Source organism: Lissotriton helveticus, chromosome 2_1 (assembly GCF_964261635.1).
Source record: "Lissotriton helveticus chromosome 2_1, aLisHel1.1, whole genome shotgun sequence".
In the NCBI taxonomy this organism is placed as follows: domain Eukaryota; kingdom Metazoa; phylum Chordata; class Amphibia; order Caudata; family Salamandridae; genus Lissotriton; species Lissotriton helveticus.
In genome coordinates this window covers 1,370,295,203-1,370,871,918 of record NC_136059.1, presented here as the reverse complement: position 1 = coordinate 1,370,871,918, position 576,716 = coordinate 1,370,295,203, and the positions used below count along the sequence as shown (strand labels likewise).

The following is a 576,716-nucleotide window of genomic DNA, read 5'->3' as shown; positions in this document are numbered from 1 at the left end:
TTACAATTAAAACACAGGATATTGGGAAACAATTATTTTAAATATTTACAGATAAGAAACTACTTTGTAAATAAAAGAGGTGGATTAATAGGGTTCGAACACAGTAGAATTATGGATTATTTGGAGAGGGCGGACCACTGCACAATTCGACAGTTGTATGCAAAACTGTATACACTAAAAACCGATGACAGAGAAAAATTTGCTAATAAATGGGCGGTAAAGGTGGGAGTGACCGCGGAGGATTTACAGACATCGCTGGATTTAGGGTACACAGTCCTTTGCTCTGTGACACTACAATCACAACACTATAAGTCACTATATTCCTTATATCATACGCCAGCCAGAATTGCACAGTGGGGTGGAGACCCAGGAATTACTTGTCCACATTGTGGTTTAAGAGAGGCGGACATTGTCCATATGTTTGCTCAATGCCTGCAATTACATACATTAAAAGAGGCAATTGAAAAATTTCTGGAGATCTCTTTGGGAGTTAAGAGTAAATTGACGGATAATATAATAATCCTAGGAGTGTCGGGAGGGACAGAGGACCACCATATAGAATTTATGTTTATGGTAGCGGCGGTCTACCGAATTGGAATTGCAAGGGCATGGCTCGATAGGGCTCCTCCAACATTTCAAATGTGGATAGCAAGACTGATTTCAACGTTTAATTTGGAGAAAGCTATCTATGAAAGGAAGGGTAGGAGAGCGAGAGCATTGGGAGATAGAATCTGGCAACCACTAGATCAGTGGATAAATAGACAGAGAGAAGAGTAGATAGAAAGCACGTAATGCTAAAAGTTTTGACTTATAGAAATGTGTTGTTTATGTTTGAAAATTTATTGTATGAATATGATTTAATGTTTTGAATTCCTTTTGTGCTGTATCGGAAAATATTGTAAAACAGGGTGAAAAACTTTAAAAATAATAAATAAAAAAAAGGAATCATCTTCTGATTTCAGTGTTGGTGAAATAAAGCTCTAAATCAGCAAGATGATTTGAATTCAGGACTCATCATCTCCAAAATCAGGACTCATCTGCTGATTTCAATGTTAGCACAATAAAAGTGTAAATCCGCAAGATGATTTGAATTCAGGACTCATCATCTCCAAAATGAGGACTCATATGCTGATTTCAGTGTTGGTGAAATAAAGCTCTAAATCAGCAAGATGATTTGAATTCAGGACTCATCATCTCCAAAATCAGGACTCATCTGCTGATTTCAATATTAGCAAAGTAAAAGTGTAAATTAACATGATGATTTGTATTCAGTACTCATCATCTCCAAAACCAGGATTCATCTGCTGATTTCAATGTTAGCAAAATAAAAGTGTAAATCCGCAAGATGATGTGAATTCAGTACTCATCAGCAATACAATCAGGAATCATCTGCTGATTTCAGTGTTGGTGAAATAAAGCTCTAAATCTGCAAAATGATTTGAATTCAGGATTCATCATCTCCAAAATCAGGACTCATCTGCTGATTTCAGTGTTGGTAAAATAAAGCTGTAAATCAGCAAGATGGTTCGAATTCAGGACTTATCATCTCAAAAATCGGGACTCATCTGCTGATTTCAGTGTTGGTGAAATAAAGCTCTAAATCAGCAAGATGATTTGAATTCAGGACTCATCCTCTCCAAAATCAGGACTCATCTGCTGATTTCAGTGTTGGTGAAATAAAGCTCTAAATCTGCAAGATGATTTGAATTCAGGGCCCATCACCTCCAACATCAGGACTCATCTGCTGATTTCAGTGTTGGTGAAATAAAGCTCTAAATCGGCAAGATAATTTAAATTCAGGACTCATCATCTCCAAAATCAGGACTCATTTGCTGATTTCAATATTAGCAAAGTAAAAGTGTAAATTAACATGATTATTTTTATTCAGGACTCATCATCTCCAAAACCAGGATTCATCTGCTGATTTCAATGTTAGCAAAATAAAAGTGTAAATCGGCGAGATGATTTGAAATCAGGACTCATCTTCTCCAAAACCAGGATTCATCTGCTGATTTCAATGTTAGCAAAATAAAAGTGTAAATTCGCAAGATGATTTGAATTCGGGACTCATCAGCAATAACATCGGGAATCATCTGCTGATTTCAATGTTGGTGAAATAAAGTTCTAAATCTGCAAGATGATTTGAATTCAGGGCTCATCACCTCCAACATCAGGACTCATCTGCTGATTTCAGTGTTGGTGAAATAAAGCTCTAAATCGGCAAGATGATTTGAATTCAGGACTGATCATCTCCAAAATCAGGATTTACAATTAAAACACGGGATATTGGGAAACAATTCTTTTAAATATTTACAGATAAGAAGCTACTTTGTAAATCAAAGAGGTGGATTAATAGGGTTCGAACACAGTAGAATTATGGATTATTTGGAGAGGGCGGACCACTGCACAATTCAACAGTTGTATGCAGAACTGTATACACTAAAAACCGATGACAGAGAAAAATTTGCTAATAAATGGGCGGTAAAGGTGGGAGTGACCGCGGAGGATTTACAGACATCGCTGGATTTAGGGTACACAGTCCTTTGCTCTGCGACACTACAATCACAACACTATAAGTCACTATATTCCTTATATCATACGCCAACCAGAATTGCACAGTGGGGTGGAGACCCAGTAATTACTTGTCCACGTTGTGGTTCAAGAGAGGCGGACATTGTCCATATGTTTGCTCAATGCCCGCAATTACACACATTAAAAGAGGCAATTGAAAAATTTCTGGAAATCTCTTTGGGAGTTAAGAGTAAATTGATGGATGATATAATAATCCTAGGAGTGTCGGGAGGGACAGAGGACCACCATATAGAATTTATGTTTATGGTAGCGGCGGTCTACCGAATTGGAATTGCAAGGGCATGGCTCGATAGGGCTCCTCCAACATTTCAAATGTGGATAGCAAGACTGATTTCAACGTTTAATTTGGAGAAAGCTATCTATGAAAGGAAGGGTAGGAGAGCGAGAGCATTGGGAGATAGAATCTGGCAACCACTAGATCAGTGGATAAATAGACAGAGAGAAGAGTAGATAGAAAGCACGTAATGCTAAAAGTTATGACTTATAGCAAATTTGTTGTTTATGTTTGAAAATTTATTGTATGAATATGATTTAATGTTTTGAATTCCTTTTGTGCTGTATCGGAAAATATTGTAAAACAGGGTGAAAAACTTTAAAAATAATAAATAAAAAAAAGGAATCATCTTCTGATTTCAGTGTTGGTGAAATAAAGCTCTAAATCAGCAAGATGATTTGAATTCACGATTCATCATCTCCAAAATCAGGACTCATCTGCTGATTTCAATGTTAGCACAATAAAAGTGTAAATCCGCAAGATGATTTGAATTCAGGACTCATCATCTCCAAAATCAGGACTCATATGCTGATTTCAGTGTTGGTGAAATAAAGCTCTAAATCAGCAAGATGATTTGAATTCAGGACTCATCATCTCCAAAATCAGGACTCATCTGCTGATTTCAATATTAGCAAAGTAAAAGTGTAAATTAACATGATGATTTGTATTCAGGACTCATCATCTCCAAAACCAGGATTCATCTGCTGATTTCAATGTTAGCAAAATAAAAGTGTAAATCCGCAAGATGATTTGAATTCAGTACTCATCAGCAATACAATCAGGAATCATCTGCTGATTTCAGTGTTGGTGAAATAAAGCTCTAAATCTGCAAAATGATTTGAATTCAGGATTCATCATCTCCAAAATCAGGACTCATCTGCTGATTTCAGTGTTGGTGAAATAAAGCTGTAAATCAGCAAGATGGTTCGAATTCAGGACTTATCATCTCCAAAATCGGGACTCATCTGCTGATTTCAGTGTTGGTGAAATAAAGCTCTAAATCAGCAAGATGATTTGAAATCAGGACTCATCCTCTCCAAAACCAGGATTCATCTGCTGATTTCAATGTTAGCAAAATAAAAGTGTAAATTCGCAAGATTATTTGAATTCGGGACTCATCGGCAATAACATCAGGAATCATCTGCTGATTTCAATGTTGGTGAAATAAAGTTCTAAATCTGCAAGATGATTTGAATTCAGGGCTCATCACCTCCAACATCAGGAGTCATCTGCTGATTTCAGTGTTGGTGAAATAAAGCTCTAAATCGGCAAGATGGTTTAAATTCAGGACTCATTATCTCCAAAATCAGGACTCATTTGCTGATTTCAATATTAGCAAAGTAAAAGTGTAAATTAACATGATTATTTGTATTCAGGTCTCTTCATCTCCTAAACCAGGATTCATTTGCTGATTGCAATGTTAGCAAAATAAAAGTGTAAATCCGCAAGATGATTTGAATTCAGGACTCATCAGCAATAAAATCAGGAATTATCTGCTGATTTCAGTGTTGGTGAACTAAAGCTCTAAATCAGCAAGATGATTTGAATTCAGGAGTGATCATCTCCAAAATCAGGATTTACAATTAAAACACAGGATATTGGGAAACAATTATTTTAAATATTTACAGATAAGAAACTACTTTGTAAATAAAAGAGGTGGATTAATAGGGTTCGAACACAGTAGAATTATGGATTATTTGGAGAGGGCGGACCACTGCACAATTCGACAGTTGTATGCAAAACTGTATACACTAAAAACCGATGACAGAGAAAAATTTGCTAATAAATGGGCGGTAAAGGTGGGAGTGACCGCGGAGGATTTACAGACATCGCTGGATTTAGGGTACACAGTCCTTTGCTCTGTGACACTACAATCACAACACTATAAGTCACTATATTCCTTATATCATACGCCAGCCAGAATTGCACAGTGGGGTGGAGACCCAGGAATTACTTGTCCACATTGTGGTTTAAGAGAGGCGGACATTGTCCATATGTTTGCTCAATGCCTGCAATTACATACATTAAAAGAGGCAATTGAAAAATTTCTGGAGATCTCTTTGGGAGTTAAGAGTAAATTGACGGATAATATAATAATCCTAGGAGTGTCGGGAGGGACAGAGGACCACCATATAGAATTTATGTTTATGGTAGCGGCGGTCTACCGAATTGGAATTGCAAGGGCATGGCTCGATAGGGCTCCTCCAACATTTCAAATGTGGATAGCAAGACTGATTTCAACGTTTAATTTGGAGAAAGCTATCTATGAAAGGAAGGGTAGGAGAGCGAGAGCATTGGGAGATAGAATCTGGCAACCACTAGATCAGTGGATAAATAGACAGAGAGAAGAGTAGATAGAAAGCACGTAATGCTAAAAGTTTTGACTTATAGAAATGTGTTGTTTATGTTTGAAAATTTATTGTATGAATATGATTTAATGTTTTGAATTCCTTTTGTGCTGTATCGGAAAATATTGTAAAACAGGGTGAAAAACTTTAAAAATAATAAATAAAAAAAAGGAATCATCTTCTGATTTCAGTGTTGGTGAAATAAAGCTCTAAATCAGCAAGATGATTTGAATTCAGGACTCATCATCTCCAAAATCAGGACTCATCTGCTGATTTCAATGTTAGCACAATAAAAGTGTAAATCCGCAAGATGATTTGAATTCAGGACTCATCATCTCCAAAATGAGGACTCATATGCTGATTTCAGTGTTGGTGAAATAAAGCTCTAAATCAGCAAGATGATTTGAATTCAGGACTCATCATCTCCAAAATCAGGACTCATCTGCTGATTTCAATATTAGCAAAGTAAAAGTGTAAATTAACATGATGATTTGTATTCAGTACTCATCATCTCCAAAACCAGGATTCATCTGCTGATTTCAATGTTAGCAAAATAAAAGTGTAAATCCGCAAGATGATGTGAATTCAGTACTCATCAGCAATACAATCAGGAATCATCTGCTGATTTCAGTGTTGGTGAAATAAAGCTCTAAATCTGCAAAATGATTTGAATTCAGGATTCATCATCTCCAAAATCAGGACTCATCTGCTGATTTCAGTGTTGGTAAAATAAAGCTGTAAATCAGCAAGATGGTTCGAATTCAGGACTTATCATCTCAAAAATCGGGACTCATCTGCTGATTTCAGTGTTGGTGAAATAAAGCTCTAAATCAGCAAGATGATTTGAATTCAGGACTCATCCTCTCCAAAATCAGGACTCATCTGCTGATTTCAGTGTTGGTGAAATAAAGCTCTAAATCTGCAAGATGATTTGAATTCAGGGCCCATCACCTCCAACATCAGGACTCATCTGCTGATTTCAGTGTTGGTGAAATAAAGCTCTAAATCGGCAAGATAATTTAAATTCAGGACTCATCATCTCCAAAATCAGGACTCATTTGCTGATTTCAATATTAGCAAAGTAAAAGTGTAAATTAACATGATTATTTTTATTCAGGACTCATCATCTCCAAAACCAGGATTCATCTGCTGATTTCAATGTTAGCAAAATAAAAGTGTAAATCGGCGAGATGATTTGAAATCAGGACTCATCTTCTCCAAAACCAGGATTCATCTGCTGATTTCAATGTTAGCAAAATAAAAGTGTAAATTCGCAAGATGATTTGAATTCGGGACTCATCAGCAATAACATCGGGAATCATCTGCTGATTTCAATGTTGGTGAAATAAAGTTCTAAATCTGCAAGATGATTTGAATTCAGGGCTCATCACCTCCAACATCAGGACTCATCTGCTGATTTCAGTGTTGGTGAAATAAAGCTCTAAATCGGCAAGATGCTTTGGAATCAGGACTGATCATCTCCAAAATCAGGACTCATCTGCTGATTTCAGTGTTGGTGAGATAAAGCTCTAAATCAGCAAGATGATTGGAATTCAGGACTCATCATCCCCAAAATCAGGACTCATCTGCTGGTTTCAATGTTAGCAAAATAAAAGTGTAAATCCGCAAGATGATTTGAATTCAGGACTCAGTATCTCCAAAACCAGGATCCATCTGCTGATTTCAATTTTAGCAAAATAAAAGTGTAAATCCGCAAGATGATTTGAATTCAGGACTCATCAGCAATACAATCTGGAATCATCTGCTGATTTCAGTGTTGGGGAAATAAAGCTCTAAATCAGCAAGATGATTTGAATTCAGGACTCATCATCTCCAAAATCTGGACTCATCTGCTGATTTCAGTGTTGGTGAAATAAAGCTCTAAATCTGTAAAATGATTTGAATTCAGGATTCATCATCTCCAAAATCAGGACTAATCTGCTGATTTCAATGTTGGTGAAATAAAGCTGTAAATCAGCAAGATGGTTCGAATTCAGGACTTATCATCTCCAAAATCAGGACTCATCTGCTGATTTCAGTGTTGGTGAAATAAAGCTCTAAATCAGCAAGATGGTTCGAATTCAGGACTTATCATCTCCAAAATCAGGACTCATCTGCTGATTTCAGTGTTGGTGAAATAAAGCTCTAATCAGCAAGATGATTTGAATTCAGGTCTCATCCTCTCCAAAATCAGGACTCACCTGCTGATTTCAATGTTAGCACAATAAAAGTGTAAATTCGCAAGATGATTTGAATTCGAGACTCATCATCTCCAAAATCAGGATTCATCTACTGATTTCAATGTTAGCAAAATAATAGTGTAAATTAACATGATGATTTGAATTCAGGACTCATCATCCCCAAAATCAGGACTCATCTGCTGATTTCAATGTTAGCAAAATAAAAGTGTAAATCGGCAAGATGATTTGAATTCAGGACTCAACAGCAATAAAATAAAGAATCATCTGCTGATTTCAGTGTTGGTGAAATAAAGCTGTAAATCAGCAAGATGGTTCGAATTCAGGACTTATCATCTCCAAAATCAGGACTCATCTGCTGATTTCAGTGTTGGTGAAATAAAGCTCTAAATCAGCAAAATGATTTGAATTCAGGACTCATCCTCTCCAAAATCAGGACTCATCTGCTGATTTCAGTGTTGGTGAAATAAAGCTCTAGATCAGCAAGATGATTTGAATTCAGGACTCATCCTCTCCAAAATCAGGACTCATCTGCTGATTTCAGTGTTAGCAAAATAAAAGTGTAAATCGGCAAGATGATTTGAAATCTGGACTCATCAGTAATAAAATCAGGAATCATCTGCTGATTTTAATGTTGGTGAAATAAAGCTGTAAATCTGCAAGATGGTTCGAATTCAGGACTTATCATCTCCAAAATCAGGACTCATCTGCTGATTTCAGTGTTGGTGAAATAAAGCTCTAAATCAGCGAGATGATTGGAATTCAGGACTCATCCTCTCCAAAATCAAAACTCATCTGCTGATTTCAGTGTTGGTGAAATAAAGCTCTAGATCAGCAAGATGATTTGAATTCAGGACTCATCCTCTCCAAAATCAGGACTCATCTGCTGATTTCAGTGTTAGCAAAATAAAAGTGTAAATCAGCAAGATGATTTGAAATCAGGACTCATCATCTCCAAAACCAGGATTCATCTGCTGATTTCAATGTTAGCAAAATAAAAGTGTAAATTCGCAAGATGATTTGAATTCGGGACTCATCAGCAATAACATCGGGAATCATCTGCTGATTTCAATGTTGGTGAAATAAAGTTCTAAATCTGCAAGATGATTTGAATTCAGGGCTCATCACCTCCAACATCAGGACTCATCTGCTGATTTCAGTGTTGGTGAAATAAAGCTCTAAATCGGCAAGATGATTTAAATTCAGGACTCATCATCTCCAAAATCAAGACTCATTTGCTGATTTTAATATTAGCAAAGTAAAAGTGTAAATTAACATGATTATTTGTATTCAGGACTCATCATCTCCAAAACCAGGATTCAACTGCTGATTTCAATGTTAGCAAAATAAAAGTGTAAATCCGCAAGATGATTTGAATTCAGGACTCATCAGCAATAAAATCAGGAATTATCTGCTGATTTCAGTGTTGGTGAAATAAAGCTCTAAATCAGCAAGATGATTTGAATTCAGGACTGATCATTTCCAAAATAAGGACTCATCTGCTGATTTCAATGTTAGCACAATAAAAGTGTAAATTCGCAAGATGATTTGAATTTGGGACTCATCAGCAATAACATCAGGAATCATCTGCTGATTTCAATGTTGGTGAAATAAAGTTCTAAATCTGCAAGATGATTTGAATTCAGGGCTCATCACCTCCAACATCAGGACTCATCTGCTGATTTCAGTGTTGGTGAAATAAAGCTCTAAATCGGCAAGATAATTTAAATTCAGGACTCATCATCTCCAAAATCAGGACTCATTTGCTGATTTCAATATTAGCAAAGTAAAAGTGTAAATTAACATGATTATTTTTATTCAGGACTCATCATCTCCAAAACCAGGATTCATCTGCTGATTTCAATGTTAGCAAAATAAAAGTGTAAATCGGCAAGATGATTTGAAATCAGGACTCATCTTCTCCAAAACCAGGATTCATCTGCTGATTTCAATGTTAGCAAAATAAAAGTGTAAATTCGCAAGATGATTTGAATTCGGGACTCATCAGCAATAACATCGGGAATCATCTGCTGATTTCAATGTTGGTGAAATAAAGTTCTAAATCTGCAAGATGATTTGAATTCAGGGCTCATCACCTCCAACATCAGGACTCATCTGCTGATTTCAGTGTTGGTGAAATAAAGCTCTAAATCGGCAAGATGATTTAAATTCAGGACTCATCATCTCCAAAATCAGGACTCATTTGCTGATTTTAATATTAGCAAAGTAAAAGTGTAAATTAACATGATTATTTGTATTCAGGACTCATCATCTCCAAAACCAGGATTCAACTGCTGATTTCAATGTTAGCAAAATAAAAGTGTAAATCCGCAAGATGATTTGAATTCAGGACTCATCAGCAATAAAATCAGGAATTATCTGCTGATTTCAGTGTTGGTGAAATAAAGCTCTAAATCAGCAAGATGATTTGAATTCAGGACTGATCATCTCCAAAATAAGGACTCATCTGCTGATTTCAATGTTAGCACAATAAAAGTGTAAATTCGCAAGATGATTTGAATTCGGGACTCATCAGCAATAACATCAGGAATCATCTGCTGATTTCAATGTTGGTGAAATAAAGTTCTAAATCTGCAAGATGATTTGAATTCAGGGCTCATCACCTCCAACATCAGGACTCATCTGCTGATTTCAGTGTTGGTGAAATAAAGCTCTAAATCGGCAAGATAATTTAAATTCAGGACTCATCATCTCCAAAATCAGGACTCATTTGCTGATTTCAATATTAGCAAAGTAAAAGTGTAAATTAACATGATTATTTGTATTCAGGACTCATCATCTCCAAAACCAGGATTCATCTGCTGATTTCAATGTTAGCAAAATAAAAGTGTAAATCCGCAAGATGATTTGAATTCAGGACTCATCAGCAATAAAATCAGGAATTATCTGCTGATTTCAGTGTTGGTGAAATAAAGCTCTAAATCAGCAAGATGATTTGGAATCAGGACTGATCATCTCCAAAATCAGGACTCATCTGCTGATTTCAGTGTTGGTGAGATAAAGCTCTAAATCAGCAAGATAATTGGAATTCAGGACTCATCATCCCCAAAATCAGGACTCATCTGCTGGTTTCAATGTTAGCAAAATAAAAGTGTAAATCCGCAAGATGATTTGAATTCAGGACTCAGTATCTCCAAAACCAGGATCCATCTGCTGATTTCAATTTAAGCAAAATAAAAGTGTAAATCCGCAAGATGATTTGAATTCAGGACTCATCAGCAATACAATCTGGAATCATCTGCTGATTTCAGTGTTGGGGAAATAAAGCTCTAAATCAGCAAGATGATTTGAATTCAGGACTCATCATCTCCAAAATCTGGACTCATCTGCTGATTTCAGTGTTGGTGAAATAAAGCTCTAAATCTGTAAAATGATTTGAATTCAGGATTCATCATCTCCAAAATCAGGACTAATCTGCTGATTTCAATGTTGGTGAAATAAAGCTGTAAATCAGCAAGATGGTTCGAATTCAGGACTTATCATCTCCAAAATCAGGACTCATCTGCTGATTTCAGTGTTGGTGAAATAAAGCTCTAAATCAGCAAGATGGTTCGAATTCAGGACTTATCATCTCCAAAAGCAGGACTCATCTGCTGATTTCAGTGTTGGTGAAATAAAGCTCTAATCAGCAAGATGATTTGAATTCAGGTCTCATCCTCTCCAAAATCAGGACTCACCTGCTGATTTCAATGTTAGCACAATAAAAGTGTAAATTCGCAAGATGATTTGAATTCGGGACTCATCATCTCCAAAATCAGGATTCATCTACTGATTTCAATGTTAGCAAAATAAAAGTGTAAATTAACATGATGATTTGAATTCAGGACTCATCATCCCCAAAATCAGGACTCATCTGCTGATTTCAATGTTAGCAAAATAAAAGTGTAAATCGGCAAGATGATTTGAATTCAGGACTCAACAGCAATAAAATAAAGAATCATCTGCTGATTTCAGTGTTGGTGAAATAAAGCTGTAAATCAGCAAGATGGTTCGAATTCAGGACTTATCATCTCCAAAATCAGGACTCATCTGCTGATTTCCGTGTTGGTGAAATAAAGCTCTAAATCAGCAAGATGATTTGAATTCTTGACTCATCCTCTCCAAAATCAGGACTCATCTGCTGATTTCAGTGTTGGTGAAATAAAGCTCTAGATCAGCAAGATGATTTGAATTCAGGACTCATCCTCTCCAAAATCAGGACTCATCTGCTGATTTCAGTGTTAGCAAAATAAAAGTGTAAATCGGCAAGATGATTTGAAATCTGGACTCATCAGTAATAAAATCAGGACTCATCTGCTGATTTTAATGTTGGTGAAATAAAGCTGTAAATCTGCAAGATGGTTCGAATTCAGGACTTATCATCTCCAAAATCAGGACTCATCTGCTGATTTCAGTGTTGGTGAAATAAAGCTCTAAATCAGCGAGATGATTTGAATTCAGGACTCATCCTCTCCAAAATCAGGACTCATCTGCTGATTTCAGTGTTGGTGAAATAAAGCTCTAGATCAGCAAGATGATTTGAATTCAGGACTCATCCTCTCCAAAATCAGGACTCATCTGCTGATTTCAGTGTTAGCAAAATAAAAGTGTAAATCAGCAAGATGATTTGAAATCAGGACTCATCATCTCCAAAACCAGGATTCATCTGATGATTTCAATGTTAGCACAATAAAAGTGTAAATCCGCAAGATGATTTGAATTCAGGACTCATCAGCGATGAAATCAGGAATCATCTGCTGATTTCAATGTTGGTGAAATAAAGTTCTAAATCTGCAAGATGACTTGAATTCAGGGCTCATCACCTCCAACATCAGTACTCATCTGCTGATTTCAGTGTTGGTGAAATAAAGCTCTAAATCGGCAAGATGATTTAAATTCAGGACTCATCATCTCCAAAATCAGGACTCATTTGCTGATTTCAATATTAGCAAAGTAAAAGTGTAAATTAACATGATGATTTGAATTCAGGACTCATCATCTCCAAAATCAGGACTCATCTGCTGATTTCAATATTAGCAAAGTAAAAGTGTAAATTAACATGATGATTTGTATTCAGGACTCCTCATCTCCAAAACCAGGATTCATCTGCTGATTTCAATGTTAGCAAAATAAAAGTGTAAATCCGCAAGATGATTTGAATTCAGGACTCATCAGCAATACAATCAGGAATCATCTGCTGATTTTAGTGTTGGTGAAATAAAGCTCTAAATCTGCAAAATGATTTGAATTCAGGATTCATCATCTCCAAAATCAGGACTCATCTGCTGATTTCAGTGTTGGTGAAATAAAGCTGTAAATCAGCAAGATGGTTCGAATTCAGGACTTATCATCTCCAAAATCGAGACTCATCTGCTGATTTTAATGTGGGTGAAATAAAGTTCTAAATCTGCAAGATGATTTGAATTCAGGGCTCATCACCTCCAACATCAGGACTCATCTGCTGATTTCAGTGTTGATGAAATAAAGCTCTAAATCGGCAAGATGATTTAAATTCAGGACTCATCATCTCCAAAATCAGGACTCATTTGCTGATTTCAATATTAGCAAAGTAAAAGTGTAAATTAACATGATTATTTGTATTCAGGACTCATAATCTCCAAAACCAGGATTCAACTGCTGATTTCAATGTTAGCAAAATAAAAGTGTAAATCCGCAAGATGATTTGAATTCAGGACTCATCAGCAATAAAATCAGGAATTATCTGCTGATTTCAGTGTTGGTGAATTAAAGCTCTAAATCAGCAAGATGATTTGAATTCAGGACTGATCATCTCCAAAATCAGGACTCATCTGCTGATTTCAATGTTAGCACAATAAAAGTGTAAATTCGCAAGATGATTTGAATTCGGGACTCATCAGCAATAACATCAGGAATCATCTGCTGATTTCAATGTTGGTGAAATAAAGTTCTAAATCTGCAAGATGATTTGAATTCAGGGCTCATCACCTCCAACATCAGGACTCATCTGCTGATTTCAGTGTTGGTGAAATAAAGCTCTAAATCGGCAAAATAATTTAAATTCAGGACTCCTCATCTCCAAAATCAGGACTCATTTGCTGATTTCAATATTAGCAAAGTAAAAGTGTAAATTAACATGATTATTTGTATTCAGGACTCATCATCTCCAAAACTAGGATTCATCTGTTGATTTCAATGTTAGCAAAATAAAAGTGTAAATCCGCAAGATGATTTGAATTCAGGACTCATCAGCAATAAAATCAGGAATTATCTGCTGATTTCAGTGTTGGTGAAAGAAAGCTCTAAATCAGCAAGATGATTTGGAATCAGGACTGATCATCTCCAAAATCAGGACTCATCTGCTGATTTCAGTGTTAGCAAAATAAAAGTGTAAATCAGCAAGATGATTTGAAATCAGGACTCATCATCTCCAAAACCAGGATTCATCTGATGATTTCAATGTTAGCACAATAAAAGTGTAAATCCGCAAGATGATTTGAATTCAGGACTCATCAGCGATGAAATCAGGAATCATCTGCTGATTTCAATGTTGGTGAAATAAAGTTCTAAATCTGCAAGATGACTTGAATTCAGGGCTGATCACCTCCAACATCAGTACTCATCTGCTGATTTCAGTGTTGGTGAAATAAAGCTCTAAATCGGCAAGATGATTTAAATTCAGGACTCATCATCTCCAAAATCAGGACTCATTTGCTGATTTCAATATTAGCAAAGTAAAAGTGTAAATTAACATGATGATTTGTATTCAGGACTCATCATCTCCAAAACCAGGATTCATCTGATGATTTCAATGTTAGCACAATAAAAGTGTAAATCCGCAAGATGATTTGAATTCAGGACTCATCTTCTCCAAAATCAGGACTCATATGCTGATTTCAGTGTTGGTGAAATAAAGCTCTAAATCAGCAAGATGATTTGAATTCAGGACTCATCATCTCCAAAATCAGGACTCATCTGCTGATTTCAATATTAGCAAAGTAAAAGTGTAAATTAACATGATGATTTGTATTCAGGACTCCTCATCTCCAAAACCAGGATTCATCTGCTGATTTCAATGTTAGCAAAATAAAAGTGTAAATCCGCAAGATGATTTGAATTCAGGACTCATCAGCAATACAATCAGGAATCATCTGCTGATTTTAGTGTTGGTGAAATAAAGCTCCAAATCTGCAAAATGATTTGAATTCAGGATTCATCATCTCCAAAATCAGGACTCATCTGCTGATTTCAGTGTTGGTGAAATAAAGCTGTAAATCAGCAAGATGGTTCGAATTCAGGACTTATCATCTCCAAAATCGGGACTCATCTGCTGATTTTAATGTTGGTGAAATAAAGTTCTAAATCTGCAAGATGATTTGAATTCAGGGCTCATCACCTCCAACATCAGGACTCATCTGCTGATTTCAGTGTTGGTGAAATAAAGCTCTAAATCGGCAAGATGATTTAAATTCAGGACTCATCATCTCCAAAATCAGGACTCATTTGCTGATTTCAATGTTAGCAAAATAAAAGTGTAAATCCGCAAGATGATTTGAATTCAGGACTCATCAGCAATAAAATCAGGAATTATCTGCTGATTTCAGTGTTGGTGAAATAAAGCTCTAAATCAGCAAGATGATTTGAATTCAGGACTGATCATCTCCAAAATCAGGACTCATCTGCTGATTTCAATGTTAGCAAAATAAAAGTGTAAATCCGCAAGATGATTTGAATTCAGGACTCATCAGCAATAAAATCAGGAATTATCTGCTGATTTCAGTGTTGGTGAAATAAAGCTCTAAATCAGCAAGATGATTTGAATTCAGGACTGATCATCTCCAAAATCAGGACTCATCTGCTGATTTCAATGTTAGCAAAATAAAAGTGTAAATCCGCAAGATGATTTGAATTCAGGACTCATCAGCAATAAAATCAGGACTCATCTGCTGATTTCAGTGTTGGTGAAATAAAGCTCTAAATCGGCAAGATAATTTAAATTCAGGACTCCTCATCTCCAAAATCAGGACTCATTTGCTGATTTCAATATTAGCAAAGTAAAAGTGTAAATTAACATGATTATTTGTATTCAGGACTCATCATCTCCAAAACCAGGATTCATCTGTTGATTTCAATGTTAGCAAAATAAAAGAGTAAATCCGCAAGATGATTTGAATTCAGGACTCATCAGCTATAAAATCAGGAATTATCTGCTGATTTCAGTGTTGGTGAAAGAAAGCTCTAAATCAGCAAGATGATTTGGAATCAGGACTGATCATCTCCAAAATCAGGACTCATCTGCTGATTTCAGTGTTGGTGAAATAAAGCTCTAAATCAGCAAGATGATTTGAATTCAGGACTCATCATCCCCAAAATCAGGACTCATCTGCTGGTTTCAATGTTAGCAAAATAAAAGTGTAAATCCGCAAGATGATTTGAATTCAGGACTCAGTATCTCCAAAACCAGGATCCATCTTCTAATTTCAATGTTAGCAAAATAAAAGTGTAAATCCGCAAGATGATTTGAATTCAGGACTCATCAGCAATACAATCTGGAATCATCTGCTGATTTCAGTGTTGGGGAAATAAAGCTCTAAATCAGCAAGATGATTTGAATTCAGGACTCATCATCTCCAAAATCTGGACTCATCTGCTGATTTCAGTGTTGGTGAAATAAAGCTCTAAATCTGTAAAATGATTTGAATTCAGGATACATCATCTCCAAAATCAGGACTAATCTGCTGATTTCAATGTTGGTGAAATAAAGCTGTAAATCAGCAAGATGGTTCGAATTCAGGACTTATCATCTCCAAAATCAGGACTCATCTGCTGATTTCAGTGTTGGTGAAATAAAGCTCTAAATCAGCAAGATGGTTCGAATTCAGGACTTATCATTTCCAAAATCAGGACTCATCTGCTGATTTCAGTGTTGGTGAAATAAAGCTCTAAATCAGCAAGATGATTTGAATTCAGGTCTCATCCTCTCCAAAATCAGGACTCACCTGCTGATTTCAATGTTAGCACAATAAAAGCGTAAATTCGCAAGATGATTTGAATTCGGGACTCATCATCTCCAAAATCAGCACTCATCTGCTGATTTCTGTGTTAGCATAGTAAAGTTGTAATTCAGCAAGATGATTTGAATTCAGGAGTCATCAGCAACAAAATCAGGACTCATCTGCTGATTTCAGTGTTGGTGAAATAAAGCTCTAAATCAGCAACTTGATTTGAATTCAGGACTCATCATCTCCAAAATCAGGACTCCTCTGCTGGTTTCAGTGTTAGCATAGTAAAGCTGTAAATCAGCAAGATGATTTAAATTCAGGACTCATCATCCCCAAAATCAGTACTCATCTGCTGATTTCAATGTTAGCAAAATAAAAGTGTAAATCGGCAAGATGATTTGAATTCAGGACTCATCAGCAATAAAATCAAGAATCATCTACGTATTTCAGTGTTGGTGAAATAAAGCTGTAAATCAGCAAGATGGTTCGAATTCAGGACTTATCATCTCCAAAATCAGGACTCATCTGCTGATTTCAGTGTTGGTGAAATAAAGCTCTAAATCAGCAAGATGTTTTGAATTCAGGACTCCTCCTCTCCAAAATCAGGACTCATCTGCTGATTTCAGTGTTGGTGAAATAAGGCTCTAGATCAGCAAGATGATTTGAATTCAGGACTCATCCTCTCCAAAATCAAGACTCAACTGCTGATTTCAGTGTTAGCAAAATAAAAGTGTAAATCGGCAAGATGATTCGAAATCTGGACTCATCAGTAATAAAATCAGGACTCATCTGCTGATTTTAATGTTGGTGAAATAAAGCTGTAAATCTGCAAGATGGTTCGAATTCAGGACTTATCATCTCCAAAATCAGGACTCATCTGCTGATTTCAGTGTTGGTGAAATAAAGCTCTAGATCAGCAAGATGATTGGAATTCAGGACTTATCCTCTCCAAAATCAGGACTCATCTGCTGATTTCAGTGTTAGAAAAATAAAAGTGTAAATCAGCAAGATGATTTGGAATCAGGACTCATCATCTCCAAAACCAGGATTCATCTGCTGATTTCAATGTTAGCAAAATAAAAGTGTAAATTCGCAAGATGATTTGAATTCGGGACTCATCAGCAATAAAATCAGGAATCATCTGCTGATTTCAATGTTGGTGAAATGAAGTTCTAAATCTGCAGGATGATTTGAATTCAGGGCTCATCACCTCCAACATCAGTACTCATCTGCTGATTTCAGTGTTGGTGAAATAAAGCTCTAAATCGGCAAGATGATTTAAATTCAGGACTCATCATCTCCAAAATCAGGACTCATTTGCTGATTTCAATATTAGCAAAGTAAAAGTGTAAATTAACATGATGATTTGTATTCAGGACTCATCATCTCCAAAACCAGGATTCATCTGCTGATTTCAATGTTAGCAAAATAAAAGTGTAAATCTGCAAGATGATTTGAATTCAGGAGTCATCAGCATTAAAATCAGGACTCATCTGCGGATTTCAGTTTTAGCAAATAAAGTTGTAAATCTGCAAGATGATATGAATTCAGGACTCATCATCTCCAAAATCAGGACTCATCTGGTGGTTTCAGTGTTAGCATAGTAAAGTTGTAAATCAGCAAGATGATTTGAATTCAGGAGTCATCAGCAATGAAATTAGGACTCATCTGCTGATTTCAGTGTTGGTTAAATAAAGCTTTAAATCAGCAAGATGATTTGAATTCAGGAGTCATCAGCAATAAAATCAGGACTCATCTGCTGATTTCAGTGTTGGTGAAATAAAGCTCTAAATCAGAAAAGTGATTTGAATTCAGGACTCATCATCTCCAAAACTAGGACTCATCTGCTGGTTTCAGTGTTAGCATAGTAAAGCTGTAAATCAGCAAGATTTTTTGAATTCAGGACTCATCATCTCCAAAATCAGAACTCATCTACTGATTTCAATGTTAGAAAAATAAAAGTGTAAATCAGCAAGATGATTTGAATTCAGGACTAATCAGCAATAAAATTAAGAATCATCTGCTGATTTCAGTGGTGGTGAAATAAAGTTCTAAATCAGCAAGATGATTTGAATTCAGGACTCATCATCTCCAAAATCAGGACTCATCTGGTGGTTTCAGTGTTAGCATAGAAAAGTTGTAAATCAGCAAGATGATTTGAATTCGGGACTCATCAGCAATAAAACCAGGACTCATCTGCTGATTTTAGTGTTGGTGAAAGAAAGCTCTTAATCAGCAAGATGATTTGAATTCAGGAGTCATCAGCAATAAAATCAGGACTCATCTGCTGATTTCAGTGTTGGTGAAATAAAGCTCTAAATCAGCGAGATGATTTGAATTCAGGACTCATCCTCTCCAAAATCAGGACTCATCTGCTGATTTCAGTGTTAGCAAAATAAAAGTGTAAATCAGCAAGATGATTTGAAATCAGGACTCATCATCTCCAAAACCAGGATTCATCTGATGATTTCAATGTTAGCACAATAAAAGTGTAAATCCGCAAGATGATTTGAATTCAGGACTCATCAGCGATGAAATCAGGAATCATCTGCTGATTTCAATGTTGGTGAAATAAAGTTCTAAATCTGCAAGATGACTTGAATTCAGGGCTCATCACCTCCAACATCAGTACTCATCTGCTGATTTCAGTGTTGGTGAAATAAAGCTCTAAATCGGCAAGATGATTTAAATTCAGGACTCATCATCTCCAAAATCAGGACTCATTTGCTGATTTCAATATTAGCAAAGTAAAAGTGTAAATTAACATGATGATTTGTATTCAGGACTCCTCATCTCCAAAACCAGGATTCATCTGCTGATTTCAATGTTAGCAAAATAAAAGTGTAAATCCGCAAGATGATTTGAATTCAGGACTCATCAGCAATACAATCAGGAATCATCTGCTGATTTTAGTGTTGGTGAAATAAAGCTCTAAATCTGCAAAATGATTTGAATTCAGGATTCATCATCTCCAAAATCAGGACTCATCTGCTGATTTCAGTGTTGGTGAAATAAAGCTGTAAATCAGCAAGATGCTTCGAATTCAGGACTTATCATCTCCAAAATCGAGACTCATCTGCTGATTTTAATGTGGGTGAAATAAAGTTCTAAATCTGCAAGATGATTTGAATTCAGGGCTCATCACCTCCAACATCAGGACTCATCTGCTGATTTCAGTGTTGATGAAATAAAGCTCTTAATCGGCAAGATGATTTAAATTCAGGACTCATCATCTCCAAAATCAGGACTCATTTGCTGATTTCAATATTAGCAAAGTAAAAGTGTAAATTAACATGATTATTTGTATTCAGGACTCATCATCTCCAAAACCAGGATTCAACTGCTGATTTCAATGTTAGCAAAATAAAAGTGTAAATCCGCAAGATGATTTGAATTCAGGACTCATCAGCAATAAAATCAGGAATTATCTGCTGATTTCAGTGTTGGTGAATTAAAGCTCTAAATCAGCAAGATGATTTGAATTCAGGACTGATCATCTCCAAAATCAGGACTCATCTGCTGATTTCAATGTTAGCACAATAAAAGTGTAAATTCGCAAGATGATTTGAATTCGGGACTCATCAGCAATAACATCAGGAATCATCTGCTGATTTCAATGTTGGTGAAATAAAGTTCTAAATCTGCAAGATGATTTGAATTCAGGGCTCATCACCTCCAACATCAGGACTCATCTGCTGATTTCAGTGTTGGTGAAATAAAGCTCTAAATCGGCAAAATAATTTAAATTCAGGACTCCTCATCTCCAAAATCAGGACTCATTTGCTGATTTCAATATTAGCAAAGTAAAAGTGTAAATTAACATGATTATTTGTATTCAGGACTCATCATCTCCAAAACTAGGATTCATCTGTTGATTTCAATGTTAGCAAAATAAAAGTGTAAATCCGCAAGATGATTTGAATTCAGGACTCATCAGCAATAAAATCAGGAATTATCTGCTGATTTCAGTGTTGGTGAAAGAAAGCTCTAAATCAGCAAGATGATTTGGAATCAGGACTGATCATCTCCAAAATCAGGACTCATCTGCTGATTTCAGTGTTGGTGAAATAAAGCTCTAAATCAGCAAGATGATTTGAATTCAGGACTCATCATCCCCAAAATCAGGACTCATCTGCTGATTTCAGTGTTAGCAAAATAAAAGTGTAAATCAGCAAGATGATTTGAAATCAGGACTCATCATCTCCAAAACCAGGATTCATCTGATGATTTCAATGTTAGCACAATAAAAGTGTAAATCCGCAAGATGATTTGAATTCAGGACTCATCAGCGATGAAATCAGGAATCATCTGCTGATTTCAATGTTGGTGAAATAAAGTTCTAAATCTGCAAGATGACTTGAATTCAGGGCTCATCACCTCCAACATCAGTACTCATCTGCTGATTTCAGTGTTGGTGAAATAAAGCTCTAAATCGGCAAGATGATTTAAATTCAGGACTCATCATCTCCAAAATCAGGACTCATTTGCTGATTTCAATATTAGCAAAGTAAAAGTGTAAATTAACATGATGATTTGTATTCAGGACTCATCATCTCCAAAACCAGGATTCATCTGATGATTTCAATGTTAGCACAATAAAAGTGTAAATCCGCAAGATGATTTGAATTCAGGACTCATCTTCTCCAAAATCAGGACTCATATGCTGATTTCAGTGTTGGTGAAATAAAGCTCTAAATCAGCAAGATGATTTGAATTCAGGACTCATCATCTCCAAAATCAGGACTCATCTGCTGATTTCAATATTAGCAAAGTAAAAGTGTAAATTAACATGATGATTTGTATTCAGGACTCCTCATCTCCAAAACCAGGATTCATCTGCTGATTTCAATGTTAGCAAAATAAAAGTGTAAATCCGCAAGATGATTTGAATTCAGGACTCATCAGCAATACAATCAGGAATCATCTGCTGATTTTAGTGTTGGTGAAATAAAGCTCCAAATCTGCAAAATGATTTGAATTCAGGATTCATCATCTCCAAAATCAGGACTCATCTGCTGATTTCAGTGTTGGTGAAATAAAGCTGTAAATCAGCAAGATGGTTCGAATTCAGGACTTATCATCTCCAAAATCGGGACTCATCTGCTGATTTTAATGTTGGTGAAATAAAGTTCTAAATCTGCAAGATGATTTGAATTCAGGGCTCATCACCTCCAACATCAGGACTCATCTGCTGATTTCAGTGTTGGTGAAATAAAGCTCTAAATCGGCAAGATGATTTAAATTCAGGACTCATCATCTCCAAAATCAGGACTCATTTGCTGATTTCAATGTTAGCAAAATAAAAGTGTAAATCCGCAAGATGATTTGAATTCAGGACTCATCAGCAATAAAATCAGGAATTATCTGCTGATTTCAGTGTTGGTGAAATAAAGCTCTAAATCAGCAAGATGATTTGAATTCAGGACTGATCATCTCCAAAATCAGGACTCATCTGCTGATTTCAATGTTAGCAAAATAAAAGTGTAAATCCGCAAGATGATTTGAATTCAGGACTCATCAGCAATAAAATCAGGAATTATCTGCTGATTTCAGTGTTGGTGAAATAAAGCTCTAAATCAGCAAGATGATTTGAATTCAGGACTGATCATCTCCAAAATCAGGACTCATCTGCTGATTTCAATGTTAGCAAAATAAAAGTGTAAATCCGCAAGATGATTTGAATTCAGGACTCATCAGCAATAAAATCAGGACTCATCTGCTGATTTCAGTGTTGGTGAAATAAAGCTCTAAATCGGCAAGATAATTTAAATTCAGGACTCCTCATCTCCAAAATCAGGACTCATTTGCTGATTTCAATATTAGCAAAGTAAAAGTGTAAATTAACATGATTATTTGTATTCAGGACTCATCATCTCCAAAACCAGGATTCATCTGTTGATTTCAATGTTAGCAAAATAAAAGAGTAAATCCGCAAGATGATTTGAATTCAGGACTCATCAGCAATAAAATCAGGAATTATCTGCTGATTTCAGTGTTGGTGAAAGAAAGCTCTAAATCAGCAAGATGATTTGGAATCAGGACTGATCATCTCCAAAATCAGGACTCATCTGCTGATTTCAGTGTTGGTGAAATAAAGCTCTAAATCAGCAAGATGATTTGAATTCAGGACTCATCATCCCCAAAATCAGGACTCATCTGCTGGTTTCAATGTTAGCAAAATAAAAGTGTAAATCCGCAAGATGATTTGAATTCAGGACTCAGTATCTCCAAAACCAGGATCCATCTTCTAATTTCAATGTTAGCAAAATAAAAGTGTAAATCCGCAAGATGATTTGAATTCAGGACTCATCAGCAATACAATCTGGAATCATCTGCTGATTTCAGTGTTGGGGAAATAAAGCTCTAAATCAGCAAGATGATTTGAATTCAGGACTCATCATCTCCAAAATCTGGACTCATCTGCTGATTTCAGTGTTGGTGAAATAAAGCTCTAAATCTGTAAAATGATTTGAATTCAGGATACATCATCTCCAAAATCAGGACTAATCTGCTGATTTCAATGTTGGTGAAATAAAGCTGTAAATCAGCAAGATGGTTCGAATTCAGGACTTATCATCTCCAAAATCAGGACTCATCTGCTGATTTCAGTGTTGGTGAAATAAAGCTCTAAATCAGCAAGATGATTTGAATTCAGGACTGATCATCTCCAAAATCAGGACTCATCTGCTGATTTCAATGTTAGCACAATAAAAGTGTAAATTCGCAAGATGATTTGAATTCGGGACTCATCAGCAATAACATCAGGAATCATCTGCTGATTTCAATGTTGGTGAAATAAAGTTCTAAATCTGCAAGATGATTTGAATTCAGGGCTCATCACCTCCAACATCAGGACTCATCTGCTGATTTCAGTGTTGGTGAAATAAAGCTCTAAATCGGCAAAATAATTTAAATTCAGGACTCCTCATCTCCAAAATCAGGACTCATTTGCTGATTTCAATATTAGCAAAGTAAAAGTGTAAATTAACATGATTATTTGTATTCAGGACTCATCATCTCCAAAACTAGGATTCATCTGTTGATTTCAATGTTAGCAAAATAAAAGTGTAAATCCGCAAGATGATTTGAATTCAGGACTCATCAGCAATAAAATCAGGAATTATCTGCTGATTTCAGTGTTGGTGAAAGAAAGCTCTAAATCAGCAAGATGATTTGGAATCAGGACTGATCATCTCCAAAATCAGGACTCATCTGCTGATTTCAGTGTTGGTGAAATAAAGCTCTAAATCAGCAAGATGATTTGAATTCAGGACTCATCATCCCCAAAATCAGGACTCATCTGCTGATTTCAGTGTTAGCAAAATAAAAGTGTAAATCAGCAAGATGATTTGAAATCAGGACTCATCATCTCCAAAACCAGGATTCATCTGATGATTTCAATGTTAGCACAATAAAAGTGTAAATCCGCAAGATGATTTGAATTCAGGACTCATCAGCGATGAAATCAGGAATCATCTGCTGATTTCAATGTTGGTGAAATAAAGTTCTAAATCTGCAAGATGACTTGAATTCAGGGCTCATCACCTCCAACATCAGTACTCATCTGCTGATTTCAGTGTTGGTGAAATAAAGCTCTAAATCGGCAAGATGATTTAAATTCAGGACTCATCATCTCCAAAATCAGGACTCATTTGCTGATTTCAATATTAGCAAAGTAAAAGTGTAAATTAACATGATGATTTGTATTCAGGACTCATCATCTCCAAAACCAGGATTCATCTGATGATTTCAATGTTAGCACAATAAAAGTGTAAATCCGCAAGATGATTTGAATTCAGGACTCATCTTCTCCAAAATCAGGACTCATATGCTGATTTCAGTGTTGGTGAAATAAAGCTCTAAATCAGCAAGATGATTTGAATTCAGGACTCATCATCTCCAAAATCAGGACTCATCTGCTGATTTCAATATTAGCAAAGTAAAAGTGTAAATTAACATGATGATTTGTATTCAGGACTCCTCATCTCCAAAACCAGGATTCATCTGCTGATTTCAATGTTAGCAAAATAAAAGTGTAAATCCGCAAGATGATTTGAATTCAGGACTCATCAGCAATACAATCAGGAATCATCTGCTGATTTTAGTGTTGGTGAAATAAAGCTCCAAATCTGCAAAATGATTTGAATTCAGGATTCATCATCTCCAAAATCAGGACTCATCTGCTGATTTCAGTGTTGGTGAAATAAAGCTGTAAATCAGCAAGATGGTTCGAATTCAGGACTTATCATCTCCAAAATCGGGACTCATCTGCTGATTTTAATGTTGGTGAAATAAAGTTCTAAATCTGCAAGATGATTTGAATTCAGGGCTCATCACCTCCAACATCAGGACTCATCTGCTGATTTCAGTGTTGGTGAAATAAAGCTCTAAATCGGCAAGATGATTTAAATTCAGGACTCATCATCTCCAAAATCAGGACTCATTTGCTGATTTCAATGTTAGCAAAATAAAAGTGTAAATCCGCAAGATGATTTGAATTCAGGACTCATCAGCAATAAAATCAGGAATTATCTGCTGATTTCAGTGTTGGTGAAATAAAGCTCTAAATCAGCAAGATGATTTGAATTCAGGACTGATCATCTCCAAAATCAGGACTCATCTGCTGATTTCAATGTTAGCAAAATAAAAGTGTAAATCCGCAAGATGATTTGAATTCAGGACTCATCAGCAATAAAATCAGGAATTATCTGCTGATTTCAGTGTTGGTGAAATAAAGCTCTAAATCAGCAAGATGATTTGAATTCAGGACTGATCATCTCCAAAATCAGGACTCATCTGCTGATTTCAATGTTAGCAAAATAAAAGTGTAAATCCGCAAGATGATTTGAATTCAGGACTCATCAGCAATAAAATCAGGACTCATCTGCTGATTTCAGTGTTGGTGAAATAAAGCTCTAAATCGGCAAGATAATTTAAATTCAGGACTCCTCATCTCCAAAATCAGGACTCATTTGCTGATTTCAATATTAGCAAAGTAAAAGTGTAAATTAACATGATTATTTGTATTCAGGACTCATCATCTCCAAAACCAGGATTCATCTGTTGATTTCAATGTTAGCAAAATAAAAGAGTAAATCCGCAAGATGATTTGAATTCAGGACTCATCAGCAATAAAATCAGGAATTATCTGCTGATTTCAGTGTTGGTGAAAGAAAGCTCTAAATCAGCAAGATGATTTGGAATCAGGACTGATCATCTCCAAAATCAGGACTCATCTGCTGATTTCAGTGTTGGTGAAATAAAGCTCTAAATCAGCAAGATGATTTGAATTCAGGACTCATCATCCCCAAAATCAGGACTCATCTGCTGGTTTCAATGTTAGCAAAATAAAAGTGTAAATCCGCAAGATGATTTGAATTCAGGACTCAGTATCTCCAAAACCAGGATCCATCTTCTAATTTCAATGTTAGCAAAATAAAAGTGTAAATCCGCAAGATGATTTGAATTCAGGACTCATCAGCAATACAATCTGGAATCATCTGCTGATTTCAGTGTTGGGGAAATAAAGCTCTAAATCAGCAAGATGATTTGAATTCAGGACTCATCATCTCCAAAATCTGGACTCATCTGCTGATTTCAGTGTTGGTGAAATAAAGCTCTAAATCTGTAAAATGATTTGAATTCAGGATACATCATCTCCAAAATCAGGACTAATCTGCTGATTTCAATGTTGGTGAAATAAAGCTGTAAATCAGCAAGATGGTTCGAATTCAGGACTTATCATCTCCAAAATCAGGACTCATCTGCTGATTTCAGTGTTGGTGAAATAAAGCTCTAAATCAGCAAGATGGTTCGAATTCAGGACTTATCATTTCCAAAATCAGGACTCATCTGCTGATTTCAGTGTTGGTGAAATAAAGCTCTAAATCAGCAAGATGATTTGAATTCAGGTCTCATCCTCTCCAAAATCAGGACTCACCTGCTGATTTCAATGTTAGCACAATAAAAGCGTAAATTCGCAAGATGATTTGAATTCGGGACTCATCATCTCCAAAATCAGCACTCATCTGCTGATTTCTGTGTTAGCATAGTAAAGTTGTAATTCAGCAAGATGATTTGAATTCAGGAGTCATCAGCAACAAAATCAGGACTCATCTGCTGATTTCAGTGTTGGTGAAATAAAGCTCTAAATCAGCAACTTGATTTGAATTCAGGACTCATCATCTCCAAAATCAGGACTCCTCTGCTGGTTTCAGTGTTAGCATAGTAAAGCTGTAAATCAGCAAGATGATTTAAATTCAGGACTCATCATCCCCAAAATCAGTACTCATCTGCTGATTTCAATGTTAGCAAAATAAAAGTGTAAATCGGCAAGATGATTTGAATTCAGGACTCATCAGCAATAAAATCAAGAATCATCTACGTATTTCAGTGTTGGTGAAATAAAGCTGTAAATCAGCAAGATGGTTCGAATTCAGGACTTATCATCTCCAAAATCAGGACTCATCTGCTGATTTCAGTGTTGGTGAAATAAAGCTCTAAATCAGCAAGATGTTTTGAATTCAGAACTCCTCCTCTCCAAAATCAGGACTCATCTGCTGATTTCAGTGTTGGTGAAATAAGGCTCTAGATCAGCAAGATGATTTCAATTCAGGACTCATCCTCTCCAAAATCAAGACTCAACTGCTGATTTCAGTGTTAGCAAAATAAAAGTGTAAATCGGCAAGATGATTCGAAATCTGGACTCATCAGTAATAAAATCAGGACTCATCTGCTGATTTTAATGTTGGTGAAATAAAGCTGTAAATCTGCAAGATGGTTCGAATTCAGGACTTATCATCTCCAAAATCAGGACTCATCTGCTGATTTCAGTGTTGGTGAAATAAAGCTCTAGATCAGCAAGATGATTGGAATTCAGGACTTATCCTCTCCAAAATCAGGACTCATCTGCTGATTTCAGTGTTAGAAAAATAAAAGTGTAAATCAGCAAGATGATTTGGAATCAGGACTCATCATCTCCAAAACCAGGATTCATCTGCTGATTTCAATGTTAGCAAAATAAAAGTGTAAATTCGCAAGATGATTTGAATTCGGGACTCATCAGCAATAAAATCAGGAATCATCTGCTGATTTCAATGTTGGTGAAATGAAGTTCTAAATCTGCAGGATGATTTGAATTCAGGGCTCATCACCTCCAACATCAGTACTCATCTGCTGATTTCAGTGTTGGTGAAATAAAGCTCTAAATCGGCAAGATGATTTAAATTCAGGACTCATCATCTCCAAAATCAGGACTCATTTGCTGATTTCAATATTAGCAAAGTAAAAGTGTAAATTAACATGATGATTTGTATTCAGGACTCATCATCTCCAAAACCAGGATTCATCTGCTGATTTCAATGTTAGCAAAATAAAAGTGTAAATCTGCAAGATGATTTGAATTCAGGAGTCATCAGCATTAAAATCAGGACTCATCTGCGGATTTCAGTTTTAGCAAATAAAGTTGTAAATCTGCAAGATGATATGAATCCAGGACTCATCATCTCCAAAATCAGGACTCATCTGGTGGTTTCAGTGTTAGCATAGTAAAGTTGTAAATCAGCAAGATGATTTGAATTCAGGACTCATCAGCAATAAAATCAGGAATTATCTGCTGATTTCAGTGTTGGTGAAAGAAAGCTCTAAATCAGCAAGATGATTTGGAATCAGGACTGATCATCTCCAAAATCAGGACTCATCTGCTGATTTCAGTGTTGGTGAAATAAAGCTCTAAATCAGCAAGATGATTTGAATTCAGGACTCAGTATCTCCAAAACCAGGATCCATCTTCTAATTTCAATGTTAGCAAAATAAAAGTGTAAATCCGCAAGATGATTTGAATTCAGGACTCATCAGCAATACAATCTGGAATCATCTGCTGATTTCAGTGTTGGGGAAATAAAGCTCTAAATCAGCAAGATGATTTGAATTCAGGACTCATCATCTCCAAAATCTGGACTCATCTGCTGATTTCAGTGTTGGTGAAATAAAGCTCTAAATCTGTAAAATGATTTGAATTCAGGATACATCATCTCCAAAATCAGGACTAATCTGCTGATTTCAATGTTGGTGAAATAAAGCTGTAAATCAGCAAGATGGTTCGAATTCAGGACTTATCATCTCCAAAATCAGGACTCATCTGCTGATTTCAGTGTTGGTGAAATAAAGCTCTAAATCAGCAAGATGGTTCGAATTTAGGACTTATCATTTCCAAAATCAGGACTCATCTGCTGATTTCAGTGTTGGTGAAATAAAGCTCTAAATCAGCAAGATGATTTGAATTCAGGTCTCATCCTCTCCAAAATCAGGACTCACCTGCTGATTTCAATGTTAGCACAATAAAAGCGTAAATTCGCAAGATGATTTGAATTCGGGACTCATCATCTCCAAAATCAGCACTCATCTGCTGATTTCTGTGTTAGCATAGTAAAGTTGTAATTCAGCAAGATGATTTGAATTCAGGAGTCATCAGCAACAAAATCAGGACTCATCTGCTGATTTCAGTGTTGGTGAAATAAAGCTCTAAATCAGCAACTTGATTTGAATTCAGGACTCATCATCTCCAAAATCAGGACTCCTCTGCTGGTTTCAGTGTTAGCATAGTAAAGCTGTAAATCAGCAAGATGATTTAAATTCAGGACTCATCATCCCCAAAATCAGTACTCATCTGCTGATTTCAATGTTAGCAAAATAAAAGTGTAAATCGGCAAGATGATTTGAATTCAGGACTCATCAGCAATAAAATCAAGAATCATCTACGTATTTCAGTGTTGGTGAAATAAAGCTGTAAATCAGCAAGATGGTTCGAATTCAGGACTTATCATCTCCAAAATCAGGACTCATCTGCTGATTTCAGTGTTGGTGAAATAAAGCTCTAAATCAGCAAGATGTTTTGAATTCAGGACTCCTCCTCTCCAAAATCAGGACTCATCTGCTGATTTCAGTGTTGGTGAAATAAGGCTCTAGATCAGCAAGATGATTTGAATTCAGGACTCATCCTCTCCAAAATCAAGACTCAACTGCTGATTTCAGTGTTAGCAAAATAAAAGTGTAAATCGGCAAGATGATTCGAAATCTGGACTCATCAGTAATAAAATCAGGACTCATCTGCTGATTTTAATGTTGGTGAAATAAAGCTGTAAATCTGCAAGATGGTTCGAATTCAGGACTTATCATCTCCAAAATCAGGACTCATCTGCTGATTTCAGTGTTGGTGAAATAAAGCTCTAGATCAGCAAGATGATTGGAATTCAGGACTTATCCTCTCCAAAATCAGGACTCATCTGCTGATTTCAGTGTTAGAAAAATAAAAGTGTAAATCAGCAAGATGATTTGGAATCAGGACTCATCATCTCCAAAACCAGGATTCATCTGCTGATTTCAATGTTAGCAAAATAAAAGTGTAAATTCGCAAGATGATTTGAATTCGGGACTCATCAGCAATAAAATCAGGAATCATCTGCTGATTTCAATGTTGGTGAAATGAAGTTCTAAATCTGCAGGATGATTTGAATTCAGGGCTCATCACCTCCAACATCAGTACTCATCTGCTGATTTCAGTGTTGGTGAAATAAAGCTCTAAATCGGCAAGATGATTTAAATTCAGGACTCATCATCTCCAAAATCAGGACTCATTTGCTGATTTCAATATTAGCAAAGTAAAAGTGTAAATTAACATGATGATTTGTATTCAGGACTCATCATCTCCAAAACCAGGATTCATCTGCTGATTTCAATGTTAGCAAAATAAAAGTGTAAATCTGCAAGATGATTTGAATTCAGGAGTCATCAGCATTAAAATCAGGACTCATCTGCGGATTTCAGTTTTAGCAAATAAAGTTGTAAATCTGCAAGATGATATGAATTCAGGACTCATCATCTCCAAAATCAGGACTCATCTGGTGGTTTCAGTGTTAGCATAGTAAAGTTGTAAATCAGCAAGATGATTTGAATTCAGGAGTCATCAGCAATGAAATTAGGACTCATCTGCTGATTTCAGTGTTGGTTAAATAAAGCTTTAAATCAGCAAGATGATTTGAATTCAGGAGTCATCAGCAATAAAATCAGGACTCATCTGCTGATTTCAGTGTTGGTGAAATAAAGCTCTAAATCAGAAAAGTGATTTGAATTCAGGACTCATCATCTCCAAAACTAGGACTCATCTGCTGGTTTCAGTGTTAGCATAGTAAAGCTGTAAATCAGCAAGATTTTTTGAATTCAGGACTCATCATCTCCAAAATCAGAACTTATCTACTGATTTCAATGTTAGAAAAATAAAAGTGTAAATCAGCAAGATGATTTGAATTCAGGACTAATCAGCAATAAAATCAAGAATCATCTGCTGATTTCAGTGGTGGTGAAATAAAGTTCTAAATCAGCAAGATGATTTGAATTCAGGACTCATCATCTCCAAAATCAGGACTCATCTGGTGGTTTCAGTGTTAGCATAGAAAAGTTGTAAATCAGCAAGATGATTTGAATTCGGGACTCATCAGCAATAAAACCAGGACTCATCTGCTGATTTTAGTGTTGGTGAAAGAAAGCTCTTAATCAGCAAGATGATTTGAATTCAGGAGTCATCAGCAATAAAATCAGGACTCATCTGCTGATTTCAGTGTTGGTGAAATAAAGCTCTAAATCAGCGAGATGATTTGAATTCAGGACTCATCCTCTCCAAAATCAGGACTCATCTGCTGATTTCAGTGTTAGCAAAATAAAAGTGTAAATCAGCAAGATGATTTGAAATCAGGACTCATCATCTCCAAAACCAGGATTCATCTGATGATTTCAATGTTAGCACAATAAAAGTGTAAATCCGCAAAATGATTTGAATTCAGGACTCATCAGCGATGAAATCAGGAATCATCTGCTGATTTCAATGTTGGTGAAATAAAGTTCTAAATCTGCAAGATGACTTGAATTCAGGGCTCATCACCTCCAACATCAGTACTCATCTGCTGATTTCAGTGTTGGTGAAATAAAGCTCTAAATCGGCAAGATGATTTAAATTCAGGACTCATCATCTCCAAAATCAGGACTCATTTGCTGATTTCAATATTAGCAAAGTAAAAGTGTAAATTAACATGATGATTTGTATTCAGGACTCCTCATCTCCAAAACCAGGATTCATCTGCTGATTTCAATGTTAGCAAAATAAAAGTGTAAATCCGCAAGATGATTTGAATTCAGGACTCATCAGCAATACAATCAGGAATCATCTGCTGATTTTAGTGTTGGTGAAATAAAGCTCTAAATCTGCAAAATGATTTGAATTCAGGATTCATCATCTCCAAAATCAGGACTCATCTGCTGATTTCAGTGTTGGTGAAATAAAGCTGTAAATCAGCAAGATGCTTCGAATTCAGGACTTATCATCTCCAAAATCGAGACTCATCTGCTGATTTTAAAGTGGGTGAAATAAAGTTCTAAATCTGCAAGATGATTTGAATTCAGGGCTCATCACCTCCAACATCAGGACTCATCTGCTGATTTCAGTGTTGATGAAATAAAGCTCTTAATCGGCAAGATGATTTAAATTCAGGACTCATCATCTCCAAAATCAGGACTCATTTGCTGATTTCAATATTAGCAAAGTAAAAGTGTAAATTAACATGATTATTTGTATTCAGGACTCATCATCTCCAAAACCAGGATTCAACTGCTGATTTCAATGTTAGCAAAATAAAAGTGTAAATCCGCAAGATGATTTGAATTCAGGACTCATCAGCAATAAAATCAGGAATTATCTGCTGATTTCAGTGTTGGTGAATTAAAGCTCTAAATCAGCAAGATGATTTGAATTCAGGACTGATCATCTCCAAAATCAGGACTCATCTGCTGATTTCAATGTTAGCACAATAAAAGTGTAAATTCGCAAGATGATTTGAATTCGGGACTCATCAGCAATAACATCAGGAATCATCTGCTGATTTCAATGTTGGTGAAATAAAGTTCTAAATCTGCAAGATGATTTGAATTCAGGGCTCATCACCTCCAACATCAGGACTCATCTGCTGATTTCAGTGTTGGTGAAATAAAGCTCTAAATCGGCAAAATAATTTAAATTCAGGACTCCTCCTCTCCAAAATCAGGACTCATTTGCTGATTTCAATATTAGCAAAGTAAAAGTGTAAATTAACATGATTATTTGTATTCAGGACTCATCATCTCCAAAACTAGGATTCATCTGTTGATTTCAATGTTAGCAAAATAAAAGTGTAAATCCGCAAGATGATTTGAATTCAGGACTCATCAGCAATAAAATCAGGAATTATCTGCTGATTTCAGTGTTGGTGAAAGAAAGCTCTAAATCAGCAAGATGATTTGGAATCAGGACTGATCATCTCCAAAATCAGGACTCATCTGCTGATTTCAGTGTTGGTGAAATAAAGCTCTAAATCAGCAAGATGATTTGAATTCAGGACTCATCATCCCCAAAATCAGGACTCATCTGCTGATTTCAGTGTTAGCAAAATAAAAGTGTAAATCAGCAAGATGATTTGAAATCAGGACTCATCATCTCCAAAACCAGGATTCATCTGATGATTTCAATGTTAGCACAATAAAAGTGTAAATCCGCAAGATGATTTGAATTCAGGACTCATCAGCGATGAAATCAGGAATCATCTGCTGATTTCAATGTTGGTGAAATAAAGTTCTAAATCTGCAAGATGACTTGAATTCAGGGCTCATCACCTCCAACATCAGTACTCATCTGCTGATTTCAGTGTTGGTGAAATAAAGCTCTAAATCGGCAAGATGATTTAAATTCAGGACTCATCATCTCCAAAATCAGGACTCATCTGCTGATTTCAATGTTAGCACAATAAAAGTGTAAATCCGCAAGATGATTTGAATTCAGGACTCATCTTCTCCAAAATCAGGACTCATATGCTGATTTCAGTGTTGGTGAAATAAAGCTCTAAATCAGCAAGATGATTTGAATTCAGGACTCATCATCTCCAAAATCAGGACTCATCTGCTGATTTCAATATTAGCAAAGTAAAAGTGTAAATTAACATGATGATTTGTATTCAGGACTCCTCATCTCCAAAACCAGGATTCATCTGCTGATTTCAATGTTAGCAAAATAAAAGTGTAAATCCGCAAGATGATTTGAATTCAGGACTCATCAGCAATACAATCAGGAATCATCTGCTGATTTTAGTGTTGGTGAAATAAAGCTCCAAATCTGCAAAATGATTTGAATTCAGGATTCATCATCTCCAAAATCAGGACTCATCTGCTGATTTCAGTGTTGGTGAAATAAAGCTGTAAATCAGCAAGATGGTTCGAATTCAGGACTTATCATCTCCAAAATCGGGACTCATCTGCTGATTTTAATGTTGGTGAAATAAAGTTCTAAATCTGCAAGATGATTTGAATTCAGGGCTCATCACCTCCAACATCAGGACTCATCTGCTGATTTCAGTGTTGGTGAAATAAAGCTCTAAATCGGCAAGATGATTTAAATTCAGGACTCATCATCTCCAAAATCAGGACTCATTTGCTGATTTCAATGTTAGCAAAATAAAAGTGTAAATCCGCAAGATGATTTGAATTCAGGACTCATCAGCAATAAAATCAGGAATTATCTGCTGATTTCAGTGTTGGTGAAATAAAGCTCTAAATCAGCAAGATGATTTGAATTCAGGACTGATCATCTCCAAAATCAGGACTCATCTGCTGATTTCAATGTTAGCAAAATAAAAGTGTAAATCCGCAAGATGATTTGAATTCAGGACTCATCAGCAATAAAATCAGGAATTATCTGCTGATTTCAGTGTTGGTGAAATAAAGCTCTAAATCAGCAAGATGATTTGAATTCAGGACTGATCATCTCCAAAATCAGGACTCATCTGCTGATTTCAATGTTAGCAAAATAAAAGTGTAAATCCGCAAGATGATTTGAATTCAGGACTCATCAGCAATAAAATCAGGACTCATCTGCTGATTTCAGTGTTGGTGAAATAAAGCTCTAAATCGGCAAGATAATTTAAATTCAGGACTCCTCATCTCCAAAATCAGGACTCATTTGCTGATTTCAATATTAGCAAAGTAAAAGTGTAAATTAACATGATTATTTGTATTCAGGACTCATCATCTCCAAAACCAGGATTCATCTGTTGATTTCAATGTTAGCAAAATAAAAGAGTAAATCCGCAAGATGATTTGAATTCAGGACTCATCAGCAATAAAATCAGGAATTATCTGCTGATTTCAGTGTTGGTGAAAGAAAGCTCTAAATCAGCAAGATGATTTGGAATCAGGACTGATCATCTCCAAAATCAGGACTCATCTGCTGATTTCAGTGTTGGTGAAATAAAGCTCTAAATCAGCAAGATGATTTGAATTCAGGACTCATCATCCCCAAAATCAGGACTCATCTGCTGGTTTCAATGTTAGCAAAATAAAAGTGTAAATCCGCAAGATGATTTGAATTCAGGACTCAGTATCTCCAAAACCAGGATCCATCTTCTAATTTCAATGTTAGCAAAATAAAAGTGTAAATCCGCAAGATGATTTGAATTCAGGACTCATCAGCAATACAATCTGGAATCATCTGCTGATTTCAGTGTTGGGGAAATAAAGCTCTAAATCAGCAAGATGATTTGAATTCAGGACTCATCATCTCCAAAATCTGGACTCATCTGCTGATTTCAGTGTTGGTGAAATAAAGCTCTAAATCTGTAAAATGATTTGAATTCAGGATACATCATCTCCAAAATCAGGACTAATCTGCTGATTTCAATGTTGGTGAAATAAAGCTGTAAATCAGCAAGATGGTTCGAATTCAGGACTTATCATCTCCAAAATCAGGACTCATCTGCTGATTTCAGTGTTGGTGAAATAAAGCTCTAAATCAGCAAGATGGTTCGAATTCAGGACTTATCATTTCCAAAATCAGGACTCATCTGCTGATTTCAGTGTTGGTGAAATAAAGCTCTAAATCAGCAAGATGATTTGAATTCAGGTCTCATCCTCTCCAAAATCAGGACTCACCTGCTGATTTCAATGTTAGCACAATAAAAGCGTAAATTCGCAAGATGATTTGAATTCGGGACTCATCATCTCCAAAATCAGCACTCATCTGCTGATTTCTGTGTTAGCATAGTAAAGTTGTAATTCAGCAAGATGATTTGAATTCAGGAGTCATCAGCAACAAAATCAGGACTCATCTGCTGATTTCAGTGTTGGTGAAATAAAGCTCTAAATCAGCAACTTGATTTGAATTCAGGACTCATCATCTCCAAAATCAGGACTCCTCTGCTGGTTTCAGTGTTAGCATAGTAAAGCTGTAAATCAGCAAGATGATTTAAATTCAGGACTCATCATCCCCAAAATCAGTACTCATCTGCTGATTTCAATGTTAGCAAAATAAAAGTGTAAATCGGCAAGATGATTTGAATTCAGGACTCATCAGCAATAAAATCAAGAATCATCTACGTATTTCAGTGTTGGTGAAATAAAGCTGTAAATCAGCAAGATGGTTCGAATTCAGGACTTATCATCTCCAAAATCAGGACTCATCTGCTGATTTCAGTGTTGGTGAAATAAAGCTCTAAATCAGCAAGATGTTTTGAATTCAGAACTCCTCCTCTCCAAAATCAGGACTCATCTGCTGATTTCAGTGTTGGTGAAATAAGGCTCTAGATCAGCAAGATGATTTGAATTCAGGACTCATCCTCTCCAAAATCAAGACTCAACTGCTGATTTCAGTGTTAGCAAAATAAAAGTGTAAATCGGCAAGATGATTCGAAATCTGGACTCATCAGTAATAAAATCAGGACTCATCTGCTGATTTTAATGTTGGTGAAATAAAGCTGTAAATCTGCAAGATGGTTCGAATTCAGGACTTATCATCTCCAAAATCAGGACTCATCTGCTGATTTCAGTGTTGGTGAAATAAAGCTCTAGATCAGCAAGATGATTGGAATTCAGGACTTATCCTCTCCAAAATCAGGACTCATCTGCTGATTTCAGTGTTAGAAAAATAAAAGTGTAAATCAGCAAGATGATTTGGAATCAGGACTCATCATCTCCAAAACCAGGATTCATCTGCTGATTTCAATGTTAGCAAAATAAAAGTGTAAATTCGCAAGATGATTTGAATTCGGGACTCATCAGCAATAAAATCAGGAATCATCTGCTGATTTCAATGTTGGTGAAATGAAGTTCTAAATCTGCAGGATGATTTGAATTCAGGGCTCATCACCTCCAACATCAGTACTCATCTGCTGATTTCAGTGTTGGTGAAATAAAGCTCTAAATCGGCAAGATGATTTAAATTCAGGACTCATCATCTCCAAAATCAGGACTCATTTGCTGATTTCAATATTAGCAAAGTAAAAGTGTAAATTAACATGATGATTTGTATTCAGGACTCATCATCTCCAAAACCAGGATTCATCTGCTGATTTCAATGTTAGCAAAATAAAAGTGTAAATCTGCAAGATGATTTGAATTCAGGAGTCATCAGCATTAAAATCAGGACTCATCTGCGGATTTCAGTTTTAGCAAATAAAGTTGTAAATCTGCAAGATGATATGAATCCAGGACTCATCATCTCCAAAATCAGGACTCATCTGGTGGTTTCAGTGTTAGCATAGTAAAGTTGTAAATCAGCAAGATGATTTGAATTCAGGACTCATCAGCAATAAAATCAGGAATTATCTGCTGATTTCAGTGTTGGTGAAAGAAAGCTCTAAATCAGCAAGATGATTTGGAATCAGGACTGATCATCTCCAAAATCAGGACTCATCTGCTGATTTCAGTGTTGGTGAAATAAAGCTCTAAATCAGCAAGATGATTTGAATTCAGGACTCATCATCCCCAAAATCAGGACTCATCTGCTGGTTTCAATGTTAGCAAAATAAAAGTGTAAATCCGCAAGATGATTTGAATTCAGGACTCAGTATCTCCAAAACCAGGATCCATCTTCTAATTTCAATGTTAGCAAAATAAAAGTGTAAATCCGCAAGATGATTTGAATTCAGGACTCATCAGCAATACAATCTGGAATCATCTGCTGATTTCAGTGTTGGGGAAATAAAGCTCTAAATCAGCAAGATGATTTGAATTCAGGACTCATCATCTCCAAAATCTGGACTCATCTGCTGATTTCAGTGTTGGTGAAATAAAGCTCTAAATCTGTAAAATGATTTGAATTCAGGATACATCATCTCCAAAATCAGGACTAATCTGCTGATTTCAATGTTGGTGAAATAAAGCTGTAAATCAGCAAGATGGTTCGAATTCAGGACTTATCATCTCCAAAATCAGGACTCATCTGCTGATTTCAGTGTTGGTGAAATAAAGCTCTAAATCAGCAAGATGGTTCGAATTCAGGACTTATCATTTCCAAAATCAGGACTCATCTGCTGATTTCAGTGTTGGTGAAATAAAGCTCTAAATCAGCAAGATGATTTGAATTCAGGTCTCATCCTCTCCAAAATCAGGACTCACCTGCTGATTTCAATGTTAGCACAATAAAAGCGTAAATTCGCAAGATGATTTGAATTCGGGACTCATCATCTCCAAAATCAGCACTCATCTGCTGATTTCTGTGTTAGCATAGTAAAGTTGTAATTCAGCAAGATGATTTGAATTCAGGAGTCATCAGCAACAAAATCAGGACTCATCTGCTGATTTCAGTGTTGGTGAAATAAAGCTCTAAATCAGCAACTTGATTTGAATTCAGGACTCATCATCTCCAAAATCAGGACTCCTCTGCTGGTTTCAGTGTTAGCATAGTAAAGCTGTAAATCAGCAAGATGATTTAAATTCAGGACTCATCATCCCCAAAATCAGTACTCATCTGCTGATTTCAATGTTAGCAAAATAAAAGTGTAAATCGGCAAGATGATTTGAATTCAGGACTCATCAGCAATAAAATCAAGAATCATCTACGTATTTCAGTGTTGGTGAAATAAAGCTGTAAATCAGCAAGATGGTTCGAATTCAGGACTTATCATCTCCAAAATCAGGACTCATCTGCTGATTTCAGTGTTGGTGAAATAAAGCTCTAAATCAGCAAGATGTTTTGAATTCAGGACTCCTCCTCTCCAAAATCAGGACTCACCTGCTGATTTCAGTGTTGGTGAAATAAGGCTCTAGATCAGCAAGATGATTTGAATTCAGGACTCATCCTCTCCAAAATCAAGACTCAACTGCTGATTTCAGTGTTAGCAAAATAAAAGTGTAAATCGGCAAGATGATTCGAAATCTGGACTCATCAGTAATAAAATCAGGACTCATCTGCTGATTTTAATGTTGGTGAAATAAAGCTGTAAATCTGCAAGATGGTTCGAATTCAGGACTTATCATCTCCAAAATCAGGACTCATCTGCTGATTTCAGTGTTGGTGAAATAAAGCTCTAGATCAGCAAGATGATTGGAATTCAGGACTTATCCTCTCCAAAATCAGGACTCATCTGCTGATTTCAGTGTTAGAAAAATAAAAGTGTAAATCAGCAAGATGATTTGGAATCAGGACTCATCATCTCCAAAACCAGGATTCATCTGCTGATTTCAATGTTAGCAAAATAAAAGTGTAAATTCGCAAGATGATTTGAATTCGGGACTCATCAGCAATAAAATCAGGAATCATCTGCTGATTTCAATGTTGGTGAAATGAAGTTCTAAATCTGCAGGATGATTTGAATTCAGGGCTCATCACCTCTAACATCAGTACTCATCTGCTGATTTCAGTGTTGGTGAAATAAAGCTCTAAATCGGCAAGATGATTTAAATTCAGGACTCATCATCTCCAAAATCAGGACTCATTTGCTGATTTCAATATTAGCAAAGTAAAAGTGTAAATTAACATGATGATTTGTATTCAGGACTCATCATCTCCAAAACCAGGATTCATCTGCTGATTTCAATGTTAGCAAAATAAAAGTGTAAATCTGCAAGATGATTTGAATTCAGGAGTCATCAGCATTAAAATCAGGACTCATCTGCGGATTTCAGTTTTAGCAAATAAAGTTGTAAATCTGCAAGATGATATGAATCCAGGACTCATCATCTCCAAAATCAGGACTCATCTGGTGGTTTCAGTGTTAGCATAGTAAAGTTGTAAATCAGCAAGATGATTTGAATTCAGGAGTCATCAGCAATGAAATTAGGACTCATCTGCTGATTTCAGTGTTGGTTAAATAAAGCTTTAAATCAGCAAGATGATTTGAATTCAGGAGTCATCAGCAATAAAATCAGGACTCATCTGCTGATTTCAGTGTTGGTGAAATAAAGCTCTAAATCAGAAAAGTGATTTGAATTCAGGACTCATCATCTCCAAAACTAGGACTCATCTGCTGGTTTCAGTGTTAGCATAGTAAAGCTGTAAATCAGCAAGATTTTTTGAATTCAGGACTCATCATCTCCAAAATCAGAACTCATCTACTGATTTCAATGTTAGAAAAATAAAAGTGTAAATCAGCAAGATGATTTGAATTCAGGACTAATCAGCAATAAAATCAAGAATCATCTGCTGATTTCAGTGGTGGTGAAATAAAGTTCTAAATCAGCAAGATGATTTGAATTCAGGACTCATCATCTCCAAAATCAGGACTCATCTGGTGGTTTCAGTGTTAGCATAGAAAAGTTGTAAATCAGCAAGATGATTTGAATTCGGGACTCATCAGCAATAAAACCAGGACTCATCTGCTGATTTCAGTGTTGGTGAAAGAAAGCTCTAAATCAGCAAGATGATTTGAATTCAGGAGTCATCAGCAATAAAATCAGGACTCATCTGCTGATTTCAGTGTTGGTGAAATAAGGCTCTAAATCAGCAAGATGATTTGAATTCAGGACTCATCTCCAAAATCAGGACTTATCTGCTAGTTTCTGTGTTAGCATAGTAAAGCTGTAAATCAGCAAGATGATTTGAATTCAGGACTCATCATCCCCGAATTCAGGACTCATCATCCCCATAATCAGGACTCATCTGCTGATTTCAATGTTAGCACAATAAAAGTGTAAATCGGCAAGATGGTTTGAATTCAGGACTCATCAGCAATAAAATCAAGAATCATCTGCTGATTTCAGTGTAGGTGAAATAAAGCTCTAAATCTGCAAGATGATTTGAATTCAGGATTCATCATCTCCAAAATCAGGACTCATCTGCTGATTTCAGTGTTAGCATAGTAAAGTTGTAAATCAGCAAGATGATTTGAATTCAGGACTCATCAGCAATAAAATCAGTACTCATCTGCTGATTTCAGTGTTGGTGAAATAAAGCTGTAAATCAGCAAGATGGTTTGAATTCAGGACTCATCATCTCCAAAATCAGGACTCATCTGCTGATTTCAGTGTTGGTGAAATAAAGCTCTAAATCAGCAAGATGATTTGAAATCAGGACTCATCTGCTGATTTCAATGTTGGTGAAATAAAGTTGTAAATCAGCAGGATGATTTGAATTCAGGACTGATCAGCAATAAAATCAGGACTCATCTGCTGATTTCAGTTTTAGCACAGTAAAGTTGTAAATCAGCAAGATGATTTGAATTCAGGACTCATGCTCTCCAAAAACAGGTCTCATCTGCTGATTTCAGTGTTGGTGAAATAAAGCTCTAAATCAGCAAGATGATTTGAATTCAGGACTCATCATCTCCAAAACTAGGACTCATCTGCTGGTTTCAGTGTTAGCATAGTAAAGCTGTAAATCAGCAAGATTATTTGAATTCAGGACTCATCATCTCCAAAATCAGAACTCATCTACTGATTTCAATGTTAGAAAAATAAAAGTGTAAATCAGCAAGATGATTTGAATTCAGGACTAATCAGCAATAAAATCAAGAATCATCTGCTGATTTCAGTGTTGGTGAAATAAAGTTCTAAATCCGCAAGATGATTTGAATTCAGGACTCATCATCTCCAAAATCAGGACTCATCTGGTGGTTTCAGTGTTAGCATAGAAAAGTTGTAAATCAGCAAGATGATTTGAATTCGGGACTCATCAGCAATAAAACCAGGACTCATCTGCTGATTTCAGTGTTGGTGAAATAAAGCTCTAAATCAGCAAGATGATCTGAATTCAGGAGTCATCAGCAATAAAATCAGGACTCATCTGCTGATTTCAGTGTTGGTGAAATAAAGCTCTAAATCAGCAAGATGATTTGAATTCAGGACTCATCTCCAAAATCAGGACTTATCTGCTAGTTTCTGTGTTAGCATAGTAAAGCTGTAAATCAGCAAGATGATTTGAATTCAGGACTCATCATCCCCGAATTCAGGACTCATCATCCCCATAATCAGGACTCATCTGCTGATTTCAATGTTAGCACAATACAAGTGTAAATCAGCAAGATGGTTTGAATTCAGGACTCATCAGCAATAAAATCAAGAATCATCTGCTGATTTCAGTGTAGGTGAAATAAAGCTCTAAATCTGCAAGATGATTTGAATTCAGGATTCATCATCTCCAAAATCAGGACTCATCTGCTGATTTCAGTGTTAGCATAGTAAAGTTAAAAATCAGCAAGATGATTTGAATTCAGGACTCATCAGCAATAAAATCAGTACTCATCTGCTGATTTCAGTGTTGGTGAAATAAAGCTGTAAATCAGCAAGATGGTTTGAATTCAGGACTCATCATCTCCAAAATCAGGACTCATCTGCTGATTTCAGTGTTGGTGAAATAAAGCTCTAAATCAGCAAGATGATTTGAAATCAGGACTCATCTGCTGATTTCAATGTTGGTGAAATAAAGTTGTAAATCAGCAGGATGATTTGAATTCAGGACTGATCAGCAATAAAATCAGGACTCATCTGCTGATTTCAGTTTTTCCACAGTAAAGTTGTAAATCAGCAAGATGATTTGAATTCAGGACTCATGCTCTCTAAAATCAGGTCTCATCTGCTGATTTCAGTGTTGGTGAAATAAAGCTCTAAATCAGCAAGATGATTTCAATTCAGGACTCATCATCTCCAAAATCAGGACTCATCTGCTGATTTCAATGTTAGCACAATAAAAGTGTAAATTCGCAAGATGATTTGAATTCAGGACTCATCAGCAATAACATCAGGAATCATCTGCTGATTTCAATGTTGGTGAAATAAAGTTCTAAATCTGCAAGATGATTTGAATTCAGGGCTCATCACCTCCAACATCAGGACTCATCTGCTGATTTCAGTGTTGGTGAAATAAAGCTCTAAATCGGCAAGATAATTTAAATTCAGGACTCCTCATCTCCAAAATCAGGACTCATTTGCTGATTTCAATATTAGCAAAGTAAAAGTGCAAATTAACATGATTATTTGTATTCAGGACTCATCATCTCCAAAACCAGGATTCATCTGTTGATTTCAATGTTAGCAAAATAAAAGTGTAAATCCGCAAGATGATTTGAATTCAGGACTCATCAGCAATAAAATCAGGAATTATCTGCTGATTTCAGTGTTGGTGAAAGAAAGCTCTAAATCAGCAAGATGATTTGGAATCAGGACTGATCATCTCCAAAATCAGGACTCATCTGCTGATTTCAGTGTTGGTGAAATAAAGCTCTAAATCAGAAAGATGATTTGAATTCAGGACTCATCATCCCCCAAATCAGGACTCATCTGCTGGTTTCAATGTTAGCAAAATAAAAGTGTAAATACGCAAGATGATTTGAATTCAGGACTCAGTATCTCCAAAACCAGGATCCATCTGCTGATTTCAATGTTAGCAAAATAAAAGTGTAAATCCGCAAGATGATTTGAATTCAGGACTCATCAGCAATACAATCTGGAATCATCTGCTGATTTCAGTGTTGGGGAAATAAAGCTCTAAATCAGCAAGATGATTTGAATTCAGGACTCATCATCTCCAAAATCTGGACTCATCTGCTGATTTCAGTGTTGGTGAAATAAAGCTCTAAATCTGTAAAATGATTTGAATTCAGGATTCATCATCTCCAAAATCAGGACTAATCTGCTGATTTCAGTGTTGGTGAAATAAAGCTCTAAATCAGCAAGATGGTTTGAATTTAGGACTTATCATTTCCAAAAACAGGACTCATCTGCTGATTTCAGTGTTGGTGAAATAAAGCTCTAAATCAGCAAGATGATTTGAATTCAGGTCTCATCCTCTCCAAAATCAGGACTCACCTGCTGATTTCAATGTTAGCATTATAAAAGTGTAAATTCGCAAGATGATTTGAATTCGGGACTCATCATCTCCAAAATCAGCACTCATCTGCTGATTTCTGTGTTAGCATAGTAAAGTTGTAATTCAGCAAGATGATTTGAATTCAGGATTCATCAGCAACAAAATCAGGACTCATCTGCTGATTTCAGTGTTGGTGAAATAAAGCTCTAAATCAGCAAGATGATTTGAATTCAGGACTCATCATCTCCAAAATCAGTACTCATCTGCTGATTTCAATGTTAGCAAAATAAAAGTGTAAATCGGCAAGATGATTTGAATTCAGGACTCATCAGCAATAAAATCAAGAATCATCTGCGTATTTCAGTGTTGGTGAAATAAAGCTGTAAATCAGCAAGATGGTTCGAATTCAGGACTTATCATCTCCAAAATCAGGACTCATCTGCTGATTTCAGTGTTGGTGAAATAAAGCTCTAAATCAGCAAGATGTTTTGAATTCAGGACTCATCCTCTCCAAAATCAGGACTCATCTGCGTATTTCAGTGTTGGTGAAATAAAGCTGTAAATCAGCAAGATGGTTCGAATTCAGGACTTATCATCTCCAAAATCAGGACTCATCTGCTGATTTCAGTGTTGGTGAAATAAAGCTCTAAATCAGCAAGATGTTTTGAATTCAGGACTCATCCTCTCCAAAATCAGGACTCATCTGCTGATTTCAGTGTTGGTGAAATAAGGCTCTAGATCAGCAAGATGATTTGAATTCAGGACTCACCCTCTCCACAATCAAGACTCAACTGCTGATTTCAGTGTTAGCAAAATAAAAGTGTAAATCGGCAAGATGATTCGAAATCTGGACTCATCAGTAATAAAATCAGGACTCATCTGCTGATTTTAATGTTGGTGAAATAAAGCTGTAAATCTGCAAGATGGTTCGAATTCAGGACTTATCATCTCCAAAATCAGGACTCATCTGCTGATTTCAGTGTTGGTGAAATAAAGCTCTAAATCAGCAAGATGATTTGAATTCAGGACTCATCCTCTCCAAAATCAGGACTCATCTGCTGATTTCAGTGTTGGTGAAATAAAGCTCTAGATCAGCAAGATGATTGGAATTCAGGACTTATCCTCTCCAAAATCAGGACTCATCTGCTGATTTCAGTGTTAGAAAAATAAAAGTGTAAATCAGCAAGATGATTTGGAATCAGGACTCATCATCTCCAAAACCAGGATTCATCTGCTGATTTCAATGTTAGCAAAATAAAAGTATAAATTCGCAAGATGATTTGAATTCGGGACTCATCAGCAATAAAATCAGGAATCATCTGCTGATTTCAATGTTGGTGAAATGAAGTTCTAAATCTGCAGGATGATTTGAATTCAGGGCTCATCACCTCCAACATCAGTACTCATCTGCTGATTTCAGTGTTGGTGAAATAAAGCTCTAAATCAGCAAGATGATTTAAATTCAGGACTCATCATCTCCAAAATCAGGACTCATTTGCTGATTTCAACATTAGCAAAGTAAAAGTGTAAATTAACATGATGATTTGTATTCAGAACTCATCATCTCCAAAACCAGGATTCATCTGCTGATTTCAATGTTAGCAAAATAAAAGTGTAAATCTGCAAGATGATTTGAATTCAGGAGTCATCAGCATTAAAATCAGGACTCATATGCGGATTTCAGTGTTAGCAAATAAAGTTGTAAATCTGCAAGATGATATGAATCCAGGACTCATCATCTCCAAAATCAGGACTCATCTGGTGGTTTCAGTGTTAGCATAGTAAAGTTGTAAATCAGCAAGATGATTTGAATTCAGGAGTCATCAGCAATGAAATTAGGACTCATCTGCTGATTTCAGTGTTGGTTAAATAAAGCTTTAAATCAGCAAGATGATTTGAATTCAGGAGTCATCAGCAATAAAATCAGGACTCATCTGCTGATTTCAGTGTTGGTGAAATAAAGCTCTAAATCAGAAAAGTGATTTGAATTCAGGACTCATCATCTCCAAAACTAGGACTCATCTGCTGGTTTCAGTGTTAGCATAGTAAAGCTGTAAATCAGCAAGATTATTTGAATTCAGGACTCATCATCTCCAAAATCAGAACTCATCTACTGATTTCAATGTTAGAAAAATAAAAGTGTAAATCAGCAAGATGATTTGAATTCAGGACTAATCAGCAATAAAATCAAGAATCATCTGCTGATTTCAGTGTTGGTGAAATAAAGTTCTAAATCAGCAAGATGATTTGAATTCAGGACTCATCATCTCCAAAATCAGGACTCATCTGGTGGTTTCAGTGTTAGCATAGAAAAGTTGTAAATCAGCAAGATGATTTGAATTCGGGACTCATCAGCAATAAAACCAGGACTCATCTGCTGATTTTAGTGTTGGTGAAAGAAAGCTCTTAATCAGCAAGATGATTTGAATTCAGGAGTCATCAGCAATAAAATCAGGACTCATCTGCTGATTTCAGTGTTGGTGAAATAAAGCTCTAAATCAGCGAGATGATTTGAATTCAGGACTCATCCTCTCCAAAATCAGGACTCATCTGCTGATTTCAGTGTTAGCAAAATAAAAGTGTAAATCAGCAAGATGATTTGAAATCAGGACTCATCATCTCCAAAACCAGGATTCATCTGATGATTTCAATGTTAGCACAATAAAAGTGTAAATCCGCAAGATGATTTGAATTCAGGACTCATCAGCGATGAAATCAGGAATCATCTGCTGATTTCAATGTTGGTGAAATAAAGTTCTAAATCTGCAAGATGACTTGAATTCAGGGCTCATCACCTCCAACATCAGTACTCATCTGCTGATTTCAGTGTTGGTGAAATAAAGCTCTAAATCGGCAAGATGATTTAAATTCAGGACTCATCATCTCCAAAATCAGGACTCATTTGCTGATTTCAATATTAGCAAAGTAAAAGTGTAAATTAACATGATGATTTGTATTCAGGACTCCTCATCTCCAAAACCAGGATTCATCTGCTGATTTCAATGTTAGCAAAATAAAAGTGTAAATCCGCAAGATGATTTGAATTCAGGACTCATCAGCAATACAATCAGGAATCATCTGCTGATTTTAGTGTTGGTGAAATAAAGCTCTAAATCTGCAAAATGATTTGAATTCAGGATTCATCATCTCCAAAATCAGGACTCATCTGCTGATTTCAGTGTTGGTGAAATAAAGCTGTAAATCAGCAAGATGCTTCGAATTCAGGACTTATCATCTCCAAAATCGAGACTCATCTGCTGATTTTAATGTGGGTGAAATAAAGTTCTAAATCTGCAAGATGATTTGAATTCAGGGCTCATCACCTCCAACATCAGGACTCATCTGCTGATTTCAGTGTTGATGAAATAAAGCTCTTAATCGGCAAGATGATTTAAATTCAGGACTCATCATCTCCAAAATCAGGACTCATTTGCTGATTTCAATATTAGCAAAGTAAAAGTGTAAATTAACATGATTATTTGTATTCAGGACTCATCATCTCCAAAACCAGGATTCAACTGCTGATTTCAATGTTAGCAAAATAAAAGTGTAAATCCGCAAGATGATTTGAATTCAGGACTCATCAGCAATAAAATCAGGAATTATCTGCTGATTTCAGTGTTGGTGAATTAAAGCTCTAAATCAGCAAGATGATTTGAATTCAGGACTGATCATCTCCAAAATCAGGACTCATCTGCTGATTTCAATGTTAGCACAATAAAAGTGTAAATTCGCAAGATGATTTGAATTCGGGACTCATCAGCAATAACATCAGGAATCATCTGCTGATTTCAATGTTGGTGAAATAAAGTTCTAAATCTGCAAGATGATTTGAATTCAGGGCTCATCACCTCCAACATCAGGACTCATCTGCTGATTTCAGTGTTGGTGAAATAAAGCTCTAAATCGGCAAAATAATTTAAATTCAGGACTCCTCATCTCCAAAATCAGGACTCATTTGCTGATTTCAATATTAGCAAAGTAAAAGTGTAAATTAACATGATTATTTGTATTCAGGACTCATCATCTCCAAAACTAGGATTCATCTGTTGATTTCAATGTTAGCAAAATAAAAGTGTAAATCCGCAAGATGATTTGAATTCAGGACTCATCAGCAATAAAATCAGGAATTATCTGCTGATTTCAGTGTTGGTGAAAGAAAGCTCTAAATCAGCAAGATGATTTGGAATCAGGACTGATCATCTCCAAAATCAGGACTCATCTGCTGATTTCAGTGTTGGTGAAATAAAGCTCTAAATCAGCAAGATGATTTGAATTCAGGACTCATCATCCCCAAAATCAGGACTCATCTGCTGATTTCAGTGTTAGCAAAATAAAAGTGTAAATCAGCAAGATGATTTGAAATCAGGACTCATCATCTCCAAAACCAGGATTCATCTGATGATTTCAATGTTAGCACAATAAAAGTGTAAATCCGCAAGATGATTTGAATTCAGGACTCATCAGCGATGAAATCAGGAATCATCTGCTGATTTCAATGTTGGTGAAATAAAGTTCTAAATCTGCAAGATGACTTGAATTCAGGGCTCATCACCTCCAACATCAGTACTCATCTGCTGATTTCAGTGTTGGTGAAATAAAGCTCTAAATCGGCAAGATGATTTAAATTCAGGACTCATCATCTCCAAAATCAGGACTCATCTGCTGATTTCAATGTTAGCACAATAAAAGTGTAAATCCGCAAGATGATTTGAATTCAGGACTCATCTTCTCCAAAATCAGGACTCATATGCTGATTTCAGTGTTGGTGAAATAAAGCTCTAAATCAGCAAGATGATTTGAATTCAGGACTCATCATCTCCAAAATCAGGACTCATCTGCTGATTTCAATATTAGCAAAGTAAAAGTGTAAATTAACATGATGATTTGTATTCAGGACTCCTCATCTCCAAAACCAGGATTCATCTGCTGATTTCAATGTTAGCAAAATAAAAGTGTAAATCCGCAAGATGATTTGAATTCAGGACTCATTAGCAATACAATCAGGAATCATCTGCTGATTTTAGTGTTGGTGAAATAAAGCTCCAAATCTGCAAAATGATTTGAATTCAGGATTCATCATCTCCAAAATCAGGACTCATCTGCTGATTTCAGTGTTGGTGAAATAAAGCTGTAAATCAGCAAGATGGTTCGAATTCAGGACTTATCATCTCCAAAATCGGGACTCATCTGCTGATTTTAATGTTGGTGAAATAAAGTTCTAAATCTGCAAGATGATTTGAATTCAGGGCTCATCACCTCCAACATCAGGACTCATCTGCTGATTTCAGTGTTGGTGAAATAAAGCTCTAAATCGGCAAGATGATTTAAATTCAGGACTCATCATCTCCAAAATCAGGACTCATTTGCTGATTTCAATGTTAGCAAAATAAAAGTGTAAATCCGCAAGATGATTTGAATTCAGGACTCATCAGCAATAAAATCAGGAATTATCTGCTGATTTCAGTGTTGGTGAAATAAAGCTCTAAATCAGCAAGATGATTTGAATTCAGGACTGATCATCTCCAAAATCAGGACTCATCTGCTGATTTCAATGTTAACAAAATAAAAGTGTAAATCCGCAAGATGATTTGAATTCAGGACTCATCAGCAATAAAATCAGGAATTATCTGCTGATTTCAGTGTTGGTGAAATAAAGCTCTAAATCAGCAAGATGATTTGAATTCAGGACTGATCATCTCCAAAATCAGGACTCATCTGCTGATTTCAATGTTAGCAAAATAAAAGTGTAAATCCGCAAGATGATTTGAATTCAGGACTCATCAGCAATAAAATCAGGACTCATCTGCTGATTTCAGTGTTGGTGAAATAAAGCTCTAAATCGGCAAGATAATTTAAATTCAGGACTCCTCATCTCCAAAATCAGGACTCATTTGCTGATTTCAATATTAGCAAAGTAAAAGTGTAAATTAACATGATTATTTGTATTCAGGACTCATCATCTCCAAAACCAGGATTCATCTGTTGATTTCAATGTTAGCAAAATAAAAGAGTAAATCCGCAAGATGATTTGAATTCAGGACTCATCAGCAATAAAATCAGGAATTATCTGCTGATTTCAGTGTTGGTGAAAGAAAGCTCTAAATCAGCAAGATGATTTGGAATCAGGACTGATCATCTCCAAAATCAGGACTCATCTGCTGATTTCAGTGTTGGTGAAATAAAGCTCTAAATCAGCAAGATGATTTGAATTCAGGACTCATCATCCCCAAAATCAGGACTCATCTGCTGGTTTCAATGTTAGCAAAATAAAAGTGTAAATCCGCAAGATGATTTGAATTCAGGACTCAGTATCTCCAAAACCAGGATCCATCTTCTAATTTCAATGTTAGCAAAATAAAAGTGTAAATCCGCAAGATGATTTGAATTCAGGACTCATCAGCAATACAATCTGGAATCATCTGCTGATTTCAGTGTTGGGGAAATAAAGCTCTAAATCAGCAAGATGATTTGAATTCAGGACTCATCATCTCCAAAATCTGGACTCATCTGCTGATTTCAGTGTTGGTGAAATAAAGCTCTAAATCTGTAAAATGATTTGAATTCAGGATACATCATCTCCAAAATCAGGACTAATCTGCTGATTTCAATGTTGGTGAAATAAAGCTGTAAATCAGCAAGATGGTTCGAATTCAGGACTTATCATCTCCAAAATCAGGACTCATCTGCTGATTTCAGTGTTGGTGAAATAAAGCTCTAAATCAGCAAGATGGTTCGAATTCAGGACTTATCATTTCCAAAATCAGGACTCATCTGCTGATTTCAGTGTTGGTGAAATAAAGCTCTAAATCAGCAAGATGATTTGAATTCAGGTCTCATCCTCTCCAAAATCAGGACTCACCTGCTGATTTCAATGTTAGCACAATAAAAGCGTAAATTCGCAAGATGATTTGAATTCGGGACTCATCATCTCCAAAATCAGCACTCATCTGCTGATTTCTGTGTTAGCATAGTAAAGTTGTAATTCAGCAAGATGATTTGAATTCAGGAGTCATCAGCAACAAAATCAGGACTCATCTGCTGATTTCAGTGTTGGTGAAATAAAGCTCTAAATCAGCAACTTGATTTGAATTCAGGACTGATCATCTCCAAAATCAGGACTCCTCTGCTGGTTTCAGTGTTAGCATAGTAAAGCTGTAAATCAGCAAGATGATTTAAATTCAGGACTCATCATCCCCAAAATCAGTACTCATCTGCTGATTTCAATGTTAGCAAAATAAAAGTGTAAATCGGCAAGATGATTTGAATTCAGGACTCATCAGCAATAAAATCAAGAATCATCTACGTATTTCAGTGTTGGTGAAATAAAGCTGTAAATCAGCAAGATGGTTCGAATTCAGGACTTATCATCTCCAAAATCAGGACTCATCTGCTGATTTCAGTGTTGGTGAAATAAAGCTCTAAATCAGCAAGATGTTTTGAATTCAGAACTCCTCCTCTCCAAAATCAGGACTCATCTGCTGATTTCAGTGTTGGTGAAATAAGGCTCTAGATCAGCAAGATGATTTGAATTCAGGACTCATCCTCTCCAAAATCAAGACTCAACTGCTGATTTCAGTGTTAGCAAAATAAAAGTGTAAATCGGCAAGATGATTCGAAATCTGGACTCATCAGTAATAAAATCAGGACTCATCTGCTGATTTTAATGTTGGTGAAATAAAGCTGTAAATCTGCAAGATGGTTCGAATTCAGGACTTATCATCTCCAAAATCAGGACTCATCTGCTGATTTCAGTGTTGGTGAAATAAAGCTCTAGATCAGCAAGATGATTGGAATTCAGGACTTATCCTCTCCAAAATCAGGACTCATCTGCTGATTTCAGTGTTAGAAAAATAAAAGTGTAAATCAGCAAGATGATTTGGAATCAGGACTCATCATCTCCAAAACCAGGATTCATCTGCTGATTTCAATGTTAGCAAAATAAAAGTGTAAATTCGCAAGATGATTTGAATTCGGGACTCATCAGCAATAAAATCAGGAATCATCTGCTGATTTCAATGTTGGTGAAATGAAGTTCTAAATCTGCAGGATGATTTGAATTCAGGGCTCATCACCTCCAACATCAGTACTCATCTGCTGATTTCAGTGTTGGTGAAATAAAGCTCTAAATCGGCAAGATGATTTAAATTCAGGACTCATCATCTCCAAAATCAGGACTCATTTGCTGATTTCAATATTAGCAAAGTAAAAGTGTAAATTAACATGATGATTTGTATTCAGGACTCATCATCTCCAAAACCAGGATTCATCTGCTGATTTCAATGTTAGCAAAATAAAAGTGTAAATCTGCAAGATGATTTGAATTCAGGAGTCATCAGCATTAAAATCAGGACTCATCTGCGGATTTCAGTTTTAGCAAATAAAGTTGTAAATCTGCAAGATGATATGAATCCAGGACTCATCATCTCCAAAATCAGGACTCATCTGGTGGTTTCAGTGTTAGCATAGTAAAGTTGTAAATCAGCAAGATGATTTGAATTCAGGACTCATCAGCAATAAAATCAGGAATTATCTGCTGATTTCAGTGTTGGTGAAAGAAAGCTCTAAATCAGCAAGATGATTTGGAATCAGGACTGATCATCTCCAAAATCAGGACTCATCTGCTGATTTCAGTGTTGGTGAAATAAAGCTCTAAATCAGCAAGATGATTTGAATTCAGGACTCATCATCCCCAAAATCAGGACTCATCTGCTGGTTTCAATGTTAGCAAAATAAAAGTGTAAATCCGCAAGATGATTTGAATTCAGGACTCAGTATCTCCAAAACCAGGATCCATCTTCTAATTTCAATGTTAGCAAAATAAAAGTGTAAATCCGCAAGATGATTTGAATTCAGGACTCATCAGCAATACAATCTGGAATCATCTGCTGATTTCAGTGTTGGGGAAATAAAGCTCTAAATCAGCAAGATGATTTGAATTCAGGACTCATCATCTCCAAAATCTGGACTCATCTGCTGATTTCAGTGTTGGTGAAATAAAGCTCTAAATCTGTAAAATGATTTGAATTCAGGATACATCATCTCCAAAATCAGGACTAATCTGCTGATTTCAATGTTGGTGAAATAAAGCTGTAAATCAGCAAGATGGTTCGAATTCAGGACTTATCATCTCCAAAATCAGGACTCATCTGCTGATTTCAGTGTTGGTGAAATAAAGCTCTAAATCAGCAAGATGGTTCGAATTCAGGACTTATCATTTCCAAAATCAGGACTCATCTGCTGATTTCAGTGTTGGTGAAATAAAGCTCTAAATCAGCAAGATGATTTGAATTCAGGTCTCATCCTCTCCAAAATCAGGACTCACCTGCTGATTTCAATGTTAGCACAATAAAAGCGTAAATTCGCAAGATGATTTGAATTCGGGACTCATCATCTCCAAAATCAGCACTCATCTGCTGATTTCTGTGTTAGCATAGTAAAGTTGTAATTCAGCAAGATGATTTGAATTCAGGAGTCATCAGCAACAAAATCAGGACTCATCTGCTGATTTCAGTGTTGGTGAAATAAAGCTCTAAATCAGCAACTTGATTTGAATTCAGGACTCATCATCTCCAAAATCAGGACTCCTCTGCTGGTTTCAGTGTTAGCATAGTAAAGCTGTAAATCAGCAAGATGATTTAAATTCAGGACTCATCATCCCCAAAATCAGTACTCATCTGCTGATTTCAATGTTAGCAAAATAAAAGTGTAAATCGGCAAGATGATTTGAATTCAGGACTCATCAGCAATAAAATCAAGAATCATCTACGTATTTCAGTGTTGGTGAAATAAAGCTGTAAATCAGCAAGATGGTTCGAATTCAGGACTTATCATCTCCAAAATCAGGACTCATCTGCTGATTTCAGTGTTGGTGAAATAAAGCTCTAAATCAGCAAGATGTTTTGAATTCAGGACTCCTCCTCTCCAAAATCAGGACTCATCTGCTGATTTCAGTGTTGGTGAAATAAGGCTCTAGATCAGCAAGATGATTTGAATTCAGGACTCATCCTCTCCAAAATCAAGACTCAACTGCTGATTTCAGTGTTAGCAAAATAAAAGTGTAAATCGGCAAGATGATTCGAAATCTGGACTCATCAGTAATAAAATCAGGACTCATCTGCTGATTTTAATGTTGGTGAAATAAAGCTGTAAATCTGCAAGATGGTTCGAATTCAGGACTTATCATCTCCAAAATCAGGACTCATCTGCTGATTTCAGTGTTGGTGAAATAAAGCTCTAGATCAGCAAGATGATTGGAATTCAGGACTTATCCTCTCCAAAATCAGGACTCATCTGCTGATTTCAGTGTTAGAAAAATAAAAGTGTAAATCAGCAAGATGATTTGGAATCAGGACTCATCATCTCCAAAACCAGGATTCATCTGCTGATTTCAATGTTAGCAAAATAAAAGTGTAAATTCGCAAGATGATTTGAATTCGGGACTCATCAGCAATAAAATCAGGAATCATCTGCTGATTTCAATGTTGGTGAAATGAAGTTCTAAATCTGCAGGATGATTTGAATTCAGGGCTCATCACCTCTAACATCAGTACTCATCTGCTGATTTCAGTGTTGGTGAAATAAAGCTCTAAATCGGCAAGATGATTTAAATTCAGGACTCATCATCTCCAAAATCAGGACTCATTTGCTGATTTCAATATTAGCAAAGTAAAAGTGTAAATTAACATGATGATTTGTATTCAGGACTCATCATCTCCAAAACCAGGATTCATCTGCTGATTTCAATGTTAGCAAAATAAAAGTGTAAATCTGCAAGATGATTTGAATTCAGGAGTCATCAGCATTAAAATCAGGACTCATCTGCGGATTTCAGTTTTAGCAAATAAAGTTGTAAATCTGCAAGATGATATGAATCCAGGACTCATCATCTCCAAAATCAGGACTCATCTGGTGGTTTCAGTGTTAGCATAGTAAAGTTGTAAATCAGCAAGATGATTTGAATTCAGGAGTCATCAGCAATGAAATTAGGACTCATCTGCTGATTTCAGTGTTGGTTAAATAAAGCTTTAAATCAGCAAGATGATTTGAATTCAGGAGTCATCAGCAATAAAATCAGGACTCATCTGCTGATTTCAGTGTTGGTGAAATAAAGCTCTAAATCAGAAAAGTGATTTGAATTCAGGACTCATCATCTCCAAAACTAGGACTCATCTGCTGGTTTCAGTGTTAGCATAGTAAAGCTGTAAATCAGCAAGATTTTTTGAATTCAGGACTCATCATCTCCAAAATCAGAACTCATCTACTGATTTCAATGTTAGAAAAATAAAAGTGTAAATCAGCAAGATGATTTGAATTCAGGACTAATCAGCAATAAAATCAAGAATCATCTGCTGATTTCAGTGGTGGTGAAATAAAGTTCTAAATCAGCAAGATGATTTGAATTCAGGACTCATCATCTCCAAAATCAGGACTCATCTGGTGGTTTCAGTGTTAGCATAGAAAAGTTGTAAATCAGCAAGATGATTTGAATTCGGGACTCATCAGCAATAAAACCAGGACTCATCTGCTGATTTCAGTGTTGGTGAAAGAAAGCTCTAAATCAGCAAGATGATTTGAATTCAGGAGTCATCAGCAATAAAATCAGGACTCATCTGCTGATTTCAGTGTTGGTGAAATAAGGCTCTAAATCAGCAAGATGATTTGAATTCAGGACTCATCTCCAAAATCAGGACTTATCTGCTAGTTTCTGTGTTAGCATAGTAAAGCTGTAAATCAGCAAGATGATTTGAATTCAGGACTCATCATCCCCGAATTCAGGACTCATCATCCCCATAATCAGGACTCATCTGCTGATTTCAATGTTAGCACAATAAAAGTGTAAATCGGCAAGATGGTTTGAATTCAGGACTCATCAGCAATAAAATCAAGAATCATCTGCTGATTTCAGTGTAGGTGAAATAAAGCTCTAAATCTGCAAGATGATTTGAATTCAGGATTCATCATCTCCAAAATCAGGACTCATCTGCTGATTTCAGTGTTAGCATAGTAAAGTTGTAAATCAGCAAGATGATTTGAATTCAGGACTCATCAGCAATAAAATCAGTACTCATCTGCTGATTTCAGTGTTGGTGAAATAAAGCTGTAAATCAGCAAGATGGTTTGAATTCAGGACTCATCATCTCCAAAATCAGGACTCATCTGCTGATTTCAGTGTTGGTGAAATAAAGCTCTAAATCAGCAAGATGATTTGAAATCAGGACTCATCTGCTGATTTCAATGTTGGTGAAATAAAGTTGTAAATCAGCAGGATGATTTGAATTCAGGACTGATCAGCAATAAAATCAGGACTCATCTGCTGATTTCAGTTTTAGCACAGTAAAGTTGTAAATCAGCAAGATGATTTGAATTCAGGACTCATGCTCTCCAAAAACAGGTCTCATCTGCTGATTTCAGTGTTGGTGAAATAAAGCTCTAAATCAGCAAGATGATTTGAATTCAGGACTCATCATCTCCAAAACTAGGACTCATCTGCTGGTTTCAGTGTTAGCATAGTAAAGCTGTAAATCAGCAAGATTATTTGAATTCAGGACTCATCATCTCCAAAATCAGAACTCATCTACTGATTTCAATGTTAGAAAAATAAAAGTGTAAATCAGCAAGATGATTTGAATTCAGGACTAATCAGCAATAAAATCAAGAATCATCTGCTGATTTCAGTGTTGGTGAAATAAAGTTCTAAATCCGCAAGATGATTTGAATTCAGGACTCATCATCTCCAAAATCAGGACTCATCTGGTGGTTTCAGTGTTAGCATAGAAAAGTTGTAAATCAGCAAGATGATTTGAATTCGGGACTCATCAGCAATAAAACCAGGACTCATCTGCTGATTTCAGTGTTGGTGAAATAAAGCTCTAAATCAGCAAGATGATCTGAATTCAGGAGTCATCAGCAATAAAATCAGGACTCATCTGCTGATTTCAGTGTTGGTGAAATAAAGCTCTAAATCAGCAAGATGATTTGAATTCAGGACTCATCTCCAAAATCAGGACTTATCTGCTAGTTTCTGTGTTAGCATAGTAAAGCTGTAAATCAGCAAGATGATTTGAATTCAGGACTCATCATCCCCGAATTCAGGACTCATCATCCCCATAATCAGGACTCATCTGCTGATTTCAATGTTAGCACAATACAAGTGTAAATCAGCAAGATGGTTTGAATTCAGGACTCATCAGCAATAAAATCAAGAATCATCTGCTGATTTCAGTGTAGGTGAAATAAAGCTCTAAATCTGCAAGATGATTTGAATTCAGGATTCATCATCTCCAAAATCAGGACTCATCTGCTGATTTCAGTGTTAGCATAGTAAAGTTAAAAATCAGCAAGATGATTTGAATTCAGGACTCATCAGCAATAAAATCAGTACTCATCTGCTGATTTCAGTGTTGGTGAAATAAAGCTGTAAATCAGCAAGATGGTTTGAATTCAGGACTCATCATCTCCAAAATCAGGACTCATCTGCTGATTTCAGTGTTGGTGAAATAAAGCTCTAAATCAGCAAGATGATTTGAAATCAGGACTCATCTGCTGATTTCAATGTTGGTGAAATAAAGTTGTAAATCAGCAGGATGATTTGAATTCAGGACTGATCAGCAATAAAATCAGGACTCATCTGCTGATTTCAGTTTTTCCACAGTAAAGTTGTAAATCAGCAAGATGATTTGAATTCAGGACTCATGCTCTCTAAAATCAGGTCTCATCTGCTGATTTCAGTGTTGGTGAAATAAAGCTCTAAATCAGCAAGATGATTTCAATTCAGGACTCATCATCTCCAAAATCAGGACTCATCTGCTGATTTCAATGTTAGCACAATAAAAGTGTAAATTCGCAAGATGATTTGAATTCAGGACTCATCAGCAATAACATCAGGAATCATCTGCTGATTTCAATGTTGGTGAAATAAAGTTCTAAATCTGCAAGATGATTTGAATTCAGGGCTCATCACCTCCAACATCAGGACTCATCTGCTGATTTCAGTGTTGGTGAAATAAAGCTCTAAATCGGCAAGATAATTTAAATTCAGGACTCCTCATCTCCAAAATCAGGACTCATTTGCTGATTTCAATATTAGCAAAGTAAAAGTGCAAATTAACATGATTATTTGTATTCAGGACTCATCATCTCCAAAACCAGGATTCATCTGTTGATTTCAATGTTAGCAAAATAAAAGTGTAAATCCGCAAGATGATTTGAATTCAGGACTCATCAGCAATAAAATCAGGAATTATCTGCTGATTTCAGTGTTGGTGAAAGAAAGCTCTAAATCAGCAAGATGATTTGGAATCAGGACTGATCATCTCCAAAATCAGGACTCATCTGCTGATTTCAGTGTTGGTGAAATAAAGCTCTAAATCAGAAAGATGATTTGAATTCAGGACTCATCATCCCCCAAATCAGGACTCATCTGCTGGTTTCAATGTTAGCAAAATAAAAGTGTAAATCCGCAAGATGATTTGAATTCAGGACTCAGTATCTCCAAAACCAGGATCCATCTGCTGATTTCAATGTTAGCAAAATAAAAGTGTAAATCCGCAAGATGATTTGAATTCAGGACTCATCAGCAATACAATCTGGAATCATCTGCTGATTTCAGTGTTGGGGAAATAAAGCTCTAAATCAGCAAGATGATTTGAATTCAGGACTCATCATCTCCAAAATCTGGACTCATCTGCTGATTTCAGTGTTGGTGAAATAAAGCTCTAAATCTGTAAAATGATTTGAATTCAGGATTCATCATCTCCAAAATCAGGACTAATCTGCTGATTTCAGTGTTGGTGAAATAAAGCTCTAAATCAGCAAGATGGTTTGAATTTAGGACTTATCATTTCCAAAAACAGGACTCATCTGCTGATTTCAGTGTTGGTGAAATAAAGCTCTAAATCAGCAAGATGATTTGAATTCAGGTCTCATCCTCTCCAAAATCAGGACTCACCTGCTGATTTCAATGTTAGCATTATAAAAGTGTAAATTCGCAAGATGATTTGAATTCGGGACTCATCATCTCCAAAATCAGCACTCATCTGCTGATTTCTGTGTTAGCATAGTAAAGTTGTAATTCAGCAAGATGATTTGAATTCAGGATTCATCAGCAACAAAATCAGGACTCATCTGCTGATTTCAGTGTTGGTGAAATAAAGCTCTAAATCAGCAAGATGATTTGAATTCAGGACTCATCATCTCCAAAATCAGTACTCATCTGCTGATTTCAATGTTAGCAAAATAAAAGTGTAAATCGGCAAGATGATTTGAATTCAGGACTCATCAGCAATAAAATCAAGAATCATCTGCGTATTTCAGTGTTGGTGAAATAAAGCTGTAAATCAGCAAGATGGTTCGAATTCAGGACTTATCATCTCCAAAATCAGGACTCATCTGCTGATTTCAGTGTTGGTGAAATAAAGCTCTAAATCAGCAAGATGTTTTGAATTCAGGACTCATCCTCTCCAAAATCAGGACTCATCTGCGTATTTCAGTGTTGGTGAAATAAAGCTGTAAATCAGCAAGATGGTTCGAATTCAGGACTTATCATCTCCAAAATCAGGACTCATCTGCTGATTTCAGTGTTGGTGAAATAAAGCTCTAAATCAGCAAGATGTTTTGAATTCAGGACTCATCCTCTCCAAAATCAGGACTCATCTGCTGATTTCAGTGTTGGTGAAATAAGGCTCTAGATCAGCAAGATGATTTGAATTCAGGACTCACCCTCTCCACAATCAAGACTCAACTGCTGATTTCAGTGTTAGCAAAATAAAAGTGTAAATCGGCAAGATGATTCGAAATCTGGACTCATCAGTAATAAAATCAGGACTCATCTGCTGATTTTAATGTTGGTGAAATAAAGCTGTAAATCTGCAAGATGGTTCGAATTCAGGACTTATCATCTCCAAAATCAGGACTCATCTGCTGATTTCAGTGTTGGTGAAATAAAGCTCTAAATCAGCAAGATGATTTGAATTCAGGACTCATCCTCTCCAAAATCAGGACTCATCTGCTGATTTCAGTGTTGGTGAAATAAAGCTCTAGATCAGCAAGATGATTGGAATTCAGGACTTATCCTCTCCAAAATCAGGACTCATCTGCTGATTTCAGTGTTAGAAAAATAAAAGTGTAAATCAGCAAGATGATTTGGAATCAGGACTCATCATCTCCAAAACCAGGATTCATCTGCTGATTTCAATGTTAGCAAAATAAAAGTATAAATTCGCAAGATGATTTGAATTCGGGACTCATCAGCAATAAAATCAGGAATCATCTGCTGATTTCAATGTTGGTGAAATGAAGTTCTAAATCTGCAGGATGATTTGAATTCAGGGCTCATCACCTCCAACATCAGTACTCATCTGCTGATTTCAGTGTTGGTGAAATAAAGCTCTAAATCAGCAAGATGATTTAAATTCAGGACTCATCATCTCCAAAATCAGGACTCATTTGCTGATTTCAACATTAGCAAAGTAAAAGTGTAAATTAACATGATGATTTGTATTCAGAACTCATCATCTCCAAAACCAGGATTCATCTGCTGATTTCAATGTTAGCAAAATAAAAGTGTAAATCTGCAAGATGATTTGAATTCAGGAGTCATCAGCATTAAAATCAGGACTCATATGCGGATTTCAGTGTTAGCAAATAAAGTTGTAAATCTGCAAGATGATATGAATCCAGGACTCATCATCTCCAAAATCAGGACTCATCTGGTGGTTTCAGTGTTAGCATAGTAAAGTTGTAAATCAGCAAGATGATTTGAATTCAGGAGTCATCAGCAATGAAATTAGGACTCATCTGCTGATTTCAGTGTTGGTTAAATAAAGCTTTAAATCAGCAAGATGATTTGAATTCAGGAGTCATCAGCAATAAAATCAGGACTCATCTGCTGATTTCAGTGTTGGTGAAATAAAGCTCTAAATCAGAAAAGTGATTTGAATTCAGGACTCATCATCTCCAAAACTAGGACTCATCTGCTGGTTTCAGTGTTAGCATAGTAAAGCTGTAAATCAGCAAGATTATTTGAATTCAGGACTCATCATCTCCAAAATCAGAACTCATCTACTGATTTCAATGTTAGAAAAATAAAAGTGTAAATCAGCAAGATGATTTGAATTCAGGACTAATCAGCAATAAAATCAAGAATCATCTGCTGATTTCAGTGTTGGTGAAATAAAGTTCTAAATCAGCAAGATGATTTGAATTCAGGACTCATCATCTCCAAAATCAGGACTCATCTGGTGGTTTCAGTGTTAGCATAGAAAAGTTGTAAATCAGCAAGATGATTTGAATTCGGGACTCATCAGCAATAAAACCAGGACTCATCTGCTGATTTCAGTGTTGGTGAAATAAAGCTCTAACTCAGCAAGATGATTTGAATTCAGGAGTCATCAGCAATAAAATCAGGACTCATCTGCTGATTTCAGTGTTGGTGAAATAAGGCTCTAAATCAGCAAGATGATTTGAATTCAGGACTCATCTCCAAAATCAGGACTTATCTGCTAGTTTCTGTGTTAGCATAGTAAAGCTGTAAATCAGAAAGATGATTTGAATTCAGGACTCATCATCCCCGAATTCAGGACTCATCATCCCCATAATCAGGACTCATCTGCTGATTTCAATGTTAGCACAATAAAAGTGTAAATCGGCAAGATGGTTTGAATTCAGGACTCATCAGCAATAAAATCAAGAATCATCTGCTGATTTCAGTGTAGGTGAAATAAAGCTCTAAATCTGCAAGATGATTTGAATTCAGGATTCATCATCTCCAAAATCAGGACTCATCTGCTGATTTCAGTGTTAGCATAGTGAAGTTGTAAATCAGCAAGATGATTTGAATTCAGGACTCATCAGCAATAAAATCAGTACTCATCTGCTGATTTCAGTGTTGGTGAAATAAAGCTGTAAACCAGCAAGATGGTTTGAATTCAGGACTCATCATCTCCAAAATCAGGACTCATCTGCTGATTTCAGTGTTGGTGAAATAAAGCTCTAAATCAGCAAGATGATTTGAAATCAGGACTCATCTGCTGATTTCAATGTTGGTGAAATAAAGTTGTAAATCAGCAGGATGATTTGAATTCAGGACTGATCAGCAATAAAATCAGGACTCATCTGCTGATTTCAGTTTTTCCACAGTAAAGTTGTAAATCAGCAAGATGATTTGAATTCAGGACTCATGCTCTCTAAAATCAGGTCTCATCTGCTGATTTCAGTGTTGGTGAAATAAAGCTCTAAATCAGCAAGATGATTTGAATTCAGGACTCATCATCTCCAAAATCAGGACTCATCTGCTGATTTCAATGTTAGCACAATAAAAGTGTAAATTCGCAAGATGATTTGAATTCGGGACTCATCAGCAATAACATCAGGAATCATCTGCTGATTTCAATGTTGGTGAAATAAAGTTCTAAATCTGCAAGATGATTTGAATTCAGGGCGCATCACCTCCAACATCAGGACTCATCTGCTGATTTCAGTGTTGGTGAAATGAAGCTCTAAATCGGCAAGATAATTTAAATTCAGGACTCCTCATCTCCAAAATCAGGACTCATTTGCTGATTTCAATATTAGCAAAGTAAAAGTGTAAATTAACATGATTATTTGTATTCAGGACTCATCATCTCCAAAACCAGGATTCATCTGTTGATTTCAATGTTAGCAAAATAAAAGTGTAAATCCGCAAGATGATTTGAATTCAGGACTCATCAGCAATAAAATCAGGAATTATCTGCTGATTTCAGTGTTGGTGAAAGAAAGCTCTAAATCAGCAAGATGATTTGGAATCAGGACTGATCATCTCCAAAATCAGGACTCATCTGCTGATTTCAGTGTTGGTGAAATAACGCTCTAAATCAGCAAGATGATTTGAATTCAGGACTCATCATCCCCAAAATCAGGACTCATCTGCTGATTTCAGTGTTGGTGAAATAAAGCTCTAAATCTGTAAAATGATTTGAATTCAGGATACATCATCTCCAAAATCAGGACTAATCTGCTGATTTCAATGTTGGTGAAATAAAGCTGTAAATCAGCAAGATGGTTCGAATTCAGGACTTATCATCTCCAAAATCAGGACTCATCTGCTGATTTCAGTGTTGGTGAAATAAAGCTCTAAATCAGCAAGATGGTTCGAATTCAGGACTTATCATTTCCAAAATCAGGACTCATCTGCTGATTTCAGTGTTGGTGAAATAAAGCTCTAAATCAGCAAGATGATTTGAATTCAGGTCTCATCCTCTCCAAAATCAGGACTCACCTGCTGATTTCAATGTTAGCACAATAAAAGCGTAAATTCGCAAGATGATTTGAATTCGGGACTCATCATCTCCAAAATCAGCACTCATCTGCTGATTTCTGTGTTAGCATAGTAAAGTTGTAATTCAGCAAGATGATTTGAATTCAGGAGTCATCAGCAACAAAATCAGGACTCATCTGCTGATTTCAGTGTTGGTGAAATAAAGCTCTAAATCAGCAACTTGATTTGAATTCAGGACTCATCATCTCCAAAATCAGGACTCCTCTGCTGGTTTCAGTGTTAGCATAGTAAAGCTGTAAATCAGCAAGATGATTTAAATTCAGGACTCATCATCCCCAAAATCAGTACTCATCTGCTGATTTCAATGTTAGCAAAATAAAAGTGTAAATCGGCAAGATGATTTGAATTCAGGACTCATCAGCAATAAAATCAAGAATCATCTACGTATTTCAGTGTTGGTGAAATAAAGCTGTAAATCAGCAAGATGGTTCGAATTCAGGACTTATCATCTCCAAAATCAGGACTCATCTGCTGATTTCAGTGTTGGTGAAATAAAGCTCTAAATCAGCAAGATGTTTTGAATTCAGGACTCCTCCTCTCCAAAATCAGGACTCATCTGCTGATTTCAGTGTTGGTGAAATAAGGCTCTAGATCAGCAAGATGATTTGAATTCAGGACTCATCCTCTCCAAAATCAAGACTCAACTGCTGATTTCAGTGTTAGCAAAATAAAAGTGTAAATCGGCAAGATGATTCGAAATCTGGACTCATCAGTAATAAAATCAGGACTCATCTGCTGATTTTAATGTTGGTGAAATAAAGCTGTAAATCTGCAAGATGGTTCGAATTCAGGACTTATCATCTCCAAAATCAGGACTCATCTGCTGATTTCAGTGTTGTTGATATAAAGCTCTAGATCAGCAAGATGATTGGAATTCAGGACTTATCCTCTCCAAAATCAGGACTCATCTGCTGATTTCAGTGTTAGAAAAATAAAAGTGTAAATCAGCAAGATGATTTGGAATCAGGACTCATCATCTCCAAAACCAGGATTCATCTGCTGATTTCAATGTTAGCAAAATAAAAGTGTAAATTCGCAAGATGATTTGAATTCGGGACTCATCAGCAATAAAATCAGGAATCATCTGCTGATTTCAATGTTGGTGAAATGAAGTTCTAAATCTGCAGGATGATTTGAATTCAGGGCTCATCACCTCCAACATCAGTACTCATCTGCTGATTTCAGTGTTGGTGAAATAAAGCTCTAAATCGGCAAGATGATTTAAATTCAGGACTCATCATCTCCAAAATCAGGACTCATTTGCTGATTTCAATATTAGCAAAGTAAAAGTGTAAATTAACATGATGATTTGTATTCAGGACTCATCATCTCCAAAACCAGGATTCATCTGCTGATTTCAATGTTAGCAAAATAAAAGTGTAAATCTGCAAGATGATTTGAATTCAGGAGTCATCAGCATTAAAATCAGGACTCATCTGCGGATTTCAGTTTTAGCAAATAAAGTTGTAAATCTGCAAGATGATATGAATCCAGGACTCATCATCTCCAAAATCAGGACTCATCTGGTGGTTTCAGTGTTAGCATAGTAAAGTTGTAAATCAGCAAGATGATTTGAATTCAGGAGTCATCAGCAATGAAATTAGGACTCATCTGCTGATTTCAGTGTTGGTTAAATAAAGCTTTAAATCAGCAAGATGATTTGAATTCAGGAGTCATCAGCAATAAAATCAGGACTCATCTGCTGATTTCAGTGTTGGTGAAATAAAGCTCTAAATCAGAAAAGTGATTTGAATTCAGGACTCATCATCTCCAAAACTAGGACTCATCTGCTGGTTTCAGTGTTAGCATAGTAAAGCTGTAAATCAGCAAGATTTTTTGAATTCAGGACTCATCATCTCCAAAATCAGAACTCATCTACTGATTTCAATGTTAGAAAAATAAAAGTGTAAATCAGCAAGATGATTTGAATTCAGGACTAATCAGCAATAAAATCAAGAATCATCTGCTGATTTCAGTGGTGGTGAAATAAAGTTCTAAATCAGCAAGATGATTTGAATTCAGGACTCATCATCTCCAAAATCAGGACTCATCTGGTGGTTTCAGTGTTAGCATAGAAAAGTTGTAAATCAGCAAGATGATTTGAATTCGGGACTCATCAGCAATAAAACCAGGACTCATCTGCTGATTTCAGTGTTGGTGAAAGAAAGCTCTGAATCAGCAAGATGATTTGAATTCAGGAGTCATCAGCAATAAAATCAGGACTCATCTGCTGATTTCAGTGTTGGTGAAATAAGGCTCTAAATCAGCAAGATGATTTGAATTCAGGACTCATCTCCAAAATCAGGACTTATCTGCTAGTTTCTGTGTTAGCATAGTAAAGCTGTAAATCAGCAAGATGATTTGAATTCAGGACTCATCATCCCCGAATTCAGGACTCATCATCCCCATAATCAGGACTCATCTGCTGATTTCAATGTTAGCACAATAAAAGTGTAAATCGGCAAGATGGTTTGAATTCAGGACTCATCAGCAATAAAATCAAGAATCATCTGCTGATTTCAGTGTAGGTGAAATAAAGCTCTAAATCTGCAAGATGATTTGAATTCAGGATTCATCATCTCCAAAATCAGGACTCATCTGCTGATTTCAGTGTTAGCATAGTGAAGTTGTAAATCAGCAAGATGATTTGAATTCAGGACTCATCAGCAATAAAATCAGTACTCATCTGCTGATTTCAGTGTTGGTGAAATAAAGCTGTAAACCAGCAAGATGGTTTGAATTCAGGACTCATCATCTCCAAAATCAGGACTCATCTGCTGATTTCAGTGTTGGTGAAATAAAGCTCTAAATCAGCAAGATGATTTGAAATCAGGACTCATCTGCTGATTTCAATGTTGGTGAAATAAAGTTGTAAATCAGCAGGATGATTTGAATTCAGGACTGATCAGCAATAAAATCAGGACTCATCTGCTGATTTCAGTTTTTCCACAGTAAAGTTGTAAATCAGCAAGATGATTTGAATTCAGGACTCATGCTCTCTAAAATCAGGTCTCATCTGCTGATTTCAGTGTTGGTGAAATAAAGCTCTAAATCAGCAAGATGATTTGAATTCAGGACTCATCATCTCCAAAATCAGGACTCATCTGCTGATTTCAATGTTAGCACAATAAAAGTGTAAATTCGCAAGATGATTTGAATTCGGGACTCATCAGCAATAACATCAGGAATCATCTGCTGATTTCAATGTTGGTGAAATAAAGTTCTAAATCTGCAAGATGATTTGAATTCAGGGCGCATCACCTCCAACATCAGGACTCATCTGCTGATTTCAGTGTTGGTGAAATGAAGCTCTAAATCGGCAAGATAATTTAAATTCAGGACTCCTCATCTCCAAAATCAGGACTCATTTGCTGATTTCAATATTAGCAAAGTAAAAGTGTAAATTAACATGATTATTTGTATTCAGGACTCATCATCTCCAAAACCAGGATTCATCTGTTGATTTCAATGTTAGCAAAATAAAAGTGTAAATCCGCAAGATGATTTGAATTCAGGACTCATCAGCAATAAAATCAGGAATTATCTGCTGATTTCAGTGTTGGTGAAAGAAAGCTCTAAATCAGCAAGATGATTTGGAATCAGGACTGATCATCTCCAAAATCAGGACTCATCTGCTGATTTCAGTGTTGGTGAAATAACGCTCTAAATCAGCAAGATGATTTGAATTCAGGACTCATCATCCCCAAAATCAGGACTCATCTGCTGATTTCAGTGTTGGTGAAATAAAGCTCTAAATCTGTAAAATGATTTGAATTCAGGATACATCATCTCCAAAATCAGGACTAATCTGCTGATTTCAATGTTGGTGAAATAAAGCTGTAAATCAGCAAGATGGTTCGAATTCAGGACTTATCATCTCCAAAATCAGGACTCATCTGCTGATTTCAGTGTTGGTGAAATAAAGCTCTAAATCAGCAAGATGGTTCGAATTCAGGACTTATCATTTCCAAAATCAGGACTCATCTGCTGATTTCAGTGTTGGTGAAATAAAGCTCTAAATCAGCAAGATGATTTGAATTCAGGTCTCATCCTCTCCAAAATCAGGACTCACCTGCTGATTTCAATGTTAGCACAATAAAAGCGTAAATTCGCAAGATGATTTGAATTCGGGACTCATCATCTCCAAAATCAGCACTCATCTGCTGATTTCTGTGTTAGCATAGTAAAGTTGTAATTCAGCAAGATGATTTGAATTCAGGAGTCATCAGCAACAAAATCAGGACTCATCTGCTGATTTCAGTGTTGGTGAAATAAAGCTCTAAATCAGCAACTTGATTTGAATTCAGGACTCATCATCTCCAAAATCAGGACTCCTCTGCTGGTTTCAGTGTTAGCATAGTAAAGCTGTAAATCAGCAAGATGATTTAAATTCAGGACTCATCATCCCCAAAATCAGTACTCATCTGCTGATTTCAATGTTAGCAAAATAAAAGTGTAAATCGGCAAGATGATTTGAATTCAGGACTCATCAGCAATAAAATCAAGAATCATCTACGTATTTCAGTGTTGGTGAAATAAAGCTGTAAATCAGCAAGATGGTTCGAATTCAGGACTTATCATCTCCAAAATCAGGACTCATCTGCTGATTTCAGTGTTGGTGAAATAAAGCTCTAAATCAGCAAGATGTTTTGAATTCAGGACTCCTCCTCTCCAAAATCAGGACTCATCTGCTGATTTCAGTGTTGGTGAAATAAGGCTCTAGATCAGCAAGATGATTTGAATTCAGGACTCATCCTCTCCAAAATCAAGACTCAACTGCTGATTTCAGTGTTAGCAAAATAAAAGTGTAAATCGGCAAGATGATTCGAAATCTGGACTCATCAGTAATAAAATCAGGACTCATCTGCTGATTTTAATGTTGGTGAAATAAAGCTGTAAATCTGCAAGATGGTTCGAATTCAGGACTTATCATCTCCAAAATCAGGACTCATCTGCTGATTTCAGTGTTGGTGAAATAAAGCTCTAGATCAGCAAGATGATTGGAATTCAGGACTTATCCTCTCCAAAATCAGGACTCATCTGCTGATTTCAGTGTTAGAAAAATAAAAGTGTAAATCAGCAAGATGATTTGGAATCAGGACTCATCATCTCCAAAACCAGGATTCATCTGCTGATTTCAATGTTAGCAAAATAAAAGTGTAAATTCGCAAGATGATTTGAATTCGGGACTCATCAGCAATAAAATCAGGAATCATCTGCTGATTTCAATGTTGGTGAAATGAAGTTCTAAATCTGCAGGATGATTTGAATTCAGGGCTCATCACCTCCAACATCAGTACTCATCTGCTGATTTCAGTGTTGGTGAAATAAAGCTCTAAATCGGCAAGATGATTTAAATTCAGGACTCATCATCTCCAAAATCAGGACTCATTTGCTGATTTCAATATTAGCAAAGTAAAAGTGTAAATTAACATGATGATTTGTATTCAGGACTCATCATCTCCAAAACCAGGATTCATCTGCTGATTTCAATGTTAGCAAAATAAAAGTGTAAATCTGCAAGATGATTTGAATTCAGGAGTCATCAGCATTAAAATCAGGACTCATCTGCGGATTTCAGTTTTAGCAAATAAAGTTGTAAATCTGCAAGATGATATGAATCCAGGACTCATCATCTCCAAAATCAGGACTCATCTGGTGGTTTCAGTGTTAGCATAGTAAAGTTGTAAATCAGCAAGATGATTTGAATTCAGGAGTCATCAGCAATGAAATTAGGACTCATCTGCTGATTTCAGTGTTGGTTAAATAAAGCTTTAAATCAGCAAGATGATTTGAATTCAGGAGTCATCAGCAATAAAATCAGGACTCATCTGCTGATTTCAGTGTTGGTGAAATAAAGCTCTAAATCAGAAAAGTGATTTGAATTCAGGACTCATCATCTCCAAAACTAGGACTCATCTGCTGGTTTCAGTGTTAGCATAGTAAAGCTGTAAATCAGCAAGATTTTTTGAATTCAGGACTCATCATCTCCAAAATCAGAACTCATCTACTGATTTCAATGTTAGAAAAATAAAAGTGTAAATCAGCAAGATGATTTGAATTCAGGACTAATCAGCAATAAAATCAAGAATCATCTGCTGATTTCAGTGGTGGTGAAATAAAGTTCTAAATCAGCAAGATGATTTGAATTCAGGACTCATCATCTCCAAAATCAGGACTCATCTGGTGGTTTCAGTGTTAGCATAGAAAAGTTGTAAATCAGCAAGATGATTTGAATTCGGGACTCATCAGCAATAAAACCAGGACTCATCTGCTGATTTCAGTGTTGGTGAAAGAAAGCTCTGAATCAGCAAGATGATTTGAATTCAGGAGTCATCAGCAATAAAATCAGGACTCATCTGCTGATTTCAGTGTTGGTGAAATAAGGCTCTAAATCAGCAAGATGATTTGAATTCAGGACTCATCTCCAAAATCAGGACTTATCTGCTAGTTTCTGTGTTAGCATAGTAAAGCTGTAAATCAGCAAGATGATTTGAATTCAGGACTCATCATCCCCGAATTCAGGACTCATCATCCCCATAATCAGGACTCATCTGCTGATTTCAATGTTAGCACAATAAAAGTGTAAATCGGCAAGATGGTTTGAATTCAGGACTCATCAGCAATAAAATCAAGAATCATCTGCTGATTTCAGTGTAGGTGAAATAAAGCTCTAAATCTGCAAGATGATTTGAATTCAGGATTCATCATCTCCAAAATCAGGACTCATCTGCTGATTTCAGTGTTAGCATAGTAAAGTTGTAAATCAGCAAGATGATTTGAATTCAGGACTCATCAGCAATAAAATCAGTACTCATCTGCTGATTTCAGTGTTGGTGAAATAAAGCTGTAAATCAGCAAGATGGTTTGAATTCAGGACTCATCATCTCCAAAATCAGGACTCATCTGCTGATTTCAGTGTTGGTGAAATAAAGCTCTAAATCAGCAAGATGATTTGAAATCAGGACTCATCTGCTGATTTCAATGTTGGTGAAATAAAGTTGTAAATCAGCAGGATGATTTGAATTCAGGACTGATCAGCAATAAAATCAGGACTCATCTGCTGATTTCAGTTTTAGCACAGTAAAGTTGTAAATCAGCAAGATGATTTGAATTCAGGACTCATGCTCTCCAAAAACAGGTCTCATCTGCTGATTTCAGTGTTGGTGAAATAAAGCTCTAAATCAGCAAGATGATTTGAATTCAGGACTCATCATCTCCAAAACTAGGACTCATCTGCTGGTTTCAGTGTTAGCATAGTAAAGCTGTAAATCAGCAAGATTATTTGAATTCAGGACTCATCATCTCCAAAATCAGAACTCATCTACTGATTTCAATGTTAGAAAAATAAAAGTGTAAATCAGCAAGATGATTTGAATTCAGGACTAATCAGCAATAAAATCAAGAATCATCTGCTGATTTCAGTGTTGGTGAAATAAAGTTCTAAATCCGCAAGATGATTTGAATTCAGGACTCATCATCTCCAAAATCAGGACTCATCTGGTGGTTTCAGTGTTAGCATAGAAAAGTTGTAAATCAGCAAGATGATTTGAATTCGGGACTCATCAGCAATAAAACCAGGACTCATCTGCTGATTTCAGTGTTGGTGAAATAAAGCTCTAAATCAGCAAGATGATCTGAATTCAGGAGTCATCAGCAATAAAATCAGGACTCATCTGCTGATTTCAGTGTTGGTGAAATAAAGCTCTAAATCAGCAAGATGATTTGAATTCAGGACTCATCTCCAAAATCAGGACTTATCTGCTAGTTTCTGTGTTAGCATAGTAAAGCTGTAAATCAGCAAGATGATTTGAATTCAGGACTCATCATCCCCGAATTCAGGACTCATCATCCCCATAATCAGGACTCATCTGCTGATTTCAATGTTAGCACAATACAAGTGTAAATCAGCAAGATGGTTTGAATTCAGGACTCATCAGCAATAAAATCAAGAATCATCTGCTGATTTCAGTGTAGGTGAAATAAAGCTCTAAATCTGCAAGATGATTTGAATTCAGGATTCATCATCTCCAAAATCAGGACTCATCTGCTGATTTCAGTGTTAGCATAGTAAAGTTAAAAATCAGCAAGATGATTTGAATTCAGGACTCATCAGCAATAAAATCAGTACTCATCTGCTGATTTCAGTGTTGGTGAAATAAAGCTGTAAATCAGCAAGATGGTTTGAATTCAGGACTCATCATCTCCAAAATCAGGACTCATCTGCTGATTTCAGTGTTGGTGAAATAAAGCTCTAAATCAGCAAGATGATTTGAAATCAGGACTCATCTGCTGATTTCAATGTTGGTGAAATAAAGTTGTAAATCAGCAGGATGATTTGAATTCAGGACTGATCAGCAATAAAATCAGGACTCATCTGCTGATTTCAGTTTTTCCACAGTAAAGTTGTAAATCAGCAAGATGATTTGAATTCAGGACTCATGCTCTCTAAAATCAGGTCTCATCTGCTGATTTCAGTGTTGGTGAAATAAAGCTCTAAATCAGCAAGATGATTTCAATTCAGGACTCATCATCTCCAAAATCAGGACTCATCTGCTGATTTCAATGTTAGCACAATAAAAGTGTAAATTCGCAAGATGATTTGAATTCGGGACTCATCAGCAATAACATCAGGAATCATCTGCTGATTTCAATGTTGGTGAAATAAAGTTCTAAATCTGCAAGATGATTTGAATTCAGGGCTCATCACCTCCAACATCAGGACTCATCTGCTGATTTCAGTGTTGGTGAAATAAAGCTCTAAATCGGCAAGATAATTTAAATTCAGGACCCCTCATCTCCAAAATCAGGACTCATTTGCTGATTTCAATATTAGCAAAGTAAAAGTGCAAATTAACATGATTATTTGTATTCAGGACTCATCATCTCCAAAACCAGGATTCATCTGTTGATTTCAATGTTAGCAAAATAAAAGTGTAAATCCGCAAGATGATTTGAATTCAGGACTCATCAGCAATAAAATCAGGAATTATCTGCTGATTTCAGTGTTGGTGAAAGAAAGCTCTAAATCAGCAAGATGATTTGGAATCAGGACTGATCATCTCCAAAATCAGGACTCATCTGCTGATTTCAGTGTTGGTGAAATAAAGCTCTAAATCAGAAAGATGATTTGAATTCAGGACTCATCATCCCCCAAATCAGGACTCATCTGCTGGTTTCAATGTTAGCAAAATAAAAGTGTAAATCCGCAAGATGATTTGAATTCAGGACTCAGTATCTCCAAAACCAGGATCCATCTGCTGATTTCAATGTTAGCAAAATAAAAGTGTAAATCCGCAAGATGATTTGAATTCAGGACTCATCAGCAATACAATCTGGAATCATCTGCTGATTTCAGTGTTGGGGAAATAAAGCTCTAAATCAGCAAGATGATTTGAATTCAGGACTCATCATCTCCAAAATCTGGACTCATCTGCTGATTTCAGTGTTGGTGAAATAAAGCTCTAAATCTGTAAAATGATTTGAATTCAGGATTCATCATCTCCAAAATCAGGACTAATCTGCTGATTTCAGTGTTGGTGAAATAAAGCTCTAAATCAGCAAGATGGTTTGAATTTAGGACTTATCATTTCCAAAAACAGGACTCATCTGCTGATTTCAGTGTTGGTGAAATAAAGCTCTAAATCAGCAAGATGATTTGAATTCAGGTCTCATCCTCTCCAAAATCAGGACTCACCTGCTGATTTCAATGTTAGCATTATAAAAGTGTAAATTCGCAAGATGATTTGAATTCGGGACTCATCATCTCCAAAATCAGCACTCATCTGCTGATTTCTGTGTTAGCATAGTAAAGTTGTAATTCAGCAAGATGATTTGAATTCAGGATTCATCAGCAACAAAATCAGGACTCATCTGCTGATTTCAGTGTTGGTGAAATAAAGCTCTAAATCAGCAAGATGATTTGAATTCAGGACTCATCATCTCCAAAATCAGTACTCATCTGCTGATTTCAATGTTAGCAAAATAAAAGTGTAAATCGGCAAGATGATTTGAATTCAGGACTCATCAGCAATAAAATCAAGAATCATCTGCGTATTTCAGTGTTGGTGAAATAAAGCTGTAAATCAGCAAGATGGTTCGAATTCAGGACTTATCATCTCCAAAATCAGGACTCATCTGCTGATTTCAGTGTTGGTGAAATAAAGCTCTAAATCAGCAAGATGTTTTGAATTCAGGACTCATCCTCTCCAAAATCAGGACTCATCTGCGTATTTCAGTGTTGGTGAAATAAAGCTGTAAATCAGCAAGATGGTTCGAATTCAGGACTTATCATCTCCAAAATCAGGACTCATCTGCTGATTTCAGTGTTGGTGAAATAAAGCTCTAAATCAGCAAGATGTTTTGAATTCAGGACTCATCCTCTCCAAAATCAGGACTCATCTGCTGATTTCAGTGTTGGTGAAATAAGGCTCTAGATCAGCAAGATGATTTGAATTCAGGACTCACCCTCTCCACAATCAAGACTCAACTGCTGATTTCAGTGTTAGCAAAATAAAAGTGTAAATCGGCAAGATGATTCGAAATCTGGACTCATCAGTAATAAAATCAGGACTCATCTGCTGATTTTAATGTTGGTGAAATAAAGCTGTAAATCTGCAAGATGGTTCGAATTCAGGACTTATCATCTCCAAAATCAGGACTCATCTGCTGATTTCAGTGTTGGTGAAATAAAGCTCTAAATCAGCAAGATGATTTGAATTCAGGACTCATCCTCTCCAAAATCAGGACTCATCTGCTGATTTCAGTGTTGGTGAAATAAAGCTCTAGATCAGCAAGATGATTGGAATTCAGGACTTATCCTCTCCAAAATCAGGACTCATCTGCTGATTTCAGTGTTAGAAAAATAAAAGTGTAAATCAGCAAGATGATTTGGAATCAGGACTCATCATCTCCAAAACCAGGATTCATCTGCTGATTTCAATGTTAGCAAAATAAAAGTATAAATTCGCAAGATGATTTGAATTCGGGACTCATCAGCAATAAAATCAGGAATCATCTGCTGATTTCAATGTTGGTGAAATGAAGTTCTAAATCTGCAGGATGATTTGAATTCAGGGCTCATCACCTCCAACATCAGTACTCATCTGCTGATTTCAGTGTTGGTGAAATAAAGCTCTAAATCAGCAAGATGATTTAAATTCAGGACTCATCATCTCCAAAATCAGGACTCATTTGCTGATTTCAATATTAGCAAAGTAAAAGTGTAAATTAACATGATGATTTGTATTCAGAACTCATCATCTCCAAAACCAGGATTCATCTGCTGATTTCAATGTTAGCAAAATAAAAGTGTAAATCTGCAAGATGATTTGAATTCAGGAGTCATCAGCATTAAAATCAGGACTCATATGCGGATTTCAGTGTTAGCAAATAAAGTTGTAAATCTGCAAGATGATATGAATCCAGGACTCATCATCTCCAAAATCAGGACTCATCTGGTGGTTTCAGTGTTAGCATAGTAAAGTTGTAAATCAGCAAGATGATTTGAATTCAGGAGTCATCAGCAATGAAATTAGGACTCATCTGCTGATTTCAGTGTTGGTTAAATAAAGCTTTAAATCAGCAAGATGATTTGAATTCAGGAGTCATCAGCAATAAAATCAGGACTCATCTGCTGATTTCAGTGTTGGTGAAATAAAGCTCTAAATCAGAAAAGTGATTTGAATTCAGGACTCATCATCTCCAAAACTAGGACTCATCTGCTGGTTTCAGTGTTAGCATAGTAAAGCTGTAAATCAGCAAGATTATTTGAATTCAGGACTCATCATCTCCAAAATCAGAACTCATCTACTGATTTCAATGTTAGAAAAATAAAAGTGTAAATCAGCAAGATGATTTGAATTCAGGACTAATCAGCAATAAAATCAAGAATCATCTGCTGATTTCAGTGTTGGTGAAATAAAGTTCTAAATCAGCAAGATGATTTGAATTCAGGACTCATCATCTCCAAAATCAGGACTCATCTGGTGGTTTCAGTGTTAGCATAGAAAAGTTGTAAATCAGCAAGATGATTTGAATTCGGGACTCATCAGCAATAAAACCAGGACTCATCTGCTGATTTCAGTGTTGGTGAAATAAAGCTCTAAATCAGCAAGATGATTTGAATTCAGGAGTCATCAGCAATAAAATCAGGACTCATCTGCTGATTTCAGTGTTGGTGAAATAAGGCTCTAAATCAGCAAGATGATTTGAATTCAGGACTCATCTCCAAAATCAGGACTTATCTGCTAGTTTCTGTGTTAGCATAGTAAAGCTGTAAATCAGAAAGATGATTTGAATTCAGGACTCATCATCCCCGAATTCAGGACTCATCATCCCCATAATCAGGACTCATCTGCTGATTTCAATGTTAGCACAATAAAAGTGTAAATCGGCAAGATGGTTTGAATTCAGGACTCATCAGCAATAAAATCAAGAATCATCTGCTGATTTCAGTGTAGGTGAAATAAAGCTCTAAATCTGCAAGATGATTTGAATTCAGGATTCATCATCTCCAAAATCAGGACTCATCTGCTGATTTCAGTGTTAGCATAGTGAAGTTGTAAATCAGCAAGATGATTTGAATTCAGGACTCATCAGCAATAAAATCAGTACTCATCTGCTGATTTCAGTGTTGGTGAAATAAAGCTGTAAACCAGCAAGATGGTTTGAATTCAGGACTCATCATCTCCAAAATCAGGACTCATCTGCTGATTTCAGTGTTGGTGAAATAAAGCTCTAAATCAGCAAGATGATTTGAAATCAGGACTCATCTGCTGATTTCAATGTTGGTGAAATAAAGTTGTAAATCAGCAGGATGATTTGAATTCAGGACTGATCAGCAATAAAATCAGGACTCATCTGCTGATTTCAGTTTTTCCACAGTAAAGTTGTAAATCAGCAAGATGATTTGAATTCAGGACTCATGCTCTCTAAAATCAGGTCTCATCTGCTGATTTCAGTGTTGGTGAAATAAAGCTCTAAATCAGCAAGATGATTTGAATTCAGGACTCATCATCTCCAAAATCAGGACTCATCTGCTGATTTCAATGTTAGCACAATAAAAGTGTAAATTCGCAAGATGATTTGAATTCGGGACTCATCAGCAATAACATCAGGAATCATCTGCTGATTTCAATGTTGGTGAAATAAAGTTCTAAATCTGCAAGATGATTTGAATTCAGGGCGCATCACCTCCAACATCAGGACTCATCTGCTGATTTCAGTGTTGGTGAAATGAAGCTCTAAATCGGCAAGATAATTTAAATTCAGGACTCCTCATCTCCAAAATCAGGACTCATTTGCTGATTTCAATATTAGCAAAGTAAAAGTGTAAATTAACATGATTATTTGTATTCAGGACTCATCATCTCCAAAACCAGGATTCATCTGTTGATTTCAATGTTAGCAAAATAAAAGTGTAAATCCGCAAGATGATTTGAATTCAGGACTCATCAGCAATAAAATCAGGAATTATCTGCTGATTTCAGTGTTGGTGAAAGAAAGCTCTAAATCAGCAAGATGATTTGGAATCAGGACTGATCATCTCCAAAATCAGGACTCATCTGCTGATTTCAGTGTTGGTGAAATAACGCTCTAAATCAGCAAGATGATTTGAATTCAGGACTCATCATCCCCAAAATCAGGACTCATCTGCTGGTTTCAATGTTAGCAAAATAAAAGTGTAAATCCGCAAGATGATTTGAATTCAGGACTCAGTATCTCCAAAACCAGGATCCATCTGCTGATTTCAATGTTAGCAAAATAAAAGTGTAAATCCGCAAGATGATTTGAATTCAGGACTCATCAGCAATACAATCTGGAATCATCTGCTGATTTCAGTGTTGGGGAAATAAAGCTCTAAATCAGCAAGATGATTTGAATTCAGGACTCATCATCTCCAAAATCTGGACTCATCTGCTGATTTCAGTGTTGGTGAAATAAAGCTCTAAATCTGTAAAATGATTTGAATTCAGGATTCATCATCTCCAAAATCAGGACTAATCTGCTGATTTCAATGTTGGTGAAATAAAGCTGTAAATCAGCAAGATGGTTCGAATTCAGGACTTATCATCTCCAAAATCAGGACTCGTCTGCTGATTTCAGTGTTGGTGAAATAAAGCTCTAAATCAGCAAGATGGTTCGAATTCAGGACTTATCATTTCCAAAATCAGGACTCATCTGCTGATTTCAGTGTTGGTGAAATAAAGCTCTAAATCAGCAAGATGATTTGAATTCAGGTCTCAACCTCTCCAAAATCAGGACCCACCTGCTGATTTCAATGTTAGCACAATAAAAGTGTAAATTCGCAAGATGATTTGAATTCGGGACTCATCATCTCCAAAATCAGCACTCATCTGCTGATTTCTGTGTTAGCATAGTAAAGTTGTAATTCAGCAAGATGATTTGAATTCAGGAGTCATCAGCAACAAAATCAGGACTCATCTGCTGATTTCAGTGTTGGTGAAATAAAGCTCTAAATCAGCAAGATGATTTGAATTCAGGACTCATCATCTCCAAAATCAGGACTCCTCTGCTGGTTTCAGTGTTAGCATAGTAAAGCTGTAAATCAGCAAGATGATTTGAATTCAGGACTCATCATCCCCAAAATCAGTACTCATCTGCTGATTTCAATGTTAGCAAAATAAAAGTGTAAATCGGCAAGATGATTTGAATTCAGGACTCATCAGCAATAAAATCAAGAATCATCTGCGTATTTCAGTATTTGTGAAATAAAGCTGTAAATCAGCAAGATGGTTCGAATTCAGGACTTATCATCTCCAAAATCAGGACTCATCTGCTGATTTCAGTGTTGGTGAAATAAAGCTCTAAATCAGCAAGATGTTTTGAATTCAGGACTCATCCTCTCCAAAATCAGGACTCATCTGCTGACTTCAGTGTTGGTGAAATAAGGCTCTAGATCAGCAAGATGATTTGAATTCAGGACTCACCCTCTCCAAAATCAAGACTCAACTGCTGATTTCAGTGTTAGCAAAATAAAAGTGTAAATCGGCAAGATGATTCGAAATCTGGACTCATCAGTAATAAAATCAGGACTCATCTGCTGATTTTAATGTTGGTGAAATAAAGCTGTAAATCTGCAAGATGGTTCGAATTCAGGACTTATCATCTCCAAAATCAGGACTCATTTGCTGATTTCAGTGTTGGTGAAATAAAGCTCTAGATCAGCAAGATGATTGGAATTCAGGACTTATCCTCTCCAAAATCAGGACTCATCTGCTGATTTCAGTGTTAGAAAAATAAAAGTGTAAATCAGCAAGATGATTTGGAATCAGGACTCATCATCTCCAAAACCAGGATTCATCTGCTGATTTCAATGTTAGCAAAATAAAAGTGTAAATTCGCAAGATGATTTGAATTCGGGACTCATCAGCAATAAAATCAGGAATCATCTGCTGATTTCAATGTTGGTGAAATAAAGTTCTAAATCTGCAAGATGATTTGAATTCAGGGCGCATCACCTCCAACATCAGGACTCATCTGCTGATTTCAGTGTTGGTGAAATGAAGCTCTAAATCGGCAAGATAATTTAAATTCAGGACTCCTCATCTCCAAAATCAGGACTCATTTGCTGATTTCAATATTAGCAAAGTAAAAGTGTAAATTAACATGATTATTTGTATTCAGGACTCATCATCTCCAAAACCAGGATTCATCTGTTGATTTCAATGTTAGCAAAATAAAAGTGTAAATCTGCAAGATGATTTGAATTCAGGACTCATCAGCAATAAAATCAGGAATTATCTGCTGATTTCAGTGTTGGTGAAAGAAAGCTCTAAATCAGCAAGATGATTTGGAATCAGGACTGATCATCTCCAAAATCAGGACTCATCTGCTGATTTCAGTGTTGGTGAAATAAAGCTCTAAATCAGCAAGATGATTTGAATTCAGGACTCATCATCCCCAAAATCAGGACTCATCTGCTGGTTTCAATGTTAGCAAAATAAAAGTGTAAATCCGCAAGATGATTTGAATTCAGGACTCAGTATCTCCAAAACCAGGATCCATCTGCTGATTTCAATGTTAGCAAAATAAAAGTGTAAATCCGCAAGAAGATTTGAATTCAGGACTCATCAGCAATACAATCTGGAATCATCTGCTGATTTCAGTGTTGGGGAAATAAAGCTCTAAATCAGCAAGATGATTTGAATTCAGGACTCATCATCTCCAAAATCTGGACTCATCTGCTGATTTCAGTGTTGGTGAAATAAAGCTCTAAATCTGTAAAATGATTTGAATTCAGGATTCATCATCTCCAAAATCAGGACTAATCTGCTGATTTCAATGTTGGTGAAATAAAGCTGTAAATCAGCAAGATGGTTCGAATTCAGGACTTATCATCTCCAAAATCAGGACTCGTCTGCTGATTTCAGTGTTGGTGAAATAAAGCTCTAAATCAGCAAGATGGTTCGAATTCAGGACTTATCATTTCCAAAATCAGGACTCATCTGCTGATTTCAGTGTTGGTGAAATAAAGCTCTAAATCAGCAAGATGATTTGAATTCAGGTCTCATCCTCTCCAAAATCAGGACCCACCTGCTGATTTCAATGTTAGCACAATAAAAGTGTAAATTCGCAAGATGATTTGAATTCGGGACTCATCATCTCCAAAATCAGCACTCATCTGCTGATTTCTGTGTTAGCATAGTAAAGTTGTAATTCAGCAAGATGATTTGAATTCAGGAGTCATCAGCAACAAAATCAGGACTCATCTGCTGATTTCAGTGTTGGTGAAATAAAGCTCTAAATCAGCAAGATGATTTGAATTCAGGACTCATCATCTCCAAAATCAGGACTCCTCTGCTGGTTTCAGTGTTAGCATAGTAAAGCTGTAAATCAGCAAGATGATTTGAATTCAGGACTCATCATCCCCAAAATCAGTACTCATCTGCTGATTTCAATGTTAGCAAAATAAAAGTGTAAATCGGCAAGATGATTTGAATTCAGGACTCATCAGCAATAAAATCAAGAATCATCTGCGTATTTCAGTGTTTGTGAAATAAAGCTGTAAATCAGCAAGATGGTTCGAATTCAGGACTTATCATCTCCAAAATCAGGACTCATCTGCTGATTTCAGTGTTGGTGAAATAAAGCTCTAAATCAGCAAGATGTTTTGAATTCAGGACTCATCCTCTCCAAAATCAGGACTCATCTGCTGACTTCAGTGTTGGTGAAATAAGGCTCTAGATCAGCAAGATGATTTGAATTCAGGACTCACCCTCTCCAAAATCAAGACTCAACTGCTGATTTCAGTGTTAGCAAAATAAAAGTGTAAATCGGCAAGATGATTCGAAATCTGGACTCATCAGTAATAAAATCAGGACTCATCTGCTGATTTTAATGTTGGTGAAATAAAGCTGTAAATCTGCAAGATGGTTCGAATTCAGGACTTATCATCTCCAAAATCAGGACTCATCTGCTGATTTCAGTGTTGGTGAAATAAAGCTCTAAATCAGCAAGATGATTTGAATTCAGGACTCATCCTCTCCAAAATCAGGACTCATCTGCTGATTTCAGTGTTGGTGAAATAAAGCTCTAGATCAGCAAGATGATTGGAATTCAGGACTTATCCTCTCCAAAATCAGGACTCATCTGCTGATTTCAGTGTTAGCAAAATAAAAGTGTAAATCAGCAAGATGATTTGGAATCAGGACTCATCATCTCCAAAACCAGGATTCATCTGCTGATTTCAATGTTAGCAAAATAAAAGTATAAATTCGCAAGATGATTTGAATTCGGGACTCATCAGCAATAAAATCAGGAATCATCTGCTGATTTCAATGTTGGTGAAATGAAGTTCTAAATCTGCAGGATGATTTGCATTCAGGGCTCATCACCTCCAACATCAGTACTCATCTGCTGATTTCAGTGTTGGTGAAATAAAGCTCTAAATCAGCAAGATGATTTAAATTCAGGACTCATCATCTCCAAAATCAGGACTCATTTGCTGATTTCAATATTAGCAAAGTAAAAGTGTAAATTAACATGATGATTTGTATTCAGAACTCATCATCTCCAAAACCAGGATTCATCTGCTGATTTCAATGTTAGCAAAATAAAAGTGTAAATCTGCAAGATGATTTGAATTCAGGAGTCATCAGCATTAAAATCAGGACTCATCTGCGGATTTCAGTGTTAGCAAATAAAGTTGTAAATCTGCAAGATGATATGAATCCAGGACTCATCATCTCCAAAATCAAGACTCATCTGGTGGTTTCAGTGTTAGCATAGTAAAGTTGTAAATCAGCAAGATGATTTGAATTCAGGAGTCATCAGCAATGAAATTAGGACTCATCTGCTGATTTCAGTGTTGGTTAAATAAAGCTTTAAATCAGCAAGATGATTTGAATTCAGGAGTCATCAGCAATAAAATCAGGACTCATCTGCTGATTTCAGTGTTGGTGAAATAAAGCTCTAAATCAGAAAAGTGATTTGAATTCAGGACTCATCATCTCCAAAACTAGGACTCATCTGCTGGTTTCAGTGTTAGCATAGTAAAGCTGTAAATCAGCAAGATTATTTGAATTCAGGACTCATCATCTCCAAAATCAGAACTCATCTACTGATTTCAATGTTAGAAAAATAAAAGTGTAAATCAGCAAGATGATTTGAATTCAGGACTAATCAGCAATAAAATCAAGAATCATCTGCTGATTTCAGTGTTGGTGAAATAAAGTTCTAAATCAGCAAGATGATTTGAATTCAGGACTCATCATCTCCAAAATCAGGACTCATCTGGTGGTTTCAGTGTTAGCATAGAAAAGTTGTAAATCAGCAAGATGATTTGAATTCGGGACTCATCAGCAATAAAACCAGGACTCATCTGCTGATTTCAGTGTTGGTGAAATAAAGCTCTAAATCAGCAAGATGATTTGAATTCAGGAGTCATCAGCAATAAAATCAGGACTCATCTGCTGATTTCAGTGTTGGTGAAATAAGGCTCTAAATCAGCAAGATGATTTGAATTCAGGACTCATCTCCAAAATCAGGACTTATCTGCTAGTTTCTGTGTTAGCATAGTAAAGCTGTAAATCAGCAAGATGATTTGTATTCAGGACTCATCATCCCCGAATTCAGGACTCATCATCCCCATAATCAGGACTCATCTGCTGATTTCAATGTTAGCACAATAAAAGTGTAAATCGGCAAGATGGTTTGAATTCAGGACTCATCAGCAATAAAATCAAGAATCATCTGCTGATTTCAGTGTAGGTGAAATAAAGCTCTAAATCTGCAAGATGATTTGAATTCAGGATTCATCATCTCCAAAATCAGGACTCATCTGCTGATTTCAGTGTTAGCATAGTAAAGTTGTAAATCAGCAAGATGATTTGAATTCAGGACTCATCAGCAATAAAATCAGTACTCATCTGCTGATTTCAGTGTTGGTGAAATAAAGCTGTAAATCAGCAAGATGGTTTGAATTCAGGACTCATCATCTCCAAAATCAGGACTCATCTGCTGATTTCAGTGTTGGTGAAATAAAGCTCTAAATCAGCAAGATGATTTGAAATCAGGACTCATCTGCTGATTTCAATGTTGGTGAAATAAAGTTGTAAATCAGCAGGATGATTTGAATTCAGGACTGATCAGCAATAAAATCAGGACTCATCTGCTGATTTAAGTTTTAGCACAGTAAAGTTGTAAATCAGCAAGATGATTTGAATTCAGGACTCATGCTCTCCAAAAACAGGTCTCATCTGCTGATTTCAGTGTTGGTGAAATAAAGCTCTAAATCAGCAAGATGATTTGAATTCAGGACTCATCATCTCCAAAACTAGGACTCATCTGCTGGTTTCAGTGATAGTAAAGCTCTAAATCAGCAAGATGTTTTGAATTCAGGACTCATCATCTCCAAAATCAGGACTCATTTGTTGATTTCAATATTAGCAAAGTAAAAGTGTAAATTAACTTGATGATTTGTATTCAGGACTCATCATCTCCAAAACCAGGATTCATCTGATGATTTCAATGTTGGCACAATAACAGTGTAAATCCGCAAGATGATTTGAATTCAGGACTCATCTTCTCCAAAATCAGGACTCATATGCTGATTTCAGTGTTGGTGAAATAAAGCTCTAAATCGGCAAGATGATTTAAATTCAGGACTCATAATCTCCAAATTCTGGACTCATTTGCTGATTTCAATATTAGCAAAGTAAAAGTGTAAATTAACATGATTATTTGTATTCAGGACTCATCATCTCCAAAACCAGGATTCAACTGCTGATTTCAATGTTAGCAAAATAAAAGTGTAAATCCGCAAGATGATATGAATTCAGGACTCATCAGCAATAAAATCAGGAATTATCTGCTGATTTCAGTGTTGGTGAAATAAAGCTCTAAATCAGCAAGATGATTTGAATTCAGGACTGATCATCTCCAAAATCAGGACTCATCTGCTGATTTCAATGTTAGCACAATAAAAGTGTAAATTCGCAAGATGATTTGAATTCGGGACTCATCAGCAATAACATCAGGAATCATCTGCTGATTTCAATGTTGGTGAAATAAAGTTCTAAATCTGCAAGATGATTTGAATTCAGGGCTCATCACCTCCAACATCAGGACTCATCTGCTGATTTCAGTGTTGGTGAAATAAAGCTCTAAATCGGCAAGATAATTTAAATTCAGGACTCATCATCTCCAAAATCAGGACTCATTTGCTGATTTCAATATTAGCAAAGTAAAAGTGTAAATTAACATGATTATTTGTATTCAGGACTCATCATCTCCAAAACCAGGATTCATCTGCTGATTTCAATGTTAGCAAAATAAAAGTGTAAATCCGCAAGATGATTTGAATTCAGGACTCATCAGCAATAAAATCAGGAATTATCTGCTGATTTCAGTGTTGGTGAAATAAAGCTCTAAATCAGCAACATGATTTGAATTCAGGACTGATCATCTCCAAAATCAGGACTCATCTGCTGATTTCAATGTTAGCAAAATAAAAGTGTAAATCCGCAAGATGATTTGAATTCAGGACTCATCAGCAATAAAATCAGGAATTATCTGCTGATTTCAGTGTTGGTGAAAGAAAGCTCTAAATCAGCAAGATGATTTGGAATCAGGACTGATCATCTCCAAAATCAGGACTCATCTGCTGATTTCAGTGTTGGTGAAATAAAGCTCTAAATCAGCAAGATGATTTGAATTCAGGACTCATCATCCCCAAAATCAGGACTCATCTGCTGGTTTCAATGTTAGCAAAATAAAAGTGTAAATCCGCAAGATGATTTGAATTCAGGACTCAGTATCTCCAAAACCAGGATCCATCTGCTGATTTCAATGTTAGCAAAATAAAAGTGTAAATCCGCAAGATGATTTGAATTCAGGACTCATCAGCAATACAATCTGGAATCATCTGCTGATTTCAGTGTTGGGGAAATAAAGCTCTAAATCAGCAAGATGATTTGAATTCAGGACTCATCATTTCCAAAATCTGGACTCATCTGCTTATTTCAGTGTTGGTGAAATAAAGCTCTAAATCTGTAAAATGATTTGAATTCAGGATTCATGATCTCCAAAATCAGGACTAATCTGCTGATTTCAATGTTGGTGAAATAAAGCTGTAAATCAGCAAGATGGTTCGAATTCAGGACTTATCATCTCCAAAATCAGGACTCATCTGCTGATTTCAGTGTTGGTGAAATAAAGCTCTAAATCAGCAAGATGGTTCGAATTCAGGACTTATCATCTCCAAAATCAGGACTCATCTGCTGATTTCAGTGTTGGTGAAATAAAGCTCTAAATCAGCAAGATGATTTGAATTCAGGTCTCATCCTCTCCAAAATCAGGACTCACCTGCTGATTTCAATGTTAGCACAATAAAAGTGTAAATTCGCAAGATGATTTGAATTCGAGACTCATCATCTCCAAAATCAGCACTCATCTGCTGATTTCTGTGTTAGCATAGTAAAGTTGTAATTCAGCAAGATGATTTGAATTCAGGAGTCATCAGCAATAAAATCAGGACTCATCTGCTGATTTCAGTGTTGGTGAAAAAAAGCTCTAAATCAGCAAGATGATTTGAATTCAGGACTCATCATCTCCAAAATCAGGACTCCTCTGCTGGTTTCAGTGTTAGCATAGTAAAGCTGTAAATCAGCAGGATGATTTGAATGCAGGACTCATCATCTCCAAAATCAGGATTCATCTACTGATTTCAATGTTAGCAAAATAAAAGTGTAAATTAACCTGATGATTTGAATTCAGGACTCATCATCCCCAAAATCAGTACTCATCTGCTGATTTCAATGTTAGCAAAATAAAAGTGTAAATCGGCAAGATGATTTGAATTCAGGACTCATCAGCAATAAAATCAAGAATCATCTGCGTATTTCAGTGTTGGTGAAATAAAGCTGTAAATCAGCAAGATGGTTCGAATTCAGGACTTATCATCTCCAAAATCAGGACTCATCTGCTGATTTCAGTGTTGGTGAAATAAAGCTCTAAATCAGCAAGATGTTTTGAATTCAGGACTCATCCTCTCCAAAATCAGGACTCATCTGCTGATTTCAGTGTTGGAGAAATAAAGCTCTAGATCAGCAAGATGATTTGAATTCAGGACTCATCCTCTCCAAAATCAAGACTCAACTGCTGATTTCAGTGTTAGCAAAATAAAAGTGTAAATCGGCAAGATGATTGGAAATCTGGACTCATCAGTAATAAAATCAGGACTCATCTGCTGATTTTAATGTTGGTGAAATAAAGCTGTAAACTTGCAAGATGGTTCGAATTCAGGACTTATCATCTCCAAAATCAGGACTCATCTGCTGATTTCAGTGTTGGTGAAATAAAGCTCTAAATCAGCAAGATGATTTGAATTCAGGACTCATCCTCTCCAAAATCAGGACTCATCTGCTGATTTCAGTGTTGGTGAAATAAAGCTCTAGATCAGCAAGATGATTGGAATTCAGGACTTATCCTCTCTAAAATCAGGACTCATCTGCTGTTTTCAGTGTTAGCAAAATAAAAGTGTAAATCAGCAAGATGATTTGGAATCAGGACTCATCATCTCCAAAACCAGGATTCATCTGCTGATTTCAATGTTAGCAAAATAAAAGTGTAAATTCGCAAGATGATTTGAATTCGGGACTCATCAGCAATAAAATCAGGAATCATCTGCTGATTTTAATGTTGGTGAAATGAAGTTCTAAATCTGCAAGATGATTTGAATTCAGGGCTCATCACCTCCAACATCAGTACTCATCTGCTGATTTCAGTGTTGGTGAAATAAAGCTCTAAATCGGCAAGATGATTTAAATTCAGGACTCATCATCTCCAAAATCAGGACTCATTTGCTGATTTCAATATTAGCAAAGTAAAAGTGTAAATTAACATGATGATTTGTATTCGGGACTCATCATCTCCAAAACCAGGATTCATCTGCTGATTTCAATGTTAGCAAAATAACAGTGTAAATCTGCAAGATGATTTGAATTCAGGAGTCATCAGCATTAAAATCAGGACTCATCTGCGGATTTCAGTGTTAGCAAATAAAGTTGTAAATCTGCAAGATGATATGAATCCAGGACTCATCATCTCCAAAATCAGGACTCATCTGGTGGTTTCAGTGTTAGCATAGTAAAGTTGTAAATCAGCAAGATGATTTGAATTCAGGAGTCATCAGCAATGAAATTAGGACTCATCTGCTGATTTCAGTGTTGGTTAAATAAAGCTTTAAATCAGCAAGATGATTTGAATTCAGGAGTCATCAGCAATAAAATCAGGACTCATCTGCTGATTTCAGTGTTGGTGAAATAAAGCTCTAAATCAGAAAAGTGATTTGAATTCAGGACTCATCATCTCCAAAACTAGGACTCATCTGCTGGTTTCAGTGTTAGCATAGTAAAGCTGTAAATCAGCAAGATTATTTGAATTCAGGACTCATCATCTCCAAAATCAGAACTCATCTACTGATTTCAATGTTAGAAAAATAAAAGTGTAAATCAGCAAGATGATTTGAATTCAGGACTAATCAGCAATAAAATCAAGAATCATCTGCTGATTTCAGTGTTGGTGAAATAAAGTTCTAAATCAGCAAGATGGTTTGAATTCAGGACTCATCATCTCCAAAATCAGGACTCATCTGGTGGCTTCAGTGTTAGCATAGAAAAGTTGTAAATCAGCAAGATGATTTGAATTCGGGACTCATCAGCAATAAAACCAGGACTCATCTGCTGATTTCAGTGTTGGTGAAATAAAGCTCTAAATCAGCAAGATGATTTGAATTCAGGAGTCATCAGCAATAAAATCAGGACTCATCTGCTGATTTCAGTGTTGGTGAAATAAGGCTCTAAATCAGCAAGATGATTTGAATTCAGGACTCATCTCCAAAATCAGGACTTATCTGCTAGTTTCTGTGTTAGCATAGTAAAGCTGTAAATCAGCAAGATGATTTGAATTCAGGACTCATCATCCCCGAATTCAGGACTCATCATCCCCATAATCAGGACTCATCTGCTGATTTCAATGTTAGCACAATAAAAGTGTAAATCGGCAAGATGGTTTGAATTCAGGACTCATCAGCAATAAAATCAAGAATCATCTGCTGATTTCAGTGTAGGTGAAATAAAGCTCTAAATCTGCAAGATGATTTGAATTCAGGATTCATCATCTCCAAAATCAGGACTCATCTGCTGATTTCAGTGTTAGCATAGTAAAGTTGTAAATCAGCAAGATGATTTGAATTCAGGACTCATCAGCAATAAAATCAGTACTCATCTGCTGATTTCAGTGTTGGTGAAATAAAGCTGTAAATCAGCAAGATGGTTTGAATTCAGGACTCATCATCTCCAAAATCAGGACTCATCTGCTGATTTCAGTGTTGGTGAAATAAAGCTCTAAATCAGCAAGATGATTTGAAATCAGGACTCATCTTGTGGTATATAAATAAATAATACCGGATCTAGGTTTTACTGGACATAGTAATAACAGATAGCTCAATAAATAAGAGTCAAGATTCGAGGTAGTAGGAGTTTGCAGGTTTAATACAGCATAAAGGACAGGAACAGGACAACCTGCACAGGAATGGGATGGCAGCGCTGCCGGGGGCTTGATCAGGATCGGCGTAACATTTAATAACAGTACACAAGTATATATATTAAAACAGTTGCATTACAATGAATACAGTAGGCGGGGCAGTGGGTGTGGTCAATAGCAGTCGCGAAAGATAAGGGTGAAAGTAGGTGTAACAAGAGGCGTGTACATAGACATGTGATGTAAACGTAACAGAATATGTCATAAATGGGGCGGAAACATGGAGGGGGCTACCTAAGGAGCCGGGACCTCTGACCTAATGGTGCGCGCAAACTGACAATGACGTGTTACTAGGAGAAGCTGGGGGCTATGAACTCTGTGCTAGGAGTAGAGACTGAAGTCTGGAGAGTCAGGGCGACATGTACCTAAACCCTATCTAGTATCTGATGTTTAGAGGACATGTTGATATAAACTAAGAGTCAGGAGGGGAGAGGCTAACGGACTCTAAGACTGGAGCATGCATTATTCTACATGTAGTGCGTGATGAAGAATATGAAATGACCATTAAATGCAGTATTTCTCTTACATGGAGACGTAAAGGCTAGACAATGACGGAAACTATTGATGCGATTCAGTAGCTTAGGAATGCAGAGAAGGAGGGCTGGACTGATAACTAGAATCATAACATACTCTTGGCAGACTAACAGGCAGAGCCAGGCCGAGCCGGGCACTGTGAGGCAGGAAGTAAGTGAAGGGTCGAGGATACAGGTGGGGGCTGTATCGCTCCTCAGCGAGGGTACAGGAGACAGGAGCTGAATCTGGTGTCCAGGCCCTTTTGAGGCCTAGAAACGGGGACTTTACAATGAAATAACGTGCACACTGAGAAACGTGGCAACGTAACTTTACATAGGCCTAATACTCGTAGCTTTCACGAGAACTGGAAACTGGCATACTAGAGATGGACACAACTATAATTGCGTCTTTAATCGAACATGGGGAATACATATGCATATTAATCATGCACACATAACATAAGATGGAGGACACGTAGGGACACAGAACATGGCAAAATTTACTTTTCCACATTCCCTCCTTGTCACTACGTTTCCATCAGGAAACATCAATATTCATGATACCATCTATCATTTCATACAGTATCATTTGCTCGTCTCGAATTTTCTTGGAACGGGATTTAGAACGGGACTTAGGACTAGGAATACAAGAGGTAGCACAAATGCCGCAAATCGCAGGGCCACATTGTATACAGAGGCAGCAACTGAATATGATCGCTACTGCAATACCCAGAAATGACAATACTTTCCATCCCCAAGCGGAAATTATATTCCAGAACCAACCGGACCATGTCCAGGTGTCTGGATCTTGGTGTAACATATGGGCAATTTTATGGAGTCTGGTTATAGCTGAATAAACAGACGGCGCGTTATTAGGAATGAAAATGCAGCAACTAGATCCGATGACTCTACAGGCCCCGCCCCTATCGGCCAGTATGACGTCAAGGACGAGACGATTCTGGAGCACGACAATTCTCATAAAGGATTGCTCTTCGGTTAAATTACCTAGAGCAGAAGTAGTCTCAATCACTACTGCTTCGAGTGTTCTGGTTAATCTACGTATCAGTTTACTATTTACAACAGTACCTAAATAAGGGAAGACACCTTTATTGATATCTATGTATTGTTCTAGAGCAGTTTCAGTATAATCGACAATCGGGAGGTTTCTCTTGTGTCTAGTATGTACTAGGTGGGAATTCCTATGATAGTCAGGTGGGGCTAGAAAAACTGGTGGCAGTAGGAAGGCAATGTAACAGGTTCCCTCCCAATCGAGGGGCAGACGAACATATGCGGTCTGACCACAAACAAAATAAGAATGACGTGAAGCTTTGAAAATAGATTTCCCACTGTCACTATACTTGACAATAGTAGTACAATCACTATGGCCTATATGTACGGAACCATTCTTTCGGACACAATTCGCCTTTAACTGGTAGTACTGACATAGCAGGTAAGTCTGGAGTAGTATCAGACTGAACATTCAGGACCATGAAATTCGAAGAATAATTACCTAAATTATAAACTTCATTTTCTAGATCTAACCCTGTTCTGTGGGGAAGACCTTGCTTGTCTGGAAAACATGTACTGTTAAGAAAAGACATATCTGTTGAGGATGACGTTAACGTGGACCATGCTCCACACGAACCATTATGTGAAAATGGATAAGGAAAGAGTGGCAGAACTCCCTTCGGTGTCTGGAATGGGGGGAGTCGACCACACACCCAACAATTAGTGGCATTGCTGGTCTGGTGTGAATAATGTAACATGCGGATAAAAGAATTATTTCGCATAGCGAGACGATAAGAGAGTTCATGAGGAGGCAGATCACTAAACATGTGCTCTACTGTAGCATTAGCAGACTTATTTACATGAGAAACTGGAAAATACAAATAAAATGCATAACTGGTGCAGGAAACCATAATGCTAAAATATAGCAGAAAACATAAAATAATAGTGCAACTTCTAGAGTTCTCACTAACTCTCTCTCTATGGGGGTCTATTATATACATGTCAGAAACCGGTCTAACCGTTTCACCTAGGGGAGGACTTAGACAATCAAACTGGCTGACTTATTTTACTAGACCTTAGTTTAAGCTTATACTCCTGCTGCGGAGTTTTCTCTAACAGGGAAGGGTTCGTAGCAATGTCTTTTGCGGGACAGTCCTTAAGAATAGTACTTTGGCAGTCCTTAAGATCCTCGGAAATGTTCTTTGAAACAGGCTTCAATCCAAAAAATCTTTTCACATGTGACAGGTGGACCCAGCCCTTCCTGCCTTCCAGCTTGACGGCAGTACGGGTGGCCAGGAGGACCTGTCGGGGTTCCTTCCAGCGAGGCTCCAGCGGACTTGAACGATCAAAATTCCGGACAAGAACCATGGATCCGGGAACGATTTCATGCGGTGCCACCTCGGTATTGTCTGGAAAGGCGGCAGCAACCTGTGAACGACAAGAGTTGAGGGCAGACATCAAGGAAGCTAGGTAATCTGTCAGCATATTACTTGAAACATCGGTAATACTTCGAGGTCTAGGTGTACCCCACATGTTAGGGGGGCGGCCGAATACGACTTCATACGGGGACAGACCTGATCTGGAGTGTGCGACCATGCGCATATAAAATAAAGCGACTGGCAGAGCTACTAGCCAGTCCACACCTTTCTCTTTACATACTTTGGCGATGCGGATTTTCAGGGTCTGATTATGTCTCTCTACTAGACCAGCTGCTTCAGGATGGCGTACACAATGGAACTTCCACTGGTACCCTAACAACAGGGAAATGTGTTTCATAAGCTCGGATGAGAATGGCTGGCCGTTATCAGAATATACGACTCTAGGGAGTCCATAACGGGGGAAGAACTCACGAACCAGCTGCTTGGCAGTGGTCGCGGCTGTGTAATCTGGGACTGGATATGCCTCTGTCCACCTGGACAAAGCGCATACAACTACAAGGACATACTTGAAACCTCGACATCGCTCCATCTGAATATAATCCATCTGGAGGACTTCAAAAGGGTGGTCAGGGGGCTGGAAACCACCTTGTTCCACCGGGACACTTTTACCTGGATTAAACTGGCAACATATCATACAGGTACAGACTTTCTGCTTGGCTGCAGCTCGTAAATGCTTGTTGAACCAAATGTTCTGGATACTGTCTAACATAGCTTTTTCTCCTAAATGTGCTGGACTATGTGCGGTATTGATAATGACTTGAACCATGGAGTCGGGGAGAAACCATGTGGCTTTACCCTTCGTTACCCATCCCTGATCTGTCTGGACCCCTCCTTGTTCGGACCATTTCTTGATTTCATCGGGAGTAGCATGTAACTGAATATCTATGACATCTTGAGTAGGGTCCTTAACTGTCATACAGGTAGTCGGATCTGGAGTATGTGTCTGTGTCTTGTTAACTGGAATGTCTGGAGTCTGTGCTGTAAGCTTGGCTGTGCGATCTGCTAGATCATTACCTTGAGAAATAATGTCAGTAACTTTCGTATGTGCTTTGCATTTCATGATAGCAATAGATGTCGGTAAGTGTATGGCATCTAACAGAGCCTGAATAAGGAGGCCATGCTGAATCTTGGTTCCATGAGAAGTCATGAAACCTCTCTCCTGCCAGAGCACTCCGAAGTCGTGTACAACTCCAAATGCGTAGCGTGAATCTGTGTAAACATTAACTTTCAGGTTCTTAGCGTGTATGCAGGCTTGTGTCAGAGCAACTAGCTCTGCTGCTTGAGCAGACAGGGTGTCAATACGGTGTGTTTCTATAACTTCAGTGTCAGTAGTCACTGCATACGCGGCTACTAGTTCTCCTGTACTTGTTCTCATACATGAACCATCCACATAAAGTGTCAGGTCGGGATCTGGTAATGGAATATCTGTCAGATCTTGTCTTGGCTTAGTCATAATGTTAACTACTTCCACACAGTCGTGTGTGGCAGGATTTGAATTAACTGACGGTAACAGTGTAGCAGGATTTAGAACGTTGCAGCGTCTGATTTCTATGTGTGGCTGGAACAGTGTCAATTCATAACCTGTTAAACGTGCAATTGTCAAGTGCTGAGTCTGGGTTCGGTTTAAAAGAACTTCCACGAAGTGTGGAACTTGTACTGTCAAGGAATGTCCTAATACTATGGAATCACTTTGTCTGATAGCTAGTGCTGTGGCTGCAACTGACTTGAGGCACGCAGGCAGAGCCTGGGCTACAGGATCTAATGTGCTCGAAAAATAAGCACAGGGCTTGTATTGTCCTGCTTGATCTTGTGTGAGAACAGATAATGCTGTACCTTCGCGTTCAGTGACGAAAAGTGTAAAAGGCTTACTGTAGTTCGGTGTAGCTTGAACTGGAGCTTGGCATAAAGCTTTCTTTAACTCATTGAAACTAAGTGTATGTTCAGATGTCCAAGGAAGGACAGTCGATAGGGCTGCCTCCTGTGTCGTTAACTGTATCAGTGGTTTAGCTAGAAATGCATACTGAGGAATCCATTGTCTGCAGTAAGAAGTGAGGCCGATAAAAGCACGTACCTCCTTCTGGGTCTTGGGCTGAGGAAGACTCGCTATTAGCTGGATACGGTCAGGTGTCAACTGCCTACCCCTCTTGGACAGTAAGTGGCCTAAGTAGATCACTTGCTGGACACAGAATTGAAGCTTCGAAGGGGACACCTTGTGCCCCATCTCTGCTAAGAAGTACAAGACTGTAAGAGATGCTCGCTCGCAAGCACGTTCAGAACGGGCTGTGATCAGTAGATCATCGACATACTGGAGCAGGGCAGTGTCAGTTGGCATGTGAATGTTGTCTAGTTGTCTCTTAAGTGCTTGACTGTAAATACTAGGACTTTCTGTGAAACCTTGAGGAGCTCGTGTGAACATATAGCTCCTTCCATTTAAACAAAATCCGAAAAGAAACTGGCTGTCTGGATGAATGGGGACACTGAAAAACGCGTTCTTGAGGTCTATGACTGTGAAAAATGAGGCTTCGGAATCAATGGCTGTCAATAGGGAAGAGATATCTGGGACAACTGGGTACTGGGGAATAATACATTTATTAAGTTCTCGTAGGTCAATCACTAATCGATATACTGGGGGTGCATTTGGATCAGTACGTTTCATGACTGGAATGATCGGAGAATTACATACATTGGAGTCAGTTTCTACAACTACTCCTTGAGCGATGAGCTCGTCAATAATTTTGGATAAGGCTGCTACAGCCTCAGGTGGCAATCTGTACTGTCTGATTCGTGGTAACACTACACCTGGCTTGAGAGTCACACGATGGGGTGTGATTTGCATATAACCAACATCAGTTGGACCTTGCGCCCATAGATGCTGCGGAACATTGGACAATCTCGGATCAAAATCTCGTAATACATAGTGACCCTTGAAGTCACGTAGGAACAGTCGTATTCCCTCTGGGGAACAGCAAATAACTGCACCTAATTCTTTCAGTGTTTTAATGCCTAACAGATTTTCTGGACACGACTTAGTAAGTAACAGATCAGTAGTGCGGGACAATGGACCTACTTCTAGAGTAACTGGCTTAGATATCTCGTTTACAATAGGCTTTCCTGAAAATCCAAGGGAAACATTTCTAGAGCCTGAGAGCGGAGCCCCTGGAACTTCGGCGTGACTAATGGTGGTCCTACTTGCCCCTGTATCAATCAGAAACTTTCTGTCTTTCCCTAGTACTTGACTATGAACATAGGGACCCTCTTGATCTACAGGTATCTCGATGAGAGGCAAGCCTACCTCCCTCTCTAGGCTGTTTCATGAATATGGCTGATACTCTGGATACTCAGACTGTGCATACTGGTACATCTGCTGTGTAACATGTTGTGTTGCAGCAATAGGCTGCGGTGCTGGAACTGTCTGTTGTGCATTCTGTGACTGAGAAGTCTGTGAAACTTGTTCTTGTCTAGGCGGACGTGGTCTTTCTTTAGTCTTACCAGTAGCTATATTGTGTTTTAGAACTGCACACTCGTTTATAAAATGACCTGGCTGTTTACAATAATTGCAGGTCCCTTTGACGGGAACTGCAGGATGACTGGCTTGATTCATACTCCTCTTCTGACTGTCTTGAGGAACAGATTGTGCAACTAGTACTTTCATTTTCGTGTCTTTCATACGTTTTCTTTCATGATCTTGCTCTTCTCTGATTCTATTCTGGTGGTACTGGAGCATCTGTAACATCTGGGACGGGGTATTAGCTTGCCAGGTACTTTCGACTTTCAGAACTCGATTCTTAACTTGTGGACTCGAATTCTCGACTAATTTAGTAACAAAAAGATGAGGGTATGACTCGCTACTCGTCTTGAGGCCACTGTTTATGATAAAACATTTTTCAAATCTAGAATAAAAATCACTAGTGTCTTCATCTTGTTTCTGTTTACAGGCTGAGATTGCATCCCAGTCTTCCTTTTTAGTGGCTAATAATCTTGGCAAAACTTGTATCAATAATTCAGGTAATTCTTTACATTTCTCTCCTAGACCGGTACCTGGTACTCGTATCTTATCTTCAGCTTCTAGAACTGCCCAATCGATCTTTTTCTCTCCCACCTCCCAATCTTTTTCCTTGAGTTTCTCATATACCCCTGCGGGCAACAGGACTTTTAGCATTTTAATAATATCTGGATATGTGTATTCTCCCATACGGAGCATGTCTTTTAATTCTCGGTGGAACCCTGCTGGATCTTTGTCATGACAGGGAATTAATTTCTTCATCTCTAAGAGTTCCATCTTGGTAATCGGAGTGTAAACAAACACTCGTTGCATTTCACCATCTGTTGTCCTGACTGGGTGTACTTCTCGTAACGGATTCTGTCTATCTATGTAAAAGGGTTTACTTTCTGGGGGTGAGACATGAACAAAATGCGGGTTCAGAAACGTTCTATATTTGTGGCGCTGTTCTAGAATGATCCTAATTAAATCGGTACCTAAACCTTTCCATTTATACTGGAGTAACTCGTTCAGGACATCATGTAACGGACCTGGATCTGAATGTTGACCCTCATACAGAGTAATGAGGTGTTGGATCATATACATACCCACCAGTCGTTGCTCGGCTGGGGGCAATTTCAGAAACATTTGTGCCACTATTTCGTCTGGAAAAGTGGTAGAATCAGTAATCCATCGGACTGCTGATCGGACTAGTTCTTGTTCATGCATAGTACTTAACTCACTATAACCGATTCGTGATTTCAGAATGTGATCGGTAGCTTGAAATACTTGTTCTAGAGAACCTTGTTCTGGTGTTGGATGAGGAACAGTTTTCTTGTAGTCTAGACGTGAATGTCGGTCTGGAAATCTAGATTTTCCTACATACGCTATTCTGACGGGATTCTCGTCCTCTACCTCTTCAGTAGAAGAGTCATTCTCTTTCTCGCTTACTTGTGCTGCTTTACGTTGTTCATGTAACTTTATTATTTCTTTACGAATTCTCTTGTACATACTCTCTATACTACTGATAGTCTTGTGCTTACCCTCGGCTATATTATCACTCCACCTTGTCAGGATTCTCATTTCGGCCGGATCTTTAGTCGGATAATCTTGTTCTCTTATTAGACAATTAATCAGAAACTTTAATATCATGAGCTGGATCTCAGCTTTCCTTTGGGACATGGCTTCACCAATACTTTCTGGATCATCCCCTGTACGGATGAAACGATATATTCTGTCTAGATCTCCTTTCATATCTGGTAGGGTGTCTAAATACCCGGTCACCCGTCTTACACGGATGGAATATATTACTGTACTATCATCACCTGCAACCGGATCATAGCGGCATTCAGTAAGAGCTCGTCGGATATCTGCAACGGACTTAAATTTGGGCGTACGTTGTAACGCACATTCATGTAACTCGGCCAACGTTCTACGTTGGTGTGGTGGCGGGGTACCAGGAGGACCTCCTCCTGCGGCCCCTATGCTGGAATCGTCGACTGATACTCTTCGTGCTGGCAGAGTGGGAAATTGTAATGTGGGCTGAACCGGGGGTACCGTGGCAGGTACTCCGGTGTCTGGAGGAGCAGGATTTACATTATTTACAGGGACTGGCGGAACAGGATTTGCATATTCTGGAACTGTGTCGTCCAAGTAGGACGAGATGAAAATATCAGCTGCGGTCGGTTTGTGACGTAGCTTAGTCGGAACTAATGGTGGCGGAAAATTACTGGATGCCTCCGGGGTCGCTTTTGGCAAGCCCTCGGCAAGAAGAGGATACATACCCTTAATGAGGGCATGCCTCTGTCTATCTGACTGTTCAGTTTTGACTCGTTCACCTATCTCGATTAGTTCCTTTTCTTGGGCTCGTTCTAAAGATTCTCTACTTAATTCTGACTTTCTGATTTCTTTTTCGGTTCTTTTATGAGATTCTTTGCGCTATAACTCGATGGCATCTTTCTGTGACTGTCTGGCTTTCTTTTTCCATAATGCTTCTTCTACTCGCATGATGCACTCGGCATCCCATGTACCCGATACGGGCCATCTATACTTTTCTTCTAACTGTTTGGTATACTCTACCCATAAATCTAGATATAATATGGCACTTATGCCATGCTTCTGATACATAAAATGACCTGGACTGTCCCTAGGCGGGACAGGAACTGCTTCTTCTAACAGACCTTTTCTAGTTCTTAACTGACGTAGTCTGGAAAATAACGGCATGACTGAACTGTTAATCTAGACACAATACAATACACAATGAACACGATAATTACTCCACATTCATACCACGACATTAAAATACATGAAGAACATTTAAAATATCAGTTCGAACAGAATACTACCTGGAATACTGAAAACAGAATACATGAATTTTCTCGAGAACAGAACTGACTAGAACAGAAACTAGATGTACTGCTGAAACAGTACGAAACTTACCGGTCTCATAAAGAGACACGTCAGGACCCGCATCCACTGAAGTGGACACTTCGTTTTGGGTCTGTGTACCACCAACCCACGGACCAGAGTCAATTAGACTGACCCTGTCTAGATACTACCCCAGCAATGGGACTCACCGGGCAGCAAGAACGGAAGGCCTCAGACTGGACTGGACTGCTTTGATGCCGGACGGACGAACTTCGGACTTCTGTTACGGGTGGGCCTCCGGATACCTCGGACCTTGGACTCTCGGCTTGGGCTCTGGTCGGGACTCGCCGCGTTCCTCCACCGCCTCGTCTGGATGCTGGACCGCCACCTCCGTCTCCTCCGTGGGCCTGAGGGATACTTGAAGCAGAAATATCTGCACGTGCACGGTATGGTTCCGTCACGGCTGCAGAGGGTCAGGGGGCCGGCGTGGCTTCACCGGCGCGTGGGGAAAGGGCAAGTTCCTGTTCGGGCGCCATTATGTGGTATATAAATAAATAATACCGGATCTAGGTTTTACTGGACATAGTAATAACAGATAGCTCAATAAATAAGAGTCAAGATTCGAGGTAGTAGGAGTTTGCAGGTTTAATACAGCATAAAGGACAGGAACAGGACAACCTGCACAGGAATGGGATGGCAGCGCTGCCGGGGGCTGGATCAGGATCGGCGTAACATTTAATAACAGTACACAAGTATATATATTAAAACAGTTGCATTACAATGAATTGAATACAGTAGGTGGGGCAGTGGGTGTGGTCAATAGCAGTCGCGAAAGATAAGGGTGAAAGTAGGTGTAACAAGAGGCGTGTACATAGACATGTGATGTAAACGTAACAGAATATGTCATAAATGGGGCGGAAACATGGAGGGGGCTACCTAAGGAGCCGGGACCTCTGACCTAATGGTGCGCGCAAACTGACAATGACGTGTTACTAGGAGAAGCTGGGGGCTATGAACTCTGTGCTAGGAGTAGAGACTGAAGTCTGGAGAGTCAGGGCGACATGTACCTAAACCCTATCTAGTATCTGATGTTTAGAGGACATGTTGATATAAACTAAGAGTCAGGAGGGGAGAGGCTAACGGACTCTAAGACTGGAGCATGCATTATTCTACATGTAGTGCGTGATGAAGAATATGAAATGACCATTAAATGCAGTATTTCTCTTACATGGAGACGTAAAGGCTAGACAATGACGGAAACTATTGATGCGATTCAGTAGCTTAGGAATGCAGAGAAGGAGGGCTGGACTGATAACTAGAATCATAACATACTCTTGGCAGACTAACAGGCAGAGCCAGGCCGAGCCGGGCACTGTGAGGCAGGAAGTAAGTGAAGGGTCGAGGATACAGGTGGGGGCTGTATCGCTCCTCAGCGAGGGTACAGGAGACAGGAGCTGAATCTGGTGTCCAGGCCCTTTTGAGGCCTAGAAACGGGGACTTTACAATGAAATAACGTGCACACTGAGAAACGTGGCAACGTAACTTTACATAGGCCTAATACTCGTAGCTTTCACGAGAACTGGAAACTGGCATACTAGAGATGGACACAACTATAATTGCGTCTTTAATCGAACATGGGGAATACATATGCATATTAATCATGCACACATAACATAAGATGGAGGACACGTAGGGACACAGAACATGGCAAAATTTACTTTTCCACAATCTGCTGATTTCAATGTTGGTGAAATAAAGTTGTAAATCAGCAGGATGATTTGAATTCAGGACTGATCAGCAATAAAATCAGGACTCATCTGCTGATTTCAGTTTTAGCACAGTAAAGTTGTAAATCAGCAAGATGATTTGAATTCAGGACTCATGCTCTCCAAAGTCAGGTCTCATCTGCTGATTTCAGTGTTGGTGAAATTAAGCTCTAAATCAGCAAGATGATTTGAATTCAGGACTCATCATCTCCAAAACTAGGACTCATCTGCTGGTTTAAGTGTTAGCATAGTAAAGCTGTAAATCAGCAACATTATTTGAATTCAGGACTCATCATCTCCAAAAGCAGAACTCATCTACTGATTTCAATGTTAGAAAAATAAAAGTGTAAATCAGCAAGATGATTTGAATTCAGGACTAATCAGCAATAAAATCAAGAACCATCTGCTGATTTCAGTGTTGGTGAAATAAAGTTCTAAATCAGCAAGATGATTTGAATTCAGGACTCATCATCTCCAAAATCAGGACTCATCTGGTGGTTTCAGTGTTAGCATAGAAAAGTTGTAAATCAGCAAGATGATTTGAATTCGGGACTCGTCAGCAATAAAACCAGGACTCATCTGCTGATTTCAGTGTTGGTGAAATAAAGCTCTAAATCAGCAAGATGATTTGAATTCAGGAGTCATCAGCAATAAAATCAGGACTCATCTGCTGATTTCAGTGTTGGTGAAATAAAGCTCTAAATCAGCAAGATGATTTGAATTCAGGACTCATCTCCAAAATCAGGATTTATTTAGCATAGTAAAGCTGTAAATCAGCAAGATGATTTGAATTCAGGACTCATCATCCCCGAATTCAGGACTCATCATCCCCATAATCAGGACTCATCTGCTGATTTCAATGTTAGCACAATAAAAGTGTAAATCGGCAAGATGGTTTGAATTCAGGACTCATCAGCAATAAAATCAAGAATCATCTGCTGATTTCAGTGTAGGTGAAATAAAGCTCTAAATCTGCAAGATGATTTGAATTCAGGATTCATCATCTCCAAAATCAGGACTCATCTGCTGATTTCAGTGTTAGCATAGTAAAGTTGTAAATCAGCAAGATGATTTGAATTCAGGACTCATCAGCAATAAAATCAGTACTCATCTGCTGATTTCAGTGTTGGTGAAATAAAGCTCTAAATCAGCAAGATGATTTGAAATCAGGACTCATCTGCTGATTTCAATGTTGGTGAAATAAAGTTGTAAATCAGCAGGATGATTTGAATTCACGACTGATCAGCAATAAAATCAGGACTCATCTGCTGATTTCAGTTTTAGCACAGTAAAGTTGTAAATCAGCAAGATGATTTGAATTCAGGACTCATGCTCCCCAAAATCAGGTCTCATCTGCTGATTTCAGTGTTGGTGAAATAAAGCTCTAAATCAGCAAGATGATTTCAATTCAGGACTCATCATCTCCAAAATCAGGACTCCTCTTCTGATTTCAATATTAGCAAGGTAAAAGTGTAAATTAATGTATTAAGGACTCATTATCTCCAAAACCAGGATTCATCTGCTGATTTCAATGTTAGCAAAATAAAAGTGTAAATCCGCAAGATGATTTGAATTCAGGACTCATCAGCAATAAAATCAGGAATTTTCTGCTGATTTCAGTGTTGGTGAAATAAAGCTCTAAATCAGCAAAATGATTTGAATTCAGGACTCATCATCTCCAAAATCAGGACTCATCTGCTGATTCCAGTGTTGGTGAAATAAAGCTCTAAATCAGCATGATGATTTGAATTCAGGCCTCATCATCTCCAAACTCAGGACTGATCTGCTGATTTCAATATTAGCAAAGTAAAAGTGTAAATTAACATGATGATTTGTATTCAGGACTCATCATTTTCAAAACCAGGATTCATCTGCTGATTTCAAGGTTAGCAAAATAAAAGTGTTAGTCCGCTAGATGAATTTAATTCAGGACTCATCAGCAATAAAATCAGGAATCATCTGCTGATTTCAGTGTTGGTGAAATAAAGCTCTAAATCAGCAAGATCATTTGAATTCAGGACTCATCATCTCCAAAATCAGGACTCATCTGCTGGTTTCAGTGTTAGCATAGTAAAGTTGTAAATCAGCAAGATGATTTGAATTCAGGAGTCATCAGCAATAAAATCAGGACTCATCTGCTGATTTCAGTGTTAGCAAAATAAAGTTGTAAATCTGCAAGATGATTTGAATTCAGGACTCATCATCTCCAAAATCAGGACTCATCTGGTGCTTTCAGTGTTAGCATAGTAAAGTTGTAAATCAGCAAGATGATTTGAATTCAGGAGTCATCAGCAATGAAATTAGGACTCATCTGCTGATTTCAGTGTTGGTTAAATAAAGCTTTAAATCGGCAAGATGATTTGAATTCAGGAGTCATCAGCAATAAAATCAGGACTCATCTGCTGATTTCAGTGTTAGTGAAATAAAGCTCTAAATCAGCAAGGTGATTTGAATTCAGGACTCATCATCTCCAAAACTAGGACTCATCTGCTGGTTTCAGTGTTAGCATAGTAAAGCTGTAAATCAGCAAGATTATTTGAATTCAGGACTCATCATTTCCAAAATCAGAACTCATCTACTGATTTCAATGTTAGAAAAATAAAAGTGTAAATCAGCAAGATGATTTTAATTCAGGACTCATCAGCAATAAAATCAAGAATCATCTGCTGATTTCAGTGTTGGTGAAATAAAGCTCTAAATCTGCAGGATGATTTGAATTCAGGATTCATCATCTCCAAAATCAGTACTCATCTGCTGATTTCAGTGTTAGCATAGTAAAGTTGTAAATCAGCAAGATGATTTGAATTCAGTACTCATCAGCAATAAAATCGGGACTCAGCTGCTGAATTCAGTGTTGGTGAAATACAGCTGTAAATAAGCAAGATGGTTTGAATTGAAGACTCATCATCTCCAAAATCAGGACTTATCTGCTGATTTCAGTGTTGCTGAAATAAAGCTCTAAATCAGCAAGATGATTTGAATTCAGGACTCATCATCTCCAAAATCAGGACTCATCTGCTGATTTCAGTGTTAGCATATTAAGCTGTAAATCAGCAAGATTATTTGAATTCAGGACTCATCATTTCCAAAATCAGAACTCATCTACTGATTTCAATGTTAGAAAAATAAAAGTGTAAATCAGCAAGATGATTTTAATTCAGGACTCATCAGCAATAAAATCAAGAATCATCTGCTGATTTCAGTGTTGGTGAAATAAAGCTCTAAATCTGCAGGATGATTTGAATTCAGGATTCATCATCTCCAAAATCAGTACTCATCTGCTGATTTCAGTGTTAGCATAGTAAAGTTGTAAATCAGCAAGATGATTTGAATTCAGTACTCATCAGCAATAAAATCGGGACTCATCTGCTGAATTCAGTGTTGGTGAAATACAGCTGTAAATAAGCAAGATGGTTTGAATTGAAGACTCATCATCTCCAAAATCAGGACTCGTCTGCTGATTTCGGTGTTGCTGAAATAAAGCTCTAAATCAGCAAGATGATTTGAATTCAGGACTCATCATCTCCAAAATCAGGACCCATCTGCTGATTTCAGTGTTGGTGAAATAATCCTCTAAATCAGCAAGATGATTTGAATGCAGGACTCATCATCCACAAAATCAGGACTCATCTGCTGATTTCAATATTAGCAAAAAAAAAGTGTAAATTAACAAGATTTGTATTCAGGACTCATCATCTCCAAAACCAGATTTCATCTGCTGATTTCAGTGTTAGCAAAATAAAAGTGTAAATCCGCAAGATGATTTGAATTCAGGACTCATCAGCAATACAATCAGGAATCATCTGCTGATTTCAGTGTTGGTGAAATAAAGCTCTAAATCAGCAAGATGATTTGAATTCAGGACTCACCATCTCCAAAATCAGGACTCATCTGCTGATTTCAGTGTTGGTGAAATAAAGCTCTAAATCAGCAAGATGATTTGAATTCAGGACTCATCATCTCCAAAATCAGGACTCATCTGCTGATTTCAATATTAGCAAAGTAAAAGTGTAAATTAACATGATGATTTGTATTCAGGACTCATCATCTCCAAAACCAGGATTCATCTGATGATTTCACTGTTAGCAAAATAAAAATGTAAATTCGCAAGATGATTTGAATTCAGGACTCATCAGCAATACAATCAGGAATCATCTGCTGATTTCAGTGTTGGTGAAATAAAGCTCTAAATCAGCAAGATGATTTGAATTCAGGACTCACCATCTCCAAAATCAGGACTCATCTACTGATTTCAGTGTTGGTGAAATAAAGCTCTAAATCAGCAAGATGATTTGAATTCAGGACTCATCATCTCCAAAATCAGGACTCATCTGCTGATTTCAATATTAGCAAAGTAAAAGTGTAAATTAACATGATGATTTGTATTCAGGACTCATCATCGCCAAAAGCAGGATTCATCTGATGATTTCAATGTTAGCACAATAAAAGTGTAAATCCGCAAGATGATTTGAATTCAGGACTCATCAGCAATAAAATCAGGACTCATGTGCTGATTTCAGTGTTGGTGAAATAAAGCTCTAAATCAGCAAGATGATTTGAATTCAGGACTCATCATCTCCAAAATCAGGACTCATCTGTTGATTTCAATATTAGCAAAGTAAAAGTGTAAATTAACATGATGATTTGTATTCAGGACTCTTCATCTCCAAAACCAGGATTCATCTGCTGATTTCACTGTTAGCAAAATAAAAATGTAAATTCGCAAGATGATTTGAATTCGGGACTCATCAGCAATAACATCAGGAATCATCTGCTGATTTCAATGTTGGTGAAATAAAGTTCTAAATCTGCAAGATGATTTGAATTCAGGGCTCATCACCTCCAACATCAGTAGTCATCTGCTGATTTCAGTGTTGGTGAAATAAAGCTCTAAATCGGCAAGATGGTTTAAATTCAGGACTCATCATCTCCAAAATCAGGACTCATTTGCTGATTCCAATATTAGCAAAGTAAAAGTGTAAATTAACATGATTATTTGTATTCAGGTCTCATCATCTCCAAAACCAGGATTCATTTGCTGATTTCAATGTTAGCAAAATAAAAGTGTAAATCCGCAAGATGATTTGAATTCAGGACTCATCAGCAATAAAATCAGGAATTATCTGCTGATTTCAGTGTTGGTGAACTAAAGCTCTAAATCAGCAAGATGATTTGAATTCAGGACTGATCATCTCCAAAATCAGGATTTACAATTAAAACACGGGATATTGGGAAACAATTCTTTTAAATATTTACAGATAAGAGTTACTTTATAAATAAAAGAGGTGGATTAATAGGGTTTGAACACAGTAGAATTATGGATTATTTGGAGAGGGCGGACCACTGCACAATTCGACAGTTGTATGCAGAACTGTATATACTAAAAACCGATGACAGAGAAAAATTTGCTAATAAATGGGCGGTAAAGGTGGGAGTGACCGCGGAGGATTTACAGACATCGCTGGATTTAGGGTACACAGTCCTTTGCTCTGTGACACTACAATCACAACACTATAAGTCACTATATTCCTTATATCATACGCCAGCCAGAATTGCACAGTGGGGTGGAGACACAGGAATTACTTGTCCACGTTGTGGTTCAAGAGAGGCGGACATTGTCCATATGTTTGCTCAATGCCCGCAATTACATACATTAAAAGAAGCAATTGAAACATTTCTGGAGATCTCTTTGGGAGTTAAGAGTAAATTGACGGATGATATAATAATCCTAGGAGTGTCGGGAGGGACAGAGGACCACCATATAGAATTTATGTTTATGGTAGCGGCGGTCTACCGAATTGGAATTGCAAGGGCATGGCTCGATAGGGCTCCTCCAACATTTCAAATGTGGATAGCAAGACTGATTTCAACGTTTAATTTGGAGAAAGCTATCTATGAAAGGAAGGGTAGGAGAGCGAGAGCATTGGGAGATAGAATCTGGCACCCACTAGATCAGTGGATAAATAGACAGAGAGAAGAGTAGATAGAAAGCACGTAATGCCAAAAGTTATGACTTATAGCAAATTTGTTGTTTATGTTTGAAAATGTATTGTATGAATATGATTTAATGTTTTGAATTCCTTTTGTGCTGTATCGGAAAATATTGTAAAACAAGGTGAAAAACTTTAAAAATAATAAATAAAAAAAAGGAATCATCTTCTGATTTCAGTGTTGGTGAAATAAAGCTCTAAATCAGCGAGATGATTTGAATTCAGGACTCATCATCTCCAAAATCAGGACTCATCTGCTGATTTCAGTGTTGGTGAAATAAAGCTTTAAATCAGCAAGATGATTTGAATTCAGGACTCATCATCTCCAAAATCAGGACTCATCTGCTGATTTCAATATTAGCAAAGTAAAAGTGTAAATTAACATGATGATTTGTATTCAGGACTCATCATCTCCAAAACCAGGATTCATCTGATGATTTCAATGTTAGCACAATAAAAGTGTAAATCCGCAAGATGATTTGAATTCAGGACTCATCAGCAATAAAATCAGGAATCAACTGCTGATTTCAGTGTTGGTGAAATAAAGTTCTAAATCAGCAAGATGGCTTAAATTCAGGACTCATCCTCTCCAAAATCAGGACAAATCTGCTGGTTTCAGTGTTAGCATAGTAACGTTGTAAATCAGCAAGATGATTTGAATTCAGGAGTCATCAGCAATAAAATCAGGACTCATCTGCTGATTTCAGTGTTAGCAAAATAAAGTTGTAAATCTGCAAGATGATTTGAATTCACGATTCATCAGCTCCAAAATCAGCACTCATCTGCTGATTTCTGTGTTAGCATAGTAAAGTTGTAATTCAGCAAGATGATTTGAATTCAGGAGTCATCAGCAATAAAATCAGGACTCATCTGCTGATTTCAGTGTTGGTGAAATAAAGCTCTAAATCAGCAAGATGATTTGAATCCAGGACTCATCATCTCCAAAATCAGGACTCTTCTGCTGGTTTCAGTGTTAGCATAGTAAAGCTGTAAATCAGCAAGATGATTTGAATTCAGGACTCATCATCTCCAAAATCAGGATTCATCTACTGATTTCAATGTTAGCAAAATAAAAGTGTAAATTAACATGATGATTTGAATTCAGGACTCATCATCCCCAAAATCAGGACTCATCTGCTGATTTCAATGTTAGCAAAATAAAAGTGTAAATGGGCAAGATGATTTGAATTCCGGACTCATCAGCAATAAAATCAAGAATCATCTGCTGATTTCAGTGTTGGTGAAATAAAGCTCTAAATCTGCAAAATGATTTGAATTCAGGATTCATCATCTCCAAAATCAGGTCTAATCTGCTGATTTCAGTATTAGCATAGTAAAGTTGTAAATCAGCAAGATGATTTGAATTCAGGACTCATCAGTAATAAAATCAGGACTCATCTGCTGATTTCAGTGTTGGTGAAATAAAGCTGTAAATCAGCAAGATGGTTCGAATTCAGGACTTATCATCTCCAAAATCAGGACTCATCTGCTGATTTCAGTGTTGGTGAAATAAAGCTCTAAATCAGCAAGATGATTTGAATTCAGGACTCATCCTCTCCAAAATCAGGACTCATCTGCTGATTTCAGTGTTGGTGAAATAAAGCTCTAGATCAGCAAGATGATTTGAATTCAGGACTCATCCTCTCCAAAATCAGGATTAATCTGATGATTTCAATGTTAGCACAATAAAAGTGTAAATCCGCAAGATGATTTGAATTCAAGACTCATCAGCAATAAAATCAGGAATCAACTGCTGATTTCAGTGTTGGTGAAATAATGCTCTAAATCAGCAAGATGGTTTGAATTCAGGACTTATCATCTCCAAAATCAGGACTCATCTGCTGATTTCAGTGTTGGTGAAATAAAACTCTAAATCAGCAAGATGATTTGAATTCAGGACTCATCCTCTCCAAAATCAAGACTCATCTGCTGATTTCAGTGTTGGTGAAATAAAGCTCTAGATCAGCAAGATGATTTGAATTCAGGACTCATCCTCTCCAAAATCAGGATTAATCTGCTGATTTCAATGTTAGCAAAATAAAAGTGTAAATCCGCAAGATGATTTGAATTCAGGACTCATCATCTCCAAAATCAGGACTCATCTGCTGATTTCAATATTAGCAAAGTTAAAGTGTAAATTAACATGATTTGTATTCAGGACTCATCATCTCCAAAACCAGAATTCATCTGCTGATTTCAATGTTAGCAAAATAAAAGTGTAAAATCCGCAAGATGATTTGAATTTAGGACTCATCAGCAATACAATCAGGAATTATCTTCTGATTTCAGTGTTGGTAAAATAAAGCTCTAAAGCAGCAAGATGATTTGAATGCAGGACTCATCATCTCCAAAATCAGGACTCATATGCTGATTTCAATATTAGCAAAGTAAAAGTGTAAATTAACATGATGATTTGTATTCAGGACTCATCATCTCCAAAACCAGGATTCATCTGCTGATTTCAATGTTAGCACAATAAAAGTGTAAATCCGCAAGATGATTTGAATTCAGGACTCATCATCTCCAAAATCAGGACTCATGTGCTGATTTCAGTGTTGGTGAAATAAAGCTCTAAATCAGCAAGATGATTTGAATTCAGGACTCATCATCTCCAAAATCAGGACTCATCTGCTGATTTCAATATTAGCAAAGTAATAGTGTAAATTAACATGATGATTTGTATTCAGGACTCATCATCTCCAAAATCAGGACTCATCTGCTGATTTCAGTGTTGGTGAAATAAAGCTCTAAATCAGCAAGATGATTTGAATTCAGGACTCATCATCTCCAAAATTAGGACTCATCTGCTGATTTCAATATTAGCAAAGTAAAAGTGTAAATTAACATGATGATTTGTATTCAGGACTCATCATCTCCAAAACCAGGATTCATCTGATGATTTCAATGTTAGCACAATAAAAGTGTAAATCCGCAAGATGATTTGAATTCAGGACTCATCAGCAATAAAATCAGGAATCAACTGCTGATTTCAGTGTTGGTGAAATAAAGTTCTAAATCAGCAAGATGGCTTGAATTCAGGACTAATCCTCTCCAAAATCAGGACAAATCTGCTGGTTTCAGTGTTAGCATAGTAACGTTGTAAGTCAGCAAGATGATTTGAATTCAGGAGTCATCAGCAATAAAATCAGGACTCATCTGCTGATTTCAGTGTTAGCAAAATAAAGTTGTAAATCTGCAAGATGATTTGAATTCACGATTCATCAACTCCAAAATCAGCACTCATCTGCTGATTTCTGTGTTAGCATAGTAAAGTTGTAATTCAGCAAGATGATTTGATTTCAGGAGTCATCAGCAATAAAATCAGGACTCATCTGCTGATTTCAGTGTTGGTGAAATAAAGCTCTAAATCAGCAAGATGATTTGAATCCAGGACTCATCATCTCCAAACTCAGGACTCTTCTGCTGGTTTCAGTGTTAGCATAGTAAAGCTGTAAATCAGCAAGATGATTTGAATTCAGGACTCATCATCTCCAAAATCAGGATTCATCTACTGATTTCAATGTTAGCAAAATAAAAGTGTAAATTAACATGATGATTTGAATTCAGGACTCATCATCCCCAAAATCAGGGCTCATCTGCTGATTTCAATGTTAGAAAAATAAAAGTGTAAATGGGCAAGATGATTTGAATTCAGGACTCATCAGCAATAAAATCAAGAATCCTCTGCTGATTTCAGTGTTGGTGAAATAAAGCTCTAAATCTGCAAAATGATTTGAATTCAGGATTCATCATCTCCAAAATCAGGACTAATCTGCTGATTTCAGTGTTAGCATAGTAAAGTTGTAAATCAGTAAGATGATTTGAATTCCAGGACTCATCAGTAATAAAATCAGGACTCATCTGCTGATTTCAATGTTGGTGAAATAAAGCTGTATATCAGCAAGATGGTTCGAATTCAGGACTTATCATCTCCAAAATCAGGACTCATCTGCTGATTTCAGTGTTGGTGAAATAAAGCTCTAAATCAGCAAGATGATTTGAATTCAGGACTCATCCTCTCCAAAATCAGGACTCATCTGCTGATTTCAGTGTTGGTGAAATAAAGCTCTAGATCAGCAAGATGATTTGAATTCAGGACTCATCCTCTCCAAAATCAGGACTCATCTGCTGATTTCAGTGTTAGCAAAATAAAAGTGTAAATCGGCAAGATGATTTGAAATCAGGACTCATCATCTCCAAAACCAGGATTCATCTGCTGATTTCAATGTTAGCAAAATAAAAGTGTAAATTCGCAAGATGATTTGAATTCGGGACTCATCAGCAATAACATCAGGAATCATCTGCTGATTTCAATATTAGCAAAGTAAAAGTGTAAATTAACATGATGATTTGTATTCAGGACTCATCATCTCCAAAACCAGGATTCATCTGATGATTTCAATGTTAGCACAATAGAAGTGTAAATCCGCAAGATGATTTGAATTCAAGACTCATCAGCAATAAAATCAGGAATCAACTGCTGATTTCAGTGTTGGAGAAATAATGCTCTAAATCAGCAGGATGGTTTGAATTCAGGACTCATCCTCTCCAAAATCAGGACTCATCTGCTGGTTTCAGTGTTAGCATAGTAAAGTTGTAAATCAGCAAGATTATTTGAATTCAAGACTCATCATCTCCAAAATCAGGATTCATCCGCTGATTTCAATATTAGCAAAGTAAAAGTGTAAATTAACATGATGATTTGTATTCAGGACTCAGTATCTCCAAAACCAGGATTCATCTGCTGATTTCAATGTTAGCAAAATAAAAGTGTAAATCCGCAAGATGATTTGAATTCAGGACTCATCATCTCCAAAATCAGGACTCATCTGCTGATTTCAATATTAGCAAAGTAAAAGTGTAAATTAACATGATTTGTATTCAGGACTCATCATCTCCAAAACCAGAATTCATCTGCTGATTTCAATGTTAGCAAAATAAAAGTGTAAATCCGCAAGATGATTTGAATTTAGGACTCATCAGCAATACAATCAGGAATTATCTTCTGATTTCAGTGTTGGTGAAATAAAGCTCTAAATCAGCAAGATAATTTGAATTCAGGACTCATCATCTCCAAAATCAGGACTCATCTGCTGATTTCAATATTAGCAAAGTAAAAGTGTAAATTAACATGATGATTTGTATTCAGGACTCATCTCCAAAACCAGGATTCATCTGCTGATTTCAATGTTAGCACAAAAAAAGTGTAAATCCGCAAGATGATTTGAATTCAGGACTCATCAGCTCCAAAATCAGGACTCATGTGCTGATTTCAGTGTTGGTGAAATAAAGCTCTAAATCAGCAAGATGATTTGAATTCAGGACTCATCATATCCAAAATCAGGACTCATCTGCTGATTTCAATATTAGCAAAGTAAAAGTGTAAATTAACATGATGATTTGTATTCAGGACTCATCATCTCCAAAACCAGGATTCATCTGATGATTTCAATGTTAGCACAATAAAAGTGTAAATCCGCAAGATGATTTGAATTCAGGACTCATCATCTCCAAAATCAGGACTCACCTGCTGATTTCAATATTAGCAAAGTAAAAGTTTAAATTAACATGATTTGTATTCAGGACTCATCATCTCCAAAACCAGAATTCATCTGCTGATTTCAATGTTAGCAAAATAAAAGTGTAAATCCGCAAGATGATTTGAATTCAGGACTCATCATCTCCAAAATCAGGACTCATCTGCTGATTTCAATATTAGCAAAGTAAAAGTGTAAATTAACATGATTTGTATTCAGGACTCATCATCTCCAAAACCAGAATTCATCTGCTGATTTCAATGTTAGCAAAATAAAAGTGTAAATCCGCAAGATGATTTGAATTTAGGACTCATCAGCAATACAATCAGGAATCAACTGCTGATTTCAGTGTTAGCAAAATAAAGTTGTAAATCTGCAAGATGATTTGAATTCACGATTCATCATCTCCAAAATCAGCACTCATCTGCTGATTTCTGTGTTAGCATAGTAAAGTTGTAATTCAGCAAGATGATTTGAATTCAGGAGTCATCAGCAATAAAATCAGGACTCATCTGCTGATTTCAGTGTTGGTGAAATAAAGCTCTAAATCAGCAAGATGATTTGAATTCAGGACTCATCATCTCCAAAATCAGTACTCCTCTGCTGGTTTCAGTGTTAGCATAGTAAAGCTGTAAATCAGCAAGATGATTTGAATTCAGGACTCATCATCTCCAAAATCAGGATTCGTCTACTGATTTCAACGTTAGCAAAATAAAAGTGTAAATTAACATGATGATTTGAATTCAGGACTCATCATCCCCAAAATAAGGACTCATCTGCTGATTTCAATGTTAGCAAAATAAAAGTGTAAATCGGCAAGATGATTTGAATTCAGGACTCATCATCAATAAAATCAAGAATCATCTGCTGATTTCAGTGTTGGTGAAATAAAGCTCTAAATCTGCAAAATGATTTGAATTCAGGATTCATCATCTCCAAAATCAGGACTAATCTGCTGATTTCAGTGTTAGCATTGTAAAGTTGTAAATCAGCAAGATGATTTGAATTCAGGACTCATCAGTAATAAAATCAGGACTCATCTGCTGATTTCAATGTTGGTGAAATGAAGCTGTAAATCAGCAAGATGGATTGAATTCAGGACTTATCATCTCCAAAATCAGGACTCATCTGCTGATTTCGTGTTGGTGAAATAAAGCTCTAAATCAGCAAGATGATTTGAATTCAGGACTCATCCTCTCCAAAATCTGGACTCATCTGCTGATTTCAGTGTTAGCAAAATAAAAGTGTAAATCGGCAAGATGATTTGAAATCAGGACTCATCATCTCCAAAACCAAGATTCATCTGCTGATTTCAATGTTAGCAAAATAAAAGTGTAAATTCACAAGAGGATTTGAATTCGGGACTCATCAGCAATAAAATCAGGAATCATCTGCTTATTTCAATGTTGGTGAAATAAAGTTCTAAATCTGCAAGATGATTTGAATTCAGGACTCATCTCCAAAATCAGGTCTCATCTGGTGGTTTCAGTGTTAGCATAGTAAAGTTGTAAATCAGCAAGATGATTTGAATTCAGGAGTCATCAGCAATGAAATTAGGACTCATCTGCTGATTTCAGTGTTGGTTAAATAAAGCTTTAAATCAGCAAGATGATTTGAATTCAGGAGTCATCAGCAATAAAATCAGGACTCATCTGCTGATTTCAGTGTTGGTGAAATAAAGCTCTAAATCAGAAAGGTGATTTGAATTCAGGACTCATCATCTCCAAAACTAGGACTCATCTGCTGGTTTCAGTGTTAGCATATTAAAGCTGTAAATCAGCAAGATTATTTGAATTCAGGACTCATCATCTCCAAAATCAGAACTCATCTACTGATTTCAATGTTAGAAAAATAAAAGTGTAAATCAGCAAGATGATTTGAATTCAGGACTAATCAGCAATAAAATCAAGAATCATCTGCTGATTTCAGTGTTGGTGAAATAAAGTTCTAAATCAGCAAGATGATTTGAATTCAGGACTCATCATCTCCAAAATCAGGAGTCATCTGGTGGTTTCAGTGTTAGCATAGAAAAGTTGTAAATCAGCAAGATGATTTGAATTCGGGCTCATCAGCAATAAAATCAGGACTCATCTGCTGATTTCAGTGTTGGTGAAATAAAGCTCTAAATCAGCAAGATGATTTGAATTCAGGAGTCATCAGCAATAAAATCAGGACTCATCTGCTGATTTCAGTGTTGGTGAAATAAAGCTCTAAATCAGCAAGATGATTTGAATTCAGGACTCATCTCCAAAATCAGGACTTATCTGCTGGTTTCTGTGTTAGCATAGTAAAGCTGTAAATCAGCAAGATGATTTGAATTCAGGACTCATCATCCCCGAATTCAGGACTCATCATCCCCATAATCAGGACTCATCTGCTGATTTCAATGTTAGCACAATAAAAGTGTAAATCAGCAAGATGGTTTGAATTCAGGACTCATCAGCAATAAAATCAGGAATTTTCTGCTGATTTCAGTGTTGGTGAAATAAAGCTCTAAATCAGCAAAATGATTTGAATTCAGGACTCATCATCTCCAAAATCAATTCTCGTCTGCTGATTTCAGTGTTGGTGAAATAAAGCTCTAAATCAGCAAGATGATTTGAATTCAGGCCTCATCATCTCCAAACTCAGGACTCATCTGCTGATTTCAATGTTAGCAAAATAAAAGTGTAAATCCGCAAGATGATTTGAATTCAGGACTCATCAGCAATAAAATCAGGAATTTTCTGCTGATTTCAGTGTTGGTGAAATAAAGCTCTAAATCAGCAAAATGATTTGAATTCAGGACTCATCATCTCCAAAATCAATTCTCGTCTGCTGATTTCAGTGTTGGTGAAATAAAGCTCTAAATCAGCAAGATGATTTGAATTCAGGCCTCATCATCTCCAAACTCAGGACTCATCTGCTGATTTCAATATTAGCAAAGTCAAAGTGTAAATTAACATGATGATTTGTATTCAGGACTCATCATCTCCAAAACCAGGATTCATCTGCTGATTTCAATGTTAGCAAAATAAAAGTGTTAGTCAGCAAGATGAATTGAATTCAGGACTCATCAGCAATAAAATCAGGAATCATCTGCTGATTTCAGTGTTGGTGAAATAAAGCTCTAAATCAGCAAGATGATTTGAATTCAGGACTCATCATCTCCAAAATCAGGACTAATCTGCTGGTTTCAGTGTTAGCATAGTAAAGTTGTAAATCGGCAAGATGATTTGAATTCAGGAGTCATCAGCAATAAAATCAGGACTCATCTGCTGATTTCAGTGTTAGCAAAATAAAGTTGTAAATCTGCAAGATGATTTGAATTCAGGACTCATCATCTCCAAAATCAGGACTCACCTGCTGATTTCAATATTAGCAAAGTAAAAGTTTAAATTAACATGATTTGTATTCAGGACTCATCATCTCCAAAACCAGAATTCATCTGCTGATTTCAATGTTAGCAAAATAAAAGTGTAAATCCGCAAGATGATTTGAATTCAGGACTCATCATCTCCAAAATCAGGACTCATCTGCTGATTTCAATATTAGCAAAGTAAAAGTGTAAATTAACATGATTTGTATTCAGGACTCATCATCTCCAAAACCAGAATTCATCTGCTGATTTCAATGTTAGCAAAATAAAAGTGTAAATCCGCAAGATGATTTGAATTTAGGACTCATCAGCAATACAATCAGGAATCAACTGCTGATTTCAGTGTTAGCAAAATAAAGTTGTAAATCTGCAAGATGATTTGAATTCACGATTCATCATCTCCAAAATCAGCACTCATCTGCTGATTTCTGTGTTAGCATAGTAAAGTTGTAATTCAGCAAGATGATTTGAATTCAGGAGTCATCAGCAATAAAATCAGGACTCATCTGCTGATTTCAGTGTTGGTGAAATAAAGCTCTAAATCAGCAAGATGATTTGAATTCAGGACTCATCATCTCCAAAATCAGTACTCCTCTGCTGGTTTCAGTGTTAGCATAGTAAAGCTGTAAATCAGCAAGATGATTTGAATTCAGGACTCATCATCTCCAAAATCAGGATTCGTCTACTGATTTCAACGTTAGCAAAATAAAAGTGTAATTTAACATGATGATTTGAATTCAGGACTCATCATCCCCAAAATAAGGACTCATCTGCTGATTTCAATGTTAGCAAAATAAAAGTGTAAATCGGCAAGATGATTTGAATTCAGGACTCATCATCAATAAAATCAAGAATCATCTGCTGATTTCAGTGTTGGTGAAATAAAGCTCTAAATCTGCAAAATGATTTGAATTCAGGATTCATCATCTCCAAAATCAGGACTAATCTGCTGATTTCAGTGTTAGCATAGTAAAGTTGTAAATCAGCAAGATGATTTGAATTCAGGACTCATCAGTAATAAAATCAGGACTCATCTGCTGATTTCAATGTTGGTGAAATGAAGCTGTAAATCAGCAAGATGGATTGAATTCAGGACTTATCATCTCCAAAATCAGGACTCATCTGCTGATTTCGTGTTGGTGAAATAAAGCTCTAAATCAGCAAGATGATTTGAATTCAGGACTCATCCTCTCCAAAATCTGGACTCATCTGCTGATTTCAGTGTTAGCAAAATAAAAGTGTAAATCGGCAAGATGATTTGAAATCAGGACTCATCATCTCCAAAACCAAGATTCATCTGCTGATTTCAATGTTAGCAAAATAAAAGTGTAAATTCACAAGAGGATTTGAATTCGGGACTCATCAGCAATAAAATCAGGAATCATCTGCTTATTTCAATGTTGGTGAAATAAAGTTCTAAATCTGCAAGATGATTTGAATTCAGGACTCATCTCCAAAATCAGGTCTCATCTGGTGGTTTCAGTGTTAGCATAGTAAAGTTGTAAATCAGCAAGATGATTTGAATTCAGGAGTCATCAGCAATGAAATTAGGACTCATCTGCTGATTTCAGTGTTGGTTAAATAAAGCTTTAAATCAGCAAGATGATTTGAATTCAGGAGTCATCAGCAATAAAATCAGGACTCATCTGCTGATTTCAGTGTTGGTGAAATAAAGCTCTAAATCAGAAAGGTGATTTGAATTCAGGACTCATCATCTCCAAAACTAGGACTCATCTGCTGGTTTCAGTGTTAGCATAGTAAAGCTGTAAATCAGCAAGATTATTTGAATTCAGGACTCATCATCTCCAAAATCAGAACTCATCTACTGATTTCAATGTTAGAAAAATAAAAGTGTAAATCAGCAAGATGATTTGAATTCAGGACTAATCAGCAATAAAATCAAGAATCATCTGCTGATTTCAGTGTTGGTGAAATAAAGTTCTAAATCAGCAAGATGATTTGAATTCAGGACTCATCATCTCCAAAATCAGGAGTCATCTGGTGGTTTCAGTGTTAGCATAGAAAAGTTGTAAATCAGCAAGATGATTTGAATTCGGGCTCATCAGCAATAAAATCAGGACTCATCTGCTGATTTCAGTGTTGGTGAAATAAAGCTCTAAATCAGCAAGATGATTTGAATTCAGGAGTCATCAGCAATAAAATCAGGACTCATCTGCTGATTTCAGTGTTGGTGAAATAAAGCTCTAAATCAGCAAGATGATTTGAATTCAGGACTCATCTCCAAAATCAGGACTTATCTGCTGGTTTCTGTGTTAGCATAGTAAAGCTGTAAATCAGCAAGATGATTTGAATTCAGGACTCATCATCCCCGAATTCAGGACTCATCATCCCCATAATCAGGACTCATCTGCTGATTTCAATGTTAGCACAATAAAAGTGTAAATCAGCAAGATGGTTTGAATTCAGGACTCATCAGCAATAAAATCAGGAATTTTCTGCTGATTTCAGTGTTGGTGAAATAAAGCTCTAAATCAGCAAAATGATTTGAATTCAGGACTCATCATCTCCAAAATCAATTCTCGTCTGCTGATTTCAGTGTTGGTGAAATAAAGCTCTAAATCAGCAAGATGATTTGAATTCAGGCCTCATCATCTCCAAACTCAGGACTCATCTGCTGATTTCAATGTTAGCAAAATAAAAGTGTAAATCCGCAAGATGATTTGAATTCAGGACTCATCAGCAATAAAATCAGGAATTTTCTGCTGATTTCAGTGTTGGTGAAATAAAGCTCTAAATCAGCAAAATGATTTGAATTCAGGACTCATCATCTCCAAAATCAATTCTCGTCTGCTGATTTCAGTGTTGGTGAAATAAAGCTCTAAATCAGCAAGATGATTTGAATTCAGGCCTCATCATCTCCAAACTCAGGACTCATCTGCTGATTTCAATATTAGCAAAGTAAAAGTGTAAATTAACATGATGATTTGTATTCAGGACTCATCATCTCCAAAACCAGGATTCATCTGCTGATTTCAATGTTAGCAAAATAAAAGTGTTAGTCAGCAAGATGAATTGAATTCAGGACTCATCAGCAATAAAATCAGGAATCATCTGCTGATTTCAGTGTTGGTGAAATAAAGCTCTAAATCAGCAAGATGATTTGAATTCAGGACTCATCATCTCCAAAATCAGGACTAATCTGCTGGTTTCAGTGTTAGCATAGTAAAGTTGTAAATCGGCAAGATGATTTGAATTCAGGAGTCATCAGCAATAAAATCAGGACTCATCTGCTGATTTCAGTGTTAGCAAAATAAAGTTGTAAATCTGCAAGATGATTTGAATTCAGGACTCATCATCTCCAAAATCAGGACTCACCTGCTGATTTCAATATTAGCAAAGTAAAAGTTTAAATTAACATGATTTGTATTCAGGACTCATCATCTCCAAAACCAGAATTCATCTGCTGATTTCAATGTTAGCAAAATAAAAGTGTAAATCCGCAAGATGATTTGAATTCAGGACTCATCATCTCCAAAATCAGGACTCATCTGCTGATTTCAATATTAGCAAAGTAAAAGTGTAAATTAACATGATTTGTATTCAGGACTCATCATCTCCAAAACCAGAATTCATCTGCTGATTTCAATGTTAGCAAAATAAAAGTGTAAATCCGCAAGATGATTTGAATTTAGGACTCATCAGCAATACAATCAGGAATCAACTGCTGATTTCAGTGTTAGCAAAATAAAGTTGTAAATCTGCAAGATGATTTGAATTCACGATTCATCATCTCCAAAATCAGCACTCATCTGCTGATTTCTGTGTTAGCATAGTAAAGTTGTAATTCAGCAAGATGATTTGAATTCAGGAGTCATCAGCAATAAAATCAGGACTCATCTGCTGATTTCAGTGTTGGTGAAATAAAGCTCTAAATCAGCAAGATGATTTGAATTCAGGACTCATCATCTCCAAAATCAGTACTCCTCTGCTGGTTTCAGTGTTAGCATAGTAAAGCTGTAAATCAGCAAGATGATTTGAATTCAGGACTCATCATCTCCAAAATCAGGATTCGTCTACTGATTTCAACGTTAGCAAAATAAAAGTGTAAATTAACATGATGATTTGAATTCAGGACTCATCATCCCCAAAATAAGGACTCATCTGCTGATTTCAATGTTAGCAAAATAAAAGTGTAAATCGGCAAGATGATTTGAATTCAGGACTCATCATCAATAAAATCAAGAATCATCTGCTGATTTCAGTGTTGGTGAAATAAAGCTCTAAATCTGCAAAATGATTTGAATTCAGGATTCATCATCTCCAAAATCAGGACTAATCTGCTGATTTCAGTGTTAGCATAGTAAAGTTGTAAATCAGCAAGATGATTTGAATTCAGGACTCATCAGTAATAAAATCAGGACTCATCTGCTGATTTCAATGTTGGTGAAATGAAGCTGTAAATCAGCAAGATGGATTGAATTCAGGACTTATCATCTCCAAAATCAGGACTCATCTGCTGATTTCGTGTTGGTGAAATAAAGCTCTAAATCAGCAAGATGATTTGAATTCAGGACTCATCCTCTCCAAAATCTGGACTCATCTGCTGATTTCAGTGTTAGCAAAATAAAAGTGTAAATCGGCAAGATGATTTGAAATCAGGACTCATCATCTCCAAAACCAAGATTCATCTGCTGATTTCAATGTTAGCAAAATAAAAGTGTAAATTCACAAGAGGATTTGAATTCGGGACTCATCAGCAATAAAATCAGGAATCATCTGCTTATTTCAATGTTGGTGAAATAAAGTTCTAAATCTGCAAGATGATTTGAATTCAGGACTCATCTCCAAAATCAGGTCTCATCTGGTGGTTTCAGTGTTAGCATAGTAAAGTTGTAAATCAGCAAGATGATTTGAATTCAGGAGTCATCAGCAATGAAATTAGGACTCATCTGCTGATTTCAGTGTTGGTTAAATAAAGCTTTAAATCAGCAAGATGATTTGAATTCAGGAGTCATCAGCAATAAAATCAGGACTCATCTGCTGATTTCAGTGTTGGTGAAATAAAGCTCTAAATCAGAAAGGTGATTTGAATTCAGGACTCATCATCTCCAAAACTAGGACTCATCTGCTGGTTTCAGTGTTAGCATAGTAAAGCTGTAAATCAGCAAGATTATTTGAATTCAGGACTCATCATCTCCAAAATCAGAACTCATCTACTGATTTCAATGTTAGAAAAATAAAAGTGTAAATCAGCAAGATGATTTGAATTCAGGACTAATCAGCAATAAAATCAAGAATCATCTGCTGATTTCAGTGTTGGTGAAATAAAGTTCTAAATCAGCAAGATGATTTGAATTCAGGACTCATCATCTCCAAAATCAGGAGTCATCTGGTGGTTTCAGTGTTAGCATAGAAAAGTTGTAAATCAGCAAGATGATTTGAATTCGGGCTCATCAGCAATAAAATCAGGACTCATCTGCTGATTTCAGTGTTGGTGAAATAAAGCTCTAAATCAGCAAGATGATTTGAATTCAGGAGTCATCAGCAATAAAATCAGGACTCATCTGCTGATTTCAGTGTTGGTGAAATAAAGCTCTAAATCAGCAAGATGATTTGAATTCAGGACTCATCTCCAAAATCAGGACTTATCTGCTGGTTTCTGTGTTAGCATAGTAAAGCTGTAAATCAGCAAGATGATTTGAATTCAGGACTCATCATCCCCGAATTCAGGACTCATCATCCCCATAATCAGGACTCATCTGCTGATTTCAATGTTAGCACAATAAAAGTGTAAATCAGCAAGATGGTTTGAATTCAGGACTCATCAGCAATAAAATCAGGAATTTTCTGCTGATTTCAGTGTTGGTGAAATAAAGCTCTAAATCAGCAAAATGATTTGAATTCAGGACTCATCATCTCCAAAATCAATTCTCGTCTGCTGATTTCAGTGTTGGTGAAATAAAGCTCTAAATCAGCAAGATGATTTGAATTCAGGCCTCATCATCTCCAAACTCAGGACTCATCTGCTGATTTCAATGTTAGCAAAATAAAAGTGTAAATCCGCAAGATGATTTGAATTCAGGACTCATCAGCAATAAAATCAGGAATTTTCTGCTGATTTCAGTGTTGGTGAAATAAAGCTCTAAATCAGCAAAATGATTTGAATTCAGGACTCATCATCTCCAAAATCAATTCTCGTCTGCTGATTTCAGTGTTGGTGAAATAAAGCTCTAAATCAGCAAGATGATTTGAATTCAGGCCTCATCATCTCCAAACTCAGGACTCATCTGCTGATTTCAATATTAGCAAAGTAAAAGTGTAAATTAACATGATGATTTGTATTCAGGACTCATCATCTCCAAAACCAGGATTCATCTGCTGATTTCAATGTTAGCAAAATAAAAGTGTTAGTCAGCAAGATGAATTGAATTCAGGACTCATCAGCAATAAAATCAGGAATCATCTGCTGATTTCAGTGTTGGTGAAATAAAGCTCTAAATCAGCAAGATGATTTGAATTCAGGACTCATCATCTCCAAAATCAGGACTAATCTGCTGGTTTCAGTGTTAGCATAGTAAAGTTGTAAATCGGCAAGATGATTTGAATTCAGGAGTCATCAGCAATAAAATCAGGACTCATCTGCTGATTTCAGTGTTAGCAAAATAAAGTTGTAAATCTGCAAGATGATTTGAATTCAGGACTCATCATCTCCAAAATCAGGACTCATCTGGTGGTTTCAGTGTTAGCATAGTAAAGTTGTAAATCAGCAAGATGATTTGAATTCAGGAGTCATCAGCAATGAAATTAGGACTCATCTGCTGATTTCAGTGTTGGTTAAATAAACTTTAAATCAGCAAGATGATTTGAATTCAGGAGTCATCAGCAATAAAATCAGGACTCATCTGCTGATTTCAGTGTTGGTTAAATAAAGCTTTAAATCAGCAAGATGATTTGAATTCAGGAGTCATCAGCAATAAAATCAGGACTCATCTGCTGATTTCAGTGTTGGTGAAATAAAGCTCTAAATCAGCAAGGTGATTTGAATTCAGGACTCATCATCTCCAAAACTAGGACTCATCTGCTGGTTTCAGTGTTAGCATAGTAAAGCTGTAAATCAGCAACATTATTTGAATTCAGGACTCATCATCTCTAAAATCAGAACTCATCTACTGATTTCAATGTTAGAAGAATAAAAGTGTAAATCAGCAAGATGATTTGAATTCAGGACTCATCAGCAATAAAATCAAGAATCATCTGCTGATTTCAGTGTTGGTGAAATAAAGCTCTAAATCTGCAGGATGATTTGAATTCAGGATTCATCATCTCCAAAATCAGGACTCATCTGCTGAATTCAGTGTTGGTGAAATACAGCTGTAAATCAGCAAGATGGTTTGAATTGAGGACTCATCATCTCCAAAATCAGGACTCATCTGCTGATTTCAGTGTTGGTGAAATAAAGCTCTAAATCAGCAAGATGATTTGAATTCAGGACTCATCATCTCCAAAATCAGGACTCATCTGCTGATTTCAGTGTTGGTGAAATAATCCTCTAAATCAGCAAGATGATTTGAATTCAGGACTCATCATCTCCAAAATCAGGACTCATCTGCTGATTTCAATATTAGCAAAGTAAAAGTGTAAATTAACATGAATTGTATTCAGTACTGATCATCTCCAAAACCAGGATTCATCTGCTGATTTCACTGTTAGCAAAATAAAGGTGTAAATCCGCAAGCTGATTTGAATTCAGGACTCATCAGCAATAAAATCAGGAATTATCTGCTGATTTCAGTGTTGGTGAAAGAAAGCTCTAAATCAGCTAGATGATTTGAATGCAGGGCTCATCATCTCCAAAATCAGCATTCATTTGCTGATTTCAGTGTTGGTGAAATAATGCTCTAAATCAGCAAGATGATTTGAATTCAGGACTCATCATCTCCAAAGTCAGGACTCATCTGCTGATTTCAGTGTTGGTGAAATAAAGCTCTAAATCAGCAAGATGATTTGAATTCAGGACTCATCATCTCCAAAATCAGGACTCATCTGCTGATATTAATATTAGCAAAGTAAAAGTGTAAATTAACATGATTTGTATTCAGGACTCATCATCTCCAAAACCAGGATTCATCTGCTGATTTCAATGTTAGCAAAATAAAAGTGTAAATCCGCAAGATGATTTGAATTCAGGACTCATCAGCAATACAATCAGGAATCATCTGCTGATTTCAGTGTTGGTGAAATAAAGCTCTAAATCAGCAAGATGATTTGAATTCAGGACTCACCATCTCCAAAATCAGGACTCATCTGCTGATTTCAGTGTTGGTGAAATAAAGCTCTAAATCAGCTAGATGATTTGAATTCAGGCCTCATCATCTCCAAACTCAGGACTCATCTGCTGATTTCAATATTAGCAAAGTAAAAGTGTAAATTAACATGATGATTTGTATTCAGGACTCATCCTCTCCAAAATCAGGACTCATCTGCTGATTTCAATATTAGCAAAGTAAAAGTGTAAATTAACATGATTTGTATTCAGGATTCATCATCTCCAAAACCAGAATTCATCTGCTGATTTCAATGTTAGCAAAATAAAAGTGTAAATCCGCAAGATGATTTGAATTTAGGACTCATCAGCAATACAATCAGGAATTATCTTCTGATTTCAGTGTTGGTGAAATAAAGCTCTAAATCAGCAAGATAATTTGAATTCGGGACTCATCATCTCCAAAATCAGGACTCATCTGCTGATTTCAATATTAGCAAAGTAAAAGTGTAAATTAACATGATGATTTGTATTCAGGACTCATCTCCAAAACCAGGATTCATCTGCTGATTTCAATGTTAGCACAAAAAAAGTGTAAATCCGCAAGATGATTTGAATTCAGGACTCATCAGCTCCAAAATCAGGACTCATGTGCTGATTTCAGTGTTGGTGAAATAAAGCTCTAAATCAGCAAGATGATTTGAATTCAGGACTCATCATCTCCAAAATCAGGACTCATCTGCTGATTTCAATATTAGAAAAGTAAAAGTGTAAATTAACATGATGATTTGTATTCAGGACTCATCATCTCCAAAACCAGGATTCATCTGATGATTTCAATGTTAGCACAATAAAAGTGTAAATCCGCAAGATGATTTGAATTCAGGACTCATCATCTCCAAAATCAGGACTCACCTGCTGATTTCAATATTAGCAAAGTAAAAGTTTAAATTAACATGATTTGTATTCAGGACTCATCATCTCCAAAACCAGAATTCATCTGCTGATTTCAATGTTAGCAAAATAAAAGTGTAAATCCGCAAGATGATTTGAATTCAGGACTCATCATCTCCAAAATCAGGACTCATCTGCTGATTTCAATATTAGCAAAGTAAAAGTGTAAATTAACATGATTTGTATTCAGGACTCATCATCTCCAAAACCAGAATTCATCTGCTGATTTCAATGTTAGCAAAATAAAAGTGTAAATCCGCAAGATGATTTGAATTTAGGACTCATCAGCAATAAAATCAGGAATCAACTGCTGATTTCAGTGTTAGCAAAATAAAGTTGTAAATCTGCAAGATGATTTGAATTCACGATTCATCATCTCCAAAATCAGCACTCATCTGCTGATTTCTGTGTTAGCATAGTAAAGTTGTAATTCAGCAAGATGATTTGAATTCAGGAGTCATCAGCAATAAAATCAGGACTCATCTGCTGATTTCAGTGTTGGTGAAATAAAGCTCTAAATCAGCAAGATGATTTGAATTCAGGACTCATCATCTCCAAAATCAGTACTCCTCTGCTGGTTTCAGTGTTAGCATAGTAAAGCTGTAAATCAGCAAGATGATTTGAATTCAGGACTCATCATCTCCAAAATCAGGATTCGTCTACTGATTTCAACGTTAGCAAAATAAAAGTGTAAATTAACATGATGATTTGAATTCAGGACTCATCATCCCCAAAATAAGGACTCATCTGCTGATTTCAATGTTAGCAAAATAAAAGTGTAAATCGGCAAGATGATTTGAATTCAGGACTCATCATCAATAAAATCAAGAATCATCTGCTGATTTCAGTGTTGGTGAAATAAAGCTCTAAATCTGCAAAATGATTTGAATTCAGGATTCATCATCTCCAAAATCAGGACTAATCTGCTGATTTCAGTGTTAGCATAGTAAAGTTGTAAATCAGCAAGATGATTTGAATTCAGGACTCATCAGTAATAAAATCAGGACTCATCTGCTGATTTCAATGTTGGTGAAATAAAGCTGTAAATCAGCAAGAATGGTTCGAATTCAGGACTTATCATCTCCAAAATCAGGACTCATCTGCTGATTTCAGTGTTGGTGAAATAAAGCTCTAAATCAGCAAGATGATTTGAATTCAGGACTCATCCTCTCCAAAATCTGGACTCATCTGCTGATTTCAGTGTTGGTGAAATAAAGCTCTAGATCAGCAAGATGATTTGAATTCAGGACTCATCCTCTCCAAAATCAGGACTCATCTGCTGATTTCAGTGTTAGCAAAATAAAAGTGTAAATCGGCAAGATGATTTGAAATCAGGACTCATCATCTCCAAAACCAAGATTCATCTGCTGATTTCAATGTTAGCAAAATAAAAGTGTAAATTCGCAAGAGGATTTGAATTCGGGACTCATCAGCAATAAAATCAGGAATCATCTGCTGATTTCAATGTTGGTGAAATAAAGTTCTAAATCTGCAAGATGATTTGAATTCAGGACTCATCTCCAAAATCAGGTCTCATCTGGTGGTTTCAGTGTTAGCATAGTAAAGTTGTAAATCAGCAAGATGATTTGAATTCAGGAGTCATCAGCAATGAAATTAGGACTCATCTGCTGATTTCAGTGTTGGTTAAATAAAGCTTTAAATCAGCAAGATGATTTGAATTCAGGAGCCATCAGCAATAAAATCAGGACTCATCTGCTGATTTCAGTGTTGGTGAAATAAAGCTCTAAATCAGAAAGGTGATTTGAATTCAGGACTCATCATCTCCAAAACTAGGACTCATCTGCTGGTTTCAGTGTTAGCATAGTAAAGCTGTAAATCAGCAAGATTATTTGAATTCAGGACTCATCATCTCCAAAATCAGAACTCATCTACTGATTTCAATGTTAGAAAAATAAAAGTGTAAATCAGCAAGATGATTTGAATTCAGGACTAATCAGCAATAAAATCAAGAATCATCTGCTGATTTCAGTGTTGGTGAAATAAAGTTCTAAATCAGCAAGATGATTTGAATTCAGGACTCATCATCTCCAAAATCAGGACTCATCTGGTGGTTTCAGTTTTAGCATAGAAAAGTTGTAAATCAGCAAGATGATTTGAATTCGGGCTCATCAGCAATAAAATCAGGACTCATCTGCTGATTTCAGTGTTGGTGAAATAAAGCTCTAAATCAGCAAGATGATTTGAATTCAGGAGTCATCAGCAATAAAATCAGGACTCATCTGCTGATTTCAGTGTTGGTGAAATAAAGCTCTAAATCAGCAAGATGATTTGAATTCAGGACTCATCTCCAAAATCAGGACTTATCTGCTGGTTTTTGTGTTAGCATAGTAAAGCTGTAAATCAGCAAAATGATTTGAATTCAGGACTCATCATCCCCGAATTCAGGACTCATCATCCCCATAATCAGGACTCATCTGCTGATTTCAATGTTAGCACAATAAAAGTGTAAATCAGCAAGATGGTTTGAATTCAGGACTCATCAGCAATAAAATCAGGAATTTTCTGCTGATTTCAGTGTTGGTGAAATAAAGCTCTAAATCAGCAAAATGATTTGAATTCAGGACTCATCATCTCCAAAATCAATTCTCGTCTGCTGATTTCAGTGTTGGTGAAATAAAGCTCTAAATCAGCAAGATGATTTGAATTCAGGCCTCATCATCTCCAAACTCAGGACTCATCTGCTGATTTCAATGTTAGCAAAATAAAAGTGTAAATCCGCAAGGTGATTTGAATTCAGGACTCATCAGCAATAAAATCAGGAATTTTCTGCTGATTTCAGTGTTGGTGAAATAAAGCTCTAAATCAGCAAAATAATTTGAATTCAGGACTCATCATCTCCAAAATCAATTCTCGTCTGCTGATTTCAGTGTTGGTGAAATAAAGCTCTAAATCAGCAAGATGATTTGAATTCAGGCCTCATCATCTCCAAACTCAGGACTCATCTGCTGATTTCAATATTAGCAAAGTAAAAGTGTAAATTAACATGATGATTTGTATTCAGGACTCATCATCTCCAAAACCAGGATTCATCTGCTGATTTCAATGTTAGCAAAATAAAAGTGTTAGTCAGCAAGATGAATTGAATTCAGGACTCATCAGCAATAAAATCAGGAATCATCTGCTGATTTCAGTGTTGGTGAAATAAAGCTCTAAATCAGCAAGATGATTTGAATTCAGGACTCATCATCTCCAAAATCAGGAATCAACTGCTGATTTCAGTGTTGGTGAAACGAAGCTCTAAATCATCAAGATGATTTTAATTCAGGATTTGTCATCTCCAAAATCAGGACTCAGCTGCTGATTTCAATATTAGCAAAGTAAAAGTGTAAATTAACATGATGATTTGTATTCAGGACTCATCATCTACAAAACCAGGATTCATCTGATGATTTCAATGTTAGCACAATAAAAGTATAAATCCGCAAGATGATTTGAATTCAGGACTCATCTGCAAAAAAATCAGGAATCAACTGCTGATTTCAGTGTTGGTGAAATGAAGCTCTAAATCTGCAAAATGATTTGAATTCAGGATTCATCATCTCCAAAATCAGGACTAATCTGCTGATTTCAATGTTGGTGAAATAAAGCTGTAAATCAGCAAGATGGTTCGAATTCAGGACTTATCATCTCCAAAATCAGGACTCATCTGCTGATTTCAGTGTTGGTTAAATAAAGCTCTAAATCAGCAAGATGATTTGAATTCAGGTCTCATCCTCTCCAAAATCAGGACTCATCTGCTGATTTCAGTGTTAGCAAAATAAAAGTGTAAATCGGCAAGATGATTTGAATTCAGGACTCATCATCTACAAAATCAGGATTCATCCGCTGATTTCAATGTTAGCAAAATAAAAGTGTAAATCGGCAAGGTGATTTGAATTCAGGACTCATCAGCAATAAAATCAAGAATCATCTGCTGATTTCAGTGTTGGTGAAATAAAGCTCTAAATCTGCAAAATGATTTGAATTCAGGATTCATCATCTGCAAAATCAGGACTAATCTGCTGATTTCAGTGTTAGCAAAATAAAGTTGTAAATCTGCAAGATGATTTGAATTCACGATTCATTATCTCCAAAATCAGCACTCGTTTTTTTTGTTTGAATATGTTTCATTGGTTTTCAAGCAATTATCATCAATACAATACACTTCAAAGGCATTGAGTAAGGGAAAATGTTACACATAAATCATCTCATTCCACAACAACAGTGCTAGTCTGCGAGTAGATAAATGGTTCCCGCCACATCACAGGGCTTCGAGACAATCAGTGAATTACACGAGAGGTGTTGAGCTCCGTGGCGAGTGCGTTGTCCAAAATCAGCACTCATCTGCTGATTTCTGTGTTAGCATAGTAAAGTTGTAATTCAGCAAGATGATTTGAATTCAGGACTCATCATCTCCAAAATCAGGACTCCTCTGCTGGTTTCAGTGTTAGCATAGTAAAGCTGTAAATCAGCAAGATGATTTGAATTCAGGACTCATCATCCCCAAAATCAGGACTCATCTGCTGATTTCAATGTTAGCAAAATAAAAGTGTAAATCCGCAAGATGATTTGAATTCAGGACTCATCAGCAATACAATCAAGAATCATCTGCTGATTTCAGTGTTGGTGAAATACAGCTCTAAGTCAGTAAGATGATTTGAATTCAGGACTCATCATCTCCAAAATCAGGACTCAACTGCTGATTTCAGTGTTGGTGAAATAAAGCTCTAAATCTGCAAAATGATTTGAATTCAGGATTCATCATCTCCAAAATCAGGACTAATCTGCTGATTTCAATGTTGGTGAAATAAAGCTGTAAATCAGCAAGATGGTTCGAATTCAGGACTTATCATCTCCAAAATCAGGACTCATCTGCTGATTTCAGTGTTGGTGAAATAAAGCTCTAAATCAGCAAGATGATTTGAATTCAGGACTCATCCTCTCCAAAATCAGGACTCATCTGCTGATTTCAGTGTTGGTGAAATAAAGCTCTAGATCAGCAAGATGATTTGAATTCAGGTCTCATCCTCTCCAAACTCAGGACTCTTCTGCTGGTTTCAGTGTTAGCATAGTAAAGCTGTAAATCAGCAAGATGATTTGAATTCAGGACTCATCATCTCCAAAATCAGGATTCATCTACTGATTTCAATGTTAGCAAAATAAAGGTGTAAATTAACATGATGATTTGAATTCAGGACTCATTATCCCCAAAATCAGGACTCATCTGCTGATTTCAATGTTAGAAAAATAAAAGTGTAAATGGGCAAGATGATTTGAATTCAGGACTCATCAGCAATAAAATCAAGAATCCTCTGCTGATTTCAGTGTTGGTGAAATAAAGCTCTAAATCTGCAAAATGATTTGAATTCAGGATTCATCATCTCCAAAATCAGGACTAATCTGCTGATTTCAGTGTTAGCATAGTAAAGTTGTAAATCAGCAAGATGATTTGAATTCCAGGACTCATCAGTAATAAAATCAGGACTCATCTGCTGATTTCAATGTTGGTGAAATAAAGCTGTATATCAGCAAGATGGTTCGAATTCAGGACTTATCATCTCCAAAATCAGGACTCATCTGCTGATTTCAGTGTTGGTGAAATAAAGCTCTAAATCAGCAAGATGATTTGAATTCAGGACTCATCCTCTCCAAAATCAGGACTCATCTGCTGATTTCAGTGTTGGTGAAATAAAGCTCTAGATCAGCAAGATGATTTGAATTCAGGACTCATCCTCTCCAAAATCAGGACTCATCTGCTGATTTCAGTGTTAGCAAAATAAAAGTGTAAATCGGCAAGATGATTTGAAATCAGGACTCATCATCTCCAAAACCAGGATTCATCTGCTGATTTCAATGTTAGCAAAATAAAAGTGTAAATTCGCAAGATGATTTGAATTCGGGACTCATCAGCAATAACATCAGGAATCATCTGCTGATTTCAATATTAGCAAAGTAAAAGTGTAAATTAACATGATGATTTGTATTCAGGACTCATCATCTCCAAAACCAGGATTCATCTGATGATTTCAATGTTAGCACAATAGAAGTGTAAATCCGCAAGATGATTTGAATTCAAGACTCATCAGCAATAAAATCAGGAATCAACTGCTGATTTCAGTGTTGGTGAAATAATGCTCTAAATCAGCAAGATGGTTTGAATTCAGGACTCATCCTCTCCAAAATCAGGACTCATCTGCTGGTTTCAGTGTTAGCATAGTAAAGTTGTAAATCAGCAAGATTATTTGAATTCAAGACTCATCATCTCCAAAATCAGGATTCATCCGCTGATTTCAATATTAGCAAAGTAAAAGTGTAAATTAACATGATGATTTGTATTCAGAACTCAGTATCTCCAAAACCAGGATTCATCTGCTGATTTCAATGTTAGCAAAATAAAAGTGTAAATCCGCAAGATGATTTGAATTCAGGACTCATCATCTCCAAAATCAGGACTCATCTGCTGATTTCAATATTAGCAAAGTAAAAGTGTAAATTAACATGATTTGTATTCAGGACTCATCATCTCCAAAACCAGAATTCATCTGCTGATTTCAATGTTAGCAAAATAAAAGTGTAAATCCGCAAGATGATTTGAATTTAGGACTCATCAGCAATACAATCAGGAATTATCTTCTGATTTCAGTGTTGGTGAAATAAAGCTCTAAATCAGCAAGATAATTTGAATTCAGGACTCATCATCTCCAAAATCAGGACTCATCTGCTGATTTCAATATTAGCAAAGTAAAAGTGTAAATTAACATGATGATTTGTATTCAGGACTCATCTCCAAAACCAGGATTCATCTGCTGATTTCAATGTTAGCACAATAAAAGTGTAAATCCGCAAGATGATTTGAATTCAGGACTCATCATCTCCAAAATCAGGAATCATGTGCTGATTTCAGTGTTGGTGAAATAAAGCTCTAAATCAGCAAGATGATTTGAATTCAGGACTCATCATCTCCAAAATCAGGATTCATCTGCTGATTTCAATATTAGCAAAGTAAAAGTGTAAATTAACATGATGATTTGTATTCAGGACTCATCATCTCCAAAACCAGGATTCATCTGATGATTTCAATGTTAGCACAATAAAAGTGTAAATCCGCAAGATGATTTGAATTCAGGACTCATCATCTCCAAAATCAGGACTCACCTGCTGATTTCAATATTAGCAAAGTAAAAGTTTAAATTAACATGATTTGTATTCAGGACACATCATCTCCAAAACCAGAATTCATCTGCTGATTTCAATGTTAGCAAAATAAAAGTGTAAATCCGCAAGATGATTTGAATTCAGGACTCATCATCTCCAAAATCAGGACTCATCTGCTGATTTCAATATTAGCAAAGTAAAAGTGTAAATTAACATGATTTGTATTCAGGACTCATCATCTCCAAAACCAGAATTCATCTGCTGATTTCAATGTTAGCAAAATAAAAGTGTAAATCCGCAAGATGATTTGAATTTAGGACTCATCAGCAATACAATCAGGAATTATCTTCTGATTTCAGTGTTGGTGAAATAAAGCTCTAAATCAGCAAGATGATTTGAATTCAGGACTCATCATCTCCAAAATCAGGACTCATCTGCTGATTTCAATGTTAGCAAAATAAAAGTGTAAATCCGCAAGATGATTTGAATTCAGGACTCATCATCTCCAAAATCAGGACTCATGTGCTGATTTCAGTGTTGGTGAAATAAAGCTCTAAATCAGCAAGATGATTTGAATTCAGGACTCATCATCTCCAAAATCAGGACTCATCTGCTGATTTCAATATTAGCAAAGTAAAAGTGTGAATTAACATGATGATTTGTATTCAGGACTCATCATCTCCAAAACCAGGATTCATCTGATGATTTCAATGTTAGCACAATAAAAGTGTAAATCCGCAAGATGATTTGAATTCAGGACTCATCAGCAATAAAATCAGGAATCAACTGCTGATTTCAGTGTTGGTGAAATAAAGCTCTAAATCAGAAAGATGGCTTGAATTCAGGACTCATCCTCTCCGAAATCAGGATAAATCTGCTGGTTTCAGTGTTAGCACAGTAACGTTGTAAATCAGCAAGATGATTTGAATTCAGGAGTCATCAGCAATAAAATCAGGACTCATCTGCTGATTTCAGTGTTAGCAAAATAAAGTTGTAAATCTGCAAGATGATTTGAATTCACGATTCATCATCTCCAAAATCAGCACTCATCTGCTGATTTCTGTGTTAGCATAGTAAAGTTGTAATTCAGCAAGATGATTTGAATTCAGGAGTCATCAGCAATAAAATCAGGACTCATCTGCTGATTTCAGTGTTGCTGAAATAAAGCTCTAAATCAGCAAGATGATTTGAATTCAGGACTCATCATCTCCAAAATCAGTACTCCTCTGCTGGTTTCAGTGTTAGCATAGTAAAGCTGTAAATCAGCAAGATGATTTGAATTCAGGACTCATCATCTCCAAAATCAGGATTCGTCTACTGATTTCAATGTTAGCAAAATAAAAGTGTAAATTAACATGATGATTTGAATTCAGGACTCATCATCCCCAAAATAAGGACTCATCTGCTGATTTCAATGTTAGCAAAATAAAAGTGTAAATCGGCAAGATGATTTGAATTCAGGACTCATCAGCAATAAAATCAAGAATCATCTGCTGATTTCAGTGTTGGTGAAATAAAGCTCTAAATCTGCAAAATGATTTGAATTCAGGATTCATCATCTCCAAAATCAGGACTAATCTGCTGATTTCAGTGTTAGCATAGTAAAGTTGTAAATCAGCAAGATGATTTGAATTCAGTACTCATCAGTAATAAAATCAGGACTCATCTGCTGATTTCAATGTTGGTGAAATAAAGCTGTAAATCAGCAAGATGGTTCGAATTCAGGACTTATCATCTCCAAAATCAGGACTCATCTGCTGATTTCAGTGTTGGTGAAATAAAGCTCTAAATCAGCAAGATGATTTGAATTCAGGACTCATCCTCTCCAAAATCTGGACTCATCTGCTGATTTCAGTGTTGGTGAAATAAAGCTCTAGATCAGCAAGATGATTTGAATTCAGGACTCATCCTCTCCAAAATCAGGACTCATCTGCTGATTTCAGTGTTAGCAAAATAAAAGTGTAAATCGGCAAGATGATTTGAAATCAGGACTCATCATCTCCAAAACCAAGATTCATCTGCTGATTTCAATGTTAGCAAAATAAAAGTGTAAATTCGCAAGAGGATTTGAATTCGGGACTCATCAGCAATAAAATCAGGAATCATCTGCTGATTTCAATGTTGGTGAAATAAAGTTCTAAATCTGCAAGATGATTTGAATTCAGGACTCATCTCCAAAATCAGGTCTCATCTGGTGGTTTCAGTGTTAGCATAGTAAAGTTGTAAATCAGCAAGATGATTTGAATTCAGGAGTCTCAGCAATGAAATTAGGACTCATCTGCTGATTTCAGTGTTGGTTAAATAAAGCTTTAAATCAGCAAGATGATTTGAATTCAGGACTCATCATCTCCAAAACTAGGACTCATCTGCTGGTTTCAGTGTTAGCATAGTAAAGCTGTAAATCAGCAAGATTATTTGAATTCAGGACTCATCATCTCCAAAATCAGAACTCATCTACTGATTTCAATGTTAGAAAAATAAAAGTTTAAATCAGCAAGATGATTTGAATTCAGGACTAATCAGCAATAAAATCAAGAATCATCTGCTGATTTCAGTGTTGGTGAAATAAAGTTCTAAATCAGCAAGATGATTTGAATTCAGGACTCATCATCTCCAAAATCAGGACTCATCTGGTGGTTTCAGTGTTAGCATAGAAAAGTTGTAAATCAGCAAGATGATTTGAATTCGGGCTCATCAGCAATAAAATCAGGACTCATCTGCTGATTTCAGTGTTGGTGAAATAAAGCTCTAAATCAGCAAGATGATTTGAATTCAGGAGTCATCAGCAATAAAATCAGGACTCATCTGCTGATTTCAGTGTTGGTGAAATAAAGCTCTAAATCAGCAAGATGATTTGAATTCAGGACTCATCTCCAAAATCAGGACTTATCTGCTGGTTTCTGTGTTAGCATAGTAAAGCTGTAAATCAGCAAGATGATTTGAATTCAGGACTCATCATCCCCGAATTCAGGACTCATCATCCCCATAATCAGGACTCATCTGCTGATTTCAATGTTAGCACAATAAAAGTGTAAATCAGCAAGATGGTTTGAATTCAGGACTCATCAGCAATAAAATCAGGAATTTTCTGCTGATTTCAGTGTTGGTGAAATAAAGCTCTAAATCAGCAACATGATTTGAATTCAGGACTCATCATCTCCAAAATCAATTCTCGTCTGCTGATTTCAGTGTTGGTGAAATAAAGCTCTAAATCAGCAAGATGATTTGAATTCAGGCCTCATCATCTCCAAACTCAGGACTCATCTGCTGATTTCAATGTTAGCAAAATAAAAGTGTAAATCCGCAAGATGATTTGAATTCAGGACTCATCAGCAATAAAATCAGGAATTTTCTGCTGATTTCAGTGTTGGTGAAATAAAGCTCTAAATCAGCAAAATGATTTGAATTCAGGACTCATCATCTCCAAAATCAATTCTCGTCTGCTGATTTCAGTGTTGGTGAAATAAAGCTCTAAATCAGCAAGATGATTTGAATTCAGGCCTCATCATCTCCAAACTCAGGACTCATCTGCTGATTTCAATATTAGCAAAGTAAAAGTGTAAATTAACATGATGATTTGTATTCAGGACTCATCATCTCCAAAACCAGGATTCATCTGCTGATTTCAATGTTAGCAAAATAAAAGTGTTAGTCAGCAAGATGAATTGAATTCAGGACTCATCAGCAATAAAATCAGGAATCATCTGCTGATTTCAGTGTTGGTGAAATAAAGCTCTAAATCAGCAAGATGATTTGAATTCAGGACTCATCATCTCCAAAATCAGGACTCATCTGCTGGTTTCAGTGTTAGCATAGTAAAGTTGTAAATCGGCAAGATGATTTGAATTCAGGAGTCATCAGCAATAAAATCAGGACTCATCTGCTGATTTCAGTGTTAGCAAAATAAAGTTGTAAATCTGCAAGATGATTTGAATTCAGGACTCATCATCTCCAAAATCAGGACTCATCTGGTGGTTTCAGTGTTAGCATAGTAAAGTTGTAAATCAGCAAGATGATTTGAATTCAGGAGTCATCAGCAATGAAATTAGGACTCATCTGCTGATTTCAGTGTTGGTTAAATAAACTTTAAATCAGCAAGATGATTTGAATTCAGGAGTCATCAGCAATAAAATCAGGACTCATCTGCTGATTTCAGTGTTGGTTAAATAAAGCTTTAAATCAGCAAGATGATTTGAATTCAGGAGTCATCAGCAATAAAATCAGGACTCATCTGCTGATTTCAGTGTTGGTGAAATAAAGCTCTAAATCAGCAAGGTGATTTGAATTCAGGACTCATCATCTCCAAAACTAGGACTCATCTGCTGGTTTCAGTGTTAGCATAGTAAAGCTGTAAATCAGCAACATTATTTGAATTCAGGACTCATCATCTCTAAAATCAGAACTCATCTACTGATTTCAATGTTAGAAAAATAAAAGTGTAAATCAGCAAGATGATTTGAATTCAGGACTCATCAGCAATAAAATCAAGAATCATCTGCTGATTTCAGTGTTGGTGAAATAAAGCTCTAAATCTGCAGGATGATTTGAATTCAGGATTCATCATCTCCAAAATCAGGACTCATCTGCTGAATTCAGTGTTGGTGAAATACAGCTGGAAATCAGCAAGATGGTTTGAATTGAGGACTCATCATCTCCAAAATCAGGACTCATCTGCTGATTTCAGTGTTGGTGAAATAAAGCTCTAAATCATCAAGATGATTTGAATTCAGGACTCATCATCTCCAAAATCAGGACTCATCTGCTGATTTCAGTGTTGGTGAAATAATCCTCTAAATCAGCAAGATGATTTGAATTCAGGACTCATCATCTCCAAAATCAGGACTCATCTGCTGATTTCAATATTAGCAAAGTAAAAGTGTAAATTAACATGAATTGTATTCAGTACTGATCATCTCCAAAACCAGGATTCATCTGCTGATTTCACTGTTAGCAAAATAAAGGTGTAAATCCGCAAGCTGATTTGAATTCAGGACTCATCAGCAATAAAATCAGGAATTATCTGCTGATTTCAGTGTTGGTGAAAGAAAGCTCTAAATCAGCTAGATGATTTGAATGCAGGGCTCATCATCTCCAAAATCAGCATTCATTTGCTGATTTCAGTGTTGGTGAAATAATGCTCTAAATCAGCAAGATGATTTGAATTCAGGACTCATCATCTCCAAAGTCAGGACTCATCTGCTGATTTCAGTGTTGGTGAAATAAAGCTCTAAATCAGCAAGATGATTTGAATTCAGGACTCATCATCTCCAAAATCAGGACTCATCTGCTGATTTCAATATTAGCAAAGTAAAAGTGTAAATTAACATGATTTGTATTCAGGACTCATCATCTCCAAAACCAGGATTCATCTGCTGATTTCAATGTTAGCAAAATAAAAGTGTAAATCCGCAAGATGATTTGAATTCAGGACTCATCAGCAATACAATCAGGAATCATCTGCTGATTTCAGTGTTGGTGAAATAAAGCTCTAAATCAGCAAGATGATTTGAATTCAGGACTCACCATCTCCAAAATCAGGACTCATCTGCTGATTTCAGTGTTGGTGAAATAAATCTCTAAATCAGCAAGATGATTTGAATTCAGGACTCATCAGCCCCAAAATCAGGACTCATCTGCTGATTTCAATATTAGCAAAGTAAAAGTGTAAATTAACATGATGATTTGTATTCAGGACTCAGTATCTCCAAAACCAGGATTCATCTGCTGATTTCAATGTTAGGAAAATAAAAGTGTAAATCCGCAAGATGATTTGAATTCAGGACTCATCTGCAATAAAATCAGGAATCAACTGCTGATTTCAGTGTTGGTGAAATAAAGCTCTAAATCAGCAAGATGATTTGAATTCAGGACTCATCATCTCCAAAATCAATTCTCGTCTGCTGATTTCAGTGTTGGTGAAATAAAGCTCTAAATCAGCAAGATGATTTGAATTCAGGCCTCATCATCTCCAACCTCAGGACTCATCTGCTGATTTCAATATTAGCAAAGTAAAAGTGTAAATTAACATGATGATTTGTATTCAGGACTCATCATCTCCAAAACCAGGATTCATCTGCTGATTTCAATGTTAGCAAAATAAAAGTGTTAGTCAGCAAGATGAATTGAATTCAGGACTCATCAGCAATAAAATCAGGAATCATCTGCTGATTTCAGTGTTGGTGAAATAAAGCTCTAAATCAGCAAGATGATTTGAATTCAGGACTCATCATCTCCAAAATCAGGACTCATCTGCTGGTTTCAGTGTTAGCATAGTAAAGTTGTAAATCGGCAAGATGATTTGAATTCAGGAGTCATCAGCAATAAAATCAGGACTCATCTGCTGATTTCAGTGTTAGCAAAATAAAGTTGTAAATCTGCAAGATGATTTAAATTCAGGACTCATCATCTCCAAAATCAGGACTCATCTGGTGGTTTCAGTGTTAGCATAGTAAAGTTGTAAATCAGCAAGATGATTTGAATTCAGGAGTCATCAGCAATGAAATTAGGACTCATCTGCTGAGTTCAGTGTTGGTTAAATAAACTTTAAATCAGCAAGATGATTTGAATTCAGGAGTCATCAGCAATAAAATCAGGACTCATCTGCTGATTTCAGTGTTGGTTAAATAAAGCTTTAAATCAGCAAGATGATTTGAATTCAGGAGTCATCAGCAATAAAATCAGGACTCATCTGCTGATTTCAGTGTTGGTGAAATAAAGCTCTAAATCAGCAAGGTGATTTGAATTCAGGACTCATCATCTCCAAAACTAGGACTCATCTGCTGGTTTCAGTGTTAGCATAGTAAAGCTGTAAATCAGCAAGATTATTTGAATTCAGGACTCATCATCTCCAAAATCAGAACTCATCTACTGATTTCAATGTTAGAAAAATAAAAGTGTAAATCAGCAAGATGATTTGAATTCAGGACTAATCAGCAATAAAATCAAGAATCATCTGCTGATTTCAGTGTTGGTGAAATAAAGTTCTAAATCAGCAAGATGATTTGAATTCAGGACTCATCATCTCCAAAATCAGGACTCATCTGGTGGTTTCAGTGTTAGCATAGAAAAGTTGTAAATCAGCAAAATGATTTGAATTCGGGCTCATCAGCAATAAAATCAGGACTCATCTGCTGATTTCAGTGTTGGTGAAATAAAGCTCTAAATCAGCAAGATGATTTGAATTCAGGAGTCATCAGCAATAAAATCAGGACTCATCTGCTGATTTCAGTGTTGGTGAAATAAAGCTCTAAATCAGCAAGATGATTTGAATTCAGGACTCATCTCCAAAATCAGGACTTATCTGCTGGTTTCTGTGTTAGCACAATAAAAGTGTAAATCAGCAAGATGGTTTGAATTCAGGACTCATCAGCAATAAAATCAGGAATTTTCTGCTGATTTCAGTGTTGGTGAAATAAAGCTCTAAATCAGCAACATGATTTGAATTCAGGACTCATCATCTCCAAAATCAATTCTCGTCTGCTGATTTCAGTCTTGGTGAAATAAAGCTCTAAATCAGCAAGATGATTTGAATTCAGGCCTCATCATCTCCAAACTCAGGACTCATCTGCTGATTTCAATGTTAGCAAAATAAAAGTGTAAATCCGCAAGATGATTTGAATTCAGGACTCATCAGCAATAAAATCAGGAATTTTCTGCTGATTTCAGTGTTGGTGAAATAAAGCTCTAAATCAGCAAAATGATTTGAATTCAGGACTCATCATCTCCAAAATCAATTCTCGTCTGCTGATTTCAGTGTTGGTGAAATAAAGCTCTAAATCAGCAAGATGATTTGAATTCAGGCCTCATCATCTCCAAACTCAGGACTCATCTGCTGATTTCAATATTAGCAAAGTAAAAGTGTAAATTAACATGATGATTTGTATTCAGGACTCATCATCTCCAAAACCAGGATTCATCTGCTGATTTCAATGTTAGCAAAATAAAAGTGTTAGTCAGCAAGATGAATTGAATTCAGGACTCATCAGCAATAAAATCAGGAATCATCTGCTGATTTCAGTGTTGGTGAAATAAAGCTCTAAATCAGCAAGATGATTTGAATTCAGGACTCATCATCTCCAAAATCAGGACTCATCTGCTGGTTTCAGTGTTAGCATAGTAAAGTTGTAAATCGGCAGGATGATTTGAATTCAGGAGTCATCAGCAATAAAATCAGGACTCATCTGCTGATTTCAGTGTTAGCAAAATAAAGTTGTAAATCTGCAAGATGATTTGAATTCAGGACTCATCATCTCCAAAATCAGGACTCATCTGGTGGTTTCAGTGTTAGCATAGTAAAGTTGTAAATCAGCAAGATGATTTGAATTCAGGAGTCATCAGCAATGAAATTAGGACTCATCTGCTGATTTCAGTGTTGGTTAAATAAACTTTAAATCAGCAAGATGATTTGAATTCAGGAGTCATCAGCAATAAAATCAGGACTCATCTGCTGATTTCAGTGTTGGTTAAATAAAGCTTTAAATCAGCAAGATGATTTGAATTCAGGAGTCATCAGCAATAAAATCAGGACTCATCTGCTGATTTCAGTGTTGGTGAAATAAAGCTCTAAATCAGCAAGGTGATTTGAATTCAGGACTCATCATCTCCAAAACTAGGACTCATCTGCTGGTTTCAGTGTTAGCATAGTAAAGCTGTAAATCAGCAACATTATTTGAATTCAGGACTCATCATCTCTAAAATCAGAACTCATCTACTGATTTCAATGTTAGAAAAATAAAAGTGTAAATCAGCAAGATGATTTGAATTCAGGACTCATCAGCAATAAAATCAAGAATCATCTGCTGATTTCAGTGTTGGTGAAATAAAGCTCTAAATCTGCAGGATGATTTGAATTCAGGATTCATCATCTCCAAAATCAGGACTCATCTGCTGAATTCAGTGTTGGTGAAATACAGCTGGAAATCAGCAAGATGGTTTGAATTGAGGACTCATCATCTCCAAAATCAGGACTCATCTGCTGATTTCAGTGTTGGTGAAATAAAGCTCTAAATCAGCAAGATGATTTGAATTCAGGACTCATCATCTCCAAAATCAGGACTCATCTGCTGATTTCAGTGTTGGTGAAATAATCCTCTAAATCAGCAAGATGATTTGAATTCAGGACTCATCATCTCCAAAATCAGGACTCATCTGCTGATTTCAATATTAGCAAAGTAAAAGTGTAAATTAACATGAATTGTATTCAGTACTGATCATCTCCAAAACCAGGATTCATCTGCTGATTTCACTGTTAGCAAAATAAAGGTGTAAATCCGCAAGCTGATTTGAATTCAGGACTCATCAGCAATAAAATCAGGAATTATCTGCTGATTTCAGTGTTGGTGAAAGAAAGCTCTAAATCAGCTAGATGATTTGAATGCAGGGCTCATCATCTCCAAAATCAGCATTCATTTGCTGATTTCAGTGTTGGTGAAATAATGCTCTAAATCAGCAAGATGATTTGAATTCAGGACTCATCATCTCCAAAGTCAGGACTCATCTGCTGATTTCAGTGTTGGTGAAATAAAGCTCTAAATCAGCAAGATGATTTGAATTCAGGACTCATCATCTCCAAAATCAGGACTCATCTGCTGATTTCAATATTAGCAAAGTAAAAGTGTAAATTAACATGATTTGTATTCAGGACTCATCATCTCCAAAACCAGGATTCATCTGCTGATTTCAATGTTAGCAAAATAAAAGTGTAAATCCGCAAGATGATTTGAATTCAGGACTCATCAGCAATACAATCAGGAATCATCTGCTGATTTCAGTGTTGGTGAAATAAAGCTCTAAATCAGCAAGATGATTTGAATTCAGGACTCACCATCTCCAAAATCAGGACTCATCTGCTGATTTCAGTGTTGGTGAAATAAAGCTCTAAATCAGCAAGATGATTTGAATTCAGGACTCATCAGCCCCAAAATCAGGACTCATCTGCTGATTTCAATATTAGCAAAGTAAAAGTGTAAATTAACATGATGATTTGTATTCAGGACTCAGTATCTCCAAAACCAGGATTCATCTGCTGATTTCAATGTTAGGAAAATAAAAGTGTAAATCCGCAAGATGATTTGAATTCAGGACTCATCTGCAATAAAATCAGGAATCAACTGCTGATTTCAGTGTTGGTGAAATAAAGCTCTAAATCAGCAAGATGATTTGAATTCAGGACTCATCATCTCCAAAATCAATTCTCGTCTGCTGATTTCAGTGTTGGTGAAATAAAGCTCTAAATCAGCAAGATGATTTGAATTCAGGCCTCATCATCTCCAACCTCAGGACTCATCTGCTGATTTCAATATTAGCAAAGTAAAAGTGTAAATTAACATGATGATTTGTATTCAGGACTCATCATCTCCAAAACCAGGATTCATCTGCTGATTTCAATGTTAGCAAAATAAAAGTGTTAGTCAGCAAGATGAATTGAATTCAGGACTCATCAGCAATAAAATCAGGAATCATCTGCTGATTTCAGTGTTGGTGAAATAAAGCTCTAAATCAGCAAGATGATTTGAATTCAGGACTCATCATCTCCAAAATCAGGACTCATCTGCTGGTTTCAGTGTTAGCATAGTAAAGTTGTAAATCGGCAAGATGATTTGAATTCAGGAGTCATCAGCAATAAAATCAGGACTCATCTGCTGATTTCAGTGTTAGCAAAATAAAGTTGTAAATCTGCAAGATGATTTGAATTCAGGACTCATCATCTCCAAAATCAGGACTCATCTGGTGGTTTCAGTGTTAGCATAGTAAAGTTGTAAATCAGCAAGATGATTTGAATTCAGGAGTCATCAGCAATGAAATTAGGACTCATCTGCTGAGTTCAGTGTTGGTTAAATAAACTTTAAATCAGCAAGATGATTTGAATTCAGGAGTCATCAGCAATAAAATCAGGACTCATCTGCTGATTTCAGTGTTGGTTAAATAAAGCTTTAAATCAGCAAGATGATTTGAATTCAGGAGTCATCAGCAATAAAATCAGGACTCATCTGCTGATTTCAGTGTTGGTGAAATAAAGCTCTAAATCAGCAAGGTGATTTGAATTCAGGACTCATCATCTCCAAAACTAGGACTCATCTGCTGGTTTCAGTGTTAGCATAGTAAAGCTGTAAATCAGCAACATTATTTGAATTCAGGACTCATCATCTCTAAAATCAGAACTCATCTACTGATTTCAATGTTAGAAAAATAAAAGTGTAAATCAGCAAGATGATTTGAATTCAGGACTCATCAGCAATAAAATCAAGAATCATCTGCTGATTTCAGTGTTGGTGAAATAAAGCTCTAAATCTGCAGGATGATTTGAATTCAGGATTCATCATCTCCAAAATCAGGACTCATCTGCTGAATTCAGTGTTGGTGAAATACAGCTGGAAATCAGCAAGATGGTTTGAATTGAGGACTCATCATCTCCAAAATCAGGACTCATCTGCTGATTTCAGTGTTGGTGAAATAAAGCTCTAAATCAGCAAGATGATTTGAATTCAGGACTCATCATCTCCAAAATCAGGACTCATCTGCTGATTTCAGTGTTGGTGAAATAATCCTCTAAATCAGCAAGATGATTTGAATTCAGGACTCATCATCTCCAAAATCAGGACTCATCTGCTGATTTCAATATTAGCAAAGTAAAAGTGTAAATTAACATGAATTGTATTCAGTACTGATCATCTCCAAAACCAGGATTCATCTGCTGATTTCACTGTTAGCAAAATAAAGGTGTAAATCCGCAAGCTGATTTGAATTCAGGACTCATCAGCAATAAAATCAGGAATTATCTGCTGATTTCAGTGTTGGTGAAAGAAAGCTCTAAATCAGCTAGATGATTTGAATGCAGGGCTCATCATCTCCAAAATCAGCATTCATTTGCTGATTTCAGTGTTGGTGAAATAATGCTCTAAATCAGCAAGATGATTTGAATTCAGGACTCATCATCTCCAAAGTCAGGACTCATCTGCTGATTTCAGTGTTGGTGAAATAAAGCTCTAAATCAGCAAGATGATTTGAATTCAGGACTCATCATCTCCAAAATCAGGACTCATCTGCTGATTTCAATATTAGCAAAGTAAAAGTGTAAATTAACATGATTTGTATTCAGGACTCATCATCTCCAAAACCAGGATTCATCTGCTGATTTCAATGTTAGCAAAATAAAAGTGTAAATCCGCAAGATGATTTGAATTCAGGACTCATCAGCAATACAATCAGGAATCATCTGCTGATTTCAGTGTTGGTGAAATAAAGCTCTAAATCAGCAAGATGATTTGAATTCAGGACTCACCATCTCCAAAATCAAGACTCATCTGCTGATTTCAGTGTTGGTGAAATAAAGCTCTAAATCAGCAAGATGATTTGAATTCAGGACTCATCAGCCCCAAAATCAGGACTCATCTGCTGATTTCAATATTAGCAAAGTAAAAGTGTAAATTAACATGATGATTTGTATTCAGGACTCAGTATCTCCAAAACCAGGAATTATCTGCTGATTTCAATGTTAGGAAAATAAAAGTGTAAATCCGCAAGATGATTTGAATTCAGGACTCATCTGCAATAACATCAGGAATCAACTGCTGATTTCAGTGTTGGTGAAACAAAGCTCTAAATCAGCAAGATGATTTGAATTCAGGACTCATCATCTCCAAAATCAGTACTCATCTGCTGATTTCAATATTAGCAAAGTAAAAGTGTAAATTAACATGATGATTTATATTCAGGACTCATCATCTCCAAAACCAGGATTCACCTGCTGATTTCAATGTTAGCAAAATAAAAGTGTAAATCCGCAAGATAATTTGAATTCAGGACTCATCAGCAATACAATCAGGAATCATCTGCTGATTTCAGTGTTGGTGAAATAAAGCTCTAAATCAGCAAGATGATTTGAATTCAGGACTCATCATCTCCAAAATCAGGAATCAACTGCTGATTTCAGTGTTGGTGAAACAAAGCTCTAAATCATCAAGATGATTTGAATTCAGGATTTGTCATCTCCAAAATCAGGACTCAGCTGCTGATTTCAATATTAGCAAAGTAAAAGTGTAAATTAACATGATGATTTGTATTCAGGACTCATCATCTACAAAACCAGGATTCACCTGCTGATTTCAATGTTAGCAAAATAAAAGTGTAAATCCGCAAGATAATTTGAATTCAGGACTCATCTGCAAAAAAATCAGGAATCAACTGCTGATTTCAGTGTTGGTGAAATGAAGCTCTAAATCTGCAAAATGATTTGAATTCAGGATTCATCATCTCCAAAATCAGGACTAATCTGCTGATTTCAATGTTGGTGAAATAAAGCTGTAAATCAGCAAGATGGTTCGAATTCAGGACTTATCATCTCCAAAATCAGGACTCATCTGCTGATTTCAGTGTTGGTTAAATAAAGCTCTAAATCAGCAAGATGGTTTGAATTCAGGACTCATCCTCTCCAAAATCAGGACTCATCTGCTGATTTCAGTGTTGGTGAAATAAAGCTCTAGATCAGCAAGATGATTTGAATTCAGGTCTCATCCTCTCCAAAATCAGGACTCATCTGCTGATTTCAGTGTTAGCAAAATAAAAGTGTAAATCCGCAAGATGATTTGAATTCAGGACTCATCATCTACAAAATCAGGATTCATCCGCTGATTTCAATGTTAGCAAAATAAAAGTGTATATCGGCAAGGTGATTTGAATTCAGAACTCATCAGCAATAAAATCAAGAATCATCTGCTGATTTCAGTGTTGGTGAAATAAAGCTCTAAATCTGCAAAATGATTTGAATTCAGGATTCATCATCTGCAAAATCAGGACTAATCTGCTGATTTCAGTGTTAGCAAAATAAAGTTGTAAATCTGCAAGATGATTTGAATTCACGATTCATTATCTCCAAAATCAGCACTCGTTTTTTTTGTTTGAATATGTTTCATTGGTTTTCAAGCAATTATCATCAATACAATACACTTCAAAGGCATTGAGTAAAGGAAAATGTTACACATAAATCATCTCATTCCACAACAACAGTGCTAGTCTGCGAGTAGATAAATGGTTCCCGCCACATCACAGGGCTTCGAGACAATCAGTGAATTACACGAGAGGTGTTGAGCTCCGTGGCGAGTGCGTTGTCCAAAATCACCACTCATCTGCTGATTTCTGTGTTAGCATAGTAAAGTTGTAAATCAGCAAGATGATTTGAATTCAGGACTCATCATCTCCAAAATCAGGACTCCTCTGCTGGTTTCAGTGTTAGCATAGTAAAGCTGTAAATCAGCAAGATGATTTGAATTCAGGACTCATCATCCCCAAAATCAGGACTCATCTGCTGATTTCAATGTTAGCAAAATAAAAGTGTAAATCCGCAAGATGATTTGAATTCAGGACTCATCAGCAATACAATCAAGAATCATCTGCTGATTTCAGTGTTGGTGAAATAAAGCTCTAAGTCAGTAAGATGATTTGAATTCAGGACTCATCATCTCCAAAATCAGGACTCAACTGCTGATTTCAGTGTTGGTGAAATAAAGCTCTAAATCTGCAAAATGATTTGAATTCAGGATTCATCATCTCCAAAATCAGGACTAATCTGCTGATTTCAATGTTGGTGAAATAAAGCTGTAAATCAGCAAGATGGTTCGAATTCAGGACTTATCATCTCCAAAATCAGGACTCATCTGCTGATTTCAGTGTTGGTTAAATAAAGCTCTAAATCAGCAAGATGGTTTGAATTCAGGACTCATCCTCTCCAAAATCAGGACTCATCTGCTGATTTCAGTGTTGGTGAAATAAAGCTCTAGATCAGCAAGATGATTTGAATTCAGGTCTCATCCTCTCCAAAATCAGGACTCATCTGCTGATTTCAGTGTTAGCAAAATAAAAGTGTAAATCCGCAAGATGATTTGAATTCAGGACTCATCATCTACAAAATCAGGATTCATCCGCTGATTTCAATGTTAGCAAAATAAAAGTGTAAATCGGCAAGGTGATTTGAATTCAGAACTCATCAGCAATAAAATCAAGAATCATCTGCTGATTTCAGTGTTGGTGAAATAAAGCTCTAAATCTGCAAAATGATTTGAATTCAGGATTCATCATCTGCAAAATCAGGACTAATCTGCTGATTTCAGTGTTAGCAAAATAAAGTTGTAAATCTGCAAGATGATTTGAATTCACGATTCATTATCTCCAAAATCAGCACTCGTTTTTTTTGTTTGAATATGTTTCATTGGTTTTCAAGCAATTATCATCAATACAATACACTTCAAAGGCATTGAGTAAAGGAAAATGTTACACATAAATCATCTCATTCCACAACAACAGTGCTAGTCTGCGAGTAGATAAATGGTTCCCGCCACATCACAGGGCTTCGAGACAATCAGTGAATTACACGAGAGGTGTTGAGCTCCGTGGCGAGTGCGTTGTCCAAAATCACCACTCATCTGCTGATTTCTGTGTTAGCATAGTAAAGTTGTAATTCAGCAAGATGATTTGAATTCAGGACTCATCATCTCCAAAATCAGGACTCCTCTGCTGGTTTCAGTGTTAGCATAGTAAAGCTGTAAATCAGCAAGATGATTTGAATTCAGGACTCATCATCCCCAAAATCAGGACTCATCTGCTGATTTCAATGTTAGCAAAATAAAAGTGTAAATCCGCAAGATGATTTGAATTCAGGACTCATCAGCAATACAATCAAGAATCATCTGCTGATTTCAGTGTTGGTGAAATAAAGCTCTAAGTCAGTAAGATGATTTGAATTCAGGACTCATCATCTCCAAAATCAGGACTCAACTGCTGATTTCAGTGTTGGTGAAATAAAGCTCTAAATCTGCAAAATGATTTGAATTCAGGATTCATCATCTCCAAAATCAGGACTAATCTGCTGATTTCAATGTTGGTGAAATAAAGCTGTAAATCAGCAAGACGGTTCGAATTCAGGACTTATCATCTCCAAAATCAGGACTCATCTGCTGATTTCAATGTTAGCAAAATAAAAGTGTTAGTCAGCAAGATGAATTGAATTCAGGACTCATCAGCAATAAAATCAGGAATCATCTGCTGATTTCAGTGTTGGTGAAATAAAGCTCTAAATCAGCAAGATGATTTGAATTCAGGACTCATCATCTCCAAAATCAGGACTCATCTGCTGGTTTCAGTGTTAGCATAGTAAAGTTGTAAATCGGCAAGATGATTTGAATTCAGGAGTCATCAGCAATAAAATCAGGACTCATCTGCTGATTTCAGTGTTAGCAAAATAAAGTTGTAAATCTGCAAGATGATTTAAATTCAGGACTCATCATCTCCAAAATCAGGACTCATCTGGTGGTTTCAGTGTTAGCATAGTAAAGTTGTAAATCAGCAAGATGATTTGAATTCAGGAGTCATCAGCAATGAAATTAGGACTCATCTGCTGAGTTCAGTGTTGGTTAAATAAACTTTAAATCAGCAAGATGATTTGAATTCAGGAGTCATCAGCAATAAAATCAGGACTCATCTGCTGATTTCAGTGTTGGTTAAATAAAGCTTTAAATCAGCAAGATGATTTGAATTCAGGAGTCATCAGCAATAAAATCAGGACTCATCTGCTGATTTCAGTGTTGGTGAAATAAAGCTCTAAATCAGCAAGGTGATTTGAATTCAGGACTCATCATCTCCAAAACTAGGACTCATCTGCTGGTTTCAGTGTTAGCATAGTAAAGCTGTAAATCAGCAAGATTATTTGAATTCAGGACTCATCATCTCCAAAATCAGAACTCATCTACTGATTTCAATGTTAGAAAAATAAAAGTGTAAATCAGCAAGATGATTTGAATTCAGGACTAATCAGCAATAAAATCAAGAATCATCTGCTGATTTCAGTGTTGGTGAAATAAAGTTCTAAATCAGCAAGATGATTTGAATTCAGGACTCATCATCTCCAAAATCAGGACTCATCTGGTGGTTTCAGTGTTAGCATAGAAAAGTTGTAAATCAGCAAGATGATTTGAATTCGGGCTCATCAGCAATAAAATCAGGACTCATCTGCTGATTTCAGTGTTGGTGAAATAAAGCTCTAAATCAGCAAGATGATTTGAATTCAGGAGTCATCAGCAATAAAATCAGGACTCATCTGCTGATTTCAGTGTTGGTGAAATAAAGCTCTAAATCAGCAAGATGATTTGAATTCAGGACTCATCTCCAAAATCAGGACTTATCTGCTGGTTTCTGTGTTAGCATAGTAAAGCTGTAAATCAGCAAGATGATTTGAATTCAGGACTCATCATCCCCGAATTCAGGACTCATCATCCCCATAATCAGGACTCATCTGCTGATTTCAATGTTAGCACAATAAAAGTGTAAATCAGCAAGATGGTTTGAATTCAGGACTCATCAGCAATAAAATCAGGAATTTTCTGCTGATTTCAGTGTTGGTGAAATAAAGCTCTAAATCAGCAACATGATTTGAATTCAGGACTCATCATCTCCAAAATCAATTCTCGTCTGCTGATTTCAGTGTTGGTGAAATAAAGCTCTAAATCAGCAAGATGATTTGAATTCAGGCCTCATCATCTCCAAACTCAGGACTCATCTGCTGATTTCAATGTTAGCAAAATAAAAGTGTAAATCCGCAAGATGATTTGAATTCAGGACTCATCAGCAATAAAATCAGGAATTTTCTGCTGATTTCAGTGTTGGTGAAATAAAGCTCTAAATCAGCAAAATGATTTGAATTCAGGACTCATCATCTCCAAAATCAATTCTCGTCTGCTGATTTCAGTGTTGGTGAAATAAAGCTCTAAATCAGCAAGATGATTTGAATTCAGGCCTCATCATCTCCAAACTCAGGACTCATCTGCTGATTTCAATATTAGCAAAGTAAAAGTGTAAATTAACATGATGATTTGTATTCAGGACTCATCATCTCCAAAACCCGGATTCATCTGCTGATTTCAATGTTAGCAAAATAAAAGTGTTAGTCAGCAAGATGAATTGAATTCAGGACTCATCAGCAATAAAATCAGGAATCATCTGCTGATTTCAGTGTTGGTGAAATAAAGCTCTAAATCAGCAAGATGATTTGAATTCAGGACTCATCATCTCCAAAATCAGGACTCATCTGCTGGTTTCAGTGTTAGCATAGTAAAGTTGTAAATCAGCAGGATGATTTGAATTCAGGAGTCATCAGCAATAAAATCAGGACTCATCTGCTGATTTCAGTGTTAGCAAAATAAAGTTGTAAATCTGCAAGATGATTTGAATTCAGGACTCATCATCTCCAAAATCAGGACTCATCTGGTGGTTTCAGTGTTAGCATAGTAAAGTTGTAAATCAGCAAGATGATTTGAATTCAGGAGTCATCAGCAATGAAATTAGGACTCATCTGCTGATTTCAGTGTTGGTTAAATAAACTTTAAATCAGCAAGATGATTTGAATTCAGGAGTCATCAGCAATAAAATCAGGACTCATCTGCTGATTTCAGTGTTGGTTAAATAAAGCTTTAAATCAGCAAGATGATTTGAATTCAGGAGTCATCAGCAATAAAATCAGGACTCATCTGCTGATTTCAGTGTTGGTGAAATAAAGCTCTAAATCAGCAAGGTGATTTGAATTCAGGACTCATCATCTCCAAAACTAGTACTCATCTGCTGGTTTCAGTGTTAGCATAGTAAAGCTGTAAATCAGCAACATTATTTGAATTCAGGACTCATCATCTCTAAAATCAGAACTCATCTACTGATTTCAATGTTAGAAAAATAAAAGTGTAAATCAGCAAGATGATTTGAATTCAGGACTCATCAGCAATAAAATCAAGAATCATCTGCTGATTTCAGTGTTGGTGAAATAAAGCTCTAAATCTGCAGGATGATTTGAATTCAGGATTCATCATCTCCAAAATCAGGACTCATCTGCTGAATTCAGTGTTGGTGAAATACAGCTGGAAATCAGCAAGATGGTTTGAATTGAGGACTCATCATCTCCAAAATCAGGACTCATCTGCTGATTTCAGTGTTGGTGAAATAAAGCTCTAAATCAGCAAGATGATTTGAATTCAGGACTCATCATCTCCAAAATCAGGACTCATCTGCTGATTTCAGTGTTGGTGAAATAATCCTCTAAATCAGCAAGATGATTTGAATTCAGGACTCATCATCTCCAAAATCAGGACTCATCTGCTGATTTCAATATTAGCAAAGTAAAAGTGTAAATTAACATGAATTGTATTCAGTACTGATCATCTCCAAAACCAGGATTCATCTGCTGATTTCACTGTTAGCAAAATAAAGGTGTAAATCCGCAAGCTGATTTGAATTCAGGACTCATCAGCAATAAAATCAGGAATTATCTGCTGATTTCAGTGTTGGTGAAAGAAAGCTCTAAATCAGCTAGATGATTTGAATGCAGGGCTCATCATCTCCAAAATCAGCATTCATTTGCTGATTTCAGTGTTGGTGAAATAATGCTCTAAATCAGCAAGATGATTTGAATTCAGGACTCATCATCTCCAAAGTCAGGACTCATCTGCTGATTTCAGTGTTGGTGAAATAAAGCTCTAAATCAGCAAGATGATTTGAATTCAGGACTCATCATCTCCAAAATCAGGACTCATCTGCTGATTTCAATATTAGCAGAGTAAAAGTGTAAATTAACATGATTTGTATTCAGGACTCATCATCTCCAAAACCAGGATTCATCTGCTGATTTCAATGTTAGCAAAATAAAAGTGTAAATCCGCAAGATGATTTGAATTCAGGACTCATCAGCAATACAATCAGGAATCATCTGCTGATTTCAGTGTTGGTGAAATAAAGCTCTAAATCAGCAAGATGATTTGAATTCAGGACTCACCATCTCCAAAATCAGGACTCATCTGCTGATTTCAGTGTTGGTGAAATAAAGCTCTAAATCAGCAAGATGATTTGAATTCAGGACTCATCAGCCCCAAAATCAGGACTCATCTGCTGATTTCAATATTAGCAAAGTAAAAGTGTAAATTAACATGATGATTTGTATTCAGGACTCAGTATCTCCAAAACCAGGATTCATCTGCTGATTTCAATGTTAGGAAAATAAAAGTGTAAATCCGCAAGATGATTTGAATTCAGGGCTCATCTGCAATAAAATCAGGAATCAACTGCTGATTTCAGTGTTGGTGAAATAAAGCTCTAAATCAGCAAGATGATTTGAATTCAGGACTCATCATCTCCAAAATCAATTCTCGTCTGCTGATTTCAGTGTTGGTGAAATAAAGCTCTAAATCAGCAAGATGATTTGAATTCAGGCCTCATCATCTCCAACCTCAGGACTCATCTGCTGATTTCAATATTAGCAAAGTAAAAGTGTAAATTAACATGATGATTTGTATTCAGGACTCATCATCTCCAAAACCAGGATTCATCTGCTGATTTCAATGTTAGCAAAATAAAAGTGTTAGTCAGCAAGATGAATTGAATTCAGGACTCATCAGCAATAAAATCAGGAATCATCTGCTGATTTCAGTGTTGGTGAAATAAAGCTCTAAATCAGCAAGATGATTTGAATTCAGGACTCATCATCTCCAAAATCAGGACTCATCTGCTGGTTTCAGTGTTAGCATAGTAAAGTTGTAAATCGGCAAGATGATTTGAATTCAGGAGTCATCAGCAATAAAATCAGGACTCATCTGCTGATTTCAGTGTTAGCAAAATAAAGTTGTAAATCTGCAAGATGATTTGAATTCAGGACTCATCATCTCCAAAATCAGGACTCATCTGGTGGTTTCAGTGTTAGCATAGTAAAGTTGTAAATCAGCAAGATGATTTGAATTCAGGAGTCATCAGCAATGAAATTAGGACTCATCTGCTGAGTTCAGTGTTGGTTAAATAAACTTTAAATCAGCAAGATGATTTGAATTCAGGAGTCATCAGCAATAAAATCAGGACTCATCTGCTGATTTCAGTGTTGGTTAAATAAAGCTTTAAATCAGCAAGATGATTTGAATTCAGGAGTCATCAGCAATAAAATCAGGACTCATCTGCTGATTTCAGTGTTGGTGAAATAAAGCTCTAAATCAGCAAGGTGATTTGAATTCAGGACTCATCATCTCCAAAACTAGGACTCATATGCTGGTTTCAGTGTTAGCATAGTAAAGCTGTAAATCAGCAACATTATTTGAATTCAGGACTCATCATCTCTAAAATCAGAACTCATCTACTGATTTCAATGTTAGAAAAATAAAAGTGTAAATCAGCAAGATGATTTGAATTCAGGACTCATCAGCAATAAAATCAAGAATCATCTGCTGATTTCAGTGTTGGTGAAATAAAGCTCTAAATCTGCAGGATGATTTGAATTCAGGATTCATCATCTCCAAAATCAGGACTCATCTGCTGAATTCAGTGTTGGTGAAATACAGCTGGAAATCAGCAAGATGGTTTGAATTGAGGACTCATCATCTCCAAAATCAGGACTCATCTGCTGATTTCAGTGTTGGTGAAATAAAGCTCTAAATCAGCAAGATGATTTGAATTCAGGACTCATCATCTCCAAAATCAGGACTCATCTGCTGATTTCAGTGTTGGTGAAATAATCCTCTAAATCAGCAAGATGATTTGAATTCAGGACTCATCATCTCCAAAATCAGGACTCATCTGCTGATTTCAATATTAGCAAAGTAAAAGTGTAAATTAACATGAATTGTATTCAGTACTGATCATCTCCAAAACCAGGATTCATCTGCTGATTTCACTGTTAGCAAAATAAAGGTGTAAATCCGCAAGCTGATTTGAATTCAGGACTCATCAGCAATAAAATCAGGAATTATCTGCTGATTTCAGTGTTGGTGAAAGAAAGCTCTAAATCAGCTAGATGATTTGAATGCAGGGCTCATCATCTCCAAAATCAGCATTCATTTGCTGATTTCAGTGTTGGTGAAATAATGCTCTAAATCAGCAAGATGATTTGAATTCAGGACTCATCATCTCCAAAGTCAGGACTCATCTGCTGATTTCAGTGTTGGTGAAATAAAGCTCTAAATCAGCAAGATGATTTGAATTCAGGACTCATCATCTCCAAAATCAGGACTCATCTGCTGATTTCAATATTAGCAAAGTAAAAGTGTAAATTAACATGATTTGTATTCAGGACTCATCATCTCCAAAACCAGGATTCATCTGCTGATTTCAATGTTAGCAAAATAAAAGTGTAAATCCGCAAGATGATTTGAATTCAGGACTCATCAGCAATACAATCAGGAATCATCTGCTGATTTCAGTGTTGGTGAAATAAAGCTCTAAATCAGCAAGATGATTTGAATTCAGGACTCACCATCTCCAAAATCAAGACTCATCTGCTGATTTCAGTGTTGGTGAAATAAAGCTCTAAATCAGCAAGATGATTTGAATTCAGGACTCATCAGCCCCAAAATCAGGACTCATCTGCTGATTTCAATATTAGCAAAGTAAAAGTGTAAATTAACATGATGATTTGTATTCAGGACTCAGTATCTCCAAAACCAGGATTCATCTGCTGATTTCAATGTTAGGAAAATAAAAGTGTAAATCCGCAAGATGATTTGAATTCAGGACTCATCTGCAATAACATCAGGAATCAACTGCTGATTTCAGTGTTGGTGAAACAAAGCTCTAAATCAGCAAGATGATTTGAATTCAGGACTCATCATCTCCAAAATCAGTACTCATCTGCTGATTTCAATATTAGCAAAGTAAAAGTGTAAATTAACATGATGATTTATATTCAGGACTCATCATCTCCAAAACCAGGATTCACCTGCTGATTTCAATGTTAGCAAAATAAAAGTGTAAATCCGCAAGATAATTTGAATTCAGGACTCATCAGCAATACAATCAGGAATCATCTGCTGATTTCAGTGTTGGTGAAATAAAGCTCTAAATCAGCAAGATGATTTGAATTCAGGACTCATCATCTCCAAAATCAGGAATCAACTGCTGATTTCAGTGTTGGTGAAACAAAGCTCTAAATCATCAAGATGATTTGAATTCAGGATTTGTCATCTCCAAAATCAGGACTCAGCTGCTGATTTCAATATTAGCAAAGTAAAAGTGTAAATTAACATGATGATTTGTATTCAGGACTCATCATCTACAAAACCAGGATTCACCTGCTGATTTCAATGTTAGCAAAATAAAAGTGTAAATCCGCAAGATAATTTGAATTCAGGACTCATCTGCAAAAAAATCAGGAATCAACTGCTGATTTCAGTGTTGGTGAAATAAAGCTCTAAATCTGCAGGATGATTTGAATTCAGGATTCATCATCTCCAAAATCAGGACTCATCTGCTGAATTCAGTGTTGGTGAAATACAGCTGGAAATCAGCAAGATGGTTTGAATTGAGGACTCATCATCTCCAAAATCAGGACTCATCTGCTGGTTTCAGTGTTGGTGAAATAAAGCTCTAAATCAGCAAGATGATTTGAATTCAGGACTCATCATCTCCAAAATCAGGACTCATCTGCTGATTTCAGTGTTGGTGAAATAATCCTCTAAATCAGCAAGATGATTTGAATTCAGGACTCATCATCTCCAAAATCAGGACTCATCTGCTGATTTCAATATTAGCAAAGTAAAAGTGTAAATTAACATGAATTGTATTCAGTACTGATCATCTCCAAAACCAGGATTCATCTGCTGATTTCACTGTTAGCAAAATAAAGGTGTAAATCCGCAAGCTGATTTGAATTCAGGACTCATCAGCAATAAAATCAGGAATTATCTGCTGATTTCAGTGTTGGTGAAAGAAAGCTCTAAATCAGCTAGATGATTTGAATGCAAGGCTCATCATCTCCAAAATCAGCATTCATTTGCTGATTTCAGTGTTGGTGAAATAATGCTCTAAATCAGCAAGATGATTTGAATTCAGGACTCATCATCTCCAAAGTCAGGACTCATCTGCTGATTTCAGTGTTGGTGAAATAAAGCTCTAAATCAGCAAGATGATTTGAATTCAGGACTCATCATCTCCAAAATCAGGACTCATCTGCTGATTTCAATATTAGCAAAGTAAAAGTGTAAATTAACATGATTTGTATTCAGGACTCATCATCTCCAAAACCAGGATTCATCTGCTGATTTCAATGTTAGCAAAATAAAAGTGTAAATCCGCAAGATGATTTGAATTCAGGACTCATCAGCAATACAATCAGGAATCATCTGCTGATTTCAGTGTTGGTGAAATAAAGCTCTAAATCAGCAAGATGATTTGAATTCAGGACTCACCATCTCCAAAATCAAGACTCATCTGCTGATTTCAGTGTTGGTGAAATAAAGCTCTAAATCAGCAAGATGATTTGAATTCAGGACTCATCAGCCCCAAAATCAGGACTCATCTGCTGATTTCAATATTAGCAAAGTAAAAGTGTAAATTAACATGATGATTTGTATTCAGGACTCAGTATCTCCAAAACCAGGAATTATCTGCTGATTTCAATGTTAGGAAAATAAAAGTGTAAATCCGCAAGATGATTTGAATTCAGGACTCATCTGCAATAACATCAGGAATCAACTGCTGATTTCAGTGTTGGTGAAACAAAGCTCTAAATCAGCAAGATGATTTGAATTCAGGACTCATCATCTCCAAAATCAGTACTCATCTGCTGATTTCAATATTAGCAAAGTAAAAGTGTAAATTAACATGATGATTTATATTCAGGACTCATCATCTCCAAAACCAGGATTCACCTGCTGATTTCAATGTTAGCAAAATAAAAGTGTAAATCCGCAAGATAATTTGAATTCAGGACTCATCAGCAATACAATCAGGAATCATCTGCTGATTTCAGTGTTGGTGAAATAAAGCTCTAAATCAGCAAGATGATTTGAATTCAGGACTCATCATCTCCAAAATCAGGAATCAACTGCTGATTTCAGTGTTGGTGAAACAAAGCTCTAAATCATCAAGATGATTTGAATTCAGGATTTGTCATCTCCAAAATCAGGACTCAGCTGCTGATTTCAATATTAGCAAAGTAAAAGTGTAAATTAACATGATGATTTGTATTCAGGACTCATCATCTACAAAACCAGGATTCACCTGCTGATTTCAATGTTAGCAAAATAAAAGTGTAAATCCGCAAGATAATTTGAATTCAGGACTCATCTGCAAAAAAATCAGGAATCAACTGCTGATTTCAGTGTTGGTGAAATAAAGCTCTAAATCTGCAGGATGATTTGAATTCAGGATTCATCATCTCCAAAATCAGGACTCATCTGCTGAATTCAGTGTTGGTGAAATACAGCTGGAAATCAGCAAGATGGTTTGAATTGAGGACTCATCATCTCCAAAATCAGGACTCATCTGCTGATTTCAGTGTTGGTGAAATAAAGCTCTAAATCAGCAAGATGATTTGAATTCAGGACTCATCATCTCCAAAATCAGGACTCATCTGCTGATTTCAGTGTTGGTGAAATAATCCTCTAAATCAGCAAGATGATTTGAATTCAGGACTCATCATCTCCAAAATCAGGACTCATCTGCTGATTTCAATATTAGCAAAGTAAAAGTGTAAATTAACATGAATTGTATTCAGTACTGATCATCTCCAAAACCAGGATTCATCTGCTGATTTCACTGTTAGCAAAATAAAGGTGTAAATCCGCAAGCTGATTTGAATTCAGGACTCATCAGCAATAAAATCAGGAATTATCTGCTGATTTCAGTGTTGGTGAAAGAAAGCTCTAAATCAGCTAGATGATTTGAATGCAAGGCTCATCATCTCCAAAATCAGCATTCATTTGCTGATTTCAGTGTTGGTGAAATAATGCTCTAAATCAGCAAGATGATTTGAATTCAGGACTCATCATCTCCAAAGTCAGGACTCATCTGCTGATTTCAGTGTTGGTGAAATAAAGCTCTAAATCAGCAAGATGATTTGAATTCAGGACTCATCATCTCCAAAATCAGGACTCATCTGCTGATTTCAATATTAGCAAAGTAAAAGTGTAAATTAACATGATTTGTATTCAGGACTCATCATCTCCAAAACCAGGATTCATCTGCTGATTTCAATGTTAGCAAAATAAAAGTGTAAATCCGCAAGATGATTTGAATTCAGGACTCATCAGCAATACAATCAGGAATCATCTGCTGATTTCAGTGTTGGTGAAATAAAGCTCTAAATCAGCAAGATGATTTGAATTCAGGACTCACCATCTCCAAAATCAAGACTCATCTGCTGATTTCAGTGTTGGTGAAATAAAGCTCTAAATCAGCAAGATGATTTGAATTCAGGACTCATCAGCCCCAAAATCAGGACTCATCTGCTGATTTCAATATTAGCAAAGTAAAAGTGTAAATTAACATGATGATTTGTATTCAGGACTCAGTATCTCCAAAACCAGGAATTATCTGCTGATTTCAATGTTAGGAAAATAAAAGTGTAAATCCGCAAGATGATTTGAATTCAGGACTCATCTGCAATAACATCAGGAATCAACTGCTGATTTCAGTGTTGGTGAAACAAAGCTCTAAATCAGCAAGATGATTTGAATTCAGGACTCATCATCTCCAAAATCAGTACTCATCTGCTGATTTCAATATTAGCAAAGTAAAAGTGTAAATTAACATGATGATTTATATTCAGGACTCATCATCTCCAAAACCAGGATTCACCTGCTGATTTCAATGTTAGCAAAATAAAAGTGTAAATCCGCAAGATAATTTGAATTCAGGACTCATCAGCAATACAATCAGGAATCATCTGCTGATTTCAGTGTTGGTGAAATAAAGCTCTAAATCAGCAAGATGATTTGAATTCAGGACTCATCATCTCCAAAATCAGGAATCAACTGCTGATTTCAGTGTTGGTGAAACAAAGCTCTAAATCATCAAGATGATTTGAATTCAGGATTTGTCATCTCCAAAATCAGGACTCAGCTGCTGATTTCAATATTAGCAAAGTAAAAGTGTAAATTAACATGATGATTTGTATTCAGGACTCATCATCTACAAAACCAGGATTCACCTGCTGATTTCAATGTTAGCAAAATAAAAGTGTAAATCCGCAAGATAATTTGAATTCAGGACTCATCTGCAAAAAAATCAGGAATCAACTGCTGATTTCAGTGTTGGTGAAATGAAGCTCTAAATCTGCAAAATGATTTGAATTCAGGATTCATCATCTCCAAAATCAGGACTAATCTGCTGATTTCAATGTTGGTGAAATAAAGCTGTAAATCAGCAAGATGGTTCGAATTCAGGACTTATCATCTCCAAAATCAGGACTCATCTGCTGATTTCAGTGTTGGTTAAATAAAGCTCTAAATCAGCAAGATGGTTTGAATTCAGGACTCATCCTCTCCAAAATCAGGACTCATCTGCTGATTTCAGTGTTGGTGAAATAAAGCTCTAGATCAGCAAGATGATTTGAATTCAGGTCTCATCCTCTCCAAAATCAGGACTCATCTGCTGATTTCAGTGTTAGCAAAATAAAAGTGTAAATCCGCAAGATGATTTGAATTCAGGACTCATCATCTACAAAATCAGGATTCATCCGCTGATTTCAAAGTTAGCAAAATAAAAGTGTAAATCGGCAAGGTGATTTGAATTCAGAACTCATCAGCAATAAAATCAAGAATCATCTGCTGATTTCAGTGTTGGTGAAATAAAGCTCTAAATCTGCAAAATGATTTGAATTCAGGATTCATCATCTGCAAAATCAGGACTAATCTGCTGATTTCAGTGTTAGCAAAATAAAGTTGTAAATCTGCAAGATGATTTGAATTCACGATTCATTATCTCCAAAATCAGCACTCGTTTTTTTTGTTTGAATATGTTTCATTGGTTTTCAAGCAATTATCATCAATACAATACACTTCAAAGGCATTGAGTAAAGGAAAATGTTACACATAAATCATCTCATTCCACAACAACAGTGCTAGTCTGCGAGTAGATAAATGGTTCCCGCCACATCACAGGGCTTCGAGACAATCAGTGAATTACACGAGAGGTGTTGAGCTCCGTGGCGAGTGCGTTGTCCAAAATCACCACTCATCTGCTGATTTCTGTGTTAGCATAGTAAAGTTGTAATTCAGCAAGATGATTTGAATTCAGGACTCATCATCTCCAAAATCAGGACTCCTCTGCTGGTTTCAGTGTTAGCATAGTAAAGCTGTAAATCAGCAAGATGATTTGAATTCAGGACTCATCATCCCCAAAATCAGGACTCATCTGCTGATTTCAATGTTAGCAAAATAAAAGTGTAAATCCGCAAGATGATTTGAATTCAGGACTCATCAGCAATACAATCAAGAATCATCTGCTGATTTCAGTGTTGGTGAAATAAAGCTCTAAGTCAGTAAGATGATTTGAATTCAGGACTCATCATCTCCAAAATCAGGACTCAACTGCTGATTTCAGTGTTGGTGAAATAAAGCTCTAAATCTGCAAAATGATTTGAATTCAGGATTCATCATCTCCAAAATCAGGACTAATCTGCTGATTTCAATGTTGGTGAAATAAAGCTGTAAATCAGCAAGATGGTTCGAATTCAGGACTTATCATCTCCAAAATCAGGACTCATCTGCTGATTTCAGTGTTGGTGAAATAAAGCTCTAAATCAGCAAGATGATTTGAATTCAGGACTCATCCTCTCCAAACTCAGGACTCTTCTGCTGGTTTCAGTGTTAGCATAGTAAAGCTGTAAATCAGCAAGATGATTTGAATTCAGGACTCATCATCTCCAAAATCAGGATTCATCTACTGATTTCAATGTTAGCAAAATAAAGGTGTAAATTAACATGATGATTTGAATTCAGGACTCATTATCCCCAAAATCAGGACTCATCTGCTGATTTCAATGTTAGAAAAATAAAAGTGTAAATGGGCAAGATGATTTGAATTCAGGACTCATCAGCAATAAAATCAAGAATCCTCTGCTGATTTCAGTGTTGGTGAAATAAAGCTCTAAATCTGCAAAATGATTTGAATTCAGGATTCATCATCTCCAACATCAGGACTAATCTGCTGATTTCAGTGTTAGCATAGTAAAGTTGTAAATCAGCAAGATGATTTGAATTCCAGGACTCATCAGTAATAAAATCAGGACTCATCTGCTGATTTCAATGTTGGTGAAATAAAGCTGTATATCAGCAAGATGGTTCGAATTCAGGACTTATCATCTCCAAAATCAGGACTCATCTGCTGATTTCAGTGTTGGTGAAATAAAGCTCTAAATCAGCAAGATGATTTGAATTCAGGACTCATCCTCTCCAAAATCAGGACTCATCTGCTGATTTCAGTGTTGGTGAAATAAAGCTCTAGATCAGCAAGATGATTTGAATTCAGGACTCATCCTCTCCAAAATCAGGACTCATCTGCTGATTTCAGTGTTAGCAAAATAAAAGTGTAAATCGGCAAGATGATTTGAAATCAGGACTCATCATCTCCAAAACCAGGATTCATCTGCTGATTTCAATGTTAGCAAAATAAAAGTGTAAATTCGCAAGATGATTTGAATTCGGGACTCATCAGCAATAACATCAGGAATCATCTGCTGATTTCAATATTAGCAAAGTAAAAGTGTAAATTAACATGATGATTTGTATTCAGGACTCATCATCTCCAAAACCAGGATTCATCTGATGATTTCAATGTTAGCACAATAGAAGTGTAAATCCGCAAGATGATTTGAATTCAAGACTCATCAGCAATAAAATCAGGAATCAACTGCTGATTTCAGTGTTGGTGAAATAATGCTCTAAATCAGCAAGATGGTTTGAATTCAGGACTCATCCTCTCCAAAATCAGGACTCATCTGCTGGTTTCAGTGTTAGCATAGTAAAGTTGTAAATCAGCAAGATTATTTGAATTCAAGACTCATCATCTCCAAAATCAGGATTCATCCGCTGATTTCAATATTAGCAAAGTAAAAGTGTAAATTAACATGATGATTTGTATTCAGAACTCAGGATCTCCAAAACCAGGATTCATCTGCTGATTTCAATGTTAGCAAAATAAAAGTGTAAATCCGCAAGATGATTTGAATTCAGGACTCATCATCTCCAAAATCAGGACTCATCTGCTGATTTCAATATTAGCAAAGTAAAAGTGTAAATTAACATGATTTGTATTCAGGACTCATCATCTCCAAAACCAGAATTCATCTGCTGATTTCAATGTTAGCAAAATAAAAGTGTAAATCCGCAAGATGATTTGAATTTAGGACTCATCAGCAATACAATCAGGAATTATCTTCTGATTTCAGTGTTGGTGAAATAAAGCTCTAAATCAGCAAGATAATTTGAATTCAGGACTCATCATCTCCAAAATCAGGACTCATCTGCTGATTTCAATATTAGCAAAGTAAAAGTGTAAATTAACATGATGATTTGTATTCAGGACTCATCTCCAAAACCAGGATTCATCTGCTGATTTCAATGTTAGCACAATAAAAGTGTAAATCCGCAAGATGATTTGAATTCAGGACTCATCATCTCCAAAATCAGGACTCATGTGCTGATTTCAGTGTTGGTGAAATAAAGCTCTAAATCAGCAAGATGATTTGAATTCAGGACTCATCATCTCCAAAATCAGGATTCATCTGCTGATTTCAATATTAGCAAAGTAAAAGTGTAAATTAACATGATGATTTGTATTCAGGACTCATCATCTCCAAAACCAGGATTCATCTGATGATTTCAATGTTAGCACAATAAAAGTGTAAATCCGCAAGATGATTTGAATTCAGGACTCATCATCTCCAAAATCAGGACTCACCTGCTGATTTCAATATTAGCAAAGTAAAAGTTTAAACTAACATGATTTGTATTCAGGACACATCATCTCCAAAACCAGAATTCATCTGCTGATTTCAATGTTAGCAAAATAAAAGTGTAAATCCGCAAGATGATTTGAATTCAGGACTCATCATCTCCAAAATCAGGACTCATCTGCTGATTTCAATATTAGCAAAGTAAAAGTGTAAATTAACATGATTTGTATTCAGGACTCATCATCTCCAAAACCAGAATTCATCTGCTGATTTCAATGTTAGCAAAATAAAAGTGTAAATCCGCAAGATGATTTGAATTTAGGACTCATCAGCAATACAATCAGGAATTATCTTCTGATTTCAGTGTTGGTGAAATAAAGCTCTAAATCAGCAAGATGATTTGAATTCAGGACTCATCATCTCCAAAATCAGGACTCATCTGCTGATTTCAATGTTAGCAAAATAAAAGTGTAAATCCGCAAGATGATTTGAATTCAGGACTCATCATCTCCAAAATCAGGACTCATGTGCTGATTTCAGTGTTGGTGAAATAAAGCTCTAAATCAGCAAGATGATTTGAATTCAGGACTCATCATCTCCAAAATCAGGACTCATCTGCTGATTTCAATATTAGCAAAGTAAAAGTGTAAATTAACATGATGATTTGTATTCAGGACTCATCATCTCCAAAACCAGGATTCATCTGATGATTTCAATGTTAGCACAATAAAAGTGTAAATCCGCAAGATGATTTGAATTCAGGACTCATCAGCAATAAAATCAGGAATCAACTGCTGATTTCAGTGTTGGTGAAATAAAGCTCTAAATCAGAAAGATGGCTTGAATTCAGGACTCATCCTCTCCGAAATCAGGATAAATCTGCTGGTTTCAGTGTTAGCACAGTAACGTTGTAAATCAGCAAGATGATTTGAATTCAGGAGTCATCAGCAATAAAATCAGGACTCATCTGCTGATTTCAGTGTTAGCAAAATAAAGTTGTAAATCTGCAAGATGATTTGAATTCACGATTCATCATCTCCAAAATCAGCACTCATCTGCTGATTTCTGTGTTAGCATAGTAAAGTTGTAATTCAGCAAGATGATTTGAATTCAGGAGTCATAAGCAATAAAATCAGGACTCATCTGCTGATTTCAGTGTTGCTGAAATAAAGCTCTAAATCAGCAAGATGATTTGAATTCAGGACTCATCATCTCCAAAATCAGTACTCCTCTGCTGGTTTCAGTGTTAGCATAGTAAAGCTGTAAATCAGCAAGATGATTTGAATTCAGGACTCATCATCTCCAAAATCAGGATTCGTCTACTAATTTCAATGTTAGCAAAATAAAAGTGTAAATTAACATGATGATTTGAATTCAGGACTCATCATCCCCAAAATAAGGACTCATCTGCTGATTTCAATGTTAGCAAAATAAAAGTGTAAATCGGCAAGATGATTTGAATTCAGGAGTCATCAGCAATAAAATCAAGAATCCTCTGCTGATTTCAGTGTTGGTGAAATAAAGCTCTAAATCTGCAAAATGATTTGAATTCAGGATTCATCATCTCCAAAATCAGGACTAATCTGCTGATTTCAGTGTTAGCATAGTAAAGTTGTAAATCAGCAAGATGATTTGAATTCAGGACTCATCAGTAATAAAATCAGGACTCATCTGCTGATTTCAATGTTGGTGAAATAAAGCTGTAAATCAGCAAGATGGTTCGAATTCAGGACTTATCATCTCCAAAATCAGGACTCATCTGCTGATTTCAGTGTTGGTGAAATAAAGCTCTAAATCAGCAAGATGATTTGAATTCAGGACTCATCCTCTCCAAAATCTGGACTCATCTGCTGATTTCAGTGTTGGTGAAATAAAGCTCTAGATCAGCAAAATGATTTGAATTCAGGACTCATCCTCTCCAGAATCAGGACTCATCTGCTGATTTCAGTGTTAGCAAAATAAAAGTGTAAATCGGCAAGATGATTTGAAATCAGGACTCATCATCTCCAAAACCAAGATTCATCTGCTGATTTCAATGTTAGCAAAATAAAAGTGTAAATTCGCACGAGGATTTGAATTCGGGACTCATCAGCAATAAAATCAGGAATCATCTGCTGATTTCAATGTTGATGAAATAAAGTTCTAAATCTGCAAGATGATTTGAATTCAGGACTCATCTCCAAAATCAGGACTCATCTGGTGGTTTCAGTGTTAGCATAGTAAAGTTGTAAATCAGCAAGATGATTTGAATTCAGGAGTCATCAGTAATGAAATTAGGACTCATCTGCTGATTTCAGTGTTGGTTAAATAAAGCTTTAAATCAGCAAGATGATTTGAATTCAGGAGTCATCAGCAATAAAATCAGGACTCATCTGCTGATTTCAGTGTTGGTGAAATAAAGCTCTAAATCAGAAAGGTGATTTGAATTCAGGACTCATCATCTCCAAAACTAGGACTCATCTGCTGGTTGCAGTGTTAGCATAGTAAAGCTGTAAATCAGCAAGATTATTTGAATTCAGGACTCATCATCTCCAAAATCAGAACTCATCTACTGATTTCAATGTTAGAAAAATAAAAGTGTAAATTAGCAAGATGATTTGAATTCAGGACTAATCAGCAATAAAATCAAGAATCATCTGCTGATTTCAGTGTTGGTGAAATAAAGTTCTAAATCAGCAAGATGATTTGAATTCAGGACTCATCATCTCCAAATTCAGGACTCATCTGGTGGTTTCAGTGTTAGCATAGAAAAGTTGTAAATCAGCAAGATGATTTGAATTCGGGCTCATCAGCAATAAAATCAGGACTCATCTGCTGATTTCAGTGTTGGTGAAATAAAGCTCTAAATCAGCAAGATGATTTGAATTCAGGAGTCATCAGCAATAAAATCAGGACTCATCTGCTGATTTCAGTGTTGGTGAAATAAAGCTCTAAATCAGCAAGATGATTTGAATTCAGGACTTATCTCCAAAATCAGGACTTATCTGCTGGTTTCTGTGTTAGCATAGTAAAGCTGTAAATCAGCAAGATGATTTGAATTCAGGACTCATCATCCCCATAATCAGGACTCATCTGCTGATTTCAATGTTAGCACAATAAAAGTGTAAATCAGCAAGATGGTTTGAATTCAGGACTCATCAGCAATAAAATCAGGAATTTTCTGCTGATTTCAGTGTTGGTGAAATAAAGCTCTAAATCAGCAAAATGATTTGAATTCAGGACTCATCATCTCCAAAATCAATTCTCGTCTGCTGATTTCAGTGTTGGTGAAATAAAGCTCTAAATCAGCAAGATGATTTGAATTCAGGCCTCATCATCTCCAAACTCAGGACTCATCTGCTGATTTCAATGTTAGCAAAATAAAAGTGTAAATCCGCAAGATGATTTGAATTCAGGTCTCATCAGCAATAAAATCAGGAATTTTCTGCTGATTTCAGTGTTGGTGAAATAAAGCTCTAAATCAGCAAAATGATTTGAATTCAGGACTCATCATCTCCAAAATCAATTCTCGTCTGCTGATTTCAGTGTTGGTGAAATAAAGCTCTAAATCAGAAAGATGATTTGAATTCAGGCCTCATCATCTCCAAACTCAGGACTCATCTGCTGATTTCAATATTAGCAAAGTAAAAGTGTAAATTAACATGATGATTTGTATTCAGGACTCATCATCTCCAAAACCAGGATTCATCTGCTGATTTCAATGTTAGCAAAATAAAAGTGTTAGTCAGCAAGATGAATTGAATTCAGGACTCATCAGCAATAAAATCAGGACTCATCTGCTGATTTCAGTGTTAGCAAAATAAAGTTGTAAATCTGCAAGATGATTTGAATTCAGGACTCATCATCTCCAAAATCAGGACTCATTTGGTGGTTTCAGTGTTAGCATAGTAAAGTTGTAAATCAGCAAGATGATTTGAATTCAGGAGTCATCAGCAATGAAATTAGGACTCATCTGCTGATTTCAGTGTTGGTTAAATAAACTTTAAATCAGCAAGATGATTTGAATTCAGGAGTCATCAGCAATAAAATCAGGACTCATCTGCTGATTTCAGTGTTGGTTAAATAAAGCTTTAAATCAGCAAGATGATTTGAATTCAGGAGTCATCAGCAATAAAATCAGGACTCATCTGCTGATTTCAGTGTTGGTGAAATAAAGCTCTAAATCAGCAAGGTGATTTGAATTCAGGACTCATCATCTCCAAAACTAGGACTCATCTGCTGGTTTCAGTGTTAGCATAGTAAAGCTGTAAATCAGCAAGATTATTTGAATTCAGGACTCATCATCTCCAAAATCAGAACTCATCTACTGATTTCGATGTTAGAAAAATAAAAGTGTAAATCAGCAAGATGATTTGAATTCAGGAGTCATCAGCAATAAAATCAGGACTCATCTGCTGATTTCAGTGTTGGTGAAATAAAGCTCTAAATCTGCAGGATGATTTGAATTCAGGATTCATCATCTCCAAAATCAGGACTCATCTGCTGAATTCAGTGTTGGTGAAATACAGCTGTAAATCAGCAAGATGGTTTGAATTGAGGACTCATCATCTCCAAAATCAGGACTCATCTGCTGATTTCAGTGTTGGTGAAATAAAGCTCTAAATCAGCAAGATGATTTGAATTCAGGACTCATCATCTCCAAAATCAGGACTCATCTGCTGATTTCAGTGTTGGTGAAATAATCCTCTAAATCAGCAAGATAATTTGAATTCAGGACTCATCATCTCCAAAATCAGGACTCATCTGCTGATTTCAATATTAGCAAAGTAAAAGTGTAAATTAACATGATGATTTGTATTCAGGACTCATCATCTCCAAAACCAGGATTCACCTGCTGATTTCACTGTTAGCAAAATAAAGGTGTAAATCCGCAAGCTGATTTGAATTCAGGACTCATCAGCAATACAATCAGGAATCATCTGCTGATTTCAGTGTTGGTGAAATAAAGCTCTAAATCAGCAAGATGATTTGAATTCAGGACTCATCATCTCCAAAATCAGGAATCAACTGCTGATTTCAGTGTTGGTGAAACGAAGCTCTAAATCAGCAAGATGATTTTAATTCAGGACTCATCATCTCCAAAGTCAGGACTCATCTGCTGATTTCAGTGTTGGTGAAATAAAGCTCTAAATCAGCAAGATGATTTGAATTCAGGACTCATCATCTCCAAAATCAGGACTCATCTGATGATTTCAATGTTAGCACAATAAAAGTGTAAATCCGCAAGATGATTTGAATTCAGGACTCATCATCTCCAAAACCAGGATTCATCTGCTGATTTCAATGTTAGCAAAATAAAAGTGTAAATCCGCAAGATGATTTGAATTCAGGACTCATCAGCCCCAAAATCAGGACTCATCTGCTGATTTCAGTGTTGGTGAAATAAAGCTCTAGATCAGCAAGATGATTTGAATTCAGGTCTCATCCTCTCCAAAATCAGGACTCATCTACTGATTTCAGTGTTAGCAAAATAAAAGTGTAAATCGGCAAGATGATTTGAATTCAGGACTCATCATCTACAAAATCAGGATTCATCCGCTGATTTCAATGTTAGCAAAATAAAAGTGTAAATCGGCAAGGTGATTTGAATTCAGGACTCATCAGCAATAAAATAAAGAATCATCTGCTGATTTCAGTGTTGGTGAAATAAAGCTCTAAATCTGCAAAATGATTTGAATTCAGGATTCATCATCTCCAAAATCAGGACTAATCTGCTGATTTCAGTGTTAGCAAAATAAAGTTGTAAATCTGCAAGATGATTTGAATTCACGATTCATTATCTCCAAAATCAGCACTAATTTTTTTTGTTTGAATATGTTTAATTGGTTTTCAAGCAATTATCATCAATACAATACACTTCAAAGGCATTGAGTAAAGGAAAATGTTACACATAAATCATCTCATTCCACAACAACAGTGCTAGTCTGCGAGTAGATAAATGGTTCCCGCCACATCACAGGGCTTCGAGACAATCAGTGAATTACACGAGAGGTGTTGAGCTCCGTGGCGAGTGCCTTGTCCAAAATCAGCACTCATCTGCTGATTTCTGTGTTAGCATAGTAAAGTTGTAATTCAGCAAGATGATTTGAATTCAGGACTCATCATCTCCAAAATCAGGACTCCTCTGCTGGTTTCAGTGTTAGCATAGTAAAGCTGTAAATCAGCAAGATGATTTGAATTCAGGACTCATCAGCAATACAATCAAGAATCATCTGCTGATTTCAGTGTTGGTGAAATAAAGCTCTAAGTCAGTAAGATGATTTGAATTCAGGACTCATCATCTCCAAAATCAGGACTCAACTGCTGATTTCAGTGTTGGTGAATTAAAGCTCTAAATCTGCAAAATGATTTGAATTCAGGATTCATCATCTCCAAAATCAGGACTAATTTGCTGATTTCAATGTTGGTGAAATAAAGCTGTAAATCAGCAAGATGGTTCGAATTCAGGACTTATCATCTCCAAAATCAGGACTCATCTGCTGATTTCAGTGTTGGTGAAATAAAGCTCTAAATCAGCAAGATGATTTGAATTCAGGACTTATCCTCTCCAAAATCAGGACTCATCTGCTGATTTCAGTGTTGGTGAAATAAAGCTCTAGATCAGCAAGATGATTTGAATTCAGGTCTCATCCTCTCCAAAATCAGGACTCATCTGCTGATTTCAGTGTTAGCAAAATAAAAGTGTAAATCGGCAAGATGATTTGAAATCAGGACTCATCATCTCCAAAACCAGGATTCATCTGGTGATTTCAATGTTAGCAAAATAAAAGTGTAAATTCGCAAGATGATTTGAGTTCGGGACTCATCAGCAATAACATCAGGAATCATCTGCTGATTTCAATGTTGGTGAAATAAAGTTCTAAATCTGCAAGATGATTTGAATTCAGGGCTCATCACCTCCAACATCAGGACTCATCTGCTGATTTCAGTGTGGGTGAAATAAAGCTCTAAATCAGCAAGATGATTTAAATTCAGGACTCATCTTCTCCAAAATCAGGACTCATTTGCTGATTTCAATATTAGCAAAGTAAAAGTGTAAATTAACATGATTATTTGTATTCAAGACTCATCATCTCCAAAACCAGGATTCATCTGCTGATTTCAATGTTAGCGAAATAAAACTGTAAATCTGCAAGATGATTTGAATTCAGGACTCATCAGCAATACAATCAGGAATCATCTGCTGATTTCAGTGTTGGTGAAATAAAGCTCTAAATCAGCAAGATGATTGGAATTCAGGACTCATCATCTCCAAAATCAGGACTCATCTGCTGATTTCAGTGTTTGAGAAATAAAGCTCTAAATCTGCAAAATAATTTGAATTCAGGATTCATCATCTCCAAAATCAGGACTAATCTGCTGATTTCAATGTTGGTGAAATAAAGCTGTACATCAGCAAGATGGTTCGAATTCAGGACTTATCATCTCCAAAATCAGGACTCATCTGCTGATTTCAGTGTTGGTGAAATAAAGCTCTAAATCAGCAAGATGATTTGAATTCAGGACTCATCCTCTCCAAAATCAGGACTCATCTGCTGATTTCAGTGTTGGTGAAATAAAGCTCTAGATCAGCAAGATGATTTGAATTCAGGTCTCATCCTCTCCAAAATCAGGACTCATCTGCTGATTTCAGTGTTAGCAAAATAAAAGTGTAAATCGGCAAGATGATTTGAAATCAGGACTCATCATCTCCAAAACCAGGATTCATCTGCTGATTTCAATGTTAGCAAAATAAAAGTGTAAATTCCCAAGATGATTTGAATTCAGGACTCATCAGCAATAACATCCGGAATCATCTGCTGATTTCAATGTTGGTGAAATAAAGTTCTAAATCTGCAAGATGATTTGAATTCAGGGCTCATCACCTCCAACATCAGGACTCATCTGCTGATTTCAGTGTTGGTGAAATAAAGCTCTAAATCGGCAAGATGATTTAAATTCAGGACTCATCATCTCCAAAATCAGGACTCATTTGCTGATTTCAATATTAGCAAAGTAAAAGTGTAAATTAACATGATTATTTGTATTCAGGACTCATCATCTCCAAAACCAGGATTCATCTGCTGATTTCAATGTTAGCAAAATAAAAGTGTAAATCCGCAAGATGATTTGAATTCAGGACTCATCAGCAATACAATCAGGAATCATCTGCTGATTTCAGTGTTGGTGAAATAAAGCTCTAAATTGCAAGATGATTTGAATTCAGGACTCATCATCTCCAAAATCAGGACTCATCTGCTGATTTCAGTGTTGGTGAAATAAAGCTCTAAATCAGCAAGATGATTTGAATTCAGGACTCATCATCTCCAAAATCAGGACTCATTTGCTGATTTCAATATTAGCAAAGTAAAAGTGTAAATTAACATGATTATTTGTATTCAGGACTCATCATCTCCAAAACCAGGATTCATCTGCTGATTTCAATGTTAGCAAAATAAAAGTGTAAATCCGCAAGATGATTTGAATTCAGGACTCATCAGCAATACAATCAGGAATCATCTGCTGATTTCAGTGTTGGTGAAATAAAGCTCTAAATTGCAAGATGATTTGAATTCAGGACTCATCATCTCCAAAATCAGGACTCATCTGCTGATTTCAGTGTTGGTGAAATAAAGCTCTAAATCAGCAAGATGATTTGAATTCAGGACTCATCATCTCCAAAATCAGGACTCATTTGCTGATTTCAATATTAGCAAAGTAAAAGTGTAAATTAACATGATTATTTGTATTCAGGACTCATCATCTCCAAAACCAGGATTCATCTGCTGATTTCAATGTTAGCAAAATAAAAGTGTAAATCCGCAAGATGATTTGAATTCAGGACTCATCAGCAATACAATCAGGAATCATCTGCTGATTTCAGTGTTGGTGAAATAAAGCTCTAAATTGCAAAATGATTTGAATTCAGGACTCATCATCTCCAAAATCAGGACTCATCTGCTGATTTCAGTGTTGGTAAAATAAAGCTCTAAATCAGCAAGATGATTTGAATTCAGGACTCATCTAAAAAATCAGGACTCATCTGCTGATTTCAATATTAGCAAAGTAAAAGTGTAAATTAACATGATGATTTGTATTCAGGACTCATCATCTCCAAAACCAGGATTCATCTGATGATTTCAATGTTAGCACAATAAAAGTGTAAATCCGCAAGATGATTTGAATTCAGGACTCATCAGCAATAAAATCAGGAATCAACTGCTGATTTCAGTGTTGGTGAAATAATGCTCTAAATCAGGAAGATGGTTTGAATTCAGGACTCATCCTCTCCAAAATCAGGACTCATCTGCTGGTTTCAGTGTTAGCATAGTAAAGTTGTAAATCAGCAAGATGATTTGAATTCAAGACTCATCATCTCCAAAATCAGGATTCATCCGCTGATTCCAATATTAGCAAAGTAAAATTGTAAATTAACATGATGATTTGTATTCAGGACTCAGTATCTCCAAAACCAGGATTCATCTGCTGATTTCAATGTTAGCAAAATAAAAGTGTAAATCAGCAAGATGATTTGAATTCAGGACTCATCATCTCCAAAAACAGGACTCATCTGCTGATTTCAATATTAGCAAAGTAAAAGTGTAAATTAACATGATTTGTATTCAGGACTCATCATCTCCAAAACCAGGATTCATCTGCTGATTTCAATGTTAGCAAAATAAAAAAGTAAATCCGCAAGATGATTTGAATTCAGGACTCATCAGCAATACAATCAGGAATCATCTTCTGATTTCAGTGTTGGTGAAATAAAGCTCTAAATCAGCAAGATGATTTGAATTCAGGACTCATCATCTCCAAAATCAGGACTCATCTGCTGATTTCAATATTAGCAATGTAGAAGTGTAAATTAACATGATGATTTGTATTCAGGACTCATCATCTCCAAAACCAGGATTCATCTGATGATTTCAATGTTAGCACAATAAAAGTGTAAATCTGCAAGATGATTTGAATTCAGGACTCATCAGCAATAAAATCAGGATTCAACTGCTGATTTCAGTGTTGGTGAAATAAAGCTCTAAATCAGCAAGATGGCTTGAATTCAGGACTCATACTCTCCAAAATCAGGACAAATCTGCTGGTTTCAGTGTTAGCATAGTAACGTTGTAAATCAGCAAGATGATTTGAATTCAGGAGTCATCAGCAATAAAATCAGGACTCATCTGCTGATTTCAGTGTTAGCAAAATAAAGTTGTAAATCTGCAAGATGATTTGAATTCACGATTCATCATCTCCAAAATCAGCACTCATCTGCTGATTTCTGTGTTAGCATAGTAAAGTTGTAATTCAGCAAGATGATTTGAATTCAGGAGTCATCAGCAATAAAATCAGGACTCATCTGCTGATTTCAGTGTTGCTGAAATAAAGCTCTAAATCAGCAAGATGATTTGAATTCAGGACTCATCATCTCCAAAATCAGTACTCCTCTGCTGGTTTCAGTGTTAGCATAGTAAAGCTGTAAATCAGCAAGATGATTTAAATTCAGGACTCATCATCTCCAAAATCAGGATTCGTCTACTGATTTCAATGTTAGCAAAATAAAAGTGTAAATTAACATGATGATTTGAATTCAGGACTCATCATCCCCAAAATAAGGACTCATCTGCTGATTTCAATGTTAGCAAAATAAAAGTGTAAATCGGCAAGATGATTTGAATTCAGGACTCATCAGCAATAAAATCAAGAATCATCTGCTGATTTCAGTGTTGGTGAAATAAAGCTCTAAATCTGCAAAATGATTTGAATTCAGGATTCATCATCTCCAAAATCAGGACTAATCTGCTGATTTCAGTGTTAGCATAGTAAAGTTGTAAATCAGCAAGATGATTTGAATTCAGGACTCATCAGTAATAAAATCAGGACTCATCTGCTGATTTCAATGTTGGTGAAATAAAGCTGTAAATCAGCAAGATGGTTCGAATTCAGGACTTATCATCTCCAAAATCAGGACTCATCTGCTGATTTCAGTGTTGGTGAAATAAAGCTCTAAATCAGCAAGATGATTTGAATTCAGGACTCATCCTCTCCAAAATCTGGACTCATCTGCTGATTTCAGTGTTGGTGAAATAAAGCTCTAGATCAGCAAGATGATTTGAATTCAGGACTCATCCTCTCCAAAATCAGGACTCATCTGCTGATTTTAGTGTTAGCAAAATAAAAGTGTAAATCGGCAAGATGATTTGAAATCAGGACTCATCATCTCCAAAACCAAGATTCATCTGCTGATTTCAATGTTAGCAAAATAAAAGTGTAAATTCGCAAGAGGATTTGAATTCGGGACTCATCAGCAATAAAATAAGGAATCATCTGCTGATTTCAATGTTGATGAAATAAAGTTCTAAATCTGCAAGATGATTTGAATTCAGGACTCATCTCCAAAATCAGGACTCATCTGGTGGTTTCAGTGTTAGCATAGTAAAGTTGTAAATCAGCAAGATGATTTGAATTCAGGACTCATCAGCAATACAATCAGGAATCATCTGCTGATTTCAGTGTTGGTGAAATAAAGCTCTAAATTGCAAGATGATTTGAATTCAGGACTCATCATCTCCAAAATCAGGACTCATCTGCTGATTTCAGTGTTGGTGAAATAAAGCTCTAAATCAGCAAGATGATTTGAATTCAGGACTCATCATCTCCAAAATCAGGACTCATTTGCTGATTTCAATATTAGCAAAGTAAAAGTGTAAATTAACATGATTATTTGTATTCAGGACTCATCATCTCCAAAACCAGGATTCATCTGCTGATTTCAATGTTAGCAAAATAAAAGTGTAAATCCGCAAGATGATTTGAATTCAGGACTCATCAGCAATACAATCAGGAATCATCTGCTGATTTCAGTGTTGGTGAAATAAAGCTCTAAATTGCAAAATGATTTGAATTCAGGACTCATCATCTCCAAAATCAGGACTCATCTGCTGATTTCAGTGTTGGTAAAATAAAGCTCTAAATCAGCAAGATGATTTGAATTCAGGACTCATCTAAAAAATCAGGACTCATCTGCTGATTTCAATATTAGCAAAGTAAAAGTGTAAATTAACATGATGATTTGTATTCAGGACTCATCATCTCCAAAACCAGGATTCATCTGATGATTTCAATGTTAGCACAATAAAAGTGTAAATCCGCAAGATGATTTGAATTCAGGACTCATCAGCAATAAAATCAGGAATCAACTGCTGATTTCAGTGTTGGTGAAATAATGCTCTAAATCAGGAAGATGGTTTGAATTCAGGACTCATCCTCTCCAAAATCAGGACTCATCTGCTGGTTTCAGTGTTAGCATAGTAAAGTTGTAAATCAGCAAGATGATTTGAATTCAAGACTCATCATCTCCAAAATCAGGATTCATCCGCTGATTCCAATATTAGCAAAGTAAAATTGTAAATTAACATGATGATTTGTATTCAGGACTCAGTATCTCCAAAACCAGGATTCATCTGCTGATTTCAATGTTAGCAAAATAAAAGTGTAAATCAGCAAGATGATTTGAATTCAGGACTCATCATCTCCAAAAACAGGACTCATCTGCTGATTTCAATATTAGCAAAGTAAAAGTGTAAATTAACATGATTTGTATTCAGGACTCATCATCTCCAAAACCAGGATTCATCTGCTGATTTCAATGTTAGCAAAATAAAAAAGTAAATCCGCAAGATGATTTGAATTCAGGACTCATCAGCAATACAATCAGGAATCATCTTCTGATTTCAGTGTTGGTGAAATAAAGCTCTAAATCAGCAAGATGATTTGAATTCAGGACTCATCATCTCCAAAATCAGGACTCATCTGCTGATTTCAATATTAGCAATGTAGAAGTGTAAATTAACATGATGATTTGTATTCAGGACTCATCATCTCCAAAACCAGGATTCATCTGATGATTTCAATGTTAGCACAATAAAAGTGTAAATCTGCAAGATGATTTGAATTCAGGACTCATCAGCAATAAAATCAGGATTCAACTGCTGATTTCAGTGTTGGTGAAATAAAGCTCTAAATCAGCAAGATGGCTTGAATTCAGGACTCATACTCTCCAAAATCAGGACAAATCTGCTGGTTTCAGTGTTAGCATAGTAACGTTGTAAATCAGCAAGATGATTTGAATTCAGGAGTCATCAGCAATAAAATCAGGACTCATCTGCTGATTTCAGTGTTAGCAAAATAAAGTTGTAAATCTGCAAGATGATTTGAATTCACGATTCATCATCTCCAAAATCAGCACTCATCTGCTGATTTCTGTGTTAGCATAGTAAAGTTGTAATTCAGCAAGATGATTTGAATTCAGGAGTCATCAGCAATAAAATCAGGACTCATCTGCTGATTTCAGTGTTGCTGAAATAAAGCTCTAAATCAGCAAGATGATTTGAATTCAGGACTCATCATCTCCAAAATCAGTACTCCTCTGCTGGTTTCAGTGTTAGCATAGTAAAGCTGTAAATCAGCAAGATGATTTAAATTCAGGACTCATCATCTCCAAAATCAGGATTCGTCTACTGATTTCAATGTTAGCAAAATAAAAGTGTAAATTAACATGATGATTTGAATTCAGGACTCATCATCCCCAAAATAAGGACTCATCTGCTGATTTCAATGTTAGCAAAATAAAAGTGTAAATCGGCAAGATGATTTGAATTCAGGACTCATCAGCAATAAAATCAAGAATCATCTGCTGATTTCAGTGTTGGTGAAATAAAGCTCTAAATCTGCAAAATGATTTGAATTCAGGATTCATCATCTCCAAAATCAGGACTAATCTGCTGATTTCAGTGTTAGCATAGTAAAGTTGTAAATCAGCAAGATGATTTGAATTCAGGACTCATCAGTAATAAAATCAGGACTCATCTGCTGATTTCAATGTTGGTGAAATAAAGCTGTAAATCAGCAAGATGGTTCGAATTCAGGACTTATCATCTCCAAAATCAGGACTCATCTGCTGATTTCAGTGTTGGTGAAATAAAGCTCTAAATCAGCAAGACGATTTGAATTCAGGACTCATCCTCTCCAAAATCTGGACTCATCTGCTGATTTCAGTGTTGGTGAAATAAAGCTCTAGATCAGCAAGATGATTTGAATTCAGGACTCATCCTCTCCAAAATCAGGACTCATCTGCTGATTTTAGTGTTAGCAAAATAAAAGTGTAAATCGGCAAGATGATTTGAAATCAGGACTCATCATCTCCAAAACCAAGATTCATCTGCTGATTTCAATGTTAGCAAAATAAAAGTGTAAATTCGCAAGAGGATTTGAATTCGGGACTCATCAGCAATAAAATAAGGAATCATCTGCTGATTTCAATGTTGATGAAATAAAGTTCTAAATCTGCAAGATGATTTGAATTCAGGACTCATCTCCAAAATCAGGACTCATCTGGTGGTTTCAGTGTTAGCATAGTAAAGTTGTAAATCAGCAAGATGATTTGAATTCAGGAGTCATCAGCAATGAAATTAGGACTCATCTGCTGATTTCAGTGTTGGTTAAATAAAGCTTTAAATCAGCAAGATGATTTGAATTCAGGAGTCATCAGCAATAAAATCAGGACTCATCTGCTGATTTCAGTGTTGGTGAAATAAAGCTCTAAATCAGAAAGGTGATTTGAATTCAGGACTCATCATCTCCAAAACTAGGACTCATCTGCTGGTTGCAGTGTTAGCATAGTAAAGCTGTAAATCAGCAAGATTATTTGAATTCAGGACTCATCATCTCCAAGATCAGAACTCATCTACTGATTTCAATGTTAGAAAAATAAAAGTGTAAATCAGCAAGATGATTTGAATTCAGGACTAATCAGCAATAAAATCAAGAATGATCTGCTGATTTCAGTGTTGGTGAAATAAAGTTCTAAATCAGCAAGATGATTTGAATTCAGGACTCATCATCTCCAAAATCAGGACTCATCTGGTGGTTTCAGTGTTAGCATAGAAAAGTTGTAAATCAGCAAGATGATTTGAATTCGGGCTCATCAGCAATAAAATCAGGACTCATCTGCTGATTTCAGTGTTGGTGAAATAAAGCTCTAAATCAGCAAGATGATTTGAATTCAGGAGTCATCAGCAATAAAATCAGGACTCATCTGCTGATTTCAGTGTTGGTGTAATAAAGCTCTAAATCAGCAAGATGATTTGAATTCAGGACTTATCTCCAAAATCAGGACTTATCTGCTGGTTTCTGTGTTAGCATAGTAAAGCTGTAAATCAGCAAGATGATTTGAATTCAGGACTCATCATCCCCATAATCAGGACTCATCTGCTGATTTCAATGTTAGCACAATAAAAGTGTAAATCAGCAAGATGGTTTGAATTCAGGACTCATCAGCAATAAAATCAGGAATTTTCTGCTGATTTCAGTGTTGGTGAAATAAAGCTCTAAATCAGCAAAATGATTTGAATTCAGGACTCATCATCTCCAAAATCAATTCTCGTCTGCTGATTTCAGTGTTGGTGAAATAAAGCTCTAAATCAGCAAGATGATTTGAATTCAGGCCTCATCATCTCCAAACTCAGGACTCATCTGCTGATTTCAATGTTAGCAAAATAAAAGTGTAAATCCGCAAGATGATTTGAATTCAGGACTCATCAGCAATAAAATCAGGAATTTTCTGCTGATTTCAGTGTTGGTGAAATAAAGCTCTAAATCAGCAAAATGATTTGAATTCAGGACTCATCATCTCCAAAATCAATTCTCGTCTGCTGATTTCAGTGTTGGTGAAATAAAGCTCTAAATCAGAAAGATGATTTGAATTCAGGCCTCATCATCTCCAAACTCAGGACTCATCTGCTGATTTCAATATTAGCAAAGTAAAAGTGTAAATTAACATGATGATTTGTATTCAGGACTCATCATCTCCAAAACCAGGATTCATCTGCTGATTTCAATGTTAGCAAAATAAAAGTGTTAGTCAGCAAGATGAATTGAATTCAGGACTCATCAGCAATAAAATCAGGACTCATCTGCTGATTTCAGTGTTAGCAAAATAAAGTTGTAAATCTGCAAGATGATTTGAATTCAGGACTCATCATCTCCAAAATCAGGACTCATCTGGTGGTTTCAGTGTTAGCATAGTAAAGTTGTAAATCAGCAAGATGATTTGAATTCAGGAGTCATCAGCAATGAAATTAGGACTCATCTGCTGATTTCAGTGTTGGTTAAATAAACTTTAAATCAGCAAGATGATTTGAATTCAGGAGTCATCAGCAATAAAATCAGGACTCATCTGCTGATTTCAGTGTTGGTTAAATAAAGCTTTAAATCAGCAAGATGATTTGAATTCAGGAGTCATCAGCAATAAAATCAGGACTCATCTGCTGATTTCAGTGTTGGTGAAATAAAGCTCTAAATCAGCAAGGTGATTTGAATTCAGGACTCATCATCTCCAAAACTAGGACTCATCTGCTGGTTTCAGTGTTAGCATAGTAAAGCTGTAAATCAGCAAGATTATTTGAATTCAGGACTCATCATCTCCAAAATCAGAACTCATCTACTGATTTCAATGTTAGAAAAATAAAAGTGTAAATCAGCAAGATGATTTGAATTCAGGACTCATCAGCAATAAAATCAAGAATCATCTGCTGATTTCAGTGTTGGTGAAATAAAGCTCTAAATCTGCAGGATGATTTGAATTCAAGATTCATCATCTCCAAAATCAGGACTCATCTGCTGAATTCAGTGTTGGGGAAATACAGCTGTAAATCAGCAAGATGGTTTGAATTGAGGACTCATCATCTCCAAAATCAGGACTCATCTGCTGATTTCAGTGTTGGTGAAATAAAGCTCTAAATCAGCAAGATGATTTGAATTCAGGACTCATCATCTCCAAAATCAGGACTCATCTGCTGATTTCAGTGTTGGTGAAATAATCCTCTAAATCAGCAAGATAATTTGAATTCAGGACTCATCATCTCCAAAATCAGGACTCATCTGCTGATTTCAATATTAGCAAAGTAAAAGTGTAAATTAACATGATGATTTGTATTCAGGACTCATCATCTCCAAAACCAGGATTCACCTGCTGATTTCACTGTTAGCAAAATAAAGGTGTAAATCCGCAAGCTGATTTGAATTCAGGACTCATCAGCAATACAATCAGGAATCATCTGCTGATTTCAGTGTTGGTGAAATAAAGCTCTAAATCAGCAAGATGATTTGAATTCAGGACTCATCATCTCCAAAATCAGAAATCAACTGCTGATTTCAGTGTTGGTGAAACGAAGCTCTAAATCAGCAAGATGATTTTAATTCAGGACTCATCATCTCCAAAGTCAGGACTCATCTGCTGATTTCAGTGTTGGTGAAATAAAGCTCTAAATCAGCAAGATGATTTGAATTCAGGACTCATCATCTCCAAAATCAGGACTCATCTGATGATTTCAATGTTAGCACAATAAAAGTGTAAATCCGCAAGATGATTTGAATTCAGGACTCATCATCTCCAAAACCAGGATTCATCTGCTGATTTCAATGTTAGCAAAATAAAAGTGTAAATCCGCAAGATGATTTGAATTCAGGACTCATCAGCAATACAATCAGGAATCATCTGCTGATTTCAGTGTTGGTGAAATAAAGCTCTAAATCAGCAAGATGATTTGAATTCAGGACTCACCATCTCCAAAATCAGGACTCATCTGCTGATTTCAGTGTTGGTGAAATAAAGCTCTAAATCAGCAAGATGATTTGAATTCAGGACTCATCAGCCCCAAAATCAGGACTCATCTGCTGATTTCAGTGTTGGTGAAATAAAGCTCTAGATCAGCAAGATGATTTGAATTCAGGTCTCATCCTCTCCAAAATCAGGACTCATCTACTGATTTCAGTGTTAGCAAAATAAAAGTGTAAATCGGCAAGATGATTTGAATTCAGGACTCATCATCTACAAAATCAGGATTCATCCGCTGATTTCAATGTTAGCAAAATAAAAGTGTAAATCGGCAAGGTGATTTGAATTCAGGACTCATCAGCAATAAAATAAAGAATCATCTGCTGATTTCAGTGTTGGTGAAATAAAGCTCTAAATCTGCAAAATGATTTGAATTCAGGATTCATCATCTCCAAAATCAGGACTAATCTGCTGATTTCAGTGTTAGCAAAATAAAGTTGTAAATCTGCAAGATGATTTGAATTCACGATTCATTATCTCCAAAATCAGCACTAATTTTTTTTGTTTGAATATGTTTAATTGGTTTTCAAGCAATTATCATCAATACAATACACTTCAAAGGCATTGAGTAAAGGAAAATGTTACACATAAATCATCTCATTCCACAACAACAGTGCTAGTCTGCGAGTAGATAAATGGTTCCCGCCACATCACAGGGCTTCGAGACAATCAGTGAATTACACGAGAGGTGTTGAGCTCCGTGGCGAGTGCCTTGTCCAAAATCAGCACTCATCTGCTGATTTATGTGTTAGCATAGTAAAGTTGTAATTCAGCAAGATGATTTGAATTCAGGACTCATCATCTCCAAAATCAGGACTCCTCTGCTGGTTTCAGTGTTAGCATAGTAAAGCTGTAAATCAGCAAGATGATTTGAATTCAGGACTCATCAGCAATACAATCAAGAATCATCTGCTGATTTCAGTGTTGGTGAAATAAAGCTCTAAGTCAGTAAGATGATTTGAATTCAGGACTCATCATCTCCAAAATCAGGACTCAACTGCTGATTTCAGTGTTGGTGAAATAAAGCTCTAAATCTGCAAAATGATTTGAATTCAGGATTCATCATCTCCAAAATCAGGACTAATCTGCTGATTTCAATGTTGGTGAAATAAAGCTGTAAATCAGCAAGATGGTTCGAATTCAGGACTTATCATCTCCAAAATCAGGACTCATCTGCTGATTTCAGTGTTGGTGAAATAAAGCTCTAAATCAGCAAGATGATTTGAATTCAGGACTCATCCTCTCCAAAATCAGGACTCATCTGCTGATTTCAGTGTTGGTGAAATAAAGCTCTAGATCAGCAAGATGATTTGAATTCAGGTCTCATCCTCTCCAAAATCAGGACTCATCTGCTGATTTCAGTGTTAGCAAAATAAAAGTGTAAATCGGCAAGATGATTTGAAATCAGGACTCATCATCTCCAAAACCAGGATTCATCTGGTGATTTCAATGTTAGCAAAATAAAAGTGTAAATTCGCAAGATGATTTGAGTTCGGGACTCATCAGCAATAACATCAGGAATCATCTGCTGATTTCAATGTTGGTGAAATAAAGTTCTAAATCTGCAAGATGATTTGAATTCAGGGCTCATCACCTCCAACATCAGGACTCATCTGCTGATTTCAGTGTGGGTGAAATAAAGCTCTAAATCAGCAAGATGATTTAAATTCAGGACTCATCTTCTCCAAAATCAGGACTCATTTGCTGATTTCAATATTAGCAAAGTAAAAGTGTAAATTAACATGATTATTTGTATTCAAGACTCATCATCTCCAAAACCAGGATTCATCTGCTGATTTCAATGTTAGCGAAATAAAACTGTAAATCTGCAAGATGATTTGACTTCAGGACTCATCAGCAATACAATCAGGAATCATCTGCTGATTTCAGTGTTGGTGAAATAAAGCTCTAAATCAGCAAGATGATTGGAATTCAGGACTCATCATCTCCAAAATCAGGACTCATCTGCTGATTTCAGTGTTTGAGAAATAAAGCTCTAAATCTGCAAAATGATTTGAATTCAGGATTCATCATCTCCAAAATCAGGACTAATCTGCTGATTTCAATGTTGGTGAAATAAAGCTGTACATCAGCAAGATGGTTCGAATTCAGGAATTATCATCTCCAAAATCAGGACTCATCTGCTGATTTCAGTGTTGGTGAAATAAAGCTCTAAATCAGCAAGATGATTTGAATTCAGGACTCATCCTCTCCAAAATCAGGACTCATCTGCTGATTTCAGTGTCGGTGAAATAAAGCTCTAGATCAGCAAGATGATTTGAATTCAGGTCTCATCCTCTCCAAAATCAGGACTCATCTGCTGATTTCAGTGTTAGCAAAATAAAAGTGTAAATCGGCAAGATGATTTGAAATCAGGACTCATCATCTCCAAAACCAGGATTCATCTGCTGATTTCAATGTTAGCAAAATAAAAGTGTAAATTCCCAAGATGATTTGAATTCAGGACTCATCAGCAATAACATCCGGAATCATCTGCTGATTTCAATGTTGGTGAAATAAAGTTCTAAATCAGCAAGATGATTTGAATTCAGGGCTCATCATCTCCAACATCCGGACTCATCTGCTGATTTCAGTGTTGGTGAAATAAAGCTCTAAATCAGCAAGATGATTTGAATTCAGGACTCATCATCTCCAAAATCAGGACTCATCTGCTGATTTCAATATTAGCAAAGTAAAAGTGTAAATTAACATGATGATTTGTATTCAGGACTCATCATCTCCAAAACCAGGATTCATCTGCTGTTTTCAATGTTAGCAAAATAAAAGTGTAAATTCGGAAGATGATTTGGATTTGGGACTCATCAGCAATAAAATCTGGCGTCATCTGCTGATTTCAGTGTTGGTGAAATAAAGTTCTAAATCAGCAAGATGATTTGAATTCAGGACTCATCATCTCCAAAACCAGGACTCACCTGCTGGTTTTAGTGTTGGTGAAATAAAGCTCTAAATCAGCAAGATGATTTGAATTCAGGACTCATCATCTCCAAAATCAGGACTCATCTGCTGATTTCAATATTAGCAAAGTAAAAGTGTAAATTAACATGATGATTTGTATTCAGGACTCATCATCTCCAAAACCAGGATTCATCTGCTGTTTTCAATGTTAGCAAAATAAAAGTGTAAATTCGGAAGATGATTTGGATTTGGGACTCATCAGCAATAAAATCTGGCGTCATCTGCTGATTTCAGTGTTGGTGAAATAAAGTTCTAAATCAGCAAGATGATTTGAATTCAGGACTCATCATCTCCAAAACCAGGACTCACCTGCTGGTTTTAGTGTTGGTGAAATAAAGCTCTAAATCAGCGAGATGATTTGAATTCAGGACTCATCATCTCCAAAATCAGGACTCATCTGCTGATTTCAAGTCAAGTCAAGTCATTATACTTTTATTCGACACATGTATCATAAAAAGTACAAACATACAATACAAACATAATTATAAAAACAGTTCATTATTTACAAAAAAACATCTAAGAATTATGTGGAAAAATTGACTTGATGAGCATTTTTTAAAATCTTAGTCCTAATAATCCAGGCACATGATAAAAACTTTGCAACCCCACAGACAACAACCATGGAAGAGGTGTCAGAGCTAAGAATACGCAAAGCTAATTTATAATCTCTAATACCAAGATTCTTTAGCACTGGTTTCAACCATTTCTTCCTAGGTAGGATGTATGCCTTACAGGCAAAAAGAAAGTGCCCCAATGATTCCTTGGGATTTATACAACCTGGACACAATGTATCCTCTTCCCTCCTATTGTTCCATCTAGATGTAACAGTTTTGAGGGGCAATGTTCCATGTCTAAATTTAATATATAAAGTCCTTTCTCGAGGGATCTGAATAAAATCCAAAAACAATTCCAATTTTTGGGTGCATTTATGGGACAAAAAAGTCTCAGTCAAATGTCCCCAATTTGGGTTCTGTAGCGCCTTGGCCTCTATCCAATCCCAATATAATTTTTTCACCACTTGTTTTGGTGGAGGTGATTGGGATACCCAAGCGTCGCTTAAACCCACGCTTATTACAAGATTTTTTAAAGCATTTAGCCACTTTATTTTGCCTGCAGTATTTAATTTTAGCATTTCATCTAACACTAGGGCATAATTACCTAATTCGGGGGTCCTCCTCAAACGGACCCAATATAAAAGGGGACGGAGCTGAAGGAAGTCCCGAATAGACTTTCTGCCTAGGTCTAAGAATAAAGGTTTGAGTGGGGTAGAGGATGGAAGCGACACCAAGTCCCTCATAAACTTATTCTCTGATCGGACGTGGTCGTTGGTATTCTCGTTGCCCCACAGTTCCGAGCCATAAACAGCTGCGGCAATTGCTTTCCCCTCATAAACTGATAAGGCAGGTGCAACTGGCCTACTTACAGAGAGACGTTGGTTTTTTAAAATAGTGCCGGAAACCCTTTTAAGATTTAAAACCATTTTACATATATGGGGTTCCCATTTCAAATGATTATTAATCCTAACACCCAGGTAATCAAACTCATCGACCACCTCTAAAGGAGATCCATTCAAAAACAAATGGATATTCCTATATTTCTTCTTGGCGGTCATAACCATTAGTTTAGTTTTAGTTGTGTTTATTGTAAGTCCCCGTTCCTGACAAAAAACACTAAACTGATCAAGAAGGGTTTGAAGGCCTGTGGGGGTTTTAGATAAGAGAAGGGTGTCATCGGCAAAGAGGAGGGATGGCGTTTTCTCCCCGGCCACAATGGGGGCGTCGGCCGCTGTCTCATTCAGATGTTTCACCACCCCATTTATAAAAAGGGAGAATAAAGTAGGGGCCATCACACATCCCTGCCGCACCCCTCTATTAACAGGTATACTCTTAGTGAGTTGTCCCTGTGCCCCCCATCGTATCTTCGCATAAGTACCCTCATGGAGTTTAATGATAAGATTTAGCAGATAGGAAGGGAACCCCATATCCCGTAGAACACTCCAAAGTTTAGCACGGGGTATTACATCAAAAGCAGTTTTAAGGTCAATAAAAGCCAGGTAAAGGCTCCCTCTGGCTATTGACACTGTTTTCCAAAAAACTGCACAAAATCTGAAAACTTGATCAATGGCCCCAACATTGCTTCTGAATCCAGCTTGGAAGTGGGACAAAATATTTTCTTCCATAAGCCAGCCCTCAATCCTATTTACAATTACCCTACCAACTACTTTTTGAATAACATCAATTAAACTAATTGGTCTGTAGTTGGCAGGGTCCTCTCTTTCACCCTTTTTAAAAACAGTAACAACTTCAGCACCCTTCCATGAATCCGGTACTTGCTGGCCTGACTGGATGAGGTTCAAAACATTTACAATAAAAACAGCCCAAACCAATGGATTAGACTTCAATAAATCACCCGGTATTCCATCCGGTCCAGGTGCCTTGCCCGGTTTTATTTTAAGGATAGCCTCCTGTACCTCGCGAGGCGAAAACAATACGTCTATAAAGTCCTCATACTGATGGGCCAAACAATTGGTACCTATTAAAGGGGATGCTGGCGCATCTTCTAAGGAGCCTACGCCGTATAGATTCGAAAAGTGGGAATACCATTGGGACTCAGTTATATGGTTTGGGATAGGCTCAGCGCCTCGTCTATCGATGACGTTGATCAGTTTCCAAAAAACCATGGCATTTTTCCCAAGAGCCGCTTCTTTTAAAGCCTGCCAATGTTCCTCTTCCCAATCTTTTTTAGCTTTCCTAATACTAATGCGATAGTCATTTCTAGCTAGTCTAGCGGCTGAGGCATCCTTGTTTTTAATAGCTAGCGAGATTTCTTTTCTTTTCCCTCTACAGGAGGCAGTATACCAGGGGTTCCCCTTTTTCCCATGCATTTTAACAAGTGGAATCCCTTGTTTTTTTTTCGAAAAAAACATACTGATCTCCCCTATTAGGTCTTTATACTTAGTTGCCAGCACTGACCCCTGATGCTGAGATGAAATTTGATTCATTGGCACCAGGGCGGATGAAGCAGCCGAAACTAGAACCCTGATATTCTCAAGTGTCTCCTCATTACACCTAACCACATCCCATTTAATCCTACGATTACAGTTAGAAGGGACTAGGTCTTTAGTAATCAACTCATTTTGGACCTCCTCACCAATATTTTCTCCCCAGAACATACCCATACAGAGGGGATTATGGTCGCTGTCAATCCTCTGTCTGACCTCCATATCAACCAGATTGGCCCATGACCATACATCCAAAAGGATGTAGTCAATCCTAGACGGGCAGCCAATTCGATTGAAGGTCATGGCGCCCATGCGATCAGATGTAGTGCGGCCATTTAAGGCACATAGATCATATGCAGACACCAGGGCATTCAACTGAATGGCTCGAGCCGACCACTTCTTAATTGGGGCCAAAGATAAGGATGGAATTGACTGGTTTCCTAACTTGTTAAAAGAGCCCAAGAATTCATCCTCATCAAGAGGCTCAAATGTACAATTAAAATCACCTCCCACTAATACTGAGGATTTAGAGGGGAGGGCTGAAAGCCTGTTGTCTAACAGCTCCAATGTTGGAGACAGTTGTCCCCCTGGGAGCCCCCTGGCATAAACACAAAAAATTTCAAAAGCATTCCTGGCTGACTGCCTTTTAACAGTTATATGGAGAATATCCTTACAGGGGACATAATTAACAGTAGTCTTACAGTTCAAAGCTATCCTGATCCATATAATTAAGCCCCCCGATGGGCGCCCCCTCCCAGACTGCGTAGCAGGGACAAAGAATGTAGAATAGCCCTGTTTATGTTCTGGCTCTAAACACCACGTTTCCTGAAACATACAGATATGGAAATCTTCTACAAAATTATTCCATTCCGGATCGGGCAAGTTTTTCTTTAAGCCAGCTATGTTCCAGGACAAAATTTTAACAGGTGTTTTCAATGTTAGCAAAATAAAAGTGTAAATTCGGAAGATGATTTGGATTTGGGACTCATCAGCAATAAAATCTGGTATCATCTGCTGATTTCAGTGTTGGTGAAATAAAGTGCTAAATCAGCAAGATTATTTGAATTCAGGACTCATCATCTCCAAAACCAGGACTCACCTGCTGGTTTTAGTGTTAGCATAGAAAAGATGTAAATCAGCAAGATGATTTGAATTCAGGACTCATCTGCAATAAAATCAGGATTCATCTGCTGATTTTAGTGTTGGTGAAATAAAGCTCTAAATCAGCAAGATGATTTGAATTCAGGGCTCATCATCTCCAACATCAGGACTCATCTGGTGATTTCAGTGTTGGTGAAAAAAAGCTCTAAATCAGCAAGATGATTTGAATTCGGGACTCATCATCTCCAAAATCATGACTCATCTGCTGATTTCAATATTAGCAAAGTAAAAGTGTAAATTAACATGATGATTTGTTTTCAGGACTCATCATCTCCAAAACCAGGATTCATCTGCTGATTTCAATGTTGGCAAAATAAAAGTGTAAATTCGCAAGATGATTTGAATTTGGGACTCATCAGCAATAAAATCAGGAATCATATGCTGATTTTAGTGTTGGTGAAATAAAGCTCTAAATCAGCAAAATGATTTAAATTCAGGACTCATCATCTCCAAAATCAGGACTCATCTGCTGTTTTCAGTGTTAGCATAGTAAAGCTCTAAATCTGCAAGATGATTTGAATTCAGGATTCATCATCTCCAAAATCAGGACTCATCTGCTGATTTCAGTGTTAGCATAGTAAAGTTGTATATCAGCAAGATGATTTGAATTCAGGACTCATCAGTAATAAAATCAGGACTCATCTGCTGATTTCAATGTTGGTGAAATAAAGCTGTAAATCAGCAAGAGGTTTGAATTCAGGACTCATCCTCTCCAAAATCAGGACTCATCTGCTGATTTCAGTGTTGGTGAAATAAAGCTCTAAATCAGCAAGATGATTTGAATTCAGGACTCATCCTCTCGAAAATCAGGACTCAAGTGCTGATGTCAGTGTTGGTGAAATAAAGCTCTTGATCAGCAAGATGATTTGAATTCAGGACTCATCCTCTCCAAAATCAGGACTCATCTGCTGATTTCAATGTTAGCAAAATAAAAGTGTAAATCGGCAAGATGATTGAAATCAGGACTCATCATCTCCAAAACCAGGATTCATGTGGGGAGGAGCTTAGCGAGCAACCAAGATGGCCGCGTGAGTACAGGGCTCCTGAGACCCTCGCATCCTCCCGCATCTATCCTGATAAATATCCTTATTACGTTGACGGGTTATTGAATACGAGCCATGGCTGTGGCAGTAACCGTTGTCCAAATTTGAGTCGGACTTCAGGTACCGGAATAACAACGATTTGAATATTGCGGCCTGCCGCTCGGTGTCGCCCGGGGCTCGAGTTGGCATGGTGCCCGGGCAGCAGTTGAACAACAAAGGCCTGAGGGGACACGGACTATCGTATTGATTTGGACTTTCACTTTCGCTTTTGAAGCTGCAGTCTGATCCCGTCCGGAGGCGCGCCTCTGCGAGCAGAAAGCCATTTGACTGCGTGGCGCTCATGGGTGCTGTCCTGAGTATGTATGCTGGGCCCGGACGATCTGTGCCCTCTGGTTGCCGCTGATGGTTTGATTGCGGTTCTTAGAGCGGCCATCTTCCCTCGTTGCCCACTACTTCTTGGTGTCTCTTTTTCATGATGGCGACCAGACCTGATGGAGATAAGCAAAATTCCAAGATTACTCGGCGAGGTGGCTATATTCAAGCGAACAACATGGATCGCTATGCCCAATCTAAGGGATCCCCCAGTGGTCCGGGTAGATCTCAGGAAGGTATTAGGGAGGACCCTGCCTCATCGGCGGAATTGACTTTACAAGACGTCATGGGCACCCTTGACGGGATGAAGGCATCCATCGGCCAACAATTTGAGACTCTCGCCCATAAGCTGGACACTGTTTCGATTGATGTCAATCTGATCCGCACAGATTTATCAAAAACTAATGAGAGGGTTAAATCATTGGATCTGAAGACTTCCAGCCTAACGGGTGATGTGTCCGACTTGCAGACAGAGGTCCGTAACCTGCGAACCTCCAGTGATCTTTTTGCCCGCCGGTTGGAGGACTTTGAAGGTAGGGCCCGGCGTAACAATGTACGCATTATTGGGGTCCCGGAAAAGTTGGAGGATCCGGCGGCTGATCTTTTTGTTGAAGATCTTATAATTAAGCACCTCGCACCGAAAGGACTGAGCAAGTTCTTTGCAGTTGAACGCGCCCACAGAGTGCCGGGTGGTAAACCGAAGTTGGGTGCCCCGCCAAGGCCCATAATTGCCAGAATCTTTAACTTCAGAGATAGAGACGCTGTCCTGCAGGCCTCACGGGCAGGTGGACCCATGAAATCCGAAAACGCCACTGTAAGTTTCTACCCGGACTTTACACAGACTGTCCAAAAGCAAAGGCTAGGAAAAAACGGTGTTGGATCTAGCCCTGATCTCTTGACTGGGTGAGAGTACTCTGCTTAATTCAGAGACTCTGTCCATAACCACCCCTTGTTGTAAATAATTTTGTCCACCCTAAGCGTGGAAGGGTATACTCAGATGTGAGTCCCTTGCTCATTGCACCATCAGGATTCAAGCAAGCCGGGCCGAAGACGCCTGAAATGGCAGAAACCGGTCCCCGGAAGCTTGTTTCCTTCCCAGTGTAAGAATTGGCTTTTGTAGTCTGGTCTGCCCTGTTCCCATGATGCACTGGGCCAGGGACAGACTAATTTGCATACAGCCAGGTTCTGAAACTGGGATGGTGCAATGAGCTAAAAAACGGTGTTGGATCTAGCCCTGATCTCTTGACTGGGTGAGAGTACTCTGCTTAATTCAGAGACTCTGTCCATCACCACCCCTTGTTGTAAATAATTTTGTCCACCCTAAGCGTGGAAGGGTATACTCAGATGTGAGTCCCTTGCTCATTGCACCATCAGGATTCAAGCAAGCCGGGCCGAAGACGCCTGAAATGGCAGAAACCGGTCCCCGGAAGCTTGTTTCCTTCCCAGTGTAAGAATTGGCTTTTGTAGTCTGGTCTGCCCTGTTCCCATGATGCACTGGGCCAGGGACAGACTAATTTGCATACAGCCAGGTTCTGAAACTGGGATGGTGCAATGAGCTAAAAAACGGTGTTGGATCTAGCCCTGATCTCTTGACTGGGTGAGAGTACTCTGCTTAATTCAGAGACTCTGTCCATCACCACCCCCTGTTGTAAATAATTTTGTCCACCCTAAGCGTGGAAGGGTATACTCAGATGTGAGTCCCTTGCTCATTGCACCATCAGGATTCAAGCAAGCCGGGCCGAAGACGCCTGAAATGGCAGAAACCGGTCCCCGGAAGCTTGTTTCCTTCACAGTGTAAGAATTGGCTTTTGTAGTCTGGTCTGCCCTGTTCCCATGATGCACTGGGCCAGGGACAGACTAATTTGCATACAGCCAGGTTCTGAAACTGGGATGGTGCAATGAGCTAAAAAACGGTGTTGGATCTAGCCCTGATCTCTTGACTGGGTGAGAGTACTCTGCTTAATTCAGAGACTCTGTCCATCACCACCCCTTGTTGTAAATAATTTTGTCCACCCTAAGCGTGGAAGGGTATACTCAGATGTGAGTCCCTTGCTCATTGCACCATCAGGATTCAAGCAAGCCGGGCCGAAGACGCCTGAAATGGCAGAAACCGGTCCCCGGAAGCTTGTTTCCTTCCCAGTGTAAGAATTGGCTTTTGTAGTCTGGTCTGCCCTGTTCCCATGATGCACTGGGCCAGGGACAGACTAATTTGCATACAGCCAGGTTCTGAAACTGGGATGGTGCAATGAGCTAAAAAACGGTGTTGGATCTAGCCCTGATCTCTTGACTGGGTGAGAGTACTCTGCTTAATTCAGAGACTCTGTCCATCACCCCCCCTTGTTGTAAATAATTTTGTCCACCCTAAGCGTGGAAGGGTATACTCAGATGTGAGTCCCTTGGTCATTGCACCATCAGGATTCAAGCAAGCCGGGCCGAAGACGCCTGAAATGGCAGAAACCGGTCCCCGGAAGCTTGTTTCCTTCCCAGTGTAAGAATTGGCTTTTGTAGTCTGGTCTGCCCTGTTCCCATGATGCACTGGGCCAGGGACAGACTAATTTGCATACAGCCAGGTTCTGAAACTGGGATGGTGCAATGAGCTAAAAAACGGTGTTGGATCTAGTCCTGATCTCTTGACTGGGTGAGAGTACTCTGCTTAATTCAGAGACTCTGTCCATCACCACCCCTTGTTGTAAATAATTTTGTCCACCCTAAGCGTGGAAGGGTATACTCAGATGTGAGTCCCTTGCTCATTGCACCATCAGGATTCAAGCAAGCCGGGCCGAAGACGCCTGAAATGGCAGAAACCGGTCCCCGGAAGCTTGTTTCCTTCCCAGTGTAAGAATTGGCTTTTGTAGTCTGGTCTGCCCTGTTCCCATGATGCACTGGGCCAGGGACAGACTAATTTGCATACAGCCAGGTTCTGAAACTGGGATGGTGCAATGAGCTAAAAAACGGTGTTGGATCTAGCCCTGATCTCTTGACTGGGTGAGAGTACTCTGCTTAATTCAGAGACTCTGTCCATCACCACCCCTTGTTGTAAATAATTTTGTCCACCCTAAGCGTGGAAGGGTATACTCAGATGTGAGTCCCTTGCTCATTGCACCATCAGGATTCAAGCAAGCCGGGCCGAAGACGCCTGAAATGGCAGAAACCGGTCCCCGGAAGCTTGTTTCCTTCCCAGTGTAAGAATTGGCTTTTGTAGTCTGGTCTGCCCTGTTCCCATGATGCACTGGGCCAGGGACAGACTAATTTGCATACAGCCAGGTTCTGAAACTGGGATGGTGCAATGAGCTAAAAAACGGTGTTGGATCTAGCCCTGATCTCTTGACTGGGTGAGAGTACTCTGCTTAATTCAGAGACTCTGTCCATCACCACCCCTTGTTGTAAATAATTTTGTCCACCCTAAGCGTGGAAGGGTATACTCAGATGTGAGTCCCTTCCTCATTGCACCATCAGGATTCAAGCAAGCCGGGCCGAAGACGCCTGAAATGGCAGAAACCGGTCCCCGGAAGCTTGTTTCCTTCCCAGTGTAAGAATTGGCTTTTGTAGTCTGGTCTGCCCTGTTCCCATGATGCACTGGGCCAGGGACAGACTAATTTGCATACAGCCAGGTTCTGAAACTGGGATGGTGCAATGAGCTAAAAAACGGTGTTGGATCTAGCCCTGATCTCTTGACTGGGTGAGAGTACTCTGCTTAATTCAGAGACTCTGTCCATCGCCACCCCTTGTTGTAAATAATTTTGTCCACCCTAAGCGTGGAAGGGTATACTCAGATGTGAGTCCCTTGCTCATTGCACCATCAGGATTCAAGCAAGCCGGGCCGAAGATGCCTGAAATGGCAGAAACCGGTCCCCGGAAGCTTGTTTCCTTCCCAGTGTAAGAATTGGCTTTTGTAGTCTGGTCTGCCCTGTTCCCATGATGCACTGGGCCAGGGACAGACTAATTTGCATACAGCCAGGTTCTGAAACTGGGATGGTGCAATGAGCTAAAAAACGGTGTTGGATCTAGCCCTGATCTCTTGACTGGGTGAGAGTACTCTGCTTAATTCAGAGACTCTGTCCATCACCACCCCTTGTTGTAAATAATTTTGTCCACCCTAAGCGTGGAAGGGTATACTCAGATGTGAGTCCCTTGCTCATTGCACCATCAGGATTCAAGCAAGCCGGGCCGAAGACGCCTGAAATGGCAGAAACCGGTCCCCGGAAGCTTGTTTCCTTCCCAGTGTAAGAATTGGCTTTTGTAGTCTGGTCTGCCCTGTTCCCATGATGCACTGGGCCAGGGACAGACTAATTTGCATACAGCCAGGTTCTGAAACTGGGATGGTGCAATGAGCTAAAAAACGGTGTTGGATCTAGCCCTGATCTCTTGACTGGGTGAGAGTACTCTGCTTAATTCAGAGACTCTGTCCATCACCACCCCTTGTTGTAAATAACTGCAGGCCTCACGGGCAGGTGGACCCATGAAATCCGAAAACGCCACTGTAAGTTTCTACCCGGACTTTACACAGACTGTCCAAAAGCAAAGGCTAGGATTTCTGGGTGTTAAACGACGACTGAGGGAGATGGGGCTCAAATACGCAATGCTTTTTCCCGCCAAGTTGCGCATTGAATTCGAGGAACGACATATTTATTTGATCGTCCAGAGGTGGTGGGAGACTGGCTTGATACTTTGCCTCACCAGCGTGGTCAGGAGGAACATTCTGGAGGAGCTGGGGGCAGCCCGATGGAGCAGGAATAGGAGCATGGTTTCCGGTTTCTGAACTTTGCTGATAGCCCTGACTGTGGTTCGATGACTTTTATTGTGTGAACTGCTGTGTCATGCCCGGGAGTGGAGAGGTGCCTGGTGGGACTCTTTCCTCCTCTGGCGTTCTTTTTGTAGACTAGCACGATGTTAGGGCGACAGGCACACTGCAAGTTGGGGTGGCTATTTAGTCTTACGCAGGGGTGCAGGGTGGGGGGTCTGTAACAGGTTTTTGGCTTGGGGTGGGGGGGTGTTTATTTGTGTGTGTTTTGTTTTTGTACAAGGCAACGTATTTTTCTATCACTTGATTTGGATGCTGAGCTCCGAGGGGGGTTGGATGTACTTTCACTTTCGGGATGGGGGGTAGGGGATTGAGACTAATGAGTTGGAATGTGAATGGGTTGGGGGACAGGATAAAGCGAGGGGTTGTGTTACAACAGTTGAAGCGACTTTCCCCTGATGTGGTATTGTTGCAGGAAACACATTTGATCGGTAACACTTGTCATGCCATGAACCGTAAAGGGTATTGTCTGGTTGCCCATGCGGGGTTCTCCTCTGGATCTAGAGGGGTAGGTATCCTAGTTAGGAGTTCTCTCCCCTTGGAAATAGATGCAACGGTCCTGGATGATAGGGGGCGCTATGTAGCTCTAACTGGACGGTGGGAGGGTAGACCCGTATCCCTGCTCTCTGTTTACGTTCCCCCAGGATTACAGTCAACAACTTTTGCGGACTTGGAGCGAGTTGTATTGGGACTTCCTGAGGGGACTCTGGTCATGGGCGGAGATTTTAACTCGGTTGTCTCTGGTAGGGAAGATCGGCACCCGCCTAGGGACCTCACAGGGTCACAGAATTGGCTTAGCGGCTTTATAGATACGCTGGGGTTGGTGGACTGTTGGAGATTGCTACATCCGGCCCAGAACCAATATACTTTCCACTCGGGTGCACATGGTAGCCTTTCCAGGATTGATTACATCTTAGTGCCAGCCGCGCAGGCCCCTTCCGTTACTGAGGTTCGACATCTGGCTCTGGGAATATCTGATCCCTCTCCGCTGTGGCTTCGGATGGAGTCGCGTCTGGGGACTGAGGGACGAGTAGCCCCGATTAATCCATGGTACCCTCGTAACCCTAAGACCCGCGCTGCCTTGGTCAAATCCCTTGACCAGTATTTTGTTGAGAATGAGGGATCGGTGTCTTCGGCGGTGTCGCTCTGGGAAGCTTTTAAAACGGTTATCCGAGGTCAGGCGTTGTCGTTGATTGCTGCCGCTAAGAAGAGTAAGAATGAGGAGGTAGTTCGCCTTGAGACAGAGATTGCCGAACTGGAGCATGATCTGGAACTGGGCGTCACCCGTGAGAAGCTGCATGTTTTGCGTCTTAAACAACTTGAATACAAAGCTTTGGTGACGGATGCTGCGAAAGTCATGAGTAGGGAACAGCAGGGCCGATTGTATGAGGTCGGGGACAAAGCGGGTAAACTGATAGCATGGTTGGATAAAAAAGAGAGGGCGAGTCATGTGGTTCCTGTGATTGAGAGAGTGAATGGTATGCATGTGACTGAACCCGAGGAGATAGTCCAGAGTTTTGCGGAGCATTTCCAGGAAGTGTACTCTCCCGTATCTGATAGGCCGGAGGAAGATTCACATCTATTATTGCGCGATATTGCATTGCCCAGTTTGTCTGATTCCGATAGAGAGTTGATGGATGCAGTAATAACCGCTGATGAGGTGGCGCTTGCTATCCGTTCCATTCGCTCGGGGAAGGTGATGGGTCCTAATGGTTTCCCCATTGAACTTTATAAATTACGCCCCGACAAAATGGCGCCGTATCTTCGTGACATATTCCTAGAATCACGAGATAGGGGTTCCCTTCCCCGTGATCAGCGGCTTGCGACCATTGTGGTGATTCACAAGGAAGGGAAACCGAGGGACCGTTGTGCCTCTTATAGGCCGATATCACTCCTTAACGCGGAACCCAAGATTCTTGCTAAATTATTGGCCAATCGTATAATAAAGGTGATTAGTGACTTGATTCATCCGGATCAATCCGGTTTCATCCCACATCGAAATATGGCCCTGAATCTGCGGCGTTTACATGGTGTCCTCGCGAGGACTGCGTCATTGCATGAGCCGGCCATCTTGGCTTCCTTGGATGCCACGATGGATTTTGTTACTGTGGAGTGGCCGTAATTGTGGGCCGTACTTGCCAAGTTTGGTTTCGGTCCTGGCTTCATCGGCTGGGTAAGACTCCTCTATGAGGACCCATTGGCGCAGATTGTGATTAACAGTCGGGTCTCTGAGCCATTCGTTCTTGGGAGAGGTACACGACAGGGTTGTCCATTGTCGCCGCTCCTGTTTGCCCTTGCTCTTGAGCCCCTTGCTGCCTGGATTAGATGGGAGCCGTTGATGAGGGGTATACAGTGGGCCCCAGATTTTGAAGATCGTATTTCACTTTGTGCAGACGATATACTGTTGTACTTGACGTCGCCCCGGAAACCGTTAATTGTTTTGTTTGATGTCCTTACCTCTTTTGGTAGGAATTCTGGCCTAGTCATCAACTGGACTAAATCTTACATATACGTTCTCTCGGGAGGTGTTCCCCATTTGCCGCACGGTTGTCCCATCCAAATTGCACCGACGGGTTTCAAGTATCTTGGGGTTTATGTATCGTTGAACCCGGTAGTCCGATACCAGCAGAATTTGCTCCCTCCACTAAATCGGTTGAAACTGGACATGGTGGGCTGGCGCAGGCTGCCGCTTTCGCCGCTCGGCCGTGCAGCGCTTTTTAAGATGATGTCGTTGCCACGCTTTCTGTATGCCCTTCAGAATACCTTTGATATAGTTCCCGTGTGCCATTTTCGGGCGGTGGAGGGTCTCCAGAGGAGGTTGATCTGGGATGGGCGATCGCGTATCGCCCTCGCCAAGCTGACGCTTCCATGGTATGAGGGTGGTATTGCTCTCCCTGACATCAAACGATATTACTGGGTGTCGCAGCTGGGGGCCATTAATCATGGTATGTATGGTCCCGAATTGAACCCCGCGTTTGCAATTGACAGGTGGTTGTTGCCGGGGGGCAATTACTATAGGGCGCTCTATTCGAAATTAGCTGAAGGACACCGCTCGGGGCCTACAAAGATTGTGGTACAGGTATGGAACTGTGCAAATAATGCGATGGGTTGGAAGGATCGACTGACCCGAGCGACCCCTCTTTTTGCTTCTGAGAAGCTGGGTAACTTGTGGACGACGAAAGGATTTGAGAAATGGGATATGATTGGCATTAGTAAGGTGAGTGACCTCTGGGCTAAGGGCAAGATTAAAACCTTTGAGGAGTTGAAGATTGAGTTCCAACTGAGTGATAGAGAATATTATCGGTATGCTCAGGTCCATCATGCCTTGCAGTCTGTTTTCCCTAAGGGTGTGGAGATGCCAGAGTCCTGTCCGCTTGAGGATAGAATACTGGATGGTCATGTGCCGGATAGTACTATTTCTTTGATTTACAAAAAACTGATTAACAATAGGACTGATTTGTTCATACAGCTCCGGGATACATGGACCCGAGATGGCCTTGAATTGGATGATGAGGACTGGCAGTCTGCGGTCTCTTCTCCTAAAGAGGTCGCGATTTCTGCCCGTCTTCGTTTGGTTCAGCTCAAAATCCTGCATAGAATTTATGTCACTGGCCCCCGTTTGGTTAGAATGGGTTACTCGGAGGATGGTCTGTGCAAGCGTGGTTGTGGGCTACTTGGGACGTTTCTGCATTTAATTTGGGAGTGTCCTGAAGTGGCTGCTTTCTGGTCTGGGATACATAATAAGATGGAGGAAGCTACCGGTGTTGCCCTGCTGCCAGAAGCCAGACATTGTCTCCTGAATGTCTGGGAACCAAATGACTATGATATGATGCAGTTGCAGTGGGCGACCCTGGGAAATATGGTAGCTAAGAGAGATATAGAGCAGCTGTGGGGTTCTCAGAGGCCACCCACGGTCGAGACATGGATGGAAAACATGGATTGGTGCGTGTTTAGGGAGAAGACGGTCTATGTGGCACGAGGGCGACCCAGGAAATGGGGTAAGAGCTGGGGCCATTGGAATATTTATCGTGGAGACATTTGCACTCCTCCTCTTGTAGACATTCCTGAAGTTCCACTTTCCCCCTGACCTGCCATTCCTTTTATTGTATTGTGTAAACTTGCCTGGAGCCCGTCTCTCCCCTGCTTCCCCCCTAGTGTTGATTGTATAACTTCTTGTTATGCTTTTTTCCTTCCTCATTCGGACAGATATCCTACTGTATCATGTTTATTGCCTTGTTTGTTTCTTTAATTTCTCAATAAAAAGATTTAAAAGTAAAAATTAAAAAAATAAACCAGGATTCATTTGCTGATTTCAATGTTGGTGAAATAAAGTTATAAATCTGCAAGATGATTTGAATTCAGGGCTCATCATCTCCAACATCAGGACTCATCTGCTTATTTCAGTGTTGGTGAAATAAAGCTCTAAATCGGCAAGATCATTTAAATTCAGGACTCATCATCTCCAAAATCAGGACTCATTTGCTGATTTCAATATTAGCAAAGTAAAAGTGTAAATTAACATGATGCTTTGTATTCAGGACTCATCATCTCCAAACCCAGGATTCATCTGCTGATTTCAATGTTAGCAAAATAAAAGTGTAAATTCGCAAGATGATTTGAATTCGGGACTCATCAGCAATAAAATCAGGAATCATCTGCTGATTTCAGTGTTGGTGAAATAAAGCTCTAAATCAGCAAGATGATTTGAATTCAGGAGTCATCAACAATAAAATCAGGACTCATCTGCTGATTTCAGTGTTGGTGAAATAAAGCTCTAAATCAGCAAGATGATTTGAATTCAGGAGTCATCAGCAATAAAATCAGGACTCATCTGCTGATTTCAGTGTTGGTAAAATAAAGCTCTAAATCAGCAAGATGACTTGAATTCAGGACTCATCATCTCCAAAATCAGGACTCATCTGCTGGTTTCAGTGTTAGCATACTAAAGATGTAAATCAGCAAGATGATTTGAATTCAGGACTCATCATCTACAAAATCAGGACTCATCCACTGATTTCAGTGTTAGCAAAATAAAAGTGTAAATTAACATGATGATTTGAATTCAAGACTCATCACCCCCAAAATCAGGACTCATCTGCTGATTTCAATGTTAGCAAAATAAAAGTGTAAATCCACAAGATGATTTGAACTCAGGACTCGTCAGCAATAAAATCAGGAATCATCTGCTGATTTCAGTGTTGGTGAGCGAGGTCACAAAAGACCCACCCCAGCGCGCCTACGTCTGTTTTCTTCAGAGAACTTTTCCGCACCACAACGCGGAACCACCAGATAAAAAACTATGGAAGCATGGGAACAGTGTGCGAAAAGCAGAAAATTTGGAAAGTAACTTTGACTAACACCACCCACAGTAGTGTCACACCAAAGAACCCAAGGCAGGGAAAGAAGAAGAAGCGAGCAGAGCCCTGCGCAACCACCCTGCCAGCACATAGACAACCTCCCACCTCTGTGCCCCGGAGGCAAGGAACATGCGTAAGGACATGGTACACATAGGAAACCCACCACCCCCAACCTGAGCAAGGAAGGGGACCAGGCCCAACACAGACAGGGACAACAAACCTCCAAGCCACCCCAACATAAAGGGCAACCACCCACAAGGGACAAGGGTAAGACATGGCCAGATGACCCTTAATCAGAGGATAGCAATGAAAGGAAGGAAGGGAACACAGGCATAGAAAGCAATCCCCCCAAACCTGGAGTAGCCAGAGCAGCAGGGCACTGAAACACCTGGACCCCATCCTCCAAAGAACCATAGGAGGAATGAACCGCCCCCAGACAGAGCCACCCGTCAAGAACAAAGTAGTCACTCACAAACAGGAGATACAGCCCCCCACCGGGGGGCGAGTACCGAAGACCAACCCAAGGGTCCTCGCAGAATAGGGGAGGAAGGGCGGGCCGTGAAGGAATCTGCGGCTAGAATCGTCTCTACCAGATACATCGTTACCAAAGGTAAGTAACTCGTACATCTGATAGAGACTACTAGCCGCAGATTCCTTCACGTAGAGTAGATACCCTAGCAAAACCCCCTGGGAAGGAGGGTCTGCGAAAGGACCACACCTGCCAATACAGAACAGGGAACCAGATCTGTGGAACGGGTAGAACCTCGTCCCTGCTAGGCAAAGGGAACCCCCCCAAGCAGCCCCCCACCGACCCCAAATGATGTAGGACGGAGAAGAAGGCTGAAGAGGAACCAAGGACAAGGTCAGAGAGGCCAAAGTACCCCACTCCCCCACAAGGCAACACAGCTTCCGCCCAATGCAAAGACAGGACGGGAAGAAGAAAAAGAAGCCTAGAAGACCCAAGGAAGCAAGGGTAAAGAAGGCAAATCCACTCCAGGAGGAGAACAACCTGCCAGCCAGACCAGTGCTGGCAGTCAAAAGCCACCAGAAGCAAGAGTACCAGCCCAAGGCCCCAGGAAGGCCGAATAGGCGGTGCCTGGCAAGGGAGAACATAGGATCATCCCAGACCTCCGGGCAGGAGCAGGGAGAGGAGGAGATGCCCGGGCACACCACTACGAGTGGCCGTGCACACAACCTCAAAAAGCAAAAGCAACCTACACATGGAGAACAGGCACCCGAAGGCGCCCAGAACCCTCCAGCAGAGCGCAAGCCACAGGACAGCTACCACTACCCCATCTAGGGTACAATAAGTCCCAAAATATGGGAACCCTCTTTGGAAGAACTTCCGCAGCAGAGGAAAAAACAAAAGAGCCACGGGGAAACAAACACCCCCGCAAAAGGCTTGACAAAGCAGCCCAAGCAAGCAGAAGGCCTAATCTCAGGGCCAAGTTTACACAATAATTCCAACACACACACATAATCAACAAAAGAGCTGTCTAGCAGCCAACAATGCCGAAATCCCAAGGAAGGATGCAAATGGCCAGAAAACACACTCCACATCCAGAACAACCGGCCTAAGAAGCCCCAAAATCAATCCGACGCAGGAGTTACTGAGGAGGGAAAGGAGGAGGAGGAGGGTATGGCAGAAGACGGAGTCCTGTCAAGAGCCTCTGGATGGCGAATTCGGCTGGGGCATGGAACACCAGGCTGCCATCAAACGGAAGGTAAATGAGTCGCTCCCAATAATTCTCAGGGAATACTTCATCCAGAAGCCAAGCATGGTGACGGAGAGCTACCGAGGAAGCCATGGCTCGGCCCAGCACCTCTGAGATGTCCAGAGCAGAGTGGAGAATAAATATCGCAAGCTCCCGGCCATCCAACGCATGATGCCTTAAGTCCACTTAACCACCCTCCTGGGAAGCTGCGGATGCCAGAGACTCAGCCGAGTCCCACAAACAGGAGGAGGCCCAAGCCAGCACACACAAGGTGTTCAGGGCCCGCAGGGCAGCGCTAGTCGAAGGCAAACATGTTGCATCCCCAAGAGTCCAGCCAGCGGGCCTCTTGGATGGCGGAGTCAACAGCGGCGGCAGGGAGGGAAAAGCAGTCTGCAAAAGAGGACTGGAAGCAGAAGGGTGGAGGGAAAGGCACCCCGGGCCATGCGGCAACGGGAGGTACCGGTGCAGAAGATGTTGAGGTACCGGGTCCCCTGAGGCAGGACGCCTCCAAGCCCCCGTCAAGGAAGAAAGGAGGGAACCTTCAAAGGGAAGTAAGATTTCCCTCCCACCAGAGCCCTGGTGGAGGACCTCCAATAGATGGTCCGCCGGAAAGTGAGCCACCGGGTCACCCATAAGCAGGATGCCCACAGCCGTGGACACCAGATGAGCGAAGGTCGCACCTGACTCCGTAGGGCCCAGCGGAGGGGAAAGCAGCTCCTCCGTGGGCGATGGCTGCAAACTAAGGCGGCCGTCCCCGAGGCCAAACGGGACGGGCAAGGGCCAGACCTGCAAGTCAGAAGGAGCCGAAGAATGAGGGACCTGCTGCTCTTCCGACAAACACCTCTGCCTCAGGAAGGGCGGAGAGCAGCCCTTCGATGCCAGTGAAAAAGACACCACACGGCAACCAGTCTCCGGGTAGGATGACACCAATATACAGCCTGCTTCCGGAGAGGAAGGAGTGTCCGAAGACGAATGCTCAGTACGACCCCTGCGCGGAGCCGTAGAGTACGCTGCCTGAGGCAAGTTGCCGGCACCAACCGGCATTGCCGGACAAGGTTCCTCCAAGTCACCCCGCACCAGAGACTGGAGTGGAGCTGGAGTCAAACCGTCCCCGGGGCGGTGCCGAAACGGAGCAGACAGGACCCCCGCCGAGGTAGCCACCTGCATGGGGGAATGAGCCGGGCCTGGGGAGTGACGCGAAGCCCTCCGGCAGCCACGGCCCAGAATGAGGCAGAGATCGCTCGGCAACCCACGTGGCGGTGCCAGGGAAGATTCAACCTCTGACTCGCCCTCCATCGAGGCAGTCGTCTGTGGGGAGGGACGAAAGGGGACCAGAGAGGGACGAGGGGTTCTCACCCGACCTCGACCCAGAGCGGGATGAGGAGGGTTCACCGACCCCTGTGGCTCCGCATGGGCCAGCTGCTGCCGGTGCCGTAGCGGCATCACCTCGGCCTTAGACAGGACCACCTTGTCAAAGGACCGAGAGGGGCTCGGGGATGCGACCTGAGCCCCGGCGACCTCCCGCTACACCACAGGGACACCCGCAGGAGTTAGCGGTAAGGCAGAGACGCCATGGCCTGAAGGAGGTGCCCCAGAGGAGCTGCACCCCAACAGCAGCACATCCTCCAAGCCTGGATCTGAACCAGTCGGCGCCGGGGCCGGAGCAACTGGCGGTGCTGCGGAGGGCCCTGCGCAAGGCGCGGGTTCCGCCGATGCCCCAGGAGGCTTAGACGCCAGCAAGGCCAGCAAAGCTGCCGCATATGTCTCCATTTGGGCTCTCGACGCCCCAACACGGGGAAACGGTGGATAGGATGACACGTGGGGCCGCATCACCCGCGGAGAGTCCACGTCCCCAGCAGGCCGGAAACCAGCCCCCGGGGACAAACTGCGACACTTACCCACCTGTTACGCTTACAAAAGTCACAGTTCGCATGTAACTACATTTAGTGGCTATTGCAGCTTATTTACAAATCAGAAAACACTAGTCACTTTTCCTTATTCCTGTAATCAAAGTCTTCATGGAAGTATTAAAAATAAACATTCCACCATGTACACCTCCAATACCAGTGTAGAATTTAAACATTGTCTTAACGCGGCTAATGGGCTACTATTTGAGCAATGCATAATTGCCAACTGAAAATCTTAACAATTTAAATTAGCTACCTCGTAGCGATAACATCCTTATGAAGGGTCAGCAAGATACATGCACTCACAATCGAAGAACCTTACTTCCAAGTGTACTCAGACAAAGAGCGTTTATGTACTAACCCGAAATTTTTACCCAAGGTAATTTTTCCTTTCCATTTTGATCAAACCTTGGAGTTACCTTTTTTCTTTCCATAACTAAGAACTGTCTCAGAACATTCTTTACATACACTAGACGTTTTCAAATCCAACAAAAAGAAACGCTATATCCAAAACAGGTATAGCAAGATGGATTGTTAAATGCATCCAAAATATCTAATGCTAAAAGAACATTAACAACTGTGTCAAGAGCTCATTCAACAAGTAAAAATGAGTAACCATTGCCATTTTTAGGAAATATCCCTCTAAATAAATGACATTTGCAGAGCGGCAACACAGATAAAACTATACACTTTAATGAAGCATTATTGTGTGGATGTTCAATTAAAGCAACAAGCTTTATTCGGACATACAGTCCTTCAAACGTTATTTCAGACAACCACACCACACCACACCATCTCATTTAATTCATTTTATTTTATTTTTAAAGTTTTGTATAGCGCGAACATGACCCAAGCTGGTTTCAGAGTGCTTTACATATGGGTTGCGGGAGACAAAGGATGATAGCTGTAGGCGAAAAGAAAGAAAGAGAAACAATATAAAACAGGAACAAGAAAAGCAAAATACAGCAGGATCAAAATGACAAAGTAGCGGTAACAAAAGTCAGTGAGTAGCTAGAACAGCTAAACTGGTTCCGAGGCAGTAAGAGAAAAGCTTCTAGTACAGCTCACTGTTCATTTGGAGGGCCTTAACTTACCTTTTGAAGGCAAATGTTGAAGGAATCAGTCTTGTTTCTGTTGGTAAGGAGTTCCAGATTCTCGGGGCAATGCCAGAGAATGCGCGATTGTATGTTTTCAGTTTTTTAAATTTCTTTGGCTTAAGGAGCAGTGTGTTGGTACTCCTTAAAGGCCGGTTGCAGCCGGAGAGATCGAGCTTGTTTTTCAGGTAGAGTGGGGTATTGAAGTGTAGGGCTCTGTGGGTCATACAAGCAATTTTTAAGTGGATCCTTGCTTCAAAAGGGAGCTAGTTGAGCGATTTCAGGTCTGGAGAGATGTGGTTGGTTTTCTTGGAACCAGTGATGAGTCTGGTTGCTGCATTAAGTGAAGCTCTGAGGGGAGGCTAAGCTGAGTTTTGGCAGTCCACATAGAGTAGCACTGCAGTATTCCAGTCTAGAGATGACTAGTGCTTGCACCGCCGATTTGAAGTCATCGTGGGGAAGGTAGGGTTTGAGTTTTCTTAGGAGGCTCAGTTGGAAGTTCACTCCTTTGGTAGATGCTCTGATGTGATCTTGCATGTTAAGATTCTTATCTAACACCACTCCCAGTGATTTTGTGGCGTCAATTATGAGTGGTGTGTAGTTGAGAGCGGTGAGGTTACTTAGATATTTCACCACAGTGGGGGTTTGCTTGGAGGGTGAGATGAGGAGGAATTCCGTTTTGAGGGCGTTTAGTTTGAGATGGTTAGTGGTTAGCCAATTTACGGTTTTGTGCAGGGTTCTGTTGAGAGATTTGATGTCTTCGAGGGAGGGTATTTTCATGTACAGTTGGGTGTCATCTGCTTACATGTGATATTGAATGTTAGATGCTTTGAGGATTACAGTCAATGGTTCAGTGAAAAGGGTAAAGAGCATGGGGGAGAGTGAGGATCCTTGGGGGACACCCAGAGTGCAAGGACTGGAGTTGGATAGAGCTTGATTGGATTCAACTCTTTGCGTTCTGTAGTTGAGAAAGGGGGCAAACCATTTAAGGACCTTGCCTGATAGCCCCATCCTGCATTCCAAGAGGTTAAGTAGATTGTCACGTTTGAGTGTCAAAAGCAGATGAGAGATAAGTAGTATTAGTAGACAGGTGTAATTTTGGACCAGAAGAGTGAGAGCATCATCCACTATATGTGTGAGGGCCGTTTCAGTGCTGTGGCCCGTGCGGAAGCCTGATTGGAATTAGTCGAGAAGTTAGAATTGTTCAATGTGTTTTCACAGTTGTTCGTGTGCACATTTCTCCAGGAGTTTAGCAAGGGTAGGGATGTTAGTAATTGGTCAGTAGTTATTTAGGTCAACAGGGCCGCCACGTGGAGGGGTACTGCTTTACAGTTTGTGTATGGCATGTGCAGCCAACGCATACCATGAATGGATTGTTCCCCTGTAAGCATATATTAGTAGTGTGTAGTTCTGCAGATTCACATGCACCCTCGAGCCTCCCTGTCCGGTTTTATATAGTAACAAAATACCTACAGATTCAGCATCTCTAATAATAAACGCTTACTAAGTAGACTATAGCCTCACTCCATTCGTGGAAAGGGGAAAACAAACTTTCTAAGAACAAAACGCTCGACATGCGCAATGCCTCAAGGAGGAGGCGAAACAACGTTGATCATAAAACTTCCATGAGGGAAAACAACTTGCAGAGTCCAGGCTCAACACCAGATGGCAGGAGTATGCATAGCATGTAAATCTGCTGCACTACAAACTACAAATAGATGCTTACAGGGTAAGTCACATAATCCTTATTTCTCCTTGTTTCTTCCTCTGTAGCACACATAGAGGAAAATGCCTCAGGGATTTGTTTTTGTGCAGGAAGGTGCCCCTTCCTGCACAAAACAATCCTCCTTACAAAACAGGCAAACCGTGCACTGTGGTGATGGGATGCCTGTGTTGGAGCTAGACAGCCAAAACGGTGCCAGTGCAGGGAAAAAGGCAGGAATGCACTGTATTCTTTTAAATGTGGCGCGTTCCTGCCCTTTCCCTGTCAAGCAGCTCAGTAAGGTGACTTGCTGCACTGGGTGATTTTGCCATAAATATGTCCCTGAGTGTTTCAAAAAGGTAGAAGGTTAATACACCATCTCAGATTTGGAGGAGTTTAATATGAGGCTTATCTGAAAGAGACAATTAGTTATAGATGCCTAACCTTAGAATTACCCAAAGGCGTCAGACTGGATCATGAGAAATGTTTTCATAGCAGTATCCCTGCGCGTTGGGAGGTGGCGTCGGTCGACTCCGCCTTCGTCGTTTGCGTCGTGATCGCCAGGAAGACATTGCATATGTACTTAGACACCGCCCTTGTGCGCTGACGTCAGTTCTTTCTCTATCCGCGCCAGCCACCGCAGATCCCTAGACAGCGGTACCTCTAGTCACTCTTTGACAGCTATTTTATTTTACTTTTGTTGACTTCTTTTTGAGTCGATACGACTCCTGGTGCACGTAGGGATGTCCCGTTCTGGAACCGGCTTCAAGGCTTGCGATGCCTGTCGCAAATTGATGTTGGTTACAGACCTGTTCTTCGTGTGCCTTTGGTGTTTGGAGTGCGACCACGACCCGAACTCATGCTCCGACTACCGGGCCATGAACCCGAAGTCTTTGTGGGAGCAGTCCCGAAAACTTCTCGAGGCCCGGCAGTCTGCTCTGCGCCGTTCGAGGTCCCAGTCGAGAGGGAGGTCGCGGGCCCGTCACGGTGCCATCACCACCACTCGTCATGTAAGTCTTCGTGTAAGTCGAACCACAAAAAGAAGGCGAAGAAGCATCATCGCTCTTCGCGTTCTCCCCGGCCGAAGCAATGCAGGATCCGGACGGTAGTCATCCGGCTCTGCCCGCGGAGCCTATTGGGTCGACTCCTTCCTTCCTTTCCGGGAGACGGAGCAACCCCTGCCCAACTTCGTAGTTTATATAAAGCCCTCCACTCTATCCTTGGGCAGCCCGACTCTGTCGGTGCGCCTTTGGGCCCCGCAGACTTGGTTGGGGGTTCTAGGCCTTCGGCGCCAGTCGACCTTACGACACCTCCTCCGGTGCTGAATCCACTGAGGACACCTCCGCCACCTCTGACGCCGGTTGTGACCCCAGCCGGCATCAACCCCAGCATCCATCCTGACCTGGACACAGAGTTGGACCGGCATCGAACGATGCCTGATCCGACGCTGAGTGGTACTTTTGTGCCAGTGTTCTATCCTGGCATTCCCTACCGCCCTGAATGGCAGCCAGAAGAGGACAAGGAGGACAGGGAGGGGTCTGGTGACCCTTTAGCTGACCATTTGAGTGAACCAGACTGGAGAGAGGAGTTGGGTGATGCCAGTGGTCTGGATACTTCACCATACCTTGGTATGCTTTCTCCCACTACTGTGGCTATGGAGGAGGGAGCCTCATACGCAGTGGTGGTGTGTAGGAATGGCTGAGGCCTTGAACCTTGAGCTTCCTACGATAGCGGTCAGGACTAACCTCCTGACTGAGGTACTTCAACCAGCAGCGGCCTCTTCGGAGCATCTCCTGCCATTCAATGAAGCCCTGACAGACAGCCTTCTGGGCACCTGGTCCAAACCCAGCAAAGGGGCTCCTGTGGATAGAATGATTGCCCGACGCCACCGCCCGGCCTCCGGTGAGCCACTTTTCCTCTCCCAATACCCTACCCCTGAGAGTTTGGTGGTCCAAGCCTCTACTTCTAAGGGTGCATTCCCCTCATTTTGGGAAGAAGATGTTTTCTTCTGCCAGCTTGGGACTCCGGTCGGTGAGCACTGCATGTCTTTTGGGCCGTTATTCCCACTCTGTGTGGGATATGGTTAAGCACCTGCTGCTACAGTGCCTGGAGGAGGCCCGGGCCATTCTCACCTGTGCAGTCGCTGAGGGTAGAGATGCAGCAAAGTTCGCCTGGCTGAGGTCCACTGGCTTTTCGGGTGATGCCCAATCAACTCTTTTGAACATGCCCTTTGATGGCCGCCGCTTGTTTGGCGACAAAGCGGACTACGGGTTTGAGCGCTTTAAGGATTCTCATGCTACAGCCAGATCCTTGGGCCTCGCTCCCACCTCTGGCCCCGCGCAGTCTGCTTTTCGCCCCTTTTGTGTCTACGAAAGGGGTGCCCCACCATTTTCCACCCGGAGCCACAAGCCTGTGCAAACTGTTCAGCCCTTGCCTGGCCGAGGACGTGGGACCCGGCGTCGTGGGTTAGGGGGCCAGTGGGTGGGCCAGTCCACCAGCGCCTCCTCTGCAGCAGCCTCCAAACCCTCCTAGGCTGTCCTTTCAGGGCCACCAGTTGCCAGTGGGCAGCAGGTTCCGCTATCACCTCCCCCACTGGCAAACCATCGCGTCAGACAGCTGGGTTTTGCAGATAGTCCGAAAGGGCTACTCCTTCCCCTTCAAGACAACCCCTCCAACCATGTGACCTCAATTCCATTGCATGTCGGAGGATCACTTGGCCATTCTCCATCATGAAGTTACAGCCCTCTTGGCCAAGGGGGCTATCGAGCGAGTCCCTGCCCCAGAAGTAGGTCCTGGCTGCTATTCCCACTACTTTCTGGTACCCAAGAAGGACAAAGACCTGCGTCGCTCCCCACGCCGCTGTGCTGCCTCGGTGTACTGGTGTTTCATTTTTGTTGCACTATTTGACTGCTTGACTGTATTTTTCCTATTGCTGCTCGCCTAATTCCCTTTTTCCCCTTCTGCTAATCTTTGTGCCCTACTTGCCTTCTGTTCCCCCCGCCGTCCGCCACCAGTTCTTTTCCCGCTCTTCCTGCCGCTACATCCCTACAGCCCGCCCCCCTGCTCTCCCATTCGCCACCCCGCTCCCGCCTCCCAGCTGCTCCTCCCTCCCAACTCCCCTTATATGGAGGCCGCTGGCGCGCGTCTAAGGCAAGCCCATCTGTGCCCGTCCGTGCCTAGACCACGCCCAGTGCCAGAACCCCTGGCCCCCACTACCGCCACGACGCCCGTCACAGCTACAATGCCAGCTCCCTCCATGCTCTCAACACCAGATGACCACACACCTGCTTCCTGGCCGCCCCAAAGCGTACCCACGGACCTTTCACCTGCAGGAACTGCAGCTTCACCAGCATCTGCCACGGCAAACTGCCGACCAGGAAAGAACCCAGTTACCTCAGATGTATCCTCCTCAACACCCGCTCCGCCCGCAAACATGCCGTCGAACTCTGGGACCTACTCGACTCAACCTCACCAGACGTCGCAATCCTGACAGAGACCTGGCTGAACTCTGCCTCAGCACCCGACATCGCCATAGCCGTCCCGGATGGCTACAGGATCACCCGCAGGGACCGCACCAACGGAGTAGGAGGAGGAATTGCCATCGTCCACAGGAACACTCTCAGAGTCTCGACCAACACCGACGACACCGTCAGCACCGCCGAACACCTGCTCTTCCAGATCCACCCTCAGAGGAACCCTCATCTACAGGCCCCCCGGACCCTGACCACAGTTCAGCGACTCCATCACCGACTTCGTCAGCACGTACGCCCTGGCCTCCACAGACTACATCCTCCTCGGGGACCTGAACTTCCACCTCGAGAACAAAGACACCAACTCACCACCCTGACTGACAACCTCACCAACCTCGGACTCAGACAGCTCGTCACGACTCCCACCCACTCCGCTGGACACACGCTTGATCCCATCTTCTCCGCAAGCTCCCACGTCACCTTCAGCCACACCACCGAACTCCACTGGGCCGACCATCGCTGCATCCACTTCACTTTCCGGAAACCCACCAGGCACCACCACACTCAACAGATGCCTCGCCGCTGCTGGAGGAATGTCACCGAAGGCCAGCTAACCACATCCCTCGCCCAGAGCCAACCCGCCGACCCCGACACCGCCGCCGCAACCTCAGACAGAGGATCGACGACTGCGCCAACACCCTCACCCGTTAAAGAGACCCTCCAACAGTCCCACCAGCAAGAAAGCCAGCTGATTCACTGAAGACCTCCAGGCCTCCAAGCAAACCTGCTGAAAACTGGAGAAGTACTGGCTCCGTGAACAAACACTGGACAGCAACGCAGCCCACAAGAATGCCACCCGCAGTCACCATCACCTCATTAGATCCGCCAAAAGGGCCTCCTTCAAAGATCGCTAGACAACAATGCACACAACAGCAAAGAGCTCTTCAACATCATGAAGGAACTCTCCAACCCCAGCTCCAACACCAATGACGTCCTACCTTCACAAGACCTGTGCGGCTCGCTGGCCACCTTCTTCCACCGCAAGATCACAGACATCCACGACAGCTTCAACGCCATGACCTCCCCGACAACCACAGAGACCTCCACCCCCACGACTCCAATCCGCACCAACCACCTGCTCGCCTGGACCAACATCACAGACGACGACACCATCAAAACCATGAACACCATCCACTCCGGATCTCCGTCAGACCCATGCCCACACCACATCTTCAACAAAGCCAGCACAGCCATCGCACCCCATCTTCGTAAAGTCATCAAAAAATTCTTTGAGACAGCAACCTTCCCGGAGAGCTGGAAGCACGCAGAAGTCAATGCCTTACTCAAGAAACTCAAGGCTGACCCCAAGGATCTCAAGAATTTCTGGCCCTGCTCCTGTTCCCGGCGAAGGTCATAGAGAAGACCGTCAACAAACAATTGACCCGCTACCTCGAGGAGAACAGCATCCTGGACCCCTCCCAATCCGGGTTCCGCAGCAACCACAGCACCGAAACTGCCCATATAGCGCCCACCGATGACATCAGGACCCTGCTAGACAACGGAGACACAGCAGCCCTCATCCTTCTGGACCTGTCAGCCGCCTTCGATACGGTCTGCCACCGCACACTACGAACACGCCTCCATGACGCTGGGATCCAAGAGAAGGCCCCGGACTGGACCACTTCCTTCCTTGCCGGCAGAACACAGAACGTCCGCCTTCCCCCCTTCTGCTCCGAAGCCACCGAGATCATCTGCAGCTTACCCCAGGGCTCATCCCTCAGCCCAACGCTGTTCAACATCTACATGGCACCACTCCCCCACGTTGCCCGACTGCATGACCTCAACATCATCTCCTATGCTGACGACACCCAACTAATCCTCTCCCTCACCAAAGACCCCCACACTGTCAAAACTAACCCCCACGAAGGAATGAAGGCTGTCGCTGAATGGATGAGGAACAGCCGACTGAAGCTGAACTCGGACAAGGCGGAGGTCCTCATCCTCGGTTCCACCCCCTCGGCCTGGGACGACTCCTGGTGGCCGACCACACTGGGAACAGCCCCAACACCCACCAACCACGCACGCAACCTAGGGGTCATTCTCGACTCCACCCTCTCCATGACTAAGCAGGTCAACGCCATCTCATCCTCCTGCTTCAACACCCTCGGCATGCTTCGCAGGATCTACAAATGGATCCCCACCGAAACGAGAAGAACGGTCTCAAAGCGGGGCCCATGGGACACTCGCGGAGTGTGGGGGCCTGGGCTTCGGTGCAAATGGTGCCCGGGGCTGGGGCTTCTCGTACCCCAATTCACAACTAACTGAGGCTTTAGGAAAGGAGTGCAGGTAGCAAAATGCAGGATGTCCAAGTGATCTGCGCCTTCTGTTCCCAATGTTAGGCCTATTTAGAAAGTTAGAGGGGGCCTACCATGGCCCACTCCCCCTCCAGATAGTCCTCTGTTGACCAATTCAGGTTCATCAACCTTATCCTGGTCAGCATCCACCTCCTCATCAGAAACCACTGGATCTTCACCAGTGTTCTCTTCCGTTGATGGATGGCCCCGTCTCTACTACCTTGGTTACCTGGGTCTGATGCATTCTCTACATCATGAGCCACGAAGATATCTACCAGGTGATTAAAGGTTGGACTCTGTCCTTGTCTCAGTCTTCTGACTGAACACACACTTCTCAGTTCTTGAAAAGTGAATGTGTCATATTTAGAAGGCAACCTTGGGTTGTCTTCTGGCAGAGGCCCACTAGGCCCTGCTTCCAAGGACATTTCTAGTGAGGTGTGGTGTGTGCACCTACCTGCACTATTTGGTTTCCTACTAGAACCTCTCTTGGAGTTGTAGTCAGGGTGTGCTAAGCCCTTACCACCTACAACTACTAAGTTCAGTAGAACTTATGTATATACAAGACTTGATTTATATGTACCTACAGGTACCTTGATATGATCTTTTAGATGATATCTCAGATTATTTGGTAAAACAAATTGCAAGCTCTTATCATACCGCTGTACACCAATGTGAGAAGTTAGCCTGGCATATGATGTCCACTAGTTCTAGTGGGCACTTTGCACCAGTCTAATCGACCCTTATTGATGGTGGTTGTAAAGTCAACCTTATAGAAAGCTATCCTAGTGGTCGCATGAACCAGCAGTCTTCAGGCTAAGACTTCAGTAGGCGAGTTTAGCAAGTTGTTTTACCATATATAATCCCTTGAATACCAAATGAAAGGACACCTCACAAGGTATATATCAAATATATATGTATTTAATCTAAATACAACCCCTCTGCACCATTTGTGAGGTCAGAGGACAAAATACAATACAAGCCACACAATTAATATACGAAAAGTTGCACAGTATACGTTATGCCCTAGGGCACTCACAAACCATATACTAAAAAAGTGGTATAAGTACCACGTGAGATTTAGAAAGGAGGCCCACGGGAGACGTGTGCAGTATCTAAACACAGACGCGGATTACCATTGACTTTTTATGGGAAACGAAGAAGTTACAAATATGCAATTTAAGGACTCTTCCGGATGGACTAGGATGGAACCCTTTTAAACTAGGACACTTCGAGAGTCAAGACCCACAGGAGCACCGGAGTACTCGTGTTACCTCACCCAGGGAAGCCGGGTGCAAAGGTGTATTTTCATGTCGGATTTCATCGGCGTTTTGTTTGGAGAGCTGCAAAGAAGTGCTGCAGGCGACCAGAGGAAAAGTGTCCGGGTGGATCCAAGGGTGGATCGGTGATGTGAAGAACCTGAAAGCAGAGGGGACAGAGTCTGGGTCACTAGCCAGTGACCAGGAAGGTACCAGGAAGGAACCAGGCGATGTCGGGTGCTTGAAGGTGAATGTGAGTTTGTCTCTTCAGTCACGAGGCATCGACGATGACCAGGCACTGGATTAGAGCTGTTCCACGATGGATCTAGTTGACTGCGGTGTCAGTATTCCGATTGGACCCAACAAGCCTTGGCAACTGCAACCCACGCAGGATGTAGAGATGGGCTCTGTTACAGACCAGCAAGGTCTGTGGCTCTTCTCCTTTTCAGGGAAGCTGGGGTAAGCCGGGAGCAACCAGGAAAGCAATTTAAATTCAAGATGGCGTCTTCAGGGGGCTCACTAGCCAACGGGCAAAGAACCGGGAAGCCACGTCGAGCTCAAATGCAAAGCGGGGCCCATGGGACACTCGCGGAGTGTGGGGGCCTGGGCTTCGGTGCAAATGGTGCCTGGGGCTGGGGCTTCTCGTACCCCAATGCACAACTAACTGAGGCTTCAGGAAAGGAGTGCAGGTAGCAAAATGCAGGATGTCCAAGATGTCCGGTCCCACGTCTCTCGTGTCCGCCACGGGTCTCAGCTTTGCTGTGGATGTGGGTTGGGGTCAGAGAAGTCTGGAAGTCCAGTTCTTGAGTTGCAGAGTCTTCGGGTTCCTACGGGAGCCTTGAAACTGCAGACCGGCGAAGTTGCTGTTGGTGCCTGTTTGCACAGGGTGGTCACTCCTTGACCACAAGTGAGATGTCTTCTGTCTTCCAGTCAGAATGGAATGTCGAAGGTCCAATATATGTCTTTCAAAGATTCGTCCAGGATAATCTAAAGTCCTGGGGACACAGCTCCTATACTTATACTAGAAATGGGGGCTGGATTACCTGACTAGGTCCCTCCTATGGGTGGACCTGAGCAGGGGGTGGTTACACCCCTTTCCTTTTGTCCAGTTTCGCGCCAGAGCAGGGCTGGAGTGCCCCCAGCAACTGATTTGAACAGGGCTATGCATGGAGCACCTTGTGTGCCCCAGACAGTGTATGAAAAAACATCTGCTGATGCAGCCCTCCCTGCCCCAATACACAAACCCTGACTGGGGTGGTGCTGGCACCTCCCTGGACAGGAAACCTGTTGTCCAGGCCTCCCCTGCCGGAGTTTCGTCCAGCAGCAGGAGGTCAGACTCGTGTCTGTGGCAGCAGCATCCATTTTGTGATGCTGAGGCTCTGTTTAACTTTAACCAGGTAAAGCAGTAACTACATGTCTTCTCCCTCTAGAAGGGTGGAATGCTACCCCCGCTGCCAGAATTGGCGGGGGGTAGTATTCCAAAGTGTTTCACACCTTAAACGACATGTTTTGATAAAGTCAAACCAAAGTTAGCATTAACTGCGAGGATTATAATGCACTTAAGAGTATATGGTATGTCTATATCATAGAACAGCTATAAGGAGTTGGTTCCGAAAGCTGCAGAGGGTCTCAGCTCATGCTAGGGCACGCTCTGATATAAAACCAAGCACTCTGCCTCCAGGATTGTCGAGGCCTACCATAGGAGTGGCTTATAGGTGTATTTGTGTCTATTTATATAGGCAGATATAGGTATACTATATCTAAGTAAGGGTTGATTACACCACCTTACCCAGGCTGTGTGAACAGACCTGTGGTGTCAGTTTGGAAGCCAAACCAGGGGTGGCACAATACATGCTGCAGCCCCTGGTAGGCCTAAGGTGCACCTATGCCCTGGGTACATAGGGTACACTATACAGGGGCTCACAAGGGTGACCCAGTAACCAATCTGGTATGTACCTAAAGTACATGGTATCAATTTAGAGAGAACAGCTGGGTTGTGGGTCTGATTAGCAGGCCCACAGCCACACTAAAGTAAAAAAAACAGAGAGTCACAGCAAAAAGTGGGGGTGACCATAGGAAGTAGACCCTACTCTCCTACAGGGCGGGAATCTTGTTAGAGGCTATATCAGAACAGTGTCTCCTGGGGCTGGTCCTGCAAAGCTGGATGGGTGAACGGGCACCGACATTTGAAAGCTGGATAAGGGATGTGGGAGAGTGGTCCATTGCGGAAGAACTGCATATGAAGGCCTGTCATAAGGATGAGAAGCTAGAGGAGGACATTGTAATCTGGAGAGCGTTATGCAGGGAATTGTTGAATCCAACGGGAACTGGAAGTGAGCAGGATAATGGATCTTACAGCAGTAGTAACATGTAAATATTGGTACTTGGGCAACACCCTATCTATGTATGATGCTAAGTTTACTGATGTGCCATGAATGTATAAATAATTGTGAAATGTGTACAGAGCTCAGATGTATAATGGAAATAAGTTGAATGGTATTATCTTGGAAAACTGTATGACCGCTCAGTTATGGTGTGAAAAGTTGAATAAATAAAGGTTTAAAAAAAAAAAAATTGTAATGCAACACTGCCTGCAGTGGCGGCCGACACCAGTCGGGGGAGGAGTGTAAATACAAAATAAAAGAAAAAAAAAGTACCTGATTGCTGCGTCTCTCCTCCTTCATCCCTTCGTCGTCCCTACCGGCTAGAACAAGAAGCAGGAAGCACCAGGGTCCCCATGGCCAATCAGCGGTGATTGGTCTAAACATTGTGGTTCGGCGCTCAGCCAGGCAGTGGGATCCTGGGCAAGTTTTCCACACAGGCTGTAATGCAGCCTGGGTTTAGAACATGCAAAGTGCGCAAGAACGTTTGGCCATCCCAAGAGTCCCCTGCTCTTCGGTCAGCAGAGCAGCACCGCCTTTCCCGCAAAGCTAAAGCAGCAGCAAAACATAAAATGTTTATACATTAAGTTATCATTTTATGTTTCCATTATTTCACTGCTGCAAAGCAGTGGGACGACACTCCTGTGCCTTAGCGAAGGAGCCGCCACTGGCTGCCTGTCTGGGTAAGGTAGAGTTGCAAGGGGAACGGGAGGCCCTCTTGTATGATATATGTTGCAAATGCTAATAAGATTTATTTAAATAAAAAAGAGAATTACTGTATCAAGAAGAACCTTACAATTAACACCCTAAAAAACAAATTCTGATCCTAAATCCAAGGTGCACCCTGAAATGCGCATTCAAAATTTAGAACAAGGCATTATTCAGGACCGACCATCATGACTACTTGGGGATCAGACTTTTCATCTTTGTGCTGAGGGAGACTGCGCTGCTCCTGCAGCTCCCCTGCACCTTTCCAGCAAAAAGGGGATGACACCCCCTCCTCTGGGGGCACCCAAAATAGTAGATTTCCCATTGCCTTACCAGGCATTATGGGGCGCTCTGCGTTCCTTGCCATGCATAGTATAGCAGCAGCTCCCCTGCTGCTCCGGGGAGAGCAGCGCTGCCCCGGCGACCTCAAACTGCGCCTGCAGGCTTCGGAGGGTGGCCCAGTCCCACTCGGACCCCCAGGTGAGTAATGCAGATCGGGGAGCCCACCCCTGGCTGCTTTGGCCATTTTTTGGAGGCCCAGCCCCACCCGAGTCACCGCTTCTCCAGCGTTGGAGAGCCACCAGGGGAGCCCACCCCTGGTGGCTCTCGCCGGCTTCCCGCCTGGCCTGCATCCTCTGGTGCGGCCGCGGGTCTGCCCGCTCTGGCAGACAGACACGGAGTCTCCCGCCAGTCCGGTGGGGCCTCGGGGGAGTGCAGCGGCACTCCCCCATCCTCCTCTTCATGTCGTGGCCTGGGGATGGGGTCCCCGGCCCCCAGGGGTCACACTGCTTCCTGGGGAGCGCAAAGGCAATCCCCGACTTAGCTTCAGGGAAACATCCTTCACTTCAGGGCCAGGGGATGGTGTCCCGGGCCCCTGGGCCATCTTCACAGGGGCGCAAAGGCGCCCCCTGGCTGATCTTCCAGCCACAAGGGGGGGACGCGTGATGGCCTGCCCCCCTCATCCTCCTCACCGACACCATCGGGGCCCAGAGTTGGGATCCCGGGCCACTGAGATCTTCACAGGGAGCGCAACAGCACTCCCCGACCTCAGTCATCACTGGGGCCAGGGTGGACTCCTGGCACTCCGGTTTGGCCACTTCACGGGGGGGCACGACGGCACTCCCGGTCTATGCTTCGTGTTGGGGGCAGCCCCCAGGACCTGACCCGGGGGCACATTAAAGACCGGAGGTGGTGCCCCAGGCGCTTCGTCGTTGATCTCCTCAGAGGTCAAAGGTGGCCTACCTTCTGAGGGGCATATCTCAGCCCCCAGGGTACAGATCTGAGCCATTTTTAGGTCGAGGGACCGTAGGGCTTGGCCTTAGGCCAAGACCGGAAGTCAGGAGAATTATTGTTGTTTAGAGTGGCTGCTTTATCCCGCCTCTCTTTTCGTCTCTCCTCCATTGGCTGGCTTCCTAAACAGAGGCCAGCCATTGGAGGAGAGATGCATCACTCTGATTTAACCCCGTCTTTTTCGGATTTGGGGGCGTAAGTTTTGCTGTTCTTTAGACAGTGACGTTGTCCGTCACTCAAAACAGCAAAACCACGCCCCCAATCCGAAAAATATCAGAAGCTTGAGGCCGCCATTTTGTTTCCTTCGCAGTGAAGGTGAGCCGTTCCTCGTTGTTCCTCTTTGGCTGGACCGTGCATTACTCTGGGACACTAAAGGCGGCGGCTTAATCCCCATGGGCCGTCACAACAGTCACCAGCGCCTTCGGAATGAGGAGATGCTTTGCAACACTGCAGCTCACTTTACTTTCACACTGAAATCTCTGTGTGAAAGTCTGGAGGGAAATAGGAGTCGGACCTCGAATTACGGGTTCTTCCGTTAATTCCACATTTTTTTAACAGACCCTCATGGTTCAGCTCATAAAGGGCAGGATTTGTTTCCAACCTCTAAGTTAATGGCATCCCAGTTATTGGAAATGCGGCGTTTTGCGGGCGCATTTTCCGGGTCACTCAAAACGGGGGCCTCGGTGATCGTGTTAAAAACATTAGTGCCTCCAGCGCTCCGAGTCTCTCGATTGGTGTGACTCCCCCCAGCCACACCAATCTCTAGAGCCTCGGAGCGCTGGAGTTTGGGTGAAGTACCCGAGTCCGAGGTTTCACCCTCAGATACGAGTCAGAGTCAAACTGTCACAATTTGTAGTAAGTTAATGGCATCCCAGTTATTGGAAATGCGGCGTTGTGCGGGCGCATTTTCCGGGTCACTGAAAACGAGGGCCTTGGTGATCGTGTTAAAAACATTAGTGCCTCCAGCGCTCCGAGTCTCTCGATTGGTGTGGCTCCCCCCAGCCACACCAATCTCTAGAGCCTCGGAGCGCTGGAGTTTGGGTGAAGTACCCGAGTCCGAGGTTTCACCCTCAGATACGAGTCAGAGTCAAACTATCACAATTTGTAGTTTGGTCACAGTGTTCCAGTCGGTCTCCTGCTGGGTGCATACCGGGTGGGTAACGCGCCCTTTGCCCTGTAGTAGGACAGTCCAGGCCTTGAACTGACATCTCTATGGGCGTCTTTAATCTTTGTTTCAGCAGGAGAATGTGAGCTGTTCAGTCTAATGTGTTGCACTGGACGGTCGCACTGTCTGGTGAGCAATAGGTTAGGTGATTATACAAGATATCCGTGCCATGCTCCAGACATGAGGGGTGTTCAGTCCAATGTGCACTGCTGGATGCTTTCATGTCTTAAAGTTGACCAGTGCTTTCTTCGGCGTTTTCGCTTCCTTCAAAGCACCTACAAAGCACCAAAAAACCAATTGAAATAATAACTTAAAAATATGGTACTCAGCGTTTTACACCTAAACAAAGGAATCATTTTAGACCAGACCCAGTAATCAAGGCTGCACTGTTTATGTTCATCGCTATCTTAGGAGGCATGGTGTTTCCTGAATACCTTTTTTATGGTGCGAAAAATATCGGAAGCTTGAGGCTTCGCAGTGAAGGTGAGCCGTTCCTCATTGTGCTTGTGGTCTTATGTCTGTCACCCCCTTGCCCCCTCCTTCCGTCCCCTCTCGTGTTGATGGTTTCTGTGCATGGGGGGGCTCTGCAGCATTATTTATACGGCAGGGTGCCATGGCATGAAAGTGTGTGTTTGGGGAAGTAAACCAGGGGTCTGCGAGTGAGCAGTCTTACGGGCCGTAGATGTCTTTACCAAAGATTAACAGACTTTTAGCTTTTGAGCTTGTAATAAATGTAGACCGAGCGTGCATTCGGAATCTGCTATGTATCTGGGAACCGGAAATCCACCTAGTTATGAAGGACCTTCCTTAGTTGTGCTGTACAAGGGCCCTTCGATGCCTGTGTGCGTTAGTGTTCATAATAGTGTCTGGTGGTACTGTAATTCTCACAACAAACTACATGCCTGTCTGGCGGTAACTGGAAGCTGGCATCCGGTTCAAGGGGTCTTGAGAAACACCGAGTGGTGGTGAGAGGATAGTGGTCGGCGGGAAGAAAACAATGCCCGTGTGGACGGTTTGGATATTAAGTAAAATGAGAATAAGGTCTGGGATGCAGTAACGTATGCGTGTAAGTGTGTGGTCCTCTACCTTTGATCTGACGGTCATCAGAACAAGGATTTTCGTCCCGGGGTCTGCGATTTACTTACAGTGGTCCACTGATAAAGTAGACTGAGCCGAAGGTGGTTTTATGATAGGAGAGGCGTAAGCACTGTCCCCGGAACAGTGGTCAATGCATGTTGTGTTAAAGGGATTCCGTTACAAGTATGGTGCTTGTGTATAGATGTCGTTAATGTTTTACGATTTTAACTTGTTCCACTATCGAGGAGCGGGAAGATGGGTGTGAGATGATCGTGCATAATTGTAGTTCCTTGTGTTTTAGTATTTATTAGAAGTTTGGTACCTGTTATTTAAGGCTGTCGACATTGAAGCATGCAACTGGCTCGGCCATTAAGTATTTCTGGTTTTTATATTTGTCTTTATGTTGCGCAATCTGCAGCTGAGTACTGTCTCGCGAGCAAGCCCCCTGACTGTTTGCTTGTTTTCGTGCACCCATATCTGCGCCATCTACGCAGCGTTCACTTGTAGTCATACTCTACTTAAAGCCATGTTATGTCGCAATTCTACTGTTAAGAGTATTGTGGGAATTTCTCCTTCTCTCTAATTTTTACTCTGCTACGCATCGTAGATTTCCATCTCAGAATCGGACTGCTACAAAATAGCTTCTTTATTTTGGGGACGTTTTATACAGCGCGAACTTGGCCCGAAGGCATCAGAGCACTTTACACGAGCATCAGTTGCATTACCGAGGGACACATTAATTGGAAGTTTAGTACGGGAAGGATGAAGCGATTTGCCCAAAATCACAGGATGATGAACGTCGCCGCCGAGACTCGAACCGCTTCCCCAGCGTCCAAGTCAACAGCTCTAGCAGTTAAGCCATATCCTCAGGTTGTGACCTCTGCGCTCCTCCTCCTTGAAATCAGCTTCATATGGGGACAGGTAGCCGAGTGTGGGCTGCAGACAACCGACCGAGAAGGTGGGTTAGCCATGGGTAAAGCACTCCAGCCTGGCCTCCCAAACACCACATCATGGGCCCAAAGTTCAATGACTGAGGAATTACCACCAAACCGGGAGACAGAGACAAAGACAATATCTGTAACACGTCATCACCTGTCAAATCAGACCCTTACTGTCCTAACCAAGGAGGCCGTGGGACAGTTTTCCTGATTAAATATGGTTCCATTCAGTCACTGGATAAATGTTGAGTTGGGCCCTGCGCATAAAACTTCAGAACGGTTTTCTTGTAGAACTTCTTTAAGCTTAAGGGAACTGTGAGAGCTGTGTGGGCTGTGAGAGCTGTGTGGGCTGTGAGAGCTGTGTGGGCTGTGAGAGCTGTGAGGGCTGTGAGGGCTGTGAGGGCTGTAAGAGCTGTGTGGGCTGTAAGAGCTGTGTGGGCTGTGAGAGCTGTGTGGGCTGTGAGGGCTGTGAGGGCTGTGTGGGCTGTGAGAGCTGTGTGGGCTGTGTGGGCTGTGAGGGCTGTGTGGGCTGTGTGGGCTGTGAGGGCTGTGTGGGCTGTGTGGGCTGTGTGGGCTGTGTGGGCTGTGAGGGCTGTGAGGGCTGTGAGCTGTGTGGGGCTGTGAGAGCTGTGTGGGCGTGAGAGCTGTGTAAGAAATTTGAGATGCAAGAGCTGTGTAAGCTGTGAGAGCCGTGTGAAGAATGAGAACTGTGAGGGCTGTGTGAGCTGTTTCTTTTTAAGAACAATACCCTAGAACAAATTGATTATATTTGCTTTTGTTTTTTTTTTATTCGGCTGTTTAATACACATTAGTCTCCGTCGCATCGGTTAACCGTATTGTTTATATTCACTTGGCAGTACCGCTCATAACTCTCTACTAATACTCTCTACTACTCACTCTCTACTACTCACTCTAATACTGTACTACTTACTCTACAATTCTCTAATACTGCCTAATAGATTTAGTAATGAGAAAAAATGCTGTGAGGTACTGACTGTAATACTCTACAAAAAAAATTCTACTACACACTACTACTCACTCTTTACTACTCACTCTCTAATATTCTCAATACTCACTCTACTAGTTACACGACAAATATCTAATACTCTATACTCACTATACTAGTCAATATCAACTACTTACTACTACTCACTCTACTACTAAAGTACTTTTTCAACAACTCTAATACTCCCTACTCACTTTAGTACACAAATAAATACTCTACAGTACTCACTATAACGCTCTATTACACACTCTACTACACACCCTTTACTACACTCTCTACTACTCACGAATACTCACTCAAATAGTCACTCTATACTACTCACTATCAAATATTATCAATACTCACTTGAATACTTACTATACAACTCCAAAACACTCTATACTCACTGTAATACTCAATATCAACTGCTCACTACTACTCACTCTACTAAATAGCATCTGATGTATAGTACTTACTGTAATACTGTACTACACATTGCTACACTCTCTACTACTCAACATTACTCACTCATAATTAGTCACTCTATACTACTCACTCTTTACTACTGAAACTAAAAATACACTTTGTATATGTAAGGGTGTGGCTGTGCATGTAAATGTGTGTGGCTCTCGGACTCTTTACTACTCACTCTCTCACTATTTAATACTCACTCTTTCACTTTTTACTACTCGCTCTCTAATACTCTCTTTACTAATAACTCTCTCCTACTCACTATCAACTACTCACTCTACTACTCTACTACTTACTCTGTGTGTGGGTGCTAATGCAATAGGTCTCGCATATGCAAGCGATTAAGCTATTGGCAATGTAAATAACAATGCCATTTATTTATGATTAAAAAAAAAAAATGTCATGAGCAATGCCAATAGCTCTACCTTTAATAATGCCGAGACCATTGCATTGTAAATGCTTGTTGCCTCTTCCTGCTCCTTGTGGCGCTCCCCAGCCACCAGGAGCACATTCCTTCGCCCTCCTGGTCTCAAGGAGGGTGAATTCAGCAGGGAGGTGTCTTCACTGGCTCCCTGTGCCAGCCTTTCTCCTGATTCTCTTCCTGGGCCTCTCTTCTCCTTGCGCAGAGGCCCAGGCATCTGGTCACTTGCCCTGGTCTCCCCTTTTGGTGCAAGTTAGGGCCTGGGCCAGTCTGGAGGTTCTTCCTTCCAGCTGCCCATGGTGCCAGGCTCCAGCACCAGTTGTCCTCAGCAGACCACATCCCAGAGAGAGCTCCTCTTCCTGTGCAGACTCTTTTAAAAGAATGGGGAGGGGACTGGCAGGAAGTCTCTGTTTGCCCTATCACACAGCGACACATCACCTCTCTGCCCCTGCTCCCTCCTTCCGGCCCAGGCCTCTGGGTTTGTTCAACAGCAGTCCCCACTCCCGGAATAGGGTGTCCACCCTTTTATACCAAAAAGTTCTGCAGTACGGAGCGCGCAAAATGTCTGTCCCTCCTCACCTCAGAATCTAAGCAGTAATGCTTTGCGAAAGTGTGGAGGGAGGCCCAAGTTGCCGCTCTACAAATGTCCTCCACAGGAACACCTCTAGACAAGGCAGAAGTAGAAGATTTTGCTCTGGTAGAGTGAGCTCTAACACCCTCTGGGGGATCCTTACCAGGTGTTCCTTACCAGCCAAAGAGTAACAGATCTTGATACACAACATAATCCACCTGGAAAGAATGCGCTTGTGCACCGATCTGCATTTCCTGCAACCAATGAAGCCCACGAAGAGCTGGTCATCCACACGAATGTCTTTAGTCCTATTGAGGTAAAAACTCACCGCCCTTTTAGGGTCCAGACAGTGAAGCCGCTCCTCCTCCTTGGAAGGGTGAGGGGGGAGGATAGAAGGTAGGAAGGGTAATGGAATGCCCCAGATGGAAGGGAGTTACCACCTTAGGCAGAAAAGCAGCCCTGGTCCAGAGTACCATCCTTTCAGCATGAATGGTCAAGAAGGGGGTTTCGAACTCAGACCTTGAAGCTCACTTACCCTCCTTGCAGAGGTAATGTCTACAAGAAAAACTGTCTTAAAGGACAACAGTCTCAAGGGACACTTGTGCAAGGGATCAAAGGGAGAACTCATCAAGACAAGATTTAAGTCCCATGGAGGCACAATAAAGGCAGTGGGCGGAAACCTGTTAGTAAGGCCCTTAATGAACCTTAACACAATGGGCAATTTAAACAAGGACGGCTGATCCGGCAAGCAAATGAACGCCGACAAAGCCGATAAATAGCCCATCACAGTAGCAACAGCAAAGCCCTGCTGGGCTAGAGAGAGCAAACTGAAGGATTTCGGATAAACAAGCCCTCAAAAGGTCAATAAACCTCTCTCCACACCATTCGACAAATTTGGACCACCTTGCACTGATCAAGCCATTTTTATGGATATTTGGCTCGGTTATGACCATTGCCCACTACCATCTCAGTATATTTTGCTCTAATATAGTGCTATGCAGGTCTGCAGAATATGGATTAGCTGTAAATAGTACTTGATAATGTTCTAACTATATCTTGCTTTAAAGCAGGGCTTACCTATTGGCTTTGGCATACTCGAATGCCATCTTGCATACTAATTTGGGCTTTTCACAGGACTAGTGGCCTATGCCTGAGCGACTCCATTTTATAAGCTGTCGCCATCTTCTAAGCCTTTCTGGGTGAGGAGTCATGTTTTACTTCTCACTTGTTTTTCGCACTTCGCATACTAGTACTGCTCAACCTTGCTCCAGTGATTAGACTCAGGCAAGTGATATGGCGCCGGCGTTTTCTGCTGTCTAAATCGTAAGGTTGGGTGACAGAAACGAGATAACAGCATCCCGCTTATTGTTTGTAGGGAGGAGCAACTAATCTGTGCCAACTGAGGGCGGCGAAGCTGCACTAACAAAATCTGGGGCTTCGCAAACAACTTCAAGGTAATGAGCGGTTAGCACTGTTGAGAATTAACAATTCGCCACACTAGGTTTGTAATCACCGCCACTTTAACTTCAAGGCTGGGTGATACAAGTGTTGTTAGAGCTGGTCTTTTCATTGTTTGCAGAGTGAGCGATTACTCCATTCCAATTAGGTCGGCTAAGCAGTACTAACGGAAAGCAGTGACTTTCAAATAGCTTTAAGGTAACAAGGAGTTTTTAAACTTGACATCTCGTCTTTTGCCATGTGCGCACTGCATCTTTGCATTTAGAATGAATTACAGTTAGATGCCCGAGTTAGCACATCTTAATTTTTTGATATCCGCCATTTTAGAATTGGAAGGAACAGAGGATCTACATTTATTGAACTGTATCGTGCTTGCACTAAGACTTGGAAGGCAGGAAAGTAATTTCCGTTCATGAAGTCAGCAGACTTCGGTGGCCTAGACAGGAGTCAGAATCTGACGAGGGGCCTTTGTTTTTTATATACTTCACAACTAGTGGATTCATTCTACACTGTTTTTAAGGTAGATCTATTTCCCTTTATATGAAGCTGTTTCATACAAGGTTGGATCAGTCATTAGATTACATTATTTTATTTGTTTTTTGTAGTGCTTGCAATCATTACCGAGACCCGAGGAGAATACTAAAACGACTAGGGATTTGAAACGCGTTGACTTTTGAGCACGGGGCACTTTTAATGGGGTTTGCTAAGAGGAATGAGCCAAATTGTGTTTCCCTTTTGTAGGCAATACCTTGATACTGTGTGACCCCATATGCTCAAATCACAGGCAGCACAGCAGGCAGTAGCCTGGTACGAGTTAGTGTCCGCGGAGTGTCTATTCTGAAACCTAGGACTGGTTTAGCGGTTTCATATTTGCATATGTACTCTTTAACATAAATGTTTTTGTAATGTCTTGTGTTTTATATCATGATGAGTTTCGTTTGACACTGCACTAAATCAGTTTTGTAATATATTGTGTTTTCCTTTCAAACATGTGTGTTTCATCTCAATACATGTATAAATGAATGGAACTGTCTTATGTATGGAAATAATCCAAATTAAGCTGAATAAAGCTTGGATCCTTAGAATTGTTGGTCAAGGGTCCCTTTCGAATGTAAATGGAACAGTCTGCCTGGCATAGTGGTTTAAGGACACACCCCCACCGGAGATTGAATGGACAGGACAGGGGTATGTGTGGGGGGGGAACAGGAGGTATTGTCAACACACTTATCGGCAAAAAAAACTGTCAGCAAACTCATGAAAGCAGTACTCCAACAGTGGATAAAGGTACTGCACGAGTCGGAAGAGTGAATGGTTTATACAGAATACCATTGGCAACAGAAGCAAGCAGACCCCACCTTGGTATGAATATGTGGGTGATTTGTGCAGAGCTGGTACCTCGAGAATGTCTACTGAGCTGATGGAATCCAACACTTTCCCACCCGGGGAAACTCCTGTATCATGGCAAGCTTGCTGGAATCGTGCATGCAAAGCCCTGCAGTGTTAACTGAGCCAAGTAGGAATCACATGTTGCATGCCGTGATGACTCTTGGCAAGAGAAAAGCGATCACACAGTTACGCAAGTTGTCTCAATCTGATCTGGAGGTTGACTTACCCGCATTAAGGGACACGTGGGCTTGTGACTTGGGCCAAGTGCCACGGGAACCAAGCTACAGCTGACTGATGAGTCCTATGAAGTGCAACCCTGGTATTGGGTGCTTGTGTTAAGGCTCAGAAAGGACCTGGCAGTTCAGGCTGGACTGGTCCTATTGGAGAAGGATCAAGAATGATTTTAATATGGCTGAGTCCAAACTGAGCTGGCATGGTGTGCAAAATAATGAACTAGGATGAAGCCCCGTGTAATTACCAGTGTTGTAGATTAATCCAAAAATGCCAATAATTAGTTTTTGGTATACTTCAGTGCCACACCCTAAGAGACTAGTATGCCGGATGTTGGTCCCATGCACACTGTGCCCCTAGAACCGCGCCAAACTGATGAGCACCAATAAAGGCAAAACCGGTCTTGGGTTGCTTGTATTCCGGTTGAGGAAGGACCTGTCCGGCAGTTCAGGCTGTACTGTTCCTATTAGAGCAGGGTCAAGACTGATTTACATTTGACTGGGTCTGAACTGAGATGGACTATTGTGCAAAATAATGATGGACTAGGATGCACCCTATAGCAATTACCAGTGGCTGAGATTAATTCAAGCATTCCATCCATCATGTTTTTGTGTACTTGGGTCAGGAATTGTCAGACCAAGAATGGACTACTGCATTACAGTATCCAGCCAAAGAATGAAGGAATGTAGGATTTAACCCCTTCACTGCGGGGCTGATTCCCCTGCTGTTCTGGGGGGAGAGGGGGCACGCATAGCGCCCCCATGCTCATGACAAGCTCAGCTCGTCCTGAGCCACAGTGCTCGTGTGCTCATGACGAGCTCAGCTCGTCACGGCCACACCAGTTTGTGTAGAACGCTCGCACAGCAGGGGAATTAGCCCCGCTTGTGAGCGTTCTAACAGTCATGACGAGCTCAGCTCGTCATGAGCATGGGAGGGGTTAAATTGCAGCAGTATAACTTCCTACACAGAGCATACCTTACTACTAAAGAGACTAGCACTGATTTACTTTACCACCACGATTGAATAACTCAGGTGCCAACAGGAGGAGGCTGGTTTCTCCGACTTGGCCTAGCTATGCCCAATAATAGAGGACTATTGCAATGATGCAGTGGATAGGGCAATGGGTAGACCTGGTCTGCTAAACCTCCAGTTCTAACTGCTGGGTCTCTTCCCTCTCCCTAGTGAAAGGTGGACAATAGATTCATCGCTATGGCGCTATGACACTATGACTGACTGGTGAAGAGAGGCATCACCAAGTCATGGAAATAAGCACAAAGCACTAGCAAAGTGCAGTGGGTCACTGTATAGTACTGGGCAAATTCAGAAGCAGAATCACTTAGATTAGGGAAATGTATTGAACATATACACACAATTGGAGTTAAAAAGTGTTTCTGTAAGTGCGTCACTACCTAAATATTTTCTCTTAAAAAGGTATCTATTGCATTTTTGTTTTCATTATGAATGTTGTCTAAAAGACCTTGGGGCATATTTATCAAAGTTTGGCGCCACCCTTGCTCCACACAAGGTAACGCAAGGGCAATGTAGAACCTAGATGAGATCACCAAACACACGCAAGGCCTCCTTGCGTGGCCCTGCAGTGTTTGGTAAATTTGCCTTAACGCAACACAAAGCAAGTCTCTGCCTTGCATTACTCTGTCCCAAGGAGGTGTTCCAAGTGTGGGTGTTCCCAAGCGTGCACCTATGGATTTTGGAACATTCCCCATTTTACCATGAGTGGTAGATGTGGGAATGTGTCAAAATGCTATGCCCTCACACGAGAGGCAAAAAAAGAAGCGGAAAAAGCATCAAATGGTTGTTTTGTGCAGGAAGATGTTCCTTCCTGCACAAAAATGAACCAGCATGCAACGCAAGCACCCATGAACCATGGCTCAAGAGTCCCTGCAATGGCGCTATGCAGCCAAAAGTGCCCCAGCATTAGAAGAAGTATCCAAAATGTTGCTGATAAGGAGGACCCTTGTGAGAGCAACAGTTACTGCGATACCTCTAGTGGAGTAGACTTTAGGCTAATACAGGAGATCTCCAGTGTCTTTCTTGGGAATGTAGCAGTACACAACAATATCCATCACGTTATGGAGTCTCTTTTGAAGCACTAAAAGTCGGTCTACGTACCTCCACATTTTTCTGGATTTCCAAAAGAACTCATTTTTTTCAAGGTAGTACTCAAATGTGAGCTTGCTGACTCTTTTGGCAGAGGCGATTCCTAACAAAAAGGAACACTTGCCTTCGAAAAACATAAGCCTACGTGGCAGATTTAATTTGCTTATAAGTTTCTTGTATATGAGCACGGTAAAAAAAATCCCACTGAGGAACAGGGCTTTTTAGGAGGGCTTCCATCTAAATAGCACCTGCCACATCATTAATCAAGAAGAGTTCAGAAAGCAATTTCAAATTATCTCAGAGGCGGACAAAAGTTGCTTGTGGTAAGTATGCCTTAATTCCAGTTGTATGCAAATTAGAATCAAATGTCAGAACATCCAAAAGAGTACTATTTTTAAGACATACATCCTTCTTCAATGAAAAGTAAAATACACGCACAATCATAATGATGACTATGTTGTCTTATAATATGCCCGACTGCACTACATATGCTAGTTTTTCAGGCTCACCAGGGGCTAGATGTAGGTAAATAGTATTTACCGATTCGTAAATACCGAATTTTACCGATTCAGTATTTACAAATCGGTAAATGCTATGTAGGTATTTTTACCGAATAAATTACCAATTCGGTAATTACCGAATCGGTATTTACCAATTCGGTAATTGCCATTGATTCCTATGGGCCTTGAGGCCCATAGGAACCAGTGGCAATTTACGAATCGGTAAATACCGATTCGGTAAAATTACCGAATTAACAATGGGGACAGGGTGTCACTTTGACACCCTGTTGCACCCCTGATTCAGGCACTGAAAACAGTGCCACAGGCCCTTAAGAATTCGTTATTTACCATCAAATACTATTTGATGGTAAATAACGAATTCCTGTGTACATGCACATCTGTGCATGTACACCTGTGCCATGTGGCACACATACATGCACAAGAGGCTGTCATTGCCCCCGTCACTCCTAGGCACAAGGGTTTACGAAGGCCTCAACTTGAGCTATATACAAGTGTGCCAAGAGAACCACTGCATTGTGTTATAGCTAGTCAAGGGAGCCTGCCCAATGCAAAATAACCCGGTCAAGGCTTCAGCTCCTGCCAAAGATAATAGAACACACGAACACACACACACACACACACACGAACACACACACACACACGAACACACACACGAACACACACACGAACACACACACAAACACACACACAAACACACACACAAACACACACACGAACACACACACGAACACACACACGAACACACACACACACACACACACACACACACGCACACACACACACACACACACACACACACACACACACACACGCACGCGTTCAAATGTGCACCATGGTGCACAGTAACCTGCTATGGGTTCATTTGTTGCTGGGCACTGGCGCACAAGTTACTACTTGTGTAACGATATATCTGTAAGAGACATTAGTTAGTGATAGATTCCTTACCTTAGAATATCCCCAGGCGTCAGACTGGATCCGGAATTTTTTTGCGTAGCAGTACCCATGCGCGGCGGTAGGCGGCGTCCGCGGCTCAGCGTCAGTCGTCGGCGCCGTGATGACGTCGTCTGAGTACTTAGACGCCGCCTCCGCGCGCTGGCGTCAGTTCTTATACACAGCTTTTCTGTGCCAGAAACGCAGAGCCATGATAAAAACCAACACTGGTGCCATGAAAATAGGGCCCTAAGGGCATGTATGTGTGTCACATGGCACAGGTGTACATGCACAGATGTGCATGTACACAGGAATTCGTTATTTACCAAATAGTATTTGATGGTAAATAACGAATTCTTAAGGGCCTGTGGCACTGTTTTCAGTGCCACCTACATCTGGATTTACAGAATCGGTAATTTTAAGGCCCCCTACATCTCAGACACCAAATACCGGTCGGTAACGGCCGAAATCGGCCGTTACCGATCGGTATTTGGTGACCTACATCTGGCCCCAGGTCACCAGTATTTAAGAGAGGTGAGGAATTAGCCCACTGTGCTGATCTAGAAGACCTGAAATATGTGGTAGCGCTAGAAAATGGTTCTGTGAGAGATGCAAGAGTTCCATGAGCCACATTTCACAAAGCCAAACGAAGAATGGTACTATTAACCTAGAGCAAGAGCCTCTTGGAAACAGTCAAACTAGGGGAAATTCGGAGTTGACAGAAGATGGTACAAGAAAAATGTCATTGAGGGACCAGTTTAAGATGAGTCACAAAGTTGCCTAGAGAATGTGTGTGGGTTTTCCCTGCTTGTATTCATAAAACTTAGAGGCATTTCAAAGATGACTTTGCCAATGCTTGTTGGAATAGTTAACAGGTTCTGCCTATGAGAGATATTGGCTTTGCCAAAGCTTTGTACCCAGGCTGTACAGCAACACAGCTGCTGTGCAGCATGGCAAAAAAACTAATTTTAAAAACTGCCATGATGTGCACGAGAGCCTGGCAAAGCAACCGCTAATTATGTGCACAAGAGCCTTAAAGGGGAGCCCATCTTTGATGTGCAAAAGAGTTTAAGTCCTCTGCCACCGGCGTGCATGAACATCTGGTAAGGCAGCCATCACTATTGTGCACAAGAGCCTGGAAGATAGGCCACCACTATTGTGCATTGAAGCATTTTAAGGACTCAGCCATGCCATTCACAAGAGCACCACCACTGGCCACTGTGCACAATAAGATGACAAGTGAGCTACTGCGGAGCATGAATGAGCCACCCACCACCAGTGTGAACACGTGAATGCTAAGGGAGCTACAACCAGTAGGAACAAACTACTCCAAAAGGAAGCTACCACAGTGAACCAGAGCTTTGCAGGGAGCCACCACCACTATGTGCAAGCAACTGCCAAAGGAGCCATCAATCTGCACAGGAGTCAGACACAGATGACACGATCACTGCTGTGTACAAGAATCCGCCAACAGGTCAGCTGTCACAGAGGAGTTTTCCAAGTTTAAGACTTCTACAGTGCACAAGAGGCTGTCATTGCCCCCGTCACTCCTAGGCACAAGGGTTTACGAAGGCCTCAACTTGAGCTATATACAAGTGTGCCAAGAGAACCACTGCATTGTGTTATAGCTAGTCAAGGGAGCCTGCCCAATGCAAAATAACCCGGTCAAGGCTTCAGCTCCTGCCAAAGATAATAGAACACACGAACACACACACACACGAACACACACACACACACACACACACACACACACAAGCGTTCAAATGTGCACCATGGTGCACAGTAACCTGCTATGGGTTCATTTGTTGCTGGGCACTGGCGCACAAGTTACTACTTGTGTAACGATATATCTGTAAGAGACATTAGTTAGTGATAGATTCCTTACCTTAGAATATCCCCAGGCGTCAGACTGGATCCGGAATTTTTTTGCGTAGCAGTACCCATGCGCGGCGGTAGGCGGCGTCCGCGGCTCAGCGTCAGTCGTCGGCGCCGTGATGACGTCGTCTGAGTACTTAGACGCCGCCTCCGCGCGCTGGCGTCAGTTCTTATACACAGCTTTTCTGTGCCAGAAACGCAGAGCCATGATAAAAACCAACACTGGTGCCATGAAAATAGGGCCCTGAAAGGGGATGACCTTAACCCTAGATATCGGTTCACAGAACGGGGAGGATGGGTGGGTCGGTAAGGAATCTATCACTAACTAAAGTCTCTTACAGATATATTGTTACACAAGTAACAAGTAACTTGTGCATCTGAAAGCCACGTTAGTGATAGATTCCTTATCTTAGAATAGATACCCCAGCAATACCAACCACAGTGGTGGGTCTGCGAACCAATAATCACACCAGAAAGTCCTGGAGGACGGAACGGCCAAAGAAGCCATCCCTCCGGACTTGGCTGTCCAGGCAGTAGTGTCTTGCGAACGTGTGCAGCGAGGCCCACGTAGCTACCTGACAAATGTCCTGCAAGGGGACTCCCCGGCCCAGGGCAGTAGTAGTCGCCGTGGCCCGAGTGGAATGGGCCCTCAGCCCAACAGGAATTTTCCTTTTTAGCCAAAGAGTAGCACGCCTGGATGCACAACACGACCCACCAAGAGATGGTCCGCGTGTGCACGTCCCGTCCCTTCTTAGCACCCACGTAACCAACAAAGAGTTGGTCATCCACCCGGAACTGGCGTGTGCGATCCAGATAGTATGAGAGCGCAAGTTTTGGGTCCAGACGGTGGAGCTTCTCTTCCTCTTTCGAGGGATGCGGAGGCGGAAAGAAGGTGGGCAAGGTGATGGACTGCCCGATGTGGAAGGCTGTGACTACCTTGGGCAGGAAAGAGGGTCTCGTCCGCAACACAACCTTGTCCAGATGGACAGAAAGGAAGGCGGTTTAGAGGAAAGAGCCTGGAGCTCACTCACTCTCCTGGCAGAGGTGATGGCAACCAGGAAAGCAGTCTTAAGTGAAGAAGACGGAGAGGACAGTTATGAAGCAGCTCGAAAGGAGCGCACATCAGGTAGGTTAGAACCAGGTTCAAGTCCCACTGGGGCATCACGAAAGGAACAGGAGGGAACATATGAGTGATGCCCTTTAAGAATCTGTTAACAAATCGGGGACTTGGAACAAAGAAGGCTGATCAGGTAGCCTTAAGAAGGCGGAAAGGGCAGAAAGGTAGCCCTTGATAGTGCTCAGAGCAGAGCCCTGCTGGACAAGAGAAAGAAGGAAGAGGAAAATCTCAGAAAGGGGGGCAGAGAGTGGATCCACAGCCTTTGCTGTGCACCATGCCACAAATCTGTTCCACCTGCAGGCATAAACAGACTTTGTGGAGGGACGCCTGGCTGCCAGAATCACATTACAAACTTCAGGAGGCAAGTCAAATGGCCTCAACTGTCGCCGCTCAATCTCCAAGCATGGAGGTGGAGACTGGACAGGTTCGGGTGGAGGACCGTCCCCATCTGCTGCGACAGAAGGTCCTCCTGAAGAGGAAGACGAATCGGGGGATCGACAGACATGCTGAGTAGCTCTGGATACCAATATCTTCGTGCCCATTCAGGAGCCACAAGGATAACCTGGGCCCGGTCGTGCCTGATCTTCAGCACTCTGGGCAGAAGTGGTATAGGCGGAAAGGCGTACAATAGACCGCAACTCTACTCGCGACGAAAAGCGTCTCCGAGCGAGTGCCGCCTTGAAAATTCCAATGCGCAGAACTGATGACATTGCGCGTTTTCTTCTGTGGCGAATAGATCTAACCAAGGCTCTCCCCACTGCTGAAAGAGGCCTTGCGCCACGTCAGAGTTCAGACGTCATTCGTGATCCATCATGCACCGATGGCTGAGTTCGTCCGCCCTGGCGTTCAGGGAACCTGCCAGGTATTTAACCACCAGGGTCACGCCCTGATGTTCCAGCCACTGCCAGAGGCGAAGAACCTCCTGGCATAGGGTCCACAACCCCACCCCGCCCTGTTTGTTGCAGTACCACATGGCGGTGATGTTGTCCGTGAACACCTGCACTACACTCCCCCGGACAGAGGGGAGGAATGCCTTCAGTGCAAGTCGGATCGCCTGCAGCTTCAGGTTGATGTGGAGCTGGGACTCCGCCAGAGGCCTCTGAGCTCCGCCTCTCCCATGTGGCCCCCCCAGCCCTGGAGGGACCCGTCCGTCACAACTACGTGCTCCTGTTGGGGTAGGGAGAGGGATCTGCCTCTGACCCAATCGCGGTTCCTGAGCCACCACTGCAACTGTCTTGCAGTGCCCTCCGAGATCAAGACATGGTCTGACAAGTTGCCCTGATGCTGGGCCCACTGAAACTTCAGGTCCAACTGCAGAGCCCGCATCCACCACCGGGCGTGATGCACCAGAAGGATGCAGGAGGCCATCAGCCCCAGAAGCCGCAGCGTCAACCTGACCGAGACTCAAGATAAAAGCTGAAAGATCGGATCAGAGCCTGAATATCCCGAACCCGCTGTTCGGGAGGACATACCCGAAATTGCGCAGAGTATAGAACCGCTCCGATGAAGAGGAGCTTCTGAGAGGGACACAGGTGTGACTTCGGCACATTGATGGAGAACCCCAGCAGGTGCAGGAGGTCGGCCGTAGTCTGGAGGAGGCTGACGACTGTCTGGGGTGAGCCCGCCTTCAACAACCAGTCGTCGAGTTAGGGGAAGACTGAAACCCCTAACCTGCGCAGATGAGCTGCGACCACCGCCATCACTTTCGCGAACACCCGTGGGGCGCTGGTAAGGCCGAAGGGGAGCACGGTAAACTGAAAGTGCTTGTGGCCTACCGTGAACCGCAGGTAACGCCGGTGGGCCGGCAGGACGGGGATGTGAAAATAAGCGTCCTGCAAGTCCAACGCTACCATCCAGTCTCCAGGGTCTAGGGCAGCTAAGACCTGAGCCAATGTCAGCATCTTGAACTTCTCCTTCCGGAGGAAGCCGTTGACGTTCCGTAGGTCCAAGATAGGGCGTAGGCCCCCTTTGCCCTTCTTGGGTACCAGAAAGTAGTGGGAGTAACAACCACACCCTACTTCTGGCCCCGGAACGCGCTCAATGGCCCCCTTGGCCAGGAGGGCTGTAACTTCCTCCTACAGAAGTTTCAAGTTATCCCCCGACACGCGGTGGCACTGCGGTGGCATGGCTGGAGGGGACGCCTCGAAGGGGAGGGACGATTTGCAGAACCCACCTGTTCGATGTGACAGTGCGCCAGTGGTGGGGGTGATGGCGAACCCTGCCCCCCACTGGCGTCACATGGGCCTGAAAGCACGGACTAGGAGGGTTTTGAGGTGGATGCTGCAGGGGTAGGTGTGGACTGGCCTCGCCGTTGTCCCCGACCGCCGCCACGCTGGACGGTAGTCTGCGGCCCGTGGCTGGCAGGACGTGTGGGGGAGCCCCTTCCTTGGCCACGAAAGGGGCGAAAGGCAGCCGTTAGCTGGCGCGGGGCCGAGAGGCCAAAGGACTTGGCCGTAGCCCTGGAGTCCTTAAAGCTCAAGCGCATGGTCTGCCTTGTCGCCAAAGAGGCGACGGCCATCGAACGGCATGTCCATAAGTGTGTTTTGGACATCAGCCGAGAAGTTGGCAGACCTCAACCAGGCGTGGCGACGAATCTCCACCGTCGTTGCCATCGCTCTGCCTAGTGAGTCAGTAGTGTCCAGCTCCCACCGGATGGAATAACCGCCGCATCTCGACCCTCCACAAGGGCTTGGCCGAGTTTAGCCCGGACCTCCACCGGGCATTCTGGCAGCACGTCCGCGACCGTATCCCACAGAGAGTGGGTGTAGCGGCCCAAGAGGCATGCAGTATTGACTGACCGCAATCCTAAACTCAGGGAGAATACTTTCTTTCCGTATTGCTCATACCTCTTGGATTCCCGGTCGGGGGGAGCCGACGGGGATGCGGTCTGGGAATTAGAGGCCTGGATGACCAGGCTCTCGGGAGTGGGGTGGGTAGACAGAAAGCAAGGGTCGCCCGGAGCCGGGCGGTGGCGCCTGGCCACGTACCCATCCACAGGCTGACCTGTGGCAAGCTTGAACCAAGTGCCCAGAAGAACGTCTAATAGGGCCTCATTAAACGGCAGCAGAGGCTCGGCCGAGCTTGCCTGCGGTTTAAGGACCTCAGTGAGGAGGTTAGTCCTCACGGCCGCGACGGGGGGCTCAAGGCCCAAGGCCTTGGCCGCCCTCATCACCACGCTATAGGCAGCCCCCTCCTCCGTAGCCACGCTAAGAGGAGAGACAAAACCAGTGTCGGGCGAAGTGTCCAGACCACTGGCATCCCCAAGCTCTCCTGTCCAGTCCGCAGAATACTGACACTCACGTGCCAGAGGGTCCTCAGACCCCTCCCAGTCCCCCTAGTCACCAATCGACTGGTACTTGGGCTCAAAGGATGGGGCCGGGTTATAGAAATAGAACTCTCCCATCGGCATAGAGAGCTGCGCCGCTCTGACGACGGACCCGAATCGAGGGCAGGACCAGGGACGGCGCCTGGGGTGACACCCTTTGGGCCGTCCGGGGAAGGGGGGGAGGGGGGGTATTGGAGTCAGAAGAGCGATGACGTCTCTTCGACTTCTTGTGCTTACCTGAGGAACCTGAAGACCGTGGACGACTTCCGGAGCCATGGTGGCTCAGACCCCGCGACCGGTCCCTTGACCTCCTCGCGGACCGGGACCTCGAGCGGCGCGGGGCCGACTGCCGGAGCTCGAGCCGCTTGCGGGACCGCTCCCGCTTAGCCTTAGACGTCAGGGCTCGGCAGTCGGAGCAGGCCTTGTCGTTGTGGTCGAGGCCTAGGCAATGAAGACACCGGCGATGCGGGTCGGTAACCGACAGTCGGCGCAGGGTTTGAACCCAGGCATCCCTACCGGCACCGGAATCGTACAGACTTCGAAGTAGATCTGTAATGAAAAAGTTTAGTCAAAAATTGACTAAGGGTACCACTTTTTCCGGATCGGAGCTTGCTGGCGCGGAAATAAGAACTGACGTCAGCGCGCGGAGGCGGCGTCTAAGTACTCAGACGACGTCATCACGGCACCCACTACCCCGACGATGGACGCGGAGACGCAAAACATTTACGGATCCAGTCTGACGCCTGGGGATATGCTAAGGTAAGGAATCTATCACTAACTTGTCTCTTTCAGATAGGAATATGGGTATCACCCATGAGAGCCTTGCAAAATAAGGCTACCAACAGGAGTCACTCACATTCACAAGACCCAGCAAAGGTGCAAACCGGTTGGCACAAGAGCTGGAGTGAGGAATGTGGCATAAGGGCCAGAGCTGCCTACTTTGGAACTGGGTAACAGGGTTTGAATCTCCGTGTTAGTTCAACATCCTGTCATTCAGACAGATCACAATCTTCCTGTACCTAAAAAACTAAAAATGAATGTGTAATGTAACTGGTGCAAATGTAAAGCACTCCTATACCTACAGTTTGAGTTTGCAATATATGAAACTGCAGAGAAAAATAAAAGTTATCAAACGCGGACACCACCATGAACAAAGGTTTCATAAGTCCTCGACTAATTCAATAAATAAGCGGGCTTTACTGTGGACCTTGTGGAGACAGTTATTCAGAAAGAACTGCCAATGAACCACGAACATGTGCCAGAGTCTGCCAAACGAACCACCATTATGCATGTGATTTGGCGGGGCTGGCGCTGCCATGCAACACGTCAGCCATGTGTTTGCTAAAGAGCTACCATTGTGTGGGTGACTCTCCAAGTAGGTCACTTCTGTCCACAAGGATCAAGTGTGTGGGAAAGACAACGGAGGGGGGGGGGGGGTGGGGGGGGAGGCATTGGGTGAAACCAAGGTAAGTGGAAGGAGGGCCGGTGCTTTGAGTGAAAACTGACAGTGGAAGATTACACAGGGGAGTGAGTGGAGGGTAACTCCATGGAGACTGGGTAGGGGGCAGGGGTGAAGGAGGACTACAAAGCATGCACTCTGAGTGCATGAAGATTAAAAATGAAAAAAGCACAGAGGAGTATCCGCAGCCAGTGGAAGGACACTGGCCACAGGAAGCAGTAATTGGTCCATGCTCCATTAATTGGATGAAGAATCCGAAGCCAAGGAGGAAGCCGGAGGCCAGGAGGAGCAGCTGATCAATGGGAAGCAAGGAAACGCGAAAGATGTTGAAACCAATCAATGGTAAGTCATCAAGTAACTAGCGGGCTCTAAGCCCCATTTAAGATTTTTGTATTCATTTCACCGGCACAGCGCAAGAGCTGTTCAGGCAAAACCTAGGAGGTAGAGACAGAATACGTTTTAAGGCCTACAAAATGGCTTTGAGTTACAAATCGATGATATGTATATCTCTCTGCTAGACAGTTTAGAGATTCGGGCATAGAAAGTCCAATACAGGGGTTGCTCGAAACCCCAGGAGCCCTAATTGCGTTGATGATAGATGTAGGCTGTGAACATTTAGTACACATTTTAACAGCTACCCCAGCGATCACAAATGACATATGTAATAAAAGTAGAACAGAATAAAGAAGTCACAAGCACACAGTGATTTGATTCAAATTATTATAATTTCATAAATTAGAAAATACAATACAATTGTTAAAAGTAACTTAAATTGTGCTTGGCAACATTATATGTCGTTATATATTGCAACAGTAAGCCTTTAAAAAAAAAAAGGCCAACAGATTTTCCTTTTTAAGTGTATTTTCAATACAACAGTTTAAAACAGAATACTAGCAGAAAAATACAACTTTCAATTATCAGAAAATGCAATCCAAATGCAGAAACATAAATAAACACAAACCATTGATGCAAGCTTCATAAAATATCTCTGCAAGGTAGAACAGCATAGAACAAACGATCCAGTATGGTCTTTGTAGCTCTTTGGGTGAATCAAGCCTTAAATGCTTCTGGTAAAACCCCAAACTGACAACCAGAAGGGCCTATAGTAATATTCCTGGGACATGCACATGTAGACAACTTGCATACTGAACAGAATTACTAAAACCTCTACAATTGTTGTGCGCACACTAGAGAAACACATTTGCAGCAAGGTTCTAAACAGGGGATAGCAAACACAAACAGCAAAGTCTAATCACCAATCTCTATCACTTTTTATTCACCAATCAACCCTCCCAAAACCTAATTTAATTTAAATGAGGCATTTACAACATGACACAAATACTGCCCAGTTAGAAAGATACAAAATAATACAAACAAAATCATGCCACCTATTGAGCTATGTGAATACTTTTTATAATACATTACTGAATACACAGTACGTGGGTAAAATGTAAACAAATCCATGGGAACAGTGTACATAATGACCTTTACCACAACCCATTCAATGGTTAAGAGGTTCATTTTTGGTTAAGAATGTGCCCCCAAACTTTATAAACTGCTTAATGTCAGCAGCAAATCATTCATGCCTTGCATACTGCCAAAGCCTGCCTTCCTCTAGATCCCGATCTTCACGGTAGACCTAACTGGAGGTGCTGTAGAAAGAAGAACATATAGGGTACTGTTGGTGGTGGGTGGGTGAAGGAAGACTATGCGTGCTTTAACATTTCTGGTGTGTTTTGGGAAGTTCCTGTGCGGCTCACACTCGCAGCACTCGACATCACTGAATGAAGCACAAGAAGGCAAAGCCTAAATAACTCCATTTTGGAGTGTATTTTCACAGTCTGAAGGCCCATCGGTCTAGATTGACAACTACTAAATAAGATGTTGCACAATTTTATAGAGAAACAGAACTCTACCAACCAAATGGAAACTATAGAAAAACATATTGCTACTAAAAATAAATCTCAGTCTTTCAATAGAACTAAAAGTAAAACACAGTCAAAATATGGAAAGGAGGACTATAGGGCAACTGCAGAAAAGAAATCCATCTTTACCTCCAGGTCATGTGAGCGTGTAACAAAAGTGATCCCATATTGATGTGTTATGGGTTTTGTGAGTTGCCTGCTCATGTGTACATATTATGTACATATGTTTACAGTACATGGCAAAATATCTGAAGGAATGATCACAAAATCTAATAACTCTACAAGGGTTGTGTTTGGCAGGTGTATATGAACAGAGGAGCATATCTCCAAGCGGTCTATATATATTCTTGCAAAATGAATCAAACAAAACGCGGAGCATGTTATATACAGTACTTCACATTAAAACTGTAAAGGATAAAGCTTTTTGGGGGGCTATTTCCCCTACAACAAAATATTTCAAGTATGTGGTTTAAAGACCAACTGACAACACAAGGTGGCAAGCATCTCTGAAGTGTTATTAAAGCTTCTTTAGGTGATTATGACTGAATATTGCAACAAAAGGCAGATAATGTCAGTAACAAGGTGAGCTATTATACATATAAAAAATATAAAAAGTAAAATAAAAAACGAGTACTACAGAATTTAAAAGCAACGGATGTGAAAAAGCTTAGGCTTCTCAGCCCTTTCATGTAAAGCTGTAAAATGAATGCTTAAGAATTCTAATAATTGAATATTTAGGTGAATATATGCATGCATGGTGCTTTACAGTCAGATTTTTCGCTACTATAGATTATGGAATTAGACTTTTGTCCTGTCTCTAATGCTCTGAATAAAAAAACAAAAGTAGAACTACATGGCTTTGTTTAATTAAGACGCCTGTATGCGTAAAACTAAACACTATAATCAGGCAAGACAAGGTGACGTTTAATTCATTCAACATCGAGTAACTTTTTAAATTGGCTCATATAGTAGGTGTTTATGGTGTTGATATCTGAAAATGCTATTTTTTCATGAGTGTACCTTACTACTTCAACCTACATTGCATACAGATAACAATCACAAGGAATAACGGAACCTTAATGTGGACTAATTTATGTAAGGCAATTATACAGTACATTTAAAGGACCGGATATAAGCATTTTATTTACCACTCTTGCGATGAGCAGCAAGAAATTTGCAAGATCCACCAATCTTGCCTCCTACAACAAATATAAATGTTATACTGCAATTCTCTGCAGTACATTTTATATTGATAGTAAGAGAATACCAACCACAGCTTACCACTTTTAAAATGCACAAAAGCGAAGATTTTCATCTTCAGTTTTATTTTTGAATATTAAAATCAAAATTCCCTACAATTGTGAATGGTGTTAATTATGCTAGGTATTTTTGACAAAACGAAAAAGATACCCTGTTAAAAGGAAATAAGTTGCAGGGTATATCGCAAAATAATTGAGACGCCTGAAACAGGTACATAAACTTTCATATGAGAGCTAAGGGATCAAGCAAAATCATTACTAATTTTATGACTTTTGCATAAAACTTCACAAAAATTTAAAAAACTTTTTGTCCCCAAAAATTGTGAGCATTCACTAAGTCAAATATGACAGATTACAATTTGGATTTCCTTACTTCTGAGATAAATAATGGAAACTACCAAACCACAAAGGTAATGACTAAGATATATGTGTGACTGAATGTCCGTGCCAAATTACTTGGGTAGATTCAATTCATATTAGTGATTCACTAGAGTAAACCCAATTCACATTAGTGATTCAGAAAACAGGAATGCGTACTAGTAAAAGGATGTTCTCACGCCTATAAGTATGCCAGTATGCCATAACATTTAATGCCAGTCGTTTCAGTGGAGATAGGTTGTAGATGGGGCGGGGTTGGCTGCAAAAGATAGCAAACACAAAGACATGCAGATATGAGAGTACTATCAACCTTTTGCAGGTAACTGCCAAACTAAATCAGTTGCAGATGTATTCCTCCACATAGAAAAATATTTTCCTGTGGTGAAAAGGAGGACAAAAACATCCAATAAAAATGCCTTGATGGATTATATTGCCAAATGCAGAAATGTACTTTAGCTTCATTTCTAATTCTTAAGATATTTACACATCTGATATCTGCATCAGTTGTAGCTAGCCAGGAGTGCACCAGACATTCTTTGTTAATTCAAAAGCAATCCGTTATCAATGCAGGGAATTTTAAACATTTTCACAGCAGATATTTAAAGCGTCGCAGAAAAAAAGTAAAGAATTCTTCTTCCATATCAAAACCAAGACACAATTACATTGGTTTGAAAAATTCAGATATCTTTGAAAAAAGACTTGGGCCACTCTGCATCTGCAAAAATTACACTTTGATTTCCTACTAGTCACTTTACTGGGGGATGGGAGATGTGCATCTTCTATTCAACTCCCAGGCGTCCAATTCAATTAACGTCCACCCTAGAGGCTGCATATCTGGAGTGTATTATGTACTTATGTTTTCTGTTTCAGCGGGATTTACTAAAAAGAAGCTGTTTTTGAATCCTCATGTAGTGGTCATACTTTAACACTGCATGTAGCTGTTCAAAAAACATTTACAAATGTCTCCCACTGGAGCTCAACACAAATGAGACCATGTGTCGGATGGACTGACTTAATGAAACCTACAAGACATGTTTCCTCATTCAGTACAGAAATGGTAAGAACAATTGATCTGGAACTGTTGCTTGCCTCACCTGCTCTCTACAGTTTCCAACGGCTGAATGGGGAAGTATTTTGGGCCAAAATGCTGCAGTCATAGGCCAAGGCTTATGACCCCAAATTACTTTACAAAGAACAGGAATTTCAAACCAAAAAAAAGCAGTATGGACCTTTGGAAAGAAGGGGTAACCAGTATATCGGGACCAAGGGCTCTTGTTTTAAAATCTTGTATTTTATACTCTGGGTCCAAGGATCATATCTAGTTCCGCCTAAGTTTAGTATGAAGCTACACTTCAGAACTAAAATATTATTTTTTTTGTTACACGTAGACACCACTTTCAGGCAAGGGTCTGCTAATGCCTCAATTTGCCTGACACTGTAGTATAAATTGTTGTCTAGCTATTAGCCAGTTTATTTTTATAGTAACAAAAAGGCTAAAATACGATAACCCAAAACATTCTTCACAAGAGGACCATAAAGTAATGAGGAAGATGTATGGGTTTTATGACTGACACTCGTACTGAAAAGCACAGAATTATGTTTTTTTTTTATTAACATTTTAATTTGAAGAACAAAGGACAATATTGACGTGAAAGTTCAAAACTAAGGTGGAAGACAGTGCCAAAGTCCCTGTGTATTCATTACTTGAATTGATAAGTTAAAGAACTGTTTAAGGCAACAGGATCTATTCATCGACTCCTGAGAAGTAAATAATATATCTTTTTTTAAAGGCAGCAGAACATCTGACGTCATCAGCATGTTCAATGACACTTAGGGTGATTTGCCAAGATGCATAGTGTTTAAGTAGTAGGTCAAACTCCCACTATGTAGCACTAAAAGTGTTCCCATCACCAAAAGACAGACACCTTTGCTGGAACTCCTGTGCCTCTAGGCTTGTCAATGGCATGCACAGTCTTGACTGCGCACAGTTCTGGTCTTTAGAAGCTCTTACAGAGGCAGATTCGACACCCACAAATTGGTGGCAATTCCATTCATTGGAAGGAGTCAGTGTAGGAAATTAAAACGGTTCTAAGTGTGTTATTAACATAGCACGCCCCCTCTACATGCAACCATCCAGCCTCACTTATTTTTCAAAAAGGAAGAAACCTTAAAAAATAGATCGACCTTTGTTAGTAGTGTTCCACACATGCTAATGCCTAGATATCTGCTGGATAAAGTCATGCGAGAACAGATCACTCTGCTGAAACTAGCAGAGAGGTATTAAGAGTAGGGGTGAGGACAGCACCAGCAAAGACCAGACCACTAGTGCAAGTTGTGCGTTAATTTCTTTTGAAAGACTCTGCCGTCCCTTTAGGGGGAAAGACCTTAGTATAATGTTGGGCAGGTGTTGAATGTTAGGCTAACAGAGGACTTGAGTTCGTAACCTTGAGCTAAAATCTCAAGCAGGACAACAATGAATTGAATGCTAAAAGGGAAATCTACACTGGTTTCATCGTACCTGAACCAGCTAAACCTAGCAGGCCGACATAGCTCTAGACTTGTTCACGCTGATAGCTACCATACAGATCTGGAGTGCTTACTTTTCATAGCATATGATGTCACCAAAAGACACTTTGGTAACACTTTCCTACAATTCATAAAATATTTAAATGTTTTAAAATGACTAAATGAGCCTTTATCAGCAGTGTTCTTTTGTAAGTAAATTTAGCACAATGTACACAAGTATGCAATGTCTGTGTGTAATTTCTGCCAACAACGAAGTGCCATTTAAGAGATTATCTTGCTGTTAAAATGGTTAATACCAATCAATCATTGGAGTAGAGGCATGCATCCATTTAGAACATATAAAACTGACAAGTGTCTTACTATCCTTACATTAGGATCAAAACAAGTTTATTTTAATGACTTAAGTGCCAAACTCCTAGTTCTGAAACCCATATTTTATATTGTTTAACCTTCTAGTATTAACCAAATGACCAGTGGCAAAGATCTATTAATAGTCAGTAACCAGAAAAGCGAAACTCACTATTACAAGTCTAATGAATGCAATGGATTACACGACCAAATGACAAAGCACAAATGTAAGAGAAAAGCAAGCACAAGCTAAAGAAAAAGTATTTCACTGAAATGTACATGGAGGAGACAAGGAGTCTGGTGAACAAACCTTTTTACACCTGCAAACCTTTGGATGAGCTAAATCAGAGGGTTTGACACCATGGAAAAGCATTTTCATATTTACTAAAACATAACATTCACAGATTACAAAAACTGTTTCTAAATCAGTAAATGGGTTTAGAAATGGATTTCCGCTCACAATTTGGTAGGAGCGTGTTGTGGACGTCCCCTCCAAACTGCGATTATTACCCTGATGCATCAATGGTTTGTAACTAACTGTGGTTGCAAACCACTGACCAGCTACAGACTCCCATGTTGGGGTGGTAAGTGATTCACAAAGGGAAAGACCTATTCTTTAGCCCTCTTCCCATTTGTGAATGCTGAAAAAGGTTTCAGGAGGAGTACGTCCACAGGAGTGAACCACTGCCAATTTTCAGTAAAACTTTTAAAAACAAATTATAAAAATAAAAAGCTTTTAAAAACGCAGTCCAGTTCCCTTTAAGGAAAATGGACTGCATTAAAAATAAAATCTTTCCAGGGAGGTTATGGTCTTAGGCTCAGCTACGGCTTGCATTCCTGAAGGGGGGTAGGGGAGGACAAGAGGGAGGGTGGTTAGAAGGGCAGGGGACGGGCTGAAGGCTGGAGTCGGGCTAGAGGGTACACTGGACTGGAGGTGGATCATCCCAATAACCGCAAATGATTGGATTGATGTGATTTTCACACTGTAAGCTACTACTGCTCTTTCACTGCTCCAAAATGTGTATTATGATGGAACTGTTTTTCTTTCAATAAAAAGGAGGTTTAAAAAAAAAAATCTTTCTGTAAATGTCATCACAGACACGGACTTTTGTAGGCCATCATTCCTGCAACTCGGGCCAATTGCAGAGAGGAGGGGGTCTAATTAGTATAAATGATTAATAACAAGGCAGGTTGTTTTGCGACGCTCTATGATTCTGTATTTTGTGAACTGGCCAATTTGTACATAGGTTGGGTCACAAAATAAGATTGCATTCGCATAAAGCCTGTGTGTGAATTGGGGCCACTTTCTGCGAATTTTATATATTTGTACATCAAACGTATGGTGATCTGGCCTGCCCAGTATACCAACAACGCTCAGGTTAGGGCCTGAACACAGACCCACAGTAAATGGAGTTCAATACAGCCTCTCGACTATACTTCTTAAGAGGCCAATGTTCTCTAGTGCTTTCAACAATATTTAATTATTTGTGAAAATCATATCAGAAGGAACTCAATGAAGAGTGAGTACCTGAACAAAAACAAGAGATTGAACTTGCTGGGGGGGTCAATTATTCAGAAAACACAGAAAAAAGATCGCAATCTCAATCATGTGTATCATGCTAATTTTCCCCACAACAAAGGTACTACACACTGTATTGGTGAGCACACACTATTGCCAATGATGTGTCATCTTTTCATGGGAGTGAATGGGGACAAGTTAGATTTAATTCAACAAAAAGGTCCCCCTGTTACAAATCCTAATTTTTACACTGTGATGGATGAAATATCATACGGGAAATTAGGTTTTATGAATATATATATATATATATATATATATATATATATATATATATATATATATAATTTTTTACAAATCTACAAGCTGGAACTTCCTCCAAGGCAAAGGTGGTGTCCTCATCTTACATAAACCACGTATAACTTCTGCACATGCACCAAATTATAGTACTCTTTGGCAGACTTACATTTCCACCAGGAGCTTAGTTTCAAGTATTTTGAACAAACCATCTATTCACCATGCCAATACACTCAATTATTGGGGCGGTATAATGGGAACATCATTCTCTGCATTCCACACAACCTTTCTTATTCACTTCACACATTACTGTTGGATGCACACAAATTGCCTCAGCTCAAGGATATCCAGCTAAAAACATCATCTGACATCCCAACATTCCATCTTCTTTTCATACCGCAAATGGTCCTCATTTTTCATGGAGGCCGTCCAAGGTAAATCTGTATTAAAAGTCTCTTAAAAGAAATAAACCTTCATAAGTGACCTTTGTTTCTTTCTTTCTGCACTTCATACAACAGGCTACTAGCTAACTGAGAGGCTAAATGAGGGAGTAAATCATCATTAAGTCTCCTTCAAGCATCTTTGTTGGTCACGGATAGCCCAGTATTTACAGAGTAACCCAGCTGGATTTTTTCTTTATACAAACAAAGGCCCTAATAAAACTTTACTGTTCCAAGTTCAGTGAGGTTCAAATGCATGTTTAACGTTTTTCATTAATATCACTGCATCCATCATGACAATTCCCATATTATGTCCTGTGGCGCTTGCTCATGGTCTCTCACACATCACCTCTTCACACTACGTTCACCACCCACGAACCACCACTGTCACAAATCTTTGGGCACCTACTCACCAAAACATAACGTCCAAGAAGCGCAATGGTGGGCAGGTACAGCACACTGTAAAAATGTAACTTTTTTTTTTTTTTTAACTGCAATAACCTACCCAAATAAGGTCAGATGCCATACATAAACACAAACAAAGATCAATTGATGAATAACAAAGCTGAACAGTACTCTAAAAAAGAAGACCCACTGGTACAGACACTTCTGCTTTTGATATGATTTAAAGTGGTGTGGCTGATCAAAAATAATTTTATACATTTCTCGTATGGACAAATTTTACGAAACACAATTTCATGTCAAGGCATTTTTGTTTCCAAATGAACTTTCAATTTGTTCCTTGGAAATACAAAAAACACTTTCGCACTTTGCGCAGTTTCACTTGGGTACATGACATGGCTTAGTTCAAGAGCTTCAACAAAAGCTCATAGGTTGCATTGATGATCCCCCATGACAAGATGGAACGATGGTAGTTCAGATGGGCTCCTCTAAACAAATGAGTCAGCTTGCCATCACGCTCGGTCCAGATTATGAGAAGCACTCGTCTAAAAGACTGGAATTCTCCTCCAATCTGTGACTGCATGCGAGCTTTCACAACATTCAGTGGAAAGAAGATGAAGCCTAACATCGCTCCTAGTAACCCACCGCAGATAAAGTCATTAACTATATTAGCGCTGTAGGTTTTGGCTTCTGGCAGGGATTGCTTGATGGGCCCTCTTAAACCAAAAAATAGGGCATTGCTGGGTCCGTTGCGAACCAGGATGGGCACCAAGCCTCTGTAGTACTCCCTCATCCCATGATCCCTGAGCATTCGAAATGCCTGAAAAGTGTTTGTAAACTTGTCATGGTGCTTGTAGTCTTGTAGTAAAGTCTGAACTCTTTCGAAAGGAGTGAGGAGAGCTTCAGCTGTACCTGCCAGGACTGCTGCCATACTGCGAGTCACAAGTTCAGGAGCATTGGTATGCTGAAGAAGAAGGCTTGAAAAGTCCTCGTAAAGCCCAAACATAAGTGCCAAAGTGGTTGTCTTCTGCATCAAGGGAGGAAAGATCCCACGGTACAAGTTTCGAACTCCATCAGTTTGAAGTTGACGAATAGCATCTCTTGTCCTTAGTCCATAAAGCTGCTGTCGGAAGAGGACTTTCTGAATGGGAAAGGTGATAACTATATTGGTAAAGGCAGCAAAGTAACCACAAAAGTAATGTTTTCCTGAGCTGACACTGATAATGTGATGTCTGAAGTCTTGATTTGAATTGGATAATAGGAGATCATTTTGGCTTTTTTTGTGAGCTTCTGAATCCATCCTGACCGATGTGCAGTTTCTTTCTTCACAGGGGGTGACGCTGGGATGCTTCATAGCTGGAACAAATATAAATACCAATTACTGAATAAGATGAATGCCAAATTGATCAAATAATTATTTGCGTTTATGGGCTACACATAACAGATGGATAACGGAAGGCCTGAGAGTCTACCATTTCAAAAAAAAAATCAACACAAAATTCACTTAGGCAATGAAAACAAATTCTTCAAATCTATATTGTTTTTGTTTACCTATATGTAGTTAGAATCCATGACTACTGGGGCCTCAAGCAAACATTTGAATAGTGTAATGAAAATACTGTACAATCACAGTGCAGAACCTACTTTACCTTCTAGGATTACGGAATGGGCCAAAAGTGTTCATATAAACAGTCAAGATGAAACTTTAGTCATCAGTTGAGAAGTCTAACTTATACTGGACTCTTAGACAGTATTGGCGCGGCAGGTGTTCCTGCAATTAAATCTAAGAACATGTAAAGATGCAGTTGCCGCCTGCCAATCTGGGACATTTTCACAATTGTCAGCTCGCTACCTGAAATATAGCAATTGAATGATAATTCCCTATAAGTAGAAAAAACTAAAATGAGGACAGTGACAACTAATGCTCAGTTTGTTAGTGGACTTTGAGAGCATTAATGTAATTAATGAAGAAATTATTGTGTTATCAATTTGACATCATTTTTACCTATTGAGTTTTAACAAGTACTGGATATTCAAGTTAAAAACATGTGCATAATATTGGATATCTTAAAATTTTGGCTAACGTTTTAGATGAGGAATAGTAATCTATAATTGAGACAGTAGAAAATGAACTCTATCCAATCTACCAAACTGATTCATTTGCACACTATGTCTATGTACTCAGCCACTTGTAAGTGCTTTAAATAATAGGGCTAAGCATTACTAATTATGCAGTTGCCAAGTTAGTTGCTGATAAAAAAATTCTGGCAATTGCTTCTATTTTAACCCCTTGTATGCTCATGACGAGCTGAGTTAGTCATGGCATACAGTTGCGCTGTGCTCATAACGAGCTCAGATCGTCATGAGACCCACCCACGGGGGAAGCGCTCCCCCCGTGGGTGCACGATCCTAAAGTTTTTTACGCATCCCCCCCGCGTCAATGACGTCATCGCGCGAGGCGCGCTGACGTCATTGGAGTTTCCCTTTGTTTACCGACGTGCAAGGAAGCCATTTGCTTCCTGGCCGTCGGTAGAGACAGAGGTAAGTTTTGGGGCTGGGGAAGGGGGGGGGGGGGGGGGGGATGTGAACAAAAGTGACATCGGGGAAGAGGAAAGGGTTTTCCTTTCCCTCGATGCCTCTTTTGAGCATTCCTGCTGCTCAATCGTGCGACCATGCAGCAGGAATGTCCACTAGACGCCAGGAAGGAGGGGGGGAGGAATTTAAATATATTTAAAAAAAATTCAGCATACTGGGCCATTGTTCTGGGGAGTGGCCCCTTTTGCAAGGGCCACTCCCATGGGGGCCATTTTAGTGAGGCCATATCAAAATCTTTAGTCTTGGGGAGAGACCCCTTAGGCAAGGGGGGGGGGATGGGGAGAATTTTTAAAAATGTTTAAATTGTGCTGGGGAGTGGCCCTTGGGCAAGGGTCATTCCTATGGGGGGCCATTTTACGGAGCCAATATTTTAAAATGTAGTCTTGGGGCGGGACCCCTTAGGCAAGGGTCTCTCCCCCTTTGGCGGCAGTATGAATTGCTTGGTCTGGGGGCAAAATTAAAAAAAAAAAAAATCATTGGGCCAATGTGCTGGGGAACCTTGGGGAGCGACCCCTTATGCAAGGGTCGCTCCCCATTTGGGGCCCTATAATTTTTCGTTGTTTGCCCACTGGGCCAAATGAATTTATGTAGTGGGGAGTGGCCCCTTGGGCAAGGGTCACTCCCCTTTTGGGGGCATACATTTTGGCTTTCTCTGTACCCTTGGAGGGGGGGGGCAGATATAATTATTCTTCCATCAGCATGCTTTAGCTCACTCCACCACCCCAGTTTTGACATGGCCATATACAAATGATTGTGACCTTGTGCCTCATGGGAACAGTCCTGCAAAGCCATGTTTTCCCTGGTCCAGAAACAACCATCCTGGGACCGGTATCTGGCTAATCAGCAGTCATTAGCCAGGCTAGCTTGAGTCCAGTGGCAAAGGGACCCATGTCTGGGCATACCCTACCAACTTAGGGTAATCAAAGCGAGCCGGGTCACACTGATTTGCATATGGCCATGTCTGTACTGGGGTGGTGGAGTGAGCTAAAGAATGATGATGGATTAAACTCAGATCAGTTGACGGGGGTGAAAGTTAGATTTGCTGAAGCGCTCCATCCATCATCCCTTTTGATAACACCCTGAGGGGCAATAGCCCACCACACTTTGTTTTTTTAATGGTGGGGAGCCGCCTCTTGGACATGGGTTACTCCCCTTTATGGGAGGATGATTGTGACCATTTCTGCCCTCTTTGGGTGGCAGAGTAGTAGTATGTTTTTAGGCCCATATGCCCCGAAGGGGGGCAGAAGCCACTAGACACCAGAGTTTTTTAAATTTTTGTTTTGGGGGTGGCCTCAAGGGCAAGGGTTGCTCCTCTTTTACAGGGGTGAATATTTAATTTATACTCTTAGGCCCACCTACCCCTTAGCTTGGATGGTGGTGTGGTGCTTTGTTTGCATATGTGATCGTAATGTTTTTTTCTCTTTTTTATTCTAGTGTAAAGCTTTTGATTCCGGTTTGTGGTTTAGACAGTGGTTGTTCTGCAGTTTTGCGTACTTGCAGTTTTTTGGAAAGTAAAACATTAGTGTTGTATTTTCTCCAAATGAGTAATATTGTAATGTAGGAATGACTTTTTTTTGTGAGTGGTCTCATAGTGGCAGCATATTTAGTTTGTGTTTTGAGCAAGAAAATCGTTGTGATGTGTTTTGCATTGTCTTATATGTAATTTTCTTTTTTAGTGGGATATTGTTGATCCATACTGTGTCTGTGCAGAGTACGTGGTGGTGAGTTTAGCTGCTTCGGCAAGTGAGTGGTATCGTTTTGGATTGTATAGGTATTTTTGATATAGGTGAATTTTGTTCATTACTTATTTTGCATAGTGTTTACTGTTGTTGACTTGTTTGACAAGTTACCTTTATTAGTAATCATTATGGCTAGCCGTAGAATGACTGCTCAGCAGGTGGTTGGTATACTTCTTGAATCTTCCTCTGAGCCGAATTACGAGACTGGCAGTGCGTTACAGGGAGAGGAGGGAGGGGAAGATTCTGGCAGTGAGTTTTCTCTCCACATGGAACCATCGGATGATAAAGGTTCTCTCAGTGCAGATGAAGTGCCTGTTTTACAGGAGGATACTGATGTGCTGATGGTGCAAGAGACATCTGGATTGCAGCCTGAGGCTGCTAGGCTTCCTACTGCAAGTGCTGGACTCTGCATTGATCCAAACATGGTGTTGCCTGCCTTTAGCAGTTATGCAGGGTGTAGAGTGGATTGTGAAAATGTTTTGCCTATACAGTATTTTCAGTTATTTATGGATGATGTATTTTTGGGTGAAATTGTTGAGCAGACTAATTTGTATGCTGAACAGTTTTTGAGGGACAACAGTGACAAACTTAGACCCCACTCTAGAGCTATCCGGTGGACTCCCACAAATCTGGAAGAGCTGAAGAAGTTTTTGGGTTTGACTTTATTGATGGGTTTGCTAAGGAAGCCGAACCTGGCTTCATATTGGTCTTCCAGCCCCTTGATGGCAACAGCCATATTTCCTGCAGTTATGACTCGTGATCGGTATTTACTTTTGCTACGCATGCTGCATTTTGTGGATAATTCTTTGGCGTTGCCACGTAGTCATCCTGACTGTGACCGTCTTTTTAAGATTCGGCCTGTTCTTGATCACTTTGTTGATCGATTTTCAGAGATCTACATTCCAGGGAAAGAAATATCTATTGAGGAGTCTTTGGTTTTGTTCAAAGGTAGTTTGGTTTTTAGGCAGTACATCTCTAGCAAGAGGCCACGCTATGGAATTAAGCTGTATATGTCGTCTGAGAGTAGGACAGGATAGGTTTTTAATTTTCGTGTGTACACTTGTAGAGATTCCACTATTGAGCCCCCTGGTTGTCCACCCACTTTTGGCGTTTCAGAGAAAATTGTATGGGATCTTGCTAGAAGACTGTTCAACAGAGGCAACCATTTGTACCTTGATAAACAATTGCACAGCAGTGTAGAAGTTAAGGAATTGTTTAAAGGGGACACTTTTGCATGTGGCACAATCGGCTCTAACCGCAAAGGTTATCCGAAAGAGCTTGTTTGCAAAAAACTTCAGAGGGAGTCAGTGCAGTTCCTTCCGTAGTGAAGAACTACTAGCTGTGAAATTTGTGGACAGGAGGGATGTGTACATGCTGACTACCATCCATGATGAGAGTACTTCACCTGTGCCTGTTTGGGGTCAGGTTGCTGAAGTGCACAAACCTGTGTGCATCCTAGACTACAATTAGGACATGGGTGGTGTTGACAGAGTAGATCAGAGGTTGGAACCTTACACTGCTATTCGGAAGGCTTATGTTTGGTATAAGAAGTTGGCCATCCATTTGTTCAACTTAGCAACTTTCAATGCTTTTATTGTGTTCAAGGAGTGTTCTCCTGCATCAAAGTTGACATTTCTTCAGTTTCAGCACTCTGTGATAGCTAGCCTTGTTGTTGTGGAACAGGTAAGTGTTCCTAGATTTGGAGTGGTGGAGGATGTGGCTCAATTGAAAGATCGCCACTTTCCTGATTATATTCCTCCCACATCTACAAATGACTTTCCAATTAGGAGAGTGTGTTGGCGAAGGTTTGCGGAAGGAGACTTGTCTTTTCTGCCCGAGGTGTCCTTCTAACCCTGGGCTGTGTGTGCCTGCTTGTTATAGAGCGTACCACACGCACAAGAATTTTTGGGAGTATCCATGAGTGGTAAAATGAACTGCCTGGTCTGTATGGTTTAAAAAGGTGTATTCTGTTTTAAAGGTTGGCATTAGTGCAATGTATTTAGTTTCAGATTTTGTGCGAGTAGATTTGTATCTATTTGCAATATGTTTGTGTTTGTTTTGTATAAAAAAATTCTAAATGTGATGGCGGTGTGTGTAGGCTGGCGTTTGGCTGGCGGTGTGCGTGGACTGGCGCTTGGCTGGCGGTGTGCGTGGACTGGCGCTTGGCTGGCGGTGTGCGTGGACTGGCGCTTGGCTGGCGGTGTGCGTGGACTGGCGCTTGGATGGCGGTGTGCGTGGACTGGCGCTTGGATGGCGGTGTGAGTAGTTGCTTTCTGTTGGTCACTACACACACTGCTAGCTGAGCGCCACTCCACGCAGTCCATCACTTTGTGTAGTTGCTGTGTCAGGAATGTGGGCGTGTGAAAGTGATAGGCCCTTGAATGGCGCCGTCTGCTGGTGTGATGGTTGTAATGTGAAGGGCCCGCGGCTGGCGGTGTGAATGTTTAGTATGTGTCACACGTATGAAAGGTGTATGAATGGCCTGTTAAGAGGTTGGTGCCTTGACGTGGCTTTACAGATCACGAGCTGTGAGTCAATGGTTCAGTTTCACGTCCTTTCAATTATTAACAGTGCATTTTATTTTTGTGAAATGACTTGCTAATACAATTGTATATACTGAATCATCACTCACCCTTGTGCCAAATCCAACTAGAATGTGTGTGTGCTTGAGGATTAGATGGCTGTGCAGTAATCTGTCTTTTTTATCTTTCTGAAGCAGGGTGTACCTTGTGCCTTTTTGTGAATGTTGTAATGTGTTGGTGTCGTGCCTGGTGGTGTGAATGGTTTGTGTGTATCAGGTATGAAAGGTGCATGAATGGCCTGTAAAACAGTTGGTGCCTTGTCGTGGCTTTACAGCTCACGAGTTGCGAGTCACTGGTTCAGTTTTTATGCATTGAATTATTGACAGTGCATTTCATTTTTGTGAAATCTCGTTAATAAAATTTTATGTACTGAACCATCACTCGCCCTCGTGCCAAATCCAACCAGTATGTGTGTGTGTTTGAGGTATAGATAGCTGTCCTTGAATCTTTGTCTTTTGAGTCTCTCTGTCAAGGTGGACATTCCATCTAAGAATAACCTACCAAATGCAGATATTATTGTTAACCCATGGGAGTACATGGTAACGTCTCTTGTGAATTCCAACTTATTTTTTTATCCTCAATGTCCTGCAAACTTAAAAATGTCTGTCTCAATTTCCATGCAATATTGTGCCAAGAATCTCACGCTGCAGAAATGAACACATAATTATGTCAAAACAATTTGGCTTTGCAAGGGGGGGGGGGTCACCTGGGTTTTTGGTCCCGTGCTCGGCGGCCATCTAGGGAAACCTACCAAACCCACACCTTTCTGAAAAGTAGACACTTGGGGGCTTCCAAGGAGGTATGGCTTGCATGGATACCCCACCGTTCCCGTACCTAGAATCCCTTGCAAACCTCAATTTTAGCGGAATCAGTTTTTTCACACATTTTTGTGTGGGAAAGTGTGGCATCACCGGGCTCACACAAATTTCCTACCACCCAGCGTTCCCCCGGTCTCCCGATAAAAATGGTGCCTCACTTGTGTGGGAGGCCCAAGTACCATCGACAAGCAAGGCCCAAACCATTTTTTGATAGGCAAGGTCGATGTTGCCTCAATATGTTTTGGGCCCTTGCCTGTCACGGGTACTTTTTTTATCGGGAGACCTGGGGAAACCCTGGGTGGTAGGAAATGTGTGAGCCCGGTGATGCAAAAAAATTGATTTTTTCAGCTAAAATTGAGGTTTGCAAGGGATTCTGGTTAAGGAAACATTGGGGGATCCACGCAAGCCATACCTCTTTGTAAGCCCCCGGGTGTCTACTTTCCAGAAATGTGTGGCTTTGGTAGGTTTCCCTAGGTGCTGGCAGAACTAGAGTTCAAAAACTACATCTAGGCACTTTGCAAAAAAAGGGTCATTTTTTCACTGGGAAATTGAAGTGGGACCACGTTGTGTTTTGCACCGTTCCCTGTAGCAGGCACTAGGCCGACCCACACAAGTGAGGTACCATTTTTCTCAGAAGACTCTGTGGAACGCGGGGTGGGTAGAAATTTGTGGATCCACACAGATTCCAGTACTTTCCACCACAGAAATGTAGGGAAAAGGTGTTTTTTTGGACAATTGTTTAGGTTTGCAAGGGATTCTGGGAAACTGAACCTGGTGGGAGGCAGTCAAGTCACCCCATCCTGGATTCCCCTGTGGGTCTAGTTTTCAAAAATGTATGGGGTTGCTAGGTTTCCCTAGGTGCCGGCAGTGCTAGGGTTAAAAAAAAAACTACAGCTACACACTTTGCAAAAAAAGGGTACATTTTCATTGTGAAAATGTGGTGTGTTCATGTTGGGTTTTGAGCCCTTTCCAGTCGTGGACACTATGCCTACCCACACAAGTGAGGTACCATTTTTATCAGGAGACTTAGCATAATTCAGATTTGTAAAGCAACTGTTATTACCTATTGAGTTTTGAAGCATTTCTGCCTTCCAAACGAAAGACATTGTGTAAAAAAAGTCATTTTGAAAAATGACCAATAATTCTCATGCTAGTATGAGCATTCCCAATTTTGAAAATGTGCAAATATGTACTGTTTCTAAACTCTATAATTTGTACCCATTTCAGAAATACATAGGTGTCTTTCATACAGATTTTTCCATGTATACATTTTCACACAATAATAGCTATATACCCGGTACATAATAAAAAGCCATTGCAAATTGCTACTCAGTTTTTGACTCTGGGTTCGTCTGGTTCTTGGTGAACCTACAAGTCCTATATATCCCCACAGCCAGGAAGGTTCAGCGGATGTAACGGTATATCGCTTTCAAAGAGCTGTCTTATTTACAAGAAGTTACAGGTGAAAACGTTGACACAAAAGGCTGTTATTTTCAATTTTTCCAATATTTAACTGTTAGTTTCTATAAAGAATCCTTGATGGATCTACACAAATGACCCCTTTCTGAATTCAGAATTTTGTCCTTTTTTCTAAAATGTATAGCTATTGCTTTCATACTCATTTTTACCATTAACTGGAAGGAGGTTGAAAGCACTAAAAATAGCAATTCTATATCCCAGAAAAATGCCAAAACTGTTGGTTCTCTGACAAAAGACTGTCATTCCCTAAAAGCTGGGAAATGGTGATTTCAGCCCCACAACCCCTTTTTTGATAACATTTGCAGGGAAAAACCCAGAAGCTTTCATTTGTAGCCCGTTTTTCTGATTTTATTTTATTTTTTACTATATTTTGGCTAATTTCTGGGACTCCTCCAAGGGAATCCACAAACCCTGGATACCCTTTAGAATCCCCATGATGGTGGAAGAAAAGGACGCAAAATTGGCATGGATACCTTATGTGGTAAAAAAGTTACAGAGGCCTAAGCGCGCACTACCCCAAAGAGCCAAAAAAGGTTTAGCACAGTAGGGGAAAAGGCCTAGCAGCGAAGGGGTTAACTTTCTTGATAAAAAATGACCAGCAGAAGTCAGTAAAATACCAGAATCACTTTAGCATTCTCTAGATCCCAGTCCATAGAAATTGTCTTCCACGATCACCCGTAGACAACAATATTTTTTTCAAATCTTGTATTTTCAGTGATGTGACCACCAAAGGCCCTGATTTTATAATAAAAACAGCTTTGTACTATAGCATTTCTTGCTGAAAGGCAATATTTCTCCCCATGTGTTCCCATACCTGGCATGTCATGCAGTTTGGTGCTTATTTTCCCTCCATGTTCAAGAACAGTAGATGTTTCAGCACCCAGGCTAATGTGCTGCATAGCTAAATACATATAAGGTCCCAAATGTGAGACCCAGTGCTCGAAAAATCCACAGACCGCTCGCATATGCGAGTTAAATTTAACACGGTCGAGCTATTTTTAGGTCCTACTCACCCTTTCTGGCGAGTAGGAAAACAAACTAACTTTTGTCCTCTGCCTGTGAAAACGGAGCAACTGTGACAAGATAAGATTTAACGGCCTTTTTTATTGCTCACAAAGTTAATGAGAAGTAAAGATGCCTTTAAATCTTATCTTGTCACATTTGCTCCGCTTTCAGAGACGGAGGTCAAGTAAGTTGCAGTTAGGTCCAGGACATTTTTTAAGGTACTAGTCCTGCAGGACTAGTACCATTTTGGGATTTTGAGCCCTGGAGACAGATTGCATTGCAAATGCTTGTGTTAATAGGAGGCTTACTATCAAGCTGTGGGTACCCCTGCCACCAGGTGGCAGGATCATGAACTGCTTTTCTAGGTAGACGCATGTCATAACTGGTGTATGTTATTAATTGAAATGCTCAGATAGGCCTCATGGGCATAAGGCTTGGGGACAGGAGAAAGCTACAACTCCTGTGCCCTCTCTGGTGACAGGTTAAACTTTGCACTGGCTCGTAATCTAGTACGTTCCCAGGAAGGTTAAATTCTTCATACGTCCAGGCGGAGTTTCCTGCATTGTAGAAGACACCTAATAATTGCATCAACTGTAGCAGAGCTGCTATCACCTCTTGAACCACTTGTAATGACAATGATGCCTTAAGCACTTGGCAATGATGCCTTAAGCACACAATGTTCCTAATCGGGGAAGACATGGTAGCGCCCTCCAGAGGTTAACTGCAACTGGAGCAATGCATTTGGTGAAAACCCTGGATTTCGATTTCAAGCTGAATGAAAGCACCCTAAACTGATGAAAGCCACAGATGGAAAACCTCATGGTTTTACAGTGCTGTGCTTGGATGACCTGGGATGTGGAAGTAAATGTCTCAAAAATCATACAGAGGTGACATTCTCCTATTAAGAAGCATGACAGGATGCCCTTAAAGGTCACCTTTTCTCAAGAATCTTTCCAACTGCTGAAAGCCTAGGATGGGTGCCAATTTCAGCTTTGACAAGGTAAGACAAGATAACATGCCCCTTCAATATTTAGGCATATCTGGCTGACCGATTGCATTTGTTTCCATTGTGTAACAAATTCATGCCACTCTGTAATTACATTTTCTCTTCGATTTCGGTAGTAACCAGTTGTGTCTCACCCTAGAAGTCTATAATAATTGGCGCGATCAGGTTACTAAGGATTATTTTATGTTCTTTGGGATATTGGCTGTGAGACTGCTGATTGCCGCAGTAAAGCAGTCCGAAGTCCTCGGCCTCTTTGCGGGTGGAAATATTAAGTTCATGGAGTACACCACTTTGAGAAACTGACAGCAGAGTCCGATTTAGGGGCACATTGGTTCTTGATGCTTTGATCTACTTTTGATGCGACAACATTGAAAGGCAGTGTTGTTTGATCCATGCTTAAACTTCTCGTTTTGGCCTATTCCCCTTGGTTATTTTCTGTCGTCCTTTTTAAAAGTAACTCTCTCCCCAACGTTTCAGGGCTTTATGTTTTCTTACCGAGTTGTGCTAGATTTTTACCCTGTACAATAAGAAATGCAAAGGGCCGCATTTTCCATATTTGTAAATTTTGATGTATTATATACTCTGGCAATAATAAAAAACAAAGAAAATTACAAATAGCACTTGGGTTTCTTTCAGCAAAAGAGTTCTTAAGATTAACTCACAGGGCAAATAAAACTAAAATGGCAACCGCGATGAATTGCCCAGACGTGGAACGAAATAAAGGTTCAGCTCCAAGTGGATCATCTGTATAGTCTGGTCAAATCCAAGAACATTTCACCTGTCTGCATGCTTCGCAGTAAAATGGCCCACTAAACTTCAAACTAAACCTGCAAGCTTGACATAAACATGACACAGTGTTTCGTGAAGCATCGATATGCCACACTTTACCAATAAAGGAGTAGCTTCAAGGAAAATATACTGTAAACATTCATTATAAGAACTCCTCCAGCCGCCTGTGAAACATGCAAGGCAGACAGCTAAACTGCATACATTAATGTCACTCCTAATTCAGCACAACCCTGGATGTTCCACAAGTGTCGGCAAAGCTGGCACCACTGGAATTAAAAAACGGAATCCTGATATTTAAGGCCCAAATGGGATTTAGAACAATGGACACACAGTTACATCAAATTTTATAAGCAACTTCTTGCAGCTCTAGTTGCAGGTGTGATGGAGCATAGTCGTTCACTGGGGAGAAACATGGCACTCCCAGCCTTTGGGGAGATAATGAATAAGCACAAAGTCGTTACTCATGTGCTACTGTAAAACATTAGGGATCGGTTTTGCATTCAGTTTGCACATCTAAATTTAGTGTCATCAAAGGCTGTCGCATCTGTGTATATTAGGGGTGATTAACTTCCCAGCACATCTATATATCAAGGTGTCTAGAGAAAGCGATTTAACCACAAGGAATAATAATGTCCCTGTAAAGGAAACCAAGTAAAAAAAAATACAGGGCAATGTACCTTAAATACAGTCCTCCAGCAGAAAATGTGCTCGTTCAGGAAAGCATAGAGATACACAATTTGGGCGATTTCAAAGCACAGTCCCGAGGACTTTCGTGAACTCTGCAACACACATATACGCAAAACAAACGAACAAATGAAAGAATGGCAATCTAAATGCCTCGCACACATGCCCTTTACCCGCTCTTAACTAAATGTCCTATGAAATATAGCTAGCAGTGCAGACTCTAGTCACCAAAACCTCTGATGGACATGCCATGGAGCACGTTTTTACCCCAAATCGACCCAAGGCGCCAAACCGGGGCCCCACCCCATTACCCTTTTATCAGGGACTTGTGGAAAAAAAATACCTTCAGTTTAGAAAAATGCTGAAATGGCATGTATTCAACCCCTATCCTCGGTACCATAACCTCCTCCAAGAGAGGAAGAGAGCAACACCGGCGCTCAGGAGCAATTCAGTTTGCTGCCGCGGTTTCTTAATTGCCGTCAATGATTGTATTGTTCTTTCTTTTTTACTCCGGTGTGCAGCGCTTTAGCATTGCACTTCGATGAATAAATCTCGTTTATCCGCCCAACCTTGGCTTTTATCTTTTGCTCCACCTTTGTACATAAAAGAAACTGGAGAGACCTTTGTCAAAAGGCTTTAAGATAATGTCCCTGCTCAACCGGTTTAACCTCAGCGTACGTGGTGTAAGGTTTCACCTGCTGGCAATGATCCAAAACAATGATCCAAAACACGAAGGTGGAGAAAGTAGTGTTTACAGTCTACGGTATTTGGCCTGGGGAAGTCAAATGTCTGGTTCATGTCGGATTTGTACACTTTCAGCCACTTCGCTGAAAGTTGGCAGTCTTACTTTAACTGGGAAATCTCTTCGAAAATCAATTTCACGATTTTCTGCAGTAGCCTTCAGATATTCGTTCTCTTTCCGACCACAAGCAGATATACACAAAACAAGTTTCTGCAAACAAAAGAGGAATCTTAACTGCAAGTTTTAATCACAGCAGACAGCCTACATCCAGATAACAGTGCGACGGAATATGCAGACACAGTTACTTCCAGAATTTCAATGAGGGTACAGCAGCATTTGCATGTTTAGGTCTCGTCTATGCAGCGTATGGCGCTGCATAGGAGGAGACCTCTTGAAATCGATTAGCTTTTTAGGCCCAAAAAGTGCCCGCATTGCATTGCTTTCAATGGCAACATGTGCACGTTTGGCGATTCCCCTGCAGGAGCGAGCTTTGGCGAGATCGGTTTGTAATTAACTTGCAAACAGATGGTGCCCCATGCTCTCTGCCACAAGGGAAACGCTGTGTGCTCTCGGCTCTGCATGCACGAGTAACTGTTTCACTTTCGCGGACACGCTGGTGTTCCAGCGCTTGTTCAACTCATCTTGAGCACCATCTATCTTGTTAAATGTTCGCCAGAGTAGTCCTGGTTTGACTTAATTAGACGGAAGACTGCGCCGTGTTGCCAGGGCCCTACTGCAACCAGGTCCTGCAGCCCTCATTGTCTTACAGGTATGAAGGGGCCCTCTGGCTGTAGTGCGGTGATCGGCCTGGCCTTGGAATAAAGGTCTTAGACAAGTTGAGCTTCGCAGAGAGCCAACTGCATACTGGCGGAAGGGGCACACGCACTCCAACCAGCTTTACTGAGAGGGAGGGGCACACGCACTCCAACCAGCTTCACTGAGAGGGAGGGGCACACGCACTCCAACCAGCTCCCACAGGGCCATGCATGACTGGTGTGCTACGCCCCCCAGCATTTACATTTAATTATGTTTTGCACCCTTGCTTCAGTATTTGCCGTCCTTTTAAATTGCCCTCTGGTCTTGTTATTCAGACTTCTGATTTGTCCAGGTTGAGACGGGTCTTACACAGATGACTGGTCAGCCCAACTGCTGCAGATTGTAGATCCACTCAACCATCAACAGGAAGCAGTATTTCGGGTTCAAAGAATACGCCTTGCTCAACCCACACTGGATCGCAGTGGTAGAAGCATTCTACGTCTCATGACCAAATCCGTATATCGGAGTGTTCACAACAGGTCACTTCCAGTTAGCAGTGTCTCGGTCTTGTACCTGCCAACCATAACAGCCCGCAAACCCCTTCCCACAGTAGACCTCTGGGGGCTGTTTGCTCTTTTACCACCTTGTATTGCGGATGCTTTTCCGACATCATTCTTCTCTATTTCAGTGTAAATTTCTTCATTTTGTATGAAAACAACACAACACTAGCTTACACTGGCTGGTCCAACCCCATAAATACTTGGAACGGGAAGTTGTACAGAGTAAAACACAAAAACGTACACACCTGCTGTTTGTTTTGTTTGCTTGTGCTTCCAACTGTGCGAGGGTATGCGTATGGGTTGTTAGTTTGTAAGAGGTGTGCGCGTGCCTCCAGAGTGCTGGTCTGTGAATGGTGCGCGTGCTGCTCTGAGGACTTCTGGGAGTGAGTGATTGCTGCAGCATGAGGGGGGGTGTATGACAGAGGCCTCAGTGACCTCTCGATATCCCTGTTGGGGTGGGGGGTTGTATGACAGGAACTACGTCCTCCGCACGATAGAAGATGATTTTGTATGGGTAGAACCTGGTGTTACCAGATCTACTTTTATAAATGTACAAACTGTTTATATGCATCTACCAACGAAATAAAGATGCTGTTTACTTTAACCAACCGTTCATATTTCACCTTATTTTTCACCACGTTTCTCGATCAAACTTCGATACATAGGTTTCCATGACACGCATCGCACCGTGAAATATATCTGTCCATGGTATTAACCGTTTAATATGTATTAAAGTATTTACATGTATGTTTTCCATTGAACAAAGTATAAATAAATCTCCAAGGTGTCTTGGAGCTCTGCAAGAACCCAGTCAAAGGTCATTACTAATAATGGAAATAATGATTAACAAACATGCTTGTAATTCACATTACACCATTATAAAGGGTGGAGGGGTGAGACTGTTTAAAAAACATCTCGGGGGACATCTTACATCGTTGCGTTCTTTGAAGAGGATAGGCTCGGCTCCGGTAGGGCATATAAAATGCTGCCGGTTCTGGTGACGCCCAGGGAGCGGAGGAAGGCACGTGCTGCCTCTCTATCGACCATGCTGCGCTTCCTCATGAGACCTTGGATGTCCTGTCAGTCCACACGCGGTTGAACTTTGCACTGGTGCTTGTGTATCCTTTTTTGGTATGTAGGGCTCCTGTTCATTTTTTACAATTTGCAGCACAATCAGTACATGCACTGTGCAGTATGGAAGCGTACATATAGAGTATATGCATTTTTCTAATAACTCACATGGACATGAACCCCATTCAGGCACGTTGCCCCTCTTGCCACTGAAAGCTGATTGAATGGGGGTGCCGTATCTAGTCGCTAAATGGAATTCCTGTTATCACCTATTGCAGTGGTCCACCTTTTATCAACAGACCAGTGAAAGTCTGAGTTTTCAGAACGTGACCATCAGGGTTACACACAATTCTGAGCGAGGGCGCGTTTTCAAGGGACATGTGTTTGGAAGGAAAGGTAGATAGATATGAAGGACTACAACATCCACATAAGTGCACCTGTCAAGTGTAACTTTGCGAATGCCAATAATTTGGTTACTAGGAGCTCCTTTCAGTTTATAGCGCTTAGGAGCGACAGCAGTGCGGCAAGATGCGCCAAATAAAATAATAATATTTATTATTATTATAATTGTTAGTAGGACTACTAATAGTAGTAGTACTAGTAGTGGTGATAGTGGTAGTAATATAGTAGGAGGAATTAGTAGTAGTAAGCCACTGCCTCCTATGGCGCGTTCATATGCTAGACCTTGCTAAAATAGGTCTCACTTTTGGGACCTTATAAGTATTTAGTTATGCAGCACAATATCCTTGGTGCAACAACATCAACTGTTGGATGGGTAAACACTTATAAGTTCCCAAGGGCAAGACCTATTGGCTATGCCAATGCTTGTTTTTTTGTTTGTGTCAAAACGTTAACGTAAGCCTTGATCCTAAACCTAAAGTCTTAAAGAGTATGTGCATTCCTAAAATAAGAACGTGGGTCGGTGATCTGCCAAAAAAAACAAACAAAAAAAAACAAACTGTGCTGCATATTTCATTTCTAACTAGAAGCCAGCTGACAGTTGCCCGAAGGAGTCTTCCTCAGGTGTGCGCGTGTTGCAATATACAACATAGAGCCACTTGATCACAAAAAATAATTAGATCAAATGTAGCAATTAATTTACAAGAATTTAGAGGACGGTGTAAAAGAGTAATGAAAAATAAGCATCAAACACAGCTAGAAGCAAGATGGATAAAACACAGTAAATGCATAAGTAAATCAAAGTACCAAACAGCGTGTGTAAGGAAATGCGATATTAGATGCAAATGATGGAAGTCCTTTTCAAGTGATACGTCAGCAAATTTCTCTTTACTGGGAACCAAGAACCACATTATAGCACTTCAATCTCTCAGGGTAGCCAAGTGGATCAATCTAAGGCCTACTCAGAGGAGGTGGTGTGAGCTAGTACCCCCAGCTTTCTGGTATGCAACGCTCAATAAATCATTACCCAGTCAGTGGTATCCCTTATAAAAAGGAAAAGTACTTCATCACAGACAATAATAAATACTACAAATTAATTTAGAAATATTTACAATTAGGTAGCTAGAAATACCTGTGGTGACACATTCAAAACAGTTTCCACCCTTGTAAATCATAACCATAAATCATAATATTTCCAATACATATGCCTAGGCATAAGATCATAGGGCGCAATTATAAAAAGTCAGGCCTACTGGCAAGGTGTCACCACAATTATAAAGATAGAGCGATCACATCCATATTAGCAGACTACATTAATTACATTCTGATGGTACCATCTCTCAAAGACATCTATATATATATATATATATATATATATATATATATCTATATATATATATATATATATATATATATATATATATATATATATATATATATATATATATATATATATATAAATAAAATCACCCCCCATTAGTCAAGTCACAAATAACTTTATTCGGTGCCAAGACCATAAAAGTTTGACAGACAGACACTACATATTAAAATTTACATATCCTAGTTAATAAAATCACGTATAAGTAAAGAAACAACCATAACATTTCATAATGATTAAAATGACACCGTAAAATGTATTTTTCCTTCCTATTTGTTTACAATAATTCATAACGCTCTCTCTTTTTTATATTTTTTTATTGGCATTTTGAACATTAAAAACGACCACCACCAACAGAGTAGCCAGTTGCGTCCAGTGACAGCACAATCCAGTTTCTTGCATATTATGACAAACTAATCGTACAAGTCCAATTCTGTACTTCACCAATGTTAAAAAGAGAACATAACCTAGTATATAACGTACATTAAACCTAGCATTAGTTGAATAAATTCAACATTTCCCGTCATGCTCCCAAGATAGGTCCAACCTGTGTTCACCAGTGTAAACCTGAATCATTCTGCTTCTGCAAAGCCCCTGCTTCCGTCACTTATTCACCTGTAGGCACCCATAGGTACACCTAGAAGTCGACAGAAACCACAGAGGGGTCTGCACCCTCCTGTGTTTGTGCGCACGCCCACGCCAGAAAGGGTTCCCATATGTCTTTTTTCCTGGATGCCGTTGGCATCAACTCCAAGAACGTGGATAGTTGTGTGTGGCTAAATGCTAAATCCCGAAACCATTCCTTCTTGAAGGGGGCACCCCTCCTCCCCCAGAGCATAGTAAACCTCCTCTTGGCAAGCAACAGTAACATTGCATGTAACTTACGAGTCCCAGTTGGAGTGTTTTTTACGTATCCCAATAGTGCTAGTATGGGATTGGGATCGCTAGGAGTGCCGATGATCTCATGTATAGTTGTGAAAATTGCAGACCAAAATGTGTGTAACCTAGGACAACTCCATGCCATATGCAGGAATGTAGCTGGGGCATGACCACATCTCCAGCAGCCATAATCTGCTCTAATCCCCATACAATGAAGTTGAGAAGGGATCCTATAGAATCCATGGAGAAATTTAAAATGAATCAGGCTTAGATTATAATTGGGGGACAAGGCTGTTAGTTGATTGAACCAGAATTCTCACTGTTCCTCGGTGAGCGCAGTTTGCAGTTCTGTATTCCACGCCTGAAAGGCTTGTGGCATTAGCAAGGGGTGGAAGTCTGCATGTTGTTGTAGATCCTCGTGATGAGCCTGCGAGGGGAGTCAGTATGGAGTACATTTTCAAGGGAAGGCAATGTAGGTGGGGAAAGTGTCATGTAGTGCCCTATACGTGGCCCTAATGACGGATGGTCTCTTAACACCTCACCGAGGAAGAGGTCTGCGAAGGTGCGTATTCCCATCTTTTGTGCCAGTACTCTACTAGCTCTCTCTCCCACAGTAGGAAACATGGGGTTGTGTGCTAGCAGAATGGACGGAGCATATAAGATTTTTAGATGCGCTCTTTCCCATAGTTTATCCCACGCCCACCTCAATGTTTCCACTGTGTCGATGTCTCCTCGGCCCTTTTGTAAGGCTGATAGAGGGTCACCGGAAGAGGGACTGGAGCCACAACATCCATCTCCACAGCCGTGTGTGTCTGAAAAGGGGTTGGGTGGGCCCAGTAATGGAAAAGCTGTGCTTGTGCACTGAAAGCATAAAATTGGATGTCCGGGGCACCTATCCCACCCTGGGACAATGGAGACTAATAAGGAACGTATGGAGTTAAAAAACAAGTTTGCGTAAGAGGAATCGGGATGTTGACAAATAGATACAGCAGTTTCGGCAGTACCACCATTTTTGCTATGGCGATTCTCCCAGTCAGAGACAGAGTGAGACTGGCCCATGCAGTGACCCTATCTCCCACCCAAGCCACTGTACGCCCGTAGTAAATTTCCCAGACATCCTGCAGGTTCCTGCTTAACCAAATTCCAAGATATTTTACCGGGCCATCGGCCCGCTTTAATGGGTAGTCAAGTGGAAAGAAGGTGGTGGTATCAGTCAGGGGAAATATGGTGGATTTCGTCCAGTTTATAGAGACACCATTCATAACGCTTTCTAATAGCTATTGCAACTTTTATAAAATTTGACACCGCAGTACAAATAGCAGAACTGGTCAGTGATTGCAGATATCTGAACCCATCAACATATGTACAGGGCCAATTATCGTTTAATAGTGGTGCCAAAAATCTTCCCCCTTGGTTCCTTGTAAAGTGAGCAAAATAGGATAAAATGCAGCGTACTCTGGGTTGCCGTGTTGTCACAGGGACAGGGGATGAGATTGTCGGTCCACCCAGATTGTCTTGGAAATGCCACTAGAAAGTGCACAGTGCCTAAATGAAATCTTGTTAAAAAGAATCATGTCAGTATATTAGTAGTGAAAATTAGATAAAATTGCTGTTTAGCCATGAACAAGCAACTGGGACCCCTCACCTCAAGATGCGTATGACACGCTTGACCAGGTGTGATGCGCCTCTTTTTATAATAGCCTTAGCATTTGTGTGGCTACTCATCTGAGTGTTGAAATACTCTCCCAAACCAATCGCAAATAGCCTTTCCCTCACAAAATGAAGCCAGGGGATCATCAATGACTTGTCCAGTTTAATGCAATCTTCAATCACCTCCCTAGAAAATGATAATTCTTCTGACACCCATATTTTGGCCCATAAGAGCGGGGGGAGGCAATGTCAATGTGATCTTCTACATATTCTATCCCCAGTTCTCGATGCCAAGAGTGTAGCGGTGCTATTTGGGGTCATCAATAGTCTTTTTGTAAACTTATTTTCCACAACTTGTGCCTGGCGACTTTTATGGTAGCCCCACATTCCTGCCCCATAAGACGCAACCAACAAACATTTAGCTTTGTATAAGGTAACTAACTCAGACACCGGCTTGTGGCCTAGCTTGCAGGCCAAACAGAAGAGCCCTTCCACAGCCCTGCTTGTCTGTTGAACTCTTGCGCGGCCAGTAGTTCCCACTTCACCTTTTCAATATTCTTGCCCCTTACACTGAAGTTTCTGTTTTTTGTCTTTTTAGGGCCACATACCATTACATAAGATTTTATAAAATTGACCTTTAGATCAAGGGCAGACATGAAGTCCGTAAAGGCATCAAGTGATTTTTGTAGGCTGTTGGCCGTCAGGGCCATAAGTAAGGTATCATATGCATACGAAAGTAGCAGGACTGGTTTCCCTCTAATATAGGGTAAATCAATTTTCTTTCCCAATAAAAAAGCCTCCAAACCACTGGTATAAATCAAGAAAAGGAGCTAAAATACACCCCTGCCAAACACCTTCTGTGGAGACAATGGGTTTGGTCCTTTTCCGCTGTCAGCCATATCTTATTGCCATGGTGGTGTTTGCATGAAGCCTTCTTAGAAACAAGATCAATGCTTCCTCTATGTCCATAGCTCCCATTAGCGTCCACAATTTCTCCCTGTTGACCGTATCAAAAGCACTGGACAAGTCCATGAAGGCAATGTGGATAGAACCCCTCCTTGCCTTCATGTACATGCCATGATCAGGGACACAATTAGGCACTGCTCTGTGGTGCCCACCCCCTGCGGAAGCCATATTGGGTTTTTGAAATGACACCCTTACTAGTTGCCCAGGTCAAGAGTCGGGCAAGAACTAACCTACCCAGCACTTTAACCGTAGCGTTGATAAGGGAAATTGGCCTGTAACGGGCAGGGTCATTTCTATTCCCCTTTTTAAACACCAGTACAACAATGGGTTCCTTCCATGATGTTGGGATTGGACCGATTGTAATTGATTTAAAAACATTAGTCAGGAAGGTTGCCCAGAGATTAATATTTAGCGGGACCCATCTGGATTCCTTTAGCTAAGCCTTCATCAACCTCTGCCACTGTAAATGAGGCACTGAGGTGAGAGGCCAGTGTTAAATCTGTGGGGAGATCCGCATTACTCGCTGTTCGCTCCAAACAACTTGAAGTAAATATAGTCGCAAAGTGGGATTCCCAGGTGTTTCCCAGGATCAATTAATCCATCTTTTTCACCCCTCCGTAAATTGTGGTCGATTAATAATAGCCCAGAAACTATTACTATCTTTGAGGGCACATGCTCTCTCCAGGTCGTCCCAGGCTAAACGCCTCAACTCCTTTTTCCTATTATTGATGGTGCTTTTATATAATCGTCTAGCACATTTTTTTGTGAGGGGTGGACTGAAGGACAATTTTTAAATTTTTGTGGGCTCTGGAGCATTCAGCGCCTCTTGAGGCTCTACCAACCTAGCCGGGGGTGTTAATCTATTAGCTACATTTGTGCAGATTATTTCAACATTTTGAACAATCTTGGCTGAAGGGGTATCCTGTTAGAGGCACTCCGTTATCAGGTTTTATATTGGCAAATACATCTTTGTTTGGTACTCTCCCTGGATCGGCGTATAGGAAACCCTTACTTCTATTATCAGCTGGACGTCCAGGTTGTATGGTCAGTCAATCAATCTCAGTCAGACCTGAGAGGGCCTCAAAGCGGTTCGGATGGAAAAAGGAGGGCCAAGTGGAGGAATATATGTTTTGTCTTAGTTGGATAGGCCGCTGACTGATAGTAGAGACCTGGTTGGGGGGCTAAAAAACAAACCATGGCAGAGCCTTTACCTGTTCGCTAGGCGAGTCCCTAAGATGTTTTAGAGCAAAAGCACACATCTTGTGCCACAAAAATGTCAGCACTACGCACTCTCCTTGAATGCTTTTAGTCATGCGGCCCACCCAACTCATCCGTCTGGCCATGATAATATAATCAATCCAGTTTAAACAAGGGGGAGTTTTCTTGGAACACCAATGTGATGATTTATTTATGAGGCTCTGGCAGCTTATTTGTTGGCCAGGGAGTAATAACAGGACCACCGTCAAGATCAAAGTGTAGGGTGTAGGGTGTACATTCTGGGGGCAGCTTAGTGTGTCATTAACCCCCGCCCACTTAATGAACCATCTGGTTGGTTGTATGACATATCCCCAGGAAGGGATCTACCCCCACCCACTGGATTAGATGTTTGGTGCAAAGCAATATGACCCGGGTGTTGACTATACACGGGGGGTTGCCCCTGGGACAGTGGTCCTTTGATATCATGTTCTGGGTACTGATATTTATAATATCATAGATATGATCTTCAGAGGGGGCTATAGTATTTGAATTAGATGTTGCTCTTACAGGTGCCACCCCGTTCGGGGAGGCACCAGTAAAAACGACACCCTGCCCTTTGTCTATGTAACTTGATGGGATTTCCCTTTCTGCCGATTTATTCGCTGATGGGCTTTTCCACTAGCACTGGAAGAACGTGGGCTAGTTGCTCCTCTATGCTAGTCAATCTAGTCAAAATGGGTACCAAGGCCTCCTGGACTAATTTACAAAATGTTCCAATTAAGATGTCAGACCCATCCTGTACAATGTTGCTTACCCTTTCCATACAAGATTTACAAAAAATGTCCTGATATGTGGGTTTGTTTGGTTCTCTTTGGCGACTGGCCATTCAGCTTATGAACGACCCCTGTCCACTCAGTCAGTTTCCTCTTTCCAACTTGTGCAGTCGGTGGTCCAGCCTTCTCCATGGTTGAGCATGTGAGGATCTCACCTTCAACCTGTGTGGCATGAGGCTCACCCTGGCTCAAAGCTGTCACAGTGGGAGAAATTGAGGGTTGAGGCCTGTGATCAATAACAATTTCAGGAATGTCCAACTGGGGTTCACTGTTAGAGGGAAGTAAAAGTGAATTGGTGCTAAAGAAAGTCTCCACTCAGCGCGTTCTACTTTTTAAAAAAATGTCTTTATTGCATTTAAATTTGAAGAACATCAGTCTGTAATCACAGTCCCCCTCAGAGACCCCCCCCCCATCTGACTCTGCGGCAACCGTCGCACACACGCCTGTTTGATAAATAGTATACACAGCCATTTAGCCAACAACCCGTAAAAAGGTCAGGCGGCATTTCACCACATCCGTTTATCTCACTGTTAGTAAAAGACTCTGTGACAGGTTCGTAACCGCAACATAAAAGTAACTGAGATCTATCCCAGTCTCTCCTTACAGCACATCACCCGCACCCTGTGTTGTTGTGGGTCCATTGGTATCCCCCTTGTTCGTCAAATGTGTGGTATAAGCTCCAGAAATGTTTAGGCCTGCTGGTGGGGGGCTGCAGTTCGCTATAGTTTTCAGATTGAGTACAGCAATAGAGCAGGTCATGCGCCCAGCGTTGGCGGGGGGCCTCTCATCCAGCAGCAAGCCAGTACTCGGCGGGCCATCAGCAGACCCATGTCAACCAGTCGTCTGACCGCTCTGGGTAGCTTTTTAGTGTACCCTAACATAGCCACTACGGGATCAGGAGTGATCTCAACCTCCGTTAGCTCGCTTATTTCAGCAAAGATCTCCCAAAAATCCCAAACACCTGGGCACCGCCAGGCAAGGTGTAAAAAATCAGCCTCCGGGGCACTACACCTCTCTTAGCGTGCAGAGTCGTGCGGGGGTGTAGTACACTCGGTTTAAGAACTTGAAGTGGACTAGTCTATGTCTGCCATTGAGTGAAACCTTCTTAGTTACAGTGCAGCAGTAGCGCCATGTGTCATCGTCTAATACCATGCCTAAGTCGGTCTGCCACGCCAGTCGTGCCTTAGTGTATGGGTACCGTGTAGTTGTCTGTGTGAGCTTGTATAGACTGGACAGCAGCCCCCTAGGTGATGCGGTTTTGATTACATGTGTAAGCTCAGGGACCTCAGGGGGGTTCCGCCATGTCCCCACCCAGCAAGTCGCACAAAGCGCTGCGCACCCTATGGAACTGAAAGCGCGTCAATAGCGGGGGTGCTTCGCTGGTACCCAGCACCTGCTCTCACGTCTTTACTACTCTGTCAGCGAACAAGTCTCCCGCTGTGTTTATGTTCAGTTTATGCAAGGCTTCAATCACTCCCTTTTTCGTGAGTGGCGGTATCCACCTGGCCCAGTCAACTGGCATCACAGGTGAGTACAGTAACGCCCCACCCTGCATCTGCAAGAGGCTGTGCCATGCATGATTGGTGGCTGTTAAAGAGTCTACTATGCCCGTTCTATGATCCATTGACCGGAAAATAGTGTGCTGGAGTGTGTCCGGTTGTGCAAAGATGGTCTCCATGCGAACATGAGGTATGTTTCAGTCTCCGTGTAGCCAAGTGTGCAAATGTGACGCCTGTGCCGCTCTGTAGTATGCCTTCAAGTCCGGGGCTCCAAGCCCGCCCATTGAGTAAGGCATATAAGTGTCGTCCATCGGACGCGAGGCTGACCGCCCGCCCAAGCTAGCTTTGTCATCTGTTGTTGCAGTCGTGCAAAAAATGATTTGGGGAGGACAATTGGTAAGGTAAGGAACAAGAATAAAAACCTAGGGAGCACAACCATTTTCATTATAGAAATACGTCCCATTAGGGACAGGGGAAGCTTGCTCCAATTAAGTACGTCGTCTTCTAGCTTACTGACCGCAGTACCATAGTTGGCTCTAAAGGGGATTTCCGAATTGGTGTGCAGATGTATCCCCAAATAGTGGACCGTATCCCTGGTCCATTGGAGTGGGTATTCTATTTGTGCTTGCTGCGTGAGCGGTGTAAGTGGAAAGGCGAACGACTTGGTCCAGTTGACCCTTAGACCAGAGAGTACCCCAAAGCGTACCACCTCCCTAAGTACATATGATAAGTTGTTATCTGGGTCGCGGATGTACAGCAAGGTGTCATCTGCGTACATCGAAACTATAATCCTGTAGCCCGAGAAGCCTATGCCTTAGTTTCCGTGGTATTCCCGCAGAGCGCAAGCTAGCGGTTCAGCCACCAGGGTATGTAGAAGGGGCGAGAGGGGGCATCCTTGCCTAGTCCCTCTGCTAATAGGGAAGGGGTCCGTGACCAGGTCTCCCCTATGGAGCCTCGCACTCGGTTCGTGGTACAGCGCCCCCAACATTTGTAGAAATTGCTGTCCCAGGCCCATACGCTGCAGTACTATACGCATGAAGGGCCACTCTACGGAATCAAAGGCTTTCTCCATATCGAGGAAGACAGCCAGTGCCTTTCTATCTGCTCTAACATGTTGGATCACTCCCAAGATCGTGCGCATGTTATAAACTAGGTTTCTGCCAGGGACAAACCCCGCCTGGTCCGGGACTACCAGTCCGTTAACAAGCAGGGCCAATCGAGTGACTAGGACCTTGGCAAATAGTTTGGTATCGACATTGAGCAACGACAGAGGTCTGTATGAGCTGCACTCGTCGTGTGGCTTTCCCGGCTTCAATATAGTAACCAAGAGAACCTCCCTCATAGATTGTGGCATGCTGCCCTCTACACATATGTCGTCAAAGAGGGTCAAAAGATGCGGTAGCAGTTGGGCCTTGAAGGCTTTGTAGAAGCCCGCCGTTAGGCAGTCAGCTCCCGGTACGCTGCCCGATTTCATACTGGCAAGCGCGTCTAGAATCTCATCCCTTTCTATTGGTTGCATGAGAAATTCCCTATCGGGGTTGGCCAGTGTGGAGATGTCTATATGACTTAAATAGTCAACAAATTCCTCTTCCATATCGCCGACCTTAGAGGAATACAGATCCGAGTAGTAATTTTTAAAAGTCTCAGCTATTTCTCTATCATCTGTGGTTGGTACTCCCGCAGCAGTGTTCACCATAGGGATATGATGGAGCCGCCGCGCTCCCTTCATAAGGCTGGCCAGCTCTGCGCTCGGCCGCTCCCCCTCTCAATATACCCGAGCTGTGGAGTATTTGCTCATGTGTTTGATCTCCCTGTCCGCTTCCTCATGATACTCCGCCAGTAGGGACGTAATTTCTGCGCTCGCAGCATCATCTGCGAAACAACGCTGTCTGCGCTCCAATTCCCCAAGTTTTTTCTCAAGGTCCGCTGATCTCTTCCTGATTGCTTTAAGTATGCCCGAGTGCTTTGACATCGCAACACCTCCGATATAGACCGTGAAGGCCTCCCAAACTACTTGGAAGCTCTTGACCGAGCCTATATTCTGTTCAAAAAACGTGTCTATGGCCTCAGCTAGCTCTCCCCTAAACACTGGGTCTAGTAGAGAGTTAGGCGGGAATCTCCAGGTAAATGGCGGTATGATTTCGCCTGGGATGTGAATTTCCATAAGTACAGGTGAGTGATCAGATAGGGTTCTGGGCAAAACCCTGCAGTCCCCCACCCGATCCAAGAGGGAGGAGGAAGCAAGCAGGTAGTCTATCCTAGTGTGGACGTTATGATATGCAGAGTAGTGCGTGTACCCTCCCTGTCGCGGATTTCTGGACCTCCATACATCCCCCAAGTCCAGGCAGGTGATTGCGCTCTGCAGCTCCAAAGCAGCAGCTGCAGGTCTGCGGGGAGGGCCGGTTGATCTGTCCAAAGTCAGGTTCATACTGAGATTGAAGTCCCCCCCCCACAATAGCAAACTCCTTTGGCCAAGTCGTTTGATCTTGGCAGCAAGAGTCTTGTAGAATTCTGGCGAGTCAAAATTGGGGCCATATGTATTGACAACTGTAAGGTCCGCAGCAGGGCTGTAACATCTAGATATAACAAATCTTCCCATCAGGGTCCGTGTCCAGCTTTTGGATCTGCATTTTGGACTTCGGGTTAACCCATGTCAAAACCCCTCTAGCGCTAGTAGTGAAACCCGCAGCAGAGATGTTACCCTCCAACCCTCTGCTTCGAAGCATGTGGTTGTGTGCAGGAAGGTGCGTCACCTGAAGTAGGGCTATGTCTATGTGCTGGCGCTGCAGGTAGCGGACGACCTTCCTGACCTTGCGGTGGTCGTTTAGGCCGCGAACATTCCAAGTGATAGCTGTCAGTCTAGGTGTGCGTGTTGTTCCCCCGTCTATGGAGGTGTCAGCCATTACGTCTTGGTATTGGATAGGAAGAAGGCATATTTCTATCTGTGTAAGCCATGGCCATAGAGTGCAAAGTCAGATTAAGCAATTCCCCCAAAGTAACAGAACAAACTTCCGTCAAACACGATAATACTGTTTGTGAACTCCTCCGAACTCCTCCATCCCCCTCCCACAGCAGACCAACCCCAACTTGGCACAGCATGTTAACGTCCCCATCCCAATTCTCCCCAAATATGCTAAAAAAATCCCCGAAAGGGACCAACAGTGCACACAGCGCAAGGGCCGAGGTTGCCAGGTGGAACAGTCGTAACTTCAGGCGGTACCTGCATAGGCCTCGCCCCCGCCACCAATGCCAGAGGAGGTTATGCCAGCATGAGCCGTCAGGGCACAGACAGGCTACTATAACATATTTAAAGACCGGCACACCCCACGGCCAAAGCGTTCCAAGCTGTTGCGGATACATGAGCCGGGCCAGCCCGCAACCCGCATATGGCGGCTGAGCCGGTGTGCGTGCTCTAAGCGGAGCTACATCAGGCAAATCAAAACAGTCTCACCAATATGTCGACTCCTCGGGATTCCCATGGTCCCTCTCTCAGAGGCACAAGCAGTGGGCGCTTGGATGTCAGAGTGTTCCATGCAGCAGCGCCAAGTCCCAAGTCTGCATCAAGGCACGCTGCGAACAGTCAAGGGTCCCACATGCAGCAAATCAACGAGTCCATACAATTTACTAGTCCGGTTTGTCCAGCTGGCTGCTGGAGTCTTCCTCGCCGTTCTGACTCCTAGGGCTACCCCTGCGTTCCTTTGTCCAAACTTTCAACGCCTTGTGTAGGTCTTTAGGATCCGTGAAGATGTGAGAGTGACCTTGCCGATTGATTCTCAATGTTGCTGGATATAGCATGGCGTAGTCCAGCCTGAGGTCACGGAGTTGTCTCTTGTATGGGGCAAAGTGTCTGCGTTCTTCTTGCACCTTTGCAGTGAAGTCTGGATACAGAGAGATGTCAGATCCCTCGAATTGCAGTGTCTTTTTCTCTCGGGCTATCCGCAAGGCTGTGTCTCTGTCCCTGTAATTTAGGAGCTTGGCGATGATTGGCCTCGGGGGTGCTCCCGGCTTCGGGCGCGGGCCCGGCGTGCGATGTGCCCTCTCCACTATGAACATCAGCGAGAACGCATCTGCTCCCAGTAGCATCAGCAGCAGTTTCTCAACAAAGAGCTCCATTTTACCAGTTTGTGTGGTCTCCGACACTCCCGTGATTCGTATGTTCGATCTGCGGGAGCGGGCCTCCAAGTCCTCAGATTTGTCTTGTATGACCTGTAGTATCCGGTTGTGCTGCTTTCGGACTTTGTCCTGTTCCGTTTGCGCCTCTTCCACTTCCGTTATGCGCCTCTCCGCCATGTCTAGTCTCTCAGCATGTTTGTCAACTCTTTCTGACATACGGTCCATTCGATAGGAGAGGGCATCTATTTTGGAGCCCAGCGATGCTATGCTGTCTTGGAGGACCTTTTCCATCGTTACCAACAGTGTTTTAATGTCTGCGTAAAACGTGCCCTCAGCCCCTCTCGCCTGCGGGATAGACTCCATTACCTGTGCCTCCGGGGCCCTAGTGCGGCGCTGCTCGAAGGGTAACTTGGTTTGGGTTTTGTCAACCTTGCCCAGTCTGCACCCAAGTCTCAGGGCAACTTCTGTTGCGCACTCCCGCTGTGCCTCAGCGATATATCACCGAGAGATCAGGCCGTACGCCCTCCAATCACTTGGCCGTCGTTATCTAGACCGGGTTACCAGGACGGGCTCAGGCCCAATGGACACAATCCAGCAATCCTGCTAGGGCTGTTCACGCTGCTGATGCAGTGTGGTGGGTCTCCCTTACCGCTGCGTCACAAAGCCGGCACCAGAGTACGCCACAGACAACCCACCGAGGCAGGCCACACTCACCGCCTGTGATCGTGCGCCGCCCTTCGTTCACTCCTCCGAGCTCCTGCAGCGTCCTATCTGTGAGGGCTCCCCAAGTCACCGCCGACACCTATGCTCCTGGGGGTCCCAAGGTCCTGCTCTAAGGGCCTTGTGTCGCACTCTGCCGGCTCAGAGGATATCAAAGATGTGCGCGAGCCAGTGCCAGTGGTGCAGTTGGGCCACCGCGTGTTCTCCTTGTGCAGGGGCTCCAATAATCCCAGATCTCAGAACCCTGAAGTGCAGCGTCAAGTATGGACCCTCGATCTGTCAGACGGGAGCTCCCTCTACAAGTTGTGTGGCTGCGTAGGTCGTGGTGGCGCAGCCCGTCACTCCTCAGGGTGGCTACGACCTCCTCCGGTCTTTCGCGGCTCTCCGTCCTCCCACCGAGCTGACGTCGCTTTAGTCTGCCGCACGTCTCGGCGCGTACTGCGGCCGACGTGTAAAATCCAGGTCGGGTATGAGCGGCCTAGATCTCCGGCACGCAATCACCCGCCACCCGGGTCTCCGCGTCTGAGTGCCCCCGTTCTTCTCGCACCCGGCAGCGGAGATCTCCAGGCGTGTTTGCCCACCTCTGTGCCCCTTCAGGTCCCGTGCAGGCAGGATAATTAGTGGATTATTTTGGTGATGGCACGGAGCGTCTAGATCACGTGTCTGCCATTGGCTGTGGCAAGCTCCGCCCCCAGCATGTTCTACTTCACTACTACTGGCTCCTACCGCTTTTTGAAGAAAACCATCAAGAGTGGTATCTGATGTTTTTGGGGCAGGTGTGGGCTTCCGTTCCCCCATACTGCAAATGCCCTTGGGACGGGATCCCTGAGCACTCTTGTGCGCCTCCGGGCGCGGTTGCTGGTGTTGGCTCATCCTGGCGCTATGGATATTGGGGATTAAAGTTCCCCAATGTGGCAAGACTGGCGGTGGTTAGAACGGGCTCCCTCATTAACAGAAGCATGTAAAAAAAAAAAGCATTGTAAATTCTATCACATGGACATTAGTCTATTTTCTATCTTTATACTGCTGCCGGATCATTAATAGGGGTCGTCCCCATTCCAGAGACTCTTTACAAAGGCATCATCTTCAAGATTAGCGGAATACATATTAACTTCTCCAGTGGGCATCAATCTAACCCTTTGGGAGACTCTGGTCTAACTTGCAGAGGAATCTTCAGGGTGGCTGCTGCACTCCGTGCAGCCCCATCACGCTTTCAAAATCTGTTAGTGGTGCCCCTGACCCTCCTGGGGTGCGACAAAAGCAAATAGAAAAATTTCTGGAGCACCCCAGAGGATTCTGGGGGCTCCTTTCCAAGAAACAGTGAACTTCTCATTTACGACTTTTCAGGAGGATTTTTCTTTAATATAAGGCCTTCACACAACTTTTTAGGTCTCGGCTAAGCGTGCGGAAGCGCGTTGTCGCCGAGAACCTATTGTTGCCGTGTCTGCTTTCCAGGAGACAATCCTGGCCGCGCGCATCTCCTTGGAGGCGATTTCAAACTTGCACGCGCACAAGTACGAGCGCTGTTGCAAGTTTCTTTAAATGCGCACAGCTCCAATACAACACACGCATGCGCATACACATAAACACACACACTAGGGCACACGCACGCACATACAGAGACACACCCCCCACACGCGCGCACACACACACACACACACACACACACCCCTACACACACACACACACACACACACCCCTACACACACACACACACACACACACACCCCCCTACACACACACCCCCCTACACACACACACACACACACACACACACACACACACACACACACACACCCCTACACACACACACACACACACCCCCCTACACACACACCCCCCTACACACACACCCCCCTACACACACACACACACACACACACACACACACACACACACACGTGCACCGAGGCCCCCCTCCCCCGCCCCCGTCGCACACATACATACACACACGAGCATACACACACACACGAGTGCACCAAGCCCCCCCCAGCCCTTTTGAACTTACCTGGCCAATCTCGGGGGACTCTGCTCTCAGCACGCGGCGCGCAACCTCCTGCTGGCGTGGCCCCGGGGCTCTCCACCGCTCACAGGAGCCCCGGGGCGCGAGACGCATTGACTCCGCCTGCCTCCTCTTCCGGTCCGGACGCGGCCCCGCCCCGTCACAGGCGACCTTGCCTGACTTCCGGTGCGGCCGCGGCGGAATTCCGGGGGCATTTTTAGGTCTTGCAAACAGACCCCTTAATAAAATGACAGGTTACAACTGGGGTAAACCCTAGGGAATTTTATTCTTACATCCCCGCACCCTCATAGGTGTTTGTTTGATGGTCAAGGTAGCGCCCGTCCGGGGGCGTGGCTTGGCGCGCAAACGGAATGGCCGCCTAACTGAACGGCTCCCGTTTCCTACACCATTAATCCTGCATTAATCCTCACTGGCTGGAGGGCTGGCTCTCCCTACCTCGGCGGCATCGACGGAACACAGTCTCGGCTACTCTCGACCCTGATTACGGATCGCTAGGAGATAACTCCGGTCGGCTGTCGGCACTGGAAGTTTTGCCGGCGTTGACCCTGGAACTGCAGCGACAGGGACCTCGGCTGCGGGCGATCACGCGAGGCCAGTGCGGACCACGAGGAGGAAGGCCCTGGACAGAGGCCTTGCCGAGAGAAATCGCCGAGGCCCACGGGACGGGTGAGGCTTCGGATCCTGCCCTGCACAACGGCGGAACCTACCGGGGGGTCAGGAGCAGCTGATCCCCTGAGCGTGGTGGCATCGAGAGACCTGGCCGAGAGGGTGACTGCGCCGCCGGCGCACAGTGAACTTGATCGCCCCCTGACAGCGGCTGCAGAACACGGCGGGAGAGGAGCGGGCTGCTCCATCGACTGGGGGACCGTCGCCGCGGCGCAGTGAGTACCCGGCCATTTTGCAGTGACCCGCCATTGGGCTCGGACTGCTTTATCACACGCCGGCATACCTGTGGCGGTGGTGCCTGCGCTCCGTGGTGGGGGTGCAGTCTCGTCCCTGCCGCAGCTCGCCGGGGCCTGGCCCCCACCTTGAGACTAACTACCTGCCCGCATAATCCTGATTGATTTGGAGCCTCATGGCACGGGGGTCCCGGTGTGCTGCCATTAGCTAGAAGGAACGCTGAGACGGTGCTAAAGAGTTCCGATCAGTAAGTGACGAGTGAGTGCTTCGGCTGCCCCTAATCCTTGCTTCCTCTGTATAACGCATGACTAGTTGCCCTCGTCTGGTCATCCGGCCCTGGGCACTGCACGCATCTTAGCTGTAACGGGCTGTGAGAGGACTGAGAGGAGAGGGGCCGGTCACCTTGCCTACTCCCGCACCAGATCTTAACCACCTAGGCAGACTCCGCGAAGGTGGCCCAGGAGCGACGTAGGGGCACCATGGTGCGCCCGGAAAACCGACAATCAAAGCTCAGCTTCGAGGGCTCCAAGAAGGGAACGAAGCCGGGGATAGTGGAACCTGGGCCTAGCGGCACGGACCCGGCCGTTATACCCTCCCCCACGGCCACTTTGGATCTACACGGCCTGTTTCAGGAAATGCGTCAGGGCTTTGCCACGGTGGTGGAGAAGGTGGATAGAATGACGTCCAGATTGGATGCATTAGTGCACAAAGTCGATCAACACGAGGAGAGGATAACCGCGACAGAACAGCGAATCTCAGACAATGACGACCTCACGGCTACTCACACCTCCCAGCTTGCTCGCATGGATGGTCTTCTGAGAGTCAAGCAGCCAAGAATGAGGATTTGGAAGCCCGCAGTAGACGCAACAACATCCGCGTCACGGGTATTCCGGAATCCACAGACACTGGTCGAATGGAGATTTACATTGAGGCGCTCCTCCGGGCGTCCATAGGGGATGACGCCTTCTCACCTCAATTCATTGTGGAGAGAGCTCACAGATCCTTGGCTCCTGTTCCTAAGCCCGGATTGCCACCTAGACCAATTATTGCTCGGTTATTGAATTACCGCGACCGAGATGTTGCCTTGAGAACTGCTAGAGCCAAACGCACCCTGCATTACAATGGAGTTGCTTTTTCCCTGTATCCTGATTTTACCCCCCTGGTGCAGGAGGAACGGCGGAAATTCTTGACCGTCAAAAAGAAGCTGAGAGAGGCCCAGATGGATTATGCACTGTTGTACCCGGCAAGATTGAGGGTGACACATCAGGGCAAACAACGCTTTTTCACGGAGCCGAGTAAAGTGGAGGACTATTTGAGACAACAGCGCAAGGCACAGAGAGGCAGGCGGGATGAACATGCGGAATCGGATGTGGAGTTGCCCCCGGCGGACAATAATGAATAATGTACCCTGCTTTCCCTGGATGACTCTACCCTGGGGCTGCATTGCTATTTCTGTCTCGCATCTGTTGCCTCTGAAAGCATTCTTGCATTTATTGGGAGTTGCCATCGCCTGAATCCACTAGCTGTACCTAATATGTAGGAACTGCCCCCTCTACCCCCGCCTCTACAGTGGACGGTACCGAATGAGAGGCTATCGGGTGAGGGGGTGGCTGTGCGCTATTGCTGATGTTCCCCCTACGGGAGTACCCCGACATTGACTACCGGTTGCGGGAGTTCTGGGGGTGGGGGAGGTGGGTGGGCGTGGGACTGCGTGGCTGCTGGCATGATTGGGATGCAGTAGTGGGAGGGGGGATGGGATCTGTTACAGGGGAGGTTGTTTGGCTGGTGCCAGCAGTTGACTGGAAGTACAATGTGTTCCGTGATGTGGTGCATGAGCTGCTGCAACTTTTGAACTCGCAGCGGCACGATGTTTATATCCGAATGTATCAGGAGCATGGCTAATTCTGCAGCTGATGCGCAATTGAAATGTTTGTCTTGGAACGTCCGAGGGCTCAACGATGCTAAGAAGTGCAGGAATGTCATAGCGTATCTGGATCGCCACCAGGTGCAGCTTGCAATGTTACAAGAAACACACTTAGCTCCCCGAGGTCGCCTGACTTTTGGCAGTAGATGGGCCACTACCCGGTCCTTCTCCTCTTATTCCTCGTATGCGAGAGGAGTGGTTATCCTGATTAAACGTACAGTTCCCTTTCAGGTGTGTGGTGAATTGACGGACGTGGAGGGCCGATATGTATTACTATGGGGGCGGCTCGGCCGCGACACCTTCACCTTGGTTAACTGCTATGCTCCGAACCTTGATGTACCTTGCTTTTTCACCACACTATGGGGTAAAATTCTGGACATAGGGTCCCGCCACATCATCTGGGGGGGGAGACTTCAATATAGCGTTGGAGGATCACTTGGACAGGGCAGATAGGGAGACACACTACAAACCCAGATCAAGAGAAGCGTTGGAGGGTGTGCTCTCTGAGGGTAACCTAGTTGATGCCTGGCGTCAGCTACACCCTGGCTGTATGGAGGGTACCCATTTCACATCACAGACTGGGACATGGGCACGACTTGATTACTTCCTCTTGACTAGAGAAGCGATAACGGGGGTGACTAATGTCACACATCTTCCAAGATCGTACTCAGACCACAGTCCGGTACTGCTGACTTTGATAGTCCCTGGCTGGGATAACCCCAGGCCGCGCTGGCGTCTACAGCCAACAGCGTTGCTGGATGAGGTATTCCGTGCCGAACTGGGGGAGGAGATCACTGCTTTTTTCCCGAGAAACAAGGGAACTGTTGATTCTGTTGATACTATCTGGGAGGCTTTCAAGGTTACTATTAGGGGACACTGCATGTCAAAGAGTTTTGGGGTGCTGTGCGACATACAACGCACAATCCGGAAACTAGAGGGTGAGATGAAGATATTGGAGGCGCAAATGGTGGAGGGCGATGCCTTAGCCGCACACGCAGCATTCAGAGCTAAGCTCACGCAGTATGAGGAAGAGGCACACAGAGAGACTAGGTTTAGGGGCAAACACTGGCAGGCGAGGAAATACTGCGAGGGTGACAGGCCTGGCAAGGCGTTAGCCATATTGACGGGGATGCCGCGCGCTGACAATACTGTCCTTGAAGTGGTCGATAGCCGGGGACACACTGTCAGGGACTCGGAGGACTTGTTAACGGCATTAGTCTCCCATTATCACACACTATACACCACGGTCACCACCCCCAACATACAGTATGATGACTTTCTAGGTGACCTAGCTTTATGCTGGCTTAGCGATGTTGACAGACAATTTCTTGCTGCCCCTTTTGTATTGGATGAAGTTAGGGATGCGATCATGTCTCTCCAAAACGGGAAGTCGCCTGGATTGGACGGACTTCCCGCGGAATTCTACAAGGCCTATGTAGACACCATGGCTCCGGTCCTCAGAGAGGTCTTTGTGGAGTCACTCGCGGACGGCATCCTTCCTAGATCCATGCGCGAAGTCGTCATCACCTCCTTATTGAAACCAGGCAAAAACCCCACTTCCTGTGATTCATATCGTCCCCTTTCACTTCTCAATTGTGATGTAAAAATACTGGCTAAAGTCCTAGCCACCAGGTTGTCTCTCCTTATGACCCGGATAGTGTTGCCGGATCAGTCTGGCTTTGTCCCGAGCCGCTCCACATCAAATAACCTGCGCACGCTTTTCTCCCTGCTCTATACGGTCCATCCGGACCTCCCTGTTGCGGCGATCTTTTTAGACGCCACAAAAGCGTTTGACTCAGTAGAATGGCCTTATTTGTTCTCTGTCTTGACCCGCATGGGATTCCCCACTATTTTCATATCCTGGATCCACTTACTGTATACGCACCCCACGGCTCGAGTCCTGATTAATGGTCGTCTTTCTGCACCACTCGACATCTCAAGGGGTACCCGACAGGGATGCCCCCTGTCTCACCTGTTGTTCGCGATAGCCATTGAACCTCTTGCGTGCCGACTACGACAGCTTCATGGTGAAGGAGCGATTCGCTGTCTCCAACGCCAGATTGATGTGTCGTTATACGCGGATGATATAACGTTGTTTGTTAAGGATCCGGTTCACAACTTAAATCCCCTGCTCAGGGAATTTGTGGTTTTCGGGCGACTGTCGGGGGTACAGATCAATTGGGCGAAATCCCAGTTCTTTCCGCTCACTGAGGTCGTCCCCGACTTTCACTTAGACTACCCCCTCGAGTGGTGCAGGTCCGAACTTCGGTATCTGGGCATTCAAGTATCCCGAGACAAAGACGAAATCCTGCGCTCTAATTATGGCGTCGCTGTGACCAAACTCACTGCTCTAGTAGACCGATGGATCTCCCTTCCCATTTCCATGGCAGGACGAGCTTCCCTGGTCAAGATGGTGGTGCTCCCGCGCTTCCTTTTTTTTTTTCTCAATATCCCGTTTTACCCAGGCGCCTATTTTTTCAAGACCCTGAGATCGGAACTTTGCCGCCTTTTTTGGGGAGGCAGGGGTCCGAGACTTAAATGGTCCGTGTTGATATTGCCATATGATAAAGGGGGATTTGACCTCCCAGATTTCGAACTCTACTACCTCTGTGCGCAGGCGCACTATGTTTATCACTGGCTTCGCCCTACGCCTTTCATGCCTCAATTGGCGGTGGAGGACTGGATAGCCAATCCCCTGCCTTTGAATGGCCTCCTTCATTGCCAGCCCTCGGCCATAACGACACCTCATACGTCAGTTACATGTACTATTGATGCATGGTGCCGACTGGCTAAAAGACTCGACTGCAGATTATTATACTTTCCCCTGCTACCGTTGACATATCATCCCGGGCTCACATTACTACAAGAGACGGGCTTCCAGAGACTCTGTGCGGCACTGAAGATTGCTTGTTGGGGTGACCTCTTCACGGCAGGGCGCTTTAAAACTGCGGATGAGTTCTTTACGACACATACTCGCACCCCCCTTGAGGTCTTCTATTACTTGCGGCTCCAACAGGGTATGCGCGCCATACTTCCTGACTTTCCTACAGAACCTGGTGTTCTGCCCCCGCTTCACTTCCTACTAAGCTCGCAGGATGGCTCACACTTGGTCTCGGGTATGTACCGCAAAGTTAGAACGAGCGGCCCGTCACCGGAGGTCTCAGCGAGGACACGATGGGCTACCGAATTGGCTGTGGACGTTACTGATGACCAATGGTTGTACTGCTGTACGCTTACGGCTAGAGTGTCGGCAAGCTGCAGACTTAAAATAATTCATTATAAATTTTTACAGCGCTTGTATTATACTCCTGTGAAAAAATATAGGTTTCAATTGGCTGACACAGACCGATGCGACCGCTGCCGCGCGGACCATGCCGACTTCTTGCACCTTGCCTGGGACTGCCCATCTATACAGGTATACTGGCAACAAGTACACGCCGCCCTAGAATCCATGATAGGGTCCACCATATCACCAGACCCACTCACCATGCTGCTGGGACATACACCACACATCCCCTCACAGCATAGGAAATTTGTGGATACTGCGCTCCTCCTGGCAAAGAGGCGCGTGGCATGCAGATGGGGTCGCGGCCGCGGCCGGGCCCCGAAATTCAAAGAGTGGCTTACTGACATGACATAGTCAGGACCAACACGCGACTTTCGTTGAGTTGCTACCAATGCCCACCAGGCCGAAAGACATATGGGGACCTCTAGTTACCTACCTTCAGGCTCAGATAGCCCGAGATGATAGCCCGGAGAGGGACACCAATGGGGCTGGCGGTCTTACCCTGACATGATCTGTTTCAGTCATTTAAAGATGTTGAATTGATTACGCTATTGAATTGCACTAGGCATATTTATTCCCCTTTGTTCTCATATTGCGTCGATATTGCTTAATGTTATATTACTCATTTCAGTTGCATGCATAGCCTGATCCCTCTACGAAATGCCACCCACCCTGTCCACTACCCCTTCTGTGTTTACATCATTACCCTATCGCTGATTTTTGTATGGACCCCACCTCCTGCTACACTGTTGACACCCTGAACGGACCATTGTGCACTACTCCGTTATAACTGCTATGTATGTTAGCCGCTACTCCATGGACCTTGTATTCCAGTCACTGTAATGTCACACTGCACGTTTTGTGTTGTTGTTTTTACTCTGTTTTGGAAAATGCCAATAAACAAAGTAAAAAAAAAAAAAAGGTAGCGCCCGTCCAGATACTGACTTTATCTGGGCAAAGACTAAATGATGAAGCATGCTACTAACAGTCTTAGTGGGTGAGATTCCTTTAAAAACATGAATAACTAAGTGAGAATATAAAGGCATTAAATTCTTGAGAGTGCGTTTCCTCCTTCCCTAATATTTTTTTTACTCTATTTCAGACAGTGGGCTAAATGGGGACCTTTTTAAAGTAGTCTGACAGAATTTGAAAACATATTTTCAGACTTTATAGCTTCTCCCTCTTACATCTGTATTTTGCAAGGCCCGTTATCTGCGGCCCCTCTGGCCATGCTCACGTTATCAAATACTTTAGATAAATCCAATAAAAATTCATTGTTGTGCAACGGGGTCTCTTTGTCACTGTGTAAGTTGCCCTTTGTGTCACCTGGCACAGTATGGGTGTAGGAATAAACTATCCTCTGCAATAGTATCCCTGTCAGCTCATTTCTACTGAACTCAAATAGGTCACTAATTCTCTTTCACATTTTTCTTATCTTTTCTGAATTGGAAGAAACGGACAGGAGGGCAGGCATGTGTTTCTGAAGGTTTCTTCCACTTCTGCTTGTATACAGAATTCCTCTTGGCTTCTGTATTTACTCCTGATTTGTTGAGCCTTTTGGTGCCTTGGGACGGTAGGGACACAGACCACATTAGTCACCTGATTTGTTCCAGTCACTGACCTCTCTATTGAAGGTAAACCTAACAGGAATAAAAGATCTTCTTTAATGCCAGCATAAGTTGACACATGGTGTGGCGACCGTTTTGGGGTAATTTAACATGTACTTATTTCTTGCCCCTTTCATGAATGATAGGTTTCTCATACTGTGCTACACTGTCACTGTTAGTATCTTTCTACTCCTTTGCCTGGCATGCTGGAAATGCTGAATACCCCAAAACAGCTACACTGATTCTACAATATATATATATATATATATATATATATATATATATATATATATATATATATATATATATATATATATATATATATATATATATATATATATATAGAGTGGAAACAGTCCCTCCCGACAAGAGAGACTCAGAGGCCGAAGGGGTTTTCTGAGAAGCCAGCTCGTATTTATTCTTCTTCTGGCAGCGGTGGCGAATGCATTTCGGCTTTGACAGCCTTCCTCAGCGCCCAACGCAGAACACACCCATCAATCCCCACCTGTGTAAAATACTGTCCAGCGCTCGCTGCTCCTCCCCTAATGAAGTTGTCACACCCATAGCAGTTTGTTGCGGATGAATAAACTACAGATCCCAGCAGGCACTGTAACGTCCAGCCTGGGTGGGTGGTATGGCGGAGTGAGGCAAAACAATGGGTTCGCGCTGATTACAGGTAGGTTGTGTGCACATCCAAGTTGAAGAACATCCACGGCCGGCTTCCTTGGTCCCCTTACTCCGCAACTTCCAGTTCCACAGGAACACATGCGGGGCAGGGGCAGTCAATGCGGACTTTGCACCAATCGGTAAAATACCTAAGTCTCCCCGGAATTCCTGTGGCTGCTGGCGGTCCAAAGGAACTGTCGATACCTCGACGTATTGCAGCTGCAAGCAGTCTGATGCCAGTATTTGTCCTTTGACCTTTGGTGTCGCGGGGCCTTCCGTAATGCGTCCCTGGCAGGCGCAGCAAAATCTCGTGGAAACAGTCCCTCCCGACAAGAGAGACTCAGAGGCCGAAGGGGTTTTCTGAGAAGCCAGCTCGTATTTATTCTTCTTCTGGCAGCGGTGGCGAATGCATTTCGGCTTTGACAGCCTTCCTCAGCGCCCAACGCAGAACACACCCATCAATCCCCACCTGTGTAAAATACTGTCCAGCGCTCGCTGCTCCTCCCCTAATGAAGTTGTCACACCCATAGCACCCATATATATATTTCAATTATAAATATCTGGGCTACAACATGATTCACATCAATATTAAATCGACATAACTGCAAAGTCTCTCTACATCCGAGTTGTTTGAAGAATTTTCAAGGGACCTAACTAGCCAACATGGCAGATTCTAAGAGATCAACTCAAGAATCAATACTGATACAGAGGATAAGAAGCCAGACACGGTGCCTATATAGCAAGCTGTCAGCAATAAGAGGTTCAGAGGCAACACACCGAGCGTGTGGCACCGAATACCAGCAGGACCACTCAAAACTTCGAGGCGGTCTGTAGCAGGAACATGATATGCGGAGAATCTGAGGCAGCAGTATGAAAGCGCTTGCAAAAGGCGTGTGTTCGCCACCAAGGCTGCTTTCACAGCATCGTTATGGAAGTCACATCAGAACATGCACCTGACATAGAAATTACACTAACTGGTGATGCTTAATTTATAATGGAATCCTGAGATCAATGTCTTATGGTAAAAAAACTGCAACTGGAAAATGTAGCCCCTTCCACATCTTTCTTCTCCCGCTATACCTTACAATACGGTTGCTAACATTAATTCCATTTTGCTGTTGTAAAATTGCAGCATACATTTTAAGGGAAATCGTACACATTCATTCTAGGATCAGAGCTGTGTGAATAATAACTGCGTCAGCCCCGTGCGTGAGGTGCATCATCCACATTGCTCAGGTCATCCAAATTCCTGCACTCTGTACCACACTGCTTTCAAGAACAGCATACTCTTGCACACACTCTGACTGCTCACCAATTCAAAGTTTGCTAAAAAAGTTATGCAACGCATTGTCATACACAATGCCAATAATTCAAACTTTAATGCTGCGAGACCTATTGCATTGTAAATGCTTGTTCTTTTGGTTTCTGTGTCCCAGTCCCACCCCAGGCTATCACATGCCTATTTGGTTGGGGCTGCAGGGGAGACTCAGTGTCCCATGGCCCCAGCCAGCGTCCCACATGTGGGACATCCCTCCTGGATGCCAACAGGGGCCAGTTCAATCACTGGCAGGGAAGGGGGTTGGGGGGGGGGGGTGCAGGAGGGGCACCTAGCCTTCTCCTTGCTTTGGTCCTGAGGAGATGGGGCTCCCCTGGACCATCCTGGTTGCGTCGGGCTCTGGGGAATGGGGTCCCTGGGGGTATAGAAATTCTCGAGGAGGAGGTCCCACTTGTGCACCCTCCCCATTAAATTATTTAAAATGCGCGGCACAGAGGCCCTGACGCGCCCCCTGGTATTTTGGGAATTTTGCAGCAATATGTTTGAAACAGTCTTTGATGAGGGGTATATTTATGTTACTATAGATGAAGAAAATTCAGTCTTTGTGGATTTGACTTTAAGATATACTGAAGACATCCACGTCTGAATTACATCGAGGCAAGCTCCAAGATTAAGGCTGTCTTTAACTGACAACTGTTTAAGATATAATTAGATATCATCATCATCATCATCATGTGAAGGAAATGATATTTTGGGTGGACTAAGGTGTACTTCTGATGGGTAAATGTAGAGAATAAACATTAAGGGAGCATTCCTGACAAAGTGGGAGGCAATCAAGGAGACCACTCTCTAATCAGGATGGCCAACATTGTGGCCAAACATGACATTTCCCACAAATGGAGATCAGCCATACCACCTACTCTGAGAGTGGCACTCCTCCTTTCCGGAGTGCCACTCTTAGAGTAGGTGGTATGGCTGATCTCCATTTGTGGGAAATGTCACGTCTGGCCACAATGTTGGCCATCCTGATTAGAGAATGGTCTCCTTGATAGATAGATAGATAGATGCTGCCTGAGGCTGTCCAAGGAAACGTGTGGATATCGGGTGCAAATGGCCCAACTACTACGGACTGGATCTGAGCCATACTACAGTGAGTAGATTAACCAAAGATATTCGGAGGACTGTTGTGTATGGTGCATGTTGCGTCACAAATAGTTATGTTTTGTTCATGCTATGAAAAACCAATAAAGTGGATTATAAAATTATATATATATATATATATATATATATATATATATATATATATATATATATATATCCATACATACATACACACACATACATATACACATATTCATGTTCTTATTTGTACTTGAGTTACCCTCCTACACGAGAGATACTAAGGATACTAAGGATTTCCTGAGGTACATGGAGGGGACTCCATGGGAAACAGATTTTTTGATGATCACTCTTGACATAGCTAGTCTATATACTAGCATTTCCCATGAAGATGGGATTACTGCCATCCGACAATTTTTAAGAAACTGTCCTCAAAGATTTTCAGAGCACAGTGCGATGCGGTTTGATTTTTTGAAGTTTTGCTTGTTTAATAACATCTTTATTTTTCAGGAGCAAATTTATAGACAGAAACAGGGCGCGGCCATGGGCGCCTGCTTCACCCCCAGCTATGCGAACCTTTTCGTTGGCTGGTGGGAGAAGCAGGCCGCATGGGCGGACTCCTGTGACCATTGGGTTGACAAAACAATCAGCTGGAGACGGTATATAGATAGTCTTTTTCTTGTCTGGCGAGGTAGCAAAGAATCAGCTTTGTAAGATATTGATCTGAATAACAACAATCTGAATTAGAATTTTACTAGCAACTTAGTGCTACAGAGGTCACTTATCTAGATGTGAAGGTCTTTGTGGCAGATGACAAGATACAAACGGCACGGTTTAGAAAACCCACGGCGGGGAACTCGGTGCTACATGCACGTAGTAGCCACCCAGAGAATTTAAAAAACAGCATGCCCTATGGGGAACTACTGCATATTAAATGTAATAGTACTAGTACTAGACTGGAGGATTACCAACAGGCAGCTACTGAAAGCATAGCGAGGTTTCGTGAGAGAGGTTATCAGGAGAAGACTCTGAGGGAGGCGTGGAAGAAAACTGAATCTAAGAGCAGAACAGATTTGCTAATAGACGCACCCAAACAGAAAGTAACTGAAAGCTCAAACAACTTTAGGCTAATCACCAATTATTCCAATGCGGCGAAGAATGTCAAGAAAATTATTCAGTCCAATTGGAATATTTTGTAATCTGAGGTGGTCATTGGCCGTGACATCCCCTCACACCCCTCTCTGACCTTTAGAAGAACCAGATCTCTTAAAGATAATCTGGTTACAAGTCATCTGTCACCCATCCAAAGAGGCATTCAGGGAATATCGGGCTTTTATCCATGCAGCAAATGCAAGGCGTGTGCAGATAGCAGCAAAACAACATCTTTCATGATTCCAGGACGTAAAGATCCAATATGCATTTCCAAATTCATGAACTGCAACACAGCCTTCGTAGTGTATTGTTTGGTCTGCCCATGCGGCCTTAGGTACGTGGACAGTACCATACATGCTGCTAAAATACGGATATTAGAACACCCGCAAGCCATTCAGAATAATGATAATTATCCGGTTGCAAACATTTCCAGTTGCACCACGATAGCAACCGCAAATTGCTTAAATATTTCTGCCTGGACCATGTGGCTCGAGACTCAAGAGGAGTGACAGAGAAAAACGCCTCAGAAGGCTAGAGTTTCGGTACATTATAGATCTGGCCACTAAAGTCCCAACAGGATTGAATATGGGGGAAGAGTTTAGGGTACACTTGTAAATATGTCAATATTATTTTCAGATTTTGGGTGGTGTGTCTTGGGCGAGTTACATTTGGTTTTTGAACACAGCACTTTATATGTGTCCATCCATTCTGGACACCGACCTATGGGCCTCTTGGTCTGATTGCTCATGACATCTGTAATCAGCAATTCATGCCCATCCAGGGCTATATTCCACTACTGCCAGTTTTTACAGTTAGTGTATATATGCAATTTGTTTATTCATACCCAAGTTGTCATATATAATTTTATGTCAATAGATGGGGATCAATATATTGCCCAATGATTCTGACCAACAGCTAGCCCAGTTGAACACAGACAGTGATAAATTGAACTGTTTTGGCTGTGTAAATATGTAAATAGGTCTATACTGATGATTTTCTGGGATTGGTAATTTGCCCGATTGGAGTTTAGGCAGTGATGAATTTAACTGTCTCTCTTGTGTAAATGTGTATATACGTACTGTATGACATTTTCTTTGGGGATTAATTATTTTTGTCTTTGCAATGCATTGTTGACAATTTGTATCAGTAGCACTTTGCCCGACACGGTCATGGCGCCCATTCGAGACACCGCCCATGTGATCATGACGTGTATTAAATATGGTTGGGTTGCGGTCGCCTTACACTGACAAAGGCGTACAGCTGAAACGCGTTTGAGTGCTGGTGCTTTTCTTTGGAGCGCAACCGTACACTCGATCTTGCCGTCGTGTTTCCAGCACCCGCTAACGAGTGCGCTGGCAGATCGGCAGGGACTCGGAGCGTTGATATATATATATATATATATATATATATATATATATATATATTACCTACTGGCGGTCGCCAGTAGGTAGTTATAGTTAGGACCTAGTTTCCATAGGAAATCCTCAACATTCTATTTGGATTAACTTTGGCCCTGGTGGATGAATCTTTGCGAATTTCTCAAAGAAGATGGCTCGGTCCGCTGCGCTCCTTCCCTGAAAGTTTGGGGGGGAATGGTGAAGTGGGGGCTGAGGTAAAAGGGGGGGTCCCAAAACGTGTTTTCTCCATGTTATTTTCCATAGGACGTTTAGACACGGCTACAGGTCGAACGGCTGAATGGATTTATAAGAAATTTGGCAAAACTGTAGAGTCCGGCTCGCAGATTACGCTTTTTTTGGAATGGTGTAAATCTGTTCAGTAGTTGCTGAGAAAATTAAAGTTAAAGTCAATTATATATCTATAAGCGCGCATGGGTGCGCGCACTCAAGCGGCTGCGCGCGGATTTTTTTTTTGCTGCGTGACGTCTGTTAACGTTCGATTCGAAGGAAATCAGGAAGTGTTGACCGCCATTTTGTCACTGCGAGTAAATATATTGTCATTTCAAAGCGTTGGAACATGGAAAGGGGAGAAGGTAGAGATTGTTTTGCTGCGTAGGTTCTCTCAGGGTGTGCAGTAAGGCCCTTAAACGCGAAAATATATACATATATATTTTTTAAAGTTGCGGGGTGCGCGCACTCGGGCGCGCACACCTATTTACAAGAGTGTGAAAATGGAGATAAATCAGAAGTTTGAGTGCTTTGATATAAGGTGGCTCTGAAAAGAGCCCTTGTGTTAATTGAGTTTTTTCTGCATTTATAAGTAAGTACCGATGCAGAGTCTGATGTTGCAGAGGAAGATTCTGTTTTCCTCATCCGTGAAATGAACACCATCTGTCCTATCTTGCATGTGGTAACGCAAGTTGTTGTGGTAAATAGAACCCATGCTATAATCTCTGAGGAAAGCAGAAACAGATTTATTAACATGTCTCCTTGCTTTCTCAATTTGTGCACAATGTTGATTGGACCAATTCCATTTCTGTCTTTGGCATATATTGGAATATACCAAGGCAGTTCGAGGAAAAAGTGTCATCAATTGTCGAAAGGTGTCTTTTAGAAGCATTTCCAGACCTACCCCAGTCAATGTGCCTAGATCGTTCCCACCACAGTGCACAATTATAAGGTCTGGTTCTGGGAGATGCATAAAAGTTTTCACCAATGGTATTAATTGGTGACATCTTAATCCTCTTTGCCCAATCCACGTTATCTGCACATTTGGTAAATCAAGGTTGGAAATTCGTCTGCTTGCTGCATATTTTCCACTCCAGTGAATATAGCTGTGTCCTAAAAGCCAAACCTTCATTTTCAAGGCAGATGCACTCGTACTCCGATGGGTTCTGGAAGTGGAATGGCAGTTAGAAGCTGAAAGTCAGGATAAAAAAATGGATGAAGCTTGGTGTGGTTGAAAAATGATTGGTTGATTCTAATACGTGAATATTGAAGACTACGTTGCATGTTAATGTTATGTAAAAGAAAAAGTAGTATTGGGTGTGAAAAAAATGACATGTAACAGAGCTGTGGATAGGCAGGTGTTTCTGGAGGGAAAACAGTGTTGTTAGTTTGCTGTAGAACGTTGATATGAACTTTTGACCTGTGCCTTCAGCCAGGTGCAGAATGAGGTGTTACCATGGAAACAGCCAGAGATGGCAGTGGGTGATGGGTGACTTTTATGTGACATTGAAAATATTGTGAGGGACAACCAACTGAAATGTAAATTTGAATACAAAATTTTGCGGGAGGAAATATGATTGGCTGAAGAGACATATATGAGTCTGTATTGACTGGATATCTGTGCCATTGAATTTTGGTTGCAGTGATAGCAGCACAATTGAGACTTCCGTCAAACGAATATCTATTTTGTGACTGTCACTGTTGTACATCATACAAAGCATTGGTAAAGGTAAGTCTGTAACTGTTTGTTTTGTCATGTACCGTAAAATATGGTTTACTCACAAACAATGATTGATTTTCCTCATAGTTTGAAACTAAACTCATTTTTGGCTGTCATAATGTGTTGTATTTCTAAAACTATTTTTAATTTAAATGTGAAATATGAAGTATAAAATATGTTTAATATAAAGAGTAATTATTTGTGTGATTTTGAAGCCTTTATATATAATGAGAGAAGTTGTTTATGAAGTGAAAAAATGATATTAGCAGAGAGACAGATAATGCAGATAGAGAGAGAAATGGTAAATTACATGTGATACCGTCGTGAAAAAATGTTAATGGTTAATGAATTCGTAAACTTTCTGTCACACGACAAAATTATAGTGCGGTTTGTGGCCGCGGCCTGCGATGGTGGGCGTAGGGTGAGAAGGGCAGGTGGTCGAGTAAAATAAAATGAAAAGTTCTGACCATGAGGTTGTACACAGATTTGTGCTGTAAATGTGTTCGTAAATTGAGGTACCAAACGGAGTATAAAAATATCTCTCTCACTCCTGCTGTTTGACTGCATCTTCATCTCCCTTCTGTTTTCCGTCTCCGTTGCCCTGTGTTATCTTATTGTGTGTGTGTCTGTCTGTGTCTGCCTTCAGTCCTGGTTGAGGAACTTTGCTGTGGAGGCACACACAGATAGTCTCATCAAAGTAGTTGGAACGTTTTGAAAAAACTATTTATATAATTGAAATGCTTTTTTGAAGCGCTATTGAATGTTTTCTTTCACATTTACCGCTCGGTTGTTTCCATAGAGCAGAGGGTATGTTGTATTTCACTACTTAGTGCCTCTGCATCTGCACTCTGTTCTCTGGTGGCTGGCGGAGAAGTGTTTGTTATTGTGGAGATTAAAGCGTGATAATGAGTGAAATACGACATAGCGTCTGGTCTGTAGAAGCGTGGGAGCAGTGATTAACACTGAGAGAAGCGGAACTGCGGTAGTGCTTGGTAAGAGTAATAAATTATTTTTTTACAGAGGTACAACTGTCTGCATGGTGCGCGACCTACTAAGAAAGGGTTCACGGGCTGTTATAGGCCTGTGGGTTCTAGTATGAGTAAATCAGGTCGACAAAAGAAAATATTAAGTTAGTACAGCTGAAGTTACGTGGAACACATGAATACTGTTTCAATATACAATCATTTTAGTTGAGATTATGAATTAAAAGAGAACGTGTATATTTGAAATGTTTATTCAGAAATGCACTGTTTTCAAGGCAAGTTTCTTATCGAATACGAGTACAGACATTGCAAAAAACAAAGTAATCGGTATAGCCACTAGTACATAAAATACAAACGGTATAGTTGATGAAAAATGAATATGGTTTAGCAAAATTAATTATACACTCTTATGAGGAAGTATATTGGGGCAGATTTATGAAGGCCTTGCGCCGCCGGTGCGTCACTTTTAACATGGGAAAAAGTGACACACCGGCGGCGCAAGGCCTTCATAAATAAGGCTCATTATATGTTAATAAATGGAAGAAGGTCTCTGGCCTTTCAGTTTAGGAACGATACATGAAAATGCTAGCGGTTAGACAATATGTCTTTATCAATGAGCTCTCTGCATGCGAAGCACTATCACGTTTCTGTTATGCTATTGTGTAAGGGAAAAAAAACGAGCCAAAACCGACAAAATGGCGAGAGGTGCATGTATGTATTGTGTTGGATCGTTCGCAAATCAGTGTTGAGAAGAACTACTGTATTGAGATATCTTTTGAAGGTTGCAGTATTGCATTTGAAGTACAGTACGAAAAACAATGGAAATATTATTGAAAGAACATTTTAGTTTATGGAAAATTAAAGGAGCAGAGGTGTGTGAGGCGGAAATAAGCAGTTCAAATGCGAAATGGCGTTTACAGTTATAAAAAACTCATTCTATATTTACACATTAATTAGGGCACATGTAGCATATATTACCGAGTTTTGCTTCGAGTACGTTTGAAAGAACATAAGATAAGATATACAATAGAATTGTTGAGATTAGACTTTAATAAAAAATAAAGTTCAAAATCGAGTAGCTGAAGAAAAAAAATTTAGTCCACAGAAAAGATCAAAATTTAACCAGCAGGAAATCATAATGTCCACTGTTAGTAAAGCCAATAGGTCTGTTCATGTTAAGAAAATATCCAAGAAAACGTGAAAAAGATAGGGAGGCAAAACGAAATGTGGACGTCAATGGCTTGTATAACAGTCATCCAAGTATTGTATAGGCGAAGTAGGCAGCAACTGCTTCTAACAGGAAGTCACTGTTATGATCCGAAAACATGTCAGCCATCCAATTGAAAAGAGGAAAGCAGCATTCATGATCTGTTATTATCGGAGCCTCTAGTACCATCAGAGGACAGCTCGGTGGGTTTTCAATGTAGCTGTCTGTCAGGAAATCTTGCGCCGCTGCGAATATATTCCAATGACCTAGAACTCCTTGTATCGCTGCAAAGGCCATAATCCCTCCGTTGCAACATAGCTGTTCATGATCAATTAACGGATTCATGAGATGATTGTAATTCACTTCAGGAGGTACCAAGTTGCAGAGACATAAGTCCAGGGCCCACATGAAATCACAGCTCAGGCAATGAAATACAGGCTGTACACAGGTGAAATAGGAATATCGAAATGATAATCGATATGAAGTATTCAGAGTCGAGAGTGCTAAGATGCCGTAGTAGTCAAGCATCTTCTGGCGAAATAGTTCTAAGTGTTCCGGCTTGTTTGCGAAGACAGGAGGGACATCCATTTTGAAATAAACGAGATGGGAACACAAACGTCGCAGCACTGGCAGTTGAACAGGAAGTCCACAGAAATAGGTCGTAGAGCATGGAGTGAAGAGTAGCAGAATGACTTGATATAATTTTTGGCAGTCCGGTCACTAAACCATTGCTTAGTAGTTATAAAAAAAATAGCCTGTCTTGAAGTGGAGGATGCGTTTAAAATTAAGGGAGTCACCTCAGTAAATTGTAAAGGAATGCCACTCTTTTATAAGGAATGGTGTTGTCTGTGAATATTAGCTAAGTGAAAGATATGTTCGCAAACAGATGCTACGCTAACTTCTTTTTGTGACAATAAGGCTGTTGTTCATGTCTTGTGATTCAAGGCCGGAATTCGCTGCCAGATGGAAACATCAAGGTTCAAATGCGTGGGGTAGATAAACTACATTCTTAAAGGGAAGCAAATGCAGAGTGATTTTTACCGCGTAAGCTTTGTCGTTTAAAAAGTCATAGTGATTTTCATTATATGTAAAAAATAATATCACGGATGAAGAATGAAAAAAAATCGTTATAATAATAGGCACTGGTGTATTTTTGGAAAGATATGCAACATTACAGGGATTCCACTTAAATAAGTCATGTAATTGAAAGTGCCTGCATGTGGACGACTAAATACATGTTTAGGCGTTCAATATGCAGCTTTGAAAAAAAACGTGTGTATGGTTTAAAAATGAAATGTAAAGGTTTAAAGCAGGAGTTTCCAAAGCGGTCGGGGAGGGCCAGATGTATGGTAGATTAAAAAAATTACTACATGTTTTTCAATTGAGTTATCTAAAAAATATGTTTCATTATCTACTGTGTAGTTTTTCAGCATGTTGCTTATTGTTTGAGTTTTACTATTGCTGTGTCTTATACATTTTCAAGGGGCTGATCTAGGGTCATGGTGGCCGTGGGCAGGGAGCGTAGGTAGGGGGCCCTGTAACATGGGGTCCGGGCGGGGCGGAGTGCGGAGCCCAGTGAAGGGGGGGGGTCAGGGTGTTTGGAAGTGGAACAGAACCAGAGGACGCGTAATTCTTGGCATGGGCCATCACAGAAACATGTATCTATTGTCAGAGTATTATTATATTTCGGATATATATTGGCATGGTGGCCCCTGGGGTTTGGTGATCCAGTGCAGGTGTACAGCTTGCATATGCGGAAGGGCAGCTCTGCATTTTCTGTGTATGCAGTTGTTGTCCGTTACATGGGTTTTTACAAAACGTGTGTGTGGTGAAAATGAAATGTAAAGGTTTAAAGCAGGAGTTTCCAAAGCGGTCCTGGAGGGCCAGATGCATGGCAGATTAAAAAAATTACTACATGTTTTTCAATGGGGTTATCTTAAACATATGTTTCTTTATCTACTGTGCAGTTTTTCTGCATGTTGCCTATTCTTTGATTTTTACTGTTGCTGTGTCTTATACATTTTCCAGGGGCGGGTATAGGGTCATGGCAGCCCTGGGCAGGGAGCGTAGGTAGGGGGCTCTGTAACAGGGGGTTTGGGCGGGGCGGAGCGTGCAGCCCACTGAATAGGGGGGGGGGGGTGGATCAAGGTGTTTGGAAGTGGAACAGAGCCAGAGCACGCCAAATTCCTGCCATGGGCCGCTACGCAAATATGTATGCATCCTTAGAGGATTATTATATTAAGGATATATATTAATATGGAGGCCTCACCTCAAACAAACCTCTGGATAGGGCACACCTTATCGTCATCCTGAATCAATCATTTAAAATGTTAGGGACAGATTTATGATAGGTGTGTGCTTCTTTTGCGCCGCTGTGCGTCACTTTTGTGACGCAGCGGCGGTGCAAAAGATTTGCTATGTTGCGACATATTTACAACTTGATGCATCTAGGCAGATGTGTCATGCTGTAAAGTCCTGTGCCACATGAAACCAATGCAGCAGTGATGCAAAAGATGCACCATGTTGCAAGACAGGCATCACTTCATCTCCAACAACATACCGTCTGTTTAAACTGTAAACATTTAGGAATGTGTAGGGGGCATGGAGAAGCTGAATCTTCTGTAAATGTCAAAATTGTTGTATACAGTGCTGAACTTCTGTGTACTCTTTGATATGCTAGACTGCATCTGCACAATGAGATACCTAAGCAAAGGAAACACATGTGATGTGATTGTGAAATGAGGAAAAGAAATTCCACATTTTTCAATTACATCACCTGTGTTTCATAACTTTACGAATCACATTGTGCAGATGAGGTTTAGGCCTGTTCACGGACACAGAAGAGGTCTGACCTTTGTTCAAGAGTGCAGTGGACATGACTCACTTCATTGGTAGGTCTGCACATGTATTATCTCCTCTGTATTCTTCAACAAGCCTAAATTTCATCTGCAACCCTGAGTAGGCCTCACCTCAAACAAACCTCTGGATAGGCCACACCTTATCGTCATCCTGAATCAATCATTTAAAATGTTAGGGACAGATTTATGATAGCCGTGTGCCTCTTTTGCGCCGCTGTGCGTCACTTTTGTGACGTAGCGCAGCGCAAAAGATGCGCTATGTTGTGACATATTTACAACTTGCTGCATCTAGGCAGATGTGTCATGCTGTAAAGTCCTGTGCCACATGAAACCTGCGTCAGGTTTCATAGAGGCGTTTTGTTGCAGGGTGGGCATTCATTTGCATGAAAGCCCTGTAAAACTAACACAGTGAAATTTAGAAGATTTCACTGAGTCAGCTTTATAGCATTGCTGAATCAAATCCTTACGCCTGTTTGAAAAAGGCATAAGGAGTGATGCACCATGCAATGTGTGGCTTGCTCCTGTGCATTGCAGTATACATGTCGCGCTTACGACGGGATTCCTGCAATGTGCTGCTTTTGCGGCACAGATGCGTGACGCATCTGTGCTGTTTTTGCTCAATGGTGCTCCATATTGTAAATGCGGCACACCATGGGTGGCAGAGCAGCGGTGCACATTAACTGGTGCATCTCTGGGGATGCGCCAGTTAACATAAATCTGCCCCTTTACATTTAAGTATGAGCAGGGGACAGAGTTGGTGAGGCTTATCCAAGGTTAAAAAGAGAGGAGTCCTGTTCACTGAAAACTTGGACATAGGCCTCACCTCCTCAGCATCGCTGGACATGGCTAAACAATAGCTGCAAAATGTTACTCTTGTTAAACAATTTTACTATTATAGTCTCTGAGATTTGTCTCTTACTCTGCAACATCTTATTGTTGTTCTCTTTCTTTAAAGATAACGACAACATCAACCATGAGTGATAATGAGCAATCCGTTGATCTCGATCTTATCGTTGAACTTGTCATTGAAACGTCAGTGGAAGTAGATCCCTTAGATGATTTAAATCCTGAGGATGATGAAGAACATGATGAGGATGCCGATTTGTCAGAATTGTATGACATAGGGTGGGAAGCTGACCTGCTTGAGCCTATGGAACTATAAACATTTATTTTTTAAAATTTACTGGAAATAAAAAGTAAAAATGTAAACCGTTTCATTTAAAATTAAACACAACTTCAAAAACAGGTTATGTGTAGTGTCTTTAATAAAATAGTCAAATTTGCTCATAAAATTAGATCAGATTCACATATAAAACAGCACAGGTAAAATGTAGAAGCATTCCATTTCTTTCCTACTATTTGTGAATACTAAATTTGTCAATGCACTAAAAATTATTCTATGTAAAAATGACAAGTAGTGTGTTAAATTTTTGACAATGATGAGAGAGTAAAAAAAGGTTAACCTGATGTTTTAAATTTATTCACAGGCTTCTTTAGAGGAAGTATTCTATATGATTGTAGCGTGGGTGTTTCACTTTTTTATAGGTAATAGAATGCATTCTGTATGCTGTAGCAGGAGGAGTACTACATGCTTGAATATTCTTCAGTGCTTATTTTCATTTCGTAAGTGGTATTGAGACCGACACAGAACTTCAATGGATCGGAGGGGCTGTTCCTGTGCATCTGGAGGACTGCCAAGCCGTTGCAGCAGTGGGAGTGAGGCCTCTCACGACACAGAACTTCAATGGATCAGAGGGGCTGTTCCTGTGCATCTGGAGGACTGCCAAGCCGTTGCAGCAGTGGGAGTGAGGCCTCTCACAGGGGCGTAGCGCAGCTCCTTTGGATGTTCACAATTGTAGATAACAGGGTAGAGATGTCCGTGGAATTTATGGATGGTTAGTCACACTAGAGTGTGCACGGCGCCCCTAGCACCTCATTACGGCAGACAGGGGAGCCGCGTTGCACAGTTTGAGAATCAGAGATTTAGGAGATAAACCTTCATAATAGGAAGGCTTCTAAGTGATGAAAATCGCCGGTGCTCGGCGTTAAAAATATCACTGCTATCGGTGGATTTTTCCATGGTGTTAGTGCTTCTACAGCAATGGGAACACAATACTGATAGAAAATCCTGTAACAATCTCAGTATTTCACATTATCGCGTGAAAAGAAAGTCTTCCGAAAGATGTTGAATGTTGTTCTCTTTTGAGAGTACAAAATATAGTGAGGGAAGTGGGTTGAGTGCTCCGTGTAAATTGCAGAATAGAAACTACTAAAAACCAATTGGAAGTGTTGTTTTCAAGTCACATGACTTCACATTCGCGTCTCAGGACGTGTACGCGGTGACAGTATCTGGTCACGTACGCCATTTGGAAGTAGCGGTCTAATTCAGTGAAGTTTCAAAACGTGAAAAGGAGTAAATCCAAACACATCCGGATTTAATATATCTTCTGAGCTCGATTCAAGCATACAATTGTTAAAGTATAAAACCTTTTATATTTTTTTTAAAAATACCAAGGTGTGTACATTCGGTCACGCACGAAAGTTTAAAAAGACATTCGGCTCCATTTAATGTAAATTTTCATAATAATAAAAAAGAAGCCTAGGTTTAGTGTCTTTGACGTAGTATAAGTTCTTTGATGGGTCTATGAAGAAATTTAATAAGTTGCAAAGTTTTCACGAAATATATATGCGGGTGCGCGCACACGGTCGCGCACGAACGAAAGCCAAAAAAGCGGAGATAAACCCCCTTTATAATATGCTCCTGGAGCTCTTTTTGGTAGAATGAGTTAGTTCTGAAAAGAACTTTTTTTTTTTTTTTTTTAAACAAGTGTTATGTTGTTTTTGATTTTTTAAACTTGCAACAACATTTTCATGTGTGACACAGGATCAAAATGAAATGAAGAAATTTATCTTTTCTTGGGGCATTTAGGACTCTCAATTTTTAGTTTAGTAAGAATGAGGCTCTGCTCTCCGTACAGAAGAATTTCTCCACACTCGTTGCATTTCATGTGCACCTTTGCAAGATATGGTCTCAAGTCCATCACAGCACTCGATGGAGATACAGGTCGTCGATCAGAAGATGTGCTGGCCACCTCTGATGGTAATAGCGTGGCCAGGGCTCTTGTCGATGCCTGTGCGAATTCCACAGGGTGCACTTGTTTGACATGCCGCACCATGGTATGTATGGAAAAGGAATATTTTTTTCTTGGATTTCCTCTTGAGAGAACCGAATTGCATATCGTGCAGGTAACTTTTGGCGCATTCACTTTCTTTTGTTCTTCAGGATAAGTGAAAAATTGCCAAATAAAAGATTCCTTTTTTCTTTTTAAAGGTAGTCGCTCATTTCCTTCAGATTCGGAAGATGAATGCGGGGCGGCAGCCATTTCAGCAAAGTCTTCCAAAGGATGTTGAACGTTGTTCTCTTTTGAGAGTACAAAAGATAGTGAGGGAAGTGGGTGGAGTCCTCCGTGTAAATTGCAGAATAGAAACTACTAAGAACCAATTGGAAGTGTTGTTTTCGAGTCACATGACTTCACATGCGCGTCTCGGGACGTGTAGGCGGTGACAGTATCTGGTCACCTACGCCATTTGGAAGTAGCGGTCTAATTCAGCGAAGTTTCAAAACGTGAAAAGGAGTAAATCCAAACACATCCGGATTTAATATATCTTCTGAGCTCGATTCAAGCATACAATTGTTAAAGTATAAAACCTTTTATATATTTTTTTTTAAAATACCAAGGTGTGTACATTCGGTCACGCACGAAAGTTATTCGGCTCCATTTAATGTAAATTTTCATAATAACAAAAAAGAAGCCTAGATTTAGTGTCTTTGACGTAGTATAAGTTCTTTGATGGGTCTATGAAGAAATTCAATAAGTTCAGATTGCAAAGTTTTCACGAAATATATAGGCGGGTGCGCGCAGTCGGTCGCGCACGAAAGCCTGGAAATGCGCTATCCATTTTATTGAGAACTGTTGCCGAGAGTGCGCACACCGGATCGCGCACGAAAGTTTAGAAAGGCTATTTTTATTTACAGACAAATTTTAATGCGTTCAAAAAAAGGCAAGGTACAGACTTTCTAATTCTGTATCGCTTTACAAGGAGTCTCTATGCAACTTGAACAGTGAAGAAAACGGCTTGTTAATGTTAAGAGACATTTATTAAGCGCGCTGTCACCATGAGTTTCCTGGCGCTGATAGAATGCTAAAATTGGACAGAAGGAATTTAATGGCAAAGGGAGAAAAGCAATGTTTTCAAGGATTTCCTGAAAGAGAGAAGGGAGCAAGAAGTCTTGAGTGGAAGTGGGAGAGATTTCCACAACTTAGGGGCCAGATAAGAGAAACTGCGACCACCAGATCTGGTTAGTTTAACACGGGGAACAACTAGGAGCTGGAGGTAGGTGGACCTCAGGGTGCGAGAGGGACAATAAGGAGTAATCAAGGACTTCAGGAAAGGAGGGGAGGGACCAGTAAGAGCCATGAAAACCAGGCAGTGGACCTTAAAAGCTATTCTTTCACTGACTGGTAGCCAGTGGAGTTGGTGTAATAAAGGTTGGGCCGACTGCCATCTGGGGATTTTGAATGCAAGTCTGGCAGCCTGGTTCTGAACGATCTGTAGTCTGGACAGCTGGGATTTGGGAAGACCATGATATATCAAATTAGAGAAGTCCAGACGGGACAACACCAAGGCTATTAAGACTTGTAACAAGGCTTCGGGAGACAGGAGGTGGGCAACTTTCCGTATCCTGTATAGCTGGAACATACAGGAGGATGTTACTGCACTCACCTGGGCCTTGAGAGTAAGCCCAGAGTCGATAATGACCCTGAGACTCTTTACGCAGCCAGCAGGAGAGGGAGGAGTACCAAGCTCGATGGGCCAGTACTGGGGGCCCCAGTGAGGGGCACTTCTCCCAGGAAGGAGAAGCTCAGTCTTGCCCGGGTTGAGCTTTAATTGATTTTGGTTCATGCTGGATGTGGGTCATGGCCGTCTGAAAGTTGGTGACAGCGTCAGGGGAGGTAAGGGGAAAAATGATTTGCAGATCATCCGCGTAATTAAACACGGTGACGTCCCACCTACCTAAAGAGTGGAGGAGGGGTTGAAGGTACAAATTAAAAAGAAGGGGGGACAGGGAAGATCCCTGAGGGACCCCGCAAGGTGACGAAACATTAGTGGCGCTAAAAGGACCCAAGCTGACTGCCTGAGATCTCCCCTCTAAAAAAGATTTAACCCAGGACAAAGCAGGCCCACAGACCCCGGCGGACTCGACACGGTGGAGTAAGATGTTGTGGTCCACCGTGTCGAATGCCGCCGATAAGTCAAGTAGGACTAATGCCTGGGGTAGTCCTCTGTCGGCGTTGCTTCTGAGGTTGTCCAACACGGCAAGAATCACAGCCTCAGTAGAATGGGCTGGTCTAAAGCCGGCCTGGTTGATTGCCAGGAAGTTGGACTCCTCGATGAATTGCGAGAGGCAGGTAGTGACATGTGCCTCCAAGATTTTAGACAGGAAGGGCAAGAGGGAGATGGCCCGATAGTTGGCGAGGGCCGCTGGGTCCGCGCCGGGTTTCTTTAACAGGGGCATCAGTACGGCCTCCTTAAATGAAACTGGGGACTATGCCAGAGTTGAGGGAAAAATTAAGTAAGGGAAGGATGCATTGTGTGAAAAAAATATTGCCAGACCTTTGACAAAAGTATAGGTTGTATACACGAGATATTTCTGAATTAGCATTTTAAAAACCAATGAAATTCACTGAAAAAACCATAGGTTTTACACACGTTATAGTTAGGAAGTAGCATTTACAAAACCTATGAAATTCACTGAAAAAACCATAGGTTTTACACACATTATAGTTAGGAAGTAGCATTTACAAAACCTATGAAATTCACTGAAAAAACCATAGGTTTGACACCAGTTGTAGTTAGGTGAAAATTTTACTGATATAAAACCAATGAAATTCCACGTTATAGTTAGTTGGACTCACTATAACTTGCGCGTGTAATGCACTGCTGATGACGTCACATATTACATCACTCATGACATCACTGATGACACCATCCTTGTGACACAGTGACAGACCTCCTTTCACTGTAATCTAACCCTTGAAACACATTCAAAAATAGAAACTAACATTTTCAAAAAAATGGAGATACCCATACCAGTTACAACAACCAATTCAATAATTCCACCATCTATATACACATGCACTAATTCACCAACAGTTCTATATAGTCACTCATACATATATTCACTAATCATATGTAGTGATACACCTACACATCCTGTTACACACTGACAATCATCCAAAAGTTATTCACACACATACTCACACATGCAAATAAACTATTGAACATCCATTTATTTGCATAAACAGCTATACACACACTACCACTTTACTTCTAAGGAAACTTACACATACTTACTCTCATAAAAAATCACTTATAGAAACACATACTAATTTAAACAGGAACTCTTACAATCCCTCACTCTCACATATAGTCACTTATATACATCAATATTCACATATACTACATTAAAACATATGTAGTTACTGATAAAGACACTAATAAGACAGTCATTCACTCACTAACACAGACATATACACACTAATCCACCCACACAGTCCTTCACATATGCTGTCTTCAAAACACATACAAACAGAGACTCAGTCATTCTTGCATCTATGTACTAAGTAATACCTCCACCAAACCATGCAAACACTCATACTGATACTAAGAAAAACATCTAATAACCTATATACATACACATGTACCTACTCATCAACCCATGCAGCCACTTATACACAAAGTGAAACACTAATACATATATTTAAATATTTAAGCATTACTCAGTAATATATGTATTCACTAAGATATTCAATAATATATACATATATAACACATATTTATTTTTCAGAAAGACACACATTCACTGGATGGTGTCATCAGTGATGTCATGAGTGATGTAATATGTGACGTCATCAGCAGTGCATTACACGCGCAAGTTATAGTGAGTCCAACTAACTATAACGTGGAATTTCATTGGTTTTATATCAGTAACATTTCCACCCAACTACAACGTGTGTAAAACCTATGGTTTTTTCAGTGAATATATATATATATATATATATATATATATATATATATATATATATATATATATATATATATATATATATATATATATATATTTGGTACATGGACGTCCAACAACCAATCAATCGGTCAAGAACGAGGCAAACCTATTATCTGGTGCGTGTAAATTTATTTAAAACCCAACACCACTTCTGCCATGACGCGTTTCGGCCTGGCGAGGCCTTGATCACATGATATATGTATCAAACACGCTGTTACCTCAGGAATACTCGCCAGAATCACGTCGAGTCAAATCACAAAGGAGCCGTGGCCACAAATAACGTAGTGCAACGAAGTTTATTCAGGCACGATGTCCAACGCGTTTCGGAGTTGTAGTCACTCCTTCATCACGGGCAATAAACAATGTTAAAGTGCAAGTAAATAAAGTGTATGTCACATGATCATGAAAGTGAAAGACAGACTTCATCTTCGGGTATGTTTTCATTATATCACATAAATTAAATTAAAGTTGGCTTGTACATGGCAGAGCTGTAATTCATGCTCCGACCTGATAATAATGTGCAATTTACATAGTCAGAAATACCTTCATGTTAGTACATCAAAACTCAAACACAAAACGTAAAACAGTCACGTGTGCTTTAAGCTTATCTTAAGTAAGTATGCTCGTACCCATGTGGGGATGCCTCAATCTAGAACTTCATGATGAGGAAATATATGGGCAGGTACTGGAAAACCAAGTAAATGTAATTAAACAAAACCATAAATATAACGGTCATCCTGTGCTGGCGCGAACTCTCATTACCTGAGCAAAAGGCAAAAAAGCACCAGCTATCGCTTAGCGCTATCGAGAGATATGTTACCAAGCGCTGTTGATATTGCTGTGTTAGCAACTGGTGACTTATGCTGGCTAAATGCTGTAAGCATGAGATGCTAAATTGCCAGAGTGGGCTTGCAAACCTTCACATCATCAGTGGATATATAGGCAATTGTATGAAAATTTAATAGTCAGCACCACTGTGCCATCTGTGCGAAAATACTGCCCGAGTGGGCAACAGTCCATAAGATACGTGAGAGAGTTCATGTTCAAATAGCGTTCCAGATAAGCCACAGTGACTAACTAAGTCTTGCAGAAAAAGGGGGTGAAATCATTTATCATGGTTCTTCTTTCACATCAGGGATACAATCAGGGAGCAGCAGTCTTCACGAAGTGCGCTCAACTTGCTTCTGAACCCCCAACGAAACCCACAAAAAGAAAACTGGTTCCAGAGCATTCTCCATTATTGCACCCAAGATATGGAACACTACCACCGGATGTTTGCCTAATCTACTCTACCTCCTCATTCAAAAAAAGAGGCCAAATCTTTTTTACTGACTAAGTTTTTACCTTAGACCATATATCAGCAACATTGAAAATGTATAGCTACCAAACTCTTACGGGGATTGACCTTCCTATTACTGTCTTTATTCAAGACTAATCCGTGTGATCCTATTTTACTTTCTGATTTGTTTGGTTCTCATGCATGTGTTTCTGTTTACCAGGCCAAGTGTTACTCTACTTCTCGTCTTGTAAAGCGCTCTGATACCCACTAGGGTCATGTTCGCGCTATGCAAAACTTAATAAATAAATATAAACAATCAGGGATGTAGTTGGTGTTGGAGTATTAGAAGGGCAGAAAGATGGTGCTGGGAACCACAAGGCAGGGTGAGAGACAGTGAGGCATTCAGGGGGGCGGCAGAGGACTGAAAGTCTACAAGTGGAGGTGGGAATTAGAAACGGAGGGACATGACATTGTGAAACCGGTGAAGGAGGAACCATTTGGCGGGAGGGGAGGGTGTCGGGAAGGTGCAATCATTATACCTATTCACTGACAGTCATCCTCAAAGGTTGTAGGATCAGTATATAATGTGATGGCAGCAGGCCAGTCACAAGCCCCACAGCCTGAGAACTTCACAAGCTTGACAGAAACATCTGATCTAGGCCTGAACAAAAAGCAGCAGCCATCTTCAAATGGGGAGATTTCTCCAAATGGCAGCCAAGAAGAACACAGCGCCCACCTGTGCGATTAAGGCTTTCTGGATGGCCCACTTGGGCACAACCAAGCTGCACGAAAAAAAAGTAATTAAGACAGCTATTTTAGAGTCCCACTCGTGCTGGCAAAAGCATTGAAAAATGCCTATTGTAGTGCAAAATAATTCTTAAAAAAGGATTGTGCATACACTGCATGGATGAGATAATGATTTATGTGTGTGATGACTGGACATTTCCGAGAAAAAAAAAAAACACTCTTTATGCACTCCAATGAAGGAAGAAAGATGGAATAAAACTGCCAACAGAAAGAGTAGGAGCTGAAAATACTCCTCTGAGAGGATACAAAAGGTTATTGACCTCTCAAGCCAACGGTTGAAGGTTCCTGAGCCAAAGAAACCAATAGCTGATGGTGAGCGCAATACATTTTGGACATTCTCAAAGGGCTTTTAGGTTAGCCTCCAAGAATGGCGCAACTGTCATTTTTGGTTAGTACTACTCCATACATTCCAAAAGATCCTAGATTCCTTCAACAGACTAGGAGTAACTATCTGGTGGAAAGTAGTATATACAATTTCTGTAAATCTAAGGGAAATAAGCAGGCAATGCAAACTGTAATTTTAGCTGGGTAAGCACCTACTTCAAACAATAGTTAGGAGCAGCCCAAGTTCTTATCAATTTATTTCACCTGGGAAAAAAATCTTTAGGTAATAAATTGGTACCACATTCACACAATTTAAACAATGACTGAAGGTCCACCAGTGAGATTATTTGTTTATAAAGGAGTACAGGGAACTAAGGCAGAAACTAGATTAGCAATTTTCATTTTGCCAATTGATTAATTACAGGATTTATAAAGGATTCACATGCTGGAATCCCTGGTGCTGGTAGATAAGTTTACCATTTCCCTAAGAACTGTACATTAACCTCTGGAAGGGAAAAAGAAAAGAAAAGAAAAAGCTGACATTTAATAACTAGACCTAATAATTACCCCTCTTTAGAATTTAGTAAACATAAATATACCATATATATCATAAAGGAGATCAAAGATTACAAAAAATAAAAAAAGGAAGGGGTCTCCTTGATCAGTTAGCTTCTCATGTATCAAGGTTTATTTTAATTAATGCTTTCCCATTTAAGGGTCGAGCCTAGCCAGCGCGCATGCACGGTCTCTTGACATGCTGTAATCAGTCTTTGGGTTTTATGTCCGCCCATAAGGCTTGCAATTAGTTTGTTTCTTTGTCACTCTTGCAATGTTGATTTCTATTTCTTTCTGACATGCATTTGTCATGCCTCCTTTCGCGTTAAAACTCCCAGAGCACAGCGACCAAGTACGATCTTCTTCCACTGCTTCTCTTAATCATGTGTCTGTAGGACTCTTTTGTGTGCGTTTACAGTCGCACTGCAGCAACCACCGTGAAATCAAGCATGTGAAATCAAGTGTCTTTAGATCAAGTCTAAGCTTTTTTCATTTTTTCTGCACACTGTTGCGTGTTTTAACTTTTTTCCTTGCACTCCAAAGGCATGGGAGCACTGGCTCGAACCCGGTACCCCACCTTCAAAGTCAGCTGCTAGCCATTACACCATATGCTTTTCACTGCTGCGTTCTGCCTCCTCCCTCCCTCTTCCCCATCACAGAATGGGGATCCCCCCATCATACTCTAACCCTATATTCCCCAGCTCCAAAGCCCTCCCCAGTGCCATTACCTTTTAATTCTACCCACTTGCCCTCGTTATAGAACTTGTGCTGTGGACTAATTTAAAGCTGCTCTCAAATAATATTAATTTCTTTCCATTGGCCCTCAGAAATCTTTGGGTTCAAGCTGAATTAGACAACAGAGTTTATGGCCCTTGGGCCACATGCCTCTCCTCCAGTCACCTATATCACTCCGCTCCCGAGTCCTGTGCAGAGAAGCCCATTCCCTCGCCTGTATGGCTGCTACTGCCAGCCACAAGGACATGTCTACTTACAGTGGCAATGAGCTGAGAGCAACTGTCTATTACTGACAGGATCTAGTCCAAATCGTTTTTAGCTGTCCTGCTTTCTGGCCTCTCCTTTTCACACTCTAAAGATTATAGCTAAAGGTCTAGCGTCTAAAGCCAGGAACCTTTGCTACAAACCTACAGGCAGCTAACCATTTTCTCATGTTTACTGTGGAAACAGAAGCATGGGTCAGCGATTGCACAAATATGAAGCTACACGTATGGTTTCTTCCTCCACTGACCTGGAACAGGAAACAACAGCTCTCCCAAGTGAACCTGCAACTACTTGTAAAATCTACGGTGAAATCGGTTAGTGTGGTGAAACAATGTATGGTGTCATGGCATAAACAAAGAATTCAGCAATAGGAAGCACTAAAAAGGTAGGATCCCCAAAAGGACACTTCAGAAGCAATGTTTTTCCAATAGATCACGTATCTCCAACAGCTCCAGTGACGATCTCTAGGGGTCTGCTCGTTTGCAAACAATCGTACGATTACATCTTGGAAAGCTCAATAATTAAGCAGTTGTTGGGGCCAGGGCTGTATGGAGCCTGAGTACCTAGGACATACAGAGTTCACTCAGGGCTAACTTGTAAGGGTGTAACTGGACCCAAACTACAGGAGAAGAGAATGTAGGTCTGGAAATTGGAAGCGGGGCTAACTCTTAAAAAACAGAGCAAAGCTATCCATAGAGCCAATACAAGAAGATGCCGGCTGGCCACGTCACCCACAGGGCGACAATAGAGTGGACAGCCTCTTTGTATTTCCCATCATCCTATGATATATGTCTTCTGTGTCCACTACATAGAAATCCAAGTTGGTGCGGGAACTGCTGCCCAAAGGAGCAGTGCACTAATCACACCTGGCTCTGGTTCCATGATATTTGGAATGGGGGCTATGTAAGTGGGCTCATAGCTGTTGCTCGCCCTCCCTCCGCCTCCCCCGTGAAAGAAACCACCCTGTCACTGCTACCCAAGGTGGGACAAAGGTGTTCTACCATAGCGCCACAATAAAAGAGCGAATTACCATATTCGACTGCTTAGCACTGTAGGCCCCACTCCAGGAATCGAAATCGGAGAGGACCACCAGGAAGCATGGGTGGGCCATGAAGATTAATAGAGATAGTTAGCATCTCTCAGGTGTCCGCAAGCTGGGGAGTGAGTGAGTGAGTGAGTGAGTGAGTGAGTGAGTGAGTGAGTGAGTGAGTGAGTGTGTGTGTGTGGCGCGTGTGTGGGGAGGGGGGCGCAGTACGCTGCATACTCTACTTATGTGCTTTATCTCTTATGCTCTTGCTGCCTCATTTAACTCTGTCTCTGCCTCACCCACCGTTGTATCTTTCACACTTTCCTTTCTCTCCACCTCAACCACCTTTCCTTCCACTTCACTCTGCTCTCCTGCCCACCTCTCCCTCTGCATCCTCCCACTTCACCCTCTTTTCTCTTCACCTCAGCCTCCTCTCACTTCACCCAGCTCCTCTTTTTCTGCCTCACTCTCCTCACCACACTATCCTCATCATTCTATCGTCACATTATTGTTCTCACTCTACGTCGCCCTCCTCGATTTCTGCAACACCAGCCTCCCTTTCACCATGTTACCACCAGCTTCCTCACTATCCTCCCTAGCTTTACCTCGCCCTTCTCCAATTCCACCTCACTCTTCTGCCTATAATCCTCACAAGTCTTTGTGCGAACAGGACTCTCTCCACTTCATTCTATTGTCAGCCTTCCATTTCTGTGTGTTGTGTAATGATTTTGTGTATATAATGGGACCTGGAACTGCTTCTATACATATGGTTCTGTTTGTGTGTAATTAGAACTTGCAATCCTACTACCCTGTATCTGTTCTTCACTGGCGGTCCGCAACATTTTGAACAACAGCAGTACCAAGGCCTGAATTATGTGTAGGGTGTACACTGGAGTATACTCACGATCTACAAAAATGATGGGGGGGGCATTCGTAATTTAAAGAGACAGTAATTATCTATGCAACTTTAAGACTGTGGACAGTGCCCATTGTATTTACTCCATATAAGTGCAATAAAATTTGTAAGAGCAATCAAGTTTAGTAACTTGAGCAAAACCTACCAAACATGAAAGTTGAACCTGCTTCTCTCTTTACCTGCCCACTGTGCCAACAGTTCAGCTTCCAGAGCTGACAACTGCACTTTTAATTTGGTGGCCAGAACAGCTTAATGAGGATGCCTCAAAACTGAACTGCCTTTTCTGGCATGTTCCCTCCTCTTTCCCATTCTCTTCCTTTCTCCCACTAGAATATTCTATTCACTTTACCCTCACCACTAATCTCGCTCCTCTTTCGACTATTCTTCTGCTCTCCTCTTAACAGTCCTTCTCCTCCTAAAACGTATCATCTGCTCATCATATTCCTCTCCAATCACCATGATTTCTCATCATCCTCAATCAGCTTATCTTCCACCATCACCATTCCTCTACTCCCATTTTATCGCCCAGTCAGTACATGCCTACCAATCACACCGCTCCCATCACTAAATGTGTTCAGCATTCTTCTGTTCCATCATCCTACTTCCTCAGACTCATCTTTCATCCTCCTTTATCTGCTCCTCACAACATCTTTATCGCTTTCTCTGCTATAATACATGCATCACCCTCCTACTCCTACTCCTCTCTAATGGACCATCTCAGTCATGATACTTTCTCTTTCTTTCTTGTCACTATGTTACTTTTATTTCATGCACCACTTTCTTTACCATTCGTTTGTCTTAACCATCTTTTTCTTATTCCTTACCCTCATCATTTCTATTAGGCATGCTCTCCTGTTATCATGGTCTAATTCTCATCACCATTACCTCTGGTCAAGATTCTACAATTGTTGATTCGGTTTGCTACCCTACAAATACTGGCAGTGGTGCAGTGCAGTCCTGGCCCGGCGAGTTGGGCTGCACACGTTCACATGCACAGTTCCTAGCAGGTGCGGACTCGCTCTCCTGATCTGTGCTTACCAGCATCCTGACAATCGAAGAGGCTCCAGTTACAGCCTCATGCAGTAAGTCTTGTTCTTCCTGGTTTGGGGATGAGGGCAGTCGCCTTGCTCCAGCGGGGAGTCAACTGCAAACACTCTGTCCTCAGGAACCCTTGGATACTAGGCCTCCCTCGTCTTGGTTGTAGCAGCAATTTGGGTCATGGGCAATGACGCAAATCTCAGGCCTCTGAGCTTCGAGTGGCTCCTCCTAGCAGACGGGGTCACTACAATGAACTACACTGCCCGGTCACGCTGGCCTCAGGTTGCCTGTTCTACTGCCCCTCCTGGCCTACTGGGGTGGCAGCAACTTTCTGCACATGGGCGATGGTCCGATCAATGTGGCACTTTCTTGGCACAAGTGTCTCCCCCGGCATATCAAGTCGCCAACATCCACAAGCACACCGGCAACAGCCTAATTGATGCAGCACTGTCCTTGGTGCTCAGCAGTCCCTCCTGCTATACAGGGTCATCAATCTTCACAACTCGGCACATGTGCAATGGCCCGATCGGTGAAGCACAGCGCCTCACACCTTGCTCATGAGCACCACACGTCTGGGCTCCTTTCTGGATCTCATTCCTCTCCCTCACGGTCACATCGGTCTTGGCGAGCAGGCAGGTACTGGTGCTCCGGACTCCAGGACAGATTATCTTGGTTTCCCTGGTGGAGGTTCCCCTCACCAAGCAGGGAGACTAGCAGGCTAGACCCCTAGTCCTAGTCACAGACAGAAATCTTGCAGAGCTTCCCCTCATCATGCAGCCCGGCTGGCTGCTCAGTAGATGACACAGTATGAGGTCTCAGACTCCCCTACTTATAGTTCTTTTTCAGACACAAAATGTGATTTAGGGTCTGGACCTTTAAAGTTTTACGCTGGGGTTCTACTTCTTTGAAATGGAAACTCTCCCCTTTGATCTTCCTCCTGAAGGATTTCTGTCACAGCAGGAAGGACTCCGAAGCTGATTACTCTACTCCTCATGTTATCACCGGGTAGGCCTTGGCTTCCCAAAAAGAAACTTCTGCACTCGTACATTCAAAGCACACTCCACTGTCAAGTAGTGTTGTGATCATATACCCTCCTACCACCATTTCCAAATAAAGTAAAGTAAAGTCCACATTTGTAAAGCGCACAATCACCCGTAAGGGTCTCTAGGCGCTGGGGGGCCGTCGGGAAGATTAAGCGAGCTATTGCCCAGAGTCACATGGTGCTGGGCTAACCTGCCGCCGGAGCCGGGGATCGAACCGTGGTCCCCAGATTCCAGCGTCAGTCGCCCTGGCCGCGGCGCCACACCTCTTCCCAAATGCAGCACAAGCATGCAGTCGGTGCACACGGTTCAATACTGCTGTCTCTGTATTGCACCAGAGTGTGTCACTTTAAACACCCTCTGCCAGCACTAACACATTTGCCATGTGCACACTGCACCCACTGTCTAGGGTACATCTTGCGCACTCACATGCACTTAGCACATCTTTTCACCATGCACGCACTGCATTTTAAACTTAGTGTAGGCCAAGGGTGAGTTAAACACACAGCAGCGGAACTTTTAAAAAGGTGAGTGAGCCTGTAGTCCTCACTCGAATAACAAAGTAAAAAGGACCTGGTCACTACTACGGATCATCACAGAGTATGTTGCCACCACAGCGCTTGTGCTGTTGGACTCCTGGGTTATCGCAGGAATCATAAAGGCAAGAGGAATTATGTTGAGGTAACACCAACACTGCAGGATCCCCGCACACCTTTAATGAGGTCTAGCTGGGATTACGATCAAAGCAAAAAACACAGGTTTCTATCTACCTAGAAATCGGTTGTTCTTTGACGCATAATTTACATAGGATTGAATGGATAACGTATGGGAGGATTTTAACGGTGGAAAGGCGTAGACTACTAATTCCCCGGCAACAGTTGTTTTGAGACTATATAGGCTTGGCGGGAGCAGTCATTTCACAGAGTTCACTATAATTCACTAGAAACGGGAGAGTAATTATTTCAAATAACCGCAAACACTTGCAAAAAACTCCTCCCATTTCATAGGAGATCAGTTTGAGAACATGAACAATGCAGGTTTTAATCCACCCTGCAATGGTTGGTGGGAGCAGACTTCGCAAGTTTCTTTTAAAGAAAACCATTGCATAAGAGACGGGAAAAGCTTCTGGTGACAAAACATCCAGTGGTGTGCCCTGGAAACAAAATCTTTAGATGAGCTCTAATGAGCTGGGATTGGGTCTCCCTTTACAACCAGAATGACTACAGGATTGCAACAGCCACCAGACACACATAATGCCTAAATAACTCATAATCAGGGTAAGAGATATGTTGGTATCCCTATTTAAATGCATGGATGGTGTTTCCTCTGGTTTCTAATAACATCACACGTTTTTTTCCATATGATTTCCGGGAGGTGTGTGTCGAATAGTGGTAAAGAAATGTTTTACACATCATCAAGGTGTTTAGAAACGAAATATGATTATAATTTTTTTTTTTTTTTTTAAGTCATACAGTCTAGAGTATACTTGAAAAGAAGGACATACTGCATGTGGTACCCAGTAGTTAAAGCGTGTTTTTGGGGAGCACTAGCAAAGAAGTGTCTCTAATAACATGCCCCTTTTTTGCCCTCAGGCAGAATCCACAGGTGTATCCTAACTGCGGGTGGGAGCTATTGGCTTCTTAACCTCACAAGGAATAAATGTTTAATCAATCAGAGTACTTGTAGAGCGCGCTACTTACCCGTGAGTGTCTCAAGGCGCTGACGGGAGGGGGTGCTGCTACTGCTCGAAAAGCCAGGTCTTGAGGAGTCTTTTGAAGGAGAGTAGGTCTTGTGTCTGCCGTATGTGGGTAGGGAGGGTGTTCCAGGTCTTGGCGGCGAGGTAGGAGAAGGATCTGCCGCCGGAGATCCTTCGTTGGATGCGGGGGACAGCGGCGAGGGCGAGGCTGGCGGAGCAGGGCTGGCGGGTGGGGATGTAGAAGCTGAGTCTGCTGTTAAGGTAGGCTGGTTCGGCGTTGTGGATTGCTTTGTGTGCGTAGGTGAGGAGCTTGAAGGTGATCCTCTTGTCGACGGGGAGCCAGTGTAGGTCTCAGGTGGGGGGTGGTGTGGCTGCGGCGGGGGACGTTGACGATCAGTCGGGCGGAGGCGTTTTGGATGCGTTGTAGTCATCGTAGGTGTTTGGCTGGGATTCCTGCGTAGAGTGCATTGCCGTAGTCCAGTCTGCTGCTGACGAGGGCCTGTGTCACCGTTCTTCTTATTTCGGTCGGGATCCACTTGTAGATCCTGCGGAGCATGGAGAGGGTGTTATAGCAGGAGGAGGAGACGGCGTGGACCTGCTTAGCCATGGAGAGGGAGGAGTCTAGGATGAATCCTAGGTTGCGTGCATGGTCGGTGGGTGTTGGTGCTGTTCCTAGTGTGGTCGGCCACCAGGAGTCGTCCCAGGCTGAGGGGGTGGGTCCGAGGAGGAGTACCTCCGTCTTGTCCGAGTTCGGGTTCAGACGGTTGCGCCTCATCCAGTCGGCGACGGCCTTCATTCCCTCGTGGAGGTTGGTTTTGGTGGTGTGTGGGTCCTTGGTGAGGGGGAGGGGATGAGCAGGGTGTCGTCGGCTTAGGAGATGATGTTGAGGTCATGCGGACGGGCCACTTTTGCCATGTAGATGTTGAACAGCATCGGGCTGAGGGATGAGCCCTGGGGGACGCCGCAGATGTCGGTGGCTTCGGATCGGAATGGTGGGAGGCGGACGCTCGGTTCTGCTGGAGAGGAAGGACGTTGTCCAGTCAAGGACCTTCTCTTGGATTCCGGCTTCTAGGAGGCGTGTCTTTAGAGTGCGATGGCAGACCGTGTCGAAGGCGGCCGACAGGTCCAGGAGGATGAGGGCTGATGTTTCGCCGTTGTCTAGTTGGCGCCTGATGTCGTCTGTGGCGGCGATGACGGCTGTCTCGGTGCTGTGGTTTCGTCTGAATCCGGACTGCAACGGGTCCAAGACGTTGTTGACTTCCAGGTGGCGGGCCAAATGCCGGTTGACGATTTTCTCGATGACCTTTGCCAGGAGCGGGAGCAGGTAGATGGACCTGAAGTTCTTGAGGTCCTTGGGGTCCTTCTTGAGGTCCTTGGGGTCCGTCTTGGGATTCTTGAGGAGGGCGTTTATTTTGGCGTGCTTGCAGCTTTCCAGGAAAGTACCTGTTTCGAAGGAGATGTTGATGACCTTCCGTAGTTGGGGTGCGATGGCTGCATCTGCTTTGTTGAATACGTGGTGTGGGCACGGGTCTGACGGAGATCCTGAGTGGATGGAGTTCATGAACTTGCGTGTTTCGTTGACGTTGGACCAGGAGGTCAGGCGGATCAGATAGCGCTGGTGGTGTTCGCAGGGGAGGTGGAGTCTGGGTGGTTGTGGTGTGGAAGCTGTCGTGGTGGTCAGCGATCTTGTGGTGGAAGAAGATGGCTAGTGAGTCGCACAGTTCTTGTGAGGGCAGGATGTCATTGGCGCTGGGGTTGGAGAGTTCCTTTACGATGCTGAAGAGCTCTTTGCTGTCATGTGCGTTGTTGTCCAAGCAGTCTTTGAAGGAGGATCTCTTGGCTAATCTGATGAGGTGGTGATGTCTGCGGGTGGCATCCTTGTGGGCTGCGTGGTTGTCCGGTGTGCGTTCGTGGAGCCATATTTTCTCCAGTTTGCGGCATGCGCGTTTGGAGGTCTGGAGCTCGTCGGTGAACCAGGTGGCTCTATTGCTGGCGTGGCTCTTGGAGGGTTTCTTGAACGGGGCGAGGGTGTTGGCGCAGTCGTCGATCCACTGTCTGAGGTTGCGGGCTGCGGCGTCTGGGTTGGTGGGGTCGGGTTCTGGGCGAGGGTGGTGATCAGCCAGTCTTCAGTGACTTTGCTCCAGCAGCAGCAAGGCAGCTGTTGGGTGTGGTGGTGCGTGGTTGGTTTCTTGAAGATGAAATTAATGGAGCGGTGGTCGGTCCAGTGGAGTTTGGTGGTGTGGTTTAAAGTGATGTGGGTGCCTGTGGAGAAGACTGGGTCCAGCGTGTGGCCGGCGGCGTGGGTACGATGACGAGTTGTTTAAGGCCGAGGTTGGCGATCAGGGTGGCGGAGTTGGCGTCGTTGTTGTTCTCGAGGTGGAAGTTCAGGTCCCCGAGGAGGATGTAGTACGTGGAGGCGAGTGCGTGGGTGCTGGCGAGGTGGGTGATGGAGTCGCTGAACTGAGCTCGGGGGGGTCTGTAGATGAGAGTTCCGCTGAGGGTGGTGTTGGGGTCAGTGTGGGTCCGGAAGTGCAGGTGTTCGGCGGTGTGGAGGGTGTCGTCTGCGTGGGTGGCGACCTTGAGAGTGGACTTGTGGACGATGGCTATTCCTCCTCCGTTTCCGTTGGCGCTATACCTGCGGGTGATCTTGTAGCCGTCCGGGATGGCTATGGCGATGTCGGGCACCGTGGAGTCGTTCCACCAGGTCTCGGTCAGGAAGGCCACGTCTGGGGCGGAGGTGTCTAGCAGATCCCAGAGCTCGACGGCGTGTTTCGGAGCGGGTGTTGAGTATTCAGCGAAGGTGGTTGGGTCCAGTCCTTGGAGGTTTGGTGGTTCTGTCGCAGGTGAGGCTGCAGGAGAAGGGTCCGTTTCGGGGTGGCCTGGAAGCAGGTGTGGTTTCAGCCGGCGTTGAGTGCGTGGAGGCTGCTGGCGTCGTAGTGGACTCTGGTGTCGTGGCGTTCGCAGGGTCCAGGGGTTCTGGTGCTGGGCGCGGTCCAGGAGGGAAAGAGCAGCGCCCAGGAATGGGCAGAAACAAACCAGGATGCGGCCACAAGCACTGGTGGAGCTGTAGCGGGGGGTGGGGGACCTACTTGTCCAGGTCAAGGATCGCTCTCCTCACCACGCAGCTGCCACCATTTGAAGGGGAGAATGGAGGGAGGAGCAGCTGGGAGGCAGGAGGCAGGGGGACTGCGAAGGGCACGGGGCCGCAGCGGCGGGAAATGAGCAGTGGGTGGGGGCGCAAGGGAAAGAGCAGCGCCCAGGAATGGGCAGACACAGACCAGGATGCGGGCACAAGCGCTGGTGGAGTTGCAGCGGGGGGGGGGGGCGACCTACCTGTCCTAGTCATGTCAAGCAGAGATGAAACTTTAGCCCTGAAGAAGGCCCCAGATCCATTTTGGACTCACTGAGGGTAGAAACATGTTGGCATTCGATTGACTAAGTTAACTCTCAAAATATAACCTTATTCCACTTATATTTTTAACCATACCCTCAGTAACCTACTAATAAAAGACTTTCTTTGAGATTTACTGCGAGATATTATTAACTCACTCTCTACTACTCTTTCCTAGGTAACTGCTTTATCCAGCTTCATTTTATCTGAGAACTCCCAGAGACAGTCTTCTGGTGGAGTCCACCCTGGTGGTATCATCCCACCAGGGTGTGGATAGGTGCAGATGATGAAGCATGTCACCAAAAGTGAGTGAGGCGTCTATTCCAAAATCTCTGGATACCCCAGGGAGATTAGAGAGTTCTACTGGGACCCTTGTCCCTCTTTTCCTTCCTCTGTCTACTTCTTGGCTAAGTTGCCTTTTCATGAAAAAGTAGGACTTCTGGAGAAGGCAGTAACATTCCACCACTAGGAGGGTAGCATTTTGGGCACGCCTCCCGGTCCAACAGGACCGCAATCTAGGAGACAGGCCGATGCCATTGCAGACACATGACCTGTGCTCGCCTATGACAAAAAGACAACAAAATAATCTGCATTAGGGATCCAGATAACGGTACAGTTGGGCACTCAGGGCAGGGATACACATCTTTACCATGCAGAGGACTTTCTGTCCCAACGGCTTATTAGGGACACAAATTATTGCTTTTCAAGGCCTCCTCTAGTAGTCAGTTACCCATAGAATTTTGAAGTTTGTAAAATAGATTGTAGACAGACTACTATTAAAAAATGGCAGAATTAAAGATAGCCAAAAGGCAAGATGCCATGCCTTGACCTGAGAAGCTTTGAAAATGACTGGGTGTACTTTAGCAGACCACTGAAGAAAAGAAAAAACAGCAATGGGCAAAACAAATCTACTTGTGGAAAAGGAGAGGCATGGTTTCCAAGAAATGTGCAGACCTGTCGCAGACCGTGCCTCTTTCTCACTTCAAGAACAGAAAATGACAGAGTGTAGATTAATAATTTTTTTATTAGTTTTATTTAGCAGTAGTGTTGACTGCACTGTAAATTGTAATCCTCCGTTCAAAAATACTGCAGAATACACATACTGTGCTTCCATAATAGCTAAGTGACTGAGGGGAATTGGTTTTAACCATCTGCGGCATGCACACTTCCAGCTTAAAATGACTCCTACATGGAGAAAACATTATACAATTACAAATGTCTTTCACGCGATTGGGCAACCCTCACCCTGAACAGCAGGATTCCTCCCAAAAAGAACATAACAATAAGACTAAGGAATGTGTGTGCGTAGAGGCTTCTGCAAGTAATACAATACTTTGGTCAATGAATGGGTACTAAGCAAGGTAAAACAAAATCAAACCATAGAAAGACTTACTTTAAGACCAAATTCTGCCTCCATGCCGCTGGTGCTTTGGTCCAATAAGGAGGCCTTTATATGACTTCTTTGAAGGCAGCCTAGGTAGAACATAGCAAAGTTAACAAACACACTGCTTCTTCTACTCCGCTTTCTACAAACATTTTGAATTCATAAATGAATGGCATTTCTAAAGTGTTTGGACATCAAAAAGGGTGTCCTGGGGTCAGGAACGGTTTCTTTTACAAAACACCCAATCATGTTCCACACTTCTGGGTCTATAGCAAAGCAATATGATATCAAATAAACATATTCTGCAACATATAGTGGAGATATTAAATCTATAAAAATATCAATCTAAAAATAAGGAAATCATAAGTATAATTGTATAAAAATCTGCAGGTGTTCCATTTAATATTAATAAGACATGGAATCCGATATCCTATTAGTCATGTGGCAGACTGATGAGTCCTAATAGTTCGCTGAAACATAGACCACGTGCACCCTAAAACTTCCTCCTGTGAGCTAATGGCAGCATCCCTTGTGTGCATTTTATGTCTACCCTACTGAGCTCAAAAGAAGAACCACAAGCTAACAGCCATAGTGGTGACTGAACAAAGGTGAAGTACCTTTGCATATCAAGCTCAGGTAATAAAAGTACCGTAATTCACAACGGTTTGTAACAGCAAGTTCAATCATAATGTATTTGGTTCATTTTTAACTAAAACTAGCTATTTCAAAAAATAGAGGAGCACGTTTTTTAATGCTGTAAGGTTGAGGTTGATTATGTGCGCACACAGAAAGCACTGTACCTGCCCATACTGTTTTGTTTTTTTACCTTTGCTGTGGTTGAGGGAAACTGACCACAATGCTAACCATACTGCACCTATTTATCGCAGAAGCGAACTTTGCACTGCTGCTATCTAATGTAAGCACATGTGCGTGTGAGAGAAAAAAAGAGCGAGAGCCATTCCTATGGAATGTTGCTTCCTGGGCTTCAAGTGGGATGTAAAAAAATAGAGCAGTGTGTGTGTGTCTAAAAGTGGCATGCTCCATGTAATTGTGGCTTAAACACAAACTGTGATTCCCTTATTGTGCCCCCTCAAACCGCTATTTTGGTTCCTGTCTGAGCTCTACTATTGCAGATAAGTAACACATTACCCACACCTAGTACCAGCCAGGACTATTGGCTTGGTCAATTGTCGTTAGCTGTTTAAACTAAATGAGTAACAAAGATTTTGTTGTAAATAATTAATTTTGAAAATGCTTCAATTCTGAAATTGTAAGACTGTGAATTAAACACCACTGAGATCTGTGAAAGGGATAGCGATCTTCAGAGTGTCTAAATCACGCCTGTTATGCTCACTGTATGTTACACATGAACACCCTTTTTCTCTTCACATATTGTCCATCTGCATATCTTACACCTCATCTCTTTCATTTTCAGCACCCTCTTTTACTCTGTACTGAATCCACTTCCTCGCTTCTCCTTCACCTCATTCTTTAACACAACGCATCCATCTACCTGTATGCACTGCATTTTCTTTTACTTGGGTCTTGTCAATATGTTGACAACTGCATACTTCCTTCTCACACATTTACACAGAATCACTATTGTAGCTGGAATACGTGTCCATTGCTCTGTGTGCTTTGCAGAGAGGCGAAGGATTGGATGACCAGGTATTTTGAACACCTTTCTAACTCATGGACATGCACTGTGAGAAAGTTGCACTTTTTTCAGCCTGACTTCAGAGCTCTCACTAGTGGCCCATTATAAACACCTGGAGGTGATTCAGTTTGAAGTATGCACTGAACACGAGTAACATGCTACACAAAAAAATATTAATACAGAAATAGCTAACACTCACACGGGATGCAAAATTATGTAAAACATGAAATCTAAAACAGAAACTACATCGCTGCCATGAATGAACTACCTTCACATTTTTACATTCATAGTTCAGAACTTCAACAATGTTTTTGCCAGAAAAGCTAAGGACATGAATATAGGACCCGCAAGAGACCAGTTTCAATGTTCGTTTTTAATTACAACTGGGTCAGACACAGACGGATCTGTCCCACTTAAAGCCCTGCCTGCAGCTCATAAACACTTCTTATTGGACTTACTTATGAGCACATTTTTGGACTTCACCCTGGAGCAAGGAAAAAAAACAGAATCGAATGTATGAATCAAAACAGTGAAGCTTCATACTGAAGCTACGGTGGAAGATGTCCCAAGCGCTCCATTTGTCATGCAAGAGGCCGCACTACGGGCAATCGTGGCTTGAACTATGCGTTTCAGGGGAGCTATTCCTGTGAGGAGCTACAGAAGTCAATGCTCACCCTGCAACCACTGCACTCCCCATTGGCGCTGCTTGTTCTCGCTGCTCTATCTAGGGCACTTTCATGCCACTTATGACATATGCTACCCCCTTCCATCTCTACTGACATTTCGTGACATCTTGCATATTACTCTATATAGCGCTGATTCTATGCTGCCAGACCTCTTGTTCTATGACTGCGGCGATACGTATAACAATACCTATTCCTAATGCCCTACTGGTTCATGCCTTCATATCCAAACATGCTTGCAATGCCTCTTAATTCGTTTGAATGTTGGGAAGTTTTATCAACCTTAACCATTAGAACCTGAAAAACACTGTTCTGCTGCACGATATCCTCAAGTAACTAGCGATGCTGGCTATGCTGCTGCTATCACCTGCTCTTATATTATGCCGCCGGGCCTCCGGGATGCCGGTAAACAGGCTGTGTTGTATTTCTTTGGTACTCTGCCAGCCTCCGGGTTGTAGGCACGAGACGCTGTGTACTGGTTAGTTTTCTATGCAATAAAGCAGATTTGAACTTCAAAAAAAAAAAAAAAAAATACATATAGTAGTTCATTTTAAACATGCCACACCCTCATGAACATCGGCATACAGCAAAGCACTCTCAAGTGGATTGCATCTTTTCTAACAGGACGCACTCAGAGCATCCAAATGCCCCTCTTCACCTCCACACCCAAGGCCATCATTTGCAGTCTACCCCAAAAATCATCCCTCAGCCCCACCCTGTTCAAAACTACCCGGCCCTCCTCACAGATGTCGGAACCCACGGAATCAGCATAATCCCTTACGCTGACGACACTAACTTATCCTCTTCCTTACCAAGAACCCCAGCAACACCAAAACCAGGAGCATATGGGGGAGGCCATTGCCCATTATTAGGACGAGAACTTGGGCTCGGTGGCGGATGCCCAGATAGTTTGGGAGGCTCTCAAGCCCACACTGCGTGGTGTGGACATCGCCTGGTGTTCTGCGGCCCGCAAGAAACGAAGGGAGGGATTGACTCAGGCTGCAGCGAAAGTTGAGGATCTTGAGTCCCGATGCGGCGCGCCTAGCGATAGTGGAGGAGTGCAACAGTTGCTTCTCGCTCAACAGTCCTATGCTTCGCTACTACTTGATGAGGCGCGCCAGGTATGGCTGGCGACGAGGAGCAGGATCTATCAATGGGGAGATAAATCGAGCACAATGCTGCACAGACTATGCCTGAACACATTTCACCCGCAGGTGCTGCCGAGCCTCACGGATGACACTGGGGCGCAGATGTCAGCCCCGAGGTCGCTGGCCGACGGCTTCGCCAGATATTATGCGGCTCAATATGCCCCGCGAGACTGTCTCTCCTTACATGATATTGACAAATTCCTTGCCGACCTCCCACCGCGGGCACTGTCTGAAGATGTGAGGGACCGACTTGAATTGCCGCTGTCGGCCGAGGAACTTGGTACGGCTCTAGGGGAACTGAACACAGGCAAGGCCCCGGGACCCAACTGGTTCCCGAGCGAGTTCTTTAAGAAATACCATCTCCAATTGGGACCACACTACGGGAAAGCCCTGGAGGCGGCAAGAGAGAGCGGGCTTCTACCCATGGATTGGAGACCCGCAGAAATTGTGATATTCTGCAAGCCGGGTAGACCGCCTGACAAGCATGAGTCATATCGTCCGATATCTCTGTTGAATATCGAAGCCAAGATACTAGCCAAGGCCCTTGCGAATCGACTCCTCCCATATATAACTGAACTGATACACCCAGACCAGGCGGGGTTCATGCCCCATAGGGCAACACGGCACAACATTAGGCGCGCACATGTGGCTGTAGCAGCGATTGGCAGCGCCAAGATCCCGGCAGCGTTGCTCTTAGCGGATATTGACAGCACTTTTGATTCCCTTAGCTGGACCTACCTCTTTGCTCTACTCTCACGGCTTAACCTTGGCCCGCATTTTCTATCATATGTGAAGCTCCTATATACGGGCCTGACGGCCTCGGTGAGGGTAGCGGGTGCCACGTCAGTGGCCTTCCCACTCGGGCGGGGCACTAGGCAGGGCTGCCCCCTCTCGCCATACCTCTTTGCACTTGCCATAGAGCCGCTAGCGGCTTGGGTCAGGATGGATGCTCAAATACGAGGATTGGAGTGGGAGTCGGACCGTCTGATAGAATCGCCCTGTATGCGGACGATGTCCTGTTATTCCTCACGGATGTGAATAAAATCGGGACCTAGAGCCCTGGAGATTATGAGGATCTTTGGGGAGGTGTCAGGATTGTTCTTAAACCCGCGGAAATCCACTATATGGACGCTGGGAGATCGACTAGAATTGGGTCAGTGGGCATCGCCCCTGCAAATAGCAGTTGGAGGCCTTAAATACCTGGGGGTGTTTCTGACGGTCTCGCCGGACATCTCCTGGGAACGTAATGTGGTGCCGGTGTGGGACTGAGTTCAGTCTGAGATGAAATCCTGGGCCCGAATACCGCTTAATATTTATGGTCGGTCGGCGATTTTCAAGATGGTCGCCCTCCCGAGACTTCTGTACCAACTACAGAATCACCCGTTCCCTATCTCAATGCGCTGGTTCCAGCAGGTGAACTCATCGCTGGGCCAGTTTTTGTGGGCGGGAGGTGCGGTGCGCATGGCCCTCCGTACCTTCTTTCTCTCCTCGTACTGCGGAGGGTTGGCAACATCAGATATCTTATCATACTACCAGGCGTCTCACCTCCTTATCCTGAATGAGTGGTGGTACGGAGACAGAGGGGACCCGGCATACGCCCTTGAGCGGTACTGGATGGAACCTCACTCGCTTCATACTATCCTATACTCGGCGCAATTGCGAAAGGGACTGCCATGTGTTACACAGGTGGTCTTCCGGATTTGGCGACAGGCACTGCACCACATGGGGTGGTGGGGTAAACATACTGAGGAGACCCCGCTTTGGCGAAATGGCCAATTCCCGGCATTGGCGTCCCTGCAGGGCTTCCGGGAGTGGGATTCTATTGGAATCTCAAACCTGAGACACGAGATACGGGGCACGACCCTTAAATCTTTTCAGGAACTTAGTCAGGAATACTGCATGCCCCGGACACAGTTCTTTAGGTACCTGCAGTTTCGTCATGCTATTACGCCCGTGTTGGAGGGCCTAGACTCTCTGCCCGAATTTAGCCGGTTGGAAGCCAAGGTGTTCATGGGAGAGCTAGAAGACAAAAAGATCTCACGTATCTATCAGACCCTAGTTACCCACTGTTCGTCATCATTGCAACATCTGCGGGAGGTTTGGACCGGGGAGGTTGGGGACAGGGAGAAAGAAGATTGGCGGGAAGCTCTTGAGGCCCGAGGGGAGCAGCTATTGCGGTACGCCTACGATTTATCCAATTTAAATACCTGCATAGGGCCTATTACACCAGAGAGGGACTGTGGAAGGCAGGGTTGATTGCATCCCCTGAATGCCTGAGATGTGGTCAAGCGGTTGGCTCGTTCCTACACACGGTGTGGAGCTGTGACAGATTGAAGCAATGGTGGACTGGTGTTTGGGACTGTCTGTCGGAGGTGCTGGGAACTTCCACGCACCCCCGATTGGGGCTTCTTCATGTCCTAGATGGAGTGGGGGGCAATGTTTATAAGAGACATTTGCTGTTGTTGGGCCTTACAGTTGCGAAGAGGGACATAGCTAAAGCCTTGAAGGACCCACGGCTCCCAGAGTGTCAGTATGAAAGCAGGGCCTTGACTTTTGCATGGGGTTGGAGCGGCCCGTATATGAAGCCAGAGGATGCCCCAAGAAGCACTACAAAATATGGAAACGGTGGGCGGACTATCGGGGGATCTAGCTGGAACCACCGGCGATACTTAGAGATAATGAGGGGCCAGGGTGATGTTGCCGAGGGGCGTTATGGCACACAGAGTTTTCAACATGTTATTATTGTATTTCTTGCTTTTGACAGGGTACGGAGACAAGGAGACACTGTGTGGGGCGGGGGGGCTTGGGGGAGGGGAGGATGGGGGGTGGTGCAGGGGTTTGGGGCTAGGTCTATATGTCTATGGATTGTGATTGATGACGAACTGACTTGATTGCAGTGCCTCAGGGCTAGGAGTGCTGCGATTGTATGTTGATCCTTCAATAAAAAGAGTTGTTAAAAAAAACAAAAAACAGAACTACTAATCTTGGGGAACAACACCTGTTTTGGAGCACAGATGGTGGCCAGCAGAACTAAGACCAACACTCACAACCACAGTCCATGCATGCAATCTGGGCATCATCCTCGACAGCCAACTGACTATTAAGACAATAAGTCAACGCAGTCTCCTCCTCCTGCTTCCACACCCTTTGCATGCTCCACAGAATTTTCAGATGGATCCCACTCAATACCAGAAAGACTGTCACGCAGGCCCTCAACACCTGCCGCCTCAATTATGGCAACACCCTCTACGTTGGAATCTCCACCCATGACGTCAGAAAACTCCAGACCATACAGAACACCATAGCCAGACTCATCCTTGACCTCCCCAAAACAGACTTGCATCACCCTCCTACCTCAGAAACATCCACTGGATTTCCATCCAGAAGAGATGCCAGTTCCAGATCCTCATGCAAGCATACAAATCCCTACATGATAGAGGACTGCCCTACATCAACAATCAACTGGCTTGCCACCTGCCAGCAAGACACCTGCGCTCCACCTCATGTGCCCTCAAACCCCGCATGCTTCTCCTAAATCGCCACCAAGTCCCGGAACGACTGCCCCTCCACCTCCAAACTGCACCCTCCTTGGCAGACTTCAGAAAGAAACTCAAGACCTGTCTTTTCGACAGAGACTCTGCACCCTCAGCACCCAGATACCCTCAGGGGTGACAGTGCAGCACCGCACAAATACTAATTGAATTAATATATTTTCCAGAGTACATTACATTCATGAGGGACATTCATGTGACAAGGGTAAAATATTAATATGATTGAAACAACTGGATAACGTTTAAAAAGCATTTACAAACAAACAGAGCTTTAAATGGGCAGGTACTGTCTGGTACGGAGTCCCTGAATTTCTTTTATTTTTGAGGGAGAGCACCAGCACTTTTCAGCACTGTTGCAATACAGTTAATGGAAGAGTACACGCGCTGCTCGAAGCAAACAGGTACTCAATTTAGTGAGTGCCTGTACTTCTATATTTCCATTTAAAGCACGGTTTACAAACATACATTGTGATACTAAAGAATGTAATGCCTTAGAATATAGTGTCCAAAATAACATCTACAGACATAATCACTTTCGTTCTATCACAAACTCTAGGCAACGTGTTCATCCTTTTGATTCGACCGATAAAGGAACAGTTCCCACTTGGCAAAGTTGTGTAATTCCGTACACATCCCTTGGCTTTATGTGCCTCTTCCTTCTGCTCCTTTATTGAGAAAGTTTAACTCTCCTTTTGTTTGCAGTGTCCACTAGACTATGGCCACCACAAACTTCCCATGCCTCCTACAAGTTCACGTTGAACGAGGCCGCAGTAGCGCACATTATTATGCCCGTTTTACAGCCAAACAACGAAATTCTTTACTTTCCCGGTTTGCATAATAATGTCACCAACCATCTGATAGTTCGAAAGTTAAAACCGTGTAATTCCCAGCACCTTAGATTCTCCCAAGAATGGATCATCTTTGATAAGATAAGTTCTTCTTTAGTTTTATTTTAGAGCCAGGACATCCTGCTACAGTAACTGAGCGCTTAAATAATTTGTCGTTACGAATACAAAACTGATTTAGACTGGACAATCATTTGACCAAGGAGCAGAAACAGGTGTATGGAGAAATGCATTAAGACCGGTAAATGAAGGATTGCGAATGTTTTACAACATCGGTGGTGCAAGAATAATAGTTTACTATGCTTATTTGTCAGGGTTTTTCACATTATTCGAAAGGAATTAGGATATGGGAAAATAGGTGTTTGCTACTTTACTATATAGAGACTATCTTTCCATGTGACATATCGCTATCGCATGCAAAATAGTTAATATTCGCGGAAATGCTGTGTATATTATTTCCACTCATACAAAGTAAAAGAATTTTGGAGGCGCGGATGTATTATAGTTGTTGAGAAAAGGTGCAAATTTCTTGTTCGCGTTATTACAATCACTTACTTAGTGGTTATTAAATCAATAAAAAAAAATCAACCTTACCTACTTTACACAAAAGTAATCAGTTTATAGCATCAATAAAATCTTTAAGAATGTTCTAAAATCCATTCGTGACTTTTAAAGTTAAACGTACTCATTTTGGTAAAAAAAAAAAAAGCAAACAGATTATAGCTGCGATAAAGACACGAACAGCTTTAAACGTTTTTAAAATTCAAGGCTGATCACAGTTCATGAATGCACACCTACAATTAGTTAAGGGAGTCATAACATATTTTTAATTCCTCTACGCCTTGGGCAGATATCCGCACCTGCACCACTATAAAAAAAAATAAACATACGACACGGTACAGTTACGACTTCAAAATTGGAATCTGCACACCTGAAGGTGCTCAACTGTCTGCTCCTTATCACCGGCCGTTCGTGAAACCTGCCAAATGTCTCTCGTCCGTTGTTGATCTTTTACGAAAGTCATTTGGTCTTCATTTTACCACTTCCGGGTCGCTTGAAACCAATCCCACAGCCGTACATTTTCCGTGAGTCGCCTGGGAGTGGTAGACTTTACTTATATTTAAGGTGACCTAGGATTGGACCATTGAGCGTATTTCAGCCAATCTAGTGGCTACACTGAATTCCGAAGAGGCGATTGGCTATTGTAATCCTCACGTGGTTACGGGCTAATTTTGGAGTCTGCAAGGTTTCATTTGAAGTTCGGCAGCCAGCAGAGGTGATTTTAGACACGGGTTGCGATGGCAGTAGTCCTGACCCTGTCCGCATGTTAGGGGGAAGAACGAAGGGTGTAGTAGTGCACCAGATGATGAGATTAAGCAGTGATCTAAGTCCTTTCACAGTCTATTTATGACTGACAGCTTTTTGAGCTGCCCCCGTTCTTAGGACTCAGCCTGAGACTGATATCCCCCTACGGTGCGCGACCAGGGCTTGAAGGGATACTTGTTTACAGTTCTCTTTTTCTTTTTTTGCAGTTTTATATAGTGCGAACTTGACCCGAAGGTATTGGAGCGCTTTACATGAGCACTAGTTACATCACACAAGGACACATTCATTGTTTTAGGCACGGAGAGATTAACTGATTTTCTCAGAAACGCAAAATGTGAGACTTGAACCCTTTTCCCCAGTTCCAAAAGTCGGTAGCTCTGGCTGTCAGGCTACATGCTCGCTCCAGATCTGGCGAAAAGTGTGGGCAGCTGCCCAGGGCCCTGCTCCTGTTCACAAGTAAGGGGCCTTTCAAAAAAAATGTCAGTGTTCTGAGACCCAGGGAGCAGCAGTGGTACAAAGCTGCTTGGCCCAAGGGAGGTCTTCAGAAATGTAATCGCTGCATCTGCATAACTGCGGTTAGATGGGTACTTAAAGTGCGAAGTGATGTGAAGTGAGCCCTGTGAATGTAAAGCAGTGTGTCCTTCAGGATGGAGAAAAGGGAGACCGGCATCGTCAAAATAAAGAAAATATATATTTCTTTAACACACAGAAGCGTTTTTCCTTTTTTTTTTTTTTTTTTAATTTATTTTCACCATGTTAAGCACAGTTTAACTTACATATAATACAATTTAACAATTACAATTACTATTACAATATTTTATACTATTTTCCGTTAATTTTTGTTACATGAGTACGATCTTTTGAAACACGTATAATACGGCATACAAATAATAAGTTCATCGAGATTGTTATAACCCTTTGTATATGCAAAAAGGAAAAGAAAAAAAAAAAAAAAAAGGAACATAGCACATCCTTCTATACATCATTACTTTGCTTTTTCTTCCATTTACTTAAGGGCTCCCAGATCCTTCTTCCCAAGGATCTTCCTCTCCTTCCTTTCCGAACATAAATATTTTTCTCTATATTGTATGCATATAACATATTTGCCAACCAAGTTTGGAATTTTGGGGGATTTTTATCTAGCCAAGCCCTGGCTATTGTCAATCTATAAACAGCCATTGCAACAAACAACAATTCTGCATATTGATCCTGCTCCCCATCCGCCACTCCTAACATAATCCAAGACGGTGTAAGAGAAATCAATATACCCAGAGATCTTGCTAGAAACCCCTCCATCTCTTTGATCAATAATTGTAACTGGGGACATGTTGCAAAAATAAGTATGCTATCCGCCTCCAACGCATCGCATCGAGGGCAGTTAATTCCTGTGTTCCCACCCCATTTTGCTATCCTTGCCGGAGTAAAATAAAGAAAATATAGTGTTTTATAGTGCTGAGACTGCAAAGGGGCTGCGCTCAGAATTGTGGATCCTAAGTTCAATGATTCATAAAACAATTTGTTTTCAACTCCCAGTTTATCTGCCCATTTTGTGCTAAATTTCTCTCGGTCGTCCGCCTTTCCATCTAACAAATTTGCATATAAAGACCTAATTGTACAGTCCCCCATCAGCTTGATTTTCTCCATTATTTCTATTTGGTTAAAGCCTGCGGGGCCTCCCACTTTGTTTTTAAGAAAACTCCTAATTTGCAAGTATTTGAAAAACCCTCTGTTGTGTATGCCATATGTAGCTCGCAGATCGGAGAATTGTTTAAAACCCTCCTGAGAGAACAAATCTCCTATTTGCGTGATCCCCCTTGATGCCCACTCTGCCATCGTCTGATCAGCAAATATTTCCACTGGGAGTGATCTATTATCAATTAAAGACACATATCTATTATACCTCCCCAATTTAACTTTTTTAAAGAATGCATTCCACACCGTTACAGCCGCCATAACCGTTTTGAACCGGGTTCTCTTGAAGTAGCTAAAATCTGTACATTTTAAAAAACAGTTTTGAATATTTGCCCCTAGCACAACAGTATAAACCTCAGTAGACATGTTATACACTCTTTCATCTTCATTATTTCCCCCAATTAATCCCTGTATATATTGTAAAACAGTTGCCATGTAATACAAACGAAAATCTGGAGCACCCCATCCCCCTTTTTCCCTAGGAAGTGTCATGAATCTATAGGCTCTCCGGGTCTTACCATGCGCCCAGATAAATCTGTTACATATTGCCTCAAGACCATTAAACCAGTGGCTTCAAACAAAAGGGGTATAGCCCTAAAAAAGTATAAGAATTTAGGCAGAATCATCATCTTAATGATATTTGTGCAGCCTACTAATGATAAGTGAAGATTATTCATCTTTTCTAAGTCCTTTTTGACTTGATCTATTAAGGGTGCCATATTGTTTTTAACAATCTTATCTATCTCTGCTGTAATTTATACCCCTAGATAGGTTGCTGCTCCCACCACTCTGTCATCATTACATGCTACCCACTGGTTTTTGACTATCTGCGTTTTAGCCTTATTCAGGCTATATCCTGAAAATTGCCCAAACCGCTCTGCTTCTTCTTCAGTTACCCTAATCGCATCTATAGGTTTTGAGGTCAGAATAGCCACATCGTCTGCATATGCTAGCGTTTTGAACCTGCATCCATTTAAGACTAGCGGTGGGATCTGGTCGTTACTTTCCAACTTGCGTATATAAGGATCGAGATATAGAGCAAAGAGCAAGGGAGAAGAAGGACACCCCTGCCTTGTTCCTCTATGGATACTAACAGCGGTTGATTGCCCTCTATTAACCCTTATCTTGGCCATCGGATTTATATATAAAGTCTGCAGGGCCTTAATAAATCCCGCCCCTATGCCATTCCACCTCAAGACTGCCCATAGATACCTCCAGGAGACCCTATCGAATGCTTTCTCGGCATCGAGGAACAATGCTGCCATAGAGTCTCCTAGAGTGTTTGCTGCATCAAACGCCATAATTAGCTGTCTAGTGTGTTGGGTTGTTCCTTTACCCGGGATGAACCCGTGCTGGGAGGGAGTTACCAATGATTCCACTACACTAGATAGCCTTTTAGCCAAGATTTTAGAAAACACCTTGACGTCCGCGTTCATTAGAGTGATGGGACGGTAGGATCCCGGGAGATCTGTAGGTTTACCCTTCTTGGGTATTACAATGATATCTGCACCGCCCCATGATTCTGGGGCGCACTCGCCTTTTTGTGCTAGCAGCATAATATTAAACATTTCAATTAAAAGTGAAGGTTGAAAAACTTTATAGAATTCTACGGGGATCTGGTCCGGACCGGCTGTCTTCCCAGATGGTAGATCCTTCAAAGCCTCGACCAGTTCATCCAGGTGAATTATCTCTTCCAACCCATTCCTATCCTCCTCTGCTAGCCCTGGTGGTTCTATCTCACTTAAGTATCTCCATATATCCTCCTCTTTCTCCAAACCATCCTCTGCGTACAACTCTGTGTAGAACTGTTTAAATACTTCTCTAATCTGTTCGGCTTCCTTTACCCTACCTCCCTAAGAATTTTTGATCTCCTTGATATCACCCATCCCCACCCTTTGCCTAGCACGCATAGCCAATGTATGGCCAATTCTTTCACTGAGTTCATAAACTTTTTCTTTGTTTACTAAATACCTCTCTACTGTCTTTTTCGCCATCCCATCCAAAGCTTCGGCTTTGAGAGCTACTATTTTCAATAAGATTTGATCAATTGGAGAGTGTATTTGTATGGCTGAAGTAAGTGCTGCCTCTGCTTCCCTAATTAGTCTGTTAGCTTGTTCGGCTTTTACCTTTTCCATTTTTTGGTCCTTGATTACATAACTCAGGGTTTCCCCCCTTATTCTAGCTTTAAAAGCATCCCAGACTACCCCTGGTGTTGATGTACCCCTGTTTATCTCCCAGTATTCCTTAATCCAAATAGTCATTCTTTCCCTGTACCTCTGATCCTGGAGCAGCGTTCTGTCAAATGTCCATTGTCTTAGCTCTTTATCTCTCCTTAGCCCCATTGTTACTGTTAAAACTAGTGGGCTATGGTCTGAAATGATCCTGGGTTCCCTATCTATTCTTGCTCTATCCATCAGTCCTCTTGTTATTAAACAGTAATCCAACCTAACCAATATCTGGTGGGGGGCTGAGAAAAAGGTGCTTCCGTCTAGGTTTGGATGAGATTTTAACCATGGATCTTCTAGAGAGTTATGCGTTACCAAATCTGCTAAGGCCCTATGAGTCCTCTTCTTTCTCCCTGTGTAATTTCTCCCAGGGTCTACAAAACTACTGTTTAGGTCATGGAGGTTTAAATCGCCGCAGAGTATAATAGGCTCCGGCCAATTCGCCAATTCAATGTCTAAAAATTGGAATATGTCCGGGTCATCTCCTGTGGAGCCGTAGACTGAAACAACCGTAATAATTTCCCCCTTAAACCTTAGCTCTGTTATAACCCACCTGCCCCATTGATCCTCCTTCTTCCTCCTAACCAACGTGTCGTGTCTCCTACCTAAAATCGCCACACCTCTTGTCTTTGTGCTTTGGTTAGTTTTTGCTAGCACATTGAAGCCCAACTGGTCCAACAAGTAAGCCTTAGTGCCTTCAATGTGCGTTTCCTGGAGGCACACTAGATCAAGATGTAGTGATTTTAGTAGGGCAGCCGCTTTAAGCCTTTTGTTTAGGTCATTTAGCCCGCAGATATTTATTGAGGCTATCCTACAAGTCATTCTGAATTATGCATTTTCCTACTCTTTGTATGTACCTATGCCAGCTATACTCTATAAGGTTCATTATTTCCTTTCCTTCTATATTTTTTACTATATCACTTTGTATCTTGCCTCTCATGTCTTCCTTTGTGCCCTTATGTGTACTGTGCTTACAACGACCTCCTAAGTGTAGGTCCTTTCCCCCCCCCCCTCTCCCCCTCCACCCCCCTTACCCACCCCTGCCTTCCTCCCTTTTGAATCCCACCCCCCCTGCTACGGACAAATAGGTCAATCCTGACCTATATGTAGCCCCTGTAGTCTGCAGTGTCGCTACTCTCTCCTATCCTATTCTATCCTGTTAGCATTCCTTGTATGCACTTCTTCAGTATTTCCGCTTACGGGGTTTTTGGTGGACTTTTTGATGGGGTTTTTCCTCTGCTCTCTTTTCCTTTATCTAGCTCTGTAATTTCTGCCAGATATTCCCCCGCTTTTATCTCCGACAGAAACATCCTAGTGAACCCCTTCCTGATAATTTTTAGTCTTGCTGGAAACAGCAAATAGGCTTCTGCACCTTGCTTCTGAAAGGGTACTATCATCTGCCTTAACTTCCATCTTCTTTCCACGGTAACGTGGCAGAAATCTGGTCTGGCAAAGAATGTATTTCCATCAGCTGTCTTTCTAGAATCTGGTCTAGCCTTATCAGTTATTTCTTGCCTCACCATAAAGTTCCCTAGGAAGACTAACATTGCTCTTGGTAATGCGTTCTCTTGAGCCCCACTGTTTTTTCTTGCAGTCAGAAGGTATCTGTGAGCTCTTTGGACTTCTAGATCCCAGTCCCATTTTGATTCTGGAAAGGCTTCTTTTAATAGTTTAACCACGTATCCTCTCGGATCCTGTCCCTCCCGCCCTTCCTCAAGTCCCAAAAGTCTTACATTGTTCCGCCTTTGGCGGTTTTCAAAGTCTTCTAACTTCCATTGTAAGTCTTCCACTACTTTTTCTTGGTCCATTTTGAAAGTCTGCCAGTCTGTTACCTCATCTTCCACTCTGCTAGTTCTTACTTCAACTTGAGTTACTCTTTCCTCAACCTCTTCGTACTTTCTATTCACCTTTCTCAGTGTAGCTTGTAACTTTTTTGTGTCTCTTTTCGCTCTTCGACTTTCCGCCCTGGCCTCGGACTGCATCTGCTTCAATGTTCCAAACAACATTTCCAGGGTTATATTTTGAGGTTTTGATCTCCCAGCATTATCTCCCTCTCCATCTCTCTGCCCATTTTCCTGGTAAGTCTCTGATGTGGCAGAATAGTCCCACGATAATTTTTTATTCATGCTGCTTCTAGACCCTCGACCATCTCTTCTCATTCCAGCTCTCCTTCTTTTTTGAGTCGCTAAATCCCTGGAGTCTTTACTTATATCTGAACCAGAGGTATGGTCGGTGTAGCTCCCCTCCTCATCATTTTCCGGTTCACTAATGCCCGTTGTATCAGACCCCTCGTTAACTGAGAAAAATTCAGGGGAACCTCCCCTAGTATCTCTGTTTTCTCTGTCACTCTTAACATTGCACCGGTCATACTCGAGTTCTTGCCGCCCTTCAATACTCTGGGTGCTCCCCCAGCTTGGGCCGGGGTGCTGCCATGCTCTTTTATTTAGCCCTGCTTCCACATTGAGCAGTGCGTCCAACATTTGCACATTATTCAGCTTTTCAATTTTCTCAAGCCGCTCAAGCGCCTTGTTACCTGTATCAGCGTTCTCCGTTCCCCCCTCGCTCACTTCCTCGTCTCCGGCGCTCTGGACTGCTTGCTGCGTGCTGCTTCCTAGCGCGTCTGCTGGTTGCTCGGCAACTGGGTCTTCAGCGCTTACGCCCTCGCAGACTGCTGTTTCCTCGCCGCCCGCGTTCGACCCAGCTTATGGCTGCGGGGCTCCTTCTTCAAACTGTGCTGTCATTGTGGGTCCACTCGGTATGTTATGTTATGTTATGTTATGTTAAGGCCGTACTTTTAGAGCGCACGGCTGCCCAAAGGGGCGTCCCGGCGCTTTGGCAAAGAGGCCTGAGATCTACAAACACAAAGGGTAGCAGCACTGTTGTCACAAAATTACACAGAAAAGAGCAGAGTCTTCAGCTCTTTCCTGAAAGCCAGGAGGTTCGTAGCTTTGCGTAGAGGGAGAGGGAGCTCGTTCCAGCATCGGGCTGCCGCAAATTGAAAGGATCGTTCTCCCATCCGAACGCGCTTAGCCGGGGGCACCTCCAATTTAGCCAAATCGGCAGATCGTAACACCCTCCGCGGCACATAGAAAGCAATCCGCTTCCTAATATAATTGGGACCGATGGAGTGAAGGGCTTTGAAGGCCAGCGTAAGAATTTTAAATCTGATTCTCTTAGAAATAGGCAGCCAATGCAACCTATTCAGAAGCAGTTGAGCGCTGGCTCTCCTTGGCAGGCCGAAAATAGCTCTGGCCGCCGAGTTTTGGACAATTTGCAGTCTGGCCAAAAGATACTTGGGCAGACCTGCAAAGAGCGCATTAGCGTAATCTAACCTAGATCCCACTAACGCCTGGACTACTGTCTTCCGGTATTGTAGGGACAGCAGAGGAAGAAACTTCCTCAGCATCTTGAGGATGCCAAAACATTTCCCGGATAACCCCATGATATGGGGGCTAAAAGAGAGAGCATCGTCCAACATCACTCCCAGATTTTTTACTTGGGAAGATGATTTCTCAGGGGGAAACATATCCTGGGGCCACCAGGACTTCCAGCCCGGGTCAGGAGCACAGCCGAAGAAAAGCAACTCAGACTTATCCGAGTTGCACTTCAGGCTGTGTCTCTGAAACCACGCAAAGACTGCGCTCAAACATCCCTTAATCCTGTCGCCGTCAAAAGCCTCACCTTTGCGGCAGGTGAACAAAAGCTGGGTGTCATCAGCGTATGAGATGACCCGGGCCCCATAAGCCTCCGCTACAAGCGCCAGAGGGGCCATATAGATATTAAATATGGTGGGGCTCAGAATGGACCCTTGAGGAACCCCAACCTCTAGCGCTTGCATTTCGGCGGAGAACGGGGGAGCCCAGATCATCTGCCGGTGGTCCGATAGGAAAGAGTGGAACCAATCCAACACCGTCCCCCGCAGGCCGATCTCCCTGAGTCTTAAAAGGAGACCAGCATGAGGGACGGTGTCAAAGGCCGCCGACAAGTCCAACAGGACTAACATAGCCTTACCCCCAAGATCGAGCGTCTCCCTGATGGCGTCGGTCACCTCCACGAGGGCCGTCTCCGTGCTGTAGTTCGCACGGAAACCAGATTGAGAATCATGCAGAATGTTATTCTTCTCGATAAAGGTGGTAAGTGTGAGTTGAACATGCTTCTCAACTACCTTCGCCAGAGCAGGGAGGAGGGAGATCGGTCTATAGTTAGCCAACTGCAGCGGGTCTAACTGAGGCTTTTTGATAAGCGGCAGAATGAGTGCATGTTTCCACTCCCGCGGCACCACTCCGGAACTTAAGGATAAATTGAGCAGGGGGTTCAGCAAGTTGTTAAGTGCCGGAGCCACCCTGCCCAAACATCTTGCTGGACATACGTCCAGAGGCGAGCCAGATTGAAGCCGGGTCAGTAGCTCCAGGGAGGTTGCGCAAGTCATTTGCGGAAAGACCGATAGTATGGGTTCACTTTCGGCTTCTGAGGATGGTACCTGTCCGTTCTGGGCGAAAGCATCAGCTGCCCCGGATAAGTCCACAGGTGGAAAGGAGTCCTGAATGGTTTGGATCTTTGTGACAAAGAAGTCTGCAAGCTGTCTTATCCATCCTTCTGTGTGAGAGTGTGGGAGAGCTCCTACAGCAGGGTCTGCAAACTCCTTGACAATTCTAAAGAGTTCCCTACTCGTATTGTCCGCTCGATCAATCCTACGCTCAAGGTATTCCTTTTTGGCTTCAGCAATGTTTTTGTGGTAGCCTAATGGCCACACGATATTTGGATTTCTCCAATGGATCGTATTTACGGTGCCAAAGACGTTCCGCCTTTTTACAATCTTGACGCATGGAACGTAATGTGGCCGTAAACCAAGGAGCAGAGTCGTGGCGCGGAGCAGTTCTCGTGAGCTTCACAGGAGCCAGCTCCATGAATCTCGTTCGAAGCCATTCCTGAACCAGAATCAGATCAGTTTCTAAGGTCCCTGTCAAATTACAGGGGTATTGGCAGAGAGCGTCGGATAGCATATCCGCTGTCACTAGGTGAAAAGCTCTGGATTGACGAGACACCTCCTTCTGTATTCTTTGCCTAGGCCTAGTCTCATAAGACATAACAAATTTTATTAAATAATGGTCAGACCAAAGGACTGGAAGCGGCGGAGATACTACTATCGGCGCCGTGGAAAAAAGTACATCTAACATGTGTCCTTTGACATGAGTGGGGCTATCAATAAAACCTATGAGTCCCAAGGTTGCAGTTATTTCCCGTAATTTTGACGCATTAGTGTCGGATGATGAATCCAAATGTAGGTTTAGGTCACCCAACAGCATACAATGCGCAGAACGCAGACAGGGTACAGAAAGAGCTGCCTGCAGGTCCTCAATGAAAGTACCAATGGGGCCAGGAGGTCTATATACAAGAATCCCGGTGCACGTCTGGGAGGACGAGAGGTTGAGTGTGAAGCCTAAAGCTTCACAGCCTACAATGTTCTCCACAGGAAAAGAGGAACAACCCAAGGCCTTATCCACTATCAAGGCCACTCCTCCTCCTCTACCCCCTATTCTGTCTTTCCTCAAGATGGTGTAGTTAGGCGGCAGAGCACAGGCAACATCTGGTTCGGAGCCGGCCCCTAACCATGTCTCCGTTAAAAATAGACATGACATATCGGAATTAGCAAGCAAGCTCCATATATCTGTTGCATGACACACCAGAGACCTAGTGTTCAAAAGAGCATAATGATGGTTCTGGGTGAGAGGAGGACGAACAGGAGTAGGCGAATCCAAAGGGCGCCATCCACAGGTGGGACAGCCTTTCCCCAGACGACGTCCTCCGGGGAATAAACATTTACACCCCACTGGATGAGCGCGCAAGGATGTCAAAACATCCGCGCTGTAAGACAGCACCCCGGAAAGTCGTGCGCGACACATCCCCCAAACAAACAGTTAACCCTGCTAAGCCTGTAACGTCGTCCAGAGTCCCGCCTCGAACGCCTCCGAGACGCTGACGAGCGCAGACGGGCAGGACTCTGGCACGACTCAGGCGCAGGGAGGGCGCGACCGCTGCGCGTAGGGTGGGAGCTTTAAGTAGGACTCCCCAAGGGCGTGAGGAGCGCTAGACCGCTCCCTCCTGGAGTGACTCGGTGTCCAGCCCACTCCAAGATGGCGCCCGTCCTCTGACCACCGCCCGGGAACCGGACCCGCGAAAACGCGGTGAAAATTCCTTTATGGTGCAGGTAAGGGGCCCTGATTGGCGCGGTTAAAATCAGGGGATAATTTAAAGCAAAAAATAAATTAAATACAAAAAAGGAGAATTTAAAAGAGCGTGCTGCGCGCTAAGCGTTTTTGACCAGCAGAGCGTTGTAAGGCTAAAGCATCAATGCCGAGGGCTTACCGGCAAGTGCTCGCCTTAAGTAGGACTCCCCAAGGGCGTGAGGAGCGCTAGACCGCTCCCTCCTGGAGTGACTCGGTGTCCATCCCACTCCAAGATGGCGCCCGTCCTCTGACCACCGCCCGGGAACCGGACCCGCGAAAACGCGGTGAAAATTCCTTTATGGTGCAGGTAAGGGGCCCTGAATGGCGCGGTTAAAATCAGGGGATTCCTGAAAATCAGGTATTCCTGGATGTGAGGGGGGATCCGCGCATTTCTGGGTCAACGGAGGCGCTTTGGCTGTGAAGGATTCAGGTAATGTGGATTGTCTCATCTGTTCTTTTGTGACCGCCGCTTGTGATCGGTGCTCTTGTACCAACTCCCTTACAGCTTTGCTCGCTGCCAAACGAGTTTCTGGTTTCGCCTCGAGTTTCTTTTCTTGCCTTTCCGTTTTCCTCTGAGGAGCTCCCTTTGCGGAGCGGCTGGGATTTTCCATTTGTTTTTTGGCGGTCATCACAGTTACCTTTGGGATCGTTCCTGTACGGCTTTCCTCTCGTACTCCTGAGCCTTTAATCAGCCCAGTTGTCGATACTTTGTCTTTCTCTTTTTCCTGCTTACTTCTTTGCGACATTTTGAGAGGTAGTTTGGCACCGATAACTATTTCTCTCCAGCAACTACGGAGGGTTTTCTTTGCGAAAGTTGATAATTTCCTCAGATAGCCTGTGCTGAGTACTCCTATCGAGATGCCATATAAAAATCCAGCAAGATTCCACATCCCGTATTCACAAGCCCATTATCTTCCTGGGATAGGAGAGAGGGGTGAAAGCGACTTTCACCTACAGAGCTACAGCGGCCATCTTGCCCCAGGCCCCACTCACAGAAGCATTTTTCCAAAGTAAGTTGAATTATATAACTGAATTTACATGTATTTAGTAAAAGTGAAAGTTTTTAAACATGAACTGGGAAACATTGCTGCCTGTGCCCTGATGATCATGCTATTAGCGACCAGTGTATTTACAACAAGGGGTGGTGAGGGACAGAGTCTCTGAATTAAGCAGAATACTCTCACCCAGTCAAAAGATCAGGGCTAGATCCAACACCGTTTTTTAGCTCATTGCACCATCCCAGTTTCAGAACCTGGCTGTATGCAAATTAGTCTGTTCCTGTCCCAGTGCATGATGGGAACAGGGCAAACCAAACTACAAAAGCCAATTCTTACACTGGGAAGGAAACAAGCTTCCGGGGACCGGTTTCTGGCATTACAGCCGTCTTCGGCCCGGCTTGCTTGAATCCTGATGGTGCAATGAGCAAGGGACTCATGTCTGAGTATACCCTTCCACGCTTAGGGTGGACAAAAATATTTACAACAAGGGGTGGTTAGCGACCAGTGAGCAGGGCCACTGGAATTATGTGGCAAGATTAACTAATTTATGCGACAAGAAAAGGCAAATTATGTGACATAATGCAGCATATTTTGTGATAGTATTACCATTCACCAAAATGCAGTAATAAGCAACAGTAAGATGACCAGTTAACCTTTGTGAAGTGCTTTCCACTGTGCAGCAATACGTGTTGCAGTATTTTTAGTAACCTTTGCTCCATTTGAGTTATAAACAACATTTTTATTTTGTAAAAAGCTGCACCCCCACCCCTTGTATGACCTCAGATCACATTGTTATTGTTTCTCCCACTCTTAGTCTCTGTGGTAATACCGTTCCTTCGCAGTCTAGGAAAACGAAACCTAAACAACTAGTGGTAGCCCAGATTCATGGTCCACCTCCGAGTAAAAGAAGGAGGAAATTAAGGGCGGGGCTAGGCAAAGTAAAAACCCCCCACTATGATTTTGGCAAAGGGCCAAAATCTTCCAATAGATATGTAAGGGCAACAGTGGAGGCGCCGGCATCATTAATACCTGACGCACCACCGCCAGAGGTTATTCCGCCAGCTATGGACCCAAATATAGTGGGTTCAGATACCAATTCGGGGCCCTCAATACCAAATAGATTACCTCCCTCGTCACTATTGGGGAATTTGGAAATCCTTTTGAGGTCTTTGCTCTTACCTATCAATGAGAGCATTAAGAAAGTTGAAATCAGACTGACACTAATAGAGACTGCTATAAATAGCATGGTTACGCTAACCAAGGCCCAGGGGAGTGGGGGGGCCCAACCTAAACCTCCAGTTAGGCTTCCGACTAATCAGACTGTTAAAACCCCAGCTAAAACTCCAATTGCCCCACCCCAGCTGCCTAAACAGAAGTCACAGCCTCACGGTAGAGTGGAGACTGGTATTCAAAAACCAAACCTCCCAAAACATACAAACACTCCACCAGTAGGGACAGAGGGTGACTTCCAAAGGGTAGCGTTAAAGGCACCTGTAGCAAACAAACGAGAGGAACAGGGGGAAGGGAGATACACTAGGGGCCCAGTAACTAAGGTCCCACAAGTGGAGATTCCCCCACAAGCTGTGCCCTTTGTGGTAGTTTTGACTGGGGTTCCGCCATTAGCAGAGAATAAGAAGGAGGGTTATGCCCAACTGAAAAATAAAATAATTAATTGGTTGAGGACATACAGGCCCATAGCCCAAAATTTGGATGGAGATATAGTGCATGTTAGGCGGATCACCTGGTTGGGCAGTAGACGCAAAGATATCGAAGGGGATCTAGTGGTGGTAAATTTTAGAGATCCCCGGGCAGTAGACTACATTTTAAACTGGCCCACTGGAAGTGAGGGAAATTGTATCACCCCTAGGGCTTTAACTTATTTTTACCCGAGGTCAGTTATGCATCCCCCCAACTACCGGAATGAGTTCTATCCTCGAAGGTCTAACCCACAATTATTATATAGTAACATCTATCCTCCATATGGCCAGTACCCCTCTCAGGCCAATGATCAGTTTGGTTGGATTACGGTACCTCAGAGACATAACCCAAGCCACAATAGTAGGATGGAGCATTTAAGACCCTTCACTCCTCTTGACACTTGTAACAGGTTTTCGCAGCTCTCTGGTATGGAGGACTGCGATTGATGTTTACAGTCTAAGGAGGAGGGTTGTGGCCGTCTAGGTCTGGAGCCCCCGCGAGCAGTGGGAACTGATGACACATGCCAGGAGGGTACCCCTGTAACTCCTAATAAGATTAGCATCTGTTCGAATGTGACCCCCTTGGAAGCTTTGGGTGTGTATAACATTGCTGGTTGTATCGCATCCCCCAAGCAATCTAGTTGTGTGGGTGACACTTGTATGACCAAGGCGGGAACCGGGGGGGGGGAGCAAGGGGGTGCCTTTAACAGCTCCTAAGGGCCGCCGAGTAATACACCTGTTATCATGGAATGTAGCAGGGCTAAAAAGGAAGATGGATATTCCGGAATGGCATACATTCATCGAGAAGTTCGATGTCTGTCTGTTTCAGGAAACCTGGAGTCTGCTACCAATAAATAAATCGGGTTATACTACTTTTTTTTCCCCAGCAGCAAGTAGAGGGAAGGGCAGACCAGCAGGAGGCCTTACTGTCTGGATAAAAATTGATCTGGACTGGGACATGGCTATTCACGACCCTGAGTGTAGTGATATACTGCACCTTTCATCTAGGGGTCATACTGAGGGGAATAGGCTCGATCTATTCAATGTGTATGCTAGAGGGACTTCGGGGGATAATACCTCGGCAACTATAATGAGCTTAGATTCCGCTTTAGCTAACTGCCCTCCTGCAGCTAAAATTATTGTGGGAGGGGATTTCAATTGCACGTATGAACCTCTCCTTGGAGATGATCCCCTTAGGCACTGAGGAAGAAGACTGCAAATGGTCTATCCCACTTTTGTCAGTACCACCCATTCGGAAATGGTCTGCAAGGGCAATCCAAATCAACGCCCTCACCAGGGAACACAAACTAAGAGCTCTTAATGGCAGGACCTTGTCTGACAAGACAGGTGCAATGACCTTTAATAGGCTTACAGGCCCGTCCAGAATAGATTACATCTTAATGGACGTTAGTATGTGGTCTGACCTAATCAATATGGAGGTGGTACCTACTCAGGATAGTGACCATAATCCTCTATGCAGCAAGTTTAAATGGGGGAAACGTAAAGAGAGGGGGGCGAGCGCGCCAATGAAACTAACTAAGGAGATCATCCCTTACAATAATAATCGTAGATTGAAATGGGATAAGGCTCATTTGAATGAGGACCAATTAGGGATCATTAAATCCTCTGTTGAGGATTTGTATCGGGACTTGGAGACAAGGGAACGGGAGAACGGTAGTGCCCCGAACCCTTCCTTCAGCCTTGATTCTGTTTACAAAGCCACAATAGATCAAGTGAGTCATTATTTTATCTCAAAAGGGAAAAATCGTAGACTGAACAACACACTGCCCATCTCTAGCAACCCTTGGTACTCGGCCCAATGCAAGGGGAAAAGGAAAAAGCTGACAGCTGCTCTACTCACAAAGAATCCAGTACTAGTTAGAGCAGCTAGGAAGGATTATTTGAGAGTAATAGCACTGGCCAAACGTGATTGGGAGGAACAGCATTGGAAGGATTTAACAGATGCTGTGAGCATGAGGGATACAATGTTATTTTGGGATTTAATTAATAGAGCTAGGCAGGGGAAATCCCAGCCTCTAGCAGCCCATATAACTAGCCAACAATGGTTTAACCACTTCTCAGCTTTATATGGTGGTAGTGAAGATACAACCAGCCCCATGGCAGCTAGCGGTGGGGGAGGGGTTTCCCCAGGGGAGATTGAGTATCTATTCACGGCCTCAGAAGTAGCAGTGGCTATTAGACACTTGACCCCAAAGAAGACGGCTGGCCCGGATGGGATCCCAGGGGACCTCTTGATTGCGGAACCTATGGCCTGGGCCAACCTAATCACCTCTATAATGAACCTGATAGCAAGGGGTCACCCCGTGCCAGATTCTTGGAAGGGGGCAGAGGTGGTCACTGTGTACAAGAAAGGGGCAAGAGATGACCCTGCCAATTACAGACCTATCAGTCTGATAGATGTAATCCAGAAAGTGGTCGGCAGGGTCATCATCTCAAGGGTTGGCGATTGGATGGAGGGGGAAAGTATACTCTCCCACCTCCAGGCCGGATTTCGCCGGAAGGTGGGCACGATGGACCAGGTCTTCCGCTTTTTTGTTATCTATTGGAAGACAGTTACCATCAAAAAGGGCAGCCTTTATATGGCCTTCATAGATCTCAAAACGGCTTTTGACCTGGTCCCTCGTGCTAAACTGTGGGAGATTCTGGAAAGTATGGGCTTCCCCGGTACACTCTTGAGTATAATTGTAAGGCTCCACGAGGGGAATTATGCGAGGATCAGATGCGGTACCCAGGGTCAGTTAACAGACAGGGTACCCGTGAGGAGTGGAGTCCGCCAGGGATGTGTCATGGCTCCGACCCTCTTCTCCCTGTTTGTGAATGGAGTGGTGGACCATCTGAGAGGAGAGGAGACGGATGCTCAATCCCTGGCGGGGGAAAAGATCCCGACTCTACTCTTCGCCGACGACACTTTACTGATATCCAAATCCCCGATAGGACTGCAAAATCTCTTGCATCGATTTAGTTCCTTTTGTATAGACAGAGGCCTAACCATCAATACCCTGAAAACCAAATTGATGGCTTTTTCCCCCTCCAAAAAATGTAAAAACAATTTTATGCTTAATGGGGCTCCCCTGGAGTTGGTCGACGCGTTCGACTATTTAGGGGTCCGGATAAATAGCCGAATGAATTGGAAGGACCACCTGGCTAAAATGTTATTGGGCCATAAAAGAGTATCTGGGGCGACCCTGCGGGAGTATCGGGAATCATCCAGCAAACCAGTGTCATCGGTTATGGCCATTTACGAGGGTCAGATACTCCCGGCTGCATTATATGGCTCCGAATTATGGGGGTTCGAAAATGTCTCTGAATTACCCTTAGCAGAAAATAAGTTTCTGAGAGATGTGGTGGCTCTCCCTGTTTCCACTCCGTTGATCCCCTTGCGGTTAGATCTAGGTAGACGAGCCTTAAGGGACCTAGTGAGGCTGCGCCCACTGCTCTTCTGGGTTCATTTAAGAAGGACTAAGGAGCTTGTAAAATATGCTGAAGGATTGGATGACTTAATTTCACTTGATACCGGCAAGAAAATTGGATGGCTGAATAATGTGAGGCACTTAGTTTTGCAAATGGGTCTGAGAGATGTGTGGGAGTCTTAAATGCCCCCGCCCAAATTAGTGATTAAGAAGCTATATTGGGATTGGGTGCAGGCCGAGGCATCACGCAGCACGGCTGGGGGTTCACTCACTGAGCGCTTTCTTGATTTCAAGTGGTCTAGAAAACTGGAACCCTTTTTTGACCTCATTACCAAGCCGTTAGACAGAGCCCTATATTTAAAATTAAGGTACGGTACCCTCCCGGTGCATGAATTTACCACAAGGTGGACCAACTATGGCGGCCCATCGCGACCATGCCCGGGCTGTGCGGCCCCTAAGGAGTCTGTGGCCCATTTATTCTTTGCCTGCCCCGCTTATAAAGTGGCTCGGAAGATCTGGCTGAAACCAGTCTGCAGGGGCTTGAGGCTAAGGTGTCACAGACTGGCCTTACGAGTACTGTCAACGGATTCATCATCTACCACCTTGATTTGCGGGGTGGCAAAATTTTTGAGCAGTGCCTGGCTTACACGCTCTAGAATACTGAAGATGCATTCTAGGCTACCAATTGACCAGTCTGGAGGTAATTGAAGACCTTCTATTAAACGAATTGCTGAGAATGTTTGCCCGTGGCCTATACCAACTGTATTGCCTTATGCTGTGTTTATATTTTAATCATGGTTTTTTCTGATGATAGTTACTATCTTTTAACTTGGTGAATGTATTCTTTTAATGTGTATAAATGTAATCTTTTATGGTGAGCACATTTTACCGAATAAAGAAATTCAACAACAAAAAGCTGCAGATTATTCAGCAGATGGCTTATGAAACAAATTAACAATTATGTGGAAAACGCACAGACCGCAACATCAAATAATTTCAGTGGCCTTGGCTAAGAGGCCTCTCGGGGTACATGTGTACGCTATATGTGGACTACAGTATTATTAAACATGCAGAAAAGTTATGGTCTATTACATCAAACACAAGATGTGTTGTACAGCAAACACCCTGACTGCACATATTTGAATGTGCTCTGATGTGCAATAATGAACAAAAGGGAGGTTGGTAAAATAAAGCATTTGCCCAGGATCACACCATTTGGACAAGCAGGGAAGCCGAGATTTATCCTAGATTTCCCAGTTTCTCATTGTCCAAATTGGCCACTATGTGGGTATCTCTTAATGGCACTAAAGCTTAACGCTTCATCTTTAATTCTTGGAGCATGATACTATAGGATGGATGATAGGCAGGGTCCACATTGTATTTCTGACAGTTTTACACAGCACAAACTTTGGGCATGGAAATAAGAGCGCTTCAAAACCAGACACAGTCTACAGTAATTTTTTTCCAATACTGAGATTCGAAATTTTGGGGAATGTTTCTTATTACATAAATGTTTTATTAGGCTAATGAAGTAAGTCAAATTCATAAAATATGTAGTTTTTATTCATTTGATAACTTTATTTCGGCCGAAGGCCATAAAAGTGCAGATAAAATACATACAAAGCACGAAGAATTAAGACAATAAATAGCAATTAGTAAAAATGAATTAAACTCAGAAGTTATCAAAAGAGCAAGGTATAAAATCCATACTTAATCACAAATGTTATACAAAGGTTTGACTTCTACGCCACATACTAAATAGGAAGCGAGATACAGCAAATACAATAGGGGGATGAGCGTCGAAGGTCAAGACCCGACAGGCCTGTGCACAGTGTCTAAATCCCAGATTACTGATTAGTGGGATTAGCCAACATTTCCTAATTATTGCATACGCAGGACAGAGAAACATAACATGGGGGACATCTTCTCTTTCATAGTTACAAGCAGGACAGGCTTTCCTATCTGAGTTTAACCATTTACAAGTAAACATCCTAATAGGGAGACTGCCATGCCTTAGCTGAAGATACAACTTCCTCGCTAGTGGTGGTTGTATTATATCTAGGAATTCCTCAAAACGAGGTTCCATTTTTACTAGGAGGAACTTTACCGATCTCTGCAGGGCTAGTAAATTCTGCCTCCTCAACTCAATTTGTAATTCCAGTCTCGACATCCCCGAACAGCACAGCTCAGGTATCTCCCAGAGCTGTGGCAGACCTATCCGCGTGCTAAGTGCCCTAATGTGAATCAGCCATGGGATATTTGTACTTTTTAAATAGGGCCAAACCTCCAGGAACTCTGCTCTATATGAAGCCAGTTCGGGGACTGACCATAGCCTCTTCCAATAGAGCAGAGGCCTTGCGGCTACAAGCTCCTCTATCGACCCCAACCCCAGATCAAATCGTAGAGGAATGAGTGGTGTACTTGGTGGCAATCCTACCATGTTCCTCATGAAATTTTGCTCCACCCTCAAGATATTGGATGTATTTTTGTGGCCCCAAAGTTCAGCACCATAGATTGAGGCTGTTCTGGCTTGAAGGCGGTAAATTTCGAGAGCCGGAGCGGTCGGTTTGAGGTCAGAGATTCTGTGGACTTTACTAAAACCCCAGTAACTTGTGATAGCTTAAGGGCAGATTTAGAAATTTGAGGGCCCCAATTAAAGTTCTCCGTTATGGTGATACCAAGGTAGACAAATGTCTTAACCCTCTCCAGGGGGATACCATCAAGGACGGGGTTTGGGCGTGTCTGCTTCGGGGGATTGAAGATCATAAACTTGGTTTTATCCAAGTTTATCTCCAATCCCCGCCAAGCACAAAACGCCGCAAAGCCGTCGACGATGCGCTGAATGCCCGATGATGTTTTGGATAACAACAGAGTGTCATCCGCAAACATCAGAGCGGGCACTCTCCCAGTCACTAATCTAGGGGCATCATTGTCTGTTACACCAGATAAATGGTCTACAAGGCCATTGATGTACAGACTGAATAGCGTTGGGGCCAAAACGCAACCCTGGCGTATTTTTATTTGTAGATGCCACTGGTGAAGGAAAATGTACTTCCCGAAATGCATTGGGCGATTGGATTAAAATCATAGCGTGTGAAACCCACCCTACACTCCTGTGTTTTTGTGAACATCGACTACAAGAGTTATTTGGATGAAATGAATTGAACATAAGTTAAGAGAAAATGGATTAAAAGTATGGTGAAACAAAGAAGAAAATAGCTGAGAAAAATATATGAAAATTGATTCATTGGATTCAAATTTTGTTGGGGCTGTGCAGCCTGACGGAACTGAAATGGGTTCCTTTTTGGGTTTAGTCATGTTACAGCGCAACAAGACGAAGTGCGAAGCAGGTGTTGCACGCTGGTAAAAAATGAAATGGGAAAGAAGGTTTAAATATAAGGATTACAAAGGTGTGCATCTCACTCAATATATTTCATAGCATGAGTGTTTTCGTCTCAACTGAGATTGCACCCACGTTGACAAGGAGAATATTGGAAGCCATAAGTAGTAAGATTGTGATCAAAGTAGCATTACAGATGGTGAAAATGCACAGGAGTTGGGTTTCCTTCCGTGATACACCATGTTGGAGAGGGAAGCACTCTACAAGAAGTCATTACATTCATTTTGACAAGAATGAACTATTTTATGAATGGACTGTAAATGAACTCATTTATTGAAATTAAAGTGTAACATCGTAACAACATGTGAATTAGCAAATGGAGGGTAGTAAGGACACATGGCATTCTGGGAGATGTAGTGAGATTGTGTTTAAACAACCGTTGAAACTTAGCTAACCCAGTGTGATGATGTCACGATCGCGTAAGGTGCCTGAACTACAAATCCCATGATCCTCGGCGAGTCACGTTAGACATCGCGAGAGTACGTATAAAAGAGGAAGCAATGTCCGGGTTCGGCGTCAGGGATTCCTTCTCCGTTCCCGTGAGGTCTACAACGGTGATTCCAGTTCCCAGAGGTGGCGGTAAGGGTGCTCTGCACCAGTCCTTGAGTTTCATTGAGGACGCTGACTTTCATTTTGGATGCATGTCGGCAAGGTCTGCCGAGCGCGCATTTGTCGTTGGTCTCATTGTTCTGGTCAGTGAGGATTTTGGTTTCGGTCGGTATTGTCGGCCGACGGGGGGGTGGATGTTTTGAGATCCACTTGGTTCCCTTCAAGTTTGATTTGATTTACATTTACCTGCTTCTTCGCCAAGGAAAAGCTACTAGAAGCATTGTTGCATTTGAATTTTACTTTGGCCACAGTCTTGTTGTTCTAATGACTAGCTCCTACCAAAACCAGTATAAGAATCATTATACCACGGAGTAGTAGCAACTATTATTACATGTGTATTGATATTCTACTGGGCCAATCACAAGCCCATCTCGTTATTATCATTTTGGAATAAGAAATAAAGGCCAGTTAAGTGTGTGTATGGATTGATGGTGTATTAACTATTATGTCTCTGGCTCTCTTTGTTAACAGGGGTTCCCCATGAGTGGTAGAGGGCTACGCTCTACCCCTGTGATACGCTAAGGAGTCTAGACAAGAGTATGTTCTCTTATTCACCATAGATTGCTTCAGTGATCTCATATGCAACCTAAGTACTATATATATGTGTTCGTGTTTATTTTGTAATCATGCAGTTAAAATCCGATCCTATCTTCTGCACTGAAAAGCACCACTGCCTCGACTCAGAATCCGTATTTTGCTTTACAGGTATTTTAGAGATTGAGGGCTCATACGGAGTGTGTGAGGTATTTGTTATCTGTAGAGAAAGAACCTTAGTGTATTCATCTGTGTACATTATTTATGTTTTACAGATCTCCGTCCCTGCTGTCCCCTTCCTTTCCTTCTCCCGCTTGATCCTTCCGATTTCCTGTGCCATCACGGCTATCCAGGCATTGGTTAGATCTAGAGGTGGACCATACTAAGCATCAAACGGATCCCGAGGACAGTCATACGTGACAGAATCCCCGACCCACAAATTTTGTCCTCCCGGTCGGGTGGTGTGGATATGGCCACTTTAGATGACGTTATCACTGTGTTGGCGAATCTTCAGGCAGAATTGGCAGCTTCAAGGCAGGAGACAGCAGACCTAAGAGCAAGAGTAGATGTATCCAACGGAATCTGTTCGATGCAGGAGCAGCTGCTCCTCCCACTTCAGTAGTTGTGGAGATGCCTGTGTCTATTCCTTTGGCCTCACCGGAACGTTTTTATGGGGATGCAGAGAAAGTTCAGGTGTTTTTAACTCAAGTCACGCTCCATTTTTCATGTAAGCAAAAGTCTTTCCCTACCAACCAGCCAAGGTGGCCTTTTTGATTTCTTATTTAGCGGGAAACGCCGCTCAATGGGCAGTGCCTTTAGTTAATCATAACGATCTGCATCTACATGACTGGTAAGCTTTTAGAACAGAGTTCTTGAGGGTATTCGATCGAAGGGCTGACTCCTATACTGCGGTCAGAGAGTTACTAGAGTTGCGACAGGGTAACAAGGATTTGGTAGTCTATTTAAACACCTTTAGGAGGTTGGTGGAAGAAACTAATTGGCCAGAATGTAAGCAAGCCTCCCTGTTTCATCAGGGACTGAGGGAAGAGCTTAAGGATATCATAGCTCAAATAGATCCTCAACCTACCTCTAGTGAAGATTTAATTAATCTGGCCTTGCGTCTAGATCATAGACTTAGTGAAAGGAGAGGAGATAATCGTAGGAAGTTGACAGGAGATAGGCAGAAAGCCACCGAAATGAGCCCTGCTCCTGCCTCTGAACCTATGGAGATAGGAGCGGTTAGAACAGCTTTGACGACTGCTGAAAGGGAAACACGTCGTAAACAGGGGCTTTGTTTGTACTGTGGCAAGAGAGGGCATTTTGTGAGAGAGTGTCCCGTGAAGCCAAAGACTAATCGCTTGCGTAGTAACAGAGTAGCCACAGCAAGTGCTGATTCAGTGTCGGAAAACTAATAGACTCTAAGACTCATGAAGGGGTTTCTTGGAGTCCTATGTATGTCCCTTCTTTATGTAAAGGAAAGGTTCTTACTAAGGGTCATCTCTTTATTCAAATAATGTTGATGCTCACAGGTGAAAAGGTGTTCATGTCTGCTATGGTGGACTCAGGGGCTACCGGGATGTTTATGGACATACACAAAGCTCAGCATAGTGGCATCACATTGGTTCAGAAAGAGACTCCTGAAGAAATTTATACAGTGGATGGTAGGAAGCTGTGTACAGGTTCCATTGGTTATACCACTGAGGAGATTGAGGTACAATATGGGGACTCTCACATAGAATTGATCACGTTCAGTATCATACGGGCCCCACTGTATGGTGTTATATTTGGCTTGCCTTGGTTGGAGAAACACAACCCTAGTATTGATTGGGAAACCAGGACAGTACACATGGGGTCTAAGTATTGTCTGGAACATTGTCTCAGTGTACCTATGAAATCTGCTATGGCGTTGTCTTGTGGGTCTTGTATTGCCACGGCGGTGGAAAAAAGTGTGCAACTCCCTGCAGAGTACAGGAAATTTGAAAGGGTATTCAGTGAGGTCCTTGCTGAAGATCTCCCCCCCCCATAGGTTGTATGATTGCCAGATTGATCTGGTTCCGGGGCGGTAGTACCAAGTGGTCGTATATATGCCCAGACGGAACGAGAAAACCTGCATCTTCAGGCATATTTGGACAAACTTTTGGGTTTAGGCTTCATTCGCCTTTCCAAGTCTCCTGCCGCCTCGCCACTTTTCTTCATTCCGAAGGCTAATTGTGAGTTACGCGCGCGTGTGTGGACTTTAGGGCATTAAATGCCATAACAGTGAAGAATAGGTACCCTCTGCCGCTAATCAGCGTTTTGTTGGAACAAGTCAAGAGGGCTACTATTTTCACAAAGCTTGACTTAAAGGGGGCATACCACTTGGTCCGAATGAGGAGTGGGGATGAGTGGAAGACAGCCTTTAAGACCCGGTACGGGTTATTTGAGTATATGGTAAGCCCGTTCGGGCTCTGTAATGCCCCTGCGGCCTTTCAATACTTTCTGAACGATGTCCTCCGTGAGATTCTGGACCATTATGGGATTGTCTATATAGACGATATTCTGGTGTATTCTGAGAATGAAGAGGTTCATAGTCAGCACGTGGGAACAGTGCTCAGCATCCTGCAATCGCACAACTTGTTTTGTAAACTGAGCAAGTGCGATTTCCACGTTCACTCAGTGGAATTTTTAGGGGTCATGTTGAGTCCTGCAGGCCAAGAAATGGCGGAAAGGAAGGTTGTTGCTGTTAGGAACTGGCCTACTCCGCGAAACATACGCGATGTGCAGTGTTTCATCGGTTTCGCCAATTCCTATAGGCGGTTCATCAATCAGTTCTCTAAACTTGTGGCCCCCATCACTCAGTTACTGAAGAAATCCCACGGTTTTGTATGGAACGAGGCAGCTCAAGTATCCTTCACAGCTCTTAAGTCTGCTTTTGTGTCAGCTCCTATTCTTGCTCATCCTGATCCGGAGAAACCTTATGTAGTGGAGGCTGACACTTCTGATGTAGCTATAGGAGCCATTTTATCTCAGAGGCATGCTGCCACTGGTCAGCTCCACTCAGTGGCATATGTGTCGAGGAAGCTCAGCCCTGCTGAGCAGAACTACCACATTGCTGAAAAGGAGCTTCTTGCTATCAAGGACTCCTTCCAGGAGTGGAGACATTTCCTCATGGGTGCTAGACATGTGGTTACGGTCTACACGGACCACAGGAATTTCAGTTTATGTCGGCAGCTCGTCACCTCACTCCTAGGCAACTTCATTGGATAATGTTTTTCTCATGTTTTCATTTTGTTATAACATATCGTCCGGGGTCCGACAATCGGAAGGCTGACGCTCTTACAAGTCAGTCTTCGATTTCCAATTCCGAGGGTGCTCCTGCAGCCAGCATTATTGACCCAGGTAAGGTGTTTTGTGCAATGCAACCAGATACCTTTCTCAGAGATGTACTGAGAGGGGTTGCTTCTTTTTCTTGGAGGTCGTGGCTCCGTGGTCACCCGGAATGGAAGGTGCATGGAGGATTCCCGATGTTCAACAATCGGTTGTTGGTACCCACATTACGGTTGTGTAAACAGGTTTTTGTGTGGTGTCATGAGTCCCCTTGTGCAGGACATCTTGGGGTGGCGAAAACGGTGGAGCGTGTCCTTAGGCACTTCTGGTGGCCCTCCTTGAGACTCAATATCGGGAAGTGGGTGTCTTCCTGTGATCAATGTGTCAGGATGAAATCCGATCATAGTCGTCTGCAAGGCCTGTTGCAACCCTTTCCCACTCCTTCCGAACCTTGAGACAGGATCTCATTGGATTTCATTGTGGGTTTGCCTAAGGATCAGGGTTGTACGGCAATACTGGTTGTGGTTGACTATCTGACTAAGATGGGGCATTTCATTGCTTGTAAACAGGTGCCGTCAGCTGGTCAGTTGGCGGTACTACTCATGGCGAATGTGGTTCGCTTACACGCCCTGCCAAGTGTTATTGTATCTGACCGAGGTTCGCAGTTCATTGCTCAGTTCTGGAAGAAATGGTGTTCCTCTCTCCACATTGACACAGCTCTCTCTACAAGCTTTCATCCCCAAACGGATGGTCAAACAGAGCAGCTTAATCAGACACTCAAACAGTATCTAAGGTGTTATGTTGATAACAGCAAGGAGAACTGGGTGGATTATCTTTGGTTAGCTGAAGTGGCTTATAACAACGCCACACATAGTTCCACCAAGACTACGCCGTTTTATTGTATCTATGGGCGGCATCCCAGGTTTCGCCCGTTTGTCCATCCTAGGGCTGAACCCAACCTTCCGGAGGTTGCGCAGAGGGTTGTACATATCCGTGAAACTCTGTGAAAAGCACAGGCTCATCTCAGATCGATCAAGGTCAAGTACAAGGCTGCAGCGGACAAACATAGGAGACAAGGTCCATTGTATTGTAGGGGAGATGCAGTATGGTTGTCCACCAAGAACATACATTTCAGGAAGCACAGTGTGTTCAATCCTAGATACATTGGGCCATATACCATTGTTAAACGGGTGAGTCCGGTGGCTGTGAAATTGAAACTCCCCTCACACCTACGGATACATCCTGTCTTTCATGTATCTTTGTTAAAATCATCCCTTGCTCGGGGTAGCTCGCGTCCCCCTCCTCTAGTTGTGGATGGAGAACTGGAATATGAGGTCCATGGCCTTTTTTACTCTAAGTTTCGGGGCCGGAAGCTGTGGTACTTGGTGTCGTGGAAGGGGTATGGCGGTGGGGATCCACGCGCCTACTCTTGTGTCTGCCTTTCTTCGGGTGCATCCTACGAAACCTGGGCCTTAGTGCTCCCTTTCCTGTGGGAGAGGATGTACTGTCACGATCGCGTAAGGTGCCCGAACTACAAATCCCATGATCTTCCACGAGTCACGTTAGACATCGCGAGAGGACGTATAAAAGAGGAAGCAATGTCCGGGCTCAGCGTCGGGGATTCCTTCTTCGTTCCCGTGAGGTCCACAACGGTGATTCCAGTTCCATGAGGTGGCAGTAAGGGTGCTCTGCACCAGTCCTTGAGTTTCATTGAGGACGCTGACTTTCATTTTGGATGCACGACGGCAAGGTCTGCCGAGCATGCAGTTGTCGTTGGTCTCATTGTTCTGGTCAGTGAGGATTTTGGTTTCGGTCGGGAATGTCGGCCGACGGGGGGGTGGATGTTTTGAGATCCACTTGGTCCCCTTCAAGTTTGATTTGATTTACATTTACCTGCTTCTTTGCCAAGGAAAAGCTACTATAAGCATTGTTGCATTTGAATTTTACTTTGGCTACAGTCTTGTTGTTCTAATGACTAGCTCCTACCAAAACCATTATAAGAATCATTATACCACAGAGTAGGAGCAATTATTATTACATGTGTATTGATATTCTACCGGGCCAATCACAAGCCCATCTCGTTATTATCATTTTGGAATAAGAAAGAAAGGCCAGTGAAGTGTGTGTATGGATTGATGGTGTATTAACTATTATGTCTCTGGCTCCCTTTGTTAACAGGGGTTCTCCATGAGTGGTAGAGGGCTACGCTCTACCCCTGTGATACGCTAAGGAATCTAGACAAGGGTATGTTCTCTTATTCACCATAGATTGCTTCAGTGATCTCATATGCAACCTAAGTACTATATATATATGTGTTCGTGTTTATTTTGTATTCATGCAGTTAAAATCCGATCCTATCTTCTGCACTGAAAAGCACCACTGCCTCTACTCAGAATCCGTATTTTGCTTTACAGGTATTTAGAGATTGAGGGCTCATACGGAGTGTGTGAGGTATTTGTTATCTGTAGAGAAAGAACCTTAGTGTATTCATCTGTGTACGTTATTTATGTTTTACAGATCTCCCTGCCTGCTTTCCCCTTCCTTTCCTTCCCCCGCTTGATCCTTCCGATGTCCTGTGCCATCACGGCTATCCAGGCATTGGTTAGATCTAGAGGTGGACCATACTAAGCATCAAACCGATCCTGAGGACAGTCATACGTGACAGATGACTAGTTTAGAGTTCTGGTGCTCTCACGTGTAAGTAATTAATAGGTGATTTCAAACGAAGAAGGAGAGGTATAAGAGGATGTTTCAGCTCACATGTTTAGCTCGCACAAGAAGGAGGTTTTAGCGTCTTTGCACGCCGGTATTGAAAGGATGAACTGAATTATTTTAAGAGAACGGATTAATTAGCAGGCCATGGTGAGTGCACACAGAGCAAAAGTAGCATTTATAATCATGGTGAAAAGTTTTACAGTTTTTTTGCGGTATAGCAAGCGGGTTAAATAATTGGGAGATAATGTGTTGGATCACATTTGTATGATTAAGACTGGATGCAATATGTTAGCGATTCCGGGTACGAGGTAATGAGTTTACAATATGCTTCAGTAAATATGATTACAGTCCAGAATTAATGAACTTCGTCCTTTAAATTTTGGGGAATGTTTCTTATTACATAAATGTTTTATTAGGCTAATGAAGTAAGTCAAAATCATAAAATATGTATTTTTATTTGTAGATGCCCCTGATGAAGGGAAATGTACTTCCTGAAATGCATTGGGCGATTGGATTAAAATCATGGCGTGTGAAACCCACCCTATACTCCTGTGTTTTTGTGAACAGCGACGACAAGAGTTATTTGGATTTGAACATAAGTTAAGAGAATAAGGATTAAAAGTACGGTCAAACAAAGAAGAAAATAGCTGAGAAAAATATATGAAATTGATTCATTGGATTCAAATTTTGTTGGGGCTGTGCAGCCTGACAGAACTGAAATGGGTTCCTTTTTGGGTTTAGTCACGTTACAGCGCAGCGAGACTAAGGGGCCTATTACGAAGGAGGATTTTCCGCATCATCCAGGCCGGCGGAAGCCACCGCCGGCCCGTAGGATGCGGAAAATCCTCTGCGGACCCACCAAAGACCCACCGCTACATTAGGATGGCTGGTGGGTCCTGGTTTCCGTCTGCCGCTTTTCCGCCGCGGTTGGCTTACAACCGCGGCGGAAAAGCTCTAATGTGGTTACGGTGTCTCTCAGACACCGTCAGCCATATTAGGATGGCCTGTGAAAAATGCTTTTCCGCAGCGGGTTTTCCGCTGTGGAAAAGCGTGTGTAACTTCACTGCGGGGGCCCGTTGCGGGCCCCCTAGGTGAAGGGGGGTGGGGGGTGCACATGGGGGGTACCTATGGTACCCCCCTGCATTTGTATGCAGAAATCGGCAGGCACCGCACGGGGCCTGCCGCTTTCTGCATACAAATGCAATGTATGCATTTTTACCATTCAATCAATCAATCAATCAAAACATTTGTATAGCGCACTACTCACCCGGGGGGTCTCAAGGCGCTGGGGGGGGGTTCCGCTACTGCTCGAACAGCCAGGTCTTGAGCTGCTTCCTGAAGGCCAGGTGGTCTTGGGTCAGGCTGAGGTGAGTCGGGAGGGAGTTCCAAGTCTTGGCGGCCAGGTAGGAGAAGGACCTTCCTCCCGTGGTGGCTCTTCGGATGCGGGGGACGGCGGCGAGGGCGTGGCTGGTCGATCGAAGCTGGCGTTTGGGAGCGTAGAAGTTGAGGCGGCTGTTGAGGTATCCTGGGCCTTGGTTGTGTAGGGCTTTGTGTGCGTGGGTGAGGAGCCGGAAGGTGATTCTCTTGTTGACCGGGAGCCAGTGCAGGTCTCTCAGGTGTCCGGAGATGTGGCTGTGGCGGGGGAGGTCCAGGATGAGTCGTGCTGAGGTGTTCTGGATCCGCTGGAGTCTCTTCTGGAGTTTGGCGGTGGTTCCGGCGTAGAGGGAGTTGCCGTAGACCAGACGGCTGGTGACGAGGGCTTGGGTGACCGTCTTCCTGGTCTCGGTGGGGATCCATCGGAAGATCTTACGTAGCATGCGTAGGATGTTGAAGCACGACGAGGAGACGGCGTTGACTTGTCTGGTCATGGAGAGGGAGGAGTCCCGGATGAAGCCCAGGTTGCGTGCGTGGTCTGTGGGTTTGGGTGCGCTGCCCAGGGAGGGGGGCCACCAGGAGTCGTCCCAGGCGGAGGGTGATGATCCCAGGATGAGGACTTCCGTCTTGTCCGAGTTCAGTTTTAGGCGGCTGCTCGACATCCATTTGGCTACGTCTTTCATCCCTTCGTGCAGGTTGGCTCTGGCGGTGGCGGGGTCGTTGGTGAGGGAGAGGATCAGCTGGGTGTCGTCGGCGTAGGAGATGATGTTGAGGTTGTGCTGGCGTGCGATGGCTGCAAGGGGGCTCATGTAGACGTTGAAGAGTGTTGGGCTGAGCGAGGAGCCTTGAGGGACGCCGCAGATGACTTCGGTGGCCTCCGATCTGAACGGGGGGAGGCGGACTCTCTGTGTCCTTCCGGCGAGGAAGGAGATGATCCACTCCAGAGCCTTCTCCTGGATTCCGACGTTGCTGAGGCGCTGTACTAGGGTACGGTGGCAGACAGTGTCGAAGGCCGCGGAGAGGTCCAGGAGGATGAGGGCCGCTGTTTCTCCGTTGTCGAGCAGGGCTCGGATGTCATCGGTAGCTGCAATCAGGGCGGTCTCGGTGCTGTGGTTGGCCCGGAAGCCAGACTGCGAGAGGTCAAGGGAGCCGTTCGTCTCGAGGAAGGTGGCCAGTTGCTTGTTGACGGTCTTCTCGATGACTTATGCCGGAAACGGGAGCAGCGAGATGGGGCGGTAGTTCTTGAGGTCGGTGGGGTCGGCTGATGGTTTCTTAAGTAGAGCGCTGAGTTCGGCGTGCTTCCAGCTCTCCGGGAAGGTGGCGGTGTCGAAGGAGGTGTTGATGATGTCCCGCAGGTGGGGTGCGATGACAGCGTCGGCCTTGTTGAAGACGTGGTGAGGGCAGGGGTCGGTCGGAGATCCGGAGTGGATGGAGTTCATCGTGCGGATGGTGTCTTCGGTGCTGGTCTGGGTCGAGGCGCGGAGGGTGGTGGTGGGGGGCGCTGGTTCGGTCGTGGCGTGCGTCGGTTGGGTGCTGAAGCTGTTGTGTATGTCCGCGATCTTGTTGTGGAAGTAGGAGGCGAGGTAGTTGCAGAGGTCTTGCGAAGGGGTGATGTCCTTGTTTCCGGCGTTGGGGTTGGAGAGCTCTTTCACGATGTTGAAGAGTTCCTTGCTGTTGTGTGCGTTGATGTCCAGTCGTTCCTTGAATGCAGTTTTCTTGGTGGCGTGGATCAGTTGGTGGTGTTTTCGGGTGGCGAGCTTGAGGGCAGTCATGTTGTCCGCTGTTGGGTCTCTGCGCCAGGTTTTCTCGAGTGCTCTGAAGTTCTTCTTGGAGCTCTTGAGTTCGTCGTTAAACCATGGGGCTCTCTTGCTGCCGGGTCTGCTCGGCGCGGTCTTCAGAGGGGCGAGGTCGTCTGCGCAGACGGTGATCCAGCTGATGCAGCGGATGCAGCTTGAAGCCGCACCCGCCGCAATTGTAAAAATAGAGGATGTGACCGCCAGGGTGGCGGTCACATCCTAATTGCACAGGAGGGAACTCCGCAGGCCATGTGGAGGTTCCCTCCTACTCTATGGTGGCGGACGGACTCAGGTCCGTCCGCATCATAATCGGCCCCTAAGCGCGAAGCAGGTGTTGCACGCTGGTAAAAAATGGAATGTGAAAGAAAGTTTAAAAATAAGGATTACAAAGGTGTGCATCTCACTCAATATATTTCATAGCACAAATACCTACCTGCACAGGAAACCTGGATGCCTTTTCTGGGAGGATCATGTTTAGTTTATTAACAGATTTGTGTGGCCAACATATGTCCTAGAGTGTTTGATCTTTGCCAGATTTTCAGAATAACAACTGACTCTCTAAATAGGTTGCATTTAGATTCATTCCATGTAAATGTATTTTATGCGACTATCATAAAAAAAATTGGTTTGGATCTGGTATGGGTCTAACATGCATAGATCTTTCATGGACACTGTACTTACATTATTTTAGTCACATATGTCGCACTCAGCCATGTCTCACATGTTATACACCTACACCCCCAACTCTCTCTCTCTTACTGTGCATACCTAGACACCCCTCTCTTGTGTGCTCCTTCCTTACTGGCATCTATATTTACTAAGCCACATTTCCCTTGTTTACATGGGCTAGCCATATTTGTGTGCCCATAGGTCATATGCTACATCTCACCTGTGTGCACCTAGCTACCTCTCACTTGTGCATACTTTGCCTTTATTACCTCTGTGCAACTCCTCATACCCCCTGCCTCCCAGCTAACACCACTCACCCATGTGCACATAGCACATAGAAATCCCTTACCTATATGCACCTTACTCTCACCTGTGCATAGTGCTTTTTATAGCTTCAATAACTAGCATGACAGATTAATACGAAACATGACAATCCACATACATGTTCTTTTCTCAAATTAATTACATCACTAGGCTGAACTAATTACATTATTTTACTGAATTAGCCCATTAAAGTAGTTCAAATGAGTGACATGCAGGGCAAAATTACTTATTTTTGTCAAGTAATCTCAGCAGTGACAGAGGATAAAGATATTAGATGAGGAAAAGATGGACACAATAAAGGAAGATTGGGGAGACTAAAAAGGAGGGAATGACTGGGAGGAAGGGACAATGATGGAGATAGAATGGAAAGAGGGAGAGACAAGCATGAGAAAGAGGTGTAAAATTAGAGAGACTAGAAAGGAGAAAAAAGGGACAAAGGGAGAAGACTGAGATTGTAGGAAAACAGGAAAAACAATGTTTACAGGGGGGAGGAGCCTAGCCCGCAACCATGATGGCCGCCTGATTCCTCGGCTCCGTCGACCCTCTTGCCTTTCTCCCGTATTCCGCCCTATCCTGCTGGTGATCCTGATTTTGAGTGGCGACGTCGGAATCGGGAGGCGACCCCGGTTCTACCGGTGTGCTTTCCTGTTCGGTCCCCGCAGTGGAAGTGACGGGGCGCCCTCGCCTCCTCCTGGTGCTCCGCGGCGGTGTCCGGGTCTTTGTTCTCCGAGTGCGGACAGCCCTGAACTCAACGACGGCGGCCATTGCAGGCGAGACGGAGACGGTCGGCGAAACGTGGTTGCCGCACTGTGTTTTCCGCATCTTGGTTCGCCGCTTCAGAGGCTTTGTGAACCGCCACAGAGAGGGATACATTGTATCGTCTCCCCAGCCCCCGGACGGCTCTGCTCGCTACTTTGTCTCCCCGAGCGCTGTGGTGGGCGCCATTTTGCTGACTACGTTCGGCACCTGATTGTGAGGATCCTGGGCTCCTACTTACGACACGGACGCCAGTCCACGCCACTTTGACACCGTGTGGGAATGGAGTGTGCTACCCCTGTGCCCCCGGACTGGTTGTGCTACGATGAGTGCTGGCGGGGTGATCAACTACTTGCAGGGGGTGATGGCAGCCAGCTTCCGGGACTACTACGCGTTTGTGCGCCCCATGCTCAGGGGACTGCTGCATCCTTTCTCCCTGAGGCTCCAATGTCGATTGGTGAAGTTTTGGGCGCTCTAGGCACGCTGAGAACTGCCCTACGTATTGCTGCCCGGGATTTGGGGGACCGGCTGGACGCGGCTCTGTCTGTAGTACCCATGCCTGTCGGTGACGGCCCTCTAGTGCGGGACGCTGCGCCACACCCTGTGCTTGACTACTGTGGTGTTTCTGCCCCGGTCGCCACGGAAGCGTTGGGGGTGCGAGACCCTGCTCCTGCTGAGGTGCTGGCTGGAATATCCTTGGAGAGGTCTGATGTTCGTGGAGCTGTGAAATGGCTGGGAAATCGTCACCGGGTACCACGTATAGCGACTCCTTTTGAGACTACTGGCGTGCCTCGTTGCCTTACCCTGGAGCGGTTGCTACTGCTTGGACTGGCCGACCTTGGAGGATCGCTACTGTGCGCTTCTTCCTGTACCGCTGCTACTCGCATGGCTATGTGTCGGATGGACTTTGGTGGGCGGCGTCCTACCTTGCTGTGGTCACCTTGTTCGCTCACTTCATCCAGGATGACTACTATGAGACTGGACTATGTCACTACACCGGACCGCGGGGGGGGAGGGTTGAGGGTGTCTCCTCTCATGTCAGGATTGTTGTTGCTCGCACTGCTGGGATGCTGATGGATAGCCGGGGATATTGAACATTCGTCTTGTATCGGTAACGGGGTCTAGGGACGGGCGGCCCGAGTAATACCTGCTGGGAGCTGGTCTATTTCTCTCCTCCTCCACTCTTTATATTTTTCCTTACTGTGGGGCAGTTCCGGGGCGACAGGCACGCTGTTAGTGGTCTTGGCCGTAGCCATTACAGGGGTGCAGGGTGGTGGGTGTGGGGGGGTTTGTTATTTTAGTTTGTTTTGTTCTATGGTCTCTATCGCTCTTTTCCGGCTTGGGAGGGTTCTTTCCTCTTCGTAGGGTTGGCTGTTTCTGGGTCTTGCACCTTTTCTCTTCCTGTGTCTCGACAACTCTTTGTTTCCTGTTCTTAGGGGTGGGCACTCTGGGATTGTAATTGGAACTGTCGCTTTTTGTAATGCTGCTTATTGTCCAGTCTTATTGTTGCGGTGGCTTAGCCCATATAGTTGCGGTCTTTATAGCCTAATTTCGATTGTAAATGGGGTACGCCCCTCTTGCTGCGTTTCTTTTGTGTCCCTTTATGTAAGGTGTGTAGTCCTTCCTGTTGCAGCCCCCTCGCTTCATCTAAACTTAAAAACGAAAACCTCCTATCCTGTGTTGCGCACCCCGTAGTCCCTTCTGGCGTACTTTGCAATATCCTGATTGTTTATTGGCCTGCTGTTCTCCTGTTTTTATCACCTGTCTTTGCGGCCGGCCGTGATGGTTGTGGGCTTGCGCATGTATCTCCTACTTTTATCTCAATAAAGGTTTAAAAAAAAAACAAACAATGTTTACAGATAAACAGAAGGATAGTAGGCTGACATAGAAGTTGGAAAAAAAAATAGAGGAGGGAGCGAAAAAGACAAAAGACCCGATTTAGAATTTGACAGATGGTGGAGGACATTATCTCTGCCTTCCTGATCAACTAACATCCCTTAAATTAAAAACCATCTGCCGGGGGCGTGGCCAGGATGGTGGACGGGTAGGACGTGCCGGCTTGCTGCTCTGTCCTACCGCCTGGGCCCAGCCGACTCAGCCGTGTGAAGCTGGCTAATAAAAGACGCCAAAGTGTAGGATATTACCCCCAGCAACTCTGCTAAGGGTCCGACGTCCCTGCGCTCGTAGCGTGAGACTGAAACAGCCCAGAAACTGACCCCTGTTTCGCTGGAGAGGAGACCACCGTGGGATCGGGCCTGCGGACGGTGCGGAGGCGGAGCTGCGTCCTTCGGCCTTGGTACGCTGAGGGTGGTGGTGCGCTACCTGACCTCCCAGAGGATGAAGAGGCATCAAGGGCAGCTCGGAGCCCGCCTTTCAAAGAAGGATCCTTGTAGGCTGCCGTTAGAGGAAGAGAGGTAGGGGCCCCACATGTGGGTGTGCGGCCAACCGGGAGGATAGGGGTTGCCCTCGGTTGTGTGCGCCGGGAGCGGTGGTACCCCCGGGATCTACGGTGGGCAGAGAAGAGCCTGTGCCGTGTTCCCTGCACCGAAGGGAGGGCAGGTGTTGCTTTCCCCGTCTACAACTGCACTAGCGCCACCCGCTGAGAAATAGGCTGCGCGGCCCGCAGCCGAACTGAAAGGGATACAGGTCTGATTCACGAGACCTAGATTTTAACTAAGAGACAGGCCCCTGGTGGGGGCAGGCGCGTTCAGCCCCCGGGTCGGGGGGTGGGCGCCTGGATTATCGCCTACACATATACGGCAGCAAGTACAAAGAGAGAGAAGGCCCCGGAGCTGCAGGTGCGAGCGGTTTCCCGGGAGCAGGACCTGCTCCAGGGGTGGTGAAATCCCCGGCGGTGGGACTGGAGAGCTGCAACATCCCTGAAATGCCCCGTGAACATCTCTGAGCGTACGGATGTGGGCCCCTCTCACAGGCCTCACCCTTGCATATGCCCAACTCTTGAGAGCCTGCAGAAAGAAGCCCACATAAGAACCCAGCAGGAGGATTGTACTGAAGAAGAGTGGAAGGGCCCAGTTAACCGAGTCGCCATTTGAGTCCGGTGTCACAGGGAGCCCACTGAGGGTCTTGGGAGCTATTTAGTGATTGCAAGATAGACCATGACCATGACCTAGCCATCAAAGCTGCCTGGACATTCCCCTAGCTGACCACGGGTACTCTGCATTGGATAATCAAGCGGACCTACCGGAATCTTGTGAGTGCCCCCGGGAGGTGACCTCGGCGTTTGTCCACTCCCGAGAGCCCATGCACTGAGCGGGCGAGTGAGACCACCTAATTGGGCCCCATCTCAGCAGACTACAGGAAACTCGGAGAACGAGGGGTCTCAAACCGCGGCACCCCGCGGGAAACAGGGGGGGTCCCTCTAAGAGAAGGTCGTTATCTCCCTACTAACCTAAGCCACTCTTGAACCTCCCTCCAAAGTGGGAAAAACAAGAAGGCACGCTTGGTAAAAGACCGACTCCTCAAGCCCGGGTCGGGCCACATGGACTCAGCATCTTCCCAGCCTGGGGTCACTGTGGGCCCTGGTGGGGGAGAACCGAAGACCCCGGTAACGCGTGCTTTTCTAGAAACAGTTTGCCTCCCTGAAGGAAGATCTCTACTCAGTTAAAAAGGAATTGGCGCAAGGAATCAGAGAAATTTGGAAAGATCTAGAATCAGTGGGGCACAGAGTGGATACTCTAGAAACACAATCCTCAGCTAGAGACGAGGAAATCCACAAACTCCAGCAGCAAGTCATCCACCTATATGACCAGCACCTGGATCTCCAGGTGCAACCAGAGGATTTGGAAAATCTCTCCAGCTGTAATAACATCCGAATCCGGGCGGTGCGCTAGGGAGCGGAGGGATCGGATATCGAATCGTATGTGGTGGATATTTTTCGTTCCATCCTGGGCGATCCGCTAGACCAACAAATCAAATTGCATCGCACACATAGGATAGGTCCAGCCCAAGCAGCACCGGCCCCGCCTCCAGATATCCTCACCTGCGACTTTCAACTTGAGGAACGCATTCTTCAGGAGGCACGAGATAAGCAATCAATAGCGTTCCAGACAGATCGCCCTCTTTTATATCAAGATCTGGCGGCCTCCACATTACAAAAGATAAGGGAGTTTAGGCCTGTTACTACCCATCTGTGAGCTAACAAAATTCCTTACTTCTGTGGTAATCCGTTCCGACTGATTTTTAAATGTGAAAGTAAAACACACCACATTAGATCACTACAGGAGGCGCAGCAATTGGTGAATCTACAGGAGGAAGGCACTGGCCTTTCTGCTCAAACAGATCCTGGCTTCAAAGCTCCGAAAGCAGGGAAATGGCAGAAAGTGGGTCGGACCCCCTTACACCTCCGACCAGACCCCGAAACCAAAGCAAAAGAACGCAAAGCAGTTATCGCTACCCTTGAAGAAGACCCTCTCACTGCTGACTGATAATGTCCTTTCTTTTCAGGGTATTTCAACAGCTTACACAAGCATATTCTCCTGTCCTCCATGTTGCTGGGCTCTGGGTGGGGTGGGGCGGGCGGCGGCTTGAGTCCTGCATTCCATGTTTCAACCATTGGCCCTGTGTCTGCCTCGCCTGATCCAGACTTTCTTCTTCCAAAAGACTTTATAATATGTTTGTTGTATCCTTTTTCTACCTGGTTTTAGGGTAGGGTTTATTTTTTGAGGCTCTCCTTCAGGTGGAACACAGAGATGTGAATGCGCACGCGCCCAAGGATGTCCCCCCCCCCTCTTAGAATGCTCAGGGACCTTTCTTCTAATTCTCCGCCTAGTATGCCCCTACCAGTGGCGACACATGGGTATACTACGAGGGTTAAACTACTTAGCTTAAATGCAGAGTGATATCTGTCTGCTACAGGAAACACACCTTATAGCGCGGGACACCCATAGAATGCAATCCAAGAAATTCCCACAACAGTTTTGGTCGTCTGGACAGGGGAAGAGAGGTGGGGTGGCGATTCTTCTCTCTCACTCTCTCACTGCTTTCGGGGTTCAGCCCTAGACACTTGCTTTGAAATTAACGGACGCATGCTGGCTTTATGGGTACAGATGGGGTCACTTCAATTTACTGTGGCCTCCGTCTATGCCCCTAATGAACACCAAGAAGCTTTTATAACAGAGGCAATTGCTGGGGTGCTCCAGTCCCCTGACCAGGCCATCTTTGTAGGTGGGGACTTTAACATGGTTATGGGTGGGGGAATGGACCGTTCGGCGCAAGGATAGGCCAGACGGGGCGCTCACAGTGGAGTTTTCAGATTGGCTGACGGATTATGGATTATATGATGTGTGGGGTCTTCACCACCCAAATACACAAGACTACACATTCTTCTCGGCAGCCCATAAGTCCCTGGGAGACAAAAGGGCATGGTCAGGATGCTTCCTCTTCTTCTCATGGACTGTCATAGAAGCATTGTTAATATCTGCCTTGTCTGTTCCCTTCCCTGTTTAGTGTATGGTCCCTAGGACCTCCTGTTCCATTCTCCCTTCTCTGGCTTTAAATTGGAAAGGTGTGAATGAACCACACCCACTTGAAAGTTGACGACAACATTGCAATCCCCAGAAAAGTAGACAGCAAAGAATGGTAGCTTGCATGGCATTTTGTTTGTTGGTTTATGTACTCGAGGTGCGTTGGGAAGCAGGTAAGCGTCAGGCCTAATAGAGCCAGTTTACATGATTGCTGTAAGTACTGAAGTCTGGACTGCGGTAGAGGATGTGTGCAACTACTGGACTCTCTGTGATCAACTGGAAGCTGACTCCTGACCTGTTATGTCATGTGTACTTGTATAGCACCCAACTAACCTAGGATGGTGTTCTAGTGTTAAAAGCAGGAGCTGGATGGGCCGAATCAGGGCCGGGTCTAGGTGAAGAGTCAGGTCATCTGTTTCTTGTAGAACTCAAGAACAGAAGAGGAGGCTATGATGTGCAGGGGCAGGTTGTTCCAGGCTTTGGGAGCATTCTGCGTGAAGGCACAACCACCAGATCTGGTTCTGCTTATGTGTGTGGTGTGTGCGGGTAGGAGTCTACCGAGGAGTTGTCTGGTAGATTTATGGAAGTTTGTGTGGTTCTTGAGGCACGTGGGACCAATTTTGTGTAAAGGTTTGTATGTGTGCATAAGGAGTATGAAAAATTCTCGGGGCTACGATGGCAGCTATGACCGGCTGAGGCTCAGCGATCGGGCCAGCATATTGCCCGTTTCCCGGCATCGTTCCGAGCAGCAAAGCCGACATCCAGATGACGGAATCTGCCCTAGATCCACGGATGCCCTCACTATGTGGAAATTGAGTGCCCAATCTGCAGCAACTCAAAAACACTGGACTCGGGCTCTCAGTGGCAAGATGGCGCCCGCTCATCCCTGACAGTGTACCTAGGGGGACCGGATCGGTACCGTGAGACCTGCGCCTGAAAGCAAGCGCGACAAACTGCCCAAGGCGGAGGCGAGAGTGAGGGGGCCTCACATCGAGGCAGTAACTCAGCGTCAGCCCCGCAACACAACAAAAGGTGGCGTCGGAGGGGAGCGACTGGTGAGGACCCGCCATTTTGCCCGGAGCGGCCCCTTTCGGGGGAAAACGTCCCAGAACTGCGCCCCAACGTGCGGCGACCGGGGGAGGTAACCCCTTCCACCAATGGACCAGTAACCGGGGGCCGACCGCTACCTCCAGCCCAACAGTGACTCCCTGGGCGGCCCTCTGATGGGGGCCGCCTGACTTCAAGATGGTGCCCGGAGTCCGTCGCGAATGGCGGGACTGACATCTGGGGATCCCGAGGGTCGCTTGCTTGTGGCAGAACAGAGGTGAGCAGCGATTTCCTCCCCCTTCAAGAAGTCTCACCATTGAGCCCCCCTTCAGTCTGCGGCTAAAGGAACTGGGCACATCGGAGATGGAGGCTGCCTAACTTCAACATGGAGGCATAGTCACCCTGACTGTCCTTTCACCAGTCCGCGCACAACCGTAACAAAGAGGAGCAAGGCCTAGATCCTGAACTATCCACAGCATCCGCATAGACTCACTCCCTGAGCAACACGCAAGTTACGTTTTGGCCATCCTGGCAGCGCTCACCACCTGACATGACTTGAACAATTGTGCAAACCCCTCCCCCCCCGACCAGGCACACACCGAACTTCTTCGCCCCCTTACCTGGTGAGTGTGGGTCCCCTGCGAAGACTGCCTGACCCGGAGTGGGGCCTATCCAGCATGTCTCGGGCGATGCCCACTGATCCTACAAAGGCCTGTTCAGCGACCTGCCTCGCACATACACACTGCCACCCCCACCGTATATTGTCACACTCTCCCCTTCTGGGAGAGTAGGTTTGGATGTATCGTTCCCAACGATGGGTCCTTGATATTGGGACTGTTTCCCGGCCCCAGTTTTACGGTTTAGCACCCCGGTTCAGCTAAGTCCCACCCCCCTCATGGAACAGCATACAACAGGGTACCCGACACACAAGAGTGAGCGGCGTTATGGGTCGCATGTGTGCCTCACCCGACCTGGGAACTATTGGTTAGTGTGCTGCGGCAGATGCATGTCCCTTTTGCTTCGCACTGATATCGATACATGTTAGCAGTTTGTTAGCTGTTTGTATAAGCGCAACAGCTGCCCCAGCAAAGAGGCGTCCCGGCGCTGAAGATAAACAGGTGCAGAACCGATAGAGGTGAAAGAAACTGGGACAGGCAAACCTAAGGAGGGGGAAACAGATGGGTCTTAACGGCCTTCCGGAAGGCAGACAAGCTCTCCATAGAGCGAATGTTCATTGGTAAGGAGTTCCAAAGCTTAGCTCCCAGCACCCGGAAGGAGCGACCGCCAATGCGACAGAATTTCGTACGAGGTACGATCACTAGGTGTTGACCCAATGAGCGCAAACTACGTTGGGGCACATATGGCGTCAGAAGCGGGCACAGGAGATCTGGGCACCTGGATTTGAGAATCTTGAACGCCAGACTACGAGTTTTAAACTGAATGCGAGATTCAATAGGAAGCCAGTGCAGCTTTCTGATCGTGGCTCTGGCGGAGCATCTACGGGGAAGACCCACCAGAGTTCTTGCTGCCGAGTTCTGAACTCTCTGTAGCCGTGCTATCTTAGCTTTATTTGCGCCCAGAAATAGTACGCTGGCATAGTCCAGGCGAGAAAGATCGTGGCCTGTACAATAAGCTGCCGGACTTTGGAGTCAAAAAAGTTCAGTATAGGATTGAGACTCCTCAGCAGGCCCACACAGGTAGCTGCCACTCTTTTGGTGTGGGTCTGGAAGCTGAGCGAGGAGTCCATCCAGACTCCCAAGTTTTTAACTAATGATTTGGGTGGTGGGATGGTGCCCAAAGAAGATGGCCACCAGTGCTAATTCCAGTAGGTGGTATTCTTCCCGACAAGCAACACCTCCGTCTTGCCTGCATTAAGCTGCAGGCAATTGTCTGTCATCCACTGGGCTACTGCAGCCAGCCCATCCCTGAATCTCGAGGCCGATGTAGATGGCCCTTCGGTAAGAGTGATGACCAGCTGAGTATCATCTGCATATGATACCAGCGTAAGGTCCCACTCTTTAGCCACTACCGCAAGTGGCTGCACATAGAGATTGAAAATGGATGGGCTGAGTGCAGAGCCCTGAGGGACTCCCTGGCAGATGGAATGGGACTGAGAAAGATACGGGGGTGCTGACACCCGGAAGGATCTATCCTTTAAGAATGAACGAAACCATTCCAGGGCAAGACCAGTAATCCCCACTGTCTCCAGACGATATAATAAGATGTCATGAGATACCGTATCAAAGGCCGCGCTGAGATCTAACAGAATCAGCGCAGCACTCTGACCGGCATCAAGAATCGTCCGGAGATGTTCGGTCGTGAACAGTAGGGCAGACTCAGTACTATGGCCAGGCCTGAACCCGTTTTGTGATGGCTCCAGAATGTTTTGGTGCATATATTGGGACAGCACATTGTTAACGTGGGCCTCCGCGAGCTTAGCCACCCATGGTAGCAGGGAGATTGGCCTGAAGTTTTCTGGTTTGGAAGGATCCAAGGTAGGCTTCTTAATGATAGGGGAAACCCATGCCTGTTTCCAGGCAGTAGGGACACTAGCCATAGAGAAGGATAGATTGAGTATAGAGGCCAGAGGTTGCTGGAAGAGCGCCAGAGACTCAATGAATTGTGCCGGCCTCATGGGATCTGCCGGAGAGCCAGACTTGACTTTCCTGCAGAGTTTAGTCAGATCATCATACGTAATTTCTAGCATGAGCGTCAAGGCGGCGCCACCCGTGTTGGTATTAGTGGGTTTGTGTAGATCCAAAGAGTGCTGCGGGAATGACATATATATTTTTTGCACCTTTTCTACAAAGAACGTGGCAAGGTCCTCACACTGCTGCTCAGAGGTAATGCTGGAGACAGGGGTTCTACTACTCTGGAGTTCTTGCACTAGTTTAAAAATACATTTGGTAGGATTAGAACTAGAGTTAATTTCTTCCGCGTAGAAAGAGGCACGCGTGGAGCAAATTGCTTTGTGGAAAAGTTTTTGTTTAGCCAGGTACAGTACTTTATCCCCATCTTTATAGTCTCTTCTCCAGGTTCGCTCTGCTTTTTTACAATCTTTCCTCATGGATCTCAGGGTGTCATTAAACCAAGGGTTAGAGGGGGATCTGCACCCCTTCATCCATTTGGCTGGGATGAGGACGTCTAGCCCCCTTATAATCCAGTCATGGAAGGTGGTATATGCAGTGTCGGGGTCCGTATTGTCCCCACAAGGAAACATTCCTAAGGTAGCGTAGAGGTACTTAGTTTTAAGTTTATGCCAAGGCCTTTTGAAGACCCGGATCGGCCCATCCTTATTGAATGGTTCCATGACCTCCATGGTGGCTTTGATAAGATAGTGATCTGTCCATCCCATGGGTTAGGGCGTATTTGTCCTAACCTCCGGATGTTGGTAAACAAAGGATCTAGTACATGCCCTGCCAAATGCGTAGCAGTCTGGATTAAGGAATCTAATTGTAAGGCCGCTAGATCCACCAGGAGATTTTTGATAATAGGGTCATGAGTCTTGTCAAAATGGAGATTTAAGTCTCCTAGAATCGTGAAGTTGGCCGAGCCCACAGGAAGTGGGACTTCCAAGGAACTGGCCGCCTCAAGAAGAGATTCAATAAACTTAGAAGCAGGTCCAGGGGGTCGATACATGTAAAGCCCTGACAGTGCAAAGTGTGGGCCTATGATAATCTTAAATCGGGCGCCTTCACAACCTCAAATATCTTCCTTGATGAAGGTGCAAGCATATTGATCTTTATAGATAACAGCTATGCCGCCACCCCTAGCATCCCTGTTTATAGTCCTGATCAGATAGCCGTCTGGCAGCGTAAGATTCGGTAGACTAGCCATGTCATCACGAAGCCACGTTTCACACAAGAAAAGAATCAGGGGATTCATCTAGGAGGAGTGTGGGTACCTCTAGATAATGTTTAGCGAGGGACCTAACATTCAGTTGGAGGACAGTAAGAGGAGCTTGTTTAGACAAACCCATCTTGTGCCCAGGCAGGCAGGGCCTAAGTGCGGCACAATCACAGGACTTGCATTGTAAGCATGTCTGTCCTAGATAACCCGGTAGCTCACCACAGGTCTGGCCAGGGTTCAGTGCAAGTAGAGTCTCCTTGTCATATTGTCGGACTTCCTGTGGACATTGGCCAGGGGGACAGGCGAGAGGCGATGACGAGCGCAGACGGGCTTGCCTTTGGCGCGCCATTGGCGCGTCCGCTGCGCCCGCCCGCTGCGCCGTCCGGGATTGGTGTTAATTTTAAGGAGGAGAAAAGGAGGGGGGAGGCAGCCGCAACTAGAGCGCTGCCCCTGCCTCACCCAAAATGGCATCCACCCCACGCTCGCACCAGCGCCTAATTGGCTGTGCGGGGAGTGAGTGCAAGGTAGGAGCAGTGTTTTCAAAGTGCAAAATAACAAGTAATGCAAGGCACGAATTACAAACACTTTAAAACACAGTTAAAAACGAGCGTGTGCAAAATGCTCTGAAGAATTTTAAATTTGTTTTTTTAAAAGAACGCAATACAATAAAGTGCCCTCCAAGTTAGCAGCCCCCGGCTTCCGCCTCAGGGGAAATCAGCACTAGTAATCTGTGTGGCTCGAGTTTTTGGCAGCTTAAGTAGTGAGGGAGGGCGGGAGGCAGCCGCAACTAGAGCGCTGCCCCTGCCTCACCCAAAATGGCATCCACCCCACGCTCGCACCAGCGCCTAATTGGCTGTGCGGGGAGTGAGTGCAAGGTAGGAGCAGTGTTTTTAAAGTGCAAAATAACAAGTAATGCAAGGCACGAATTACAAACACTTTAAAACACAGTTAAAAACGAGCGTGTGCAAAATGCTCTAAAGAATTTTAAATTCGTTTTTTTTAAAAGAACGTGATACAATAAAGTGCCCTCCAAGTTAGCAGCCCCCGGCTTCCACCTCAGGGGAAATCAGCACAAGTAATCTGTGTGGCTCGAGTTTTTGGCAGCTTAAGTAGTGAGGGAGGGCGGGAGGCAGCCGCAACTAGAGCGCTGCCCCTGCCTCACCCAAAATGGCGTCCACCCCATGCTCGCACCAGCGCCTAATCGGCTGTGCGGGGAGTGAGTGCAAGGTAGGAGCAGTGTTTTCAAAGTGCAAAATAACAAGTAATGCAAGGCACGAATTACAAACACTTTAAAACACAGTTAAAAACGAGCGTGTGCAAAATGCTCTGAAGAATTTTAAATTCGTTTTTTTAAAAGAACGCGATACAATAAAGTGCCCTCCAAGTTAGCAGCCCCCGGCTTCCGCCTCAGGGGAAATCAGCACAAGTAAACATGGCAATGACCACTCAGCACACTGACATCAGCATCCTCACACTCAATGTCAGAGGCCTCCATACACCAAGCAAACTTAATGCAGTATACTCATATACTAAACGCCACAACGTTGGGATCGCATTCTTACAGGAGACACACCTCACCGCTACCGAAGTAGGCAAACTGCAAAGCAAATGGCGTGGAACCATATGTGCCACAATATACTCTGCGTACGGACTCAGGGCACTTATTTGGGTTCGGCCGGGGACTCCATTTCAAGAACACAAGCGGGTGGTGGACAATGAAGGTAGATACGCCCTGCTAGAGGGACTCCTAGATGGGCAAGCAGTACTCTTGGGTAGCATATACGCCCCGAATGTAGAGCAAGACAAATTTTGGGACCGCCTCACCGGGATCCTGGCCCAATTTACCTCCATTGCATGGATTTTAGGTGGTGATTACAATTGCACATTGGACCTCACTCTGGACCGGTCCCACCCCCCACCCACACACTCTCCCACCTACAAGCAAACTGAGGGATTCCGGGCCTGGGTCACACAATGGGCACTCATGGATGCATGGCGACTAAACCACCCACATACCCGACTATATTCGTTTCACTCCATCCCACATAACCTGCGAGTCCGACTAGACAGATTCCTATGCTCAGCAGCGGTTCTGCCTAAAATTCTACACACAGACTACATGGGTAGGATTATTTCTGACCATGATGCCCATATCCTACGGTTAAATTGGAGACCCCCACTCCCCCCCGTTCCCACCTGGCGTCTACCACGGGGTTGTTTATCAGATCAGGTCTTTAAACACGAACAGGGACAAAGCATCCAAGACTATTTCACCCATAATGCAGGAACCTGGCCGGTAGATAGTATTCACAACGCTCATTGGGGTTGGAATATCTGTGTGATGTAGATAGAAAGAAAAATATATTTCTTTCTTGAGTCCCCTCAATCACCAGGATTTCCCCACGGTGACATGCTTCATCATTGGGGCCATCCCAGTCCTCTACGGACTGAGGCGTGCTACGACTTGCGAACTACGTAGGAGAACTTTTATTGTGATGGACTAAGTGTGGTGCAAGTGGTGTTTGTGAATATGGAGTGGTATGATCTATGTGGGTTAACAATACCTGCCTAGTGAGCTTTTTATTGATTTATTCTTGCTCCTGGGTGGTATATTAAAAGTGGGGTAGAGAACTAGGGATCCTACTGTCAATGAGTTAGATATGCCTATTCACTTGTGTCATATGGGACCTAACTCTGCCCCATGGTCTGCGGAGGAATGCTCGTATCCTGCCCAAATTTGGTATTCAGGAATACGTGGCTCATTCACCTACAAGACTTCCTCCGGACCGCATACTATCTACCGGCCAGGTTTCTGACTTTTGTTTACAAAAGTTTTTTTGATTAGTGCTAATGATAGGAGGGTGAACCTGGCCCTACCCTCTTTCTCCCCCCTTTGATGTAACCCATAATGCAGGCACAGCATCCTCAACGTTAGTGGAATGGGACACATTCAAAGTAGTACGGGGATCATGCATTAAACAAATAACAGGGGTCAAGCGGATGCTAGAACAAGCACTCACCAAAGCTGAGCAGCAACTTGCCATGGCTACTAAGCGGGACAATTCATCCGCAGAAGGGGTAACACTAGTGGCCAAAGCCAAAACAGAGTACCAAGCTGCCTGTGCTGATCTGCGCCGGTACAATTTCAGGACGTATGCCACCCGGATGCATAAAGAAAGGGATAAACCGGGCACACTACTGGCATGGTTAGCCAAACAGGACGCAGACGTGAAGCCCATAACAGAAATAATCGATCCTTACGGTAATCTAGTACGATCCCAGGACGAGATCCTCCTAGCGTTCCACCACTACTATCCGGAGGTTTACAGTAGCCCAGCTCTGACCAAACAGACCATACTCGATCGTTTCCTTGACCCTTTGGCGATCCCCAAACGTATGAAGGTGGATAGGACGGCACTAGATAAGGTGATTCAATCCACCGACATCACCCAAGCCCTGCATGCCTTAGTTCGCAACAAAGCACCGGGTCTAGACGGGCTCCCACTGGAGTATTACACAACTGTCTCCCCCCTGCTGGACCCTCGGCTAGTAGCGATGTTTGCGACCGCTCTCGAACAGGGAGAGTTGCCGAGATCCCTCCAGGAATCGGTAATTGTGACCTCCTAAAGCCAAATCGCGAGCCTCAAAAATTTGGCCTCCTATCGCCCCATAACGCTCCTCTCCACCGATTGTAAAATCCTTGGGCAGATATTAGCAGACAGATACATCCAAATTATACACCCCTGATCCACTCAGATCAATGTGGTTTCTTCCCGGGTAGAAACACGTCCCAGAATATACGCCGAATATTCCACGTTCAAGACCAGGTAAGAGACACACATCTCCGGTCAGCCTGTCTCATCCTAGACCTCAAGAAGACCTTTGATACCCTCACTTGGCAGTATCTCTTTTCAGTCCTGCAACAAACAGGACTCGTTCCCATCCTCTTAGCGTGCACACAACTCTTATACACCAAACTCACCTCATGTTCGCATAGGGCGGTACATCTCAGCAGAGTTCGTGGTACGAAGGGGCTCGAGGCAAGGCTGCTCACTATCGCTTCTCCTCTTTGCCCTCACGGTCAAACCTCTAGCTATACGATTGCGAAAAGAAGGAAAACACTGGGGCATTCCCATAGCAGACACCATACATAGCGTCTCCTTGTAGGCTGACGACCTTTTACTATACATACGAGACATCACCGAAGATTTAACACCCATCTGGGTAACGCTCACAGAATTCTCAGAAGCCTCCGGGCTAAAGGTGAATTGGGACAAATCCACAGTGTACCCACTACATCCAAACCTGCCCCCCCGGGACGTATGGCTAGGCAACCAGAAGGTAGCCTGGAGCGTGGAAGCCCCCCGCTACCTCGGGATCCGTCTTTACCCTTTCCCCGACCGACATATTCGAGGGTAATCACCGTAAGGCACTAGCTAGCATCAAATCAGCAATCGGATTCTGGGGAAGCCTCCCATTAGCCCCGATCGGCTGGGTGGCTTTAGTTAAAATGATAATGTTCCGCGTTTGCTATACCATTTCACAAACTTACCAGTAATCCCACCCAGAATCTTCTTTTGTGACTTAGACTCGCTTCTCAGTACGCTAATCTGGGGATCTAACAGACATAGAATAGCATTGAAGAAACTACAATTACCCACCACGCAGGGAGGAATGGGTTCTCCATCCTTTGAATCCTATTTCCTAGCGGCACAACTAAAGTGATTATCCTACTGGACGGCAGGCAGGCACACAGAAGAGACGCACACCATGACTGATCGGGTGCCCATTCCTGAACTCCACCGCCTATTACTACCTGGCACTAAACCAAGAGGTACGTATCCCTTACAAGTAGCAGTGGCACGCAAATGTATGCAACGAGTACACCGCATGTCACCAGGGACACCCCCTTACTCCCCGTTGCTCCCGCTGGTCGGGTGGCCCAAACACAAAAACTATTACACAACTAACATACTTACCACATGGACGGACTGTGGCATCATCGAGATGGAGTCCCTATTCGAGGAGGGACAGCTCAAACCGTTCCAACGCCTTATGTACGATTATGGACTACCCCCTGGCCAGTTCCTACTTTACCTTCAACTCCTTGAGAGTTTTCAACCGTATCATGACCTCTCGAGAGGAGAACCAAACACACATGGTCATTCATACAGTCTTACATATGAGAGTGGGACGACACTTAACCACATGGCTCTATAAAGCCATACGAGAACTCACAAACAAACCTTAGTGACCTTACGAACCACTTGGGAGGAAGAAATTGGACGTCCACTACAGGAGAAGGAATGGGAGAGTGCTCTGGAATACCCCAAGAAGGTGTCTAGAAACGCACGCTTTAAAAATATACAATTTTACATACTCCATAGAGCGTATTTGACACCGGCACGCCTTAACTTTTTTTATCCAGACACACAGTTCCTCTGCCCTAGATGCCAATCACAGGAAGCAGATTTTCTTCATATGTTCTGAAGTTGCCCCACAATCCGATCCTATTGGCACAATATTCACAACTCCCTTAGAGACCTCACAGGGCTTATGTACTTGAACACCTGGGAATCCAGCGCGCTAGGTATTTTCCTGAAACAGAAACATTACAAAGTGCACCTCCAATTTATTTCACTAGCCGTTTTACTAGCTAAGCAGAGTATAGGCATGCACTGGCGATCTCCCAACAGGTCCCCCGCCCGCGGCATGGGTGGGAGCACTACACAAATGGGCTGCTGCAGAGGAAGAAGCATTACAAGAGGAGGAGGTGAAGGGGATACATAGGCACCCCATATCCATGGAGTGGGCCATATTTTTACACCGCTTCAAGCAATCATTACCCGGTGAGGATCCAGGCGACGGCACGCACACACCAATGGACCCACAACCACGAGTTCAGACCACAACTGCACACAACGGATCTCCCCCGGTAGCACAATCATAATGCTGACTGTCAGTTGCACCACACATTACGTCACACTGGACGGCCAGATGTTGGAGCCAGACCAACCTTAATCTATCCCACATCTCCAACAGCACACAGTTGCATCGGTTAGTGAGACACATAACACCCTGACGCCACACCTGATATCTGTAACCAGAAATTCCATGAAACATCCCCCAGTTTCTTTACCCTTGCTCCATAAGGCATTTACATAGCCCCAGATACCACCATTGACAAAATGTCTATCGACCAACCTCATATATAGATAGCACTATACTATGATGTAAGAGATGAAACATGCAACCCAACTGAATGTATTCTTTTCGTTATTTGTCATTGTAAACTTGAAATGCCAATAAAATATGTTTAAAAAAAGGAGTATGAAAAATTCTCATTTGTGGATTAGGAACCACTGAAGGCCTTTGAGGTGAAGTGTGATGGGAGTGGCAGGTTAAGGGTGAAACTGGCTGCTGAGTTTTGTATGATCTGGAGTCTTGTCCGCTTCCGCAAACTCAGGGGAAGTTCTATATGACAGTCACAGGCAGGTCATTGTGGAATAGCCTTGGCATGGTATGAATTTATCTTTTAGGAATGGAGGAAGCTGATGCTGCAGTTCACTTCCAAAGGACACCAGATGATATATGTCCCCCAACATACCCTGACTGTTGCACAGGGTGATTACTGGTACAGAGTAAGGGAATCAGCATTCAAGAGAGAGAAACCATTCCCATGAACAATAGAAAAAAAAGAAGATAGTCAGTCATGGGGTGAGAAACAGAAGTAATTATTATAAGAGTCATGACAGTAGGTCTGTTATTATAAGATGGGCTTGATCCTACAATGATATCAGCACGTCACATCTGGAGGTGTAGCTGCTAAATTGTATTTAAGATAGAATTTTGATGGGTCCTTGGGGTGAAAGCTTTCATCTTAGAGAAAACCCAAGGATTAGGCTTGACAAGTTTTGGAGTGATACTAACTTTCTTATTGGTTCCAATCTAGAACCGACAGCTTGCACTGTTGGATTTGGGGAATAATAAAATTAGTTAAATCTTAAAACAACAGAATGCAAAGTGTCTGCTTCATCCATTAGAGTATGGTTTGCAGATTGTCTAATATATAGTAGATGCATTTGAACGTCATCAGCATACTGATGAAAGGATACATTGGTCTTCAAATCGCTGACCATAAAATGAATGGGTACCAAAATGAAGGCCTGTGATACACCACTCTTGTTTATACAATTTCACTCAGAACCCCTAGGTGAAAAATATCTGTTATTCACAGTTACCCTGTCTAAATCTATATGTTATGTATGGCTCCTATCAGAAGCCATTAGCGAAGGCATGAGTATTAAAGCCTGATTATTTCACTGCTCTGTTATCACCAGTAAAAATATTAGTTTTGTGGTTTTTCCCTGCTGTGAAGTCAGAGCAGTAAAACAAATGGTCTGTTCTCTGGTGCATACCTACCTGTCTCCTTATCAGATCTCCAGGGACCTGAGGGAGTCAATGGAATGGTGGTCCATGATCTGCCATCTCATGTGCTTCTCTGAGATCTCCACAGACCCTGGAGATTCAGAAAACTGATCCAGCAGTCCACCAACAACAGGTACTCAACTACCATATACTCACCTGGGCCCATCAAAAACACAGTCAAGTAAACCGCTGGACGTCAAGTTTATATGTTTTCACCAATGTTCAGGATTAGTTTAAAATACCTTTACCAAACCTTCACAGATCAAAAAGTTCTTTCCTCTGGTCAATGGACCATTAGTCGAACTAGTTGATAGTGATAATGACATAGCGTTACCTTACATATACTTTAAAATTGAAATAACCACAGACTCCTTTGTCTCCTAAGTCATTGCAAGTGTTTTGAAGTATGTGTTGATGTTTATTTCATTTTTCTTCCCTATGAGTGACTGTATTGTATTCTTGAAGTGGTTCACATGTTCAAAGTTTAGATAACATTTTAAAAGTCACGATGACTCTCAGGTTCCGGTTTGGGGTAGCGACGGAATAGAGTGTTGCCTCACGCCCTGAGCGGTTACCAGGAGCGGTGAGTCCCTCCCGATTTGTAACGGGAGTATAACACCTATGCCTTGGTGCCTTGAAATATTAAGTACAGGTATAAGGTTGTATCGTTCAATTTTATACATATTGTTTATTTCACTTGGCTATGTGCAGTAGTTACATCAAGGTCCTGAAGAAAGCCGTGATTTGAGATGGCTGAAACATGTCGACCACATTTTTAGTGCGCCCACATATCCATTGAGGGCGCCTTCTGCACGTTTTTATCCATTGACACCTTAGGATACTAAATAAATATATTTTTCCTTCGGTAATCAATTTTATATTCACTTATCACTGCACTGCACTACACAGTCACCTTTAATGTGGTTTGCTTCATTGCTCCTAGTTTTAACTTGTTTGGACTCCATTTCCACACATCTATGAGCTCTCCCTCTACCACAGCTAAGAGGTTTAGCTCACTGGCTGTACTAACATGCAGCCAATATGAGATACCCAAATGATGGAGCACATCATTTCGGTGACTGATGGGAATCCATCTTTTCAAAATTGTGATTTTTTTCCCATTTGTGATCACCTCCTGTTTGATGCACTTCAATTTGTAGGTCCACACTTATTGTTTCTTAATTTAGACCCGCGGATTCTTGGTTGTTGCTGTATTATGAATAGGGGATTCATCCGCGCAGGTCTTTAAACATCCCTTGGACCCTTTTCTCTTTATCTGGTTGTGTATCCCACTTTTATTCCCCATACTGCTAGCCGGGCTCACAACACACAGGCCAATGGCTCCATTGCCATGGCGAATATCAGAGGCGATAGGGGGCAGCCTTGCCTAGTACCCCTTTTCAGCTGAAACTCTACCTCCCACTTTCACCCTGGCCCTGGGCCGTGCATATAGTAGTTGAACCCACTAGATAAACCCTGGTCCCACTGTCATTTTTTGCAGTGTGTGGCCCAAACAAAGGGCCAAGACACTGAGTCGAACGCTTGTTCGATGTCCAGAAGAACAAAGGCGTGTTCCTCCAGGTTAAACCCAAGTCATGCCACACATGAGCCAATCATCTTAGATTAAGCATGGTATTGCGGCATGGGATGAATCCCGATTGATCCGGGTGAATCAAATGGGACATATACGGCCAGTATTCCGCTCAGCACCTTCACATCTATGTTTAGAAGGGAAATGGGCCTGTATGAATTCGGTTGAGTAGGGTCCCTGTCCTGTTTTTTAATCATTATAACCAGGGCTTCCCACATGGAGTTGGGTAATTTTTGTGTGTGTAACGCCTCATTGTATACTTCCACCAATCTGTCTACCTGTATCCGTGAATATTGTTGATAAAATTCAGCAGGGAACCCATCATTCCCGGGTGATTTCTCAGACTTAAGACGTTTTATGGCTCTCACTACTGCTGCATGCGTTATGAAATGAAATGAAATGAAAATGTGTTTTATAAAGCGCAAATAGCTGCCCGGGGGCGTCCAACCGCTAAAACTAACAGTGTATAGACAGCTGAGCTGGTGGCCAGGAGACAAACAGATCTATTTGTTGAACAGAAAAGTTTTCAGGTGCTTCCTAAACGAGGTAAGATCAGAGTTGGATCTTAGATGTAAGGGTAGACTGTTCCAAAGCCTAGCCGCATTTAGGGAAAAGGAACGACCTCCTGATCTGGACCGTTTAACCTTAGGCACGACAGCACGTAAGGCGTTGGAAGACCGTAGCTGTCTGCTAGGGAGGTAAGGGGTAATTAGAGGACGACTGATCGCTGGGCCAGTTTCCCAAAATGACTGATGGGCAACACAGAGAGCTTTGAAACTAATCCTATCCTTAACAGGGAGCCAGTGCAGTTTTGTTAATCCAGATTTAACAGAGATCCTGCGGGGGATTTGAAGCAGGGTCCGGGCTGCACAGTTTTGGATCACCTGTAGCTTCTTCAGTGTGAAGTCTGGGGCACCAAGATAAAGTGCATTTCCAAAATCCAGTCTGGAAAGAATCAGTCCCTGAACAACAATTTGTTTGGCCTCAAATGGTAGCAAGGGAAAAATCTTCCTCAACATTCTAATGAGGCCAAAACAGGTGGCAGATAACACAACAGCTTGATGGTCAAACGTCAGGGACTTGTCCAACCAGACACAAAAGCTCTTAATAGCATCCCTAGGGACGGGAGGCGGGCCCAGGCAGGCTGGCCAGATCTGGTTGACCGCAGATGGAGCTGAATGACCCAACAGCATGACCTCTGTCTTGTCCCCATTAAATCCGACCGCCCAGTAGCTCTTCCGCCTCTTGCTCTAAATGGGGTAATTCCATTGATGCTAGGAACTCCGCTAATGCGGTATTCAAAGCCTCGGTGCCCTGCGCATAAACTTTAGCTAGGTGACTGGCTAGTAGTTCCGTAATTCTTGTTTGCGTGTAGACCAATTTCCCCCCTGGTCCTGCAGCTGTAGTTTTGGTTCCATGGAGCGTTCTTGGCTCAGTAATCTAGCTAGTAGGGCACCCGACCTATCCCCCTCTTGATGCAGCCTCTGACGATAGACTGTATAGTCATATTTCTCTAGTCGTTTCCATGTCTCCAGCAACTCGGCCTTCGCAGCGTGCCAATCCTTAAGTATTTGTGGGTTGGTGTGTAGTTTCTTTTCTAAACTGGATAAATGACCCTCCTGTCTTTCAATATCTGTCAATAGTTGTTGCCTCACCCCATATGTTGTGTGTATACATACTACCCGGAGTACAACTTTCATGGCTTCACATTCGTATGCTCTATTCGTGGCCGACCCCCCAACGTTCCTCAAAGTAATTCATTAAAGCAACTGAAACCTCTTTTTCCAATGGTGGGTCCTGTAATGCCTCCTTTCAGAGTCTCTACAGGGGCATGGCAGTTCTGGGTCCCTGGACATCAAAGCAAATCAAAATTGGAGACTGATATGAAATGTATCTTGCCTGGTACGTTATCTCATTCACTACCCTTGCTAGTGTTCATGAGAGAAAACAATAGTCCAGTCTGCCGAACGTGTTAGTAGCTAGTGTGTGGCAAAATAATGTTTTTTGCATAGGGTTGCAGTCCCTCCATACATCTCTAAGGTGCGCCTCTTGCAACATATCTGTAAATGCACCTGTTATATGTGGTTTAGTGTGTAGCCGAAGGAGTTCTCAATCTAATTTCCCATCTATAACACAATTTACATCTCCCATCATTATTGTCTCCTCTCCCATATACGGCGCAGCTGCTCTCATAACAGATGAGAAAAACTCTGCACAGTCGGAATTTGGAGCATAGACATTAATAATACATAGTTCTTTCCCCTTTAATGTGCCCTGCACATTCACAAAGCAGCCTTCAGGGTCTATTATCTGGTGGAGAGGCTTAAATGGGACCCCCGGTCCGACCCATATTAAGGCCCCTCTTGTAAAGTCGGAGTATGAGGAGGCAAATATCTGGCCTCTTCATCTGCGTCTAATACACAGGATGGTGTCCTCTCACACATGGGTCTCTTGTAGACATGCAATCAACACTTTATATCTCTTCAGATATGCATAGACCCATCTACTTTTCTCATAGGCTGCCAGCCCACGAACATTCCATATAAGTGCTTTTACTTCTAACCCTGCCATAGCCACCAATGTACTATGTCATCCCCACCTCCCAGCAGTGCAGTCTCATGTCTCACAGACCGCTTGTATGTTTGGAATAACATTCCTGCAGACTCACCCATAGGACTCTGTGTACTCAAGGACATCCAATATATCCCAACTATGAAAACTGAACAAACCAACCCCTCCCCCCATAATAATAATAATCCACATTTGTAAAGCGCACAATCACCCGTAAGGGTCTCTAGGCGCTGGGGGCCGTCGGGAAGATTAAGCAAGCTATTGCCCAGAGTCACATGGTGCTGGACTAATCTGCCGCCGGTGCTGGGGATCGAACCGTGATCCCCAGATTCCGGAGTCAGTTGCCCTAGCCGCGGCGCCACACCTCTTCCCTGGGTTGTCCATCCCATGGGCAACCCAGCTACACTCCATGCTTCCCGATCCAGACAAGACCAAGCTCGCCATGGTCGCCCCATACCTCCCCGCTTAACTTTTATACCTAGATTACAAATTAAAATCCTTCCCTGTTAAGCTACCAGGAACCGGGAAGCTAGTCGTGCACGAGGCTTCCAATCAAATTCATTTGGAAAGTTCAATTTGTATGATATTTATGGTTCCGAGAACAGTTTCTCTTAGAATCAAAACATATTTACTTCACTCATAATCTATTGGACAGTTCCTATTGGTGAACTATATGTTCAATTTGAGATTATAAAGTGCGCAAGTGCATTTTGTTCCATAGGTGCCATTTCCCAAGTATGCTTTTTAAATGGATATTACAGTACTTTTTATATGTGTGCCAAAAATATACTTAGTGTCCATTCTAAATTGCTTGTGCTTTATAAGTGCCATAAATGTTATAAAGTGCGCAATTTCAAACCGATATTATCTATTTAAATTTCATGTATCCATTAGAATCTATGAGCAAACAAACTAAATTGGCAATGTACCCCATAAAGGACCTAGCACCTGACCAGTTATCCCTAAACTATATATGTATAACGGGATTTCTCCATTAGTTTTGTGTGCACACAGTTAAAGCACCCACTGCCACGGTGCAGTCCAAGACAGGATTATAACAAACAGAATAAATCGTAAAGGTGCACCACTTTATAGCATAAGACAATAGACACATCACAAAACATCAGGTCTGTATCCAAGGTATTTTTCAAGTGATATCTTCTTTCATTAAAAAAAAATTTTTCTTTCTTAAAAAGACCACAGCCGACGTGTTTCGTCCAATAACGGACTTCTTCAGGGTGTGTAAGCACGATGGGCGGATACTCCTAAAGAGAAATCAACATCAGAGTCGCTACAGTGAGTATGTATTAGAGGCAGGATTATACCAAGCTCATATCCGTTATACTTTAATGGGGCCAGGATAATTATTTCCTGTTAGGCAAAGCAGGAGTCCCGGGTGTACAAAATTACATGTTGTTATACACCTGTGTGTACTATTCTGTCCACTGTTCTTCTTTCTCCCTGCTGTTTTCAATGGTTCAAACAATAAATTTTCTCTATTCAAGATTCTCGCTTTTGGTGAGGATGTTTCCAAGATTGAGGGTGGGTAACCCCTTTGAACAACATGACATTTCATTTCATCCTCTACTTTGTAACACTCTTCTAAAGTGCTACATGCTCTCTTTGCTCTACAGAATTCCCCAAAGTGAATGCTTCTTATAAGGAGTGTCGGATGCGAATTACTGGAGTGTAAAATTGTATTCCCTGCTATTGGCTTCCTAAAAACTGTAGTTTCTAGTTTGTCCTCCTCCACCCACACCTTTATATTCAAGAACTCAATAGATGTTTTGCTTCTATGTCCCACAAAGTTCAAATTCAATTCATTCTCATTTAGCTCACAAATAAATTGATCTGGTTCTGTCCCGTGCTCTGCCACAGCACGAAGACGTCATCAATAAATCTTAGCCAAATTAATATCCTTTCTGTTCATTGTTCCAAATTCGGTCCCCCGAGCACCTGCTCCTCCTACCAGCCAAGATGTAAATTCGCATAACTGGGGGCAAAGCAGGTGCCCATCGCTGTCCCTTGTTCTTATTGGAATAACTCGTTTCCAAACAGGAAGATATTTTCTGTCAAACACCACTTCATCATTGTAGCAGCATCCGGTTATGTTCCTCAAATCTCATAGGTTTTATTTTTAAAAGTGTTCTGTTGCTCTTAAACCATCTCTGTGTCTTATACTTGTATACAGAGTTGATATGTCTACAGTCATGAGCACCATGTTCTGTTCCCATTTGACATCATGTGTATGTTTGAGGAAATCTGTTGAGTCGTTTACGTATGATGGAAGGGGTTTAACAATTGGATTTAAAAAGAAATCAATGTACTTGGAGACATTTTCAAAGAGACTATCTTGAGCCGGTCTTATTGACCTCTCTGGTGGATTTTGTGTATTTTTACTTACTTTGGGGATCATATAAAAACAAGAATGACTGGTTGTTCTTGTTTCAAAAATGATATTCATCCCAACTTAGGGGCCCATTAGGATGGCGAACGGATCGCCACCGCCATGCAGGCGGTGGGGATCCGTCCGCCATCCGTCACCGTCTGCCAGCAATTTACCCCCCGCCATATTACAATGGCGGGGGGGACCGCAGCGGACGGTCTTTGCGGTCTTAATAACAAAAGCGTAGACAGTTTCCAAACATAGCGTGTGCTAAAGTACACGCTGTGTTTGGAAACTGTCTACGCTTTTGTTAGGAAAGCGCGGGGCAGACCCTGGCCTTTTGTTTAAATATTGCTGTTAATCGGAGCCCGTGAAGGGGCTCTGATTAACAGCAATACTTAAACAAAAGGCCAGAGTCTGCCCCGCGTCCTCACAGCACACAAGAGCTGTGACACAGAAGGCAGAAGGGCACAAAAAAGAAGGGGAAAACTAGTGAAACAGAGGGCAGAAGGGCACAAAAAAGGGGAAAACAAGTGAAACAGAGGGCAGAAGGGCACAACAAAAAGGGGGAAATGAGTGAAACAGAGGGCAGAAGGGCACAAAAAAGGGGAAAACGAGTGAAACAGAGGGCAGAAAGGCACAAAAACAAGTAGAACAGAGGGCAGAAGGGCACAAAAAATGAGTGGAACAGAGGGCAGAAGAGCACAAAAAACAAGGGAAAAACGAGTGGAACAGAGGGCAGAAAGGCACAAAAAACTATTGGAAAAGAGGACAGAAGGGCACAAAAAACAAGTGGAACAGAGGGCAGAAGAGCGCAAAAAAAGGGGAAACGAGTGAAACAGAGGGCAGAAAGGCACAAAAAAAGGGAAAACGAGTGAAACAGAGGGCAGAAAGGCACAAAAACAAGTAGAACAGAGGGCAGAAGGGCAAAAAAAATGAGTGGAACAGAGGGCAGAAAGGCACAACAACAAGAAGAACAGAGGGCAGAAGGGCACAAAAAACGAGTGGAATACAGGGCAGAAGAGCACAAAAAACAAGGGAAAAATGAGTGGAACAGAGGGCAGAAAGACACAAAAAACTATTGGACAAGAGGACAGAAGGGCACAAAAAACGAGTGGAACAGAGGGCAGAAGAGCACAAAAAAAGGGGAAAACTAGTGAAACAGGGCAGAAGGGCATAAAAAAGGGGGAAACGAGTGAAACAGAGGGCAGAAGGGCACAACAAATGAGGGAAAAATGAGTGGAACAAAAGGCAGGAAGGCACAAAAACGAGTGGAACAGAGGGCAGAGGGGCACAAAAACTAGGGGAAAACGAGTGGAACAGAGGGCAGAAAGGCACAAAAAAAAGAGTGGAACAGAGGGCATTGGGGAACAAAAACAAGGGCAAAATGAGTGGAACAGAGGGCATACGGGCACAAAAAAAGGGGAAAACGAGTGAAACAGAGGGCAGAAGGGCACAAAAAAGGGGAAAACAAGAAAACTAGTGAAACAGAGGGCAGAAGGGCACAAACAAGAAGGGGAAAACGAGTGAAACAGAGGGCAGAAGGGCACAGAAAGGGGAAAACGAGTGAAACAGAGGGCAGAAGGGCACACAAACAAGTAGAACAGAGGGCAGAATGGCACAAAAACGAGTGGAACAGAGGGCAGATGAGCATAAAAAACAAGGGGAAAATGAGTGGAACAGAGGGCAGAAAGGCACAAAAACAAGTAGAACAGAGGGCAGAAGGGCACAAAACATGAGTGGAACAGAGGGCAGAAGGGCACAAAAATGAGTGGAACAGAGGGCAGAAGAGCACAAAAAACAAGGGAAAAACGAGTGGAACAGAGGGCAGAAAGGCACAAAAACAAGTAGAACAGAGAGCAGAAGGGCACTAAAAACAAGGGAAAACGAGTGGAACAGAGGGCAGAAAGGCACAAAAAACTATTGGAAAAGAGGACAGAAGGGCACAAAAAACAAGTGGGACAGAGGGCAGAAGAGCACAAAAAAGGGGGAAACGAGTGAAACAGAGGGCAGAAGGACACAAAAAAAGGGGAACACAAGTGAAACAGAGGGCAGTAGGGCACAAAAAATTAGGGAAAATGAGTGGAACAAAGGGCAGAAAGGCACAAAAAATGAGTGGAACAGAGGGCAGAGGGGAACAAAAACGAGGGGAAAACGAGTGGAACATAGGGCAGAAGGACACAAAAAAAGGGGGAAACTAGTGAAACAGAGGGCAGAAGGGAACAAAAAAGAAGGGGAAACGAGTGAAACAGATGGCAGAAGGCCACAAAAAAAGGGGAAAACGAGTGAAACAGGGGGCAGAAGGGCACAAAAAATGGGGAAAACGAGTAAAACAGAGGGCAGAAAGGCACTAAAACAAGTGAAACAGAGGGCAGTAGGGCACAAAAAACGTGTGGAACAGAGGGCAGAAAAGCACAAAAAACAAGGGAAAAACGAGTGGAACAGAGGGCAGAAAGGCACAAAAAACTATTGGAAAAGAGGACAGAAGGGCACAAAAAACGAGTTGAACAGAGGGCAGTAGAGCACAAAAAAGGGAAAACGAGTGAAACAGAGGGCAGAAGGGCACAAAAATGAGGGGAAAATGAGTGGAACAAAGGGCAGAAAGGCACAAAAAACGAGTGGAATAGAGGGCAGAAGGGAACAAAAAACAAGGGGAAAACTAGTGGAACAGAGGGCAGAAAGGCACACAAAAAAGAGTGGAACAGAGTGCAGAGGGGAACAAAAACGAGGGAAAAATGAGTGGAACAGAGGGCAGAAAGGCACAAAAAAAGAGTGGAACAGAGGGCAGAGGGGAACAAAAACGAGGGAAAAACGAGTGGAACAGTGGGCAGAAGGGCACAAAAAAAGGGGAAAACAAGTGAAACAGAGGGCAGAAGGGCACAAAAAAGAAGGGGAAAAGGAGTGAAACAGGGCAGAAGGGCATAAAAAAGGGGAAAATGAGTGAAACAGAGGGCAGAAGGGCACAAAAAAGGGGAAAATGAGTGAACAGAGGGCAGAAAGGCACAAAAACAAGTAGAACAGAGGGCAGAAGGGCACAAAAAACAAGTGGAACAGAGGGCGGAAGAGCACAAAAAACAAGGGAAAAACGAGTGGAACAGAGGGCAGAAAGGCACAAAAACAAGTAGAACATAGGGCAGAAGGGCACAAAAAATGATTGGAACAGAGGGCAGAAGAGCACAAAAAACAAGTAGAACAGAGGGCAGAAGGGCACAAAAATGAGTGGAACAGAGGGCAGAAGAGCACAAAAAACAAGGGAAAAACGAGTGGAACAGAGGGCAGAAAGGCACAAAAACAAGTAGAACAGAGGGCAGAAGGGCACAAAAAACAAGGGGAAAACGAGTGGAACGGAGGGCAGAAAGGCACAAAAAACTATTGGAAAAGAGGGCAGAAGGGCACAAAAAACGAGTGGAACAGAGGGCAGAAGAGCACAAAAAAAGGGAAAAACGAGTGAAACAGTGGGCAGAAGGACACAAAAAAAGGGGAAAACCAGTGAAACAGAGGGCAGAAGGGCACAAAAACGAGGGGAAAGTGAGTGGAACAAAGGGCAGAAAGGCACAACAAATGAGTGGAACAGAGGGGCACAATAATGAGGGGAAAACGAGTGGAACAGAGGGCAGAAAGCCACAAAAAAGAGTGGAACAGTGGGCAGAGGGGAACAAAAACGAGGGAAAAACTAGTGGAACACAGGGCAGAAGGAAACAAAAAAAGGGGAAAACTAGTGAAACAGAGGGCAGAAGGGAACAAAAAAGAAGGGGAAAACAAATGAAACAGAGGGCAGAAGGCCAAAAAAAAGGGGAAAACGAGTAAAACAGAGGGCAGAAGGGCACAAAAAAGGGAAAACGAGTAAAACAGAGGGCAGAAAGGCACAAAAACAAGTAGAACAGAGGGCAGTAGGGCACAAAAAATGAGTGGAACAGAAAGCAGAAAAGCACAAAAAACAAGGGAAAAACGAGTGGAACAGAGGGCAGAAAGGCACAAAAAACTATTGGAAAAGAGGACAGAAGGGCACAAAAAAGGGGGAAATGTAGTGAAACAGAGGGCAGAAGGGCACAAAAAAAGAGAAAAACGAGTGAAACAGGGCAGAAGGGCACAAAAATGAGGGGAAACGAGTGGAAAAAAGAGCAGAAAGGCACAAAAAATGAGTGGAACAGAGGGCAGAAGGGAACAAAAAACAAGGGGAAAACTAGTGGAACAGAGGGCAGAAAGGCACACAAAAATGAGTGGAACAGAGGGCAGAGGGGAACAAAAACGAGGGAAAAACGAGTGGAACAGAGGGCAGAAGGGCACAAAAAAAGGGGAAAACAAGTGAAACAGAGGGCAGAAGGGCACAAAAAAGAAGGGGAAAACGAGTGAAACAGAGGGCAGAAGGGCATAAAAAAGGGGAAAACGAGTTAAACAGGGCAGAAGGGCACAAAAAAAGGGGAACATGAGTGAAACAGAGGGCAGAAAGGCACAAAAACAAGTAGAACAGAGGGCAGAAGGGCACAAAAAACAAGTGGAACAGAGGGCGGAAGAGCACAAAAAACAAGGGAAAAATGAGTTGAACAGAGGGCAGAAAGGCACAAAAACAAGTAGAACAGAGGGCAGAAGGGCACAAAAAACGAGTGGAACAGAGGGCAGAAGATCACAAAAAACAAGGGGAAAATGAGTGGAACAGAGGGCAGAAAGACACAAAAAACTATTGGAAAAGAGGACAGAAGGGCACCAAAATCGAGTGGAACAGAGGGCAGAAGAGCACAAAAAAGGGGAAAACGAGTGAAACAGAGGGCAGAAGGGTACAAAAAAAGGGGAAAACGAGTGAAACAGAGGGCAGAAGGGCACAAAAAATGAGGGAAAACGAGTGGAACAGAGGGCAGAAAGGCACAAAAAAGAGTGGAACAGAGGGCAGAGGGGAACAAAAACGAGGGAAAACGAGTGGAAAAGAGGACAGAAGGCACAAAAAACGAGTGGAACAGAGGGCAGTAGAGCACAAAAAAGAGGGGAAAACAAGTGAAACAGAGGGCAGAAGTACACAAAAAAGGGGAAAACAAGTGAGAGTGCAGAAGGGCACAAAAAACGAAGGGAAAATGAGTGAACAAAGGGCAGAAAGGCACAAAAAATGAGTGGAACAGAGGGCAGACGGGCACAAAAAACGAGGGGAAAACGAGTGGAACAGAGGGCAGAAAGGCACAAAAACAAGTAGAACAGAGGGCAGAAGGGCACAAAAACAAGGGAAAAATAAGTGGAACAGAGGGCAGAAAGGCACAAAAAACAAGTGGAACAGAGGGCGGAAGAGCACAAAAAACAAGGGAAAAACGAGTGGAACAGTGGGCAGAAAGGCACAAAAACAAGTAGAACAGAGGGCAGAAGGGCACAAAAAATGAAGGGAACAGAGGGCAGAAGAGCACAAAAATCAAGTAGAACAGAGGGCAGAAGGGCACAAAAAACAAGGGGAAAACGAGTGGAACAGAGGGCAGAAAGGCACAAAAAACTATTGGAAAAGAGGACAGAAGGGCACAAAAAACGAGTGGAACGGAGGGCAGAAGAGCACAAAAAAAGGGAAAAACGAGTAAAACAGAGGGCAGAAGGACACAAAAAAAGGGGAAAGCAAGTGAAACAGAGGGCAGAAGGGCACAAAAACGAGGGGAAAATGAGTGGAACAAAGGGCGGAAGAGCACAAAAACAAGGGAAAAACAAGTGGAACAGAGGGCAGAAAGGCACAAAAACAAGTAGAACAGAGGGCAGAAGGGCACAAAAAACAAGGGAAAAATAAGTGGAACAGAGGGCAGAAAGGCACAAAAAACAAGTGGAACAGAGGGCGGAAGAGCACAAAAAACAAGGGAAAAACGAGTGGAACAGTGGGCAGAAAGGCACAAAAACAAGTAGAACAGAGGGCAGAAGGGCACAAAAAATGAAGGGAACAGAGGGCAGAAGAGCACAAAAATCAAGTAGAACAGAGGGCAGAAGGGCACAAAAAACAAGGGGAAAACGAGTGGAACAGAGGGCAGAAAGGCACAAAAAACTATTGGAAAAGAGGACAGAAGGGCACAAAAAACGAGTGGAACGGAGGGCAGAAGAGCACAAAAAAAGGGAAAAACGAGTAAAACAGAGGGCAGAAGGACACAAAAAAAGGGGAAAGCAAGTGAAACAGAGGGCAGAAGGGCACAAAAACGAGGGGAAAATGAGTGGAACAAAGGGCAGAAAGGCACAAAAAATGAGTGGAACAGAGGGGCACAAAAACGAGGGGAAAACGAGTGGAACACAGGGCAGAAAGGCACAAAAAAGAGTGGAACAGAGGGCAGAGGGGAACAAAAACGAGGGAAAAACGAGTGGAACACAGGGCAGAAGGGCACAAAAAAAGGGGAAAACTAGTGAAACAGAGGGCAGAAGGGAACAAAAAAGAAGGGGAAAACGAGTGAAACAGAGGGCAGAAGGCCACAAAAAAAGGGGAAAACGAGTAAAACAGAGGGCAGAAGGGCACAAAAAAAGGGGAAATCTAGTAAAACAGAGGGCAGAAAGGCACAAAAACAAGTAGAACAGAGGGCAGTAGGGCACAAAAAACGAGTGGAACAGAGGGCAGAAAAGCACAAAAAACCAGGGAAAAACAAGTGGAAAAGAGGCCAGAAAGGCACAAAAAACGAGTTGAACAGAGGGCAGAAGAGCACAAAAAAGGGGAAATGTAGTGAAACAGAGGGCAGAAGGGCACAAAAAAAGAGAGAAACTAGTGAAACAGAGGGCAGAAGGGCACAAAAATGAGGGGAAACGAGTGGAACAAAGAGCAGAAAGGCACAAAAAACGAGTGGAACAGAGGGCAGAAGGGAACAAAAAACAAGGGGAAAACTAGTGGAACAGAGGGCAGAAAGGCACACAAAAAAGAGTGGAACAGAGGGCAGAGGGGAACAAAAACTAGGGAAAAATGAGTGGAACAGAGGGCAGAAAGGCACAAAAAAAGAGTGGAACAGAGGGCAGAGGGGAACAAAAATGAGGGAAAAACGAGTGGAACAGAGGGCAGAAGGGCACAAAAAAGGGGAAAACAAGTGAAACAGAGGGCAGAAGGGCACAAAAAAGAAGGGGAAAACGAGTGAAACAGAGGGCAGAAGGGCCTAAAAAAGGGGAAAACGAGTTAAACAGAGGGCAGAAGGGCACAAAAAAAGGGGAAAATGAGTGAAACAGAGGGCAGAAAGGCACAAAAACAAGTAGAACAGAGGGCAGAAGGGCACAAAAAACAAGTGGAACAGAGGGCAGAAGAGCACAAAAAACAAGGGAAAAACGAGTGGAACAGAGGGCAGAAAGGCACAAAAACAAGTAAAACAGAGGGCAGAAGGGCACAAAAAACGAGTGGAACAGAGGGCAGAAGAGCACAAACAACAAGGGAAAAATGAGTGGAACAGAGGGCAGAAAGGCACAAAAACAAGTAGAACAGAGGGCAGAAGGGCACAAAAAACGAGTGGAACAGAGGGCAGAAGATCACAAAAAACAAGGGAAAAATTAGTGGAACAGAGGGTAGAAAGACACAAAAAACTATTGGAAAAGAGGACAGAAGGGCACCAAATACGAGTGGAACAGAGGGCAGAAGGGTACAAAAAAAGGGGAAAACGAGTGAAACAGAGGGCAGAAGGGCACAAAAAATGAGGGGAAAACGAGTGGAACAGAGGGCAGAAAGGCACAAAAAAAAAGAGTGGAACAGATGGCAGAGGGGAACAAAAGCGAGGGAAAAACGAGTGGAAAATCAGACAGAAGGGCACAAAAAACGAGTGGAACAGAGGGCAGAAGAGCACAAAAAGAGGGGAAAATGAGTGAAACAGAGGGCAGAAGGACACAAAAAAGGGGAAAACAAGTGAAACAGAGGGCAGAAGGGCACAAAAAACGAAGGGAAAATGAGTGGAACAAAGGGCAGAAAGGCACAAAAAATGAGTGGAACAGAGGGCAGAGGGGCACAAAAAACGAGGGGAAACGAGTGGAACAGAGGGCAGAAAGGCACAAAAAAGAGTGGAACAGAGGGCAGAGGGGAACAAAAACGAGGGAAAAACGAGTGGAACACAGGGCAGAAGGGCACAAAAAAGGGGAAAACTAGTGAAACAGAGGGCAGAAGGGAACAAAAAAGAAGGGGAAAACGAGTGAAACAGAGGGCAGAAGGCCACAGAAAAAGGGGAAAACGAGTGAAACAGAGGGCAGAAGGGCACAAAAAACAAGGGAAAAATGAGTGGAACAGAGGCCAGAAAGGCACAAAAAAAAGAGTGGAACAGAGGGCAGAGGGGAACAAAAACGAGGGAAAAACGAGTGGAAAAGAGGACAGAAGGGCACAAAAAACAAGTGGAACAGAGGGCAGAAGAGCACAAAAAAGGGGAAAACGAGTGAAACAGAGGGCAGAAGGACACAAAAAAAGGGAAAACAAGTGAAACAGAGGGCAGAAGGGCACAAAAAACGAGGGGAAAATGAGTGGAACAAAGGGCAGAAAGGCACAAAAAATGAGTGGAACAGAGGGCAGAGGGGCACAAAAAACGAGGGGAAAATGAGTGGAACACAGGGCAGAAAGGCACAAAAAAGAGAGGAACAGAGGGCAGAGGGGAACAAAAACGAGGGAAAAACGAGTGGAACACAGGGCAGAAAGGCACGAAAAAAGGGGGAAACTAGTGAAACAGAGGGCAGAAGGGAACAAAAAAGAAGGGGAAAATGAGTGAAACAGAGGGCAGAAAGACACAAAAACAAGTAGAACAGAGGGCAGTAGGGCACAAAAAACTATTGGAAAAGAGGACAGAAGGGCACCAAAATCGAGTGGAACAGAGGGCAGAAGAGCACAAAAAAGGGGAAAACGAGTGAAACAGAGGGCAGAAGGGTACAAAAAAAGGGGAAAACGAGTGAAACAGAGGGCAGAAGGGCACAAAAAACGAGGGGAAAATGAGTGGAACAGAGGGCTGAAAGGCACAAAAAAAGAGTGGAACAGAGGGCAGAGGGGAACAAAAACGAGGGAAAACGAGTGGAAAAGAGGACAGAAGGCACAAAAAACGAGTGGAACAGAGGGCAGTAGAGCACAAAAAAGAGGGGAAAACGAGTGAAACAGAGGGCAGAAGTACACAAAAAAGGGGAAAACAAGTGAAACAGAGTGCAGAAGGGCACAAAAAACGAAGGGAAAATGAGTGGAACAAAGGGCAGAAAGGCACAAAAAATGAGTGGAACAGAGGGCAGACGGGCACAAAAAACGAGGGGAAAACGAGTGGAACAGAGGGCAGAAAGGCACAAAAAAGAGTGGAACAGAGGGCAGAGGGGCACAAAAAACAAGGGAAAAATGAGTGGAACAGAGGGCAGAAAGGCACAAAAAACAAGTGGAACAGAGGGCAGAAGAGCACAAAAACAAGGGAAAAACAAGTGGAACAGAGGGCAGAAAGGCACAAAAACAAGTAGAACAGAGGGCAGAAGGGCACAAAAAACAAGGGAAAAATGAGTGGAACAGAGGGCAGAAAGGCACAAAAAACAAGTGGAACAGAGGGCGGAAGAGCACAAAAAACAAGGGAAAAATGAGTGGAACAGTGGGCAGAAAGGCACAAAAACAAGTAGAACAGAGGGCAGAAGGGCACAAAAAATGAAGGGAACAGAGGGCAGAAGAGCACAAAAATCAAGTAGAACAGAGGGCAGAAGGGCACAAAAAACAAGGGGAAAACGAGTGGAAAAGAGGACAGAAGGGCACAAAAAACGAGTGGAACGGAGGGCAGAAGAGCACAAAAAAAGGAAAAACGAGTAAAACAGAGGGCAGAAGGACACAAAAAAAGGGGAAAGCAAGTGAAACAGAGGGCAGAAGGGCACAAAAACGAGGGGAAAATGAGTGGAACAAAGGGCAGAAAGGCACAAAAAATGAGTGGAACAGAGGGGCACAAAAACGAGGGGAAAACGAGTGGAACACAGGGCAGAAAGGCACAAAAAAGAGTGGAACAGAGGGCAGAGGGGAACAAAAACGAGGGAAAAACGAGTGGAACACAGGGCAGAAGGGCACAAAAAAAGGGGAAAACTAGTGAAACAGAGGGCAGAAGGCCACAAAAAAAGGGGAAAACGAGTAAAACAGAGGGCAGAAGGGCACAAAAAAAGGGGAAAACTAGTAAAACAGAGGGCAGAAAGGCACAAAAACAAGTAGAACAGAGGGCAGTAGGGCACAAAAAACGAGTGGAACAGAGGGCAGAAAAGCACAAAAAACCAAGGAAAAACAAGTGGAAAAGAGGGCAGAAAGGCACAAAAAACGAGTTGAACAGAGGGCAGAAGAGCACAAAAAAGGGGAAATGTAGTGAAACAGAGGGCAGAAGGGCACAAAAAAAGAGAAAAACGAGTGAAACAGAGGGCAGAAGGGCACAAAAATGAGGGGAAACGAGTGGAACAAAGAGCAGAAAGGCACAAAAAACGAGTGCAACAGAGGGCAGAAGGGAACAAAAAACAAGGGGAAAACTAGTGGAACAGAGGGCAGAAAGGCACACAAAAAAGAGTGGAACAGAGGGCAGAGGGGAACAAAAACTAGGGAAAAATTAGTGGAACAGAGGGCAGAAAGGCACAAAAAAAGAGTGGAACAGAGGGCAGAGGGAAACAAAAATGAGGGAAAAACGAGTGGAACAGAGGGCAGAAGGGCACAAAAAAGGGGAAAACAAGTGAAACAGAGGGCAGAAGGGCACAAAAAAAGGGGAAAGCAAGTGAAACAGAGGGCAGAAGGGCACAAAAACGAGGGGAAAATGAGTGGAACAAAGGGCAGAAAGGCACAAAAAATGAGTGGAACAGAGGGGCACAAAAACGAGGGGAAAACGAGTGGAACACAGGGCAGAAAGGCACAAAAAAGAGTGGAACAGAGGGCAGAGGGGAACAAAAACGAGGGAAAAACGAGTGGAACACAGGGCAGAAGGGCATAAAAAAAGGGGAAAACTAGTGAAACAGAGGGCAGAAGGGAACAAAAAAGAAGGGGAAAACGAGTGAAACAGAGGGCAGAAGGCCACAAAAAAAGGGGAAAACTAGTAAAACAGAGGGCAGAAGGGCACAAAAAAAGGGGAAAACTAGTAAAACAGAGGGCAGAAAGGCACAAAAACAAGTAGAACAGAGGGCAGTAGGGCACAAAAAACGAGTGGAACAGAGGGCAGAAAAGCACAAAAAACCAGGGAAAAACAAGTGGAAAAGAGGGCAGAAAGGCACAAAAAACGAGTTGAACAGAGGGCAGAAGAGCACAAAAAAGGGGAAATGTAGTGAAACAGAGGGCAGAAGGGCACAAAAAAAGAGAAAAACAAGTGAAACAGAGGGCAGAAGGGCACAAAAATGAGGGGAAACGAGTGGAACAAAGAGCAGAAAGGCACAAAAAACGAGTGGAACAGAGGGCAGAAGGGAACAAAAAACAAGGGGAAAACTAGTGGAACAGAGGGCAGAAAGGCACACAAAAAAGAGTGGAACAGAGGGCAGAGGGGAACAAAAACTAGGGAAAAATGAGTGGAACAGACGGCAGAAAGGCACAAAAAAAGAGTGGAACAGAGGGCAGAGGGGAACACAAATGAGGGAAAAACGAGTGGAACAGAGGGCAGAAGGGCACAAAAAAGGGGAAAACAAGTGAAACAGAGGGCAGAAGGGCACAAAAAAGAAGGGGAAAACGAGTGAAACAGAGGGCAGAAGGGCATAAAAAAGGGGAAAACGAGTTAAACAGAGGGCAGAAGGGCACAAAAAAAGGGGAAAATGAGTGAAACAGAGGGCAGAAAGGCACAAAAACAAGTAGAACAGAGGGCAGAAGGGCACAAAAAACAAGTGGAACAGAGGGCAGAAGAGCACAAAAAACAAGGGAAAAACGAGTGGAACAGAGGGCAGAAAGGCACAAAAACAAGTAAAACAGAGGGCAGAAGGGCACAAAAAACGAGTGGAACAGAGGGCAGAAGAGCACAAACAACAAGGGAAAAATGAGTGGAACAGAGTGCAGAAAGGCACAAAAACAAGTAGAACAGAGGGCAGAAGGGCACAAAAAACGAGTGGAACAGAGGGCAGAAGATCACAAAAAACAAGGGAAAAATGAGTGGAACAGAGGGTAGAAAGACACAAAAAACTATTGGAAAAGAGGACAGAAGGGCACCAAATACGAGTGGAACAGAGGGCAGAAGGGTACAAAAAAGGGGAAAACAAGTGAAACAGAGTGCAGAAGGGCACAAAAAACGAAGGGAAAATGAGTGGAACAAAGGGCAGAAAGGCACAAAAAATGAGTGGAACAGAGGGCAGACGGGCACAAAAAACGAGGGGAAAACGAGTGGAACAGAGGGCAGAAAGGCACAAAAAAGAGTGGAACAGAGGGCAGAGGGGCACAAAAAACAAGGGAAAAATGAGTGGAACAGAGGGCAGAAAGGCACAAAAAACAAGTGGAACAGAGGGCAGAAGAGCACAAAAACAAGGGAAAAACAAGTGGAACAGAGGGCAGAAAGGCACAAAAACAAGTAGAACAGAGGGCAGAAGGGCACAAAAAACAAGGGAAAAATGAGTGGAACAGAGGGCAGAAAGGCACAAAAAACAAGTGGAACAGAGGGCGGAAGAGCACAAAAAACAAGGGAAAAATGAGTGGAACAGTGGGCAGAAAGGCACAAAAACAAGTAGAACAGAGGGCAGAAGGGCACAAAAAATGAAGGGAACAGAGGGCAGAAGAGCACAAAAATCAAGTAGAACAGAGGGCAGAAGGGCACAAAAAACAAGGGGAAAACGAGTGGAACAGAGGGCAGAAAGGCACAAAAAACTATTGGAAAAGAGGACAGAAGGGCACAAAAACGAGTGGAACGGAGGGCAGAAGAGCACAAAAAAAGGGAAAAACGAGTAAAACAGAGGGCAGAAGGACACAAAAAAAGGGGAAAGCAAGTGAAACAGAGGGCAGAAGGGCACAAAAACGAGGGGAAAATGAGTGGAACAAAGGGCAGAAAGGCACAAAAAATGAGTGGAACAGAGGGGCACAAAAACGAGGGGAAAACGAGTGGAACACAGGGCAGAAAGGCACAAAAAAGAGTGGAACAGAGGGCAGAGGGGAACAAAAACGAGGGAAAAACGAGTGGAACACAGGGCAGAAGGGCACAAAAAAAGGGGAAAACTAGTGAAACAGAGGGCAGAAGGCCACAAAAAAAGGGGAAAACGAGTAAAACAGAGGGCAGAAGGGCACAAAAAAAGGGGAAAACTAGTAAAACAGAGGGCAGAAAGGCACAAAAACAAGTAGAACAGAGGGCAGTAGGGCACAAAAAACGAGTGGAACAGAGGGCAGAAAAGCACAAAAAACCAAGGAAAAACAAGTGGAAAAGAGGGCAGAAAGGCACAAAAAACGAGTTGAACAGAGGGCAGAAGAGCACAAAAAAGGGGAAATGTAGTGAAACAGAGGGCAGAAGGGCACAAAAAAAGAGAAAAACGAGTGAAACAGAGGGCAGAAGGGCACAAAAATGAGGGGAAACGAGTGGAACAAAGAGCAGAAAGGCACAAAAAACGAGTGCAACAGAGGGCAGAAGGGAACAAAAAAACAAGGGAAAACTAGTGGAACAGAGGGCAGAAAGGCACACAAAAAAGAGTGGAACAGAGGCAGAGGGGAACAAAAACTAGGGAAAAATGAGTGGAACAGAGGGCAGAAAGGCACAAAAAAAGAGTGGAACAGAGGGCAGAGGGAAACAAAAATGAGGGAAAAACGAGTGGAACAGAGGGCAGAAGGGCACAAAAAAGGGGAAAACAAGTGAAACAGAGGGCAGAAGGGCACAAAAAAAAGGGGAAAGCAAGTGAAACAGAGGGCAGAAGGGCACAAAAACGAGGGGAAAATGAGTGGAACAAAGGGCAGAAAGGCACAAAAAATGAGTGGAACAGAGGGGCACAAAAACGAGGGGAAACGAGTGGAACACAGGGCAGAAAGGCACAAAAAAGAGTGGAACAGAGGGCAGAGGGGAACAAAAACGAGGGAAAAACGAGTGGAACACAGGGCAGAAGGGCACAAAAAAAGGGGAAAACTAGTGAAACAGAGGGCAGAAGGGAACAAAAAAGAAGGGGAAAACGAGTGAAACAGAGGGCAGAAGGCCACAAAAAAAGGGGAAAACTAGTAAAACAGAGGGCAGAAGGGCACAAAAAAAGGGGAGAACTAGTAAAACAGAGGGCAGAAAGGCACAAAAACAAGTAGAACAGAGGGCAGTAGGGCACAAAAACCGAGTGGAACAGAGGGCAGAAAAGCACAAAAAACCAGGGAAAAACAAGTGGAAAAGAGGGCAGAAAGGCACAAAAAACGAGTTGAACAGAGGGCAGAAGAGCACAAAAAAGGGGAAATGTAGTGAAACAGAGGGCAGAAGGCACAAAAAAAGAGAAAAACGAGTGAAACAGAGGGCAGAAGGGCACAAAAATGAGGGGAAACGAGTGGAACAAAGAGCAGAAAGGCACAAAAAACGAGTGGAACAGAGGGCAGAAGGGAACAAAAAACAAGGGGAAAACTAGTGGAACAGAGGGCAGAAAGGCACACAAAAAAGAGTGGAACAGAGGGCAGAGGGGAACAAAAACTAGGGAAAAATGAGTGGAACAGACGGCAGAAAGGCACAAAAAAAGAGTGGAACAGAGGGCAGAGGGGAACACAAATGAGGGAAAAACGAGTGGAACAGAGGGCAGAAGGGCACAAAAAAGGGGAAAACAAGTGAAACAGAGGGCAGAAGGGCACAAAAAAGAAGGGGAAAACGAGTGAAACAGAGGGCAGAAGGGCATAAAAAAGGGAAAACGAGTTAAACAGAGGGCAGAAGGGCACAAAAAAAGGGGAAAATGAGTGAAACAGAGGGCAGAAAGGCACAAAAACAAGTAGAACAGAGGGCAGAAGGGCACAAAAAACAAGTGGAACAGAGGGCAGAAGAGCACAAAAAACAAGGGAAAAACGAGTGGAACAGAGGGCAGAAAGGCACAAAAACAAGTAAAACAGAGGGCAGAAGGGCACAAAAAACGAGTGGAACAGAGGGCAGAAGAGCACAAACAACAAGGGAAAAATGAGTGGAACAGAGTGCAGAAAGGCACAAAAACAAGTAGAACAGAGGGCAGAAGGGCACAAAAAACGAGTGGAACAGAGGGCAGAAGATCACAAAAAACAAGGGAAAAATGAGTGGAACAGAGGGTAGAAAGACACAAAAAACTATTGGAAAAGAGGACAGAAGGGCACCAAAATACGAGTGGAACAGAGGGCAGAAGGGTACAAAAAAGGGGAAAACAAGTGAAACAGAGTGCAGAAGGGCACAAAAAACGAAGGGAAAATGAGTGGAACAAAGGGCAGAAAGGCACAAAAAATGAGTGGAACAGAGGGCAGACGGGCACAAAAAACGAGGGGAAAACGAGTGGAACAGAGGGCAGAAAGGCACAAAAAAGAGTGGAACAGAGGGCAGAGGGGCACAAAAAACAAGGGAAAAATGAGTGGAACAGAGGGCAGAAAGGCACAAAAAACAAGTGGAACAGAGGGCAGAAGAGCACAAAAACAAGGGAAAAACAAGTGGAACAGAGGGCAGAAAGGCACAAAAACAAGTAGAACAGAGGGCAGAAGGGCACAAAAAACAAGGGAAAAATGAGTGGAACAGAGGGCAGAAAGGCACAAAAAACAAGTGGAACAGAGGGCGGAAGAGCACAAAAAACAAGGGAAAAATGAGTGGAACAGTGGGCAGAAAGGCACAAAAACAAGTAGAACAGAGGGCAGAAGGGCACAAAAAATGAAGGGAACAGAGGGCAGAAGAGCACAAAAATCAAGTAGAACAGAGGGCAGAAGGGCACAAAAAACAAGGGGAAAACGAGTGGAACAGAGGGCAGAAAGGCACAAAAAACTATTGGAAAAGAGGACAGAAGGGCACAAAAAACGAGTGGAACGGAGGGCAGAAGAGCACAAAAAAAGGGAAAAACGAGTAAAACAGAGGGCAGAAGGACACAAAAAAAGGGGAAAGCAAGTGAAACAGAGGGCAGAAGGGCACAAAAACGAGGGGAAAATGAGTGGAACAAAGGGCAGAAAGGCACAAAAAATGAGTGGAACAGAGGGGCACAAAAACGAGGGGAAAACGAGTGGAACACAGGGCAGAAAGGCACAAAAAAGAGTGGAACAGAGGGCAGAGGGGAACAAAAACGAGGGAAAAACGAGTGGAACACAGGGCAGAAGGGCACAAAAAAAGGGGAAAACTAGTGAAACAGAGGGCAGAAGGCCACAAAAAAAGGGGAAAACGAGTAAAACAGAGGGCAGAAGGGCACAAAAAAAGGGGAAAACTAGTAAAACAGAGGGCAGAAAGGCACAAAAACAAGTAGAACAGAGGGCAGTAGGGCACAAAAAACGAGTGGAACAGAGGGCAGAAAAGCACAAAAAACCAAGGAAAAACAAGTGGAAAAGAGGGCAGAAAGGCACAAAAAACGAGTTGAACAGAGGGCAGAAGAGCACAAAAAAGGGGAAATGTAGTGAAACAGAGGGCAGAAGGGCACAAAAAAAGAGAAAAACGAGTGAAACAGAGGGCAGAAGGGCACAAAAATGAGGGGAAACGAGTGGAACAAAGAGCAGAAAGGCACAAAAAACGAGTGCAACAGAGGGCAGAAGGGAACAAAAAACAAGGGGAAAACTAGTGGAACAGAGGGCAGAAAGGCACACAAAAAAGAGTGGAACAGAGGGCAGAGGGGAACAAAAACTAGGGAAAAATGAGTGGAACAGAGGGCAGAAAGGCACAAAAAAAGAGTGGAACAGAGGGCAGAGGGGAACAAAAATGAGGGAAAAACGAGTGGAACAGAGGGCAGAAGGGCACAAAAAAGGGGAAAACAAGTGAAACAGAGGGCAGAAGGGCACAAAAAAAGGGGAAAGCAAGTGAAACAGAGGGCAGAAGGGCACAAAAATGAGGGGGAAATGAGTGGAACAAAGGGCAGAAAGGCACAAAAAATGAGTGGAACAGAGGGGCACAAAAACGAGGGGAAAACGAGTGGAACACAGGGCAGAAAGGCACAAAAAAGAGTGGAACAGAGGGCAGAGGGGAACAAAAACGAGGGAAAAACGAGTGGAACACAGGGCAGAAGGGCACAAAAAAAGGGGAAAACTAGTGAAACAGAGGGCAGAAGGCCACAAAAAAAGGGGAAAACGAGTAAAACAGAGGGCAGAAGGGCACAAAAAAAGGGGAAAACTAGTAAAACAGAGGGCAGAAAGGCACAAAAACAAGTAGAACAGAGGGCAGTAGGGCACAAAAAACGAGTGGAACAGAGGGCAGAAAAGCACAAAAAACCAAGGAAAAACAAGTGGAAAAGAGGGCAGAAAGGCACAAAAAACGAGTTGAACAGAGGGCAGAAGAGCACAAAAAAGGGGAAATGTAGTGAAACAGAGGGCAGAAGGGCACAAAAAAAGAGAAAAACGAGTGAAACAGAGGGCAGAAGGGCACAAAAATGAGGGGAAACGAGTGGAACAAAGAGCAGAAAGGCACAAAAAACGAGTGCAACAGAGGGCAGAAGGGAACAAAAAACAAGGGGAAAACTAGTGGAACAGAGGGCAGAAAGGCACACAAAAAAGAGTGGAACAGAGGGCAGAGGGGAACAAAAACTAGGGAAAAATGAGTGGAACAGAGGGCAGAAAGGCACAAAAAAAGAGTGGAACAGAGGGCAGAGGGGAACAAAAATGAGGGAAAAACGAGTGGAACAGAGGGCAGAAGGGCACAAAAAAGGGGAAAACAAGTGAAACAGAGGGCAGAAGGGCACAAAAAAAGGGGAAAGCAAGTGAAACAGAGGGCAGAAGGGCACAAAAACGAGGGGGAAATGAGTGGAACAAAGGGCAGAAAGGCACAAAAAATGAGTGGAACAGAGGGGCACAAAAACGAGGGGAAAACGAGTGGAACACAGGGCAGAAAGGCACAAAAAAGAGTGGAACAGAGGGCAGAGGGGAACAAAAACGAGGGAAAATCGAGTGGAACACAGGGCAGAAGGGCACAAAAAAAGGGGAAAACTAGTGAAACAGAGGGCAGAAGGGAACAAAAAAGAAGGGGAAAACGAGTGAAACAGAGGGCAGAAGGCCACAAAAAAAGGGGGAAACTAGTAAAACAGAGGGCAGAAGGGCACAAAAAAAGGGGAAAACTAGTAAAACAGAGGGCAGAAAGGCACAAAAACAAGTAGAACAGAGGGCAGTAGGGCACAAAAAACGAGTGGAACAGAGGGCAGAAAAGCACAAAAAACCAGGGAAAAACAAGTGGAAAAGAGGGCAGAAAGGCACAAAAAACGAGTTGAACAGAGGGCAGAAGAGCACAAAAAAGGGGAAATGTAGTGAAACAGAGGGCAGAAGGGCACAAAAACAGAGAAAAACGAGTGAAACAGAGGGCAGAAGGGCACAAAAATGAGGGGAAACGAGTGGAACAAAGAGCAGAAAGGCACAAAAAACGAGTGGAACAGAGGGCAGAAGGGAACAAAAAACAAGGGGAAAACTAGTGGAACAGAGGGCAGAAAGGCACACAAAAAAGAGTGGAACAGAGGGCAGAGGGGAACAAAAACTAGGGAAAAATGAGTGGAACAGAGGGCAGAAAGGCACAAAAAAAGAGTGGAACAGAGGGCAGAGGGGAACAAAAATGAGGGAAAAACGAGTAGAACAGAGGGCAGAAGGGCACAAAAAAGGGGAAAACAAGTGAAACAGAGGGCAGAAGGGCACAAAAAAGAAGGGGAAAACGAGTGAAACAGAGGGCAGAAGGGCATAAAAAAGGGGAAAACAAGTTAAACAGAGGGCAGAAGGGCACAAAAAAAGGGGAAAATGAGTGAAACAGAGGGCAGAAAGGCACAAAAACAAGTAGAACAGAGGGCAGAAGGGCACAAAAAACAAGTGGAACAGAGGGCAGAAGAGCACAAAAAACAAGGGAAAAACGAGTGGAACAGAGGGCAGAAAGGCACAAAAACAAGTAAAACAGAGGGCAGAAGGGCACAAAAAACAAGGGAAAAATGAGTGGAACAGAGTGCAGAAAGGCACAAAAACAAGTAGAACAGAGGGCAGAAGATCACAAAAAACAAGGGAAAAATGAGTGGAACAGAGGGTAGAAAGACACAAAAAACTATTGGAAAAGAGGACAGAAGGGCACCAAATACGAGTGGAACAGAGGGCAGAAGGGTACAAAAAAAGGGGAAAACGAGTGAAACAGAGGGCAGAAGGGCACAAAAAATGAGGGGAAAACGAGTGGAACAGAGGGCAGAAAGGCACAAAAAAAAGAGTGGAACAGATGGCAGAGGGGAACAAAAACGAGGGAAAAACGAGTGGAAAATCAGACAGAAGGGCACAAAAAACGAGTGGAACAGAGGGCAGAAGAGCACAAAAAGAGGGGAAAATGAGTGAAACAGAGGGCAGAAGGACACAAAAAAGGGGAAAACAAGTGAAACAGAGGGCAGAAGGGCACAAAAAACGAGTGGAACAGAGGGCAGAAGAGCACAAAAAAAGGGGAAAACTAGTGAAACAGGGCAGAAGGGCATAAAAAAGGGGGAAACGAGTGAAACAGAGGGCAGAAGGGCACAACAAATGAGGGAAAAATGAGTGGAACAAAAGGCAGGAAGGCACAAAAACGAGTGGAACAGAGGGCAGAGGGGCACAAAAACTAGGGGAAAACGAGTGGAACAGAGGGCAGAAAGGCACAAAAAAAAGAGTGGAACAGAGGGCATTGGGGAACAAAAACAAGGGCAAAATGAGTGGAACAGAGGGCATACGGGCACAAAAAAAGGGGAAAACGAGTGAAACAGAGGGGCAAAAGGGAACAAAAAAAGGGGGGAACAAGTGAAACAGAGGGCAGAAGGGCACAAAAAAGGGGAAAACAAGAAAACTAGTGAAACAGAGGGCAGAAGGGCACAAACAAGAAGGGGAAAACGAGTGAAACAGAGGGCAGAAGGGCACAAAAAGCGGAAAACGAGTGAAACAGAGGGCAGAAGGGCACACAAACAAGTAGAACAGAGGGCAGAATGGCACAAAAACGAGTGGAACAGAGGGCAGATGAGCATAAAAAACAAGGGGAAAACGAGTGGAACAGAGGGCAGAAAGGCACAAAAACAAGTAGAACAGAGGGCAGAAGGGCACAAAACATGAGTGGAACAGAGGGCAGAAGGGCACAAAAATGAGTGGAACAGAGGGCAGAAGAGCACAAAAAACAAGGGAAAAACGAGTGGAACAGAGGGCAGAAAGACACAAAAACAAGTAGAACAGAGGGCAGAAGGGCACTAAAAACAAGGGAAAACGAGTGGATCAGAGGGCAGAAAGGCACAAAAAACTATTGGAAAAGAGGACAGAAGGGCACAAAAAACAAGTGGGACAGAGGGCAGAAGAGCACAAAAAAAGGGGGAAACGAGTGAAACAGAGGGCAGAAGGACACAAAAAAAGGGGAAAACAAGTGAAACAGAGGGCAGTAGGGCACAAAAAATTAGGGAAAATGAGTGGAACAAAGGGCAGAAAGGCACAAAAAATGAGTGGAACAGAGGGCAGAGGGGAACAAAAACGAGGGAAAATCGAGTGGAACACAGGGCAGAAGGGCACAAAAAAAGGGGAAAACTAGTGAAACAGAGGGCAGAAGGGAACAAAAAAGAAGGGGAAAACGAGTGAAACAGAGGGCAGAAGGCCACAAAAAAAGGGGGAAACTAGTAAAACAGAGGGCAGAAGGGCACAAAAAAAGGGGAAAACTAGTAAAACAGAGGGCAGAAAGGCACAAAAACAAGTAGAACAGAGGGCAGTAGGGCACAAAAAACGAGTGGAACAGAGGGCAGAAAAGCACAAAAAACCAGGGAAAAACAAGTGGAAAAGAGGGCAGAAAGGCACAAAAAACGAGTTGAACAGAGGGCAGAAGAGCACAAAAAAGGGGAAATGTAGTGAAACAGAGGGCAGAAGGGCACAAAAAAAGAGAAAAACGAGTGAAACAGAGGGCAGAAGGGCACAAAAATGAGGGGAAACGAGTGGAACAAAGAGCAGAAAGGCACAAAAAACGAGTGGAACAGAGGGCAGAAGGGAACAAAGAACAAGGGGAAAACTAGTGGAACAGAGGGCAGAAAGGCACACAAAAAAGAGTGGAACAGAGGGCAGAGGGGAACAAAAACTAGGGAAAAATGAGTGGAACAGAGGGCAGAAAGGCACAAAAAAAGAGTGGAACAGAGGGCAGAGGGGAACAAAAATGAGGGAAAAACGAGTAGAACAGAGGGCAGAAGGGCACAAAAAAGGGGAAAACAAGTGAAACAGAGGGCAGAAGGGCACAAAAAAGAAGGGGAAAACGAGTGAAACAGAGGGCAGAAGGGCATAAAAAAGGGGAAAACAAGTTAAACAGAGGGCAGAAGGGCACAAAAGAAGGGGAAAATGAGTGAAACAGAGGGCAGAAAGGCACAAAAACAAGTAGAACAGAGGGCAGAAGGGCACAAAAAACAAGTGGAACAGAGGGCAGAAGAGCACAAAAAACAAGGGAAAAACGAGTGGAACAGAGGGCAGAAAGGCACAAAAACAAGTAAAACAGAGGGCAGAAGGGCACAAAAAACAAGGGAAAAATGAGTGGAACAGAGTGCAGAAAGGCACAAAAACAAGTAGAACAGAGGGCAGAAGGGCACAAAAAACGAGTGGAACAGAGGGCAGAAGATCACAAAAAACAAGGGAAAAATGAGTGGAACAGAGGGTAGAAAGACACAAAAAACTATTGGAAAAGAGGACAGAAGGGCACCAAATACGAGTGGAACAGAGGGCAGAAGGGTACAAAAAAAGGGGAAAACGAGTGAAACAGAGGGCAGAAGGGCACAAAAAATGAGGGGAAAACGAGTGGAACAGAGGGCAGAAAGGCACAAAAAAAAGAGTGGAACAGATGGCAGAGGGGAACAAAAACGAGGGAAAAACGAGTGGAAAATCAGACAGAAGGGCACAAAAAACGAGTGGAACAGAGGGCAGAAGAGCACAAAAAGAGGGGAAAATGAGTGAAACAGAGGGCAGAAGGACACAAAAAAGGGGAAAACAAGTGAAACAGAGGGCAGAAGGGCACAAAAAACGAGTGGAACAGAGGGCAGAAGAGCACAAAAAAAGGGGAAAACTAGTGAAACAGGGCAGAAGGGCATAAAAAAGGGGGAAACGAGTGAAACAGAGGGCAGAAGGGCACAACAAATGAGGGAAAAATGAGTGGAACAAAAGGCAGGAAGGCACAAAAACGAGTGGAACAGAGGGCAGAGGGGCACAAAAACTAGGGGAAAACGAGTGGAACAGAGGGCAGAAAGGCACAAAAAAAAGAGTGGAACAGAGGGCATTGGGGAACAAAAACAAGGGCAAAATGAGTGGAACAGAGGGCATACGGGCACAAAAAAAGGGGAAAACGAGTGAAACAGAGGGCAAAAGGGAACAAAAAAAGGGGGAAACAAGTGAAACAGAGGGCAGAAGGGCACAAAAAAGGGGAAAACAAGAAAACTAGTGAAACAGAGGGCAGAAGGGCACAAACAAGAAGGGGAAAACGAGTGAAACAGAGGGCAGAAGGGCACAAAAAGCGGAAAACGAGTGAAACAGAGGGCAGAAGGGCACACAAACAAGTAGAACAGAGGGCAGAATGGCACAAAAACGAGTGGAACAGAGGGCAGATGAGCATAAAAAACAAGGGGAAAACGAGTGGAACAGAGGGCAGAAAGGCACAAAAACAAGTAGAACAGAGGGCAGAAGGGCACAAAACATGAGTGGAACAGAGGGCAGAAGGGCACAACAATGAGTGGAACAGAGGGCAGAAGAGCACAAAAAACAAGGGAAAAACGAGTGGAACAGAGGGCAGAAAGACACAAAAACAAGTAGAACAGAGGGCAGAAGGGCACTAAAAACAAGGGAAAACGAGTGGAACAGAGGGCAGAAAGGCACAAAAAACTATTGGAAAAGAGGACAGAAGGGCACAAAAAACAAGTGGGACAGAGGGCAGAAGAGCACAAAAAAAGGGGGAAACGAGTGAAACAGAGGGCAGAAGGACACAAAAAAAGGGGAAAACAAGTGAAACAGAGGGCAGTAGGGCACAAAAAATTAGGGAAAATGAGTGGAACAAAGGGCAGAAAGGCACAAAAAATGAGTGGAACAGAGGGCAGAGGGGAACAAAAACGAGGGGAAAACGAGTGGAACATAGGGCAGAAGGACACAAAAAAAGGGGGAAACTAGTGAAACAGAGGGCAGAAGGGAACAAAAAAGAAGGGGAAACGAGTGAAACAGATGGCAGAAGGCCACAAAAAAAGGGGAAAACGAGTGAAACAGGGGGCAGAAGGGCACAAAAAATGGGGAAAACGAGTAAAACAGAGGGCAGAAAGGCACTAAAACAAGTGAAACAGAGGGCAGTAGGGCACAAAAAACGTGTGGAACAGAGGGCAGAAAAGCACAAAAAACAAGGGAAAAACGAGTGGAACAGAGGGCAGAAAGGCACAAAAAACTATTGGAAAAGAGGACAGAAGGGCACAAAAAACGAGTTGAACAGAGGGCAGTAGAGCACAAAAAAGGGAAAATGAGTGAAACAGAGGGCAGAAGGGCACAAAAATGAGGGGAAAATGAGTGGAACAAAGGGCAGAAAGGCACAAAAAACGAGTGGAATAGAGGGCAGAAGGGAACAAAAAACAAGGGGAAAACTAGTGGAACAGAGGGCAGAAAGGCACACAAAAAAGAGTGGAACAGAGTGCAGAGGGGAACAAAAACGAGGGAAAAATGAGTGGAACAGAGGGCAGAAAGGCACAAAAAAGAGTGGAACAGAGGGCAGAGGGGAACAAAAACGAGGGAAAAACGAGTGGAACAGTGGGCAGAAGGGCACAAAAAAAGGGGAAAACAAGTGAAACAGAGGGCAGAAGGGCACAAAAAAGAAGGGGAAAAGGAGTGAAACAGGGCAGAAGGGCATAAAAAAGGGGAAAATGAGTGAAACAGAGGGCAGAAGGGCACAAAAAAGGGGAAAATGAGTGAACAGAGGGCAGAAAGGCACAAAAACAAGTAGAACAGAGGGCAGAAGGGCACAAAAAACAAGTGGAACAGAGGGCGGAAGAGCACAAAAAACAAGGGAAAAACGAGTGGAACAGAGGGCAGAAAGGCACAAAAACAAGTAGAACATAGGGCAGAAGGGCACAAAAAATGAGTGGAACAGAGGGCAGAAGAGCACAAAAAACAAGTAGAACAGAGGGCAGAAGGGCACAAAAATGAGTGGAACAGAGGGCAGAAGAGCACAAAAACAAGGGAAAAACGAGTGGAACAGAGGGCAGAAAGGCACAAAAACAAGAAGAACAGAGGGCAGAAGGGCACAAAAAACAAGGGGAAAACGAGTGGAACGGAGGGCAGAAAGGCACAAAAAACTATTGGAAAAGAGGACAGAAGGGCACAAAAAACGAGTGGAACAGAGGGCAGAAGAGCACAAAAAAAGGGAAAAACGAGTGAAACAGTGGGCAGAAGGACACAAAAAAAGGGGAAAACCAGTGAAACAGAGGGCAGAAGGGCACAAAAACGAGGGGAAAGTGAGTGGAACAAAGGGCAGAAAGGCACAACAAATGAGTGGAACAGAGGGGCACAATAATGAGGGGAAAACGAGTGGAACAGAGGGCAGAAAGCCACAAAAAAGAGTGGAACAGTGGGCAGAGGGGAACAAAAACGAGGGAAAAACGAGTGGAACACAGGGCAGAAGGAAACAAAAAAAGGGGAAAACTAGTGAAACAGAGGGCAGAAGGGAACAAAAAAGAAGGGGAAAACAAATGAAACAGAGGGCAGAAGGCCAAAAAAAAGGGGAAAACGAGTAAAACAGAGGGCAGAAGGGCACAAAAAAGGGAAAACGAGTAAAACAGAGGGCAGAAAGGCACAAAAACAAGTAGAACAGAGGGCAGTAGGGCACAAAAAATGAGTGGAACAGAAAGCAGAAAAGCACAAAAAACAAGGGAAAAACGAGTGGAACAGAGGGCAGAAATGCACAAAAAACTATTGGAAAAGAGGACAGAAGGGCACAAAAAAGGGGGAAATGTAGTGAAACAGAGGGCAGAAGGGCACAAAAAAAGAGAAAAACGAGTGAAACAGGGCAGAAGGGCACAAAAATGAGGGGAATCGAGTGGAAAAAAGAGCAGAAAGGCACAAAAAATGAGTGGAACAGAGGGCAGAAGGGAACAAAAACAAGGGGAAAACTAGTGGAACAGAGGGCAGAAAGGCACACAAAAATGAGTGGAACAGAGGGCAGAGGGGAACAAAAACGAGGGAAAAACGAGTGGAACAGAGGGCAGAAGGGCACAAAAAAGAAGGGGAAAACGAGTGAAACAGAGGGCAGAAGGGCATAAAAAAGGGGAAAACGAGTTAAACAGGGCAGAAGGGCACAAAAAAGGGGAACATGAGTGAAACAGAGGGCAGAAAGGCACAAAAACAAGTAGAACAGAGGGCAGAAGGGCACAAAAAACAAGTGGAACAGAGGGCGGAAGAGCACAAAAAACAAGGGAAAAATGAGTTGAACAGAGGGCAGAAAGGCACAAAAACAAGTAGAACAGAGGGCAGAAGGGCACAAAAAACGAGTGGAACAGAGGGCAGAAGATCACAAAAAACAAGGGAAAAATGAGTGGAACAGAGGGCAGAAAGACACAAAAAACTATTGGAAAAGAGGACAGAAGGGCACCAAAATCGAGTGGAACAGAGGGCAGAAGAGCACAAAAAAGGGGAAAACGAGTGAAACAGAGGGCAGAAGGGTACAAAAAAAGGGGAAAACGAGTGAAACAGAGGGCAGAAGGGCACAAAAAATGAGGGGAAAACGAGTGGAACAGAGGGCAGAAAGGCACAAAAAAAGAGTGGAACAGAGGGCAGAGGGGAACAAAAACGAGGGAAAACGAGTGGAAAAGAGGACAGAAGGCACAAAAAACGAGTGGAACAGAGGGCAGTAGAGCACAAAAAAGAGGGGAAAACGAGTGAAACAGAGGGCAGAAGTACACAAAAAAGGGGAAAACAAGTGAGAGTGCAGAAGGGCACAAAAACGAAGGGAAAATGAGTGGAACAAAGGGCAGAAAGGCACAAAAAATGAGTGGAACAGAGGGCAGACGGGCACAAAAAACGAGGGGAAAACGAGTGGAACAGAGGGCAGAAAGGCACAAAAAAGAGTGGAACAGAGGGCAGAGGGGCACAAAAAACAAGGGAAAAATGAGTGGAACAGAGGGCAGAAAGGCACAAAAACAAGTAGAACAGAGGGCAGAAGGGCACAAAAAACGAGTGGAACAGAGGGCAGAAGATCACAAAAAACAAGGGAAAAATGAGTGGAACAGAGGGTAGAAAGACACAAAAAACTATTGGAAAAGAGGACAGAAGGGCACCAAATACGAGTGGAACAGAGGGCAGAAGGGTACAAAAAAAGGGGAAAACGAGTGAAACAGAGGGCAGAAGGGCACAAAAAATGAGGGGAAAACGAGTGGAACAGAGGGCAGAAAGGCACAAAAAAAAGAGTGGAACAGATGGCAGAAGGGAACAAAAACGAGGGAAAAACAAGTGGAAAATCAGACAGAAGGGCACAAAAAACGATCGGAACAGAGGGCAGAAGAGCACAAAAAGAGGGGAAAATGAGTGAAACAGAGGGCAGAAGGACACAAAAAAGGGGAAAACAAGTGAAACAGAGGGCAGAAGGGCACAAAAAACGAGTGGAACTGAGGGCAGAAGAGCACAAAAAAGGGGAAAACTAGTGAAACAGGGCAGAAGGGCATAAAAAAGGGGGAAACGAGTGAAACAGAGGGCAGAAGGGCACAACAAATGAGGGAAAAATGAGTGGAACAAAAGGCAGGAAGGCACAAAAACGAGTGGAACAGAGGGCAGAGGGGCACAAAAACTAGGGGAAAACGAGTGGAACAGAGGGCAGAAAGGCACAAAAAAAAGAGTGGAACAGAGGGCATTGGGGAACAAAAACAAGGGCAAAATGAGTGGAACAGAGGGCATACGGGCACAAAAAAAGGGGAAAATGAGTGAAACAGAGGGCAAAAGGGAACAAAAAAAGGGGGAAACAAGTGAAACAGAGGGCAGAAGGGCACAAAAAAGGGGAAAACAAGAAAACTAGTGAAACAGAGGGCAGAAGGGCACAAACAAGAAGGGGAAAACGAGTGAAACAGAGGGCAGAAGGGCACAAAAAGGGGAAAACGAGTGAAACAGAGGGCAGAAGGGCACACAAACAAGTAGAACAGAGGGCAGAATGGCACAAAAACGAGTGGAACAGAGGGCAGATGAGCATAAAAAACAAGGGGAAAACGAGTGGAACAGAGGGCAGAAAGGCACAAAAACAAGTAGAACAGAGGGCAGAAGGGCACAAAACATGAGTGGAACAGAGGGCAGAAGGGCACAAAAATGAGTGGAACAGAGGGCAGAAGAGCACAAAAAACAAGGGAAAAACGAGTGGAACAGAGGGCAGAAAGACACAAAAACAAGTAGAACAGAGGGCAGAAGGGCACTAAAAACAAGGGAAAACGAGTGGAACAGAGGGCAGAAAGGCACAAAAAACTATTGGAAAAGAGGACAGAAGGGCACAAAAAACAAGTGGGACAGAGGGCAGAAGAGCACAAAAAAAGGGGGAAACGAGTGAAACAGAGGGCAGAAGGACACAAAAAAAGGGGAAAACAAGTTAAACAGAGGGCAGTAGGGCACAAAAAATTAGGGAAAATGAGTGGAACAAAGGGCAGAAAGGCACAAAAAATGAGTGGAACAGAGGGCAGAGGGGAACAAAAACGAGGGGAAAACGAGTGGAACATAGGGCAGAAGGACACAAAAAAAGGGGGAAACTAGTGAAACAGAGGGCAGAAGGGAACAAAAAAGAAGGGGAAACGAGTGAAACAGATGGCAGAAGGCCACAAAAAAAGGGGAAAACGAGTGAAACAGGGGGCAGAAGGGCACAAAAAATGGGGAAAACGAGTAAAACAGAGGGCAGAAAGGCACTAAAACAAGTGAAACAGAGGGCAGTAGGGCACAAAAAACGTGTGGAACAGAGGGCAGAAAAGCACAAAAAACAAGGGAAAAACGAGTGGAACAGAGGGCAGAAAGGCACAAAAAACTATTGGAAAAGAGGACAGAAGGGCACAAAAAACGAGTTGAACAGAGGGCAGTAGAGCACAAAAAAGGGAAAACGAGTGAAACAGAGGGCAGAAGGGCACAAAAATGAGGGGAAAATGAGTGGAACAAAGGGCAGAAAGGCACAAAAAACAAGTGGAATAGAGGGCAGAAGGGAACAAAAAACAAGGGGAAAACTAGTGGAACAGAGGGCAGAAAGGCACACAAAAAAGAGTGGAACAGAGTGCAGAGGGGAACAAAAACGAGGGAAAAATGAGTGGAACAGAGGGCAGAAAGGCACAAAAAAAGAGTGGAACAGAGGGCAGAGGGGAACAAAAACGAGGGAAAAACGAGTGGAACAGTGGGCAGAAGGGCACAAAAAAAGGGGAAAACAAGTGAAACAGAGGGCAGAAGGGCACAAAAAAGAAGGGGAAAAGGAGTGAAACAGGGCAGAAGGGCATAAAAAAGGGGAAAATGAGTGAAACAGAGGGCAGAAGGGCACAAAAAAGGGGAAAATGAGTGAACAGAGGGCAGAAAGGCACAAAAACAAGTAGAACAGAGGGCAGAAGGGCACAAAAAACAAGTGGAACAGAGGGCGGAAGAGCACAAAAAACAAGGGAAAAACGAGTGGAACAGAGGGCAGAAAGGCACAAAAACAAGTAGAACATAGGGCAGAAGGGCACAAAAAATGAGTGGAACAGAGGGCAGAAGAGCACAAAAAACAAGTAGAACAGAGGGCAGAAGGGCACAAAAATGAGTGGAACAGAGGGCAGAAGAGCACAAAAAACAAGGGAAAAACGAGTGGAACAGAGGGCAGAAAGGCACAAAAACAAGTAGAACAGAGGGCAGAAGGGCACAAAAAACAAGGGGAAAACGAGTAGAACGGAGGGCAGAAAGGCACAAAAAACTATTGGAAAAGAGGACAGAAGGGCACAAAAAACGAGTGGAACAGAGGGCAGAAGAGCACAAAAAAAGGGAAAAACGAGTGAAACAGTGGGCAGAAGGACACAAAAAAAGGGGAAAACCAGTGAAACAGAGGGCAGAAGGGCACAAAAACGAGGGGAAAGTGAGTGGAACAAAGGGCAGAAAGGCACAACAAATGAGTGGAACAGAGGGGCACAATAATGAGGGGAAAACGAGTGGAACAGAGGGCAGAAAGCCACAAAAAAGAGTGGAACAGTGGGCAGAGGGGAACAAAAACGAGGGAAAAACGAGTGGAACACAGGGCAGAAGGAAACAAAAAAAGGGAAAAACTAGTGAAACAGAGGGCAGAAGGGAACAAAAAAGAAGGGGAAAACAAATGAAACAGAGGGCAGAAGGCCAAAAAAAAAGGGGAAAACGAGTAAAACAGAGGGCAGAAGGGCACAAAAAAGGGAAAACGAGTAAAACAGAGGGCAGAAAGGCACAAAAACAAGTAGAACAGAGGGCAGTAGGGCACAAAAAATGAGTGGAACAGAAAGCAGAAAAGCACAAAAAACAAGGGAAAAACGAGTGGAACAGAGGGCAGAAAGGCACAAAAAACTATTGGAAAAGAGGACAGAAGGGCACAAAAAAGGGGGAAATGTAGTGAAACAGAGGGCAGAAGGGCACAAAAAAAGAGAAAAACGAGTGAAACAGGGCAGAAGGGCACAAAAATGAGGGGAAACGAGTGGAAAAAAGAGCAGAAAGGCACAAAAAATGAGTGGAACAGAGGGCAGAAGGGAACAAAAAACAAGGGGAAAACTAGTGGAACAGAGGGCAGAAAGGCACACAAAAATGAGTGGAACAGAGGGCAGAGGGGAACAAAAACGAGGGAAAAACGAGTGGAACTGAGGGCAGAAGGGCACAAAAAAAGGGGAAAACAAGTGAAACAGAGGGCAGAAGGGCACAAAAAAGAAGGGGAAAACGAGTGAAACAGAGGGCAGAAGGGCATAAAAAAGGGGAAAACGAGTTAAACAGGGCAGAAGGGCACAAAAAAGGGGAACATGAGTGAAACAGAGGGCAGAAAGGCACAAAAACAAGTAGAACAGAGGGCAGAAGGGCACAAAAAACAAGTGGAACAGAGGGCGGAAGAGCACAAAAAACAAGGGAAAAATGCAGTTGAACAGAGGGCAGAAAGGCACAAAAACAAGTAGAACAGAGGGCAGAAGGGCACAAAAAACGAGTGGAACAGAGGGCAGAAGATCACAAAAAACAAGGGAAAAATGAGTGGAACAGAGGGCAGAAAGACACAAAAAACTATTGGAAAAGAGGACAGAAGGGCACCAAAATCGAGTGGAACAGAGGGCAGAAGAGCACAAAAAAGGGGAAAACGAGTGAAACAGAGGGCAGAAGGGTACAAAAAAAGGGGAAAACGAGTGAAACAGAGGGCAGAAGGGCACAAAAAATGAGGGGAAAACGAGTGGAACAGAGGGCAGAAAGGCACAAAAAAAGAGTGGAACAGAGGGCAGAGGGGAACAAAAACGAGGGAAAACGAGTGGAAAAGAGGACAGAAGGCACAAAAAACTAGTGGAACAGAGGGCAGTAGAGCACAAAAAAGAGGGGAAAACGAGTGAAACAGAGGGCAGAAGTACACAAAAAAGGGGAAAACAAGTGAGAGTGCAGAAGGGCACAAAAAACGAAGGGAAAATGAGTGGAACAAAGGGCAGAAAGGCACAAAAAATGAGTGGAACAGAGGGCAGACGGGCACAAAAAACGAGGGGAAAACGAGTGGAACAGAGGGCAGAAAGGCACAAAAAAGAGTGGAACAGAGGGCAGAGGGGCACAAAAAACAAGGGAAAAATGAGTGGAACAGAGGGCAGAAAGGCACAAAAAACAAGTGGAACAGAGGGCGGAAGAGCACAAAAACAAGGGAAAAACAAGTGGAACAGAGGGCAGAAAGGCACAAAAACAAGTAGAACAGAGGGCAGAAGGGCACAAAAAACAAGGGAAAAATGAGTGGAACAGAGGGCAGAAAGGCACAAAAAACAAGTGGAACAGAGGGCGGAAGAGCACAAAAAACAAGGGAAAAACGAGTGGAACAGTGGGCAGAAAGGCACAAAAACAAGTAGAACAGAGGGCAGAAGGGCACAAAAAATGAAGGGAACAGAGGGCAGAAGAGCACAAAAATCAAGTAGAACAGAGGGCAGAAGGGCACAAAAAACAAGGGGAAAACGAGTGGAACAGAGGGCAGAAAGGCACAAAAAACTATTGGAAAAGAGGACAGAAGGGCACAAAAAACGAGTGGAACGGAGGGCAGAAGAGCACAAAAAAAGGGAAAAACGAGTAAAACAGAGGGCAGAAGGACACAAAAAAGGGGAAAGCAAGTGAAACAGAGGGCAGAAGGGCACAAAAACGAGGGGAAAATGAGTGGAACAAAGGGCAGAAAGGCACAAAAAATGAGTGGAACAGAGGGGCACAAAAACGAGGGGAAAACGAGTGGAACACAGGGCAGAAAGGCACAAAAAAGAGTGGAACAGAGGGCAGAGGGGAACAAAAACGAGGGAAAAACGAGTGGAACACAGGGCAGAAGGGCACAAAAAAAGGGGAAAACTAGTGAAACAGAGGGCAGAAGGGAACAAAAAAGAAGGGGAAAACGAGTGAAACAGAGGGCAGAAGGCCACAAAAAAAGGGGAAAACGAGTAAAACAGAGGGCAGAAGGGCACAAAAAAAGGGGAAAACTAGTAAAACAGAGGGCAGAAAGGCACAAAAACAAGTAGAACAGAGGGCAGTAGGGCACAAAAAACAAGTGGAACAGAGGGCAGAAAAGCACAAAAAACCAGGGAAAAACAAGTGGAAAAGAGGGCAGAAAGGCACAAAAAACGAGTTGAACAGAGGGCAGAAGAGCACAAAAAAGGGGAAATGTAGTGAAACAGAGGGCAGAAGGGCACAAAAAAAGAGAAAAACTAGTGAAACAGAGGGCAGAAGGGCACAAAAATGAGGGGAAACGAGTGGAACAAAGAGCAGAAAGGCACAAAAAACGAGTGGAACAGAGGGCAGAAGGGAACAAAAAACAAGGGGAAAACTAGTGGAACAGAGGGCAGAAAGGCACACAAAAAAGAGTGGAACAGAGGGCAGAGGGGAACAAAAACTAGGGAAAATGAGTGGAACAGAGGGCAGAAAGGCACAAAAAAAGAGTGGAACAGAGGGCAGAGGGGAACAAAAATGAGGGAAAAACGAGTGGAACAGAGGGCAGAAGGGCACAAAAAAGGGGAAAACAAGTGAAACAGAGGGCAGAAGGGCACAAAAAAGAAGGGGAAAACGAGTGAAACAGAGGGCAGAAGGGCATAAAAAAGGGGAAAACGAGTTAAACAGAGGGCAGAAGGGCACAAAAAAAGGGGAAAATGAGTGAAACAGAGGGCAGAAAGGCACAAAAACAAGTAGAACAGAGGGCAGAAGGGCACAAAAAACAAGTGGAACAGAGGGCAGAAGAGCACAAAAAACAAGGGAAAAGCGAGTGGAACAGAGGGCAGAAAGGCACAAAAACAAGTAAAACAGAGGGCAGAAGGGCACAAAAAACGAGTGGAACAGAGGGCAGAAGAGCACAAACAACAAGGGAAAAATGAGTGGAACAGAGGGCAGAAAGGCACAAAAACAAGTAGAACAGAGGGCAGAAGGGCACAAAAAACGAGTGGAACAGAGGGCAGAAGATCACAAAAAACAAGGGAAAAATGAGTGGAACAGAGGGTAGAAAGACACAAAAAACTATTGGAAAAGAGGACAGAAGGGCACCAAATACGAGTGGAACAGAGGGCAGAAGGGTACAAAAAAGGGGAAAACGAGTGAAACAGAGGGCCGAAGGGCACAAAAAATGAGGGGAAAACGAGTGGAACAGAGGGCAGAAAGGCACAAAAAAAAGAGTGGAACAGATGGCAGAGGGGAACAAAAACGAGGGAAAAACGAGTGGAAAATCAGACAGAAGGGCACAAAAAACGAGTGGAACAGAGGGCAGAAGAGCACAAAAAGAGGGGAAAATGAGTGAAACAGAGGGCAGAAGGACACAAAAAAGGGGAAAACAAGTGAAACAGAGGGCAGAAGGGCACAAAAAACGAAGGGAAAATGAGTGGAACAAAGGGCAGAAAGGCACAAAAAATGAGTGGAACAGAGGGCAGAGGGGCACAAAAAACGAGGGGAAAACGAGTGGAACAGAGGGCAGAATGGCACAAAAAAGAGTGGAACAGAGGGCAGAGGGGAACAAAAACGAGGGGAAAACGAGTGGAACACAGGGCAGAAGGGCACAAAAAAGGGGAAAACTAGTGAAACAGAGGGCAGAAGGGAACAAAAAAGAAGGGGAAAACGAGTGAAACAGAGGGCAGAAGGCCACAGAAAAAGGGGAAAACGAGTGAAACAGAGGGCAGAAGGGCACAAAAAACAAGGGAAAAATGAGTGGAACAGAGGCCAGAAAGGCACAAAAAAAAGAGTGGAACAGAGGGCAGAGGGGAACAAAAACGAGGGAAAAACGAGTGGAAAAGAGGACAGAAGGGCACAAAAAACAAGTGGAACAGAGGGCAGAAGAGCACAAAAAAGGGGAAAACGAGTGAAACAGAGGGCAGAAGGACACAAAAAAAGGGAAAACAAGTGAAACAGAGGGCAGAAGGGCACAAAAAACGAGGGGAAAATGAGTGGAACAAAGGGCAGAAAGGCACAAAAAATGAGTGGAACAGAGGGCAGAGGGGCACAAAAAACGAGGGGAAAATGAGTGGAACACAGGGCAGAAAGGCACAAAAAAGAGTGGAACAGAGGGCAGAGGGGAACAAAAACGAGGGAAAAACGAGTGGAACACAGGGCAGAAAGGCACGAAAAAAGGGGGAAACTAGTGAAACAGAGGGCAGAAGGGAACAAAAAAGAAGGGGAAAATGAGTGAAACAGAGGGCAGAAAGACACAAAAACAAGTAGAACAGAGGGCAGTAGGGCACAAAAAACTATTGGAAAAGAGGACAGAAGGGCACCAAAATCGAGTGGAACAGAGGGCAGAAGAGCACAAAAAAGGGGAAAACGAGTGAAACAGAGGGCAGAAGGGTACAAAAAAAGGGGAAAACGAGTGAAACAGAGGGCAGAAGGGCACAAAAAACGAGGGGAAAACGAGTGGAACAGAGGGTAGAAAGGCACAAAAAAAGAGTGGAACAGAGGGCAGAGGGGAACAAAAACAAGGGAAAACGAGTGGAAAAGAGGACAGAAGGCACAAAAAACGAGTGGAACAGAGGGCAGTAGAGCACAAAAAAGAGGGGAAAACGAGTGAAACAGAGGGCAGAAGTACACAAAAAAGGGGAAAACAAGTGAAACAGAGTGCAGAAGGGCACAAAAAACGAAGGGAAAATGAGTGGAACAAAGGGCAGAAAGGCACAAAAAATGAGTGGAACAGAGGGCAGACGGGCACAAAAAACGAGGGGAAAACGAGTGGAACAGAGGGCAGAAAGGCACAAAAAAGAGTGGAACAGAGGGCAGAGGGGCACAAAAAACAAGGGAAAAATGAGTGGAACAGAGGGCAGAAAGGCACAAAAAACAAGTGGAACAGAGGGCAGAAGAGCACAAAAACAAGGGAAAAACAAGTGGAACAGAGGGCAGAAAGGCACAACAACAAGTAGAACAGAGGGCAGAAGGGCACAAAAAACAAGGGAAAAATGAGTGGAACAGAGGGCAGAAAGGCACAAAAAACAAGTGGAACAGAGGGCGGAAGAGCACAAAAAACAAGGGAAAAACGAGTGGAACAGTGGGCAGAAAGGCACAAAAACAAGTAGAACAGAGGGCAGAAGGGCACAAAAAATGAAGGGAACAGAGGGCAGAAGAGCACAAAAATCAAGTAGAACAGAGGGCAGAAGGGCACAAAAAACAAGGGGAAAATGAGTGGAACAGAGGGCAGAAAGGCACAAAAAACTATTGGAAAAGAGGACAGAAGGGCACAAAAAACGAGTGGAACGGAGGGCAGAAGAGCACAAAAAAGGGAAAAACGAGTAAAACAGAGGGCAGAAGGACACAAAAAAAGGGGAAAGCAAGTGAAACAGAGGGCAGAAGGGCACAAAAACGAGGGGAAAATGAGTGGAACAAAGGGCAGAAAGGCACAAAAAATGAGTGGAACAGAGGGGCACAAAAACGAGGGGAAAACGAGTGGAACACAGGGCAGAAAGGCACAAAAAAGAGTGGAACAGAGGGCAGAGGGGAACAAAAACGAGGGAAAAACGAGTGGAACACAGGGCAGAAGGGCACAAAAAAAGGGGAAAACTAGTGAAACAGAGGGCAGAAGGGAACAAAAAAGAAGGGGAAAACAAATGAAACAGAGGGCAGAAGGCCAAAAAAAAAGGGGAAAACGAGTAAAACAGAGGGCAGAAGGGCACAAAAAAGGGAAAACGAGTAAAACAGAGGGCAGAAAGGCACAAAAACAAGTAGAACAGAGGGCAGTAGGGCACAAAAAATGAGTGGAACAGAAAGCAGAAAAGCACAAAAAACAAGGGAAAAACGAGTGGAACAGAGGGCAGAAAGGCACAAAAAACTATTGGAAAAGAGGACAGAAGGGCACAAAAAAGGGGGAAATGTAGTGAAACAGAGGGCAGAAGGGCACAAAAAAAGAGAAAAACGAGTGAAACAGGGCAGAAGGGCACAAAAATGAGGGGAAACGAGTGGAAAAAAGAGCAGAAAGGCACAAAAAATGAGTGGAACAGAGGGCAGAAGGGAACAAAAAACAAGGGGAAAACTAGTGGAACAGAGGGCAGAAAGGCACACAAAAATGAGTGGAACAGAGGGCAGAGGGGAACAAAAACGAGGGAAAAACGAGTGGAACAGAGGGCAGAAGGGCACAAAAAAAGGGGAAAACAAGTGAAACAGAGGGCAGAAGGGCACAAAAAAGAAGGGGAAAACGAGTGAAACAGAGGGCAGAAGGGCATAAAAAAGGGGAAAACGAGTTAAACAGGGCAGAAGGGCACAAAAAAGGGGAACATGAGTGAAACAGAGGGCAGAAAGGCACAAAAACAAGTAGAACAGAGGGCAGAAGGGCACAAAAAACAAGTGGAACAGAGGGCGGAAGAGCACAAAAAACAAGGGGAAAATGAGTTGAACAGAGGGCAGAAAGGCACAAAAACAAGTAGAACAGAGGACAGAAAGGCACAAAAAACGAGTGGAACAGAGGGCAGTAGAGCACAAAAAAGAGGGGAAAACGAGTGAAACAGAGGGCAGAAGTACACAAAAAAGGGGAAAACAAGTGAGAGTGCAGAAGGGCACAAAAAACGAAGGGAAAATGAGTGGAACAAAGGGCAGAAAGGCACAAAAAATGAGTGGAACAGAGGGCAGACGGGCACAAAAAACGAGGGGAAAACGAGTGGAACAGAGGGCAGAAAGGCACAAAAAAGAGTGGAACAGAGGGCAGAGGGGCACAAAAAACAAGGGAAAAATGAGTGGAACAGAGGGCAGAAAGGCACAAAAAACAAGTGGAACAGAGGGCGGAAGAGCACAAAAACAAGGGAAAAACAAGTGGAACAGAGGGCAGAAAGGCACAAAAACAAGTAGAACAGAGGGCAGAAGGGCACAAAAAACAAGGGAAAAATGAGTGGAACAGAGGGCAGAAAGGCACAAAAAACAAGTGGAACAGAGGGCGGAAGAGCACAAAAAACAAGGGAAAAACGAGTGGAACAGTGGGCAGAAAGGCACAAAAACAAGTAGAACAGAGGGCAGAAGGGCACAAAAAATGAAGGGAACAGAGGGCAGAAGAGCACAAAAATCAAGTAGAACAGAGGGCAGAAGGGCACAAAAAACAAGGGGAAAACGAGTGGAACAGAGGGCAGAAAGGCACAAAAAACTATTGGAAAAGAGGACAGAAGGGCACAAAAAACGAGTGGAACGGAGGGCAGAAGAGCACAAAAAAAGGGAAAAACGAGTAAAACAGAGGGCAGAAGGACACAAAAAAGGGGAAAGCAAGTGAAACAGAGGGCAGAAGGGCACAAAAACGAGGGGAAAATGAGTGGAACAAAGGGCAGAAAGGCACAAAAAATGAGTGGAACAGAGGGGCACAAAAACGAGGGGAAAACGAGTGGAACACAGGGCAGAAAGGCACAAAAAAGAGTGGAACAGAGGGCAGAGGGGAACAAAAACGAGGGAAAAACGAGTGGAACACAGGGCAGAAGGGCACAAAAAAAGGGGAAAACTAGTGAAACAGAGGGCAGAAGGGAACAAAAAAGAAGGGGAAAACGAGTGAAACAGAGGGCAGAAGGCCACAAAAAAAGGGGAAAACGAGTAAAACAGAGGGCAGAAGGGCACAAAAAAAGGGGAAAACTAGTAAAACAGAGGGCAGAAAGGCACAAAAACAAGTAGAACAGAGGGCAGTAGGGCACAAAAAACAAGTGGAACAGAGGGCAGAAAAGCACAAAAAACCAGGGAAAAACAAGTGGAAAAGAGGGCAGAAAGGCACAAAAAACGAGTTGAACAGAGGGCAGAAGAGCACAAAAAAGGGGAAATGTAGTGAAACAGAGGGCAGAAGGGCACAAAAAAAGAGAAAAACTAGTGAAACAGAGGGCAGAAGGGCACAAAAATGAGGGGAAACGAGTGGAACAAAGAGCAGAAAGGCACAAAAAACGAGTGGAACAGAGGGCAGAAGGGAACAAAAAACAAGGGGAAAACTAGTGGAACAGAGGGCAGAAAGGCACACAAAAAAGAGTGGAACAGAGGGCAGAGGGGAACAAAAACTAGGGAAAAATGAGTGGAACAGAGGGCAGAAAGGCACAAAAAAAGAGTGGAACAGAGGGCAGAGGGGAACAAAAATGAGGGAAAAACGAGTGGAACAGAGGGCAGAAGGGCACAAAAAAGGGGAAAACAAGTGAAACAGAGGGCAGAAGGGCACAAAAAAGAAGGGGAAAACGAGTGAAACAGAGGGCAGAAAGGCACAAAAACAAGTAGAACAGAGGGCAGAAGGGCACAAAAAACAAGTGGAACAGAGGGCAGAAGAGCAAAAAAAGCAAGGGAAAAACGAGTGGAACAGAGGGCAGAAAGGCACAAAAACAAGTAAAACAGAGGGCAGAAGGGCACAAAAAACGAGTGGAACAGAGGGCAGAAGAGCACAAACAACAAGGGAAAAATGAGTGGAACAGAGGGCAGAAATGCACAAAAACAAGTAGAACAGAGGGCAGAAGGGCACAAAAAACGAGTGGAACAGAGGGCAGAAGATCACAAAAAACAAGGGAAAAATGAGTGGAACAGAGGGTAGAAAGACACAAAAAACTATTGGAAAAGAGGACAGAAGGGCACCAAATACGAGTGGAACAGAGGGCAGAAGGGTACAAAAAAAGGGGAAAACGAGTGAAACAGAGGGCAGAAGGGCACAAAAAATGAGGGGAAAACGAGTGGAACAGAGGGCAGAAAGGCACAAAAAAAAGAGTGGAACAGATGGCAGAGGGGAACAAAAACGAGGGAAAAACGAGTGGAAAATCAGACAGAAGGGCACAAAAAACGAGTGGAACAGAGGGCAGAAGAGCACAAAAAGAGGGGAAAATGAGTGAAACAGAGGGCAGAAGGACACAAAAAAGGGGAAAACAAGTGAAACAGAGGGCAGAAGGGCACAAAAAACGAAGGGAAAATGAGTGGAACAAAGGGCAGAAAGGCACAAAAAATGAGTGGAACAGAGGGCAGAGGGGCACAAAAAACGAGGGGAAAACGAGTGGAACAGAGGGCAGAATGGCACAAAAAAGAGTGGAACAGAGGGCAGAGGGGAACAAAAACGAGGGGAAAACGAGTGGAACACAGGGCAGAAGGGCACAAAAAAGGGGAAAACTAGTGAAACAGAGGGCAGAAGGGAACAAAAAAGAAGGGGAAAACGAGTGAAACAGAGGGCAGAAGGCCACAGAAAAAGGGGAAAACGAGTGAAACAGAGGGCAGAAGGGCACAAAAAACAAGGGAAAAATGAGTGGAACAGAGGCCAGAAAGGCACAAAAAAAAGAGTGGAACAGAGGGCAGAGGGGAACAAAAACGAGGGAAAAACGAGTGGAAAAGAGGACAGAAGGGCACAAAAAACAAGTGGAACAGAGGGCAGAAGAGCACAAAAAAGGGGAAAACGAGTGAAACAGAGGGCAGAAGGACACAAAAAAAGGGAAAACAAGTGAAACAGAGGGCAGAAGGGCACAAAAAACGAGGGGAAAATGAGTGGAACAAAGGGCAGAAAGGCACAAAAAATGAGTGGAACAGAGGGCAGAGGGGAACAAAAAACGAGGGGAAAATGAGTGGAACACAGGGCAGAAAGGCACAAAAAAGAGTGGAACAGAGGGCAGAGGGGAACAAAAACGAGGGAAAAACGAGTGGAACACAGGGCAGAAAGGCACGAAAAAAGGGGGAAACTAGTGAAACAGAGGGCAGAAGGGAACAAAAAAGAAGGGGAAAATGAGTGAAACAGAGGGCAGAAAGACACAAAAACAAGTAGAACAGAGGGCAGTAGGGCACAAAAAACTATTGGAAAAGAGGACAGAAGGGCACCAAAATCGAGTGGAACAGAGGGCAGAAGAGCACAAAAAAGGGGAAAACGAGTGAAACAGAGGGCAGAAGGGTACAAAAAAAGGGGAAAACGAGTGAAACAGAGGGCAGAAGGGCACAAAAAACGAGGGGAAAACGAGTGGAACAGAGGGCAGAAAGGCACAAAAAAAGAGTGGAACAGAGGGCAGAGGGGAACAAAAACAAGGGAAAACGAGTGGAAAAGAGGACAGAAGGCACAAAAAACGAGTGGAACAGAGGGCAGTAGAGCACAAAAAAGAGGGGAAAACGAGTGAAACAGAGGGCAGAAGTACACAAAAAAGGGGAAAACAAGTGAAACAGAGTGCAGAAGGGCACAAAAAACGAAGGGAAAATGAGTGGAACAAAGGGCAGAAAGGCACAAAAAATGAGTGGAACAGAGGGCAGACGGGCACAAAAAACGAGGGGAAAACGAGTGGAACAGAGGGCAGAAAGGCACAAAAAAGAGTGGAACAGAGGGCAGAGGGGCACAAAAAACAAGGGAAAAATGAGTGGAACAGAGGGCAGAAAGGCACAAAAAACAAGTGGAACAGAGGGCAGAAGAGCACAAAAACAAGGGAAAAACAAGTGGAACAGAGGGCAGAAAGGCACAACAACAAGTAGAACAGAGGGCAGAAGGGCACAAAAAACAAGGGAAAAATGAGTGGAACAGAGGGCAGAAAGGCACAAAAAACAAGTGGAACAGAGGGCGGAAGAGCACAAAAAACAAGGGAAAAACGAGTGGAACAGTGGGCAGAAAGGCACAAAAACAAGTAGAACAGAGGGCAGAAGGGCACAAAAAATGAAGGGAACAGAGGGCAGAAGAGCACAAAAATCAAGTAGAACAGAGGGCAGAAGGGCACAAAAAACAAGGGGAAAACGAGTGGAACAGAGGGCAGAAAGGCACAAAAAACTATTGGAAAAGAGGACAGAAGGGCACAAAAAACGAGTGGAACGGAGGGCAGAAGAGCACAAAAAAAGGGAAAAACGAGTAAAACAGAGGGCAGAAGGACACAAAAAAAGGGGAAAGCAAGTGAAACAGAGGGCAGAAGGGCACAAAAACGAGGGGAAAATGAGTGGAACAAAGGGCAGAAAGGCACAAAAAATGAGTGGAACAGAGGGGCACAAAAACGAGGGGAAAACGAGTGGAACACAGGGCAGAAAGGCACAAAAAAGAGTGGAACAGAGGGCAGAGGGGAACAAAAACGAGGAAAAAACGAGTGGAACACAGGGCAGAAGGGCACAAAAAAAAGGGAAAACTAGTGAAACAGAGGGCAGAAGGGAACAAAAAAGAAGGGGAAAACGAGTGAAACAGAGGGCAGAAGGCCACAAAAAAAGGGGAAAACGAGTAAAACAGAGGGCAGAAGGGCACAAAAAAAGGGGAAAACTAGTAAAACAGAGGGCAGAAAGGCACAAAAACAAGTAGAACAGAGGGCAGTAGGGCACAAAAAACGAGTGGAACAGAGGGCAGAAAAGCACAAAAAACCAAGGAAAAACAAGTGGAAAAGAGGGCAGAAAGGCACAAAAAACGAGTTGAACAGAGGGCAGAAGAGCACAAAAAAGGGGAAATGTAGTGAAACAGAGGGCAGAAGGGCACAAAAAAAGAGAAAAACAAGTGAAACAGAGGGCAGAAGGGCACAAAAATGAGGGGAAACGAGTGGAACAAAGAGCAGAAAGGCACAAAAAATGAGTGCAACAGAGGGCAGAAGGGAACAAAAAACAAGGGGAAAACTAGTGGAACAGAGGGCAGAAAGGCACACAAAAAAGAGTGGAACAGAGGGCAGAGGGGAACAAAAACTAGGGAAAAATGAGTGGAACAGAGGGCAGAAAGGCACAAAAAAAGAGTGGAACAGAGGGCAGAGGGGAACAAAAATGAGGGAAAAACGAGTGGAACAGAGGGCAGAAGGGCACAAAAAAGGGGAAAACAAGTGAAACAGAGGGCAGAAGGGCACAAAAAAAGGGGAAAGCAAGTGAAACAGAGGGCAGAAGGGCACAAAAACGAGGGGAAAATGAGTGGAACAAAGGGCAGAAAGGCACAAAAAATGAGTGGAACAGAGGGGCACAAAAACGAGGGGAAAACGAGTGGAACACAGGGCAGAAAGGCACAAAAAAGAATGGAACAGAGGGCAGAGGGGAACAAAAACGAGGGAAAAACGAGTGGAACACAGGGCAGAAGGGCACAAAAAAAGGGGAAAACTAGTGAAACAGAGGGCAGAAGGGAACAAAAAAGAAGGGGAAAACGAGTGAAACAGAGGGCAGAAGGCCACAAAAAAAGGGGAAAACGAGTAAAACAGAGGGCAGAAGGGCACAAAAAAAGGGGAAAACTAGTAAAACAGAGGGCAGAAAGGCACAAAAACAAGTAGAACAGAGGGCAGTAGGGCACAAAAAACGAGTGGAACAGAGGGCAGAAAAGCACAAAAAACCAGGGAAAAACAAGTGGAAAAGAGGGCAGAAAGGCACAAAAAACGAGTTGAACAGAGGGCAGAAGAGCACAAAAAAGGGGAAATGTAGTGAAACAGAGGGCAGAAGGGCACAAAAAAAGAGAAAAACGAGTGAAACAGAGGGCAGAAGGGCACAAAAATGAGGGGAAACGAGTGGAACAAAGAGCAGAAAGGCACAAAAAACGAGTGGAACAGAGGGCAGAAGGGAACAAAAAACAAGGGGAAAACTAGTGGAACAGAGGGCAGAAAGGCACACAAAAAAGAGTGGAACAGAGGGCAGAGGGGAACAAAAACTAGGGAAAAATGAGTGGAACAGAGGGCAGAAAGGCACAAAAAAAGAGTGGAACAGAGGGCAGAGGGGAACAAAAATGAGGGAAAAACGAGTGGAACAGAGGGCAGAAGGGCACAAAAAAGGGGAAAACAAGTGAAACAGAGGGCAGAAGGGCACAAAAAAGAAGGGGAAAACGAGTGAAACAGAGGGCAGAAGGGCATAAAAAAGGGGAAAACGAGTTAAACAGAGGGCAGAAGGGCACAAAAAAAGGGGAAAATGAGTGAAACAGAGGGCAGAAAGGCACAAAAACAAGTAGAACAGAGGGCAGAAGGGCACAAAAAACAAGTGGAACAGAGGGCAGAAGAGCACAAAAAACAAGGGAAAAACGAGTGGAACAGAGGGCAGAAAGGCACAAAAACAAGTAAAACAGAGGGCAGAAGGGCACAAAAAACGAGTGGAACAGAGGGCAGAAGAGCACAAACAACAAGGGAAAAATGAGTGGAACAGAGTGCAGAAAGGCACAAAAACAAGTAGAACAGAGGGCAGAAGGGCACAAAAAACGAGTGGAACAGAGGGCAGAAGATCACAAAAAACAAGGGAAAAATGAGTGGAACAGAGGGTAGAAAGACACAAAAAACTATTGGAAAAGAGGACAGAAGGGCACCAAATACGAGTGGAACAGAGGGCAGAAGGGTACAAAAAAAGGGGAAAACGAGTGAAACAGAGGGCAGAAGGGCACAAAAAATGAGGGGGAAACGAGTGGAACAGAGGGCAGAAAGGCACAAAAAAAAGAGTGGAACAGATGGCAGAGGGGAACAAAAACGAGGGAAAAACGAGTGGAAAATCAGACAGAAGGGCACAAAAAACGAGTGGAACAGAGGGCAGAAGAGCACAAAAAGAGGGGAAAATGAGTGAAACAGAGGGCAGAAGGACACAAAAAAGGGGAAAACAAGTGAAACAGAGGGCAGAAGGGCACAAAAAACAAAGGGAAAATGAGTGGAACAAAGGGCAGAAAGGCACGAAAAATGAGTGGAACAGAGGGCAGAGGGGCACAAAAAACGAGGGGAAAACGAGTGGAACAGAGGGCAGAAAGGCACAAAAAAGAGTGGAACAGAGGGCAGAGGGGAACAAAAACGAGGGAAAAACGAGTGGAACACAGGGCAGAAGGGCACAAAAAAGGGGAAAACTAGTGAAACAGAGGGCAGAAGGGAACAAAAAAGAAGGGGAAAACGAGTGAAACAGAGGGCAGAAGGCCACAGAAAAAGGGGAAAACGAGTGAAACAGAGGGCAGAAGGGCACAAAAAACAAGGGAAAATGAGTGGAACAGAGGCCAGAAAGGCACAAAAAAAAGAGTGGAACAGAGGGCAGAGGGGAACAAAAACGAGGGAAAAACGAGTGGAAAAGAGGACAGAAGGGCACAAAAAACAAGTGGAACAGAGGGCAGAAGAGCACAAAAAAGGGGAAAACGAGTGAAACAGAGGGCAGAAGGACACAAAAAAAGGGAAAACAAGTGAAACAGAGGGCAGAAGGGCACAAAAAACGAGGGGAAAATGAGTGGAACAAAGGGCAGAAAGGCACAAAAAATGAGTGGAACAGAGGGCAGAGGGGCACAAAAAACTAGGGGAAAATGAGTGGAACACAGGGCAGAAAGGCACAAAAAAGAGTGGAACAGAGGGCAGAGGGGAACAAAAACGAGGGAAAAACGAGTGGAACACAGGGCAGAAAGGCACGAAAAAAGGGGGAAACTAGTGAAACAGAGGGCAGAAGGGAACAAAAAAGAAGGGGAAAATGAGTGAAACAGAGGGCAGAAAGACACAAAAACAAGTAGAACAGAGGGCAGTAGGGCACAAAAAACTATTGGAAAAGAGGACAGAAGGGCACCAAAATCGAGTGGAACAGAGGGCAGAAGAGCACAAAAAAGGGGAAAACGAGTGAAACAGAGGGCAGAAGGGTACAAAAAAAGGGGAAAACGAGTGAAACAGAGGGCAGAAGGGCACAAAAAACAAGGGGAAAACGAGTGGAACAGAGGGCAGAAAGGCACAAAAAAAGAGTGGAACAGAGGGCAGAGGGGAACAAAAACGAGGGAAAACGAGTGGAAAAGAGGACAGAAGGCACAAAAAACGAGTGGAACAGAGGGCAGTAGAGCACAAAAAAGAGGGGAAAACGAGTGAAACAGAGGGCAGAAGTACACAAAAAAGGGGAAAACAAGTGAAACAGAGTGCAGAAGGGCACAACAAACGAAGGGAAAATGAGTGAAACAAAGGGCAGAAAGGCACAAAAAATGAGTGGAACAGAGGGCAGACGGGCACAAAAAACGAGGGGAAAACGAGTGGAACAGAGGGCAGAAAGGCACAAAAAAGAGTGGAACAGAGGGCAGAGGGGCACAAAAAACAAGGGAAAAATGAGTGGAACAGAGGGCAGAAAGGCACAAAAAACAAGTGGAACAGAGGGCAGAAGAGCACAAAAACAAGGGAAAAACAAGTGGAACAGAGGGCAGAAAGGCACAAAAACAAGTAGAACAGAGGGCAGAAGGGCACAAAAAACAAGGGAAAAATGAGTGGAACAGAGGGCAGAAAGGCACAAAAAACAAGTGGAACAGAGGGCGGAAGAGCACAAAAAACAAGGGAAAAACGAGTGGAACAGTGGGCAGAAAGGCACAAAAACAAGTAGAACAGAGGGCAGAAGGGCACAAAAAATGAAGGGAACAGAGGGCAGAAGAGCACAAAAATCAAGTAGAACAGAGGGCAGAAGGGCACAAAAAACAAGGGGAAAACGAGTGGAACAGAGGGCAGAAAGGCACAAAAAACTATTGGAAAAGAGGACAGAAGGGCACAAAAAACGAGTGGAACGGAGGGCAGAAGAGCACAAAAAAAGGGAAAAACGAGTAAAACAGAGGGCAGAAGGACACAAAAAAAGGGGAAAGCAAGTGAAACAGAGGGCAGAAGGGCACAAAAACGAGGGGAAAATGAGTGGAACAAAGGGCAGAAAGGCACAAAAAATGAGTGGAACAGAGGGGCACAAAAACGAGGGGAAAACGAGTGGAACACAGGGCAGAAAGGCACAAAAAAGAGTGGAACAGAGGGCAGAGGGGAACAAAAACGAGGGAAAAACGAGTGGAACACAGGGCAGAAGGGCACAAAAAAAGGGGAAAACTAGTGAAACAGAGGGCAGAAGGGAACAAAAAAGAAGGGGAAAACGAGTGAAAGAGGACAGAAGGGCACAAAAAACAAGTGGAACAGAGGGCAGAAGAGCACAAAAAAGGGGAAAACGAGTGAAACAGAGGGCAGAAGGACACAAAAAAAGGGAAAACAAGTGAAACATAGGGCAGAAGGGCACAAAAAACGAGGGGAAAATGAGTGGAACAAAGGGCAGAAAGGCACAAAAAATGAGTGGAACAGAGGGCAGAGGGGCACAAAAAACGAGGGGAAAACGAGTGGAACACAGGGCAGAAAGGCACAAAAAAGAGTGGAACAGAGGGCAGAGGGGAACAAAAACGAGGGAAAATCGAGTGGAACACAGGGCAGAAAGGCACGAAAAAAGGGGGAAACTAGTGAAACAGAGGGCAGAAGGGAACAAAAAAGAAGGGGAAAATGAGTGAAACAGAGGGCAGAAAGACACAAAAACAAGTAGAACAGGGGGCAGTAGGGCACAAAAAACGAGTGGAACAGAGGGCAGAAAAGCACAAAAAACAAGGGAAAAACAAGTGGAACAGAGGGCAGAAAGGCACAAAAAACTATTGGAAAAGAGGACAGAAGGGCACAAAAAACGAGTTGAACAGAGGGCAGAAGAGCACAAAAAAAGGGGGAAACAAGTGAAACAGAGGGCAGAAGGGCACAAAAAAAGAGAAAAACAAGTGAAACAGAGGGCAGAAGGGCACAAAAATGAGGGGAAAACGAGTGGAACAAAGGGCTGAAAGGCACAAAAAACGAGTGGAACAGAGGGCAGAAGGGAACAAAAAACAAGGGGAAAACTAGTGGAACAGAGGGCAGAAAGGCATACAAAAAAGAGTGGAACAGAGGGCAGAGAGGAACAAAAACGAGGGAATAATGAGTGGAACAGAGGGCAGAAAGGCACAAAAAAAGAGTGGAACAGAGGGCAGTGGGGAACAAAAACGAGGGAAAAACGAGTGGAACAGAGGGCAGAAGGGCACAAAAAAGGGGAAAACAAGTGAAACAGAGGGCAGAAGGGCACAAAAAAGGGGAAGATGAGTGAAACAGAGGGCAGAAAGGCACAAAAACAAGTAGAACAGAGGGTAGAAGGGCACAAAAAACAAGTGGAACAGAGGGCAGAAGAGCACAAAAAACAAGGGAAAAACGAGTGGAACAGAGGGCAGAAAGGCACAAAAACAAGTAAAACAGAGGGAAGAAGGGCACAAAAAACGAGTGGAACAGAGGGCAGAAGAGCCCAAAAAACAAGGGGAAAACGAGTGGAACAGAGGGCAGAAAGGCACAAAAACAAGTAGAACAGAAGGCAGAAGGGCACAAAAAACGAGTGGAACAGAGGGCAGAAGATCACAAAAAACAAGGGATAAATGAGAGGAACAGAGGACAGAAAGACACCAAAAACTATTGGAAAAGAGGACAGAAGGGCACCAAAAACGAGTGGAACAGAGGGCAGAAGAGCACAAAAAAGGGGAAAACGAGTGAAACAGAGGGCAGAAGGGTACAAAAAAAGGGGAAAACGAGTGAAACAGAGGGCAGAAAGGCACAAAAAATGAGGGGAAAACGAGTGGAGCAAAGGGCAGAAAGGCACAAAAAACTAGTGGAACAGAGGGCAGAAGGGCACAAAAAACAAGGGGAAAATGAGTGGAACAGAGGGCAGAAAGGCACAAAAAAAAGAGTGGAACAGAGGGTAGAGGGGAACAAAAACGAGGGAAAAACGAGTGGAACAGAGAGCAGAAGGGCATAAAAAAGGGGAAAACAAGTGAAACAGAGGGCAGGAGGGCACAAAAAAGAAGGGGAAAACAAGCACAACAGAGGGCAGAAGGGCACAAAAAAAGGGGAAAACGAGTGAAATAGAGGGCAGAAGGGCACAAAAAAGAAGGGGAAAACGAGTGAAACAGAGGGCAGAAGAGCACAAAAAAGGGGAAAATGAGGGAAACAGAGGGCAGAAAGGCACAAAAACAAGAAGAACAGAGGGTAGAAGGGCTTAAAAAACAAGTGGAACAGAGGGCGGAAGAGCACAAAAAAAAAGGGAAAAACGAGTGGAACAGAGGGCAGAAAGGCACAAAAACAAGTAAAACAGAGGGCAGAAGGGCACAAAAAACGAGTGGAACAGAGGGCAGAAGATCACAAAAAACAAGGGAAAAATGAGTGGAACAGAGGGCAGAAAGACACCAAAAACTATTGGAAAAGAGGACAGAAGGGCACCAAAAACGAGTGGAACAGAGGGCAGAAGAGCACAAAAAAAGGGGAAAACAAGTGAAACAGAGGGCAGAAGGGTACAAAAAAGGGGAAAATGAGTGAAACAGAGGGCAGAAGGGCACAAAAAACAAGGGGAAAACGAGTGGAACAAAGGGCAGAAAGGCACAAAAAACTAGTGGAACAGAGGGCAGAAGGGCACAAAAAACTAGGGGAAAATGAGTGGAACAGAGGGCAGAAAGGCACAAAAAAAAGAGTGGAACAGAGGGCAGAGGGGAACAAAAACGAGGGAAAAACGAGTGGAACAGAGGGCAGAAGGGCATAAAAAAGGGGAAAACAAGTGAAACAGGGCAGAAAGGCACAAAAAACTATTGGAAAAGAGGACAGAAGAGCACAAAAAACGAGTGAAACAGGGCAAAAGGGCACACAAAAAAGGGGAAAATGAGTGAAACAGAGGGCAGAAGGGCACAAAAAACGAGGGGGAAACGAGTGGAACAAAGGGCAGAAAGGCAAAAAAAACGAGTGGAACAGAGGGCAGAAGCGCAAAAAAAATGAGGGAAAAATGAGTGGAACAGAGGGCAGAAAGGCACAAAAAAAAGAGTGGAACAGAGGGCAGAGGGGAACAAAAACGAGGGGAAAAGTAGTGGAACAGAGGGCAGATCGGGCCATTTGGCGCCGCAGACACGCTCGGTTTGGTTCCTAGCGGACATAACCATGGTTGCAGCGCACAGAGACCCTCCACTGCCGCACACAGAGGAAAAACCTTTAAGAACGGGTTGATAACGGTGAATTACTACTGTTAAACTGATAAAGCAGACTCTCAGCTAATTTTTAACTGTGATGTTGTTTTTAAAACTTTGTATAAATTTCCCTTATTTACTGCATGCACTACGTGTTACTCACCCGCACAACTCGCTGCCTCCCCTGAGCTGTTCTCCCCGGTCCACCGCGAGCTATCCCGTTTGAGTGGAGGGATGTACTTTCGGCACGGAGGAGGACAGCGCTCTAGTCCTGCCTTGATTCCCATAAATACTGATGGAAACCGGAGCACACAGTGGGTGCGCTGGCGGCACACCAAAGGCAAGCCAGTCTGCGCCCGTCCGTGCCAGACCACCACCAGCCGCCAGGGACTCTGCCCATTTACATTTAGACCAAGGTATGCACTACAAACTTAGATACTCCAAGACAGAGCTTCTGCTTATTGGGGAAAACCACCGCCACTCTCCCCACCATTGTCATAATTATAGAACACTCCACCTTCAAGATCTAGAAGGGTTTTTCTCATGCCTGTACTGCAGGTATCAGAGCACAAACTTAGCCTTAGCAAATTCTGGGCCATATGACCCCAAAACGCTCAGGAAACCCAATTCCACCACAGAACAACTAAATGCTATGAAGGTAGTAGACTCGAACTTGAACCCTAAAGATAAGCTCGCTCACCCCTGGCAAAGCCGGAAAGGCTTTCTGCGAAACGTGAGATCCCTCCCCAAACATGCAGTCGAGGTATGGGACCTGCTAAACACTAACACCCTCAAAGTTGGCTTTATTACCGAGACATGGTTGAAACCGACCAGCACCCCTGCAATTGCTATCGCTCTACCAGAAGGGTATAGGATCCACAGACTAGACAGGCAGACCAGAACTGCAGGAGGGATCACCATCATTCATAATGATAGAGCAAAAATTACTACAATAGAACAGCGTGCTAATGAACAGATCGAAATCGTGATTTTCAGGATGGATCTCTCACCTCATTACAACCGGAAGGGGGCATTGGTTTACCGCCCATGAGGTCCTTTAGCCAAATTTTCTCTCCAACTTATGGAGCTGACGTGTTCTCTTCCAGCAACTTTATGCAGCTGGGAGACTTCAATATACAGAGTGAGTGCCTAAATAAAGTTGAAACGTCATCTTTCTTGGCTGATCTAGCTACACTGAATCTTAATAAAACTAATAATGGTCCTACTCACATAGCAGGACACACCTTAGAAATCATCTTCTCCAACTCTCCTCTCCTCACATGTGAAACCCCAAAGTCAGTCAACTGGTCTGACCACGCAATTATCGATTTTCAATTACAGGGACTCAGAGAATCACAGCGGCCTGTAAGCAATCTTTCTGCAAACAATGGTTCAAAGTCAATCCAGAAACTTTTGCAAAAGCATTCACACCCACTAGGGGGATAACACACAGTAACATTGAAGAAAGCTTAGCCCACTTTAACAAGTCAACCTTAGCTGCCATCAAACTGATTGCCCCATTGAAAACAGGTTCAACCACACTCAGACAAACCCAGGCAGCGTGGTTCTCCTCAGAACTCCACAAAGAAAAAAGATGACTAAGAAAAATATAAGTCCGCTCTCTCCCTCTATCACAAAAACATAAAGCGTGCTCGGAAAACCCATATAGCCCAATGTAATGAATGTGCTATTTTTGTGGATGAATAGCTTGATAATGATCATCGCCTATCACCATCTCAGTCTTATTTAGCGTATTTTAGCATAATATAGTAATGTGTAGGCCTGCCTAGTAAGAATAAGCTACAAAGTAGGGCTTGATTATGCCCCTTTCTGTTTCCGACTTTACCTTGCTTGATGGGAGTGCTGACTATTGGCTTTGGCATGATCTTATGCCATCTTCCATACTAATTTTGCTCTTTTGCGTGAATAAGAGGCCTATGCTTGAGTGACTCCATTTTCTAAGCTGTCGCCATCTTCTGAAGCCTTACTGGGTGAGAAGGCATGTTTTACTTTCCACTTGTTTTTCACACTTTGTAGACTGGTAGAAACTGGTTCTTGTTGGAGGAATGTGCTTGCTCTGCTCTGAAGCCATAACAGATGCCTGGCCAGCTGAAGCTGTGGCCTTGGTGCAGAGTGGTACGGACTCTGATGGGAAAAGGGGGCGAGGCTCACTAGGAGCTTAGTTTTACGTTTCCACTGGTACTAAAGGAGGTGTCTGGGTTCTGTTCGGCGGAAGTCCAGAACAGGGCAGACATGCAGCTGTGGAGCGTATAGTGTCACGCTGTCTCCTGGTTCGGCCGGAGAAACGGGCTCCCCTCTGGCGAAGTGGAAACGGGATGGACAGACAGTGGGTGAGGTGTTCCACTAATCTCTAATTTTCCTACTGTTCTTGCTAACTATCACCTGTTTTCAGGTACCATACTTATATACATATACTTCTACATATGTTTTCCTGATGGTGTTTAGCAATTGCCTAATTGTCAGTTTGGTTGTTGGCTACAAATGGTACAAATTGGCCTACCGTGTATCATGTACTAATAAACATATATCTTTATATATATATATACACTGCGTAATACCAATTCGCCTTTTTCCTTGTGGCGGGAGGTGTGGACTCTTCTAGGCCAAATGCTTATGTTGTAGAAGGATGGGTACATTTCCTTCTAGCAGGTAATTGTGTTATAGGAAGTTGTTCTACTCCTGGCAAGTGATGTGCAAATTCTAAGTATTTCACCCCTAGAATGTACTGACTGGTTCCTTTCTCTTGTGGTGAGGGGTATTGTGTTTGTTGTATGTGGTTCTTCCTAGGTGAGTATTCTGTGGCAGAGAGGATCGGCTAATTGCCTCATGCCCAGCGCCTGTCACTAGGAGAATTGTTTTTGTTGAAAATTCTCTCAGCAAGAGATAAGGTATAAGTGGTATTCCTACCTTGGGTAAGTATTGTAGAGTAGAGTATAGTATAGTGCTGTATTTTTGGGTCTCGAGGGGGAACGTGACTATATGACCTGATTATTGGCAAAAATCGGGCCATTACACCCAACAACTCAGCCAAGCTGCAAACACCCCTAAAGCCCTGTACCAAATTCTGAAGACTTTCACCAACTCCAAAGCATGAGAATCGGAAGAAGGTTTCTCCCAATCGCTTTGTGACAAAATTAGTGATTTTTTCATACAGAAAATAGATACCATCTATAAGATTGCCTTGACCAGCTGTCCCACAACAGTAGACATCACTACAGCCCCCTCCTAGTTCTAGATAAAAAATGATGATGAATTTCCCCCTTTTAACGCAAGAAGAGGCTGAAATAATAATGTGCAAGGTAAAATCCGGATCCCCTCTTCATGTCCTGCCTGCAAAAATGTCTGCCTCTCTTGCAAAACTACTATCAGACCCTATCTGCTCCCTATTAAACCAATCCCTAAGGAAGGTCGCCTACCCTCTTCATGGAAGGCAGCTCCGATCATCCCAATCTGTAAAAATATCAAAGCATCTATGGAAGATCTCTCAAACCTCTGACCAATCTCCCTCTTACCATATCTGAGCAAAGTGCTGGAAAAACATGACCCGTCCCAATCGGGCTTTCAACCCAAATATAGCACGGAAACAGCCCTGGTGGCCGTTACCGTTAACATCAGGCTTGCACTAGATTGCACTAGATCTGAGCCAACCCACCCTTCTAGTGCTATTAGATCTTTCCGCCGCATTCGATACGGTCGATCACCAAACTTTGCTCATGAGACTGAGGGAGGCCGGGATAGGGGGAGTGGCACTGCAATGGATGACTAGTTTCCTTTCCAATCGCTCCCAGACCATTAACTTGAGCCCATATTGGTCCAATTTAAAAGAACTGACCAAAGGGGGTACCCCAAGGCTCATGCTTAAGCCCAACCATGTTCAACATATACATAGCCCCTTTGGCAGCTCTATTAAGGAACTATGGGTTTGTGGCAATATCCTACGCAGATGACAACCAACTGTAGTAGGATTGTAGGTGAAAAATTTCTGCTTGATCAAATGGGGTTTGATGTGATCGCAAATACAAAACAAGAAACTAGAACACGGGGGGTTGCCATATTAGTAAAGAAAGGCTCTGTTCAACTTAAAAGAAAAAAGGAGGATCAGGAGGGAAGATGGGTTGTTGTGGAGGCACAGACCGGGGCTGGTTGCTTCACAATTGCATCTGTATATGGTCCTAATGATGATGAGCCTGGAATGTTTGAGTATTTAGACACAGAAGTAGCACTATGGCCAGAGCCGATAATATGCTGCGGGGATTTTAATGTTAACGGGCTGGATGGGACAGGATTCTTGAAAAGAGGAGAGCGGGTCGGCCGAAAGAGGAAAGTGTGCAAGGCTATCTATAACATGGTGTCACACAACGCTCTGGAGGATGTGTGGGCAAAAAAGAATCCAAGAGGGACAGGGAGTACGCATTATTCAGCCCCACACAGAACGGTAGCAAGATTAGACTACTTCTTTATTTCAAGTTCAAGCCTAAGTGGTTCACAGATAGAAAGACTGCCTAGGCTAGTTTCGGACCATAACCCTTTGATCTTAAGGCTTCCTTTGATAAATAGAGGAGCTGGAAAAAACACTATTTGGACATTTGAGAGAGGATTACTGAGGGAGCCAGGTTATATTAGGCATATGCAGGAATGGGTCCCTCAATTTTGGGAGATTAATAGGAACTCAGCTCCCATTAATATGGTTTGGGACGCTTTTAAGGCTGGGGTTAGGGGGGAAACCTTAAGTTATACGCTTCTGCGTAGTAAGAAGGAAAACATCAGTATGGATAATAGAATGAGATATCTGGAGGGACTAGAAGAGCGGCTAGCCATGGCCATAACTAAAGAAGAACCAATAGAGGGGATACTGCTGGAGATAGAATTGAACAAAGCACAGGCAGGGGAGAGTTTGGCGCAGAAGGCGGCAGGTAATTTTCTATCTAAAAAGGAGAAGTGTTACGAATTTAATGAAAGAGTAGGCCACATCCTAGCCATTCGGACTCGGCAGAATTTGGCTGCAGGGGAGATAAAGGAAATTAGAGATCGCTCAGGAAATATAGTTAATAAACCAGAGGAAATACAGGAGGTTTTTAGGAGTTTTTATGGGAATCTCTACGAACAGAACTTAAGCAATACAGAGTTGGAGATCTCAAATGACTTGGCAGATATTCCTCATGCCACATTAAGCATAGAGGATAAAGAGAAATTTGATCTCCCCTTGACATTACAAGAAGTAAGGGATGCAGTAAATTCTCTACCAGTGGGGAAGGCTGCAGGGCCTGATCAAATACCAGCAGAATTATATAGGACATTCTGGGACATATTGGGAGGAAACATGGTGGAAACCTTTTGGCAGGCACAGAGCGGTAGATCAATACCACATTCATGGGCAGGAGGTGATATTATAGTGATTCTAAAGAAGGATAAGTCACCATTAGAGCCAGGGTCTTATAGACCAATCACCTTGCTAAATGCTGATGCAAAAATATTCTCTAAATCACTCTCACAAAGACTGAGTAAGGTGATTGAGGGACTAGTTATCGCCTCCCAACATGGCTTTATTCCTGGGAAAGGAACTACCCAACACACTAGGCAGATGATTACCATCCTGGATGCCGCGGAGGTCGCAGGAGACCCTGTCGCGGCCATATTTCTGGATGCTGAGAAGGCTTTTGACAGGGTCTCCTGGGACTATCTGTGGAGGGTTATGGTTTGGTTTGGGATAAGGGAGAGCTATATTAAGGCAATCCAGGCTCTTTACGCTCAACCAACAGCTAGGGTGAGAATAAATAGGAGCTATACGAAAGCAGTTCAGATAAGACGCGGGACTAGACAGGGCTGCCCAGCCTCCCCATTGTTGTTCGCTTTATATTTAGATCCCTTCCTGAGGAAACTCACAAGCAACAATAATATCCACCCAGTCAGGCTACAAGGGACGGACTATAAGGTTTTTGCATACGCAGATGATGTGGCTATCATAACACCTAGTCCTGGGGGAGCGATTTTGGAAATTGAGCAAGAGGCATTGAACTTTGGGGAGATAGCTGGATACTCAATCAATAAAAGTAAGACACAGATCGTGCAGAATAGCTATACTACATACCGCGATATTAGAGTGGTACCTGAAGCCACATATCTCGGGATAAAAGTGTCTACGGAACTAGATAAGCTCGTAGGGCTTAACATGACACCACTATTATCCAAGGTAAAAAGAAACACAGAAAGGATTCACAATCTTCACTTGACATTAATGGGCAGGATAAATGTCATTAAAATGATTACGTTTCCAAAATTTCTGTATATTTTTAGAGCGATACCATTATTTTTTGATCAGATATGGTGTAGGAAATTAGAAGCAGTACTTAACAGATTGATATGGGCTCAAGGGAAAACTAGAAGAGCGTACAGATATATGGTATTACCTAGGGAGAAAGGGGGTTGGGGGGTTGGGGGGCCCCGGATTTCAGACTTTATTATTTGGCAGCTGTCTTACAGTACGCACAGGGGCTTTTGGGTGGAGGAGACCTCGAGCAACAAGATGGCGACACAGGACTTACAAACACATACAGGGTATTGGTGGGGGGGAGGCTGTGAATGGTTTGTTAAACATGATCGACTACAATTACTTTAAACATACCAGATTTAAGACGCTACGGGCGGTATATAATGTATGGAATATGGTGACTAAAAACTTGGCATAGGTAGATACAGCTTTTATACCAGGTTGTACACAAACCGCTCACTCCCTGTGGAAATCTTTCGTGATTTAACCATGAAGGATTGGGATAATAAGGTGATCAGGAAGATAGGGGATCTACTGGATACAGCGGGTGTGGTCATGCAATTCCAGGATTTGCAAAGGAAGCACGGGATATCGGGCAATAGCTTCTTTAAGTATCTGCAGATAAGAAGCTTCCTGGCAAACAAAAGGGGTGGTTTGATAGGATTTAACCAATGTAGAATATTAGATTACCTTGAAAAGAGTGTACACAGTACAATACGCAAGTTGTATGCAGAAATGTACTTTTTGAAAAACGATGATAGAGAAAAATATGGCAGTAAATGGATAGATAAGGTGGGCTCCACAATGGAGGGATTACAGATATCTATAGACCTCGGACGAACAGTGTTATGCTCGGCGACACTGCAATCGCAGCATTATAAGACAGTGTACTCACTGTATCACACCCCGGCCAGAATTGCACAGTGGGGGGGAGACACTGGGACTACCTGCCCTCGGTGTGATGCGAGAGAGGCAGATATTGTACATATGTTTGCGCAATGTCCACAACTACATACACTAAAAGGGGCAATCGAGGAATTTTTGGAGAACCCACTAGGAATTAAGATTAAATTAACAGACGAACTAATAATCTTAGGTGTCTCGACAGGTGTAGCGGGAGACTTTAGAGAATTTCTATTTATGGTAACTGCGATATTTCGAATTGCAATTGCAAGGGCATGGCTTGACAGGGTGTCACCGACTTTTCAAATCTGGATTGCAAGGCTACTCTCTACGTATAATTTGGAGAAAGCTATATATGAAAGGAAGGGCAGAAGAGCAAGAGAACTGGGGGCAAGGATTTGGCTACCAATAGACCAATGGAAAAATAGGTCAAATAGAGAGTAGTTTAGAGAATACATGTGTCAAAAGGGACTATACAACCTTTGTTACTCTTACGCTCTTGTTTAAAATTAATCTTAGGACGAGAAAAATATACGTAATTGGTTTTTGTTATTGATATCTGTATGATTTTGATGTTGAAAACACTCCTTTGTTTTTCTTACTGTTTTATTTCTCTCTCTTTTTGTGCTGTAATATGTAATGGATAATATGGGAAAAAAATGCGGAAAAAACTTTAATAAAAAAATATATAAGCCGTTGTGAAAATCATAAGCGACAGTTAAAAACCACGAACCACCATAAAAAAAAAAAAGGATTGTAGGTAAATAAATACATCCAAGGTAATCTAAATAAAGTTGTAGAGGTGTTTATTGGAGCATCCACCTTCTGAAGATCAGCGGTGTAACTGAAGACAAACTGATCTTCAGAATAAGGATTAAATAAGCATATTCAAAGAAATACAGAAGATGCACAAAGATGCATTTCAGGGAACATTCCACAGTGGAATTAACAGGAAGAATTCTTGGAAGAATTCTTCAACTATAAACAATCTAAATAACATGCAATCTAACATAGTACTACACATCTCCTTCCTTTATGAAAACAAAAGAAAAAAACAATAATATTATGTATAAAGTAATTACTTGAATAAAACAAAGTCCTCAAATTTCTTAGGTACACGTTTCTGTCTCGTAGAATTAACATGTAATTGACATGAAGAAAAGATAGAGGCATCTGAAACATTTGAATTAGAAACAAATACATTAGAATCAGAAACACCAGATCCTACTCCTTTTTCTAAAAGAACAGAATCACTTGAAAATTCCGGATCAGAAGAACATGCAACATTTTCCTGAAAAGAAGTATTAACTTTAGCAATTTTAGAAATATTCCACCAAGATCCATTATCTAAAAGAACAGAAGTCTTTCCAACCTTAAGAACAATTAAAATATCTGAAAACTTGGATTGACCCTTCTTTACAAAAACAGGTAACTTAATTTTAACTTTATCACCTACATGAATGGAAGAATTTCTTGAAGAAACTGTAAAGTTAGATAAGTCAGTATTTTGTTTGGCTTTTTTATAAACATAATTCATGTCTGTATTTAAATCAACATTTTCAGCCAAGAAAGAGAAAGTTCTTGTTGTGGTTTCCTACCTTTGAGTAAAAGAAAAGGTGAACATTTTGTGGAGCAATGTGGAGTACACAAATATGACCAAACCAGTTCTGCTACATGAGCTTTCACACCAATACGAGCTTTAATTGTTAACTGTATACCTTCAACCAAGGTTTTGTTAAATCTTTCTACAAGATCATTCATGTTCGGAGAATATAAAGCAGTCCTAATATGCTTGATGTTGGTTTGCTCAATAAAAGAATTACAAATGTGTGAGGTAAATTGTGTTCCATTATCGGAAACAATATTTGAAGGTAAACCTCTTTTAAAAATCTCCTTAAGAAATTGAACAACAGCTATAGAATCAGTTTGCGTTAACCATTTATATTCAACCCACTTTGAAAAGTAATCTATAGCCACAATGATATACAACTTTTGTGAAGAAATACCTTCATAAGGACCCAAAATGTCAACCGCTAATTTTTTCCAAGGAGTGTCAGGAATTTCAACTTTCACTAAATTAGCATGTTGAGGCTTCAAAATCTTGTCAGAATTGGCACATAAAGAACATTTTTTAACAAAATGAACAATACAATTATCCATAAGGCCACCAAAAAATATCTTAAACTTTTTTAACTATACCAGATTGACCTAAATGGGAAATAGATATGATCTTTTGTCTAAGGGTAAGTGGAGGAACAAAACAATCGCCTTTTAAAAACAAATTTTCATTAACAACGGGAAGAGGACGGGAAGCTCACTGAGGTTGAGGACATGATGTGGGGAATTCCACAGCTGGAACCGGTACCTATAAGGAAGTGGACACAATCCGCTATGTATATCAAAGGGCTGTGTCTTAACCTAGGATTGAGGGCAGTTAATGGAAGGGTAAAATCAGATAGGATGGGCAAAAATACTTTCAACAATGGCAGACATGGTAGCCAAATTGATTATATTTTGATCGATGTGAAGCTATGGTCTGCTGTTGTTGACATGGAAGTTATGTCCAGATTAGAAAGTGACCACAACCCTTTAGTGCTGTCCCTAACAGATTATAGCTTTTTGAGGCTCCCTCCTGATGATTCCAATGTCGTCCAAGCTCAGGTCACTTAAAAAAATTATCTGAGAAGGGTTCGGTGGCCTAAGATAGCCAGAGATGAAGTAGCTAGAGCTGAGATAAGATCACTAGTCACTCAAACTATGGAAACCCTGGGGAGTTGTGACACCCAGGATTCGATTAACGCTAGAATTCCTAATGCCCATAGAGAGTTATTTCAGGGGCTGAAAAAGTTATTTATTAAGAGTATCTCTAACAAGGGTAGGAAGGGAGCTCAGAGGAATGTTAAATTGGTACGATCAAAAGTGTAGCCAGGCCCACCGTGAATTGATTGCCGCAATTAAATCCAGAGTACAGGGTTTAATACAGACCTGTAGAGATACCTATAAATTAGCACAGAAAAATGCCCCAAAAAATTGGGATGAGGAACGTTGGAGGGTCCTTACAGAGGCTTGTGATGGCAGGAACCTGTCGCAGTTCTGGTATCACCTTAAATGGGGCAGATGTCCGGACGAACGGCCAAGGTCTGCCTATGTGGACCAACAACAGTGAGTCCGTTTCTATGAAAATCAGTTTAGGACTATAAATGGGGCAGTGGTGGTCCTTCCTCCCCCAAACTTTGATGAACCCCTAACATTCACACACTCAGAGGTAAAGTCTGTCAGGAAATCTATCCCGAGTGGAAAAGCCCCAGGCCCTGACTGCATCCCGGCGGACCTGTTCTTACAAGAACAGGATCTCTGGGTTCCCTATATCACCATCCTATCCAATGCCTTAGCTAATGGTGCGCAGGTCCCCTATTCCTGGTTCGGGGCTGAGATTTTACCGATATATAAGAAGGGTGATCGCTCAGTCCCGTCTAATTATTGGCCGATCAGCTTAATAGACGCGGTACAAAAAATCACGGCCCGCTTAGTTCTGGGACGTATTCATTCCTGGATGCTTGAGTTTGATATATTAACACCCTTACAAGCGGGTTTTCGGACCCATGTAGGAACCCTTGACCAGGCATTTAGGTTTGTGTTACTTTACTGGAAGGTAGTCTTCATTGGGGGTGGTAAATTATATGCAGCCTTTTTGGATCTAAGGTCTGCATTTGACCTTGTACAAAGGGCAAAGTTATGGGAATGTTTATTAAAACTGGGCATGCCAGTAGAATTGGTGAGGCTTTTGGTGAATCTACATGCTCACACGTATGCACAGGTTCGCTGGGGTAAGCCTGGCGAGGTTACTGATAGATTTGATGTCGCCAAGGGTGTTAGACAAGGGTGTGTATTGGCTCCTACCCTATTTTCTTTATTCATTAACGGGGTCCTAAACTATTTTACAAACCACCCTACAGATGCTCCATCCCTGGCCGGAATGAAAATTCCTCTGCTCATGTTCGCGGACGACATGCTTTTAATATCTAAAACGAGGCAGGGACTACAGTTATTGGAGGTTAATGTGGCCAAGACCAAGTTTATGGTTCTACGGGGGAAGAGCCCAATTAAAGTTAGGGTAACAATGGGTGGGGCTACCCTTGAACAGACATCGGTCTTTACATATCTTGGTGTCACATTTAGTGATAATCTTAGCTGGAACCCCCAGATAGACCTCCTTGCTGTAAAGCATGCTCAATTAGGAGGAGTTCTCCTCAAAGAACATAGATGTTCCCAAACAAAACCCATGTCCCCACTTATGAAGATCTATGGCTCACAAATCTTGCCAGCGGTGCAGTACGGCGCAGAGCTTTGGGGTTATAGTAACCTGGATCCCCTTAAAGTGGCCCAAAACAAATTCCTTAGGGCAGCCACAGGCCTTCCGCAGTCCACACCCCGTATTCCCCTTTTATATGATTTAGGGTGCCAACCAGTTGAGGATGTTGCACGATACAGACCACTGGCATTTTGGCGGCGCCTGTGGACTACGCCCGTACTATCCCTATATGCGAAAGCCCTGTTAGAAGTTAGGGATCTCCAGGGTTCTTATAGGATAGGCTGGTTGAGAGACCTTAGAACCACACTGTCTGATATGGGGTTGGGGGAACTCTGGTGTCATCCGGAGACAGTTACTTTTCCCCCGAAAAAGCTGCTGAGAGATCTGTACTGGGGATGGGCCGCCTCTAAAAGACATGCTTCACTGATAGACGGCTCATTGACGGCATCCTTTGTGTTGGTGAAGGATGTCTGTCGCCTTGAAGACTACTGGAATGTCATTACTAGGCCTCTGGATCGCAAGCAATTCCATCAGCTTAGGGTAGGGACATTACCGCTCAGGGGTCTAACGAAGTCTTGGGCCAATAGTGGTAATGGATACTGCCCATTGTGTACAGAGTCGGAAGAAACAGTTGATCACTTTCTCTTTGTCTGCCCTGTGTACCATGCTCCTAGACATAAGTGGTTACGCCCAGTCTGTAGGACATTGGGTACACGTTCGGCGAAGACAGCTAGCAGAATTCTAAAGACCGACACCTCATTATTGGTGGTAATTGGGGTTGCTAAATTTACTAGTTGGGCCTGGACCCTGCGGTTAAGGTTGATTAATTTTTTATTAAATGCTCCCTAATATCCCAGATGGGGCACATGTTTGACGTACTAAGGAACGATATGGTGTATTATAAATGTCTTTTTATACGGGTTTTTTATTGTAAATGAAGTCTTGTATTTTGCGATTTAATGCTATTTTTATCTTGTTCTTAATGTATATTAATTTATTGTTTTAACCATATTACACAATCATAATCATATTTGCGAATTGGCACTGTAGAGTACGTACACACTCTAACTGGTTGTTTTTATGGGCTGAATTGTTTTTATGGTTGATTTGTGTAATATGTCTTTTATGATGAAATATCGAAATAAAGACTTTTTTGACCTTGACCTTGATCATTAACAACCAGTTCATCTTTAACCTTCCAAAAAACAGTAAGATCTTTAGAAAGAGTCCTCTCAAGTGGCCAACCATCATTAACATACTTTCGAACCAAAATGAGATCCTCATCCAAATCCATCGCTTTTAACCACTCATCCTTTGAAATAAGATCTGACATAGAAAGAACAACGCCATCAACGGACGCCACAACACACTCATCAAAATACTCAGAATGATTTACGAAATTAACCTCAGGTAATAAACAAGATAAGCAATATGCTCTTGTATTTTGAGATCCAGGAATATAAACAATTTCAAAATTATATTCATAAAGTTTAGCAAGTATCCTAACCAATCTGACAGACGCTTTCCCTACCCCATTGTTTGACAACAAAGAAACTAAACGTTTATGATCCGTTTGGATTTTAACAGATTTTCCCCACAAATACGTTTTAAAATGTTCAACTGCCCAAGAACAACCTAAAGCTTCTATTTCAATAGTAGAGTATTTAGACTCAGCTTGAGATAAAGGTCTTGATGCAAAAGCAATAGTAACCTCATTGTTAGCTTTAATTTGACTCAAAACGGCACCAAGCCCAGTAGCGCTTGCATCCACACTAATCAAATTAGGCGCAGACGGAGAAAAAGGCAATAAAGGTTTACAATCAATAATGGCAGATTTTATAGACGAAACAGCCTGAGAGTGTTCATTAGTCCGTAAAAACTTGCATCCTTTTTAGGTCTCGGACTAGCGTCCCACGAAGTGGGCGGAGTCCGAGAATTTATGTTTTTGCAGTATGGAAGCTTGAACTCACCCCTCTTTTCCATTGGCTGGCCTCGTAAATGCTGGCCAGCCATTGGAGGAGAGGGGCGTCACTCAGTTCATGCCCCGCCTTGATGCGAATCGGGGGCGTTTTTGTCTCTTTTTTTAAGTCCCGCCCCTTTTCTCTCCGTCATTCGGAGGTGGGCGTTTACTTTTTTTTTTTTGCCTGCGCTTTGGGTTTCCATTTCCCCCCGACCGCCGTCGGAAGAAGTTGCTGCACAGCAGGTCTGCAACAGTAATGGCCGCCATGAGGGCATCCCTGGATCACTCGTAATCCCACATTTAATCTACGTAATTTCGAAACAATGCCCTCCCGCCCGCCTGGTTTCACTCTTGTAGCAGGAGGAAGTGCTGCACAGATCCGTCGGAGCAGGGCAGGAGCGCAGCCCTCAGCCTCAGCAGCAGCCCCGCCCTCCCTCTGCCTCTCCCGGAGACTGCTCCTGCTGCTGCGGGGAGATTAGAAGAGATTCGAGAGAGCGGAGGATAGCTGCTGCCGATGGCCACGTAATTTCGCTTTTTCAGACAGCTGATCGACATTAAACAAACAGTCTCGAGATGGGCAGACGGAGCACAGCTACCTGTCAGGAATACTAATGAGCAACCTCTGGTCCGCCTCGGATGACCTGGTGGAAGTTTGCCAGCCATACCCAGATGTCTTTGCCAGGAAGGCAGGGATCTCTGTCTTCAGATGAGCCATCCTTTCCATTGTGCCGCCGGCGCTGAATACTGACGTTTTGCCGAATAGGTGCCATGCTTAAAGTTTTTTGCTTTTCAAAACAAAAAAGACATTTTCCTGACGTACTGAGAGTTTTCTCCTAGTGAGTAGCTGTCACTTCCATGGGTTCTTGTTCAAAACTGCCAGACTTTCCTTAGCGGATCCAAACAGGAAAATTGAATGTCAGAACAATCACCCTAAATAGAGTGGGTGGTTCGTTCTGACAGATTGGCATATATTGATCAATAGCACAAGGGCAAACAAGCTATCGGTCATAGTATTACGGCATCAAAAACAAAAAAGCCCTTCCACTGATTCTAAACAGAACTAGGGAACTGCGAGTTTGGCAAACAGAACATCTGGCACTTTCTGGCCGATGTCCCGAAACTGAGCAACTCTAAACTCGGCCCTGAGTCTTATATGGTTCCTGTCCTTTTAACTCTGGCTGCCTTGACTCTACACAAAGAGAGACGTGGGTGAGAGCTGGAAGATATGTTTCTTAAACCTTTCTTCTCACTTACTCCTCCTCTATTTTAGTATCAGAAGCCACTCTGGGATGTACTCATACAGTGAATGAAATGTTAAGTCAATGGTGTCTTTCTAATATGATGTTTTAAAAAGTTTTAAAAAGATGGATCATATGCCACTTCTTTAGAAACAACTCTGGGGTATATCAGCATGCAGGCTCAGTCTTACAGGAAGAAGGAGGTGTCTGTATCTACATTTTGAAAACAGACTAATTGCTCATTCCAAACTCAGCACTCAATTCAGGCGGGTTTACTGAAATGGGGATGAGACGAGGATGGGGGGCAGCCAGCAAGCATCCCTATTTGTTTTTTCATTAACAAAACACAGTCATCCTTGGTTTCTCCTTGGGCAACCACAGAAGCTACTACAAATAATTATAGTGAGTCAACAGAATTTTCAAAAATAGGAAGATCATGGATAGTAAATGAACCTGGCACACGTCCTCAGCTGTCGGTACCTGTGGTATCACTCACTCACATTACTTGTTTGTGCTTGTTCACAGAGCTATTGATTAGTCATAAACCAAAATAGACAAACATAAACATTCATGTGGAGCTATCATATCAATCAGGGTTTTGTAGAGCATGACCACTAACCTGTAAGGGTCTCAAGGTGCTGGGGGAGGGGTCTTCTGTTCACTCGAAGGGCCAGGTCTTGAGGTCCTTCCTGAATTGAGGAAGAGATGGTGATTGCCTGAGATCAGAGGAGGGGGGGAGTTCCAGGCCCTTGCAGCAAGGTAGAAGAAGGATCTTTCTCCAGCGGTGGTTCTGCGGATCCGTGGGATGGTGGCCAGGGCCTGATAAGCAGAGCAGAGATGCCGGTGGGGGTGTGGAAGGAGAGGCGATGGTTGAGGTATTTGGGTCTGGAGTTGTGGAGGGCTTTGTAGGTGTGCGTGAGGAGCTTGTGGGTGATCTTGTTGTTGTCCGGAAGCCAGTGCAGGTCTCTCAGGTGGTTGGTGATGTGGCTGAGGCAAGGGAGGGATGTTCAGGATCAGTCTGGCTGAGGCATTTTGGATGATTTGCAGTTTATTTTTTGTGTTTTTTCGTGGTGCCGACGTAGAGTGTGTTTATCCGTGGTAATTCATGGTTTGTGCTGATACTGTAGTCAATAGCTTGCACAGAGCATGGATGCCTGTGGTTTGAAAATGTTTATTTGTTCAGAGAGCGGAAATAGATTGCAAATACAGTCATACATGCATAAGATGTATGTCTGTGGTCACGTCTTTAACTTCTGTACCCACAGACATTTGCCCCTGCAATGATTAATGCAGTGGTGCATAGTGGCTAAAAACTAATTTTCTCTCAAACAGCTGAAACAGCAAAACAATGCTGTCAAGGCCTGGATATATGTGGTTGATCCTTTGCCTGCTTGCTGAAACACTGACCTATTCCAAAAGCCATTTTGTCTGCCCTGGGTAAAAAACAGAATACCGAAGGATGTTATTTAGAAAATAATGGCAAACATTACAGAGGAAAGGCTTCTAGAGCACCTAAAATTACTCTTAAATGCTATTTGATTTGACGGGAGCAGTTCTCTTGATAGTGCCCTCAGGCCTGTGAATACTGGACTGGAAAGGCAGTGATAAAAATGGATTGTAAAGCTTGTATCTGCATAAAAGAAAGGCTGAAGAAGGGGTGCATCTTCAGGTCTGCAAGTGTTGAATTAGAGCATTGAAACAAAAGCCCGCAAGTGGGGAGCAGCCGAGGTAAAGCCAACATTGGACAAAAATGCAAATAGCAGAGTGCAGGAAAAAATACTGTTGACACAACCAGTTGTAACTTGCAAATTGTGTATGATAGGGATGTGTGACTGTTAGAAATAGGGGTCTCTAGTTGGCAATGGTTTGCACCTTTGTCCAAATAGGGACCCTTACGTCTAGTCAAAATAAGTGAGATACACTTCTAAAATAACCCCTGCTCACCCCCTTGGTAGCTTGACATGTACAATACTCTGCTGTCGTTTGGCTAGGATCCTGCTATAGAAATACCATATACATACATACTTACATACATACATACATACATACATATACATTGTATCTGTGGCATGGAATAATCATTTGCAAAGACATTTACATAAGCTGGACAATGAGATATTTCAATGATGTAATTTGTTTTTTGTTTATTTATTTTTTTTCACAAAAAGTACAAATGAGACGAATTTCACAACAGGAATCTATCATGGACAATCAGACATTACCAGCCGTTATATTCTGTCCCTAGTCTATCCGTTCATGTCGGCTTTTCCATCCAGTGATAAATGTCAGATTCATCATCAGGATTGGTCATTTTGAGCAATAGTGCTACAGTGGACAATAATGGTATGTCCTCCCCTGAGCATCTTCCCAAATCTTTTTTTGACTGAATAGGTTACTAATTTACTAGCCCTTTCATCAAACTCGGGTTTCTGTTCTGGATGTCACATTTCCTGGAGATGCATTCTAAAGAATTAGCTTGCACATGAACGCTACACAGTGACACATTATCAAGCATAACTCCCTCCAGTGCTGCTCTGCCTTGCCAAACTTGTGGTTACCCTGCATTACCCAGAGACAGGGGAACTGCTGGGATTCTAAAGGGGAGGCTTCAGCTGGCTCTACCTTTGGAACCTTTGTCCCCGAGGCCCATCTCACACAGAGTCTCTACATCATAGCAGTGGTAGCATTGTCCTATTTAGGGGAGGGCTACCCCCATTGATTGTCCGTGCTTGGCCCCCACGTGTAGGGATAACCATCCCTTTTTAGGTCGAGGCCTCGTCCGCACTGCTGTAAGCAGTGGTGGGCGGAGCCGAAGATTTAATGATGTCTAGTATGGGGGCTTGAACCCACCCCTCTTCTCCATTGGCTGGCCTCGTAAATGCTGGCCAGCCATTGGAGGAGAGGGGCGTCACTCGGTTCTAGCCCCGGCTTGAGCAGATTCGGGGGCGTTTTTCTCTAGTTTTTTAAGCCCCGCCCCTTTTCTCGTGGTGGGCGTTACACCCTCCCTCTCGCTGAGGTCCCAGTCTATTCCTCCTGTAATGTACCTTTTGCTACCTCTTGTTTAGTTTTGTGCTCCTTTTCTACTCAATGGCTGAGAGAAAGAAAAACACGCCCCTCAATCCAAAATATTATGGGCGTTTCTCCGAGCCATTTGTGAATGACCTCGGAGAAACATGGTGGTGTGGAGCGCTCCGCTTTTGCCTTCCGAGATCGTAAGGCAAGAGAGGAGCGCTCCACACCACCATGTTTCCCCGAGATCATTCACAAATGGCTCGGAGAAACTCCCGTCATTTTCGGGGGGGGGGAGGGGGCTGGCGTAACTCCGCCGTGAAACTTTACGGGAAACTCTCAATGCTGCAGTTGTTTCCTTGCTCTCTAACTTGTTCCTTTTGACTGGTTGTAGCTGCTTCCTGCTACATGTTGGAATGTGTGTTGCAACAGAGCTGTGAGGCCCCCCGGTGTCTGCCACCCTCAGGTGGAGCCCTCGGGCCGGATGAAGACCCCAGCTCCCGGTGCCAGCACCCCCTTCCGGTGGCAGGTGTGCGGCATAACATTAAGACAGGGAAAAACACGATAAACGTAAATCCTCACTACAGGCCTCACCAGGGAGCCAGAGGTGGGGACGGTTCACGCCCGAGCTGCAACTTTCCTGGATTTTGGGGTAGCCCCCGCCCTCTTATCCCCACTGCCACCTCTGTGGACACCTCCAGTGTCCCTTGAGGCCTTGCAATAGTGTTTTCGAAGACCCTCGCTGAAGCTGGGTGTGGGGCAGGTTGGCATGTCCACATTAAAGCGCCACATGTCTGTTCATCAGCCCGTGCCACCCTATAGTGCCTTGCGAGGCTGGTGCGCTTATTGGCGCTTGCCACACACAGGCCTTCCACGCCGTGGTGTCTTGGACATAGCGCCCACGGTTACAGCCCCCCTCATATAACGCAGGCCACAGACCGAGCTGTGTCTTGCTGCTGATACAATATTACAGCAGTCCTTCGTTTGTAGATTTCGGGAGGCTGAAAGAGTGTGTTGGCCCTGCAGTTGCGCCCGTGCAGCATGGCTGGGCTCTGCTGTGCAGGAAGAGGGTGTTTGCTTTTATATGTACACAATCGTGTTCTATATGCAGCCCCGGGCCACACTCTACGCTCTGTGGCCTCAGGCGCTGTAATCCTGCAGCGCTTCACAGGCCGAGCTGGAGTGAAGTCACCTGTGCAGGAATGCGCTGCTCGGCTTCTGTCAGGGCGGTGCCTGCAGAGTATAGCGCCTCGGGTTACAGCTCTGCCGCCCTCATGCTCGTCTTCTCCTGCACTCTCTCTCTCTCTCAATCTGTTCTTGTTCTCCACACCTCTGCTATCTCTCCATTCCTTGACCTAGAACCCACTTCCGGCTCTCTACCCCTGCCTGTTGTTTGCCCGTGAGTGTTTTTTTTTCTCCTGGACTTTTTCCTACCTATTTAATTCTATCCAGGATATTAATCAATGTATTTTCTACAAGGCGGTCCTCCAGTTCCCCACCACCCCAGCTCTCATTCATTACCTCAGACCGGCACTTTATCTCTTCATCCGCTCCTCTCTGCCCCCCCACCATCGCCTCAACCCCACCACCCTCGCCTCTGCCCCTCATATCGCATCACAGCGCCCGCTCTTTCATCCTCTTTCAGATTTCTCCTTTCGCCTCCACGTACTCCCTCTGCCCTCTCTCCTTTAAGTGCACGCATCCCTCCTCACCCCCGGTTTCTGGAGTTCCCCTGTTCTCTACTTGTCCTCAGCCCTCTCCCCGTCTTCCTTTCCTCTGATCTCGCTTCTCCACACTCTTATCCTCTCCCTACTCCCCTGGATGTATTCCTCTCTCCTGGTGTCGCTGCTGTTTCTTCTCCCTCTCACCCATCTGTTCTTTCCCTCTCTTCAGTCCTATCTCCGTTCTTTCTCCTAAACTCGCCTCCACCCCCTCTATATATTCTGCTCTGTCTGTACCCTCGCCCCTTCCATCTCCCCTTTGTTTTCTCATGTCCCTCCGTCTGCCCTGTACCCATCTCTCAAGCCTTCCCTTCCCCTTCCCTCTTCGCTGCTGCCCTCTGCTCCCCCCTTCTGTCTCTGTCTGCCCTCTCTTTTCCGGTCTGACCTGTCCCTCTCCCCCTCTGCTCACTGCCCCCACGCCCCGCTTTTGCAGTTTCCCTGCTCCCTCTTTCGCCTACTTTTTCTTCTCCCGCACTCTCTCTCTCTCTCAATCTGTTCTTGTTCTCCACACCTCTGCTATCTCTCTATTCCTTGACCTAGAACCCACTTCTGGCTCTCACCCCAGCAGTTCTCGGCTCTTGCTTGCTCCTGCTGATCTACTGTTTATCAAAATAATAGTTTATCATCGGTTTATGAAACACTATAAACATAAAAAGCATATATTCTCAGTTTATCATAAAAATCATCGACATCATTTACAATTTTGCATAATAATTAACGATGCTTCTAAAATGAATGGCAAATTCAAAACAATTTTACAGATAAGCCATCTTTCTCTATTCTTTCTCCGACTGGTCTGGTCGCCTCTGCTCGTCTTCGTCTCATCTCTCACGTCTCAGTTCTTTCCCATCCCTCTCTGTCGCCTCTCGAATCACCCTCCTCCCGCCTGTCTGTTCCCTCTCCTCCGTCACTTGTCAGCCCTCCTAGACATGAACTGCCTCCTCTGCTTCTCGCTGTGCTCTTTCCCTTCGCTGGTGCTGCTTTCCTCCACCTCTGCTTGCTCTCCCTCTTCGCTCCGGCTCTCCTCCTGGGTTCTCTCCCTTCCCTCCACCCTCCTCCCCCGGCTCTCGCCGTGAGTGGGGGGCTCTGTGTGTGTATGGGGGCTCTGTGTGTCTGGGGGGCTCTGTGTGTCTGGGGGGCTCTGTGTGTGTGTGTGTTTGTGGGGCTCTGTGTGTATGTGTGGCTCTGTGTGTGTGTGTGTGGCTCTGTGTGTGTGGCTCTGTGTGTGTGTCTCTGTGTGTGGCTCTGTGTGTGTGTGGCTCTGTGTGTGTGTGGCTGTGTGTGTGTGTGGCTCTGTGTGTGTTTGTGGCTCTGTGTGTGGCTGTGGCTCTGTGTGTGTGTATGTGTGTGTGGCTCTGTGTGTGTGTGTGTGGCTCTCTGTGTGTGTGGCTCTGTGTGTGTGTGTGTTGCTCTGTGTGTGTGTGTGTGTGGCTCTGTGTGTGTGGCTCTGTGTGCGTGTGTGGGTGGCTCTATGTGAATGACTCTGTGTGGGTGGCTCAGTATGTGTGTGTGTGTTGCTCTGTGTGGGTGTAAATATATGGCATTGTAAATGACAATGCCATTTATTTAACGATTAAGCTATTGGCAATGTAAATGACAATGCTATTTATGATTAAAAAAAAAAAAATGTCAGGAGCAATGCCAATAGCTCTACCTTTAATAATGCTGAGACCATTGCATTGTAAATGCTTGTTAAGTAACAATCTTAAAGGCAACACAATGTCAGAGAAATTTTGAACAAATCTAGAAAAATATTCACACAAACCTAAGAAGGATTTAAGCTGATCTTTGTCTTGTGGATTGTTCATATTCTTAATAGAAGGAAGAAGATCTTTTTTAGGAAAAATACCTTTAGCATTAATCATGTGTCCCAGATATTCAACTTCAGATCCAAAGAACTTGCATTTATCCAAACGAATCGTCATACCCTTATCATCCCAGATCGATAAAACCTTATCAAGAGTTTCCTTATGTTTTCCTACAGAGTCAGAGAAAACTAAAATATCATTCTGAAATGCAACTACATTTTCAGTGTCTTTGAATAAGCAATTCATTAGCTTCTGACACACTGAAGCTACAGAAGAAAACCCAAAAGGCATCCTAATATACCTAAACGTACCATCCGGCGTGATAAAGGTTGTAATATCTCAAGAATCTTCAGTCAGTTCCACCTGATGGTACGCGGACTTGAGATCTATGGTGCTCAAAATATTTGCACCATCAAGTTTTGCTAACAAATCTTGTATCTTAGGTAATGGATGACATTCCATGACAATTTGCTTATTCACGGACCTTAAATCCGTGCACATCCTAAGCTCGCCATTCCGTTTTTTAACTAAAACTATGGGAGAAATCCATTCTGAAGCATTAACAGGTTCAATAACACCTTCACTGCATAATTTTTTAATCTTCTCAGACAACTCATTCCTAACAGATAATGGCACATTTCTTAACTTATGCTTAGAAGGTATAGCATCTTTCTTTAAAACTTTTTTATGTGAAAACCCTTTCACTTTTCCTAATTCTGTTTTGAAAACATTTTTGTGTTTGTCAATAATATTTTGCAAAATGCTGTCTTTAACATTACAAACATCTTTAGTCATATGTAAATCTTCAACAAAACACACCTGAGTTTTTGCATTAGGACGTAAAGTAATATCAAATTTACCTTGATGTTTCCAACCTAATACCTGTAAACCATCAACAGCCACATTAACCTATCCACTAATGTTTTTTTGTTTAAATTTGATATCAGAAATGAAACACCTCAACATTTCAATTTCCTTACCGCCAAAACCAAAAACTCGAATGTCATTGGGTTCTAAAGTTTTATTTACCCAAGACTTGTAAAAGAAAGAATCAGAAATAATTGTATAAGGAGAGCCGGAATCAGCCATGACCTCTATATCTTTACCTTCAACAGAAATAGTACACATAGGAGGAATGTAAGGTTCAGAATCAATGTCCTCATCATTGTGAGAAACTTGACCTAAACGATGAACCTTAGTAATAGCAAGAATTTCATTTTCAAAGTTAGGTTCTGTAGGTATTTCTTCTTCAATATTTATATCAGAAATAACAGAAACTCTTTTATTAGATAGAGAATATGTTCCAAAATGGCCAATTTTCTTACACTTAAAACATTCTTTACCCCTGACAGGACATTGTTTAAATTGGAAAGAATGTGTCTTTGAACCACAACGATTACAAAACAGTTTTCCCATACTACAGTATTGGTTAAAATTATTTTGAGAACTCTTGGTAACATTTTTATTTTTGACATTAACTTGAGGTTTGACTTTAGAATCTTTTAAGTTAACTGCAGCAACACCAGTGGTAACTTTATCAACATTTATGGTGTTAAATGAAATAATGGAACGTTCCACGCTTTTTGCAATTTGAATAGTTTCCTGCAAAGTTGGATTACGTTGTCTAAGGAGTTGGTTTTGAATTTTTTTATTAGAACAACGAATAATTAATTGATCACAAATGTATTTGTCAACCTAATCCCCGAAATCACATTCAGCAGCTAACACTCTAAGACATTCAACATAAGTATCAACTGGCTCATTAAGAAGTTCATGTCTTGTATAAAAATTATATCTTTCCATAACAATGTGAGGTTGTTCTGTAAATCTTTTTTTAAGTCTATCGATTGCCTCTGAAAAACAATCGTAATCACCACTATCCATTCCAGAAGGAGTAGGAGAAGGTGGTAAGTGTATAAAAACATCCTCAGCGTGCCCCCCTAAAGTATTTAATAAAATAGATTTCTTTCTAGAAGCACTAAATTTATCACCATCAATAGCTAATAAATAATTATTAAATTGCCTATACCATTTTTCCCATTTCATACTAGGTTGGTTTGGTCCTGAGTAAAAAGGAGGTGGGGGAGTACCACACACCGTGCTTTAGGCCCAGATCTCTGTACTTGGGTGAATGTATGACAATGTTCTGCATTCTGTCCATCACCTGTTGTTTTTGCTTTTGTCACCCCGAATGGGACGGATATGCTCAGACGTGAGTCCCGTGCTCTCCATGCTACTGGAATCAAGCTATCCAGGCTGATGAGGGCTGAAAGCCCGAAACCGGTCCTTGGATGCTTCTTTCCAGTCCAGGGAAGACCTGGCTTGGCAGTTCGGGCTGGACTGTTCCCATGGGGCACAGGGTCAAGACTGATTTGCATATGGCTGTGTCCAAACTGGAAAGGCATGGTGAGCAAAAAAACGATGGATTTAGGCCCAGATCTCTGTACTGGGGTGAATGTATGACATTGTTCTGCATTCTGTCCATCACCTGTTGTTTTTGCTTTTGTCACCCCGAGTGGGACGGGTATGCTCAGACGTGAGTCCCGTGCTCTCCATGCCACTGGAATCAAGCTATCCAGGCTGATGAGGGCTGAAAGCCCGAAACCGGTCTTTGGATGCTTGTTTCCAGTCCAGGGAGGACCTGGCTTGGCAGTTCGGGCTGGACTGTTCCCATGGGGCACAGGGTCAAGACTGATTTGCATATGGCTGGGTTCAAACTGGAAAGGCATGGTGAGCAAAAAAAACGATGGATTTAGGCCCAGATCTCTGTACTGGGGTGAATGTATGACATTGTTCTGCATTCTGTCCATCACCTGTTGTTTTTGCTTTTGTCACCCCGAGTGGGACGGGTATGCTCAGACGTGAGTCCCGTGCTCTCCATGCCACTGGAATCAAGCTATCCAGGCTGATGAGGGCTGAAAGCCCGAAACCGGTCCTTGGATGCTTGTTTCCAGTCCACGGAGGAACCGGCTTGGCAGTTCGGGCTGGACTGTTCCCATGGGGCACAGGGACAAGACTGATTGGCATATGGCTGGGTTCAAACTGGAAAGGCATGGTGAGCATAAAAACGATGGATTTAGGCCCAGATCTCTGTACTGGAGTGGATCTATGACATTGTTCTGCATTCTGTCCATCACCTGTTGTTTTTGCTTTTGTCACCCCGAGTGGGACGGGTATGCACAGATGTGAGTCCCGTGCTCTCCATGCTACTGGAATCAAGCTATCCAGGCTGATGAGGGCTGAAAGCCCGAAACCGGTCCTTGGATGCTTGTTTCCAGTCCAGGGAGGACCTGGCTTGGCAGTTCGGGCTGGACAGTTCCCATGGGGCACAGGGTCAAGACTGATTTGCATATGGCTGGGTTCAAACTGGAAAGGCATGGTGAGCAAAAAAACGATGGATTTAGGCCCAGATATCTGTACTGGGGTTAATGTATGACATTGTTCTGCATTCTGTCCATCACCTGTTGTTTTTTCTTTTGTCACTCCGAGTGGGACGGGTATGCTCAGACGTGAGTCCCGTGCTCTCCATGCCACTGGAATCAAGCTATCCAGGCTGATGAGGGCTGAAAGCCCGAAACCAATCCTTGGATGCTTGTTTCCAGTCAAGGGAGGACCTGGCTTGGCAGTTCGGGCTGGACTGTTCCCATGGGGCACAGGGTCAAGACTGATTTGCATATGGCTGGGTTCAAACTGGAAAGGCATGGTGAGCAAAAAAACAATGGATTTAGGCCTAGATCTCTGTACTGGGGTGAATGTATGACATTGTTCTGCATTCTGTCCATCACCTGTTGTTTTTGCTCTGGTCAAATTTTTGAGCATAGCTGACAAAATGCTGAGAGCCTCTACCTCACCAGCAACTTCTCTTGGGACATAGTCTGCCACATACTACACTTTTTACCATAAGCCTATCTACTAGAGGAATCAGTGCATGGAAATTAACATCCCCTTGCCTGCACATTTGGTTAAGCGCAAATGCATGAAGCACTTACCCATTCGATTCTTGGAATCGCCCAACTTGTAAATAAACATGCGCTCTCACCGAAGAGCACATTAGTACGGGAATGGTACTAACCATCATATCTAACCGAAACAACTTTTATTGACGCACAATACAACACTTCCAATATGTACACGGCCGCAACAGTGTTAGATTTTCCACCCGCCTGTGGGTACCATCTTAACCCTTCCAACTATAACTCGCCCAGTTCATGAATTTGTTTTCCCCAATTTCAGTGAGCATTGTTTTTACGTACCAACTATATTTATCAAAAACCTAATAATCTTCACAAAGGTGCTTTACTTGGTGGGCCCTAAATGGCAGAAACCATTTACTCTTAAACCTAACCTAACCTTGTCAGACCTAATTTTGGCCCATTGTGTATCCCCTTTGGAACAGCCCTGGTGTCTTTACACATTGTTTTAAGTTTCCTGTACAAAAACTGAGCTCAGTATGCAGAAAGGGCTCAGAACCCACTTCGTGTATCTTTATAGGCCTTTCAGCACCTTCGCCAGCACTGACCCTGCGTGCCCTCTAAATCCCAAGGAATGAGCCTTGGCCCCCAACTGGAAAGAGATGACTCCAAACTGAGTCAAACAATCCATGTCAGGAACCAGCCACCAGCATCTTACACTAATATTTCAAAGAAGACTTGGGCAATATCTTGTTATCCTGTGGAATGAATTACTTATTTAATAAAGATGCACTGAGATTTTGAATCACACTTCAACTGGTGCTATGGCAGCGTTTGACATTTCATTCATTTACACCATTTCACATGTGTTATTTGTTTGTAATGACATTTTAAAATGTTATTGAAATGTGCGCTTTGACAGTGATAGAGCGCGCAGGTCACCCGACTATATTTTTACCATATACGCACTTGGGCCCTGTATTTAGTTTACCATAATTACTCAATCGGGTAACCTACACTCTACTACCAGTAATTTAATTCTAACTGTTTCCTATACCATTGACTTACCAATCCTTGTCACTGGTACCTATGACCACAATGGATCAGGGAGCTAGCTGTAAAGATAAGCAGTCAAATAACATTTATAACATTTGCACTCTTTCATAATAACCACAGACTCAAGAAGTTTTGAAAAACTTTATCTAATCTTCATCAAGGTTTGAAAGCCAAAAGTTCACAGCAAGCAAGCTATCAATAATCAGAATCATAAAGAGTGTATAACTATGCAAAAGAAATATAATGCCAACCATTCAGAAGTCTAAAGGGAAGGTAAGAACAGGGAACGTGCTATAATGAACTCACAGAATTTGATTTAGAAAGGTGTTTCTAAAGGACGGGGAAATAAGGGTCATGCTAGAAATTTCAGTTTAAACACTGTCAAAAGGTAGGTAAGGAAAAAGGAACTCAATTTGTAATGACGATAAATGAAGTAACCATGTAGCTATAAGGAAGGTAAGAAAAATGGAACACGCTAATAATTCAGAACAACCACTTTAGTTCGGCTAAAGGAGGGTAAAGAAAAGGAATATCTATATTATCATGAACAGTTATTTATCTTCAATTCTAAAGGGATAGGAGATAAATGAGACGTGCTAAGAATAGCAAGAATCACAATTAAATAATGTCTCATAAGGAGGGAGAGAGGAAGGAACATGTGCAGTTATGACTCTAGCAAGATTCAAGAAGGGTAGAAAAAGACGCAAGTGTGTCTCCCTCACAGATTTATATTTACCCAGAACGGTGTGGAGACCAACCCTGGCCACGGGTCAGTTAAGGACAGAAGAAACCCCAAGGAATGCAGTTGCCAGTAGGCCAGCAGGTGCAGTATGGAAACCAGGACAGGAAAAAACAGATTTGGATCAGAACCGGACCACCAAAGTTAAGACCAGCACCCGCAGTTCAGTTGCAACGCCTGAGCTACACCCTCTCTGCAGCTATCAGTCAGAACCCCTATTGGGTTATCGAATTACCCAGCAAAGTGCTTCGCCAGCACTTTAGGTCCCCAAAAACCCCGATTGGGTCAGTGAGTCCTCTGACAGAGTGCTTCGCAGCACCTCTGTTCTCGATCAGCTAGTGAGTGCGTTGGGTCAGTGACAGGTCAGCTATTCGGACAAGTCGGACAATTTCTCTAGCTAAACCTAGGCTTGTTATACTATTTTCCAGGTCAGTGTACCACCCCCCAATGTTGCAAGTGTAAGGATCCCCAATTTTGATTGGGCAGAGGAAAAGGACAGGTCATCACACCACCTAAAATTTGAGCTTTCTCAGGCTCCTCATTTGAACTTCTTACCGCCCCTTGAATTCTAGGTTCTCATGACATATGCTTTACACATAACAATGGTGAATTTAACATTGTATACATTGTATTTTATTTAGTACATTTCAGCTTCTTCGACTAGGTGAGAGTTTTCTTCCCAGGCGCATCTTGGCTGGGGCTACCATCTGGCTGCAATTCAAAGGTCACTGCTGTGGAGACTCGCAGATCTCGCGCAGACTCAGTTTCAAGCAAGATGGAATGCAGCAAGGGACAATAGGCCATATTTCGTAATGTACCATGAAATGGAAAAGAAACAGTTTTAGAACACAGAAAAAAAGAATACACTGTATACCATGAACTTCTACTCTATACTCATTACTTTATAATAAACTATAGCATTAGGGTTATTGCATAACGAACAGCTTGGCAAAAGCAGCAATGCAAGCTTCTTGCATATGAGAACACAAAACAGCCATTTTAGCTCTACTGCGCAGATGCAAACAGATTCCCTCCAGAACTGCGAGTACGTCACGTCACATGGGTATGACCGACGCATGCGCAGTAGAAATTCCCGCGTAGCAGCAGCCCTTTTAAGTTGGAAGCGTATTAGGATTAGTAAACACATAAGCAAGCTTCACTCGGACACCCCAAAAGTGTCGGAAAAGGGGCAAATTAATAAGACAAACATATTGATTAGTTAATTAACGTTATTTGAGGTTCATGAGTTCAAGCTAGTCGCTATACGTGCGAATCCTTGCTTCATCAATCCCCTCTTTGATGATATTTTATATCATCACAATTAATGGAACCAGATGCCAACTTCTCACATATCACCCAGTTCAATCTCTTCAAACTTTCTATTTTGTCTTTTCTCATTAACTTTATTAGGATGAGGGGGCGTGGCTTGGACGCCGGAGAAATGGCGGCGTAATTTTGTCCTCCTCCAAGCGGCTGTGGACGATTATGCTGTAAAGAGCTGCATCCGCCTCCAATCCTGGCCAAAACGGGTGCCTGGCTGTCGGAAGATCTGAACCGACGATGAGGAAAGTTTGAGCCGGATCCGACTGAAGGGAGAGGAGCTGACTGCCCGTTTTGTCCTGACCGGAGGGAGCTACACTGCTTACGGAGCCCGCTCACGGACGCAACCACGCGGCCCCCCGGTCTCCCGGAGATCTAGACACGTCACACATCACGGGCTGATAAGGCTCCTCCAGGGCGGTGCAGGACCATGGACCCACACGGCACCACACGTAGTGAGTAAAAAACGAAGTTCGCAATGTGGCTGCTGAATGCGTGCAAATGTAAAAAACAGCGCTGACGGCTTGAAATGGCGGCCACCCAGAACGCCTGACTCCGCGCTTAGATCACCCCGCTCCGATGCCGTGTCCTTGAGAATGCCTATGATAATGAGAGATGAGAATGCCTATGATACTGAGACAGGCGAAGTGGTGCAGACGGATTAGACCCAATGTCAGGCACAGCTTTGTAGCTCACGCTGCGGGCAGAATCTACTAAACTATGTGAATGACTGAGCTGACTGTTTAAAATGGCGGTTCCCTGCTAGTCTAACATCGTGATTGTGTAACCCTGCGCCTGGATGCCGTGATGTTTACTGTGGCCTCTGGTGTGCTATGAGGAACTGTAGGCAGGACACTAGAACCAATCAACCACGTTTTTGGGAATAACGCTGCAAGCATACATAAAAACAACCATTGTAACCATCTACGGAGCCTAAATTGAACTTTCCGTCGAAGCTGACCTAAGAGATACTGAGTAGATCTACAGAGAATCGAGGAATCTGGTGGCATATATGTGGACTAATACTGTGACACTGTGTGTGGCATGCTGGTTGAACCTTTGCGGCAACTATAGCAATTGATATTTACAAGGGTACAATCGATATTTACAAGGAGCACCACAGGCATTGTGCAAAACGACGGTTCCTGTTGATGAATGTTCATGGCGAGAGCTGTAGCTTATATGCTGGTATTACACCCATAATCTCCCATCAATAAAATCGCTTTTCACTACTCACGACAACGGGAACAGGGCGGGAGGTGTCTCTAAGTTGCTGCCCTGTACTCTCACAACATAATTCAGTCTCAATGCCGTGAGTTGGTGGGAATCAGAACAAAACCACATCAAGTCGCTACACACAACTAAAGGATGGGGGACAAAGAAAATGGTGTAACTCCTAAACGCCTGAAATCTAGCCCACCGACGCCAGTCAAAGGGAATAAAGGAATGGCGGAAGCCATGGAAACAATTTTGAGCAGGCTAGAAGAGGTTAGGGACCTGGCAAATCCACCAAAGAAGAGGTTGTAGCTATCCGCCAGGATATCAGAGACATCAACTCAAGACTAACTGAGTCCGAGAGCAGAATAAGCAAATTGGAAGACTTTGAAAATAAAACGTGTTTTCGAGCTATCAAGAACCTCTCCTTATGCTCAGACCACCTTGTGAGGAAAGTTGCGGAATTGGAAGACAGAAACAGAAGGGGGAACCTAAGAATTTTTGGTATGCCGGAAAAAGCGGAGGAATCCCATGACTCATGCATACCCTTCCTCGAGGAGTGGTTCACGCAGGCCACAAATCTAACCTTTACTCAGCCACTGGAGTTTGATAGAGCACATAGAGTACCAGGACGAATCTCTAAGGATCAGAGGGGCCCGAGAGCGATCGTGTGTAAACCGCTAAGGTACCAGCACACAGAGCAGATACTTACCTTCGCCCGCAAGCATAACCATGTGCTATGGAAAGGTCACAAAATCTTCATCTCACAGGACTTCAGTAAGGAAACTATGGAAATCAGTAAAGCCTTCCTAGCATTGAGGCCCCAACTGAAGTCACTTGGTCACATGTATGGCTTTATTGGTCCAACGAAGTTTAGAGTAACTATACAAGGTGTGACTCATGTGTTCTCTGACCCGCGAAAACTGCGACAACTCCTGTTCGACCACGGAGATGGCACCATGGAAGTCTCCCCTTCAGCTCAACAATGAGCCTCTTCATCTGGCCTAGGATGAGTTTAGGCTTGGGGCTTTGGTACTGGTACTATTACTCTCATGTTCCTGGATCCTCATAGAAGTCCCTATTTGACCTGGAACCGATATGAGGGTCTCTTGTCCGGTATTGCTACATGGCTGATGACCACGACTGGATTTGGACGATGTCCAATTAGGGCCCACTCACATGGGGGCTGGTTCTGGCATGCTTTGTTCGGCACGGTACTGGTCTATGTTCCCTTTGGGCCCTCTGCCAGCGAATCCTCTGGTACCCGGATCTGTATTAGAACAATCTCTTGAATCCCTGATTTAATAGCTGTATCATAATGGTTATATCTATGCTACCATGATATTGCTCGTGTCCCTCTTGGACATCAAAGAAGTGCTATGATGTGGTGTTGTTTTGTAGCACTCCCCCTTGATGTCAGGTGCACCCACGATAATTCTTCTACAGTTACTGTTGTGTTTGGTTCACGATACTGAAGTCACTGCATTGACTTTCCTGTGCTCAATGTTATGGCACCATTGTTGTTTATTGTTGCCTACATACTTGGCTTATTTTTTCTCTAGAGTGGGGTTGCAGCCCCAAAGATTAATAGTTATGAGTAAGCTGCTTGGAGGCGGCCTTGTGGTCGTCATTCCCGAGTCGCCATATTCTGTTGTTTCTACTACGGGGGAGGGAGGGGTGGGCTGTGGGTGAGGGAGGAGGGTGGAGGGAGGTTGGTATGGGTGAAGGGGGGGATTGTTTTCGCATTTTGTATATTGTTTTGTTTAGTTTTGTCCATCTTGCATCCTAGCTTGCGTCCATTGCACCACATTACGTTCCGGGACTTATGCTCTGTCCTTCAATTTCCTGCATATTGTACTAGCCCTGTATTCAACGCGAGATATGACACTGCTGGTTTTGCCAAAGGTATGAGACTCTCTTCTCGATCCAATTTTTATGCATATGCATGGGTCATGAGACGATATCACTTGTTGTATAATTGATGGCTCCTGTTATAGACACTCCAATAGGGACAACAACTATAGCTAACCTTAGAATATTATCGTTGAACGTGAAAGGCCTTAACCAACCGGTTAAACGCCAAAAGATACTTGATTATCTACGTAGGCAGCGTGGAGATATAGCCTTACTGCAGGAGACAAAACTAGAGGCGAAGCAATTTCACACACTGCGCAACAAATACTACACCGAAGTGATAGGCTCTGAAGCAATCTCAAAAAAGAATGGGGTGGTGATGCTAGTGGCCAAGAATGCAAATGTGGAGGTAGTCTCTACTACAACAGACACGAAAGGTAGATGGATTTCGGCGAAACTACTCAAAGATGACACTGAATTCTTTATCACGACTATTTATGCCCCAAATACACACGATCCGTCTTTCTGGGTAGGCCTCACGAAGCAGATCATTTCCATCCCCGACACGGCAGTCCATATTTTGGCGGGCGATTTCAATCTCCCATATGATCCTATACTAGATAGAGACTCTAAATGCGTCTTTCGCCCAGGCAGAGCCCATAAGGCGTTCATGAAACTGTGCAATAGGTTCCATATGGTAGACACGTGGCGCTTACTACATCCTGATGGTAGAGACTATTCCTTCTACTCCCCACCACATGACTCGTTTTCGAGAATTGACTATATACTCATATCTAAAAACGCGGTGGCAAGAGTTGAGGACGCGGACATTGCTCCCAGATTAGTCTCTGATCATTCCTGCGTCTCCCTCACACTATCTAATATTAAACCATCTACCCGTCAGTCTATGTGGCGATTCAATGATAATATTCTTAATGACACGAAACATAAAGAAACCCTTGACACTGCCATTAAAGATTTCTTACTGTTAAACAAGAGAGGGGACACCTCAGACACCATCCGTTGGGAGGCACTGAAATCCACTATAAGGGGACTTATTATAAAAATATCCTCTGCAATTAATAAGAACCGCACCGCGGCCTTGTTGAAGTTAGAAGAGGACATTTCAAAACTCCAGCGCAAATACCTGATGAGTAGAAACCCTGCAGTCCTAACTGAATTGTCCAATCAAAAATACACATACAACAAACTTATCAGTGAAAAGGCAGGAATTTGGCTGGACAAGAGGAAGCGTTTTAAAATCTGTGACTCGAACAAAGCAGGGAAGGGGATAGCGGCCTATCTTAAATTTAAAATTCAAAAGAACACCATTACTTCCTTACTCGATGGAAATGGTACTCCTAACTCTGATCCCACTAAGATTGCGAATATTTTCAAAGACTTTTATGAGAAACTCTATGCTAGGAACGTATACGTTGACAGTGAAAAAATGAAGAAGTACCTCTCAAATTGCACACTCCCAACACCTACGACCGCAGAAAGGGAATCCTTGAATGAACCGATCTCTGAATCGGAGGTTGTTAGCGCGATCAAATCCCTCAAAAAGGGGAAAGCTCCTGGCCCTGTTGGCTATACAGCACCATTTTATAAGACCTTTGCCCATATTCTTGCAACTCCTCTATTAGAAGTTTTTCATGAAATTAGCACCACAGGAGAGGTTAAGGGAACTATGGCTGAAGCCGTAATTGCTGTAATACCCAAGGAAGGCAAAGATCATAAACTCCCCAAAAATTACAGGCCTATCTCACTGATAAACTTAGATTGCAAGCTCCTGGCTTCGATTTTAGCAAAATGCATCCAGAAGGTCCTGCCGTCCCTAATACATCCCTCGCAAGCGGGTTTCCTAAAGAACAGGCTCTCGAGCGATAACACGAGAATTCTGGCTCACGTTATTGAAAAAGCGACATTCTTATCCACACCCACCGTAGCAATTACACTAGACGCTGAAAAAGCGTTCGACAAAGTAGACTGGACTTATTTAAATGCTGTACTACACAAGTTCGACCTGGGTCCCCTATTCACTAAATTAGTCATGTCCCTCTATGCCTGTCCCTCCGCTAGAGTACGGGCTGGTGGCGCCTTTCCCTCCCCCTTTAGTCTAGAGCAAGGTACTAGGCAGGGTTGTCCATTGTCCCCGTCCTTATTCCTCCTGGCAATTGAGCCCTTTCTGTACTATATTAGGGAAAATCCTGAAATTGCAGGAATTCGGTTCGCAGGCTGTACAATTAAACTCACGGCCTATGCTGATGACGTATTGGTCATGAGTGAAAAAGCTGATAAGGCTATACCGGCGTTACTCTCCACAATCGAAGAATTCTCAAGTGTATCTGGATACTCCCTGAACAAGGATAAAACTGAGTTGAAATCATTAAATAACCTGTGTGATAAAAGCTTCCTGGGCGACTCCGGGCTTACCTGGCAGCCGAAGAGTTTTAAATATTTAGGATTGGAATTTGAAAGCGATTTGATAACCACCCTAAAAATTAATGAGGAGATACTCTATAAAAAAATACAAAAACTATTAGATGGCTGGTCTCCTAAATTCCTCTCATGGTGGGGTAGGGCGGAAACATTAAAAATGATGATCAGTCCCTTGGTAAATTACATGGCATGTATGCTCCCCATGACCTTCACGGAGGACTTTCTACATAAAGTTGAGAAGTCGTTCACGGACTTCCTGTGGAGAGGGAAGAAACCGAGAGTTGCCATGAAGAAACTGCAACTGCCAAAGCTTAAAGGGGGCTTAGGTTTACCAAATTTCAGAAACTACCAAACCGCCTTTCTCTTTAAGCAGGGAGCTTCCTGGTTTGCCGAAGACCCTACTTATACGCCCTTATGGATTGATATTGAGAAATCCATTATCGGCAAGGCCCCGCTCTCTGCTGTGCTTACAATGGACCTCTCACACCTTACGACCTCTAAATACATCATGCTTAATACCAAGAGAGCTCTTTTGCGGATAGATCGCGTTCACAACACTGGTCTGCAAATCCATAATTCATCTTCTGCATCTTTATGGCGTAACCTGTCAATTAAAATCGGCGGATCGCCCGTCATATGGGACCACTGGTCTGATAAAGGTATCAATGTGGTTGCAGATCTCCACGAAAATAACATGCCACTGCCATTCTCGACTCTGCAGGCTAGATACTCCCTGTTACCGATCGACTTTTACGCTTTCCTGAAGCTAAAGTCCACCCTATCCACTAGAACATTCAAGCTAGCGACGCCTTGGCTAAAATCTATGCTACCTCACCTTCAATCCTCTGGACATTTTGTCTCAAAAATATATAAACTTCTTGCACCAACACCCAACAAATCGATGAGACGCAATGAAGCCAAATGGGAATCAGAACCAAACAACACTGGCATAAGCATAGACTGGGTCAGGATACATGCTTCAGCACTCACACATAAGGTCTTGCCGATACTATCACAGACCAAGTATATGATTCTTAACAGGGCATTCTGGACCCCACAGCGACTGTTTAAGGTTGGCCTGCGAGACACACCGACTTGCTGGAACTGCTCCTCGGGTATTGGTGACCTTCCACACATGTTATTTAATTGCCCCATGCTTCATACATATTGGGCTAAAATCTTTGACTACATTGGGCACACGTTTGACATACACCCTGCAAGGGAATTCATCTACATTATCCTGGGAGTTTTAGACCCACTATTAAAGGGGGACCATGACCGCCAGCTCCTGGATCTCTTGCTAACATTAGCATGCAAGGTGGTCCTCTGCAATTGGAAATCAGCGGCTGAGGTCTCTTTCAATGCCTGGAGGGAATGGCTATCCTGTATTAGGGGCACCGACAATCCCGCTCTACACTCATCACCATGGCAAGTTACCAACAAAAAACTATGGTCTTCCTTAGATCAGGCCTCCTTCACCTTCGACCCACCATGAAGTACTAACTAATGAGGTCAATACTTAGTAAAGTGTGGGGTGCCCGCTGCATGAACTGTACTGGTTATAACCTGTACCCATGGGCCTATCAGCCTTAGACACACTGTGCAGGGACGACAAAGTATACCTGGTATTATATGGCTAGATCTGGATGGAGGGCTCTACGGAACTGTGTACAACCGTAGGAATGCAATGATGGTATGTTATTTTGTTTATCTTGTTTATTCATTCATCTCATCTCTTTTACAGACCCGGACTGATGCTTAATTTCTTGTTTTCAATATACTTTATTTTCCTTTACTGTATGTATGTATGTATTGTTTTATATGTACTGATCCATGTTTGATTACGGCATCACTCCAATACGATTGTAATTCTACTGACGCCTTATGGCCGTTATCATTTTTGTTATTGCTCAATAAAAAAGATTTGAACTTAAAAAAACTTTATTAGGATGAGAATTTTTCATTCTTTTGTAAATCTGATTATTCAATTCTTCTAATTCGAGCTCTTCGACATTTCTTTTCACTCCTCGCTTATTTACAGAATATTTCTTTTTGTGTTTTCGACATTTGCAGCAGATTATTATTATGAACACTAATAGACCTATTCCCGCTATTGGCATCAGTATTTTACTCACAAGGCTCTTACCTAATTTAGAAAACCAACTACTTACAGCGGAGAGACCATCAGTAAGTCTCTTCCAGGCACTATCAACCTCCAGTGGTTTAAGCTCCTTTTCCAGATTTGTAATGTTTCTTACATACCCTTTAATTTTCACACTTTAGTCTGGTATGTAAGTGCAACAATGTTGCGCTTTCAACATTCTGCAGACTCCCCCCTCTTTTGCCAATAACGTGTCAAGAGCAAGTCGATTTTGTAAAACCATAGATCTGATCGCAACCAATTCGGTATGGACCATCAGGAAACCTCCATGAGTGTCAGTTGATAACCAATCCACTATTGTTGACAATTTACAAATTTTGTGTGTATTCAGAGCCACTCCCACTGTAGGTATCAATGCACTAAAAATATCAACTACTATTTAACCAACACTTTCTCTTTTATTACGTACTAATTCATTAGTTCTTTCAGTGCTTCCAGTGATTTTCCCCACATGGTATATCTTTGGGAAGACAGTACCAAAGTAACAGCTCCCGTACCAATGGTCGGGTAATTTGAAATAAGCCTTGTCCCCACATATATAATAAATTCCAGGAAACACAGGCTCTGACACATCTTTGAAACCCCAACCCCTAATTACCTTTAATTGTGTTCACATTCACTGGAACCAATGAATATATTATCATAATAACTGGTTCTTTCTCTTTGAAGACAAAGTTTCCCCTTCTTTTCGAAATCCAGCAACATAGCAGCATTAGCCCCACCGTTTGAGGTGCTCCCTATGCTTTCAGCCCACTTAGGGGTTTTCTGATTCTTGTCTTTTGCTTTCTTTTGGAAACTTTCTCTTCTTTTCTCTACCATATTTAGAAACATTTTCTCTTTTTTTCATGTAATGAACAGGTTAGGTTATCTTTATGTGCGTCATCTATATTTATTTTACCTACAGTTAGAAAATATTCACTCATATATTTTGCTACATCTCTAGTAGTATGTACAGGGTTTAGGTTTCTTCGCACAGGAAGTTCAGAAAATATCACATCAAAGTTTGAATAATAATACTGTAAAGGTCCTCTTCTATAAAATAAACTAGTTAGAATACTACAGGAAATTCCATAGGTTAGTGGCAAATGGTGGTATGTCACACCTTCAGCTACTGAGGTAGGCAGCTTCATGCAGACATAACAGTCATCTATTTCCATAGCTTCTACATAATGTACTAACAAGTTTGCAAAAATATTTAAATGAGTTTTGTTCTTAATTCTATTATAATGTAGTCCTTCCTCATCTGGTGCATCTAAGTCTACCTTTATTTGCTTAAGGCTAAGTGCCGTTTCTGGTGCATCTACCCTTTGTGGTGTATTTCTAGTCTCTAATTCTTCAGTGTCTTTTGGCAATTGATTAGTAGGGTACATGTTTGTGTCTTTACTCATCATAGAAGGAATAGCTATTGTTAGTCCTATCCAGAGTATCAGTACTATTGCTACACTACATAAACATACTTTGCCGTATGTTTTACAACAACCTCGTCTCGGTCTCCCATTCACAGAGGAATCAGACATTTTGACTCGAAAGAAGCTTCAACCCCTCTTTGTAACTCTGCACAGCTTGCTTACTCGGGGCAACTTTCAGGTTGGTTTCGCTTCTTCATCGGTCAGTTCAGTAATCAACTCTTCATCACTTTCGTCACTTATTTCTAGGTTTTCAAAGTCTTCCAATACAAAGTAAGTCCACTCAGGACTCTGATACTTGTTATTCAGTCTCTTTATTCGGGCGCTCCTTCTCCTGGTTTTTATCACAGACGGATCAGTTTGACTTGAGACTTCCTTTATCTGCTCAAGTTCTTCGTTTATTGTCTTTAGTCGCAGTCTCAGTCTCTTGACAAATCTAGGTACTGCGTCTCCTTTTCGGAGTCTTTTTTAACTGGCACTGTGTCTTGGATTTCTTCAAACACTCTTTTATTATCGTTCAGTTGTGGCACATTTGTTTCAAGATCGTCTTCTGGGTTTCTCCCTAACTGACTAGGTCCAGGTCTTATGTCAATTTCTTCCGCCTGGTCACTAAACTGGCCTTGTTCAGGTATATGCTGAGTTTGACTTTGATTTGTTTAGTTTTCTTCTTCCTGAACACAATTGTCTAGCCCTATCTGGTCCTGTTCAAGCACTTCGAACTTTTGATTTTCTTCCGCTTGAACCTCGCGCCCTAATTTGTATCTGTCCCTCTTCTGGCTCAGGAGTTCTTGGGGGAGTGTCAATTACCTGTTCTTTCCCTATATGGTCCTCCTCAGTATCAGATTTGATTTGAATTTCAATGATCTGAGTATCTTCCTCTACACCTGTCTCGTCCTCACTATCCCACTGTCTATCTAAATAAGTTTGTCTTCTTGATCTCACAGGATCTATAGTCAGGTCGATTATTGGGACCCAATCATCTTGACTGGAGCTCGGTTGTTCTTCTTCAGCTACTTCAGGACCGATATCTTGGGACCCCTCAGCTGCACAACCTTCAGCCTAAGTTTCTTCAGGTTCAGTCACTTTCTTCGTATGGCTGGCATGGATCCACCGTGGTACCCCTGCACATTTCACAGCTGTGGTGGTAACCAGGATTACTTGTCGTGGTTTTCCCCACCTTGGTGCAAGGCAACTTTTCCGAGTATGTTTCTTTACTACAACCCAATCACCTGGGTTCAGGTCATGTGCTGGAGTTGTTGGTCTGGCGACAGCGTCTTCCCCAACCTGGTGAGAGATAGAACGCCCTTGGTCAGCCAGTTCTTTGCAGTATTCTAGTACCAAATCATCAGATATGCTTATCAGTTTGTATCCTGGCACCCATGCTTGCAGCATTGCTCTTCCCATCAGTATCTCATGGGGACTCAAGCCTGTGTTCCGGTCTGGAATACTTCTGAGTCCCATCAAAACAGGTGGCAAAGCATCTAGCCATTCCATTTGAGTGGATTCACACATCTTTCCCAATCTTGATTTGATAGTGCCATTTAGCTGTTCTACCACTCCAGAAGCCTCTGGGCGATATGCACAGTGCAGTTTTTGCGTGATCTTGAATGCTTCACAAATCTGTTTTATCACTTCACTATGGAAATGCTTTCCTCTGTCTGATTCAATTGTGACTGGGAATCCGTACCGAGGTATAAGTGCCCTAAGTAACAACTTGGCTACTGTGAGGCTATCATTCCTGCGTGTAGGGTAAGCTTCTACCCATTTTGAGAACAGGCAGACAATGACAAGTATGTATTTCATTCCTCGACAAGGGGGTAACTGAATAAAGTCAAGTTGTAGTCGAATAAAAGGGCCCTCTGCCTTTCCAATCCTTCCTGGCAACACTACAGTTTTCTTTCCTGGGTTAAATTGCTGACAAACCAGACACCTTTGGCAGAGTGCTTCTGCTATGTTTCTGAATTTCGAGTTGAACCATGCCTGTCTCAATATGCGTATCATAGCATCTCTCCCCAAATGTGTGTCTCCATGTATCAACCTAGCCATAGGAGCAAGCAGACAGTCTGGCAACACAGGCATACCATCAAGGTAAACAATGACACCATCTTCCACCCTCCTCTGACAACCAAACTTTTTCCAATTTTCCTTCTCTTGTGGTTCTGCTGTGTTCTGTCTCTCACTTCCTCCCATGTATTTAATCCTTCTAGCATCATAAGTTGGCAGCTGTTTCCGTTCACCCCAACCTTTTTATTGATAGCCATTTTGTACTTTGCACAATGCTGGGCTAACTGGTCAGCATATCGATTACCTGCTGTCACTTTGTCATTGCCAGATTTGTGAGCAGCACACTTGACCACAGCCAATTCTTTTGGTAACTGGATTGCTTCCAGTAGATCCTGTACATAATTTCCATTTCTGATAGGGGTGCCTGAAGAAGTCAGGAACTCCCTTTGCATCCATAATTGACCAAAGTCATGCACAACCCCATAACCATACTGGCTATCAATGTATATGGTTATTTTTAAGTTTTTCCCAAATTTACATGCTCTTGCCAATGCAACCAATTCAGCTACATGTGCTGACTTAACTCCATGTAAATAGGATGCTTCCACTGGACCTCCCAAAGTACACACTGAGTAAGCAGCGCTTAGGCCTCCCTCCTCATGTCTCATGCATGAGCCATCTACAAACAGCTCATAATCTTCATCAATTAAAGGCTCTTCCTTTATGTCTGGGCGTGGTTTAGTACTATATTCAGTCTGATCAATGCAGTCATGTTCAACTTCTCCTTTCACTTCTGCTGAGAGTGAATTAGGCAGTAAGATAGCTGGATTCAGAATATTACATTTAGCAATGGTCACATTTCCTGCACCTACAAGGATTCTCTCATACTTAGTCAGCCGACTTGGTGTGAGATACTGAGTTTTAGTTCTCGTCAGCAAAATCACAACAGCATGTGGAACATACACTGTCACAGGATGTCCCATATCCAAACAATAGGAGTCAAGAGGGACATAAAGGACTAGATCGCCCTCCACTCAATCAAGCAATAATCAAAAATTGACCCAGTCCTCAGGGCAACACAGAAATATGTGGGACTGTAAACAGTTCTAGATTGTCAAAAGAGCATTCTAATTATATCTCTAATTATAGAAGTTATAACTCTGTTTCAGTCTATTGCCAAAACTAAAAATAAGCCCATCTCTGATAAACAGAAACCCGACCAACACAGTACAAACATCCACCAGAAGGACAACATTTAGAAAAAGGTGTGAATAGCTAGATGACACCTCACGGGCGCACCACCAATGGGACCCCTGGTTGGTACTCACCAGGTTGGCCCTGTTCTCATCATCGGTGTCAAATAGCTTAACGTAAACGTGTCCAAAACCCAAAGTAAAGAAGAAAACAGTGAATGGTGCAGTGTACACACAACATATATGTGACACGGACTAACAACGTTCAACATATAACACACACACTACTGCGCAACAAGATACAACTCTCTCTTTATTTATATTTTCTTGTTGCATTGCAGTAAACATGTAATATAAAAGGGGGAGTTATGAATACTACCTATCGTCTCATACTCAGCCCGCAGCCGACATGTTTCATTGCCTTAGGTATTGTATCAGGCAATTTCTTCAGGGCAAACGTAAATTTAAGGTGCCACTGCCAGCAATACTGTGCTTTAAAATGCTGAAAATCAAAAACATAGAACACATATATATATATATATGTAGCCATCTGCCGGTAGCATTACTGCATATTTAACTCTACATTGCACCCAGTAATAGACAAAAATGCTCGTTACCTAGAGACATCTTTAGCTTTCATACCATTACCAATCTGGCTCTGTGAAACTCTTAGACCCACTTCCAGTCGGTAAGTGTGGTCTTGCCTCCCTTCTATGTTCGCCTGGACAGGAGACACGAAGGGAAGACGCCATACGGGAGCGCATTAGAAACAGCTTTTCTAGTCTCACCGTCTTAACGTTATGTTGTCCTGCATCTGCGTGCTTACTAGTGGAGGGACTTCTAACGGCGTTTTCTCAGCACCGGAGCGCCGGGGCTAAGACGCGTAGTGTATTTATCTGTATTTCCGCATTGTATGGCTCTGATTGGGCAGTAATACCACGTGAAAGGCAAGACCCTGATTGGACCCGCAGATCACGTGACTGTCCTAACCGGCAAGCACCCGATGTTATAATTCATTTATACACTAGCATTCTCTTATATTTTTGCGGTGGGGCAATCATAAATACAGAACACTACGACCTCCGCGGGGCATATAGAGGATCGGAAAGCATTGCCGATCCTCAAGCACAAAAGCCACATAATAGATCTCAGAAACTACGGGGGCCATATTGGAACGGTGTAGCTTCACGAAGTTATAGCTGGCTACAAGGGAGAACACACCTCAGTCTGCTAATTATCACCCACCTCGCTTAATTCCTAAGTCCCATAGAGAGCCTAGTGTATTAAAGCCCAGGCATTTAGGTGGAGGGATGTTTTCAGTATTTACATTTTAAAAGATGAAGGCCAGCTACACTGGGTGTCTGATATAATAATCAAAGGTACTAAGTAGCCAATAGAATCAGATAAATGAATAATTCCTATATTTACAGTGTGATATATATGTCATCGGATTTTGGATTATTGAGCCAAGGAACAACTATGTCATCGTAGCTTGTTCCATTCCAATAACTCATTAAGTCCTTGCTGTTCGCTAGATTCCTGGAAAATCCAGCGCACTTCTTTAGTTGCCAACCGCTTTTCCATAGACTGCGCCTCGCCCATCACTCTTTCCAGTACTACCCATGTAAAGGTGTGTTTGTTACGATGACAGTGTTGCACTAGCTTTGTTGTTAGCTCGCCCTGTCGTATCGTGCTCAAATGTTCTTGAATACGAAGCTTGATCTTACGTGACGTAAGGCCGATGTATTCGAGGCCGCACTCACAGCTCAATCTATAGACTACATTCGTAGTATTGCAGTTGCTAAAATGATTTAACGTCCAGGTTTTTCCGGATTTTAGCTGGATGGTATTGCATTTATTCGTGATGTGGCACACGGAACAATTCCCACAGGGCTAGTGGCCTTTAGGCACCGTCGAGGCTTCTGGCTGTTTCTTCTCTATCATCCTGGTGTGGACCAGTTTGTCCTTTAGATTGGGGGCTCTTCGAAAAGCAAAACGAGGAGGTGGCATCTTATGGTCCTGCGTGCTAAGGAGAGGCCAATGTTTTCTGATGGCTTGTCGGATTTTTGTGGCCAGCGGGTCGAAAGTCATGACCACTGGTAGACATTCAGATTTTTCTTTTTTGTTTGGCTCTAAGAGTGCTGTCCTTGGTGTGTTTAGCGCCCTTTTGTTGGCTTGACGGATTATTTTGTGTGGATAGTGCCGGGCTTGTAACCTATTACTTAGGTCTATGGCTTGTTCCCTATAAGCCTCAGTCTTCGAGCAGTTCCTCCTGTACCTCATGAATTGACCCACCGGGAGATTGTCCCTGAGGGCTCGAGGGTGGTAGGATTGGTAAGCCAGGAGGGAATTTCTGTCTGTCGGTTTTTGGTGTACTCTAGTCACGAATTTTCCCTCCGAAGCCTCAATATCCAAGTCCAGGTACACTGCATTCGTCCGGTGGTAGTTCCAAGTAAAACGCAGACTCCTGTCTTGCGTATTTAATCAGTTAAGAAACTGGAGGAGACGATTTTCTTCTCCTGACCAGATGAGGAGCACGTCATCGATATAACGCTTCCACAGACGTAGATGTTCTTTGAAAGGGTTATGATCTGGATCGATGACGTGCTCCTCAAACTGCCCCACATAAATGCATGCCACACTCGGTGCCATTGTAGCTCCCATTGACGTTCCCGTCACTTGGAGGAAGAGCTCGTTTTTATAGCCAAAGAAATTTCGTGTCAGGGCTAACTCTACACATTGTAGGATAAAACTCTGTGGCGCATCATAAAACCACTCTTGCTTACTGAGTGCTTTAGCAGTTGCTACTAGGGCCGCTTCCTGGGGAATACACGAGTATAGCGACTCGATGTCTATGGTCACGATATACTCTGTAGCAGGGTTGTAGGCCATTGAGTCCAGGACATTTAAAATATCCGCCGTGTCTTTGACATAGGAAGGTTGAGTTATTACGGATTCGCGTAGATAGTAGTCTGCGAATTGGGACAAGGGTTCTAGAATTGACTGGATACCCGACACGATAGGCCTGCCAGGGGGAGGCCTGGCAGGCTTATGTATTTTTGGGAGAACGTAAAAGGCAGGAGTCCTCGGGTTGGTGTTAACGAGGAACTCCGCCTCCTTTGTACTTATCCATTTCTTTTCTTTTGCATTAGCAACGAGGTTCATAATGATCTCTTTCAGTTCTGATGTTGGATCTCTAACAAGAGGTTGGTAGTTAGTTCTGACATTTAAGAGTCTTCGAACTTCTGCTTCGTAATCGGACGTGTTTAAAATCACAATGGCACCGCCCTTGTCTGCGTTCTTGATGGTTATTTTATCGTTGTTCTGCAAAGATTTAATGGAGTTCCAATTTTCTTTCGTCATATTTCTGAAACCCATAGACTGGTTCTTATTTTCTATGTCTTTAATTTCTTCCAATACTTTAGCTTCAAACACTGCGGTTTCTGGGCCAAGCGTAGCAGTTGGAGGGCAGAAAGTGGAGGGTTTTCTTAAGTTGGAATTAAAACCTCTGCTTTCTTCTGTTGGTTGTTTACAAAAGAATTTCTTAAGCTTGATGCGGCGCATTGTTTCATGGAACTCGGTCCGGCATTTGAAGGCATCGTGGTTCGGTGTAGGAACAAAGCCTAACCCTTTATTTAACACCTCCTCTTCTCCGGTAGTCAGATGGTGGTCAGATAGATTTACCACGATACTCATCATAGTGGTTTCTTTCCTCTGCTCCGCATCATTCGTGGTGAGGAGGTTTGCCATTGTTGTTGTTGTGGAGGTCGATTTCCCCGTCCTCTTCCTCTTCCTTGCTGTTGTTGGAATCCCGGCCTTTGTTGGACGCTTGGCCCTGTTCTAAAAAATTCCTCAGCAGGGTGTTTAGATCGGTGTTTACTGATGCGGGCTGATTAAATCTCACTCTGCTGGTACTCGGGGCTGGTTCAGGTTCTTCTTCACTAGATGTATTTGCAAAGGACCAGTTAGTGGGAGTTCTTTTCTGTTGTTGGAATCTATTCCCCTTACCACTTCTGCTGCCACCAGAAGATGGTTGTTGTTCTTGGGCTGACTGATAGTAGGAGTCGTTGGTATATGGGAAAGCCCACTCGTGCGTGTAGCGTTGGAGGTTACGTTGCAAACCTCTGATTTTCTGTGTTACCATATATTGTTTGTATTCCTCTAGATCTGTTTTGATCTTCTCTAGTTGTTCCTTGGCGTCAACAAAGCTACTATCACGATTTATAGTTTCCTCTAGTTCAGCAATTTCTTTTAAAACTTCTTCACTGAGACGTTGTGCTGTACTAATTATGAGGATCAACCAATCTCTTGTACACTTATTGGCGATAAAACTCCAATCACATCGGAATTGCTTATCGTCCAAAAAGATACGTGGTTCAATTCGAACTATGAGGCTGGCAGGGGAAGCTCCTGCTTGATAATACTCTGACATAAGAGCTCCATGTAGGGCAATCCTTATGTGTTTCTTTTTCAAGGTACTTAATTTTTCCCACTCTTCCCTTACTTTATTAGACCCTGCCAGGGGATTGTCATCAGAGATGGGCTTATTTTTAGTTTTGGCAATAGACTGAAACAGAGTTATAACTTCTATAATTAGAGATATAATTAGAATGCTCTTTTGACAATCTAGAACTGTTTACAGTCCCACATATTTCTGTGTTGCCCTGAGGACTGGGTCAATTTTTGATTATTACAGGATGTCCCATAACAATAGATTCACTCTGTTCAAGACTCATGCATGTCGCGGCTACGGCTTTCAAGCATCTGGGTAATCCAGCTGCCACTGGTTCCAATGTGGAAGAAAAATATGCCACTGGACGTCTGGTTAAGCCATGAATTTGGGTCAGGACTGAAGTGCACAACTGTCTCGTGTGTCACAAAACAATGCAAACTCCTTAGAGTAGTCAGGCATTCCCAATGCAGGAGCTGTACACCGACATTCTCGCAATTTCACAAAAGCAGTCATGCTTTCGTCATCCCATTCCACTGGATCTTTAGCTCCTTTCTTTGTCAGTTTTTATCAATGGTCTTGCTAGGACTGCAAATCCCACAATCCATTGCCTGCAGTATCCTACAACTCAAAGAAACATCCTGATTTCTTTCTGGGTGTTGGGCAGCTCCATGTTTCAAATTATTCTAATTCTTTCTGTGGTAACTTTTCTGACACCTCTCTCTATCTGGTGCCCCAGATATTTCACTGATGTGGTACAGAATTGTAATTTTTCTGGCAACACTTTATGTCCACCTTCACCTAAATGGTTCAGTAAGGCAATGGTGTCGACAACACAGTCTTTCCTGCTTTTAGACGCCACCAAGAGGTCGTCTATATATTGCACCAGGACTGATTTTCCGGGCAATATCAGAGTTTCAAGGCATTTTTTCAGAATTTGATTAAAGATCGAAGGACTCTCTGTGTACCCCTGAGGAACACGATTCCAGATGTAGACATGACTGTCGAATTCAAATAAGAAAAGAAATTTGCTATCTGGATGCAATGGAATCGAAAAGAGTGCATGACATAGGTCAATGACGGTAAACCATCCAGCATTCCACGGTATTTGGTATAGAATCACTGCAGGGTTTGGCACGACAGGACAGCAAGGAACAACAATTTTATTAACCTTGCGCAGGTCCTGTACGACCCTGTACTTACCACTTGGTTTCTTTATGCCAATTATCGGTGAGTTACAAGGACTGCTCAACACTTCTTGCAAAATGCCTGCTTCTAGCAACCATTTGATTTCTATAGCAACCCCTGCTTTTACTTCTGCACTCATTTTATACTGTCGAGTATTTGGGTAGACTACATCTTCTTTTATGGCTATTTTAATTGGGTCAACATTTGCCATTAATCCTACATCTTTTCCAGTAAAATCCCATACCTCTGGTTTCACTGTCTGTTGGAGTTCTTCAAGAAAGTCTTGTATTGAAAGTCTTTTAATTTCTGAATCTGGTCTTGCTAACATTAGTTTGTATATTCCGTCTTCATCTGGGGTCTGAATCTCAACCCTATTTGGAGTGCAAAAGATGGTACAGTTCATTTTGCACAACAAATCTCGTCTTAGTACGTTCACAGGACTTGAATCACAGACAACAAATCTATGCATCTCTTTAAAATTCCCTATTTTTATTTCCATAGGTTCAGTAACTGGGGTACTAATTAGTTTATTAGAAACACCCACTACTTGGATCGCTTCTCCCGAGAGCGGTAGGTTTGGAACGTCTGCTGTTCTCACAGTAGAACGGGTAGCACCAGTGTCCAACAGAAAGGTGACGTCATTTCCTTCAACCTTTCCTTCAATGCATGGCCCTGACTGGTCCACCGGCAAGGAGGCGCCAAGCACGTACTCCTCGTCCTCCCCCCCCAGGCACCGTCAGTAGGTATCGTCACAGAGGAATGTGTCATTTAACAAAAATTGTGAAGTTGCTGCATTTCTATCCTCCCTTCCTTCCCAAATTTCGGTGTTTTCACTCTCTGCTCATTTTTACCCTCGGCTTTCCCCCACTGCCGGGGACCTGACTCTGATTACTAGTCATTTTGCTCAACTGCTGCTCCTGGTGCTCTGCTAATTTTACCTGTGCCCACATGACCTTTTCTTTCAACTCTTTTCGTTTATTTTCCAGCGCATCTTCACAGTACTTAGCATATTTAAGGACTTCGTCAATTGGCTTAGCCTGCCAGCAGATTTTATTATCTTTGATCCATTGTGAAATCTCAGGCCTTAACCCTAACACAAATCGATATATGATGTGGGTCATAGCCTTCATTTCTATATTGTCCAGGCCACTGTACGCCTTGAACACCTGTAACAGTCGTTCATAGTAAGAATGTACAGTTTCATCTAGATTCTGAGTAGTTCTATCTATTCGGGTCCAATCAGTCTCTTTTGCAGGCACCTTTCCTTTCAGATACAACATCACCTGATTATATTTTTGCATGACGTCCTCGGAAGGAGCCCCTGTTTTTGGGTCTCTAGGGAATTCTTCACTAGGCCAATCAATAGCAATTTTACATTCTGTTCACAAGTCTACGGGAGCTACAATGTCAAAGAAACCATCCAAATCCTTCAGAAGGCATTTTTAAACTTTCACAAATCTCTCGACCTGTCTGTACCATTCTACAGGTTTTTCTCGCAATTTTGGGAAGTCATTTGTAAAGGACGCAATATCCTGTCGGGACCATGGAACATGTACATATCCTCCACTGGCATTTCTCGCATGGGGTATACTTTTTCCACCTTTTCTGCTTCTTTTAAAACATATTCAGAGGTCATTTGTTTTGATCTACTCTCTTCCTTTTGCTTTGCCCACCTGGCTTTCCATTTTTCTAGATCTCCCCATTTTTGTAATAAATTTAGTAATTCTCTTATCTGTACCTTTTTTCCTGACACGTTCATATTTTCCAAATCTTTATCTGAGAACTCTGCTCTGTAGGGTTTTTGCAACACTTTAGATCTGCCAATGTCAATTCCCATACTAGCTGCAGTGTCCATTAGATTTTCATGGTACACTCTAGTATTTCGGGTGATACTTTTGCAAATGAATAATAATTCCTCTTCACTAAGGGTGTTCAATCTGTCCAAACCCACATTCCCAGCCATCAGCTCCTCCAAATCTATTCTCAGTTTATATATATCTAATAGTTTTGGCTGGGGATTTGGTTTTTCTAGTTCTCTGGTCCATCTGTCGATTTCTTCAGGAGTCACTACCGTGGCACTTCTGGTACCAGAAGATGACTCAATTTAAACTTCTCTTGAACTAAAAGGAGTGTTCTTTCTCTGTGAACTCCCTTCTGGTTCCCTTATTGGTAAATCCATTAGGGAAATCACAGATTCACATTCACTTGCCCGATCGTCTATTATCATGGGCTCTTTTCTCGGCTGTACTACAGATGTGGTTATAATTGGAGCTTTTGCACTAGCTTGCTTATCCCCGTACAAAGGAACAACTGGGCCAATAGTTACTGGGATCGTCAGAGCTTCAGGACTGGTATTTAATTGGGAGATTTTCTGGATTAGTTCAGTTCTTTGTTTATCTAAAGCCTCTCGTTCTCTATCCTGTAATACCTTTTCCATGGAGGTTTCATGTACTATCTGTGGAATCAAAGGAGGGTTATAACTCGGGGCACTTTGATTTGCCATACTTGGTCCCTCATTATAGTTTGGTTTCAGAAATGGGTTTCTCGTACTTAGTGATCTGGGTTCCTCATTATAGGGTGGTGGATTCTTCATTAACAAATCCTCCAGATAATCATCGTCTGAATCACCACTGGTCATTAAATGTTTTGTTTTCTCTGTCCTTTTCCCTCCCATAGGCTCTTCTACTGGTAATACAGGGTACAGTCCCTCTACCATCATGTTCTGTCTCCACTGTTTCATTCTTTTTTCTCGGGTTTCTTTCTGTACCTTCGGATAAAATTTACTTAACCCTTTGTCAATTCTGGGTCTGTCTCGCTCAAAAGCCTCTATTTCCCATTCTTCTAAGGCCTCATATTGCGTCAGTCTAGGTCCGGGATGTAAATCATTCATTCGGGTCCTTAAATTAAACAAAATTCTCCCATTAAAGGTACCTTCTAAGGGAAATGCTAAAATTCCATCATCTTTAGTATATTCCACCCAATTTTGTAACCATACACAAGCATGGCAGCCTCTGTCGAATAACATAAATGATGCGGGAGTATTAGGTGGTGGAATGATAACTCCTTCTCTAGTTTTGATGGGCTTGTCTTTCTTGAAATAATTCTTTACTCTGTCTACAAGTGTCATTTTCCTCTTACTTCCATACATAATGTTAGGTCTACCTGTTCTCCACTGATCTCTCACAAAACCTTGATATCTTGGATCAGGTCGAATCTCTGGATGACTGGGTACCACATATATTTTCACAAAACCGCTGTTTACAAAATCACTTCCAATACTAGCGCGTCTTTTATTTTTCTGCAACCAACCAAATATGCGCTTTCAAAATAATTTCAACCAATGAGTGCGCGGCTTTCCTCGTAAAATGAGTTCCCACGCTCCTGTTGCTCACCCCTCCTTTACAATGCTATCTCAGCAACACACCCGCTGTCTTGACCAATACCAGCGCGGCACTGGGTGAAGTCAGCGCAGCTCCTCAACTGACTCCCTTCTTCACAAGGTAATGAAAAAACCTCAATTTCTACTTTTTAAAGTGCAAGTGCTTTGTTTAATTTACAACGCAAAACATTCGCCACTGTACTTGAGTGTCTACAAAGAAAAGATTTGTTTCACGGCAAGTAAATCCCTTCTGTTTACTTTTCATATACTGCGAGTAGATCTCTTCTGCCTACCCTTCACACAAGCATTAGAGAACCTGCTACTCCTTCCGACTCATCCACTCAGGGATATATATAGTAAGGCCAAAGTTTCACCAGCGAACCCCTTTGCTATCAATCAAGCTTAGACGAACCTGCTACTCTTTCCGTGAGACCCTTACTAGGTTATATCACAAAAGAAGTTTTGCCAGCGAACTCTTTGCTATCAGTTATTCATACATTCTTACAGAAAACCCTAATTAGTGCTTCCAGTTCTGCCCAACCATGCACTAACTTTTCCTCGAGACACTGACCTCACTGCGATGTGGCTTCCATTTACCACTCGCTATTCTGCCCCCGGGGATTCCAGACAAACATATAACAATCACAAACGGGTTTTGTTAATACATAAATCAATATAGAAGCATATAAATAATATTTCAAAACATTTCAATAAATTTCAAACATTTTTCATTTGATCGATCGATTCTTATTTAGCAGCAATTTTAATTTTCCACAGTTAGCAGCAGTTTACCTACCTACTTATGTTAACTAATCCCTAACCATAGCTCTGCTACCAGAAAAATACTGATAGAGCGCGCAGGTCACCCGACTATATTTTTACTATATGCGCACTTGGGCCCTGTATTCAGTTTACCATAATTACTCAATCGGGTAACCTACACTCTAGTACCAGTAATTTAATTCTAACTGTTTCCTATACCATTGACTTACCAATCCTTGTCACTGGTACCTATGACCACAATGGATCAGGGAGCCAGCTGTAAAGATAAGCAGTCAAATAACATTTATAACATTTGCACTCTTTCATAATAACCACAGACTCAAAAAGTTTTGAAAACATTTATCTAATCTTCATCAAGGTTTGAAAGCCAAAAGTTCACAGCAAGCAAGCTATCAATAATCAGAATCATAAAGAGCATATAACTATGCAAAAGAAATATAATGCCAACCATTTAGAAGTCTAAAGGGAAGGTAAGAACAGGGAACATGCTATAATGGACTCACAGAATTTGATTTAGAAAGGTGTTTCTAAAGGATGGGAAAATAAGGGTCATGCTAGAAATTTCAGTTTAAACACCGTCAAAAGGTAGGTAAGGAAAAAGGAACTCAATTTGTAATGACGATAAATGAAGTAACCATGTAGCTATACGGAAGGTAAGAAAAATGGAACACGCTAATAATTCAGAACAATCACTTTAGTTCGGCTAAAGGAGGGTAAAGAAAAGGAACATCTATATTATCATGAGCACTTCTTTATCTTCAATACTAAAGGGATAGGAGAAAAATGGGACATGCTAAAAATAGCAAGAATCACGATTTAATAATGTCTCATAAGGAGGGAGAGAGGAAGGAACATGTGCAGTTATGACTCTAGCAAGATTCAAGAAGGGTAGAAAAAGACGCAAGTGTGTTTCCCTCACAGATTTATATTTACCTAGAACGGTGTGGAGACCAACCCTGGCCACGGGTCAGTTAAGGACAGAAGAAATCCCAAGGAATGCAGTTGCCAGTAGGCCAGCAGGTGCAGTATGGAAACCAGGACAGGAAAAACCAGATTTGGATCAGAACCGGGCCACCAAAGTTAAGACCAGCATCCGCAGTTCAATTGCAACGCCTGCGCTACACCCTCTCTGCAGCTAACAGTCAGAACCCCGATTGGGTTATCGAATTCCCCAGCAAAGTGCTTCGCCAGCACTTTAGGTCCCCAAAAACCCCGATTGGGTCAGTGAGTCCTCTGACAGAGTGCTTCTCAGCACCTCTGTTCTCGATCAGCTATTGAGAGCGTTGGGTCAGGGACAGGTCAGCTATTTGGACAAGTCGGACAATTTCTCTAGCTAAACCTAGGCTTGTTATACTATTTCCAGGTCAGTATACCACCCCCCAATGTTACAAGTGTAAGGATCCCCAATTTTGATTGGGCAGAGGAAAAGGACAGGTCATCACACCACCTAAAATTTGAGCTTTCACAGGCTCCTCATTTGAATTTCTTACCCGCCCCTTGAATTCTAGGTTCTCATAACATATGCTTTACACATAACAATGGTGAATTTAACATTGTATACATTGCATTTTATTTAGTACAATTTAGCTTCTTCGACTAGGTGAGAGTTTTCTTCCCAGGCGCATCTTGGCTGGGGCTACCATCTGGCTGCAATTCAAAGGTCACTGCTGTGGAGACTCGCAGATCTCGCGCAGACTCAGTTTCAAGCAAGATGGAGTGCAGCAAGGGACAATAGGCCATATTTCGTAATGTACCATGAAATGGAAAAGAAACAGTTTTAGAACACAGAAAAAAAGAATACACTGTAAACCATGAACTTCTACTCTATACCCATTACTTTATATTAAACTATAGCATTAGGGTTATTGCAGAACGAATAGCTTAGCAAAAGCAGCAATGCAAGTTTCTTGCAAGTGAGAACACAAAACAACCATTTTATCTCTACTGCGCAGATGCGAACAGATTCCCTCCAGAACTGCGAGTACGTCACGTCACATGGGTATGACCAACGCATGCGCAGTAGAAATTCCCGCGTATCAGCAGCCATTTTAAGTTGCAAGCGTATTAGGATTAGTAAACACATAAGCAAGCTTCACTCGGACACCCCAAAAGTGTCGGAAAAGGGGCAAATTAATAAGACAAACATATTGATTAGTTAATTAACGTTATTTGAGGTTCATGAGTTCAAGCAAGTCGCTTTACGTGCGAATCCTTGCTCAATCAACAGTGTCTGGCACTACATCAAGCTGTCTTTGTAATGGATTTAATTAGCCGTGCAGTAATAAATAAACCTGAAACTTGATCCCTGTGACCTTTGGCTTTTTTCAGTCCATTGCATCTGTTTTAATGTTTTTCCCTCATTAATTGCCCCAAAATGGGACTCACTCTGATTAGTTCCTTTACAGACTTGCTTGTGAAAGTTGTGGGTAAGGTACTCATAGAATTATATTTAGGGTGACTTTAGATGAGGTTTGGGATTCATATTCCTAAATTTGGATCTATTAATGAATGCATTCATAGTGGTTTCGCTGGGTTTACTCCATTTAGCATTTCTGAAACACAGCTCGGCCTTTGACCGAGTTAACAGGACAAATCATTGGAAATAAATGAAGGTGTCTTACAGCATTTTAATCTGGCAAGAGGTGTTTGTCAGGGTTGTGTCCTAGTCCCACTTCTTTTTGTATTAAATATTAATCACCTAAGCTCTGGTTTAGAAACTGAAAATCAAGAGATTCCATCGATAGGTAGTAGGCTCGTCCCAGTTCTCCTTTATGACAGGAATGTTATCCTTGTGTACAGCAATGTTAATAGTTTAAAAAAAGGGGAATGAAGGCTTTATATATTTTTTATATGGCAATCTTTTTTGTTAAACGCAGGCCGTTTTCTTTAAAGGAAAATGGGATATGTTTGAAAAATAAAATGAAACTTTACAGTTTCATTTTTTAAGAGTAGGCATGGGCCCAGTGCCTGCTCTTAATTTTTTTTTTTTTTAACATTCTCATAGGGGAAGGGGTCCCCGAGAAACCCTTTTCCCTTTGTGAATGGTTTATCACCAGTTTTACACTGGAGGTAAAGTATTACTGTTTTGTGACCGGAATTTGGTCGCAAAACATTAATACATACTATTCTGATTCGGTATGTGGAAGGGACGCCTCTTTCCAAGACCGAATTGGTATTTGGTAGAAAATGCAAATTGAGCTTCGGTAACAAGTTACCGAAGTGCAATTTGCCTTTTGTCCATTGTAAAAAGCTTGTTTGCAGTCGCAAACTGCCCAACTCATAGAATCAGGCAGTTTGCAACAACAAAAAAGCTTTGTACATCTGGCCCGAAAATCCACGGTATAATTATATTAAAAGTTTGTACTGCGAGCTTTGCAAATCCAATTTATTTACAAAACACAAAACTTTAATCAATAGTTAAAAAGATTTCGGCCAAGAATACATTTTGACAGAACAGATACTTCTTAAAACAGTGATTAGAACTTGTGAAATCGTCAGTAAGATCTTTGAAACTTTGGCACCGTATCTATCGCTGGTTACAAACGTGCTAATCTAACATGTTTTTGCATGGGTATTACGAATGTATGACGTTACAACGCATACATTTACAATGCATGCCTTTACAACACAGTTTTTACATCGCAACATCCTTTTCAACACGTTCTTTTACATAGCATGCCATTACATCGCTTTTTCAAAAACTACGTTTATAACGCATTCCATTACATCGCATTATACCATTACAACGCATACCATTACAATGCATACCATTACATTGCATTTAAGGTAAGTATTGGATAGTGTAGAGGTAATAAATACTATTGTAACTCCAGTGAGTGCAACAGTAGGATAAGTGTTGGAAAGTGTAGTGGTAAAAATTACTATTCTAACTCCAGTGAGTGCAACAGTAGGGTAAGTGTTGGATAGTGTAGGGGTAAAAATTACTATTCTAACTCCAGTGAGTACAACAGTAGGGTAAATGTCGGATAGTGTAAGGGTACTATGCGTTGTAACGGTATGCGTTGTAATGACTTGCGATGTAGTGCCTGTGTTGTAGTGACATGCATTGTAATGACGTGTTGTAGTGGCATGCAATATAATGGCTGTGTTGTAATGACATGCGATGTAAAGGATGTCACGATGTAATGACTGCTATGTCAAGGTAGTGCGATGTAATGACTGCATTGTAAAGGTTGTTTCCTCTTTACAGAACTTAACCACTTCCCTCCACATACCACGCCCTTTTTTGACAATTTGGGGTAGTGTGCTTAGGCCCTCATAACATTTTGTCCACATAAGGTATCCACGCCAAATTTGCGTCCTTTTCTTCCAACATCCTGAGGATCCATGCAAGCCACACTTCTCTAGACTCCCCTGGATGTCTACTTCTCAGAAATGTCTGGGTTTGGTAGACTTGCCTAGATGGCTGCTGAGCCCGGAACCAAAAACGCAGGTGCCTCCCTTGCAAAAACAGGTTGTTTTGTTATAGATAGGGGGCACCTGCGTTTTTGGTCTGGGCTTGGCTGACATCTAGGGAAACCTTCAAAACACAAAAGTGTCTGTGGGTCTAAACAAGGAGTCTAAGTGTGGTACATTAAACTAGAGAAGTCAGTGCTAACCTCTACATAGATTAAAGAAAAACACAGACGGTACCCTGTGATCCTCTAACAAGATACCCATCAGTCACCACTCGGAACCGCCCTTCATCATTTGGGATTCCTGTTAACCATATAAAAGGTACACCACTGGTTCCAGATGGAAGGTGAGATGTAATCACCTCTTGTGAACCTAGTGGTGACCAATATGGTATAGAGTGTCACAGGCCACTCATCAGTGGGAAAAAGGAGAGTGACTGGTTTGCAGTGCAAGTGAAGAAAAGTGCTCAGTGAAAATAAAATTGGGTGAGAGAGCAGGAAAATGTTTATTCTGTTTAATGCTCGCTCCACCAATGTTAAAAAATAGCAACGGTAAATTTAAACAAATATTTACCAAGATGTAATAGTGGTCAACATGTTTCAGCAAATCTCGGGACTAAAGAGTCCATTGCTTCCATCAGGACCTAGATATCAAATGAAGCTACTGCAAAAATATAGTGTGAAGTGTAATAAAAAGGTGACTACATATCAAACAATCTGCAACATAGAAAAAGATCACCTGGATCACTAGGTGTCGTCTTTTGCTCGCAGTTGTTGTATGTCACCTTGTAGTTGAAGTAAAGGGCTCCACCCCGCCTGGTAACGGCTCAATAACCCCCATTTGCCTCCCGGAAAAGCCCACTAGGCTCCAGGGATGATAGTTGGTTTTTTTTGTAAATAAAAGAGGGGTGGGGATACCCACAATGTTCATGCCATTGCCCCCATCCCCAAAATGAAAGGGTGAAAGAGACAGTCAGTCTGCCCCCCTGGTGGGGAAGATGGGTGTTTTCATCTCCGATCTGCCCCCCAGGACACCAGGGAGTTTTTGTAATACTTAGGGGTGGGGGCTACCCTAAATGGTCACTATATTGCCCCCACCTCTCCCAAACATTTGCAACAGTCTTTCCACTAGGCACCAGGGATGATAGGTTTTTTTTTATAAAAGAGGGGTGGGAGCTGCCCACAATGGGCATGTCCATGCCCCAACCCCTGAAACAAAAGGGACACTCTTTCTGCCGGCCCCTGGGGGCAGATGGGTATTATTACCCCCATCTGGCCCAACCCGGAGGGGGGGCTGAAAGCCCACTAGACACCAAGGATTTTTTTCTTCCTAAAAGAGGGGTGGGGGCTGCCCGTAATGGACAATACCAAAGCCCCCACCCCTCCCTCCAATAAATAGTCACAGTCTTTCTGCCCCGCCGGGGGGGGCAGAAAGCCCACCAGGCACCAGAGCTATGTTTATGGGCATGTCAGCGAGCTGCTTCTTAGGCAAGGGTTGCTCACCTTATTTTTGTCTGCATCTGCTCCTAAGAGGGGCAGACAACCACAAGACACTAGTGAAAGTTTCTGTGTGTGTGAACTGGAGTTCGGCTGACAGTCTGTGTTTACTGGTGTTTGGCTGGCTGTGTGTGAACCTACATTTTTCTGGCGGTGTATGTGGGCTTGAGCTTAGCTGGCAGTGTATGTAGACTAGCGCTTGGCTGGTGGTCTGCATGGATGGCGCTTGGATGGCGGTGTGGCTTGGGAACCCATTCCAGCGTTTTATTACCCAGAATTCCCTGCAAACCTCAAATTTAGATAACAATTCACACTTTCCCGACATTTCTGTGTGGAAAATTTGTCGGATCACTGCGCTGGAACAAATTTCCCACCATCCAGCGTTTTCCTCGGTCTCTTGAAATAAATGATACCTCACTTGTGTGGGTGCCAAAGCAGAGAACCTAAACACTTATCAAATTAAAAATTGAGGGGGGAACCAAAGTGGGTCTAAAAGGGCTGGTTTGTATTCATACATTTTTAGGCTGACACTGCTTTGGGCACCCACACAAATGAGGTATAATGTTTATGGGGAGACTGAGAGGAATGCTGGGTGGTGGTAAATTTGTGCCGGGTCTGTGATTCCACAACCTTGCCACACAGAACTGTGAGGAAAATTTGACTTTTTAGCTACATTTGAGGTTTGCAGGAGATTCTGGGTAAGAAAAGATTGGGGGATTCACACAAGCCACACATCCCTGGACTCCCCTGGGTGTCTAGTTTTCAGAAATGTCTGGGTTTGGTAGGTTTCCCTAGATAGAAAAAACACTAAGGTAAGGGGGGCCTAAGGGAGTTTAGAGACCGTGCAGAGACACATTCCCTAAGTAACATTCAAAACACAAAAGTGTCTGTGGGTCTAAACAAAGAGTCTAAGTGTGGTACATTAAACTAGAGAAGTCAGTGCTAACCCCTACATAGATTAAAGAAAAACATAGATCGGTACCCTGTGATCCTCTAACAAGATACCCATCAGTCACCACTTGGAACGGCCCTTCATCATTTGGGATTCCTGTTAACCATATAAAAGGTATACCACTAGTTCCAGATGGAAGGTGAGATGTAATCACCTCTTGTGAACCTAGTGGTGACCAATATGGTATAGAGTGTCACAGGCCACTCATCAGTGAGAAAAAGGAGAGTGACTGATTTGCAGTGCAAGTGAAGAAAAGTGCTCAGTGAAAATAAAATTGGGTGAGAGAGCAGGAAAATGTTTATTCTGTTTAATGCTCGCTCCACCAATGTTAAAAAATAGCACGGGTAAATTTAAACAAATATTTACCAAGATGTAATAGTGGTCAACATGTTTCAGCAAATCTCGGGACTAAAGAGTCCATTGCTTTCATCAGGACCTAGATATCAAATGAAGCTACTGCAAAAATATAGTGTGAAGTGTATTAAAAAGGTGACTACATATCAAACAATCTGCAACATAGAAAAAGATCACCTGGATCACTAGGTGTCGTCTTTTGCTCGCAGTTGTTGTATGTCACCTTGTAGTTGAAGTAAAGGGCTCCACCCCGCCTGGCAACGGCTCAGGACACGAGGGAAGCACCGCTCTCTCCGTCGGTACTTCGTGGCCACCTTCCAAGCCGGTTGGGGAGGTGTCTGAAAGGTTTGGGGGCAGCCTCCCGGGGGCGGGGGCAGAAAGACTGTCCCTTTTGTGTTGGGGATGGGGGCATTGGTATGCCCATTGTGGGCAGTCCCCACCCCTCTTTTATTTAAAAAACAAACACATCCCTGGTGCTTAGTTGTCTTTGTGCCCCCCAGGGGGGAGGATTGGGGGCTACTGCCCCCATCTGCCTCCCAAGGGGGGGCAGAAAGACTGACTATGCCCAAATTATAATGGGAGAGCAAAAGCCCTTGCCCAAGGGGCTGCTCCCTCCTCCCTGGTGTCTAGTGGGTGAATCCCTGCTTAGGGATCGCCCTCCTGCGGCGATCCCCAAGCAGGGATCCACTAGGGAGGTGTACAATTGGAAAGGGGAGATTCTTTCATTTCCAACGATACCTCTCCCGTGTCATTCAGTGCTGGGGGGCTTAGACAGCCCCACGAACACTAAAGCACCGAAACTGAAACGAGTTGATCGGATCATTTCAGTTTCACCGTAATTATAACGTCAGCGTGCCATGTGCGCGATCGTCATTATATTGAAAAGAAAAATGCCTTGAAAGGCAAAAAAAAAAGAAAAAAACAAATCCCTCTGCTGTTTTCAGCAGAGGTATTATGCGTTGGTGTCCCCTGGATGTAACGGTTCGTCCACGGCACACCAGCGCTCCAACCATGGACGTAACCGTACGTCCATGGCACCGAACCGGTTAAGGCACTTTAGTACAGAGATCTGGGCCTAAATCCATCATTTTTTTGTTCACCATGCCATTCCACTTTGAAGCCAGCCATATGCAAATCAGTCTTGACCCTGTGCCTCATAGGAACAGTCCAGCCCAAACTGCCAAGCCAGGTCCTCCCTGGACTGGAAACAAGCATCCTAGGACCAGTTTAACTTGTATCTTTCTGTCTTAGTTACTGATATCCACATTAGGTCTCTTCAGTGACGCCAAATAAGATCAATAGTCCTGCAATGTCACTTTCTGTGATGTTACATGCAAATTAGAGGGGCCTCACATCTTCCCTCTCGACCGGGGCCCCAGAAGTTCTAGGACCAGCCTGGCTATAAGTATTACAGCAAACAAATGATGGATCAAATGCTGAAAATGCTAACATTTTCCCCAAGTCAAAAGATCTGGGTTAAATCCATCGTTCTTTTGCACTCAATTGAGAAAGGGAACACCTAACTGTAAGTAGACGTTTGGGATTCGCAGAGACCAAGGGTAGGGTACACCTTAGCGTGTGTAGACTTCCCTGGTCTCTTTCACTGGTCCTGACGAAAACCTGGAATCTTCCTCCTTGAGGTTGAAACATATAGACCGCTTTTAACTCACTTTTTTCTATATATAGATACCGAAGGTCAACTGCACCTAATACGGTATCGCTAGAGTCTTTTTTAATATTGTCCAGTTGCTCCAGAATAAATATTTCCTCTCAAGGAGTTAAACTTGGCCAACTTTTAATTCACTCACCCTTTTTTCACTCAATCAAAAAATACCCGCTCCACTGTAATCAGGTGTCGCAGCACACCCGAACGGCACTCGGCTGTTTGAGTGGGACCCCAATGATGAAGCATGTCACCAACTAGGTTGGTGAGTGAGGGGTCTTCTTAAAAAAGGAGATTTTTTTCCTTTCCTTGTGTGCACCATTTTGTCTGATGTCAGAGACATTGCCATGTCTCCAGGGTGTACCCACCCCAGTGTTTTGACTATACTTTTCTAAGGGGACCAGGGGTATTCTCGCTAAAATACCCTTTCTCTCTGCTTTGTTCGCTCCTGTGAGAAAGTGCCATCTTTCTTGCCTTGGTATGCCCCCACTTTTTTCTGAACTGCTGATGTACTTGGACTGAGTGTGCCCTGGGTCCCTGCCAACCAGGTTCCCAGGGCGTGTGTTCCTTCCCTACAAAGAAAAGCTATGCTGAAACAAAACACCCGATTGGCATCTCTGGCCCCCTGTTAGCCCCTAGTAAATGGTACCCTAGGTACCCAGGGCATTGTGACCAGAGAAGACCTCTGGGGGCTGCAGCACTTATTGTGCCACCCCCAGGGACCCTGTAGCCTGGCAGCCACACACTGCCTTTGCAGGCAGAGTGCATAAGTACAGAACTAAAGCAAGAGTCGACATGGCACACATCTCTGTGTGCCATGCCCACAGAACCCACTGCTCTGGCATACTTCAGTCACCCCTCTAGCTGGGTGCCCTATGCCAGAGGTGAGGGCACCGGGGTATGAGCCCTGTGCCCCTACAGTATACAGGGCCATTCCTGGGCACTGTAAATGCAGTGATGCAATTTAAGAGTATATGGTGCTGGGAGGTCGTCATTACGAACTCCACAGCACCATAATGGCTACACTGAAGACTGACAGGTTTGGTACCAAACTTCTCAGCACATTAAACCCGCACTGATGCCAGTGTGGGATTTAATGTAAAATGCACGGGAGGGCATCCTAGAGATGCCCTCCAAAACCCGAACCTACAATCCACGTCTGGGCTGAGTGGCTGCAGAGGCTGCCACACAGCAGACATGTTGCTGGACCCCTGGGTGGAGAGCCCCCGCTCTCCTGGGCCTGCAACAATGCACATCCTGGGCGAGGTGATATGTCTCCTCCCCCAGGCTGGACAGGGGGAAGCTTCAAAGGCATACCGCCTCTGAGAGCTTCTCCAGACCATTTGCTGTACCCAGCAACCAGCCCCCCCACCCTGGCGGGAAGACTGGCGGGAAAAACTATGTCAGAAAGGGGGGTGTGCCAACCTGTGCCAACTCCACCCCTCAGGTGGAGGAGGCGAGGTGAAGCACGACCGATCCCGGACCCCGGCCATCTTGTAGATGGGGAGTCCTGCCCAATCCCAGCTAGGCTCCTGCCCCCCTCCCACAGAAGAGGAGCAGGCTAGGGGGTGTACTCACCTCAGGACAGGGACCCATTGGTCCCTGCCCTTGCCCTACCTGTAACGCCCCTAAATTCAGTATTTAGGGGCTCCGTGAACTTTCCTTCCTCAGATCCCGATATCAAAAAGAAGAAAGAAGATCAAGAAGAAGAAGACCCGCCGTGCAGCTGCTAACAACAGGACAACAACAACTGGCTTGGCCCCAGCCCTACCGGCCTGTTGATCCTGGAACCTGCTCCTGCCTAAACCCGGCGACCTCCGCGGACAGCAACCTTGGGACACCCAGAGGACCTGCCTGCCTTGACCCCCTCGACGATTGGGACTCCCATCAGCAGAGGCTCTGCTGCAACAACCCACCTGGTGCCCGCCAGGAAGCTCCGGACCAGCCCACTCTGCACCAGCCGAGCCCGGGCCGGGCCAACCCAAACCAAGACCACGAGGACGTCCCTCCGATGACTGGGACCCAAAGTCCAGTGCCCAAAGACCCTCCTCAATGAACCAGCTGATGCCTGCAGACTCAGAACTAGGGGCCACCCCAACCGCGACCAGCCGAGGGTAAGCTTTTCCGACACCCAAAGACACCCCTGCACCCGGCACCCTACAGCCTCCTGTGCCTCCCTTTGGGGTACCTTCCTGTGCTCCCACATCCCAACTTACCTCTCGAAGTGCTGTTCGCCCCTGGAGAGTCACCGTCCATGAGCCTGCAGCCTTTGTTCCTTTTTCAAGATCCTCATTGGATAACATTGAGCGCCCGACGGCTCAAAAGCACCCTGCACCCTGCCACCCGAGTGCCGCTGGGTGTGACCTCTTTACCCTATCCTACTTTCCGCCTTGCCCAGAGCAAGTGACCAGGAGCCCAGTTCCCAGAGCCGCGTGGCCTGCTAGCCAGCAGCCACCAACCGAAGGCCCCCTTTCCCCCATTGGATAACATTGGGCCTACCTACCTCTGCACCCGGCCGCCCCTGCGCCGCTGGGACTGAACTAACTGTACTCACCTGACCCTGGGGGGCCCCTGAGTCTATGCCCAGAACCCTAACTTCACCAACCAAGTACTCACCTGGAAACGCGGTAATTCACTTACCTGCCATTGGATAACATTGACCCATTTTTGACTCGAAAATTTTCTAAGTATGAAGTTTTGAAAACTGAAAATATTCCTATAAAATCAGCCAAAGTCCGAATTCGAAAATACTCACATGTGAACAGGAGAGAAGCCAGTACTGTACCTTTCAGCCCAGTACTGAACCGCAAAAGTAATCCCTAGCGGGGTTACTAGTAACCTGTATTTTCTCCAGAGGAACCCATTGTCTGCTTTTCTATGAAATTCCTTCTAAGTGTCTACTTTTGAAAACTGCAAATATTCTTTAAAAATCGTACGACATACTGAAACGCAATTACCTACCTGTTTTGAGTTAAGCCCCCAGTGTTGGCCCTAGGAGACTAGTGCTGGGTTACAAAAGTAACGCGATCGTACTTTACCTGTAACCTGAATTTCCTCCCATTGAATAACATTGCGAGAATCACCTCGAAAAGTTTCTAAGTGTGAACTTTTAAAACAGCTTTATATTCAGGAAAAATCATCACTGTAACTAAAACGTTTTTGCTAATCTGGTTTCAGCTTAGACCCCAGGACTGAATCCAAGATCTAGTCATGGAACTACCAAAGTAATCCATAAAGTAATCAACTGTACTTTCCTATGAAAACCCATTGAGCTCAATGCTAGAGTGTGTTTCAGAACTGTATTGCTATTAGCTAACCTGTGATTATTGTGTGTACAAACTTGACGCTGCTCTGCAAAGTATTTACCTGAGAGTACTCGTATCTCGAAAAGTATATTTTTATAACTGTTGGTTCTAAAAATAAAACAGCTATATCTAAGGATATAATAACAATTGACCTGGAGTTCAGTTCTTGAGTGTATGAAACCTTTTGCTGACTGAGTGTGTACAACAAATGCTTTACACTGTCCTCTGCTACTGCCTTACTGCTCGACCAAACTACCACTTTGGAGAGTAAGGTCAGTTCTGACTTTAACCTCTGTTAAACCTTTGGGGTTTGTGGACTCTATACTGTATACACACTGTACTGCCTTATTGTCCAGTATATATAGAGCCACCTTCTCACAGCTCCCCAATGACTCCCTCTGCCACGGATTCCCTAAACCAGAGTTCTTTAAACTTTTGTAGGTTGAGCCCCTCAGCTGAATTTTTTTAGATGTTGGGCCCCCCCACCACCTGACAGAAATTTCTGGACTCGACCGCCACGCGCACATTCCGGGCATATTCAGCGAATAACATTCAATACAATAAGAGTGTTTAGTAAACTGCAGGTTTGTGAGTGAGTGAGTGGGTGTGGTGAAATGACAGAGGCTTATTACACAGCTCAAAACACCACTTTTCATGATAAAATGTGTGCAAATCTATTCTAGGTAGCAGTGCACACACTCATCTGCTCTAGGTAGAAGCAGAGACACTCATCTACTCTAGGCAGAGGTGGACACACCCATTTATTCTAGTTAGAAGTGGGCATACTCATCTACTCTAGTTAGAAGTGGACATACTAATCTACTCTAGGTAGAGGTGGAAGTGGAAACTCACATCTTTTCTAGGTAGCAGTGGGCACACTTACCTACTCTAGGTAGCAGTGGCCACACTTATCTACTCTAGGTAGCAGTAGCCACACTTATCTACATCTTTCCTAGGTATCAGTGGTTCTACCCACCTACTCTAGGGAACAGTGGAGATACCCATCTACTCTAGGTAACGGTGGAAACACTGATCTACTCTATGTAGCAATGGACATACTCATCTACTCTAGCTAGCAGTGCACACACTCATCAACTCTAGGTAGAAGCGGAAACACTCATCTACTCTAGGTAGCAGTGGAGACATCCATCTACTCTATTTAGAAGTGGACACACCCATCTACTCTAGGTCGAAGTGGACATACTCATCTACTCTAGGTAGAGGTGGACACACCCATCTACTCTAGGTAGCAGTGGAGACATCCATCTACTCTAGTTAGAAGTGGACACACCCATCTACTCTAGGTAGAAGGGGACAAACTCATCTACTCTAGGTACAGGTGGACACACCCATATACTCTAGGTAGAAGTGGACATACTCATCCACTCTAGGTAGAAGTGGACATACTCATGTTCTCTCGGTAGAGGTGGACACACCCATCTACTCTAGGTAGAAGTGGGCATACTCATCTACTCTTGGTAGCAGTGAATGGTTTCTCCTCCATGAAACATGGACCAAAGGAAATAATGAGAGAGGCAGTAACTTGTAACAAGCCACGTTGCTTAACTAGAGGGCTATCTCTTATAGACATTGTCATAGATGCCTCAGAAGGAAAGTACCTTGACAATAACGTAGGCCTTTAACAGACATAGTATGTAATACCTTAGATGTTTTTCAAAGACAGAAAATATTCTATAGGCCCCCCGTTACACAAAATACATAAATATACGGATTGAGGAATTACATATACAATTTGTCTAGATTTTTGCATTTTTGCCGAAGCATAAAATCCTAAAAGAGTGCACACAGAATCCTACAAAAATCAAAATTCCAGGTTCCACGCCTAGTCCTCCTCTGGATGCATTTTAGTTGACCTCCTGCAATCATGAGCAAGCATGGTGGAAATTAATTTTATTTATCTAGAAAAATTTCCATAGCAGAAACGCAATCCTGATGTGCACATTACACATGGGAAACTAATGGCGGCACTTCATGTGTTGCCATCTGGGTCTTTTCAGAGTATTTATGGCCAGATAGCAGGAATCGCACCAGTGCTTTGCTTTCATTTTTAGAAACCGTCCTGGATGCCTTCGTCAGACTAACACTTCAATTTCCGCACTTCCCAAATCTAGCAAGAACTAAAGTTTATTTTTTTTAATGATATTGCTGCGTTCCCTCATGTTTTGTTTTGTTAGGCACGGGGAGATTAAGTGATTTGCCCAGAATCACAGGATGTTCAGCTTCTTTGCCGAGACTCGAACTCTGGAAACTTTGTCGTTCTGGGAAGAGCTAACTCTCCCAGGAGGGGGTTAATTCACCAAGCTGAAATGCTTCAGCTGCAGTGGGAGGCGATGGTTCTCCTCTGCTAAAACCGAAAGCAAACCAACAGACACGCTTTCGGTTTTAGCAGAGGAGACCCCTTGCCTCCCACTGCAGCTGAAGCATTTCAGCTCGGTGAATTAACCCCCTCCTGGGAAAGTTAACATGACAAAAGAACTGGCACCTCCTGCCCCATCGATCTCCCCTCCCTCCCCCTTCTATATACCAAAATCCTCCAAGAAGACTTGCAGGGACGGAGGGACACAGGGAACAAAGGTGAGATTGAAGTGGAGTGCGCGCCCCACAGATTGAAGAACACTGCCCTAAACAGTGCCCCTCAGGTCTCCATAACCACATTCTCACTCAGATGCATTAAATTTGATCTACAGCACCACTGATACTAGTGTAGGGTGTCTGATCACTGTATATCACAAACATTACACAGAGACAATCAATTATACATATATAAATCACTGTATAGGAAATGTTACATAAGACAAATGACTACAAGGTGTAGGAGTCATCACATGACAATCATACTAGTAGGCAGTATAATTTAATAGTGATTGGGCTGGAGAAACACAAACTATGAATTTAGAACGTAATATCATGGCTGGGGGTTCTTTTTAATAACCAGAATTGATTTATATTCAAATAAACCCTTTTTGCAACTTTAGGATAGTCAAAGACTGGGGGAAAAACCATAATGCTCCAATTTATACCTTGCAGTTTGCATGCAGCTCTAATATGACAGTTAATAGCTCACTGTTCTTGCACTGACAAAAGCGGTAACCCACTGACCTAGTTACAATATGCACACTTTGTGATCTGCATGGTACGTGTTCTTTGCAGCAAACAGATTAACCCTCTGCACTACCTTCTCACGAGTCAAAACTTCCACTTGACAAAACTCCATCTCTCTCTAACAAGAACATTAATCACCTGAGTTATCATGACATTTTTATTGTTACCGAAAATTGCTGGAGGCCAGGAAGGAGGCAGCAAGTGCTTTTAAAAACATAGTATACTTGCAAACATGACACTCCTACCCGAAGTCAGCGCTCTGTGCGATCTCACCAGTTACACCGCCCTAGAGCCTCCCTGCTCAAGTGTTCTGTGACCTCAGTGACAAAGTCACTGTTGCTCTAAGGTTTGCTGCTTCATAGGCCTTCCCGCAAGACTGGAGGTGAACTTCAATATGGATTGTGGTGGACAGGCCTTCAAAGTTAACCCACACTTGCCTCCAATAGGGTCCACCTGCTGGTGCTAAGACACCAGGGCTTCTATAGTCTTGTAGGGCCTTCTAAGGTCTAGCACGGCAATGTGCTTCCTCAGGAAAGTGGTCTGGTGGACTGCTCATGAAGGCTGAACCTGGTTCCCAACTCCCAAATGTGTCAGTTCTGACAACAGAGCCACATCCACTCCCCCACTGAACACCATACTGCCCCACTTAGAGAAACTTGCACTGCCTTCAACTACAACCCAATTTTGCCTCACTATATATACTTGGATGCGACTCAGTTCAAATTACACACTAGACAAGAGTAATATACTGCCTAAAAATAAAATTGTAACAACATCCTGGAAAAAGCAAACACTCAAGGGAATGCAAGATTAGGTACCCCTTGTGAAATGTCTGAAGGAGCAACATGGTTACCTGAATGCCTTTGCACTTATTATTCAGATTATAAGTGCTTTTTTCTCTTTCCAAATCGTTTTTCTTAAATTTTCAAGAAATGAACGAGTAATAATGGTAACACAGTAATGCGAGAATGAGATTGCTGACAAATAATAAGAAATACAAAGTAAATAGCAACAAATAGAAAAACAACAAAATAGAACACAACAAGAAACAACAAGTTAGTCAAGTGCTGTGCCATATTGAGCGCAGTGAAGCTGTAGGGGATATCCAAACATAGCCATCGCATGGATAGTAATAAGACTACTACATGGTCCAGGTATATCAAGCAAAACAGATTTCATAGTTGCAATAGTGGAAAATACAATACAGTACAGAGGTGTCATCGCGAATATAGCCTTCTATAAGTAATTCATTATGAGGAATTGAGTCTACCGTCACGGAGGATCATATGAGAAAGAAAAGGCATCAAGAGACTTCCACAATTTGCTGTGTGATTTACGCCAGGGAGAGGCGTTGAGTGCGACGTTGTCTGCTCCTCTAAGGAAGAATAACCATTCTTGCCACATCCTAAATGAGACTTCTTTAGAGTTTTTCCACTTGTTCAGAACAATATCAGTAAGTGCTTTTGCCTGAAAAGTTAAGGGCATGACTAAAGGGCCTGGAAAGGACCCTTTTCAATGTCCATTACTTATATCCTTACAAAACATAAGCAGTGTGGTTTAAAAAGACCACATCTGTGACACAGAGCCGTGGTACGCATTTTATTTTCCAATCCACTCACCAACCAGGTATTGAAGTACATCCAGGAATGGTGCCCACCCGGGGGAAAACAATGTAGTTCACAGGAAGACGAGAAATCAAAAGTAGCGCTTCACTGGCAAACTCTGTTAAGTAGTGCTGATGTGTTTGGGTGTGAATAAAATCAATCTGGCCACTTTATGACCCACTCTGTCTTGCTTTATTTCGTTATTTTCACATTTTGAACCTTTTATTTATCGCTGTCCCGAGGCTGCACTTTGGAATAGAAAAATGTCCAAAAAAGACACTTCCAGCAAAAGTGTTTTTCTTTTTTGGATCCACTTCACAGAGGATCAAATAATCGAAAGTAGAGGAAAGAGGGAGTAATGGCTACAAGGCCCAGGGAAGGGGGCCCCACACCTGAACCTTGCAGCTTCCTCCAGCGCTTCGAGGCCCAGGAAAGGGGGGGCACCTCCCCTGGGACTTGAGACGGAGTAGCGAGGAATTTTGCACAATGCTGCCCTACCACCGGCAGTTCTACATACATTTTAAATGTGCATTCTTATCAGAAAAATCTTTGCTATTAGTGATGCAAAGGTGACAAAAGCCAGTTGATCTGGCTGCTCCCTCTTTCCCTTACCCACATCTCCTTACCTGTTTCCAGCTGGTCCTGGAAACAAAAGGGCCTTCTGTCGCCTAGAAACAAAATGCCGAAAGGGCACCTAGAATGGCAGGTACTTAACAGAGGCGCTGCCCCACCCCTGACACTGTGAGCCAACATAATTGCTGGCCTAGCTGCTGAACCGGACTCATTCTGTTTGCCAGTTTCCCCTCCCTTGCCACCCCAGGAATGCCACCACGCCCTGACCAGCAAGATCAAGCCATCTCACATTTGTAATGTGATTGTGTGGAACAGGGGGCCCTGAAGGAGCAGTTGGGCTAACTGTGAAAATGTGGCCTTTCACAGTGAAGCGGGTCCTCTGTTTTTTAGCTAAGAGCAAGGCCCTGGGCAGCTGCCCACACTGCCCATGCCTAGTGCCGGCCCTGCTTATAGCATCTATGAAATCTAACACAGAGGTGTTCGTAATTTATTGGATGCGTGTTTTTGCATTGAAATGGGCCATAACATGCAGATTTCGGGCCTTAGGTCAGCAAAATCAGCGATAATGACCGGACGTTGGGCATATAATCAAGGGCCTTAATTCATGTGTTAGCGACCTTTTCCGGTTGCTAACGCATGAATTAATTATCGCCCTATTATCAATGCGTTACTAACTCCGGTTAGCGACGCATTTCATGCGTCGTTCATCGCCCCCACGCTGGGGGCGATGAATAACGCTAATGAGATGTAGGGTGGGCGTTCCCACATCCAACCACATGTAAAATGTGGTTGGAGGTGGGATTGCCTTATTCACAAGGCAGGCCTTGGGAGAAGGAGACCTGCGATAAACGCGTCTATCGCAGGTCTCCCAACGCCTGCTTTTAGTACGTGTTAGGCATTGCTAACATGAGGGGGTGGATCATAAAGCTGAATCCACCTCCCCATATTATCAATTCACACATTAGCGTGTGAAAACAGCGCTTGTTTTCACGCACTAATGCGACCTACCGACGATTTCACATCGCCTGTTGGCTTTAGCGTTGCGAATACGCTGCTAACAGGCGATGTGAAATCGGCGATAGATTTTTCCACGTTATCAACGCTGTGCTGGGTTGTTCTCCCTTTAAATTTCAGAAGTGTGACCGGCCAAACATTAATGGGAGATAGAATTTTATGCGTATCTGGTATAAAACTGGAGTAATGCCAAATGCAAAACTCATATGCCATTGGGTATGTTTATCTTGTGTGATAAATAGCACTTATTAGGAGGGTTCCCTCTAAAAAGGAGAATAACATGCAGATTTTGAATTTTACCGCACGAAAATTAACATGTGTTGGTATTAACCAGGCATTTTCCTCCGATCAATACCAGCAGGTTTGATGCGCCGAATTTTATCTTGGGATGCAGTTTTTATTGCATCCGGCACTTACCCTATGTGGTAAAATAAGCCAAACTCATAATCGATGGGTGCGTTAACAGGAGTTTCCCTACATATCGTAATTTACAGGCCCCCTATAACAAGAGCCTAAGTATCCTATAGGCAGACGCAGGGAAATGTTACACTCGGACTAAGAATATTATGCTGCATTTCGAACATCCACTTGTGCAAGAGATGTCACCTGCGTCAGAACACTCAGTGATCCTAGGTTCTGAACTGGCCAGCATTGTGATGTCAGCGCCTACATGATGTCACAGCTTAGATCCCCGGCCCATAGCAACCAAGATCGAGTATAACTTTTAGTGAGCACACATCGTAGGGCATCAGGGATTTCCCACAGGAAGATGGCGGTCCCCACAGGTGCCTCCTGTGAGGTCCGAGCTGATGAAGAATCATCAAACCAGGGAGCTCCACTTCTAAGGAAAGAGGTAAGAGGATCTCGCAGTCTAACCCAGAATAAAATTACTTTCAAAAGATGCCTTTGGAATTAGAGATATACTACTTTCAATCAATCAGTGGTTTGTGAAAATCTGTGAAACTATTTTAACTGTAGGAACGTCAATATATCGTGTTAATAAAATAATGCAAGTTGCACATGCACGTTTAAAATATTGAAAACGTGAATTTTAGAGTACAATCCACATAATTTAACATAATATAGCGTCAGTCCTATACTGCCCTGTTATATTAGTTCAAACGAGACAAAACATAAAAAGTCGCTAAAATCCCATGTCTCTGGTTGGCACGCAGGACTTTGATAATGTAGGTGATACAGTCTAATAGTTTGAGAACTAAGCTTCCCGCTGCTGATTTCTTATTTAGCCCATGTAGACTGTTGTGTTGTACTAGTTTGTGTTATGTTCTGTTACACAAATATCATATTTTGCTCGTTCACCCACTGGCTCAAATGCTGCTTACTAATTCTAATTTGATTTTCAGTTCGATGTTATGACCTAATCCTTTAGGCAATTTAGGCTACCAGGTGTCGCTCAAATACACTTACATTAACAAAATGTGCTACATTAAATGTTGCCTTTAAATGTTTTACCATGCCCTTCCTAGAGCTCAACTTAGATTCGTACAGTTAGTGTGGCTGGCAAACCGGACGTTGCATTCACCCCACCCACCAAAGCAGATAGATTGGCATGTTGGTGACAATGGCCCCATGGAGTGAATGTTATGAACATCTTTTAACAGACCAATGAGGAGCCTGGTATCAGCAGGTTTGCCGAAGATCACTACCAGGCTGACACAAAGGGCAGATTTACAAGCCCCTTGCGCCACTTTCCCGTCATTTTTCCCAGGTTAAAAATGACGCAAAAGTGGCGCAAGGGGCTTGTAAATATGCCCCAAAAGCCTTTGCACAGAATTTGCAATTTGCGTTTCTCTTTGTAAAGAGGGCGTTGAAAGGGCACAGATGCAGGTAATACCTACCCTGAGCGGTGTTCACGGAGCAGCGAGGTGATGCATGAAAGGTGGTTGGGGGTGGAAATAAATGATTGTTGGGATGCGGACATGCGTAAATGGCACTCTGGCATACCTCATACAGGGTCTGAATCCGAATGGGGCAGGACTCCAGTATCACTATTACCAAGGATATTGGTGCCACTGGGATGTAGGAATTCTGGGCCCTTTCATATTTGCTCATGAGAAATGGGGAATTACAGCGGGAATCGGGGTTTCCAGACAAATCCCTGCATAGTTTCCCCTAATTAACAAGCTTTTTTTACCTGGTTCTAGCTAGTGAAATGTCTAGAAGTAAAAGGTGAGGAGCTGCCGTTGTCCGTTTTACTTTTATTTCCTGATTAGGTTGGTAACTCCTGTTACAATTCTGGACTATAAGTGAGGGTCATAATAGTACGGCCTTCTATTGTGGCATTTTATGATCTTTTCCTACCTTTTTTCGGGGCACCAAACTTCGCTCTCCAAGTACTCAAGAAGTTAGTTAGTCAATCTTCCGTTGCATGGGTGAAGAACACGTCATTGTTAGCATTATCTATGACTTTTGAGTTTTGGTACTGTGAGTGAGATTCGCAGAGTGTGGTCCAGAATTAGCTCTATGATGTGTAGCAGCGTTTTAACCATGAAGTGAAGTGTTAAGTAAGTGTGAGGTGTAAGTACCGTTTATAAACTTGAGGTTAACCATGTCAGATTCTAGGCGTATCAAAATCTTTGTTGTTATTCTGAATTCAAAGGTGGCTTTAGATTATCATTTTTGTGTATGAGAGCGTGTTCCAACACTTGCATTTCTGGATAGGAAAAAAACTTCTCCCAGGTGAGGTTTAGGGTGGGCGTCTACACGTGCAATTAGAACTCAACTACTGCAATTACTAGGGGCCATATTTATGAGTTTTGTGGCATGAGGCAGCACAGGCAGTCACCGAGCTGTGCTGTCCTGCGCCACAGAGAAAGGGCAGGAATGCAGCGTTTTGGCAGGCTAGCGCCAATGCAGAGGAACCCTTGGTGCCTGTGTTGTAGGCAGGAGTGTTTATGTTCGGGAAGGGGCACCTTCATGCACAAAAACAACCCAGAGAGGCATTTTCAGAATGCAGCACACATACAAAGAGGCAGAAACAAGGAGAAATAAAGTTATTTCTCCCCGTTACGCCTCTCCCAGGGAGGTATGTCTTTTGGGCGCATTTCCAGGTTTACAAGGTCTTGTAAATGTGGAAATGCATCAAAAACAATGGGAATTGTGTAGGAACACCCACACAACACCCATGGAACGTCTACCCAGGGCAGAGTAACGCAATGCAGCGATTTGTGCTGCGTTGTGTTACTCCATATTTTTGGAGTCACTCAAAGCCGCCACAGAAAGTGGCTTTGCGTGGCTTTAAAAATATGACTTAAGGTCTGTTTTGCTCTTGCACCACGTTGCCTAAATATGGCCCTAAGTGACAAGTAAAATGAGACATGAAAAACATTTAGAAGCAATAGAGGCCCGAAAACCTAAGCGGCACTGTTAAGCCAGCAGTAACCATAGTGGATTTGACTCAGGAGGAACAGTAACCCATCCTCCGGAGGCACTTTTAAGCAATCTGGAAACTTGGTAGAGTCCTCCCAGGAGGAAGAGAAGCCCTGCCTCTATAGGCACTGTAATGCTACTATATGAATACTATGTAGTGTCTCTCCAGAAAAGATAGGAGCCTAGCCTGTGAGGGTGATGTTAGGCCACCAGTGAAGCACTGAGTCCAGTTCATCCAGAAGCAAACTAGGCTCTATGGTTGTGAATCTATGGGATAAACCAATAGGTCTCAATCTTTCTCTTCCACCATGAGAGTCCTAACTTCAAGCCCTCTCCTCCTTTCTGGAACTCAGCTATGCTGCTGCTGCCCAGCACTATCGGCCTCCCCTGGCCTGCTCATCCAGTACAGTTCTATCAACTGGTGTAGCCAGGCTTGGGGTCGAGTTCCATCATGGATGTCTTCTGAAGGCCAACAAGTCATGGATTGGAGTAGTCAGAATCCAGTCACTATCTCATGCCCCAGAATCCTATTAGGGGTAGGACTTGTAGGAGAAACAAGACCAAGGATGAGTGCAGCGTCGATATGTTGCAGCTTCACACGGGCAAAGCCCAGACCTTTCCACATCCAAATAGAGGTCAGAAGAGCTGGGCTGAAGCCTGTGTCTCTGCGGCTATCAGGTACCTTGAAGATTATTCCAACAATTTAACAAAAACAAGAGCAACGCTAATGTCCATGTGAACATGTTTATCAAGTAGAAATTGGGACAAGCATTCACATGGAACTCATGTAAAGGCAAAATACAATGGCACAGAATTTTCTGTATAGAATTATTCTATACAAACATTTATATTGATATTTTTGACTTAATCTATCATATTGGTATAGATTAATTCAACACAGAAAATCTGTGTCATTGAAGAATATTCCAACATACCTTTCCACCTAGTAGGTTGTACTTAGCTAGATGAGAGATTGCCTGAAAGGTTTGGGAGTCGGTGTCAGGAGAGCTCGGACTCTGTTTACCTGAAGTGTGAGTCAGAACCCTTCTTCCCATCCTGATGTTGCCGCTCCCTTTCTGTTTGTGATGTGCTCAAGGTTTTACTGCAATACTATTAAGGCTGACAAGGAACCTTTTAGCTAGAACTTGTGCAAAATGTTTCTTCCAAGTGTGATGAGAAATGGTAACGCGGCACTCCAAACATGGGAGAACAAGCGCAAAAGAGCATATCTAGTGTCAAATACACCTCTTTTTTAATTGTCAACCATCATAGATGAAGTGGAATCTTTTCTAGAAGGTGTTATCTCAAGAGAATACCACATTGCGTGAAATCTGGACTGGAGGAATGTTAGGAATGGGTATAGTGCACAGGGCGTTTCCTCAGCACCCAGATTATCCCCTTTAAAGCTAGCTCACATCTAGAAGGCGTTGCTCCAAAGAACAAGCCAGTATGTAAATCTAGTTCTGCGATGACCCACGGCTAACAAAGTAAATCACATTTTAGTACCAAAAAGGGAAGGCTAGCAAACATTATTGATGGCAAATTGATTTAGGTCGTAGGGGCAATAAGCATTAATGGGGCAGCCCCACTATTGCAATATCTAAAATTCCCCCTGGCTCCCCACTTCTAATAAATATTCCATGTACTAATTCTTTCAAGGAACTATAGGATTATATTTAGGGTACAGAAGTAGTGCAAACTAAACAGATTCAAGCTGAGAATAGTTCCCTAAGACATACGATAGAGACCCTCAATACTAGCCATTACCTGGACTCCTGGATGTTTCCCATGGCTCAGAGTGCACATTCTAGTGGGGGAAATGGGTGCTAAACACTTTGTATAAAAAGTTAAAATATTATTATCCAGGCTGCTTAAGCAAAAATAAAAGCACTGACATAACCATGCGTTGGTAGTAGTAAACTGGTTGAGAGTTTGCCAGTAAGCTCTATCTAATTATGGTCGCAAGGCCAACCGGCGGCTCAGAAGTCAATCATATCCAACAAACCAATTATGGATGTGAATATCTGTCATACTCTCCCGCCGAGCACTCAACTGTCATCTATGCTCAACGGCCTGCTTCCGTAAGTATACTTAAAATATGGATTTAGTTTCCCAAATTCCAAGCAATCCCAGACAAGAACAGTAGGCTCCAGTATTTCCTTTGATATAAAGTAGCACAACTGAGTAGACAATTCCTAGTGAGGAAGGACTGTAATGATCCCTCGGTATTCATGGTAAAGGTTCCCAGCCCTGGAGTACAGCAAATAGGCAACAGGGGGTCCTAATCACCAAATCAAGACACTGGATCAGGCATGTTAGATATTGCTATTTGATAATTTGATCGGATATCTGTTGTGCAAAAGAGATGGTAAATAAATTCTATTAGGTTAAACTTCAGATGATGAGTTTTGCCTTAGGAGATGGTCAGTTGAGCACTGACTTTAGATTACAATCCCATAGCCCCACAACTATTCAAATATAGTGGAGTCCCTCGGTCATTTCTAGTTCTAAGGTGAGAGAACACAGTTTGACAAGTGGTCAAAAAGGGGTTTTCAGCAGACAATGTGATCATGGAGTACAGCTCTTCAAATCACACTCTTTGGAGTGAGAGAAACTTGCCTATCAAACACAAATACAGCGGGCCCATCAGTTCTTGATCAGGTTGATTAGCTGGTCTCTTACTAGGATGATGGGCATGCAAGTATATCTTATCCTGGAATTAACCGGGGGGCACGGTTGGCTAGTTCTATAATTAACACACCGCCTGCGGGTGCAGTGGAGGTCTCTTCTGCAGATAACCAGGTGGGAGATATTCCACAACCCTTCTCTACGTTATGGATGGTATTCTGAAATATTACTGACTTGATGCAGAAATTCTGCATGTTACATGAACCTGGAACTGTTATTCAAAATGTTATGCATAGATGGAATACACATTAGGAAAGGGCAACCGTCAAGGTGTCTGGTTATTTGAGTGAAAGTAAAATTACATTCTAAAGCACTAAAAGTGCTTACATATAACAATTACTGTTTACCTACCCCTCTGATCACAAACTGAATCATCTGGAGGGTTCCATTGAATGACCAATTAACGAATCTTAACAGCATTAGTGAAAGCACTGCAGAAGCATATTAGTAATAGCTGGTGATTATAACACAACTTTGAACCCTTTAAGGAGATCACAAAGCCTATGAAGGAACAAGACCAGGTTTGAAAGATGTATCCATCTCATCACCCCCTCCTTTAAGTATCTCACTAGAGTTGCACGTCCAATATTTTTTTATTTCCTTAATGCAGTTTTGTGCGTGCAGTAAGAGAACCAGATCAGATGCCCCCTCACATACACCTTCAAACTCATGAAGACATCAGTTCTTTTGATTATGTATTGTTGACGCAATCTAAATAACACAGAAGTCATGACAATGAATAAACATGTAGAAAGTGACCACGAGCCCCTCATTTCGACCGTTAGAGTAATTATGTACCTTCTTCGATCTGCTGATTCACAAGGAACAGTCATCACCAATAGCATTTGTATATATTAAATAAGAGGAATAGATTTAAAAAGAATAACATTTTACTCAGTGAAGCATTACCTCTACTAAAATCAGTTACTTAGAATCTGTAATATTTCTTTCATCCCAACTTAAACCCTGAGTCCTACGTACTATTACATAACAAGATGAAAGTAGCGATTTTCCAGTTTGTCACTAAACCATGTGCCAGTCGAAGACACATTGAAGACACTGATCTCGTGCACGGTTCAGATTACAGATCTTTTAACAACGAAGCTAAGAGAACAAACCAAATAATATTTTTAATAAAAAAGAATTTAAAGAAATGTAAAAAATGGCGAGCTCTTACCTCTAGGGTCCTGGTAAATAATAAAATGTACATGGGGTATCCTCAGGAGTAAGAACCAAATAGCTTCCACAATCTCTGCTTTGCACTTATACTTCGCAGATATTGTTGAAACACATAGCTAGCCAACCCGTGTCTGACATGCCTTCATGCTGAGAAAACAGACAAACATTAATTCTTCTTCTAAACCAAAATCTAAGTGGATAGTGCCTATGTGTCGTTTACTGAGTTTGACAGACGTATAAATGCACTGAGAATTTGCAAATGCGACTCCAACTCGCGAAAATATAGAAAAGGATAATTTTTTTTAAAAATCTTTTTATTAAACAAAGAAAAAAATACAAAAACAAAAAGAAAGTTCTCAGGTGAATGCCATCAATTCCAACGCACAGGTTACAGTACAGTACAGAATGAAATGGTCTACATTCAATGATTAGGGTCCGTCGGATTCTTGCACTGCCTCATCCAGGCCTGTCATGGGCGGGTCACAAATGCCTGAAAAGGATAATTTAAAGTATTTTCCTTTTGAAAAAATTATCTCTCAAAATAAACTATTACACAAAAATATAACTATGCTTATTCTAAGACATCTCTATAGAATCTGGAAGACATCTGAAAGAATATTGTAACACTTTATAAGGTTTTCCCTGAAAAGGCAGTATGGGGAACTCGACTCATTAAGAAAAATAACAGATTCTTATATTGGAAAATATGGATTGAGAAGAAAATATTTCCAATAAAGCAAATGTATGAAGAGGGCATCATGTTGAGCTTCTCTGTATTGCAACACAAATTTGGTTTAGGAGAGGCAGAAAGAGGGAGATATGATTTGTTAAGGATAATATTGACCAACAACATAGTACAAGTCAATTATACTGGAATGGAATTATTATCTTAAAAAAGGACCTTCACCTTTGAATATATACAAGTTCATTCTTAAGGAACATGTGAAAACAGAGTACAAGGATAACCTCCTGGGCAGCTTTTCTGCAACATGTAAGACACAGACTTATTTATGTCTTGGACACCTTGCCATCATCCCACCAGGGGACTGTGATCATGACCTTCTCCCCCCATCCCCTGGAGGAGGACCACAAACGGTCACTACGGCGACTAACTTCACTACACTGAGGTTAGCCATATGGGTGCAAATTTGTTTTCAGAAAAAACAGCACTCAAAGCCAGTGTTTGCTTTGCCTAAACAAAAAGTAAATCTCCCTGATGCAGAAGGACATTTTCCCTGCACATCGGGTCCATTAAACATTTTCGTTGCCTGTGTCCGCCACTCGTCGTGTGGCAAACATCAGTAGGGAGGAGGAGAAACTGTAGTCCTTCCTTCAATAGTGCATGATAACTGTCATTATGACCCAGATAGAGGGTAAGCCAGGAGAACATGCACAGGACCACCTTCAAATCCGCCCTCAGACACTACCACCAGCGAATCTGAACGACCAAACATTTCACGCTTGCAGACTGCATTGAAGCCAGCACAAACAAGAGCAAAGAGATCTTCGAAATCATTAAATATTTCACCTCCACAGCAGTCAGCTACACCCGCTTCATTCCTCAGTGGACCAAACTGTTCCAGTTCCTCTGCAACAAGATAGCCAACATCTACAACAACTCGACCACCAACCGGACCTTGCCAACCTATCAACAAGCCTCCCCATTTTGATCACGGAAACCACACTGATGGCCTGGTCTGCCATCACCACAAAGGAAACAGCTTCCACCATTGTTCCATCCACTTCAGTGCCCTTCGAACTCCTGCCCCCACCACATCTTCATCAAAGGACTGCAACCCATCAACTCTGCACTCATCCCAATCCTGAAAGTCTCCATCACTAAAGCCAAATACCCAGATACCTGGACACACGCCACAGTACTCACCCTCCTCATGAAGCCCTCCACAGACCGGACAATGCTACCAATTACAGGCTCATTTCCCTGCCACCCCACCCGGCCAAAGTCCTGGAGAAATTGATCAACAAGCACCTAGCCAACCTCTTCATCAAAAACCATATTCTTGATAGCCCTTAGTCTGGATTCAGACAAAATCACAGTACAGAAAAAGCCATTATCATCACAACAGACGACAAATGGATTGTCATGGACAGATGAGACACCACAACTCTCATCCTACTGGAACTCTCTGCAGATTTTGCCACTATACCCCACCCCATACTCACCAAATGACTTCATGAAACAGGCATCAAGGACTCCTACACTGTTAATACCATATCAGTCACTTGGCTCCTTATTGCTTGTACACCTGCAAGCTCTTTTGTGGAGCACCGTAGGGCTAATTTCTCAGCCGTACCCCCTTCAACTTTTAGATATTCCAACTCACCAGCATAATCCACTATCACCCTACGCCATCGACACACAGCTGATAGCCACCCTTGCAGACAAAACACCTAACATCCGGACCAAGTTCACAACCTGCATGACCAAAGTCTCCATCTGGATGAAAGCCACCTGTCTAAAACTGAACACCAACAAGACAGTAGTTGTGATTTTCCACAGGAAATCTTCTCTGTGGTCTTCACCTGGTGGCTAGGAAAACTTGGTACCAGCCCACCACCTATACCCTAGGAACCGTGGCCATCGACAATCAACTAACCATGACCACCCAAGCCAAACCTGTCACTGCCTCTTGCTTCCATACCCTGAAGATGCTGACGAAAATCTTTAAATGGCTTTTCACCAGCACCCCCAGAACCGTCACCCCAGCTCTCAAACTGGACTACGGGAACACCCAATATGCGGAATCATCAGGCAAGGCATCTGACCAGACGTGCTCAAGCCATACAGAACTCACCAGCCACGATCACACTGAACCTTTCACGCACATCACCACACACCTCAGGAAGCTCCTATTGGCTTTTCATACACAGTGAAGCTCTATTCAAACTACTCACGCATACCTTCCGAACCTTACCGCACATGGGCCAGCCTACCTCAACACCATATCACATTCCACAAACCCACTAGACAAGTCAGCTCAGCCGGACTCCTACTGGCATACACCTCTCACACACCTGCTACATATGCAGAACCAGATGCGCCAGTCAGGCTTTCTCCTATATTGCTCCTAAAGACCAGAACCACCTGCCACTGCACATCAGAGCCTCCTCTTTCAATCTCAACTTCTGCAAGTAGTTGAATACATGGCTTTTCAAATATGCCTCATCAGTTTAGCCTTAGGGCAGACCAGACTTGCTCCTGCTCAAAGCTCTAGGATACCCGACCAGGTGATAGAGCACTCTGAAATACATATAACAAATACACATAACGGGGCGTGGCCTAACAATATGTCAGAGTAGTCGTTACAAATGAAGGGGTAACCCAAAAAGTCAGCCGGACCTGGGTGCAATATGGGAATACAAGAGTGGTCCGTAACCAATACTTTGAAAGATAAATTAATTATAAAAAAGAGTCTGTATTGTGTGTGGACTACAATACTGATAGTTAATATCAAAGATATTAACTATCAGTATTGTAGTCCACACACAATACAGACTCTTCTTTATAATTAATTTATCTTTCAAAGTATTGGTTACGGACCACTCTTGTATTCCCAATATGTCAGAGTAGACGCGTCTGCGATCACTCCCTCCGATCACATTTCAATCCGACATAAGCCTGGGCCCTTGGATGCAGTCAACCCCCAGATCACACATGTAAAGCCCAACTAACCTCACTAGCTTTGCACTGATCCAGACGGTGAAGGCCAGCAGTGGAGAATCGAGGCCGCGAAGTGTCGGATGCCGGCCGGACGCGGCAGAAGAACGCTGGCTATTCGGCCTAGCCTGGCTGCGGCCTGACCGGAGTGGTAGCCCCCTGCATAGACCACCCGCAAATAAGTGTGCCGCGGGAGGAGTACGAGAAGCCGCAGATAAGAGGCCGGCCGGTGTGAGCGGGGCACTCTGGAGTAGTAAATCAGACACTTGCCGGCTGAGGCGGCGGCCCCGTTGGTGCAGCACCCGTCGGCTGAGAGGAACCGGGAGGGCCAGCGGAGAAAAACAATTCAGCAGCTGGAGCTGACCATCCCTGAGCCTGGACGTGTCGGGGAGGCACAACGGACCGTTCGGTCAGCGCCGCCCCTCCCCCCAGAGGTACTGAACCTTGTGTGAAGGGCTGGCCTAAGGATTGCAGGAAACGTGGTGAGGAACTAATCAGGGCCTGGTAACGGGGAAATCAAGTGCAAACCCTACGCCCAGAGAAAACGAGGCAACACACCCCAAGTTAACTGAAAAGATATGCTGGAAAGGTGTGGTTGGAGGAAGGGGAAGAAGGGACCAAGACCAATAAGAGCACGGGAATCCTGCCTCATATGAGATCTTGACAGCAAATTAGCAGCAGATTAACAGATCAAAAGTGAAGGGGCAGTCGGTGTAGGCGGTAAAGGGTGCTGGGAGACAAGGAGACTTACGGATACACAAAGCTGGGCAGCTGTAGTGAAGGGAAATTGGTGCAATAAAGAAGCAATAGCAAGACGGCCGGAACGAAAGGAAGCGCAACGAACATCCCATATAGACCCAGGCAATAAAAACTATTCTGGAGACATAATGGAGAACAACCTTCACCATTACACTACCTGGTATCATGGTGAAAGACAAGGGCAACTGGGCAGCTCAGACAAGTAAAATCTCCAATTATGCACACACCCTTCCTGCTGAGAATGAGGTACAGACAATACCTCGGACAGACTGCACGGAGACGTCGCAAACGGCAGCGGACGGGGCCCCATCTATAGCTGATATACTGACAGCGATCCACACACCGTGCGATTAAATGGTGCATAAAATTGATACAGTAGCCAACGAGGTCAATCTGCTACGCTGCGATCTTCACCAAGTGTCGAAAAGAGTGACCACGACTGAGCAACCGGTACACATGCTACAGGAGGATGTTCAAACTCTTCTAGGCACAGTGACAGACCTCAAGCATTAAATGATACGACTGGATGAGCGGGCTGAAGACGAGGAAGGGAGATCGTGCAGGTATAATCTACAATTTCTCGGATTTCCTGAGAAAGCGAAGGGCCCGTCTGCTGAACTTTTTTTAAAGGACTGGCTTACAGCCATGATGGCCCCACAAAGCTGTCCAAGTTCTTCACCATTGAAAGAGCTCATAGAGCACTGGTGCCTCTGCCTAAACCGTGAGCCCCATCAAGGGCAATGAAAGCCAAGCTCTTTAATTTCCAGGACTGGGATGCAATTCTGCACAACACCCGTACTCGAGGGCCATTTATGTTTGAGGGACACCAGATCTCTGTATACCTGGATTATACGCAACGAGTCCAGGATCAAAGAAAAACCTTTTTAGCAGTGAAGTAACACCTCAGGGACCTAAACCTCAAGTACAGTCTTCTTTTTTATTTTCTGCTAAGCTGAGGGTCGAAAACAACGAAAAGGTGCTGTTCTTTTTTCAGCTGTGGAAGTAAATGACTGGCTGGACATCCAGGGCCCCGCCCAGGGAGAAAGGGCCTTCTCCGCAGCCACACTGAAGGGCAGTGGCACACACAGGCCACCACAGAATACTGGGGTGCAGACCGCAAGAAACAGTGTCAACCACACGAGAAACACTGGCAGAATCCGGGTGTGCCCTGATGGCACACTGCAGGCATCGGACACGGTACCGGAGTCAGGAGACTCTGAACTGACCCAACTGCTGGTCACCAATACAAGTGAAGAAGACAACAACTAAGGGAATCTCTACCTCCAGCAGACATGAAAAGATCAGCATGAAGGGGATAAGTACTTGTAAGCTGGAGGGGAGGGGGGGGGTGAGCTTTTTGGTATGCAACAATTTAAAAAAGTAGAGTCACATTAAGCGGTCTGGGGTTCCAAGGGCTAAGACCTCTCTGATTGGCAGGGGGCACACTCCCACACAGAGGTGGACACCCAGATGCGAGCTGGAAGCCAGTCCTCGCACCCCCCAGGCGGACCCACCGCTTACATGGCAAGAGATTGTTCCTCTGTTAAATCGAACAGCAGTAGACAGTACAAAACTGGAACCTTGAAGTGATGTTGGAATACTATTTTTGTATTGTTGTTTCACGATTGAGGTTCGGGGAGGGAATGAGACGGAACGGGCAGGCCCTTGCGCACGTCTGGGGTTTCTCACCCTGTCTCAAGAAATGATGGAGAGGGTAACTGTATGCCACCTCATATTCCAGGTTTGCCAGGGGATCGTCACATGGGTGGCACTGGGGACCCTTTTCCAGCACTTACACCTTGTGATTGATCCCGAGGGACGGTATGTTATCTTGCACTGGAGGTTGGATGGGAAGGAGTTATGTATCGTTAAGGTGTATGCCCCAAATGCTGATTCTCACACTTTTTTCCCTAATTTGTTAAAGGCAGCAGCCCTGTATCTGGGGAATTACACGCTGTTGACCAGCGATGTTAATTGTGTCCTCGATGGTACCTTGGATCGAGAGCACCCGAAAAGCCATACTAAGCCACGAATGACAGATATCCTACGTGACTGTATGGTGGGAATGCAGCTGCTGGACATTTGGCGACAGCGATACCCAACAACACGACAATTCTCCTGCCACACCCATGCCACGGGTACTTTTAGTAGGTTAGATTATTGGCTCCTTTTAGCAGCAATGGGGTCCGATGTACAGTATATAACCTATCTTGCTAGGTTTCTCTCTGACCATTCACCTGTATTGCTTAGTCTAAATGGTTCACAACCCCAGTCAGCCATTCCCCTCCGGAGACTTGCCACAGAGGCACTGTCAGATCCTCCATTTGCAGCGGTGATCTCGGAAGCATTAAGATTATTTTAGAGAAAATTGGGGATCGGTATCGAACAGGGAAAATGAATGGCAGGGTCATGAAGGTGGTAATACGAGGCTGTAGGCGTGGGATTAGGGACGACCGTGACACCAAGTTGAGGGGTTAACGATGGCTTTATTTTTAACACCCTGACAGGCTTAGACATTAAGGTCTTTTTGTTCCTCAGAGTCAGTCTTTCACGGGCAAACGCGCTGGGGTCCGTGGCGGAGGTCTGTTTTCTCCTTTCCTTGGTCGTGGAAGGGGTTAAGGCGGTTCTGCTGTGGCTTTGGAAGATGGATGGCCCTCCGTGGCTTCAGGCTCCGGTGCATGTAAGGGAACCAACAGAAAAGGGAGCCGTTAGGGTTCAGTCCTCAATGAGGTCTCACCAGGGGGGTCCGGGGGATGTGAGGGAAACCCAGTGTACAGTGCCGCTTCGCTCTCCAGTGCTCTCGGTGCTCGTGAAGGGGAGGGAAAAGTAGGTAGAAGTAGGGGGGTTAGGGATGCGTGGAAGGGGAAGGAACACAACACAGGGTAGGTACGAACTGGGGCTGTACACAATCTACACGTTCTCTCTTCTCCTCCCCAACCAAGCCGCCCAACGCCGCCGTACCTGTGACAGCCACACTCCTCCCTCGGGAGCGTGGCACGGCGGTCCGCAGGGTCGTTGGCCTCCTGGCTTCTCTCCGTTCCTTCCGGGTTGGTCGTCTGGGCTGGGCTTCTTCACGCTCTTCTCCTCACTCTTCTCCTCGCCGCCTCCGTACTCCGTTCCGCTCACTTCCGCCTTTCTCTCCTCCTCCTCCGGGGTGCTTGCACACCCGACGTACAAGACTTCCCGGCTTTTCTCCAATCCCGTCGCCCCTACGTCACTCGGGGGCAGGTCCTCCTTACTCTCAGCATACGCCCAGTTAAAGGAGCCGCTGCTGTTATCTTCTTCTTCCGGATAGCACCGTCCTTCGTTCCGCTGACCTGGCTGAAAGGAAGGAGTCGGTGGATGGTCAGCATTGCGAGGGTCCCACCAGTCATGTATGGTAGGCGCACCCACCCCGTTACAGAGGCGTATGTATTAAAACTTCATACGGGGTGAAACAACAATTAGAAAAAGATATAGCCAAACGGGGAAAGGTGCTGGGGGAATAAGAGAAAGCTCTCCCAGAAGCCTCACAAAAATTAAAAGAATATCAGGAAGAGCGAGAAGCAACACTACTAGATTTGCACAGACTAGAAAAGCATATACACACTGCACATAGGTGGAGGCTACACATGGAGGAGGATAAAACCGGGGCACTGCTGGCACACTTGATCAAACAAGAGGTAAATGAAAAGTATAGATTCGGGACAAACAGGGTACAGTTATCTTCTCATAGACAGCAATTGTCGAGTTCCTTGCAGAACATTTAGAGGAAGTATATACACAACGATTCCCCCCATGGCAGAATAAGATCCATGAATTTTTAGACACAGTTGAGCTTTCCTGGTTAGCAGCCATCCAGCGTCTTAAAACAGCTAAGAGCCATGGAGCCGATGGGCTACCCGCAGAGTTCTATTGAATGTTCGCCCCTCTGTTGGCCAATTACTTGCTAGAAGTTTACAACGAAGCATATGAAACAGGTGTGCTTCCGCCATCCATGAGGGATGCCCTGGTGGCCATGATACCTAAACCGGAAAGAGAACCTCTATTACCTAATTCCTATTGGCCAATCTCCTTATTAAACATTGATGTAAAAATATTAAGTGATATCATGGCAGCACACCTCCTTCAGTAGATACCCCGCAAAGTTAAAACGGACCAGGCAGGATTTATACCTAAGCGGAGCACACTGCACAACCTGAGGAGACTAGCGCATACTTGGCATGCCCCTGCTTAATGGAAGATGATTATGCATTAGCCCTATTAGACATAGAACACGTTTTGATTCCGTGGAATGGACATATCTATGGCAGGCTCTGCAGAGGATTGGGGTGGGAGATCTTTCTTAAGTGGACTAGGGTACTCTACATATCCCCCATGGCACGTATAAAAGTGAAAAATGTGGTGACTAGAACCTGTGGCGCTCAGCAGAGGCACCTGAGAATGGTGCCTGCTCTCTCCACTCTTGTTCGCGCTGAGCATGGAACCATTGGCGGCTGCCCTACGAGACAGATTGGGGGGTGGGTTGTCCGACTAGGCATGCTCAAGCACGTGGACTTGCTATATGCTGATGACACCTTAGTTTTTTTTACGTCAGCCCACAACTTCGTTGCCATGCTTGTTGGCAACCCTACAGGAATTTGGCAGGGTATCTGGCCTTAAGCTCAATTAAGGGAAATCTTAGCTAATTCCCATTGGTAGACTAGCAGGGATACCCCAAGTGGAGCTACACCGAAGCGAGTTACAATGGGCAGGTGAAGGAACAAGATATTTGGGAATTCGACGGACAAATAGAGCGGCCGTATATAATGACCTGAACATAGGGAGGATAATATAAGGGTTACGGAGTTCCATAAGTTTTTGGCAGGACCTACCACTCTCCCTTAAGGGGAAAATAGCAATAATAAAAATGATTATCCTACCAAGATGTCTGTATGCGATGCAACATACCTTGTTTAACATCCTGCAACATTACTTTAGGACCCTAGATCAGCCCCAGGCGGATCTTTTATGGAGCAATAAACGTGAGAGAGTGAGCCTCACAACCCTACAGGGAACGTGGGGATGGGGAGCCTCGAGCCTTCTTGTTTGGAGCTCTATTACATGGAGTCTCAACTGCAACATGCAGTACATTGGTTAGATACTGAAAGTAACTGGGAGACTGATCTGTTGGCAGGTACATATGGTGGCCACACCCTGCCGCAGATCTTAATGTGTGGAAAGCAACCCCATCCTCAACTCCATACATTGTCAGACATGCCCCCCCATGTGTGGGATGTGGTAGTCCGGAGAATAGTGCACCACGCCCCATACGCCCCTGACATGACGATTTGGGCAATACGTCCTTTTGCCCGAATTGCGGACTATATGTCCGTACGACAGTGGAAGGAATGAGGGTGTCAAACGCTGGGAGACCTGTATGCGGACTGTAGATTCATTACCCGAGATGAGGCATTTGAAACCTCCTGTCTAGAACCAGGGTAATTTTTACAATACGAAAAAATATCAAGTGTTAAACATGAAATATGGCAGATTTCCAGGGGTTTCCACCAGAATCACCCACCACCAATATATTGTCAGGAATGCTCTGTATATAGCGCAAGGCAAGAGATTAATATCGCACCTATACAGAGCTTTACAAGACGACTTGCCGAACATGACATTACCAGCAAGGAGAAGATGGGATGCCGAGCTGGAAGAACCATTATCGGATAAGGAATGGGAAGAAGTTCAGGAAGGGGTGCGTAAAGTCAGCTCCAACGCGCATTTGAAGCTCCTACAATATAATATGAGGCATCAGGTCAGAGGCGCAACTAGAGCGACATTTCGGGGGGGGCTAAGAAAACATTTTTGGGGGGGCTGAAACTTTAAGCAATAGGCTGAGTGGAGAGGCAGGGGCTCGTGGAAGGGGTAAAACAACAACAAAGCCTCATTAACATGCACATGGTCTTTAAAAGACCTGTGAAGTGCTCGGGTGCGGCTGTGTGCGTGCCCGGGAGCTGTCTGAGCCCGGGCTGCCACTCACGACGGGTGGGGGGGGGGGGCGGGGAGGGCTGAAGCCCTTTGATTCCAATGGGTGTTGCGCGCCTGCATCAGGTCTACTTTACACCGGCCACCCTACATACAAGCAACGAATGCCCAAGATGTAAAGCACAAGCAGCCGACTTCCTGCACATGGTTTGGGCGTGTTTGCAGTTGAGCTCTTACTGGGACACTATAATCACAAATTTACAAAGGGCGACTGGTTGGACGATCTCCAAAAATGTCAGGTAGGTATTGTTGGGTCTACTCCCTACCCCCCAAACCAAAAAACTAAGCAGATGATTTGTCACACTGGGATCAGTGACAGCGAAAAGACGCATAGCTATCAGCTGGCTCAAAACCCAGCCACCACAGGTTGAGGAATGGATGAGAGATGTGAGTGAATGGTTTACTGCCGAAAAAGTGTGAATTAAATTAGTGCGTACGGATGTTAAAGTGGAAGAGGACCTATTGGCATGGTCCCAGTTGTTAGCAGACCTTGATGAAAAGAAGACGCTGGAACTCAGGATGTCGGAATGGCAGTGGGGAATGGCACGGAGCGGCAAGACCTCGATGGGTAGAGGACACATAACAGTGATTAGCTCTGGTTGTTGATGTGTAATGAGGAGGTAGATTAAAACTTGATACCGTGGTATGTATTGGAGATGGGAAGAGGAGGGAGGGGTGGATGGGAAAATTTTGGGTTGGCATGACTTATATAGACAGCACAAGATGTGTAATACTTTTATGAAATGTTATGGAACAAGTTAACAAACCTGAAAATGATTGTTCCTGATGTCACTTTGTCTCTCAATTTGTGGTCCGAACCTCCCTATGGAGGGATGACCTATGTTACAGTATATTTGATTATGTCGGATGTTGGTGTGATAACACAAATGGCAATAAAGTTATTTAAAAAAAATACTCATAACCTAGGCGTCCTCTGGTAGAAGGAAAGCTGGGTCAGGAATTACCGCCAGCAGAGCCAGTGGCGACTGCTCCAATGCTAACTCATTGGTTCGGCCAACTGAAAATGGAGGAAATGAGGAAGCCATAGGATTGGTATGGTGACAGGACACCGGGTTTACAGTGTTACTCCCCCTTTGCCAAACCTTAAATAAGGCTCTCTCCTCTAAGGGATATGTGAATGTGAAAAAACACTGCTTAGCTATTGGAAATCCGTACATATCCCTCCATGACAGGAATGGATGCTACTGATTGAACAATGATGAAAGGTGTTATTGTCAAGGTAAGGGAAATTTAGAAAGGTATACTAAGATGTGGCGTATTTTGAATACACTATATAAGCATTTGTGAATTCTATAGAAGGTTTACACGAACTTAGCTCAGTGCTAATATATGTTTGTCCATTTGTCTTCCTGTCGTAGACATTGGTGGTATTTCTCCTTTCAATATGTCTAGGAAATAACTTGTGCTTGTGGTTTTAGTGTTAATTACATGTTTCATTATTAATGGATTAACTACAAAATATGTCGCCTGTAAATATATATGATTGTTTATATAAAGAGAAAACTAGAATAAAAATACAGTACTGCTGGGTACAGTAAAAGAGAGAAGCAGGGTAGAGGTTAATCTGCGCCGCAGGGCTTACACGAAAATTTTAAAGGCGAAGAGAGCTAACTGAGTCCAGGCAAAGCTTCTTATACTTTCTGGAGAATTATATCACATGGAAGTAAGACTCCTATAGCTATACCAGAATCTCACATAACGGAAGATAGTTGGTTTATATATTTTTAAACATTAGTTGCTGGTGAGCATATTGCTCTAACACTCGAATGCTTTTTTGATCGATTTATTCTGAATCAACCGCTGCTATCTATAAGAAACCTGCAGATTTGTTAAAAACAGGTCCACTATTCTGAGGAAGCCATTTTGTAGTAATATCTAATGCGATTATGGCAGGTGGCATAATCCCTCCCACCTGAATGGTAGCGGAGATTGTCCCAATTTTCAAAAAGAGTAGCTGTAGTCATGCTGTGAATTGCTGTCCTATAGGAATGGTTGACAATAGTCAAAATATTTGTAAGGATGATTCTGATCAGATTAGAGATATGGCCAATGAAAAATAGTCTCTATTTTAATTGCTAAGTGGGATTTAGCAGAAGGATTGGTAAGATGGGTCTGTTTTTAAGTACATATATAAATATTGAAAAAGAATGGAAAAATACAGTTACCACCTATTTTAGGAGGATTTGTAAATCTGACACTGCCGAAACACAAATGCAGTTCAAATACCTCCATTAGATGCATCTGACGCCCAATCAGATAAACAATACTGCTCGTTCAAGATGCTCCAGATGATGAAGCACCGACTATCCAAATTTTCATCACATGACATGGAATTGCTTAGAAATATCCACTTGCTAAGACAGGGCCGTCAGTAAGGTAATGGTGGTAATGAACAACGCTTAAACTCCATTTAGAACTGCTTCCTTGGTGTTATGGTGAGCATAAAAACAGCCAGAATTCATTGCAAGTTTATTGACTTGACCATGATGTTGGTTAAGTGCAAGACAGCAATCATTTGGAAATCCAGTATGGTCCTGCATTTGGCGAGCTGGATGAACTAAGTATCCAGATGGACAGAAGCTGAAGGAAAAATGATTGGATCCCAGAATGCAAGAATGAGGAATAGGGATATGACTCAAGCCTCAGACTTACTTTTAATGGAGGATGGCAATGACCCCTTATAGGTGAGTCTGTTACAGAATGTTCTATGGGCCAGATTAACACAAGCAGAGGATACAATTCTTTGAAGAATAAACATTTAATTTATGGAGGAACTCATTCCTCCAAGTGAAAGCAAAGCTCTGCCAGCTGGGCCCACACTATGTGCTTCTCTACCACACAAGGTTCTACATGGATAGGGATACTACCTTCTTCTTCACAACACCGGAGGATATCTGGCACTGGCTGGAGCACTATGGTACACCAAGGACGGGAGCAAATGACTGGCGGATCGTGGAACTGACAAGATGCAGTAGGGCAGTGTTAGAAATGGGGGTCTCTAGTTGGCAGAGGTAGGTTCCCTTATCCAAATAGGGACCCTTGCTTCTAGTCAGGGTAAGGGGGATATACACTTTAGATAACCCCTGCTCACCACCATGGTAGCTTGGCACGAGCAGACAGGCTTTTCCCAAAGGGAAAAGACAATCCGGTGCGATGAGACAAAATGGCGCTCTTGTTGCGATGCGACAACGTAGATGCAATGCGTGCACGCCCAACGGCAAACTCGGTAAACTTTGGAGCTGTGACAGGCCCTGTGACACGCTTCTCCGGTGATGCGACGACACCCTCGGTGACGGCGACACACTTCTATGGTGTTGTGGCGGCGATCAGCGGCGGTGCGGTTCTTCAGCGATGAGACGGCCCTGCAACACGCTTCTCCGGTGATGCGACAGCACCCTCAGTGGCAGCGGCACGCTTCTCTGGTGATGCGACGGCGAACAGCGGCGACACGCTTCCACGATGATGCGACAGCGCCTGCTGCTGCGGCGTCACGCTTCTCTCATTGCGTCGTGCTTCCAGCTCCCTTCAGCAAAAAGGCCTCACACACAGTTACAGGCCCTCCAGGTAAACTGGAACTCCCAGCAAGGAAGTTCAGGGAAGCTGAGAGGGAAGTCCTTTTGTGCCTGGGACTTCAGAAACAGGAGGCCAGCTCTTCTCAGGCCCTTGGAGGCTTTTCTTTAGACGGACACAGCACTCAGCAAAGTCCTTTATATCTCTCCTCAGTAGAAACAGCAAACTGCAGGCCAGCCCTAGACACACCTGGGCAGTACTTCTCCTCAGTTTCTTCAGCTGATCTTCGTTGGCAGGGATTCCTCTTGATCAGGAAGAAGTAGTCAAAAGTTCTGGGATTTCAGCTCTGATATTTATAGACCAAAAGTCTTTGTTCTCCATGTGTGAGAGGTCCTGGACCCAGTCCAAACCAGTTCAGGGTGTCTTCTGCCAGTGCATCTCTTCTTCCTTTGTGTGTGTGGGCCAGGGCCATCAGACACACCGCCGGAGGTGGAGCCAAATGCAGATAAGTCTATTCAGCTTAGTGCTGACTCATCCAGCCTTCTGCAGCCACCCCCAGCCCCTGTCACTCACAAACCAGACAGTCGATTTTCAAACAGGCAGAGGCACACAGAAAGGTTGAACAAGAAAATAGCCACTTTTTAAGAGTGCTATATTCAAACACTGAATTTAAAAACTATCCTTCCTAAAAGATGTGTTATTAAATTCAGAGTTCAGGGATACCAGACTCCAATTTTCTATCTTGCTCTATGGGAAGATATGCAGGTAAATATGATACACAGCATTCCCCATTCTAACCTATGGGCAAGATAGCCTTTCAATAGTGAAAAACGAAAATGGCTGTATTTCACTATCAGGACATGTTACCCACACTAGTACATGTCCTACCTTTGACCCTAAACTGCACCCTGCCCAGGGGGGGACTTTGGGCCTACCATAGGGGTGTCTAATGTGTAAGAAAAGGGAAGGGTTAGGCCTGGCAAGTGTGTACACTGGCCAGGACAACATGGCAGTTAGCAACTGCCCATAGGCACTGTGGTGGCAAGCCTGAGACACCATCTTAGGGCTACTCCTTTGGGTGGCACAATCAGTGCTGCAGGCCCACTAGTAGCATTTGAATCACCAGCCCTGGCACACTCAGTGCACTTTCCTAGGGACCTACTGGTAAAACAAATAAGCCAATCATGGACAACGAATCATAATTACAATTTACAGAGAGGGCATATGCACTTTAGCACTGATCAACAGTGGTAAGGTGTCCAGCGTCCTATTGCCAACAACCACAGGTCAGGAAAAACAATGGAGAAAGAATTAAATCATTTGGGGATAACCCTGCTAAAGGGTCATTGCCAACAGGCAGCAAAACGCAGGAGCAGGCTGTCTGGAAAACCTACAAAACACCAGTTGGAAACAGAATGGGCACAGCTGGTGGGAAGATGGCATAGTACTGAGAGAGACAGGAGATTGAGTTGTGAAGTAGTCTGGAGACTTCAGAGATTTCCTGGACTCGCTGGACAACGACACAGAATTACTCCTTTGACAGGTACCAGTGTTAAACCCCATGACAGCGGACACGCTGGGTGAAACTGCCACCTGCAGGCCAGAAACAACTGGACCACCAGTTCCAGAGGTAAAGGGGTGTTGGCCCACAAGAAATGGTAAGGAGCCACGCCAAACAATTGGGTGCTAGAACCAACCCCCTCTGAACATTGTACTCCTTCTAAGAGACCGATTGAGCTCCTACACAGAGGCATGCACACTCTGGAGTCAGAGTTTAACTTGTTGTTGTTGCATTGTTGCTTATTACTAGGTCTGGGCGGAGTTCGTGGAGTTCTGTTAATGCGGAACTCAGTGGAGTGACCAAAAACCTGCCTGGAGTGCATTAGGTCACAATGTTCGTGCTGACCGTTAGCGCCAGGTGTTTGTCCCACGCTGGAATATCAGCATGAACAACACCATGCTCAGTGCAAGAGGGCACTGCTTCTTTCTGCCGCTCTGGAAGATAGTCTACTCAAATAGCAGCTTCCTCAACGCGAATAGATGGTTTCTCAACGTGAGCAGTCCCGACCATCCGCATTTGCCCACGTTGAGAAATCTCGCTGGGAGGTTGTCTAGCATTGGATTTTCCTCGCTCACGCTCGGCAACTTAATGTTGGTGAGCACGAGCGAGGAACAAACTCTGCCAAGCGCTTCGCGTGGTCCATGGAGAGTGGAAAACTCCGCAAACAGAGTGGAGTTCACCGCCCATGCCTACTTATTACCTGATTTCCAGGGTATTGAAAAGGGAGTTGTGAGAAGTTGGCCTGGCATATGCTGTCCACTGTTCTAGTGGGCACCTTGCACCAGTCCAAATGACCCTTATTGATGGTAGGTTTAAAGACAACCTATATAGAAAGCTATCCTAGTGGTAGCTGTGGAGAGCAGCCTTTAGGCTACGTCTTGAAGGAATGTAAAGCAGCTTGTTTTACCAGTCTATAATCTCATGAATGACCACATAAAAGGAGAACCACACCAGGTATATATGTAAAATATATGTGTTTATTCTAAACACATCCCTCTAGTCTCTTTATGAGGCTAGAGGCAAAAGTACATTCCGTAAACTTATTTAGCACACAGTAAATTAGCACAATATACGTTGAGCCTTGGGGGCGTACAAAACCATATATTAAGAAAGTGGTATAAGAACCACGACTGACATTGTCAGGGGGCTGCTCACATTCAGCCAGAAACCACACAGGAGCAGAATGTTGCTAAGTCCCAACGCCCCTCTAAGAACCTCCCAGCAAGGTAAGTAGTTACTCCATTGCAGGTAAGTACTCAGGGGGGAAAGGGGATTTGGGATAGAGAAGAGACCACTACAAAACTCTGCCTGCACTGCTTCTTCTGTTCTTCTTCTCATTCAGCTTATTCGGGCTAAAAACAAATGCTTACATAACCTTTTCTGCTTGTTTAAAAACTTACTTTCCTTTAATGTGTTATGAATAACTTATCTTACCAGGAGGTTGTTTTGGGCTTGCCTCTCTTCTTACTTCTCTTAATGGATGTGTCTTTTCATCAAAAGAAATATTCTCTAAGTCTCTTGTTCTTTTCTTTTCAGGCCCTTCAGCTTCCTTCTCTGTTCTGTCTATGATGAGTGGAAAACTAGGTAAGTGTGTGTCTTTCCCAAATTTCTATGATAATTTTCCTTAGGATCTTTTCCTCCTTATACTCACTTAAACAAGTAGACTTGAGGATTTTCAAATGGGGGTCTGAACGTTGTAAATATCTTTAGCCTCTTTCCAAAACCAACTCCTCCAGCCCACGTAAAATATTTCGTTTTTTATGGTAGGTAGATGGCGCTCTTGTTCTCTCTATTACTGGGGCTTGAGAGAGGTTGGAATATTATGTGGCTAATATTTATAAATGAAACTCCTTGGCTAAAAAGAAGTTATGCGCTTTTCGTTTTAACACCAAGAAGGAACCTCTGAGACAGGAAATCCTTCTCAAATTCAACAGGTAAATTAGCACGAAGACGAACGCTGTTCATAGATAAATAAACTGCGTGTGTCTGTATTATCATGAACAACTTCCTGAAACGCAAGGCACAAAGATCAACAGCCTGATTCATCAAGGTACCGTTTTGCGAGTCTCTAATAGCGATTCATAGCGAATCGCTATTGAGGACTCGCAAAACGGTATTCATGTAGGAATTGCTAAATAAATAGCGATTCCTACATATTCTCTATTTGCGAGTAGCAAATTGCTACTCGCAAATAAGGAATAACTCCCCATTCATTCCTATGGGCCAAAAGGCCCATAGGAATGAATGGGGAGTATCCCTTATTTGCGAGTAGCAATTTGCTACTCGCAAATAAGATAGCGATTTTAAGGGTGCCAGGGGTGTCCAAAGGACACCCTGTAGCACCCCTGAAATGCTAATTGAAACAGGTGTTGCGCACGCACATGTCCAAGGGACATGTGTGTGTGCAACATGCAACTTAGAAAAATGCTTTTAAAAGCATTTTTCTAAGTTTTTGCTATTTACCGAGAGGTCTGACCTCTCGGTAAATAGCGGCCCAAAATTGCTAATTCGCAATTTTTGAATGTGTCATGAATAGCATTTAAGGAATCTCTAATAGAGATTCCTTAAATGCTAATCCTCGCATATTTGCTAATTCTTTATTAGCGATTTTTGCATTTGGGATGATGAATCCCAAATGCAAAAATTGCACTCGCAAAGGGCCAGATTCTGAGAATCTGGCCCTTTTGCGAGCGCATTTACCTTCATGAATCAGGCTGTAAGTGCTGTCAGGAATATTCTTTATTTCACAAGAAAGCCTAATGCAGCACGCAGAAGAAATGTGCTCACATTAGATCTTCACTGAATTTGATTCTCGAGAGGCCTGAATGCTCTTCCAAACGCGGCGTGTTGAAAGGTCACGCCCACGTTTATTTAACTCTGGAAATTATTTTATTCAGAAACGAATTCTCTGGAGTAACAAGCTTTTATATTTCAAAGACCTTCCTATGTCAGAAAAACTACCTTTATTTCCTATTTAGGAAGCTAAGGTTAACTCGACTTGGGAAATGATTACAGAATTTTAGACCTTGGTTAATACAATAAATTTAGCACTGACCTTATTATATTACCGACGAAGCTAACCCCGAATAAACGAGTCTACCCTGACTAGCTTTCACGATGCTGGGATTTCTGATGTTCCTCAAGAAGAATCTCAGGTGAAGTGCGCATTAGAATGTTGGGGCAAACCTCACCAGACTGTAATTGCTTGAAGGACTCGACTGCTAAACAGCAGAAGGCTGTTGCAGTGTCAACATATTGGCAGCCATGTTGGAGTTTCTGCGATGCCAGCTATCACTCCAACTTAAGGGATATATTACCCTTATAGTCTGGAATGGACAGATAGAAGCCACCGTGGGGGTATGAGGAGGAAACCTCCTGTGATTCCTGACAGACATAGATACAAGGCCTAGAGCCTTTAGAACCGCTGGGGCCACCAGGAACCACCCAAGGTAGTGACACAGGGGACCCACGGGGACGCGTGAAGTATCTAAACACAGCAGCGAATCACCATTAACTTCTATGGGGAAAGTCGCTGTTGGAATTTTAAAGATAAAGGATACTTAGAAGAGGACTTGGAGCAAACCCCTTTAGAACTAGGCAGTTTTAGAGTCTATACCCACAGGAGCACCGGAGTACTCAAGTTACCTCACCTAGGGAAGCCGGGTGCATTGGTGTCTTTTGGTGTCGGGTTTTGTTGTCGATTTCAATGGCGATCTGCTGCAAAGTGCTGCTGGTGACCAAGAAGAAAGTATCCAGGTGGATCCAAGCCTGGATCAAGGATGAGAAGAACCTGAAAGCAGAGGGGACAGAGTCTGGGTCACTAGCCAGTGACCAGGAAGGCGATGAGCAGATGCCCACTGATGTCGGGTGCTTTTAGGTGAAGAAGGTGAAGCTTGACTCTTCAGACACGAGGACCAGGAGGCGTCGGCGACAACCAGGAGCTGGATTCGAGCTGTTCCACGAAGGATGTGGAGTGCTGCGGTGTCGGTATTCGGATTGGACCAAACAAGCCATGGGACCAGCAACCCATGCAGAAAGCAAAGATTGGCCTCGGTGCAGACTAGCAAGGTCTGAGGGACTCATCCTTTGGAGGGGAGTCTGGGCACGTCTGGAGCAACCAGGAAATCCCAAGAAAAAGAAGAGTTACCTTCGTGGGGACCCACCAGTCGACCGACCAGGGATCGCGAAGGAGCCTCGAGCGGAAATGCTGGAGGGGGCCCACAGAACACTCATGGAGTGTAGACCCACAATCTTCGGTGCAGATGGTGCTCGGGGCATGGACTACAAGTAGCCCAATGCACAACTTCCGGAAAGCTTGGGAAGTCGATGCACTAGCAAATGTGCACTGTGTTCAGGACTTCCGGTCCCACGTCACTCGTGAGGGCTGCGGGTCTCAACTTTGCTGGGATCTCGTGTCGGCCTCTGAGGAGTCTGAAAGTCTATGTCTTGAGTCACAAATCCATCAGGATCCTTGGAAATGCAGACCGGCAAGATGCTTCTTTGGTGCCCGTTTGAAAAGGGGAGTCACTCCTTGATCCCAAGGGAGATTCTTCCATCTTCTAGTCGTGTAGACTGTTAAAGTTCCAGGATATATGTTGCAGAGTTTCATCCAGGTGTAATCTGAAGTCCTAAGGACTGGGGTCCCATACTTATACTAAGATAGGGGGTTGGACATACTCTGGGCGCCCACCTATGGGAGGGTCTGGGGAGAGGGGTGGTTACACCCCTTTCCCTTTGTCCAGTTTCACGCCAGAGCAGGGGCTGAGGGCCCCTGCAACCAGTTTGAACAGGGCTATGCACAGGGACACCAAGTGTGCCCCCAACACTGTCTGAAAAGCATTCTCTGAATGCACCCACCCAGCCCCAATACACTAAAGCCTGTCTGGGAGGTGGTTACACCTTCCTGTGACAGGAAACCTAGGCCTCCCCTGCCGGAGTTTCGTCCAGCAGCAGGAGGTCAGACCCGTGTCTGTGGCACCCATTTTGTGATGCCAGGGCTCTTTTAAACTATTACAGGTTAGGACAGTGTGTACATGTCTCTCCCTCTAGAAGGGTGGAATTCTACCCCCGCCGCCAGGACTGGCGGGGGGGGGGGTAGGATTCCAAAGGATTTGACACCAAACACAACATGTTTCCATGCAGCCCTTCCAAAGTTAGCATTTAGCACGAGGTTATAATGCAGTTAAGAGTATATGGTATGGCTGCATCACAGAACAGCATCAGAGAATAGATTCCGAAAGCTGCAGAGGGGTCCTGCTCATGCATGGGCACCCTCTCACACAAAACCAAGCACTCTGCCTTCAGGATTGATAAGGCCTGCCATAGGAGTGACTTATAGGTTTATATGTGTCAGTGATTAAAGGTAGATATAGGTAACCTATATCTTAGTAAGGGGTGCATGCACCACCTTACCCAGGCTGCAGTAGCAGACCTGTGGTGCCATTTTGGAAGGCTTCCCAGGGGCGGCATAGGCCACTGGGGTACCTATTCCCTTAGTACATAAGGTACCATATACTAGGGACTCACAAGGGTAACCCAGTAACCAATCTGGAATGTACCTAAAGTACATGCAATCAATTTAGAGAGGAAGCAGCTAGGCTGGGGTACAGAATAGCAGGACCCCAGCCAAACTAAGTCAAAAACCATCAAAACACCAGAAAAAAAGTGGGGGCAACCATGTAGTCAGATTCCACCTGCTACAGGAGGGTGACAGATAATTCCTTGGTTGGGGAGTAAGAACTATTCAGGAAACGTGGGTTGGGGAGAGATTGCAGAAAATGTTTTTCAGTTAGTAAGCAGCCGCTAGCGATGCGAGTCAGGCATTGGGGAGATGGGGCCATAGGTGGGATCCGAGGGAGTGATCCTGGGGTTGGAGTGTTAACCAGTCACAGACCATACCTGAACAAGGGGTAGACTGTCTCAAAATCCTCACCTGAAACATGAACGGCCTTAGGAATGAAATCAAATGGGGAGGTGTGGCCCAGTATATCAAGCGAGTGCCACCTGATATAATTTTCTTGCAGAAGACCTACCTGCTGAAGCAGACTGTACGTTCTTGGCCACATTGGATTTTCTCGGGTATCCAAGGGAGTGGCAATACTTGCATGAAGGACCACTCCTCTTTTAAAACTACCAGGGTCTGGACGGACCATAGTGAGACGATCCTTGGGGTACAGGGGATCAGGGGCATGCAAGGATACACCTGTGTCAACCTGTACGCCCCTCCTTGCCTTCAGCGTGAAACAATGGAAAAAGTAGGCCCAATACCTCTGAGGCAGGGGACACATTCCCGCTTGTGGGAGGGGACTTCAACTACACTATGGTTAATGACCTAGACAGGACACGGGCCTCACTGGGTGGAGACCCTAAGTCTACACAGTTGTGCCAGTTCACTAAGGCGCTGGGACTGACTCACTTGCAGAGATTCTGGCACCCAGCAGCAACAGCATACTCATTCTTCTCTGAAGCTAGAAGGACATTTTCCAGACTCAACTGTTTGCACCTATGGGGGAACTCTCAGCTGTGGGGGAGGTAGAATACCTCACATGGGGCATCTCTGATTACTCGCTGCTGCTAGTCACCCTAGATGGCGGGTGACTGGGCAGGAGAGTCAGCGAGTTTCAATGCCTGGGAACTCTGGGACCCAAATACTGCCAAGCAGTTATGATTGGACTCTGAGACATACTCCTAACTCAGTGTACTACCCAATTCTAATATGGGAGGCCTCCAAGACGGTTCTGTGGGACAAAATCCAAACACTGCCGGCACGTAAAACATACATGCCAACATATTTAAAAAAGGGAAGTGGGAGATTTTAAAACAATAGGCGGGGATGTATTTCTGCCATTGACTTCTATTGAGGCCTGAATTGGGTCTATTGGCTTGTATTTACTTGCAAGTGTGCTGCTGCATGATCGGCTTTGTAAAATGCAAATATACGTTTTGTGGCTTACCTGTCAGGAGGACGGAGAAAGCACTATGGCAGGCAGAGAGAGCTTGACAAACATGTTGTGCACTGCCTGCAGGAGCAGGTTACTGACACTACATACTCCGAATCACACAAGACCAGTCCAAGTCGGCTGAAGCTGGCAGAGAAATCGTGATTTTTCATGCAGGTATCGGGAGGTGGGAGACTAGCCTTGAAATCGGTAGTATCCTTCCTGAATCAGGATGGTTGGCATGGAAGGTAAAAATGGGCCACAGCCACTACACTGGCTACCATTGAATGCCACATCCAGGCATTAGAACAACATGCTATTACACTACCTGAGGCAAGTGTCCTCTGGCAGCTAACTGCCACTAGAGAGGCGTATTGTGCCACAGCGGAAAATGCGGCCCATAGTCATTACCTGGCTACCCAAAAGAAACTGTATGACATGGGAGAAAAAGCTGGGTGCCTATTGGCCTGGCTGAGTCCCAGGGAGGAAGAGCCACACTGGTTGGGGAAACTCGTTACCCTGACAGGGGAGATGCTAACCAACAATAGAGACATAGCCCAGGAGTTTCCCCAATACCACTGTGTTTTGTACACGGCATGGCCGCAGACAGATGATCAAGAGATGGAGCAATGCCTAGCAAAATTTTCCTCCGAGCTTGTTGCAAGAGGACTTAGAACTGGCTAGAGGGTCATCAGACATTTGAGGAGCTCACTGAGGCACTCTTTGCAATGCAGAGTGGCAAGACATTGGGACCCAATGTACTGCCAGTATAGCTGTTCAAAACAATGGCAGGACTGCTACGCCTACACTTACTGCAAATGTTTAATGAGGCATGCCCACAGGGGCGGCAACCGTCTGAACGTCGACATACAATAACTGCTGCAATACATAAAGAGGGTAATCTTCTTAGCAGACCTTCCAGTGGAATTGGACAACCGAACCTCACACGCCCCATGTTTGGGAAAAATCTTGCTGTCCAATCTCCTATACGCGGATGATTTGGTTTTGATAAGCCGGACCCCAATCGGCCTCCAACACCTGCTGGATACCACTAATAACTTCTCGCAACCTAATGCCTTAAACATTAATGTAAAGAAAACAAAAATTACGACAGTGAATTACCATAAGACAAAGAAAATCATGTGGTAATTGGACTAGTGCAGCCTAGACTGGGTAACTAACTACAAGTACCTCGGAGTTTTACTTCACAGCAGAGGCTCGTATAAACCCCAAATGGAGGCCTTGCATCGGAATGGCACCATGAGCTACCTCACAATGAAGCCCCTGAAGGAAGCCCTAACACACCGAACCCTAGATCCCCTACTACAGGTGATTTGAGCACGATTACAGCCATTGCTGACATATGGAAGCGAACCAATTCAAGGGAAAGATGCGATGGTGTTGGATAAAATAATTGTTAGCATATACAGAGCAATCTTTCAGCTACCAAACTATGTGTCACCCGCCCAAATATGCCTAGAATTCAGTCTTCAGAAGTAATCAACGGAAAGAAGGTGCACTTATATAAAAAGCTGTCACAAGATCAAAAGCGCCGAGCCAGGATCTCTAAATGCGCATATTTGGACCGAGCTGTCATGTCGTGGGAAATCACCTGCTAGAAATCTGGTCGACTCACTAAAAAGACTGGAACTGACCAATCTCTGGGAATCCTCCATAGATCGTAAGAGCTTTAAAAAGGTTGTAACTAAAGTAACAAAAATGATATCCATAACAGAAGATAAGGAAACTTTAGCCAAGAGGACTCACGGCTGGATAGTGCTTAACGATTATAAAGCTTTTACGCCACAAGTTTATTTAAAAACAGGAGCCAAAGATAAAGGAAACATTTTTTAAGTTGCGCTTTGGCATTTTACCAATCCTCCCTCATCTGCCGCCTTGGAAAAGGAGACTAGAAGAACAGTCCTGTAGTCTTTGTGGAACAAGAAAAGAGGATCTAGTGCACATTATTTGCATCTGCCCAAGCCTGATGGACATAAGACGTGCTTCACTCGACCAATTTTCAACCAGATTGGCATCAGGATCTACAGGCAGGCCGTAAAATTGTGCTTTAACCCAGAAGAGATACAGCTAAGCTGTCGACTTACAAAGTATTTTGACATAGTGGATGAAAGACTCAAGCACAAGCCACAGGCGACTGGAGAATAGCAAGCAGCTGGACTACTTTTAATCAACACTTTAACAGCCCAAACTACATGTGGGTCAGCCTTGTCCAATCCATGTTTACACCCTGAAGCGCAAGAACTTTATCTATTTTTTAACACACTTTAAGAAGCTTGAATAGACAATAAAACTGAGACTTGATATGACCTCCACTCATAATATAACATTAAAAAGCTCAGTATGAAAGACTGTATTTTAAAATTCAAGTTATAATTTGAGATAAGGATCATTTTATGTATTTTTAATGCCCCAGATGTTTACATTTGTGAGTTTTAATTAACTGAACAATAATAATTACTTACTAGAGAGGAGTATCGTGCCACAGCGGAAGATGCACCCGATAGTCATTATGTGGCTACCCAAAGGAAACTGTATGACATGGGAGAAAAATCTGGGTGCCTATTGGCCTGGCTGAGTCCCAGGGAGGAAGAGGCACACTAAGTGGGGGAACTCGTTTCCCTGACGGGGGAGACACTAACCAACAATAGAACAATAGACCAGGAGTTTACCCAATACTACTGTGTTTTTCACACCGCATGGCCATGGACAGATGATAAATAGATGGAGCAATGCCTATTAAAAGTGTGCCTCCCATCTTGTCGCAGAAGGACTTGGAACTGGCTAGAGGGTCATCAAACATTTCAGGAGGTCACTGAGGCACTCACTGCAACGCTGAGTGGCAAGACACTGCGACCCAATGGACTGCCAGTACAGATGTTTAAAACAATGGCAAAACTGCTAGGCCTACACTTACTACAAATCTTTAGAGGCATGCACACAGGGGTGGCAACCGCCTGAACCTCGACACACAATAATTGCTGCAATTCATAAAGAGGGTAAACCAAAGACAAATTGTGGGTTTTACAGCCCTATCTCGCTCCTTATTGTTGACACGAGATTACTATTAGCCATATTGACCCGTAGACTCAAAAAAGTCATCACATCTCTTATTCACTATGACCAAAACGCTTTCATGCCCCACAGGTGTACCTGGTTGAGTTTGAAGCAACTTTATAACAGGCTTGATTCCATTCGGGATGGAAACCCCCCGGGCTATAGTCTCTACTGTTGCTGAGAAAGCATATGACTCCTTCCACCAGCCTTACTTCATCCTGGTGTTAAAACATTTCAGATTGAGCCTGCAAATGACAATAGTGGTAGTGGGGCCATAGAGGAATGAGAGAAAGGCACTATCTCCCTATACACCGACAATGTCCTTCTCTATCTTCCAGATCCCAAAACCAGGCTGGGATCCCTCCTTGACATTTTTGGTGCCTTCGGAGATTGCTCTAGATAAAGAATCAACTGGTACAAATCAGTGTTAACTGGGGAACTGAGACCTAGGACTTGCGGTTGAGGCTCCCCTACAGGTCGATGATGTCAGGATGAGATATTTAAAAATCTTTGTGACTACGACCCAAGAATAATTCATGAAGGCTAACCTGGATAGGCCATTAATGGAGATGCAGAGAAACATAGCTGGATGACATACGCTACCTCTGACACTTATTGGTAGAGCAGCCATATTCAAAATACTGTATGTTATGCAGAACATACCCCATCTAATCCCTGAATCCTACTTTCTAAAGTTGAACAGAGATACAATATTACTGTTTTGGGCAGAGGCGGACCCTCAGATTGCCCTGAAAACCTTCAATAAATATGTGTATTATGGGGGGTTGCCCTACTGCACTTACAGGCATAGTACTGGGCCTCCCAGCTCCAGACTATTATTGACTGGCTCTACATTCTGGCTGCAGACCCAGTGGTTCGGTTAGACAGATGCACCATGGTGGAACCCACCTGGGAGCACTAATTCTATGACAGCAAAGACAGAAAGACCCTGTCTGCTTCGGTCCGGGTTCCACTGGTGACCTGGGATAGGATACGAATCCATATGCGATGGAAAGGGAGTGTCACAAAGGAAACTCATTTATGGATAAGATCACAACTTAAGGAGGTACCAAGACTAAAGAACCTTGCCATATGGGACTTAATTTGGATCTGGGATCTCAAAGGTAAGGGACATTAAAGAGAACGGAGCAGTCAGGTCATTCGTCAACGTCCAGGCGGGATACCTCTCCCAGACACAAGTATACGATTATACAAAACGACACCACATTCTCCCCACCAAAGGGATAGCCTGGGAAGACCTGCCAGAGTCTGTCCCACTAGGAAATCTCCTGCTCCGGTAACCATCATGCTGAGGGGGTGGGAGGGAGTTGGTCTCCTCGCTCTAAAAAGCCATTATAAATAATCCTCCGGACAACCTATGGGGCCAACGACAATAGTGTGAACAGGACTTGGGTGAGATGGAAGATGTGACCCGGGAGGCCGTCCTGATGCATCATGAGGTTGCCATAAGATCACACTTCCGCCTGATTCAATTGAAGAACTTACACAGGGTCTACTTAAGCAGGGTTAAACTTCATAAAATGGGGCAGATCCCCTTGTCCAATTGTCTTAGTTGCAGAGAGGCTGAAGCTTAGTTTTACCACATTTTGTCAGATTGCCAAGAGATTCAGACATATTGGGACACAATATTGCAGGAACTTAGTGCAGTACTGGGAGAGGAGATACCACATACTCCCCAATTCATACTCCTGGTGACTATGATCTCCCTAGGAAAAAGTGGATTTTTGGCACATTTGGGTTGATAGGGGTGAAGAGGATATGGCAGAAACCTGGGGGTCGCCTACTATACCTACCAAGGCCCAGGGTTTGCTGGGATGGACACATGTATGGGGGTGGACAAAACTGTATATGCAGCCAGAGGTTATCCTAATAAATTTGACCGGGTGTGGGGTAGGCGGACAGAGCATTATGAACTTGCTTTCACTGCCCTGTAAGGAACCATGCAACAAGACACTGATACAGAGCCCCAACGGCAAACATACTTACCTCCCAACAGGTGCTGCGTGGTTGACCTGGGATGCAAACGGGCTATTAAAGAGAGAAAAAGCACCCTGAGAGACGAAGCGTGGCAATCCATCCACTGCGCAGTGAAACAGAAAGATAGTGCTGCTTTTTGGAGAGCAGTGAGGGCCCCTTTTTTAACAGTTGGTGAGGGTCCCTCAATTGAGATCTCTATATCCGAGGAATCCTGGATCAAGCAATTTTCTAAGGTCTATAACGACCAAGGAAATCTCGTCTCACATTCGCATGGTACCCCATTAGAACATATTGACAAGGTAGATTTGAGAGTCACGCTTGAAGAAATGAATAGAGCTCTCGCTCTCAGTCTGGGTGCTAAGGCCCCTGGACCTAACGATGTTCCAGTAGATTTGATACGATGGACCCGCTGGGTCATCCTGGGAAGGGCCTACAATTCGGACTGATCACTGTGGCTAGACGTCTCCTAACTGTATGTATAATGTACGATTTTATTATGCTCCTGAAAGCCTCATGTTGTAAGCTCACATTGCATGTTATATTGGAAAATGTTAAGAAAAACAATAAAAAAACTAAATATAATATTAACATGACCCCACCATGTTGTATAAGAACACTGTATGGTGACCCAGGAACCACAGTTGTTTTTTCACTTTTCTGTTGTTTTGTCTTCTTTTCCTTTTTCTTGACTGATGTGTAGGGAAGTTCCTATACTGCTGACATATGAAGAAGGATAATAGTCTGACAAATGTTCTTGTCTTTTTCCTAAAAATCAATAAACAGTTAAAAAAAAATGTTATAGAACACCTGATTTGGGCTTTGAATATCTGCATGAGAAACTCAAGATCATCTAGTGCCCCATACTATATAGAAATAAGTCAACAATTGAAAATATTGTCGGAAGGACGGTTTCATATTACATAATATGGGGCATTGGCATGAGGATATCCTTTCAATGGCATATTAGACTTTTTAATTGCAAAATAAATTATGAAATATTATTGTTAATTGATTGTTAATTATTGTTTTATGAATGCTTTTATGCTGTATGCTTTATGGATTGCTATTTATCCAAAGTGAATCTTATTACTGTTATCATTTAAAGTAGAAGTTTAAGGTGCAAACCACCTGGTAATAAATTATGAAAATGACTGTTTCTCTGTTTTCTAAAGTCTGCCTTGGAGGCCTCTATGTGTTGGGTTCCTCAGGTCTGTCCAGTGCTCTGCTATGCTCTCACAACCTTTGACAGCCCTTGGGAGAATACATAAATATACCTCCTAAGTATCAGGCTTACCCTCTTATAAGTTGGTCAGCCCTTTCAATAGTCCGTTCATCATTCTATTTTGAGATGTTGCTATGTGAGCCCTAAGTGACTAATGGTATGCCCAGATCTTGGTCCCTTGCTCACTGCGCCATTGGATTCAAGCTAGCCTGGCTCACGAGGGGTGATATCCCAAAACCAGTCCCAGGATGCTTGTTTCCGGTCCAGAGGAGGACCTAAGCGGTCAGTTCGGTCTCGACTGGTGCAATGGGGAGCAGGGTCAATACTGACTTGCATATGGCTGGGTCCAAACTGGGGTGACAAGCAGGCAAAATAGCGATGGAGTAAACCCAGATCTGTGACTGGGGTGGAGTATTTGAAACGTTTTAACACTCCGTCCATAATTTTATTTTGTAATGTTGCAGCCCTTCATCTGTGATCCATAACATAAAAAAACTAAAAAATGAGTCCTGGTTCCAAAAGTCTCATGGTAAGAGGGTTTTAGTGCTCAGTAGTGAACATCCTTTGTAGCAGTGCCTCCTCAAAACCCTCTAGCATGAGCCTCACAGCCCCACAAGGTATCTCCACCTTAGTGCCCAATGAAGTATAAGACCCCCATTTACTTGCCTAGGGTCATGGCTCTGGGTTAGAGCCGCAGCAGCAAGGACCTTAAAGCTATTATTCCGGACTTCATCGGATCCCTTATCCTATGCTTCTGGGGCCTACTTTGCTGCTCCTGACTCCAGCGGTCATTGTGTCTCTGTTTCTCTGGAGCCCAGTGAAGCATGAGACCCCCAGTTACGTGGCTTGAGACATGGCTCTTGGTTAGAACCGCAGCAGTTAGAACCTCAAAGAAATCAGAACGTTTAGAGCGCTAAGTACCAATGTAAGACTCTGGGGTGGGAATCTCTGTGGTGGGCCAACCAAATGAGAGGGGCATGATCCGTAAGCAAAACAAACGACAATCCTAGCAAATAATACCGGAGAGCCTCCATAGTTCACTTTATGGCCAAGTCCTCCTTTTCAATGGTGGCATAAGACATTTCTCGAGAAAGAAGCTTTCTACTTATGTAAACCACAGGCTGTAGGAGGCAAGTGTGGTAAAGTTGGGACAGGACTGCACTGAGATCCCTACCCAATGTGTCAGTCTGTAAGACAAAAGACTTTTAAAAGTCTGAGCACATTAGAAAGTACACAGTATTTCCTTCAACAGGTCAGAGCTCCATAGCTGATCTAGATACCAATGGGTTATCTTTGCATGTTGGTTCTTTTTCAGTAGATCCGTGAGAAGGGATGCCAGTTCAAATAAGTGGGGTATAAAGCGTCTATAGAATCCCACTAACCTCAAAAAGGATTTAGGGATGTCTCTATTGACCTTGACCTTATTCACATGCGGACTGATCATACCAGCTCGGATGTGATCCCCCATGCTGCGAATTGAGTCGGTGGCCCCAGTGCATTTTCTGGATTTGCTGTAAGTCCGGACTCTCGGAGAGCAGTGAAGACAGCCATTAAGTGTTGGAGATGGACAACCCAGAAGGTGTCAAATATAACAGTATCATCCAGATATGCCTCGCATATTGCTGATGCAGGCATAAATTCTGGTCCATCAGCCGTTGAAAGGCCACAGGGGCCCCATGGAGACTTAAAGGCAGAATCCTGGACTGATATAGACCAGAGAAGGTTGAGATAGTAGTGTTTTCTTTAGCGTTCTTAGTCAGGGGAATCTGCCAGTATCCTTTAGTGAGAACAAGGGTGAATAGGAACACACAGCCTTCCCCAAGTTTTCTTTCAATTCGTCCACTCGAGCATCGGGTAAGTATCAAACTTAAACCTACTAGTTGGCGGAAGTCAATGCAAAACCTAAGGGTTTGGGAACCTACATAACCAGAAGACACCAAACACTGTTGGAGGGTTCTGTAATTCCTTCTTTTAACATAATGGTACCTTAATTTCTACTGCACTTAACCTGGCCTCTGGTATCCGATATGATTGTAACCTCACCACCTGACTACCCTCAGTGACACTATCATGCTGAATGAGAGTTGTTTTTCATAGAAAAGACATCCCCAACACTTACCGCAGCTGACTTCCCTGCTCAGAACAAAGGAAGGGTCCTAGTCCAACCTTCCTTACATTTGTGGTCTGTCCTATAGGGGAAAATGTGATTTCCAAAGGTTGAAAGTCTGTCAACAAAGAAAGAAACGACACCACATTCTCCCCACCAAAGGGATAGCCTGGGAAGACCTGCCAGAGTCTGTCCCACTAGGAAATCTCCTGCTCCGGTAACCATCATGCTGAGGGGGTGGGAGGGAGTTGGTCTCCTCGCTCTAAAAAGCCATTATAAATAATCCTCCGGACAACCTATGGGGCCAACGACAATAGTGTGAACAGGACTTGGGTGAGATGGAAGATGTGACCCGGGAGGCCGTCCTGATGCATCATGAGGTTGCCATAAGATCACACTTCCGCCTGATTCAATTGAAGAACTTACACAGGGTCTACTTAGGCAGGGTTAAACTTCATAAAATGGGGCAGATCCCCTCGTCCAATTGTCTTAGTTGCAGAGAGGCTGAAGCTTAGTTTTATCACATTTTGTCAGATTGCCAAGAGATTCAGACATATTGGGACACAATATTGCAGGAACTTAGTGCAGTACTGGGAGAGGAGATACCACATACTCTCCAATTCATACTCCTGGTGACTATGATCTCCCTAGGAAAAAGTGGATTTTTGGCACATTTGGGTTGATAGGGGTGAAGAGGATATGGCAGAAACCTGGGGGTCGCCTACTATACCTACCAAGGCCCAGGGTTTGCTGGGATGGACACATGTATGGGGGTGGACAAAACTGTATATGCAGCCAGAGGTTATCCTAATAAATTTGACCGGGTGTGGGGTAGGCGGACAGAGCATTATGAACTTGCTTTCACTGCCCTGTAAGGAACCATGCAACAAGACACTGATACAGAGCCCCAACGGCAAACATACCTACCTCCCAACAGGTGCTGCGTGGTTGACCTGGGATGCAAACGGGCTATTAAAGAGAGAAAAAGCACCCTGAGAGACGAAGCGTGGCAATCCATCCACTGCGCAGTGAAACAGAAAGATAGTGCTGCTTTTTGGAGAGCAGTGAGGGCCCCTTTTTTAACAGTTGGTGAGGGTCCCTCAATTGAGATCTCTATATCCGAGGAATCCTGGATCAAGCAATTTTCTAAGGTCTATAACGACCAAGGAAATCTCGTCTCACATTCGCATGGTACCCCATTAGAACATATTGACAAGGTAGATTTGAGAGTCACGCTTGAAGAAATGAATAGAGCTCTCGCTCTCAGTCTGGGTGCTAAGGCCCCTGGACCTAACGATGTTCCAGTAGATTTGATACGATGGACCCGCTGGGTCATCCTGGGAAGGGCCTACAATTCGGACTGATCACTGTGGCTAGACGTCTCCTAACTGTATGTATAATGTACGATTTTATTATGCTCCTGAAAGCCTCATGTTGTAAGCTCACATTGCATGTTATATTGGAAAATGTTAAGAAAAACAATAAAAAAACTAAATATAATATTAACATGACCCCACCATGTTGTATAAGAACACTGTATGGTGACCCAGGAACCACAGTTGTTTTTTCACTTTTCTGTTGTTTTGTCTTCTTTTCCTTTTTCTTGACTGATGTGTAGGGAAGTTCCTATACTGCTGACATATGAAGAAGGATAATAGTCTGACAAATGTTCTTGTCTTTTTCCTAAAAATCAATAAACAGTTAAAAAAAAATGTTATAGAACACCTGATTTGGGCTTTGAATATCTGCATGAGAAACTCAAGATCATCTAGTGCCCCATACTATATAGAAATAAGTCAACAATTGAAAATATTGTCGGAAGGACGGTTTCATATTACATAATATGGGGCATTGGCATGAGGATATCCTTTCAATGGCATATTAGACTTTTTAATTGCAAAATAAATTATGAAATATTATTGTTAATTGATTGTTAATTATTGTTTTATGAATGCTTTTATGCTGTATGCTTTATGGATTGCTATTTATCCAAAGTGAATCTTATTACTGTTATCATTTAAAGTAGAAGTTTAAGGTGCAAACCACCTGGTAATAAATTATGAAAATGACTGTTTCTCTGTTTTCTAAAGTCTGCCTTGGAGGCCTCTATGTGTTGGGTTCCTCAGGTCTGTCCAGTGCTCTGCTATGCTCTCACAACCTTTGACAGCCCTTGGGAGAATACATAAATATACCTCCTAAGTATCAGGCTTACCCTCTTATAAGTTGGTCAGCCCTTTCAATAGTCCGTTCATCATTCTATTTTGAGATGTTGCTATGTGAGCCCTAAGTGACTAATGGTATGCCCAGATCTTGGTCCCTTGCTCACTGCGCCATTGGATTCAAGCTAGCCTGGCTCACGAGGGGTGATATCCCAAAACCAGTCCCAGGATGCTTGTTTCCGGTCCAGAGGAGGACCTAACCGGTCAGTTCGGTCTCGACTGGTGCAATGGGGAGCAGGGTCAATACTGACTTGCATATGGCTGGGTCCAAACTGGGGTGACAAGCAGGCAAAATAGCGATGGAGTAAACCCAGATCTGTGACTGGGGTGGAGTATTTGAAACGTTTTAACACTCCGTCCATAATTTTATTTTGTAATGTTGCAGCCCTTCATCTGTGATCCATAACATAAAAAAACTAAAAAATGAGTCCTGGTTCCAAAAGTCTCATGGTAAGAGGGTTTTAGTGCTCAGTAGTGAACATCCTTTGTAGCAGTGCCTCCTCAAAACCCTCTAGCATGAGCCTCACAGCCCCACAAGGTATCTCCACCTTAGTGCCCAATGAAGTATAAGACCCCCATTTACTTGCCTAGGGTCATGGCTCTGGGTTAGAGCCGCAGCAGCAAGGACCTTAAAGCTATTATTCCGGACTTCATCGGATCCCTTATCCTATGCTTCTGGGGCCTACTTTGCTGCTCCTGACTCCAGCGGTCATTGTGTCTCTGTTTCTCTGGAGCCCAGTGAAGCATGAGACCCCCAGTTACGTGGCTTGAGACATGGCTCTTGGTTAGAACCGCAGCAGTTAGAACCTCAAAGAAATCAGAACGTTTAGAGCGCTAAGTACCAATGTAAGACTCTGGGGTGGGAATCTCTGTGGTGGGCCAACCAAATGAGAGGGGCATGATCCGTAAGCAAAACAAACGACAATCCTAGCAAATAATACCGGAGAGCCTCCATAGTTCACTTTATGGCCAAGTCCTCCTTTTCAATGGTGGCATAAGACATTTCTCGAGAAAGAAGCTTTCTACTTATGTAAACCACAGGCTGTAGGAGGCAAGTGTGGTAAAGTTGGGACAGGACTGCACTGAGATCCCTACCCAATGTGTCAGTCTGTAAGACAAAAGACTTTTAAAAGTCTGAGCACATTAGAAAGTACACAGTATTTCCTTCAACAGGTCAGAGCTCCATAGCTGATCTAGATACCAATGGGTTATCTTTGCATGTTGGTTCTTTTTCAGTAGATCCGTGAGAAGGGATGCCAGTTCAAATAAGTGGGGTATAAAGCGTCTATAGAATCCCACTAACCTCAAAAAGGATTTAGGGATGTCTCTATTGACCTTGACCTTATTCACATGCGGACTGATCATACCAGCTCGGATGTGATCCCCCATGCTGCGAATTGAGTCGGTGGCCCCAGTGCATTTTCTGGATTTGCTGTAAGTCCGGACTCTCGGAGAGCAGTGAAGACAGCCATTAAGTGTTGGAGATGGACAACCCAGAAGGTGTCAAATATAACAGTATCATCCAGATATGCCTCGCATATTGCTGATGCAGGCATAAATTCTGGTCCATCAGCCGTTGAAAGGCCACAGGGGCCCCATGGAGACTTAAAGGCAGAATCCTGGACTGATATAGACCAGAGAAGGTTGAGATAGTAGTGTTTTCTTTAGCGTTCTTAGTCAGGGGAATCTGCCAGTATCCTTTAGTGAGAACAAGGGTGAATAGGAACACACAGCCTTCCCCAAGTTTTCTTTCAATTCGTCCACTCGAGCATCGGGTAAGTATCAAACTTAAACCTACTAGTTGGCGGAAGTCAATGCAAAACCTAAGGGTTTGGGAACCTACATAACCAGAAGACACCAAACACTGTTGGAGGGTTCTGTAATTCCTTCTTTTAACATAATGGTACCTTAATTTCTACTGCACTTAACCTGGCCTCTGGTATCCGATATGATTGTAACCTCACCACCTGACTACCCTCAGTGACACTATCATGCTGAATGAGAGTTGTTTTTCATAGAAAAGACATCCCCAACACTTACCGCAGCTGACTTCCCTGCTCAGAACAAAGGAAGGGTCCTAGTCCAACCTTCCTTACATTTGTGGTCTGTCCTATAGGGGAAAATGTGATTTCCAAAGGTTGAAAGTCTGTCAACAAAGAAAGAAACGACACCACATTCTCCCCACCAAAGGGATAGCCTGGGAAGACCTGCCAGAGTCTGTCCCACTAGGAAATCTCCTGCTCCGGTAACCATCATGCTGAGGGGGTGGGAGGGAGTTGGTCTCCTCGCTCTAAAAAGCCATTATAAATAATCCTCCGGACAACCTATGGGGCCAACGACAATAGTGTGAACAGGACTTGGGTGAGATGGAAGATGTGACCCGGGAGGCCGTCCTGATGCATCATGAGGTTGCCATAAGATCACACTTCCGCCTGATTCAATTGAAGAACTTACACAGGGTCTACTTAGGCAGGGTTAAACTTCATAAAATGGGGCAGATCCCCTCGTCCAATTGTCTTAGTTGCAGAGAGGCTGAAGCTTAGTTTTATCACATTTTGTCAGATTGCCAAGAGATTCAGACATATTGGGACACAATATTGCAGGAACTTAGTGCAGTACTGGGAGAGGAGATACCACATACTCTCCAATTCATACTCCTGGTGACTATGATCTCCCTAGGAAAAAGTGGATTTTTGGCACATTTGGGTTGATAGGGGTGAAGAGGATATGGCAGAAACCTGGGGGTCGCCTACTATACCTACCAAGGCCCAGGGTTTGCTGGGATGGACACATGTATGGGGGTGGACAAAACTGTATATGCAGCCAGAGGTTATCCTAATAAATTTGACCGGGTGTGGGGTAGGCGGACAGAGCATTATGAACTTGCTTTCACTGCCCTGTAAGGAACCATGCAACAAGACACTGATACAGAGCCCCAACGGCAAACATACCTACCTCCCAACAGGTGCTGCGTGGTTGACCTGGGATGCAAACGGGCTATTAAAGAGAGAAAAAGCACCCTGAGAGACGAAGCGTGGCAATCCATCCACTGCGCAGTGAAACAGAAAGATAGTGCTGCTTTTTGGAGAGCAGTGAGGGCCCCTTTTTTAACAGTTGGTGAGGGTCCCTCAATTGAGATCTCTATATCCGAGGAATCCTAGATCAAGCAATTTTCTAAGGTCTATAACGACCAAGGAAATCTCGTCTCACATTCGCATGGTACCCCATTAGAACATATTGACAAGGTAGATTTGAGAGTCACGCTTGAAGAAATGAATAGAGCTCTCGCTCTCAGTCTGGGTGCTAAGGCCCCTGGACCTAACGATGTTCCAGTAGATTTGATACGATGGACCCACTGGGTCATCCTGGGAAGGGCCTACAATTCGGACTGATCACTGTGTCTAGACGTCTCCTAACTGTATGTATAATGTACGATTTTATTATGCTCCTGAAAGCCTCATGTTGTAAGCTCACATTGCATGTTATATTGGAAAATGTTAAGAAAACCAATAAAAAAACGAAATATAATATTAACATGACCCCACCATGTTGTATAAGAACACTGTATGGTGACCCAGGAACCACAGTTGTTTTTTCACTTTTCTGTTGTTTTGTCTTCTTTTCCTTTTTCTTGACTGATGTGTAGGGAAGTTCCTATACTGCTGACATATGAAGAAGGATAATAGTCTGACAAATGTTCTTGTCTTTTTCCTAAAAATCAATAAACAGTTAAAAAAAAATGAAAAATGTTATAGAACACCTGATTTGGGCTTTGAATATCTGCATGAGAAACTCAAGATCATCTAGTGCCCCATACTATATAGAAATAAGTCAACAATTGAAAATATTGTCTGAAGGACGGTTTCATATTACATAATATGGGGCATTGGCATGAGGATATCCTTTCAATGGCATATTAGACTTTTTAATTGCAAAATAAATTATGAAATATTATTGTTAATTGATTGTTAATTATTGTTTTATGAATGCTTTTATGCGGTATGCTTTATGGATTGCTATTTATCCAAAGTGAATCTTATTACTGTTATCATTTAAAGTAGAAGTTTAAGGTGCAAACCACCTGGTAATAAATTATGAAAATGACTGTTTCTCTGTTTTCTAAAGTCTGCCTTGGAGGCCTCTATGTGTTGGGTTCCTCAGGTCTGTCCAGTGCTCTGCTATGCTCTCACAACCTTTGACAGCCCTTGGGAGAATACATAAATATACCTCCTAAGTATCAGGCTTACCCTCTTATAAGTTGGTCAGCCCTTTCAATAGTCCGTTCATCATTCTATTTTGAGATGTTGCTATGTGAGCCCTAAGTGACTAATGGTATGCCCAGATCTTGGTCCCTTGCTCACTGCGCCATTGGATTCAAGCTAGCCTGGCTCACGAGGGGTGATATCCCAAAACCAGTCCCAGGATGCTTGTTTCCGGTCCAGAGGAGGACCTAACCGGTCAGTTCGGTCTCGACTGGTGCAATGGGGAGCAGGGTCAATACTGACTTGCATATGGCTGGGTCCAAACTGGGGTGACAAGCAGGCAAAATAGCGATGGAGTAAACCCAGATCTGTGACTGGGGTGGAGTATTTGAAACGTTTTAACACTCCGTCCATAATTTTATTTTGTAATGTTGCAGCCCTTCATCTGTGATCCATAACATAAAAAAACTAAAAAATGAGTCCTGGTTCCAAAAGTCTCATGGTAAGAGGGTTTTAGTGCTCAGTAGTGAACATCCTTTGTAGCAGTGCCTCCTCAAAACCCTCTAGCATGAGCCTCACAGCCCCACAAGGTATCTCCACCTTAGTGCCCAATGAAGTATAAGACCCCCATTTACTTGCCTAGGGTCATGGCTCTGGGTTAGAGCCGCAGCAGCAAGGACCTTAAAGCTATTATTCCGGACTTCATCGGATCCCTTATCCTATGCTTCTGGGGCCTACTTTGCTGCTCCTGACTCCAGCGGTCATTGTGTCTCTGTTTCTCTGGAGCCCAGTGAAGCATGAGACCCCCAGTTACGTGGCTTGAGACATGGCTCTTGGTTAGAACCGCAGCAGTTAGAACCTCAAAGAAATCAGAACGTTTAGAGCGCTAAGTACCAATGTAAGACTCTGGGGTGGGAATCTCTGTGGTGGGCCAACCAAATGAGAGGGGCATGATCCGTAAGCAAAACAAACGACAATCCTAGCAAATAATACCGGAGAGCCTCCATAGTTCACTTTATGGCCAAGTCCTCCTTTTCAATGGTGGCATAAGACATTTCTCGAGAAAGAAGCTTTCTACTTATGTAAACCACAGGCTGTAGGAGGCCAGTGTGGTAAAGTTGGGACAGGACTGCACTGAGATCCCTACCCAATGTGTCAGTCTGTAAGACAAAAGACTTTTAAAAGTCTGAGCACATTAGAAAGTACACAGTATTTCCTTCAACAGGTCAGAGCTCCATAGCTGATCTAGATACCAATGGGTTATCTTTGCATGTTGGTTCTTTTTCAGTAGATCCGTGAGAAGGGATGCCAGTTCAAATAAGTGGGGTATAAAGCGTCTATAGAATCCCACTAACCTCAAAAAGGATTTAGGGATGTCTCTATTGACCTTGACCTTATTCACCTGCGGACTGATCATACCAGCTCGGATGTGATCCCCCATGCTGCGAATTGAGTCGGTGGCCCCAGTGCATTTTCTGGATTTGCTGTAAGTCCGGACTCTCGGAGAGCAGTGAAGACAGCCATTAAGTGTTGGAGATGGACAACCCAGGAGGTGTCAAATATAACAGTATCATCCAGATATGCCTCGCATATTGCTGATGCAGGCATAAATTCTGGTCCATCAGCCGTTGAAAGGCCACAGGGGCCCCATGGAGACTTAAAGGCAGAATCCTGGACTGATATAGACCAGAGAAGGTTGAGATAGTAGTGTTTTCTTTAGCGTTCTTAGTCAGGGGAATCTGCCAGTATCCTTTAGTGAGAACAAGGGTGGATAGGAACACACAGCCTTCCCCAAGTTTTCTTTCAATTCGTCCACTCGAGCATCGGGTAAGTATCAAACTTAAACCTACTAGTTGGCGGAAGTCAATGCAAAACCTAAGGGTTTGGGAACCTACATAACCAGAAGACACCAAACACTGTTGGAGGGTTCTGCAATTCCTTCTTTTAACATAATGGTACCTTAATTTCTACTGCACTTAACCTGGCCTCTGGTATCCGATATGATTGTAACCTCACCACCTGACTACCCTCAGTGACACTATCATGCTGAATGAGAGTTGTTTTTCATAGAAAAGACATCCCCAACACTTACCGCAGCTGACTTCCCTGCTCAGAACAAAGGAAGGGTCCTAGTCCAACCTTCCTTACATTTGTGGTCTGTCCTAGGGGAAAATGTGATTTCCAAAGGTTGAAAGTCTGTCAACAAGAAAGTAGGCGTCCTGTCTGCATGTTCGGATCTTCCCATTTCTTTAGAAGGTTTATGAGAGATTTTTGTCCCCTCTTAGCTCTATGGCCACCGTTACCCAGTATGTTACCATGTTATTTGTCCCAGAATAGAAAATGGACCTTGCTACTTGGCTAGTAACTTTCTGTCAGAGGATGGAAACAATACCAAGACCTTATCCCCTACACTCAGTTCTCCTACCCTAGACAGTTTGTCATATCTAGTCTTTTGTTTTTCTATGCTTTGGCTAGGTTTAGCCATACTTCTTCCCAGAGTGTTGACCTTGGATTTTAAACTTGCTGCATATTCCAGTGGTTCCAACACCTCGTTCTCCTCGTATTACCAGTGCTCAGCAGCCATAATTAGTAAAGACCTAGGCTATTGGCCGAAAAACAATTTGAATGGGGAGAACTCGGTGGAACACTGGGCCTGGCTACGAACAGCAAACAAAACTAAAATCTATTTTGTTAAATTGCTTTAATGGTAGAATTGGACTGCTCAACCAGGCCATCCATTTGGGGGTGGTAAATGGAGGCAAAAATCTGTTGTATGCCATGAATCTTGCATACCTGTGCCATTACCCTAGACAGGAACGGTGTTCCCTAATCAGTCAGGAGTTCTTAGGGAAATCCCACCCATGAAAAGAACTCTATCATTGCCTGTGCTACTACTGAAGTAGTCACTCTGGTCAATGGTATAGCATCTGGGTACCTAGTAGCATGATCTACAATGAACAAAATATACTGGGAGCCTTTGGAAAAGGATAGCAAGATACCTACTAGGCTATAAATTGTATGTATAATTATTGTTAATGTTTTTTAATATAGTTTTTCAATTTTTAGCTGTTTTTAAATGTAATGTATTTGTTTTGTTTGTATTTTATTGCCGTAGCGGGTTGTGGGGTTTATAGTGGTACAGGGAGGGAAGTAATCTAAATATAATTAACTATTACTTATGTAATTGATAAATAATTCTGTAATAATATTTTAGTGTGTTACATTTTAGGTGCAGGTTGTGGGGATTGTAGGAGTATAGGGTGGGAAGTAATTTAATTATACGTAATACATAATGAGTAAATATTATTAATTCATTAATTATTAATTATGTTAGCTGTGTACATAATTATTTTAATTATGTTAGGGGTACAGACTGGGAAGTAATTTAATAATAGTTAATACTTCCTTTTTAATTAATAATAAATATTTAATTGATAATTATGTCAATTGCATGTTAATTGTTTTTTATTGCATGATGTTTTAAGTTCTGCCTGTGTGGTTTGTAGGGGTATAAGGTGGAAAGTAATTTAATTATAATTATTTGATAATTATTTGTATTTATTATTCGTTATTTAATTGATCATTAATGATATAAAGTGTATAATTACCTTACTTATTTATTAATCCTTTTGATGTGTGTTGTGGTTTTCATAAAGGGTAAAGGGTGTGAAGGAATTAATGAATAATTCATGTTAATTATTAATGATTATTTAATTGATATTTAAGTAAACTTTGTTATTAGGAAATCTTTTAAGTTATATATGAGGTGCATGCTGTTTGTAGTGGTAAAGGGTGAAAAGGTAATTAAATATAATTATTTTATTATTAGTTAATTGCATAATTGATAATTACCTATTTAAATTATGTAATTAACATGTTTTTAAATATATTAGGTGCATATTGTTGGGTTTGTAAAGATAAAGGGCTGGAAGTTAAATAAATCTAATCTGGATCAGATCGATGGGTGCGAATCAATTGAAGAGGACAGCGATTATCATGGTGAGACTGGGCTGGTGAACAGAGATCTGAACGGGCGAAATGGGCATCAAAACCTCAAAACTACCGTGGGCACCCCCACAAAAATCAGAGAGGAGGTTGAGTCACCACTTGACATTAATACTGTCAAAAATGCCAGAAGGCGACAAAATAACAATTTGGCCAAGCAGTCCTGTCTGCTGAGGCTCTTTGAGTCTAAACTCTTTGACATCTCCATGGCCATATTCTACTTGTACAATTCCAAGGAGCCTGGGGTGCAGGCTTACATTGGAAATCGACTTTTTTATTTCCATAATGAGGATGTGGACTTTTACTTGCCGCAGCTGCTGAACATGTACATCCACATGGACGAAGACGTTGGGGATGCCATTAAGCCATACATCGTACACCGCTGTCGGCAGAGTATCAACTTCTCGCTGCAGTGCGCCTGGCTTCTTGGCGCCGACTCCTCGGACATGCACATCTCTACCCAGCGCCACTCCCATGGGACCAAGCTGCGCAAACTCATCCTCTCTGATGAACTGAAGCCAGCGCACAAGAGGAGGGAGCTGCCCACACTCAGTCCAGCCCCAGACATGGGGTTGTCCCCTTCCAAACAAACTCATCAGCGCTCCAAATCCGATGCAACGGTCAGCATCAGCCTGAACAGCAGCCTGAAGCGAACAGCAAGCAACCCCAGAGTGGAGAACGATGATAAGCCTGTACGCTTGGCTCCTGAGCGGGGGTTCATCAAGTCTATGATGGCGATTGGGAAGCGGTTAGCTACTCTGCCCACCAAGGAGCAGAAGACCCAGCGGCTCATCTCTGAGCTGTTGCTGCTGAACCATAAGCTTCCGGCCCGGGTCTGGCTGCCGACTGCCGCCTTCGATCACCATGTCGTACGAGTGCCCCACACCCAGGCCGTGGTGCTGAACTCCAAGGACAAGGCTCCATATCTAGTGTATGTCGAAGTACTTGAATGTGAAAACTTCGAGACCTCGGTGGTACCTGTCCGTATTCCAGAGAATCGCATCATGAGCACGCGCTCAGTGGAAAACCTTCTGGACTGTGGGATAACCCATGAGCAGAGGGCCAGCAGCTTCACCATCGTTCCCAACTAGGACAATGACGACGAAGCCTGGTCTGTGGATGACATTGGGGAGCTCCAGGTGGAGCTGCCCGAGGTCCACACCAACAGCTGTGACAATATTTCACAGTTTTCCGTGGACAGCATCACCAGCCAAGAAAGCAAGGAGCCGGTCTTCATCGCTGCTGAAGATATCAGACGATGTTTGTCCGAGAACCTTGCACATGCGCCAACAACGTTTTGAAGAGATCCTGATGACCCATCCGCAGTGGCTCTGAAGGAGCCCTGGCAGGAGAAAGTCCCGCGGATCCGGGAAGGGTCCCCATACGGGCCCTTTCCTAATTGACGACTCCTCTCCGTAATTGTGAAATGTGGGGATGACCTCCGCCAAGAGCAGCTAGCTTTCCAAGTCCTCAAACAGTTACAGGTAATCTGGGAGCAGGAACGTGTTCCTCTGTGGATCAAACCATACAAAATCCTGGTTATCTCCTCCGACAGCGGCATGATTGAGCCCATTGTCAACGCTGTCTCCATCCATCAGGTGAAGAAGCAATCTCAGCTCTTGCTGCTGGACTACTTCCTCCAAGAGCATGGCAACTATACCACCGAAGCTTTCCTGACTGCTCAGCGCAACTTTGTACAAAGCTGTGCCGGCTACTGTCTGGTGTGCTACCTGTTACAGGTCAAGGACCGGCACAATGGGAACATCTTGCTGGACGCGGAGGGGCACATCATCCACAGTGACTTTGGGTTCATTCTCTCTAGCTCTCCAATAAACTTTGGCTTTGAGACATCTGCTTTCAAGCTCACCTCTGAGTTTGGTGATGTGATGGGAGGCCTCGATGGTGACATGTTCAACTACTACAAGATGCTGATGCTGCAGGGCCTCATTGCTGCTCGGAAGCACATGGACAAAGTGGTGCAGATCGTGGAGATAATGCAGCAAGGTTCCCAGTTGCCATGCTTTCATGGCTCCAGCACCATTCGCAACCTGAAAGAGCGATTTCACATGAACAGCTGCAGCTACTGATGGAGCAGCTTGTTGATGGTAGTATGCGGTACATCACCACCAAGCTGTACAATGGATTCCAGTACCTGATGAACGGCATCATGTGACCTCTCTCCTGTGCCACCGGGCTCCAGATCACAGGTGCTGGGTGATACCCTGGACACCGCTACCAATAGAAGCAAGGTTTTGCTCCCAAGTGGAGAGACTGTGCCCCACCCGGCGTTGACGGGCATCATCCCATTGACCTTTTACCAGTCTCTTTTTAGAAATGCAATTTGGAAAACAATGAATGTCCGTAAACTAAAGGATCATGTTGGAACTGTTGGTGTCCATGTTTAGGGCATGCCTGAGAAAGGGAAGGTCATGACCCTAATAGATCTGAGGATCCAGAAAAAGACCACTGCCCTCTTTCTAACACAGTATTATGCCTGCAATCTTCCAGACACCTCTCACTTGTGTTTGGGACTTCTGAAAGCCTCATAGGCGGCCTTGCCAATCATGCTTTCAAATATTTGCTGGTGTTTCCTGAAAGAAAGGCGCTGTAGGGCTGGTCCTGTATAGGACTTCCCACATCCATCACCATCAGCATTACCACCCCTCAGCCTTTGCACATAATCAAGAAATAGTACTCGCTCCCTCCGGGCGGACCAGTTTGTCACACTCTGCACTGTATGAAGATGGAGCTTTCAGCCAGAGCCCATCTCTTCTGAAATAACCTAGATCCCATCTTTTGTTCACTGAAATAATCTTTTTTGATGTCCTGTCTTACTGGCATATTCTTCAGTGGTCACAGAATCATGAAGATGATCATCACAGGCCTCGGACTTGCTCTTTCCATCCTGAATGGCCTCGCACCCCTAACCTTCATTTTCATGGCCTTGGTTGGAATGACTGAGATGCCCCTTATGCCATCCTTCCTCATCTGCTTATGTATGTCCTGGCTTTGCTCCAATAATTGTGAAAGTGCATGGTCCTAGACTGGTAGAGTGAGGAAAGACTTGAACTCCCAGACAACAATGTCTCATTACTTTTGTGTGTAACTTTTATGTGGAATTTTGTATAGTCTTAGCCATGACGTTTCATGCGGGGTTGCAATTATTTTTTAAGAGAACTATTTGTGTTTCCTTAAATCTTTTCTGTCAGATGTTGTTTTTCAGCCTCCGATCCCCAATTTCTCAATACCCCTTCCTTGCTTAGTAAGTTAGGGAGAGGACCCATACTTTACAGCACCAGATATTTGTCAGACATGTTGAACCCTTCTTAAGGATCTCTATATGATATTTGGCAGATCGGGGAGGATACTGATGCCTTTTGAGAACACACCGAAGAATTACTGTGTGACCCACATGCAGAAACAGGTCGACAGTTAACGGTGGAACCTACCCGCACAGGGTGATCCCAAAGAAATGAGCTAGGTTGCATCCCGCCGAAAGTGGCAGGATGCAAGCTGTAGGTTTGTGAGACACTTGTTGCACTACTGTCCACAAAGGGTGGAATTGGGGGAGGGTGGGGGGATCAAAGGGTATCATTACTTTTTAAAGAGAGTAATGAGCCACTGAATGCCGACGCTTTCCTGTTTCTTTGTATTAAAATAAGATGAATCTAGTGAAATGTAATTATTTTCTTATTACCTAATTAATATTATTTGTTTAATTGATAATTATTAAAATGTTGTAATTATTACAATTGTAAAATATATTTTAGGTGTGTGTTGTTTACTTTCTAAAGGTATATGTGTAGGAAATTACTTAATAATAAACATAAAAATAGCTGTGTATTGTTTAAAAAATGTGCTATTAATTATGTTATGTGTTATGCCATAAGGGCGGGGGTCAGTGCCTGGCATTAGGATGCGCCCGCCACAGTGGCAGGCGCATCCTGCATTCCTACCAATGTGGCGGTGGTGCACTCAGTCCCGCCCGCCACAATCGCAGGAAGGCATGCAGTGCGCTTCCATGCACAGCATGGCAGGCACCGCACGGTGCCTGCCATGCTGTGCATGGAACTGCTGGGGGTACCATAGGTACCCCCCACCCCCGGAGTCCATGGGGGCCCACATCGGGCCCCCAATGCAGACTCCGCATGCCTTAATGCCGCCACGGAAGGAGTAGTTTCTGTCCTGTAACTCCAGTTCTGTAGTAGGGGTATCTCTGTTATAGTCATAATCTAGTGAATAGTCCCGCCCATGTGCGTGGACCCCGGAGCAATCAAAAATAATCTCTTACAGTGTCAAAAAATGCAGAAAATGCATAGACACTTAAGAGAGAATTTAAAGACAGATAATGCAGCCAAAAGGCTACACTGTCCAGTACTTCAACTAGAAATTTCCACCATAAAATCCACAAAACAGCAAAGCCTGTACAGATTTCCCTTGCTTAACAGCAAAATCCCTCAGGAATGATAGAGAGAAGAACCTGGACAGACAAGCCCCATAGGCTGCCATTATGTGGCTTAATTAGGATACTGTGCCTTTAAGAGAACCTTCCAGAACCTTCTCTCAGTATCCCAGAATGCATAGCAGGTCCAACTTAGCCTCAGTTCTTTTCGAGGGCGTAGGAAACGCCAGACCTGTAGCATTATGATCATGAACAACACTCCACCGGGGAGGCGGGAGGGCGCTTATGACTATAACAGAGATACCCCTACTACAGAACTGGAGTTACAGGACAGAAACTACTCCTTCTGTAGTAGGGGATCTCTGTGTATAGTCATAATCTAGTGAATAGAATGGCAAGCCCATCCCCACACCAAGCGGCGGTGGAGAATAAAATAACGCCACTACTGTGCGAACAGATTCCGCAGCGAAGCCTGCCCAACCTGAGCGTCTGCCCTGGCATCAGTGTCCAGGCAGTAATGCTTAGCAAAGGTATGGACCGACTTCCAAGTGGCCGCCTTGCAGATCTCTGCAATGGGAACATTACGGAGCATAGCTGTCGTAGCAGCCTTGCCCCTGGTGGAATGAGCCTTAGGCTTACCTCCTAAGGTCTTATTAGCTTTGTAGTAACACAACTGTATGCAGGACACAATCCACCTCGAGATGGACTGTTTAGAGGTAGCAAGACCTGTCCTGACTGAGCCATAATTGACGAACAATTGGTCTGACCTACGAATATCTTTAGTCTTATCAAGATAAAACTTCAGCACCCTCCGCACATCCAGGGAATGTAAAGACCTTTCCGCCGGAGATGAAGGATTCTGAAAGAACGTAGGCAAAGTGATAGTCTGATTGATATGAAAATCAGAAACAACCTTGGGAAGAAACTTAGGGTGAGTACGCATAACAACTTTAGCATTATGAAATACAGTATAAGGTTCTTGGCAACACAATGCCTGAATCTCACTCACCCTGCGGGCCGATGTAATGGCCACGAGGAACGCCGCCTTCCAGGACAGGTGCTGCAACGAAGCCTTATGAATGGGTTCAAAAGGCTCCTTCATCAATCTGGACAGCACCACATTCAAGTCCCATGAAGGCGAAGGAAGCCTGACAGGAGGGAACACTTTCTTCAAGCCTTCCAAAAAATCTTTGATCACAGGGATCTGGAAAAAGGAAGTCTGTGAAGGGCCTTTCCTGTAGGCAGTCAAAGCAGCCAGATGAACCTTAATGGAATGGACATTAAGGCCCGACTGCGCCAGATGAAGCAGATATGGAAGGATGACATCTTCCTTGCATGACGTAGGGTCATAGTTCTTAGACTTGCACCAGATGCAAAACCTCTTCCACTTGTAAGCATAGGAAGTCCTAGTGGAAGGTCGCTTAGCCTCCTTCAGTATGCCCATACAATCCTCTGGGAGATTCAGATGGCCATATTGCACTATTTCAGGAGCCATGCCGCCAAACTCAAAGACGAGAGGTTGGGGTGCACCATCCGCCCCCCGAACTTCGTGAGAAGGTCCGGCCTGCACGGCAGCTTCATGTGAGGAAGGAGAGATCGGTGAAGCAGGTCCGTGAACCACCACTGTCTGGGCCATTCCGGGGCAATCAGAATCATTCTCGCCCTGGATTGAGACAGCTTGATGAGAACCGCCGGAATCAGGGGAATTGGTGGAAAAGCGTACAGAAAGCTGTTCGACCAGTTGATCCATAACGCGTTCCCCAGCGTCCCTGGCTGGAAGTACCTGGAGGCGAAGCCTCGGCATTTGCTGTTTTCGGCGGTGGCAAACAGATCTACGTCTGGAGTTCCCCACCTTGCGAAGACTTCTCCTAGTACTTCGTCGTTTATGACCCATTCGTGGTTTTCCTGCACGATTCTGCTCAGTTCGTCTGCCTGAACATTCTGCACACCTGGCAGATGGGTGGCCGTTATCGACAGTCCTCGAGCCAGAAGCCAGTGCCAGATCGCCTGCGCCTCCTGCGACAGAGTGCGCGATCTCGAGCCCCCCTGCTTGTTGAGGTAATACATCGTAGTCGTGTTGTCCGTCTGAACAAGCAGAGAGTTGGTCTGAAAGGACGGATGAAAGGCCTTCAGTGCCAAGTGAACAGCTCTCAGTTCCAGGAAATTGATGTGGTACGTGGACTCCGTCGGGGACCACGTCCCTTGAATTTGCAGATCTCCGGAATGCGCCCCCCAACCTTGGAGAGACGCATCCGTCACGATGGTCTGTGTGGGAATGTCCTTGTGGAAGGGAACGCCTCTGAGGAGATTCTCCTTCGAGCACCACCACTTCAGAGACTGAAGAGCATGTAGAGACAGTCGTATCCTGTCGTCCCAAGAACCTCTCCTCTGGTCCCACTGATCCTCCAAGCACTCCTGCAGAGGACGCATCTGTAGCCGCGCGTGAGGAGTGAGAAAGATGCAAGAGGCCATCGATCCCAGTAGAGAAGACACGGTCCTCACAGTCGTAGACGGAGTTTTCATGAGAGCCTGAGCCTTCCGAACGAGTGATAAACGTCGCTCTTCCGAAGGAGACACGCTTGCTGACAGCGTATTGATGGAGGCCCCCAAGTACTGGATGCACTGCACCGGAATCGGGACCGACTTGGACATGTTGATGTGCAACCCCAGCTTGTTCAAGAGAACGCACGTCTTCTGGAAGTGTGCTCGGGCTTCCGAGAAGGAGGAGGCTTTGATCAACCAATCGTCCAGGTACGGGTAGACAAACACCTTGTTCTTCCTCAGGTGTGCCGCTACCACTGCCATACATTTTGAGAATGTCCTGGGTGCAGACTTCAGTCCGAAGGGTAGCACCGTGTACTGATAGTGATTGGTGCCGACTTGAAAGCGCAGAAATTTTCTGTGTTTGCATGCAATGGGCACGTGGAAGTATGCGTCCTGTAGATCTATGGCACACATCCAGTCTCCCCGTTGCAGCTGAGGGTAGATCTGATGCAACGACAGCATGCGAAACTTTTCTCTGCGAATCCACTTGTTTGCCTGCCGCAAATCCAGAATGGGCCTGAACTCGTTTTTGTCCTTCTTGCGGACAAGAAAGAACCGAGAGTACAGACCTCTTCCTCTTTGAGCCAGAGGTACGTCTTCGATCGCCCTTTTCCTTAGCAGAACGTCCGCCTCCGTCTGAAGCTCGCGCAGTTGATACTGCGAGCTGACGGGAGGAATCGATGGAGGAGGGCTGGTGAAACGTAGACTGTATCCATTGCAAACAATATTCAGCACCCACTTGTCCTGAGTAATTTTTCTCCACTCTGCCAGAAAAAAAATGAACGCTTCCCCCCACCGGAGCGGGTAACGGACGAGGGGGAAGTAACAGCTCAGGGACGGGACCCGGCCGGGCCCTTGGTCGCGGTAGAGGACTGTTGACGACCTCTACCACCCTGCCGCTTCTGGAAGGGCTGCCTGTACTGCTGCTGCTGCTGCCGCTGTTGATGTTGACCAGCAGACTGCCCCCTTCCACGACCCTGCGCCCCAAACCGACGCTGGTACTGTCGGAAGGGTTTCTTTTCCTTGGGCTTTTCCAGGCCCACTGCCGTCAGGGTCTCCGCTTCGGCCTTCAGCCTGGCCATCTCATCATCCGCGTGCTTCCCGAAGAGGGTATCTCCGGAAAACGGGAGATTCGCCACGCGTTGCTGTGCCTCCGGTTTCAACGATGTCAACCTGAGCCAAGCATGGCGTCTCTGGTGAATCCCGTGGCAATATCCGTGCGCGGACAGCAACGATATGTCTGCTGCGGCGCCGATGGCCTGATTAGAGACCAACATCCCCTCCTTGACGATCTCCACAAAGTCCTCCTTGCGGTCTCGAGGGACGAGATCTGCGAACTGCTCCATCGAGTCCCAAAGGGACCGGTCGTAACGTCCCAGCAAAGCCGAGTCACTGGCTGCCTTCATGGACGAGGCGGATGTCCCACACGCCTTGCGACCGGCAGAATCGATCCACCGGCTCTCCTTGTCCGGAGGCACCGTGGACGCAGGGGAGGTGGCATGAAGCTTCCGAGCAGCAGTCACGATGACTGAATCCGGTACCGGGTCCTTCCTCAAGAAGGCTGGGTCTGAGTCCGGAGCCCTGTACTTTTTCAGTATCCTGGAAGGGACAGATTTCACCGTTGCCGGCGTCAGGAATAGCTGTTCGGCGGGCTCAAGGAGCCCCGGCACCAGAGGTAACAGGGGGCGAGACAAGTGCCTCTTGTGTAAAGTCTCAAAGATTACCGAGGTAGAAGCCGTAGGCGCTTCAACCTCAATGCCCAACTTCGCCGCACCACGCAGGAGAACCTCCTGAAATGTGCTAATATCGTCTATCGGAGACACCCTAGTCTCCGGCGAATCGGACAGCGTGGGCGAGTAGGAACGGGTCCCAGAAGGAGAACGTGACCTGGACCGACGTCTCTTGTGATGATGCCTGGATCGTGATGAAGATCCGCGGCCACTCCTTGATTTGTCCCGTCTCCCCGAGCGAGACCTCGACCTCTTGGGCCTCGGACGCTCCTTCGGCCTCCCAGGGTCAGGAGCTCCAGGCTTCTTAGGAGTCTTCTTCGGAGGCGTCGGGAACTTAGGCATCGACACCTCCCTCGGTGGGATCGGGGGTGGAGGAGCAACCGGACGCGGGTCCCGCGGAGCCGGCTTCGGAGGCGGGGTAGGGGCCTTCGGAGGAGGACCCTTCGGCACAGCCGGTCGCGGAGGAGGCGTAGACGGCTTCATCGGAGTATCCACCCCGGAATGCGCCGGTCCCGGCGAGCCATCACCTCTACCAGAGAGTGGGGAGCCCCCCACAATCCTGGGCCTGTCCTTAGGACCTCCAGACGCTGAAGACCGGTGTCCAGACGACGACCGATGTCCCCTCGACGTCGAACGGTCCTTCGGCGTCGACCGAATCACACTCCTCGACGTCGAACCGTGTCTCCGTCTCGACGTCGACCCTGACCAGATCGACGAGCCACGAAACCTCGACGACGGGCGATGGTGCCTCGACGGCGACCTCGACCTCTTCGCCGGTCTCGACGTCGACTTCCTGGATCGCTTCGACGGCGACCCTTTGGACCTTCTTGACGTCGACCTCTCCGACCTTCTCGACGTCGATCTCCTCGACCGTCTCGACGTCGGCCTTTTGGAATGCTTCGACGTCGACCTCTTCGGCGCCGGAGATGCCTTACGTCTCGACGGCGACCTTGACGACGAGGATCCCCTCGACGACGATGTCCTCGACGGCGAACGGCGGTGTCGCCTCGACGGCGAGCGCCGACGCCGGGCCCTCCGATGTCGATCACTCGACGCCGACAGCGACGACGAGGATATCGACACCGGCTTCGACGGCGGCCGGAACACGTTCCTCGACGTCGACGGGCGACGTTTTCTCGACCCAGAGCCCTGGGGAGACCTGGAACTGGCCGTTGACCGTCCCCTCGACGTCGTGGTCAGCGCAACTGACCCAGACGGAGACCTTGGGCGCGGGCTGGTCTTCCTGCCCCTGGGGAGCCCCCCAGAGGCCTCAGCATGGGTAGAAGGAGCCCCTCCTGACCCACCTCGTGCCTTCAGCTTTCTCTCCTCAAGGCCCTGAAGCCTGATCTTCTTCCTCTCCTTCAGGGTCCTTCCAGAGAAGCTTCTGCAGATCCTACACTCCTCAGGGATGTGGGAAGAGGGAAGGCAGAGAATACAGACCTCATGGGAGTCTGTCTTGGCCTTCTTTCTTGAGCACTCAGGGCATTTGTCGAATAATGCAGGCATTATTGGACAAAAAAGAGTGCAGAAACACAGAAAGAAAGTCACCAGAGTACTTTAAAAGTACCAAAAATCGAAATCAGTGTAAAACACTAACAAAAACCCTTGAAAGGGAGAGCTCAATGCTCCAGGGTCCTGCTTGCAGGAGCCGGAAAAAAGAACTGAGGCTAAGTTGGACCTGCTATGCATTCTGGGATACTGAGAGAAGGTTCTGGAAGGTTCTCTTAAAGGCACAGTATCCTAATTAAGCCACATAATGGCAGCCTATGGGGCTTGTCTGTCCAGGTTCTTCTCTCTATCATTCCTGAGGGATTTTGCTGTTAAGCAAGGGAAATCTGTACAGGCTTTGCTGTTTTGTGGATTTTATGGTGGAAATTTCTAGTTGAAGTACTGGACAGTGTAGCCTTTTGGCTGCATTATCTGTCTTTAAATTCTCTCTTAAGTGTCTATGCATTTTCTGCATTTTTTGACACTGTAAGAGATTATTTTTGATTGCTCCGGGGTCCACGCACATGGGCGGGACTATTCACTAGATTATGACTATACACAGAGATCCCCTACTACAGAAAGGCATTTTAAAAAGCCCATCCTAATATGGCTGGTCGGTGTCTGAAAGACACCGCCATCCGTAGAAACCCTTTTCCGCCCCGATCGGAAAAGCTGTGGACGGTCTTGGGGGTCATTCCGGGACGGATGGTTGGCGGATCGCCCCCGCCAGGCCGGCGGTGGCTAGCGCCGGCCTGGCGGGGCGATCCGCCCGCCATCCTAATGGACCCCATAGTGTGGTATTTTAATGATATCATTATTTGTTTTATTTAAAATATTTATTAAACAATGTAATAAATGCGTATTTATTTAAAAAAAACAATTATTATAGATTGAAATATTTATATTTGTTGTTATTTACTGTAGTTGTTAAAAGGTTTTAATTGTTTGTAGTAAACTACTCTCTCTTTACTGCTGCACAGACAGGAGTGGGAATAGTAAATTTGACCCCTCCGCAATCCAACACTTTCCCTACTGTTGCACCGACTGGAGTGGGAATAGTATGAACCTAGGGGCCAATTAGGATGGCGGACGGATCGCCACCGCCATGCAGGCGAGGGCTATCCGTCTGCCATCCGTGCCCGTCCGCCACCTATTTCCTCCCCGCCATATGACAATGGCGGGGGGGACTGCGGCGGACGGGAAGACCTAATATGAAGGTCTAATATGGTGGCGGTGTCTATCAGACACTGCCACCCATATTAGGATGTGCTGTGGGCAATGCCTTTCCGTGGCGGCAATGCCGCCACAAAAAGGCATACAGTCTTTGCATTGGGGGCCCGTTGCGGGCCCCCAGGGTGAAGGGGGGGTGGGGGGTGCACATGGGGGGTACCTATGGTACCCCCCTGCGTTTCAAAATACAACATGGCAGGCACCGCGCGGTGCCTGTCATGTTGTGCTTTGAAACGCACAACATGCATTTTTAGCATTGCGGCGGGCGGTTAAAAATGCGGGATGCACCCACCACTGTGGCGGGTGCATCCTAATTCGAGGCACGGGAACTCTGCCCCTGTGGCGGATGGTCCCGTCCTCCGACAGGAAGGCGGATGGACTTTGTCCGTCCGCCATCCTAATTGACCCCCTAATTAGGATGTCGGTCGGAGTCTCCTCCGATCGACATCCCTGCAGGTTTGAGACCGACCTCGGGTCGGCGGTCCGAAACCGCACTTACAATGCGACCGCACATGGTACGGTCACAGACTCCCATTTCCTATGAGAGCTGGAGCGGCAGTTGGAGACCGGCCGCAGCACAAGCTCTCATAGAGAAATGGGAGTCACTGTAAATCCTTCATGGTGCCTGCCATATGATGCAAGGATTTACAGGGGGCACCATAGCGGGCCATGGTAGAAAGGGGGCCCTCAAGGGGCCCCCAAAGTTGCTTTCCAACAGGCTTTCCATGTAATTCTAGCGAGATTTCCAAAACTAGTATGATTCTCACTCCAGCTGCTGTTTTGAAATTGTTGTGTTGATCCGTTAAACGGGGGCAGAGAAAAAGGGTGGGTCCCAAAACGCATTTTCCATATATTAATTCTCATAGGACATTTAGACATGACTACAGCCTGAACTGCTGAACGGAATTACACCAAATTTGGCAGGTAAGCGCCCTTTTTGTTATTTAGTATACATCTGTTCAGTAGTTTTTGAGATATTAACAGAAATCCTAATCGGTAGATATAGTGACCCTCCTGATCTTGTGCTGAGATCTGATTGGCTGCCAACACTTCAAACCAGGAAGTGTTGGCAGCCATCTTGGGACTCGGCTTGAGAACATTTTCAACTAGAGCAGCCTCCTTGGGCAAGCGTTAAGTTAACATGGGGAGCCTGTGCAGCCCTCCCCACAGTCCCAGGGACCTCCAACTCCTCGGGTCTCTATAATTAATTTAATGTGGGGTGGCCACGTGGTCCCCTCTCCCCATAGTGCAATGGTGGGGCCTCAGGGATTGGATCCCCAGGGTCAAACACGGCTCAGGGAGGGGGCCACGCAGCCCCCCTTCCCTAATAATAAATATTCTTTTAAAGCCACGCCCCAGGGGAAGGGGTCCCTGGGGCCAAAATCGGCCCAGGGAGGGGCCCCCTCCTCCATTGCAAACATATATTAAACAAATTTAAAACGCCAGCCACAGGGGAAGTTGCCAGTGCACCGCCCCCTTTCTCAACCACTCTGCAATGGGGCTTCCTGGTGCACAACATGTTGGGGAATGAAGTCCCCTTGGCTAGTGAGGGTCCTTTGGGGCCAACAACTACTCCTGTTTCCTCCAGTAAGTCCCACACTACGGGATTGCTGAGAGGTCACCCAAGGCCCACCCCCTTTCTCCAGCACTCTGCAAACAGGCCTCCTGGTGCAGTACTGGTTGAGAGATGAAGTCCCCTTGGCTACAGAGGGTCCTTAGGGGCCAACAACCCCAACTTATACTTCCAGTATGCCCCAAACGTCAGGACTGACGAGAGCTTACAGGGCCCACCCCCTTTCTCTACCCCTCTGCAAACACACCTCCTGGTGCACTACTGGTTGGCGGATGAAGTCCCTTAGGCTGATTGGGGGTCTTTAGTGGCCAACAACCCCTCCTGATACCTCCAGTAAGACCCACACAGCGGGATTGCTGAGAGCTCGTGGCAGGTCCTGCCTCCTTTCTCCACTACTCTGTAAACGTCCCTCCTGGTGCTCTGCTGGTTAGGAGATCAAGTGCCCTTGGCTGCTTAGTGTCCTTGGGAGCTAAGAAGGCCTCCTGTTCCCAGCAGTAAGTCCCACGCTGTGGAATTGCTGAGAGCTGATGGGAGGCCCCAGCCCCCTTTCTCCAACACTCTGCAAGAGCGCCTCTTGGCACACTACTTGTTTGAGGATTGAGGTCCCTTTGGATGCTGATGGCCCTTCTGGCCAAGAAGCCCTCTTGTTGCCAGCAGTAAGTCCCACACAGCGGGATTGCTGGGAGTTGGCCAGAGTCACTGGTCCCTTTTCTCCACCACTCTGCAAATGAGCCTAGTAGTTAACAAAACATAGAAATTCACTTAAAAAACAAAGGTTACAGGGCTGTAATATTAGGAAATAGAATTTAAAAAACCCTTGAAATTTATTGAAAAAACAAATGTTACAGGGACGTTATAGTTAGGAAATAGAATTTTTAAATACTTAGAAATTCACTGATAAAAAACAAAGGTTACAGGGATGTTATTGTTCAGATTTCACTCATACAAAACAATAGAAATTCAGCAGTTATATTTACCTGAGCTAACTATAACGTATGCCCCCGCAATGCATTGCTTATGACCTCATATATTACATCTCTCATGACATGGTCATTGACATCACTGATGACATATCAAATGACATCACTGATGATATCACTCATAACATCACTCATAACATCATCCACAGAACTACTCACACACCAATGCAATCCCTTGTATCCCCACTCACATACCCACATACCTCTCACATCCCCATTCACAAACCCATACAAGTACACCCACACCTACTCACTTCTCCAGAGAGCCACTCATACACCCACTCACTCACTCATACATGAACTCACACAACCATACACTCCCCATACAGCTACTCACACATAGACTTATTCACCTATACAGCCACTCACACACCTATCCTCTCTACGCAGCCATACAAGTACTCATATACTCACTCATACAACCACTCAACCATTTACATACCCATTCACACATCCAAACAAGCACTCACATACCTGCTCACTCGCCCATATAGTCATTCACACAGATGCTCACTCTCCAAAGGACTCACATTCTAACTCACTTAACCAAACACTCATATAGCCACTCACTCACCCATACAGCCACTTACACACCCAGTCACTCACTCATACAGACATTCGGACACCTACTCACTCACTCATACAGTCACACACACACTCACTCACTCACCCACACAGCCACTCATACACCTGTGCAGCAATATACACACCCACAAAACCACTCACACACATACAGTCACTGATACAACCACTCACACAATCTACAGACCTAGTTAGAAAGCCACTCATTCACCCATACAGTCACTCATGCATGCACTTACACACCCACTCACACACTGATACATTCAGTCATATACCCACTCAGCTCACACATGTTAATGATAGTATCACTCATTAGTAGTATACATAGTATACTAATATAACTTATCTAGTAGCTTAGTATAAATGTTTAACAATCATAAACTCTCAGAACATACTTAAACTCACTGGATGATGTCATGAGCTATGTCATCAGTGATGCCATTTGAGATATCATCAATGATGTCACTGACCATGTTATGAATGATGTAAGATGTGAGGTCATAAGCAGTGCATTGCGGGGGGTGTAAGTTATAGTTAGCTCAGGTAACTATAACTGCTGGATTTATATGATTTTGTACACATGAAATCTGAGTCTAACACTATAACTTCCCTGTGAGGAAGTCAATCTCAAATCTGGGGAACTGGGTTTGAGTCTCAGCAATGCCGCTCAACATCCCGTGATTCTAGGCAAATCACTTAATTTCCCCATGCCTAACAAAAATGATGACTGTGTCCTTGTGTAACACAACTGGTGCTCATGTAAAGTGCTCTGATACCTGATACATTCGGATTTTGCTGCAGAATATTTTTTTTAATTTGCTAAATTGATTGGTATCAACATCAAGATTTTTCAGAAGCCTTGTGATTTTAGTAAACAGTTGCCATAGGCCAGCACCCACTCTGAAAAAAGATCCAGCTCCAGCGTAGTTCACCACCTGCCATTTTTTGGGGCAGATCAGTAACTTGGCCACAGTCCGATAACATCATATCAAAAGGCATGGTCAAGGTCATGACGTTTACAAGCAATTGCTGTTATAGAGTACACAACATTTTTTAAAGAGTATGATATTTTGGCAATTCACAGCATTTTAAAAGCGGGTCTACTTTTATATAAAAACAATCGCTCTTCCTCTTGTCCTTTAAAGCTAGGTGAGTCTTGAATGTTTGTTGTTATACCAATTGGGCTCTGGTTCTAAAAAGTTTGGAAAGCAATGATCTAGGATCAAATAGTTTGGTGAAGTTTAGAGGTGGGGATACCTACCTCTATCCCTTCATTCTGCTGCTAGAATAAGCTACTAATCAAATACTGAAAACGGGACTGCCCTTGAGCTAAATTGCTTATACACAGAAACCATCACTCTCTCCTCTGTGGGGGTATATATATAGATGCCAGTATCCCGCAGAAAGGTCCATCACTTACCCTCGCAGATTTCCCAGAGCAGTCCACAGCATTCTGGGACATGGAGTACAGATGCATGGGGCGTCCTCCATGTTGATCAGCCAAGAACACGAACTATTGCTGCTTGAGGGGGCGGAGACTACTGACATCATGCAGGAGGGGCCACCGGTATTAAAACCTTGACTAACGCCCTGCTCCTGCTCAAACCATTTGGCGCTGAAGAAGGCGACAGAGATCGCCGAAATGCATTCGCCTCGGATAAACAATTTGGTTACTTGCAATAAAAGACGCCTCCACTGCCTCCCCTGATGTGGTCTCTTCTTCTTGCCTGTGGAGAAGGTTCTTGCATACATTTTCAGCACGAGTGCCAAGTCGTGCCTTTAAAGAGATCCCCGCACCAAAGATGGCCCCGGACAAACTTGGATTCCGCTTCGGTGGTGTTGTCGGTACCTAGGTTACTGGGAGTACCGGGACCCACCACTGGACCTGGCAAGCAAATGGGCAGTGTTGGAGTAATTTACGCCACATTGGGTGAGCTGGACTTCCGGATCTACCCCTGCTTAACGCTATGCTGGGACTCGGTGGGGGTGCGGTTTGGGGAGCAGAGGAGACGCCGGCATTGTAATTACTAGATGCCAGTATCCCGCAGAAAGGTCCATCACTTACCCTCGCAGATTTTCCAGAGCAGTCCACAGCATTCTGGGACATGGAGTACAGATGCATGGGGCGTCCTCCATGTTGATCAGCCAAGAACACGAACTATTGCTGCTTGAGGGGGCGGAGACTACTGACATCATGCAGGAGGGGCCACCGGTATTAAAACCTTGACTAACGCCCTGCTCCTGCTCAAACCATTTGGCGCTGAAGAAGGCGACAGAGATCGCCGAAATGCATTCGCCTCGGATAAACAATTTGGTTACTTGCAATAAAAGACGCCTCCACTGCCTCCCCTGATGTGGTCTCTTCTTCTTGCCTGTGGAGAAGGTTCTTGCGTACATTTTCAGCACGAGTGCCAAGTCGTGCCTTTAAAGAGATCCCCGCACCAAAAGATGGCCTCGGACAAACTTGGATTCCGCTTCGGTGGTGTTGTCGGTACCTATGTTACTGGGAGTACCGGGACCCACCACTGGACCTGGCAAGCAAATGGGCAGTGTTGGAGTAATTTACGCCACATTGGGTGAGCTGGACTTCCGGATCTACCCCTGCTTAACGCTATGCTGGGACTCGGTGGGGGTGCGGTTTGGGGAGCAGAGGAGACGCCGGCATTGTAATTACTAGATGCCAGTATCCCGCAGAAAGGTCCATCACTTACCCTCGCAGATTTCCCAGAGCAGTCCACAGCATTCTGGGACAAGGAGTACAGATGCATGGGGCGTCCTCCATGTTGATCAGCCAAGAACACGAACTATTGCTGCTTGAGGGGGCGGAGACTACTGACATCATGCAGGAGGGGCCACCGGTATTAAAACCTTGACTAACGCCCTGCTCCTGCTCAAACCATTTGGCGCTGAAGAAGGCGACAGAGATCGCCGAAATGCATTCGCCTCGGATAAACAATTTGGTTACTTGCAATAAAAGACGCCTCCACTGCCTCCCCTGATGTGGTCTCTTCTTCTTGCCTGTGGAGAAGGTTCTTGCATATATATATATATATATATATATATATATATTCATTGAAAAAAACATAGGTTTCAGGAACGTTATAGTTAGGTGGACATTTTACTTGTACAAAACCAGAGAAATTAGTCTGTTATAGTTAGTTGAGCTAACGATACCTCGCGCCCCCGCAATGCACTGCTGATGACATCACATATTACATCACTCATGACATGGTCAGTGACATCACTGATGACATCTCAAATGACATCACTGATGACATCATCTACTGACTGAGTGTTTATAAAGAGTTTAAATATGTTTGATACATATATATGGCAAGGTATATTGAAGAATGAGTGGGTAAATGAGTGTCACATGTTTTTTTCAGTGAATTTCTAAGGTTTTTTAAATGCTAATTTTTAACTATAACATCCCTGAAACCTATGTTTTTTTCAGTGAATTTCAAAGGTTTTTTAAATGCTAATTTCTAACTATAACGTCCCTGAAAACTGCGTTTTTTTCTGTGAATTTCAAAGGTTTTTTAAATGATAATTTCTAACTATAAAGTCCCTGAAACCTATGTTTTTTTCAGTGAATTTCTAATTTTTTTAAATGCTAATTTCTTACTATAACGTCCCTGAAACCTATGGTTTATTTCAGTGAATTTCTAAGGTTTTTTAAATGCTAATTTCTAACTATGCTTTACATAGGTAGGGCATGCACAGAAAGAGGACGACTGGTGCAGAAAGAAGCAAGTGATATGCAGAAAGAACCATCAGAGGTGCAGAAAGAGGCAAAGTCATCCTGTGCCCTGGGCACCCCCTGCCTTTTTGCTGACTGGTACTGGACGAGTGTGTGGGTAATGCCTGGTTCATGGCATGAGTGCATGGGTAGTGCCTGAGTGATTGCATGAGTGCATGGGTAATGTCTGGGTAATTTTAACTGCATAAGTAGTGCCTGGGTGATTGCATGAGTACAAAGGTAGTCCGTGGTGATTTTTAAGTGCTTGGATATTGGTGGAATGTTTGATTGGAGGAATGCATGGGTAATGCCTGGGTGATTGGAAAAGTGCATGAGTAGTGCCTGGGTGATTGCATGAGTGCATGGGTAGTGCCGGAGTGATTGCATGAGTGAATAGGTAATGCCTGGGTGATTGCATAAGTGCATGACTAGTGCTGGGGTGATTGGAGGAGTGCATGTCTGCTGGCTGGTTAATTGAAGGAGTGAATGAGGAGTGTCTGGGTGATTAGAAGAATACATGGGTAGTGCCTTGTTGATTGGAGCAGTGCATGAGTAGTGCCTGAGTTATTGCATAAGTGGATGAGGAGTGCCTGGGTGATCGGAGGAGTGCATGGGGTAGTGCTTCGGTGATTTTGTAACTGCTTGGTTAATGTCTCGGTGATTGCATGAGTATGAAGGTAATGTATAGAAGATTGGAAGAGTACATGAGTAATGCTTGACTGATTGCATTAGTTTATGGGTAATGTCTGGATGATTGCATGAGTGCATGGATTGCGTCAAGGTGATTGCAAGAGTGGAAGAGTGGTGTGTAGTGATTTTATAAGTGCTTGGGTATTGTTGGAATGCTTGGATAAGTCTATGGTTACTAGCTGGTTGATTGCAGGAGTGCATGGGTTATTGCAGCAGTGCATAGGTAGTGCCTGTGTAATTGTATCAGTGGATGAGTAGAGCCTGGGTGATTGGAAAAGTGCTTTCATAATGCCTTGTTAATTTTGTAAGTTCATGTGTAATGCTTGGGTGATTGTATGAGTCTATAGGTAATACCTGGATGATTGCATGAGTGTATAAGTAGTGCCTAAGTGATTGCATGAATGCATGGGTGGTGCCTGGGTGATTGGAGCAGTGCATGAGTAGTGCCTGAGTTATTGCATAAGTGGATGAGTAGTGCCTGGGGGATCGGAGGAGTGCATGGGGTAGTGTTTGGGTGATTTTGTATCTGCTTGGTTAATGTCTCGGTGATTGCATGAGTCTGGAGGTAATGTATAGAAGATTGGAAGAGTACATGAGTAACGCTTGACTGATTGCATTAGTTTATGGGTAATGGCTGGAGTATTGTATGAGTGCATGGTTAGTATCTGGGTGATTGCAGGAGTGCATGAGTACTGCCTGGGTCATTGGAGGAGTGCAAGGATAGTGCATGGTGATTTTATAACTGCATGAGTATTCACTGAGTGATTGAATAAGTGCATAGCTACTGACTGGTAGCTGAGCGCTAGAACATGTGGTCACTGCAGGCTCTCGTCACACTGAGCTGTCCGTCCATGTGGGCTAGTGCGTTAGCATCATTACACTCGCCAGTTTGTGTGTTGTGTGTTATAAAATAGAAACAGCATATTACCTAACGAGTCTGTTACATAGCATGCCCAAAGAGCAAGTGCTAATGATTAAGTGCCCATGTGCATACTGGTAGACCCCGACGCAAATTAAGCAGTTGTTTAAAGTCTAAAATTGCCAAACTAATGTAGCAGCATGATTTCCTGCTCCTAAAAGATGAAAGGCTGAGCGCTAGAACAGGTGGTCTCTGCAGCAGGCTCTCTTCACACTGAGCTGTCCGTCCATGTGGGCTTCTGCCTACCATCATTGCACTTGCTCGTTTGTGTGTTGTGTGTTATAAAACAGAAACAGCATATTCCCCAACGAGTCTGTTACACAGCACACCCAAAGGGCAAGTGCTAATCATTAAGGGCCCAAGTGCACTCTGGTAGACCCCGGTGCAAATTAAGCAGTAGTTCAAAGTCTAAAATTGGCAAACTGATGTAGCAGCCTGGTTTCCTGCTCCTAAAAGATGAAAGCCTGAGCGCTGGAGCACGTGGTCTCTGTAGCTGGCTTTCCTCACACTGAGCTGTTCGTCCATGTGGGCTTGTGCCTTAGCATCATTACACACGCGGGTTTGTGTGTTGTGTGTTATAAGAGAAACACCATGTTCCCTAACAAGTCTGTTACACAGCACGCCCAAAGAGCAAGTGCTGATGATTAAGTGCCCATGTGCGCACTGGTAGACACCGGCGCAAATTAAGCAGTAGTTTAAAGTTTAAAATTGCCAAACTGATGTTAGCAGCATGGTTGCCTGCTCCTAAAAGATGGAAGGCGGGGTGCTAGAACACGTGGTCTCTGCAGCAGGCTCTCTTCACACTGAGCTGTCCGTCCATTAGGGCTTGTGCCTTAGCATCATTACACTCGCCGGTTTGAGTGTTGTGTGTTATAAAACAGAAACAGCATATTCCCTAACAAGTCTGTTACACAGCATGCCCAAAGAGCAATTGATTTGAAGCCCCGGGGAGGTGGCAGTCCCCGTGGCTGCGGGGGGCCGCATGCCCCGTGAATAAATTAAAAAGCCCCGGGGAGGTGGCAGTCCCTGAGGCTGCCGGGGGGGGGGCCTACATAAACCAAATTGCCCACGGGACCTAGCCCACCTGGGGGCTTTCAAAAACAAAGCAAGGAAGCCCGCGCTTCGTTTTTTAAATTTACGGACGGATTCGCCCACCGGCACAACCCCGGCCCGCCCCCCCCAAAAAAAAATTTTTATGGGCCTGGGGGGTCAGGGTGTTTTTACCCTGCCCCCTTTTCTTGTTTGCAATGTATGTCTCACCTTTTTGAGTTTCACTTGATGCAAGGCACAAGATGGCTGCCAACACTTCCTGGTTTGGAGTGTTGGCAGCCAATTAGAATGAAGCTCGTGCTGGGAGGAGATGTGTGGTTAGGCTCCGCCATATATTTATATTTATTTTTCCTTTAGTATTTCAAAAGCTACTGAACGGGTTTACACCATTTAAAAAAAGGGGCACTTTCCGAGCCAAGAGCTACATTTTTGCCAAATTTGATGTAATTCCGTCAGCAGTTTGGTCTGTAGTCCTATGGAAATTAACATTGAGAAAACGCTCTTTGGGATCCCCTTTTTTTCTCGGCCCCCGCTTCACAAATCTCCCAGAAACTTTCAACAAAGAAACTGGGAGGGCCGACCCATTCGTTTTGAAAATATTGCGAAGATTCGTCAAACGGCGCCAAAGATATTGGCAAATCAAAAAATGCTTTTCCTATAGAAACTAGGGGTCATATTAGCAAGGGCTTTATTGCTGCTTTAGTGGCACTTTTTGCCGCTAAAGCGGCGATTTTTTTATTGCCCTATTAGCAAGCTGCTGCTAACAGCAGTTAGCGACAGATTTTAGGCGATAGCGACTGGTTTGGGGTCCGCTTTGCATGTCAGCGATATTTATCGCAAATGACATGCAAAGTGAGCGTACCCAAACTGTTAGCGACTGAAAGCAGTCGCTAACACAGCTATCGCCTATTAGCAAAGCAGGCTTAGCGATAAAAAAAAGTTGCGCTAAGGTGTGGTGCCGTGACTTTAGGCGTGATCAGACTTTCACACGGAGGCGAGGGAATCCCAGAAATATATATATATATATATATATTATATATATATATATAACCCCATAAAGGCAGCCAACCCCACACTACGCACGACCTTTGGTCATGCATGACAACTGGTTGGCCACAGGGCCTGGGCAACCCCCCAAAGATAGCCAACCCCACACTGCAAGCCCCCACATGCAGCCAATGGGCCATGCCCATTGGCTACACACGGTGGGAGGTTAGCAAGGCCCTGTGGCCAACCCCCTAAAGACAGCCAAACTCACACTGTAAACAACCTTCAGCTGACCATGGGAACCCCCTTCGCCGAGGTGACTGCATTGCCGCCCTCCCAGAACCTATTATGGCCCTGGGGACGCATCCCCAGGGACATAACTATTTTAAAGGGAAGGGGGACCATGTGTCCCCTACCTTGGCTATATTAGGCCTGGGGACCACATCCCCCAGAGCCATTTTTATTTTAAAGGGGAGGAGAGTTGCTTGGCCTCTCTCCCAGAGCCTCATTAGTAAGGCCCCGGGGACTCCATCCCACAGGGCAGTTTATTTAATTAAAGGGGAGGGGGCTGCATGGCCCCCCTAACCTATTTAGGCCCTGGGGACCCCATGCCCCATGGCCATATTTTCATTAAAGGGCAGGGTGGCTGCGTGACCCCAATCCACATGCATTGCTAGGCCTTGGGGACCACATCTCCTCTGGGTGGAGTAATAAAGATCTGTTTCCTGGCCAGCATCAGTGCAAAAGTCTGCTCTCAAAAGGCAGGAACATTTTCAGGGATACCGCCTGCTGGGAACATACTTTGTGTTTGCTCCTACATAGCGTCAGTTTTGAAAATGCTCCTGCCAAGCAAGAGCTAACACTGGCCTGGCAGGGAAACAGCTATGTTCCAGAGGTGGGCTCCCAGGGACATTGCTAGTGAGCCGGCACTGGAGTATGGGGTTTCAGGAGCCATTAATGGCTCATAGAGGGTGGGAGTGCACAGCCCTACTTCCTTTTACTTTGGTTTTTGGCCCCAGGGGATGGGGTCCCTGAGGCCTTTTGGGGCTCATGGACATCCCGTTAAAAAATACACCAGTTCCCGGAGTATGGGGCTCCAGGGCCAAAATCGTCCCTGGGAGGGGGCCTTGTTCCCTCCTCCCCCTTAAAAAGACATTTGGCCTCGGCGGATGGGGTCCTCTGGGTCAAAAATGGCCTTGGGGCTGTGTGCACTCCTCCCCCTGAAAAACACACTGGGCCTTGGGGGATGCTCCCAGGGCCGAACTCAGCCTGGAGAGGGGAGCCACTTGATTAAATACGACATTGGGTCATGGGGTCCCGGGTGAAACCGGCCAGGGAGGGGTGCCATGCATGCTCTCTTCCCCTCAAAAATAAACCCCTCTTTCCCCCGCCCTAGCCCACTGTGTGGGGGGTTTCACAAACAAGCACTGGAGCCTGTGCTAGGCTTTTAAAAAACATTTTGAAGCGGATTCACAGAAAAAGTTTTAAATTAACGTTTTTGGCCCCATCCCACCATCAGACCTTGGGGTTCAGGGTATCACTACCCTGCCCCTTATGTCTTTATTTATTTTACTGTTTTTTAGGACTCAGGACTGAGTCCCAAGTCCTAGGATGGCTGCCACCACTTCTTGGTTGAGGTGATGGCAGTCAATTAGATCCCAGCTTGAGATCTGTCGGGATCCGCGGAGGCTCCATGTCCCAGATTTACAATGTTTTTGAGCATTATTTTCTCAAACCTCTTGAATGGATTTACACCAAAACACAAAAAGCACTCTTTCTCGACCAAGAACTAGTTTTCTATAACTTGTGCCCGCCATGCACAGTTTTCTCATGAATAAGTTTACAACAAATGTAGCAGTGATATTTCATCAATGGTGTCATAGAAGATGTTATGAGTGATGTAATATGTGGGGTAATTAGTAGTGCATTGCGAGGGTGCGAGTTGTAGTTACCTTAGGGAATGTGTTATAGTTACTTGAAATAACTATAACTATAACTCAGGGATGTGGAATTCCTATAGCCCGAAGCCCGGGACATATTGTTTGGGGTCAAGGGCAACAAGTTTTCATGTGTATTTTGTCCTTCTGACAAGTAGGTTGAACTCCCTACAGCACAAGCCCTTTGGCTGTCAGTTTACAGTAAAGCTAGATGTTAGACAGAGAAAGAGAGAGAGAGTGAGACAACATTTTAATAAACACAAAAGGTCATGGTTAACACCAGACCTAGTTAGGGCCCAAATATTAAATAAAGTCTCAAAAGTGCACCCATGTCCTTGCATTAAGTGCAGATAAATGACTTTTGTGAGTTCACATGACTTTACAGAAGTAGAAGTACAGAAGTAGGCCAAGATACAGTATTCCTAGAAAATATTTGCGAACTGCATTCAAGCATGAGCAAATATGCAGGTGTAGATTTGCTTGTGCGAAAATCTCAGTGTTTGCAAGTATACTTTCCCTCCAACCACTTTTTTCCCCAACCCTGGAAAAAGTTTCATGTTTGCTATTGTCAGGAGAAAATTTCCAACCTTTCTCGGTATAGGAAAAGATTAGGGAAGAGTTGGTGAAAACCCTTAAAACATGCATGTTTTTAGGTTTGCATAGACTCAAAAGGGCTTTCCAACCTCAAACTTTTGCTTACCGTTACCTTTCGCCCCAGTATGTAGAACGGCGGAAATGTGGCAACATAAGGGAATTGCTAGTATTCAAACCCTACTGGAGCCCTGGCCTAAATAGAGAGGCTGTTTCAGAGCTCTTATAGAATGAGATTGCTGCCATAATTTGTCACCCCAGTACATGGCACAAAAGGGTCAAGTGGATTTTGCTACAGGACAAGTAGATTTATGAAGCAACCTGCCCCATGGACGAGTAGATATTTTATTAAATTTCAAATTCATGATAACTGCTGAATTTCTTTGGTTCTGTGTGTGTAAAATCTGAACTTAACTATAGCGCCTCTGTAACCTTTGTTTTTTTAGTGAACTCCTAAGACTCTTTTTATTCTGTTCCCTAACTATAACTTCACTGTAACCTATGTTTTTTTCAGTATAATTTTAGTGTTTTTGATTGGTCGCATCCAGGCCCTCTGGCCAACTCCCCCCAAAGGCAGCCAACCCGTGAGCCTCTTCCCGGGCTGCTTTTGGTCTCAGAGACTCCATCCCCTGGAGCCCAGTGTATTTTTTTAGGGGGAGGGGGCATTGCCCCCCCTTCCCTGGGCAGATTTTGACTTCGGGGAACGCATCATCAGGCCCAGCACTTTTTGTGGCCCCTCCCTGGGGTGATTTTGGCCCTGGGGCCCCTTCCCCAGGGGCCCATGGCATGTTTTTAGGGCAAATGGTACATGACCCCCTCCCCAGGCCGTTTTGGTTTTTGGTGCCATGGACCACCATTATATTTAAGGGGGAGGGGTAAATTCGTCCTCCATACCCTGGCCTATTTTGGCCCCTGGGACCTCATCCCCCGGGGCCCAGCCTTATTAAAATATGGGAGGGAGCACGTTGCCCCTCCGGGAACTATTTCAGCCCAGGGGACCCCATCATCGGGGCCTAGCCAAAGTTAGGAGGAAAGGGGCACGCAGCCGCATCCCATCCTTTGGAATCCAACCAATTATCAAAGAGGGAGGTGGCCATGAACCAGGCCAATTTCACCTCCTGGAATCCCATTACCCCTCAGGCAACAAAGTGTGGGGGCCCTGGTGCCTAGCCAGAGCACCCATCAAAACCTTGTTGGGGCGACAGTGGGACTCCCAAGGCCCCTGCGTCCCCAGCCGGCTCCTTGCATCCAGCGGAGCTGCCATTGCTTCCATCCGTAGGAAGTAGTTAAAAATGCTGCTCCATGGAGGTGGGAGCAACATTCAGATCTGTTTCCAAGTCCGCATCACTGCAGGCAGGAAAAACATATAGGAAGTCAGCTTCAGCTGGCGGGAGCATTTTTAAAGTTCCTGCTAGCTGGGATCAGACTTGGTGTGTGCTCTGACTTGGCGGGAGCTTTGAAATTGCTCCTGCTAATTAAAAGCAAACACAAGTTTCCCTGCCTGCTATTATGTCCTGGGGGTTGGCACCTTGGGACATATCAGGAACCAGCCTGTGGGAGGGGGTCCTAAGGTCCATTAATGGCTCTGGGAGGGGGGGCCCCGTGGCCACTCTCCTTTTTTAAGAATAGCCGGGCTACCGGAAATTGGGTCCCCAGGGCCAAAATCTACCCAGGATGTAGGTTGCCTACCCCTCCTGGTTTATTTCTACGGCCTGGGGCCTAAATTTGCCCGGGTGAGGTGGTTTGCGTGCCCCTCTCTTTTTTATTGTCGGTCGGGTCCCAGGGAATGGGGTCCCCAGAGCCTAAAATGGCCTGGAGAGGGTGGCCATGCATGCCTCCCTCCTCAAATGCATATTTAAATCCCTTGAGACCTGGCACACCCGGGGTACATAACAAAAACAAGCGGAGGAGACCGTGCTTGTTTTTTTTAATTTTCATTTGCCGCGGATCCTCTGTGAATTAACGGCACAATAAAAAAATATCATTTTTGGCTCCAGGCGGGGACCCTGAGATACCCAATCACAAGACCTAGGGGGTCAGGGTATTCCTACCCTGCCCCTTTGTGGTTTTTCTTTGCATTTTTCTTGGTACTCGGAATGAGTCCCGAGTCCCAAGATGGTCATCACTTCCTGGTTGATGAAGTGGTAGCCAATCAGATCTCACCATGGCATCTGGTGGATCTATATCTAGAGCCTCTCTAGATATAAAAAAAATGTAAGTTACAAAAATCCTTCTTTCTGGACAAAGATCTAGTTTTCTACCAAATTTGGTGTTATTCCGATCAGCGGTTCGAGCTGTGGGAGTGTTTAAAATACCTATGGGAAATTGCGAGGGGAAACACGGTTTGGGACCACCCCTTTTCTCCGACTGCTTGATGAATCACCCCAAAACTTTCCAGACAGCTGCTGAGGTGAAAGTGGCAGACTAGCTTTGAAAAGTCTGTGAAGGTTCATCAAACTGCACCCAAGTTATTAGCAAAACAATTTAACGCTTTTCCTATTGAAACTGGGTCCTAACTATAACTACTTACGGGTGACTGCCAGTAGAATATATATATATATATATATATATATATATATATATATACATATAAATATATCAGGAACAACTCCTTCCACCGTTCGTGAAGAAGCAGAGACCAACACGGGGATGTAGGAGGAAGCACATTTATTTGACATCAGGCATAATGCATTTCGGCCAAGGCGTGGCCTTCCTCAGATGCCGTCAAATTACTTTCAGGTGACTCAGTCCTTCATTTAGGTCTCACTGCCACAGCATCATTGGATGCAGATCGTCACACCCCCTCATTAGAATACAGCACTCTGTTTAAGATTCGAAGGAACTACACCCCCAGAATCCATTGCACAAGTGAGTTGTGCTTGTGGTGTGTCCTTGTGGATAACGATATTGTGGCAATATTTCTGAAGGTCAACAGTCCATTCACTGCATGCTTCCTCCCGTCCCCACGTTCCAGCCCCTCATTGTCAATTGTCAAGCAGGCAGGGTTTGAAATGACAGTGCTGATTTCAATGCCGCCGTGAAGTCACAGCCTGCTGTGCAGCCGCCCAGAGATCCAAAATCATGAGAGGCGGGCTCCGGGTAGTTGCAATACCTTGCGAAGAAAGCTGCCGAGGCAGGGACCAGATGAATCCCAGTGCCACTTGCAGGAACGGGGTCTCTGAAGCGCGTATCTGGAAACCTGCGCAGTATATCAGGAACAACTCCTCCCACTGTTCGTGAAGAAGCAGAGACCAACACGGGGATGTAGGAGGAAGCACATTTATTTGACATCAGGCATAATGCATCTCGGCCAAGGCGTGGCCTTCCTCAGATGCTGTCAAATTACTTTCAGGTGACTCAGTCCTTCATTTAAGTCTCACTGCCACAGCATCATTGGATGCAGATCGTCACACCCCCTCATTAGAATACAGCACTCTGTTTAAGATTCGAAGGAACTACACCCCCAGAATCCATTGCACAGGTGAGTTGTGCTTGTGGTTTGTCCTTGTGGATAACGATATTGTGGCAATATTTCTGAAGGTCAACAGTCCATTCACTGCATGCTTCCTCCCGTCCCCACGTTCCAGCCCCTCATTGTCAATTGTCAAGCAGGCAGGGTTTGAAATGACAGTGCTGATTTATATATATATATATATATATATATATATATATATATATATATATATATATATATATATATATATATATATATATATATATATGTGTGTGTGTATGTGTTTATATATATATTTATATCGTGTTTCTTAGCCTAGAATATCCTCTGATTTCCTCTCCCACTAA

The 576,716-nt window shown here is 43.0% G+C and overlaps 1 protein-coding gene and 1 pseudogene across 3 annotated transcripts; one reads left to right on the top strand and one right to left on the bottom strand.

Annotated features, from left to right (window-relative positions):
- Positions 1-235,836: 235,836 nt before the first annotated feature.
- On the bottom strand, positions 235,837-543,973 carry SLC25A51 (solute carrier family 25 member 51). Of its 3 annotated transcripts, XM_078676307.1 has the most exons (5): positions 543,812-543,973; positions 539,565-539,730; positions 535,318-535,483; positions 317,622-317,701; positions 235,837-245,577 (listed from the first exon to the last, which is right to left on the bottom strand). In XM_078676307.1, exon 5 carries the CDS (start codon positions 245,573-245,575, stop codon positions 244,622-244,624), a length of 954 nt encoding a protein of 317 aa, XP_078532433.1. In that variant the 5' UTR covers positions 245,576-245,577; positions 317,622-317,701; positions 535,318-535,483; positions 539,565-539,730; positions 543,812-543,973; the 3' UTR covers positions 235,837-244,621. The 3 variants fall into 3 exon arrangements, with proteins under 3 accessions (XP_078532433.1, XP_078532432.1, XP_078532434.1); XM_078676306.1 differs by lacking the exons at positions 535,318-535,483; positions 539,565-539,730; positions 543,812-543,973 and adding an exon at positions 326,428-326,574; XM_078676308.1 differs by lacking the exons at positions 535,318-535,483; positions 539,565-539,730; positions 543,812-543,973 and adding an exon at positions 320,320-320,423.
- On the top strand, positions 500,681-550,646 carry LOC144820249 (phosphatidylinositol 4-kinase beta pseudogene; annotated as a pseudogene).
- The last annotated feature ends 26,070 nt before the right edge of the window (positions 550,647-576,716 follow it).

What these genes read in the sequence shown, in the direction of transcription:
- SLC25A51 (XM_078676307.1), bottom strand. Translation starts at nt 245,575, where the DNA reads ATGAAGCATCCCAGCGTCACCCCCTGTGAAGAAAGAAACTGCACATCG.